The sequence below is a fragment of the Ovis canadensis genome, chromosome 5, assembly GCF_042477335.2.
Source record: "Ovis canadensis isolate MfBH-ARS-UI-01 breed Bighorn chromosome 5, ARS-UI_OviCan_v2, whole genome shotgun sequence".
NCBI lineage: Eukaryota > Metazoa > Chordata > Mammalia > Artiodactyla > Bovidae > Ovis > Ovis canadensis.
In genome coordinates this window covers 16,482,714-17,059,429 of record NC_091249.1, presented here as the reverse complement: position 1 = coordinate 17,059,429, position 576,716 = coordinate 16,482,714, and the positions used below count along the sequence as shown (strand labels likewise).

Genomic DNA, 576,716 nt, shown 5'->3' with positions numbered 1-576,716 from the left:
AAGAGATCTCTAGCCTTTCCCCTTCTGTTGTTTTCCTCTACTTCTTTGCCTGGTTCATTGAAGAGGGCCTTCTTGTGTCTCTTTGCTATTCTTTGGAACTCTGCATTTAGTTGGGTGTACCCTCCCTTTCTCTGTTGCTTTTCACTTCTCTTCTTTCCTCAACTGTTTGTAAAGCCTCCTCAGACAACCACTTTGCCTCCTTGCATTTCTTTTCCTTTGGGATGGTTTTGTTTGTTGCCTCCTGTACAATATTACAAGCTTCTGCCCATAGTTCTTCAGGCACTCAGTTTATGAGATCTAACCCCTTGAATCTATTCATCATCTCCACTGTGTATTTATAGGGGATTTGATTTAAGTTGTACTTGACTGGCCTATGGGTTTTCCCCATTTTCTTTAAAAAAAAAAAAAAAATATATATATATATATATATATATATATATACCTGTACTTTCATCTATATCTACACTATATCTATATAAGATTTATTGTAAGGAAATGGCTTATGAGATTGTGGAAGCTTAGTGAGTCCAAAGTCTGAAGAAGGCTTGCTGGTTGAAGACTCAGGAAAGAGTTGGAAGTTTAAGTCTAAAAGCCATCTGTCATAGAACGAAGAATAGCTGATGTCGTGCATGGATCCTGAAGGCAGTCTGTTGGAGAATTCTCCTTTCCTTGGAGGAAGTCAGCCTTTTTAGTCTATTTAGAACCTGCGCTGATTGCCTAAGTTCCACTTGCCCTGGGAAGAGTAGTCTGCTTTACTCAAAATCTGCATATTTGATTGTTAATCTTATCTAAAAACACCCTCACAGAAACATCCACAATGATATTTGACCAAATATCTGAGCACCCTGGCCCAGATAAGTTAACTAAAAATTAACCATCACGTATGCTGTAGTTTCCTAAAGCACAGTTGTTCAGTGTGTAGCAACTGCCCTGTCTTTCCATCCTGGCTTAGCACCCTCTGGCAACATCTCATTTGGGGCACTTTTGAGCTCACCACATTGTTTTAATATCCTAACTTTTCTGTCTTTGTTTTAGCCCCCATCCAATTAATCCACACAGCAGAGAAGGGATTTTCAAAAAGTTAAGCCCTGTGGAATGAAGTTTGTTTCTTTGGCATACAGTGCCCTCTGCCCTTTCTTTACAGTCTATCTCTGAAGCTGTCCAGCTAGTTTGATCTCCGACCACATTTGGGATGTTCATGCTTACCCTTTCATGCCCCTACACCTGATTCACAGACTGCCTTTTGTACCTGCATTGCCCAACTTTCGCTTGTCAGAATGACAAATTCTAATCATCCCCGCTATCCTCTGAATGTTTGTGTCTCCCCAAAATACATATGTAGAAACCTTAACCCCCAACCTGGTGATATTAGGAGTGAGGTCTTTGAGAGGTGACTAGATTTTGAGGGCAGAGTCCTCATGAAGGGAATCAGTGTCCTTGTAATAAAGGCTCCAGAGAAATCTCCCATAGCTTCCACCATGTGAGAAGATAGTGATAAATCAACTATTTGCATCTCAGAAAAGTCCTCACCAGAACCCAACCATGCTGAACTTCCAGCTTCTAGAACTGTGAGTGAATATCTGTTTATAATGCTATCCAAGCTATAGATTTTTGTTTTAGCAGCCTGAATGGACTAAGACAATTCCCTTAATTTTAGCTCAAAATCTCTGACTCACTCAGGTCTTCCTTCACTGCCCCAATCAGACTTTGTCCTTCCCTTATTGTTAGTACTTCATACATTTCCAGGAAGCTGTGGTGTGTTTTGCTCTGTATCTATGTTGAACCAGAGTGCCCTTTTGTCAGCAAACACCCAGCAGCTACAATATGACAGATTTGGTCTGTGTGTTGTATGTTCAAAGATGAAGAAGAAAGAACAGGTTGTCCCAACCCCAAGGTTGTCCTAATGTAAAGGACAACGTTGACAAAGTGATCATTAAAAGACATTGTTTTATGTGCAACAGCAGGGGCTATGTGACAGGATGTTATGGGGATGGAGAAATAGTTCTCTGTTCCAGAGGGGAAAGAGGGTCCAGGAACCCTCCCTACAATATAAAGTCCCCATTTTAGAGAGAACCAGGTGAGCCAAAGTTTGAGTTATTATGGTTACCAGATGGAGTCATGCAGGGCTTCCATTCATGTGTGTAATGGGCGCTTTGGTGTTGAGGTGAAGCCCATAGACTACTTTCCAGAAAAGCATGTTTCAAAGCCTAAAATACAATACATAATATTTTCAGTTCAGTTCAGTCGCTCAGTTGTGTCCGACTCCTTGCGACCGCATGATACTTAAAGAGAAACTAATTGTATTGAGACACATTTTCATCAGCAATACATTTTAAAAGCTTTTGCATTATGATAATATATGTTTTGGTTAACTCAGTAAATGACAAGAAGATACGTTTCATACGTTGGAGAAGGAAATAGCAGCCCACTCCAGTATTCTTGCTTGGAAAATTCCATGGACAGAGGAGCCTGGTGGGCTGCAGTCCGTGGGGTCACAAAGAGTTGAACATGACTTAATGACTGAGCGTGCATGCACATTTGATACATTTGAAACAATTTGAAACATTTGAAACAATTCAAAATTCACATTAAAAAAAATTGTGAGAACAGTTGCTGCTTAATTGAAGATGACCATTAAGCTTTGTGTGGGAAGATCATCGTGACAACTCATGCCATATTGGCTACCCCTCATGTTCATATTTGATGGTTACAAGTGTTGAACTCCAGTAGTGGTAAGAATTCAGTTCTGAGCCTGAGTTCATGTCTGACTCCATCACCATCATCAATACCATGTGATAAAGAAAAGCACGGCAGATTCATGGCACAATGTTGATGCCATGAAGACAATTTCAAAGTCCTAAGGTGTTTCCAAGTATTTACAAAACTCCATTTTCAAATATGTGAAAAGAGAACTTTATAGACAAGAGACAGCAGAAAGCATAGATATGTCATGTAATTGAGAACAAGTAGCTTACATCTGGAGAAGACAATGGCCCCCCACTCCAGTACTCTTGCCTGGAAAATCCCATGGACGGAGGAGCCTGGTGGGCTGCAGTCCATGGGGTCGCTAAGAGTCAGACACGACTGAGTGACTTCACTTTCGCTTTTCACTTCCATGCATTGGAGAAGGAAATGGCACCCCACTCCAGTGTTCTTGCCTGGAGAATCCCAGGGACGGGGGAGCCTGGTGGGTTGCCATCTATGGGGTCGCACAGAGTCGGACACGACTGAAGCAACTTAGCAGCAGCAGCAGCTTCACATCGGGTGGGCACACCTCTGCCCACGGCTGGCCTGCTGTTTCGCATGTTCTCCCAAACACAGGAAGACTCAGTCATGTGCAAATTACTTCAGGACTAATTATCACCATGATTTGCAGCAGAAATACATATGAATGATATTTTTAGATCTCAGTGGAAACTATATTTTAAATAATGTATGAAAATATGGTTTCTGCGGGTGACAATGTTATAGGTATTGCTAATCTTATGGCAGTTTGTTGCTTACAATCATAACCAAAGAAATGCTGCACCTTATTACAGGTTGGTGAACTTGAAAAGTCTACTTTTTTCTCCTCAAGTTCATTGAACCATGGAACTGAGAGCCCCGCAGTGAACTGTAAATAAGGAAGTGGCTGGGGATGTGCCCAGGGCTGCAAGCAAGGTTTGTAGGGCCAGGTCCAGGGTCATCAATTCCTTTGTGGTCAGCGAGATGTGATTTGATCATGTTAGTGGAAAGTGATGGCTCAGATTTGCACTTTAGGTTCTGTGGGAGGAGGAGGTGAAGGAGATAAATGCAGGGACAGGGAGGTGAGCAGGGAGACTTTAAGAAGTTCAGTTGAGAAAAGATAGGACATAAACTGGGGTAATGACAGAAGAAGGAGAATCTGAATGTATTATTTATACATTTAAACGTTATGTTTACATGTGTCTATATTGATTTATAAGTGGTACATTTAATATTTATATATACCCATATACTTTGGAGATAAAGTGACTGGTGTTGGTCATTTATTTGATATGGTGAATTAATGAAGGACAGTAAGGTGGCCAGAATAACTTCAACCTTTTTAATTTGAGTGACTAGATTGATGGCGATTACTACAAATAGATACAAAATGATACAATTGATTTGAAGCACGTTGGGCTTGGTGAGTTCAGTTCAGTTCAGTCACTCAGTCGTGTCTGACTCTTTGCGACCCCATGAATCGAAGCACGCCTGGCCTTCCTGTCCATCACCAACTCCTGGAGTTCACTCAGACTCATGTCCATCAAGTCCGTGATGCCATCCAGCCATCTCATCCTCTGTCGTCCCCTTCTCATCCTACCCCCAATCCCTCCCAGCATCAGAGCCTTTTCCAATGAGTCAACTCTTCGCATGAGGTGGCCAAAGTACTGGAGTTTCAGCTTCAGCATCATTCCTTCCAAAGAAATCCCAGGGCTGATCTCCTTCAGAATGGACTGGTTGGATCTCCTTGCAGTCCAAGGGACTCTCAAGAGTCTTCTCCAACACCACAGTTCAAAAGCATCAATTCTTCGGCACTCAGCCTTCTTCACAGTCCAACTCTCACATCCATACATGACCACTGGAAAAACCATAGCCTTGACTAGACAGACCTTAGTAGGCAAAGTAATGTCTCTGCTTTTGAATATGCTATCTAGGTTGGTCATAACTTTTCTTCCAAGGAGTAAGCGTCTTTTAATTTCATGGCTGCAATCACCATCTGCAGTGATTTTGGAGCCCCCCAAAATAAAGTCTGACACTGTTTCCACTGTTTCTCCATCTATTTCCCATGAAGTGATGGGACCAGATGCCATGATCTTCATTTTCTGAATGTTGAGCTTTAAGCCAACTTTTTCACTCTCCACTTTCACTTTCATCAAGAGGCTTTTTAGTTCCTCTTCACTTTCTGCCATAAGGGTGGTGTCATTTGCATATCTGAGGTTATTGATATTTCTCCCGGCAATATTGAAATCAGCTTGTGTTTCTTCCAGTCCAGTGTTTCTCATGATGTACTCTGCATATAAGTTAAATAAGCAGGGTGACAATATACAGCCTTGACGTATTCCTTTTCCAATTTGGAACCAGTCTGCTGTTCCATGTCCAGTTCTAACTGTTGCTTCCTGACCTGCATACAGATTTCTCAAGAGGCAGCTTAGGTGGTCTGGTTTTCCCATCTCTTGAAGAATTTTCCACAGTTTATTGTGATCCACACAGTCAAAGGCTTTGGCATAGTCAATGAACCAGAAATAGATGTTTTTCTGCAACTCTCTTGCTTTTTCCATGATCCAGCGACTGTTGGCAATTTGATCTCTGGTTCCTCTGCCTTTTCCAAAACCAGCTTGAACATCAGGAAGTTCATGGTTCACGTATTGCTGAAGCCTGGCTTGGAGAATTTTGAGCATTACTTTACTAGCATGTGAGATGAGTGCAATTGTGCAGTAGTTTGAGCATTCTTTGGCATTGCCTTTCTTTGGGATTGGAATGAAAAGTGACCTTTTCCAGTCCTGTGGCCACTGCTGAGTTCTCCAAATTTGCTGGCATATTGAGTGCAGCACTTTCACAGCATCATCTCTCAGGATTTGAAATAGCTCCACTGGAATTCCATCACCTCCACTAGCTTTGTTTGTAGTGACGCTTTCTAAGGCCCATTTGACTTCACATTCCAGGATGTCTGGCTCTAGGTGAGTGATCACACCATCGTGATTATCCAGGTCATGAAGATCTTTTTTGTACAGTTCTTTTGTGTGTTCTTGCTACCTCTTCTTAATATCTTCTGCTTCTGTTAGGTCCATACCATTTCTGTCCTTTATCGATCCCATCTTTGCATGAAATGTTCCCTTGGTATCTCTAATTTTCTTGAAGAGATCTCTATCTAGTCTTTCCCATTCTGTTCTTTTCCTCTATTTCTTTGCACTGATCATGAAGAAGCCTTTCTTATCTCTTCTTGCTATTCTTTGGAACTTGCTACTTTGGAATTTAATACTCCCAAAGAAAAAATAAACCAGATGATGAAGAAATGATGGAATAAAATAAACAATGGATGGAATGATATCGCATAGAAAATTCTGTAGGTTAAGAAAAGTTGTAAAAGAGATGGCAAAGTAGATAATACGTGAACAGGATGTGGAGAAGGCTGGGAGTTGACTGTGATAAGAAGGTGAAAATGGAAAATTGAGTATCATGGGCCTCAAAGAATGGGGTCCACTGCCAAGGCATATGTGTTGCATTATTTAATGAGGATAGGAACCATGTTGAAATTTGGAATGAGGGGCCACTGTTGCCCTGTGATGGTCATGGATGGACACAAAGGGCATGAGCAAAAAGAAGGCACATCGTTAGGATCTGGAAAAATTTAACTCACATCTCCATGAGGATCAGATTTATATACACAATAGTTGGGGATGTTCCCCCTTGTGCGTGAGTGCTCAGTTGCTTCAGTTGTGTCTGATTCTTTGTTACCCTATGGACTGTAGCCTGCCAGGCTCCTCTGTCCATGAAGATTCTCCAGGCAAGAATACTGGACTGGGTTGCTGTGCCCTCCTCCAGCGGATCTTCCCCACCCAGGGATCGGACCCATGTCTCGTGAGGCTCCTGCATTGCAGGCAGATTCTTTAACACTGAGCTACTGGTGAAGCCCTGTTCCCTATGGGGTGATCATAATTATTGCAATCAAAGAATGTTCAAACTATTGCTTAATTGCACTCATCTCATAACGCTAGCAAAGTAATGCTCAAAGTTTTCCAAGCCAGACTTCAACAGTATGTGAACTGTGGACTTCTAGATGTTCAAGCTGGATTTAGAAAAGGCAGAGGAACCAGAGATCAAATTGGCAACATCCACTGGATCATGGAAAAAGCAAGAGAGTTGCAGAAAAACATCTATTTCTGCTTTATTGACTACCCAAAGATTTTGACTGTGTGGATCACAACAAACTGGAAAATTGTTAAAGAAACGAAAATACCAGACCATCTGACCTGTCTCTTGAGAAATCTGTATGCAGGTCAAGAAGCCACAGTTAGTACCAGACATGGAACAACAGACTGGTTCCAAATGGGGAAAGGAGTACATCAAGGCTGTATATTGTCACCCTGCTTATTTAACTTCTATGCAAAGTACATCATGCAAAATGCCAGGCTGGATGAAGCACAAGCTGAAATGAAGATTGCTGGGAGAAATAGCAATAACCTCAGATACGCAGATGACACCACTCTTATGGCAGAAAGCAAAGAACTAAAAAGCCTCTTGATGAAAGTGAAAGAGGAGAGTGAAAAAGTTGGCTTAAAACTCAACATTCAGAAAACAAAGATCATGGCATCTGATCCCATCATTTCATGGCAAATAGATGAGGAAACAGCGAAAACAGTGAGACTTTATATTTGGGGCTCCAGAATCACTGCAGATGGTGACTGCAGCCTTGAAATTAAAAGACATTTGCTCCTTGGAACAAAAGCTATGAACAAACTAGGCAGCATATTAAAAAGCAGAGACATTACCTTACCAACAAAGGTCCGTCTAGTCAAAGCTATGGTTTTTCCAGGAGTCATGCATGGATGTGAGAATTGGACTATAAAGAAAGCTGAGTGCCAAAGAATTGATGCTTTTGAACTGTGGTGCTGGAGAAGACTCTTGAGAGTCCCTTGACTCTCTTCCCTTCAGGGAGATTAAACCTGTCAGTCCTAAAGGAGATCAGTCCTAGGTGTTTATTGGAAGGACTGATGCTGAAGCTGAAACTCCAATACTTTGGCCACCTGATGGGAAGAATCGACTCATTGAAAAAGACCCTGATGCTGGGAAAGATTGAAGATGGGAGGGGATGGGGATGATAGAGGATTAGATGGTTGGATGGCATCACCGACTCAATGGACATGAGTTTGAGCAAGCTTCAGGAGTTGGTGATGGACAGGGAAGCTTGGGGTGCTTCAGTCCATTGGGTCGCAAATAGTCAGACACAACTGAGTGACTGAACTGAACTAACTGAAAGTCCCAGTCATTTGTAGTGATTGTGCTTTTACTAGGTTTCATGCAGTTTTACTCAGATTATTTTATTTGATCGTACTACTGTCCAATAAGTAATTTCTAATATTTCTTTCCTTTTTATGGATAAGCTGCTAGGCTTACAGAGGTTCTGTCACTTATCCAGCATCACACTGTTAGTAAGGCAGTTAACCTTAGTATCTGTTCCTTCGACCATCATAATCAAAATATCCCCAGTAGGCCTCCTCATCCTTCCCTTTTTTCTGTCGTGGACATCACCACTAGATCTGACTCTCCATTCCCAACTGACTGCACCATAGTTTTAGTAATTCTGCCAAGACGTGTGTTCTTCAAGCGCTGGCCTTCATTTCACTGTTCAAGAAATTAAAATGCCTCTGTTGGCTGAGGTCATGTTTCCCATGGGAAGATTCTGAGAAAGTTAGGTTCAGGAAATTAGGCATTACATGAAGAAAGGACACTGTGCTTAAATACATTCCACCCCCCGAGATTTACTGAGGTATAACTGATACACCAAGAAGTGCGCATAATTAATGAGTACACATTTGTTGAGTTTGAACACATGCCTACCCCCCCGAAACCATCACCATTATCAATGTAATAGATATATCCATCACATCCAAAACTTTTCTCTGTGCCTTTGTTGTGTGTTTTTAAAATTTCGGTAAGAACACATAGAATGAGATCTGTTGCTGCTGCTGCTGCTGCTAAGTCACTTCAGTCGTGTCCGACTCTGTGCGACCCCATAGACAGCAGAGTGAGATCTACCCTCCTTCCATTTTTACGTGCACAATTAACTATGCTGATTGTACTGTTTATGGTAGGCATTATCTTGGGCAGTACTTACTCATCTCGTGTGACCCACTGTTGAAGTTCAGCTCCCCACGGCCCTGTCCCTCTGTTACCTGTAACCCTCATTCTGCTCTCTACTGCTATATGTGACTGTTGTAGATGCCTCACAGAAGAAGGGTCGTGGAATATTTGTCCTTCTGTGTTTGGCTTATTTCATTTACCATAGTTTCTTCCAGGTCCATCCATATTGCTCTAAATGTCAGGATTTCCTTCTTTTTAAAGACGAGAAAATGACTCAATAATAAAAACTAATAACCCAATTAAAAACTTGGCAAAGACATACAAATGGTCAACAGGTGTATGAAAAGAAACACAGCATTAGGGAAATACAAATTAAAGCCATAATGAGAAATCACTGCACACCTGTTAGAATGACCATACTAAAAAGACAAGAGATAAAAAGAGCTAGTGAGGATGTGGAGAAAGGGAACCCATGTGCACTATTGATGGAGTTGTATTAGGTTGACCAAAAAGTTCCTTCAGATTTTAAGTAAAAATAAAAGACAAATTTTTCATTTTTACCAAGAACTATATTGAACAACATAGTCATCATTTTGTTCTGCTACCTTCTGTCATTTCTCAGGCAAATTCATAATTCCATCTTCCCCAAACTTCTTATGTTATTGAGCAAAGAACTGTTCTAGGTGCCTTTTATGATCTTTCAGGTATTTGAAATTTTTTCCATTAAGAGAATTTTGTAAAGACTTAAATAAATGGAAATCCAAAGGTGCAATGTCTGGTGAATACAGTGGATGAATCAGAATTTCCTAACCAAGCTGTTAACAGTTTTTGCCTGGTCATCAAAGAAACATGCAGTCTTGCATTATCCTGATAGAAGATGATGCATTTTCTGTTGACTAATTCTAGATGCTTGTCAATGAGTGCTGCTCTCATTTGGTATACTTGGGAATATTAGTACTTATTAGAATTACTCATTTGGTTTTCCAGAAGGCACTCATATTAGAGGACTCCCTTCCAATTCCAATATATACACAGCATCACCTTCTTTGGAAGTGGAGATGATGGAATTCCAGCTGAGCCATTTCAAGTCCTAAAAGATGATGCTGTTAAAGTGATACACTCAATATGCCAGCAAATTTGGAAAACTCAGCAGTGGCCACAGAACTGGAAAAGGTCAGTTTTCATTCCAACCCTAAAGAAAGCCAGTGCCAAAGGACATTCAAACTACCGTACAATTGCACTCATCTCACATGAGAGCAAAGTAATGCTCAAAATTCTCCAAGCCAGGCTTCAACAGTATGCGAACCGTGAACTCCAGATGTTCAAGCTGGATTTAGATAAGGCAGAGGTACCAGAAATCAAATTGCCAACATTTATTGGGTCATTGAAAAAGCAAGAGAATTCCAGAAAATCATCTGCCTTATTGACTACGCCAAAGCCTTTGACTGTGTGGATCACAACAAACTGTGGAAAATTCTTAAAGAGAGGGGAATACCAGACCACCTGACCTGCCTTCTGAAAAATCTGTACATAGATAAAGAAGCAGCAGTTAAAACCGGATGTGGAACAATGGACTGGTTCAAAATTGGGAAAGGAGTATGTCAAAGCTGTTTATTGTCACCCTGCTTATTTAACATGCAGAATGCTGTGCTATGCTTAGTGGCTCAGCTGTGTCTGACTCTTTGCTACCCCATGCACTATAGATCCTCCCACCCCCAGTTCTCCTCTGGCCAGGAGGATTCTCCAGGCAAGAATACTGGAGAGGGTTGCCATGCCCTCCTCCAGGGGATCTTCCTAACCCAGGGATTGAACCCAGGTCTCCTGCATTGCACGAGGCTTCTTTACCATCTGAGTCACCAAGGAAACCCTGTATGCAGAATATATCATGTAAATTGCTGGGCTGGATGAAGCATAAACTGGAATCAAAATTACCCAGAGAAATATCAATAACCTCAGATAGACAGATGACACCACCCTTATGGCAGAAAGTGAAAAGGAACTAAAGAGCCTCTTGATGAAAGTCAAAGAGGAGAGTGAAGAAGTTGGCTTAAAACTCAACATCCAAAAAACAAAGATCTGGTCCCATCACCTTGTGGCAAAAAGATGGGGAAACAATGGAAACAGTGACAGACTGTATTTTCTTGGGTTCCAGAATCACTGCAGATGGTGACTGCAGCCAAGAAATTGAAAGACCCTTGCTCCTTGGAAGAAAAGCTGTAACCAACCTAGACAACATATTAAAAAGCAGAGATGTTAACTTTGCCGACAAAGGTCCATCTAGTCAAAGCTATGGTTTTTCTAGTAGTCATACATAGATATGAGAGTCATACATAGATGTGAGAGTCATGCATGGACCAAAAAAACCCAAAAAACAAAAAAATGGCTGAGTGCTGAAGAATTGATGATTTTGAACTGTGGTGTTGGAGAAGACTCTTGAGAGTCCTTTGGACTTCAAGGAAATCAAGCCAGTCAGTTCTAAAGGAAATCAGTCCTAAATTCATGGGAAGGACTGATGCTGAAGCTGAAACTCCAATACTTTGGCCACCTGATGCAAAGAACTGACTCATTAGAAAATACTCTGATGCTGGGAAAGATTGAAGGCAGGAGAAGAAGGGGACAACAGAGGATGAGATGGTTGGATGTGAGAGGGTAACAGGCAGGAAGGCCAGGGATCTCCAAATGGAGGAAATAGGCTGCAAGTATCAGACATTTTTTATCTCTCTTAAGCAGCAGGAGGAAACAAATGTGTTAGATTTTTCCCCCTTCTCTATACAAATTTAAAAGGTTTCTCTTAAAATTCTGCGTTGCTATGATGACACCTGGCTCCACCTGAACTTGACTTTTCTCAAACCTTGAGCTAACCAATGCATTTTTCTTATGGAAATGTTTTTCTTAAGCTATGTTAGTGAACTATGCATTTATCCTCGACTCTTTCTTCAAGTTGATTCTGCTTAAGATTCCGAACTGATAAGGGGTCAACAAACCGGTATATTTTATTCATACATTGTTCTCCTAATCTATGTTAATGAAACTACATATTTACTTAAAAACCTGTCTTTTTTCAAGATTCACGTCAATCATTTTATGTCCTGGGATGACTCACTTTGTGCCAGTGTTATCTCAAAATGCATGTTGTGGGTGAGGGGCCTGGTGCCAGTCTCTGAGTTTTGAGACCTTTCCTTTCTCCAATTAGCAGCCTGCTAGTAGCTATATAACATCCAGCTAAAGACTAGCAGGGGTGCACTCTTTCTGCCCCCATCTGATGTCTATGTCAGAAGCTTTATCTGTATCTTTTATATTTTAGTAAAACTTTATTACACAAAAGGTCATCACTGGCCCTGGATTGAATTCTTCTCCTCCAGAGGCCAAGCATCCCGGTGTCTTTCACGGCTCAGGAACAAACTTTCAGATGGCATCACCGACTCAATGGACATGAGTTTGAGCAAGCTCTGGGAGTTGGTGATGGACAGGGAGGCCTGGCGTGCTGCAGTCCATGGGGTTGCAAAGAGTCAGACACCAGTCAACTGAACTGAAGGTAGGTACATGTCAGTTTTAGTATTTAATAAATACTGCCAAAAAATGTTACAATGTGAGTATACCAGTGTGTATTTCCCTCTTCAATGCAAACAAGGGGCTGCCTGTCATTTTAGTGAATCTGGGAGGTGTGTATTGATACCTCATTGTGGTTTTGTCTTATGATCTCCTGGGGTCTAATCAAGCTGAGCATCTTTTTCTATGTTTATAGGCCATTTGGATATCCTACTTTTTTTTTTTCATTTTGATGTCCTGATTTTCATGTTTCATGCCCTTCCTTTTATTAGGTTGCCTATTTTGCTTTGTTTTTCAAGGAGTCCTTTTTATTTCATGAATTCAAGTCTTTGTGAACATTTAAGTATAGCGAATACCTTCTCCCACTCATCTGCTTGCCTTTCATTTTTTAAAAAAAGTATCTTTCAGTAAACATTGGTAAAGTTTTTTTTAATGAAGTTTACTTTATCAATACATTCCCTTATGGGAAGCATGATTTATATCCTGTTTAAGAAAGTTTTGTGGATCACAAAGTCATAATGATGTTTTTTTATGCAATCTGTTGTTGTGTGGGTGGGCATCTAGATTTGTGAGTGGGCATCATTTCTGATTTTAGGGGAAAAGCTTTCAGTAACTCACATTAGGTATGGTATTTGCTATGGTATTTAACAGATCAGTTATCAAGTTAGTCCCTCAGCCATGTCCAACTTTTTGGACCCCATGGACTCTAGCATGCCAGGATCCTCTGTTGGTGGAGTTCTCCAGGCAAGAATACTGGAATGAGTTCAGTTCAGTTCAGTCACTCAGTCATGTCCGATTCTTTGCGACCCCATGAATCGCAGCACGCCAGGCCTCCCTGTCCATCACCAACTCCCAGAGTTCACTCAGACTCACGTCCATCGAGTCAGTGATGCCATCCAGCCATCTCATCCTCTGTCGTCCCCTTCTCCTCCTGCCCTCAATCCCTCCCAGCATCAGGAATGAGTAGCCATTCTCTTATCCAGGGGATCTTCCAGACCCAGGGATCACACTCTGGTCTCCTGCATTGCAGGCAGATTCCTTACTGTCTGAGCCACCAGAGAAGTCCATTTAACAGATATGACAAATCAAATTAAAGAAGTTCTCTTTCAGTTTGCTAAGAGGGATTTTCAGAAAATTCATTATGAATGGATGTTGAATTTTACGAGATGATTTTTCTGAATAAATAGGAATTATCATATATCTTTCCTTTTTTTTTCATGTTCATATGGTGAATTACATTTTTCACCTGGGATGACCCACCCTTGTATTTCTGAAATATACTTCACTTGGTTATGCAATATAATCATTTCAGTAGTAATACTGTGTTGACAGTTTTTAAATGTAAGCTTATTAGAGTGATTAGTCTCTAATGTTCCTTTGTTGATCAGTCAGGCTGCTTTTTGAAATTTTAAATGAAATGTAGTTAGTTTACAATGTTGTGTTAGTTTCAGGTGCACAGGAAAGTGAATCGGTTATCAGTTCAGTTCATTTCAGTCGCTCAGTCGTGTCCGACTCTTTGCGACCCCATGAATCGCAGCACAACAGGCCTTCCTGTCCATCACCAGCTCCCAGAGTTCACTCAGACTCACGTCCATCAAGTACATGTACTTATAACCACTCCTTTTTAGATGCTTTTCCCGTATAGGTCATTTCAGAGTATTGAGTAGAGTTCCCTGTGCTATACAGTAGGTCCTTATTAGTTTTCTATTTTATATATAATAGTGTGTATAAGTTGATCCCAATTTCCCAATTTATCCCCCTCCCCTTTCCCCCCAATAACCATAGGTTTGTTTTCTACATCTGTGATTCTGTTTCTGTTTGGTAAATAAGTTCACTTGTACCTTTTTTTTTTTTAGATTCCACATACAAGTGATATCACGTGATATTTGTCTTTCTCTAGCTTACTTCATTTAGTATGACAATCTCCAGGTTCATTCATGTTTCTGCAAAAGGCATTATTTCATTTTTTTTTATGGCTGAGTATTATTAATATTTCATTTTGGGCTTTCCTGATGGCTCAATGGTGAAGAATGTGCTTGCAATGCAAGAGATGTGGTTTTGATCCCTGGATTGGGAAGATCCTCTGGAGGAGGAAATGGCAACCCACTCCAGTAGAAATCCCACGGACAGGGGAGCCTGGTGGGCTACAGTCCATGGGGTCTCAGAAGCTGGACACAGCTTCGTGACTAAGCAACCAAAACAAATACTCCATTGTCTATACATACCACGTCCTTTTTATTCTTTCCTTTGTTGATGAACATTTGGGTTGCTTCCATATCCTGGCTGTTATAAATAGTGCTGCAGTGAATGTCAGGGTACATCCTTTTGAGTTATGGTTTTCTCTGAATACATGCCCAAGGGTGAGATTGCTGGTAATTCTATGTTTAGTTTTTTAAGGATCCTCCATACCATTCTCCATAATGACTGTACTAATTTACATTCCCATCAGCAGTGAAGAAGGGGTCCCTTTTCTCCATATACTCTCCAGCATTTGTCTGTATACTTTTTATGCTGGCTATTCTGACCAGTATGAGGTGATACCTCATTGCAGTTTTGATTTTCATTTCTCTAATAAGTAGTGATGTTGAGCATTTTTTCACATGCTTTTTGGCCATCTATATGTCTCCTTTGGAGAAATGTCTCCTTCGATCTTCTGTCCATTTTTTTGGGTTGGGTTTTTGTTGTTGTTATTGAGCTGCATGAGCTGTTTGTATATTTTGGAGACTAACCTCTTGTTGGTTGCATCACTTACAAATATTTTCTCCCATTCTGTGGGTGGTCTTTTTGCCTCTGCTGTGCAGAAGCTTAAGTTTAACGAGGTCCCATTTACTATTTTTGCTTTGAACTTCATTACTCTAGGATTCAAAAAGATATTGCTTCAATTTATGTCCAGGTGTGTTCTGCTTATGTTTTCCTCTAAGAGTTTCATAGTATCTGGTTATACATTTAAGTGATACAAATTTCACTTGTCTCAAACCTACTGTGAATCTTGAAAGTTTCACTGAGGACTCAGGATCCTAACTAAATCTACATCAGTCATACTAAATTTCTCTTAGTTGTCTCCCTACCTCCTTGACTACTAAGTTGGTTACATTTTTGAGGACTGTGGGTGAAGGGATGCTGGTTGTTGCTGAAGGCCCTCTTAGAAGTGACTTCCAACTGCATTTCCAGATTTGAGTCCAGTTCTCTTTAAGATTCACAAACTGACTTTCTGACAGCATATAAAGATGAGCTTACTCTTGATAATAGACTCATACTATTAAAAATCAGAGAGACTTACAGAACTTTTAATGGAATTGCTGGCTCATAAGGATGTAAATATTCATTTTGAGTAGTTACAGTTGGAGAATTTTCCAAAGAAGTTGTGCAAAACACAGTCAGTATCCAGCTGGCTACTGCATATCCTCATGAACATTGACTATTGCCAGGCTTTTAATGTTTCCCATTCTGTAGTATTATGTTGTGATTAAAGGTTTCATTTCCCCAATAACTAAAAAAGTTTATTGGCCATTTAGATATCTTTCTGTTCAAATTACTTGTTCATTTTAAACTTGGATTTTCTGCTTTTTTTCTCTTTTATTTTTAGGAGTTTTTCATATATTCTGAATGAATCCTTTGGTAGGAAAGTGTACTGCAAAGACTTCTTCCCATCATATCACTTGCTTTTGATTTATCTTAACTATCTTTTCATAAACAGAAAATCCTAATTTTAATGATTGGTGGTGTCAGCTAAAAATTGTCCCTTGCCATCTGCCTCTACAAAGATTAGATCACTAATTACTGTAGTCACTGACCTTCAATATACCTGCAAAGAGATCAGGGATGAGGCACTCTGTCCTCTGGGAAAACTGGCAGAACAGATCTTCAGAAGTCAGATATTTTCAGGAACTGATTTTACGAGCCCAATCCTTGCATCTCCTCATATCTAGTGAAGTGAAGTCACTCAGTCGTGTCCGACTCTTTGCAGCCCCATGGACTGTAGCCTACCATGGGATTTTCCAGACAAGAATACTGGAGTGGGTTACCATTTCCTTCTCCAGAGCATCTTCCCGACCCAGGGATTGAACCCAGGTCTCCCACATTGTAGGCAGACACTTTACCGTCTGAGCCACCAGGGAAGTCCTCCTCATATCTCAAAAATCACTAAATCCCTTCAAGGTAACATCAGCTCCTTGTGACTAGCAGAAAACTTTTGCAAAGATAAGTACTTGATCAAATGAACTCTTCCTTCAGCGAAATAACGTATAGGTTGACCTCTACCCTCTACCACTGCCCACTGCCCCCCACCCCCCAACACCGCCTCTTTGGAGCAGTTTCTCAGAACTATCTCAGGTGCTGTTCCTGGGCTATAGTCCTCACTTTGCCCCAAATAAAACTCACCTTGAAACTCTCACAATGTGCATTTTTTAAAAGTCAACATATTGAAACTGAGTCCCCCTAAAGCTGAGTTCTTCTGCCAAGTTTATGATTAACCTCTCTACCCAAAATGTTATTCCCTTTCTTGTCTAGCACCTGTTCCCTCAAGGTTGAGGAGTATCAAAAGTGGAAGAGGCTGAAACTGAGCAGGCCCCTTTGGGGCCCTCCTAGACGCAAAGTCGCTTCATGCCCCTCATTTCTAATCTGTAGGAAAAAAGGCTTTCCGCCTCCTAGACCTTCCCTGAGTTCCCTAAGAGCATAATCAAATAGTTACTAACTAGGGGAGTGAGGAAATGCAAAAAGAAGCAAGAGAGCAGTGTGGGGCAGGGTCCTGGTTCCCCTTCAACGCATATACATAATAATATGTCTCTAGTTTCCTCTATAGGAATTAGCCATGCGCTCTGTCCAGGTTATTGTTGTCATTCACTCGGTCGTGTCTATTTGCGACCCCATGGACTGCAGCACGCCAGGCCTCCCGGTCCTTCACCACCTCCCGGAGCTTGCTCAAACTCTTGTTTGGTGATGCCATCCAACCTGTCATCCCCTTCTCCTCCTGCCTTCAATCTTTCCCAGCATCAGGGTCTTTTCAGTCATTCCAATGAATATTCAGGGTTTATTTCCTTTAGGATTGACTGGTTTGAACTTTTTGCTGTCCAAAGGACTCTCAAGAGTCTTCTCCAACACCAGAAAGTTTGAAGGCATCAATTCTTTGTCTCTCAACCTTCTTTATGGTCCAACTCTCACATCTGTAAATGACTACTGGGAAAACCATAGCTTTGACTATACAGACCTTTGTCGGCAAAGTAACGTCCCCACCCAGGTGGAAGATGGTGACTTCAGTCTGAGCACAAGCATATGGAGCCAGACTGGTTGGAACTAGATGACTGATGATTGTGATTCCTGGAACACCAGCCTGTTACCTCACCACCAACCAAATCAGAGGAAGTTTATACCCCTGCCACCCTTCTCTCAAATTTTTCCTATAAAAACTCTTCCTTGAAAAGTATCGGGGAATCTGGGCTTTTTGAACACAAGCCACTCATTCTCCTTGCTTGGCCCTTAGCACAAACCTTTCTCTGCACACCAAACTCTGATGTTTTGGTTTGTTTGGCCTCACTGTATATTGAGCACACAAACTAGGGTTTGACAGTGCTACTAAGTTTGTGAGTAAGATAGAGAAAGGATCAACTTTCGTTTTTATTATATATACACTTTACATATAAAAATGTTTTTATTATATATATAATATATGTATATAATATATTTATAATCAGTACACTATTAAAGAGGAGGGGTTTTTTTAAGGTAAAATTATGACTGCCATATAGATATAAAATGAACAGATTTTAAATTACTTAGTGAGGGAACAAGCAAAAAGTTACAAAGGGTGCAAAAGACATGAAATGAATTTACAAACAGATTCAGAACTGGTTTTTGTGCTGGGGGCTGGCTGGAGGGAAATCAATTGTCCCTCCATCAGACAGTTTATTTGCAAATCTACAGAAAAGAATGATATGCATTGTTTTTAGCTGTCTACAATATTTAAACTTACAAACTTTCAGAATAGCTGAAAGGTAATGAAATGGTCGTAGGCTCAGTAGGGAAGCCAGAGGTCTCCCAGCGGCAGGACGAAATAAACGGCAAGCGGAGGCTCCTTTTTTCCCTCTTCTAATCCTGTGTTGTCATGGCACCGGGTTCCACCTGAGCTGAACTTGATCTCAAACTTGAGCTGACCAATGCGCTTTTCTCAGGGAAATGTTTTCTTAAGCTATGTTATTTGCTCGGAAATCTGCCTTTCTTCAAGATTCATGTCAATTGAGTCGTGACCCGGGATGACTCACCTTGAACCAATGGTATCTCAAAAGTGCATGTTATGGGTGAGGGGACTGGTGCAGTCTCTCAGTTTTGAGGCATTTCCTTTCTCTAATTAGCAGCTTGCTAATAGGTATAAAACTCCTTACTAAAAACTAGCAAAAGGGCACTCTTTCTGTCCCCTTCTGATGTCTAAGTCAGAAGCTTTCTCTATCTTTTTTATACTTTAATAAAACTTTATTATTACAAAGAGCTCTGAATGATCAAGGCTTGTCTCTGGCCCTGGATCAAATTCCTCTCCTCCAGAGACCATGAATCCCAGGGTCATTCACAGCTTGCAGCAGCAGCCTTTCAATAGCTTATAGACTCAGATGACCTGGAAGGGCTTGCTCTAGACACAGTTTTCTCCTGCAGACAGCAAATAATCTTTTGGTTCATTTCACAGTCTTTTACACTACTTAAGAGTTCTCAGTATGGACATTGTACTTCAATTGTTTAAAAGTTAATTTAAAAACAAAATTAAAGCATGGAGAATACAGAGATCAACTTTCTCAACTGTTCCCCAAGATTTCTCTAAATTCCTGAGAATTCTTCACCAAACAGATTTCTTCAAAAGCTTCAACCTCTCGTAATAGAGAAAAACAGAATCTGACTCCATGTTGGATCTGTTTCTTTTACTTTAAACCTTTGCTTCCCATTGCTTTTGTTTTATAGTCTCTGAAAGCACGCTGTCTATAACTCTCAGTTCAGTTCAGTTCAGTTCAGTCGCTCAGTCGTGTCCGACTCTTTGCGACCCCATGAATCGCAGCACGCCAGGCCTCCCTGTCAATCACCAACTCTCGGAGTTCACTTAGACTCACATCCATCGAATCGGTGATGCCATCCAGCCATCTCATCCTCTGTCCTCCCCTTCTCCTCCTTCCCCCAATCCCTCCCAGCATCAGAATCTTTTCCAATGAGTCAACTCTTCCCATGAGGTGGCCAAAGTACTGGAGTTTCAGCTTCAGCATCATTCCTTCCAAGGAAATCCCAGGGTTGATCTCCTTCACAATGGACTGGTTGGATCTCCTTGCAGTCCAAGGGACTCTCAAGAGTCTTCTCCAACACCACAGTTCAAACGCATCAATTCTTTGGCACTCAGCCTTCTTCACAGTCCAACTCTCACATCCATACGTGACCACAGGAAAAACCATAGCCTTGGGCCTTGTTGGGGAACCAGACCGGAGCCACGGCAGGCTCGACAGGTTGCACTAGGCCTAGGTTTTGAATTCTTGTAAACCTGGGTCATGATTCCGGGAGACTACCCCTAGGAGGGTCCCACTCACTCTAGGATGAAGGGCCTGAGCTACTCCGTCTTGTAAAAGAATTCCATCCCGCAGGGTCCCGGGAAAAAGAACTTTGGACGTTACCCAACCTGAGCCCACTACCCATAGCCAATCAACCCTCAGATTACCTAACCTAGCCCCACTGTACACGAGCCAATTGGCCCCTAGGCTAAACCTTCTGACTTTACGTTCAGGAGTTTGTGATTTACCTTGGAAGTGAAAACCAATCAAGAATCTACACACAAATCCTATGGATGGAAGTAACCAGCCAGTTATCTGTCAACTTAAACACCCCCTAAAGTGGCTAATCAGTTGTCCTCTTGCCTGAACACCCCCTTTTTGTACCCTTTTACCTGAATAAATTCCCTATAAAAGCAGTGCAGCCCAAGACTCGGGGCTCCCTCCCTATAGCCGCTGCGTCGGTGCCGGTGGGAGCCCTAGCTTGAGCTAGCAATAAACTCCCTTTATGCTTTTGCATTGCCGTGGACATCTTATTTCTCTCAGTTTTGGGGACTCAGACTTCGGGCATAACAGGCCTGCCTCAGGGAACCCTGCCCCTCTGCCTGAAAGTTAAACTGAAGTGCATTTGTTCAGCTCACATCTCACAGGGAGACATTCTGACCCTGCCCACCTGTAAAAGTCTGCAGAAAAGGAAAAAAAAATTAGCATATCTCCTCCATGATGCTGGACATTCCAGGAGATATTTGCAAAACTAATGGCCGTTTTACTTTACTTCCATACCTCATCCCCATCTCTGTTCTAGAAAAGAAACTGGCATCCAGACCCTGATAAGATGGTACTCTAGGACACATCTTCTCAGATGCTTGGCTTTCCAAATAAAGTCATTATTCCTTGCCTCAACAACTTGTCTCACGATTATTAGCCTGTTGTGTGGTGAGCAGACCAAGTTTAGATTCAGGAACACTCTTGCCACATGGCTGGCCTCTGTCTTACTTCCTTTTTCCCAATTTCCTCTCCAGAGACTAACTACCTGGAATTTGGCGTTTTCCAAGATTTACCAAGAATATAACATCTATCTACTTTTCGGGTCTAAAATGTTGCTGGTGTGTCCTTGCCTGATTTTCCCTGACTTTGTGAGTTAACTTTTCAAATAATACCTTAATTTTGGCTTTACTAGGTTTCAGAAGTGGAGAAGGAAATAGCAACCCACTCCAGTATTTTTGCCTGGATAATCCTACGGACAGAGAAACCTGGCTCCCCACAGTCTCTGGGGTTGCAAGAGTTGGACACAACTTAGCGACTAAACCACCAGGTTTCAGAAGGGAACAAAATTTGGTGTATTATCAGAAATAAAGATTTTATCCCTCCTGTCAAAAAAAAAAAAGCTGTTAATGGTAACAGAGGATGAGATGGTTGGATGGCATTATTGACTCAATGGACTATGAGTTTGAGCAAACTCTGGGAGATAGTGAAGGACAGGGAAGCCCGGCATGCTGCAATCCATGGGGTCACAAAGAGTCGGACTTGACTGAGTGATTGAACAACAATAAAGAACAATAAGACAGAGTTTATTCAAGGGGTGGGCATTGCAATTGGGTACAGGGATCACTGCAGTGGAATCTAGCAGTGGGGAAGAAGGATTGGGATCAACTCCATACACAGCATGAACAAGTAGGAATTTTTTGCTAAGGAACCAAGTTAAGTGGTGGGTGGTCAGAGAATAGAAAATTCCTAAGAGGAGGAAATGTCAGGGGTGAGGGAAGCCCAACCTAACAGAATACTTAACTGAAAGCAGACATCACCTGAGGCATGGTAGAGGAGGAATTCCCAGATTAGCTCAGTTGGTAAAGAATCTGCCTGCAGTGCAGGAGACCCCAGTTCAATCCCTGGCTTGGGAAGATCCACTGGAGAAGGAAATGGCAACCTATTCCAGTATTCTTGCCTAGAGAATCCCATGGACAGAGGAGCCTGGCGGGCTACAGTCCATGGGGTCACAAGAGTCAGACATGGCACAGTGACTGAACCACCACCAGCACTAAGAGTGATAAGATATGCGGGAAGGAGCATTCTGGCTACACTAATTTAGTAGGATTCTTGCTAAAACTTGACAACGCAGAAACAAAAACGAGAACCCATCAGTTGAGGCCTAGCTGAAAATGAGCTCAGAGGAGCCTGATTAGAGTGTGACAAGCCTAATCTCTAAATATTCTTTTTTAAAAAAAGGTTTCTGATCTTTTTGTTGTTGTTGTTAAACTGGGGTAGAGTTGCTTTATAATGTTGTGTTAGTTTCTGCTGTATAGCAAAGTGATTCAGTTACAAATATACAAACACCCCCCTTCTTTTAGATTTCCCTCCCACCTAGGTCACCACAGAGCACTGAATAGAGTTCCCTGTGTTATAAAGTAAGTTCTCGTTCAGTTCAGTTCTATCACTCAGTATTTCGACTTTTTGCGACCCCATGGACTGCAGCACGTCAGACTTCCCTGCCCATCACCAACTCCCGGAGCTTGCTCAAACTCATGTCCATCGAGTCAGTGATGCCATCCAACCATCTCATCCTCTGTCGTCCTCTTTTTCTCCCACCTTCAATCTTTCCCAGGGTCAGGGTCTTTTCCGATGAGTCAGGTCTTCACATCAGGTGGCCAAAGTATTGGAGTTTCAGCTTCAGCATCAGTCCTTCCAATGAATATTCAGGACTGATTTCCTTTAGGATGGACTGGTTTGATCTCCTTGAAGTCCAAGGGACTCTCAAGAGTCTTCTCCAACACCACAGTTCAAAAGCATCAGTTCTTTGGTGCTTAGCTTTCTATTTAGTCCAACTCTCACATCCATACATGACTACTGGAGAAACCAAAGCTTTGACTAGACAGACCTTTGTCAGCAAAGTAATGTCTCTACTTTTTAATATGCTATCTAGTTGGTCATGGCTTTTCATCCAAGGAGCAAGCGTCTTTTAATTTCATGGCTGCAGTCACCATCTTCAGTGCTTTTGGAGCCCCCCAAAATAAAATCTGTCACTGTTTCCATGGTTCCCCATCTATTTGCCATGAAGTGATGGGACCAGATTCCATGATGTTTGTTTTCTGAATGTTGAGTTTTAAGCCAACTTTTTCACTCTTCTCTTTCATTTTCATTGAAGACTCTTTAGTTCTTCTTTACTTTCTGCCATAAGGGCAATGTCATCTGTGTATCTAAGGTTATTGATATTTCTCCCAGCAATCTTGATTCCAGCTTGTGCTTCATCCAGCCTGGCATTTCACATGATGTACTCTGCATATAAGTTAAATAAGGAGAGTGACAATATACAGCCTTGACATATTCCTTTCCCAATTTGGAACCAGTGGACATGGAACAATGGTATTCCATGTTTGGTTTTAACTGTTGCTTCTTGACCTGCATACAGATTTCTCAGGAGGCAGGTAAGGTGGTCTGGTATTCCCATCTCTTGAAGAATTTTCCACAGTTTGTTGTGATGCACACAGTCAAACGCTTTGGTATAGTCAATAAAGCAGAAGTAGATGTTTTTCTGGAACTCTCTTGCTTTTTCAATGATCCAGTGGATGTCGGCAATTTGATCTCTGGTTCCTCTGCCTTTTCTAAATCCAGCCTGAACATCTGGAAGTTCACGGTTCACGTGCTGTTGAAGCCTGGCTTGGAGAATTTTGAGCATTATTTTGCTAGCATTGAATGAGTGCGATTGTGTGGTAGTTTGAGCATGCTTTGACATTGCCCTTCTTTGAGATTGCAAAGAAAACTGACCTTTTCCAGTCTTTTGGCCACTGCTGAGTTTTCCAAATTTGTTGGCACATTGAGTGTATCACTTTAACAGCATCATCTTTTAGGATTTGAAATAGCTCATCTGGAATTCCCATCACCTCCACTAGCTCTGTTCATAGTGATGCTTCCTAAGGCTAACTTGACTTCACATTCCAGGATGTCTGGTTCTATGTGAATGATTGTACCATCATGGTTATCTGGGTCATGAAGATAACCATGTATATTTGTATATTTCTTCTGTGCATTCTTGTCACCTCTTCTTATTATCTTCTGCTTCTGTTAGGTCTGTACCACTTCTGTCCTTTGTTGTGCCCATCTTTGTATGGCCGTGGGCTGCAGCAATGTGTGGGAGTCCCTGGAGCCAGCACATGGAGGCTGGGAAAGACCTAGCCATGGGTCTCTGGCACCCCAGTGGCTTCGGAGCGCTGAGTGGAGGGTCGCACACTGCAGGTCATCCAGGGGACCCGAGACATGGTGGCTACTAACCGACTCTTTCCACAGTGCTTCTTCGTAAATGTGGACTCCTATAAGGGCAATGAGCATCACGACTTCCCTTGAATTTGATCTGGATTTAGATAATTTCTTATGTGCTATCACAAGGTGGAGGAGTAGAAGGTTCTCATTAGTTATCTATTTTATATACAGTGGTGTATATACGTGAACACCAATCTCCCAATCCCTCCTACTGTCCTTCCCCTTTGATATCCATAAATTTGTTTTCTGGCTTCTGGTCTTTTAAAAAATCTCTCATTGCATTGTTGTCAAAGAATGTGATATTTATGAAACCAATTCTTTGAAACATGTTGAGACTACTTTTGTAGACTAACTCGAAGTTATTTTTCACAACCGTGTGATAAAAACTGTGTTTTCATTACTTTGGGCATGCAACGTTCTTTATGTTCGTCAGTTAAATCAAAGCTGGTTAATTTCACTCTTCGGATATTATATATCTTTAGTGATTTTGGTGAGTGTGTGTGGGGGTAGATTTTCCTATCAATTACTGGAAAAGACACTTTAAAAATAACTCAGTGAATTTGTCAGTTCTCTTTGTTGTTCTGTCAATTGTTGCTGTATTTATTTTGAAACTCCATTATTAAATATATGAAAGTTTATGCTGCTGCTGGTAAGTCACGTCAGTCGTGTCCTACTCTGTGTGACCCCATAGACGGCAGCCCATCAGGCTCCTCCGTCCCTGGGATTCTCCAGGCAAGAACATTGGAGTGGGTATGACAGTTCATGAATATTTTCTTTTCCTGATGAAGTAACTCTTTTATTGTTAGGTAATTACCTTCTCTACCTCTAGCGATATTTTTTGGTTTAATTTCTGTGTGTGTGTGTGTGTGCGTGCACGTGCGCACATGCACATTAGTACACACACACACACACACTCACACACTCACACACACACTCACACACACACACACTCACACACACACTCACACACACACACACACACATTAACTTTTGGGGGTTAATATTTGCCAGGTATATCTTTTGCCAGTTTTCCACTTTCAAAGTTTGTGTATCCTTATGTTTTAACATGTAGCTTAGATTTATAAGAATGTAAGTCTGACAGTATTTTGCTTTCCATCGGAAGTTCAGTTCATGTGCAAATATAGTAATTACTAATAGACTTGGATTTAGTGCTGTCCTCTTCTCATGTGTTTTTTATTTATCTGAATTTTTATATTAGTGGATTGCTGGGTTTGAAGGAAGGTTGGTTTCTTTTGTTCCTTCTCCCTCTTCCCATTCTACATTCTCTGTCTGCGTTGTTTTTTTTTTTTTTTTTGAAACTGCACTCTGTGTTATGGGTTTATCAAGGGCCATTTCTCTACCAGACCATGTAAGAATGACTTTGTAGTTCTGAAGCAACTGTTTGATTCAAGGTATTTGAATCAAATATATATATATATATGTGTATATATATATATATATAGTGGTAGAGTTTTACTCTTTTTGCCGTCTGGGTTACCTTCACTTGATTAAATGAACTGTGAAGATTTTCATGTTTTTCAATATGATACCCGGTGAGTCTCCTGGACACAGAGAATTTCTGTGTCCTCCATTTCTTTGATTATAAGGAAAAACCTTCATTCAGGCTTCCTTCATAAGGTCACTTCCCTGAGTTCCAATGGGCAGATTCAAGCAATTGTTAATTAGGGAAGGAAGAGGATGTGAGACCAGGGGATACAAACAGTCAAGAGAAGCCTTGTGCTTCCCCATCAACAGTTACACACAATAATGTCTTTGAGCTGTTTCACAGATACTGAAATCCCCTCCAGGTGGGAAAGTTAATGATTAATGATGATACACTGACCACAAGGATGTAGACCCCAGACCAATTGGACCTGAAGCTTGATGATAACTTCTACTCACCTCACCATCCACCCACTGGAAGAAAGTCCATGGACTGATCATGCCCACTTTGAATAATTACTATAAAACTTCCCCATGTTGGGACACATGGTTTTGAGGGCATGACACATTCCACTGTGTCTCCCTTTGCCTGGCAAAGCAATGAAGCTATCCTTTCTATTTCACCCAGAACTTTGTCTCTGAGATTTGATTTGGCACTGGTGTAGAGAGAAGCTGAATTTTCAACGTCAAATATTATAATATAGTTCAAACAGCTCTCAAGAGAAAGAGTTGAGCACTGGTAAACACAGTGAAGACATATTTTATTCAGTAGTACTGCAATAGGGGTGTCAGTAAAACTGAACTCAACTCCCAACACAGCAAAGACAGCTGGGGATTTACAGCTCCAACGAGCAGGGTAAAAGGAGTCAGTGGATGGAAAATCGCCAAAAAGCACACAGCAAATTTAGGAGATTCTTGCTAAAAGCAGGCCAAGAACTTAGACATTTAGAGTAGGGTATGAAGGATTTGATCAGATATCAGGAGCAGGTGATTGTACCTAAATTAGCAGTTTTCTTGCTCAAACTGGGCTCCACAAGCCAAGGATAGGGCTCAAGGTGGAAGCCTAGTAGAAAAGAAGGCTCAGAGGAAACTTCCTAAAGTTTGAGAAAGGGTTAAGTCTTTGTCACATCAACAGAATGAGGCACATGAAGCTAGCAGTTATTTTTAGAAAACCAAATATTACAGTCTAAGCCACCATGTTGATCTGACTCAAATGTCACATACTTCTCTGGATTCCAGTGGCAGATCCAGCTTAACTGACTACTCTGCCCACAAATTAAACTGGAGATTTTGTCTGCATTTGATACAGCTGCTTTCTATACTGTAGAATTCTATAGAAGGCTCCTCTGTCTATGGGATTTCTCAGGCAAAAATACTGGAGAGGGTTGCCATTTTCTTTTCCAGGGGATTTTCTTGACCCAGGAAAGGAAGATATTCAAACCCAGGTCTCCTGCATTGCAGCAGATTCTTTACCCACTGAGCCACAAGGGAAGCCCTTCTATACAGCCGGGGTCCCCAACCACTGGGCCACGGACCAGTAGAGTCTATGGCCTGTTAGCAACCAGGCCACACAGCAGAGGTGAGCAGCGGACAAGTGAGTGAAGCTTAATCTGTACTTACAGCTGCTCCCCATTGCTGGCATTACTGAGGTCTACCTCCCGTCAGATCACTGGTGGCATTAGATTTTCATAGGCGTGCAAAGCCTACTGGGAACTGTGCATATGAGGGATCCAGGTTGCTCCCTCCTTAGGAGAATCTAATGCCTGATGATCTGAGGTGGCACTAAGGCGGTGATGAGTGGCTTAGCACTGAGAAGTGGCTGCAGATTAGCAGTAGCAGAGAGGTATGACTCTGAGACCATAATAAACCAATTGCTTACAGACTCATCAAAACCCTATCAGTGAGTGGCCAGTGAAAATTAAGCTGCATTTGGTGGCAGGTTTAAACTCAGAATCTGACACCTATTGTAGTCCATGTGTGGCCAGCTCATTATCTTATTTACTGCTTGCATCCGTGCCTTTGTCTGGCACTGCACGCTTGTCTCAGTCACAGGTTTGGTAAGCCAACACTAGCCAAAATGAGTAAAAACCAAATGTCACGGGAGAGCTTCTTTGAAAAAGGGGAAAAGACCCAATGATGAGACAGCAGAAGACTCTAAGACTTCCAAAGGAAAGTTGCATCTTTTTTTTTTGTATTTGTATTTCCACGTTTTAAAAAAATTAATTTTAATTGAAGGATAATTACTTTACACTATTGTGACGGTTTTTGCGATACATCAACATGAATCAGCCACAGGCGCACATGTGTCCCTCCATCCTGAGCCCACAACCTGCCTCCCCACCCCATTCCTCTGGGTTGTCCCAGAACACTGACTTTGAGCGCCTTGCTTCATGCATTGAACTTGCACTGGTCATCGATTTTACATATGGCAATGTACGTATTTCAAGGTTATTCTCTCCAATCATCCCACCCTTACCTTCCCTCACAGAGTCCAAAAGTCTGATGTTTACCTCTGTGTGTCTTTTGCTGCCTTGCATATAGGATTGTCGTTGCCATCTTTCTAAATTCCATTCACATGTGTTAGTATACAGTATTGGTGTTTCTCTTTCAGACTGACTTCACTCTGTATAATCGGCTCCAGTTTCAGCCATCTCATTAGAACTGACTCAAACGAGTTCTTTTTTATAGCTGAGTAATATTCCATTGTGTGTGTGTACCACAACTTCCTTAGGCATTCGTCTGCCAACGGACATCTAGGTTGCTTCCGTGTCCTAGCTATTGTAAACAGTGCTGGAAAGCTGCATTAAAAAAAAAAAAAAGAGTTCTACTTATGTGTTGTTGCAGCAGGTGATTTACATTCTCCAAGCCTACTTTGTATAGTATGTGGTGACTGGCTATCCAGTGAAGCTGTGAAACCTTCCAAACTGCTTCACCACAGTGAGACAAGGCACCCTGCTTTAAAAGACAAGTCTTCAGAGATTTTCAAGAGAAAAATTAAAATGTGAACATGAAGAACAGAAGCAATTACTGAAGGCCACCATGTCATCAACTATGTCTATACTGAGAGGATCACTTGTAGTGGCAAACGGCATTGCTAAATCTAAGAAGTCCTTTACTATTTGTGAAGAGTTGATCCTGTCTGCTGCTAAAGTTCATTTGTCACGAACTTTTAGGAGAGGTTGCAGTGCAAAAGGTGGGACGTGTTCCTCTTTTAGTTAGCACCATAATTAGACGAATGGATGACATAGCAGAGGATACTGAGGCACAGTTGTTAGGATTAATGAGTCACTATGGTGTGCAATCCAGGTTGATGAGTCTACTGATGTTGACAAGACAACAGTGCATGTTTTTGTGTGAATTATTTTTCAGGAGGATGCGCATGAAGATATGTTGTGAGCACTTTCGTTCGCAATCAACACCACCGCTGCAGAACTATTCAAGTCTTTGAATGATTACGTATCAGGGAAACTGAATTGGTCATTTTGTGTTGGTATGTGCACAGATGGAGTGACTGCCATGACTGGATGGCTTTCTGGTTTCACGACTCAAGTCAAAGAGGTTGCTTCTGAATGTGAGTCTATGGACTGTGTCATCCATAGAGAAATGCTGATTAGCCAAAAAATGTCACCTGAACTTAACAACGTTTTAAAATTATCAACCACATTAATGTACATACCCTTAACTCCTGTCTGTTCACAAAGCTGTGAGGAGATGGAAACAGAGCACACATCTCTAATACAAAAAGAGATGACTTTCTAAAGGCACATCACTGGCCAGAATTTTTGAGCTAAAAGAGCTGTTTCAGAGATTTCTTTTAGAAAAACAATCATTACTGGTAGCGTATTTCAGTGATAGAGAATGGGTCGCAAAACTTGCTTACTTGTGTGACATATTCAACCTGCTCATCGAACTCCAACTCTCACTTCAGGAGAGTGTAACAGCTGTGTTAGGGTCAGCAGATAAACTGACCACATTCAAAGCCAAACTAGGATGATGGGGATGATAGATGAATATTGGGATTTTTGACTTGTTACAAATGTTAACAGAGATCTTGAAAGAGACAGAACCAGGGCCTTCTTTCTCCTAGTTGGTGCATGATCACCTATCTCAGCTTTCAGAAGAGTTTGTGATGAGTATTACTTCCTAATCACAAAAGGCCTCTGAACTGGGAAGGAGTGGATCAGTGACCCATCTGTGAATCAACTTTGTCTGTGTTAGAAGAGGATCAATTGCTTGAGGTTGAAAATGGCTGTGGTCTTGAAAGTATGTTTGGGACAACTTCAGATCTCCATACATTCTGGATTAAAGTTAAGGCAGAATATCCTGAGACTGCCACAGGAGCCCTGAAAAGCCTGCCTCCATTTCCAACATCATATCTCCGCAAAGTAGGGTTTTCTTCAGTGACAGCAACCGGAACAAGATTACCGAGACTGGGCACAAGTAACAGACTGCAGGAGGCAGAGTCTCCCATCATCCCCAGATGGGACTATCTAGTTGCAGGAAAACAAACTCAGGGCTCCCCCTGACTCCGCATTATGGTGAGTTTTATAATTACTCCACTATATATCACAATGTAACAGTGGTAGAAATAAAGGGCACAACAAACGTAATACACTTGAATCATCACTGCAGATGGTGACTCCAGCCATGAAATTAAAAGACGCTTACTCCTTGGAAGAAAAGTTATGACCAACCTAGATAGCATATTCAAAAGCAGAGACGTTACTTTGCCCACTAAGGTCCGTCTAGTCAAGGCTATGGTTTTCCCTGTGGTCATGTATGGATGTGAGAGTTGGACTGTGAAGAAGGCTGAGTGCTGAAGAATTGATGCTTTTGAACTGTGGTGTTGGAGAAGACTCTGGAGAGTCCCTTGGACTGCAAGGAGATCCAACCAGTCCATTCTGAAGGAGATCAACCCTGGGATTTCCTTGGAAGGAATGATGCTAAAGCTGAAACTCCAGTGCTTTGGCCACCTCATGCGAAGAGTTGACTCATTGGAAAAGACTGTGATGCTGGGAGGGATTGGGGGCAGGAGGAGAAGGGGACGACAGAGGATGAGATGGCCGGATGGCATCACTGACTCAATGGACGCGAGTCTGAGTGAACTCCGGGAGTTGGTGCTGGACAGGGAGGCCTGGCGTGCTGCGATTCATGAGGTCGCAGAGTAGGACACGACTGAGCAACTGAACTGAACTGATCACGAAACCATCCCCCCTCTCCCCGTTCGTGAAAAAACGCCTCTGGTTTGCTGGCCTCCAATCCACCCTTTCTTCCTACAACTTTGCAAGGGACTCCTCTAGGCTCCTTTTATTTCGGAAAAGGAAAAGTGAGGCTTAGCAAAGGATGGCTACCCCTTCTCCCCTACGCATGGGTTAGGAATCCAGAAGCTCTAATGAGGGGGCTTCTTCAGGGTTGCGAGGGTAAGGCCCCCGTGCGGCTGACTCCTGGCTTGACAAACCACAAGCCCACCAAAATGAAGTAGCCCTTCTGGGAGCCACCGCTTTCTCTGGCGGTGGCATCGCCCCGCCCGGCTGCGGCCCGCGTCTGCGCATTCCTACGCCCTCGCCACGCCCCTCCGAAGCTTTGTGGGAAATGTAGTCCGACTTCCTGGGGTGGCGGTGCCGCGAGGGGCGGCATCGGTCCGCAGGCGGCCTCGGCTCCTTCTGGGAGAGGGTGAGTGAAGGGGCCGCGGCGGGAAGCGCCCGCTCCGGAGGGTGAGCGGGGCCTTGGCGGGAGGCGTCCAGCGCAGCCAGGCGAGGCCGCTTAGGGGTGGGGCGGGCTGCCGATGGGCCGCCACCTCTCTGACCCAGCGCAGCGCCGGGCTTTTCACTCCCGGTGTGCCTCCTCGCGCCCTGGGAGCCCCGCCGGTGAGAACGCCGAGAGCCGAGCGGTCGGGCGCGGCTCTTGGACCACCTGCCCCGCGAGCGGCCAGGGCAGAGAGCTCGGCCCAGGGGCCCAGCGTCGCCGGGGCAAGTGGGGCCGAAGCCTCTGCAAGTCGCTCGGACCCTGGGTTCCTGCCCGTCGCGAACCGTCCCCGGGAGCCGCCGTGAAAATCCCGGGGGATTCTCGACCGAGGTGCGGGTCTTGGGGCTCCAGCTCCGGCCCTTTGTGTAAGCCGCATCTCGCGGCCGCCCTCAGTGGTTTCCGATTCCTTGGGGCGCTGGCGCGGGCCCCGCTTCACTCCTCTCTCCGTAAGAATGGGGAGGGCCATCCTATGCAGATTTCTACTTGAGGGAATCCTTTTCTTTCTTCTTTTAAAGCAGTTTTTCCCCTCTTACCAAAAATAAAAAAGTTCACTATAGGACAGCTAGAAGGTCCAGAGGAGCAAAAAGGGAAAAATCATTTGAAAACTGTCAAAATCTGCATAGAAACGCTTTCTAAACAAATATGTGGATATTAGTATCCTTTTCTCCATTTACTTTAAAAAATGAGTTATGAAATACGTGTGCGCGAATCTTAAGCTCCGTGATTTCTTAATAAATATTTTTATCTGTGTAGTACAACTTAAGATGCGGAATAAAGTTTTTTTAATTTAATATTTTGAAACCATCCACTTACACTAGTTTTTAAGAACAGCTAAGTCAGCTTATTAATGAATACGAGGAAAAGTATGTCTGTGCCACGCTTAATCCTCTCTGTAGGCCTTAGTGTTCTTTCTCAGGGTTGTTGTGGGCTTTTTCTGATTTTTTGTTTAGTATTATAAGCAATAAAGCCCATCTGGCTACATTTATCTTTGCATTCTTATCTCATTCTGTAAATCTTCTCAAGTGAAATTTCTAAATCATACTGTAAAGTTTGTGATACCTTCTGTCCTGTTCTCTCTAGAACAGTAGTAGTTTATAAACATTGCAAGGTAAGGGTACCTTACTGACACACAGTTAAGTCTGAGTGTTACTGTTCTCTAAGTTTCTGAGAGGTGCGAACAATAAGGTGCAGCTATTTGCATTTTGAAAGTGAGTGAATATTTTTATGCAGTTTGCATTGTGTTTTTAAATCGTGTGTCTGATACACAAATATATTTTCAATTTCTATGCAGAAATGTTGCATATCTATATGTTCAGATGTGCAGACCTTCCCTTCATGTTTGGGTCTTTGACATCATTGTTGGGGAGTCTTTTATTCCATATGTCACAAGATACTCATCTGCATTTTCTTCTAGTACTTTAGTTTCACTTTATGTGCAAATTTCTATTCTTTTCCAAGTGGTAAGGTCTTGTTCTGAGTTACTGAATCATTCATCCTTTCTGTGGTGACCCAAGGACGAAAGAGCAGATAAAACCAAGGAGGGTCTTAGAATATAGGAACAGAAAATCCAGACCCTTATCGTCCTTCCTTCCCCCTGTTGTAACTAATAATGGATTTCAGGTCCTCCTGAGCAGTATAGCCTGTCTCCCCTCCTACCCCACAGAGAGAAGGTATTTGCCTTACTCTCCCTCCCCCTGCCCACCCAGTAAATGACCTGCAAGACCCCATCCCACTCCTTGCACCCTGGGTATAAAAGTGAATTAAGGACCGCTGTTCAAGATCGGTTCTCCCTTGAGCTGGCCCACTGTTCTGACAGCGTCTCCCACTCTAATAAACTTTATTTCCCTCTCATTCTGTCTCATGTCTGGAAATTCTTTTCCAACCCGCGCTTGGACTACGACATTTTTGGTGGCCCGTACAGGGACCTTGGGGCCTCTTCCCCCACCTCCTCTCTTCTTTCTCATAGGGACCCTCTGCAGACAGGCAAGTGCTGTGGAAGCAACTGAGGAACTCTGGCCAGGGTTTCCCTCTGGTGTGTTGCAAAGACCCCACTGTTCACTGTGCCCCAGTAACTGCCGCCCGAACGGGTGAGGGTCTCTCCTTTGTCTTCTTTCCAACTGAGAACTAGGCCAACCAATATTGTGTGCATGGGTCAGGCACTTAAAAGCCATTAGGGCGCCTGCCACATGAAGACTCCCGTGTGAGGATAAGGGGGACACGGAACAGATCAGGCCACAAGGGCATCCGCCCGCAGCAAGACAATTTCCATGTGCCATGTCAGGCACATAGTGATTGAAGGAAAACAGAGACCATTGTCCCCTCGCCACCGCCTCCCCAATAGGATTGAAGGCAGATTCCTCAGCCTTCTTCCCTGTCACTTCTTTCCTTTTCAGTCCAGATTGATTTACAGGAGCTTAGGTGTTGCTTCTGAGCTATCGCAAGAGTGGCTTCCACGTTTCAGGGAATCTCCAAACAGTGAGTCACCCGGTTGCTTCCAGGAATCTCTGTACATCCTGGGATCCTCTCTCAGACTCACCCCTTGGCTACATGCTCAGAAACTGGAAAATTTTGACCCTGTGGGAGACCTGGCCCCAATACAAACTGGGGGACCCCAAAAAAATATGGCCTCTGAATGGCACACTAGCTTTTGCCAAAAGCAGGGAAAGGACTCAGAATTTCCTTATGTTCTGTTGCCTCCCTGTCTCCTGTCCCCCTCTGTCTCTCTCCATCAGATTTCCTAGATGACCCTTACTCGACCTTTCATATCCACATGACCTCTTGTTTCTGAGGTTCTCTTTGGTCCAGGTCTTTCCCTGTATTCAAAAGCCTGAAGGATCAAAAACTCTCCTAACATTCTAAAGAATCCCCTTCTAACTACACTTACCTCTCAGGTGGGGAGGGAACTAAGCTTCCCCCACTCCTGAACATCCTAAAAAATTCCCTTCTTACTACTTTTATTTCTCAGGATGGGGAAGGACCAAGCTTCCTCCTGCAAATTCCCTTAACCCTTCAGATTCTTCTGATGGGACAAAGACCTCACTTCCCATCAGAGGGACAATCCAAGATTTTTATCAGCTAATCCTCCCCTGATATCAGAGTCAATTTGAGCACTATTTGGTCTATATTTTAGCTATAAAACTATGACTAAGCAACCCACTCCAGTACTCTTGCCTGGAAAACCCCATGGACAGAGGAGCCTGGTAGGCTGCAGTCCATGGGGTTGTGAAGAGCTGGACACGACTGAGGACTTCCCTTTCACTTTTCACTTCCATGCACTGGAGAAGAAAATGGCAACCCCCTCTGGTATTCTTGCCTGGGGAATCCCAGGGACGGGAGCCTGGTGGGCGGCCGTCTATGGGGTCGCACAGAGTCGGACACGACTGAAGTGACTTAGCAGCAGCACAGAAAGGAAAGATAACCTTTTGACGCAGGATGGCCATGATGTTCTATAGACTCTGGAGAAAACTGGTTAAAATGAAATTTTTTCTTGGAAACTGCAAAACCGGTTCTTTTTGTATATGCAGTTAAGAACATCTAGCTTATTAAAAGGCCTGCCTAGGGAAAAGCTTGAAGTTAACTCTTTCCATGTCCTTGAAATACACAGCCCACTTTACCTGAGACCTCAACCTTGGGCAAATTAGAATTTTTAAAAAAGGGGGGCGGGGGGGGGAAATCAAAGAGACATTTTAAATCTCCAGCGGAAAACTACGATCTGTCTGTATTTATGTATGTCTCAGTGTGTGTCTTTTGGGTTTTTTTTGATAATATTGCTGAAGTTGTAAATGAGTTCTAATTTATTGGCCTAAAGAAAAGTAAGCGCTTACAAATCAAACAATTCTAAATACAAGGGAAATTAACTTAAATGAATTTCAGATTGATGTGAACTGGGAAATATGCAGTATTAAGTATCTAGTATTAATGTTTGTTTGCTAATCTGATATAGACATATCTAAGAGTCATTAACATTAAGCATAATATTTCCTTTGTGCTTAGGTTTATTATAAGTTAAATATTGTTATATTGTTGTATCTGTTACAAGTTTGTCAACAAGAAAAGTACCTGTAGGGAAAAAAAAAACCTGAAAAATGTAAATGAGATATGAGCTTTTAGATAAACTATTAAGAATAATTATACTTTAGAAATGTCTGTCTAAAACAGCAGTCTCTCTAGATTTTGGTATCCTGAATATCTAGGGCTGTGCTAAACTAAGTGATGGAAGTTTATTGAATAGCTAGGCCATTTCCAAATAAAATAAGATTCTGAAACATTCATTACTGAACAATAACTTCTTCTTACAGAGAAACTAGTGATTTTGGACTTTTATTGAATAACGTTTGATGCCATCCTGAGATGTTCTCTAGAATTTTTTTTTAGAATTTAAAAACATAAATCACCGGTATTTATGTTCGCCAATCTATAGAATGCGAATAGAAAGGTCAGTTGTTGGTTGCTTAAGGAAAGTAGGATGTGTGTTTTCAGTAAAGAAGATACGAGGAATGAAATTACATTTTATGAAGGGAAAAGGAGGTAGGTCTCACTTACTGGTGACTGTTTCAGGATGGGAGAGCAGAGTAATGGGCACAGAAAGTGGTAAGCAGGTTTTATGAAAAGTGGACCCCAAGGGAAGAGTTTTGTTTTCTTGAGATGTTGAACTGCCTTTGATAATGGATTTTAAGTTTCTTTATCCCCGAAGTGATCTGTCCTATGTTTACCTTTGAAATCTTTGGTTAACTTTGGCTAAGTGAATAACTGTTGTTTCACTGTGACTTATATGATCCTATCTGACTGAGTGTTATAAACCCTTTTGATATTTATTGAAAACACTTCCTAAATCATTTGACTTCTAGCTAACTTTGGGATGCTTCAGAGGGCCTCTGAGACATCCCAAAGAGAGATATTAAACTACCTGAGTTGATTTGACATGTTAAATTACATGGGAAATATTGCTAGAAGAGTGATAAATCATCTCAGGTTATATTGTATGGTTGATCTTACTAATATTAAAATTAAGTGAAATTCATGAAAATCTGATATGTCCTGATAAAATGTCATTATAATTCTAGTTATCATGTTAAAGTGTTACAAGTCACAGCAATGGCCAGGCTACATTGTCAGTTGCAGTTTAATCAGATTTTAAACATGCCTTCTATGGTTTCACCCTAATGCCTTTGCAAGAATACTGCTACTTCAAGATTTATGGAAAAGACTTTTCTAAGATTAAGCGATAAACAAATTTTGTTTGTTATCTAGTAAACTGGTAACAGACTGGAGTTTAGTCTACTCTCTATGTTAAGACAACACAGTTTTCCTAGAATGAAGTTTTTGATAACAGATTATCAATTTCTTTGCCTTTAAGTGGTTTATATTTGTTTTTAAAATCTTTTGTTACTTTGGTAAAGTAAATCAACATTATTTAAGATTACGGTGCATGTAGACAAAGCTCATTCTGCTTCTACAAAATATAAGCCCTCACGGATAGACTTTTGCTATCCTGATGTCCTTAAGACGTGTCAACAGTCTACTCCTAAATTGGGGGATTAAAAATCGGTGAACAGCAGCTGTAAGTCAAAGAGTCAGGGCTACGGGAAGTCCAAGACGGCCGCTTGGCTTTTCCCGGCTCCCTGACAAGTCTCATTTTTATTTGGTGGGTTAAAGCCTTCCCTGCCTACAGGGTTAATGCCCTCGCAATGACAAAAAAATTATATTTCACTTAATATTAAGTTCTAGTTTTGTTAATTAAAGTCTGTTTACTTCCGAGATAGTTCCTTGTTGTTATGTTATATTGCTAAAAGGTTTAATTAATTAAGTTATTAAAAAGGACACTCTAAGTTTGTTTCTAAAGCTTAGCTGAGTAACCAGTCTTTGAATAAAGGTCAGATGCTCCATGATGTACAATGAGGAGATTCACATCTGGCTATAATTATTTAAGTCAGATGACCTGTGGTATACTGGACTCTACCTAATGAAAGTTCTTGACTTATAATTCTTTCTTATGACCTTACTAATAACTGCTGGCTTTGTTATTTTCTATGTTGCTTGTTTCAGATGGTTGTTTCTTAACGTTACTAAATGTGTGACTGAGCCTGTGATAAAATGTGGATAGGCAGTTCCATATGAGATCAATGGTTATAACAGTGTAACTCTAGATATGGGAAGAAGCAACATGAGGGAATCATTTGCTGGACCAAGAGGCTAGTAAGACAGGTATAGTCCAGAGACTTGCTGCTTGCAAGGTCTGGTCCTGTAAGAGCACAGTTGAGTGGACTGTCTGTGGAATCTTCAGTAGACTTGAGAATGAGCCTTCCCAGCACCGCCGGACACAACAGCCCTGAAATGCCCCCAAAGCATGGTCAGATATGTGACTATGAAGGGACCCTGCTGACTGGAAGTTGGCACTTGCCAGCTGCCTCTAAAATCATTACATCATGACCACTGCAAGCTGCTGGCCTTCAACACCCCTTGAAAGGAGTTCAGGGTGGAGATCAGAAATAAGGCACTCTGTGCTCTGGGAAAAACTCAGAAGACCCGGCCTTGAGATCATCAGATGCTTTGAGGTAAAGATTCTCTGAGCCCCAGTTCTTGCCTCTTCTCGTACCCAGAGAAACACGAACGTCGTGAACCAGCCTAGTCCTGGCTTTCCTGGCTAGCTCCTCAGCAGCGTGTCTACTTCTATTCATCTTTGGGCCACGCACCTCTAACTTCTGGGTTAAGTTTGTTTCTTCTAGAGTACAGCACATCTCCAAGTGATAGTATGACAAGAATATACCCTGACCAACACCAGACAGTGCTGAAACAGGCGGCCTTATCATTCCATGGACGCTCGTCTCCCTCCGTAAATGCACCCTGGCAGAGAGCAGGCAAAGAGCCCAGAGCCCCGTGACAGCCTGAAGAAGTCAGAGCGGTCATCGCCCCTTTTCCTTTGAGACTGGTTTCCGAAACGCCTGAGAAGGGAAATGGGTAGATAGTTAGATATGAGCAGGGCATCAACAGGGGCCAAAGAATTGACCCTAAAAATAAAGAGAGGGGGGAATGTGGTGACCCAAGGACGAAAGAGCAGATAAAACCAGAGGGTCTTGGAATGCAGGAACAGAAAACCAGACCCTTATCGTCCTTCCCTCCCCCATGTTGTAACTGTTCATGGACTTCAGGTCTCCTGAGCAGTGTAACCTGTCTCTCCTCCTACCCCATAGAGAGAGGGTATTTGCCTTACTCTCCTCCCGCCCACCCACCCAGTATATATGCCTCGTCCCATCAGCAAGACCCCATCCCACGCCTTGCACCCTGGGTATAAAAGTGAACTAAGGACCGCTGTTCAAGGTCGGTTCTCCCTTGAGCTGGCCCACTGTTCTAACAGCGTCTCCCACTCTAATAAACTTTATTTCCCTCTCATTTTGTCTCGTGTCTGGAAATTCTTTTCCAACCTGTGCTCGGACCACGACATTTTCTTCATTGATGTGAACTGTCACATGTTTTCATATCCTGAATTCTTAAGTATAAACTTTTTCCTGAACTGTTTGTGTTGCTAGGATTTTAATTTATTCCATTAGCCCTTTTCCCTGTTAGACTATGACATCAATGAGGGTAGAGAGTTTATTTTGTTTGCCCTAAGAATAGGTGCCTGGTACACGGTAGGTGGCCAACAGTATATCTGGTGAATGAGTGATTCTCCCCATGCAGTGGCACTGTGTACTAAATTTGTGTATGTGGCCAGTCATGTCCAATTCTTTGGGATCCCATGGACTTTAGCCTGCTAGGCTTCTGTGTCCGTGGGATTTTCCCAGCAAGAATACTGGATTGGCTTGCCATTTCCTCCTCGAGGGACTCCTATAATATTTGGAGGGCAAGTTTGCTATTTCCTTTAAGAAATTTCCTTGCTATTGTTTCATAACACAATTAACTTTTAAAAAAGATCATCTTTTCCGTAATTAACCTCACAAAATTATTATTTAGGTATAACTTGGTTGGGAATGTGTTAAGTTTATAAATTAATTTCAAAGAAGTGACAACTTAGGATATTGTGACATCTTATCCAGGAAGATGGTATGTCTCTCTTTGTTCAGCTTTCTTTAAATAAGTTTAATCAGTAAATTAAATGGCTTTTTTTTAATGGTATTCTTCACATAATAAATACCATATACTTCTTATTTGGCTTATCTGTAGGTATTATATTGTAGACAAAAAAATTCACAACCTAAAAGTTGGGAGTTATGTTTTATTCAGCAGAAATTTTTATGACCTCAAGCACAAGCCTGGGAGGCAGCGTCTATCTCAAGTAACCCTGAGAAAACTGCTCTAAGGAGGCTGGGGAGGAGCCAGGGTATATATAGGAGTTTTACAACAAAGGGCAGGTAGTCTGAATGTCAAAAGATGATTGTTAATTAAAGAAAACTGGATAGCTCAAGGAATTTAGCACTTTTCTGTGTATGGGAGGATGCGAGAGTCAGGGCTCACTGAAATCATTCCTTTGATAGGCTCCTGGGCTGCCTGGGGCTGGTATCCTATGTTTTCACACCCTGAGTTTCCTCAAGGCTTACTGTGGGGAGGGGCTGAAGTCTGATGTCTGCTAGATGCCAGGTATCCTTTCTTTCCTGAATTCCCCTCCAGGCTCCCCAGCTCACTGGTGGCGGATGCAACCCTGGTAACTATGATATCCTTTGTTTACTGATATGGCAGGCAGTATTCCATTTCTCAGTATTTTTTTTTTTTTGGCAGGAGTCTTGTTTCTCACATCTTTTCCTTCCCTCAGCTCCATCTTCTCTGGATCCTGCCCATCCCCTGGGAAGGACACCACAGGAAGGAAGGAGAAGGCAGTGGCTGCTGGGCCTCTACTTTGGGGAGTTCAGGTAAACTCAGCTTTCTCTCAAACTTCTCTCTTACTCCCTGCTCCTGTAGTGTAGGTAGGTCTCACCACAGAAAACAGAACAATTGAGATTTCTGAATGTCGGATGTTTCCCACAAAACCCTCCCTCAATGTCTCTCAGTTCTGTTCTCAGCTGCCAGTTCCTTATTCAGCTGGATGCCTTGGCCTGTTAATTTGTTGGTGCAGTTCAGGGGTCAAAAAAGGAACAGAAATCATGTGCAAGATGGTCCTTATAGGTGCTTATAGGGCTGTGGACTCTCCAGGAACATAAAAGAGGTCACATTTCTACAGGGAACAGTCATGATGATTGCACACGTATACGATAATAAGAAATTAAAAGACGCTTACTTCTCGGAAGGAAAGTTATGACCAACCTAGAGAGCATATTCAAAAGCAGAGACATTACTTTGCCAACAAAGGTCCATCTAGTCAAGGCTATGGTTTTTCCAATAGTCGTGTATGGATGTGAGAGTTGGACTGTGAAGAAAGCTGAGCACCAAGGAATTGATGCTTTTGAACTGTGGTGTTGGAGAAGACTCTGGAGAGTCCCTTGAACTGCAAGGAGATCCAACCAGTCCATTCTGAAGGAGATCAGCCCTGGGTGTTCTTTGGAAGGAATGATGCTAAAGCTGAAACTCCAGTACTTTGGCCACCTCATGCGAAGAGTTGACTCATTGGAAAAGACTCTGATGCTGGGAGGGATTGTGGGCAGGAGGAGAAGGGGACGACAGAGGATGAGATGGCTGGATGGCATCACTGACTCAATGGACATGAGTCTGAGTGAACTCTGGGAGTTGGTGATGGACAGGGAGGCCTGGCGTGCTGTGATTCATGAGGTCTCAAAGAGTCGGACATGACTGAGTGACTGAACTGAACTGAACTGAGCAATAATAAGAAAAAGTACTGTTAAGTACCCAGGTTTTCCAGAGTTCAGGAGAAAGAGAAGATCAGCATGGTGACCAGAAGTAGGGTTAAGTAGGGATATGTGGAGAGGATTTGCTGTAGTGAAGTCAGGGCATCTGAAGTTTAAATTCCAAATATTATTTAACAGCTGCACTGTCTCGGGTGAGTGGTCTGACTTCCCTAAGCATTAGTTCCTCATGGTGATGACAGAAATAACAGCATTAACTGAGTGTTTGCCACATACCTGACACCGATAAGAATTTCACTGGACTTGTTTCATTTAATAATACCTACTTCATAGGTGTGGTGAAAGATCAAATGAGATAAAAAGAGCCCAGCATTGGTTCCTGGAATGTTGAAAGTACTAGCTCAGTTGTAGGCATTCTTAGCATTATTCCAGACACTATACTTGGTGTTTTATTAGAGTTTGTCAACCGAAAAAAAATGCACAAGACGAGAATTGTGAGTTAAGTTTTATTTGGGGCAAAATGAGGACTGAAGGCAGCATTTCAGATAGCTCTTAGAAACTGCTCCAAAGAGGTAGGGGGGAAGGTTAATATGTATGTGATTTTGGGGAAGGGGGAGTACATGCAATCAAGCCCCCTTTTTTTTTTTTTTTTTTTGCAGAAGGTTACTGCTAGTCACAAGGAGCAGATGTCACCATGAAGGATTTTAGTGCTTTTCTAGATATGACAGGATGCAAGAACTGGGCTCATAATATTGTCTCCTGGAAATAACTATCTAAAGACCTGTTTTGCCAGTTTTCCCAGAAGACAGGTGCTTCATTCCTGATCTCCACCCTGAACTCTTCTCAGGGGGTGTTGAAGGTCAGCAGGTGCAGCAGCTCGTGTGTAGAGGTAGATGGCATGTACCAATTTGTAGGTGACAAGCTTTACAGGTGGAGTGAAGGCAGCAAGGGACTGGAAGTAAGAGGGAACCAGAGACAAAGTTGGGGTCAAGTACCAGGAAGGAGGAGTTTGTGTGCTGGGTGGGGTGGTAGGCCTGAGAGTAGAGGAGAAGTCAGAGGAATTTAAATAAGGGAGTTGGCATGATGAGAGCTTTTCTGAGAAGCAGCAGAAAAAAATCAGAGGTAAAAAGGGCATAAGGAGCCTAGGCTAGTTTTGCTGTGAGAGATTGCTTGAAGTGGATCCTATTAGTTTTTGCTAGAACTTGAAGTTGTTGCTTCTCTGGAAAAGGAAGTAAGACATCAGGATGATTGGACTCAGGAAACTCTTAAGTTCTTAGGTGTTTTGTTGTTTTACTTTTTAAGTTTAGGTATAGTTAACCTTGTCTGCCATCCTAAAGGACTTGTGGTATTTTCTCTAGTCATAAGGTCTTATGTTAGGAGTCTCTTGAATATGTCACTTGGTTATTTATAAAAGGAGCCAGTCTAAAGACTTCATGAAGACAGACGTTGACTGTCATGGTTTCTCTTTGTACTGCTTTCTCTCCTCAGTGTTATCAAGCTCAGTTTTAAAAGGAAACATAATTCACAAAAATAGGTACTATCAGAGAATTTCTGGAAAGGAGGAAGATTTAAGGTGGGGGAGCACTCAGAAGATTTTCGTTGATGAAGGCTTCAGTTTGGTTGTCAATAGCCTTGATTTTATTTTATTTAGTTAAAATGCATGCATGCTGCCTGCTAAGTTGCTTCAGTCATCTCTGACTCTTTGCAACCCTAAGGACTACTGTAGCCTCCCAGGTTTCATAGGGTTCTCCAAGCAAGATTACTGGATTGGGTTGCCATGCCCTCCTCCTGGGGATCTTCCTGACCCAGGGATTAAACCTGTGTCTCCAGTGACTCCTGCCCTGCAGGCAGATTCTTTACTGCTGAGCCATCAGGGAAGCTCATTTAGTTTAATAGTGCTAACTACATTTTTAAGTCAACTTTATTTTTCAGGTCTCATTTACATAAAATAACCCAGTTAAAGCATACAATTCACTGAGTTTTGACAAATTTGTGCACCAACATCACCAGTGTCCCCGTCAAGCTGTAGAACATTGTCATCACTCCAGAAAGTATCCTCACCTATTTCCTATCCACAGCTCCCATCCCAGGTTTCACCTGCTTCCTACACAAAGCTCCCATCCCAGGCAATCACTGGTTTGATTTCTAAATACTTAAGTATTTGTTTCCTAAAGTTAAGGACCCTGTTTTATGTCCTTACACTAATACAATTCTGTTAGCTGATCTGCTGACCTTAGTCCTGTTTTGCCACAAATGGCCTTTATCTGATCCAGGAACTAATCCAGTTCTCACCTGGCATCTAAATGTCCTGTCTCCTTAGTCTCCCTGAATCTGGAACAGTTTCTCAGTCTTGGTCTTTGATGACCTTGACACTTTCAAAGAGTATAGTGATTGATTTAGGATGTATCAGTGGAGTGTTAGAGCTGTATTCCTTCTTTCATCTTCCCTAATATTTCCGTCTTTCCTATATTAACCAGTTATGTGACTGTGAATTGCCCAAGTATAACTTGCTAAGTTTTATCCTCTTTTTCTGAGTATAAATATTAAGCATATAGTTGTAAAAAAAAATTAAGGTGATAAGGTTATAAGATATACTTCTAGGTCTCAAATCCACAAAAATGACTGTGGATGTACATTCTGCTAGCCTTTTAAGATGCCTTTTTGTATCCTTTGTCCATTTTTATGTTGAGTTGTTTATATATTAAAGAAGTGGATATTAGTCCTTTGCCATAAATTGCCATTCTTGTTCCCTGTCATTCAGCTTTCTTTTAAAATTTTTTGTAATCTTAGGCTACAAATAAAGTTTTATGCAGTTAACATTTCTTTTCCTTTGTTTGTCTTTGGAATTATTGCTATGAAAGGTTTTCTGTAGCCTAAGTTTATAGAAATACGTTTCTACGTTTTCTACTTGTTTTTATCATTTTAAATTTAGTTTCTTGAGCTACCTGGAATTTATTGTACACATGTGAGGTTGGACTCTTAACTTCATTTAATGTGTGGTGAGGCATTTCATCATCCATCCTTTCATTAAACATATTTTTAGCACCTGCCTACCATGTGCTAAGCAATGTTCTGGATGATGGGAAGGTAGTAGTGAAAGAAAGACAAAGCCCTTTCCTCCTTGATTTTCTCTTCTAGAAAGAGAAGGCAGCAATGAAGAAGAAGAAATACTACTGAGGATGTTGTTACATGCTGTGGTCACCAAACAGTAGGGTGGCCTGGCTGCGTGTGACATGCTGTCTGCTTTATTTAGGCAGAACTGGGTTGGCATGTTTGAGGTGATGGCATTCAAACATTGAAATAATATACACCTATTGAAATAATATATTGAGTACTCTGCTTATTCTTGAAAGATTTGAGATACTCCCTAAATTTACACTAAATTAGATACACTAAATTAGATAATACACTAAATTTATACATGTATATAAAATGTTTACATATAACATATTTAGATACATATACATACACACTTGAGTTTATTTTTCTGAATTCTGTTCTGTTGCTCTATTTCTACTCTAGTACCACTCTATTTTATTTGTTTTAGAATTTACTTTGTTAGTTTATAAAGAACATCCCTTCCTCCTTTGGTTACTATACTGTTCGTAAACATTTATCCTTAGGGTCAAATTTTATTAACTGTTATCAAGTTCATCAGAAACCGTTAAAAAATATGCAGTTTTGATTTGAGCTTACCAACTATATCAATTTGAGGAAGATTACCATCTTTACAATATTTATTCTTCCTATTGAGTAAAAAAAATTACCTTTCCTTTTATTCAGGTCTTTCATTATGGCTTTTGTTAACTTTCATCATGAGAATCTTGCTTATTCCTAGTAAGTGTATTCCGAGGTGTTTCAATTTTTGGTGCTATGGTGATTGTGATTTAACCAGAGTTATGACTTGGTTAAAAGAAATTAAGACACTGGGTTGCTGAGACTTACATCTGAAAACATTGTGCTACTGTGGTGTCTAAAACTTTATCACTATTGTGTCTTCTTTATAAAATATATTTTCATTATTAAAATATTCCTATTTATTCCATTTGATATTTGGCCTTTATAAAGAATAACAATATCAAAAACCTCTGTGTTTTATATTTGAGGAAACCTCTGCATGAAGGAGATAAACCCATGAAGCTGCTTATTTCAAATACCATGATTTACCATGAGCTTAATGTAGTGCTGGGGAGAAAAAGACCCATAATAAGTGGAAACGAGAAAGGGAGAAAACATCTTAAGAGATTAGCAACAAATACATTCTATGACTGATACAGTTAAGTTTCAGTTTAGCTTTTTAAATGGAAAAGGCAATGGCACCCTACTCCAGTAGTCTTGCCTGGAAAATTCCATGGACGGAGGAGCCTGGTAGGCTGCAGTCCATGGGGTCGCTAAGGGTCTGACACGACTGAGCGACTTCACTTTCACTTTTCACTTTCATGCACTGGAGAAGGACATGGTGTTCTTGCCTGGAGAATCCCAGGGACGGGGGAGCCTGGTGGGCTGCCATCTATGGGGTCACACAGAGTTGGACACGACTGAAGTGACTTAGCAGCAGCAGCTTTTTAAAATGGCTTTCTATACTAATCTACCCAGGGTTCCATAGTATGCTTCATAGTAGGGACAAGCTCTGAGGCCTGTGGCAGGAGTGGAGGGGGTAGTAGGTTCTGCACTTCAGGGAATGAGAAGAATCTAGGAAGGTAGAGAAGACCAACATATAACCCATCAGAGTCTAGATTTGGGCTTTTAATTTTGCCTTATTATTAACTGATTGAAAGTAGGTTAATTTTTTGGAAAGAGAATATCATATTTATTATTGCTTTTTAATGCATTGGTTTTTTAAAATGAATTTATTATTTTTTACATTTTTTGGCTGCATTGGGTCTTTGTGGCTGCACGTGGCTTTCTCTAGTTGTGGTGAGCACAGTCTGCTGTCTAGTTGGGGGGCTTGGGCTTCTCATTATGGTGGCCTCTCGTCACAGAGCACAGTCTCTTGGGCACGCAGACTTCAGTAGTTGCAGTGCCTGGGCGCAGTAGTTACAGCTTTGGGCTTACATGCTCCACAGCGCGTAGAATCTTTCCGGACCAGGATTGAACCCGTGTCCCCTGCATTGATAGGTGGATTCTTAACCAGTGGACCACCAGGGAAGCCCAGAAAGAGGGTATCATATATATGAGCTATTACCTTTTTCACAAAGGGGCTTATATTTTATTTCCACATATATTCTACCTTAGATATCTGTTATTGATATGGTCTCATCCCTGTTTTTTATTTGCTTTTGCCTGCTGTATCTCGTCTGTGTGTGTGCGTGCTCAGTTGGACAGTCATGTCTGACTCTTTGTTACCCCATGGACTGTAGCCCACCAGGCTCCTCTGTCCATAGGATTCTCTAAGCAGGAATACTGGAGTAGGTTGCCATTTCCTCCTCCAGGGGATCTTCCCGATCCAGAGGTTGAACCTGCATCTCCTGTATCTCCTGCACTGCAGGCAGATTCTTTACCACTGAGCCACCTGGGAAGCCCGTGTCTTTTCTCTAGCATCCCCACTTTTTAAAACTTTTTGGTTTGTGTTTTATGTGTGTCTCTTATATGTATGTATGTGTTAGTTGCTCAGTTGTGACTGACTCTTTGCAGCCCCATGGACTATAGCCCGCCAGGCTCCTCTGTCCATGTAATTTTCCAGGGTCTCTTGTATGTGCCATATAATTGTATTTTAAGCCAATTTTACTGCTTTTCTCTTTTAATAGATAAAGCCAACCCATTTACATTTGTTGTTATACATGTATTGAGTCATTCTTTTGTTATTTAATGATTTATCATTATTATGCTTTCTTGTTTCATCCCCTTTCTTTAGAACATTTTTCAAACTGATGATTTTTCTCATTTCTTTTTTTCCTTTCATAAAATGGAATTTCTGCCATGTATTTATATACTACTAGTAGCTACTTTTGGTGACAGAGGATAAGATGGTTGGATAGTATCACTGATTCAGTGGACATGAACTTGGGCAAACTCTGGGAGATGGTGAAGGACAGGGAAGCCAGGCGTGTTACAGTCCATGGGTTTGCGAAGAGTCTGACATGACTTGGTGACTGAACAACAAGTAGCTACTTTTACTTTTCTCAATAGTATTTGTCAATAATTTTTAACGTTTTTGTTATTTTGATATGTTGATTTAAAAGTACTAGGAGGAAATAAATGATGAGGTAGAAAGAAATATAGTAAACTCTGTGCCTCAGGGTTGACACTTTTTCTAGAGTTCATAGCCAGTAGGATGTAAAATATCCAGGTTGCTTGGAAATTGGTTTCATTCCATCTCTGAACTCATCAGTCCTTTTCTCTCTTTTGCCTATTCACATATTACAGTGCTCTCCGCCCTTAAATGAACCTTTTCCATTGCTTTATTTCCATAACTTATTCCTTACTTCTTTTCATACAGTCTTTTTTTTTTTTCTCATCTTCACAAAAAGTTTGAAGTAGTTTCATCTGGCTGCTTCTGATTCCTCATCTTCCATTTATTCTTTCATCCACTGTAAATTGACTTCTTCCTTCATCAATCTTCTGAAATTAGCTAATTTTCAAATCAGACATTCTTTTCAACCATCATGCCATTCGACCTACCTGACTTCTGATAGTGTTGACTAGCCCCTCTTCCTTGAAACCCCTTTTCCCCCAAGTTTCAGTCCTGAGTCGCCTTCCATCTCCCTTTCTGTCTTTCTCTCGCTCTTACGATTGCTGAGAGTTGCTGGGATCTTTTCTTGGCCTTCTCCTCACAACATGAGGAGTTGGATGGCCTTGGGTTCAAGCTGTATGACTTGAATGTACTAACTTTTTGATCCTCAGATTCCTCATTGGTAAAATGATGACTTTAATTCTATCACTTTGGCAGGTTGTCCTTTGGGTTAAATGAGCTGAGGCATATGAATCTCCTCTTGGTACAAAACTGAGTACAAGGTGAGTTATCGTTTAGTGTGACTGCCACTCAGTTAGTGTTCGCTCTTGTATTAGTTAGGGTTCTCCAGAGAAAGAGAACCAATAGGATATATGTCGATATACAGAGAGGTTATGAGGAGTTGGCTCACACAGTTATGGAGGATGAAGCGTTCCCATGACCTTCCATCTGCAGCTGCAGAGGGCCCAGGAAAGCCAGTGCTGCTGTCCCACTCCAAACCAAGGGGTGTGAGATCCAGCAACTGATGGTCTAAGTCCTGGTCTGAGTCTGAAGGCTCAAGAACTAAGAGAGCTGTGTTTAAGGGCTGGAGAAGATGGCTATCTCAGCTCAAGCAGAGAGAGCAAATTCACCTTTCTTCAGCTTTTTTGTTCTGTGTGGGCCGTCAGTGGATTGGATGATGCCCTTCCACCTTTTTGTTAACTCAGTCTACCTATTCAAATGGGAGCACTCTCACAGAAATACCCAGAAATAATGCTTTACCAACTCTCAGATCATACCTTAACCCAGTCAAGCTGACATGTGAAATTAACCGTCACACTTATCAGACATAGTGATTTCTTACAGAGTTTTATTTCCTCGTCTAAGAGATGGAAAACAAGGCCCAAATGGGCTTGTAAGTTTGAAATGCCATTTTCAAGTCAAGCTGGGTGTTTTGCTGGTTGTCTCACAGACCAGCCGCATTCTAGATTTATCCTATTTATACATGCTTTCCCCCCATTAACTGGAGTTTCCACCCAGTTATTGTAAAGCCTAAAATTCCATGTACTGTCTCTACAACTTTGAACCTTAGGGAGCTCCAGAGACCTAGCTGTGAGTTCCCCTGCTCTCACTGGATATGCTCCCACCTCGTGGGAAGGGCTCCCCATCCAACTGGCTGTCGTCAGTCTGGCCAGGTACACTTGTACTAATCCTCAACCTAATGGTTTTTTATCTTCCTACCAGCTCGAAAATGTTTAAAGAAGCCAATCATATCTTCCCATGGTAGCCAAGGTCACATCGCCCTCCTGTCAGTACAAAGCCTGCCGCCCACAGCCCATGCTGGCTCACTGTTTCTGAGTATGACCACCAAATGGTCTTGCATGGTGTGGAGTGTCCTCCCCCAGGTTGTGAGAATATGTGACTAATAACTGCTGTCAATCTCTTCTGTCCAGTGCTGTGTGTCATGTATGTAGTCATCTTGTGCTATTTAGGGTGGGGAATCCATCCTTTCATCAGTGGGGTAAAAAGGTACAATCAGAATACCATCTACTCTTCTCCACTGCTAATCTAGAGCAGCCTTCAATGTCTTTCCCTATTATTCCTTATGTCTGTCCCTGATTGTTTCATAATAATGTCTGTTTTTGTTGCAGATGTTCAGTTTCTTTTGGAAGGTAACATTTTCTCTCACAGATCTCTTCTTTATCCTATCCTGTCTAATGCTGCTTGTTTTTTGTTATTTTTGTTTTACTTCCCTCAGAGGTGTTACTGGCATAATTCTTTTTTAAGCAGGAATTTATAGTTTCAGGATTCAAGGATGTGTCTGTGGACTTCACCTGGGAGGAACAGGTCCATCTAGATTCTCCTCAGAGGAACCTGTATGGGAAAGTGATGCTGAGAAACTATAGGAACCTGGTTTCACTGGATAAGGACTTCTTGTAACTCAAAACCTACCTGTTACCATCTTTCCTACTACTGACAGCTTGTACAGCCTCTGGAATTTTTGAATTTGTACTTGACATCCTGATACTATAGGACATTATTTTAGGGTAGTTCCTTGGTGTCCTCTCAAGGTGAAAGGTCTTTTCTGTAGAGAATGGAAAAATGGGAAATCTCAGAAGCCACATACTCTCAGAAGCCCTGAAGGGATAAGACATGCTGGGAGTGATTTTTATGCTCAGTTCAGAACTCAAATGTAGTGTTTTTCTTCCTAAGCAGGACATCAGCTTTCCAAACCAAATGTGATTTTTCAGCTGGGTTGAGAACTGAAGCTGATGACAAAAGAACATTCTGGGTGCATCTCCCCAGGTAAGGATCAGGCTGCAAAGACTTGTTTTATGAGTGTCACCTTGGGGCGAAACCACTTCAGAGGTCCCTGAGTCTCTTGAGACCTGTACCATTTGCTGTGTGTTGTCGTTGAGTCATGTGTTACAAATACCTTCTCTAGTATGTAAGTTTTGGGGGGTTTTTTTTGGTCTTCTGATGCTTGAGACCATTTAGTCTTCTAATGTTTATTCTCCCATTTGATTTTTATGCTCCCCCCTTGTTCTCCTACTTTTATTAAACATTTCTTGAACTTCTGCCTAGTTTACAAATTTTTTATTTTCTGTGTGTGTCAGTTTCTTTTCAATCGTTTTGTTTCTCTGGACTTTGTATTTGTCTAACAGTGTGAATATATACCCCATGTCCTCTGTGTTGTTTACTGGGTAGCACTTGTTGGTACTTCACACTTGACTGGATAGGCCTTCTTTGAGGTTACTTGGTGGTGTGTGTGTTTTACAGGTGGACCCTGCTTGGCTTTCCACTTTTTCTCTTCTTCTGTGTAACTGGGTCAGATTCGAAGGACAAAGTCCGGTTCATGCATATCTTTTGCTTTCACAGTAAAGCCTCCTGCCCATAGGCCTTTGATCTGTTGGTTCACTGTTATCTCGGCTCTGGTAATTTTGATCAACCTGACAAGTGGATTCTTAGATTGTAGTTGCCTGTCCTCTGCTTCTCTTTGCTTCCAGGCCATTTTATCTGGGATAAGAAATGGGATCAGTGAAAACAAAGGCTGAATGGTTACAAGGCCTTTCCTCTGGCTCCATTTCAAGCAGTTCAACAGATTCTTCCCTACCTGCCTCTACCACTAGTTCTTATCTTCAAGGAATGGGTGTTTAGGAAAGGGTAGGGCCCTTTAGGATTCTCTTCCCTAAACAGAGTGGGAAAATCACAGGCTCCTTGGGCAGAAGGGAGGAGCTTTGAGATTGTGCCATCCTCCCTTGACAGTTTAAGTTTCAAGTATGTTCTGATACTTTATCTTCCAGCCAAGTATGTACCCTAAGGGTAGTTCATATGCATTAATTTACTTAGTCCTTATGAGATTATTTGCATCCTCATTTTATATCTGTGAAACTCAGATTCAGAGAAACAAGTAAGTACTTAAGATGCTAAGCGTTAACAGCCAGTGTTTAAACCCAAGTTTGTCTGCCTCCAGGGTAAACAGTCTTTTCACTATGTCACACTACTGTGTTTTATGAAGATCTAATATCAGAATTATAGCCAGCCTGCAGAAGAGAAGAAACTGCTGGTAAATGTGCTATGGCTTATTGACCTGCCTCTTCTAATCCCAACTTGTCTATATATCTTCCCTTAGTTCCATCTTCCTTTGTCCAACAGTCGGTGATTTCAGTATCTGTCCCTCCTGCATAGGCTCACTCTTTCCTCTGCTTACCCTGCTTCTAGTTCCTCTGTTATCGGTGGCTCACTGTTCTTTCCCTCCCTTCCAATTCTCTTCCTAATTATAGGGACATCTTTGGAAGCTCTCAAATGTGCCATATAGTTATTCTCAGTTGCGTTCTCTCATTCCCATCTTATACAGTTTTCAATCTAGTATAGAAACAATTTTGAATTTTTATTTTTTTCAGATTGGAAGACCAAGACTTGAAACAAAAGAGTCAACTACGAAGCCCAACTTACTGAAGATTTATCTTATGGGGTAATAATGGAAAGGGAAGGTCTCTGGCATTCTTCTTTAGGGGAAACCTGGGAACCTGATAATTGGTTAGAGGGGCAACAGGAAAACCAGGATAGACATTTGGGCCAAGTGCACATTACCCATAAGGAAACCCTCACTGAGCGAAGGACATGTGGAGGTAATGAACTTGAAAGATGTTCCAGTCAGGGTTCAATCATTGATATACAACAAACTATTCCTGTGGGGAAAAGTCCTCACAACTGGAATTCACATGGAAAAGACACCAAACAAAATGCTGAATTAATTAAAACTCAAAGAATATTTGCAGGAGAGAAAGTCTATGAATGTAATGAGTGTGGGAAAACCTTCAGCCAGAGTTCGTCTCTTCTTAAGCACCAGAGAATTCATACGGGGGAGAAACCCTATAAGTGTAATGTATGTGAGAAGCATTTCATTGAACGTTCCTCACTTACTGTACATCAAAGAATTCATACTGGAGAGAAACCCTACAAATGTAATGAATGTGGGAAAACCTTCAGTCAGAGCATGAACCTTACTGTTCATCAAAGAACTCATACTGGAGAGAAACCATATCAATGTAAAGAGTGTGGAAAAGCTTTCCGCAAGAATTCATCCCTTATTCAACATGAAAGGATTCATACTGGAGAGAAACCCTACAAATGTAATGAATGTGGTAAAGCTTTTACCCAAAGTATGAATCTCACAGTGCATCAAAGAACTCACACAGGAGAAAAACCCTATGAATGTAATGAATGTGGAAAAGCCTTCAGTCAAAGTATGCATCTTACTGTACATCAGAGAAGTCATACTGGAGAAAAACCCTATGAGTGTAGTGAATGTGGAAAAGCCTTTAGTAAGAGCTCAGCTCTTACCCTGCATCAGCGAAATCATACTGGAGAAAAACCCTACAAATGTAACAAATGTGGGAAATCCTTTAGCCAAAGTACGTACCTTATAGAGCATCAGAGACTTCATTCTGGAGTAAAACCTTTTGAATGTAATCAGTGTGGGAAAGCTTTCAGTAAGAATTCATCTCTTACTCAACATCGGAGAATTCATACTGGAGAGAAACCTTATGAGTGCATGGTATGTGGAAAACATTTCACTGGGCGATCATCCCTTACTGTACATCAGGTTATTCATACTGGAGAGAAGCCTTATGAATGCAGTGAATGTGGAAAGGCCTTCAGCCAGAGTGCATACCTTATTGAGCATCAAAGAATTCATACTGGTGAGAAGCCCTATGAATGCGATCAGTGTGGAAAAGCCTTCATTAAGAATTCATCCCTTATAGTGCACCAGAGAACTCATACAGGAGAGAAACCCTATCAGTGTAATGAATGTGGAAAAGCCTTCAGTCGGAGTACAAATCTTACACGGCATCAGAGAACTCATACGTGAGGAAAACATGGGACCCTTCATCATGATTAACTCTTCAGTGGTAATCAGATAAGTCATGTAATATAGAAACCTAATAAATGTAATGATTCCAGTAATTTTTTAGTTGAAGTATAACATACCATGTCAGGAAATACAGACACTGCAGAGAAACCACATAAAAGTGGAGAGAAATCTTGATTCAGAAAGTAAAACTTACTTTATACCAGAACGTTTAAATAACTAATGTTCTAAGCAGTGAGGATTCATGCTGAAGATAAGTTCTATTGTATTATACTGCAGATTCTCCTTTGGACATCAGAGACTTCACACTGGAGAGAAAATGTGAGAGTGCTTAACTGGACAGCCCAAAGACCTGGTATGTAGTCCTGATCTGCTGCTAACTTGGACAGGTCACTTACTTTCACCAGGTCCCAGTGTCCTTATTTGGTAAATGAGGGATTTTTAGATTTAGAAGGCTCCAAGATTGCTATAAGCTCTAAAATGCTACAATCCCATAAATATAATGAATGCCTGAAAATCCTTGATTTTTCACCATCTTATATATGTTATCTAGATGCTCCTATTCCACAATCTGGTTTCTCTGAATCTGTTCAGTCAAAATTTTGTACCTCCACCAACTTCTATGATTGTTTCATGTCCTCCTCTATACCCTTTTATTTTCTCCTCTGAAATATTGGCTGGTTGCTACCGGATGACAGAATAATTGTACAGATCTTAATACAATAGCATGCTGTTTTAATTCTCCAATAACAGTCATTAAACTATTGTTAATAAGCTAATTATTTAGAAAACAATATAACAAATATAGTCAGAGTACATAGGATTCAAACACATCTTTGGATTGTACTCAGCTATCAAAGTGGAAAGGAGAGGAAGCTAAACACTAACAGACATGAAAATCTGATGTTACTAACAAAATCTTTACAACTCATAAAATATTCAAAACAGTCATAGGGAGAGATTTTATAGATCTATAGTTATGAGAGTAGTTGAAGCAATTTCATTTATAGGTGATAAATATGATTAGGAAGTCAAACTGAAAAAGATAGTCTTTGTTTTCCTAGGGCTAAACTAAGAAACTAGCAGTGGGATGGGAGAGAAGAGGAAGAATTCAAGCAATGATAAGGCAGAGTCTAGGTATAGTGGTAATCAATTAAGTGTGAGCACTCAGATTTATTTAGGTGGATGGCTGCCATAATTAACACAAAAAGTTGACTGACTTTGTGGGGCAATGATGAGTTTGGTCTGGGGGCATTTTATGAGTGAGTGGTATCCAAATGAAGATTACTGATAGGCAGTTGAATAAGTAGAAAGGTGGTGATGAAAGGGTATTCTGGGAGTACTGTCTTTAAATGCAATAAGTGGAAGGCTAAACTAAGAAGCTTCGCTGGTAGCTCTGCTGTTAAAGAATCCGCCTGCAATGAGGGAGACCTGAGTTTGATCCCTGGGTTGGAAAGATCCCCTGGAGGAGGGCACGGCAACCCACTTCAGTATTCTTGCCTGGAGAATCCCCGTGGACTGAGGAGCCTGGTGGGCTACAGTCCATGGGGTCATAAAGAGTCAGACATGACTTAGCACACCAGGTGGGAGATATCAAATTAGTAGAAGCTGAGGAGAAAAAACAGGCAAAAAAAAAAAACCACACACACACACAGAAAAATCAGGAGAAGGTGGTGGCATAGAAGTAAAAGAATTTTAGCACAGAGATAGATTTTCAAATGCTACCGTAAGGTAAAAATAGAAAATGGCCTTTGGTTTTTTATAATCTCTAACTTTTAGTGGGTTGAAGAGTGAGTTAAAGGTTGAAAAGGACTTAATAGCTTGATTGACAAAGGAGAGATTTAGGAAGGTAACTAGGAGACTGTGGTTGAGAGAGGGAAAGCTTTTGGCTACAAATAACAGAAAGCCCAAATAACAATGACTTGCAAGCAAACAGGGATTTATTTTTCTCCCATAACGAATCTGGAGGTGCTTGGCATTGTTTCAAAGGCAAAATAATTCAGGGTCTTGAGTGTCATGACTTTTTCATCAAGTCACAGGAGGGCTCCCATACTTCAGGTAAAATATCTGCATTCAAAGCAGGAAGAAGGGGTGGGTAGCACCAGCAACATCTGTGCCTTTTATCAGAAAAGGTTTTCCCAGAAGCCCTCAGCAGACTTCTGATTACATCTCATTGACCATAGCTGCTATGTTGCATGGAGGCTAGGAGCAAAGGAGTCTGAAAAAAATATTTAGCTCTTCCAGCCTCTATAGTGGAGTTTAGGTAAGCAAAGAGGGGATTGAGAAAGGTGTTGATTTAGCCAACAAATAATCTGCCAGGAGCATTTGTATGATTTAAGGCAGAAGAATTGAGCATGTTTATCACTGCATGGGAGAGTCTGAAAGTGCAGAGAGGAGGCAATGTGCAGCTGAAAGTGGGGAAATCAGATCTAGGACAGAGGCAGAGGCCACAGGGATCTTTTTCAACAGGAGGAAGGAAACTTTCCACTGGGAGAGGGGCAAACAAGAAACAATGGGTACAGAAGATATTTCTGGATAGCAGTGGTTTCCCATGGACTCTTTTGAGTGTTTAGAACTACATCATTTTGATCTCTATGGGCTACAGGACCTCTGTGGAGTTTTAAAAAAAAAAAGAAAAGGCAAGGACTAAGTGGGAATGAAACACTGAATTAATTATGACCTCAGAAACTTAGATTTTAAACAATCTATCTCCCTTACACCAGCTTCTTCCTTTCCCTTCATATATTTGTTTTTCTTGTTCCCCACCTGATCTCAAAAGATAGAAATGAAGGGAAGAAGGAAGCAGAGAGGCAGAAAATAGATGAAAAATGAAAAAGTAGCAAAATTAAAGGCTCAAAGGGAGGCAGAGGACGAGGAGGAGAGGGAAGAATAAACTGTACTGATGCCTATAAGATGGATGTGATAACCCCAAATTGGTAAAATATTAACCTTCAGAGGGAGCAGCAGGAGAAATGGGTCAGATAAATGAAGGTTTCACTTTTCCAGGAGTTTTGGAAGCTTCGGGTCCTCGTATGTCAGTGCTCAGCTATCTTGGGCAACAAGGAAAGAGGAAACTTCTGCACCTTTCTTCCCAGCAGGGGCAGGATTTCTGGTCCCTAGACATGAGACCTTAGGCAAGACACTTAATGTATTGCTATCTCAATTTTCGTATTTGTTAACAGTGCAGACCTTATAGCTTTGGATGACATTCAGTACTAATGTAAAATGCTTAGTGCCCAACACATTTTTAGTGCTAAATAAATATTATCGTTTTCATGTATATGAACAATATCCAAACTTGTTAGCATGGCATCCAGAGCCTTTAATTAGCTCAATTATCTTGGGCTCTCAAAGCAAATGCCTTGTAGGAAGGTTAATAATTGTAGGAGGCTCTCTCTTCCTTCCATTACCCCACTGCTATAATAGCCTTCTAACTGCTTTCCCTGTATTAGCTCTAGCCCCACCACAGCCTTTTCTCCCCAAAGCAGAACATTGATTCTGTCAAAATGTATTCAGCCACACCACTCTTTTGCTCAAACCCCTTTGATGGTTTCCTATAATGTATAGAATAAAGCCAAACTTTTTACCATGGCCTTCAAGCCCTCTAGTCCCTTCTAATCTCCTCTCCTACTCTCCCTTGTTGACTGTGCCCTCTCCTGTCATACTGGCCTTCTTAAACCGCAGACTCACCAAGCACGCTTCTATCTCTGGTAAGCATTTCTGTTCTCTTCCCAATATTCACATGTTTTCCTTCCTACTGCATTCAGATCTCTGCTCAAATGTTACCTCCTCAAAGAGAACTCAAAATGCTACTTAAAATAATCCCCACTTTCCCACCTAACAGCCGAAGTGTGTCATCAGTTCAGTTCAGTCACTCAGTAGTGACCGACTCTTTGCAACCCCAAGGACTGCAGCACACCAGCCTTCCCTGTCCATCACCAACTCCTGGAGCTTGCTCAAACTCATGTCCATTGAGTCGGTGGTGCCATCCAACCGTCTCATCCTCTGTTGTCCCCTTCTCCTGCCTTCAATCTTTCCCAGCATCATTCCAATGAGTTAGTTCTCCACATCAGGTGGCCAAAGTATTGGAGCTTCGGCTTCAGCATCAGTCTTTCAGTGTCATCACTACCTAATAAAATATTTTGTGTTTATTGAGTACTACCTCTAGTAGAATTCACCCTGCAACAGTGCTGTTGCTCAGTCGCTCAGTCGTGTCTCTGCTACCCCATGTACTGCAGCATGCCACGGTTTCACTATTTCTCTGGTTCTTAGTTAGTGCCTGACACAAGTAGACACTCCAAAGGTATCTACAGAATGAAACCGTCGATAAAAACTAAAACAGAACGCCATAAGTAAACACTTCTTTCTAAGATGTGGCCAACAGTTCCCTAATTGACAAATTTCAGGTCCCATTATTATTATTTTTTTTTCTTTTGCGGGGTCGGGGGCAGGCATAAACTTAAAACCCTTTCATGTTTACTTCCGAGCTCCCAGAAAATACATATTCAAAGGCAACTAAATATCTCCAGTTGGAGTTTTCTATACTTTATCTCATCCTTGCCCGCCTCCGCAAGACACTGTCCACAGAAATAAATACCACCTCTCTAAACACCACCCAATTGTACAATACAAACTCCTTGGCATCCAGGCTCCTTGCTAAGACGTGGAGAACCAAATTTATTCTACCTCGTGGACGTTTCTCGCGCCATGCCCTCTGTCCTGTGGCCACCACTCGTCCCAGCCAGCACCCGCTGAGTCCTGAACTACCACAGCAGCCTCCTCACTCATCTGCCCGCACCTCCGTCGACCTGGTTCCCGCGTCCCACTCATCGCCCGAGCCACGCTCCGGCCCAAACACCAGGACCCACTGTTGGCATCTGTAGCGTTCCCGTGGCCGAAGCACGGCCACACTGCCTTCTCTAGTAATCGCGCGGTCCTCCACTCGGGAACGCCCCTTTTCGACGTGTCTCCTACTGAGAACTTGAGGCGCGTCCCGGTTCGGCTCTCCTCGTCGGATCAGGCGCCGCTCCCCCGGCAGGACCTCCCGTATCCCTTTGTCAACTTTTGGCTGGTCTCTATCTTCCTGATGCTGACCAGAACGGAACCGAATCCGCACGTGAGGATCAGCGCCTTGGGGGGGTTCCCTGCCTGGGGAACCGTGACCACCAGTGTCACGGGAAATGTGGGAAATGTAGTTTCTGCTCCGAACCTCTCTAGCCCGGGCAGGGGGGGGAGTGGGGCTGGGGGCGCCTACCTGCGCAGGCGCGCAACGTCCCTTTCTCCGCCCAGCGCGGAGGCCGGCGCTTGCTGCCGATACGCCTTCTGGGAAGTGGAGTCTGCGAAGCAGAAGCGCGGCCGCTCTTGGACCTGTGAGAATCCGGCGGAGCCGGGCCCTCGGCAACGCGCAAGCGCAGTTCCGACCCCGACTGCAGACCAGCTCATTGTGCTCTGCCTGCGGTGTGGCGGTGTGGATCTCACCGCTGGCAGAGGCTCCTCGAAGGGCAGCCCAGCGGTGACTAGGCACGGTGGCCAAAGCCGTATCAGGAGAGCGGGAGCAGCCTTCGGGTGGTGGAGCCTGGTGGGAAGGGCGGTTGAAAACCGAGTCGGTCTGGGTCGTGGTCCGTTCTGAAGGGCGCTGATCTGACGCCCCAAACTTCCCTGGATGTATGGCCAAGGTTAGATTCCATAGACAAAAAGGCCAAATGTGGGCTCCCGGGTTTAGGGTCCGAATCCGCGGGTGCATGTGGAGAAAGATAACGGTCAGGGCCACTGGCTTGTGATTTGGAACCAACTCCGGTGATCCCGTTTACGCTCGGTGGTAGATGCTCCCGTGTGGTTCGGCTCCCTGTATCTGGAACTCGCTGAGGCCGGGTCTGCAGCTGCGCAACCACTGCAGCAGCTCCCCAAGGGACCTAGCTGAGAGGCAGAGGGCCGGTGGGTGGGTTGTACGGTTAAAATTCGTTGCGCCCAACACCCCCACCCGACCCCCACGTGTACACTACTTCTCGCCCACCTTTTCTCTCCAGGTCACCCAAACCGGGTCCCAGAGAAGGAGAGGCCTGAGGCTAGAGAACAGCATAGCCCCAGAGACGTCTCGACAGTGAAGATGCAGCCTTCTTAGCTTCTGTTTTGAGGAGAAAGAAGACGACCCTCCTTCCCTACTTGCTCTACTCCCCTCCCAGGATTAGGCAGGTGTCCAGGCAGGAGTCACACTTTTCTTGAGATCCCTCAGCATAATTTAAGGGCAAAAGGCCAAAGGGTGTGTAAAAAGTGTGGAATCGGGCTGGAGGATGCTTTTTTCAAGGAAAAGTCAAAGTATTTAAAATACGGAAGGAAAGATACTGAGAATTTGACTCAGATTGCTAGGTGGAAATTGATGGGGGATAGTGGGAGTAGCAGCAAGAAGAGCTATTCCCTTTACAGTGGAGGCCAGCAGAAATATCCCCGAAGAGGAGAGAGGATTGGGAGCAAACAGGGACTGAGAATTCACTATTTGGGGTATTGGAGGATTCCCAGGGTGTGAATACTCAAAGCCCCCCTCTGGACTGCTGTGTGATATCTTTTGACCCAGTCCTCTCCTCATGAACAGTAGGTGTTTCCAGCCTGAGGATTTCTACTCTGCTTGTCTCTAAAAAGGCTCATCAGAGAAGCAGGAATGGCAGTCAGGTGCCTGCCCACCATGGTCCAGGTAAGTGAGGGTTCACTGCGGGCTTCCCCCTCTAAATGGCCTTAGATGAATGTAATGGTTGAGGAGGGTGGGCGTGTTTCTTTCCCCTGACCAGAAGCTTTTCTCCCAGTCCACTCTCACTCAGGAGCCTGACCCACTTGCTTCCTTTCCCATGCTTTCTGCCCCCCTTGCTGGGTTCATTCTGATGGTTGTCAGAGCTGAGGAACTTGCTAGAGGTCATATAAATGACACAGCTGGACATGAAGCCCAGATTGGTCCAGAGTGGAAACCTGCCCTCTTTCCACCAGCAACTAAAATTAAGGGTCTAAAGTGGTAAAGGCAATGCCTAACACAGTGATAGAAGAGTGAAATTGGAATGCTTTCTTAGGAAGGTAGGATTTACTGAACACTTATTTTTCCAATGGTATTTGGCTTTTTACTTCAGAGAAATGTTGGTTACCAGTGAAATCTTTCAAATGGCGTGTTTTCAATTTCAACAAATTATTTAAAAACTTTCAGCAGTGCTAAGCTTTTTTAGAATAAAGATACGGACTCCACTTTGAAGGAGACAGCATTCATTTGAGTGTATAAATTCTGATGAATTTGGTGAATTTGTTTAATTCACTCACATGTAAACCTGCCCAGGGAAGGAACCTGTGGCAGAAATCACTGGAAGAGTTGAGCCGCTAATTGAAAGTCCTGTGTCAACCCAGTCCCAGCTTATTGGCTGTTCACCCTTCTCGTTGATTTCTAGCTTGTCCTTTAGAGCCCATCTCAAGCACTGGTTTTCCTTTGAAACCTTTCTTCACGGTGCCAGTCCACTGTGATATTTCCCTTCCCTAGACTTTTCCTCAAATTCATTGTTGGTGTCACACAATTGTCTTGGGTTTACAGGCTGCTATACTTTTGGTTGCCTTTCAAAAGACCTATGTTAGGGGTGTAAAATGTGCCAAATATTATGTTCCATGCCTGGGATACAAAGGTGAACAACAGTCCTGACGGATTGGTTCACGGATTCAGTCAAACAAGTGTTCCTTGGTTCAGCCTACTTTGTGCAAGGCTCTGGGTGCAGGTAACAGAAACCTAACTCAAACTAAGCAAAAGCAGGCGTTTATTGGAAGGATACTGGGTATCACCCCAATCAAGGCAAAAATGCAGCTGTACCTCAGCTATGCAGGGAAGGTCTGGAATAATCTGTAAGTCGTTTCTCTTGGACCCTTCACTTTCTTCTCTGGGCCTCTACGTAACTCTTCCTTCTCAGTGCACACTAGCTCCCTTGGCCTCTTGTCCAGAGTTTCCACAGAAGGGATGAGTTGTGATCAGTGGGAATAAGGTCACATTGTTCAGAAGGACTGTTTGATGGGAATGGTATGTGTGTGTTGAGGGTGAGCAGGTGAACAGCTGAAGAAAAAGGAATTGCTGAATAACACACGTATAGTGGGTGCTGGGTACCTGGGCCATGTTCTAGAAGACATGACGGCAAGACAAGGGAGAAGTAGAAATGGTCCATAGCTCCTTGGAGTTAACAGTCCAGTGAGGGAAATAGAAAGTAAACCAGAACTCCGTAAAGTGAGGCAGTGCTTGAATGAGCCTGCACAGATGATACGAGAACAGTTGAGGAGGGGTGCTGAAGACGTAATACTGAAGCCAAGACCTGGGTGTGATTGGTCATAGGGGTGGGGTACTGCAGGTGCCGCTGTAGGGCTGTAGCAGTTTGATGGAGATGGGACAAAATGCTTTGGACAAAATGAACAGCTACTGTGAAATCCCAGTGCTGAGGAAGAGTATCTTTTCCTCAAGGTCTTTTTCTTCAGAGTGGGGAAAAAAAGCTCGACCCTTAGAGACCCTGAGGAAATGCTTCCCTTCTCACAGAAAACCAGCTCCCTCTGTGCTAACAGTCCCGCAGATCTCAGCCAGCTCCTGGTTGAAGCCTTTCCCAGAGAGCCACATAAGGGAGAAGCCCCCAGTCAACAGGGGTGGGTTTGCCCTTACAGGAATCAGTGACCTTCAAGGATGTGGCCGTGCTTTTCACCCAGGATGAGTGGGCGCAGCTGAGTCCTGCCCAGAGGGCCCTGTACAGGGATGTCATGCTCGAGAACTACAGCAACGTGGTGTCCCTGGGTAAGTGGGAGCCTCTGGAGGCTCATCTTCAAATGGGAGGTTTCTTTGGAATCCTTGAACTGGTTCCATACAGCAGTTTGGATTGGGAATGAGCTGTTCTAAGGATGTTATGTCTGTGCCTCTCCTTTGTGTCCTGGGTACAGGGCTCTTTGGAGTCTAAGTGCAGCTGTCTCAAAGGCGACTAGAAGTCAAATCCTCCCTCCCTTCTAGTAGGGAGAAGGACAGGAACAGATTGGCTTTGTCACCCCTGAATCTTCTTTTCCTCCTCCTGGGAACTCTCCTCTGCCCTGGGCCCCTATCATGTCACCTTTTCCAGGAAGTTCCAGGTCTCATCCTTGCAGTGATTTTATCTCTGGTATGAACAGATATGGCCCTTTTTTTTTCCCCCTCAAAAACAGGACTCTTAGGACCCAAACCAGATATGTTCTCCCAGTTGGGAAAAGGGGAAGAGTGGATGCCAGAGGACTCCTTGGGAGGCTTCTGTCTTGGTAAGCATCCTGCATGTGGGAGGCACTGGGCGACTCAGCATGTGCACTGGGCCTGTGGATTGAGAAACCAGTATCTTTTCCCTTCACGTCCACCTAAATGCTTTGTTGCCACATTTGTCCCCGTGTGCGTTTGGCACTCCTTTCTTGTGGCAGTTTTGCCTCTCTGGACCGTCCTTTCTGTGAGTTTTCTTCTTTCTCTGTTTGGCACAGATGGGCAGCTCTGTGCCATGCACTGTGCTGTGTGTCCTGTTGTTCCCTAAGCACCCGAGCATGCAGTCTCTGCTCAGACTCCTCCAGTGAGGAGGGAGAGCACTGGGTTACACACAGCTGAGCTTCTGGTCCTCAGGGCCGGTCACTGTGTGCCCACTGAGGCAGCTCTTCCAGACAAACAGCGCAGATTTCTTCCACCACTTCCATGTTTGTTCATCCACATGTACCTACACCCAGCATTTTATTGTTCTTCACCTTCTGCCGGTGCTGCGCTGGGCTGTAAGTACCATACAAGCACAGCCAGATTTATCGCATGTTTTGTTTTGCTCAGACCCAGCAAAGTGCTTGGCACCTAGTAAGGGGCAAAGACTTGTTGCTTAGGGATACAGAGAACATGCTAGTTTAGTGGCTGTTACTTGTTTTGAGGAACCCATTGGATTTGGCAGCTCCAGAGCAGGAACAGGGGTGCCTCTCCCCAAATCCGTGAATACTCTAGAGAGCTATTGCGTTATCCAAGACATTACACCATTTTCACTTTCTGCCAGCATTTCGCCAACTGCAAAATATTTTTAAAAACCTTTTGTTATTGATTTTTCACAGAAACCCAATGAAGTAGGGAGGACTTTGTATCTTACAGTAAATAACTCTACCTAGAATGTCTAGGATCAGATCTGTTACAGAATTTAAATGTCTTAACTCCAAAACTCAGTTATCAAAATCTTTTAACTTGCTTCAGTAGTATGCTGAGTTTGTATGTTTATTACAGCCAAACTAAGGCGTTTTTAGTATTTTACTCTGTATTATACAAGCAGTGTTATAACGAAAAAAGATGGGGTGGGAATTAAAAGAAATGAATCCGCTGTCCCAGTACTCTGGCATAATATCATCATTTATTCTTTTTATTCTTCCATTATTCATCATTGACACAAATTCTTTATTGTACTTCTGTGGGGCAGTTGTGAAACTGAAGAGGACTCTTATACCTGGAAGAGATTTTAGAGTCAGGTGTGAGTAATGACATGAAAATCCAGGGGATCATGATTCAGCCCTTCCCAGATGCATTTCACAAACCTCTGCTCCAGGACCTCTTGTTTCTGAATTTCCTCGACACCCCAAACCAAGAGCTGATTCATGAAGGATGATTAGTGGTCAGCCAGTCAGACACGGAAAGAAATCTTATTTTATATCTCCCAATATAGTTTTGGGGTTTGTTTGTTTTTTGCACCATGAGGCTTGTGGGATCTTAGTTCCCTGACCAGGGATCAAACCCAGGCTCCCGGCAGCGGAAGGGCAGAGACTCAACCCCTGGACCACCAAAGAATGACGCTAATAAAGTTCCTTCAACTTCCTGTTAAAGTTATATTTTTCCTTTTTTAATATAACCTCTTTCCTTTTGTTTTTCAAATTGCTACTATAAGAAAGTGGTAGTCCTTTCCAAATATTTATTCCCCTCATGTCACTCTCCAATTCTTATTCTTATTTAGTGAGTCATTTTTAGTTTTAGATTTTCTTCGTTCTGTTTCACGTCTTAATTACTGGCTAGGACTTAAAAGACCATATAGAACAATGATAATAAGTTTATCTGTGGCTTTTCAAGGGAGAGGATCTAGAACTTTTCTGTTGTTGCATCAGTCACTCTTGGTTTAGACAGACACTTAATTTTCTTCATAGTAAGGAAAAGTCCTTCTGGTAGCTTTCCTTTAAAATTGTTCTCTTCCCTGGGCTGTGAGCTAGTACACACAGGGAGCTGACTTTTGAGCTCCTGTGGATCAGCACCTTGCGGGGTGATCTCTGGAGATGTGTTAGCTGCCCCATTTCAGCCTTACAACCTGTAAGGCAAAGATGATTAACTCTACTTAAAAAAATACAAGCTTCTGTGTGGTTAACTAATTTCAGCATATGCAGGGCAAGATGAGGGTTAAACCAGCATGACGCTCAAACTGTCATTTTTCACCCTTCTCCAAGATAGCTTTACTTATACAGAAATTGTTCGCTCAGTAAACCTGAAGAAAACTGCCTCATCCCTCAATTTAAGTAGTTTGCTAGTAACTTTTAACATTTTTTCCTTATTTATTAATCTGTTTATATCTTTTGTTTCTTTTTGTTATATCAATTGCACATTTTGCCCTTTAGCTTTAAATTACCTTTTCTTGAGCTATAAAATGTATTCATTTACAGCTGTGCATGGTTTCCTCTATAATTTTAGGATTTTATGTTATGTCCTCTTTCTCATTTTTATCTGCGTTTTTTCCTCTAAAATTTGTTGAGACATTTTGTAGAGAATTAGCTCTTATTTCTCTTTCATACTATTATTTTATTTTAACACTTAGCATTGTCATTTCCTTTTTTTTTTTAACTTCAGACAGATGTATTTTGATACTGTAATCCTGTCTACAGAACAGAATATGTACTATTTTAAACAGTCTGAAGAATAGGTAAACAGCCCCCACACTCCATGAAAGTGAAAGTTGCTCAGTCGTGTCCAACTCCTTGCTACCCATGGAGTTCTCCAGGCCAGAACACTGGAGTGGGTAGCCTTACCCTTCTGCAGGGGATCTTCCCAATCCAGGGATCAAGCCCAGGTCTCCCACACTGTGGGCAGATTCTTTACCAGCTGAGCCACAAGGAAAGCCCAAAAATACTGGTGTATTTTGAATAGTCTGAAGAATAGGCAAAGAGCCCTCGCACTCCATGGTCCAGCTTAAGAAACAGAACACAGCTACACCTGTGAAGTTTGATATGTCCTTCCTCATCAAATCTTCCTCCTGTCATACCAGAGAGCCCCCAGCTTGAATTTTACACTAGCTCCAGCGCTGGCTCTTCATGCCCTTCGCCACATTTATCCATCCATGCATGCATGCCAAGTCACTTCAGTGTCCAACTCTTTGCAAAACCATGGACTGTTTTTGGACAGGCTCCTCTGTCCATGGGATTCTCCAGGCAAGAATACTGGAGCGGGTTGCCACTTCATGCTCCAGGAGATCAAACTCGACCCAGGGATCGAACCTGCATTTCTTGTGTTTCCTGCATTGGTAGGAGGATTCTTTACCACTGGTGCCACCTGGGAAGCCCACATTTATCCATAGCTCTGAGCAATGTTGTTTAGCTTTGCCTGCTTTAAAGCTTGATATGTATGTATGTATTGTACTACAGTTACCTTTCCACAGATTGCTTTAAAAAAAAAAAAAAAAAAACTTTTTGGCCAAGCCATATGGTATGGGGGTCTTAGTTCTCCTACCAGGGCTCAAACCCGAGCCACCTGCATTGGAAGCTCAAAGTCTTAACCACTGGACCTCCAGGGAATTCTCACAGCTTGCATTTTAAAAATCCTTGTTGAGATGTGTAGCTTTAGTCATTTTTAGCTGCACTTGATACTTCTTCAATGGCTATACCTTAATCTGTTTTGTTGACAGACTGTAGGTTGTTTCCAGACTTTTTGCTGCTTTTTGAATACTGCTGACCTGAATATTCTTGTACATGCTTCCTTAAATATTTGGGCCTTGTTTGGGAGTTTCTTAGGTGTTTTCGTGTGTGTAGAAATACTGGGTTTAAGAGTATATACTTTTTCAGCTCTACTGGATAGTTGCGGATTGCTGATTAAATTAATTGGTCCTAATTATACTAATAGTTGATACAAGTTCCTTTTACTTGCCAGATAACATGAACTTGCCAAACTTCCTGAGAAATGTTATCTCATTGCGATTTTAATTGGCGCTTCCTTGTTTCCTAGTGGAATTGAACATCTTTTCATATGTTGATTATTTGTGTTCTGTGAAATATTAGTATTCTTCCTCCACTTTTCTGTTACAGTTTATCTTATTTGCTTGTAGGAGATATTCAGGAATCTAATACTTTATCAGTTAATATGTGTGCCAGTCTATGACTATCTTTTCTCTTTCTTTACTGGCTGAAGTTCTTAATCAGTCTTAGTCTTAATGATCTTTATTTTACTGTTTTCTGTGTCCTTTTAAAATGATCCTTTCTACCCTTATATCCATGAGAGAAAGACTTGATCATGTTTTTTCTTGTATTTCAGCTCACCAGGTCCCATTATGTATTTGTTGAATCAAAGCGTAATTGTTTTCTAATAATATTTTCTTTTGTCTTTTTTTTTCCTGTATACTGCTGCTGCTGCTAAGTTGCTTCAGTCTGACTCTGTGCGACCCCGTAGACGGCAGCCCACCAGGCTCCTGTGTCCCTGGGATTCTCTAGGCAAGAACACTGGAGTGGGTTGCCATTTCCTTCTCCAGTGTATGAAAGTGAAAAGTGAAAGGGAAGTTGCTCAGTCGTGTCTGACTCTTAGCAGCCCCATGGACTACAGCCTACCAGGCTCCTCTGTCCATGGGATTTTCCAGGCAAGAGTACTGGAGTGGGGTGCCATTGCCTTCTCCATTTTTTCCTGTATAAATCTTATCAAAGTTTCCCTTTTTCAATAAATTTAATAAAGAAATTTTAAACTTTATTGATACTTTCTATCTTATCTTTATTTCATTAAATTGTGCTCTTCATTAGTTCTTTCCTTTGACTTTTTTGGAGTTTGTTCTTTTTCTTTATTTTCAGTATTAAATTTCATCACAATAATACATTTGGTTTAATGAAATTACAGTGTTTATTATGAAAACTGATGGCCTCTTGTCCCTGTTTATCCCCGTTCTCTCCTCTTTAGAAATAACCATTTTCTCTCCTTTCAGCAGATTATTTGATATGTTTGCTTCCATGTCTTCAAGGAATGTGTTTATATTGCTGCCTATTGACCTCAGTTTTAGGTATTATTCACTGAATTCCTTCTCTAAAAAGTGAGAAGGAGACTCACTTCCCCAGCTGTTCATCTTACTACCTTTTCCATTCCCTGTCCTCCCAGTATAGTGTATTTTTGGTCAGAGAAATAGTCAGTGTTTAAATTCTGAAGCGATATTCACAGCTGACCCATGTAGTAATTCTGACTTTTGCCTTTGCTTTCCTAAGCAGTCTTTCATGGGGTTCATTTAGTTTAATTTAATCTCAGACCTTGCCTCACTGTCTGCATCTCTTCTCAAGAAGTTCAGATCCGCTTTCGTCCTAACAATTCCATTTTCCTGGAAAATTCTCTTTTGAAGCAGTCTGACCTGCTCTGTTCTCGCAGGGCCTTGGCTGTCATCCTCCTACAAACCCCATCTTTCCTGGCCCACATGTCCCACGTCATCCTTTTTCTTGGCTTCTTTCTTCCTTTTGTGGCACATATCTTCCAGTAGCTTCCAAAGAAAGGATGCATGGGAATAAGTCTTTGGTAACCTAGCATCTGTCAATGTCTTTTTTTCTCCCATAACACTGGTAGAATTCAGCATTGGATGTCTTTTTTTCTTCAGAATTCTGAAGACATTGCTCTAGTATTTTCTAGTCCTCAGTCTGATATTGAGAAATCCAAAATCGTTCAGGTTCTTCATCGTTTGTGATCCATTTTTCCTCTCTAAAAGCTTGCGGGATCTCCTCATATACTCCAGTGTTTCTCAGTGATGGACCCTGTTATGGTCCTATGCTTGGATCCATTAAGCACTGGTGAGCCTTCCATCTGAATTTCTGCCTTGTGGATCTAAGACATTTTATTCTAGTGTTTTTTAATTTTCACCTTCAGCTTTCTCTATTTGCTCTTGATGGTATGCCCAATACTTCCTGGACTGGTCTTGTAATTTTAACTTTTTATTAAAATTTCCATCTTTATGGATTTTTTTTGTTCTACTTTTTGACTGGTTTCTTCAGTTTTGACAGGTGTCTTTTTGACAGGTATCTTCCATTTCATCTATCGTGATTTTTAAAATATTTTAATCAGTCTTTCCCTGTCATTTGTCCATTGCCTAAAAATAGTTGTTTCATTTTTTCCCCCTGGTTTTCCAATTGTTTATGGTGGGAATTTTCTGTTGAGGTTTCAAATTCTGCCATCCTTTTTAATTTCCAAGAACTCTTGTGTTATTTGTAAGCTCTTATTCACATTTTACAATTAAAATATTTTACCTCTAAATATAAAAACACTTTCATCTCCCTTTATAGGAACTGTGTTCTCAGATTTTCTCTTTGATTGCTTAAAAACCTCTTTTTAAGAGGTTTTCCTCAGTTGGGAGACAGGAGCTCTCTCGCTCTTCTGAGTTGGGGAAGACCTGGGGGCAATAAAGTCTTCCTAAACTGACCTTGAGCTTCCCTCGTGGCTCAGACAGTAAAGAATCTGCCTCCAATGCAGGAGACCTGGGTTCGATCCCCAGGTCTGGAAGATCTCCTGGAGAAGGGAATGGCAACCTACTCCAGTATTCTTGGCTGGAGAATTCCATGGACAGAGAAGCCTGTTGGGCTATAGTCCACAGGGTCGGAAAGAGCTGGATACGGCTGAAGCACCTAACACACACAAACTGACCAATACTCCGTATTTTACCCGCTGCCACTCTCAGATACACCTGATGGTGAAAGGTCTTGAAACATTTGATGATTTGGAGGAAATTGGGTCAGTTTCTGGTCCCTCTCTGGGTGTGACCTCTTGACTATGTTGTATAGGGTTTGGATCATACTACTCGCATGCCTTGCTTGATACCCTTGAGTTATATATTAATTGTTTAAAACCGTACTTTGTTTTTTTAATTTGGGTCAATGCAGCTATGGGTATTGCTCCTGATTCAGCCCCCATGAAGTGACCTGGGCCCCAGGGAGAACTGACTTGAGGATCCAGTCTTTCCCCATCTCAGTTCATCTCAGTGTGGTAGAGCCAGAGTGTGTTTGACCCCTTGTTGATATACAATTAGATGAGTGTTTTCCTGTAACACAAAACATTAAAAAGCCAATTTTCTCTTATATATAGGTGATAAGTTTTTATGATCACGATCAAGAAAAGGCTTTAATAGACATAGCCGTCTAATAGCTGCTACAAAGGAAAGTTAACAATTGTTTTTATTGAACCAGATTATTGTTATTACTATTTATAAATATTATATTTAAAATAATTATTATTTTGAAAGCTGCTCCCAGATTTTTTAAAGTAGGCTTTTGTTGAAGTAGTTCTAACACAGGAAAATACATAAATTATAAGTATAATTTTTATAATATAAATACTATAAAAAGTATAACCAGCACCTATATCAAGAAATAGAATGTTACTTGAATACCAGAAACCCCCTCCCATCTTCTCTGTTTCTTTTGTCCTAAAGATAATTACTACCCTGACCATAGCTTTGCTTTGCCTGTTTTAAAACGTTTAATAAATGGAATCAAACGTGTACTTTTTTGTATCTGGCTTCTTACCGTCCATGGTGTGTTTGAGATTCATCCATGTTGTCACATGCTGCAGTAGTTGGTTCATTCTCATTGAAGTATGACATTTCACTGTGTAAAGCCACTACCATTTGTACATTCTACTATTGCTACACCTTTGTTTTATTTCTAGCTTGGAGCTCTCAGTAGTGCTGAAACTATTATGAACATTCTTGTGCATCTTTTAGAGAACATACATTATACATTTCTCTTGAGCATATAGCTAGGGGTACTAAGTTCATGGGTATGCAAGTTTAATGTACTTAAACCAAATAGTTTAAGTGGTTATACCAGTTTATACTCTAGCCAGCAGGATATGAGGGCCGTATCCTCTTATGTACTTAGTATCGTCATTAAATATTTTCACCCTTCTAGAAGATGTATGGAGTGTCTCATTGTATCTCAACTTATGACTGAAGCTGATCATCTTTTAGCTTTTTTATTAATCATTTAATATTCTTTTTTGTAAAATTTGTATAAGTCTTTCCCCTATTTTCTATTTAGTTGGCTGATCTTTCCTCATTGATATATTGTAGGGTTGCATATTTGGGGTTTGCTCCTTTGTCATATAGGCATATTGTAAATATTAGTTCACATCTGAAATAATGGTGTTACTTGATAAACCGAAGTTCTAAATTTTTAGGATAATCCAATTAATCAGGGTATTCTCCCCTTATAGTTAATGTGTTTTGTGTTCTACTAAAGACATTCAAAGTCTTGGAGATCTTCTGTGTTTTCCTCTATGGAAGATTTATTTTCCTTATTTTCCATATAGGCTTTCAGTTGACCCAGGATCATTTACTGAAAAGACTATCTTTCTCCCCGTTGTATGCAGTGTGCCTACCTTTGTTGTACATATAGGGACTACATGTGCATAGGTCTGATTCTGGGCCTATAATCTGTCCCATTGGCCTGTTTCTATACAGACTGGACTTCCTTAAATGATTAGAAGAATTCACTAGTAAGCCATCTGCTTGGAAATTTCTTTATGAGAGTGGTTTTTTTTTTTTTCCATTTTTATTTGTTTTGTGTTTGACTGCGCTGGGTTTTCACTGCTATACGTGGGCTTTCTCTAGTTGTGGCCTGTGAGGACTGCTCTTCATCGTGGTGCATGGGCTTCTCATTGTGGTGGCCTCTCTTGTGGCCCTTCGGCTCTAGAGCACAGGCTGAGCAGCTGTGGTACGTGGGCTTAGTTGCTTGAAGGCGTATGGGATTTTCTGGGACCAAGATCAAACCTGTGTACCCTCCATTGGCTGGAGGATTGTTAACCACTGGACTCCCAGGAAAGCCCCTGTGAGAAGGTTTTAAACTGAAGATTCAATTTATTTATTAGATATAGGACCATTCAGATTTTCTGGTTTTGTGTGTGTGTGTGTGTGTGTCTGTTTTGGTATACTATACATTCCTAGAACTTAGTCTTTTAATTTATTGGCATAAAGTTTCCTCATTATGTTATTATCTTATAAATCTCTTTAGAATCTGTTTTGATGTTACTTTTATCATTACTTTGTTAAATTTATTTGTTTTTAATTGGAGGGTAATAAATAAAATCTAATTGGAGCTTTACATTGATGTGTGGGTTTCTGCCATATATCAGCATGAATCAGCTGTAGGCATACATATGTCCCCTCCCTCTTGAGCTTCTTTCCTACCTCCCACCTCATCCCACCCTTCTAGGTTGTCACAGAACACCTGGTTGAGCCCCCTTCTTCATACAGCAAATTCCCACCAGCTATCTGTTTTACATATGGGAATGTTTATGTTTTAATGCTGCTCTCTCAGTTTGTCCCACCCCCTCCTCCCACACTGTGTCCACAAGTCTGTTCTCTCTGTCTGTGTCTCTATTGCTATATCATTCTTGATACTGGTAATATGTGCCTTCTTTCTTTCTCTGTTAGTCTTGATAGAGGTCTGTCGATTTTTAATTAAGTTATTGATTTCTGTTACTTTTGTTATTTGTTTCTCTTTTGTATTTAATATTCTATTTTTCTGATTTCTTGAGATTGATAATTGATATAGACAGATAAACATTTCTTTCTAACCATGCTGTAGCTGCATTTTGTTATGTTTCATGTTTCTGTTACCATTTAGTTTACAATATTTTCAAGTTTTGTTGTGATTTCCTCTTTTTTTAATCAGTTATTTTAAAATGTATGGACTAGTTTTAAAATATCTGGGGATTTTCTAACTACCTTTTTGGTATTTTGCTATTTATTTCTGGTGTAATTCTACTGAGTTCAGAGTACACATTCTGAATGATCTGTGTCCTGTGAAATGTGTTTATTCTACTTTGGTGGTGGTGGTTTAATCACTTAAGTTGTGTCTGACTCCTGCGAGCCCATGGACTGTATGTAGCCCACTAGGCTCCTCTGTCCATGGGATTTCCCGGGCAAGAATACTGGAGTGGGTTGCCATTTCCTTCTCTATTTTGGTTAATGTTATGTATGGACTTAAATATATATATTCTGTCATTGCTGGGTATGGTTCCAAATATTCAGTGTATCATTTAGGTCAAGTTTATCTTATGGCTCAGATCACCCCTCTTCTTAATGGTTTGATTTCCGAGTTTTTGAGAATGGTGTGCAAATATATCTATCATTGTTAAGATTTCCTTTTTCCTTTTATTGTCCCAGTTTTTACTTTATACATTTTGAAGTTATGTTACATGAAAGTATAGATTTGTTATATATTCCTAGATACTTGAACAAACCTTTAGTCAATATGAACAATTTAAAAGTCTGTTTTCTCTAATTAAATGAGATTTGTCTGATAGTAGTATAGGTACACCACCTTTCTTGTGGTTAGTGCTTGCTTGGTACATCCTTTTCTATTTCTTTTTATTTCTGGGTCTATATCTCTGGTAATACTCTCATGAGTGGCTTATAGTTGGATTTATTTTTTTAAATACAGTCTCACAACCTTAGTTTTTAATAGGATAATTTAGACCAGTTGCTAATATATATATAGTATTGGCTGTCTGCTGTTTTATTTATTTTCAATTTTGCTCACTTGCTTTAAATCTCTTTTTTGTCTTCTATTTTGCCTTCTCTTGAATCAACTATTTTTATTGTTCTATATTCCCCCATAAGAGCTTGCATCTTCTTTAACTGTCTTTTATTGCTAAGTCTAGTAAATAAAACCAGCTTATTACTATCCAAAATAAGTAATTCCCAGGCAATGCTAATAACTTGAAATAATTCTATTTTCTTTCATCTTTTGTGTTAACTTTTCTTATGTATTTTAATTATGTACATATGTTCAACCTCTCAAGACACTGCTAGTATTATTTTGTGCAATAATATTTTTTAAGTGATTTTGTTTGTTTATTTTTATTTTGACTGTGCTGGCTCTTCCTTGTTGCATATGCTTTTCTCTAGTTGCAGGGAGTGGAGGCTATTCTTTAGCTGTCCTCTTCTGGGCTTCCCTGGTGGCTCAGACGGTAGAGAATCTGCCTGCAATGAGGGAGACCTGGGTTCGATCCCTGGGTTGGGAAGATCCCCTGGAGGAGGGCACGGTAACTCACTCCAGTATTCTTGCCTGGAGAATCCCCATGGACAGAGGAGCCTGGCGGGCTGCAGTCCACGGGGTCACAAAGAGTCAGACACGACTGAGCGACTGAGCACGGCACACATTCGTCTCTTCTGCTATGTCCCATAATATACTCAATCCATCTACTGAGTTCTTTATTTCATTTATTATATTCTTCAGTTCTAGAATTTTCACTTGATTCTTTGGTTCCAGTTCTCTGTTAAAATTCTCATTCGTATCTGTTTTATTTAACATAATATTCACACTTATATTTAAACCCCATGTCTGATAACTTTGGTATCTGAGTTCTGAGGATCTCTTGTCTATTATTTGCTTTTTATCTTGATTCAATGATTTCATAGTACTCCTGGTACTTTAAGACTGAATCCTAGACGTTATGTATGAAGGAGTGAGTAGGCTCTGGATGATGTTATTTTCTCTCCAGAGAAAGCTTGCCTTCCCTCTGGTAGACAGCTGGAGTGAAAGCAAACCTTCCTAATCCATCCAGGGACTCTTTAGCTGGAGACTGGGTTGAATGTTCATGAAGCCTTTGCTAACTGAGTTGTAGCCCTCCAGGAGTGCCAGCTGAAAGTTTTATATGTTTACTGTGATCACCACTCACCCCACCCCGAGGAGGTCCTGAACTCCAATATTTGGCTCAACGGTACTATAAGACTATAGAGAATTCTGAATTTCTACTTAGCTTAGTTTCTTGCCTTGAGAAACTTAAGAATTCATCAAATTCTGTGAGGAAAAAAACTGGATCACCTCTCTGCATTTTTCTTCTCTCTCAAATGTTAGACTATCAAGTTGGCCTCAAGTGATATCTGATGACTTTAGACAGATTCTTTTTTCAGTGCAGATTTTTTTCAGTAATTTTTTGCAATAATATTGGTCTGCCACAGGGCCACTCTATCAGGTCCAGAAGCATAATTCAGTTCTTAAGATTTGGGGATTTGGCAAAACAGGTGTTTAAACATTCTTTTCTTTGAGTGAAGATATGTTATTCTAAGCTCACAAGGATTTTAGCCTTGAAGTACACCTGTTTAACTTTCTTTTCCAGATAAGTACAAGGAGATGATGATGATGATAATGATTATAGCTCTTTATAGATTTTCTGGAGGGAGTAAGAGAAAAAAGTTTTGAGGGAGGCTTGTTTTTGATAGGCTTTCCCAGGAATCTTTGCATCATCTATGTTAACATCAAGTGCTTACCATTGCATTTCTTGGTACAAAGTGTTAAATAGACAAACTAAAAGACGTTCACAAATATGTACCAGAAATTAATGTTCATTCAAATTCTGCTTGTTAATATCAGGCTACCATGAGACCAAGTGAGAATGTTGTTGAGTAAGTGTGGAGTTTGTTTGTGGGGAGAGGAATCATCTCATCAGACAACTCATGAGACCATGGCCCATATCCCGGTAGCAGAGTCCCATTTCTAATGACCAGTGTAGTGCTTTCCCCAAATTCAGGGTCTTGCCTCCAAGACATACTGGATGTATCCTGGCAGATGTTCTGCTTTGTTCCAGATTTTCTGTGCTGACATATATATCATCATGGTACATTTTCCTCATATCAATGTCACATTCATATAGGTTTGAAGACATTGCTTCCTTACCAGTAGCGTGCATGTGTGTGAAGTCACTTCAGTTTGTGTCCGACTCTTTGCAACCCTATGGACTGCAGCTCACCAGGCTACTCTGTCCATGGGATTCCCCAGGCAAGAATACTGGAGGGGGTTGCCATTTCCTCCTCAAGGGAGTCTTCCCGACCCAGGGATCAAACTGGTGTCACTTCTGTCTCCTGCATTGGCAGTCAGGTTCTTTACCACTAGTGCCACCTGGGAAGCCCTTAGCACAGCAGAAAGTCCTAACTTTATTAGTAGATATCAGTGTTTCACAGCCTAACTTTTTGTTTTCCATCTGAATGCTGAAATGAGTTTACAGAACATAAATGCTGATTTTAGTAGTTATTCTGAAAGCTGAACTTTTTTTCTACCAGGTGTTGACCTCTAGTTGCAGTGGTTTCTTAAGGCCACATCTAGGTTATTTTAAAGCCCATATCACTAAAATAGATAAGATACATGTTTTTTTTTTTTTTTTTCCTTATCTGTTAGCATATTGCTGTCTGTATAGGTTTTTTGAGACTTTAAAATTCAGGTAACTTATCTGTAATCACAAAGAAAATAAATATTTTACTCAGGCCTATGATTTGTGAATGCCATCTCCACATTTTCCTGCTTCATACACAGTATATTTGATCAACCCAGTCCTGCCATGTCTTCTATCCACCTTTTCTCCCCTTTTTCTATATTCATTTCAAGAAGTCTTCAAAATTGCAACTTCTTTGTTAGCATTATAAACAAGGTCATGTACTTATCCCAACTAGATGTTTTACTATGATAAAACAGACATGTTTATTTTTAATGTCTTTCAGACTGGGTGATTACACCTATGAATAAGAAATCTATTCTCAAGACAGATATTCCTGAAGGAGAATTGGGTCAGTGGATGATAAAGGAAAGATTCACTAGAGATAGTTGCTGGAAATATGATAGCCTGTTGGAATGGCAGCATGGAGGCCAGGAGATAAACTTGAAGCAAGTGGTGCTTGCTCATGAGAAAACTTCATCTGTGGTTGGTGACCAGAAATGTGATGAATCTGGAAAACATGGCACCATGAACTCATCTTTTGTTCAGAGTCAGGGATTTCAGTCTAGCAAAAAAGCCTTTGAATGTATTGAGTGTGGAAAAGTCTTCACTAAGAGTTCAACCCTCAATAAACATCAGAAGATTCATAGTGAAAAACTTAATGCAAATCAGAAAATTGTTATTAAAGAGAAGCGATATGAATGTAGAGAATGTGGGAAGGCCTTTCACCAGAGCACACACCTCATCCATCACCAAAGAATTCACACTGGTGAGAAGCCATATGAATGTAAGGAATGTGGCAAGGCCTTCTCAGTGAGCTCCTCACTTACTTATCATCAGAAAATTCATACTGGAGAGAAACCTTTTGAATGCAACTTATGTGGAAAAGCTTTTATCCGAAACATACACCTTGCCCACCATCACAGAATACATACTGGAGAGAAACCTTTTAAATGTAATATATGTGACAAAGCCTTTGTGTGTAGGGCACATCTTACCAAACACCAGAATATTCATAGTGGAGAGAAACCCTATAAATGTAATGAATGTGGGAAAGCCTTCAATCAGAGTACAAGTTTTCTTCAGCATCAGAGAATTCACACTGGAGAGAAGCCTTTTGAATGTAATGAATGTGGAAAGGCCTTCAGGGTGAACTCTTCCCTTACTGAACATCAAAGGATTCATACCGGAGAGAAACCTTATAAATGTAATGAATGTGGGAAAGCGTTCAGGGATAATTCATCCTTTGCCCGACATCGGAAAATTCATACTGGGGAGAAACCTTACAGATGTGGTTTGTGTGAGAAAGCCTTCAGGGACCAATCAGCCCTAGCCCAACATCAGAGAATTCATACAGGGGAGAAGCCTTATACATGTAATATATGTGAGAAAGCCTTCAGCGACCATTCAGCCCTCACTCAGCATAAGAGAATTCATACCAGAGAAAAACCTTACAAATGTAAAATCTGTGGGAAAGCCTTTATCCGAAGTACACACCTGACTCAACATCAGAGGATTCACACAGGAGAGAAACCCTATAAATGTAATAAATGTGGGAAAGCTTTTAACCAGACTGCAAACCTCATTCAGCATCAGAGACATCATATAGGAGAAAAGTGACATGGAAGAGCCTTGAGACTGAGTGTATTAATTATTGAATGCAGGAGAATAACCATGAAAGCTTACTTGAAGATAGTCATTTTGTTTTTACTGAGAATCAAGGTTCACACTAGTATGGGTTTGAGACCTTAAGAATGGCAAACACTCTTCATACTTCAGGAAGTATCGTGGTTGAATAGCAGTGATATTTAATTAGTCTGAATTACCAAGTATCAGAAGCAGAATGGACCTTCATTAACAACAGAATAATTTCTATGGTGAACTAATGTTCACCATTAAGAGAAATTATAAAGTTGTAAAAATTAAGGTTTAGAAGCAAAGGAACAAAAAAGAAAGTGGTCTATAAGCATTTTACTTTACTTGTAGGAGGCTTTCTACCTTTAATGGAACCCTTTGTTTTCTTCACCCCCTACAACTGACACCAGTGTAAAGAAAGTGCAATTATCTATGCGTTGGCCCGGGAGTTAAATTATGCTTCCTGCCTTCTGCTTCAAACCACCTTTTGTCAGATTTCCCGGCTCATATGTCCACTGGCTTCTTACTTGTATTCTTCTCCTGGGATAATTCATTTGAACAGTGTGTCCTTATTTGATTTAGCAACTCCTAATTGGTAGCATCACGTCGATTACTACCACCCAGTTTGCTCTTGAGGACCTGTGACTTGACCTCATACACAGCTCTTATGATTCTGGATATTGCGCTAAACCCAGCCTTCAGAACATGGGACCCCTGTCTGGAAGGCAGAGGTTGATCTAAATTCCTGAGCTACCCAGTTCCTCTGGGCTTCAGCTTGACTCTCACCCTTGGATAATCCCTAAATTAGGAACACAGTCTGTGCAGACATTTTCTTCCAATTGTTCTGCATTGTAGTACTCTACACATGGCAGTCAGGGGCATGCTCAACTTTGGGTGTGATGATTCTAAAACCTAGAGGTGTTCTGGGCCGACTCTGCTTCTGTGACTTGCCATTTCATGATGTGCAACTGATGAGGTTAGAGTTTCAGGCGGGTTGTCAGAGTTCTCTTAACCACCCTTTCCTTTGGCTGGGCAGTCCTCTGTATCCACTGCATTAGAGTATATTTGTTGCTCCCAGAATATTGAACTGCTGGATCCTGGTCCTTGCCTTCCTGTTGTCCACTTTTCTGAAGGTATCAACTCTGTGTTCACAGAAGATGGAGAGAGCTTTGAATTTCTGATTTTGCACTTAAAAGTTGCCATTTCCTCTCCGCCACCTGGGTATTCTACCATTTAAAGATTAGCCCATTCTGACAGTACTGAGCAGCGTGCTGAGTAATTCCATGGAGTGATCCGCAGCACTGTGACGTTCTCTGGCAGGGGCCGCTCCCAGAAGTCGGAGTGATACTCTAGTCCTGCAGGTGCAGTTCCCTTACTATCTTTAATTCTTTAGTGCTGTCAGTAGAAATCACAGATAAAATAACATCCATGTGCCTTCAAACACAGCCCCTCATGGCATCTCCCCTTCCCCATCACAAAGAATGGGGAGCCCACACTACTGCAGGCTGGAGCATGCGACAAGGCATGGAGGTGGAAGAGCATGTCAGCTGTCATCTGGGAAGCTGTGGGGCAGGTTCCTGGTCTGTGAAAGTGCTCTCCATCAAGTTGGGTGACCTGCCAGCCCCCATGAAAGCTGTACCTTAGCTCCAAGTTACAGGAGAGGATATTCTTTGTGATGGTGGAGTCGGGACTTCAGGTTGAACATAGACTTGGAAGCTTCCAGTAGCTTTAAAGCCCCAAATTCTCTAAATTCAGCCACCACCTAATAAAGGCCGCCTACCTGGGTTGCTATCTCCTGTTAGGTGATCAACAACTAATCCTTTCTCCCCGGATGAGCTGCAGGTGGAGCAGAACTTCAAGAGGTTGCGTGGAATCCACCGTGCCCTGGGCCCATACATGTTCGTCGGTAGCTTCTCATGGCTGGCAAGCCCCAGATCCAACAATAAACTTGGAAAACTGCTCACAGCTGCAGAGATCTGCTTTCAGTCCTATCCCTGTGTCCCGCTGGTCCTGTTACCTCCTTACCTTGAATCCCTCACAAGAAACACATTTCTCAGCTGAGTTCTTCCTTTTGCTTTTAATAAGAGCTGTTGCCCCTTGGTGTTTGCTTGCCTTTGGGCTAAGGCTCCTGCTGCCACTCATTCCAGTGACAGCTGCAGCAGCTGTCCTCCCAGCATTAGTGCAGTCTGATGGCCCTCCACCCAATGACAGTCCATTTTCCCTGAGACTGCTCCTGTTAGGCTTGGGTCTTCATGAAATTAGACCTCTGAGATGACTAGTCACTCCCTTGTCTGGGGAGGCAAAAATAAATGGCCTGTTAGAAATGCCTGAGCTGACTTGGATGTATTTATGATTCATCTGACCTGACTATTAGCAGTGACTTTATTCTGCCATGTTATTAACACCTTATGTATGACCTTCTCAGCTAAGGGAGCCGAAAGTTGCCTGGGTGCTATTTTGTGCTTTTTAAATCTGAAGTAGTCTGACTGCACGCCAGCAGTCTGACCTTTGGCTTAACCCCAAAAGTGCATTTTTGAGAACTCTGACTTGGAGTCCCTCAGCCACCTTCGCTTCTGCCAGGCAGTCTGCATGGCGTTAGAAGAGTTAAGCAATTACTGACAGGGGCTTTTCTTTACCCAGGCCTCCGAGATGGAGCAGTTCATTCTGCAACTCGATCTTCTAGCTTTGCTGATAGACACTGAGACAGAAGATGAGGGTCACTGGGACCCTTCATGCTCAGCACATCCAGCCCACCCCTCACTACCCCCTGGTGGCACAAACACTTCCCAGCACACCAACGTCTATACCATCTCAAAATAATGAGTCTGAACATGTGGCAGAGGAAGTGCTGAGCCAGTGTACCCATCCCATTCACCTGGACTCTAGGAAAAGGACACAGAAGCAGACCTAGAACCCATCTCCCATACCAGTGCTTTCCTAGTGCTTTGGAATTGCCCAGTGATTTTTGGAATTGCCCTTAGAAGTACCAATTCTGCTCTGGCTGGGGAAGTGTTTGAGTAGAGAATTAGCTTGTAGACTTTTTGTTATATTCTTCAATGTCTCCAGGCTCCCATGAATAGCTACTGAAAGTGCCAGCTCCTGAGGGAAAAACAATTTCTCCAAGTTTCCCCACTCAAATTCTCTCATCAGGACTTCCTCATCGCCAGCTGATGCATTTTTTACCTGTGTTCTCCCTGGTAAGTTTGCCTAGCTAGAGAGCAGCACCTCATCAAGATGATGCCTTTCTCCATATTCAGTGACTGCGCTTAAAATGGCACCTTGACCAGCAGCAGACCAGGGCTTCCAGCCTCAGAGTCTTGGAACAAATAGCTCTAAACTGCATGCATGCCTTTGGTTGAGAAAATAACCATGTTTAGTTCCCTACATGTGAATGTAATCTAAGACTGCACAGCCTGTAGCTGTCTGAATTCTTTTCCCTTCCTTACCCTCTTTGTACTTTGCTCTACCCGCCCGTGCTGGATTAGCCACCAGGACAATCTGGAAATAACCACTCCTACCGGCTTTATGCTGCAGTGGGAAGGTCCCCACCTCAACTCCTGATAAATATATTTTGGATCCTATTTTTACTTTCGATATTTTTATATCAATTTGTGAAGGGAAGAAAAATACAAGGCTCTACTATTTCCATCACTCAAAGGCATCTCCATTGTACTCATGATGGCTCTCTGCCCATGTCGGGGTTTGGTTGTGTGGACATGTCCCTCCTCATTCTTTGTCTTACCCTGTACACCACACATCACTATCCTCAGGAAAAAAAAAAAGTTTCCATAAGAATTACCAATCAGTGTGTCTTTCTGAAAATAAGTGAGAAAAGTATTCAGTGTTTAAGATGTGCAAGCTGCCAGGTGATCTAATTAGATATCACTAAGAGTGGGTGTCGGAGAAGGCAACGGCAACGCACTCCAGTACTCTTGCCTGGAAAGTCCCATGGACAGAGGAGCCTGGTGGGCTGCAGTCCATGGGGTCGCAAAGAGTTGGGCACGACTGAAGCGACTTCCCTTTCACTTTCATGCGTTGGAGAAGGAAATGGCAACCCACTCCAGTGTTCTTGCCTGGAGAATCCCAGGGACTGTGGAGCCTGGTGGGCTGCTGTCTATGGGGTCGCACAGAGTCGGACACGACTGAAGTGACTTAGCAGCAGCAGCAGCAGCAAGAGTGGGTGTTCATTGGAAGGACTGATGCTGAGGCTGAAACTTCAATACTTTGGCCGCCTCATGCAAAGAGCTGACTCATTGGAAAAGACCCTGATGCTGGGAGGGATTGGGGGCAGGAGGAGAAGGGGATGACTGAGGAGGAGTTGGCTGGATGGCATCACCGATTCAATGCACAAGAGTTTGGGTGAACTCCGGGAGTTGGTGATGGACAGGGAGGCTTGGCATGCTGTGATTCATGGGATCACAAAGAGTCAGAAATGACTGAGCAACTGAACTGAACTGAATTGAAGAGTGGCTAGAAATGGTGCTTCCAAGTGTGTTTACCTGTTTATGGCCAATGTGGTCCTAACTCCCCACGCTGACTATCTAAACCTACCTGACCCCAGAAAGCATAGTGCTCAGGCCGTGGAATATCAAGAGCTGTGTCGTCAGTCGCTGGGGGTAACAGTTAATGTTTGAGGGCATACCTGGTGCCAGGTACTGTTGTAAGCATTCCCACTTAATCCTCACAGCTATGTGAGACCATTTCTACCATCCCCATCTGAAGATTGGAGAGAGGATTAGAGACTTGTCAGAAGTCACACAACTGGTAAAGGGTGAATCAAAGAATTGACCCAGGCTGTGTACTGCACTAGGTCACTTCCTTTATGGAACGTTCTAGGCCACCCTAGAGAGCCACTTGGCTTTAAATGTCAGGGTGAGGCTGATGTGGGTGTAGATGAGAGGCAGTGTGGTGTGACAGCATGGCCTTGGGACATCTCATGAGGGCAGCCTGTGATAACGACAGCAGGTCCTCCCACCCAGCCCAAATGAGGGAGTTATTATTAGGAATGCCCACTCTAGAGTTGTTCTGAAAGGGGAATGCTGGTGGCCAGAAAACCAGAAAGGGGGAGATAGTCATTCATTTAATAATTTCTGCCGAGCATAGTGTACAGTGGTTATACATGCATAGTTTCCACTTTCATGAACCTTAAATAGTGAAGATGGGTATTATAAAAGGAAATATTAATATTAATATTTAGCAAGTAATTATAGTATGTGGAATGAGTAAATAAAGATAGTATGAAAAAGAGTCAGGGGCCCAGCTTTAGATTGGTTGCAGCAGACCTCAGTGAGGAATTACTTTATGACAAGAGCCACAGATGGAATGAAGTTTGAGTGTTCTAGATAGAGTGAACATATGAGAAAAATGGGAAAGAAAGCTCAGAGGTAGGAACTATCATGGTCTGGTTGTGTGCATGCTAAGTTGCTTCAGCAGTGTCCAGCTGTTTGCAACCTTATGAACTGTTGTAGCCTGCCAGGCTCCTCTGTCCATGGGATTCTCCAGGCAAGAATACTGGAGTGGGTTGCTATGCCCTTCTCCAGGGGATCTTCTGAGCAAGTGATCAAACCTGCATCTCTTACATCTTCTGCATTGGCAGGCAGATTCTTTACCACTAGGGCCACCTGGGAAGCCCATCATGGGCTGGCTAGGAACCTTTAAAAGGTGCGGATGAAGCCAGAGTTGGGAACCATGTGAACAAGTTGGGGTTGTATGGGAAGAGGCAAGACCTCAATAGCCTGACCAGCCTGTGCAATGACCCTTAGCACTTTAACACAAAGGAAGCTACTGCCAGTTTTCTGTTGTTACATTTCAAATTTCTAAGTTACAGGTAGTTGCCACTGATACATAAATTTTACCAGAGCATAAAAGATTGTGCTTTTCTTTTTTTCCCAACTTTTTTCCCTGTAGTGAATAGGAAATTCTAAAGTTAGAAAAACTCTTTAACCACCTAAAGTTCAATTGTTAATTTATTTCAGCAACATACCTTACTTAACCAAAGTACAGGGTCACTCTCTGACACAACTCTGATTATTACCTGATGTTATTTTACCATTTTTAGCCATCCTGATACAAAAAATAAAGGAGTTATAAATATTTTCAGGCAGTCCTATACCTGAAAAGCACAATCTTTTATGCCCTCGGAGAAGGCAATGGCACCTGGAAAATCCCATGGATGGAGAAGCCTGGTAGGCTGCAGTCCATGGGGTTGCTAAGAGTCGGACATGACTGAGTGACTTCCCTTTCACTTTTCACTTTCATGCATTGGAGAAGGAAATGGCAACCCACTCCAGTGTTCTTGCCTGGAGAATCGCAGGGACGCGGGAGCCTGGTGGGCTTCCCTCTATGGGGTCGCACAGAGTCGAACACGACTGAAGCGACTTAACAGCAGCAGTCCTATACCAGATTCCTCCTGGTAAGTTTCCCCAGGCTCCAGCCAGTCTTTGTGGTGGGCTCCAGTCCATCTCCCATTCCAGCCACCAGTGACACGACATGTCCATCCTACAGATCCAACCACGGTCACACCTGCTTAAAAGCAAGGCCTTCAAGGCCCTTCACAACCAGATCGATGTAGCCTGTCCAGCCTCATCTATCACCTTACCCTGCCAAAATGGAACTGCTAGTAGCCCTTGGCACTCCAGATTGATTTATCATTGTCTCTTTATCTAGCTCCCCAACAAGTCTGTGAGCTTATGTTAAGAACTTGGCCCAGCACCCAGCTCAAGTTGAGCACATAGTAGGATGAGCAGATGTGTGTTAAATTAGGAAACAGGTGATCTAACTATTTCCGAGGAATAATTTGCTGAGGCTTGAGGGGATGTGTCATATCCCCTTTAAAATAAAATGACTTCAATTAGTCGGTGGGTCAATAAAATGCACTTCTATCCCCAGGGCTACATTTTAAGGGAAACCTATACTCAACCTGGTGGTATAGACTTCCCTGGTGGTGCAGACGGTAAAGCATCTCTCTACAATGCGGAGACCCGGGTTCGATCCCTGGGTTGGGAAGATCCCCTGGAGAAGGAAATGGCAATCCACTCCAGGACTATTGCCTGGAAAATCCCATGGACAGAGGAGCCTGGTAGGCTACAGTCCACGGGGTCGCAAAGAGTCAGACACGACTGAGCGACTTCACTATACTCAACCAGTTACACGGTGGATAAATGTTGGGGAGGAGAAAGAAAGCGGTGAAGCAGGGGGAGGTGGGAGAGGGAGGGGGTGTTAATTGTGACTGTGTTATCCTCTGAGTGTTATTCAGTAGATAACATCACTTTTATTTTGTTTTTTTCTTTAACATCACTGTTTTTAAAGTGGTTTAATGTAGTTTCATTTTTTTCTTTTTTGATAGCACATGGTACAAATTCAAAACTTGTACAGTGAAAGGTAACTTCCTCTCTCCCATTCTTCCACCTTTCCAGTTTCCCTTCCCAGCAGTAACAGCAGTTACCAGCTTCTATGTGGTTGAACTGGGGTGTTGGAGAAGACTCTTGAGAGTCCCTTGGACTGCAAGGAGATCCAACCAGTCCATCCTAAGGGAAATCAGTCCTAAATATTCATTGGAAGGACTGATGTTGAAGCTGAAGCTCCAATACTTTGGCCACCTGATGCGAAGAGCTGATTCATTAGAAAAGACCCTGATGCTGGAAAAGATTGAAGGCGAGAGGAGAAGGGGATGACAGAGGATGAGAAGGTTGGATGGCATCACCGACTCAATGGACATGAGTTTGAGTAAACTCTGGTAGTTGGTGATGGACAGGAAGGCCTGGCATGCCGCAGTCCATGGGGTCATGAAGAGTTGGACACGACTGAGTGACTGAACTGAACTAAACTGATGTGTCCTTCCAGAGATAGTTTGTACATATACAACCGTCAACTTTCTATAACATAGGTGCTAGATATGTTGTCCTGCATTTTGCTTTTATTTAGCAACATATCTCAAAGACTTTTCCATTATGACTCTTTCCAATAGCTGCAAAATATTCCATTGCATGTGATAAGAGCACATTGAGGTATGGGGAAGCCAGGAATTAACTTGAATTTGATGCTAACTAAAATGATCTTTTTCTTTTATCTAATTTGTTTCACTTTTTCTATTCATATTCAGTACTCCCATTTCATTTAGGTTATGTTTTCCAGTTTCTCCATCTCTTTTTTTTTTTTAATGTTCTTTAAGGCTTGAGAAAGAACACAAAAAAAGAATATAGAAATAGTATGTGTAATATATATATTTTAGAAAACATGAACTTTTGCCTAACAAATATTTTGATGACATTTTGATTCTGCTTGTTTGACTTAGTATAAATAGAATGCTAGATTTCTAATTTTTAAAAAATAGATATGCAACAAAGGTTTACTGTAATGCAGGTAACTATAGTCAATATCTTGTAATAACCTATAATGGAAAATAATTTGAAAAATAATATATGTGTCTATGTATAACTGAATCACCTTGCTGTGCACCTGAACCATTGTAAGGCAACTATACTTCAATAAAATATATATATTAAGAAAAAAGGCAGGGTATAAAATGGTCTGTTAAAAAAAAGCACCCAACAGAACCTGGTATACTTTCCCAGTGAAGCTCCTCCTTTTGTTAAGTTGATATGTAAGCCTTTACCTCTGAGTATTCAGCAAGTTACTCATTACTGAGAGCTCCTCAGGCACATGCAAATAAACCTTGTATTTTCTCCTGTTAAAAAGAAAACCAGCATGTTCTGCTTTAATTATTAAAGAAAGAGAAATGCTGCAATTAATGTCCTTGGTTATGTGCATTGGCAAGTATTTTTGGCGGAAAAACTCCCTGAAGTGGATTGTTAGGTCCAAAGGGTGCCTGCAGTTTTTAACTTAGCCAAACAGTGGCATCTAGCCCTCCTTAGAGGCTGTACTGTGTGTCCGCAGGCATGGGAGGTGGGGGCCCCACAGCTTGCCAGCACAGAACATTAGCTAACTCCTTGATCTTTGCCGGTCTGAGCAAAAGGGTGTCTCAAGATGGGTTTTTGTTCCAGTTTGATTGAAATATAATCTGAGATATAATCAATTTACAGCATTGTGTGAGTTTAAGGTGTACAGTGTAATGATCCAATGTACATATATATTCAAAATGCTTACCACAGTAAGGTTAGTTAACACAGCCTTCACCTCACACACTTAGCATTTTGCTCTTGTTAATGGTGAGAACATGGAAGTTGTACTCTCATAGCAACTTTCAAGTGTACAATACAGTTTTATTAATTCAGTCACCATGCTAAACATTAGATCCTGGCACTTAATCATAACTGAGAGTGCCCTTATCTTACTGTGAATTAGGTTGGGCATCATTTCATGTTTTTATTAGATTGGGTATCATTTTCGTGTGCTTGAGAGCCATTGTTTTTCTCATTCTAGACTTGTTGGTTTCTAGAAATCAATTTAAAGGCACTCTTATAACAAGACAATTAGGCTATTGTCATGAGTTGCAAATGTATTTTATTAGTTTTGGTTTTGGTCTTTGACTTTGTGGATAGTGGTGTTTTTGTTCCTTACAAAGCTTTTGATTCTTAAACAAAGTTGATTAATCTTTTCTTTTATTGCTTCTGAGTTTTAAATCACAGGTAAAAAGTACTTATCCACACCAAGATTACTTTTTAAATTATCCACTGTTTTCCAGCTTTATATTTTACTTTAAAATATTTGATCCATTGAAATAATTTTGGTGTAAGATGTGAGATTATAGGGCCCATTTAAATTTTGGGGGGATAGCTATCCAGATGTCAGAACATTATTTATTAATTAAGCCATCTTTTCCTCCCGCTGATTTAAGGTGTCATCTTTATCTTTTATCAGATTTCACACATATTTTGTTCTTTCTGGATTCTGTCCCATTGGTCTATCTGTGATCTATGAGTTAGTACTTTGAATTACTAATAGGTTGATATATAAATGAGTGAGTGAAGTGAGTGAAAGTTGCTCGGTGTCCAGCTCTTTGCAACCACATGGGCTGAATTCTCCAGGCCAGAATACTGGAGTCGGTAGCCTTTCCCTTCTGCAGGGGATCTTCCCAACCCAGGGAGCGAAGCTAGGTCTCCTGCATTGCAGGTGGATTCTTGACCAGCTGAGCCACAAGGGAAGCCCAAGAATACTGGAGTGGGCAGCCTATTCCTTCTCCAGCAGATCTTCCCAACCCAGGAATTGAACCAGGGTCTCCTGCATTACAGACAGATTCTTTACCCACTGAACTATCGGGGTTGATATATATGTATATCTATCTTGTCTGTGTGTATATGTGTGTGTATATATATATATATATATATATATATATATATATATATATATATGACTTAAAAACATAGATTGACCTTAAAATAGAGGTAATAAGATGTATGTATTTCTGAAGTAATTTATCTGAAAATCTTCTTTCACTTTACTTAAGAAGATAATTATAACTTGATTTTAATGCTTGTGAGAATGTCAATGAAGATTTTAAAAATCTTTCACTTCAGTGAAGATTTAAAGAGTCTTTGACTTCCCTGGTGGCTCAGATGGTAAAGCACCTTGCTTACAATGTGGGAGACCTGGGTTCGATCGAGGAAGATCCTCTGGAGAAGGAAATGGCAACCCTCTCCAGTACTCTTGCCTGGAAAATCCCATGGACAGAGGAGCATGGTGGGTCCACCCAGTCCACTGGGTCGCAAAGAGTCGGACACGACTGAGCAACTTCACTTCACTTTGTACGCAACATTTTCCATCACAGTTGAATTCCCTGATAAACAACTTAGTTTAAGGAGCATCTCTGAATGGAGTTCAAGAGTTACTACTTTGGGCACATTTTTGGCACTTGGGCCTTCATCTCTATGTGGTTTTAGCCCTTTATCTTTTCTTGCTTTTATAAAAAACTTGAATCATTGGGCAAAAAGTCAATATGATATAACAAAGCATGGTTAGCGAACTTGACCTTATGGAACTATATACAGACTGCAGCACTGTCCTCTGCAGAAATGTTATATAGCAAAATTAAAGTAGATCTTTTATTCTACTCAAAATGCTAGATTGTGTGTGATCCCTTTCACAGATGATAGTTTCAAGCTTGTCTTCATAGTAAGCAGGTCATTATTTTTTCTTGAAAATGTAGATCGTTCAAGGGAAGTCATCAATAGCTATTGTTTAATATCTTTTTTTTTAAAAAAAAGGAAAAAAGAAAGCTACCAAAAATAACCTTGGACTTAGGAAACCTAAGTCTGTCACTAGGAGCCTGGTTGAAGAATTTATATTTTTATAAGGGAAATAGAGTTCACATTTCTCTAGGTAGTGGTCTTTGAAGAAGAAATGCTAGTGGAGGGGTTGAAGGGCTTATTTCCCAGGCTCAAAATAAGCAGGTTATTTTAGAATTCTTGTCTAATAATTTCAATATCCAGAGTCTTTGCTCCAGATTGTTTCTGCTGGTTGTTTAACATGGCACCTTAGTTCCCTATTTGATTAATTATTTTTTGCTGCTATGCTGTTCCTTGTCTTCAAACAATTATATTGAAGGAATTCGAAAGCCTAGCTGCAGGCATGTTCTTCCAGGGAAGATTCACTTTTGTTTGTGTGAAGCACCTAATGGTCTGGGATATTTTAGAACACTCAGGGAAGGTGAATCTGTCTTCCCACCCCCATGAAGGCTGTCCTGTGGTCATAAAATCTTAGGAGTTGGCTCATTTTCCTCTAACTCTGAAGTACACACACATCCTTGCAATCCTCTGGATGCTACAGAGAGGGGCACATGTTCAGTTCTGGTTTCTCCTTCACCCTGAAGTGTGTAGCCCTTTCAGTTTCCAGCTTTAAAATGGGAGGGTTTCCTTTTAGATGCCCCCCCATGAAACTGACTGTGGCTTTTGAGCTCTGTTTACCTTGCCCCAGCAGTTTGTCAGAAATCAGCTTTCAAATCTTCAAATGCCATCAGGCAGAAAGCTACCTCATCAGTCACTTTCTAGGATCACATTTTCACTTAAGTTTTGACCTGGTAAATCTTCATGATCTTTTCAGCTTTTTGATACTTTTAAGAAGATTTTTAAAATATTTTATTGTGCCTTTCAATTGTTTTAATGAAAAAATTTGGGTTTTAATAAACTTGTCCTCATTCATCCCATGGGTAGAACCCTCTGTTCTCTCAAACCCTTCCAGTCAAGTGCCCCCACCTCTCCACTGAAACTGCTTAGATAAGGTGCCCTTTGATGACAGTGCCCTTTGCTGAACTTGATGATCAGTTCACAGCGCTCATATCACCTACCAGCAGCCCTTGACATCGTTGATTACCCTATTTACTTGGCTTTGCGTGCATGCTAGGTCATATCAGTTGTGTCTGACTCTGTGTGACCCTATGGACTGTAGCCCACCAGGCTCTTCTGTCCAGGGGATTCTCCAGGAAAGAATACTGGAGGGGGTTGCCATGCCCTCCTCCAGGAGATCTCCCTAACCCAAGGATTGAACCTGTCTCTTAAATCTCCTGCATTGGCAGGCAAGTTCTTTACCACTAGAGTACCACTGCAGTACTCCTGCCTGGGAAATCCCATGGGCGGAGGAGCCTGGTAAGCTGCAGTCCATGGGGTCGCGAAGAGTCGGACACGACTGAGCGACTTCACTTTCACTTTTCACTTTCATGCATTGGAGAAGGACATGGCAACCCACTCCAGTGTTCTTGCCTGGAGAATCTCAGGGACAGGGGAGCCTGGTGGGCTGCCATCTATGGGGTCGCACAGAGTCGGACACGGCTGAAGTGACTTAGCAGCAGCAGCAGCAGCAGAGCCACCTGGGAAGCCTCTTACTTGGCTTTAGGTCAACACCTTTTCTTTGTTTTCCTCCTGCGTTACTGGGCTGCTACTTCCTCCTACTTTCTCCCTACTGTTCCATGGTAATAACATCTTCTGACAGTTCTCTCTCCTCTCCCTGACTGCTTAGTACCATTCTACCCTCTGACCTCTTCTTTTTTCTCTTTATATTCATGCAAATGAATGGTTTAAAATACCATCTGCAGACTGAGGACAGATTGAGGACTCCCAACCGGTCTTACACGTTCAGCATGGGCATCTACAGTGTAACCCAGATTCATGTATGTAACAGCTTACTCAAGGTCTCCACTAGGATGTCTAATTGAGATCTCAATCTTAACATATCCAAAATCATATTTTTCTTCCCCCAAACTGCCTGGGACTGAGGCATGAGAGAACAAAGGAAAAAAAGAAGGATTATGGTGAATTTTCCTATAAGGATCTTTCTAAGATCCTTATCTTGATCCAGAACTTGAGGGATTATTGTGGAACTCTGTTCAAACCCTGGTGCCCAAGGCCAGGTTTCAAACTAGGGATATTCAGGTTTTAGCTTTATCCCCAAATATGCCTGTTATCACTTATTTTCTAGAGTCCTTAAATAGCTATTCCATGTTTTTTGTCCAGGTTTTATAGCAGCATTCAGAGGAAGAGAGAGAGAATGGAGTCTACTTACTCCATATTATCCAGAACTGGAACCTAGAATAAAAATTTTATCTTTATACAGCATTGTGTTTTTCCTAAGTTACTCACCTGAATGTTTTGTTTACATTAATTTCCACAGATCCTTAAATTTTTCAGGTGTATTGTCATATGAATCAGCCATTTTTTCTGCTTATATCACTTTTACACTGTAGTCCTCCATTTGGACTCCTTGGTCCTCCTCTGATTTAGATTACTTGCTTTCTAAATTGCCTACAAGGGACGACAGAGGATGAGATGGTTGGATGGCATCACTGCCTTGATGGACATGAGTTTGAACAAGCTCCAGGAGTTGATGATGGACAGGGAAGCCTGGTGTGCTGCAGTCCATGGGGTCACAAAGAGTTGGACACGACTGAGTGACTGAACTGAACTTCCAACTAGATCTTCTCTTCACTAGTTTCTTGGATTGGATCCATTGCCTCTTGGATCCCATGTATTCTTCCTTGCTTTACTCTGTAGTTTTTGTTGGAGGATATTCTCCAAAAGCATTCTAAGGAAACATAAGAGATGAACTTTACATCCTTGCATGTCTGAATATGTCTTCATCCTGCCTTTGTTTCAGATTAGTAGTTGATTGACTATAGAATTCCAAGAGTGGGTAAGAAGCAACGAATTTTTCTCTAAGTAGATTTGTAAACAATACCTTTGTTTCTAGTTCAATTCCTCGCTCCTGCACCCTCCCATGTCCTACTCCTGTATCTAAGACCTCAGTCTTTCCCAGTCAGTGTCTTTAAGAAAAAAACTATCCTCTTTTCTCATTTCTAGTGCATAGGTGTCTGCTGATGGCTTTCTGCATCTGGTGTGAGTGTAGAGGTGTTCAGTTCAGTTCAGTTCAGTTCTGTCATGTCCAACTCTTTGTGGCATGCAAAGAGTGCAGCACGTCAGGCCTCCCTGTCCATCACCAACTCCCGGAGCTTGCTCAAACTCATGCCCATCGAGTGGGTGATGCCATCCAACCATTTCATCCTCTGTCGTCCCCTTCTTCTCCTGCCTTCAATCTTTCCCAGCATCAGGGTCTTATCCAATGAGTCAGTTCTTCACATGAAGTGGCCAGAGTATTGGAGTTTCAGCTTCAGCATCAGTCCTTCCAGTGAATATTCAGGACTGATTTCCTTTAGGATTGACAGGTTTGATCTCCTTGCAGTCCAAGGGACTCTCAAGAGTCTTTTCCTACAGCCACTGTGGAGAACAGTGTGGAGATTCCTTAAAAAACTGGATATAGACCTGCCGTATGACCCAGCAATCCCACTGCTGGGCATACACACCAAGGAAACCATAATTGAAAGAGACATATGGGCCCCAATGTTCATCACAGCACTGTTTTTAATAACCAAGACATGGAAGCAACCTAGATGTCCATCAGCAGATGAATGGATAAGAAAGCTGTGGTACATATACACAATGGAGAATTACTCAGCCATTAAAAAGAATACATTTGCATCAGTTCTAATGAGGTGGGTGAAACTGGAGCCTATTATACAGAGTGAAGTAAGCCAGAAAGAAAAACACCAATATAGTATACTAATGCATATATATGGAATTTAGAAAGATGGTGATGATAACCCTGTATGTGAGACAGCAAAAGAGACACAGATGCATAGAACAGTCTTTTGGACTCTGTGGGAGAGGGCGAGGGTGGGGTAATCTGGGAGAATAGCATTGAGACGTGTATTATCATATGTGAAACAGATCGCCAGTCCAGGTTCGATGCATGAGACAGGGTGCTCAGGGCTGGTGCGCTGGGATGACCCAGAGGGATGGGATGGGGAGGGAGGTGGGAAGGGAGTTCAGGATGGGGAACACATGTACACCTATGGTGGATTCATGTCAGTGAATGACAAATGACAATGAATATGGCAAAACCAATTCAATATAAAGGAATTAGCCTCCAATTTAAATAAATAAAAAAATATATATATTTTAAAAAGAGTCTTCTCCAACACCAGAGTTCAAAAGCATCAGTTCTTCGGTGCTCAGCTTTCTTTATAGTCCAAATCTCACATCCATATGTGACTACTGGAAAAACCATAGCTTTGAATAGAAGGACCTTTGTTGGCAAAGCAATGTCGACATAGATGGGCTTGAGTAACTTTTTGTTTTCTCTGCCTCTGCCCAGGCATACTATACCTCTCTTCTTTACCTACTACTTGTAAGCATTCAGTCTTCATGAGAGACTCTTGTGCAAATTTAACATTATATTAAAAGTTAAAACTGGCATTAATATCCAGGTATTAACATTGAAACCTAACCGTGTAGCAAATCTGAATCTTTCCATAGGTCAGTATGTTACATGGAAATTATCTTTTAGGCAAGAAATGTTTTAAGTTGGCATAGAATAGTTATAAGAAGTGTCTGGCTTTCATGTAAACAAGGAGATTCAGTAACCTGTTTTTGGAAAATATGTGTTTCCAGAAAACTATGGTACATGATTTGGAAGAAATCATATAATATTTTTTGAACCTAATGTGAAGTTAGATTTTGACCAGTTCTAAAGGGGCCAACCTTGATTAATCATAGTGCCTCTGATGTTACTGTGCGCCTGTATGTTATGAAACTTGTGTGTGAAAACAATTCTGAGATGAATACATACTGAATGAAAATGACTGAGTCTTCGTGTCAGTAGAAGTAAGTCCTCCGTCTTAATGTTATTGTTCACACAGTTCTGCTATTGGTTCTAATACTGTGTTTTACCCACTTTATTTTTTTAGAGGTGAGAATTGTTTTTAAAAATGAAGGATTTAAATTTAATATATTTGCAAATATTTTTCTCCTGAGATTTGAATTATGAATGTTCAGAGTCACTGGGGAGTAAAAAAGGTGAATGAACCATATATGCTCATTATGAACCATAATAAGCAGCCACAGTGTACGAGGCACCATGAGGATATGAGAACAAATCCTTGTCGGAGTTCACAGAAATACCGGAAGTGCCAGCAAAGTCTTCATGAAACTTGGCTATGTACAGTAAGATCTTTAAAACTGGAATCAAGTGGTAAGCAATGTGGAGGACGCTGTGCATGGATACTTTTGGGAGAGTCTTGTGTTTTTGTAGGGGTGATGCTCTTGGAGACATAGATTTGCCTTTCATTTCTGGAATTTCCTAGCTGTGTAACTTTGGGCAAATCTTATATATTCTAGTCTTTAGTTTCTCTACTGATTAAAAAAAAAGAGCAGACCAGAGAATTTTAAATATCCTATCCAGTTATATTATTTCTGCCATTCTTTGTCAATAAGGATGTAGTCTGAGGATGGATCTTAAAGGGCTTTTGTTACCAATGTTATATGTTTAAACTTATTAAGTAGGCAATGGGGATAGACTCGAATAAGTGAAGAGAATATCATAATTACACTTATTCACCAGGAAAGTGGTTTGTTAGCAAAGATGGGGATACCTGTGGAGGTGCTAAAAAAAGCAGCTATTTGTATCTTAGCCCTACTCTAACAGATCCTGTGGTAGGAAAATATTGCGGATGCCTGAAGTTAGGGGGAGACTAGATCTTGAGAGTCCAGTTATGCAGCTGTTCCAATAATTCGTCTGAGTTAAACGATAGTATCAATAGAGAAAGTGTCTGTGGCTATTCCTTGAGAAGCTGGTCATGATGCGCCTCTTCATCTTTCAGGTTTCCTATAACCATCAGCTTTTCTTACCCTTTCTAGTCATTTTTATTCATGCCATCATAGAGTAATAGGTATGTTCACATAGGTAATATTCACTGAACATATACTTTCAGTCAAATTTATACAAACTCCTGGGTTTGTGGGGACAAATGGTTATCTATCAGCTGGATATGATTATCACACTCACTGTATAGATTAGGAATCTGTGAGTTGTCCTAAATCACAGTGTTAAAGTAAGCATTTTATATGTGAAGTATTTTTGAGTCTAGAAACCAAACCGCTAAGCTGTACTGCCATGGGTTGGAGACCTTGTCATTCTGGCTGCCAGAGCCATCTGCTCACCTCTTTTCTCTCTTCTTTTTATCATCTTCCTCCAGTGTAAGGTGACATCAAAATGTGTCTCTAAGAATGCTAATGCACACGTGACTGAGAACAGGGTTATTTCAATGAATGAATGTGCCCACGACACTAGTCTGCATGTCATACACTGTGAAAAGACTCATGCACAAAAGGTGTCTCTGAGATATTCCTAACTCAGTAACCAGAGTGTTCCTTTCAACTTAACCATCTCGCTCCTCTTTTAAAGCCCTCCCATGGAACCCTCCAATGTCTCCTCCTCTCCCCTAGAATAAAGGCAAGTCTGTAATTATAATGGCCCGCGGGGCTCCATATGATCACCCTCATTATCTCATGTGGTAGTTTTCTAAGTCCACTTGGCTAGGTTATATACTCAGCTATTCAGTCAAACTGAAACTGAAATTTGCTCAGTCGTGTCCGACTCTTTGCGACCCCACGAACTATACAGTCCATGGAATTCTCTAGGCCAGAATACTGGAGTGGGTAGCCTATCCCTTCTCCAGGGGATTTTCCCAGCCCAGGAATCGAACCGGGGTCTCCTGCACTGCAGGCGGATTCTTTACCAACTGAGCTATCAAGGAAGCCCACTGATTCAGTCAAACACTAATCAATGCGTTGTCATAAAGGTATTCTGTAGATATGGTTCATACCACCAGTGTACTTCAAGGGGAGAGACGTGAATGTCTTCAGTAATGTTAGTGGGCCTCATCCAATCACCCAGTGTTGACAGGCCTGGAAGCAACAATTCATGTTTCCAGGTGGAAAAGAGATTCTGCCTCAAGACTACAGCATCAGCTACTGCCTGAGCTTCCAACCTGCCCTACAGATTTCCGACTTGCCAGCCCCCACAATCATGGGAGCCATTTCTTAAAATAAATCTCTTGACATGAAGAGTTACACACACATAGAAAGATAGTAGACACATTCGACTGGGTACAGGTTAGACAGGCAGATAGCTACAAAGATGATAGATAGGTCTGTTCGTTAGCCTATCTTTTATCTATATGTACTATATTCTCTGTATCTCTGTAATCTATCTATCAGGGTTCTCCAGAGAAACCAGTGTGTTCTATTGGTTCTGTTTCCCTGGAGAACTCTTACTGATACACCTCACCTAGCTTTCTCACATTGTTTCCTTCTCCCAGACCTGCTCCAACCAAGCCAGGCTCTTGACTGGGTCCTCAAACCTACAGGCCTCGCCCTAGGGCCGCTGCACTGGCTGCTCTGTGCACTAGACCCTTCTTCCCCCAGGTAATTCCACAGCTCACACCCCACTTCCTTCAAGTTCCACCTTTTCAATGAAGCTTACACTTAACCACTTTATTGCAGCCCATCCCCTCTGGCCTTTTCCATTCTCCCTGCCCTGCTCTGTTTCCTTTTATCCACAGCACTTTATCACCTCCTCTCATGTATTATTTATTGTTTGTCTCCACCACTAGTATGTAAGTTTCATGAAGGAGACAATCCTTGTCTGTTTTATAAACTGATGTATCCCAGGTGCTCAGCATGGAGTAAAAATCCAATGATAATTGTTGGAGCAACAATGAATGAGAAGCCCTTGGAGATCAATGAATCAGAGGGCCAGGGGGCTGAGATGGGGTGTTGGGACTGGTCACTTGAGGACTCTGCTTAGTGAGTAGGGTCTGTATGGACAGTGATTGGTAGGACTAGGAGGGTCAATAGGAGATAAATGGGTCAATAATTGGGGCTTCCCAGGTGGCGCTAGTGGTAAAGAACCTGCCTGCCAGTGTAGGAGATGTAAAAGATGCGGGTTCGATCCCCGGGCTGGGAAGATGCCCTGGAGGAGGAAATGGCAACCCAGTCCAGTATTCTTGCCTGGAAAATCACAAGGACAGAGGAACCTGGCAGGCTATAGTCCATAGAATTGCAAAGAGTCAGACACAACTGAAGTGACTTGGCATGCATGCACACGGAGATCGTTAAGGAGACCAGCTACGGCAGAGGCCAATTATCTTGCCCAAGGTCATCCATCTAGCAAGTTGCAGAGCTGAAACTGACCTCAAAATGTCTTAACCTTAATGCTGTACAATTCAAGATGTGAAAGCTGACGGAAGGAAGTATATGATGGAAGGGGCAAGACAATGTCTGTGGATCCTGGAAAATTTCCAGGGAATGGAAAAAAACTCAGAAGCTGATACTACAGGTAAATTCAATACTCAGGAGCTTTGGTAGAATAACCAAATGGTACTTGATCTGTCAGATTATGTCAGTGAGCAGTGCACGAGGCCATGATCCTCTAGGCTGCTGCACCCTTCCTGTGACCCCTCCTGTGACTTCTGCTTCCGAGTCTGCAGGTGAAACAGAATAGTCACAGCCTGATGCAGGTGCGGGGGGAAGGCAGGACCCGCCGCAGTTCTCCAGGAAACGTGGGGAGTTGGTGCCCTGTCATGATGATTGTGACACTGGTGTGTAGGATGAAAGGAGGGAAGCACAGGGAGCAGAAAGACTAGTGTCCTGAATAGTAATCCGTGAATGAAATGATGAGGCTTAACATGTCCAAATCCAGGCCCGTCACCATTAGTGCCTCTCTGCACCCGTTTGCCTTTTTTCATCCAATCCTCCTGCTCAGTCTTCCCCTTTCAGAGCTGTGCATGCATGCTAAGTTACCTTAGTTGAGTCTGACTTTTTGCGACCCCATGGACTGTAGCTCAGCAGGCTCCCACCCCTATATACTGGGGTGGGTTGCCATGCCGTCTTCTAGGGATCTTCCCTATCCAGGGATTGAACCTACTTCTCTTACCTCTCCTGCATTGGCAAGCGGGTTCTTTACCATTAGTGCCGCCTGGAAAGCCCAGTCACTCAGTCGTGTCCGACTCTTTGTGACCCCATGGACTGTAGGCCATCAAGCTCCTCTGTCCATGGGATTCTCCAGGCAAGAATACTGGAGTGGATAGCCATTTCCTTCTCCAAGCCTATCTTTATTCATACTCCTTGCTTCACAGATTAAAATGGTGTCTCTGAAACTCCCAACCTATTTGCCATAGATTTCAGTACTCTGCCATGTCTGTGCTGGAGACGACTTCCCCCTAAAAGCTCAAGAGGTGGGAAATAGTTACCCTTGGGAATATTTCATATTTAGATGCAAATATGTCAGTATGACAGAATATTCCTGAAGAGGCTTCTTTCTATAAAATGATGGTAGAAAGATTCACTTGGAATCGTGCATTTTATTCCATCTTAGAGGGAATTTTGCAAATCAGTAATTATATACAGAAGCAACAGAAAACCTAAATCAAACTTTTAGAAAAAGTTACATTTATTTAATAAGAAGTTACTGAGTAAAGTGAGACACAATGAATGTAATGAATTTGAGAGAATTTTCCAAAGATCACAAAATGTAATAAATGTGACAAAGTTGTAGTGAATGTATCCCCAAGAAAATCACACTATGAAAATGCATAAGAATATAAATAATATTAAAAAAATCTCTCCTAGGGGGAGGTTACAAGGGCATAATGAAAGTTTTCTAAATTATTAATTTATTCATTATCTTGATTATTGTGATGATTTCATGAATAGTTACATATGCTAAGACATATTAAATTGAACCTTCTACATGCAGTTTATTGTATGTCAATTATATCTCAATAAAGCTGTTTTGTTGGGGTTAAAAAACATTTAAAAAATCCCTCCTGTACAAATCTCAACACATTGGATGTACTGAATAAAAGCTTGTATCAAAATGTAATCTTACTCTACTTTAGAGAACTCAAGCTGCAGAAAATATTGTGATTATAAGGTGGAAAAGCCAGCAACCAGAACCCTATTTTCACTGGAACATATAATCCACACAGAGGAGAAATCATTCAAGGGCCATGAATGTGAGAAAGCCTACAAGTATAGCCCAGCTCTTATTCAACAGAGAAGGGAGTACACAGGCAGAATGCCTTATAAATTCCGCAAATTTTGGAGAAAAAACTTTTTTTCAGGGGTTCAAATTGATTGGATATTGGAGAAGGCAAACTCCAATATGTGTGCAAATAACATGGAAAACCCGGCAGGGATCTGTCAACCCCCACTGAACAGTGAAGAAATGATCCAAGGGAGAGATCTTATGTACACACTGAATGTGGGAAAGCCCTCTTCCAGGAGTCAGACCTTTAAACACATTAGAGAATTCAGAAAGGAGATAAGTCTCACAAATGTACTAAATATGGCAATGCCTTTGGCAATAGAGGATGCCCCCACTGCACAGAAAATGGTGCGTGCCTCTTCTATGAGTGGACTGAATGTGAGAAGGCCAGAAGACAGAACTCACTGTGCCTCAAAGAATTCACATCAGAGAGACCAGTCTGAGTGAAATTGGGAGGTGTTACAGTCTTCAGCAGGAAGCCAGGACTCTAAGTCAGAAACTTCACATGGTGGGGTGGGGAGTGGGTGAAGAAATCCTCTAAACGTGGAAAAGCTTTTACTAAGAAATAATCCAAATTCTAAGTCACAGAATTCAGAGTGGGGAAAACCACAAAAATGTAAAAACTGTGGAAAGGTTTCTGATTAGAAGTCAAGACTCACTGCATAACACAGAAATTATACTGAGAGAAAGAGCAAGAAAATAACAAATATAGGAAAACCTTCATTTGGAGATGAGAGCTCATTGTTCTCTTAAGAGTTAATATAGGAGAGAAACCCTGATAAAGCACTAATGTGGAAAGCCATCAGCAAGAAAATACACCTACATCAGAAAACCTACACAGGAGAGAAGCGGTATGAAATAATGAATTTTGGTAAGCACCCAGCAATATATGAGATGTCATAACTCGCACTGCAGAGAATTCCTAGGAATACAACAAATGTGGGAAAGGAGAATCTGTACACCAGAAATGTTATTCTGAGGAGAAGCCCTTTTAAAGAATGCAGAAACACCTGGTCCTAAGGTCAAAATGGATTATGCAGAGATTCTGTCTAGGGAAGAGTCTCTATTGGATGAAGCACAGCTGAATCTTCAAAACCAGTTCCAAACATCAGCCTCTAGAGAATTTATACTGATAAATAAAAAGAGTCAATTTAACTAATTCAAATTCTACCCCAGGGAAATAAAATTCCATAACTTAAACCAAACCTTTTGTTAAAAATAGATTACTGAAAAATGCATTTGACGTCCAAGCATTTTCCTTTCCATGCCTCATGCATACTTTTCAAAGGCGATCTCCCGGTAAATATTGGGAGAGAACAGTTTGGATATTCATCCCAAGTTATCCACTTGGGATGAATCTTCACCACGGACACAACTCTCTCTGTAACTTGTCCCAACCTAGAACTTGAGAACAGGCATCAGAGGAGGGCAAATACCACACTGATAGTCTATTCTCACGCCACTACCACCACACAAGTGTATCTCATCTTCTTAAAGTTCAGGGTTAATTTAAGTGAATACACATGGGAAGGAGGGTGGGGGGGAAGCTGTTCTCTAAGTATGACATCCCCCAGATCCCAGGAGAAAAGAGGTCAAAGAAAAGACTCTGACGCAAATAACCTCACGGGGCACCCCGGTTCCCTCCATCCTGTGCAGGCCCATCTTCTCCCACAGGCCTCTCATGCGAGGCTCAATCCCTCTGTACCAGCAAAATGTTTACCCAAGCCCAAGTTACACAGTCCAAAATACAGAGCCACAGAGGTCTTGTGGAAACTGCTCCTCTCCAATTCCAACCCTGTATTTCATTCTGGAGTCTACACGTTCTCATATACTGCTCACTCCCTAGATTCTGGTGGTTGATCAAGGTGGAGGAAATCCACTCACACTGGGCCAAGCCCATGGCTTCACCACGATCTCTGACTTCAACCCAGTGAATATAAGTTTAATCCCTCTCCAGAAGAGGATTCTCTCGGTGCCTGTTCTTGGCAAGATGGAAGCATGAAGCCAAGACCCACAGAAAAACGGGGCTGAAATGTGTCGTGTGGGTCCAGGCCAGTTCCATCTTGCTAGGCCTGGCCTTTGCAGACTCCCCACCCTGATTGCTCACTGCAGATCTGGACTCTTCACAGCTTCCATTATGAAGCAAGGAAACAAAGACAAAAGAGGAGGGGGAGCAAGTGTCCCATTCTTCTTCTACTTGCTACCTGGGGCCTCCGTGTCCTCACCCTTGGGTGGGGCTGCCACTGTGGAGGTCGTCTTGAGGCTCCGTTTGCGCTTCTGCACGTTCTGCTCCGGGTGGAACAGGATGACGTAGGTCTTGGGTACATACAGCATGCCGAGGGACACGGATGCACTCAGGCTCAAGGACACAGTCAGTGTCGTGGTTTGGATGTAGATCTAAGCCACAGAGGAAAGGACCAGGTGGACTCAGCCCAGCTCTCACCCACCCTCTGCCCCCACACAGCCTGGAAGTGAGTCCATCTCAGTCAGCTGAATGGGAATGACCGCACGATAAAGGAGAGCAGTGGAAACAAAGGCCTTCATGCATGACGAATTGACAGTAACCGTGTGGCTCTGGTGTAGGCAGGACGAAGGGAAAACAACACATGACTGAGTGGACAAGTGACCAAGGGAAGCAAGAGGTTTATTCACAGAGAGCCACAGCTAGGGCAACAGTGCACAGGCCTAAAAAGGGCTAGAGCATGTTAATAAATGAATGAACATGTTTTCAAGTATACAAATGAGTGGATTAATACAACCTGTATAAAGGAGCAAGTGGGCAAACAAAGGGATCATGAAGTGAAAAAATGAAAGTTCCATGGGGCATATGAATAAACGAATGCTTAGTGGTCAGACAAATGAACTGACGGATGGATTGGCAGAGATAAATCTATGAAAAGGTAACTTAATAAAAAAAAGTTAATTGGTGGGTAGAAGCATGGCTGAACAAATGAATGAATGGACAAAGGGCAAGGGAAGGAGAGAACAACCAGAGGGAACCTAGAAAGACAGATGAGTACATAAATGAATCAGCCAACCAGACAATCAGTCATTCATATGGGCCCAGGACTTAGAACAATCGAGCCGCTCCATGGACAAGCAGGAAACAAACAAGATCGTGAAACCCAATGAGGTCGGGACCCACATTACCTTCTCAGCGGATTGGGCAGTGCCAAAGAAGATAGGCACAAAAGCCAGCCAGATGATACAGGTGGTGTACATGGTGAAGCCAATGGGCTTGGCCTCATTGAAGGTCTCGGGCACGCCACGGGCCTTGATGGCGTACACCGTGCACGTGACCATGAGCAGGAGGCTGTAGCCCAGGCAACCAATGAGGGACAGATCAGACATGTCGCACTTGAGCACACCTCTGGCCTGTTCTGGGTCCACCGTCCGCTGCTCTTCATAGTCAATCACACTGTGCGGGGGCTGGGCCCCCAGCCAGGCCAGCACTCCAACCACCTGCAGGAGGCAGCATGGTTACCAAGGACACACCCAGACTCACCCTCGACTGAGGTCTCTGCCAGGGTAGGGTCTCTTCAAGGCTCCTGGCCTGCTGAGTGGAATGCTCAGGCCTGAGGCCACTGTGGAGACGGCAGGGTTGTCCAGGAGGGGGCTTGCCTGGGCAAAGGCCAGTGACACGGGCAGGTGGGGAGGAGGGGCTGCAGTGGAAGTATGTGCTGGGAACATCAGGGCTGGCTGGGTAAGGGGGCCTAGATGTCCTCTTCCTGGATTTCAACCACTCAGTTCAGTTCAGTTCAACTGCTCAGTCGAGTCCAACTCTTTGCGACCCCGTGAATCGCAGCATGCCAGGCCTCCCTGTCCATCACCATCTCCCGGAGTTCACTCAAACTCAGTCCATCGAGTCAGTGATGCCATCCAGCCATCTCATCCTCTGTCATCTCCTTTTCCTCCTGCCCCCCATCCCTCCCAGCATCAGGGTCTTTTCCAATGAGTCAACTCTTCGCATGAGGTGGCCAAAGTACTGGAGTTTCAGCTTTAGCATCATTCCTTCCAGAGAAATCCCAGGGCTGATCTCCTTTAGAATGGACTGGTTGGATCTCCTTGCAGTCCAAGGGACTCTCAGGAGTCTTCTCCAACACCACAGTTCAAAAGCATCAATTCTTTAGTGCTCAGCTTTCTTCACAGTCCAACTCTCACATCCATACATGACCACAGGAAAAACCATAGCCTTGACTAGATGGACCTTTGTTGGCAAAGTAATGTCTCTGCTTTTCAATATGCTACCTAGGTTGGTCATAACTTTTCTTCCAAGGAGTAAGTGTCTTTTAATTTCATGGCTGCAGTCACCATCTGCAGTGATTTTGGAGCCTAAAAAAATAAAGTCTGACACTGTTTCCCCATCTATTTCCCATGATGTGATGGGACCAGATGTCATGATCTTTGTTTTCTGAATGTTGAGCTTTAAGCCAACCTTTTCACTCTCCTCTTTCACTTTCATCAAGAGGCTTTTTAGTTCCTCTTCACTTTCTGCCATAAGGGTGGTGTCATCTGCATATCTGAGGTTATTGATATTTCTCCCAGCAATCTTGATTCCAGCTCGTGTTTTTTCCAGTCCAGCGTTTCTCATGATGTACTCTGCATATAAGTTAAATAAGCAGGGTGACAATATACAGCCCTGACGTACTCCTTTTCCTGTTTGGAACCAGTCTGTTATTCCATGTCCAGTTCTAACTGTTGCTTCCTGACCTGCATACAGATTTCTCAAGAGGCAGGTCAGGTGGTCTGGTATTCCCATCTCTTTCAGAATTTTCCACAGTTTATTGTGATCCACACAGTCAAAGGCTTTGGCATAGTCAATAAAGCACTAGTGCCATTTACTGAGCTACACAAGGTGGCAGAGGGTGAGCAGGTTAGATAGCATCTCTGACTCAATGGACATGAACTTTCAAACTCCAGGAGATAGTGGAAGACAGGGGAGCCTGGCCTGCTGCAGTCCATGGGGTCGCAGAGTCAGACACAACTTAGTGACTGAACAACAACAAGCAAGGTAATGTGAGTGCAGGCAGAGGCTCTGGAACTGTGACCCTAAACATACCTCCTCCATCTACCAAACAGGAACCCTCATAATCTGTTGTGAGGATGTGATGGCAGCTTAGGGGAGGAGTCAGTGCATGTCACAGTAATTCAGGACAAGGCCCAGCAGAGATGCTCCTCTCCATGGAGGCAGGATCGTGTGTTCTGCAGACATGAAAAGTCTAGCTGGATCCAATCTAACCGTATGGGACACCTCATTCCTGAGGACCCCCTTCCTTCTCCAGATCCAAAGAACTGTTGAGCAAGACATCATGAAATCATGTGGGAATGCATAGTGAAACTCAAAATAGAGAGGCACCAGACAGAGAGTGGTACAAATGTAAGCTTATGCTGGGTGCCCAGGGAGGTCAGAGTCAGTCACAGGCCCTAACAAGGAGCTAACGGAGAATGAATTCCTTCACAGTGAGGGGAGACATGACCTTGAGCCAAGGAAATCTGGGCAGTAGGAACCAAGCTGCTGCTAAGTCGCTTCAGTCATGTCTGTCTCTGTCTGTGCGACCCAATACATGGCAGCCCCCCAGGCTCCGCCGTCCCTGGGATTCTCCAGGCAAGAACACTGGAGTGGGTTGCCATTTCCTTCTCCAATGCAGGAAAGTGAAAAGTGAAAGTGAAGTCGCTCAGTCGTGTCCGACTCTTAGCGACCCCATGGACTGCAGCCCACCAGGCTCCTCTGTCCATGGGATTTTCCAGGCAAGAGTACTGGCGTCGGGCATAAAGGTGGGACCTGGGAAAAGCTGTCCTATACGTTTGTGCAGGCCATTCACTGAGTAAGAATGCTTGCTTTGGGAGGAATGAAGCCGAATCCACTTCAGTGCAATGCTGCGCATCTGGAGTAAGGCTATGTGAGCCTAGAGGAAAGGAAGTTTTTAAAGGAATTTGTACATCCAGAAGGAGCATCTTTTTGTGATTCTCCCAAAAGCAGAAGCTCCATGAACAAGGGACTAATAAAATAAAACTCCACCCACTGTCTAGAAAGGAAGCATGGAGGCTCCTCTTATAACTCCTCTAAATGGGGGAGAAAGCTGCCCCTGAGAAATGAAAACTCGAGGCCTATGATACATGCGCATAGCGGCCAAAATGCACCTCACTGAGTTTGCAGCCTGAGTAACTGACAGAAGAATTAGCACCCAGTGCACATGACAAACTCCTATAAAATAACAGAAAGTGAGCAAAGCACAGGAGCAGGCACAGGCACATCACAGGAGACGAAACCTCAAGGGCCAGCTGCGCTAGAAAGGAGAGGCGAATTAAACAATGAGATATCCTTTCACATCCATTACATTGCTAAATAACCGTGTGATGGTGAACGTGTGCATCTCTGAAAAGGTTTGGGATTTCTAGAAAGGGAGGTCTAAAGCAGGGAGGCCATAGGTAAGCCAGAGGAGAGCGCTGAAGGTAAGCACCTCCATCCTGGGGTGAAGGGTGCCACGGAGGCTTCAGGCAGGAAGCAGTGAGGTGCCTTCTGAGGACGGGCTGGGCACTGAGATGCTGGCCCTGACGGAGGACACTCAAACCCGTCTATATACTGGAAGAGGGCAGCACCTTCCAGGTGTGGACATTTGCATGGACTGAGGCCCATGGGTGGGAAGGGTGCAGAGGTAGGTAGGAAGAAGAGCTTTCTTGGAGTGGAGAAAGAGCCGTGTCCAATGACTTGAGCCCCCCACTTGGCTCTGAGAATTGGGCTGTCTCTGCAACGTCACACACACACACCTGTCTCCTAGTACCCTTTACATAACACGGGAGCCATTTCCAAAGTTCTATTACCATCTCAGAGGAAACCCAGAAGGAATTCTGCTTTTGCTGTACATATAACATTACATTCTGGCTATTTATGGAACTGGATGCTTCATTCCACAGTAATATCATCAGACCCTATGCCTCTCATCCAGGTTACCCAGTGACTGACTGGGCAGCAGAAACTCCCCTTATGGAAATAGATTCTCTGCTTAGGGGAAATTCATCAGGTATCTCTTTGCCCTGGGAGCCAAACTGTGGAACATCATGTTCAGTTTATGAAAATTATTTCACTCTTTTACAGAAGAATCACTGGATGCTTGCACTCCCCACCTTAGGAAGAAACAATTGCTCCTAAATGAGTTCTACTTACAAAAACAGCAGCCCCCTAGCTCCTGGTGCTTTTTTTTTTTTTTTTTTAAACATAGAGACCAAAATAGAAGAGTGAGTCTGATCTTTAAAGTGGAGGTCAGCGCCCTTACCCTCAGCCCCAATCCCATCTGCCAGCCCTTCAACTTGGAGCCTGCGGACTCACCTGCACGGAAGTGAGGCTGAAGGTGATGACGAGCTGCGAAGTGGGGCTGATGAAGGGCGGAGGCGTGACCGAGCGCTTCCCTTGCTCAAAGATGCGGTAGATGCGGTTGGTCTTGGTGAGCAGGGCCGAGTAGCTGAGGGAGGTGCCGAGGCCGAGGAACAGTCTGCGGGTGGCGCAGACCGCCGCTCCGGGCTCAGCCACCATGAGGAAGGTGATGGCATAGATGAGGAAGATGCCGGTGAGGAGGACGTAGCTGAGCTCACGGCCAGAGGCGCGGACGATCGGTGTGTTGTTGTGCCGCACAAAGGTGCCCACCACGGTGGTGGTGGCCATGATGCCCAGCACGGCCAAGAGGAGGGGCGGGGCCGCCCAGGGCGAGGACCAGGAGAGGCGGACCACCGGCGTGGGGCGGCAGCCCGTGTGGTTGCGCGTGGGCCTCATGTGCCCTGGGCAGGCCTCGCAAGTGAACTCGTCCACCTGGAAGCGGTACCCGTCGCAGGCCTCGCAGTGCCAGCAGCAGGGGACGCCCTTCACCATCTTTTTCCGCTCCCCCGGCCCACAGGGGAGGCTGCACTGAGACTCGGGCACCTCTCGGGGGTCTCCTGACCACTGCAGAGCTTCCACCTGGGACAGGACAGCGCCGCCTGTGACTCCCGCCTCCAGGAAGGTGGGCCCGCCTCCCTGCGCCCAGAGCTCAGCCTGTGCCACTTACATCCAGCCTGAGGGTCTCCGCCCACTGGCCCACCGCTTGGTAGCTGCCACTGCCTGCACTGCCATTGGTCGCCTGGTACTGGAAGATGTCATATCGCCCAGGTGCGTCCCCATTCTCATTGAACATCACAGGGGTTCCCGCGCTGCCTGAAAGGAGAGCCTGTCATCCTCAGCTGGTTCTCTAGCCCATCAAAGGCCAGGACAAAGGAGCAGCTTAGCCAGCATGTGAAAAGGTGCTCAGTATCACCTATCATCAGGGAAATTGCAATCAAAACCCCAGTGAGATTCCTCCTCACACCCATTTAGGATGGCCACTGTCGAAACAACAGAAAGTAAGTGTTGGCAAGTATGGAGACATTGAAACCCTATACTCCACTGATGGGAATGTAAAATGATGCAGTAACTATGGAAACCAATATGGTGGTTCCTCGAGAAACTAAACAGAATTACCACATGATCTAGCAATTCCAATTCTCGGTATATACCCAAGCAAACTGAAAGCAGGGACTTGAAGAGAAGTCTATTTGTTCACAGCAACATTATTCACAGTAGCTAAAACACGGAAGAAATGCAAGTGTCCGTTGACAGATGACTGGATAAGCAAATTGTGGTCTATACATACAATGGAATATTATTCAGCCTTAAGAAGGAAGGGAATTCTGACACTTTCTACAACATGGATGAACCTTAAGAACACTACGGTAAGTGAAATAAGCCAGTCACAAAAGGACAAATACTGTGTGATTCCACTCATCTGAGGTACTTAGAGTGGTCAAATTAATATTGACAAAAGGTGGAAGGGTGGTTGCCAGGGGCTGGGTGGAGAGAGGGACATGAGGCGTTAATGTGTGACAGGTGCAGAGTTTCAGTTCTGCATAGTGAAGAGTTCTGGAGACTGACCGCACAAGTGACACCATTCAGCTGTACTCTATGTGTCCATGCGTGCTAAGTAGCTTCAGTCCTGTCTGACTCTTTGCGACCCTATATACTGTAGTCCGCCAGGCTCCTCTGTCCATGGGATTTCCCAGGCAAGAATACTGGCATGGGTTGCCATGCCCTCCTCCAGGGGATCTTACTGACCCAGGGATCAAATCCACACCTCTTTCCTCTCCTGCATTGGGAGGCAGGTTCTTTACCACTAGAGTCACCTGGCAAGCCAACTGTTTGTGTATGTTACTACAATTAAAAAGAAAATAAGAAAGCTTAGGTATCTAGGTAAGAGGAAGAGTTCCGACTTAGAAAGGTACTGATTTGAACAATAAGCCTTATTTCTTTTAGACGCTTGTTCTACTACCTTGCAGAGCTCTTCTGGAGTGATATTATGTCATGCTCTTTTACTTTATTTATTTATTTAGCCTCACAGCATGTGGGATCTCAGTTCCCAACCAGGGGTCAAATCCATGGTCCCTGCAGTGAAAGCACAGATTCTTAACCACTGGACTACCAGGGAAGTCTTAAATCATTTAACAGGGAGCTTAGCAGAGAGAAGATGCTCAACACTTGGTGGAAGAACGGTTTTTAATTTTCTAAAGGATAGTAATTGAACACGATGTGAAGCTTTCCCCACAAACCATAAGCACAGCTGAGTCTATCTGGGCCTTTTCAAAAACCCTTGCTCTGAGCCCTGACCACGTATCAGGCCCCTGGTATCAGGGGGACATCCGGATCCATACCCTGTGCTCAGGCAGCACCGGCCTGACTGGGGAGGCATTTGGAAGCCTCAGGCGTGGAGTGGGACGCCTGTCCATAGTGCAGGCAGTGCCCTGAGAGACCAGACGATTCCAGACTCTCTGCAGTGGTGCAAAGAGTTGTGTGCGACCCTCTGAGAGGTCCAGACAAGAAGGGTCACAAACAAGTTCTTCAGAACCTGGAATCTGCAGCCTGGGGCAGGGGTTACTCAAGCCTGGGGAACAAGAAGTGTCAAAAACTGGTCCCCAGAACTTGGCCCGAGCCTCCAGCTCTCAGGCCCAGGTGCTCCCACTGTCCCCTTCTGCTCTCCCATTCCTTCCATCCTGGGCTGTCCCAGGTCCTGAGAACTCCAACCCAGCAGGCTTCCCCTCACTCACACAGGGGCTCTGGCCCCCACTCACCATTGAAACGCACAGCCCGAATATACTGCAGCAGCGTCCGGCCATCAGTGGGGTCCATTGCTGGGCACAGCCCTGTGTGCCCGGGGCAGAGAGCCTGGTGCATGCTGTGGAGGGCGTGGGCAATGGCGTACACAGCATCAATCACAAACTGCACCTTCCCTTCCTGCTCGTAGGCAGAGTCCCGGCCGATGCGTTCCTCACCTGTCCTACGGATGCCCAGAGGAAGCGTGCCTGGCCCCCAGGTGCCCAACCTGGCTTCCCACCCTCTCCCTCTCCACCCTCACCACCCACCCTGGGCAGCTCTCACCTGTGCATTTGCGGGTGGAATCGTCAGCCTGGGTACCTGAGCTAGTCAGTTTGCAGTTAAAATTCTCTTCCCAGAACTCAGCAAACCAGATGTTTCGGCGGTTGTTCTCCAGGGATCGAGTCATGAAGTACTGGTCAAATCCTGAGAGAGAGGGAAGGAGGAAGGAGGGGAGGCACCCATATGAGCCAGCCATGGCCCACCACTTGTGTCCCTGCAACACCCGCTGACTTTACAGCTGGGGATGCCCAGGTGATCAATTTCTGGCCTGGCTGATGAGTTCAAAGTCATCTAGGGACTCTGCAGTAAATTTTGCCAACTCTGAGCCTCACCACATGAAAGAATTTTTTGCACCTTGTCTTTCCTGGTTAGGATGCTGCTGTGAAGATGTAATGGGTGGAGCTTCAGCAGCCACTTTGTGAATAAGCCATCACAATCAAGAAGACCTATAGCAACTACAGACGATGGTGGGACAGAAGGGAGGACAGAGCTCAAGATTCTGAGAACATCATTGACTCATTGCCCCAAACATGAAGTTTCCCCTACTTTGAGACCTCTTGTCTTGTGATGGAATACATTTATTGCTAAAACTACTCTCAGTCTAGTTTGTTGCTTACAACTGAATGCATTCTAAGGGAAAGAAAGAGTGTAAGGGTGTGTGTGCACCTCCAAGAGGCTGGGAGCCCCTGGAAGTCAGGGCTCAGTATTGACAAGGGCCTGTACTTCATAAAATAGCCCTGAAGTACCTCATCAAGGTGTCTTCAGTTTACCCTTTGGGGAAATGAGCAATCCTAATGTAAAGTGACCATCTTTTTTGCATTCTTCCAGATATTCACGGGTGGGATGGTGGAGGAGGGGTGGAGAGGCAGGCCTCATTAGTTGATCAGTAGGACAGTAAGTCCCACATCCTTGTTTTCTCTCCCTGTCACACTCATCTTCAAATTAGAGTGCCTTTGGCAGAACCAAAATGCAGGCACTGATTAAAACAAACAAAACTTAACAATTCTGCACCCTGTACAGTGGTGGGTGTGTTTCCTCATTTGCCAATTCATTTCAAACACTGTTTGGAGGGATGTGTTCATAGAATCTCAGGATTCTAGAATTCCCAGAAGAGACCCTGGGTCTTGGTACAATTTTATAGAAGGGGAAAATGAGCACCCCCAAGAGGGGATCATTGTGGGGAGGATAGATATGGGTGGGAGATGCAGGGGAGGGCATGACTCCACTCACCGTCAATAGAGGCCCTTTTGGGGAGGATGGTGATAGCTCCCACGGCCACATCCTCCAGGTTCAGGACGGGTGAGATCTTGGCTCCCCAGCTGTCTGAGCCAACCCACAGGAAGTGGCCAGTCAGGTTGGCCTGGCGTGCAGCCTCCAGAACCCTCCTGGAAAGAACAGGGTGAGGGATGCCCTGAGGTCCTCCTCCTACGTAAGCCTGGTCACTTTTCAGTCTCCTCTCGCCATCTATCCGACTCTGCACCACTCAGCAGACCCTTGTTTATCAGGAAACGTAGGATGCAGGGAGTTTAGGACACTGGGTTTCTCAGGTAGTAAAAGGCAGAGCCAGGCTCTGACTCCAGGCCTGCCCTCTCGTGCTGTGCATGGCTCCATGCTGTCTTTAAGAAGAGCCTGCCTTCTACTGCTGCGGTTCAGGCTGGGGGCCATTCCTCCTGCTGATAACCTATTGCCCCGAGAGTTGTTCCCTGAGAATCATTACATGTGCCCACCAGTCTCTTCCCCACTATTAATTATAGAAGTAGATGTGTATTCTTATGTTTCTCTGGCTAGGCTTGGAGCATTGTGACCCAGACTAGGCCGGGTTCATTTCTGGGGCCACCAGACACAGACAGAACAGTAGAAAAGGTATGTGGTGCCAGGAAGGTAGGAGGGGAAGAAAGAGGGGAAGGGAGGATGTACATGGCTGGGATATGGGAGACGAGGCAGTAGGGTCTTCAAAAGAGCTACAGAAGAACACGCCCTCTGGCCCACCTGATGTCATCCTCGTTGGCAAAGATGATGATGCCCCGGGCGTTCGGTGTCTCCATGAGTCTCTTGATCACTTTATTGAATTCTCCTGGTTTTGGTTCCCTGGGAATCTTGATGGACTGGGCAATACAGACCCCCCCTGGGTGTCGGAGATGCCAAAGTCAGTCATTCACCCACCAAGGCCACCACCACACAGGACTGTGGCAGGGACTGAGTCTTCCAAAGGAAAGGGTGCCTGCCCACAGGGAGCACCATCCAGGCTCCCCACTATAAACCCAGAGCCCCACCTCACAGCTTGCACCCTGTCTGACGGCCTTTCCATAGGCCCCTTCAGGCCTCAGACCACCCCCCTCTGCCTGGCCCCAAGCTCACCAGCCTCTCGAGAGATCTGCACAAAAGCCTCAACCCCACTCTCGCCATAGTTGCCCTCAGAGGCCAGCGTGGACACGTAGTTCCATCCCAATGCCCTCACTATGTCCACCATGGCCTGGGCCTGGTAGGAGTCAGGAGGCACCACGCGGGAGAAGAAGTCATAGCGTGTGGAGTCGCTGAGCTCAGGGGCCGTGGAAGCGTAGCTGATCTGGGGGATCTGGAGGGAGGAAAGACACCTGGGCTGTGGATGGAGGGTCAGTCACCCTAGGTAGGGAAGGCAGTGAGGACCCAGGACCCAGGGGTAGAGTGCTCGGGGCAAGTGGGAGCAGCCTCTCCACATGGAGAGGCTGGAAGATGCAGAGAAAGACCTGCATTTTGTGAATGGCACTAATGGAACATGGGGTTCAAGTCCAGTCTGCAGCTGCCAGGCACTGGCTGCAGCTTTCGCCGGGTAAAGGGACCTCTGTCAGCCCCAGAGGAAGACATGTTTCCCCAGTTCACACAAAGGGGTGGTCTGCGGAGGTGGACATCAGCCCCAGGAGGGGCTGAGCAGGCAGGAGAGCTGGGGAGGGGCTGTTTGATTGAAGGTTGTGTCTGGTCTAACAGAGGGGCCTGTTTGGAACTGGGTTTATCCCAGTGCATTAGAGTGATTAATAATGGGGATTATGGCTGAGCTGATTTAGAGAAAGGATGGTGGCAGTAAGTGTGAAAAGAGACTGGTGGTGGGAGAGGCTAGCAGAGCAGAGGAGTGAATCCCTCATATTAAAGAAAGACACAAGCAAACAACAACAAAACCAACACACACACAAAAGGGAGCAAGTGGGGGCTGGTGTGAAGGTCAGAGACGTGGAGGTTCTAGAAGAAGCAGATTGGAACTGGTTCAGGGGAGACAGAGATGTCTGAAGCTGAAACAGAGAAAGGGTGGCGTATGGAGACGTTATGGAAAGGGGAGGGGAAGAGGGAGGAGGAAAAGAGGAAAGGGAGAAGAGAGAGAACGAGAGAAAAGGAGGCAGAGGAAGGCCCATGGGCAATTAATGGACGCCGTAGTTAACCCGGCACTCTAGACACTTTCATCTTCAGGACAATCTTCCCAGACAGGCTTGCGTCTGGCCCAGGGAGCAGGGCTTCTTGGCTAACTAGAGTGATTCTCGAAAGGAGACTAGACCTCAGGCATCCCCAAGGCAGAGACAAGGGAGGGACGCTGCACCCGGGGCGCGCCCCGGGCTCTCACCGCGAACAGGCGCAGCACGTTGGCGACCATGATGGAGACAGAGCTGGCCGAAGCGCCCACGACAGCCACCACGCGCTCCGGGGGCGCGGTGCGCAGCGGGGGGACCCCGCCGGGGCAGCGCGCGGCAGCCTCCTCGCCGTCGCGGCCGCGGATCAGCGCCTGCACGAAGCTCAGCGCCTGCTCCAGCGCGTACGTGTCCCGCGAGCAGGTGTCGAGCAGCCTGGCGCCCAGGCGCACCCCGGGCAGCAGCTCGGGGTCGGCGTTCACGCGGTCCAGGGCGTACAGCATGGCCTCGAGCCGGTGCACGCCCTGCTCCTTCTTCAGCTGCCCGCACGCCCTGCCCGCCGCGCCGCGAGCGTGCACCGGGAACAGTCCGCCCAGCGTGAGGCCGCCCGCCAGGCGCACCGAGCCCGCGGCGCCCACCGCTCCCGCCTGCGCCAGCGCCAGCAGCAGCGGCAGCAGCGCCGGGACCGCGGCCATCGGCTCGGGGGCTGCAGGAGGAGGACGGGGCGGGGACGGGAACAGACGGGGAGCACGCTCCGATCGTGGGCCAGAGGAAGGACCCGGGTAGGGGGAAAGAAGAGGGAGCCCCACAATCCTTGGGGACAGGGGAGGTGCGCAGTATATAAATGTTGGCCGAGCCAGCTGGAAGAGAGGCGAGGCATCAATTCAGCCAGCCTGCCCGGGACACCTGGCTCTCACACCCTCTGAACCTCAACCCTCGGGTCCGCCCCGCCCGACCACCTGTCTCAGGCGCTCCAGTCCTGCCCATCCCCAGCGCCCACCCAGGCCCCCTCTGAAGCCGCACTCACCTCCGCCAGCCGCAGTCGGTTCAGTGACAGACGCAGAGGGCCCCGAGAGAGAGAGAGGATTTAAGGATTCTAGGGAAGGGATGAAAGGCCGCCCTGAGGGCGGAGACCCGTCCGGAGCAAGACCTGTGCACAGGACTGGCCCTCTCAGCGTCTCCTTTCCCTCCCGCTCCTACTCCTTGGGTCTGTTTCTCTCCTGTCTTTGGATATGTGGCTGACACACACGTTTCTCTGCTGGTCTCTGTATTCCTTTGTGTGTTTCTGGCTTTCTCCCCCCATCCCTCTCCCTTCTCTCTGCTTCTGTCTCTCCTATCTCTCTCTATCTCTCTTTCTCTCTGTCTCTCTCTGCCTTTTACTCTTTTTCCATTACTCTTCCTCTCTTTTCCGGCCACCAGTGGCTTGGCTCAAGCTGCCTAAGGTACTTCCCAACTTTCTCCTTGCAAAACCCTGCAGGAAACCCAAGAGTGGGGTGAGAAAGGAACACAGATTGAGTGAAGGGGAGTGCACCCGAACGGGAAAACAGTGAGCAGGGCTGAGCCAGGAGGAGGCAAGAACAGAGCTTTAATGGTAGTGAGGTCTCTGCTTATCACACACACACACACCACCAGACAGTCCTGGAAAGAAGACACTTCTCCCATCAGACCCTTTATGCAGACAGGGAAATAGACACCTCACGGAGTTAAATGACTCAGTCAAGGTTACACAGCTGCCACGTGTCAGCGTCAGGACTGGTACCCAGGTTGGTGAGGAAGGACCAGCCTTCCCTGCCTTTGATGGAGGGAGGGGACAGGGCAGATTCGCCCTGCCGTTCCCACCCCCATCTCTTATATCTGGTGGTAGAATCCTAAGAAGTTACTCTTGGTGGTTCATAAAGCCTTCTTGCCCTGGGGGCTGAAGCAGTAACATACCATGTGAGCGTCTTTGTATCTGAATTTCCTCATCTTATGTTTCGGGCCAAGGTGACGGGGATTGGCCAAGAATACTTCTGCCACCATCTGCAACTGAGGCCCTGGATTTGCCTTTATGACACTAGGCCTGAAGTGCATCCTGGAGACAGGTGGTGAGCTCCCAGCCCTAGGGATTAGCAAGTTCTAAGGGGGAGGGGTACGGGGGACTGAGCTGGGGGAGCTGAGCTGGTTTGAGCTCCATTAGAGGGTGGATTAGGGCGGCCATGGGGATTTGCGTAAAGCTGTCAGAGGAGCAAGCAAAAACCATGTCATCCTTCTCTCTTCTCTCCCCACATAGAGGGCCTTGACTATCTCTGCTTTCAGAGCCATCCAGGCGCCTGTGCCTGGCAGAGTTGGGCAGTCCAGCTTGGTCTGTTGGACCAAGGTTGGCAAGGATGGGGCACTTAGCTAGTGCTAGGCCCCAAGCTTGATGTTGCAAAAGTCTGTATGAACTGGGCATTTGAGGTGGTAGGGCGCTGCTGCTGGGCTCACACCATCCCTCACAGCCCTCCCCTGCCCAGGACAAGTCAGACAGGGCCACAGCCGACATCACAAAACAGCCTTCTGACTCATAGGATGAAAGCATCCCGTTGGTTCCTTGAGAGTAGGACGGACCAACAGCGAGCTGGGGCATTCGCCCTCACTGTGGTGCGTGAGGGAAGCGAGTGAGTGACCAGGAAAGGGAGAGAAGCAGGTGGGTTCCAGGCCAGGGGAAGAAATGGCTCTGAGAGTGAAAGGAGAGGCATCATGGGTGGGGCACCTGGGAGGAGGGATTAGCCATCCCTGCAAATGTGAGGACCAGGACCTGGGCCGAACAGCTCAGAGGAAGGCAGAAACCAAGGCTTTGACTTCAGACCCAAGAAAGCCAAGAATTTCATTTGAGATTTGAGAGGGTAGGTCAAGCTCCTGGTTAGATTCAGTGAAGGGAGAAGTTTAATATGGCAAATACCACAGTTTTAAAATTTCAGTTTAGTGTTTTGAATACCAGTGCCTAGATTTCATATAGTTCTCTTCTGGGACTTATAGGAAGTGTCCAGAGTAGTAATTAAATAATTACAATGAGTGTTGAAAGCTTGCATTTATTGTGTGGTGTGTGTGTGTGTGTGTGTGTGTGTGTGTGTTGCTAGTGCTAAGTTGCTTCTGTCATGTCCGACCCTTTGTGATCCTATGGACCATAGCCTGCCAGGCTCCTCTGTCCATGAGACTCTCCAGGCAAGAATACTGGAGTGGGTTGCCATTTCCTTCTCCGGGGATTCTTCCCCACCCAGGGACTGAACCTGGGCCTCTTACTTCCCTGCACTGGCAGTCAGATTCTCTACCTCTAGCATCACCTGGAAGCCTCACTACACTCTGTGAAGTCCGTATCAGTATCATCCCCATATTACAGATGTATACTGAGGAGCAAAGAGATGTCGGGAGCTAACTTACTCAGGACTACACAAACATGAAGCAATGGACTTGGGATAGTGAAGCCAAGTCAGGCTGAACTCTGAGCTAGGCTACTCACTGGGCTACACAGATGAGTCAGTACATATATATACACTGCTAACTGGGCTACACAGATGGCATCAGTACAGGCAGATCCTTCTAACTATACATTTGTGCCCCTACCCCATGACCCTGCTTGTTGTAGATGTAATCCTGACAGAAAGGGAAGAGAGTGTTACAGAAATTACAATTTATTTTGAACATGTAGTGTTTTGGTTCCTGGGGAATTCCAGCTCTGGAATTCCTTTGGAAGCAAGAGTCTCTCACCACAATTGTTAAGTTGCTAGAGCTGCCAGAACAAAGTACCGCAGACTTAGTAGCTTACACAACATATTTATTAGTTTGCAGTTCTGGAACTTGGAAGTCTGAAGACAAGGTGTCAGCAGGGTTGCAGCTATTCAGGGGAGGATCTGTCCAGCCGCCTTCTCCCTGTGTAAAAACACCAAAAAGACACCAGTCTTATTGGAACAAGGCCCACCCTACTGACCTCATTTCACCCTGGTTAACTATATAACAATTTTATTTTCAAATAAGGTCAACATTCTGAGATACTGGAGACTAGGATTTCAGTACATGAATTTCTGGTAGGGAGATGCAAAGCAGCCCAGTTTTTCAGCCCACACCTTGAAAACCTTTGCAAATGAGCTTTCACCCAAGTCTGCTAGCCCTTTGCTTTGGAACCAGAATAACTGATCACATGAGTCATGAGGTGAGTGGAGGCAGCTGGAGCCAAGACTGTGACATGTGGACTCACTAATATTACTCAGGTGTGAACTGGCCTTGAAAACCTGTTCATTTTAAAGGAACTATTTGCTAAACAGCAGGGTATTCACTAGGAGATACTGCCTAATTGTTGTTGTTGTTTTTAATGGCAAACCTTTAACCAGAGTATACATTTTCTTCAAAATTAGAGACAACTGAGGAAGGAAAAGACATAGAATGAAGCTCAGGGAAGTCTTCCCAGATATAGTATAGAACAGCAGTCAGAAAAATTTTTTGTTGGTTAATGGAACTTAGATTTAATGGGATTTTCTCCATAATACACAGTTTCAAGGTATGATCATAGCAAAACACTTTTTTCAAGGGCCAAATAATCTACCCCTCACCCCAATCTGTCCAAGTCCTAATCCCCAAGACCTGTAGATGTTACCTTATATGGCAAAGGGGACTTTGCAGATGTGATTAAATTAAGGATTTGTGATGGAGAGATGATCCTAGATTATCCTGGTGGGCACCATGTGCTCATAAGGGTCCTTACAAGAGAAAAGATGATGTGATCACGGAAGCAGGGAGAGACTTAAAGATGCTAAATGCCGGCTTTGAAGATGTAGATAGGCGCCACAAGACGAGGAATGCAACCCTAAAACCTGGAACTGATGAGAAAATGGATTGTCTCCTAGAGTCTCCTGAGGGAACTGGCGCCTTGACTTTTATCCAGGGAAACTGATTTTAGAACTTTATAGGAGGAGAGATCTGTGTTGTTTTAAATGACTACGTTTGTGGCAATTCGTTACAGCAGCAATACAACACTAGTGCAGGTCGGGTAGTAAATATTTTAGGCTTTGCAGACCATATAGTTTCTCTCTCAAGTGTTCAACTCTGCTAGTGTGAATAGTCACAGACAGTTCCCAGAGCCAGCCACAGGGTCATGGCAGGAATGCAAACAAGGCACTAGTTGGTTGTGAGAATGGGACATCCCTTCTCAGTATTAATTTAGGTCAGGAACCCCAGCTAGTAGACCTGATTTGGGTTCTGGAGGGCCAGCTGGAGGCTAAGAGAGAAAGAGAAAGAAAGACAGTGAGTGAGGAAAGTGGCACTGCAGAGCTTTGGATAAAAGAATTTTTTTCAATAAATAATGTGGAAAAATTGTGTGTCCATGTACGCAGAATCAATTCCAGATGCATTATTGACCTAAATGGGAAATGCAAAGTGATAAAGCAGGTAAAAGGTTATATATGAGAGTACTTTATCACCTTAGGGAAAGATATCATAAAATAAACATGAAAGTAATAACCATGATAACTCCAGGTGGCGCTAGTGGTAAAGAACCCACCTGCCAATTCAGGAGACATAGAGATGGGTTCGATCCCTGGGGTGGGAAGATCCCCTGGAGGAGGAAATGGCAGGATTCTTGCCTGGAGAATCCCATGGACGGATGAGCCAGGCAGGCTACAGTCCATGGGGTCACAGAGTCAGACACGACTGAAGTGACTTGGCATGCAAGCATGCATAGTTTGACAACTTTAAGAATTCTATCAAGAGATATCAAATAACATAAAATATGTCGATATCATTGAAGCTAGATTTATGGGTTCATTATGCAATTTTCTCTAGAAAACAAGAGAAAAAGACAACAAAAAGAGAGTGAGAAGGAAAGAGTGGGAGAATATATTTAAAACTCATGAAGGGAAAGTTGAAGTGAAAGCGAAAGTCACTCAGTCGTGTCTGACTCTTTGTGACCCCGTGGACCATACAGGCCTGAATACTGGAGTGGGTAGCCTTTCCCTTCTCCAGGGGATCATCCCAACCCAGGGATAGAACCCAGGTCTCCCGCATGGCAGGCGGATTCTTAACCAGCTGAACCACCAGGGAAGCCCAGGTATAGTGGAGAGGGTAGCCTATCCCTTCTCCAGAGGAGCTTCCGGACCCAGGAATCAAACCAGGCAGATTCTTTACCAACTGAGCTATCAGAGAAGCCCTTAAAACTCATATGATATCCAGAAGGTAATGAAAAGACAAATTACACATGAGAAAAATGGGCAAAAGATTTGAGCCGTCACTTCACAAAAGAAGATATCAAAATATCAATAACCCAGTAACCAAATCAGCCTCATTAAAAATTAGGAAACTTCAACTTAAAACTATAATAAGCATGGCAGGCCCACTGTCAACTGAAGATTCCATGTATTAATGCAGAGGGGAAGTACTAGGAATTCTCAGATACTACTAGTTGGAGGCTAATCCTAAGGAACACAGTTTTGCGTTATAACTAAATTTGAAGATGTACACGCCCTATTTCTTAGCAATGTTACTGCTAGGTATAAACCTTAGAGAAATGAACGCATAGATGCATGCAAAAGAATATTTGAAGTATTATTATTCATTAGAGAAAAAATTAAAACTAAATCAAAAGCGTATTAACAGTAGAGTAAATAAATAACTTGTGATATATTCATATAATGGGATGGAATAATACATAGAAAAATGAGTGAGCCAAAACTATGCATAACAACACATCTTACATATTGTTGAATAAGTATACTGTGATTCCACTTTGTATAGCATCATAAGTAAGCAAAGTAAATCATAATGTTTAGAGACATATACTGCAGTGGTAAACCCACAAATAAAAGCAAGGAAGGGTAGAGGATACTTAGTGCTGCTAGGGATCACACAGCTGTTTGATTTATGCTGATGAGTTATGAGTTATGCTACACATTTATGCTCTTGCATGTAAAAATGTGTGTTATTTTTCACAATTAAAAGATATTAAAACATGGAAAAGTTAGGACAATTAGTTAGCAAGAGTAAGATATGAGAACTATTAATAAATTGAAATATATCAGTAATTGGAATAAATGTCATTGGACTAGATGCTTCAGTTCAAATACAAAAATTTTGAGTTAAAGTAAAAGAAAATTCAGTTTAAGTTGCTCCCAAGGGACACATGTAAGACATAAGGGCACAAAGTTGTGTACCCATCTAACCTATCTGATGGTTCCCTGAAAGACTCCACTTGAAAGGCTTGTCTGTATTTTATCTGATTTGGTACTCAACCAGTGGTAAAAGTCTTCCCCTGGAGAACACTTGTCAAAAAAATTTGCAAGCAAATGTCATAATATTGAGGCTAGGATGATAGATAACAGTTGGTTTGGGGCAAAAAAATGTGTATGTGTCTGTATTAGTTACTCAGTCGTGTCCAACTCTTTGCAACCCCATGAATTGTAGCCCACCAGGCTCCTCTGTCCATGGAGTTCCCCAGGCAAGGATATTGGAGTGGGTTGTCATTTCCTTCAAGCCAAATAAACATTTTAAAAAACTGACAAATGAGATGACTCCCGGAGCTTTGCAAGGCTCTGACATGTTCCTGGGAATCTAGAAGGCCACACGCATGTAGTGTGTGCACATACTCAGGAAAGATGAGAGAAAGCCCTCAGCCCTCAGCTCGGGCTGACTCTGAGGCTCTGCAGAAGCAGACAGCAGAGTTGTCAACTGCCTGAGCGCTAAAGGCATGTGCCAACATGCACGCAAAGCCCTTTGGCAAAGAATGGGAAATGTATTCGTTCCAGATGTCTGAAGAAATCTCCATTAGACATTAGCTGATAACCAAGTTCATCAACAGACCACAAAGAATACAGACTTTACAGAACTAGTTCAAAATAGTCAGTAAACAAGAGCAAACAAACAAGCAAAGACAACAAGCCCTGGGAAAGGGGAAACTCTAACTCTAAGAATCATCACATTATAACGTTTTAAATCTTTAGTTTTCAACAACAACAAAAAATCATGTCATGCAAAGACAAGGAAGTATGGCCATTCATGGGGGAAAGAAAAATGATCAACTGAAATTCTTTCTGAGGGAGAACAGACATTGACATTTCTAAACAAAGCCTTTAAGTTATGTGCTTTTAAAATGTTCAAAGAGCTAAAAGAAACCACACCTAAAGCACTAAAAGAAAGCATAAAAACAATGTTTCCTCAAATAGAAGATATTCATATTGAGACAGAAATTATAAAAATAAAACAAATAGAAAATCTAGAGCTGGAAACTGGGGCCTCCCCAGGTGGCACTAGTGGTGAAGAGCCTGCCGGTTCAGGAGGCACAAGAGACACGTGGATTCCCGGGTCAGGAAGATCTCCCAGAGGAGAGCGTGGTGACCCGCTGCAGCGTTCTTTCCTGGAGAATCCCATGGACTGAGGAGCCCCAGCTATGGCCCATAAGGCCACAAAGAGTGGGACACGACTGAAGCAACTTAGCACGTTCGCAAGAGCTGAAAAGTATCATACCTAAAATGAAAAAGTCACTAGAAAGGCTCAGTAACAGTTTTGAGAAAGCAGAACAAACAACCGATGAATTTGTAGAGAGGACAACTGAGATTATGTAGCATGAGGCAGAAGGGGAAAAAAAGAACAAGGGAAAATGAACAGAGCCCCAGGGCTCTGTAGGATATTACAAAGGATACCAACATGTGAGATAAACGGAAATGAAAACATGATATAACCAAGCTTTTTGAATGCAGCGTAAGCAGAGCTCAGGGGGAAATTTATCATTGTAAATGCCTACATTTAAAAATAAGACAGTCTCAAATTAATAACTTTATACACTGAGGAACTAAAAAAAAATAGCAAACTAAACTGAAAGAAGAAACAACACAGATTAAAGCAAGGATCATTGAAATGGAAAATAGAGAAAAATGATAAAAACCAGAAGTTGGTTTTTCGAAAAGATCAATAAAATTCAAAAACATTAGCTAGACTAAGAAAAAAAGAGAGAAAGTGCAAACAAGAAGAAATAAAAGTGGGGACATTACTATCAACCTGAGAAATAAAAAGCATTTTAAGGGAGTACTATGGACATTTGCACACTAAAAATTAGGTAACCTGGCTGAAAAAAACAAACTACCAAAATTGACTCAAGAAGAAATAGAAAATCATAACAGACCAATACTATAATCAGTAATGAAAACTTTCCCAAGAAAGAAAAATCTATGGTCAAATTCTCTGGGTGAATTCTACCAAACAGTCAAAGATTAACAACAATCTTTCTGAAGCTCTTATAAAAAAATCAGTTCAGCTCAGTCACTCATGTCCATTGAGTCTGTGACGCCATCCAATCATCTCAACCTCAGTTGTACCTGTCTCCTCCTGCCTTCAATCTTTCCCAGCATCAGGGTCTTTTCTAATGAGTCAGTTCTTCACATCAGGTAGCCTAAGTATTGGAGCTTCAGCCTCAGTATCAGTCCTTCCAATGAATATTCAGAACTGATTTCCTTTAGGACTGACAGGTTTGATCTCCTTGAAGTCCAAGGGACTCTCAAGAGTCTTCTCCAACACCACAGTTCAAAAGCATCAATTCTTTGGCTCTCAGCTTTCTTTATGGTCCAACTCTCACATCCATACATGACTACTGGAAAAACCATAGCTTTGACTAGACGGACCTCTGTCAGCAAAGGAATGCCTCTGCTTTTTAATATACTATCTAGGTTGATCATAGCTTTTCTTCCAAGGAGCAAGTGTCTTTTAATTTCGTGGCTGCAGTCACCATCTGCAGGGATTTTGGAGCTTAAGAAACTAAAGTCTGTCACTGTTCTGCTTTTTCCTCATCTATTTGCCATGAGTGATGGGACCTAATGCCATGATCTTAGTGTTTTGAATGTTGAGTTTTAAGCTAGCTTTTTCACTCTCCTCTTTCACTTTCATCAAGAGGCTCTTTAGTTCTTCACTTTCTGCCATAAGGGTGGTGTCACCTGTATATCTGAAGTTCTTGATATTTCTCCTGGCAATCTTGATTCCAGTGTGTGCCTCATCCAGCCTGGCATTTCTTGTGACGTACTCTGCATATAGGTTAAATAAGCAGGGTGACAATATACCGCCTTCACGTACTCCTTTCCCCATTTGAAACCAGTCCATTATTCCATGTCCAGTTCTAACTGTTGCTTCTTGACCCGCATACAGATTTCTCAGGAGGCAGGTAAAGTAGTCTGGTATTCCCATCTCTTTCAGAATTTTCCACAGTGTTGTGATCCACACAGTTAAAGGCTTTAGTGTAGTCAATAAAGCAGAACTAGATGTTTTTCTGGAATTCTCTTGCTTTTTCTGATTCAACGGATGTTCGCAATTTGATCTCTGGTTCTTCTGCCTTTCCTAAATCCAGCTTGAACATCTGAAAGTTCTTGGTTTACATACTTTTGAAACCTAGCTTGGAGAATTTTGAGCATTACTTTGCTAGCGGGTGAGATGAGTGCAATTGGGTCATAGTTTGAACATTTTTGGCATTGCCTTTCTTTGGGATTGGAATGAAAACTGACCTTTTCCAGTGCTGTGACCACTGCTGACTTTTCCAAATTTGCTTTCATAGTGAGTTCAGCACTTCCACAGCATGTCTTTTAGGATTTGAAATAGCTCATCTGGAATCCCATCACCTCCACTAGCTTTGTCCATAGTGATGCTTCCTAAGGCCCATTTGACTTCACACTCCAGGATGTCTGGCTCTAGGTGAGTGATCACACCATTATGGTTATCTGGATCATGAAGATCTTTTTTGTATAGTTCTTCTGTGTATTCTTGCCACCTCTTCTTAATATCTTCTGCTTTTGTTAGGTTCGTACTGTTGCTGTCCTTTATTGTGCCCATCTTTGCATGAAATGTTCCCTTGGTATCTGTATTTTCTTGAAGAGATCTCTAGACTTTTCCATTCTATTGTTTTCCTCTATTTCTTTGCATTGATCACTTAGGAAGGCTATCTTATCTCTCCTTGCTATTCTTTGGAACTCTGCATTTGGATGGATATATCTATCCTTTTCTCCTTTTCTTTTTGCTTCCCTTCTTTTTTCAGCTATTTGTAAGGCCTCCTGAGACAACCACTTTGCCTTTTCGCATTTCTTTTTCTTGGGGATGGTTTTTATCATGGCCTCCTGTACATGTTGTGAATTTCTATCCATAGTTCTTCAGACACTCTATCAAATCTAGCCCCTTGAATCTTTTGTCACTTCTATTGTATAATTGTAAGGACTTTGATTTAGGTTGTACCTGAATGGTCTACTGGTTTTCCCTACTTTCTTCAATTTAACTCTGAATTTTGCAACTATACACCAACAAAATGGACAACCTAGAAGAAATGAAAAAATTCTTAGAAAGGTACCACCTTCCAAGTCTGAGCCAGTAAGAAATAGAAAATATGAGCAGACCAAACACAAGTACTAAGATTGAAACTGTGGTTTAAAGACTCCCAACAAACAAAAATCCAGGACTTATGTCTTCATAGGTAAATTCTATCAAAGATTTAGAGAAGAGTTAATAACTATCCTTCTGAAACTCTTCCAAAAACTTGCAGAGGAAGGAACACATCCAGACTTATTCCATGAGGGCACAATCACCCTGATACCAAAACCGACAAAGATACCATAAAAAAAGAAAATTGAAGGCCAATTAAAATAAATTTAAAAAATAAAATAAAAATATATGTAAAATAAGAAAAGGCAAAGAAAATTGCAGGCCATATCACTGATGAACATAGACTCAAAAAATGCTCAACAAAATACTAGCAAGCTGATTCAATAACACATTAAAAGCACCATACACCATGATCAGGTGGGATTGACCCCACGGGTGCAAGGTGTTCCCAATATCCACAAATCCATCAGTGCAATACATACACCACATTAACAAACTGACGAATAAAAACCACATGATCATTTCAAGAGGTGCAGAAAAAACTTCTGACAAAATTCAACACCAGTTTATGATAAAATCCTCTCCAGAAAGTGGGCATAGAGGGAACATAAGTCAACATAATAAAGGTCATATATGAGAAACCCACAGCCATGCTCATACTCAATGATGAAGAGCTGAAAGCATTTCCTCTAAGCTCAGGAAGAAGACTAGGATATCCACTCTTGTGACTTTTGTTCAACATAGTTTTAGAAGTCCTAGCCGCAGCAGTCAGAGAAGAAAAAGAAAGAAAAGCAATCCAAATTGGAAACGAAGTATTAAAATTTTCACTGTTTGCAGATGGTATGATATTATACATAGAAAATTCTAAGGATGCTACCAGAAAACTACTACAGCTCATCAACAAATTCAGTAAATCTGCAGAATATGAATACACAGAAATCTGTTGCATTTCTAACACACTGACAGTGAAAGATCAGGAAGAGAAGGAAACAATCCCATCTACCATTGAATCAGAAAGAATCAAATACCTAGGAATAAACTTACCTAAGGAGGGAAAAGACCGCTACTCCAAAAACTATGAGGCACTGATAAAAGAAATCAAAGGTGACACACACATTTGGAAAGATATTCCATGTGCTTGGATTGGAATAATCAATATTGTCAAAATGACTATACTACCCAAGACAATGTACAGATTCAGTGCAATCCCTCTCAAAGTATGAATGGCATTTTTCACAGAACTAGAACAAAAAAATTATTTTAACTTGTATGGAAACACAAAAGACCCCAAATAGCCAAAGCAATCCTGGCAAAGAAAAATGAAGCTGAAAGAATCAGTCATCTGGTGACTTTAAGTTGAAAGCAATGCTTATTTACTATTCCCAAAGCCCTAGGGCCCTTAAAAATTACACTAAATCTACTCTGCTTATGCTCTATAAATGGAAAGACAAAACCAGGATGATAGCATATCTGTTTACCCCATGGTTTACTGAATATTTTAAGCCCACTGTTGATACCTACCACTCAGAAAGAAAAAAAAAAGATTCTTCTCAAAATATTATTGTTCATTTAACCCTCACCTGGTCACCCATGAGCTCTGATGGAGATGTACAATGAGATTAATGTTGCTTTCATTTCTTTAGCACAGTATCCATTTTGCAGTCCAGTGGAACAATGATTAATTTCAATGTTCAAGTCTTAGTATTTAGCAAGTACATATTGTAACAGTATTTTGGAAGAAGTTGATCCCCACCCAAGTTGATGACTTCGAAAGTTTCAAGAATTTAGCAGAGGAAGTCACCCCAGATGCAGCACAAGTAGGGGCAGAACTGAAATTAGAAGTGGGATCTAATATGTGAGCGAATTGCTGCAATTTCATGGGAAGACGTTAATGGAGGAAGAATTTTTTCACAGGGATGAGCAAGAAAAGAGATTTCTTGAGATGAAATCTATTCCTGATAAAGATGCCTTGAAGACTGTTGAAATAAAAACAAAGGATTAAGAATATCATGTAAACTTCACTGTTGCCTTATTTTAAGAAGTGACCACAGCCACCCAACCTTTGGCAACCACCAGTCTGCTTAGTCAGCAGCCGTCAACATCAAGGCCAGAGCTTCCACCAGCAAAAAGATTATGACTTTTTGAAGGCTGATGATGTGTAGCATTTTTTAGCAATAAGGTATTTTTAATGAAGATACGTACGTTGTTTAAACTTAATGCTATTGAACACTTAATAGACTACTGTAGGGTGTTAGCATAATTAAAAATTATTTATTTATTTAATTGGAAGCTAATTACAGTAGTGTGATGTTTTTTCCATACATCAACATGAATAAGCCGTAAGTATTCATGTGTGCCCTCTCTCTTGAATACGCATCCCATCTCCATCCCCACCTCATCCCTATAGGTTGTCCTAGAGCAATGGCTTTGGGTTCCCTGCAATACACATCAAACTCCGCTGGCTATCTGTTTTATACATGTTTTATATATGTTTCAATGCTATTCTCGCAACTGATCCCACCCTCTCCTTCCTCCACTGTGTCCAAAAGTCTGTTGTTTATGTCTGTGTCTCCTTTGAACATAACTTTTATATGTACTGGGAAACCAAAAAAATTATATGACTTGCTTTCCTGAAATATTCCAAACCTATATTTCTGAGGTATGCCTCAGATGTGTGGCAGAGGTCCAACTTCATTTTTTTGCAAGTGGATATCCTGTTGGATATTTAGAAGATCTCTATGGTAGGTGATACATGGGCAGAGACTGAATGAAAAATATGATAAAGTCATATGGGTATCTACTAGACAGAGGAGACAACAGTTTGAGACTCCAGGTACAGACTGGTGGCACAAATTAGTCAAGGAATGAATATAGATGTTTCTTTTGGAGTACAGTGTATATATATACTATATATATGAAATTTTCCTGTTGGATAAAATTGCAGACAGAAATATAATTGGAGAAGAGGCAAGAATAGGATTTGAATAGACCATTCAAACCATAGGAGGTTTGGAACAATCCTGATAAAAAATAACAACATAATTTTAAAGACATATTACTTACTAGATACCTACATATGGATAGATACGAGAGAGAGAAAGTGAGAGAGACAGGCAGACAGAACTTCCTTTTAAGAAAGGTGAAAGTGGTGACAACTCAAAGCTTATGGGATGCAGCAAAAGCAGTTCTAAGAGGGAAGTTTATAGCAATACAATCCTACCTCAAGAAACAAGAAAAACATTGAACAGACAACCTAACTTTACACCTAAAGCAACTAGAAAAAGAAGGAAAAAACCCTCAAAATTAGTACAAGGAAAGAAATAATAAAGATCCAAGCAGAAATAAATGAAAAAGAAATGAAAGAAACAATAGTGAAGATTAATAAAACTAAAAGCTGGTTCTTTGAGAAGATAAAAAAAATCGACAAACACTTAGCCAGACTCATCAAGAAAAAAAGAGAGAAGAATCAAATCAACAAAATTAGAAATGATAAAGGAGAGATTACAACAGATAATTCAGAAATACAAGGATTATAAGAGACTATTATGAACAACTATATGGCAATAAAATTGATAGCCTGGGAGAAATGAACTGATTCTTAGAAAAGTTCAATCTTCCAAGAGTGAACCAGGAAGAAATAGAAATTATTAACAACCCAATTACAAGCACTGAAATTGAAGCTGTGATCAGAAATCTCTCAAAACACAAAAGCCCAGAACCAGATGGCTTCACAGGAGAATTCTATCAAACATTTAGAGAAGAGCTAATGCCTATCCTTCTAAAACTTTTTCAAAAAACTGCAGAGGAAGGTGCATTTCCCAACTCATTCTACGAGGCCACCATCACCCTGATACCAAAACCAGACAAAGACAACACAAAAAGAAAACTATAGGCCAATATCACTGATGAACATAGATGCAAAAGTCCTGAACAAAATTTTAGCAAACAGAATTCAGCAATACATCATAAAGCTCATACACCATGATCAGGCTGGGTTTATTCCAGGGATGCAAGGATTCTTCAATATACACAAATCAATCAGTGTGATACACCATATTAACAAACTGAAAGATAAAAACCATATGATCATCTCAATAGATGCAGAAAAAGCCTTTGACAAAATTCAGCACCCATTTATGATTCAGTCAGTCAGTTCAGTCGCTCAGTCATGTCTGACTCTTTGCAACCCTATGAATCACAGCATGTTGGGCCTCCCTGTCCATCACCAACTCCCAGAGTTCACTCAGACTCACGTCCATCAAGTCACTGATGCCATCCAGCCATCTCATCCTCTGTCGTCCCCTTTTCCTCCTGCCCGCAATCCCTCCCAGCATCAGAGTCTTTTCCAATGAGTCAACTCTTCGCATGAGGTGGCCAAAGTACTGGAGTTTCAGCTTTAGCATCATTCCTTCCAAAGAACACCCAAGACTGATCTCCTTTAGAATGGACTGGTTGGATCTCCTTGCAGTCCAAGGGACTCTCAAGAGTCTTCTCCGACACCACAGTTCAAAAGCATCAATTCTTCAGTGCTCAGCTTTCTTCACAGTCCAACTCTCACATCCATACATGACCACAGGAAAAACCATAGCCTTGACTAGACAGACCTTTGCTGGCAAAGTAATTTCTCTGCTTTTGAATATGCTATCTAGATTGGTCATAACTTTTCTTCCAAGGAGTAAGCGTCTTTTAATTTCATGGCTGCAGTCACCATCTGCAGTGATTTTGGAGCCCCCCAAAATAAAGTCTGACACTGTTTCCCCATCTATTTCCCATGAAGTGATGGGACCAGATGCCCTGATCTTTGTTTTCTGAATGTTGAGCTTTAAGCCAACCTTTTCACTCTCCTCTTTCACTTTCATCAAGAGGCTTTTTAGTTTCTCTTCACTTTCTGCCATAAGGGTGGTGTCATCTGCATATCTGAGGTTATTGGTATTTATGATTAAAACTTCAAAAAATGGGCATAGAAGGAACCTATCTCAACACAGTAAAGGCCATATATGACAAGCCTATATCAAACATTATTATCAATGGTGAAAAACTGAAAGCATCCCCCCTAAGATCAGGAACAAGACAAGGGTGCCCACTTTCACCACAATTATTTAATGTTGTTCTGGAAGTCCTAGCTATAGCAATCAGAGAAGAAAAAGAAATAAAAGGAAGCCAGATCAGAAAAGAAGAAGTTAAGCTCTCATTTTTTGCAGATGACATGATACTGTACATAGAAAACCCTAAAGATAGTATCAGAAAATTACTAGAGCTAATTAGTGAATTTAGCAAAGTTGCAGGATACAAAATCAATACCCAGAAATCACTTGCATTTCTATATACTACCAATGAAAAATCAGAAAGAGAAATTAAGGAATCAATCCCATTCACCACTGCAATGAAAATAATTAAATATCTAGGAATAAACTTACCTAAAGAGACAAGAGAACTGCACACGGAAAATTATAAGACACTAATGAAGGAAATCAAAGATGACATAAACAGATGAAGAGATATTCCGTTTTCCTGGGTAGGAAGAATCAATATTGTGAAAATGACTATACTACCAACCACAGTCTACAGATTCAATGCGATCCCTATCAAACTACCAATGGCATTTTTCACAGAACTAGAACAAACGTTTCACAATTCATATGGAAACACAAAAGACCCTGAATAGCCAATGCAATCTTGAGAAAGAAGAATGGAGCTGGAGAAATCAAGCTTCCTGACTTAGGTTATACTACAAAGCTACAATCATCAAGACAGTATGGTACTGGCACAAATACAGAAATATAGACCAACGGAACAAGATAGAAAGCCCAGAAATAAACCCATGCACCTCTGGGTACCTTATTTTTAACAAAGGATGCAAGAATATACAATGGGGTAAAGACAGCCTCTTCAATAAATGGTGCAGGGAAAACTGGACAGCTACATGTAAAAGAATTAAATTAGAACACTTCCTAACACCATACACAAAGATAGATTCAAAATGGATTAAGGACCTAAATGTAAGACCAAAAACTATAAAACTCTTAGAGGAAAACATAGGTAGAACACTCGACATAAATCAAAGCAAGATCCTCTATGACCCACCTCCTAGAGTAACAGAAATAAAAACAAAAGCAAACAAGTGGACCTGGTTAAACTTAACAACTTTTGCACAGCAAAGGAAACTATAAGCAAAGTGAAAAGACAATCCTCAGAATGGGAGAAAATAATAGCAAATTAAACAACTGACAAAGGACTAATTTCCAAAATATACAAGCAGCTCACACAACTCAATACCAGGAAAACAAACAACCCAATCAAAAAGTGGGGAAAAGACCTCAACAGACATTTCTCCAAGGAAAACACACGGATGGCTAGCAAACACATGAAAAGATGCTCAACATTTCTCATTATTAGAGAAATGCAAATCAAAACTACAATGAGATATCACCTCACCCCCGTTAGAATGGCCCTCACTAAAAAGTCTACAAACAATAAATGCTGGAGAGGGTGTGGAGAAAAGGGAACGCTCTTGCACTGTTGGTGGGAATGTAAATTGATACAGCCACTATGGAGGATGCTATGGAGATTCCTTAAAAACACTAGGAATAAAACCACCATATGACCCAGCAATCCCACTCCTAGGCAGATACTCTGAGGAAACCAAAACTGAAAGAGACACATGTATCCCATTGTTCATTGCAGCACTGTTTATGATAGCTCAAACATGGAAGCAACCTAGATGTCCATCGACAGATGAATGGGTAAAGAAGTTGTGGTATAATACACAACGGAATATCACTCAGCCATAAAAAGGAACACATTTGAGTCAATTCTAATGAGGGGGATGAACCTAGAACCTATTATACAGAGTGAAGTGAGTCAGAAAGAGAAAGATAAAGGCCGAATTCTAATACATACACAGAGAATCTAGAAAGATGGTGCTGATGAATTTACTTACAGGGCAGCCGTGGAGAAGCAGAGATAGAGAATAGACCTATGGACATGGGGAGAGGGGAGGAGAGGGTGAGATGGATGGAAAGAGTAACATGGAAACTTACATTACCGTTTGTAAAATAGATAGCCAACGGGAATTTGCTATATGGCTCAGGAAACTGAAACAGGGGCTCTGTATCAACATAGAGGGTTGTTACAGATGGGGAGGCAGACAGGAGGGAGCTTTGAAAGACAGGGGATATATGTATACCTAAAGCTGATTCATGTTGAGGTTTGACAGAAAACAGCAAAATTCTGTAAAGCAATTATCCTTCCATTAAAATTAATTAATTAAAAAAAAAAGGTGAAAGTGGGAGTTCCCTGGTTAGGATTCGGTGCTTTCATTTCTGTGGCCTGGGTTCAATCCCTGGTCAGGGAATTGAGATCCCACAAGCTATATGGTGTGGTCAAAAAAAGGAGTGTGAAAGATAAAGAAAATGTGATGAAAGGTTGATGCCACTGAGTCATGAAGACCACACAGAAGTGTTTCTGAGAGAGAAAGCAGGTGGCCACAGTGTGTTAGGAGAGAGATTGGGAGAGTTAAAGATGTATCAGGAACAGCCCTACTTTCTCCAATTGTACCACTCTCAGTGTCCATCTAGTCAAGGTTTTTCCAGTGGTCATGTATGGATGTGAGAGCTGGACTGTGAAGAAAGCTGAGCGCTGAAGAATTGATGCTTTTGAACTGTGGTGTTGGAGAAGACTCTTGAGAGTCCCTTGGACTGCAAGGAGATCCAACCAGTCCATTCTAAAGGAGATCTTGAATCAGTTCTAATGAGGTAAATGAAACTGGAGCTGATTATACAGAGTGAAGTAAGCCAGAAAGAAGAACACCAATACAGTATACTAACACATATATATGGAATTTAGAAAGATGGTAACGATAACCCTGTATGCAAGACAGCAAGAGTCACAGATGTATATAACAATCTTTTGGACTCTGTGGGAGAGGGAGAGGGTGGGATGATTTGGGAGAATGGCATTGAAACATGTATAATATCATATAAGAAACGAATCACCAGTCTAGGTTCGATGCAGTATACAGGATGCTTGGGGCTGGTGCACTGGGATGACCCAGAGGGATGGTATGGGGAGGGAGGTGGGAGGTGGTTCAGGATTGGGAACTCGTGTACACCCGTGGTGGATTCATGTTGATGTATGGCAAAACCAATACAATATTGTAAAGTAAAAAAATAATAATAATAAAAAATAATAAAGGAGATCGGTCCTGGGTGTTCTTTGGAAGGAATGATGCTAAAGCTGAAACTCCAGTACGTTGGCCACCTCATGCAAAGAGTTGACTCATTGGAAAAAACTCTGATGCTGGGAGGGATTGGGGGCAGGAGGAGAAGGGGACGACAGAGGATGAGATGGCTGGTTGGCATCACTGACTCGATGGACGTGAGTGTGAGTGAACTCCGGGAGTTGGTGATGGCCAGGGAGGCCTGGCGTGCTGTGATTCATGGGGTTGCAAAGAGTCGGACACGACTGAGCGACTGAACTGAATTGAACTGAACTGAACAGCTGTGTTGGTTTACCTGTACTCAGAATTCTCTTACTTGAAGAGTAAAGTATTAATGTACTGGAGGGAAAAGCCTCCTGTGAACCAGGAAACCTTCCACATGATACCAAACTAATCTATAATAGAGAAGCACATGTGGCAAAACATATTCTTCACACAAAATTCAGAGTAGAAAATAGAAAGCATCTTACAGTACATTTTATGAGACTAGCACATGACTAGGACAAGAAAGAAAAGTTATAGCCAAACTAAGGAGCACAAACATAAAAATCCTTTTCAAAACATTGCAAGCGGAAGAACATAAAAACATCATAATCAAGTCTGGTTTGTCCCAGAAATGCACTTTAGCAGATTAATGACTTAGGAAATTACTAATGTAATTCACTGCATTAACAGATTAAAGGAGACAACATGATTATCTAAATGGATGCAGAAAAAGCACTTGAGAACATCCAATATTCATTCATAATTTTAAAAACTTAGCAGTCTAGGGATCTTCTTTAAACTGGCAAAATCATTTACCAGTAGCCTCCAGAAAATATTGTATTCAGTGACGAGTCACTTCAAGTATTTATTTCCTTTAAATCCAGAAAGAAAAAAAAAAACAACCAATACAGGTGATTCTTAACAATATAGGGATTAGGGATGATGACCCCCTTCACATTAAACAAAAATTATCTATGTATAAATTTATGGTTAACCACCGATTTTGATCAACAGATTCAACCAACCCCAGATTGTGTATTCTGTAGTATGAATTCATTGAAAAGATAATCTGTATAAGTGAACCCATGCAGTTCAAAACTGTTGTTCAAGGGTCAACTGTAATTCCAATTATCACTCACAATAGGGGGCACTAGTCAGCGCAAGAAAAATAAGCATTGTAACTGAATTTTAAAAACATGATTCTCATCATTTACAGATATGATGGCCTACTATGTTTATTCAGGGTTCTCCAGAGAAAGAGAACATGAGCGTATTAGAAGGATATGGCTCATGTGATTATGGAGGCTGAAAAGTCTCAAGATCTACAATCAACAATCTGGAGGACCAGGAGAGCTGATGGTGTAATTTCAGTTTGATTCCAAAGGTCTGAGAACTGGGAGAGCCCATAAAATAAATTCCAGAACAAAAGCAGGAGTCTCAAGATCCAAAAAGAGCCCATGTTTCAGTTTAAATCTGAAGTCAGGGAAAGACCAACATTCCAGCTTAAGATGGTCAGGCAGAATTTCCACGTTCCTCATGAGAGAATCAGCCTTTTTCTTCTATTCTGGCCTTCATTTGACCGGATGAGACCCGCTTATATCATGTAGGGTAATCTGCTCTACTTGGCCTGCCAATGCAAATGTTTATCTCATCTAGAAACATCCTTACAGACATATCTAGGATAATGTTTGACCAAATAATAGGGCCCCTCTATGGCCTATTCAAATTGAATCAATAAATTAAACACACTTCGTCAACTTGGCCCTCATATGCATCTCTTTAAACTATGCCCAGTCTCTAAATAAAGACAGTTCAGTTCAGTTCAGTCACTCAGTTATGTCTGACTCATTGTGACCCCAGGGACTGCAGTACGCCAGGCTTCCCTGTCCATCACCAGCTCCCAGAGCTTGCACAAACTCATGTCCATTGAGTCAGTGATGCCATCCAGCCATCTCATCCTTCGTCCCCTTCTCCTCCCGCTTTCAATCTTTCCCAGCATCAGGGTCTTTTCCAATGAGTCAGTTCTTCGCATCAGGTAGCCAAAGTACTAAAGTTTCAGCTTCAACACCAGTTCTTCCAATGAATATTCAGGACTGATTTCCTTTAGGATGGACTGGTTGGATCTCCTTACTATCTAAGGAACTCTCAAAAATCTTCTCCAACACCACAGTTCAAAAGCATCAATTCTTTGGCGCTCAGCCTTCTTCACAGTCCAACTCTCACATCCACACATGACCACAGGAAAAACCATAGCCTTGACTAGATGGACCTTAGTCAGCAAAGTAATGTTTCTGCTTTTAAATATGCTATCTAGGTTGGTCACAACTTTTCTTCCAAGGAGTAAGCGTCTTTTAATTTCATGGCTGCAGTCACCATCTGCAGTGATTCTGGAGCCCAAAAAATTAAAGTCTGACACTGTTTCCACTGTTTCCCCATCTATTCCCCATGAAGTGATGGGACCAGATGCCATGATCTTTGTTTACTGAATGTTGAGCTTTAAGCCAACTTTTTCACTCTCCTCTTTCACTTTCACCAAGAGGCTTTTTAGTTCCTCTTCACTTTCTGCCATAAGGATGGTGTCATCTCCATATCTGAGGTTATTGATATTTCTCCCAGCAATCTTGATTCTAGCTTGTGTTTCTTCCAGTCCAGCGTTTCTCATGATGTACTCTGCATATAAGTTAAATAAGCAGGATGACAATATACAGCCTTGACGTACTCCTTTTCCTATCTGGAACCAGTCTGTTGTTCCATGTCCAGTTCTAACTGTTGCTTTCTGACCTGCATACAGATTTCTCAAGAGGCAGGTCAGGTGGTCTGGTATTCCCATCTCTTTCAGAATTGTCCACAGTTTATTGTGATCCACACAGTCAAAGGCTTTGGCATAGTCAATAAAGCAGAAATAGATGTTTTTCTGGAACTCTCTTGCTTTTTCCATGATCCAGCGGATGTTGGCAATTTGATCTCTGGTTCCTCTGCCTTTTCTAAAACCAGCTTGAACATCAGGAAGTTCACAGTTCACATATTGCTGGAGCCTGGCTTGGAGAATTTAGGGGTAATAATGGAGGCTGCCACTGTTTCCCATTTCCTCCCTTTGATTCCTGGACTTGTGAATTCTGGCTAGGGGAAAATCAAAGCTGTATATTGGATGCTGATTCAAGGAATATACAGCCTTAGGGAGAAACTTGTCTTAGCCCTGCAAGGTATTCACCTAGCTGGCAATGTGATGAGGTCTCTCAAAAGAGCATTCCACTATTCTATCAAGCTGGCTACTTCAGGATTGTGGGAAATACGGTAAGAGCAATGAATACGGTAAGAGCATGGGTACATTGCCACACTTCATTTGCTGTAAAGTGAGCTCTTTGCTCACAAAGCTATGTGAAATTAGCTCACAATGCTATGTGGAAATCCCATAATAGTGGATAAGGCATCAGTTTGCCTGATTACCACAGGAATGGTACTATATCAAGGATTCAATCTTTGGTCTCTAATTGCTGGCGGGTTGGGCATTCAGCAATGGCCATAGTTGGGTTGGCCTTGGTGAGTGGAAGTCCATGCTGCTGAGCTCACATGTAACTCCCAACTTTGCTACCAGGCAACTTTGTTCATGAGCCCCTGGGTGATGACTGGGATTACTAGAGAAAGATACTGACTGATGTCCGCAGAACACGGTGAAATGAAAGTCGCTCAGTCATGTCTGACTCTTCGTGACTCCATGGACTCTACAGTCCATGGAATTCTCCAGGCCAAAATACTGGAGTGGGTAGCCTTTCCCTTCTCCAGGGGATCTTCCCAACCCAGGGATCAAACCCAGGTCTCCTGCATTGCAGGCAGATTCTTTACCAACACATAAGATTATCTTCCATGGGGTCGCAAAGAGTCAGACACGACTGAGTGACTGAACTGAACTGAACTGAAGATTATCTTATCTACTTGATTATTAAAATTCTCTGCTGAGGTCACTCTTTGGTGAGCATTCACATGGACACAAATATCTTCACATTTGTTGCTCATTCAGAAATATACCTCTGTATCTTTTCCCGAAATTTCCTTGTCATCAATTTTCCAGTTTTATTATAATCATTGTTCCTTCCAATTCCCTGACCACCCAGGCAAACATATGACTACGGTCCATGAATAGGTATATAATTTCACATCTGGTCATTTTTCCCCCAAGCAAAGTGAATGGGTAGATGCACTGCTCAAAGTTCTGCCTACTGGGAGGATTTTCCTTCACCTTAGTTCTTTGGGGATGTCCCACACGGGGTGTGTCGTGGTGCAGCTCTCCACCTCCAGCAATGCCCAGGACACAGCGGACTTCAGACGTGTAGGGTGATGGTGAAGACAGAATAAAGAAGCACTGAAGGATATGGAGGGTGAAAATCAGTGAGACATAAAATCCAACATGAGAAACCATCTCTGACCACCCCACATCTTTCCATGCCACCCCGCTTGGAAATTTCCCCATTGTCAGTGAGAACTACCAAATCTGACTTTTATGTTTGGTATCAGAATTTAGGTTCCTGCTCCATTGGTTGGTTGGTTTGGTTTTTTTTTAAAACTGTTTTCAGAATTTCTTAGAAGGCAAGAGTGAATTTATGTGGATTTTACTGGTCTCAGCTTTTATGTTCTTTCAGACACTAACAGGACTGCACAGAGGTTATTTCAACATTACTGTATGGCCTCCTGCCAGATGTGTAAGATCACCATTAGAAATGGATGAATGAATTACATTCAAAAGCCACTAGACTTCTAGGTGAGGTGATGCAAGCATACGAGAGCGAGGTTAATCACACTGTGGAGATATATGTGATATCATTTTCCCTTTTATAACTGTTTAAATTGAATTTTATAAAAATGTTTAAAATTAAGCAGATGTTAGCTTGAGGTGGAGTGGTTTTGCTGTAAAAAGTTTCACACACTGCTGAAATGTTTGCAAAAAAGCGTAGTACTCATAACAGTTCAACAACTCATGGCTACTCATTCTTGCCTGTTTTTACTCTTCCTCTGAAGCAGGTCTACATTGAAGGTGGTATGGAAAAGCCTGAATGTGTGTCCAATTCTTTGTTTCTTCTCCTTCCCTCTCCCCCCGGGCCCTGCCTCTTCCTCACTCATTCAGTCTCTTTTCTTCAGTATGTTGTCAGTTCAGTTCAGTTGCTCTTTGAGACCCCACGGACTACAGCACACCAGGCCTCCCTGTCCATCATCAACTACCGGAGTTTACTCAAACTCATGTCCATTGAGTCGGTGATACCATCCAGCCATCTCATCCTCTGTCATCCCCTTTTCCTCCTGCCCCCAATCCCTCCCAGCATAAGAGTCTTTTCCAATGAGTCAACACTTCACATGAGGTGGCCAAAGTACTGGAGTTTCAGCTTCAGCATCATTCTTTCCAAAGATCACCCAGGACTGATCTCCTTTAGGATGGACTGGTTGGATCTCCTTGCAGTGCAAGGGACTTGCAAGAGTCTTCTCCAACACCACAGTTCAAAGGCATCAATTCTTCGGCACTCGGCTTTCTTCACAGTCCAACTCTCACATCCATACATGACCACAGGAAAAACCATAGCCTTGACTAAACGGACCTTTGTTGGTAAAGTAATGTCTCTGCTTTTGAATATGCTATCTAGGTTGGTCGTAAGTTTCCTTCCAAGGAGTAAGCGTCTTTTAATTTCATGGCTGCAATCACCATCTGCAGTGATTTTGGAGCCCCCCAAAAATAAAGTTTGACACTGTTTCCACTGTTTCCACTGTTTCCCCATCTATTTCCCATGAAGTGATGAGACCGGATGCCATGATCTTTGTTTCCTGAATGTTGAGCTTTAAGCCAACTTTTTCACTCTCCTCTTTCACTTTCATCAAGAGGCTTTTTAGTTCCTCTTCACTTTCTGCCATAAGGGTGGTGTCATCTGCATATCTGAGGTTATTGATACTTCTCCCGGCAATCTTGATTCCAGTTTGTGCTTCTTCCAGCCCAGCGTTTCTCATGATGTACTCTGCATAGAAGTTAAATAAGCAGGGTGACAATATATAGTCTTGACGTACTCCTTTTCCTATCTGGAACCAGTCTGTTGTTCCATGTCCAGTTCTAACTGTTGCTTCCTGACCTGCATACAGGTTTCTCAAGAGGCAGGCCAGATAGTCTGAGATTCCCATCTCTTTCAGAATTTTCCACAGTTTATTGTGATCCACACAAAGGCTTAGGCATAGTCAATAACGCAGAAATAGATGTTTTTCTGGAACTCTCTTGCTTTTTCCATGATCCAGCGGATGTTGGCAATTTGATCTTTGGTTCTTCTGCCTTTTTAAAACCAGCTTGAACATCAGGAAGTTCACGGTTCACGTATTGCTGAAGTCTGGCTTGGAGAATTTTGAGCATTACTTTACTAGCATGTGAGATGAGTGCAATTGTGTGGTAGTTTGAGCATTCTTTGGCATTGCCTTTCTTTGGGATTGGAATGAAAACTGACCTTTTCCAGTCCTGTGGCCACTGCTGAGTTTTCCAAATTTGCTGGTATATTGAGTGCAGCACTTTCACAGCATCATCTTTCAGGATTTGAAACAGCTCAACTGGAATTCCATCACCTCCACTAGCTTTGTTCATAGTGATGCTTTCTAAGGCCCACTTGACTTCACATTCCAGGATGTCTCGCTCTAGATAAGTGATCACACCGTTGTGATTATCTTGGTCCTGAAGATCTTTTTTGTACAGTTCTTCTATGTATTCTTGCCACCTCTTCTTAATATCTTCTGCTTCTGTTAGGTCCATACCATTTCTGTCCTTTATCGATCCCATCTTTGCATGAAATGTTCCCTTGGTATCTGTAATTTTCTTGAAGAGATCTGTAGTCTTTCACATTCTGTTGTTTTCCTCTATTTGTTTGCATTGATCAAGGAATGCAAATCAAAACTACAATGAGATATCTCCTCACACCAGTTAGAATGGTCATCATGAAAAAAAATCTACAAACAGTAAGTTCTGTAAAGGATGTGGAGAAAAGGGAATCCTCCTACACTGATGGTGGTAATGGAAATTGATGCTACCATTATGGAGAACAGTATGGCGTTTCTTTAATATGCTAAATATAGAACTATCATATGATCCAGAAATCCCACCACTAGGCATATATGCAGAAAAGTCATACTTCTAAAAGATACATGCTAAAACAACTATATTCCAATAAAAATTAATTTTTAAATGTATACCATAAAGATATATGCACCCCAATGTTCATTGCAGCACTATTTACAATAACCAAGACACGGAAGCAACCTCAATGTCCATTGACAGGCAAATGAATAAAGAAGATGTGGTGTATTACTCAGCCATAATAAAGAACCAGATAATGCCATCTGAAGCAACATGGATGGACCTTGAGATTGTCATGCATGGTGAAGTAAGTCAGAAAGACAAATATCATATGATAGTGCCTCTATCTGGATTTTTTAAAATAAAAAATGGTACAAATGAACTTATTTACAAACAGAAATAGAGTTACAGATATAGAACACAAACTTATGGTCACCAGGGAGAAAAGATAAATTACTACTGTATATAAAATAGATAACTAACAAATACTTACTGCATAGCACAAGTAACCCTACTCAGTACTGTCTAATGATCTACATTGGAAAATAATTTTAAAAATAGTAGTTATATGTATGATTCACTTTTCTGTACACCTTAAACTAACACATTGGAAATCAAGTATACTCCAATAACAATTATGAAAATAAATAAGATTTGAATCTGCAAAGAAAAAAGATCACTCAGCAACTGGTTAGACATTCATATACTGTATTTCTATTTTCCTAATTGGTTTTATTAAATATTTAACATACACATTAAAAGATTTTTAAAAACTTACATCTGAAATTATCTATCACTCCCCTGAATAAACAGGAACAGTAGTCTGTTACTATATTCTCTTTGCCATTCTCTTTTGTAATCATTTTGGGTTTTGATCTATGATTAATGACCTTCACATTATCCTTCAAGTGCTATTCTGACTCAGAGATTTTACTGATTAATTTACTTGCTTCATTTTCTTATAATCCATAAAAATTTTACTTTCTTTGATTTTCTAGTGAATTAAATTCATAACTAATCGCACCAGAGATATTATAGTAACTATAATCTACATAAATACTTTCGCTACCCAATACAAGTTTGTGTACCAAACAAACAGAAAAGTCAGAGTTTGGAGTAGAGAAATGTTATAGTAGGGCCATATTAAGGAGATGCGTAGCTCATGACCGCCAAACTCCGAACTCTTGGAAGGGTTTCAGCAAAACACTTTTAAAAGCAAGGTGAAGGAGGGGCATATTAGTTGTTGCCAGCTTCTTGGTGTGGAAAATCTTTGTTCTTCCAGCTTCAACAAGACAAATGTTATTCCCTGTTATGTGCTTTTTAATCTCTATATGAATGTACTCTTAAAAGCCAGGGCCTTGAGAATAGGCTGTCCTGTATGTTTGAGACTATAGGTAACATTATTTTACAAAAGGTTTAGAACCAGCATGACTAAGCACAGATGACAGAGCACAAATGTTGAAGCAAAAAGGAACAAGTCTAATATACGGTCAGATTTGTTCTTCTCTATTACACCTTTAGCTCCCAAATACCTTTGCTTTACTCACACCTGAATTACTAAGTTATGAGTCATAGAATTTTAAGTTATAAATTATTTTACTTTGGAAATCGGAGGATATTTTTCGACACTGTTTTCTAGAACCCAGTGCTCCTGGTGAAAGTCTGAATGGTATGGACATTCTTGTCTACCCAATATACATCCCTTCTCCTCTTCCTATTTCCCAACAGAACCAGAAGCCTGATTTTGTGTCCATGTCCATAGTCCAACCAGCTCCTGAGGAGCAGAGTGAACAGAAGATAGAAACCTGATTTTTTTGATGACCTTACTGAACCATTGATTCTGCTGAGCTGTAGTCTGGACCACATACTAGTAAGATTATACCCAAAATCCAAGTTAGACTTCAGCAGTACATGAACTGAGAACTTCCAGATGTACAAGCTGGATTTAGAAAGGGCAGAAGAACCAGAGATAAAATTGCCAGCATCTCATTGGATCATAGAAAAAGCAAGAGAATTTCAGAAAAACATCTACTTCTGTTTTGTTGACTACAAGAAAGCCTTTGTGTGGATCACAGCAAACTGTGGGATATTCTTAAAGAGATGGGAATACCAGACCACCTTACCTGTTTCTGAGAAACCTGTATGCAGGTTAAGAAGCAACAGTTAGAACCAGACAAGGAGCAACAAGCTGGTTCAAAATTGAGAGACGAGTACAACAAGGCAGTATACTGTCACCCTGCTTATTTAACTTATATGCAGCGTACTTGTGAAATGCTGGCCTGGATGAATCACAAGCTGGAATCAAGATTACCAGGAGAAATATTAACAGCCTCATATATGCAGATGATTCCACTCTAATGGCAGAAAGTGAAGAGGAACTAAAGAGCCTCTTAATGAGGGTGAAAGAGGAGAGTGAAAAAGCTGGCTTAAAACTCAACATTCAAAAACTAAGATCATGGAATCAGTCCCATCACTTCCTGGCAAGTAGACTGGGAAAAAGTAGAAGCAGTGACAGATTTTATTTTGGGGGGCTCCAAAATTACTGCAGATGATGACTGTAGCCATGAAATTAAAAGATGCTTGCTCCTTGGAAGGAAAACTATGACAAACCTAAACAGCCTATTAAAAAGCAGAGACATCACTTTGCTGATAAAGATCCATATAGTCAAAGCTATGGTTTTTCAGTAGTCACGTGCATATGTGAGAACTGGTCCATAAAGAAAGCTGAGTCCCAAAGAACTGATGCTTTTGAATTGTGGTGCTAGAGAAAACTCTTGAGAGTTCCTTGCACCTCAAGGAGATCAGTCCTAAAGGAAAGTCCATCCTAAAGGAAATCAAACCTCAATATTCATTGGAGGGACTGATGCTGAAGTTGGCACTCCAATACTTAGGCCAGCTGATGTGAAGAGATAACTGATTGGAAAAGACCCTGATGCTGAAAAAGACTGAAGGCAAACAGCAGAGCATGAAATGGTTAGATAGTATCACTAACTCAAGGGACACGAACTTGAGTAAACTCTGGGAGACAGTGAAGGACAGGGGAGCCTGGTGTGCTGCAGTCCATGGGGTCACAAAGAGTCCGACACGACTCAGTGACTGAACAACAGTGTGGCCCAAGATTTCGTGTTGTGCCTTGACATGCGTATTAAGTTGCTTCAGTCGTGTCAGACTCTGCAACCCTATGGACGGTAGCCCACCAGACTCCTCTGCCCATGGAATTCTCCAGGCAAGAAATCTGGAATGGATTGCTGAACCCTCCTCCAAGGGATCTTCCCAACCCAGAGATTAAACTCAAGCCTCCTGCATTGGCTGGCAATACAATGCTCCTGTATTCGTGGGCAAGTTCTTTACCACTAGCACCACCTTGGAAGCCCTTAAATGCCTTTACATTTAAACCAATTTGAGCAGTCCTGTCTTCTATTATTGTACAAGTAATATACAAGATATCTTGTGTTTTTTTTTTAATAACCTGGTTGCTTTTAAGATTTTAGAGTTCTGAAATTTTCTCCAGGATGTATTTCCTCCTCCTTTTCCCCACCCTCCTGGCCCTCCACCAGTCATGCTCAGCACTTTATATTCTATTTAATCTGAAGAAAGACCCAGGCTTTCTTCAGTTTGAATATGTTTTCTGCTATATCGCTACATGTAACCTATTCGGAATTCTTTCTTTCCCTTTATTTTCTATTTTCTTCTGACTCTTTCTGTTGGATAGTCTTTGGCTCTCAGGGCACATATCTGCTGCACACCTTCCAAGATTTTCAACTTCTGGTACTCCGATGGCATTTTCCTAGACCTGTGTGGATTTTATTACTTTAAAAATTATATATGGAAGTGTTTTTATTTTAAAGAATATGAAGAATATGTACATTTCAATGCTTCTTGCCAATAATGGTTCATAATTATTTTATTTTAAATTTTTACTTTTATTGTGGTAAAATATCCATAATATACAATTTACCAGTTCCACCATTTTTTTAAGTGTACGCATCAGTAGCATTAAGTATATTTTCACTGTTGTGCCATCATCACCACCAGAAATTTTTCATTATCCCAATCTGAAGTCCAAACCCAGTAAACAATAAATCCTCATTTCCTCCTTCCCTTAGTTCCTGGTAACCAGTATTCTACTTTCCATCTATGAATCTGACTATTGTAGACCTCTCGTATGGGTGGAATTATATAATATTTGAGTTTGCCTTATTTTACTTTTCATGTCTTCAAGATTCATCCATATTGTAGCATATATCAGATATTCCTTCCTTTTTATGGCTGAATATTTCATTGTATGGATAGACCACTTTTTGTTTACCCACTTACCGGTTCACTGACACTTGAGTTCTTCCTAGTTTTTCACTATTCTGAATAACACTCCTGTGAACAGTAGTGTATAACCTGCTTGAGTCCTTGGTTTCAGTTCTTTGGGGAATATACTTAGAAGTGGAATTGCTGGATTATATAGTAATTCTATTTTTAATACTGAGGAACCACCATACTATTTCTACAGCAGCTGCGTTGCAGGGAGGAAGCCAATTTTGACTCCATGTTGGAAACTGTTTCCTTGACTCACTTTTCATTGCTTTAATTATTATAATCATACTCAGTGGCTTGCCTGGAGCACACTGCCCCTCTGTGTGATTAAAGTAAGTGTCTTTGTTCCACTGGTGGAGAGATCAGTTTGTCCCTGCCCACCTGTGAATAGAAGAGATTAACACCCCACTTCTGACGGCTGGACATTCCCTTGGAGATGTTTTGCAAGACTGAAGACCCTTTCACTTTGCTTCCCCATTCCATCTCCTTCTCTAGTCTGCCTTTTGACTTTAGTTCCTCATTGCTTCTTTCTCTCTGATCTATAAAACAGCCTGGCATCCAGACCCCAATAAGATGATTATTTTGAGGCGCTAGCCGCCATCTTCTTGGTCTGCTGTTCCCCCGATTAAAGTCCTCCTGCCTCAACAACACCTTGACGCTCAGATTCGTTGGCCTACGGTGAGGCGAGCAGACCAAACTTGGACTCGGTAACAGCTGCGGCATTTTACATTCTCAGCAGCAGTTCACAAGGATTCAGTTTCAACAAGTCCTCACCAATGCAAGTTGCTTTCTGAATTATTTTTTTCTTGTTTTTGTTTTGATAGCAGCTATCCTAATGGGTAAAGTGCTAGGTCACTGTGGTTTTGATTTGCAATTCCCTAAGGTTAGCAATGTGTACTGTTGCATTTGACTATTTTTGCTTTGAAATGATCTTAGTAACACTGCGATCCCAGATCTCTTTCTCATATTATTTTCCTGTTATATAATAATTAATCTCTTTATTCTCTACCTTAAGGTGTCCTTTGGTTTTAGGCCTGGTTTTGTAAACTTTAATGGTGGCTATTTAAAAAAGCATTCACTTGATATTTATAGAATTGTATTATTTACAGTGCCAGACAATAAGGACGCAGTGGCAAAGAAGGGGGCTACTCTCAATACTGGAAAACAAGCTTTACAATTTAAAGGAACCCTTTTAAAAGAAGTAATGAATGTCATGAAAAGGGCAATACTAGGTCTATGTTTTTGTTTTTACCCAATGTGTCAGTTAATATATATATATATATTTTTATTATAGGTTACAAAATTTAGAATTAAAAAATTTGTTAAATAGATACTAACAGTTTTCTCAATAACCAAGAAAAAGCAGCAGCAAGCTTCCACATTTTCTACTACATGCTCACTTTTTCCACTTATTATCATTGAAATCATAATTTTAAATAAAACGGGTGCACGAAAGGACACGTGGTTACAGCAGAGGCTTCAGCCTCTGGCTTCTGCAAGACCGCTTTCTCTAGCTTGCCCTTCCTTGGACCTTCTCGGACCCCGTAGCGGGCCATGCCGTGGAGATGACTGGGAAGTATAGTTCGAAAGGAAAAGCGCTAGGGTTCTCCTGCACGCACGCGCAGTTTTGTCCGGCGGCCTGGCGGCGGCGACGCTAAGTCTCCTGCGCTAGGTGCTCCCCTTACCCTCTGTAGGGTCCGCCGCTTCCCACGTCCCGGCGAGCACAGGTACAGACTGCCTTTGAGAGTGGGCCCGGGGTGTTAGGCTCCTGCAGCAGGGAGCGGACAGAGGGTCAGCCGCGGCGAGTCCCAGCTTCGGGCGTCCAAGCCCGGGCGGCCTTGGCAGGTGAACGTGGCCGGAGGAGGGGGCGTTGCCCCGGCAAGGCCCCTCGACGGACGGCGCGGCTGTCTGGGCCAGGCTCCCAGAAGGGTGTCCCTCGAGAAGAGATTGCAGGGAGCTGTGTCTCATTTCGGGATTCGTGAGCCCTGAGGCGGTTTTCAGCTATTACCGTTTGTTGGTATTTCCCCCCTACAGTTGAAACTTAATGTTTATCCCTTTTGCCAACCTTTTAGTTTGGCATTGTTCTTCTAGGGTGAATCCTAAGTGACTTAACTGTTTCCTTTTGTGTTTGATCTTGTCCGCTTGCTAAGTTACGTCGCTTTTCTCTAAATTTTAAATTCATTTCTAGCCAACGAAGGTATTTTTTCTGAGTCTTGTACTTTTAGGAGGGTTTATGGAAGGTGGGTCGGTAACGTTTCCTTATACAGTTAAGGATGTTTGGTAACTTTCTTCACAAAGGAAACACAACGTCCAAGAGGAAGAGAAGAGGACTAAGTTTTGGTTAGCTCTTTCTGAAAAGGACACCAATTCTTAAAATGACATTTGCAGAATTAGTATTATCCTAATTACTATAGCTCAGAATACCTAAATGCAGGTGTGAAGAATATTTGTCATTTCGCATTAGTTTAACGTCTCTGTGAGCCTGGTGTGACTGCTGTTTACAGTGTTTGTATCAGGTGGTTCTAATACCTTCGTTTCATTTATCTTTATTCATAGATCATTGGCTGAAAGGTTGCAGGCTCAGTGACTGGAAGTCTGCTGACTGTGCACTCCTGGTTTTGGTGGTCAAGCACAGGTCCCCTCCAACTCACAAATGGGCTTCCAGGTTTCCTTTGGTTTCTACAGGGTGCTCAGCCTATGGAGACTTCTTAACCTGGTCTAACCCTAATGAGGAGGGGAGTGCAGATAGAATAGAAAGACCTCACAGTTTCTTTCTCCCTTTTAGGCACCCTCTCTAAAAGGAGCAGCAAGAGGGAGGGAGAAATGGCCACAAGGTTGCTGCCAGCCCAGGCTCTGGTGAGTGAAGTTTTCTTTCTTGAACTGCCTGCTGGGTTCAGAGGTTGGAAACATGCGTTATCTATTGTTGAGCTCTTCTAGGTAATGAAGCCCACTGAGGGACCAGAATTGAGGAACTCCAAAGAGACGGTATATCCCTTGCTGCAGGGCCAGCCTCTTTGTGAATTTTCCACTTAACCAGTTAGTGCTTATTGACTTGGAAATGAATGGGCCCACAGGCCCCATGCCAGTGCCATGCCCAGAGCTTTGTGAAGGATCCAGGTTTGTTTTGCCCTGGAGGGCAAAGACATAGGGGAGTCAAATCTAGGAAATCAACTGAGAATTAATCTACTACAGTAATACCTGATAAGGGTCTGGGTGATTTTCTAAGAAGATCCTAGAAAGAAGACCTAGTGGTCAGAGATGCTTCCTACTAATGCGCAGTTTTATACATATGAGCGGTATTAGGCTTATACAGATGTTGAAAGGAAAAGAAGTTACAATTTGGGCTGTGGTTTAGAGGAGGGGACAGATTCAGGGAAGTGAGACTTCCTGAGGTGAGAAGCATCTGGTTCACAGTGATTTCTTCCCTTCTTTGCCCTTTCAGTTGGGGAACAATAATTAAAAGCATAATCTCTTTCCAATCCAGAAAACCTTTCCACATCAGTAGAAGAGAAAGAAAACACTATTATTATTGAGTAAACATTACACCAGAATGTATTGTGTATCACTGGCAATCCACTAAAGAGATTGCAGAGACAGAAAGCTCACTTATATATAGCTAAGTGCATAACCCAGTTTTGCAGTTTGGAAATTTGTCAGGTGACAAGTTAGGCCCATCTCCTCCTAGGAAGTGGTGACGTTGGCACATTCAAAGAAATGGTTACCAGGTGTTTGAGGAAACTGTCCTGAATTGTGAGACTTATTTAGCCATTAAAAAGACTTACATACATTTGGTAAGGGAAATTCGGAAAGAAAATAAAGGATGGGGTTGGAGTCTTCTCACTTATTTCTAACAGCCTTTTATTTTTAATTTGCCTTTGCCCTTACCAAATCAAAGAACACCCCGGCCTTGTGACCACCTTTCTCGACTTTAGGGATAAAGTGTGGAAGTATTTTTACCTCTAGAAATGTGTCCTAAGAAAATAAGCTTTTTTGTGATGTGCAGGGACACTCAATCCAGTATTTTTAGGGTTATAAAAATGGAAATAACCTAAATACCCACCGGTAGATTAGTTAAGTAAACCGTCTAATAATCTATAAGTAATCTATACAGTGAGCTACGTGGCAGCAAATAAAAAGTGTCGAGTGGGGTAAAGTTATCTGTGTAACATTTTTATTTAAATTTAGAGCCATGTTATCATGTAAAAAGTCTGAAAGAACACACAACAAGAAGTTAACAAACCTTGTTTTTGATGGTAGGAAGTTAGATTAATGTTCCTTCTTATTTTTTTTGTCTGTACCATGTGGCATGCAGGATCTTAGTTCCCTGACCAGGGATGGAACCCATGCCCTCTGCAGTGGGAGCAGAGAGTCTTAACTGCTGGACTACCAGGAAAGTCCAACATTCCTTTTTCTTTTGCTTACTGATCATTCCTAATTTGCTTAAAGAAAAAAAAAAAAGATTCTCAATAATAAAAGAAAGGGACCACCAGTTTAAAACAGGCGACTTGTGATGCGCTGAAGCAGGAGATGTTCCCAACGCCACAGTCAGGTATCTGATGTACCGTGAGGCCAAACAAACCAAAACATCAGTTGGGAGTGGGGAAGATTTATTGTAGGGCCAAGCAAGAAGAACAGATCGCTTTAATGCAAAAAACTCAACTCCCTGATGGTTTTCAGGGAAAAGGTTTTTTAGGCAAAATTTGGGATAAGGGCTGCAGACTGTAAATTTCTTCTGACTGGTTGATAGTGAGGTAACAGGGCAGTGTTCCAGCACTGTTGCGCTCAGCCTTGAGTAACCATCCTCTACCTGGGTGGGGGCCTTAGTTCCTGCAGAAGAACTCAAAGGAATGTTCTTATGTATGTCCCTTGAGTAGGAACCGGGACCCTGCTTTTTGGCTGCACTGTTGTTTCCTGACTGCTGGCCCTTGTTTCTGCATTCCCTCAAATCCCCTCATTAGTGACTGTTTGAATATGCCCCTTGGTATTCAGGAAGGTCTAGGAGGTTGAAGCCCTTTTCCTACAAACAAGACATGGAGAACATGGAAAGGCTTTATGTATGTAGGAGGGCCCCTCAGGGCTCCTGCTTGGTTTCGGAGAGAAATAGAACAAAGGCTTCTGGGATGGGGAGAGAGTCCCAACTGCAGCCTTGTCCCTTGGCTCTTCAAAGATTGTGCAGCCCACCATGCTGGGCCTGCTTCTGGGAAAGCCATGGCTGGGGCCTTCTCAAAACCTCCTTCACTGTGACTGGCAGCATCCTTTCATCCGAGACAGAGATGGCCCAAGGTGACCGCAGCCAAGCACACCTGTTGCTCCCTGAGTGAGTGTACTGGAGGCTCCTTCTAAAACCCAGTTCTCATGTCTCACCTGTAAAATGAGTTTGGTCTAGGTGATTGTACCCTTCTATGCCTAGAGTTCTGTGTTTCCATCATTGTGATTTTATTCCACGACTTCAAGTGTTTTACCTTGTCTGGCTGCTGAATTTCATTTCGCTGGGAGCACAGTGCTTCACTGATGGTAGGTAGGTGACAGAGATGTGTGTGCTTAGTAAAGAAGGGGTGGTCAGGAAGTATTCAGCTTGAAATTGCTCAGAACCTAGAATGGTGACAGGGTTGCTGCTCAGTCATCCCGCTGGGGGTATGGTCCTGGGTGAGCAGGAATGGGTTTCTGTTACAGGTGTCTGTGACATTCAGGGATGTGGCTGTGTTCTTCAGCCGGGACGAGTGGCTGTGCCTAGACTCTGCGCAGAGAACCTTGTACCAGGAGGTGATGCTGGAGAACTACAGCACCCTGTTCTCTCTGGGTAAGGACATTTCCTTGTGATGTAGAATCTGCTGGGGGAGCACCTTGGTGCCCTCTCCGAGGAGGGCATGGCCAGACTCAGCCCACAGGTGGACTCAGAAAGCAGCGGTTGCTGTTGCCCTCAGCTGCAGGGACAAGTGTCAGCTTGGTAGAGTTGGTGATGGGCATCCTTTCTGTACTTTTCCTGTCTTCTGCCCCCTGGACTCTGTCCCTCTGGATCTCACAAGAGGTTCCAGCTTAGAGGAAATGTACAACCAGAGCCCTAACTTTCTTCCCGAGACCACCTCCTGGACCTCCTCTGGGAGCCCGGTTTTAAGCCCTTCTCAGAACAAATCTATTTACTCTCAACTGTCCCTTTGCCCCAGACTCTGGGGCTGGATCTGAGTGAGTGACTGGCCACTCATGTCTGCACCATGGATTCATTCTCTTTCTTGCTCATGAACAGGGATTCTGTTTTCCAAACCAAAAGTTATCCTCCAGTTAGAACAAGGGGAAGACCCCTGGATGGTGGAAAATGGAGTTTCTCAAAGCACATATCTAGGTGAGTGACAGTAATTGGGAAATGGGCATAGCATTTCCGAGCTGCTTGGGCTTTGCTGATCAGTAAAGAGGAGATACTGACCATTCTTGGGAAATACTGACCAAGCCCCTCCTTGATGTGTCAGGATAGGTGGGAAATGCTGGGAAGGGCATATCCTCACTCGACCTTTTTGAGTACTTTGTATAGCAGGTTCAGAGGGAGAGTTGAATTCTTCCAGTATGAGTTGTACTTTGTCATATGTCCTTTGTAATTTGAATGCAGAGCATGTAATGTGTAAAGGTTTGTGATTCATATCTTCTCCCTTTTTTCTTTTACTGGATTGATTATTTTCTTAAATTATTTTCTTTCTACGATTTGAACAAACCTTTTATCACTACAGTGGTTTCCTCATTGTCCCATCTTGGGTCTTTGCTTTGACTTATCTGCAACTTTTTACACATGGTTTAGCTAAAACAACCAAAATGATGCGTGTATATTTATGTACTATGCAAGAGAGAGACAGCAAGGTTAGCAAAATGGTAACAGTTATTGAATTTAGGCAGAAGGTTTGCAGATATTAAACACAGCTTTCTCCTCATTCTTTTGGTGTGAAACAATTTTAAAATAACATGTTCCATCACTTCTCGGCCTTTTGGCTAAGATCAAGTGTAGTATCTGTTCTTAACAGTTTAAAATAGTATGTTCCAGACCCTGGCTGCTGAAATGTATCTCTCAATCTCTAAAATCCCTGTGGGTTGCTGAATCATAAGGGCTTGGTTCCTGGTGCATTTTAAATTTTGTCTTTGTTTCTGACACCGGAGGATGACTCACTCTTTTGAGTTTTGCTCCTTGTCTGGAATTTATTTATCCTGATGGCAAAAGGTAGGCTTTCTGTGTCTGTTCAGTCTTGTGTTTCTATTTATGAGTGCTGTCTTGAGATTTTTGCCTTTGGTTTGACTAGAGTATTTCCTGACTAATGTTTCAGAAAGGTTCATGTATACTGTATTTGTACATGTCTAATATCAATTCTTTTCCCTCTCCTGTGGGAATTATGTTTTGTATCTAGAATTCTGGCATCAGTTTTTATTTCCTAGAAATTGTTCAACCTTTGTTCCACTGTTTTGGGGCACTGAGTATTGTTGACTATAACCCTCTCTTTCCCCCACCACCTCTGTTTCCGTTTAGAAAACTCTTTTTCTCCTTTTTTATTTTTTTATATCCTTTTTATCTTTGAAATTCACAAGTTTCATTAAGCTCTGTCCAGGAAGTTTGGGATTTTTTTGTTTTTAATATTATTCAGCATTCATGGGGCCCACTGCTTTGAAGACCGAAGTCTTTTTTTCATTTCAGTAATTTTGTCTCTACCCACATGCTGACAATTATTCTGCCATATTCTGCCATGGACAGTTGGAGGTGCATGACTGTAAGAATAACAATATGAAACAAATTCAATCACAGCTCTCAGAAATAAATATATCTATTGGATGAGTTTCAAATTTGGTTGTGAGCTTTCTGATTGGCAAATAAATTACTAATTTCAAGTTGACTATATTCTTTTGTAAGATTTAAAAAATTAATTATTTTTAATTTATTTGAGGTGTGCATGGTATTAAAAAGCGAGAAACAGAAAAACAAAAGATTGATTTGAAATTTTACCAACCATACTGAGTCATTTAATATTTTACTATTCCTTCAAACTATAAATATTTGAGTGTGTTTGTATATGAGAAAGACACACACACAGAGAAACAGATTGATTGTACATATTGTTCTTGAGCTTGTTTTTTAATTATAAATGTTTAATTATTTAGCCATCATTGAATACAGGTCTACCTCATTGAAATAACTCTACTATATTGTTAAGCCATATTTTATTAAACAGTCTTCCTTTTGGAAATTTTAGTTTCCCATTTTTCGCTATTGTTATCATTGCTGTTATGGCTATGGAATAAGAAGGGGGAAAGTTCCAAATAATTATAGCACAAAGGCACACGTCAGTCAGTTCAGTTGCTCAGTTGTGTCTGACTCTGCGACTCCATGAACCACAGGACGCCAGGCCTCCCTGTCCATCACCAACTCCTGGAGTTTACACAAACTCATGTCCATTGAGTTGATGATGCCATCCAACTATCTCATCCTCTGTTGTCCCCTTCTCTTCCTGCCCTCCATCTTTCCCAGCATCAAGGTCTTTTCCAATGAGTCAGCTATTCGTATCAGGTGGCCAAAGTATTGGAGTTTCAGCTTCAACATCAACCCTTCCAATGAAAACCTAGGACTGATCTCCTTTAGGATGGACTGGTTGGATCTCCTTGCAGTGCAAGGGACTCTCAAGAGTCTTCTCCAACACCACAGTTCAAAAGCTTCAGTTCTTCTGCGCTCAGCTTTCTGTATAGTCCAACTCTCACATCCATACATGACCACTGGAAAAACCATAGCCTTGACTAGACAAACCTTTGTTGACAAAGTAATGTCTCTGCTTTCTAATATGCTGTCTGGTTTGGTCATAACTTTCCTTCCAAGAAGTAAGCGTCTTTTAATTTCCTGGCTGCAATCACCATCTGCAGTGATTTTAGAGCCCCCCAAAATAAAGTCAGCCACTGTTTCCCCATCTGTTTGCCATGAAGTGATGAGACTGGATGCCATGATCTGTTTTCTGAATGTTGAGCTTTAAGCCAACTTTTTCACTCTCCACTTTCACTTTCATCAAGAAGCTCTTTAGTTCTTCTTTGCTTTCTGCCATACACGTGGTATCATCTGCTTATCTGAGGTTATTGATATTTCCCCCAGCAATCTTGATTCCAGCTTGTGCTTCCTCCAGCCCAGGGTTTCTCATGATGCACTCTGCACATAAGTTAAGCAGGGTGACAATATACAGCCTCAACGTATTCCTTTTCCTATTTGAAACCAGTCCATTGTTCCATGTCCAGTTCTAACTGTTGCTTCCTGACCTGCATACAGATTTCTCAAGAGGCAGGTCAGGTGGTCTGGTATTCCCATCTCTTTCAGAATTGTCCACAGTTTATTGTGATCCACACAGTCAAAGGCTTTGGCATAGTCAAGAAAGCAGAAATAGATGTTTTTCTGGAACTCTCTTGCTTTTTCCATGATCCAGCGGATGTTGGCAATTTGATCTCTGGTTCCTCTGCCTTTTCTAAAACCAGTTTGAACATCTAGAAGTTCACAGTTCACATACTGCTGAAGCCTGGCTTGGAGAATTTTGAGCATCACTTTGCTAGCATGTGAGATGAGTGCAATCGTGCAGTAGTTTGAGCATTCTGTGGCATTGCCTTTCTTTGGGATTGGAATGAAAACTGACCTTTTCCAGTCCTGTGGCCACTGCTGAGTTTTCCAAACTTGCTGGCATATTGAGTGCAGCACTTTCACAGCATCATCTTTCAGGATTTGAAATAGCTCAACTGGAATTCTGTCACCTCCACTAGGTTTGTTTGTAGTGATGCTTTCTAAGGCCCACTTGACTTCACATTCCAGGATGTCTGGCTCTAGGTGAGTGATCACACCATTGTGATTATCTTGGTCTTGAAGTTCTTTTTTGTACAGTTCTTCTGTGTATTCTTGCCACCTCTTCATAATATCTTCTGCTTCTGTTAGGTCCATACCATTTCTGTCCTTTATCGATCCCATCTTTGCTTGAAATGTTCCCTTGTATCTGTAATTTTCCTGAAGAGATCTCTAGTGTTTTGCATTCTGTTGTTTTCCTCTATTTCTTTGCATTGATCGCTGAGGAAGGCTTTCTTATCTCTCCTTGCTATTCTTTGGAACTCTGCATTCAGATGCTTATATCTTTCCTTTTCTCCTTTGCTTTTTTCACTTCTCTTCTTTTCACAGCTATTTGTAAGGCCTTCTCAGATAGCCATTTTGGTTTTTTGCATTTCTTTTTCTTGGGGATGGTCTTGATTCCTGTCTCCTGTACAATGTCATGAAGCTGCACCCATAGTTCATCAGGCACTCTGTCAGATCTAGTCCCTTAAATCTATTTCTCACTTCCACTGTATAATCATAAGGGATTTGATTTAGATCATACCTGAATGGTCTAATTGGTTTTGCCTACTTTCTTCAATTTAAGTCTGAATTTGGCAATAAGGAGTTCATGATCTGAGCCAGTCAGCTCGTGGTCTTGTTTTTGCTGACTGTATAGAGCTTCTCCATCTTTGGCTGCAAAGAATATTATCAGTCTGATTTTGGTGTTGACCGTCTGCTGATGTCCATGTGTAGAGTCTTCTCTTGTGTTGTTGGAAGAGGGTGTTTGCTATGACCAGTGCGTTCTCTTGGCAAAACTCTATTAGCCTTTGCCCTGCTTCATTCTGTACTCCAAGGCCAAATTTGCCTGTTAGTCCAGGTGTTTCTTGACTTCCTACTTTTGCATTCCAGTTCCCTGTAATGAAAAGGACATCTTTTTTTGGGTGTTAGTTCTGAAAGATCTTGTAGGTTTTCATAGAACCGTTCAGCTTCTTCAGCGTTACTGGTCGGGGTTATAGACTTGGATTACCATGATATTGAATGGTTTGCCTTGGAAACGAACAGAGATCATTCTGTCATTTTTGAGATTGCATCCAAATACTGCATTTCGGACTCTTGTTGACTATGATGGCTACTCCATTTTTTTCTAAGGGATTCCCACCCACAGTAATAGATATAATGGTCTCCTGAGTTAAATCCACTGATTCCAGTCCATCTTAGTTCACTGATTCCTAGAATGTTGACATTTTCTCTTGCCATCTCCTGTTTGACCACTTCCAATTTGCCTTGATTCATGGACCTAACATTCCAGTTTCCTGTGCAATATTGCTCTTTACAGCATCAGACCTTGCTTCTATCACCAGTCACATCCACAGTTGGATTTGTTTATGCTTTGGCTCCATCCCTGCATTCTTTCTGGAGTTATTTCTCCGCTGATCTCCAGTAGCATACTGAGCACCTACCAACCTTGGGAGTTCCTCTTTCAGTGTCTTATCTTTTTGCCTTTTCATATTGTTCATGGGGTTCTCAAGGCAAGAATTATGATTAAAAAGATTTATTGAAAAACTACTCAGCTTCATTATAAATCAAAGACATTCAAAGTAAAGCAATATAATTTTTCCCTTTAATAGGGACTATTACAAAAGGTTAAGAAATACACATTCAGTGTTTTCCTACTGTTCTGAGCAGTAAGCAGTATCTTCAGTGGGATTTTGATTGAAGTATTTCTGGCTTTATTCACATAAATCCCAGGTTTAAGAATTTTTCTTAAGAAAATAATTCCATAATTGTGCATAGCTGCAAAGATAGTGTAAAGGAATGTTTGCTTTAACATGAGGCATTACTCAAAGTAAAGAAAGTTAAATGACTTAGAAGGGGATTTATTAAACATGACATACTCATTCATGTACTGGAATATTCTGTAGCCATCAAAATGATATCAGTCTACTGTCATTCACATGGAGAGATGTTCATGATTTTTATCCCCAAACTTTAAAGTTTTTATTTTGTATTGGTATATAACCAATTAACAACGTTGCGGTAGTTTCAGCTGAACAGTGAAGGGACTCAGCCATACATATACATGTATCCATTCTCCCCAAAACTCCTCTCCCATCCAGGCTGGCACACAGCGTTAAACAGAGTTCCTTGTTGAAGGTCCTTGTTGAATGTTCATTTTGAATATAGCAGTGTGTATGTGACCTTCCCAAAGTCCCTGACTATCCCTTCCCACTGGCAACCGTAAGTTCCTTTTTCTAAGTCTGTAAGTCTCTATGTTTTGTATGTAAATTCATTTGTACCATTTCTTTTTAGATCCCACATATAAGGGATGTCATATGATGTTTCTTTCTCTGACTTAACTTCACTCAGTATGACACTGCAGATCTGTCCACATTGCTGCAAATGGCATGATTTCATTCTTTTTAATGGCTGAGTAATATTGTATTGTATATATGTACCACACAATAATTTTTTTTAAGTGAAGTGGTACAGGGAGGTTAGTTTCAACCCACTTTAATTTTTTAAGTAAAAGTGTTTTCTTTATATATAGAAAAATTCTGGTGAGCTAAATTCCATGTTTAGCAGTGATTGATTATATTTGCATGATATGTTTATGGGTGAACTACATTTTCGTTTTAATAGTTTTCTGGAATTTCTTAATTTTTCTTACAATGATTATACATTTCCTTTTTAGTTAAGAATATTAAAGCTCTATTATAAAATACATTCATTACTTTTGAATCAGTAAGCCCATTCTTGAATAGTATTCTAAGTGATAAAAATGGTAGACAAAATCATTTTCAAAAATGTACTCTCCCAGTGTTCCCTGTATCACAGTATGGCCCACATCTCCATTGGATTCCCCAAGCCAGAGTGTTAGTTGCTCAGTTGTGTTTGACTCTTTGTTACCCCTTGGACTGTAGCCCACCAGCCTCTTCTGTTAATGGAATCCTCCAGGCAAGAATAGTGGAGTGGGTAGCCCTTTCCTTCTCCAGGGGATCTTTCTGACCCAGGGATTGAACCCGAGTCTCTTGCATTGCAGGCAGAGTCTTTACCATCTGAGCCACCAGGGAAACCCCAAGCCAAAAGCCAGACATTATTGTTGAGTCCTCTTACTTATTCTGTACTCCTTATTCACAGGTGAACACACCTGTCATCTCTGCTTTTAAAATGCCCCAGTGTGCCTGCTTCTGTTACCATGCCAGTGCAGATTGCCATAACCTTCATCCAGGAAGACTGTCGCAGCCTCCTAATGGGCAGCCCTGTACCTGTCTTTGTTTTCTTTTCCTCTTTTCCCCCAATTACAGTCCATTTGTCACACAACTCCATAGTTTTCCTTTTTAAACAAAACAATCATGTTCCTCCAAACCCCCAGTGATCCTTAGAAGAAATTCCAAATACTGCCCTATGTTTTACAAGACCTTGCTTGATGTGACCCTCTGCCCATCTCATTTCCTCCTCTTGTAGCACTCTCTCCCGTTTCCCTCTTGCTTAGACCACACTAGTTCTTTATATTCTGCAAACACACAGAGCTTCTTCCTGCCTTATGGCCTTTGTAATTGCTCTTACCCAGTTTTTACATGGACAACTCTTATGTTATTTAAATCTTTAATTTTATTTCCTCACCATAGTTTGAAATATCAAGTTGTACACATCACCTTGTTTTTGTTTATTTTCTCACAGTTGTCATCACTCCCAGTACTTTATTTGGTTACTTGGTCATTGTTAATATTGGCTACTAGAATGTAAATCTTGTGAAAATGTGACTCTTATCTGGCATGTTCTCTATAATCCTGAGTCCTGACCTTTGCGTGGTACATAGTGGATACTAAGTAGATACTGTCAGTGAAATGTATTACATTATTTATAGCACTCCAGGGAGTCCCCAAACTTCACTAGCTGAGGCTGTGTTTCAAAGAGACTTTTAGAGGCAGTGCTTCTCTCACTTGTTTATAGCCCGTCTGCAGTTTTCTCTTGGTTTTGGCTTGAGTGCACTGGTGGCTGACCTGAACGATGAAGCTGAATAATATACAACCTGCTGTACGCAGATATACTGTGTACCCTGCTGACCTCTGCTTTGTTACTAGATCAGGCCTGGTTCCTTTACTGGAAGAGCTGTCCTCTCAGTTCCTCAGCCCACCCACACATAGTTTTCTTCAGCCTTTTTCCCACCCAGGTAGATCTTCCATTCTGCTTCTTTCTCTTGCTCTTCTGTTTCTCACCCTTTTCTCAGTTCAGTTCAGTTGCTCAGTCATGTGCGACTCTTTGCGACCCCATGGACTATAGCATGCCAGGTTTTCCTGTCCCTCACCAACTCCTGGAGCTTACTCAAATCATGTCCATCAAGTTGGTGATGCCATCCAACCATCTCATCCTATGCCATCCCCTTCTCCTGCCTTCAGTCTTTCCCAGCTTCAGGGTCTTTTTCAATGAGTCATTTCTTCGCATCAGGTGACCAAAGTATTGGAGCTTCAGCTTCAGCATCAGTCCTTCCAATGAATATTCAGAACTGATTTCCTTTAGGATGGACTGGTTGGATCTCCTTGCAGTCCAAGGGACTCTCAAGAGTCTTCTCCAACACCACAGTTCAAAAACATCAATTTTTTGGTGCTCAGCTTTCTTTATGGTCCAGCTCTCATATCCGTACCTGACTACTGGAAAAACCATAGCTTTGACTAGATGGACATTTGTCAGCAAAGAGATGTCTCTGCTTTTTAATATGCTGTCTAGGTTTGTCATAGCTTTTGTTCCAAGGAACAAGCATCTTTTTATTTCATGGCTGCAGTCACCATTTGCAGTGATTTTGGAGCCCGAGAAACTAAAGTCTCTCACTGTTTCTGTTGTTTCCCCATCTGTTTGCCATGAAGTGATAGGACTGGATGCCATAATCTTGGTTTTTTGAATGTTGAGTTTTAAGCTAGCTTTATTACTTACCTCTTTTCACTTTCATCAAGAGGCTTTTTAGTTCCTCTTCACTTCCTGGCATAATGGTAGTGTTATCTGCATATCTGAGGTTATTGATATTTCTCCCAGCAATCTTGATTCCAGCTTGTGCTTCATCCAGCCCAACATTTTGCTTGATGTACTCTGCATGTAAGTTAAATAAGCAGGGTGACAATATACAGCCTTGACGTACTGCTTTCCCGATTTGGAACCAGTCTGTTGTTTCATGTCCATTTCTAACTGTTGCTTCTTGACCTGCATACAAATTTCTCAGGAGGCAGGTCAGGTGGTCTGGGATTCCCATCTCTTTCAGAATTTTCCACAGTTTATTTTGATCCACACAGTCAAAGGCTTTGGCATAGTCAATAAAGCAGAAATAGATGTTTTTCTGGAACTCTCTTGCTTTTTCCATGATCCAGTGGATGTTGGCAATTTGATCTCTGGTTCCTCTGCCTTTTCTAAATCCAGCTTGAATATCTGAAAGTTCTTGGTTCACGTACTGTTGAAGCCTAACTTGGAGAATTTTGAGCATTTCTTTGCTAGCATGTGAAATGAGTACAGTTGTGCAGTAGTTTGAACATTTTTGGCATTACCTTTTCTAAGGACTCCATAAATATATTTGTTAGCCATCCTTGTATTTTTTGATGTTATTTTTCTTTATTCTCAGTGCAAGAGAGACTTACATGTTTCATTTATTTTAGGATGGGAGAGCTTGTTTGAAACCAGAGTTTCTGAAGAAGAAAATCAGGACGTAATGAATCAACTCTTAGGTGATGGTCCTTTTGACTTTAGGTTGGGAAAAATCTACATAAACGAGGAAACCTTAGAGAATCAACAAAGCAAAGAGAACAGAGCTTTGAGGGAAGTCTTAGTTACCATCAAGAAAACATGCATGAAGGACAAGAGCTTTATAGGTATTGACCTTGGGAAAAATCTTGATCTAAAATTATCACTTATTAGAAAACCCAGAATTGTTTCCAGAGGAAGGAAACCTTGTTCACAGCAGTATTCAATTCTATTTAAACAGCTGGGAATCAGCACAGTGCGTAAGTGTTACAAGTGTAATATCTGCGGGAAAATCTTCCTCCACAGTTCTTCCCTGAGTAAACATCAGAGAATCCATACTGGAGAGAAGCTCTATAAATGTAAGGAATGTAGGAAAGCTTTTAGCCAAAGCTCATCTCTAACTCAGCACCTGAGAGTTCATACTGGAGAGAAGCCTTACATATGTAGTGAATGTGGAAAAGCCTTCAGTTTCACTACATCTCTCATTGGACATCAGAGAATGCACACTGGAGAGAGGCCCTATAAGTGTAATGAATGTGGAAAGACGTTTAAAGGTAGTTCATCCCTTAATAATCACCAGCGAATTCATACTGGAGAAAAGCCCTATAAGTGTAATGAATGTGGGAGAACCTTTAGCCAGTGCTCATCTCTTATTCAGCATCATAGAATTCATACTGGAGAGAAACCATATGAATGTAGTCAGTGTGGGAAAGCCTTTACTTCAATATCACGACTAAGTAGACACCACAGAATTCATACTGGAGAGAAACCTTTTAATTGTAATGAGTGTGGAAAGGTGTTTAGTTACCACTCAGCCCTTATTATACATCAGAGAATTCACACTGGTGAGAAACCTTATGCCTGTAAAGAATGTGGGAAAGCCTTTAGCCAAAGCTCAGCTCTTATACAACATCAAAGAATTCACACTGGAGAAAAACCCTACAAATGTAATGAATGTGGGAAAGCTTTCTCCTGGATTTCACGGCTTAATATACACAACAGAATCCATACTGGAGAGAAACCATATAATTGTAAGGAATGTGGAAAAGCTTTCAGTTCGCACTCAGCAGTTAATACTCATCGAAAAATTCATACCGGAGAGAAACCTTATAAATGTAATGACTGTGAAAAAGCTTTCAACCAAAGCTCAGCACTCATTCAGCACCAGAGAATTCATACTGGAGAGAAACCATATAATTGTAAAGTATGTGGGAAAGCCTTTAGACAAAGTTCATCCCTTATGACACACATGAGAATTCATACAGGAGAAAAGCCCTATAAATGTAAAGAATGTGGGAAAGCTTTCAGTCAGAGCTCGTCTCTTACAAATCATCAGAGGACTCATACTGGAGAAAAACTATTAAGTTAAATGCATGGGGAAAAACCTTCCAACTGAAGTTCATTCCTTACAAAATATCAAAGAATTCATTCTGGGGAGAAAATCATGAGGAGTGGTTAATTGTGCATTAAACTTCAGGATTTAGACCTTGCCAATCATCAGAGACTTATGATGCAAGGTAACCTTAGAAATATTAGGAAAGCTTGTATAAAATGTTTCTTCATACATTCTTAACTTATTACTGACTATAAAATAGAAAATGTATCAAATCAAAGGGTTAGTATTTTATTTTTTTTCTAGTGTTACGTGGTAACAGCTACCCGCTTTCACAGGCATTACTGGGAAGCTTGTTGATTAATGGAAAAGTGCAGCCATAAAATCCAGACTTTGGATTAGTCTAGGATTGTATATTTTTGAAACTGCATTTGAGTTTCAAAGCCAGTTGTACTAAGAAAAATGTATTAGAAATGAAATTTAAACAGATGACCTGGAACTACCTCACTGTCAGTAAAATTTGTTTTTTTTAAGAGTTTAAAAGCAACTTTTGTACTTGGTGGTGGTTAAAACTTTTGAGTTATTTCTCCCGTGCTGCCTACGCCATTCACTTGAAAATAAAATCACTCTGTAAACTGGTTTAAGTTCTGGGAGTGTTCTCCCTGACCACTTGTTCCAAATTCTGAATCAGATCTAAAGTTACTTTATTTCAAATGACAAAATACATGATATTTCACTTGTTTTTCTCATAAATTGATTACCAATGTTGTGTTACATTGAGAATTAAAGATAATTTAGACAACTACTGCTTTTGCAAGTTAATTTACTGATGAGAGTTGTTAAAAATTATCTTGCAATGTAAGCATAGGGAGCATGACTCTTGGCCGCCAGGCTGTGTGCCTGCTTCCTTGAGTTCTCTGGTTACCAGCCACCAGGAAGACCCAGGAACACATGGAACTCTGGTAGTCCTCCTGTTAGGTCAAATGAACAAGGTAGTTTTCACGCTTATATTTTACTTTCACCTCCATCAGGTGATGCTTGCTCCCTTTCACACTCTGAGGACCACTAGACAAAACTTGAGGCTCTAAGTTCAGATGCTTTTTCCTCCAAAAAATGGACTGTGTCCTTTAACAAGTTATTAATCCCAGAAACCATTTCTACAATGTGAACAGTAATTTGAACAAGATAAAAACAAATCATACTAATATTGTTGAGCTTCACAGAGGGTAACATCTAATTTTGCCAATTTTATCAGGAGTAGGCAAGCACTTAAGAACTGGAATACTCATTTCATTGAAAAAGCAGTTTTTTTCTATTTGCCAAGGTGCTTTAAAAAAAACTCCAAAAGGGTTAGGAGTGGAGATTAAGTAAAGCAAAAATTAGTGAATTCATCTTTGCCTCTTAGGACTAATCAGTCTCATTGTTTCAGACTTGTGAGGAGCAAACTCTTCAGGGTCATTTAGTATTCTACTTGCAATGTCTGTTTTCATACAACATTCTTTTAATTATCTGATTACCTAAGGGAAGTTCTTAGGAAGTATATAACTTTCCTAGGAAAGATAGAGCTTCTTAGTTTGGAGTACTATACCAGAATACCAGAGACTGGATAGCTTATAAACAATGGAAATTTATTTCTCACAGTTATGGCTGGGAAGTCTTAAGATCAGGGCATCAACATGGTTGTGTTGTGGTTAAAATCCCTTTCCTGATTCATTTCTGGTGCCTTCTCACCATGTCCTCGTGATGAGGGATCTCTCAGGGCCTCTTTTTTTAAGGGCACTGATCTATTCATGAGGGAGGTAGCCTCATGAGAGATACCTCCCAGGCTCCACTTCCTAATAACATCACCTTTGAGGTTGGGTTTCAACACATATTTTGAGGGGACACAAACATTCAGACCATAGCATTCCTTAAGTATCAGTGACCTAAAATCATCAAAAAATTAAAATCACACAAAATATGAAGCCTAGCTGTTTTTAAGGTGAGGCCTATCAAACTTGCAGGTAACATTGTTTATGTCTTTAGCAGGATCCTTCAGAGGAGATAATCGGTAAGCTTGATGATTTCTAATATAACCCAGTACCAAAATCAGGTAAGGAAAATACAAGAAAGATTGCAGTCCAGTATCATCCATCAACACGTAAAAATCCTAAACAAAGCATAAGCAGATGGAGCCCAAAAGCACCTAGACATAGTACTAGTTTTACTGATAAGTACAGGTTATTCATGGAGCTGCGTGGGTTGTTTTAACATTCAGAAGCTTACAGATGCTATGTGCCATCTTAGTAGTAACAGAAATCCATAGGTTTGTCTCAATAGATGCAGAAAAACAACCAAAATACTCAGCACCTACTCATGATTAAAAACTTTAACCAAGCAGCAGTAGGAAGGAAGTTTATAACTGGCTAAAAAGGTATTTACCAAAAAACCTGCTGAAAAAAAAAAAGGTAAAATATTAGAAGTATTCATGACATGACAAGTATGGGGAAAGAATAGACTACTCAGTAATGGTTCTAAGAAGCAGAAATGGTTCATCCACATAGAACCAAAACTGGATGCCTACTCTCACCATATCAAGAGGTACATGCTAGGCAGAACTGACTTTTGGAAGGATATGTAAGCAATAACTTTATGACCACCAGATAAGGATTTTTTTTAAACAGGATACAAAGAAGCTTTATAAAATGTTCATAATGTTTGCTCACATTGAAATAAGGAACTTGTGGTTATCAGAATATACCAAAAAGGAAAAGACACAAAACAGAATGAAGTCTTTCTACAACATGCCCAATATGTTTTCTGGAAAATCTGAATGATTTGTATGGATCAATTAAAAAGTAAAACCTAATAGAAAAAAAGTGATCTGAATACGTGACTACTTATTATTTCATAGATGAGAAAAGAGAAATTTTCAAAACCATAAAAGGATATTTCATTGAGACCAATGTAAATTAGGACCATAGATATGATTTTACAAGTACAGATGAGCAAATATGTATGACAATACTGAGTTTTGGAATATATGTGAGATTTATACCCTACTAGTGGGAGTATAAATCAATGCAGATCATTGACATCTTACAAAGTCGAACATTTGCTTGGTGTAATACACTGGCACCTGTGCATTGTAGATAAATGTTTGATATGAGCACAAAGAATCGTGTATAAAGATACTTATCATAATAGCAAATGTTTGGAAGTAGTCTGAATGCCCATTAGTAAGAGAATGTATCCAGTAAACATCAATGAAAATCAATGAGCCAAAGCTATATACAAAACACAGATGAATTTTAAAACTTACTGAGTTCTAAAAAGTCATGGGAAACTACATTAGGGATAACATTTTTTGCAAAATTAAGTTTATGCTAAGTGATATGTGGTGAAGATCATAAAAACAAGTGATTGGATGAGATGGTGTTTTAGTTATAATTAACCACCCAAACATAGAAGACTGCAAATAAAAAGTATTTGAGGTCCTAAGTATTGCAATCAAGAGGCAGATTCTAACAGCAACTCAAATGTGCTCCAAGGGGATTATTTATTTCCCAAGGAAAAGAAAACGTTAGGGTTTATAAAAGCAACAGATAAAGGCATTCCAGAGATGTTATATAGATGTATTTTTACAGAAATGTGGTGGCATTCAGTCACTTATGGACAGCAAATTGTTTGCTAATCCGAGATCTTTAATGAGTAAGGAAAGCAGGTTCTAGATGGTTTCAGGAACTTTTGACTGTGTCAACAGTTTATACTGCATCTGCCTTAATGGCCTCATGGCTCCTTTTTAGATCCCTTGAACGTAAGTGACTCCATTTCATTGTTCATGGCCCACATTATCCATCACTGTGTAACAACTCTCGCCCTAATTTAACAGTTTAAAAAATTATTTGTTTCTGTCTTGGTTTCATGTTTGGGCTCAGCTGGACAATTCTTACTTAGAATGTCTTAATGTGTTTGCATTCAAGTAGCAGGTGCGGCTAGAGGCACAACTGGGCTTGATACCCAAGACTTGTCAGTTTTTGATGACTGTAGGCTGGGAGCATGGTTGGATTTCTCCATGTAGATTGGGCTTCTCACAGAAAGGTAGCTAGTTTCTGAGAGGCCGTGTCCTTAGAGCAAGCATCCTGAGGGACCTAGGTAGAAGCACAAATCTTCAACTCAGTTTTGGAAGTCACAACATTAACTCAGATTTGGCCCAGATTCAAGGCAAGAAAATTATACAAGGACATTAATACCAGGGAGCATGGTTCATTGGATGACCATACTTGGAAACTAGCTACCACAAAAGCAGAAAATTCAGGATGATTATTAACTCTGAGTGTGAGGCAAGGAAATGACTTGGAGAGGAGTAGAGAATTCCTCAGCTTGTTTGATGCCTGAAAGAGTCCCTCATCAAGAAGAGGCTGCCCAGGCCAGTCACAATGATGATCAATATGAAGACCAATGTGTATGTCAGTAAAAATAGTTAAATACAAATTTTTGATCCAACTCTGCACTGAGTGAGAATAAAAGAAAGATCTTCATGGCTGAACAACCTATATAAGCTGAACATATAGTTTAATATAAAGTTTAAGGAACAAATAGTTTAAGGATAAAGTTTAAGATAAAGTTTAAGATGTAATGACCTCAGATGTTGTACAAAGGGCAATCTCAAGATCATAGCATTCTTCAGTTCAGTCACTCAGTCATGTCCAACTCTGTGACCCCGTGCACTGCCACGTGCCAGTCTTTCCTGTCCATCACCAACTCCTGAAGCTTGCTCAAACTCATGTCCATTGAGTCGATGATGCCATGAAACTATCTCATCCTATGCCATCCCCTTCTTCTCCTGCCTTCAATCTTTCCCAACATCAGGATCTTTTCCAATGAATCAGTTCTTCACATCATGTGGCCAGAGTTATTGGAGTTTCAGCTTCAGTGTCAGTCCTTCCAATAAATATTCAGGACTTGTCTCCTTTAGGATGGACTGGTTGGATCTCCTTGCAGTCTAAGGAACTCTCAAGAGTCTTTTCCAACACCACAGTTCAAAAGCATCAATTCTTAGGTGCTCAGCTTTCTTATATCATTGAACTTTCACATTCATACATGACTACTGGAGAAACCATAGCTTTGGCTTGACGGATCTTTGTCAGCAAAGTAATGTCTCTTCTGTTTAATATGCTGTCTAGTTTGGTCATAGCTTTTCTTCCAAGGAGCAAGCGTCTTTTAATTTCATGGCTGCAGCCAGCATCTGCAGGGGTTTTGGAGCTCAAGAAACTAACGTCTGTCACTGTTTCTATTGTTTCCCCATCTATTTTCCATGAAGTGATGGGACTGGATACCATGATCTTAGTTTTCTGAATGTTGAGCTTTAAGCCAACTTTTTCACCCTCTGTCACTTTTATCAAGAGGCTCTTTAGTTCTTCTTCGCTTACTGGTGGTGTTATCTGCATATCTGAGGTTATTGATATTTCTCCCAGCAGTCTTGATTCCAGCTTGTGCTTCATCCAGCCTGGCATTTCACATGATGTACTCTGCATATATGTTAAATAAGCAGAGTGACGATATACAGTTCTGACATAATCCTTTTCCAATTCTGAACCAGTCTTTTCCATGTCCAGTTCTAACTGTTGCTTTTTCCACAGTCTGTTGTGATGCACCCAGTCAAAGGCTTTGGCATAGTCAATAAGGCAGGACTAGATGTTTTTCTGGAACTGTCTTGCTTTTTCAGTGATTGAATGGATGTTGGCAATTTGATCTCTGGTTCCTCTGTCTTTTCAAAATCCAGCTTGAACATCTGGAAGTTCACAATTCATGTATTGTTGAAACCATGTCTTGGAGAGTTTTGAGCATTACTTTGCTAGCTTGTGAGATGAGTGCAATTGTGTGGTAGTTTGAACATTCTTTGGCATTGCCTTTCTTTGGGATTGGAATGAAAACTGACCTTTTCCAGTCCTGTGGCCACTGCTGAGTTTTGCAAATTTGCTGGCATATTGAGTGCAGTACTTTCACAAGATCATCTTTTAGGATTTGAAATAGCTCAACTGGAATTCCATCACCTCCACGAGCTTGGTTCATAGTGATGCTTCCTAAGGCCCACTTGACTTCACGTTCCAGGATGTCTGGCTCTAGGTGAGTGATCAAACCATCGTGGTTATCTGGGTCATGAAGATCTTTTTTGTATAGTTCTTCTGTGTATTCTTGACCCCTCTTCGTAATATCTTCTGCTTCTGTTAGGTCCATACCATTTCTGTCCTTTATTGTGCCCATCTTTGTGTGAAATGTTCCCTTGGTATCTCTACTTGCAGAGATCTCTAGTCTTTCTATTGTTTTCCTCTATTTCTTTGCATTGATCACTGAGGAAGGCTTTCTTATCTCTCCTTTCTATTCTTTGGAACTCTGCATTCAAATGGGTGTATCTTTCCTTTTCTCCTTTACCTTTGGCTTCTCTTCTTTTCACAGCTATTTGTAAGGCCTCCTCAGACAGCCATTTTGTCTTTTTGCATTTCTTTTTCTTGGGAATGGTATTGATCCCTGTCTCCTGTACAATGTTATGAACTTCCATCCGTAGTTCATCAGGCAGTCTGTCTATCAGATCTAGTCCCTTAAATCTATTTCTCACTTCCACTGTATAATCATAAGGGATTATATTTAGATCATACCTGAATGGTCTAGTGGTTTGCCCTACTTTCTTAAATTTAAGTCTGAATTTGGCAATAAGACGTTCATGATGAGCTCCCAGTCTTGTTTTTGCTGACTGTATAGAGCTTCTCCATTTTTGGCTGCAAAGAATATAATCAGTCTGATTTCAGTGTTGACCATCTGGTGATGTCCATGTGTAGAGTCTTCTCTTGTGTTGTTTTAAGAGGGTGTTTGCTATGACCAGTGTGTTCTCTGGGCAAAACTCTATTAGCATCTTCCCTGCTTCATTCCATATTCCAAGGCCAAATTTTCCTGTTACTCCAGGTGTTTCTTGACTTCCTACTTTTGCATTCCAGTCCCCTGTAATGAAAAGGACATCTTTTTGGAGTGTTAGTTCTAAAAGGTCTTGTAGGTCTTCATAGAACAGTTCAACTTCAGCTTCTTCAGTGTTACTGGTTGGGGCGTAGACTTGGATTACCATGATATTGAATGGTTTGCCTTGGAAACCAACAGAGATCATTCTATCATTTTTGAGATTGCATCCGAGTACTGCATTTCGGACTCTTTTGTTGACCATGATGGCTACTCCATTTCTTCTAAGGGATTCCTGCCCGCAGTAGTAGATATAATGGTCATCTGAGTTAAATTCACCCATTCCAGTCCATTTTAGTTCGCTGATTCCTAGAATGTCGACGTTCACTCTTGCCATCTCCTATTTGACCACTTCCAATTTGCCTTGATTCATGGACCTGACATTCCAGGTTCCTATGCAATATTGCTCTTTACAGCATCGGACCTTGCTTCTATCACCAGTCACATCCACAACTGGGTATTGTTTTTGCTTTGGCTCCATCCCTTCATTCTTTCTGAAGTTATTTCTCCACTGATCTCCAGTAGCATATTGGGCACCTACCGACCTGGGGAGTTCCTCTTTCACTATCCTATCATTTTGCCTTTTCATTCTGTTCATGGGGTTCTCAAGGCAAGAATACTGAAGTGGTTTGCCATTCCCTTCTCCAGTGGCCCACATTCTGTCAGACCTCTCCACCATGACCCGCCTGTCTTGGGTGGCCCCACAGGGCATGGCTTAGTTTCATTGAGTTAGAGAAAGCTGTGGTCTGTGTGATTAGATTGACTAATTTTCTGTGAGTATGGTTTCAGTGTGTCTGCCCTCTGATGCCCTCTCGCAGCACTTACCATCTCGCTTGGGTTTCTCTTACCTTGGACTTGGGGTATCTCTTCACGGCTGCTCCAGCAAAGCGCAGCCACTGCCCCTTACCTTGGATGAGGGTTATCTCCTCACCACCGCCCCTCCTGACGTTGAATGTGGAGTAGCTCCTCTTGGCCCTCCTGCGCCCGTGCAGCCACCGCTCCTTTGACATGTATTAATATATTATATATTGATATATTAATAATGATATATTAATATATTATATGTATAATGTATTATTTACATGTATCATACATTAATTACTATTATGTTTATATATATTTATACAATTTTATATTAATATATAACATCATATTTGGTATATATAATATATAATATATATAATATAATAGATTTATAATTATTTGTAATATAAACTTATGAATTATATATTGTAAATATAAAAATATTTTAGAATCTAATCTATTATATAAAATAAGCTATAACAATAGTTTTCAAATAGAAATTTTCTTATTGTGTTATTTTTTTCTACACTTAATAATTGGCTTTCCACTTCAGGGAAGAGTTTCATTTTCTGTTTATTTCTGTGATTCTGGAAGCACAGTTTCTTGTTTCTTCAGTTGACTGTAATCTGCTAATATCATTATTTAACTGATGCTGAAATTGTCCCAGAATTAGCCTCTGTGATTCCCAGCAAGGTGGTGTCTGTGTCCTTTCTGTCACAAGTTTGGGTTGTGTCCAAGATTTCTAATTCAAGTATACTTAGTTCTTTCTGTGTAGCAAAGTATGATTTATTGCCTAAATTTCTTGAGGATTGGGGAGAAAAATTGTGGGGTCTAAAATACTTAGAGTGAATTTTTTGTTTTGCAGGATCTTATGTTTCCTACCTTGAAATATGGTTTTCACACCTGTTTCTTTCTGTTAACAATCTCCCCCTGAAGCATTACCTTCCCAGTAATGCCCTCTTGCATCCTGCGTGTACTTAAAATTTTTTTTGGTAAAATTTGTAACTTAAAAGTTGTCATTTAACCACTTTACAGTGTATAGTTTAGTAGCAAATGTGTGAAGTCACCATGTGGGTGTAACTATCACCAGAATCTATTTCTAGAACATGTCATCATCGCAAACAGAAATTCTGTGCTCATTAAGGAGTCACTCTCCATTTTACCCTTCCCCCAGCCCCTGGTAACTTCTGTTCTACCTTCTGTCTCTACGAATTTGCCTTTCTTACTTAGTTCATTTAAGTGGAATCATACCACGTATTTCTTTTTGTGTTTGGCTTATTTCACTTGTGTAATGTCTTAAAAATTCATCCATGTCATAGCATGTTTCAGAATTTCCTTCCTTTTTTAAGGTTAAATAAAATTCCATTGTATAAGAAGACCACATTTTGTTTATCCATTCATGAATCAATGGACTTTTGAGTTGCTTCTACCTTCTGGCTACTGTAAATAATGCTGTTATGAACAGCTGCATACATCTATCTGTTTGACTCCCTGGTTTCAGTTACTATCCCATAGTTTCCCCCTTTATAAAGTATCATATGTCTGGCTGCTTTTACTTAGGCTAGTACATTTGAGATTGCCCCATGCTGTGTGTATCAGTATTTTGTACCTTTTAATTGCTGAGTGATACTCCATTATATGAGTGTACCACAGTTTATTATTCTCCACTTGAGGAACATTTGGGTTATTTCCAATTTTTGGAAGTTATGAATAAGGCTGCTGCAAACAATTGCATACAGGTTTTTGTGTGAACATTGTTTTAATTTCTGCTTGGGTGAATACCTAAGAGTGGGACTGCACCGTCATTTGAGAAGTGGATATTAACCTTTATATGACACTGTCAAACTATTTTCCACAGAGGATGCAGCATTTTTCATTCTCATTAGCAATGTACAAGGGTTCTAATTGGAATATGGGTTCTACTATCCACATCTTCAACAACAGTTAACACTTCTGTTTCTTTTTTTATAATAACCGTTCTAACAGTTGTGAAGTGGCATCTCATTATGATTATGAGTTGCATTCCTGTAATGACCAGGGATGTTGAGCATCTTTTAAAATGCTTATTTGGCCATTTGTATTGTATCCATTTTATTTGGAGAATTGTGTATTTAAAACCTTTGCCAGTTTTTGAATTGCATAGTTTTGCTATTGTTATTGAGCTATGGAAGTTGTTTATATACCCCACATGTACTTTTAAGCACTTACCTATATATGGTTCTCTTAAATACCAGTAAACTTGGGTATATTTTCACACAAAGGCTGTACTTTCTCTTTCTGGTGGTGGTTTTATATCAATTTTAAGAACCCCACTGCCTCTTTTGTGTTCCATGTCCTTTATTGTTTTTTTTAAAGGATATGGTGGGAGCTGTAGATTACACCACCATTGCTACCTCACCTCCAACTGATGCAGGATACAGCATGCTTGGGGCTGGTGCATGGGGATGACCCAGAGAGATGTTATGGGGAGGGAAGTGGGAGGGGGGTTCATGTTTGGGAACGCATGTAAGAATTAAAGATTTTAAAATTTTAAAAATTAAAAACTAAAAAAAAAAATACATACATAAAAAACAAACGAGAAAAAAAAAGAAAAAAAAAGAATTATCTAAAGAAACATTTTTGTTATCCAAACAACCATACTTGATTTTTATCCGATTTTTGTTTATTCCAAAAATATTCTTTAAGTGCTTATTACATGCCACATCCAAAAAACTTGTTGTTTCTTAAACAAAACAAACCCTTGTCATACCTGTGGCAAGAAGTCTAGAAACTGTCATTGCACCAACATCTGTTTTGTGATCTCTGCTTCAGTAGAAAGATATGGGCAAAGGAAAACAAGCTAGCAAAGCTTCCATTTCTTTTAAACAAATAGACTGTACATAATAAAAATCGTTTGTAGGTTTTCATGACTCATCCCATAAGTTTATAGAGTTGTGATGGAAAGACCTGGATAGAATTACCCCCTGAATCCCTATATTTCAGCACCATCCAGCCTGTACTTCTCTTATTAGGTCAGTGGGTTATTTTTTCTAAACAAATTTTGCAGCCACTTTTATTTCTGTTTTTGGCAGTGCTGGATCTTCAGTGCTGTGTGTGGGCTTTTTTTGTCTATGGTGAGCAGGGGCTACTCTTTGTGGTGGTGTGCAGGCTTGTCATTACAGTAGCTTCTCTTGTAGACCATGGGTTCTAGGTACCTAGGCTTCAGTAGCTGCAGCTCAAGGGTTCTAGAGGGCAGGCTCAGCAGCTGTGGCACACGGTCTTGGGCTTAGCTGCCCGTGGCATGTAGAATCTTCTCAGACCAGGGTCGAACCCGTGTCCCTGCACTGGCAAGCGGATTGCCAACCACTCAATCACCAAGGAAGTCCTTGCAATCACTCTTAAATGTGTTTGTACAAATATCCTTTAAACGTCTAAGAGTCTATATATATAGGACAGGAAGATATAAATAACTTATTGCATGTTTGTGTTTTAACACTCAGGTTTGCAGGAGTATTTGGACGGCATTTTAAATAATATGCACTCTTGTGTTCCCCAAATCTAGCCAGTCCATCAGCCTCAATTGCACATGTACATATAGGGATGGAAGTCATTAAGATTGAGAGGGTAACAGGCAGGAAGGCCAGAGGTCCCCAAGCAGCAGGAGGAAATAAACTGCAAGTGGCAGATTTTTTTTTTCCTTCTCTACACAAAATTAAAAGAGGCTTCTATCAATTCTGTACTGATGACACCTGGTTCTGCCTTGAGCTAACCAATGTGTTTTTCTTATGTTAATGAAACGATGTATTTGCTTAGGAATTTGTCTTTCTTCAAAATGGTTCCACCTAAGACTAACTTTTTTTCTTTTCTCAAACCTTGGGCTCAACAAACCAGAATTCCTGTCAATTGTTTTATGGCTGGGGGATGACACACCTCGTGCCATCCTATCTCAAAAGTGCATATTGTGGAAGAGGGACCTGGTGAAACTCCCTCAGCCAGGAGGAGGCTCTCTCTCTTACTTAATAGCTTTCTAACAGACATAAAACACCTCGCTAAAAATTAGCAAGGGGACACTCTGTCCCCTTCTGATGTCTATGTCAGAAGCTTTCCCTATCTCTATTACACTTTAATAAAATTTGGCTACACAAAAATCTCCAAGTAGTTAGGCCTGGTCTCTGACCTCAGATGGAAATCCTCTCCTCCGGAGGTCATGAATCCTGGCATAATACACAGCTTACAGCAGCAAACTTTCAACCTTTCAGCTGATTAATTAAGAGAATAAGATGGAAGAGAAACTGTAATTTAATTTTAAACACTTCACATATATTTCATTTTAGCCTTTCAAATTTTGAAGAGTTGGAAACAATTCCTATTTTTTTCTTTTCTACAATTTTTCTTCTTATTTTCCCACTGTTAAAAAAAAAAGGAAGGGAAGATAGGAGAAAAGGAAGCAAGAAAGAAGGGAAAAAGTAGTTGACCTTCAGTTACACTACAGTGGACCCAAGCGGCCTGCTGGGTCCAGGTTTCTTACTATTTCATGGATGTTGTATGTAGTGCAGACATTTTTTCAAATAAAGTAGATGGTCATTTCTTTTAAAGCAGTAAACTACATTAGAAAGAGAAAGTGGAAGAATAGTCCTTTATTTTTTTTAACTTGGAAGATCAATTTGAAACCCCTCCCATAAAATGGAGGAAAGGACAAAGAATTAAATGTGAGGTTTTCGCATTGTCGTGAAAGCTGTACACCAAGAATAACAGTTTAATATGTTGCCAGTGAAGAAAGGAGAAAAAATTAGAATTGAGCCTTATCCTTTCTATTGTCCCAGACAAAAACAATGGAAAAAACCAAGTGCTAGCTACAGAGGGAAAAACAGAAAAAAGTACTTAAAGATACAGGAAATGGGGAGTGGGGGAAGATTTATATAAGTCAATGTAGAGAAATAAACAGAAGAAGGTTTCCTAAAAGAGAAGAAAAATGAGATTGGCTTCAGCTGTCTCTAGAAAACTAAGTAAAAGAGGTTCACGGAATAACTGAGAGGGCACAGATAAAAACTAGACTGTGACGATGTGAAAAAGAGACAGAAATGTCAAGACCAAAAGTGAAAATTAGGAAGTGATGGAATAGACATGGTCAAGAATCCATTTGCTATTGTAGGAGACACAAGAGACCTGGGTTCAATCCCTGGGTCAGGAAGATCTCCTGGAGAAGGAAATGGCACCCCACTACTCCAGTAGCCTTGCCTGGAAAAATCCATAGACACAGGAGCCTACTGGGCTAGTCCACGGGGTTGAAAAGAGTCGGATACGACCGAGCACAAGCATCTCATCATCAGTAAAGAAACTGATTAAGTATAAACTTAATTGCAAATAAATTATAAAACTTAAGGAAATTACCAAAATTCACAGCTGAGAGAGAAAATTGAATACAGAAGTACTAAAATTAGATAGCCTATTAGCTCATATTTTTAACATTTTAAATGGGACAGAAAATAAAATTGTGTTTGGTTTAAAATATTGGAATATTCAGAAACCTGAATGAATTTTTCGGCCAACCCAAATACAAAGTGTAAGAAAGCAATAAACAGAAACCTCAATTAAATAGAGATAGGAGACCAGAAGGGGGTGCTGGAAGAACCCAAGAGGAAAAGCAAAGACTTCCCCTTCTTTGCTGGCAAGAGATCAGCCGGTGAGAGTCTGTCAGGACTCAGCCAATGAAAACACCATGGACTCTTTACCATAGCCTTCTCAGCTTCTTTTCCCTCTAGAAAAGAGAGCTCTTCTCCGTTTTTGCTGAGGACTTGCACAGCCATGTTTACAGACCTCAAATTGCAATTCTTTGTTAATCCTGAATACACCCATTTTGCTGGAGAAAAAAACTGGCTGTGTATTTGTTTTAGGTCAGCAAAAGGACATCAAGAGACAAGCTAATTTTTTTTTTTTAATGGATTTATTCATTGGCTGTGCTAGGTCTTTGTTGCTGCAAGGACTTATCTCTACTTGCAGCAAGTGGGGGCTACTCTTCATTGCAGTGCATGGACTTCTCATTGCGGTGGCTAAGAGACAAGCGAATTCTTAATTTTTATAATCAGGCAAATGAGCATAAAGAATATTTTTAAAAAATTAATATAATGACCAGGACTACTCAAAAGGAATAAATATACTTCCCAGTTGAAAAAACGTAATATTCCAATGTTAACATTCTCATCTTTTCCATATTTTGAATTTTAGTATTTCCAGACACTTCTCATAACTTCTGCTCAGTCCAAACTCCTGTCTTCTCTCACAGATTTACTACAACAGCCTTCTAGTCTCAGTCGCTGTACTTCTTCCTTTGAACTTTTAGTTTATTCTCAGCACAGCAGTCAGGATCACTAAAAAAATGGACATAAGAGTTTATCCCTGCAGTGCCCAGAGCATTCTCTTTCAGAGTCAATCCAGTGGCATAATGACCAATAAGAGCCTATAAATTTAGTCCTCTTGCCTCTGATCTCCTACTTCTGTCTCCTTATTTCTGTTGCAGCAACTGTAATCTTATTGTCTCCTCAATAGGCCAGGTATGTTCCTACCATAGGGCATCTGCCTGTTGGTCTCTCAGAAAGCTTTCCACCAGATATTTAGCATGGCTCAGTTCTCATCTTCTGCAGGTCCTTCTTCAAATGTTTGACTTTGTCGGTCAAACATGTCTTAACCACTTTGTGTAAAACTGTAAAATCGCTCTTATCAAGGGTCCTGGTCCCCTTTCTTGTTCTTATTAGCTGCGTCAGTATCTAAATACATACTATTTATTTATTTTATTTACATAGAGTTGATTTACAATGTTTTGTTAGTTTCTGGTGTACAGCAAAGTGATTCAGTTATGCAGCTATACATATTCTTTTCTAGGTTATTTTCCCTTATAATTTATTACAAGATACTGAATATAGTTCCCTGTACTATACAGTAGGACCTTGTTGTTTATTTTATGTAGTTTGTATTTGAAAATCCCTAAATTCTAATTTATCCTTCCTCTACCCCTTTTCCGCTTGGTAACCATAAATTTGTTTTCTGTGTCTGTGAATCTGTTTCTGTTTTGTAAATAAATTGATTTGCCTCACTTTTTTAGATGCCACATATAAGTGATACCATATGATACTTGTCTTTCTCTGCCTGATTTATTTCACTTAGTATGATAATCTCTAGGCCTATGTATTTTTCTGCAAATGGCATTATTTCATTCTTTTTTTTTTAAATGGCTGAGCTATTTTTGCTATTATTTTTCTTCTTTCTCTCCCCTTGACAATTTAAGCTGCATGAATGCAGAGGTTGTGCCACTTTTATTTACTGGTTTATTTCTAGCATCTACAACAAAGCCAGGTGCCAGACAAGTGTTAAATATACTTTGTTAAATGAATGAATAGTGCAATCATACAACAGTGAAAATGAATAAACTTTTCATATACGAAGATAGGTGAACCTAATAAGTTTAGCATGTAAGTCACATTCAGCGTGTAAGTCACAGAAAAACATATAGCAGATTCTATTTACATAAAGATGAAACACCTTGCAAAAGTAAGCGCATTGTTTTAGGGGCACCTGCTTGAGATGTACTAATCAGGCTAAGCCAGGAAATGCTTAACACAGTTGAGAAAAATGGAGAACATCGTGGACAGGTCTTCCGAGATTCTGGTCAAGTTCTTTTTTGAAGCAGAATGTTGAGTGTATAGGTGTTAGTTTTATTGTGCTTAAACATACCTGATCATACATTAGCCTCCGTGTACACATTAAAATAATTAAAATCAATCAAAACAGGCTGGTAGGAGCCAGGTAGCACTGACCTTAAAAGCGTCAAAATTTAGGGTTTTTATTCAAACGATTTTGCCTGTCTAACAAAACAAGTCAGGCAGCTGATTTAGGCAGGAAGCATTTTGGAGGAGATCACCCGCCTTATTTGTTAACTTGAACAGTCCCTCGCATTGCAACCCCAGCAGACACCTAGGCCCAACAGCTCCCCAGAAGAGGGAACATTCCCGTCTGGAAGTGGCGGCGCCAGCGGCGCCCCTGGGAAGTGTAGTAGGCGCGAGCCCATAGGCATGCCGGGAGTCGTAGTTCTCCGGGGTTTGCGGGGCTGCAAGGAAGGCTCGCGGCTTTCTCGGGGCTCGTGGCGCGGGTGATCCCGGCTCTGCTAGGGCGGCCTGCCAGGGACTGAGAACCTCTCGGTTGCATCTTCCGGTGGCAGTCAGAGCCAGCACGTGTGTGGGTCTGGGCTGGGAGGTGTGCCGGCCGGGCGGGGCTGCGCGCAGGCCCCAGGGAGATACCGAGGCCGAGGGGGTCTGGAGGCGGTCTGCACGGCCCAGGCCGCGATGCTTCAGGGGGAGTCGCTGCCCTGCCCCCACTCCCACCCCTTTCCAGGGAGAGTCGCGGGGAGGGAGCGCCCCGTCAGGTGAGTTGGGGTGGTCCGGGACTGCTGTTGGTGGGAGTCTTTTGTGGCTGGCTATTCAGAGATTTCTGATGAAACAGACAGTAACAACAATAGCAATGCCTATGGAGACCTTATCTGTACCAGGTACTAGTCTGGCGCCTTGGCTGAATGAATTCATTTCAGCCTCAGATAACAGGTAGATCCTGTTTTACAGACGAAGAAAATGAGGCAGAGGTGGACAGCTAATTTGCCACATTAACTGGGGCCTTGGACTCCACCATGGCCCTTTTTGCCTCTACTGTATACTTAGCAGTTTTGTTTCTTGGGGAAGGTCACTAGACTCCCTGGTTCTGTCTCCCTCACAGCTGTAATTTGAGGTAGCAGTACTTTTTAGAGTGGTTGTGCGGATTAAATAATACATGCAGGATACAAGATGGGGAGAAGATGTGCCTCACAGAGCAACTGCGGTGCTTGTAGAGCAGCTTTCCTCCTCTGGCTGACAGTACACGCATACTCGGTTTGCTGAGCCTTCATGCCAGGTGCTATACCTGCAGAGCCTCCTGCAAACTTAGGTGGCTAGTGCAGGCAGCCTGGGCCACCACTGTTCTCTGACAGTGGTCTGCCTATTTCTCTTACCTGGCTTTCCCAGTTGCGGTTTGTGTATGAAGACCAAAGGATTTGGGGAGCTGTGGATGCTAAAAGAGGTGGCAGTTGTGGAATTTGTGTTTAGGAGTGGCATCCAAAATGGTGTGCATTATGTGTGACAGTTCCCTGGAAAGAACACAGCAGTCCAGGAAGGAGCCACTCAGGAGCACGTGTTGGTCATTCTGTTGCAGGAAGGGGGACCCCTTCCAGGGCCCGAAACTGGGCTCTTGTCTAACACTTGGAAATGAATTGTCCGAGGAGATACATGTGCTGACAAAGCAAGAGATTTTATTGGGAAAGGGCACCCGGGGGGAGAGCAGTAGGGTAAGGGAACCCAGGAGAACAGCTCTGCCGCATGGCTCACAGTCTCGGGTTTTATGGTGATGGGATTAGTTTCCGGGTTGTCCTTAGCCAATCATTCTGACTCAGAGTCTTTCCTGGTGGTGCACGCCTTGTTCAGCCAAGATGGATGCTAGAGAGGATTCTGGGAGGTGGTCAGACAGGTAGTGTCTCCTTTTGACCTTTCCCGAGCTCTTCTGGTTGGTGGAAGCTTATTAGTTCCCTGTTCCTTACCAGGACGTCCTGTCGTAAAACAAGTCATGCAGATAGTTGCTATGGTGCCTGGCCAGGGTGGGTGGTTTCAATCAGTGTGCTTCCCCTAACAGCTCCATAGAAAAAGAGACGACACGTGTGGGCAAACATGTTTATTGTGGTTTCTTCAGGAAGGAAATGGTGAAGCCAGGCAAACAGGCTTAGGATTGGCTAGATACGTTTGAAAGTGGCAATCTGGGACACTCATATTTGCTGTGACCGTTTGAATGTATAGTTTAAAACTAGCTTCAGGACCCCAGAAGTCTGTGATGCGTTGCAATTTGCTTAGATACAGCTAATAGAGCCCAGTGGATGTTAAAAAGCATCTATATATGGAAATTAGAAGTATGGTTAATACAAGGTGGGGGTGGAGGTTGGCAAATTGTCTTAGAACTTACTTGGCTTAGTAGGCACACTTTTAAACGTGGTTTGAGTCATTTATGTGGCATGGCTTTGTTCAGACCTAATGGACATTAGGGGTAGTTGTAACTTCCTTTTTCCAAGCCATGCCTTGACACCAGAGTTCTTCATGACACCTTTTTTCTTTGCAGACCTACCTTGTCAAGCACTCTGCTCTCCCTTGACAGGAAAACTAAGAAGAAAAGAATGGCCTTGGATTTGCTGCCTGCTCCGGTGACAGTAAGTAAATTTTGTCTTTTTCATGAATTTCCCACTGTGTTCAGAGATGGTGGACGTATTTCCATTCTTTGTCCAGCTACTTTGCTTTCCAGTGAAAACTGTGGTGAATCTAGAGTCTGATAGGTTTTTCCCATGATCCTGGACTTGTCAAGGGGTTGCTGAGGAACGTGCATCCTCTGTCCCTAGACAGAGGTCACTCTTAATTCACCCCCAAACTCACCTCATGAGCAAAGATTGAGTCGGCTCTGAACATAGGCTTCCAGATAGGATAGGTGCTTGGTGAAGAGTGTGGAGTATAGGCAGTCTTTATCTTCACAGCTGATAGAGTGTCACTGGAGCAAAGCCATGGAAGGGCCAAGAGACACGCTCAATAGCTATTTGTTGAGCACTGACAATGTACAGGGTACTGTGCGTGGCACTGGGAATACAGAGGGGATGTAGAAAGGAGAGGTGTTATTTCTGTCCTCAGGGAGTTTGGTACTGATCTTAGGAAATGACCGAATGCCCAAGAAAATTCAGGGAAGAGATTGGAGAAGTGGAGTTATTTTGCACTGATACTGAAGGTTAGGACTGATACTGAAGGTCAGGTGGGCATCACAGAAGGAACTGAACTTGACCTGGGCTCTCAGTCTGGCATTGGGGAGGACAAAGGACTCCCTCTTTCTTGGCACTCTCTCTGCCTTGTGCAACTGTGATGCTAAGCCATCTCATATCCCTCTCATCCATTGGGTGCCTCTATCTCCTTCTCTTTGGTTTTTTCCTTGCTATTTCACATCCCCCTCCAGCTCTTGTTTCTTGGTCCTTTTGAGATCTCTTTTCATTATTTAGCTCTCATTTTTCTCAGGATCTTTATTGAATCTCTCTCCTCAGACCTGAACTTTTTCCTAAAGATGCAGTCTGTCATTCCCAAACTCTTATGAAATATTTCTACATGGAAGTTCTGTTATTCTCCCAACACCAACTTTCTTTCCTTGTTTGTCACTGGCTGCTTTTCCAAAAAGTAGTGGTAGCCCACAGTCTGAAAATGTGGACTCTGGAAGTTGATTTTATGAGTTCACATGCGGACTAGGAATGTGGCGAAATAAAATTATTTTCTTCCTTTGTGCTCTATTTCCTCATTTGTAAGTGTGGTTAGTAATATACATGCCTCGTTTAAACTTGCTAATAGAGGACTGCTAATATCTGCATTTTACAGATGGGGAAACTGGGGCACAGAGAAGCAATTAACAATCACAGTTTTGTTGTTGTTCAGTTGCTCCATCGTGTCCAACTCTTTGCGACCCCATGGACTGCAGCGCGCCAGGTGTCCCTGTCCTTCACCATCTCCCGGAGCTTGCTCAAACTCATGTCCATAGTCAGTGACGCCATCCAACCATCTCATCCTCTGTCGTCCCCGTCTCCTTCTGCCTTCAGTCTTTCCCAGCATCAGGGTCTTTGCTAGTGAGTCGGCTCTTGACATTAGGTAGCCAAAGTATTGGAGCTTCAGCTTCAGCCTCAGTATTTCCAATGAATACTCAGGATTGATTTCCTTTGAGATTGACTGGTTTGATCTCCTTTTAGTCCAAGGGACTTTTAAGAGTCTTCCAAAACAGTACAGTTCAAAAGCATCAATTCTTTGGCACTCAGCTTTCTTTATGGTCCAACTCACATCCATACATGACTACTGGAAAAAGCATAGCTTTGACTAGATGGACGTTTGTTGGCAAAGTAATGTTTCTGCTTTTTAATATACTGTCTAGGTTTGTCATAGCTTTTCTTCCAAGAAGCAAGTGTCTTTTAATTTCATGGCTTTAGTCACCATCTGTAGTGATCTTGGAGCCCAAGAAAATAAAGTGTGTCACTGTTTCCATTGTTTCCCCATCTATTTGCCATGAAGTGATGAGACTGAATGCCATGATCTTTGTTTTTTGAATGTTGAGTTTTAAGCCAACTTTTTCACTCTCCTCTGTCACTTTCATCAAGAGGCTCTTTAGTTCCTGTTCACTTTCTGCTATAAGGGTGGTGTCATCTGCATATCTAAGGTTATTGATATTTCTCCCTACAGTCTTGATTCCAGCTTGTGCTTCATCCAGCCTGGCATTTCACATAATGTATTCAATTCAGTTCAGTTCAGTTCAGTCGCTCAGTCGTGTCCGACTCTTTGCGACCCCATGAATTGCAGCACACCAGGCCTCCCTGTCCATCACCATCTCCCAGAGTTCACTCAGACTCATGTCCATTGAGTCCGTGATGCCATCCAGCCATCTCATCCTCGGTCGTCCCCTTCTTCTCCTGCCCCCAATCCCTCCCAGCATCAGAGTCTTTTTCAATGAGTCAACTCTTCCCATGAGGTGGCCAAAGTACTGGAGTTTCAGCTTTAGCATCATTCCTTCCAAAGAAATCCCAGGGCTGATCTCCTTCAGAATGGACTGGTTGGATCTCCTTGCAGTCCAAGGGACTCTCAAGAGTCTTCTCCAACACAACAGTTCAAAAGCATCAATTCTTCAGCGCTCAGCTTTCTTCACAGTCCGACTCTCACATCCATACATGACCACAGGAAAAGCCATAGCCTTGACTAGACAGACCTTAGTCGGCAAAGGTCTCTGCTTTTGAATATACTATCTAGGTTGGTCATAACTTTTCTTCCAAGGAGTAAGCGTCTTTTAATTTCATGGCTGCAATCACCATCTGCAGTGATTTTGGAGCCCCAAAAAATAAAATCTGACACTGTTTCCACTGTTTCCCCATCTATTTTCCATGAAGTGATGGAACCAGATGCCATGACCTTCGTTTTCTGAATGTTGAGCTTTAAGCCAACTTTTTCACTCTCCTCTTTTACTTTCATCAAGAGGCTTTTTAGTTCCTCTTCACTTTCTGCCATAAGGGTGGTGTCATCTGCATATCTGAGGTTCTTGATATTTCTCCCGGCAATCTGGATTCCAGCTTGTGTTTCTTCCAGTCCAACGTTTCTCATGATGTTCTCTGCATAGAAGTTAAATAAGCAGGGTGACAATATACAGCCTTGACGTACTCCTTTTCCTATCTGGAACCAGTCTGTTGTTCCATGTCCAGTTCTAACTGTTGCTTCCTGACCTGCATACAGATTTCTCAAGAGGCAGGTTAGGTGGTTTGGTATTCCCATCTCTTTCAGAATTTTCCACAGTTTATGGTGATCCACACAGTCAAAGGCTTTGGCATAGTCAATAAAGCAGAAATAGATGTTTTTCTGGAACTCTCTTGCTTTTTCTGTGATCCAGTGGATGTTGGCAGTTTGATCTCTGGTTCCTCTGCCTTTTCTAAAACCAGCTTGAACATCAGGAAGTTCATGGTTCACATATTGCTGAAGCCTGGCTTGGAGAATTTTGAGCATTACTTTACTAGCATGTGAGATGAGTGCAATTGTGCGTAGTTTGAGCATTCTTTGGCATTGCCTTTCTTTGGGATTGGAATGAAAACTGACCTTTTCCAGTCCTGTGGCCACTGCTGAGTTTTCCAAATTTGCTGGCATATTGAGTGCAGCACTTTCACAGCATCATCTTTCAGGATTTGAAATAGCTCAACTGGAATTCCATCACCTCCACTAGCTTTGTTCGTAGTGATGCTTTTTAAGGCCCACTTGACTTCACATTCCAAGATGTCTGGTTCTAGATGAGTGATCACACTATTGTGATTATCCAGGTCATGGAGATCCTTTTTGGACAGTTCTGTGTATTCTTGCCACCTCTTCTTAATATTTTCTGCTTCTGTTAGGTCCATACCATTTCTGTCCTTTATCGAGCCCATCTTTGCATGAAATGTTCCCTTGGTGTCTCTAATTTTCTTGAAGAGATCTCTAGTCTTTCCCATTCTGTTCTTGTCCTCTATTTCTTTGCCTTGATTGCTGAAGAAGGCTTTCTCATCTCTTCTTGCTATTCTCTGGAACTCTGCATTCAGATGCTTCTATCTTTCCTTTTCTCCTTGGCTTTTCCCTTCTCTTCTTTTCACAGCTATTTGTAAGGCTTCTCCAGACAGCCATTTTGCTTTTTTGCATTTCTTTTCCATGGGGATGGTCTTGATCCCTGTCTTCTGTACAGTGTCACGAACCTCATTCCATAGTTCATCAGGTACTCTATCTATCAGATCTAGGCCCTTAAATCTATTTCTCACTTCCACTGTATAATCATAAGGGATTTGATTTAGGTCATACCTGAATGGTCCAGTGGTTTTCCCTGTTTTCTTCAATTTGAGTCTGAATTTGGTAATAAGGAGTTCATGATCTGAGCCACAGTCAGCTCCTGGTCTTGTTTTTGTTGACTGTATAGAGCTTCTCCATCTTTTGCTGAGAGAATATAATCAGTCTGATTTCGGTGTTGACCATCTGGTGATGTCCATGTGTAGAGTCTTCTCTTGTGTTGTTGGAAGAGGGTGTTTGCTATGACCAGTGCATTATCTTGGCAAAACTCTTATTAGTCTTTACCCTGCTTCATTCCGTATTCCAAGGCCAAATTTTCCTGTTACTCCAGGTGTTTCTTGACTTCCTACTTTTGCATTCCAGTCCCCTCTAATGAAAAGGACATCTTTTTCTGAGTGTTAGTTCTAAAAGGTCTTGGCCTAGTAGTTTTCCCTACTTTTGGTTCTCTGGTGGCTCACATGGTAAAGAATCTGCCTATAGTGCGGGAGACCTGGGGTTGATCCCCGGATTGGGAATATTCCCTGGAGAGGGGAATTGCACCCCCCTCCGCCCCCCCAGTATTCTTGCCTGGAGAATTCCATGGACAGAGTCCCAGGTGGCTACAGTCTATGGGGTCCCAAAGAGTTGGACACAACTGAGAGACCAACACTTTCACTTTCCGTTTTCCTACTTTCTTCAATGTAAGGCTGAATTTTGAAATAGAGTGCTCATCACCTGAGCCACAGTCAGCTCTAGGTCTTGTTTTTGTTGACTGTATAGAGCTTCTCCATCTTCTGCTGCAAAGAATATAATCAGTCTGATTTTGGTATTGACCTTTTGGTGATGTCCATGTGTAGAGTCATCTCTTATGCTTTGAAAAGGTGTTTGCTATGGCCAGTGTATTCTCTTGAAAAAACTCTGTTAGCCTTTGTCTGCTTCATTTTGTATTCCAAGGCCAAACTTGCCTGCTACTCCAGATATCTCTTGACTTTCTACTTTTGCATTCCAGTCCCCTATGATGAAAAGACATTTTTTTTTTTTGGGATTTGTTCTAGAAGGTCTTGTAGGTCTTCATAGAACTGATCAACTTGAGCTTCTTCAGCATTAGTGGATGGGGCATCAATTTTGATTACTGTGATGTTGAATGGTTTGCTTGGAAACAAATTGAGATCATTCTGTCACTTTTGAGATTGTACCCAAGTACAATCACCATCACTGCAGATGGTGATTGCAACCATGAAGTTAAAAGACACTTACTCCTTGGAAGGAAAGTTATGAACAATCTAGACAGCATATTAAAAAGCAGAGACATTACGTTGTCAGCAAAGGTCCATCTAGTCAAGGCTATGTTTTTTCAGTAATCATGTATGGATGTGAGAGTTGGACTATAAAGAAAGCTGAGCACTGAAGAATTGATGCTTTTGAACTGTGGTGTTGGAGAAGACTCTTGAGAGTCCCTTGGACTGCAAGGAAATCCAACCAGTCCATCCTAAAGGAGATCAGTCCTGGGTGTTCATTGGAAGGACTGATGTTGAAGCTGAAACTCCAACACTTCGGCCACCTGATGTGAAGAGCTGACTCATTGGAAAAGACCCTGATACTGGGAAAAATTGAGGGCAGGAGGAGAAGGGGACAACAGAGCATGAGATGGTTGGATGGCATCACTGACCCAATGGACATGGGTTTGTGTGGACTCCAGGAGTTGGTGATAGACAGGGAGGCCTGGTGTGCTGTGGTTCATGGGGTTGCAAAGAGTCAGACACAGCTGAGTGACTGGACTGAACTGAACCCAAGTACTGCATTTTGGATTTTTTGTTGACTATAAGGGCTACTCCATTTCTTCTAAGGGTTTCTTGCCCACAGTAGTAGATATAATAGTCATTTGAATTAAATTTGCCCATTCTCATCCATTTTAGTTCACTGATTTCTAAATTGTCAGTGTTCACTCTTGCCATCTCCTACTTGACCACATCCAATTTACCCTGATTCAGGGACCTAACATTCCAGGTTCCTAAGTGGTATTGTTTATTATAGCATCAGACTTTACTTTCACCACCAAACACATTCAAACTGTACATCATTTTCACTTTGACCCAATTGCTTCATTCTCTCTGGAGCTAATAGTAATTGCCCTCTGCTCTTCCCCAGTGGCATATTGGACACCTTCCAACCTGGGAGACTCATCTCCCAGTATCATCTCTTTTTCCCTTTTCACACTGTTCATGGGGTTCTCACAGCAAGAAGATTGTAGTGGTTTGCCATTTTCTCCTTCAGTGGACCACATTGTGTCAGAACTCTTCACTATGACCCATCCGTCTTGGGTAGCCCTGCAGGGCATAGCTCATAGCTTCACTGAGTTATGTAAGCCCCTTCACCATAACAAGGCTGTGATCCATGAAAGGTTCATGTTTGGGGACGCATGTACACCCGTGGTGGATTCATGTCAATATATGGGAAAACCAATACAGTATTGTAAAGTAAAATAAAGTAAAAATAAAAATTAAAAAAAAGAAAATAACAATAAAAAAAGAAGGTATTCCATTTATTGAGTAATTTTGAATGATGAAATTTAAATGTTGTATTTTGAACAGGGAAGGTGATATATGATATGTCAGTAAGAATTTTAAAGGCATGTAACAGTAATCATTTTTTATTATTCACAGTTGCTCTGGATTGAAAATGCAGGCTGATAGTAGAAACAATTCATCTCTCCTATACAAAGCCTGGGGTCTTAGCTGAAAGGCCCAAAGGTTAGAGGGTAGAATCATATAAAGTGTCTTTCACTCACATGTACCATAGTTGATGCCAGCTTGTGGCTGAGACCTTAGCTAGGGTTGTTGGATCAAACAGCCACCTGTAGTCTCGGTGTGTCTTATGCTTATAGTATGGTGGCCAGATTCCAAGGGTGAGATCACGTGAGCCAGGTGGGAAGCACCTTCTTGCCTCAGAAGTCACGAAACATTACCTCCACTGAATTCTAGTTGTCGTGGCCCCTAGAACCCCCTGTGCAGATTCAAAGAAAGGAAATGTAGACCTCACTTCTTGGTGGGAGAAGTGTCAGCGTCATATTATAGAGCATGTTATATGGGAGGTGTACTGGTGTGGTCATCTTGGCATAGTAGTCTGCCACAGCTGTCAGAATTAAAAGTGTATGTGTACTTTGAGCCAGTAGTTCAATCTCTACCAGTTTATCTTTTTCTAAATAATATTTTTATCTGTGTATTTTTGGCTCTGCTGGGTCTTCATTGCCGCGCAGCTTTTCTCTAGTTGCAGAGGGCAGGGGCTTCTGGTCGTGGTACATGGGTTTTTCATTGCAGCAGTTTCTTGCAGAGCACTGGCTCTAGGGCACGTGGGCTTCCGTAATCGCAGCTTCCAGGTTCTGGAGGACAGGCTCAATAGTCGTGGCATACAAGCTTAGTTGCTCTGTGGTGTGTGGGATCTTCCTGGATCAGGGATTGAACCCAGGTCTCCTGCACTGGTGGGGAGTTCTTTACCACTGAGCCACTAGGGAAGCCCCTCTACCACTTTGTGTTATAAAATACAGATGTACACATGCCCAGAAAAATCTGTGCGAGAAGGGTCATTGCGCATTGTATGTGAAGCAAGAAACAGAAGCCATCTAAATACTCATCAATAAAGGAAATGATAAATAAGTTTCGGTATCTGTTCAATGGCATATATCATGAAGTTGTTAAAAAGAATAAGATTTGTATATGTAGAGGTGGCAAGTCTGTACAATACAAGTTAAGCATGATTCAGGATTTTTCCATTAAAAACAAGAATGCATATGTGTATTTGCACAAAGCATTTCTGGAAAGAAAGACGAGAAACTTTATACCATCATAAAGCTACTGATGGAGCTACTGAACACATCACCCTGTGTTCTTTTGTGCTCTTCATATTCTTTAGCATGTGTCTGTTCTCCTTTTGTTTAATGAAGTGGCCAAAAGAGCACATGACTGTTCAGTTGGATATGAATTTTGTAATATATTCTTAAAACATGAATAAAACCTGTCTATAATAGGATTTAGTGTGATATGTATTTGTTCATTTTATTTTCAGTTTTTTTCTGATGTTTTTATGTTTAATTTGTGCTCTTTAAAAAAAGTTAATGACATTTAAAAGGAAAAAGAATGTCATTTGGGTGGGAGTGTTCTAAGGCCCAGGGAGATGGGATGGACAGAACACGGGGTTGCCGTGAGTATTCTACGTATAGCAGCAAGATGCCTGCTCAGGCTGCCATAACAAAATGCCACAGACTGAAAACAACAGAAATGTATTTTCTCATACTCCTAGAGGCTAGAAGTCTAAGATCAAGATGTTGGTAGGTTTGGTTTCTTCTGAGGCCTGTCTCCTTGGCTTGCAGAAGGCAAGGCGCAAGTCTCACTGTGTTCTTACGTGGTCTTCCCTCTGTGCATGTACATGTCTGGGTGCTAATCTCTTCTTAAGGACACCCAGCATGTTGGATTAGGGCCCAATCTACAGATCATATTTTAATTTAATTACATCTTCAAAGACCTTATCTCCAGAGTCTGAGAGTTCTAGAGGTTAGGACTTAAACATATAAACTGGGTGGTGGTGGTTTAGTTGCTAAGTCGTGTCTGACTCTTGCAACCCCATGGACTGTAACCTGCCAGGCTCCTCTGTCCATGGGATTCTCCAGGCAAGAATACTGGAGTGGGTTGCCATTTCCTTTTCCAGGGGATATTCCCCACCCAGGAATTGGACCCAGGTCTCCTGCATTGCAGGCAGATTCTTTACCAATTGAGCTATAAGGGAAGACTATAGTTTCACTTGAACTGGATAGTTCAGTTCAGTTCAGTTGCTCAGTCATGTCTGACTCTTTGCGACCCCATGAACCGCAGCATGCCAGGTTTCCCTGTCCATCACCAAGTGCCGGAGCTTACTCAAATTCATGCCCATCAGGTTGGTGATACCATCCAACTATCTCATCCTATGCCATCCCCTTCTCCTGCCTCCAATCTTTTCCAGCTTCAGGGTCTTTTCCAGTGAGTCAGCTCTTCGCATCAGGTGGCCAAAATATTGGAGTTTCAGCTTCAGCATCAGTCCTTCCAGTGAACACCCAGGACTGATCTCCTTTAGGATGGACTGGTTGGATCTCCTTGCAATCCAAGGGACTCTCAAGAGTCTTCTCCAACACCACAGTTCAAAAGCATTGATTCTTCTGTGTTCAGATTTCTTTATAGTCCAACTCTCACATCCATACATGACCACTGGAAAAACCATAGCCTTGACTAGATAGACCTTTGTTGGCAAAATAATTTCTCTGCTTTTGAATATGCTGTCTAGGTTGATCATAACTTTCCTTCCAAGGAGTAAGTGTCTTTTAATTTCATGGCTGCAGTCACCACCTGCAGTGATTTTGGAGCCCAGAAAAATAAAGTCAGCCACTGTTTCCACTGTTTCCCCATCTATTTGCCATGAAGTAATGGGACCGGATGCCATGATCTTAGTTTTCTGTATGTCGAGCTTTAAGCCAACTTTTCCACTCTCCTCTTTCACTTTCATCAAGAGGCCCTTTAGTTCTTCGCTTTCTGCCATAAAGGTGGTATCGCCTGAATATCTGAGGTTATTGATATTTCTCCGGCAATCTTGATTGCAGCTTGTGCTTCCTCCAGCCCAGCGTTTCTCATGATGTACTCTGCATAGAAGTTAAATAAGCAGGGTGACAATATACAGCCTTGATGTACTCCTCTTCCTGTTTGGAACCAGTCTGTTGTTCCATGTCCAGTTCTAACTGTTGCTTCCTGGCCTGCATACAGATTTCTCAAGAGGCAGGTCAGGTGGTCTGGTATTCCCATCTCTCTCAGAATTTTCCACAGTTTATTGTGATCCACACAGTCAAAGGCTTTGGCATAGTCAATAAAGCAGAAATAGATGTTTTTCTGGAACTCTTGCTTTTTTGATGATCCAGCAGATGTTGGCAATTTGATCTCTGGTTCCTCTGCCTTTTCTAAAAGCAACTTGAACATCTGGAAGTTCATGGTTCACATATTGCTGAAGCCTGGCTTGGAGAATTTTGAGCATTACTTTACTAGCATGTGAGATAGCAGAGAAGGGGATGACAGAGGATGAGATGGCTGGATGACATCACTGACTCAATGGATGTGAGTCTGAGTGAACTCCGGGAGTTGGTGATGGACAGGGAGGCCTGGCATGCTGTGATTCATGGGGTCGCAAAAAGTCGGACACGACTGAGCGACTGAACTGAACTGAACTGAACTGAGATAGCAGAATAAATAAAAAGGAAACCACTGTTAGGCACATCACTGATCAGTGTTGTGCAATAGCAATATAATATGTACCATGAATGCAAGCCACATATGTAACTTAAAACTTTTGAGGTAGCAGATCAAGATGGCAAAGGAATAGGATGTGGAGATCACCTTCTCACCATACATACATCAAAAATGCATCTACATTTGGAAAGACTCTCACAGAACATCTACTGAATGCAGGCAGAAGACCTCAGACCTACAAAAGAGCAAGAGTATCTCCACGTAACTGGGTAGGACAAAAGAAAAAAAAAGAAAAGAAAAATCAGGACAGGACGTGTCCCACTGGGAGGGAGGAAAAGTTGTGAAGGAGGAAAAGTTTCTACACACAGAGAAATCCCCTTACGGTGGGCAGATTGGCCAGGACACGGGGGATCTTTGAAGCCTCTGAAGAAAGCACAGTAACAGGTTTGCAGAGGGTAAACCAAAGAGAGAACTATACAGACAGTTGTTGACTGGCACTCCCCAGCTTTACAAGCTCATCCATTGGAGTGGTTGGGGCTGGATGCCGATCCTTGGGCTTTGGGAGTCAGACCCAGAGGAGAGCATTAAGGTTGACTGTATGAAGACAGTCAGAAGGTCTAGGGTGTGGTTTGCCCAAACCAAGGGAGTCCAGGAAGAAGCCTGGACCTGCCAGAGATGCAAGACACCATTGTTGGGAGTAATGCAAGAAGAGGGGCAGGCCCTCCAAAGGAGCATCTTTCTCTGTGCACTCTTAGGCAGCAGGGCACCACCTTCACAAGCTACAGGGGCAGATGCAAGCCACTGCTGCCATCTTAGACTCCAGAGGCAGCTGCAAACCGATACCACCACCAAGCGTCCTGTAAACAGGTGCAGGTCCCTGCCCCCACCTTCCCAAGGATGTACCCTTGGTGACTCATCTCTGCTGCTGAAAGTCCCACAGTGCAGCACCAACCACTGCCCCTTCCTCCCCAGAGTATGTGCAACCAGCTGCTTACACTGAGGGACCCATACTGGGAGCAAACCACTGCCCTTGCCTTGCTGGGAGTGTGGGAGCAGGCCATGCACTTGCATAACCCTTATCAAGAGGATAATGGCTGGCACATGCTGAGGACAGAGACAGCAAATATCCAAACCAAAAAAAGGCCTCACATCAAGAAAGACATGCAGGATGTTCCTGCATATAAATAGCCTTCCAAGACTACAGTAGATATTTGTTTTTTTGAAACTTATTGAGTTAGAAAAATATAAGCAAACAGCAGAAGCAAAGAAACCACTGTCAGTTAAAAGACCAAGAGAATTCCCCTGAAGGAACAAACAATGAAACAGACTCTTCAGTCTAACAGACACTGAGTTCAAAAAGGAGGCAATGAAAATATTGAATTACTTAAAAAAAAAACCTGTCGGCAGAAATGCAGATTGTTGTAAAAAGAAGTGGAAACTATAAGGAGGAGTCAAGGAAAATTGGAGCATTCATCTGCCAAGATAAAAGCTGCACTCAAGACAGAGAATAGAAAAATGAATAATACAGAAGAAAGAATTAATGATCTAGAAGACCAAATAATGGTATTTACCCAGTCGAAACAATGGGAAGCCAAATGAGAAAACGGAAGCAATGTGAGAGACGAATGAGGTGATATGAGGCAGGCCAACCCACAGAAGGAGAAGGAAGATGAAAGGGGCTTGAAAATATATTTGAAGAAATTATGGCTGGAAACTTCCAAAACGCAGAAAGGAAACAGATATCCAGATAAAGGAAGTACATAGGGCCCCAAACAAGATAAGCCCGAGCAGACCTACTCCAAGATATATTATAATAAAGATGCCAAAAGTTAAAGGATTCTAAAGGTAGCAAGAGAAAAACAAAGAGTTAATTACAAACAAATCCATTAAGGCCATGAGCAGATTTCCCTCAGAAACACTGTAGGCCAGCTGGAAGTGACAAAATACATTCAGTCTTGAAAGAGAAAAATTTCCAACCTAGAATACTCTATCAAACATGATTATCATTTAGAGTGGGCGAAAAAAAGGATTTCTCAGACTAGCAAACATTTAAAAAATATAGCAATACTATAATATAATTATAATTAGGTATTATAATATAAATATAATACCTAAAAGAAATATTGAAACATCTTCTCTAAATAGAAAAGAAGCAAGAAGATATAGGAAGGAGGAAATCACAGTTGGAAAGTAGCCAGTATACAGATTTTTTAAAAAAATTCCTATTTGTGAAAGCAATGATTAAACACAAGGAACAGCAAAAGGCATAGAAAAGGGCATCAGAATCATAAAATGTGGGGAAGGAGGATAAGAAAATCTAGATTCTTTTTCTTTCTTTCTTTTTCAGAATGTGTGACTCATATGACTATGAGTGTAAAGCAAGCAGATAAAGGAAGGAGTCAACATATTTGAAAAACAGGGCAGCCATAAATCAAAAACATACAGTAGATTCAGAAAAACCAAAAAGAGGAGAGCACAAACACAAAAGAAGTCATCAAACTACAAAAAGAAAAAGAACAAAGAAAAAGAATCAACTGGAAAGCAAGATTTGATATGGCAATAAATAATCACTTTGCTGATAAAGGTCCATGTAGTCAAAGCTCTGGTTTTTCCAGTAGTCATGTACAGATGTGAGAGTTGGGCCGTAAAGAAGGTTGAGTGCCAAAGAATTGATGCTTTCAAATTGTGGTGCTGGAGAAGACTCTTTTGAGAGTCCCTTGGACTGCAAGGAGATCCAGCCAGTCCATTCTGAAGGAAATCAACCCTTCACTGGAAGGACTGTTGCTGAAGCTCCAATACTTTGGCCACTTGATGGAAAGAGCCAGCTCACTGGAAAAGACTCTGATGCTGAGAAAGGTTCAAGGTGAAAGAAGAAGTGGGTGACAGAGGATGAGATGGTTAGATAGCATCATCGACTCAATGGACAGAGTTTGAGCAAACTCTGGGAGACAGTGGAAGACAGAGGAGCCTGGCATGTTACAGTCAGTGGGGTCGCAAAGAGTTGGACACAACTTAGTGACTAAACAACAACAATAATTACCTTAATTGTCAATGACTAAATAATCAAAAGACATAGAGTGGCAGACTGGATAAAAGAACAGGAGTGTTTGATATGCTGCCCACAAGAGACCCACCTTAGGGCAAAGGACTCACATAGATTGAAAGTGAAGGGATGGAAAAAAGTACTTAATGCAAATAGAAATGACAAGAAAGCAGGAGTTGCAGTAGACTTTAAAGACTATAAAGAAAGGTAAAGGAGGAAACTGTATAATGATAAAAGGATCATAAGAAGAAGAGCATATTACACTCATCAACTTAATATGCCCTTAATATAGGAGCACCGAAATACATAAAATACATAAAGGGAGAAATTGATGCGAACACAATAACAGTAGGAGACTTTAACACCCCACTCACATCAGTGGACAGATCTAGACAAAATCAGTAAGGCAACAGAGAGCCTAAATGAAACAGTAGAATATTTAGATTTAATTAGTGTTTTCAGGACATTACATCAAAATAAAGACAAACCAGAATACACATTCTTTTCAAGTGCACACGGAACATTTTCTAGGATTTATCACGCATCAGGACACAAAACTTAATAAATTGAAGACTATAGAAATTATTTCAAGGGTCTTCTCTGATCATAATGGCATGAAACTAGAAATGAACCACAGGAAAAGAAGTGGAAAAAAAAAATGACTACATGGAAACCAAACAACATGCTGCTGAAAAACCAGTGGGTCAATGAAGAAATAAAAAAGAATATTTAAAAAGAAGCTTGAGACAAATCACAGTGAAAACACAGCCACGCAGAATCTGTGAGAGGCAGCAGAAGCAGCTTGTACGGGGAAGTTCACAGTGATACAGGCCTTCATCAAAAACTAAGAAAAACTCAAGTAAGCGATTAAAACTGCCACCTACAGGAATTAAAACAGTCAAAATGTAAAGTCAGCAGAAGGAAGGAAATAATAAAGATCAGAGAGGAAATAAATAAAATCGAGACTTAAAAAAAGAAAAGTAGAAAAAAAATCAATAAAACCAGTAGTTGGTTCTTTGAAAGGATAAACAAAATCGACAGCCCTTTAGCCAGGCCCGTGAAGAAGAAGAGAGAACCCAAATACACTAAATAAGAAATGAAAAAGGAGAAATCTGATACTGCAGAAATGCAAAAAAAACCCTCAAGAGAATACTATGAACAATTACGCATGCATGCAGGCACTGCGTGCTTAGTCGTGTCTGACTCTTTGCGACCCCATGGACTGTAGCCTGCCAGGATCCTCTGTCAAAATTGACAACCTACAGGAAATGGATGACTTTCTAGGAACATACATACCACAAGTTGGATCAAGAAGAAATTGATGATTTGAACAGACCAATCACTAGAAGTGAGATAGAATCTGTAATTTAAAAGAGAAACTACCTACAAGCAAAAGTTTAGGGTCAGATGTCTTCATAGGTGAATTCTACTAAACATGCAAAGGTGAACTTTTGTGCTGATTCTTCTCAAACTCTCAAAAGATTGAAGAGGAGGAAACACTCCCAAAGACATTCTATGAAGCCACCATCACCCTGATACCCAAACCAGGGAAAGACATCACCAAAAAAGAAATTTACAGTCCAATATTTTGAATATGGAGCTTCTCTGGTGGCTCAGAAGTAAAGAATCTACCTGCCAATACAGGAAACATGGGTTCAATCTCTGGGTCAGGAAGATGCTCTGGAGAAGAAAATGGCACCCCACTCTAGTATTCTTGCCTAGGAAATCCTGTGGACAGAGGAGCCTGGTGGGCTACAGTTCATGGGGTCCTGAAGAGTTGGACATGACTGAATGACAACAAAATCTTTGAATATAGAGGCAAAAATTCTCAACAAAATATTATTATACCAAATCCAACAACACATAAAAAAGGTTATACACCCTCACCAAGTGGGATTCATCCCAAGTTCACAAAGAGAGTTCAACATTTGCAAATCAATCAACGTAATACATCACATTAACAAAAGAAAAGTATAGAAAACTAAAGGATCATCTCAATAGATGCAAAAAATGTGTCTGTCAGAAATTCAACATTCATTCATGATAAAAAAAAAACTCTTAGAAAAGTGGGAATAGATGGGCCGTATCTCAATATAATAAAAAGTAAGTGAAGTGAAGTCGCTCAGTCGTGTCTGACTCTTTGCGACCCCATGGACTGTAGCCTACCATGCTCCTCCGTCCATGGGATTCTCCAGGCACGAATACTGGAGTGGGGTGCCATTTCCTTCTCCAGGAGATCTTCCCAACCCAGGGATCGAACCCGGGTCTCCCGCATTACAGGCTGACTGTTTACCATCTGAGCCACCAAGGAAGCTCAAAATCTCAACATAATAAAAGCCACTTATAAAACCCACAATCAATACAGTACTCAGTGGTAAAATGCTAACAGCCTTGTTGAAAAACTGAAGCAAGACGAGGATGCCCAGTCTCACTACTTCTGTTCAGCATAGTGTTGGAGGTCCTGGCCAAGCAACCAGCAAGAAAAAGGAATGAAAGGCATCCAGATTGGGAGGGGAGAGGTAAAATTACCGTCACATGCGGATGACGTGGCGCTATCTATAAAACCCTAAGGGCTCAACACAGACCCTACCAGATCTGATAAATGAACTCAGCAGAGTAGCCATATAAGATTAATATTCAAAACCAGTTGCATATCTGTACACTGGCAGTGAAATATCAGAAAGGGAATGTAAAAAGATACATTTAAAAATAGCACACCTGTGAGAGCTGGACTGTGAAGAAGGCTGAGCGCCAAAGAATTGATGCTTTTGAACTGTGGTGTTGGAGAAGACTCTTGAGAGTCCCTTGCACTGCAAGGAGATCCAACCAGTCCATTCTGAAGGAGATCAACCCTGGGATTTCTTTGGAAGGAATGATGCTAAAGCTGAAACTCCAGTACCTTGGCCACCTCATGCGAAGAGTTGACTCATTGGAAAAGACTCTGATGCTGGGAGGGATTGAGGGCAGGAGGAGAAGGGGACGACTGAGGATGAGATGGCTGATGGCATCACCAACTCGATGGACGTGAGTCTGAGTGAACTCCAGGAGTTGGTGATGGACAGGGAGGCCTGGTGTGCTGCAATTCATGGGGTTGCAAAGAGTCGGCCACGACTGAGCGACTGAACTGAACCGAACTGAAATATAAAATACCTAGGAATAAACCTGACCAAGGAGGTGAAAGACTTGCACACTGAGAACTACAGACATTAATAAAGGAAATTAAAGAGGATTCAAAGAAATGGAAATATATTCTATGCTCTTGGGTTGGAAGAATTAATATTATTAAAATGGCAATACAGCCTAAAGCCATATACAGATTTAATGTGATCCCTATTAAAATGCCTATGACATTTTTTTCACAGAACTAGAACAAATAATCCAAAATTATATATGGAATCATAAAACCCAGAATTGGCAAAGCAATTCTGAGGTAAAAAAAAAAAAAAAAAACAACAGGATAACTCTCCCAGACTTTGGACAGTACCGCAATGCTACAGTAATCAAAATGTGTGGTACTGGTATAGAACAGACATACAGATCAATGGACAAGAATAGGGAGCCGTAAATAAACTCACACACCTACAGTCAATTAACATTTGACAAAGGAGACAAGAATATAAAATAGGGAAAAGTCTCTTTAACAGGTGGTACTGGGAAAGTTGGACAGCTGCATGTAAATCAATGAAGTTAGAACACATCCTCACACCATGCACAGAAATAAACTCAGAAGGACTTAAAGAGTTAAACAAGACATGATAGCACAAAACTCCTAGAAGAGAGCATGGGCAAAATAATCTCTGACATAAATCATACCAATGTTTTCTTAGGTCAGTCTCCCAAGGCAATAGAAATGAATAAATAATTAGGACATAATCAAACTTACGAGATTTTGTACAGCAAACAAAACCATTTAAAAAAAAAGACAAAAAGATGACAAAATGGGAGAAAATATTTGCAAATCCTGGGACTTAATTTTTGAAATATACAAACAACCCAAACGCAACAGAACCCCATCAAAAAATGGGCAGAAGATCTTAATAGACATTCCTTGAAAGACGACAAATATGGCCAGTAGGCACATGAGAAGATGTCCAGTGTGGCTAATTATTAGAGAAATGCAAATGAAATTACAGTGACGTGCCACCGCACACTGGTCAGAACGGCCATCATACCAGGAGAGTGGAGGATGACAGACGAGTGAGATGGGGAGATTGCCAGCCTCCCCACAAATACATCAGAAAAACTCATCAAGATACAAAGCAGCCTCTGGGTGACAGCAGAAGACCCCAGGCCTCCAGGAGGGGCAAGCTAAGCTCCCTGAAATGAGGTAGGAGAGAGGATGGAGACATAAAAAGGGAAAAGACAGAGAACTTCCGGACAGGAGCATGTATCCCAAGAGAGGGAGGGAGTCCTGAAACAGGAAGGGTTCCCATGCACTGGGAAGCTCCCTCACAGGCAGGCCCAAGGGTGAGCGGCGGAATCTCAGAAAACTGGGCAAAGCAGGGACTAAGAGGGCAGAAAGCAGAGAAAGCTGCAATTCTCAGCCCATGAAAGGTGCTCGGACTGTGGCCCCGACCAGACAGCGGACTTGGGGAACTGAGAGAAGCCCATGGAAGTCCCGCAGCACAGAAGGTGGGCCGGGTTGCCTAGAGAGGGGCAGCATACAAACCTCTGCAGTGCACACAACCCTTGCGGTGCAGGGGACAGGCCGGGGTAGCTGAGAGTGGCACAGCATACAAACCTCTCCAGTGCACACAAACCGCAGGGTGCAGAGGACATGCCCAGGTTGCCAAGAAAGGCATGGCATACAAACCTCTCCACTGCATACAAACCTCAGTGCAGAGGGTGGGCCTTGGGAGCCAAAAGAACACATAAGCCCTGCAGCATAGAGGCTGGGCCAGTGAGCCAAAGCAAGTACACACAGGCCCCGTGAAGCAGAGTGGCTGGTGAGCCGAAATAAGAGTACATAAGCCCTGCAATAATAGACAGTGGCCTGGTGAGCTGAGACAAGTGCACACAAGCCCCGTGACACAGAGGGCAAGCTCAGAGGGGGCTGACAGAAGCACATGCAAGTCTCTGAGATGCAGAGGGCAAGGTCGGGGAGCTGAGAAAAGATCCTCACAAGCCCCTACCTAGCAAGCGTTGGCCTGTGGTGCAGGGTGGGACCAGGGAACAGAAGCATTGGCAAAGGTTCCAGGGACAAATAGAGGGTTGGTGGCAGATAAGATATGCTGAGACGTGGCTGTGGAAATAGAAGTGTCTAACACTGACTCATTGGAAAAGACCCTGATGCTGGAAAAGATCGAGGGCAGGAGGAGAAGGGGATGACAGAGGATGAGATGGTTGGATGGCATCACCGACTCGATGGACATGGGTTTGGGTGGATTCCGGGAGTTGGTGATGGACAGGGAGGCCTGGCGTGCTGCGGTTCATGGGGTCGCAGAGAGTTGGACACGACTAAGTGACTAAACTGAACTGACTGAACACTGCCAAAGCCAGAAGGGTTGCCCAAAGATATACTGAACTCACAGACACCCCCAAAACCTACTACTGGACACTGCACTGCCCTTCAGAGAGACAAGATCCAGCTCCATCAACCAGAACACAAGCACAAGCTCCCCAATCAGGAAAACATCGCAGGACACTAATCCAACCCCATCCGTGGGGGCAGACCACAACCAAGAAGAACTATGACCTTGAGAACTTTTCTCTTCTTATAAATCACACTGTTTATCTCTCCTACATATTTCTACCTTCACATTAGCTTTTGCAGGGCTGTAGAGTTTTCCTCTTTGTTCTCTTGTTTAAAAATTTCATTTTAAGATTTTTTCTTTTTTTTTTAACCTTCTTTTTGTGATTTTTTCTGATTTTGTTTTTGATATATTTGACTGCTTTTCTTATAGTTCTTTACCAGCTAATCCTGAATATAGATAAATATTATAGTTAATATATATATAAATATTGTGGCTAATCCTGAATATATAAAAATCTTTTCCACATATGTCTGTTTATCTTTGCTTTTCTATTTTTTCTTTTCTCCTTTTTTAGCCTTCTTTTCCACCCCTTCCTTTTCTTTTCTCTGCCTTCTCCTGTTTTTTCCTCCTTTTCTTCCCCTTTTTTCCTTCACACTTTCTTTTTTCACCAGGTAAGTTAAATTGCTGAGCTCTCTTTGCTATATTCCCTAGTTTTCACTCCGCTCAGTTTTCCAGATTGAGCTTTAGTTAGCTCTGCTTTTAATTGGTCAATATCACTTTGGGTTTCCCTCGTTCACCACGTCAGTCTCCTGTACTCTTTTCCTTAGAATGCTTTGTTTATAACTGTGTGTGTGGAGTGTGTGTATATATCCCATTATATCTGTAATTACCTGCTTGATCGCCCACTAGAACACAGACACAAGTCACCCCTAACAAGAAGTCAACACAAACCACTCAACCAAGCTTTCCCTCTAAGGGCAAAAACCAAAAGGAAGAATGAATACAACCCTAAAGCCTGGGAGACCTCAATTGGAGCAAGTTAGAAAAAAAAGTGAAAAGACAGAGAAATACAGCACAAATGAAAGAACAAGGTAGAAACTCACAAGACCAAATAAACAGAGAGCAAATAAGCAATTTACCTGAAAGAGAATTCAGAATAATGATAGTAAAGATGCTCCAAACATGTGAAAATAGAATGAAGAAAATGCAAGAAACAACACAGTTAATACAATCACCAAGGACATAGAAGAAATTAAGAATAAGTAAACAAGTGAGTAACACAATTACTTCAATTAAAAATATTCAAGAAGGAACCAGTAGCAGAATAACTGGGGCAGAAGAAGGGATAAGTGAGCAGGAAGATAGAATGGTGGAAATAACTGCTGAAGAGCAGAATGAAGGAAGAAGAGTGAAAAAAATTGAGGGTAACCTCAGAGAAGTTTTGGCTTCCCTGGTGGCTCACCTGGTAAAGAATCCCCCTGTAATGTGGGAGACCTGGGTTCGATCTCTGGGTTGGGAAGATTCCCTGGAGAAGCAATGGCTACCCACTCCAGTATTCTGGCCTGGAGAATTCCATGGACTGTATATTCCATGGGGTTGCAAAGAGTCAAACACAGCTGAGCGACTTTCACTTCACTTCAGAGGCCTTTGGGACAATATTAAACACACCAACATTTGAGTTATAGGGGTCCCAGAGGAAGAAGAAAAGAGAAAAGCACTGAGAAATTTTTTCAAGAAATGGTTGAAAACTTCCCCAACATTGGAAAGGAAATAGTCAATCAAGTCCAAGAAGTGCAGAGAGTCCCTTATAGGATAAACCCAAGGAGAAACACATTGAGACACATATTAGTCAAGCTAACAGAGATTAAGCATAAAGAAAGAATATTAAAAGCAGCCAGGGAAAAGCAACAAGTAACATATGAGGGAAAACCCATACATTTAACAGTGAATCTTTCAGCAGAGACTCTGCAGGTCAGAAGGGAATGGCAGGATATATTTAAAGTACTGAAAGAAAAAGTCTACAACCAAGATTAGTATACCCAGCAAAGATCTCACTGAGAATTGATGGAGAAATCAAAAGCTTTATAGACAACAAAAGTTAAGAGAATTTAGCACCACCAAATCAGCCTTCCAACAAATACTAAAGGGACTTACATGGCCAATAAACACAAGAGAAAGGAAAGACCTACAAAAAGAAACCCAAAACAATTAAGAAAATGCCAATAGGAACATATATATCAATAATTACCTTAAATGTAAATGGATTAAGTGCACCAACCAAAAAATACAGACTGACTGAATGTTCAAATACAAAAGCAAGACCCATATATATGCTGCCTACAGGAGATCCATTTCAGACCTAGAAACACATACAGACTGAAGGTGCAAGTATGGAAAAAATACTCCACGTGAATGGAAACCAAAAGAAAGCTGGAGTGGCAGTCATTATTTCAGACAAAAATAGACTTTAAAATAAATACTATAAGAGACAAAGAAGGACACTACATAATGATCAAAGGGTCAATCCAAGACGAAGACATAACAATTGTAAATATTTATTCACCCAACATAGGAGCACCTCAGTACATAAAGCAAACGCTAACAGGCATAAGAGGGGAAATCAACAAGAACACAATAATAGTAGGGGATGTTAACACCCCATTTAACACCAATGGACAGATCATCAAAACAGAGAATCAATAAGGAAACACAAACCTTAAATGAAACATTAGACCAGATGGACATAATTGATATCTTCAGGACTTTCCATACAAATGCAGAAGAATACTTTCTTCTCAAGTGCACATGGAACATCTCCAGGATAGACAACATCTTGGGCCACAAATCAAGCCTCAGTAAATTTAAGAAAGTTGAAATTGTATCAGGCATCTTCTCTGACCACAATACTATGAGACTAGATATCAGCCCCAGGAAAAGAAATGCAAAAAACACAAACTCATGGAGATTAAATAATACATTACTAAATAACAAAGAGGTCACTGAAAGTATAAGAAGGAAAATAAAAAGATTCCTAGAAACAAATGACAATGAAAACATGATGACCCCAAACCTGTGGGATTCAGCAAAAGCAGTTCTAAGAGGGAAGTTTATAGCAATACAATCATACCTCAAGAAACAAGAGGAACATAGAATAGACAACCTAACTTAACACCTAAAACAACTGGAAAAAGAACAAAAAAAAAACAAAATTAGTAGAAGAAAAGAAATCATAAAGATCAGGGCAGAAATAAATGAAAAAGAAATGAAGGAAACAGTGGCAAAGATGAATAAAACTAAAACCTGGTTCTTTGAGAAGATAAATAAAATTAACAAATCACTGGCCAGACTCATCAAGGTAAAAAAGAGAGAAAAATCAAATCAACAAAATTAGAAATGAAAAAGGAGAGCTTAAACAGGCAATGCAGAAATACAAAGGATCTTAAGAGGATATTATGTGCAACTATATACTAATAAAATGCAGTCCATGGAATTCTCCAGGCCAGAATACTGGAGTGGGTAGCCTTTCCCATCTCCAGGCAATTTTCCCAACCCAGGGATTGAACCCAGGTCTCTCGCATTGCAGGTGGATTCTTTACTAGCTGAGCCACAAGGGAAGCCCAATAAAATGGACACCCAAGAGGAAATAGACAGATTCTTAGAAAAGTTCAAGCTCCCAAGACTGAACCAGGAAGAAATAGATATTATGAACAAGCCAGTTACAAACACGAAATAAAAACTGTGATCGGAGATCTCCCCCAAAACAAAAGTCCAGGGCCATATGGCTTCACAAGGGAATTCTATCAGACATTTAGAGAAGAGCTAATGCCTATTTCTCTGAAACTCTTCCAAAAAGATGCAGAGGAAAGAGTACTTCCAAACTCATTCTACGAGGCCACCATCACCCTGATACTAAAACCAGGCAAAGACAATACAAAAAAAAAAAAAAAATTAGAGGCCAATATCACTGATGAATATAGATGCAAAGATCCTTAAGAAAATTCTAGCAAGCAAAACTCAGCAACACGTTAAAAAGCTCATATACCAAGATCAAGTTGGGTTTATTCTAGGGGTGCAAGTATTCTTCAATATACGCAACTCAATCAGTGTGATACACTATATTAACAAACTGAAAGATAAAAAACCATATGATCATCTCAATAGAAGCAAAAAAAGCCTTTGACAAAATTCAGCACCCATTTATGATAAAAACGTGTCAAAAAAGTGGGCATAGAAGAAACCTATGTCAACATAGTAAAGACCAAATATGATCAGCCCACAGCAAACATTATTCTCAGTGGTGAAAAACTTAAAGTATTCCCTCTAAGATCAAGACAAGGGTGTCCACTCTCACCACTATTATTCAACATAGTTTTGGAAGTCCTAGCTATGGCAATTAGAGAAGAAAAAGAAATAAAAGGAATCCAGATCGGAAAAGAAGAAGTAAAACTCTCACTGTTTGCAGATGACATGATCGTATACATAGAAAACCCAAAAGAAACTATCAGAAAAATACTAGAGCTAATCAGTGAATTCAGCAAAGTTGTGGGATACAAGGTCAACACACAGAAATCACTTGCATTCCTCTATACTGATAATGAAAAATCAGAAAGAGAAATTAAGGAGTCAATCCCATTCACCATTGCCGTGAAAAGAAAAGTGTATCTAGGAATAAACCTACCGAAGGAGACAAAACAGCTGTATACGGAAAATTATAAGACACTGATGAAAGAAATAAAAGATGGAGAGAGATTCCGTGTTCCTGGGTAGGAAGAATAAATATTGTGAAAGTAACTATACTACTAAATGCACTCTGCAGATTCAGTGTGATCTCTATCCAATTACCAATGGCATTTTTCATAGACCTAAAACAAAAACTTTCACAATTCATGTGTGCTTAGTCGCTCAGTCATGTCCGACTCTTTGAGAAACGATAAACTATAGCCTGCCAGGTTCCTCCATCCATGAGGATTCTTCAGGCAAGAATACTGGAGTGGGTTGCCATGCCCTCCTCCAGGGGATCTTCCTAATCCAGGGATCGAACCCAGGTCTTCCGCATTGCAGGCAGATTCTCTCCTATCTCTACCAGGGAAGCCCACAATTTATATGGAAACACAAAAGACTGTGAATAGACAAAGGAGTCTTGAGAAAGAATGGAGCTGGAGCAATCAACCTTCCTGACTACAGACTATACTACAAACCCATAGTCATCAAGACAGTATGGTACTGGTACAAAACAGAAATATAGACCAGTGGAACAAGATAGAGAGCCCAGAGATAAACTCATACACCTATGGGTACTTTGTTGTTTTACAAAGGAGGCAGGAATATACAATGGGGCAAAGATAGTCTCTTCAATAAGTGGTGCTGGGAAAACTGGACAGCTACGTGCAAAAGAATGAAATCAGAACATTTCCTAACACCATACACAAAGATAAACTCAAAATGGATTAAAGCCCTAAATATAAGAACAGAGACTATAAAACTCTTAGAGGAAAACATAGGCAGGACACTCGATGACATAAATCAAAGTAAGATCTTCCATGACCCACCTCCTGGAGTAATGGAAATAAAAGCAAAAATAAATAAGTGGGACCTAATTAAACTTAAAAGCTTTTGCACAGCAAAGGAAACTAAAAACGTGGTGAAAAGACAACCCTCAGAATAGAAGAAAATAATAGCAAAGGAGACAACTGACAAAGAATTAATTTCCAAAATATACAAGCAGCTCATACAACTCAAAACCAAAAAAACAACCCAATCAAAAAGTGGGAAAAAATCTAAATACATTTCTCCAAATAAGACATACAGTTAGCTAACAAACACATGAAAAGATGCTCAACATCACTCATTATCAGAGAGATGCAAATCAAAACCACAATGAGGTACCATCTCGTGCTGGTCAGAATCAGTTCAGTTCGGTTGCTCAGCCGTGTCCAACTCTTTGCGACCCCATGAACTGCAGCACGCCAGGCCTCCCTGTCTATCACCAACTCCCAGAGTCCACCCAACCCATGTCCATCGAGTTGGTGATGCCATCCAACCATCTCATCCTCTGTTGTCCCCTTCTCCTCCTGCCCTCAATCTTTCCCAGCTTCAGGGTCTTTTCAAATGAGTCAGTTCTTTGCATCAGGTGGCCAAAGTATTGGAGTTTCAGCTTCAACATCAGTCCTTCCAATGAACGCCCAGGACTGATCTCCTTTAGGATGAACTGGTTGGATCTCCTTGCAGTCCAAGGGACTCTCAAGAGTCTTCTCCAACACCACAGTTCAAAAGCATCAATTCTAGTCAGAATGGCTGCCATCAAAAAGTCTACAAGCAATAAATGCTGGAGAGGGTGTGGAGAAAAGGGAACCCTCTTGCATTGCTGGTAGGAATGTAAATTGATACAGCCATTATGGAAGATGGTATGGAGGTACATTAAAAAACTAGGAATAAAATCACCATATCCCACTCAGGCATATACCCTGAGGAAAACAAAATTGAAAAAGACCCATGAACCCCAGTGTTCATTGCAGCACTGTTACAATAATAGCTAGAACATGGAAGAAACCTAGATTTCCATTGACATATGAATGGATAAAGAAGCTGTGTTACATAGACACAATGGAATATAATTCAGCCATAATAAAGGAACACATTTGAGTCAGTTTTAATGAGGTGGATGAACCTGGAGCCTATTATACAGAGTGAAGTAAGCCAGAAAGAAAAACACCAATACAGTATACTAACACATATATATGGAATTTAGAAAGATGGTACTGATGAATTTACTTGCAGGGTAACAGTGGAGAAACAGACATGGAGAGCAGATCTATGGACACTGGGGCAGGGGAGCGGGGAGAGAGTGAGATGTACGGAGAGAGTAACATGGACACTCGCAAGGCCCTATGTAAAATAGATAGCAAGCGGGAATTTGCTGTATGACTCAGGGAGCTTAAATGGGCTCTGTGACAATCTCGATGGGTGGGATGGGGAGGGAGGTTTGAGAGGGAGGGAACATGGATGATTCTTGTTGATGTTGGACAGAAAACAACAAAATTCTGTAAGGTGGTCATCCTTCAATTAAAAACTAAAGTGGCAAAAAAGGTCTACAGATGATGGAGAGAGTGTGGAGAAAGTTGATGCAGCCACTGTGGAAAACAGTGTAGAGGTTCCTCAGAAAACTAAAAATAGAATTACTGTCTGATCCAGCAGTCCCACTCCTGGGCATATGCCCAGACAAAATTATAATTTAAGGAGATACGTGCACCCGTGTGTTCATGGCAGCCCTGTTCACAATAGCCAAGACTAGAAATAACCTAAACATCCATTGACAGCTGAGCGGTTAAAGAAGATGAGGTGTGTGTCTGTGTGTGTATATGCGCACACACTGGGATGTTACTCAGCCATAAAAGGAAGGTGATAATGTCCCTTGCAGCATCGTGGATGTGACTAGAGATTAACATACTAAGTAAAGTAAGTCAAAGAGAGAAAGACAAATGTCATACGATATCACTTTGATGTGAAACCTAAAACAGAGCACAAATGAACCTATGCACAAAACAGAAACAGACTCGCAGAGAACAGACTTGTGGTTGCCAAAGGGGAGGAGGATGTGGGAGGGAAGGACCGGGAGTTTGGAATTAGCAGATGTAAACTGTTATATATAGGATGGATAAACAACAAGGTCCTACTGTATAGCACAGGGAACTATATTCCACATCCTATAATAAACCATAGTGGAAAAGAATATTAAAAAAGAATGTCTGTGTGTATAACTCAGTCACTTTCCTGTACATCACAGATTGGCACAACACTGTAAGTCAACTGTACTTCAATTTTAAAGGTAGACTTTCTAGTAACAGTAAAAAATAAACAGAAGCAGATTAATTTTAATAAATACTTTACTTGACCCAGTATACCCAAAATCTTATTATTTCAACACGTGTTGTTGTTGCTCAGTTGTGTCTGACTCTTTGCAATCCCATAGACTGCAGCACACCAGCCTTTCCTGTCCTTCACTATCTCCTGGAGTTTGCTCAGACTCTTGTCCATTGAGTCAGTGATTGCATGCAACCATCTCATCCTCTGCCATCCCCGTCTCCTCCTGCCTTCAGTCTTTCCCAGTATCAGGGTCTTTTCCAGTGAGTTGGCTCTTCAAATCACTGGCCAAAGTATTGGAGCTTCAGCTTCAGCATCAGTCCTTCCGATGAATATTCTTGGTTGATTTCCTTAGGATTGAATGATTGGATCTCCTTGCTGTCCAAGGGACTCTCAAAAGTCTTCCCTAGCACCACAGTTTGAAAGCATCAACTCTCTGGCACTCAGCTTTCTTTATGGTCCAGCTCTCATATCCATACATCTCACATTTCCACATGTTATGAGTATTAAATTATTGAGGTATCATATATATATATATATGTATGTGTGTGTATATATATATATATTTAGTAAATAGTCTAATGTGTATTATATAAATAGCACTTCACAATTCAAACTAGCCACCTTTTAAGCACTGAACATCCGTTTGTAGATGGTGTCAATAGTATCAGGCAGAGAAGTTATAGACAAGTAACCAAAAACCAAAGATTTTAAAGCAGACAGGGGAAAAAACCATGTTATATACATAGAATCAATATCTGAATGTCCATTGGCTCCTCATTAGAGACAACAGTGGCCAGAAAATAATAATGACCTTTTTATATGCTGAAAGAAAAACACTGTCAACTCCAAATTCTGTAAACAATGAAAATATTCTTCAAGAATGAAGGTAAAATAAAGGCATTTTCAGATAAAACAAAGCTAATTCATCATCAGCAGTTCTGCAGTATAAGACATGCTAAAGGAAGTTCTTCAAGTTAAAAGGAAATAATGCCAGATGTAATCTTAAGGAAATAAAAAGTATTAAAAGTGGTGACTGTCTGGATAAAGATATGTATTATAGAAATATGTAACTAATTTTTCCTGTCAGTTTCTATGGTATGCATATGCTTGTTTAAAGCAAAAATATAATCTTGTGTTATGGAGTTTATCATGTAAGTGGATGTAATGTATATGCCAACTGTGAATATACAACTCATTAAGGTCTGGACTGGAAAAGCTTTGTCTCCAGGGATGGCTGAATGGCTGTTTTTTGATTCCTGGCCAAGATAAGGGCAATGGATGTGCTCTTACTTGATCTGTGTCTAGTCTTCTTTCTTCCTTTGACTGTACTGGGCCTTTGTTGCTGCATGGCCTCTTCTCTAGTTGCGGAGTGTTGGGGCTACTCTGCTTGCAGTGCGTGGACTTCTCACTGTGATGGCTTCTCTTGCTGCGCAGCCCAGGCTCGAGGGCATGAGGGCTTCGGTAGTTACGGCATGTGGGCTCGGTAATTGCAGCTCCCAGGTTCCAGAGCACAGGTTCAATAGTTTTGCACAAGCTTAGCTGCTGTTAGGCATGTGGGAGCTTCCTGGCTCAGGGACTGAACCTGTGTCTCCTGCATTGGCAGGCGGATTCTTTACCACTGAGCAACCAGGGAAACCCTAGATGTACTCTTTGAATGCTACTGACCACCCTCAGGGTCATCTTCACTTGATTATATGGCTTATATAATCATAATTATATGGCTTCACTGGCTTATATGGTATGTCAAGCCATGCTTGATGCGTGAAAAGCCCCTGCTGAGCGTTTCTCCTTTGCGCTCCCCCAAACCAAGAATTCTCATCTGTTAATAGATCCAATGACACAGCATGGTCTGTGCATGCAAATGAGGAGACTCATGAAGCATCTCTGGCTTCCAGTACTTTCCTACACAGTTTTTATTTGGCTGCAGTGTACCCTTTGGGCTTCCAGGTGGCTCAGTGGTAAAGAATCCATCTGCCAACGCAGGAGGAGCAGGTTTGATCCCTGGGTCAGGAATATTCCCTGAAGAAGGAAATGGCAACCCTCTTCAGTATTCTTGCCTGGGAAATTCCATGGACAGAGGAGCCTGACAGGAGGACAGAGGAGCCATGTGGTTGCAAAAGAATCAATGACTAAATAACATTAAAATTGTACTGCTTGCCTTCCATGGGCAGTCTCAGAGTGACCTGATGAGTCCTGTCAACTTTATGATCTGGGAATGTCTTTGTAATAACTTTGTAACAACTACAACATGAACAAGAACCATATGTTTGCAAGGTTTTTACCTTCTATGTGAAATCATATATTAGCTCTAAATATGCTGTGAAGAACTAAGAATGTATATTATGATTCTCAGCAGCCACCAAAAATCAAAGCTAAAAACTGAATATGTAAATTAAAGTGGAATCTTAAAAAATGTCAAAACAAACATACACCCTGTAAAAAATGTAAGCCTAATGAAGGATATAAGTGGTAGAGTGCCATTCTGTCCCTCTCTAAAATATCAAATAATAATCTGGGACAGCTTGTTGTTTTCTTCCAGATATTTTTGTGTGTATGCATATACAGATAAAGAATTTTTCAACACATATTGACTGGGAGCTTGCTTTTTCATATGAATTGATAATATATCACAGTCAAATTCCAATGTCAGGCATACAAATCTACCTCATTCTGTTTAATGGCTTTATAACATTTCATGGGCTAAATGCAGTATAAATTGCTTATCTATTCCTTTATTGACAGATAATATAGGTTGTCTTGAAAATTTCACCATTGTATTAGTTTCCATTGTTTCTATTACAAATTATAACAAATTCAGTGGCTAAAACAACATAAATTTATTCTCCTATAGTTGTGGAGGTTACAAGTGTGAAATCAGTTTCACTGACTTAAGGTCAAGTTCTCAGCAGGGCTGATTCTTTCTGCCTTGGCTCTAGGGCGAGGGGTGGGGAATTTGTTTCCTGGTCTTGTTTTCATCTTCTAGTGGCCCCCTATCTTCCTTGGTCTGTGTGGCCTTTTCAAGCATCTTTAAAGCATATCATTTCAGTCTCTGCTTCCATTATTACATAGCCTTCTCTTCTAACTCCTTTTGTGTTCTTCTTAGAAGGACTGTTAAGATTATACCAGATCCCCCTTATAATAATCCAGAATAATCTCTCCCCATGCTCACAGTCCTTCAACAGATCCTCAAAGTCCCATTTGTCATATGTACAATGCTTACAGTTTTATTATTAAACCTACCATAACCATTAACTTACAAGTAATGTTTTAGTGAACATCCGTGAGCAGATATCCCTACCCAGTTGTGTGATTATTCCTTGTAGTAGGATCCTAGAAGTAGAAATGCAAAATCATAGTGATGTACCTTTTACCTTTTGATAGATTCTAATAATACCCACTAAGCCTTGTACTGTTTGTCACTCCCTTCAGCCCTTTAATTAAAAAAAAAAAAAAAGGTATCTGCCTTCTTACTGGGATTCTCTTAGAAAGTCTTACCTTCTCAGCATTTCCCTTTTGCACCTGTGTAGTACTTTAGTTCTTCTAATTTTTTCTAGTCAACGGAACCCATCTGACAATATAGCTTAGAGATCTGTCTACCTGAATTCACTTAGGAGCTCCACCACTTGAACAGTATTAACTAGGAAAGATTTTGTAACCTTTCTGGACTGTTTCTTTATCTGCAAAATTATTATCTATCTATTAGTGTCTTCCTAGTAGAATATCTATGAAACTTAAATTGGCTACTGTGTAAAAAGTTTCTATCATAGTCTCTAACATCTTTGTGACCCCATGGACTATATAGCCCACCAGGCTCCTCCCATGGAATTCTCCAGGCAAGAATACTGGAGTGGGTAGCTATTGTCTTCTCCCGGGGATTTCTGACCAGGGATCCAACCCTGGTCTCCTGCATTGCAGGCTGATTATTTACCACCTGAGCCACCAGGGATGCCCATCAATAGATATTAACCAATATTCTTTTTTTATTATTTGCTTTATGTCTCAGAAATTCCTTTTTATTTCTGTTCTACTAGTGATATTTCTCCTAGTTTTCCAGCACTGCTCTAAGCATACTCTGATTTTTTCTATTCATTTAATTTGGATTTTGAATTGGAAGGAGGAGATAAATGGACTCTGACAGATCCCAGGGTGCAATATAAATTCCTTCTCAGCAGGAAATTTGCCCTTTTTTCCCATACCCTCACAAACATGCCATGTGTCTTTGCTCCAAGTGGGTACTCGATAAATATTTGTTTGTTAGTTGATGAGTGGTTCCAAAAGTAACAAATAGTTGCTTTGAAATATTTAGAATCCTGAGACATTTTCAGAATAATTGCTACACATCCTAGTGTCTTCTTACCAAGTCTTTCAGGGGACATGTTCCTGGGTAAACAGGAACGGGTTTGCCATTACAGGAGTCAGTGACGTTTAGGGATATCGCTGTGCTCTTCAGCCGGGACGAGTGGTTGCACCTGGATGCTGCCCAGAGAACCTTGTACCGGGAGGTGATGCTGGAGAACTACAGCACCCTGGTCTCGCTGGGTAAGGAGGCTTGCCTGTCGTGGGGAGTCTGCTGTGGGAGACTTTAGAGCGCCCTTGGAGGTTCAGAGTCTGCAGGTTTCTGTCCTCTGCCCTGGGAAAGGACAAATCTCTGTAGAATTAAAAGTGTACCTGTCTGTTTCGATGCCCTTCCTGCTGCTCTTTGTCCTCTGCCTTCCTCCCACCCCACCTCCTTAATAGTTCCCTCCTACTCCAATGATTGGAACCCAGTTTAGATTCTGAAAAGTGCATAGGACTCCCATCGTCATGGCATTCATAGACAGGGTCCCATATTGTTTCTGAACCAAGACCCACCTCCTGCTCCATCCCCGTGAAGGCCTCAGTCCTCTCAAGAGTGCTTTTGCTGCCTACTTTGCCTGTCTATACTTGCGTTATCTTCCCTGTAGGTTCTGGTTTGAGTTTGGGGCTTGCTTTTCATGCCATTCGTTCAAACTCCATTTCCTTCCTGATGAGCAGGGATTCCGTTTTCAATGCCAAAGCTGATCTGCCAGTTGCAACAAGGAGAAGATCCCTGTATGGTGGAGAGAGAAATCCCTCAAGATGCCTGCCTTGGTGAGTAAGTGACTGGGGGATGGGCGCACGTGTCTTTATACATAAGCAGGTGGTGAGGAGTGTTCAAAAACTCTCCTGGAAATTCTGAGCGCTATTGAAATGCTCAGAGCCACCTGACAAGGCTCCTTGGTTGTAATGGTTTTCTTTCATCAAGAAGGTCCTTGTCTTGACATTTTCCTTCTCATACCACTCCCTGCCTTCTCTTTCCCTCCCCACCGCCTTTTGTTTTGCAGCCTCACTCACTTCCTTCCATCACCTCTTGATCTTCATGTTATTTTTCCATCTGCATTTACACATGTTCATTCATGTCTGACAGATGTTTTAACGCTACACCTTCTGCCATGTTTTGAATTTTTTAAAACAATTTTTTCATCTCTCTTTTACCATCCACATATTTCAAAGTATTATTAACATTCCTTTGTCTCTGATTTCTTATTTTCTTGGTGACTAGATTGTCATGTCCCACTATTATATATTCTCTCAGCTGTTGTTAACATTACCACTGTAGCCTTTCCAGTCCACGGGTCAGCAAGCATGTTGTTCCTGGTGGGCTGCAGTGCACGGAGTCACAGAGAGTCGAATGTGACTGATCACACAGCACCACCACCACCAGGTAGTGCAGTATAGCATTAAGGATCATGGTTTGAATTTAGACATTACGAATTTTGCCTTACCCTTACCACTGCTTACATGCGCTATAGGAAAGTTACCTACCTTCTCTGAGCCTCTTTTTTCTCACTCATTTTCCATGCCATGAGCACAGTGATCTTTTTGAAACTCAGGTATTTGTCCTGTACTTTAAGAGACTTCATTGTTTCTCCATTATCCATGGAGTAAAGAAAGATGCCTTAATATGACATTAAACCTACATCTTAGCCGGTCTTCATATTCCTTTATGGTCTCGTCAGGGGCCACTTCCTCTTCAGCTCAGTGTTCTGACTACATCTGCATATTCACTATCATTTGTGCGTTATTCCTTCAGCTTGAATCACCTCTTCTACCTTGTCCATTGGTAAACTATTTCTCTTTCAAGATCCATTTGTCCACCTAATTTGCCACTCTTATCTGTAGATTTTTCTTAACTTTCCTCAGTTGTTTTCTTGCTCAGTCATCTCTGACTCTTTGCGACACTATGGACTAGCCTGCAAGGCTCCTCTGTCCATGGAATTTTCCAGGCAAGAATACTAGAGTGGGTTGCCATTTCATATTCCAGGGCATCTTCACATCCCAGGGATTGAACCCATGTCCTTTGCATCTCCTGAATTGGCAGGCAGAGTCTTTACCACTGCACCACCTGGGAAGCCCTCCTACTTCCCAGTCAGCATTAATTTTTCCATCATTTAGTTCATACAGCACTTTCTACATAGTTGGAGTACATTGATTATTGTATCTATCACAATGAATTGTAGTTATGTTTAATTATTTTTCTAATAAGATTGTGCATATTTAAGGGAGAGGCCAGATCTTTGAATTCTGTTCCTCAAGCATTTGATATATTAGATTTAGTAATATTTAAAATTTTTTTTAAATTCTGTTTTAATGGAATTAATTACCTCTCTGATTAACTCAGTGCTGATGAGGCTCAAGTTACTCAATTCAGCCAGACCACTGCAGCTACATTATTTTTCAGATTCCATTCTGTCCTTCCTCTGATCCAAGCTGCCCATTTTACCAAATATAAACATTTTTGCCTTGTTATTATCTGTCTAAGAATTTATAGCACCTTCTGTTAGTAAATTCTTCTGCTGGTTATTTAGTAACTGTATATTTGGCCTTACTGTGCTTAACCTAAATTTTAACTAGTTCCAACTCAAATTCCCTTCTTTAGTCAGTCAGTCAGTTCAGTTCAGTCGCTCAGTCGTGTCCGACTCTTTGCGACCGCGTGAATCGCAGCATGCCAAACCTCCCTGTCCATCACCAGCTCCCAGAGTTTACTCAGACTCATGTCCATCGAGTCAGTGATGCCATCCAGCCATCTCATCCTCGGTCGTCCCCTTCTCCTCCTGCCCCCAATCCCTCCCAGCATCAAGGTCTTTTCCACTGAGTCAACTCTTTGCATGAGGTGGCCAAAGTACTGGAGTTTCAGCTTTAGCATCATTCCTTCCAAAGAAATCCCAGGGCTGATCTCCTTCAGAATGGACTGGTTGGATCTCCTTGCAGTCCAAGGGACTCTCAAGAGTCTTCTCCAACACCACAGTTCAAAAGCATCAATTCTTCAGTGCTCAGCTTTCTTCACAGTCCAACTCTCACATCCATACCTGACCACTGGAAAAACCATAGCCTTTACTAGACAGACCTTTGTTGGCAAAGTAATATCTCTGCTTTTGAATATACTGTCTAGGTTGGTCATAACTTTTCTTCCAAGGAGTAAGTGTCTTTTAATTTCATGGCTGCAATCACCATCTGCAGTGATTTTGGAGCCCAAAAAAATAAAGTCTGACACTGTTTCCACTGTTTCCCCATCTGTTTCCCATGAAGTGATGGACCAGATGCCATGATCTTCGTTTTCTGAATGTTGAGCTTTAAGCCAACTTTTTCACTCTCCTCTTTCACTTTCATCAAGAGGCTTTTTAGTTCCTCTTCACTTTCTGCCATAAGGGTGGTGTCATCTGCATATCTGGGGTTATTGATATTTCTCCCGGCAATCTTGATTGCAGCTTGTGTTTCTTCCAGTCTAACATTTCTCATGATGTACTCTGCATCAAAGTTAAATAAGCAGGGTGACAATATACAGCCTTGACATACTCCTATCTGATAGAGTCTCTGATGAATTATGGACGGAGGTTCATGACATTGTACAGGAGACAGGGATCAAGACCATCCCCATAGAAAAGAAATGCAAAAAAAACAAAATGGCTGTCTGAGGAGGCCTTACAAATAGCTGTGAAATGAAGAGAAGTGAAAAGCAAAGGAGAAAAGGAAAGATATAAGCATCTGAATGCAGAGTTCCAAAGAATAGCAAGAAGAGATAAGAAAACCTTCCTCAGCGATCAATGCAAAGAAGTAGAGGCAAACAACAGAATGGGGAAGACTAGAGATCTCTTCAAGAAAATCACAGATATCAAGGGAACATTTCATGCAAAGATGGGCACAATAAAGAACAGAAATGATATGGACCTAACAGAAGCAGAGGATATTAAGAAGAGGTGGCAAGAATACACAGAAGAACTGTACAAAAAAGATCTTCAGGACCCAGATAATCACAATGGTGTGATCACTCACCTAGAGCCAGACCTCCTGCAATGCGAAGTCAAGTAGGCCTTGGAAAGCATCACTGCGAACAAGGCTAGTGGAGGTGATGGAATTCCATTTGAGCTCTTTCAAATCCTAAAAAATGATGCTGTGAAAGTGCTGCACTCAATATGCCAGCAAATTTGGAAAACTCAGCAGTGGCCTCAGGACTGGAAAAGGTCAGTTTTCATTCCAATCCCAAAGAAAGGCAATGCCAATGAATGCTCAAACTACCGCACAATTGCACTCATCTCACACGCTAGTAAAGTAATGCTCAAAATTCCCCAAGCCAGGCTTCAGCAATATGTGAACTGTGAACTTCCAGATGTTCAAGCTGGTTTTAGAAAAGGAAGAGGAACCAGAGATCAAATTGCCAACATCAGCTGGATCATGGAAAAAGCAAGAGAGTTCCAGAAAAACATCTATTTCTGCTTTATTGACTAAGCCAAAGCCTTTGACTATGTAGATCACAATAAACTGTGGAAAATTCTGAAAGAGATGGGAATACCAGACCATCTGTCCTGCCTCTTGAGAAACCTATATGCAGGGCAAGAAGCAACAGTTAGAATTGGACATGGAACAACAGACTGGTTCCAAATAGGAAAAGGAGTACGTCAAGGCTGTATTGTCTTTAGTCGATAAGTGCCCCCAAATAGGTTTACTTTCCCCACAGATGACTTTAACAGGCCTTCTTTTAGACTCACAGGTTCCTCTTTTCTTTTTCTATTGAAATCCAACCCGCTTCTATGGTCTATCTTCCATTCCTTACCAATATTATTGATATTTGTATCCTCATTTTCTGAACCTCAATTCTGAATTAGGCAGTTGAGTCTTCTCAGATCATGGAGAAATGAACTATTACTGTTTGGCCATTTATTTTTTTCCTATTATCATTGCTAATTATTCAGCGTTTGTTCAATAAGTGACTGAGTCTCAGGAGTCCAGTAAGAGAGGAGAGGTCTCTCTTCATTTTCAAGGTTACTTGCCCTTCATAATAATTTTTCCAACTTGGTCACTCTGCTCATTCATTCTTTATTTTTTTAATCTAAGACATTCTAGTTGTGTACTTAGCTTGTACACAATAAAGAATTAACAAATCATCATAAGACATAGTTACTGCTCTCCTTGAACAAATAACTTTGAATTATTTTCACAAACTTTATATATGTAAGTTAAGTGATTGAATGTTTTGAAAATATGTTTTGAAATTTGAAGAAAGGGGTGGATTATTTAGGCTTAAGTAATTGAGTTTTTGTAAAGAAATAAGATTAAAGTAGTAGGGTAAGTTTCTAGATGGACAGGGAAGATCATATTGTGAGAAAGAGTAAAAAGGAAGAAGGTACCTGGTTGATCCTTGAAAATCTAAACTGCTAGGTTTCCCATGGATACCATTAAGAAAGATCTATATTCTTATACAGATTTATAGCCTATATTTCTTATTCTTACTTAATTTCAATAAAATAATTTTATTACTAAAACCAGATAAATTTTATTATCATAGATAATCTATATTTTATTTAAGTTGTATAATTTATTTAAGCACCTGCTGCTGCTGCTGCTGCTGCTGCTAAGTCGCTTCGGTCGTGTCCGACTCTGTGTGACCCCATAGACGGCAGCCCACCAGGCTCCCCTGTCCCTGGGATTCTCCAGGCAAGAACACTGGAGTGGGTTGCCATTTCCTCATACAGTCACCTAATTAGTGATATAACTTTAATCTGTTTTCAATCATGGATTGATAAAAGTAAGCCAGGTTTTAACTCAGAGTTTCTTAGAATCAGCCCAAGCTAAATCTTTTCACTTTAGAGTCAGATCTGAGCCTGGGACTTGGACATAGTTGAGAACTTCACATCTCGTATAGACTCTTGTTAGTCTCAAAAGATCCCTGCCTTTATTTCTCTCAGATGGCAGTATCTTCGTTGTCACTGTTAATTTGTCCACACGACTCCTGTTTACTTCTCCTTCCATTCTATCCTGTTTTTCTCCAGATTCAAGTCCATATTTGAAATTATATGGTATCAAACTCTCTTCCAGCAGAGGAGCCACTATTTTGATTTATTCCAGGTTTCAAGACATGGCCTGAAATAGAAGCATTGCCTCGCAAACAGGACATTTCTACAGGAGAAACATTTCAAGGAATAATAATGAAAAACTCCATTAAGTTGGACATCAAGTGTGGAGAAGCTTTGGAATTTGAGGGCAGGACACAACAAGAGCAACAGAAAAAAACTCTCAGGCAAATGGTAGCCTCACAGAAGAAAACCATCAGTGGAGCTGGAGACCAGACAAGTCTTGAATTAGGGAAAGGCTTATTTATAAATACAGTTCTTATTAGACAACAAAATGTTCCTACAGAAAGAGTACCCAGTATATATTATACTTTTGGGAGAGATTTTAAACAGAATTTGGATCTAATGAGATGTTTCCAGATTTACCCAGGAGAGAAACCTCATATTTACAATGAATACGAAAAAAGCTTCAATCAGAGTCTTCATCTTATTGAACACCAGAGAATTCATACTGGTGAGAAACCTTACAAATGTAATGAGTGTGGGAAAACCTTCAGCCACAGATCATCACTTCTTGCCCATCAGAGAATTCATACTGGAGAGAAACCTTACAAATGTAATCAATGTGAGAAAGCATTTAGTAGCAGTTCAACCCTTATCAAACATTTGAGAGTGCATACTGGAGAGAAACCCTATCAGTGTAAGGACTGTGGTAAAGCTTTTAGCCAGTGTTCAACCCTCACTGTACATCAGAGAATTCATACTGGAGAAAAACTCTATAAGTGTGGAGAATGTGAGAAGGCCTTTAATTGTAGAGCAAAGCTTCATAGACACCAACAAATCCATACAGGTGAGAAACCCTATAAATGTAGTGAATGTGGGAAAAGTTACAGCCAGTTTACATCCCTGGCTGAACATCAGAGGCTTCATACTGGAGAACAACTGTGTAAATGCTTGGAATGTGGGAGAAATTTCACTCGCATCTCAACCTTTATTGATCATCAGCGGATTCATACTGGACAAAAACCATATCAGTGTAATGAATGTGGGAAAGCCTTCAACCAGTATTCATCCTTTAATGACCATCGGAAAATTCATACTGGAGAAAAACTTTACACATGTGGAGAATGTGGGAAAGCCTTTGGTTGCAAATCTAACCTTTATAGGCATCAGAGAATCCATACTGGAGAGAAACCATATCAGTGTAATCAGTGTGGAAAGGCTTTCAGCCAGTATTCATTCCTAACTGAACATGAGAGAATCCATACTGGAGAGAAACTCTATAAATGTATGGAATGTGGGAAAGCCTACAGTTACAGATCAAACCTTTGTAGACACAAAAAAGTTCACAATAAAGAAAAACTCTATAAATGGAAAGAATATGGGATCAGAGATTTCTTAGAGGAGATAAGCCCTATGAGGTTTAATTCATCTCTGAAATAATTTAAGGGTTCTTATTGGAGAATAATCAGGAGAATAATAAATAAGGCACAGATTTCTGATAGATCAAGTCTTTTTATTACTTGTCTTAGAGAAAATATGCAAGTTATCACTAAGTAATGGTAAAATTGACCAACAAATATTAAGAGCACTGCCTTGTCAAATTTTATAAGAACCAGTAAATTTAAGGTTTCTAAAAACATAAAAATTTTAAATTCACAGAAAATTGTAAAAGACCTAACTTTTAAAAAATGAAAACAATGGAATATAAGTTTTATTTCTTTCATTAGACTTTGTTGCCTTTCTAACAGTAAGTTTCAATATGAATTTTATTTTTTATTTATTTTTTTAAAAATATAAATTTATTTATTTTAATTTGAGGTTAATTACTTTACAATATTGTATTGGTTTTGCCATTAAAATGAATTTTCTTTTTAAGGCAGTCACTGAGTTATTAATAATGTGAATAAGTGTGGGGCCTTATTTTCTAAAATGACAGATAGATATAGGACATGCTCTCTTTCATAAAGAGAAGCTAAAGATAAGAAGAAATTCTTTAGATTTTCACATGGAAATAATTAAGTTCACTTTTCATGAACTGCCTCACCAGCAATTTATATTTATAAATATACATGTATGTATATGTGTGTTAGTTGCTCAGTCATGTCTGACTCTTGGCGACCCTGTGGACTGTATAGCTCACCAGGCTCTTCTGTCCATGGAATTCTCCAGGCAAGAATACTGGAGTGGGTAGCCATTCCCTTCACCAGAGGATCTTCCTGATCCAGGGCTCAAACCTGGGTCTCTTGCTTTGCAAGCAGATTCTTTACTGTGGCCTGAGCCACCAGTGATAGACATAAATGTGTGTATGTATTCCTGTGTATATATACACACAGAGAGAGTTTTGGTGTATATTTTTTCAAAATTCTTTGACGATTAAAAAATGTGGTTTTATTACTTTAGAGTTTAGTTTTGAAATTTCCCAATGATGTCTCTTCCTTTTCTTTCCTTACATTATTTCTTAATTTGATGTGATTCTACATTACTGAACAGTCTTAGAGAAGTTGGTGCAAACTGAAGCAAGTGGAGAGACTATCATGCAAATACTGTCTTGTGTGTTGCAAAAGGGATATGTTTCCAGACTCTGATTATATACCTGCTAGCTTATTAAAACCAGGAGAGATTTTAATTTAGTTACAGCCTTTGATTTTAACTAATGAAGAAATTGAGCTTTTTGAGTACAATTAAGACTAGAATCTAGATCTTCAGCTCTGGTTTTCTGTAATAATTATAGGTTAATTTACAACTTCAGGCCCCAAGTATCCAAGTCCCAAAGCTATTTGTTTTGTAAACTGGTTAGGCACAATTGCATTAATCAGTTTTATTTTATGTTTGGTAAGTTCCCTCAATTTTAACCTTAATAATTGACTTAGCCATGTTTTCCTTTTTACTTATGAGTCCCTAATTATACCTGCTTTTATAGTAACTGTACTTAAATCCTAAAACCTAGCTATGGTCCAGATAGTGAAACTACATTTGCGGGGTTCACATATAAAATTGCCTTTTTGTTTATTTCTGTTACACATCTTTTAGGACTTCTTTTATGTAAAGTGATATATGAGTATTTTATTATTAAACATTCTAGTTATTGGTATAAACTGATTATCCAAACATGTCCCATGTTTTGCAGAAAGATTTCATTTTCCCCTGGGCCTACTTCCTTCAGTTTTATATTTACTTTCACAGTATCATTCAAAAGAACTGTTCTATTAATATGAAAATTAGCTAGAACCCTCTGAGACATCTAAACTTTAAACTCAAGCATTCAGCGTTTGACTTGTCTTATTAGCTCATTAGAAAGTGTTTTCTTGGGGATTCCCTGCTGGTCAAGTTTTTTAGAACTTGGTGCTTTCACTGCTGGGGCCCAGGTTCCTTCCCTGGTCAGGGAACTAAGATCCTTCAAGCTGGGTGTCATGGTCAAAGAAAGTGAAGTGAGGTAGGGGGTTTTTCTTACATATTCAAGTATATTCATAAGGAAAATGGGGCTTCCCAGGTGGCACTAGTGGTAAAGAACCTGCCTGCCAATGCAGGAGGCCTAAGAGATGTTCCCTAGGTTCAATCCCTGGGTTGGGAAGATTCCTGGAGAAGGGCATTGCAACCCACTCCAGTGTTCATGCCTGGAGAATCTGATGGACAGAGGAGCCTGGTGGGTTCCAGTCCATAGGGTCGCAAAGAGTCAGACATGACTGAAGCAACTTAGCACATAAGGAAAATGAAGCTTTTAAACCTCAGTTTTTAACATCATACAGAGCCATTTGCAAGATATTCTAGATGAAAACCCGTTTGATTACCCAATAGCAGTATCCACACATTATGCAGATTTTTGTCTCTAAATGCTGTTCCTCACTAAAAGGAAGTAGGGCTCCTTGGAGAAATGGCTGATTCCATATGTTTGGAACAGGGAAAATATAAAATATGCCTCAAATACTTTTTTTGTGAAACAAAAAAAGAACTCAGAAACTAAAGGGATAATGTCAGAAGGATGTGAGCTCCCGCTGATCAAATTTAGGACAATTTGAACATCAAAAAGAATAAGCATAGTAATTGGATATAACATGCTAAATAAAATAAAATGATCCTATAATGAAAAAATAGAGAAAAATAGAAGAGCTCTTTATATACTTATTTGGAGAATGTCATCTCTTCATTGTACGTGGAGCGATAGATTTGGAAAAATCACCATTTTACAACCCTTAATGTAATTAAATTAGGCACATTCAGTAGATGGAAAAACCCTATTTTGTGAAAGAAAAACATTGTTTACACAGTGTCAAGATCACAGATAGCAATTACAGAGGAAAGATATGCCTTTATAATGGAGAAATCTGGCTGTTAAACTGAGTTTACCTACCAGTGGAATAAGCTGACATGTGACTCCTGATGAAATTGCAGTGTAAAGTACACATGATCATCCTGTGATGTATTCTTGCAAAAAAAAAACCCAAAAAACTAAATCTCTTATCTAGACTTTTCTTCCTGTTTACAAGAAATACAAGGAGTAGAAGAACAAACAATTTTGTAGTGAAGAATTAGACAAGTCTAGAGTTTGAGTTATTGTACAAGATAGCTTGTCTGGACTTTTCAAGAAACCAGTATAACAAAACAAGCAGTGGAGTCATCTAGATTAAGAAACTTGAGATACAACCAAATGCAAGGTGTGATTCTTATTTGGCATGTGATTCAGAAAATCAAAACAACTGTAAGACATTTAGGGGGATGTGGGGGAAATACAAGGATAGAATGGGTTTTAGGTAATGTGGTATGTTTAATTTTCCTAAAGGTATGATGTTGATGATGTTGTTGAAATGTGAAGGACAGTACCCTTCTTAGGAGACGCATGCCAAAGTTTTCAAATTTGAAGAGTCATGGTGTTTGTAGCATATTTTAAAATAAATATGTAAAAAATTAGTCAGCTGTTGTTGAATCTTTGTGGAAGATATAGTATGTTCATTGGTCATTCTGTAAACTTCTGTATGTTAAAAATTTTTAATAAAAAGTTGAAGCAAAAATTTGATTGGAAAAGTGATGTGTATGAAACTTCCAGTCAGTATTCTTCCCTTTATACTCAAATTTCTGGTTTGAGAGTTTATCCTATATGGATGTCATCATTGGAGATAACTTAAACATTGTTTGTTCTGGTTCCTCTTATAGAATAAGCACACGACACCTTATATCTCCTACTAAATGTGACTAAAAATCCTAGAGAATGCATGAACAGCAGCCTTAGGATCCTGAAAAGTAATGATGGTAGCAGCCAGATTTGGGAAGGAAACAAGATTTTGAAATAGGACCAGTCTGTTACTCTCAGGCATGTCTGTGGTGAAGACACTGGTGGTTGAGCAGACATCTAAACCTCTCAGAGAGGACAGCATTTATCTCTGGTCAGAGAACTGTTGGAAGAATCCTCATTGCTTTTCATCTCTCACTTTTTGCTGCTTGGACCTGGAGGTAGGTGTATCCATTAGGTGTGTAGCAGAGAGGAGAACCTAAAGCCTTCATATTCTAATCAAAAGACCAGAAGAGGAGTGGGCCCTGGAAGCTGGAATGTGTCAGGCTGGTGACAGAAAAGGAAGCTCAGGAAAGTAATTTCATAAGGTTGTGTATATAGCCCCAGACTCATCCCTAGTCTCAATCCAGAATCTCATAATGTAGAATTGCACAAGGTGTAAAAATCAGGAAATTCTCAACAGTTCATAAGGAAAAAGACAACAGGCACTGCCCCAAGATGACACAAATATTGGAATTATAAAAGCAGCCATTATAACAGTGTTTCAAAAAATGTGACCATTCTTGAATGGAAACTTAAAAGTTCTCAGCAGGAAAATAGGTAACACATTAGAAGGAACCAAATGGAAATTTTAAAACTGAAAAATACAGTCACAAAATATACCAAAACAAAAACCACTGGGCATACCTAGCAGCAGGTTAGAGACGACAGAGAAGAGAGTCCATAGCGGACAACAGACTGACACAGATCCAAACTGAACTAGAAAGGGGGAAAGACATGATCCTACCAATTGATGCAGAAAAGATTTTGACAGTTTTATGATAAAAACTAAGAAAATCAGAAATAAAAGAGAAATTAACCCAATAAAGGGCATCTACCAAAACCCCACAACTAACATCCTGCTTAATGGTGATCCTTTGAATGATGTTAAGGTCAGGGACAAGTCATGATGTCCACTCTGAACTCTCCTAACCAATCCTTCTAATGCAATCAGCCTTAAAAAAAAAAAGTTTATAAAGGAAGAAATTAAATGGCCTCTGTTTGAAGATGACATGATTGTCCTCTTAGAAGAACCCAAGGAATCAACAAAAAAAGGCTCTTAGAACTAATGAGTTTAACAAGGTCAGAAGGTATTAGATTAACATGCAAAAGTTTCTGCATTCATGTACTAGCAGTGGACAATCAGGCTTCCCTGGTGGCTCAGTGGTAAAGAATCTGCTTGGCAATACAGGAGACAGATTTGATCCCTGGGTCGAGAAGGTCCCCTGGAGAAGGAAATGGCTACCCACTCCAGTAATGTTAAGTGGGAAATCCTGTGGACAGAGGAGCCCTGCAAGTGAGAGTCCATTGGGTCGCAAAAGAGTCACACATGACTAAACAACAACAAAAGAACAATTAGAAAATAAATTCAAGCAATATACACCATTTGCTGTACTCTGGAAAGTAAAAAGCAAGTGGAAATTAAAGAAATAGCTACAAATATGCAAATGTGTAGGATCTCTATACTGCAAAAAAAAAAAAAAAAAAGCACACCAGGCCCCTAGCCATTCCCTTCTCCAGGGCATCTTCCTGACCCAGGGATCAAACCCAGGTCTCCTGCATTGCATGCAGATTCTTTACCCTCTGAGCCATCAGAGAAGCACCATACTGCAAATTACAAAATGTTAATGAATGATGTAAAAAAGATGATTTAAGGAGACATGTTTACAAGCAAGAAGACAATATAGCTAATATGGCAATTCTCATCAATTTATTTTACAGATTTAACACAATTCCAGTAAAAATTTCATTAGGATATTTTTTCTGTAGCTAGAAAAGCTGATTCTAAAATTTAGGTGGAAAAGCAAAGGAAGTAGGGTAGCCAAAACAATTTTGAAAAAGCAGAATAAAGTTAAAGGACTCAAAATACTCAACTTTAAGCTACAGTAATAAAGACAGTGATATTGGTGAAGGAATAGATATGTAGATTAATGGGACAGAAAATGAGTCCAGAAATAGACTGGTTAAACAGATGGTGGTACATCCATATATTCGAATCAGTTCAGTTCAGTTGCTCAGTCGTGTCTGACTGTTTACAATGGCATGGACTGCAGCACACCAGGCTTCCCTGTCCATCACCAATTCCCGGAGCTTCCTCAAACTCATGACCATCAAGACAGTGATGCCATCCAACCATCTCATCCTCTGTTGTCCCCTTCTCCTCCTGCCTTCTATCTTTCCCAGCATCAGGGTCTTTTTCAGTGAGTCAGCTCTTCCCATCAGGTGGCCAAAGTATTGGAGCTTCAGCATCAGTCCTTCCAGTGGATATTCAGGACTGATTTCCTTTAGGATTGACTGCTTTGATCTTCTTGCAGTTCAAGGGACTCTCAAGAGTCTTCTCCAACACCACAGTTCAAAAGCATCAATTCTTCAGCACTCAGCTTTCTTTATAGTCCAACTCTCACATTCATACATTACTACTGGAAAAACCATAGCTTTGACTAGACAGACCTTTGTCGGCAAAGGAATTTCTCTACTTTGTAATATGCTGTCTAGGTTTGTCATAGCTTTTCTTCCAAGGAGCAAGCATCTTAATTTGATGGCCGCAGTCACCATCTGCAGTGATTTCGGAGCCCAAGAAAATAAAGTCTGTCACTGTTTCCATTGATTCCTCATCTATTTGTCATGAAGTGATGGGACCAGATGCCATGATCTTAGTTTTTGGAATGTGGAGTTTTAAGTCAGTTTTTCACTGTCCTCTTTCACTTTCATCATGAGGCTGTTTAATTCCTCTTCGTTTTCTGCCATAATGGTGGTGTCACCTGTGTATCCAAGGTTATTGATATTTCTCCCAGCATTTGTGATTCCAGCTTGTGTTTCATCCAGCCTGGCATTTCGCATGATGTACTCTGCATAAAAGTTAAATAAGCAGGGTGACAGTATACAGCCTTGACATACTCCTTTCCCAATTTGGAACCAGTCCATTGTTCCATGTCCAGTTCTAACTGTTGCTTCTTGACTTGCCTACAGGTTTCTCAGGAGACAGGTAAGGTGGTCTGGTATTCCCATCTCTTGAAGAATTTCCCACAGTTTGTTGTGATCCAAACAATCAAAGGCTTTGGCATGGTCAATAATGCAGGAGTAGATGTTTATCCGGAACTCTCTTGCTTTTTCTATTATCCATCAGACGTTGGCAATTTGGTCTCTGGTTCCTCTGCCTTTTCTAAATCCAACTTGAACACCTGGAAGTTCTCAGTTGAAGCCTGAGAACTGTTGAAGCCTGTCTTGGAGAATTTTGAGCATTACTTTGCTAGCATGTGAGATGAGTCTGATTGTGTGGTAGTTTGAAGATTCTTTGGCATTGCCTTTCTTTGGGATTGGAATGAAAACTGCGCTTTTCCAGTCCTGTGGCCATTGCTGCATTTTCCAAATTTTCTGTCATATTGAGTGCAGCACTTTCACAGCATCATCTTTTAGGATTTGAAATAGCTCAACTGGAATTCCATCACCTCCACTAGCTTTGTTCATAATGATGCTTCCTAAGGCCCAGTTGTCCTTGTACTCCAGGATGTCTATCTCTAGGTGAGTGATCACACCATTGTGGTTATCTGGGTGGTGAAGATGTTTTTTGTACAGTTCTTCTGTGTATTCCTCCCACCTCTTCTTAATATCTTCTGATTCTGTTAGGTTCATACCATTTCTGTCTTTTGTTGTGCCCATCTTTGCATGAAATTTTCCCTTGGTGTCTATTTTCTTGAAGAGATCTCTAGTCTTTCCCAGTCTATTGTTTTCCTCTATTTCTGTGCATTGATCACTGAGGAAGGCTTTCTTATTTCTCCTTGCTATTTGGAATTCTGCATTCAGATGGATATAGCTTTCCTTTTCTCCTTGCCTTTTGCTTCTCTTCTCTGCTATTTGTAAGGCCTCCTCAGACAACCATTTGGCCTTTTTGCATTTCTTTTTCTTATGGATGGTTTTGATCACAGCCTTCTGTACAATGTTACAAACCTCTGTCCATAGTTCTTCAGGCACTCTGTCTGTCACATCTAATCCCTTGAATCTATTTGTCACTTCTGCTGTATAATCATAAAGGATTTGATTTAGATCATACCTGAATGGTCTCCCTATTCAGTTCTCCCTAAAAAGGCAGTGGTTTTCCCTACTTTCCTCAGTTTAAGTCTGAATTTGGTAACAAGGTGTTCATGGTCTGTGCCCCAGTTAGTTCCTGGTCTTGTTTTTACTGACTGTGTAGAGCTTCTCCATCTCTGGCTGCAAAGAACATAAACAGTCTGATTTTGGTGTTGGCTATCTGGTGATATCCATTGTAGAGTCTTCTCTTGTGTTGTTGGAAAATGTTTGCTATGACCAATGTGTTCTCTTGGTAAAACTCTGTTAGACTTTGCCCTGCTTCATTTTGTACTCTAAGGCCAAACTTGCCTGTTACTCCAGGCATCTCTTGACTTCCTACTTTTGCATTCCAGTCCCCTGCAATGAAAAGGACATCTTTTGGGGGTGTTGGTTCTAGAAGGTCTTGTAGGAAAGTCTTCATAGAACCATTCAACTTCAGCTTCTTCAGCATTAGTGGTTGGGGCATAGACTTGGATTACTGTGATATTGAATAGCTTGCCTACGAAATGAAAGAGATCATTCTTGTCATTTTTGAGACTGCATCCAAGTACTGCATTTCGGACTCTTGTTGACTATGAGGGCTACTCCATTTCTTCTAAGGGTTTCTTGCCCACAATAGTAGGTATAATGGTCATCTGAGTTAAAGTCACCCATTCCAATCCATTTTAGTTCACTGATTCCTAAAATGTTGATGTTCACTCTTGCCATCTCCTGTTTGACCACTTCCAATTTACCTTCATTCATGGACCTAACATTCCATGTTCCTGTGCTATATTGCTCTTTACAGCGTCAAACTGTACTTCCATCACCAGTCACATCCACAACTGGGTGGTGTTTTTGCTTTGACTCAGCCTCTTCATTCTTTCATGAGCATTTTGTCCACTCTTCTGCAGTAGCATATATTAGGCTATCAATTAGCAATAAAAGGATATGAACTGTTGATACATTCTGCGTTGAAGAATGTCAAAGGCATTATGCTATGTGAGAGAAACCTGGCACAGAGCTTATATGCTTTGATTTCATTTATATGGCTCTATGTAAAAAGCAAAAACTAGAGACACAGAGACTAGATCTGTGGTTGCCAGGTACCACAGATAAGGTAAGCAGAAGGTTTGACGATTTCTCAGGGACAGAATTGTTATATATCCTGTTTGTAGTACTTGCACAGATCTGTAGTGTGAAAATGTTAAAACTCATGAAACTCTACATTAAGAAAATGCGAATTTATTATATGTAAATTTTAAACATAGTTTTTTGAAATAAGATAAACATTCGTATCTGTTCAGGACCTGGGTGTTTGTATGTGTCTGCATGATGTCGCATTAAACTGTGGATGAACCATGGAGGAGCCTATCATAAGAGGCAGTTTAAGGCCAAAGAGATGAGTGTTGTGCCTGAGTTAATATGATGAAAGCAACCAAGAGAAAATAATATGGAAGTCTGAATTTATATCAAAATTCACAGCTAATAGAAAAGCAAAGTTGGTATAGAGTTGACTTATACTCTGCAAGGCCACACCTAATGAGGACAAGTGAAAGTAGAACAGAAATTTTACAAATGAAATCTATTATGGCCCACATGGGAAAGTGGTAGGGTTTACAAGTGAAGCTACAGAAAAACATTATGAAGATGTTTTGGTTTCAAACACAATTCTAAGATGTAGAAAAAACACTTGGCTTCAGAATCAAAAGACTTGAGTTAATAGAGCTGGTTGTACCACTCACTGTTGTGAACTTGGGAAAGTTTGATACTCTCTCTGAATCCTACTTTTTCATATCTGTGAGAAACACAGACATACAGATATGTAGGTATGGACCAGATTAGTTGACAGAATATTTTCATTTGTATCATTGAAATATCCTAAGCCAAAGAAAACTGCCTCACCTGTCTATGTTTCTGTTCAATAATTTTCACCATTATTGTACCAAGAATTTCCTGCATTGAGTCCCCAGCAATTAATGCAACTTAATGAAAGAAGCATTCTGTTTTAAAAAATCTATATCCTGTGTCCTCTAGTGAATTCCTTCTCCTGTTCCCTATCCCATCCCTTGCTTTTCCATCTTATAAGAAAGATCTTTAAAGAGAACTGGCTGGATAAGTGAGAATAAATGTTGTCAGAAGGAATGCAGGATGAAAATAACTTTCTTTCAACCCTATAGTCAGTACTTAGGAAGTCCTGGTGTGAAAGATTAAAAAAGTTGTGTGATGTACATCAAACAAGATGCTGATCACCTTTTTATATCTTGTTAGGACTCAACTGGAAGAGAGATTAGTTTGCTCCATATGGTAACTTGTAATACTGTTTGCTGCGGTAGCTTTGTACTGCTCTCTGCTGCTTAACCTACTTCTCCCGCTTATTTCTCCCTTCACCCACAGAAACCACATTTACTATGCCAGAATTAACATATTTTAAAGGGTTTTCTTCATTAAATATGTTATACTTAATAATTTATTACATAGTTTTATAATTGTAATTATAATATGGCTATATTATGTTATGCTTAACAAAGTTTCCTAGTAATGAAGGGGCTGAAACTAGAAATAGACTCTGAAAACCTGAAAAGTGAAAGTGAAAATCACTCAGTCGTGTCCAACTCTTTGCGACCCCATGGACAATACAGTCCATGGAATTCTCGAATACTGGATGGGTAAGCTGTTCCCTTGAATCCCGGTCTCCCACGTTGCAAGTGGGTTGTTTACCAACTAAGCCACTTGGAAGGCCCAAAAATACTGGAGTGGGTAGGCTATCCTTTCTCCAGTGGATTTTCCAGACCCAGGAATCAAACCGGGGTCTCCTGCATTGCAAGCAGATTCTTTACCAGCTGAGCTACTAGGGAAGCCCCCCTCCCCAAACGTTCAGCACTTCTCCTTGTTGGGGAATCGAATTCTAGTCTCCCATGTGACAAGGTGGGATACTCACCACTATACTGAGGAGTGAGCTGAAAACCTAGACTGGGATAACAGTTGAACCACATTTAAAACACAGGAGCAACCATGCTCATCTTGGATAAAGGTGCTCCCTCTGGAAAGGAAATTGGTCTCTTAGGGTCAGTACAACAGTGCCTGTATAGGACAAAGAGGCAATCTGATATCACCTACAACCAGTGAAGAGATGAGCTAGCAAGTGTGATAAAACCCAGGGAAGAATTTGCTCCCAGAGGAAAAGAAAAGAAATACCACTCTCCCTGGGTCTGGGAACCCAGTACAAAAAAAAAAGTTTATAGGATTAAAGGCTATCCCAAGCAGTGTAACTGCATATTAGTCGTCAGCCTAACATCAATATGAAATATCCTTCTATTGATATGGAATTTATGTGTGTGAGCTCAATCATTCAGTCATGTCCAGCTCTACAGCTGTATGAACTGTAGCTTGCCAGGCTCCTCTGTCCATAGAATTTTCCAGTCAAGAATACTGGAGTGAGTTGCCATTTATTTCCCCAGGGGATCTTTCCAACCCAGGGATCAAACTTGTGTCTCATGTCTCCTGGATTGGCAGGTGGATTCTTTACCACTAAGCCACCGAGGAAGCCCTATGGACTCTAAGACTGTAGCCTCTCAGGCTTCTCTGTCCGTGGGATTCTTCAGGCAAGAATGCTGGAATGGGTTGCCACTTCTTCCTCGAGGAAGTCTTCCTGACCCAGGGATGAAACCACATTTCTTGCATTGGCAGGTGGATTCTTTACCACTGTGCCACCTGGGAAGCCATGCCCTCCCCCTGCAATCCCCCGCCAAATGTATATGGCTCTGCAACTTAACCTCCAAAATAGTACTGATGATACCTGTGCTGTAATGAACTGCATGTTTATCATATTGAGCATTTACTAGTGTTGATATGAGTTGTTTCTGAAATTTCCTTAAGTTACTCACTAGTGACTTAAAAGTTATATATTAATTTGTGTCCTACAGAATGTACTTCTGTAGGACACAAATTAATATGTAAAAATCACTGCAGATGGTGACTGCAGCCATGAAATTAAAAGACACTTACTCTTTGGAAGAAAAGTTATGACCAACCTATATAGCATATTCAAAAGCAGAGACATTACTTTGCTGACTAAGGTCCGTCTAGTCAAGGCTATGGTTTTTCCAGTAGTCATGTATGGATGTGAGAGTTGGACTATGAAGAAGGCTGAGCGCTGAAGAATTGATGTGTTTGAACTGTTGTGTTGGAGAAGACTCTTGAGAGTCCCTTGGACTGCAAGGAGATCCAACCAGTCCATTCTGAAGGAGATCAGGCCTGGGATTTCTTTGGAAGGAATGATGCTAAAGCTGAAACTCCAGTACTTTGGCCGCCTGATGCGAAGAGTTGACTCATTGGAAAAGGCTCTGATGCTGGGAGGGATTGGGGGCAGGAGAAGGGGATGACAGAGGATGAGATGGCTGGATGGCATCACTGACTTGATGGACATGAGTTTGAGTGAGCTCCAGGAGATGGTGATGGACAGGGAGCCCTGGTGTGCTGCGATTCATGGGGTTGCAAAGAGTCAGACACGACTGAGTGACTGAACTGAACTGAACTGAACTGAATGTACTTGATCTAAGATTTACTGTGGAAAAAATTGTATAATGACCAGGAGTCAGCAAACTTTCGGGACTCAATAGTAAATATTCTAGGTTCTGTGCACCGAGAGGCAAAATCAAGGATGTTATATAGATACTTAAATTTCAAGAAAGAAACAAACTTCCATAAATTTTAATGATGAAATTCAAAACACAATTGAATACAATTGTTATATTTCATAAATATTTTGTAGGAGAGAATAACTGTTTTGCTTAACGTTCCCTATCATTAAAATGGACTTTACCAAGATAATTCAATGAGAACAAATAGTCTTTCAACAAATGGTGCTGGGACTACTAGATACAAAAGAGTACAGTTGGATCCCTACCTCACCATATATAATAATTAACTCAAAATGTATCAGAGACCTAAATGTAACAGCCAAATGATAGAACTCTAAGAAAACGTAGACATTAGTCTTTGTGACCTTGGATTAGGCCATGGTTTTGTGGATATGACACAAGAAACACAACGAAAGAAAAAGTGCATAAACAGTATCACCAAAAAGTAAAATGTGTGTCTACCATGATCCAGAAAGTACAAATATAGTCCGTAGAGTGGGAGAGAAGTTTTACAGGTCATATATCTGATAATGTACTATGTAGAGTATATAAAGCACTGCTACAGATCAATAATGATAAGTTCAGTTCACTTCAGTCATTCAGTCGTGTCCGACTCTTTGTGACACCATGGACTGCAACACCCCAGGCCTCCCTGCCCATCACCAACTCCCGGAGTTTACCCAAACTCATTTCCATTGAGTTGGTGATACCATCCAACCATCTCATCCTCTGTCGTCCCCTTCTCCTCCTGCCCTCAATCTTTCCCAGCATCAGGGTCTTTTCAAATGAGTCAGCTCTTTGCATCAGGTGGCCAAAGTATTGGAGTTTCAGCTTCAACATCAGTCCTTCCAATGAACACCCAGGACTGATCTCCTTTAGAATGGACGGGTTGGATCTCCTTGCAGTCCAAGGGACTCTCAAGAGTCTTCTCCAACACCACAGTTCAAAAGCATCAGTTCTTTGGTGCTCAGCTTTCTTTATAGTCCAACTCTCACATCCATTCATGACCTCAGGAAAAACCATAGCCTTGACTAGATGGACCTTTGTTGGCAAAGTAATGTCTCTGTTTTTTAATATACTGTCTAGGTTGGTCATAACTTTCCTTCCAAGGAGTAAGCGTCTTTAAATTTCATGGCTGCAGTCACCATCTTCAGTGATTTTGGAGCCCCCCCCCCGCCCCCAAAAATAAAGTCAGCCACTATTTTCACCGTTTCCCCATCTATTTGCCATGAAGTGATGGGACTGGATGCCATGATCTTCGTTTTCTGAATGTTGAGCTTTAAGCCAACTTTTTCACTCTCCTCTTTCACTTTCATCAAGAGGCTCTTATATATAAGACAGATAGATAAAAGTGGGCAAAGTATCTGGATATTTCTCCCATGAAGGTATTCAAATGGTCAAAAACACATGAAAAGATCCTTAACCTCATTATCCTTCAAGGAATTGCAAGTCAAACTATAAGATGATTTTACTTCATACCCACTAGAATAGTTAGAATAGAAAAGAGATCATAAAAAGTGTTGAAAATGTCGAGAAAAAACTGAAACTATCACACACTGCTGGTAGGAGTATGCAGTGTGTGACATTTTTGGAAAACAATTCGACATTTCCCTGAAAGGTGAATAGAGTTACCATGTGACTGAGCAATTCCATAACTATATACCCAGGAGAAATGAAAACATACATAAAATAGGTGAGCTATTTCAGATCCTAAAGGATGATGCTGTGAACGTGCTGCACTCAATATGCCAGCAAATTTGGAAAACTCAGCAGTGGCCACAGGAATGGAAAAGGTCAGTTTTCATTCCAATCCCAAAGAAAGGCAATGCCAAAGAAGGCTCAAACTAACCACACAATGGCACTCATTTCACACGCTTGAAAAGTAACACTGAAAATTCTCCCAGCTAGGCTTCAACAGTACGTGAACTGAGAGCTTTCAGACGTTTAAGTTGGATTTAGAAAAGGCAGAGAAATCATAGATCAAATTGCCAACATGCACTGGATCATGGAAAAAGCAAGAGAGTTCCAGAAAAATATCTGCTTCACTGACTACACTAAAGCCTTTGTGCATTACAACAAACTGGAAAATTCTTCAAGAGATGGGAATATCAGACCACCTTACCTGTCTCCTGAGAAACCTGTATGCAGGTCAAGAAGCAACAATTAGAACTGAACATGGAACAACGGACTGGTTCAAAATTGGGAAAGGAGTACGTCAAGGCTATATACTGTCACCCTGCTTATTTAACTTATATGCAGAATACATCATGCAAAATGCCAAGCTGGATGAAGCACAAGCTGGAATCAGGATTGCCAGGAGAAATATCAATAACCTCAGATATGCAGATGACACCACCCTAATGGTAGAAAGTGAAGAGGAACTAAAGAGTCTCTTGATGAAAGTGGAAGAGGAGAGTGAAAAAGCTGGTTTACAACTCAACATTCAGAAAACTAAGATCATGGCATCCAGTCCCATCACTTCATGGCAAATATATGGGGAAACAGTGGAAACAGTGACAGACTTTAGTTTCTTGGGCTCCAAAATCCCAGCAGATAGTGACTTCAGCCATGAAATTAAAAGACTCTCCTTGGAAGAAAAGCTGTGATGAACCTAGACAGTACATTTAAAAGCAGAGACATTTCTTTTGCTAGTCAAAGCTATGGTTTTTCCGGTAGTCATGTATGGATGTGAGAGTTGGACCATAAAGAAAGCTGAGCACCGAAGAATTGCTGCTGTTGAAATATGGTATTGGAGAAGACTGTTGAGAGTCCCTTGGACTGCAAGGAGATCCAACCAGTCCATTCTGAAGGAGATCAATCCTGAATATCCATTGGAAGGACTGATGCTGAAGCTGAAACTCCAATACTTTGGCCACCTGATGCGAAGAACTGACTCATTGGAAAAGACCCGGATGCTGGGGAAGATAGAAGGCAGGCAGAGAAGGGGATGACAGAGGATGAGATGGTTGTATGGCATCACCGACTTGATGGACATGAGTTTGAGGAAGCTCCGGGAACTGGTGATGGAGAGGGAAGCCTGGCATGCTGCTTTCCATGGGGTTGCAAACAGTTGGATATGACTGAGCAACTGAATTGACTGACAGCATGAAATGTCATTTTATAACCAAAAAACATTAGATAAATTGATATACAAGTGTAGATATTATTTTTGTTTTGTGTTGTATTGTGTTATGTAATGACATTCAGAGATATAAGCAAGGGCACACCCCTGGAGGAATGCACAGCCTGGAGAGTCCCAAGGACAGAGGAGCTTCGTGGGCTATGATCCATAGGTCGTCAAGAGTTGGACATGACTTAAGCGACTTAGCACATTGCACACACATAGGATGAATTTTTTTCATTCATTCACCCTTTCACAGTAATTGCATCCATTCTTTCAATAAGTGTTTACTGAGCACCTACTGTGTGCCTGGAATTATTCTCTTTTTTCTTTTAAAAAAATATTTTTTTAATTTATTTTTTAATTGGAAGAAAACTGCTTTACAGTATTCTGTTGGTTTCTATCATACAACAGTGCAAATCAGTCATAATTATACATATATCCCCTCCATCTTGAGCCTCCTTCCTCTTCCCCCATCCCACCATCACAGAGCTAGGCTAGGCTGCCTGTGTTTTCACCAGCTATCTGTTTTAAATTTTATATATATATATATATATATATATATATATATATATGCTACTTTCTCCATTTGTCTCACTCTCCCATCTCCCCACTGTATCTACAAATCTGTTCTCTACATTTTAGAGACTCCATTCCTTCACTGCAAATAGGTTCATCAATACCATCTTTCTAGATTCCATTATATTTGTGTTAATATACAATATTTTTTTCTCTTTCTAACTTGCTTCATTCTGAATAACAAGCTCCAAGTTCATCTACATCACTAGAACTGATTCAGATGCATTCCTTTCTATAGATGAGTAATATTCCTTTGTCTATATGTACCACAATTTCTTTATCCGTTCATCTGTCAGTGGCCATCTAGGTTGCTTGCATGTCCTGGCTATTGTAGAGAGTGCTCCAGTGAACACTGGGGTACATGTGTCTTTTAGAATTGTGGCTTTCTCAGGGTATAGGCTCAGTAGTGGGATTGCTAGGTCACTCAGTAGATTTATTCCTAGCTCTTTAAGGAATCTCCATGCCATTCTCCACAAGTTGTATCAGTTTGTGTCCCCATCAGTAGTGTAAGAGGGTTCCCTTTTCCCCACATTCTCCCTGCATTTCTTGTTTGCAGGTTTCCATTTCTTCTCGGTTGTCCATTTTATTGGCATACAGGTGCTCACAATAGTCTCTTATGGTCCTTTGTATTTTTGCACTGTCTGCTGTAACTTCTCCTGTTTTATTTCTAATTTTGGACTTCCCTGGTGGCTCAGATGGTAAAGCTTCTGTCTGCAATGCGGGAGACCTGGTATTGATTTGAGTCTTCCCTCTTTTTCACTTGATGGGTCTGGCTAATGGTTTGTCAGTTTTGTTTATCTTCTCAAGGAATCGGGTTTTAGTTTTATTGGTCTCTGCTATTGTTTTCTTTGTCATTTATTTTAGTTCTGATCTTTATGATTTCCTTCCTTCTACTAACTTTGGGGTTTTTAAAAATTCTTTCTTTGCTAGTTACTTTAGGTGTAAGGCTAAGCTGATTATATGATGTTTCTCTCAGTTCTTCAGGAAGGATTTTATTGCTATAAATTTCCCTCTAAGAACTCTTCTGCCACATCCCATAGGTTTTGGGTCAGTGTGTGTTCATTGTCATTTGTTTCTAGGTATTTTTTATTTCCTTTTTGATTTTTCAGTGACGTCTTGGTTATCCTGTATTCTTTAGCCTCCATGTGTTTATGTTTTTATAGTTTTTTTCCCCCCAGTAATTAAAGCCTAATTGCATAGCGTTGTAATCAGAAAAGATGCTTCATACAATTTCAATTTTCTTAAATTTAACAAGACTTGATTTGTGACCCAATATATATATGATCCATCCTGGAGAATGTTCCATGGGCAATTGAGAAAAAGGTGTATTCTGCTGCTTTTGGTTGGAATGTCCTCTAGATATCAGTTATGTCCCTCTGATCTAATGTGTCATTTAAAGCTTGTGTTTCCTTAATAACTTTCTATCTTGATGATCCGTCCATTGGTGTAAGCAGGGTGTTAAAGTCCCCTACTCTTACTGTGTTACTGTTGATTTCCCCTTTCACAGTTACTAGCATTTGTCTTGTATAGTGAGGTGCTTCTGTGTTGGGTGCATACATATTCATAATTGTTATATCTTCCTGAATTGATCCCTTAATCATTATGCAGTGTCCTTCCTGGTCTCTTGTACTATTCTTTAAAGTCTATTTTGTCTGATATGAGAATTGCTACTCAGGCTTTCTTCTGATTTCCATTTTCATGGAATATCTTTTTCTAAATCGTCAGTTTCATTCTGCATATGGCCCTAAGTCTGAAGTGGGTCTCTTTTTTATTGGAATATTTAACCCATTTACATTTAAAGTAAGCACAAGCTGGAATCAAGATTGCTGGGAGAATTATCAATAACCTCAGCTATGCAGATGACACCACCCTTATGGCAGAAAGTGAAGAGGAACTAAAAAGCCTCTTGATGAAAGTGAAAGAGGAGAGTGAAAAAGTTGGCTTAAAGCTCAACATTCAGAAAACGAAGATCATGGCATCTGGTCCCATCACTTCATGACAAATAGATGGGGAAACAGTGGCTGACTTTATTTTTCTGGTCTCCAAAATTGCTGCAGATGTTGACGCATGTTCAAAAGCAGAGACATTACTTTGTCAACAAAGGTCCGTCTAGTCAAGGCTGTGGTTTTTCCAGTGGTCATGTATGGATGTGAGGGTTGGACTATAAAGAAAGCTGAGTGCAGAAGAATTGATGCTTTTGAACTGTGGTGTTGGAGAAGACTCTTGAGAGTCCCTTGGACTGCAAGGAGATCCAACCAGTCCATCCTAAAGGAGGTCAGTCCTGGGTGTTCATTGGAAGGCCTGATGTTGAAACTGAAACTCCAATACTTTGGCCACCTGATGCGAAGAGCTGACTCATTTGAAAAGACCCTGATGCTGGGAAAGATTGAAGGCAGGAGGAGAAGGGGCCGACAGAGAATGAGATGGTTGGATGGCATCACCGACTCGATAGACATCAGTTTGGATAGACTCTGGGAGTTGGTGATGGACAGGGAGGGCTGGCGTGCTGCAGTTCATAGGGTCGCAAAAAGTCAGACACGACTGAGTGACTAAACTGAACTGAAAGTAGCTATTGATATGTGTGTTTCTATTAGCATTTTCTTAATTGTTTTGGGTCTTTTCCTCCTCTTATGTTTCCTGCCTAGAAAAGTCACTTGAGCATTTGTTGTAAAGCTGGTTTTGTGTTGCTGAATTCTCATAACTTTTGTTGTCTATAATGCTTTTCATTTCTTCATTGATTTTGAATGAGATCCTTACTGGATAGAGTAATCTTGGTTGTATTTTTTCCCTTTCACTACTTTTAAAGTACCCTGCCACTCCCTTCTGACCTGCAGAGTTTCTGCTGAAAGATTAGCTGTTAATCTCATATGTATTCCTTTGTGTGTTACTTGTTGTTTTTCCCTTGATGCTTTTCATATTTCTTACTTGTGTTTAATTTTTGTTATTTTGATTATTATATGTCTCAGTATGTTTTTCCTTGGGTTTATCCTGTATGGGACTCTCTGCTCTTCTTGGACTTCATTATTTCCTCTCTAATGTTAGGAAAGTTTTTGACTACAATTTCTTCAATTATTTTCTCCAGACTCTTTCTTTTTCTTTTCTTCTTTGAGGACCCCTCAAAATAAAATATGCACTTAATATTGTCCCAGAAGTCTCCAAGATTGTCCTCAATTCTTTTCATTCTTTTATCTTTATTCTGCTCTTCAGCAGTTATTTCCACCATTCTAAATTCCAGCTCACTTATCCATTCTTCTGCGTCAGTTATCCTCCTATTGATTCCTTCTAGAGTAATTTTAATTTCCATAAATGTATTGGTTGTCACTGTTTCTTATTTCTTCTAAGTCTTTGTTAAATGTAGCAAATGATTCTTGCATTTTCTTCCTTCTATTTTCAAGACTTGGGGTCATCTTCACTATAATTTCTCTGAATTCTTTTTCAGGTAGTTTGCCTACTTCCTCTTCATTTATATGGTCGTGTGGATTTTTATCTTGTTCCTTTCTCTACACAATATTTCTCTGTCTTTTCCTTTTATCTAACTTACTGGATGAATCACAAGCTGGAATCAAGATTGCCAGGAGAAATGAAAATAACCTCAGACATGCAGATGACACCACCCGTATGGCAGAAAGCAAAGAGCAACTAAAGAGCCTCTTGATGAAGGTGAAAGAGGAGAGTGAAAAAGTTGGCTTAAAGCTCAACATTCAAAAAGCTAAGATCATGGCATCCAATCCCATCACTTCATGGCAAATAGATGGGAAAACAATGAAAATAGTGACAGACTTTATTTTCTTGGGCTCTAAAATCCCTGCAGATGGTGACTGCAGCTATGAAATTAAAAGACGCTTGCTCCTTGGAAGAAAAGCTATGACAAACCTAGACAGTATATTAAAAAGAAGAGACACAGTAATTTGCCAAGAAAGGTCCAAATAGTCAAAGCTGTGGTTTTTCCAGTAGTCATGTATGGATGTGAGAGTTGAGCCATAAAGAAAGCTGAGCACCAAAGAATTGATGCTTTTGAACTGTGGTGTTGGAAAAGACTCTTGAGAGCCCCTTGGACAACAAGGATATGAAACCAGTCAATCTTAAAGGAAATTAGTTCTGAATATTCATTGTGAAGCTCCAATACTTTGGTCACCTGATGCAAAGAGCTGAGTCACTGGAAAAGACCCTGATGCTGGCAACGATTGAGGGTAGGAGGAGAAGGAGGCAAGAATGAGATAATTGGATGACCTCATCGACTCAATGGAAATAAGTTTGAGCAAACTCAGGTAGGTAGTGAATGACAGGGAGGTCTGACATGCTGCAGTCCATGGGGTCACAAATAGTTGGATACAGCTGAGCAGTTGAACAACAATAAGTGCATTAGAAGTCTTCTTTACCTAGGCTATAGGGTCATAGTTCTTCCTCTTGGTCTCTGCCCCTGGTGGGTGAGGTTGGTCAAATGACTCTTGTAGACTTTGTGTTGGGAGGGACTTCTCCCTTGTTCTGGTGGGAGGAGGTGAGTTTTTTCTCTTTGATGGGAAGTGCTGTGTGAGGTGGTGTGTGTTGGGATACCTGGGCAGCCTGATGGCTGATGATTGGGTTTTTGTTCCTATCTTGCTTGTTGTTTTGGTGAATTGTCAAGCTCTGGGTGTGGCAGGCATTTGGGTGCTGCCAGGTCTTGGATTTGGGTGGAGGTCTTCATGGGAGTTCACTCTGGTTAATACTCCCTGGGGTCTAGAGTTCTCTTGCAGTCTAGCATCCTGGACTTGACACTCCAACCCCAGAGGTTCAGTCCCAACTTCTGGTCAGGGAACCAAGACCCCACAAGCCATGTGTCATGGGATAAGGGAGATTGAAAAAAAAAAAAAAGAAACAACAAAATTTTACCAGAAAAATGGTAAAAGCACAAACAGACGAACAAAAACAAAGGAACATTCAGATACACAAACACATATACCCATACAAGAGAAACTGTAAAAGACCTAAGAAAACAGAGAAGAAGAGAGTGACCTGGTAAGCAAAAGAAACAAAAAAATGAAATGAAGCAATTAAAAGCAAAACTAACTACAATGCAAAACAGAAATCAAAACCAAGGCAGAGTGCCAACTGAGGAATAAAGCAAAGAGAGCAAAGCAAACAAAAATGTTGGAGAAAATAGAAAAGCAAAGTTAAATAGAAGTATATAGAAAAATGCACACAGAGAAATATTAAAGAAAAACTATAGCAAAAAACCCATAAGAGACAAACAAATAAAAAACAAATAGCAAAGCCACACCACAGAACAGCAGAAGGCCAAAGTAGAAGCAGAAATAACGTAAAAGAAATAAAAAGTATGATTTTTAAAATCCCAAAAACCTTAATAGAAATTAGAAGAAGATGAACAACAACAGAGAAGAAGGGGGGGAAACCCAGAACCAATATGCTGCTAAGTTGCTTCAGTCGTGTCCGTCTCTGTGCGACCCCATAGATGGCAGCCCACCGGGCTCCCCCGTCCCTGGGATTCTCCAGGCAAGAACACTGGAGTGGGTTGCCATTTCCTTCTCCAATGCGTGAAAGTGAAAAGTCAAAGTGAAGTTGCTCGGTCATGTCTGACTCTTAGCGACCCCACGGACTGCAGCCTACCAGGCTCCTCCGTCCATGGGATTTTCCAGGCAAGAGTTCCGGAGTGGGGTGCCATTGCCTTCTCCAAGAACCAATATGAGAATGAATCAAAGCATAAAAATAATAAATGTTTTCCTAGTGTCTTAGCTGTCAGTGTCCTTGCCAGTGTCCACCTCTGCCTCCCTAGAAGGCCCTTCGATTCTGGGGAGGTCTAATCTGTGGACCTGCTGTAGGACAGCTCATATTCTAATCTGGCCATACACCCCCATAGGCCTGTCTTCTATGTCTACAGCTGCCAGAGCCAAAGTGTTTTCTTTGTGGGAACACTCATTGTCCTTTTATATATTCCATACATACAGAAGCTGTCTAGTTGACTTTGTAGATTTAATCTGTAGCTTGTGCAGCTGAGGGAAAGGTTTTTGATTGTATTCCTTAGTCACTCCACACCTGGAGCTCAACTGTGGTTTTATCTCCTTCTTTGCATGGGGGCCATCCACAGGAGTCTGCTCCCAAGGCTGCCCTGGAGGACTTGTGTCCTCCGTTAGGCAGTCTCCCTGCAGTCAACAGTAGTCTTGCCACGAGATTGCTCTCAAATCCTCACGCCCCAGTTCCTAGCCACCGTGCACATCAGTGGAAACATACCTGTCTGGGGTACGTAGAGCCATGGCCTGGATTTCTGTGTGGTTCTCACTCTATTCATACTGTGACAGATGAGCTACTTAACCCTCCAACAGCCTCAAATTCTTCCCCTCTGTCCTAACCAATTTCCCTGGATGCAGAAATCTCTTCCCTGCTGCAGCTTCCTCACCCCCAAGTGCAGGTCCGGTCCCACTAGCTCTCCTCCCTCTTCTCCCTCCTTTCTTTTGTCCTACCAAGTTATGCGTGGATCCATGTAATCCTTTCCAGTGGTCAGGGACTCCTGCCAGTGTTCAGCTGGTGTGCCGTGAGAGCTGTTGCATTTATATATGTATCCTTGATGCATTTGTGGCGAGAGATGTACTCCATATCCAGCTATTCCTGTGGCTTCTCGGCCCCCTCTGCTCTTTTTAATTCTTGATCATTATTTACTTAATTCTTGATCATTGCCAGAAGTTGGTAAATATTAAATGAGTTTTTGGCTTTGTTGACCCTTTAAAGTTCCTTCTCTATTAATTAAATTCTACCCATATAAATAATCTTGGTTATTTCCTTCTACTTTCTTTGAGTTTACTCTGTTACATAGTTCATTAATTTATTTTCAAATTTTTTTCTTTTTTAATTTTTGTATTTTAGATCAGGACAACCTCCAAGTATATCCTTGACTACATTTCACAAGTTTCACTAAGTTATATTCAATTGTATCTCCTAGTTTTCAATATTAACTTTTGGACCTGTGAATTATTTAGAAATGTGATTTTTTGCATTTTAAATATGTTTTAAATTTAGGTATTCATTTCTAATTTAATTATTTGTAATTCAGTTAATTGCTAAATCTATTCAAGTTCTTATTCTTCCATCATGGTATCAGTATTTGAAAAGAATATGAGTTGTTCAGTTGTTGGGAAAACAGAGATATATGCATGTTCCTTAGATAAAGCTTGTTTATTGTATTATTCAAGTCTTCTGTATATTATTGTTTTCTCTTTACCACTAATCATATTAAACATATTAAACATATTAAAACATATTAAGTGTTCTCCTTATGATGGAGGCTTTGTGAATTTCTCCTTGAGGTTATGACAATTTTTGCTCTATTAACCTGGTTAATTGAACTTTTACAATTTTATGATATTTACATGATGATTTATCTAGTAATGTCTTTCAACACATTAATAGCAGGAAGCCAACCATCTACACAGAATTATAATTCTTTATATATATATATTAGTTTAAATTGATTTAGGAATAAAGAGTTGTTATTTGGGGGCAATTTGCTAGAAATTTAAAGGCTTTGAGTTCTACTCTCTTTTATCAGTAAAATCTTTTGTTAAAAGTTTGCCTCATGTTACTAGAAATGGTACCTAGTCTAAGTCCAAGAGAGAAAAACAGACAACCCTGCATTAAAAATTGATAAATGGGATTCCAGAATTTTCAGATTAGATAATTCAAGCTAAACATCCTGCTAAAAACAACTGAAAAGACTGAGTAAGGAAAGCACAATTCTTCAAATCATTGAACAGTTATTTAGAAATTAAATAGGATATTTAGAAACTCTTAGCCAATATCAGGGAGAGGACTAGAATTCAGAGAGGTGAACCCTGGCCACTAGAAAACTTAAACAATACTAACAACCAACTTGACCTGACATCTACAGAACACTCTACCCAATAAAAGCAGAAAATATTATTGTCAAGCATTCATGGACTATAGGTAAACAATATGCAAGGCCATAAAAAATGTCCAGTACATTTAAAAGGATCAAAATAATACAAAATGTGTTTTCTTTAACCAAAGTAATATTAAATTATAAATCAATAGTAATTAAAAACTGAGAGGTATTCAAATATTTCAGCTCACTTCAGTTCATTTCCGTCTGTCAGTCGTGTCTGACTCTTTGCGACCCCATGAATCGCGCCACGCCAGGCCTCCCTGTCCATCACCAACTCCTGGAGTTCACTCAAACTCATGTCCATCGAGTCCGTGATGCCATCCAGCCATCTCATCCTCTGTCGTCCCCTTCTCCTCCTGCCCCCAATCCCTCCCAACATCAAAGTCTTTTCCAATGAGTCAACTCTTCGCATGAGGTGGCCAAAGTACTGGAGTTTCAGCTTTAGCATCATTCCTTCCAAAGAAATCCCAGGGCTGATCTCCTTCAGAATGGACTGGTTGGATCTCCTTGCAGTCCAAGGGACTCTCAAGAGTCTTCTCCAACACCACAGTTCAAAAGCATCAATTCTTCGGCGCTCAGCCTTCTTCACAGTCCAACTCTCACATCCATACAGGACCACTGGAAAAACCATAGCCTTGACTAGATGGACCTTAGTTGGCAAAGTAATGTCTCTGCTTTTGAATATACTATCTAGGTTGTCATAACTTTTCTTCCAAGGAGTAAGCGTCTTTTAATTTCATGGCTGCAGTCACCATCTGCAGTGATTTTGGAGCCCCCCTAAATAAAGTCTGACACTGTTTCCTCTGTTTCCCCATCTATATTTAGAAAATTTAAAAAGCACTATTAAATAAATCATGGACCAAAGAAACCACAAGTGAACTTTCCACATGCTGTGGAGCAACTAAGTCCATGTGCCACGACCCCCAAGCCTGTGTGCTGCAACTACTGAAGCCCATGTGCCTAGAACCTGTTCTCTACAACAAGATAAGCCACCACAAGGAGAAGCCCAGGCAAGTGACATTTGGATAGCCATATGAAAAAGATGAGTGTAGATCCTAATGTCACACCACATTGAAATAGTAAATCAAAATGGATCATAGGCCTAAGTGGAACTCATAGCTGCTGAGTTAGGTCTGACTCTTTGCAACCCCATGGACTGTAGCTTGCCAGGCTTCTCTGTCCATGGGATTCTCCAGGTAAGAAAACTAGAGTGGATAATAGCCATTCCCTTCTCCAGGGGATCTTCCTGACCCAGGGATTGAACCCAGGTCTTCTGTATTACAGGCAGATTCTTTACCATCTGAGCCACCAGGGACGCCCCCACAGTCCTAAATGTAAGAGCTAAAACCATTCAATTTTTGAGGGGAAAAAAGTAAGAGGAAATTTTCATGACCTTAAGCAATTTACTGGAGAAAGAATAATCTTTTCAAAAAGCAGTGCTGCAACATTTGGATATCCTCTCACCATCTGCTTTCAGTTTTTAGGAGTGAGCGGTGAAAGAGGTCCCCAGGGAGCAAATCTGAAAACCGGCGCCTCCGGAACACAGACTACCCGGGGGCAAGACAACATTAGACAGTGTCCCCAGTGGATTGATAGATGAAGCCTAAAACAAGACCAGATGCTGTGGTTTCCAGGATGCACTTGGCTTTATACATCCTTTATAACCTGGAGAATTTTCTGCTGAAGTGAATTCAGGAATAAGAAACTCCACACTTGTTTTGCATAGTCCAATTTATTGTTAATTTTGTTGTCTATTAAGATACTGTTGAGCTATGTTAGTCTGGAACACATCCCTCTCACAGAAGTAACAAACCAACATTCACAGATGACGGGGAGGAAGGACGTGTGCTCAGCTGCTGCTGCTGCTGCTGCTGCTGCTGCGTCGCTTCAGTCTTGTCCGACTCTGTGCGACCCCATAGATGGCAGCCCACCAGGCTCCTCCATCCCTGGGACTCTCCAGGCAAGAACACTGGAGTGGGCTGCCATGTCCTTCTCCAATGCATGAAGGTGAAAAGTGAACGTGAAGTCACTCAGTCGTGTCCGACTTGTAGCAACCCCATGGACTGCAGCCTTCCAGGCTCCTCTGCCCATGGGGTTTTCCAGGCAAGAGTACTGGAGTGGGTTGCCATTGCCTTCTCCACATCTTCTGCTAGAACTCCAAAATTACAACTCGCTGCTGAACAACCATTGACAGGAGAATGTTGGATCCCACCGAAAAAAGGATGCCCCACATCCCAAGGCAAAGGGGAAGCCCCAGCAAGATGGTAGGAGGGGCAAAATTGCATTTAGAATCAAACCCCTATACCCGCCAGAGATTCTCGGAGGGCTCAAACAAACCTTGTGCATATCAGGACCCAGAGACCCCACAGAGACTGAGCCAGAACTGTGTTTGAGTATCTCCTGTGGAAGTATGGGTCAGCAGTGGACTGCTGCAGGAGCAGGGGCTCTGAGTTCAGTAGACCAGGGTATGGCATAAGCCCTCTTGGAGGAGGTTGCCATTAACCCCACCATAGAGCCACCAGAACTTTCACAGGACTCAGGAAACAGACTCTAGGAGAGCACAAACAGAACCTTGTGTGCACCATGACTCAGGAGAAAGGAGCAGTGACCCCACAAGAGACTGGCCCAGATTTCTCTGTGAGTGTTCAGAAGTCTCCAGTGGAGGCATGGGTCAGCAGTGGCCCACTGCAGGCTTGGGATACTGAGTGCAGCAGTGTGTGCATGGAACATTTCAAAGGAGGTCACCATTATCTTCATTACGTCCACCATAGTTTGGCCTCAGGTCAAAAAAAAGGGAGGGAACACGGCCCTGCCCATCAACAGAAAATTGGATTAAAGACTTACTGAGCATGGAACCATTAAGTCACTAAAGACTTACTGAAATTTACTCCGCAGAAACGGCATGGACCTAACAGAAGCAGAAGATATTAAGAAGAGGTGGCAAGAATACACAGAAGAACTGTACAAAAAAGATCTTCACAACACAGATAATAATGATGGTGTGATCACTCACCTAGAGCCAGACATCCTGGAATGTGAAGTCAAGTGGGCCTTAGAAAGCATCACTACAAACAAAGCTAGTGGAGGTGATGGAATTCCAGTTGAGCCATTTCAAATCTTGAAAGATGATGCTGTGAAAGTACTACACTCAATATGCCAGCAAATTTGGAAAACTCAGCAGTGGCCACAGGACTGGAAAAGGTCAGTTTTCATTCCAATCCCAAAGAAAGGCAATGCCAAAGAATGCTCAAACTACTGCACAATTGCACTCATCTCACACGCTAGTAAAGTAATGCTCAGAATTCTGCAAGCCAGGCTTCAGCAGTACATGAACCGTGAACTTCCAGATGTTCAAACTGGTTTTAGAAAAGGCAGAGGAACCAGAGATCAAATTGCCAACATCCGCTGGATCCGCTGGAAAAAGCAAGAGAGTTCCAGAAAAACATCTATTTCTGCTTTATTGACTATGCCAAAGCCTTTGACTGTGTGGATCACAATAAACTGGAAAATTCTGAGAGAGATGGGAATACCAGACCACCTGACCTGCCTCTTGAGAAATCTGTATGCAGGTCAGGAAGCAAAAGTTAGAACTGGACATGAAACAACAGACTGGTTCCAAATCAGGAGAGGAGTACATCAAGGCTGTATATTGTCACTTGGCTTAGTTAACTTACATGCAGAGTACATCGTGAGAAATGCTGCGTTAGGTGAAGCACAAGCTGGAATCAAGATTGCCGGGAAAAATATCAACCTCAGACATGCAGATGACACCACCCTAATGGCAGAAAACAAAGAAGAACTAAAGAGCCTTTTGATGAAAGTGAAAGAGGAAAGTGAAAATGTTGGCTTAAAACTCAACATTCAGAAAACTAAGATCATGGCATCAGTTCCCATCACTTCATGGGAAATAGATGGGGAAACAGTGGAAACAGTGACCAAGTATTTTTTTGGGCTCAAAATTCACTGCAGATGGTGACTGCAGCCATGAAATGAAAAGACACTTGCTCCCTGGAAGAAAAGTTATGACCAATCTAGACAGCATATTAAAAAGCAAAGACATTCCTTTGCCAACAAAGGTCCATCAAGTCAAAGCTATGGTTTTTCCAGTAGTCATGTATGGATGTGAGAGTTGGACTATGGAGAAACCTGAGTGTTGAAGAATTGATGCTTTTGAACTGTGGTGTTGGAGAAGACTCTGGAGAGTCCCTTGGACTGCAAGGAGATCCAACCAGTCCATCCTAAAGGAAATAAATTCTAGAATATTCGTTGGCAGGACTAGTGCTGAAGCTGAAGCTCTGATATTTTGGCCACCTGATGCGAAGAAATGACTCATTGGAAAAGACCCTGATGCTGGGAAAGATTGAAGGCAGGAGTAGAAGAGGACAACAGAGGATGAGATGGTTGGATGGCATCACCGACTCAATGGACATGAGTTTGAGTTAAACTCCAGGAGTTGGCGATGGACAGGGAGGCCTGGCATGCTGGAGTCCATGGGGTCTCAAAGAGTGGGACACGACTGATCGACTGAACTGAACTGAATATTAGGGGGGAGAATTTGAAATCATTTTTTAAATAAAATTGTTCTATTCATAAAGATAAAAGGATAATGTTACCAACAAGAAATGCAGTTAGAAATCTGTATGCCCTTATGAGACGTCAAAATAGCTTATTTTTTTAACAAGACAGTCAAAAATTGATAAAATTGCAAGGAGAAATAGAAAAATCCACAATCAGTGGGAGGTATTAAGACAACTTTCTATCAAGTTAATGGAACAAGAAGAAAACTAAATCAAGATACAAAAGATTTGAATAATAAATTAACAAATTTGACTTATCAGACATATATAAAATACTGCAATCAGCAGTTACCAGTGCATATTCTTTAAAACGCATGTGCAATTAAAAAAAAAATTGACTACCTCATGGGCCATGATGTAGTTTCAAAGGATTGAAATATTTGCCAAAATAGTTTTCTGATCATAATAAAATGAGCTAGGAATCTATAACAATCCATAACCAGAACATGCTGTGCATACTATGTGCTGAGTCGCTTCAGTTGTGTCTGACTCTTTGCGACCCGATGGACTGTAGCCCATCAGGCTTCTCTGTCCATGGGATTCTCCAATCAAAATTACCAAAGTGGGTTGCCATGTCCTCCTCCGACCATTACCTAATGTTTGGCAATTCAGCAACATGCTTAAAATAACCCTTAGGTAAAAGAGAAACTCACATTGGAAGTTAGAAACTATTTGGAATGAAATGACAAAAGTGTATGAAATATCAAAATCTGTGGGGCACAGCTGAAGCTCTAGAGAGAGAAATTGATAGCCACAATTGCATAGGAGTTTAAAAAAGATGGAAAATCAGTGATCTAAGTGTTCACCTAAAGAAACTAGAAGAATCTTATTTGAACCAAGGCATTGGTTGCATCAGTGTGCCATAGGGGCACTCACACGTTGTGGAATCTTTATGTGTATTTGAGGTTAATCCCTGAGGAGCCCCCGTAGATGAAGCAACAGCTGTGTGGCGTCATGAGGTTCAGGGAGAACAGGCTACATGGCCTCTAAATGGGGGTGTACTGTGTCCCCCTGGGTTAAGAATGCACAGTGGAGTATAAACCCCTGGGTATGACCATGGCACGGCTGCTCTGGGCACAGTAAGCAAGGACCCACAGGGTACCTAGAGGAGGGAGTGGTGGCCAAATCCTCTGTAATGACATCATTTGTTTCCTCCTAACCATTTATCAACATCCTTCAGAAAGCACAGACTGGGCCTTCCTTACCGCTTCTACAATGCAGGGCGTATTTTCTAAAACAACCTCGCTGGGCTATCCGGTTATGAATTACCTGTGCCAATACTTAGTCTCAGTTCCTGCTTACCCAAAGTCTCTTAACTCTCCACTTCTAACACAGACTCTCACATACACCCATCCCAACTTCCTCTTCCCCATTTAAAATAACTAACTGTAGTATAAAAACAGAGTCAAAACAAATTACAGCAAAGAACAAGCAGAAATGCTGTGTATTCCCAAGCCACGTACAACCCCTGTACAAATTAACGTCTTCTTTTTTTCATATAGACCATTTTTTTTCATGTGGACCATTTTAAAAAATGAAATGACTATCTCATTCCAAATAGTTTCTGGCTTCCATGTTTATTGGCTGTGGTGGGTCTTCGTTGCTGCACGTGGACTTCCCCCAGTTGCAGCGAGTGGGGGCTTCTCTTTGCTGCAGTGCCCGCATTTTCTTATTGTGGTGGCCTCTCTTGTTGTGCACGATTTAGTCATTGCAGCTTACAGGTTCAGGAATTGCAGCTTGCAGGCTCTAGAGAGTGGGCTCAAGTTGTTGCACAGGCTTGGTTGCCGTGCAGCTCATGGGGTCTTCCTGGAGCAGTGATCGAACCCGTGTCCCCTGCATTGCAAGGCAGATTCTTAACCACTGGGCCACTAGGGAAGCCCCCAAACTAATACAGTTTCTGATTGCATCCTCTCCCCAGCACTGTGTACAAATTGCCTGATTCCTACTTGGTCAGGGTAGCAGAAATCACCTCTTCTGCCCTTCAACCTTCCTCTCCCCCAGTATCTGCTAATATCAAAGAGGGCCAGAGAGAATACACTTTTCTTTAAATGTGGAATCCTGATTGTAAGTAGGATTACCGAATTTAGCAAATAAAAATACAAGATTCTCAGTTAAGTGTGAGTTTCTGAGAAACAGTAAGTCAGTCTTAGTTGCAGTGCGTCTTTTTTTCAGCTGTGCTTGGTCTTTGCTGCTGTGTGGCCTTTTCTCTAGTTGGGGCGAGCAGGTGCGTATTCTAGTTCATGCTGCGGTGGCTTCCCACATTGCAGACCACAGGCTGCAGGGCGCCTGGGCTTCAGTAGTTGCAGCAGCTGGGCTCCAGAGCACAGGCTCAGGAGGTGTGGCCCGAAGGCTTAGTTGCTTCATGGCATGTGGGATCTTCCCAGACCAGGGACTGAACCTGTGACTCCCGCATTGGTAGGCAGATTTGTTACCACTGAGCCACCAGGGAGGTTCCCCATACTTACACTAAAAAGTTCACTGCTGTTCTTCTGAATTTAAAATTTGACTCAACATCTAGGTGGTGGTGTTTTTTTTTTTTTCCTGGAAACCCAATTATAGGAGAGAAGGGGTTGTAATCAGGGAGGAGGGAGTGTCTGGAGATACTTCATCTCCACTTTGAACTAAAGATTGACTGAGGAGCTTTTGGCTAAGTTATGTTTCCTGGAGAACTGACTCCATGGGGAGCCGGGAGAGGGATCGGTCCTAATGGGTGCCTCTTGCTCTTCATGGGATCCCACCTTGGCTTATTGCATACTGGTCCCTCCAGACCTTTTGGCTTTGCAAGGGCAGCACGTCCTTCTGTCTGCTCTGGGAATGGAGGACAAGTGTAGTCAAGGTAACAAGCAAACACAGGCATGATATGCAAAAACACAGACATTTTTACTTTAATAAGTTATAAAATCAAGGAGCCAAATTTTACTCTACAGAAAACAAATGTATTGATGGCTGTCATCAGAGAGATAAAAACGCTGTGATTGAGTTCAGCACCAGAATAACCCATGCGACAGCTGCCTGTCAGACAGGGAGTACATAGTCAAAATGCTTCATCGGATAAAGACTTTGCTATTGAGCACCATTTGTATACTCCAGACAAACAAACAAAAAACCTTAAAGTACATATGAAAGGCTTATACGTGAAGTTCCATGGGTTTTCCAAAAGGCGTAGACGAGAGAGCCAGGTCCCAAAACTCTAGCATGAGTCTTCCCACAAACATGAAGTGACTCTTGGGCCCCTCAGCTGACTTTCCAGAGCAGTGGACAAAGAGGACCTCTGAATCTCAACCTGGTGTTAGGAAACCTTGGCTCAAAGACTGCCTCTGCCTCCCTCAGGCTGCAGGAGCCTCTCTGGAAGCTCAGGACTGTTGCTAAGCCAGCTGTCCAACCACCTTAAGCTCAGCGGAAACTTACAATGTCTCAGAGCAGGTGAACACTGCCTTCTTAGAGAGACCTCTGAGGACCATCTAATCCAGAGAAGTCTGTGGATATATGGCCCAAGGCATTAAGTATGGCATGTTGAGCCACGGCCACATGGTCTATAGTTCCCAGAGGGCATCTTTCTTCCTGTTGCAAAAGACAGATCTCCCTGGGAGTGTCCCACCTGGGGGGTCTCCCCAAAGGCTTCCAGCCCTCAAGACACATAGCCCTGCTCTGCTGAGATATGAGAACGGAGCGTTCCCATCCTGTGGCTCCCAAGAAAGGTAAACTGAGTAATACTCTGGCTAGAGCTAGTCCAGAGCTTCCTCAACATTCTAGAGCAGACCCCAGCCAGCACTGCCCAGCCCTTCAGTCTGTGAGTAGCACCAGTTGCCATGCGTTCAGCCAGTGGAGGAAAGCCGTGGGTCTATTTCCTAACAGAGAGGTGGCGTTGCAGAAGCGCTTCACACTACATCTTGTTACAGAAGTGATGCTAATGATATATATTCAGAAATATTTCCTGCAGTTTGGTTCTTAGGAGCCAGCAGGCGCCTGAGAGGACACGTATGAGAAAGTGTGGAACGTGGTGGCAGCAGGGAGGGAGGCGGGCTGTGCTGGGGAGACGGTGAGGCTGGTCCTCAGCCGTGTGATGGTTGGGCGTCATCCCACCTGTCCCTCCCTGTTTCCTAGAACTGTAACCCGTCCCTTAGACACACACAGAGACACACACACACACACACACACACGGGTTCAGATAAAGGTATTTAGCACCTCAGAATTCAAAAAGCAAACATCGTGGTGTTATCTTGAGCCTCAGTATTTTCATCCACAGAATGGGGAATGGAACAAGAAAGAGTTCTCTAAGATCTATGACTGGTGAGAATACCAAGTCTTGAAAATTTTCTTGGACATGAAAACCTTAAGAATTACATGTCAGGCTAGGCCCGGCTAAGGAGCTAATGTGCTTGGTCCTGTAATTTCAGGAAGTTTAAACTACATGTTCACACATAGAAAAACAACCCCTGACCACTCCCTGGATTTTCCAGCAGAGTGCATGCCTCCCTCATCCTTCCAGTGACTTGAGGAAGCAGAGAGTCTCTCTGGGGAGCCTCAGGCCTGAGGCCAGGCTGGCCAGAGGTGACAAGCAAGGCCAAGGTTAGTGAAGAAAAGAGAGGTGTGAGCGCCTGGGAGTGCCAGCTGGTGACCACACTCATCCACACCACCTGCCTCACCACCTCCAGTACTGGAGTTTGCTGGAATTCATGACCTCCACTTCACTGCATTCATCTTAATGACTGGTCACTTAGTAAATAAATCACTGTTTCTTCTAAGAGCCCCATGGGTCTCGAACCTCAACCTGGAGATTGGTAGGAACTGTCCTGCATCTCCAGTGGGGTTGTCACTGCAAGGAAAAGATTTGCAATCACTGCTCAGAAACTTGGGGCAAAGGTTTTTTCTCTCCCTCCTGCTGTCCCTCATTGATGGGAGGTGTAGAGCCTCCATATTCCTCTTTACCCCACACCCAACCCCAGTAGAGGACTTAGAACATTCCAGGACTAGGAAACAAAGGTACCAACCTAGTTGCCACATGCTTACAACTATGTGTGTGTGTGTGTGTGTGTGTGTGTGTGTATAATGTAAATATACCTATATATTTACATGATTCTCCTTCTTTGTTTCCTCAAAACCTTTTGGAGTCAGAAATCTGACTTCCTCTCCACAACACAGGAGTTGCCATGGAATATCTCTATAAGCAAGAAAAAAAAAGCTATTGATGCTATCTTTCCATTTTATTAGAACTTTCCGAGCATCTCTCTCTTCCTCATCTCATCAATGAGCTCCTGGATTCTTTGGTTTCGGGTCTTTTCGTACGGGCTCGGTCGTCGAGGGATCAGGTTGGGTGGCTGGACTTCATCTTCCAGGCCATGGATTTTGTAGGGCACATCCACAGCGTTGGTTTCTGGATGGTCCTCGGTGGCATTGGTGCTGGAAGTATTGAGAGGCACCTCCAGGGGTACGCCTGGCGGAGGCTGCACCTCCATGACTAGAGTGGGCACTGGAAGGGTGGGCACGAGCTCTTCGATGTCATTGTGCTTTCCGGAGGGTGGCTCTGCCCTGTCGTCCACATCAGTGAGGTTGTCGTGCAGCTTACAAGACTTGCAGCACAGCTTATTGTAGCCTGGGATGGAGCAATAGCGAGACAAGACTTCCATCCTACAGAACACTGACTTGTCGCCTTGGCAGCGGCCCTCTGAAAGAGAAAAGTGGGACAAATAACCAAAGGACAGATAAGGGGGACCTTCTTCCCCCACAGGAAGCAGTTTGCTGGAGGAGGCATTTAAAAGAGCCCAGAGACAGCACAGAGGCAAGCGAGCTCACACAGAAACTCTGTGTGGTTTAGAGACGAGGGAGCCCTTGGGCAGGGCGGCGTCCGGGGACCCCCGCCCTGGAGTGGTGTCACACTAGCTGTGAGCAATGCTCCCCTCTTCCAAGCAGGCCCCAGGTGAGTCCAGATGTTTCAGTATCTGTCAGAGTTGGAGACAGAAATGAGGTCTGTCTGTTCTTAAGGAGTGATTCCAAGCCCAAAGAATTGGGCTTTGTCAGCTCTTCACATGTGAGATCCCAGTGGTAACCTCAGTGACGTTCTGTGGCACAGTTTGACTCTATTTACAATCATCTTTAACCTGTAACTATAGCAAAATTAAACCTAAAAGAACCAATTGCTAACGCCCAAAAAAGCAAATCCCAGAGCCTCGGTTATGGCCTCGCCATACTCCTCCACGTCTTGTTTCCATCTTCATCCAAACCCCTCAGATGCGCTTTGCTTCTGGAAAGTGCCTACATAAAAATTAAGTCACCCAGACTTGTCTGGGATTTCTTCCACCTGCCTCAACTTATGTGACACCCTGTGTCCTGCCACTGCGTCACCCACCACACGGCTCTGCCACAACTGGGCTTCTGGTCACTTTCCAAAGTGTTCCAGAACTCGACGCCTTCACACAGGCCAGGCCAGCCTTACATGTAGACCCAGCCCAGCATATCTGCCGCTTTCTTTCCCACCCAAGATCTGCTCATCCGTGGTCCAAGTGCATGGAGAAGCCTGCCTCTGCAGAGGCCGCTGTTGTCTCTCTCGCCTCCTCTTTCCTCATGGCTGTCTCCTTCTCAGCCTAGCTCCAACCCTGTCTGCAGCGATATTAATAAGACCCACTCCTCTCGTCTTGTTCTCAGCCTCTGTCTTCTTCCCAAATTTCTACCCACTTCCCTTTCCACTAACACCTAATTCCACACATAAATTAGGTGTTATTGAGATGATTTACAAAAGTTCATTCAACATAGAAGAATAAACCATGTAACGGGATATTTGATCCATCATAAATTCCTAATCACTGACCTCAATGGGCCCCACTCTCCAACTGTGTTCCCTGCTCAGCCACCCTCTACTCTTCATAATGGGCATTTCAGACTTTTCCCATCTGCTGTGCCCTCCTATCCCCTCAGTCTCCTTAGGGCAGGTGACATCTCCTACTGAAAGCCAGCAAAGAGGGGAGATGGGAAGGTAGGAAGGAGGGGAGGGACAGCCACTGGTGGGAACCACACCCAACATAGTTACTCTTTGCACTAACGCACGGTGTGTTCCACATCTGCATGTAAAGCTATGCTAACTCATTGAGATAGCCTGTAATAACAGACAGGCAGGCCCTCTCCCATGTGAAAGCCCGTGGTTCTGACATCTTCCCTCTGCTGGCCATTGCTGCAGCTTATAATTTCACTTTACAAGCTGGTAACCCACTTACTTGGACACCAGCCTCAAACTTTTGGAGCTTCAGGCTCTTGGATACAACTGCCTACTAGATACCCCTCAATTTCTGTGGCATCAAAAGTAGACTCCACGCGTCCAGCCCAAGTCCATGGCCTCCACTGGCATCATCCGTCTCAGAGAATGGTCCTTCATGCACACAAGCCAGACCCCGGGGACCCCCTGTCCGGTCAGCTGGATATATGAACACATCACAGTGCAGACTGAAGCTCCTGGAATGCATCTCCCTTGTTTCAGGATGAGGACATGCCTCCTCCACCTCTCCAAGCTCTCAGGCCTTGCTTGCCTTGCTCTGCAGGGTTCTCCCTGTGGCTGCAGGCCCTTTGCACATACTATATCTCTCTTCTTCCTCATCCTTGAGGCTCAGCTGACACACGTCCTCCTTGGTCGAGCACTGCCTGGCCTCCCTGGGAGGCAGCATCCCGCAGTGTGTGGTCTAGTGGTGCCGCGGGTCACCCCTTCCCAGCACCTCATCCCAGCTACCAAGTCCACGTTTGCTGTCAGGTAAGGTAACTAATGCCTGACAGTTTCATCATCCTGAAAGCTACAAAGGGCAGAGCCCAAAGCTGTATCCGGGTGTCCCTTTATCCCAGAGCCTAGATCAGAGAATCAAAGAATATGGAAGTGTTCCATGTGAGTAAGACAGATGCTAGTAACTGAGTAAGTTCCAAACAAGGAATTCGTGGATATTAGAATAGCGGTGCTACAGGCAAGAACATACAGGGGCATATATCATCAGAGAGGGCCCCAACCTTGGCGCTGAGCTTCTAAGTGGCTGAAATGAGGAAACATGACTGGGCAAGGGCTGATGACATGAAAAGCTAGGGACAGATGGGCTGTTTAGGAAAAGCACAGGTCTTCCTAACCCTGAGATGGAGAAACAGGCCAACATGTGGAGGGGAAAGGCAGATGGTCTTGCACAGAGGGTCAATTCCAGAAATCAAACTAAAATGATCCTGAAATGTGACTTTCAGGGTTTTAAAACCTTGGATAAAATTTTACATTAAATATTCAAGATCTGAGACAGATGAAATCAGAATAGTGCTGTTTGAAGCTGGGTGGAGCATACTCAGAGCCTCTGCTTCCTCCCTCCTGGCCCTTTTACCTCGCTGGCAGCCACTGAGGTAGGCACGTGAAAACCATGCCTACAGCCCCCAGGAGACACAGGGGGCTTTGGTAACACTAGGTGTGGCATCTCCCCCAGGCACTGGCCATCAGCTGGGGCAGGGAGGCAAGAGGCCTAGATCTCAACAAGGATGGGGCAGGCCTGGCCGTGCTGCTGGGACTGGGCACCCCTGCCCCGGAGACGCCCTCTCCCGTCACCTGAGCCGCCTCCTTCACACAATATCAGGACTGGCATTAAGCATCTCCGTCACTTGTCTCCCGCCAGGCGGGGATCCTGAGAAGCCAGTGTCACGTCAGTCTAGGGTAGGGGTCTGCCAACCACACATGTTGGCGAGTTGGTCCCTCCACCTGGTTTTGTAAACGGGATTTTATCGGAGCAGTCCTGCTGGTGGCCTGCCTGTAACTCTAGACAGGGTGCCCTCAGCAGGGATTTCTCCTGACCTGTCTGGGCAAGGAGACTTAGTGGACACAGCTCATCAGACACAGTTGTCTCTTGGTCTCCTGTCTCTTGAGCTGGGAGTCTTTCAATGATCAGAGCTCTGAGCAGGCTGAGCTCAGTCATGGTTACTGTGACACCCACCCAAAGGCTGCTACCTGGCACCCGGTGCCCTGACGCCTGTCTCCACAGTGCTGGGTGGCCATCATTTCCCATGAACTCCCTCCGCCCTGGAACAGGACCCCTTCATGGGAAAGGGAAGGACAGATGCCCCGATTAGGAGGTCCCACGTTAGACCTTGACATGCTGCGTGGTCCTTGTCAGCAAGGGGAGTGGACACACAGGCCCTGTGGACCCTGAGGGCAGGCCGTGGGAGACAAGGTAGGCATGGCTGGGCACACACCTGTGTGACTGCTGCAGGCCAGGAGCTCAGAGCTACAGCTGCCTTGTCCTTCTCCAGCCTAGGCTCTCCGGAGGCTGGCCTAGCCCCTGAGTTGTGCCAGGAGCCAGGGCAGTGGCCTGATGGTGGCTCAGGGCACAGTGACCTGGACGTTATCTCTGCTACTAAACACATATTCCCATTCCACAGGCTCAGATCCCAAAGATGGGCCCTGTTCCCAACTATGAGGCCTTATCTACAAGGAGAGAACCGAGGTGTCCCTGCAAGGTGCCTGTTAGCACTAAAGGTTCAAAAATCATGGTGGGGTGTCTCCATCGGCTGCTGTCATATTTTGAAAAATGCCTGGGGAGGGGGCCTAGGCCTCGGGCGGTGGAGGGGCCCTCAGCATCTATGCTGAGCAGGGGAAGGGGGACGGGAAAGTCACTGGAATCAGAAACTGAGGAGCTGATGTCCCAGAAAGGCACCTGCAGCTCTACAGCGCCGTCGGCCACAGAGGTGAAAAGAAGGAGGCAGCAGTGTGCCAGACCCAAGCATCCAGTTTCACTGAACTTTTATTGAGTTTATTTGTGGGATGCATGACAGGAAGTCTTTCCACGGTTAGTAAGAGTAAAAGATCATTTTCACAGTCACTTTGGCACACACTAACGTTGTCTCATAAAAAAACCAGAAAAGCAACGACAATGGAACCTATATAACACGTCATTAGATACATACAAAACACTAATAAAATATCCCTGATGAACCAAAGTGCATATAGACAGAGAGCACAACGCCCAGGACTGTTATTGCACCTTCCCAGAGTCACGCGTGTCACTCGCATCGCCTAAGTCAAAGTTGGAAGTTAACAGTCGTGAGAATTAGTATGTGTTACACCGCGTATTTACATAACAGTAACTAGTGCCAAGGGAGAGCTGGACGCTGTCCAGCGGGGATGCTATGAAGAGGGGACAGGGCTGGGGCAGGAGGGGAGTGGCCGGCTGGACTGCTGCACTGGTCACACCAAGGGCCAGGCCAGTCGCCCTCTGGTGTAAGGTAGTGCCAGCGGCAGCGTGCTCAGGGCTCCAACAGTCAGCGCCAAAGGTGATCCCGCGCCTGGGGCCCTGCACAGGCCTGGGCCTCCTGGACTCCTGGACTCAGCCAGGCCTCCTGAACTGAGAAGTCTTATCCTTGGCCAAAGGTGGGTGAGCCGGCCGCCTGCCTCTAGGTTGCACTGCCTGCCTCCTGCCTGGGTCATGTCTCCCCTCTGAAGCTGGAGCTAGCAGCCAATTCTGTTACCTTTCAACTTTAAGGCATCTTCTACATAGTTTTATCTAAGCAAAAAAGCAATAAAAATTGAGGTAATTCTGTAGTTGTTCACACGGGTAGGCGGCCACATCCACGTGAGACAGCCTTGAACTCTCACTTTCTCGCCCCTGTGCATGGGGCGATGTGCACACGATGAGAAAGGCCATTGGAGCAAATGGACAGAGAATGGAAGTGGCGGCGTGTCCTGATGTCCCACCGCAGGGACACATTCCCTGCCTCTTCCGCTTGACCTGAACCCCAAGAGGGGCTGGGTAAGGGGGCCAAGGGTTGTGTGAGCTGGACGCGACGGCCACAGGAAGCAGGCCACGGTCACACGAATCAGGAGGACACACTGAGCACAGGGTCAGCAGCGGCAGCAGCAGCAGAGGAGGCTAGGGAGCCCCTGGCACACTGCTGGACACGGGCCGGGCGCCAGGCTGGTGACGCACAACTGCACCCCCGAGACCCCTCTGGGCTCCCTCGCTGGGAGGCGGCGTTTGAAAGGGGGCAGGTGGGCGCCCCCTCAACTTCCAACCTGCAGCTCCAGCCTGGAGGGCTGTGGCCCTGTGAGGCGGTCACAAAGTAGCCACATTCACACTTGGGCCTCTGGCCCCTCCAGCACCACGACAGATCTTTGCCCCTTTAAAAGCCATCACCACCAGGTCCTGGCACCCCCACAAGAGGCCAGTGCCCCGGGCCGTGCCTCTGCAGGACTGGCACTCCCGGCCAGGTGGCTCCAAAGGAGACAGCCGAGCACAGATGCCCGGAGAAACAGATTCCACCAACAGAGCTTAGGAAGAGTCAGGGGAGTTTTCCATAGACAGAGAGGAGGGGCGCCCACGGCAAGCTCCACAAGGCGCAGGGCATGCACTGGAGGGCAGAGACAGAGTTATAAACGGGCCGGTTACTTGACGAGGTCTCCTGGACTGGCGAGTTGGGGTCCGGTCGGGATAGCCACTGGACCACGTAGCTCTTCTTGGAGGGGTCAGAGGTGTTTCCTAGAGGAAAAAGACAGGCACCTGTGGCTGCTAGGGTACCGGGTCTGGGCCTCCAGTCCACCCACCCCAGACAGGAGGGCTCTGTGGACTCTGGTGTCCCAGGGACAGATGGGCCCCAGTCACCCTCCAGGCCCGACTCCTGCCTCTCCTACACCGAGCATCTGGGGCCTCAGCTACACAGGGTCGCTCCCCAACAGGCCCCACCAGCACCTCCTTATCTTGAGAAGTGCTGGGAACGAGAGACCCTGGCTCTACACTCCCCTCGGCTGGGGCGCACCTGACCGCCTGAGCCCCCCGGTCTGTAGCAGGGACCCTGACTGGGCCTATGCCATGAGCTGTCCAGGAAGAGCTGGTGTGTGTGCAGCCCTTGGCAAGGCACCCAGCGCAGTGTTCTGGCTGTTCTCCTCTCAGGGCGTTAGGTACCCTCTGCACTCACACAGGTACCCCTCCTCACACAGGTGCCCCTACTCACACAGATACCCCTCCTCACACAGGTGACCCTCCTCACACAGGTAACCCTCCTCACACAGACACCCCTCCTCACACAGGTACCCCTACTCACACAGACACCCCTACTCACACAAGTGACCCGACTCACACAGGTAACCCTCCTCACACAGACACCCCTACTCACACAGGTGACCCTCCTCACACAGACACCCCTACTCACACAGGTGACCCTCCTCACACAGACACCCCTACTCACACAGGTGACCCTACTCACACAGGTAACCCTCCTCACACAGGTAACCCTACTCACACAGGTAACCCTCCTCACACAGACACCCCCTACTCACACAGGTAACCCTCCTCACACAGATACCCCTACTCACACAGGTGACCCTACTCACACAGGTGCCCCTACTCACACAGGTACCCCTACTCACACAGACACCCCTTCTCACACAGATACCCCCTACTCACACAGGTAACCCTCCTCACACAGATACCCCCTACTCACACAGGTGACCCTACTCACACAGACACCCCTACTCACACAGGTACCCCTACTCACACAGGTAACCCTACTCACACAGGTACCCCTACTCACACAGATACCCCCTACTCACACAGGTGACCCTACTCACACAGGTACCCCTACTCACACAGGTAACCCTACTCACACAGATACCCCCTACTCACACAGGTGACCCTACTCACACAGGTAACCCTCCTCACACAGACACCCCTACTCACACAGGTGACCCTCCTCACACAGACACCCCTACTCACACAGGTGACCCTCCTCACACAGACACCCCTACTCACACAGGTGACCCTACTCACACAGGTAACCCTCCTCACACAGGTGACCCTACTCACACAGGTAACCCTCCTCACACAGACACCCCTACTCACACAGATACCCCCTACTCACACAGGTGACCCTACTCACACAGACACCCCTACTCACACAGATACCCCCTACTCACACAGGTGACCCTACTCACACAGGTACCCCTACTCACACAGATACCCCCTACTCACACAGGTGACCCTACTCACACAGATATCCCCTTCTCACACAGGTACCCCTACTCACACAGGTAACCCTCCTCACACAGACACCCCTACTCACACAGGTAACCCTACTCACACAGGTAACCCTACTCACACAGGTGACCCTACTCACACAGATATCCCCTTCTCACACAGGTACCCCTACTCACACAGGTAACCCTCCTCACACAGACACCCCTACTCACACAGGTAACCCTACTCACACAGGTAACCCTACTCACACAGGTACCCCTACTCACACAGATACCCCCTACTCACACAGGTGACCCTACTCACACAGGTAACCCTCCTCACACAGATACCCCCTACTCACACAGGTGCCCCTACTCACACAGATATCCCCTACTCACACAGGTACCCCTACTCACACAGGTAACCCTCCTCACACAGATACCCCCTACTCACACAGGTACCCCTACTCACACAGGTACCCCTACTCACATAGGTAACCCTCCTCACACAGATACCCCCTACTCACACAGGTGCCCCTACTCACACAGGTACCCCTACTCACACAGGTAACCCTTCTCACACAGACACCCCTACTCACACAGGTAACCCTCCTCACACAGATACCCCCTACTCACACAGGTCACCCTACTCACACAGGTCACCCTACTCACACAGGTAACCCTCCTCACACAGATACCCCCTACTCACACAGGTACCCCTACTCACACAGGTAACCCTACTCACACAGGTAACCCTCCTCACACAGATACCCCTACTCACACAGGTAACCCTCCTCACACAGACACCCCTACTCACACAGGTAACCCTCCTCACACAGGTAACCCTACTCACACAGGTAACCCTCCTCACACAGACACCCCTACTCACACAGGTAACCCTACTCACACAGGTGCCCCCTACTCACACAGGTGCCCCCTACTCACACAGGTAACCCTACTCACACAGGTGACCCTACTCACACAGGGGACCCTACTCACACAGATACCCCCTACTCATTCACACAGGTAACCCTATTCACACAGGTAGCCCCTATCACATGGGTATCTCCTACTCCCTATTCACACAGGCACCCCCTATACTCACACAGGTACCCTTACTCACACAGATACCCCCTACTCACTCACCCAGGTAACCCTATTCACACAGGTAGCCCCTATCACATGGGTATCCCCTACTCACAAGGGTGCCCTATTCACACAGGTACTCCATACTCACACAGGTACCACCTATACTCACAAGGGTTCCCCTACTTACACAAGTACCCCTATTCACATGGGTAACCCCTACTCCTATGGATACACCCTACTCACATGGGTACCCCTACTCTCACAGGTATCCACACACACTGGCATCCCCTACTCACTTGGGTACCCTCTATACTCACATGGGTACCCCTACCGACATGAGTACCCCCTACGCACACAGGTACCCCCTACTCAGACAGGAACGGGCTGAGCCCTGATGTGCAGTCACCATGAATCTGGTTTCCCTCCCAGACCAAAAGGGAGTGCCAGGAAGGCAGGGATGGGCTGAGTCCCTGCCGTTCTCCACTAGGGCCTGGCCTGGAGATGAGCATGGCGAATGCCAGTTCCTTTCATCCCCTGCCAGGGAAAGGTCCCAGACCAGGCCTGGGTGGCCTTGGCTTCTCCTCCAAGTTCACAGCTGCTCTCTTTGGCCAGTTGTGGGAAGAGCTGCCTTTGCCTGGCTACCCTCCTCCCCGGACCTGCTGCATGCAGGGCTTACGGGGACAGGGGCCGAGCCTGCAGATCCTTGCTGTCTCAGGCCGCTCCTCCCGGCAGACCCCGAAGCTGTCGTCCGCAGTTCGGCAGAGCACTGGCCGTTCCTGGGTGCCGTTCCCACAGGTTACTGAGCACTGCAGACAGAGAGAACCAGTCAGGGCCCACCTCCCACGCTAGGCTAGGTCTGCAAGGGCTCTCCAAGTGGGTGACCCCACGACACTTGGGAGGTGGAGAGGGACAGAGGGGAGAGTGTGAGCTAGAGGTCTGCCCGGCCTTGCCCTAGCCTCTGGCAGCTGCCTCAGGCTCTCGGGCTCTCAGGTGAATTGGAGAGAACAAATATGCAGGGCCGGATAGAGCCCAGCACTTCTGGACTCTCAACGAGTGCTTCCCTTCCCCATCTAGAGGAGTTGAGGCCTGGAGGAACGGCTGTGCACTGCGGATCACCAAGAAAGCTCTGCCTGCGTGCAGGAGGCATTGGCAGAGGACGCTCCCTCCCCCGGACACAGAGCTCTGTGCCACCAGCACCCTCACGGTCCCCTCCAGTCTCTGGCCCCCTTGGCATAGCCACACTGGGAAGGGCCGGAAGAAGCCATCATGCCCAGACTCCTGGCTCTGCTCACAGCTCAACCCAGCTGAGCCAAAGGAGGATTCTCAAGTTCTTGCCCCCTGTGTGAGAAAGGGCTGACTCAGCAGACTGGGTTGCTTGAAACTTCCCAGTCCCAAGAAAGGCCTGTTTTCAGAACTGGCCCTTGGTTAACTCCAAACCAAGTTCATGGAATGGTCTATCTGCTAAAAGCATACCTGTGTGCCTGAGGTCCTGAACCAGGCTGTACCAACTTGTTTGGTTGGCTTACACCAAGAATATAATGTGTGGTGAGCATCTGCTCTCCTTCTGGGGTCCAGGGCTTCAGTAGTGGATGTCAGCCATGCAGGCACCCTGTGCTCCCATGAAGGATCCCCAGTGAGAATCCTGGACACCTGGACACCTGGATGCTTGTGCCCAGTTTCCTCCAGACTTCACCCAAGTGCTTTTCCCTCTGCTGATTCTACTCTGTACTGATTCAACTCCCAGATGCTGAAGTTGGATTTAGAAAAGGCAGAGGAACCTGAGATCAAATTGCCAACATCTGTTGGATCATAGAAAAAGAAAGAGCGTTCCAGAAAAACATCTACTACTGTTCTATCGACTGTGCTACAGCCTTTGACTGTGTGGATCACAACAATCTGTGGAAAATTCTTAAAGAGACGAGAATACCAGGCCATCTCACCTGCCTCCTGAGGAACCTGTATGCAGGTCAAAAAGCAACAGTTAGAATCAAACATGGAACAAGAGACTGGTTTCTAACTAGGAAAGGAGTACACCAAGGCTGTATATTGTCACTCTGCTTATTTAACTTATATTCAGAATACATCATGTGAAATGCCAGGCTAGATGAAACAAAAGCTGAATCAAGATTTCCAGGAGAAATATCAATAACCTCAGATATGCAGATGATACCACCCTTATGTCAGAAAGCAGAGAGGAACTCAAGAGCCTCTTGATGAAAGTGAAAGAGGAGAGTGGAAAAGCTGGCTTAAAATTCAACATTCAAAAAACGAAGATCATGGCCTCTGGTCCTACCACTTCTTGGCAAATAGATGGGGATATAATGGAACAGTGACAGACTTTATTTTCTTGGACTCCAAAGTTACTGCAGATGATGACTGCAACCATGAAAAGATGCTTGCTGCTTGGAAGAAAAACTATGATCAACCTAGACATTGTATTAAAAAGAAGAGACATTACTTTGCCGACAAAGATCCTATTCAAGGCTATGGTTTCTCCAGTAGTCATGTATGGATGTGAGAGTTGGACTATAAGCAAAGCTGAGTGGTGAAGAATTGATGCTTTTGAACTGTGGTGTTGGAGAAGACTCTTGAGAGTCCCTTGGACTGCAAGGAGATAAAATCAGTCAATCCTAAAGGAAATCAACCCTGAAGATTCGTTAGAAGGACTGACACTGAAGTTCTAATACTTTGGCCATCTGGGGCAAAGAGCCGACTCATTAGAAAAGACCTTGATGTTGGGAAAGATTGAAGGCAGGAGGAGAAGGGGAAGACAGAGGACGAGCTGGTTGGATGGCATCACTGACTCAATGGACATGAGTTTGAGCAAGCTCCAGGAGTTGGTGATGGACAAGGAAGCCTGGTGTGTCCATGGGGTTGCAAAGAGTTGGACACGACTAAGCGACTGAACAACAACAGAACTTTCATTGTAATAAAGCATAACCATGACCATAGCAACTTCCGTGGGAATCTTTGAGCCCAAAGCTGGTCTTGGCAACCCCTGACCCACCAGGCGTGTGGGCTAGATGTCAGCGCTCCCATCAGCTCAGCCTGGCCGCCAGAACGCTCCTCCAGCCCCTGAGACTATCCTCACTATTTTTTCAGCCAGATCTAAGCCCTCCTTTGCTCACGTCCCCTCTTGCAAGTCTGATTGGCCTTTTAGCCACAGCTCTGCCCCCAGAGACAAAAGCCCAGGCCTCCTTTTGCATCTTGGAGCCCAGGCTGCCCCTAGTCTTCTGGGGTTCCAGTCTCCCATAGCACATGGGAGCCTCTGCCCTGCAGAGTAAAGATACACATTCCTCCGAGTTTCACACAGGACAGTAGCCAAGGAAGCGTGGGTGCCCTGAGACCTACAGGAAGTGGCCTAGGGCAAGAACGGCATCCAGGCCAAGGCGGATCACCCCGGCCACCTCGGTCCCACCCAAGCTTGGTTTCGGGGCTGAGGGCACAGGGCCGGGGAACTGCTCACCTGGGACCAGGATCCGGCCCGCCACCGACCAGGGCACAGCTCACGGTTGCAGGCCCGGCGGCCCTCGGGTCGAGCGTCATTGCAGTGCTTGGTGTGCACGGAGCGGGTGGTGTTGTTGTGCAGCGGCTGGACACAGCGCACGGAGCGAGCCTGCATGCCTGTCCGCCCACAGCTCCGACTACACGGCTCCCACTCGCCCGTGACCCACCTGCCAGGGCACACAGCACTCGGTCAGCCCCTGGAGAAACCCCGGTGGACTGGGGCAAGGCAGCCTGTTTCTCCAGGCGCATCTTCCCTGTGTCAGGAAGGTGCCCTGGAGGCCAGCTGTACCCCTGCCTGAGGCCCTGCAGACCATGAACCCCAAGCATGCCCACTGCTGGGAGACCCTGGTTTGGGGGTGGCTTTTGTCCTTTCTTGGCCTCCTGACTCTGCCCTCTGACCTCACCAACCCTTCTGGGCAGCAGCATACACGCCCTCAGCACCTGTCCTCAAAGGGCCCCCACCTGCCTATCTACCCACCATCTCCCCTGCTCGGGGCCCTGCAAAAGGAAACTGGGCCCAGAAATGCAGCCCCATCAAATTCCGGGTCTGGAGGGTCAAGGCTGCAGCCCCTGGGATGAACTGTGAGGGAAACATCTACCACAGGGCCAGAAGCAAGCCCGACACCCCAGTTTGGAAAGAGCCTCAGTTTCCCCATCTGAGCATTAGTACTTGTCATTTCTAGCATCCCAGGTAGCCCTGATGGTTAAGAATCTGCCTGCCAGTGCAGGAGATGCAGGGTTCAATCCCTGGGTTGGGAAGATCCCCTGGAGAAGGGAATGGCAATGCACTCCAGTATTCTTGCCTGGAGAATCCCACGGACAGAGGAACTTGGTGGGCTACAGTCCATGGGGTCACAAAGATGTGCATTACTGTTTTCTTCTAGCTAGTCTGAAGGAGGAGGCCACTGCACAGCCTGAAACACCTTAGACTCCACAGAACATGTTGAGTGAGAAGACTCTGAAATGTCTCAGGGCCTGTGAGGCCCAGAGCTGCCCAGAAACCAGATCCTGCACCACTGTCCACAGGAGCCCCAGGACGCTTCCCCCCTCCTCTAGTGGGGCTGGAGGGCAGAGAGGCCCGGCACTCACACAGGCTGGGAGCACTCCTGTGGGTTGCAGGTCCGGCGGATGGCTTTGGGCTTTGAGACGGAGTCACAGAAGCCTCGGTGCACCATCTTGTGGTCCAGCCTCCGGCGGCAGCCATACTTGGTGAATTGGGACCCTGAAGATGAGAGCTTGAGGGGGCTCAATGGGACAGCATGGGCCCTCCCGCAGGTGTGGAGGGGCGGCTCCTCAGGCCACTTCAGCCCTGTTCTCCCTGTCCTGCTAATGGGGCGAGGGTGGGGCAGGTTTGGACAAGTCCAGCCTGGTGCCCGCCCAGCACCGCAGGCCAAGTGAGGGTGCCAGGCCAGGGAGAGCAGCCTCCTGGGTGGCTTCCTGGGGCAGGAGGGAAGGTTCTATCCCCTCTCCCAGCATTTAGTCACTTATTATACCTTGGATTAATATGCACTGAGAACCTCACTAAACATGGAACACAGCCTGCAAGGCTCCTTCAGCCAGTCTAGTACAGCAGTTCTCAGCTGGTGGAGATTTTGTCCCTGGGGACATCTGGCAATGTCTGGGACACTTAGTTGTCACAATTGGAAAGGAGATGCCACCAGCATTGAACAGATAGAGGCTGGGAATACTGCTCAGCATTCTATAATCACAGGACAACCTCCAAAACAGACGACTACAGAGCCCAAAATGTCAACTGGGATAAGTCTCAAAATCTCAGCCTAGTGCGCTAGACATGAGAGAATATGACAGGGCAGCCTGAGTTAGACTGGGCATCTGGGGGTGCCCCAGGAAATACAGGATACCACTGCTCTGGTTTCATGGAAAGCAGTGAAGGAGGCTCCCCAGGGAGGAGATGGCCTGTGCAAAGGCCCCGAGGCAGAAGCACAGCATGTCCAGAAAACGAGCTAAGGCCAGCATGGACAGGACCAAGGGAGCGAGGGCTGGGAGTGCCAGTGGGACAGAGGGAGACGTCAGAGAGTTACTTGGACCTTGGAGGCCATGAGGAGAATTTTGTTTTTTATCAAGAGCAGAAGGATCTGCTGATAACTAAGACATCAGGAAAGGGTATGGTCTAATCTGCCCCTTTAATAGTTTAAAGTGGGGGCCAGTCAGGTAGTGAGGATGCCGCCAGGACTGGGAAGACAGTAACAGCAGATGAGTCCAAGAGAAATGCAGGAGGGAGGCTCAACAGGACTCACTGATAAAATCCAGGGCTGGGCGGCTCAGGGGACGGCTGGGTGCCACCCACTTAGGCAGCAGCACTGGGAGAACTCCCTGTCTCGTCTTGGTATGGGACCCTGCATGGTCCTGCGTGGTTTTGAAGGTGGTCTGTCCTGGGCAGCTGCTTCTGCAGGCTGGTATCTTCTCCTGCTTCTCATCTCCCCCAGTCCCCAAGGAACAGTGAACACACTGGGCAGATCGTATCTTCCTATCTGTTACATCGTACCCAAGTTTGAGGTCCAAGGCCAGTGGGACCTCCTTGCACCCAGCCCTGCCCCAGAAAGGAAAGGCCTTTCTGAATGAACTCAGGAGGGACCTGCAGAGGAGGCCTCTCCACTGGTCTCCAGCATGGCCCAGGTCTTCCCTGCAGCCTGCCTCCCGATGTCACAGTGATCTATCCAAACCACCCTCACAGTGACCTCCTGTCAGGCCAGACCTCCTTCCATGATGATGCAGGTGGGTGCGGATGTCACGCAACCCCACACATGCCCCCTGCTGCCTTTGGCCAGCGGCCCTGAGCACCTGCCCTTCCTGTCCACCCTCTGCCACCTCCCTGGCGGGGCTAGGCCCTTGTTACCTGGGCAAAGGTCACTGCTCGGGTCCAGTGTTCTCATAGCTGGCCCAACCCTCACTCCAGGCAGTCAGCAGAGACCATGGGCTGAAGGAAGCGCCTCACCCAGGAGACCCTTCCTGCTCATCCCCCTCTCCTCTGGGGCCCCAGCTCTGAGAAGGCCCCTCACCTCCACCGCAGGGCTTGGAGCAGGGCGACCACTTCTTCAGGGCCCACTCGTAGCCCACAGAGTCGTCCTCCAGGACGTTGTTGTCGTCCACATTGAGCGAGTCCTCATGGACCATGTACTTGTAGGTCAGCGAGATGCGGGCGTCCCCCTCCGGGATGACCTGCCCGGGAGACAGGGGTGAGTATGCCCGCCCCCCACCTCTCTCCTCCAGAGACTGCTAGGAAGGTCAGCCCGAGGAACACGCCTGGCCAAGTCTCATTATTCCCGGTAGTCAGGTTCTAGAAAGTCCCAGCAAACACTGAACCAGCCAGTACTGAACCACTGCTCACAGGGGAACACAGGGTCTGGGCCAGCGAAACTCTGGTCGTGACATTTCATCAACAGTCTATGCATAAGCGTATTCTCTGTGTGTTTCTGTTTAGACACCTCGATCAGTACACACTGTTGATTCACAGCCAGCACCCAGGCACTTGTGCCCGGACAAAGCTCAGTAACACATGCGTTCTTGTCGCTCCACGGGGCAAACCCACAGCCTCCATGCGGAGGGACACCAGACACACTTCACAACCACAACTGGGGACATTTGACACAGTGAGATTATCCTCCAAAAGCAGAAAACTGCAAAGATCATGGCAGTAAATAGAGTGTGAAAAGACGCTGTTTACAGTAGGGGCTGAAATAAGCAGCAGAGCCATGCCTGGCTCCGCTCCACTGGGAGCATGCGCGTCAGGCGCTCACACTTTGCCTGCTCCGCCGAGAGCGCAGGCAGACCTCGCTTCGCGGCGCTTCGGTTTACTGTGCTGCACAGACGCTGTGTTTTAACACCTTAAAGGTTTATGGCAGCCCCACCTGCGGCAAGTCTACAGGCGCCATGCGTCACAGCATTTGGCCACTTTGTGTCGTTCTGGGTCACATTCCGGTAACTCCCACAGTCTTTCAGATGTTTTCATTATTGTCGGACAAGTTAATGGAAGCAGTCTTGTTAAGGCTTCGAAAGCTACTGACTAAACAGAGACCCTGAAAGGAGTTACATGCCAAGCTGCTGACTAGCAGAAATGGCAAAACATCTTGGGATCCCGCAGGTAAGGAAGGGAGAAAGTCACCAGAAAGGGAGTAAGTCACAAAGCTTCCTGGGCCTTGGGAATCTGCCCTCTCCCAGGGATCTGCTGACATTCTGAGACTTAGGAATAGGCAGACAAGGCTTTACATAATAGCCAGAGCTGCATCTCCACACAGAAGGCACTTGCGGCTTGAAATAAACGGAGGACTGCTTTGCACAGGGTTCTGAAGTCTCAATAGTGAGAGAAGGGATGGGAGGCCTAGGGGGACAAACTGCCCAGAACCTCTCAGCTGGGGGTCCAGACTGCTGTTCCAGGGACTGCCCAGCATAGCTTGAGCATGGATGCATACATTTGCATCTTGCTAGACCATGTACTGGGAACTCCAGATTAGATCTGAATGGCTCCCAAGTTAGTGATATATATAAAAAATATATATATTTATATATTATATTAACATTATGGTATATATTATTAAAATATTATAATATATAATTTACATTATATAATATAAAAATGCAATTATATTATATAGTAATTGAATTAATTAAATATTATAATATTTAATGTATATTATGTGATTGTATATAATATATAATATAGTTTATAAATTTTATAAATTTATATATTTATAAAATTTATATTTATAAAATATTTTATATTTATATATTTTATATAATATATTCTATATATTTATATATTTTGTTTTATATATTTATAAAATATTTTACATTTATATATTATATTATATTATATATAGAATATATGATATAATAATTATATTATATACTATATAATTATTATATGAAGATAATTATTATAGTATAATAATTATTATAAATATAAATATATAAAATATATCATATTATATTATATATTTATTAGTATATAATTTAATATTATATTTATATATATTATATAATTATATATTTAATATAATAATATATACTATAATATAGTATACTATTTATTATAATTCTATTATATAATATATAATTATATATCAAATATATATATATTTCTTGAGGCGATGTATATATAATAATTTCTTACTATGTTACTTGTCCTCATACTGTAACTTACTACTAATGTAATAAACTTCCTTATTTCTTGCTTACTAAGTGTGCTGTGTGTTTGCTGTTCAGGTGTGTCCGACTCTCTGTGACTCCATGGACAGTAGCCCACCAGGCTCCTCTGTCCATGGGCATCTCCAGGCAAGAATACTGGAGTGGGCTGCCATGCCCTCCTCCAGGGGATCTTCCCAACCCAGGAATCAAACCCAGGTCTCCTGCATTGCAGGCAGATTCTTTATAGTCTGAGCCACCAGGGAAGCCCAGGGGGGTTATTTCGCCAGTGCATCCTCTGAACCTGAAACCAAAAGGAAGTCTCAGCAGGACATGGCTCTTTCAGCAGAACAGTCATTACTACTTTTACTCAGGTGATCTCTGACCAAGCGGTCTTTGATGTCATCATTGTAGTTGACTTTTTGCTTATTTTTAATTGAGGTATGCACATTGTTGTTTAGACCTGAGGCTATCACACATTTCACAGACCACAGACAGTGGGACATGCGCACTGGGAAAGAAGCACATTCACGCGACTTGCATCACTGTGACATCCACTTCACTGCGGTGGCCTGGAACCAAGCCTACCTATTTCTCCTGAGGTGTGTCTGTGCCCGTTTGGAGATTAGAAATACTTTTGGTAGGTGAATTTACCAACACAGAAACAGCAGGACTGAGGCCCGACTGTGTGTGCACCGACAAAGGCAGGGCAGCAGAGGCCTCTCTGGGGATGGACAGTGCAAGCGGGCGAGGTGAGCAGAGCACAGTGCGCGTGAACACCCCAGCCCCCAGCTGCACACCCTGGTGTGGGGCGCTGAGCCCCAGCGCGGAGTGCTCACCTTCACAGAGGGGCAAAAGGCACCTGAGCCTTATCCACAGTGTTTTAATTTTTTTTTACTGATCAAATATATTGCATATGCCATTGAAATTAATTTTTTAGAAGTAAATTAGGAAATCAAACCCCCTCTGTGTTCCCACCACCAGGAGCAGCCTATGGTCCTGGACTCAGGGGACCCAGGGTCCAGTGCTGCTCAGAGACAAAGTCTTAGTGTGACCTGGGTCTAGCAGTCCAATTTCCTGGAGCCCCATTGGCCGCCCCCAGGGAGTTTCAGGGTTTGAATGCAGTAGCAGACAAGAATAAGCATGATGAGAGGTGGCCGTGAATGTCGCCCAGAGTTGTTTATGGAGGAGAAACCTAAATGCTTACAGGGGATTTTGTCTCTGGTTGCCCAGGGACACAGGGCCCAGCGCCAGACCCGTGGCTCCACGCGTGCTCCTCACTCTGACACAGAGATGGAGGGCCTCAGCTCAAAGGTCAGGCCAGAGGGGCCGTGCAGAACATGGCCCCAAGGCTGCAGGGAAGCTCAGGGCTCCCAGGCACCGCCCGACCCCTTCCCCAGCAGCCACCGGCCTCCCCGGCCTCACCGGCCTCCCCGGCCTCACGCTGCAAGAGGCGGCGGGCCTGGCCCCTGCCTGACCTACCAGCACAGTGATGGTGCCGTGCAGGGGGCCCATGGTCTGCAGCGTCTCCCGGCCGTCCTCATCCCGGTACTCCCACTCCACACCCATGGCGATGAAGGTCTTGGAGTTGGGATCCACGTCATTCTCCTCATTTAAAATGAACTTGCCCGTCTCCAGGTTTTTGACGGCTGAACGATAAAAGACAGAAGGACGGAAGAGAGCCATGATCACCCAGGGGCAGAAGCGTGGGAGGTCAGCAGGGTTCACTAGTTTGAACAGGTTGGGGGAGTTGTGGGGAGCAGGGCCCGTTGTCTTCCTCCAGGGGCCCATCAGTCCCACTGACAGCCCAAGCCGCCTTGGGAACCTGCCTTGTCCTTTGTCTCTGCGCTGGACCTAGGTTTCCCTCTAACCCGCCCTTCTGCCGGGTCTGGGGCTCCTTCCTGGATCTGCCTCTCAGGCCCTGGAGGAGAGGCTCCATGGTAGGGACCTAGCAGCCACCAGGGCCACGTCCCTGCCGTCTACTTGGAGCACTCAGGGGCCTCCCAGAGCCACTGCCCTCCCTGACCCAGCTCCCCGGGTGAGGGGTACCTGCTGGACACCAGGGCTTCCTGCCCTGGGGTGAGCATGCGTCCCACACACCCTCCCACCCTGCTGATAACTATGGCTCAGCCTGGTACCCCACCAGTCCCCTACATCCCAAAGAGGCCTGACCTGACTCGGGGCCCACCCAGCCCACTATGCATCCACAAAGAATGTCTAGGAGATGAGAATCCGCTGGTCACAAAGCCCCACACTTGCCAGAGTGTGGAAAGCGGATACTGGGGGGCTGCTGGAAGATTTTAGCAGGGAGGCCACAGACTGGGCACAAAAATCACGGGATACCAGTGAGAAAACCGTTTCCTGCACAAGTTTCCTAGACTCCCTTGAGGGCCGTTCTAAGTGCCAGGAGGTCCCCAGCTTGTCGCTAACCCTCCCTCCTTGTACGCAGGGATGGCCCTGGACAGGAAACGATGTTTAGGTAGAAGTGTCTTTTTTTTAAGGGATTGGCTTTTATACTTGCCTCCTACTTAAGACAAGGAGTACTGGCTGTCCATGTGGGGACAGCAACATAAAAGTCTCCTCTAAAAACAAGGAAGAAATATTTGCATTTTAAAAAGTGGTGTTTGCCCACATCAGCGGGGGTGCTAGATGCCTGCAGTCATGGAACCCCTGACCCAGTTTGGCCTCCAGGGCACAGGGAAGAAGATGGGACCCAAACTAGGAGAAAGGACTTGTGCAGGGCCCCCTCACTGACCCCCAGCATCACTTTCTACTTTGGCCCTGCAGCTTGCAGGGGTGTGGATGAGTGAACCCCTGTGAGGGGTTCCAGGGGCCTGCAGGAGCACAGCACCACAGGGGCTGCCATGTGAGAAGGGGCGCCCCGAGTTGTCAGAACATCCAAATTTCCAAGAGATGCAAGGAATCTCTATTCCAAAAGGACCACTTGAATTTAAAATGAAACTAAATGAAAATATGCAGCTGCACCATGGGAGCCGCTCTACCAGCTGGCCTCCGCACCCGCTGCTTGTGGACCTTGCTGCCTTCCAGTGGGCAGGGGGCCTCCCCTTCCACCTTGAGGCGGGAGGTACGGCATGTCTTAGACAAATGCCCCTCCAAAACTGTTGCGAGGGAAGCCCTCTGATCCCAACCCGGTGGCCTCTCCACTGGGAAAGTGCTAAAGGGGAGATCCACCCATCAGCTGGGCCAAGCCAGGGACAGAGGAGATAGGGCTGCAGCCCATGCCTCCCGGTCAGGCCCCCGACCCCCAGAAGAGTCAGGCTGTGGAGCCCCTGCGTTGTCTGGCTCCGGCACTCACCCAGGTGATGGCTGGTGGTGTCTGCTTCCTGGATTAGCAGGTGTCTGGCTCCTGCTGGGATCTCAAACATCTTGATGTAACCTTGGTTGGGACAAGAGAGAAGGGCGAGGCTGTCAAATGCGGACAATGCGAGGAGGGCCTTGCCCTCGATGCTGGTTCCAGAGGCTCAGTGTTTGATGGGCTCTGACTGCCCACTGAGAGAGGGACCCATGGGAAGGCTAGTGTACCCCAGACAGCAACAGCCCTCCGGCTCATTTCCAAATCCCGGCGCTTCTTCAGCCTCTTCCGTTGGAAACTTGGGCCCTGGAGTCACGCCCCGCATGGAGCTAAGATGCCACAACCAGGAGAGAGGCCTTCAGCAAACTGCTCAGTCTCCCCAGACCTCAGCAGCTAATCCCTAAACACAAGACAGCCTGCTCACATGGGACTGTGCAGCAGCCAGCTGGCAGCAGCCCCGCACCAGCTCTGAGTGGAGTCTGGCAGGTTTGCTCCAGGCCCTTCTTCCAAAAGAGCTGAGCCAAAGCGCCTGCGTGCCGTCACTGCCGAGTGCAGCCTGTGTGACCCCACGGACTATACAGCCCACCAGAACCCTCTGTCCCTGGGGTTTCTCCAGGCCAGAATCCTGGAGTGGGTTGCCATGCCCTTCTCCAGGGGATCTTCCTGACCCCGGGATGGAGCGCTCACCTCCTGCATCTTCTCACTGCCAGGTAGCTTCTTTACCAGTGAGGACGTGGGAAGCCCACCAAAATGACGTCTCCCCATTTCAGTCAGAGGCAGAGCAGTCAGCTGCTGCAGGCCCCCCCAGAGCTCCGAAGCCAGGTGGAGGGACCACTCTGGAAGGAGGTTCATCCAGAGGGCTGTTTTCCCAGAGCCCGCCTTGGCCAGGGACCCCAAGCTCCCCAGCGCCCAATTTCCTGTGGCCCTGTGGGACAGGCCTGTGTTTCCCTGGGCCACAGGCTGCACCGGCTAGCTCATCAAAGGTCCTGCTCACAGGCGCCTGGGGGCGGCAGTGGTGGAGCAGAGAGCAAGGGAGGCCAGTGGTGGCTAGAAAGCCTTGGAGAGCTGGGGAGGGAGGCCTCAAATAAAGGCATTGAAGACTCACCTTGGGCATCCCACACCCTGGCATCTCCTTGTCCCCACCCAGCCTGGGGCCTGACACAGCGACCCCTAAGATTGCCTCTCCACCTCACCCTCCCAGACTTAGAGCCCCTCTTCCCAGACAGCCCCCGCTCAGGCACTATAGACACTCAGGCCGGGGCCTCTGGGCAGGGGGAGGGAGGGGTGCACTCACCGAGCTTCTTGGGTGTGCGCGTGAACGTGCCCTTGACCACCTTGCAGTGTGAGTTGTCCCCTCCGCACACACCACACTTGTCCTCCTGCTTGCTGGAGCCGATCACCCCGTCACAGCCCACCTTCTGCAGAGGGGTGGGGGAAATGCGGTGCCCGCTGAGACCCTGCTCCCTCGGCAGCCCAGGTGTGGGCAGTCCCTGACGCAGAGGAAGGAGAGGGGGCTTTGGAGCAAGAAAGACCCTGTGTGCCCACTGCAGGGGGAGCGCACATTGGCCCAGTCGGCGTGTGCAGGCTCTCTCACCCCACATGTTGTAAATAATGACCGTGTAACAGCTGAGCGCATTTGTAGCCCTGCACATGCGCATCAAGAGGTGCTTGCTTGGCGGCGAGTTTTGGGCTGTAAGGATATGCGAGCTCCACGTAAAAAGCGGCGGCGTGACTGCTGCCTCACGGCTGTGTCCCTTGGGTCAGCCACGAGAGGAGAGAGAGCAGCATGAACACTGCTACAGCGGCTGTGTCGGCCAGGAGAGACGCTGTGTGCAGTTATGCTGCGTTATGTTACGTCTGCTGCTATAGCTGCCGTGTCAGCCAGGACAGAATAAATGTGTCTGCAGTTCCAGCGGCTCCTCGAGTCTCCTTCCAGCCTCCTAGCTCGTGCCTTGCCTACCTTGGTTTCAGGGAACGGTGCGGACAGTGTGAACAGCAAGACAACTGGCATCACGAACGGGATCAGCAAGACACACCCACCCAAGGACCAGCCTTACCGCTGCTCACTCACCCACTCATCTGGACACTGCGGCCTGCAGAGGACTCTGCACAGCCTCGTGTGAAAGCCGCTCGGTCATGTCTGATTCTTTGTGACCCCATGGACTATACAGTCCATGGAACTCTCCAGGCCAGAACACTGGAGTGGGTAGCCTTTCCCTTCTCCAGGGGATCTTCCCAGCCCAGGAACAGAACCCAGGTCTCCCACACTGCAGGCGGATTCTTTACCAGCTGAGCCACCAGGGAAGCTCAAGAGTACTGGAGAGGGCAGCCTATCCCTTCTCCAGTGGACCTTCCTGACCCAGGAACTGAACCGGGGTCTCTGGCATTGCATGTGGATCATTTACCAGCTGAGCTACCAGGCCTTAGTCCCGAGGCTGCCCCAGCACAGCACACTGGCGTCCTCGTGAACATGAGTCAGAGGTGGCCTCTGCCTGTCTCCCAGGTGCCCACGCAGCAGCCCTCCGGGGCTCCCCCCAGAGCTTTGGCCTGCAGGTCCCTCCCTCACACTGCTCCCAGGAATGGCGTCCTCTTCGGTTTGTCTGGGGGCGTGTGGGCACGACACAAGAGCTGGTAGGACCGCTTCTGCCTTCATTCTGTCAATGCATCCCCTCAACACTGTCCACTCTAGTATTAAAAATCGTTCCACACAGAGCAGAGATGTTTCCTTGCCTTCCACCTGGTCGAGGCAGGAACACATTCCGGTCCCTTTACTCGCTACAGCCCTGCGACAGCGCACCATTCCCAGCCGCAGAGCTCTGTGCGGAGCAGACCCAGGGTCTGAGCACACTGCCTGAGACCATGTTCACACCCAGCAGGGAAGACAGCCTCTCCTCTAGCTGCTCTGCTCCCTGCCTGTTCTAGAGTGCACCATAGCTTCACAGGTTTCGCTCTTTGCCCTGGCTGCCAGGAAGCCCTGAGCCAGTTCACCCCTCAGGAGCCTCCTAATCACCACCTCTTGTGAGACTGCTTCCTTTCGCTTTGCTCTTTGATTTCTGACTTTTGTCTTACAAAGACCTTCGAGGGCTGGGTCTGTAGACTACGAAGGGGCTACAAAGCCAGTTTCTGGCAATGCAGTCTTAGAGAATTATTCAGCTTGGCCAACCCCAAGCTGTTTATTCTGCCTGCCGCCCCTTTCCCACTATGGAAACCCCAATAAAAGCTTTGGCCCAGAGTTTCCCCTGCTCCTTCTGCCTCCCAACTGAACCTAGTGCCCAGCACAGCATGCTCTTCCCTCAGGAAATGAAAGTAATAAGCTCTTCTTGAATGACAACTGACTTCTCTGTGTCATCTCCCTTAATTAAAATCCCACGAGTACGGAGGAGACATTGCTGTCTTTGTTTTCAAGTATTAATAGTTGGTTGAGTGTTTGGAGTGTGAGCAGACTGCGTGGCTTGCCCTCCCTGCTGGCTACAGTCCTACTGAAACACGTGTGGAGAGAATCCCGGAGCTCTCCCCCGACAGCGCCACATCCCACTTCTCCGTTCTTCCAGCCTCTTCCACCTCCTCCAGGGGACCTGCCGCAGGCTCTCTGCCAGAGATAGCCTGAGGATGCGCACGTCTCAGGAAGGTGAGACGGGAGGGAGTCAGCCTCGTTGAGACTGCAGTCTGCCGCATTTATAGCAGCTGCAGAGGCTCCCTGCTATTTCTAGAAAGGGGGCAGGCCTGCACTCGCGTCGCTGATAACATGCTGAGTGGGCCCCACAGCCGTCTCCTGTGACACCCAAAGACAACACAGTAACAAAACACAGCGTTTCTACAGAGAACCAAGCCGACAAGAACCACAGTGGGCTCCCCCGAGCAAGAGTAAGCTGTCCAGTGCCCAGCGGAGGGCAGGGGCACGGTGGTGCATCACAAGGGGTCCCCAGGGACCTAGTGCGTCAGGGCCAGCTGTGGCGCTGGCGAAACTCGTGCTCTGGGCCACGGCCTCATCCCACACAAGCAGAATCTCTGAGGTGGGCCCTGAGCTCCTCAAGCGGCTCCTCAGACTCAAGTCTGAGAACCCTCATCGTGGAGAAGGACAGCAGGGAGTAGGGGCTGGGAACCAACATTTGCCGAGAGCCTGCCCTGATCGAGGTGTGGTTTGCAGTACTTTGCATGCTTAACCTCAGCGAGTCTTCCCGAAGCCCCAGAAAGCCGAGGCCCTGAGCCATCGCAGTCCCTGCTCCTGGGGCACTCACCCTGCAGTCCCCACGCACGCAGAGGCTGAAGGCGTCCTTGTAGGAACAGCGTGTCCCGTCATGCACCATGCGCTTCATGGATACCACCTCCCCGGTCTCCTTGGACTCACAGTAGAGGTGACACCGCTCCTTGGCTGGAAGGGAAGCAGGGGGGTGTTGGCTGGCTTGCTGCACCGCTCACTTTCTTGTAGTTTCCTTCCTAAGTTTGCTAAAGGGAAGCACCTCGCAAAGAGAAACTCCCACCCAGGAGTGTCTCCTTATGATTCACCTGCCCCCCGCCCCACATGTCTGCCCTGGGCCAGGGGAGAAAGGGAAAGAAGGGTAGTGATGGCAACACGCTTCATGACCCTGTTGTTCGGGACTTAGCTTCCCCCAGCTGAGCCAGGCTGCTTGGATGCAGCCAGGTCTCAGATCACTGGGGTCCTACCTAGAGAACCCCATATTCACGGGAAGGGCAGCTGGCTGTTTGCCGGGTCTCTGCTTGAAGACCTTTTCCAGGCCACCTCTGTAACCCCAAATAAGATGCCCCTTGCTTCAGTCTCGGGTACCAGGCACCTTCCCTTCTCAGCATTTATCTCAGAAGTCACTGAGACACCTCATCATTATTTGATTCTTTGCCAGACCACAGTCCCCCTCGGGGTGGGGGGTCCTATCTGCTCTGGCACCTTCTCCTGGCATGCACACGTGGGGCTTGCAACAGGTGCCCAGCTGGGGTAACAGATACAGCGGAGCAGGCCCCAGACCCGCCTCCCTCTGCTCGATGCCTGGAAAGAACGGAAACTGCGTGGGATCCAGTTGAAATACAAACACTCTCACGCCTGAAGCTACCAGACTCTTCAGTCCCAGAAGCCAACAAATGCCTTTTGGTGCTTAAACCAGTTCAAGTCACTTGGAACGGAGAGTTCTCACTGAGTGATGAGAGATCAAAGGTAACCTGATTCCTTGGACAACTCTGGCCTGTCCCTGCCCTGCGGCTGGGCGGGGCTAATGGTGCAATGTCAGCCTTGTCCACCAGAGGGCAACTGCAGGCGCCTGGGGCCAGCTGGAGCTTCCCTCTCTGCGGCATCCTTGGCCAGGCTCAGGTCCCTGGATTTTCTGGGACTGCAGTCCTGCCATGAGCCCCCAGCCCAGGGTGGGCTCTGCTGGCACGCCCATGCAGAATCAGTGGCCCCGGGAGCCCTGGCCCCTCCACCGAGTGCCCACCCCACCTGGGGCTCACCCTCCTGATGCCCGTGGGGCAGCCCGTGGCCCCGGGAGCCCTGGCCCCTCCACCGAGTGCCCACCCCACTCGGGGCTCACTGTCCCAATGCCCATGGGGCAGCCGGTGGCCCAGGGAGCCCTGGCCCCTCCACCGAGTGCTGCTCCCCCTGGGGCTCACCCTCCCGATGCCCGTGGGGCAGCCGGTGGCCCAGGGAGCCCTGGCCCCTCCACCGAGTGCCCGCTCCCCCTGGGGCTCACCGTCCCGGTGCTCGTGGGGCAGCCAGTGGTGCTGAGCGTCACCATGCTCGAAGTATAGGTCCCACTGCCGGCACTGCTCCTCGCGGAAGTCGGCCAGCGCATCAGGGCAGTCCTGCGCATTGCAGAGCTGGAAATCGTAGGCAAGGCCCGAGCAGGTGCGGCCCCCATTGGCTGGGCTGGAGGAGAAAGCAGAGAGGCCTTCCAACAGGGTGCCACCAGGAAGAGGCCAGCACTTAAGAGTGCTACCTGTGGGATTTGCAGGGATCCCTGAGCCTCGGGGGTGAGGGGGCAGCTCTGCTGAATGAAGGAACCCAGCCCTGCCCTGTCCCAGAGCCTTGGCGCATCAGTACAGGAGAGGCTGGTAATCCTCCTGGGGGCCCCAAGGGAAGGGAGCATCTACTCAGCCCCTGTGCACCCCCGGCCCCACCCTGGCTCCTGTAGCTATGGCTGTGGACCAACAGTGATCTGTAACACGGTGTGTAGGGTCTGCCACGCCCCCGGCCATAAGCCCCAGGGTGGAGGAGCTGGGTGAGCCTTCCCTACATCCTCCCCACCTGGACCTCACACACAGTGAGAACTCAGAGTAATTCTGAAGCAGTGGGATCCTGCTAGAGGTGTCCTCAACAAGTGTCAGGTACACCTCCAGGTTTCCGCCACCTCAAGAAAACTCGGGCTGTGCCTCTGTATTTCCCTACTTTGCTGAGAATCTCACCAGTCCACAAAGCACTAACCCCACGGGAAGGGTGCTGGCTGGTGGCCAGCAAGTGCCCCTGGAAGTCAGGGTGCTGGAGCATGGCAGGCCAGCAGCTTGGGAGGAGCGGGGGGCTTCAGTGTTGCCACCTGCCAGATGTGACAGAGGCAAGCAGAACCTGAGGCCCCGCCTGAGTCTTGGGCAAAAGTCACGCTCTGCTGTGATGGGGGTGTACAGCATACAGCATTGCCGAGTAGACGATGGAAGGGGCTGGCTTCCATGAGGCTCCTTGCACAGTGCCATGTTCTTGGGGGAAGTCAGTGGAAACAACGATCGCAGAAATTTGTGGAGTAAGAACCAAGAGGCTCGGTGTTTGAATGGGACCATGAAAGAAAGTGTGACTTTGAGATTGACATCATGGCCCCTGATGGGACGACAGACAGATGACAACAGCTCGGGCTTTTCCAGGAAGGGGTGCAGGCCTGGGTGTGTGGGTATGGGAAGCCCAGGGCATCGGGCAGCGAGAAACAGCAGGAAGGGGCCCGCCTAGGCAGGAGACAGACATATTCAAACAGAAACCCAGGATAATCCCAAAAGAGAGCGTGAGTGGGAGAATACAGGGGAGGCCCGGGAGGAGGAGAAACTGGAGAGCTTGAGCTCGTGCTGCCAGCTGCAGTTTTGCAGAGAACACAGAGGGAGCTCAATCCAGGGAGCAGGGGGCCAGCGGGGAGCCTCCGAAGTCTTCATACTGGCCCCAGCATCCCAGGAAGAACCCGAGCACAGGGAGCAGCAACTAAAGATGGGGCAGGGGGAGGCCCAGCCGTATCTCCAGGAGGACACGCGAAAGGGGAGGCCCACCGGGTGCCCTGGTGTGCAGGGGCCTCCGGGCTCCGCAGGGCTCTGGGGGCTGGGTGCTGACGCAGGCCAGGCTGGCACGAGCAAACCACGGTCAGAGCTCCGTGCGCACATCTGTGCTGTCTGATGGTCACTGATGTGGAGGGAACGGGGGCGCTGGCCTGGGCTGGGCAGGCCCGACAGTGTTTGTGAACAGACGGGCTGGCAGGTAGTTCTGGCGGTTTTGTTCATGTTACTACTGCCCTTCATGTTACTTGCTGCCTAAGAAAGCTGGACCAGCCAGAGGGGGAAAAATATCCCTAAAGTGCACATGTGGGGAGGGACAGAAGATAGAGTACCGCAACCTACATGATCTCCCCTAGGGCCAGACCTGGGCTGAGCCCCCTGAGCCCCAAGAGCCCGGCATCAGGCAGGCACCAGGAGGGGTCAGGGCCTGGGGAGGGGCGAGGGGGAGGTCAGGCCTGATCTGCTCCTCTGACGGTGCATCCCGGACCGGAACCTGAAAGTCCTTGCCCAGCACCCCGTAGCCTCTGAGTTTCTAACTTCCTGTCTTGTCAGTCTAAGTATGTGAGGCTCGCGTACTAGCCCCAGGTAGCTCCTCTCCTCCTTGAGAGTTGCCAGGGGAGCTCTGAAGATAGCACAGGGGCTGGGACCTGCTTGGGAGGCAGGACAGGGCGCGTGGGTGGAGGTGGGAGCCTGGTGGGCCTTCGGACGCCTCTCCGGGCTTTCTCCTTTTGGGCAGCTGGGTATGGGTGGCATGCCACTTGACCCTGCCTCTCACCTGATTGCAATCATTTGCTCTCCTGCTCAGGCTCTCAGCCTCCCAGGGCCCAAGAGAGCCTTTCTCTTTATCCCCACTGCCTCATCTCTGTTCCACCTTGTGTCTTGATGCCCTCAACCAGGAAGAGCAGAGCAGGTTGGGGTCTAGAGTAGGATGCAGGCCAGGAGGAAGGAGACCAGGTTTCCGAGTCTCCAGGGCTGGCTCTGCCCCCAGCAGACTGTGAGCCCTCCCCTTCCTAAGTCTCGGTCCCTCTCAGGGAGGATGAGAAGGGGCCAGATTTGCCTGCTCTCACACCCTCGCCTGAACTGACATCTGCGGAGCCTTGCGGGATAGGGTAGGCTAGCAAGCGCCCTTGGGGACCGCAGCTGCCACCCAGGAAGACTGGGAGACGTCAGGGCAAACTCACTGTGGGTTGTCGCACTGACGGGTCCTGAACTTCACACCTGTGCCGCAGGTACGCGAGCAGGAGCCGAAGGGACTCCAGGCACCCCAGTTGCCATCTCGTTTGAGAATGTCAGGTGTCAGCCAGATGCAGTGTCCTTTAAAGCAGTGCTGAAAGACAGAAGGTCACATGCCCCCCACTCTTCAGCCTGCAGTGTCCACGGTGATTGCCCGGCCCTGGAGGTGCAAGAAAGAAGGCCCTACTGACCCCTGGAAGTTCAGAACCTCTTTGGGAGGTGTGGGAAGGTGTTGGCCTGCCCAGATTCCCACCACCACCACCCTGGCCTCCTGCCACCCTCAGTGCCTCGTTCAGCCTGCTCTGTCCCCTCACCAGAGCCCACCCCATGCCGTGTCTGCAGGGTGAAGCCCCCAGGCCATGTGCCCACACACGGCCATTTATAAAGATGCAAGTGCCACACCAAGCCAGTGACTCTAGAGACATATAAGGTCTACTGCTTAAGTTAAAAAAGCAATTTAAATGAAGTATGGAAATGAAGGACAGGAGCTATGCTGACATGGTAAAAATTCACGAATATAGGACGTAGAACACGGGAGCGCAGGGAAGTCAGCCTGAACCTGATCATACTGCTGCCCTTCTTACCCCAAGGAGGAAGCTTATACAATTTAGGATCGACTTGAGGAAGATTGAAAATTTAAAAATACTAAACCAGGTATACAATGGAATGTTGATTTACAATTAGAAAGTATACAGTATAAAAAAGTTTAAAATTTAAAAACTGACAAATACCACACACAGCCAAAAACAGAAAACGATGATTTTTTTTAAGAATTGGTTGATTTACACAATGTTTGCTGTGTTCTAACTGCATCATCCCCTCTTCATATGACAACGATTTTGTCAGCGTGTATTTCACAGGGAGAGTAGAAAGACGATTCCTCAGCAAGTTTTTTCTGTAAGGGCCAGATGGTAACTGTTTTAATCTTTGCAGGTGACAAGGTCTCTACTGCAACTCCTCAACTCTGCCATTAGAGCATGAAAGTGGCCACAGACAACACATAAATGGATGGATATGGCTGCATTCCAATAAAACATCCTTTACAAAAGTGGGCAGCAAATGGAAACTTCTAGAATGGAGCTGAAAGAGGCTTGGTGACCTCGCTCCTCAGTAAAACAACCATTTAACTGGTGAAAATTATTTTCTAAACAAACCATTTAAATTATCTGGACAATAAGGACTGAGTTATATCATAGGAAACTAGATTAAATAATAACTTGTAATAACTTATAATGGAAAAAATCTGAAAAAATATTACTGAATCACTTTGTTGTATACCTGAAACTAACACAACAATGTAAACCAACTATACTTCAATAAAGAAGGAGAAGAGGGCATCAGAGGATGAGACAGCTGGATGGCATCACTGACACAACGGACATGCACTTGGCAAACTTCGGGAGATGGTGAGGAACAGAGAGGCCTGGCGTGCTGTAGTCCACGGGGTCACAAAGAGTTAGACATGCCCACCAACTGAACAACACCCCCACCAACAACAAAATACTTCAATAATAAAATGAGGTATCTGGAAACTGTCCTAAGCTCAATACAACAAATGGAGAAAATATACTAATTCTTGCAAGAATTGTGAAAGTCTATACATTTGAGCCACAACCCTCTCCCATTCCTTCCCCATCTTAGTGTGATGGAGGCTTTACCACTTAAAAGACAGAGATTCCTTGTGTCCTCGGCTTCCAGTCTAGGAGTACAGTTTCACCCTGGGAAAGGCAGGCCATTGGCATCTCCTTAGGAGTATAGTTTCACCCTGGGAAAGGCAGGCCATTGGCATCTCCTTAGGAGTATAGTTTCACCCTGGGAAAGGCAGGCCATTGGCATCTCCCTAGGAGTAGAGTTTCACCCTGGGAAAGGCAGGCCATTGGCGTCTCCCATACCATGCAACTCTGTGTTGCAGAAAATCTGTTTCAGGCAGGGAACTCCCTTTATACATCCAGTCCTCACTCCTAGAGTGGAGCTTCTACCCCAAGGATGGAAAACCAAGAATGCTGTACCCTAGTAACCCCTTCCCTGGTTTGCTTGTAGGGAAGATGTTCTATGCTGAAAGGGAAAGGCCAAGAAGAGTAGGGCCCTATCCCTATTCACTGACCTGTTTGTACACCAAGAGTGTCACTCCGGAAGTGGAAAACCCTGCTCCTAGTTCCAGGGCGGTGCTGCAGGGGTCTTCCCAGAAGGGGAGGTAGAGCACCATAGCTCACCCTAAGAGGACTAACTTTATTTGGAATGGAACGTGAGGAAGTTCATGCCTAAGGGCATTGTCAAAAACAATAGAAACCTCGGTAGTGAGCAATTGAGAGGAGACAGTAGCTCCACGACACCAGTAAGCAGCAAGTAAAATAGTAAGCCAGCTAGAAGTGCAACAGACAGAACCAGGGAAGGGACAGCTAGAGCACTTCCGGGATCTGTGCTGCGCTGTGCTTAGTACTCAGTCGTGTCTGACTCTTTGCAACCCCATCGACTGTAGCCCACCAGGCTCCTCTGTCCATGGGGATTCTCCAGGCCAGACTACTGGAGTGGGTTGTCGTGCCCTCCTCCAGGGGATCTTCCCAACCCAGTGACTGAACCCAGGTGTCCCACATTACAGGCGGAATGTTTACCATCTGAGCCACCAGAGAAGCCTGAGCAAGCTTCAAATACTGGTAACACCCTGCCCCTGTGAAGGGTCCAGAATTTAACTGGGTCAGGCTGTGGACAACTTGTACCCCAGAGCATTATCAAAAACAATACAGCAATCAGCTACCAGCTAGTGAAAGCTAATTGAGTGTGATACCAATAGAGGCAGAATAGCTAGGACTTAGCAGTAAAACCAGAGAAAGAGACAAAGAGAACCTGGCTAATCCGACTGTTCTGGTGGGGGAGGTGGAGCTGTGCGGCCCCACTGACTATGCCTATGCCCAAGGCTATGATCAAGGGGCAATATCAGCAGCTGCATGCTGCAGGGCACATAAAATTTATTAAAACAGTGCAGCCAGGTCATTAGACAAATAAACAGGTAAACAAGCAAACAACAGCACAACAAGGTTTGGGAGGATCAATAACCAATATCTAGAGTTTCTTCAATGTAGTATCTAAAATGTCCAGTTTCAAGAAAAATTACTGAGACATGAAAAGAAATGTAATCCATGCACAGGAAAGTAAGCAGGCCACAGAAATTACCTTTGAAGAGGCCCAGATGCTAGACTTAGTAGACAAAAGTTTCTAACCAGCTATTAAAGATACCTTGAAAGAACAGAAGGAAACCACATCCAAAGAACTAAAGGGGAGTATAAGAACAGTGTCAAATGGCATCAAGAAAGTAATGGAAACTAAAAATGAAAAAGAAAAAAAACTGAATTCCGTAGCCTAAAACTACAAAAGCAAATGAAAAATTCACTAGAGGTCTCAGTAATAGATGTGAGCTGGAAGAAGACTCCATGAACTTGAATACAGGTCAATGGAAATTATACAATCTGAAGAGCAGAGAGGGGAGAAATAAAGAAAACGGAACAGAGCCTCTGAGAAATATGGAAGACCATAAGTTCACTGAAATGTGCATAGTAAAAGTGCCCAAAGGAGAGCACGCAGAGGAAGGAGTAGAAAATAGTCAAAGAAATAATGGTTGAAAACCTCCAAAATTTGATTACAAACATTAATGTAAACATCCAAGAAATTTAAGCAAGCAAGATAAATGCAAAGAGATTCATTCCCACATTATAGTCAAAGTTGTTGAAAGACAAAGCAAAAATGTCAAAAGAAGGAAAAGAAAAATGACTCATTGGAAGCCCAATAAGATTAACAGCTGACTTTTAATCAGAAATAATGGAGGTCAGAGGTAATGGTGTCTACCAAGAATCATATATAACAAAATTATCTCCCAACAATGAAAGTGAAATAAAAATATTTTTAGATAAACAAAATCTGGGATAATTCACTGCTAGCCAGACCTGCCATAGAGCAAATACTAAATTAGGAGTTTCAGATTAACATGCACACACTATTATATATAAAATAGATAACCAACAAGGACCTATTGTATAGCACAGGGAACTCTACTTAGTATTCTGTAATAACCTATATGGGAAAAGAAACTGAGAAAGAATGAATATATGTATATGTATAACTGAATCACCATGCTATATACCTGAAACTAATACAACACTGTAAATCAACTATACTTCAATACAGTTATAAAAAAGAAATACTAAAAGGGATTATTCAGGCTGAAACAAGTGACAAGAGAATAACTGAAATCCACATTAAAAAAACACAAAGTTCTGAAAGTGGGCAAATTTCTAGAAAGACACAGACTACCAAAGTTGATTTAATAAGACCTAAAAATTTCAATAGACCTGTAGCAAGTAAAGAGATTGAATTAGTGAATTAAAATTTCTCACAAAAATTAGCTGAAGGCCCAGTTACTTCACTGATGAATTTTATCAAACATTTAAATAAAAATTAATACCAATTCTTCACAAACTCTTCCAAAAAATGGAAGAGAAGATTTTTCCCAGTTCATTCTATGAGGCTAATATTACCCTGATACCAAAATCAGACAAAGATATTATAAGAAAAAGACTAGAGATTAACAATATCTCTTATAAAAATAGACTTTAAATTCCTCAATAAAATTTTAGCAAACCAAATCCAGCAGCATAGTAAAAGATTACATATCATTACCAAGTGAAATTTATCTGAGGAATGCAAGGCTTAGCATCTGAAAAGAATAAAGGAAAAACAATATGGTCACCTCAAGACTCAAAAACTAAAATTGGCAAAATCCAACATCCTTTCCTAAAAAAAGCACTCAAAAGACAAGACTAGAAGTTCCTCAAAGTGACAAAGGACATCAATGAAATACCCCATCATGTTTAATGGTGAAAGAATGAATGGTTTCCCCCTAATCAGAAGAAAGAAAAGGGTGTCTGCCCACACCACTTCTAGTCAACACTGTACTGAAAGTTCTAGCTAGAACAGTTAGGCAAGAGAAAGAAGGAAAGGGCATCCAGTCTGGAAAGGAAGAAGTAAAACTGTATCTATTTGCAGATGGAATGATCTTCTATGTAGAAAATCCTATGAAAGTGAAAGTCACTCAGTTGTGTCCGACTCTTTGCGACCCATGGATTATACAGTCCATGGAATTCTCCAGGCCAGAATACTGGAGCGGGTAGCCTTTCCCTTCTCTAGCGGATCTTCCCAACCCAGGGGACGAACCCAGGTCTCCCACACTGCAGGCAGATTCTTTACCAGCTGAGCCACAAGGGAAGCCCGTGGATACTGGAGTGGATAGCCTATCCCTTTTTCAGCAGATCTTCCTGACCCAGGAAGTGAACCAGGGTCTCCTGCATTGCAGGCAGATTCTTTACCAACTGAGCTGCTGCTGCTGCTGCTGCTGCTAAGTCGCTTCAGTCGTGTCTGACTCTGTGCGACCCCATAGACGGCAGCCCTCCAGGCTCCCCCGTCCCTGGGATTCTCCAGGCAAGAACACTGGAGTGGGTTGCCATTTCCTTCTCCAATGCATGAAAGTGAAAAGTGAAAGTGAAATCGCTCAGTCGTATCTGACTCTTAGCAACCCCATGGACTGCAGCCCACCAGGCTCCTCCATCCATGGGATTTTCCAGGCAAGAGTACTGGAGTGGGGTGCCATTGCCTTCTCCAACCAACTGAGCTATGAGGGAAGAAAATCCTATGGAAACCACTAAAAACTATTGAAAACCACTAAAAACTATTGAAAACCACTAAAAACTAATTTTTAAAAGTTCAGTGAGATTGCAGGATTCGAGATCGATATACAAAAATCTATTGTATTTCTATAGACAAGCAGTGAACGAACTGAAATGAAATTAAGAAAACGATTCTATCAGAGACATTGAGAACAGACTGGTGGTTGTCTAAGGGGAGGAAGGTGGGAGAGGGTTGGATTGGGAGTTTGGAATTAGCAGATGCAAACTGGTGTATACAGAATGGATAAACAACACAGCCCTCCTATACAGCGCAGGGAACTATATTCAATATCCTGTGGTAAACCATAATGGACAAGGATATAAAATATTCATATAATCACAGTATTTATATTTTAAAATTTATAAATGTTTATGTAAATATGAAAATTTACATAAATAAATAACAGTCACTTTGGTGCACAGTGAGTAACATAACATTGTAATTCAGCTATGTGTCAATAAAAAGTAAAAAAAGAAATTAGAAGCATTTGGAGTTAAAAAGAAGAAAACAATTCTACTTACAATAACATCAAAAAATGACAAAAAAATTTTTAGGGATAAATTGAAGGGAAAAAATGTGACATTAGTACACTGAAAACTACAAAAACTTGTTGAAAGATCAATGATCAAAGATCTAAGTAAATGGGAAGACATCCCATTTTCATGGACCAGAGTTTAATATGGCAGTACAGTCATACTCAGAGACATTGCTGGTTCCGTTTCAGACTACCACAATTAAGCAAATATCAGAATAAGGAGGGCCATATGAATTTTTTTTGGTTTCCCAGCACATGTAAAAGTTATGTTTACACTATACTGTAAGCTATTAAGTGCCATGATGTCTTTAAAAAACAACGTACATATCATACTTTAGAATATTTTATTGCTAAAAAATGCTAACCATTAACTGATAAGGCAGGGTGTTAGGGAAATTAAATGAATAGTCTGTTTAGGCTTCAGAGACAAAGCAGAGCACGCCTCTGACCTTGCTTCTAACCTGCCTGGACACTGCCCTGACTGGGAGTGACTGGGAGTGACTGCCTGCTGTGAGTCCAGTTTAGGTAAAATGCGGGAGCAATCTTGAGATTGTTGAGCCCCTGAAGGGGGCCTGGCCAACCAAGTCCCAGGCTTAACAACATTCCAAGTTTTACAAGACAAAACAAACAGCATTAACATGAAACCAGGTTTGCAATTTGGTCATAGATGGATGAAGATATCAGTTTGCTTCCATCCTGGGATTATAAATGGGAACCCCTGACTGCAACCTTTGAAATCTTACCCACAGAGGTGCCTTGCTGACCTTTCCCAAAGGGGACTCCAGATGCTCTGTGACACGGGACTTCCCAGCACTGATTACGTCTGGATGTTTGCCAAAACCCAATTTCGTGACGTATCCTCTGCTCTATTTCTCTTTTCTTTTAATCTTAGTATATTGAAAGTAAGCTAGATAATTCTCTAAGAAGTATTTGTATCATTTATTTGTATTATCACATGGCTTATTTTGTTAACAAATCCTTTGAACCTGAGACGAGGAAAGCGAAAACTTTCAGCAAAACACAAGGTGGCCACAAACCTTCAATTTGTTAAAAAAAAAAAAAAAAGTAGTGTCTGCAAAGCACAATAAAACAAAGTGTAATAAACTGAGGAATGCCGGTATTCCCCATATTGATCTGTGACTCAATGCGACACTTATGCTAGAATTTTGCAGAAACTGAGAAACTCCTAAAATTCAAATCAAAGGATCAGGAATAGCCAAAACAATCTTGAAAAAGAAGAGGGTTGAAGGACTCAGACTTACCTGTTTCAAAGTTTACCGCAAAACTAAAATAAACAAGACAGCATGGCTCTGCATAAAGAAACAAAATTATTAATGGAATGGAACACAGAGTCCGGAAAGGAGCCTTTACATATTGAAGGAGGAAACAGACAGAGCTGGACTCCATCTTAGGCCAGGCTGGGAACAGTAGGCTACACGCCCGGTCACCCTCCCAATGGACTCTGAACTTTGTACCCAGCGTCTATAGAGATGGCACACCAATGGGAAACCAGACCCCCGGGGAAAAGAGCCTCAGGACCTGTACTTGGACTCTCCGTTGCCTAAAAGAATATGCCAATTATCTCTGTAAGGGAACAAAGTGGTAAATTCCGTTATGTTTATCGGGATATGACCACAGTCCTGTTGATAAATGTCCACTGTTTGTCTAGTCTTGTGACACATGAATCATGGGCTAACTTTGATCGTATCTCTCTTTCACTTGGTCCAGACTAGTTTCAAGGAATTTGGGGAGGTGGGTTTGAGCAAGTATACTTAGGGTATATAAGGTTTTCACAAAAACTGGCCGGGGTCCTTGGCTAAGAGGAGACTCTGCCTTGGGCCCACTGGTGTAATAAACTGCACTCCACTATCTGCATTGTCCTTCTGAGCGAGTTTGTTTACCGGAACGCATGGCTACAACAATATGATCAACTGATTTTCAGCAAGGGTACCAAATGATTCATTGGAAAAAAATAGCCCCTTCAACAAATGGTGCTGAGACAAACGGGTATTCCCATGCAAAAGAACAACGCTGGACTCTTGGCTCACACCTTACACACATACTACGTGACAGTGGGTCACAGACCCAAAGGAAAGAACAGGGACACACCTTCTTCATCTAATGGTAGTGGTTCCTTAGCTACAACACCAAAACACAAGTGACAAGAGAAAACATATCTACGTCCAGTTCAGTCATTCAGTCGCTCTGTCGTGTCCGACTCTTTGCGACCCCATGAATCGCAGCACGCCAGGCCTCCCTGTCCATCACCAACTCCCGGAGTTCACTCAAACTCACATCCATCGAGTCCGTGATGCCATCCAGCCATCTCATCCTCTGTCGTCCCCTTCTCCTCCTGCCCCCAATCCCTCCCAGCATCAGAGTCTTTTCCAATGAGTCAGCTCTTCACATGAAGAGGCCAAAGTACTGGAGTTTCAGCTTCAGCATCATTCCTTCCAAAGAAATCCCAGGGCTGATCTCCTTCAGAATGGACTGGTTGGATCTCCTTGCAGTCCAAGGGACTCTCAAGAGTCTTCTCCAACACCACAGTTCAAATGCATCAATTCTTCGGCGCTCAGCCTTCTTCAAAGTCCAACTTTCACATCCATACATGACCACTGGAAAAACCACAGCCTTGACTAGATGGACCTTTGTTGGCAAAGTAATGTCTCTGCTTTTCAATACGCTATCTAGGTTGGTCATAACTTTTCTTCCAAGAAGTAAGCATCTTTTAATTTCATGTCTGCAGTCACCACCTGCAGTGATTTTGGAGCCCAAAAATATTAAGTCTGACACTGTTTCCCCATCTATTTCCCATGAAGTGACGGGACCAGATACCATGATCTTCATTTTTTGAATGTTGAGCTTTAAGCCAACTTTTCACTCTCCACTTTCATCAAGAGGCTTTTTAGTTCCTCTTCACTTTCTGCCATAAGGGTGGTGTCATCTGCCTATCTGAGGTTCTTGATATTTCTCCCGGCAATCTTGATTCTAGCTTGTGCTTCTTCAAGCCCAGCATTTCTCATGATATACTCTGCATATAAGTTAAATAAGCAGGGGGATAATATACAGCCTTGACGTACTTCTTTTCCTATTTGGAACCAGTCTGTTGTTCCATGTCCACTTCTAACTGTTGCTTCCTGACCTGCATACAGATTTCTCAAGAGGCAGGTCAGGTGGTCTGGTATTCCCATCTCTTTCAGAATTTTCCAGTTTATTGTGATCCACACACTCAAAGGCTTTGGCATAGTCAATACAGCAGAAATAGATGTTTTTCTGGAACTCTCTTGCTTTTTCCATGATCCAGCGGATGTTGGCAATTTGATCTCTGGTTCCTCTCCCTTTTCTAAAACCAGCTTGAACATCTGGAAGTTCACAGTTCACATATTGCTGAAGACTGTTTTGGAGAATTTTGAGCATTACTTTACTAGCGTGTGAGATGAGTGCAATTGTGTGGTAGTTTGAGCATTCTTTGGCACTGCCTTTCTTTGGGATTGGAATGAAAACTGACCTTTTCCAGTCCTGTGGCGACTGCTGAGTTTTCCAAATTTTCTGGCATATTGAATGAAGCACTTTCACAGCATCATCTTTTAGGATTTGAAATAGCTCAACTGGAATTCCATCACCTCCACTAGCCTTGCTTGTAGTGATGCTTTCTAAGGCCCACTTGACTTCACATTCCAGGATGTCTGGCTCTAGGTGAGTGATCACACCATCGTGATTATTTGGGTCATGAAGATCTTTCTTGTATAGTTCTTCTGTGTATTCCACCAACCTTTTCTTAATATCTTCTGCTTCTGTTAGGTCCATACCATTTCTGTCCTTTATCAAGCCCATCTTTGCATGAAATGTTCCTTTGGTATCTAATTTTCTTGAAGAGATCTCTAGTCTTTCCCATTCTGCTGTTTTCCTCTATTTCTTTGCATTGATCCCTGAGGAAGGCTTTCTATCTCTTCTTGCTATTCTTTGGAACTCTGCATTCAGATGCTTATATCTTTCCTTTTCTCCTTTGCTTTTCACTTCTCTTTTTTTTCACAGCTATTTGTAAGGCCTTCCCAGACAGCCATTTTGCTTTTTTGCATTTCTTTTCAATTTCTTTTCTTGATCCCTGTCTTCTATACAATGTCATGAACCTCCATCCATAGTTCATCAGGCACTCTATCTATCAGATCTAGTCCCTGAAATCTATTTCTCACTTCCACTGTATAATCATAAGGGATTTGATTGAGGTCATACCTGAATGGTCTAGTGGTTTTCCCTACTTTCTTCAATTTAAGTTTGAATTTGGCAATAAGGAGTTCTTGATCTGAGCCACAGTCAGCTCCTGGTCTTGTTTTTGTTGACTGCATAGAGCTTCTCCATCTTCGGCTGCAAAGAATATAATCAATCTGATTTCGGTGTTGATCATCTGGTGATGTCCATGTGTAGAGCCTTCTCTTGTGTTGTTGGAAGAGGGTGTTTGCTATGACCAGTGCATTTTCTTGGCAAAACTCTATTAGTCTTTGCCCTGCTTCATTCCGTATTCCTAGGCCAAATTTTCCTGTTACTCCAGGTGTTTCTTGACTTCCTACTTTTGCATGCCAGTCCCCTATAATGAAAAGGACATCTTTTTTGGGTGTTAGTTCTAAAAGGTCTTGTAGGTCTTCATAGAACCGTTCAACTTCAGCTTCTTCAGCGTTACTGGTTGGGGCATAGACTTGGATTACTGTGATATTGAATGGTTTGCCTTGTAAATGAAGAGAGATCATTCTGTCATTTTTGAGATTGCATCCAAGTACTGCATTTTGGACTCTTTTGTTGACGATGATGGCTACTGCATTTCTTCTAAGGGATTCCTGCCCGCAGTAGTATATATAATGGTCATCTGAGTTAAATTCACCCATTCCAGTCCATTTAGTTCACTTATTCCTAGAATGTCGACGTTCACTCTTGCCATCTCTTGTTTGACCACTTCCAATTTGCCTTGATTCATGGACCTGACATTCCAGGTTCCTATGCAATATTGCTCTTTACAGCATCGGACCTTGCTTCTATCACCAGTCACATCCACAGCTGGGTATTGCTTTTGCTTTGGCTCCATCCCTTCATTCTTTCTGGAGTTATTTCTCCACTGATCTCCAGTAGCGTATTGGGCACCTACCAACCTGGGGAGTTCCTCTTTCAGCATCCTATCATTTTGCCTTTTCATACTGTTCATGGGGTTCTCAAGGCAAGAATACTGAAGTGGTTTGCCATTCCCTTCTCCAGTGGCCCACATTCTGTCAGACCTCTCCGCCATGACCCGCCCATCTTGGATGGTCTCACAGGCATGGCTTGGTTTCACTGAGTTAGACAAGGCTGTGGTCCTAGTGTGATTAGATTGACTAGTTTTCTGTGAGTATGGTTTCAGTGTGTTTGCCCTCTGATGCCCTCTTGCAACACCTACCATCTTACTTGGGTTTCTCTTACCTTGCACGTGGGGTATCTCTTCACAGCTGCTCCAGCAAAGTGCAGCCGCTGCCCCTTACCTTGGATGAGGGGTATCTCCTCACTGCTGCCCCTCCTGACCTTGAACTTGGAGTAGCTCCTTTCAGCCCTCCTGCACCTGTGCAGCCACCACTCCTTGGGCATGGGGTTGCTCCTCCCGGCCACCGCCCCTGACCTCGGACTGGGGTAGCTCCTCTCGGCCCTTCCTGCACCGTCATAGCCTGGCAGTCTTGGCCACTGCCCCTGACCTCAGACGTAGGGTACCTCTTCTTGGCCACCACCCCTCAGACATGGGGTCCTCCTGGCTTCTGCCCCTGACCTCGTACATGGGGTAGCTCCTCTTGGCGTCGCAGCCGCCTGCGCTAAGTGCAACGGTCACAGCCGCCCACGCTAATGTATATCTACATTAGACTTCACCAAAATTAAAAACTTTTATGCATCAAATGATACTAACATGAAAGTGAAAAGACAATAATAGGAGAAAATATTTGCAAGCCATTTACCTGAGCAGTCTGATAAGGGATTTGTATCCAGCATATAGAATGAATAAAGAATGATTATAACTTGATAATAAAAAGATAACTCAATTAAAAATAAGCAAAGGTGATAATGAATAGACATTTGTCCAAAAAACATACATACAAGCTGTCATTATACTCATGAAAAGGTGCTCAAAACCACAATGAGATAATACTTCACATCCACTGGGATGGTTATAATAAAAACACAGGTAATAACTTTTGGTGAGGATGTAGAGAAATTGTTAGTTGGAATGTAAAAAGGTATAGCTGCTTTGGGAACTAGTTTGGCAGTTTCTCAAAACGTTAAACATAGAGTTACCGCAAGAACCAACAATTCTACTCCTAGACACATATTCAAGAAAAATGATGCATCCATAGAATAACTTGTACCCAAATGTTTTCAGCGGCATTTCTTATAGCAGCTAAAAACTAGTTAACAGCTCAATGTCCATCAACTAATACACTGATAGATAAAAAAACAGTGTATATATACAGCAGATTATAATCGAGCAATAAAAAAGAATAAAGTACTGAGAAATGGTATAACATGGATGAAGCTTGAAAACATTATGCTAATTGAATGAAGCCAGTCCAAAAAGGCCACATATTGTACAATGCCATTTATATGAAATATTCGGAAGAGGCAACTTAAAGGAGACACAAAGTAGTGGTTGCCTAGGATTGAGGAGGAGGGGGTGAATCATGTTGTAATGGTTGTACAACTCCAGGAATACAGTGAAAACCATTGAATTCTACATTTCAGATGAGGTAATTTAAATGTGAGTCACATCTTTATAAAACTGTTACGGGAAAATAAAACCAGAGGCAGGTAGAATTGGTGTGTGTGCTGTAGCTTGCCAACACTTCCTCTAGCATGTTGAGAGAACTATTTTTTAATTTTCAGCAATTTAGAGTAGTTATTGGTGATGCTATACGAATATTTAGATGACCAAATTAGGAGAAACTGCTATCTGGTGTGCTTCTGGATGTGGATTTCAGGGTGTTTGATGTTTTCTTGGTCAGAGACCGATTTAAAATGCTTTTCACATTAGCAACTCAGTAACTGTTGCTGTCAACATTTTTACTGTAGAGGCAATATTCTGAGCTTTACATTGTCTTTGATGTTGTCAACATTTCATGTCAAAATCAGAAAGAAGTTTAAATGCTTTTCCAAATTATTCATCAGATTCACTCCTCTTTGTTAACTGCATTGTCAAACACTTCAAGAGCCTGTCTGTTACTTACTTCTCTTGAATATTTATCTTTTCCTCCTAATGAATGACTGCTTCAGTCTGATCTGAAACTTTTTAGTTATAATTAAACTTTTGAAGTCAGATTTATTTCTACTGATTTCTTCACTCATTTTAAATCTTTATTTATTTTCCATGGATTTTTACCTGAGTTTTATTTAATAAATAATTTAAAAATGATAAAAGAAGGTATATTAATATATATCGAACTACTGCACAGTTGCACTCATCTCAAAATTCTCCAAGCCAGGTTTCAACAAGTACGTGAAGCATGAACTTCCAGATGTTCAAGCTGGATTTAGAAAAGGCAGAAAAACCAGAGGTCAAATTGCCAACATCCATTAGATCACAGAAAAAGCAAAAGAATTCCAGAAAAATATCTACTTCTTCTTCATTGACTATGCTAAAGTCTTTGATTGTGTGATCACAACAAACTGTGGAAAATTCTTGAAGAGATAGGAATACCAGATCATCTTACCTGCCTCCTGAGAAATATGTATGCAGGTCAAGAAGCAACAGTTAGAACCAGACATGGAACAACAGACTGGTTCTAAATTGGGAAAGGAGAATGTCAAGGCTGTATATTGTCACCCTGCTTATTTAACTTATATGCAGAGTACATCATGCGAAATGCCGGGCTGGACGAAGCACAAGCTGGAATCAAGACTGCTGGGAGAAATATCAATGACCTGAGATATGCAGATGACACCACCCTTATGGCAGAAAGCGAAGAACTAAAGAGCCTCTTGATGAAAGTGAAAGAAGAGAGTGAAAAAGTTGGCTTAAAACTCAACATTCAAAAAACGAAGATCATGGCATCCAGCCCCATCACTTCATGGCAAATGGATGGAGAAACAGTGGAAACAGTGACAGACTTTAGTTTCTTGGGCTCCCAAATCACTGCAGGTGTTGACTGCAGCCATGAAATGAAAAGATGCTTGCTCCTTGGAAGAAAAGCTATGATAAACCTAGCATATTAAAAAGCAGAGCATTACCCACAAAGGTCCGACTAGTCAAGAGTTATGGTTTTTCTAGTAGCCATGTATGGATGTGAGAGTTGGACCATAAAGAAAACTGAGCTCCGAAGAATTGATGCTTTTGAACTGTGGTGTTGGAGAAGACTCTTGAGAGTCCCTTGGACTGCAAGGAGATCAAACCAGTCAATTCTAAAGGAAATTGGTCCTAAATATTCATTGGAAGGACTGATGCTGAAGCTGAAGCTCTGATAATTTGTCCACCTGATATGAAGAACTGACTCATTTGAAAAGACCCTGATGCTGGGAAAGATTGAGGATAGGAGGAGAAGGGGACAACAGAGGATGAGATGGTTGGATGGCATCACCGACTTGATGGACGTGAGTTTGAGCAAGCTCCAGGAGCTGGTGATGAACAGGGAGGCCTGGCGTGCTGCAGTCTATGGGGTTGCAAAGAGTGAGACACGACTGAGCAACTGATATCAGAAGTCTTTCATCTCTCCCTTACTTTATTGTAAGCCAAAATTTTCAAAATAGCAGTTTAACTGGTAACAGCTTTATCAACATTTTGAGCAAATTTTTCATGTTCTGTCTGCATTCAAGTTTCTCTCCTGGTGTTTGAAAATTATTTTTAATGCCCGTTATGCTTTGTAATACATATGTTTGGAGGTCTGGGCAGTTTTTCAAGAAACAAATCATCTTGTTAAACTTAGCGTTTTCAAAGAACTCTCCAAATTGGATCTGTGTTAGTAGTCCCAACTACAAGACAACACCAAAAGGAAACAAACTATTGCAAACACAGGAGCAATCACAACCTCTAGTATAGTTGAGGCCCCTTGTCTGCAATCACTTGAGAAGGCTGTGCTGAATATAGCACGTATTCTTCAATGACCTTGGGTGAGTCAGTGCAGAGGCAGTAAGAGTATTTCTAGAAGCCAAAATTATACCTGGACAGAATCAACAACCTAGCTGTAGATATAAGGCACTAAAAGCCACATGCACGCGTGCTCAGTTGCTCTTTGTGACCCCATGGACTGTGGCCCCCAGGCGCCTCTGTCCATGGGATTCTCTAGGCAAGAACACTGGAGTGGGTTGCTAGGCCCTCCTCCAGGAGATCATCCTGACCCAGGGATCGAACCTGCATCTTTTATGCCTCCCGCATTGGCAGGCATGTTCTTTACCCCTCGCTCCACCTGGGAAATCCTCAAACCATATAAATAAGCCAATAAATACACCCCAAATCCAATTTCTCCTTCGCCAAAGCCACAAAACACCTGTGGCTGCTTTAATGTCAGCCGACAGGAGAAGTGTATCAAAGGGGAAGGGTGAGTGAAAGCAGAAGTGGCCCTAATTGATTACAGTCCGTGAGAACATCAGGCCCTGCCGACACCCTGCTCTCAGACTCCAGCCTCCAGACATGTCAGGAAGAAATGCCTGCTGTCTGAGTCACCCTAGTCTCAGGGATTTCTGCCCCACCTGACTAGGACAACGAGGGTGGGAAGGGTCCTGGCACCTCTGAAGTCGTGATGGGGCCCAGCCTCTAAATCACTGATGGCCACAGGGACCAAGGACAAGGAGGAGGCCACGCAGTAGCCCCTCATCCCCACTGGACTAACTGGTCTTCAGTTTGTAAATGGGGAGCTGGGCATGGGACAACTCAGGACATGCCACAGGCCCATGGTGTGGTGGACCACCTCCTCCACAAACTTGGGTCCAGATGCAGAGAGGCAATTCATACACATTATAGGAAATATGAAAACAAGGCAGAAAGACAGAAAAATCATCCTGAATTCCACAACCTAGAAGCTGTCCCTCTAATATTTTGGTCTATTTCTTTCTGGATAACTGTGAACACTTAAGAGTACAAGCAAAGCAAATGAACAGTTTTAAACTCTGATGCCTCAGTGTTATCATGAAAGAAACATGTTTAATATTATTAAAATGTTTTATAAACATATGTTTAAATGCTTACAAATATTTCATCCAGTAGAAGGGCTTAAACCTTTAAAAGCACAAAGTCACACGTCATGAGTGAATTGGAGCCACACATACCCATGAACAAACCTGACCTGCCTCTCAGGATAAGCACCATGGAGAGCACTGGTGCACTTCAGCAGGGCCAGGAACACCGCCAGGTTGGTCTGAAAGCCTGAAAGGCAGACTGTTCTTTTCAGGAAGTGCACATTTAGCATTTCTGAACCACTGTGGTCCTGGGTTTCCGTTCTCCACCCACCAGCATGTCCTGAGCTGGTGCCATTGCCAGGAGCCTGGGATGTGAAGATAATTGACTTGGACACTTAGGTGACTCGCCCAAGGGGGGACAGGATGGCTCAAGGTCACACAGTGGGGAGGGAGGGAGGGCTTAAACTCACATGCCCAGACCCTGGGCGATCCCTACAGTTCTGCCTGCCTGCCAGTCCTCGACTGTGCAGCAAGACACGGGCATCATAGGGCCTCTGCATTGGATAAGCACTGTGGCACATGCTTCTGAAACAGTCCTGAATTCATGAAAACTTAGGGTGAGTGTTGTTCCCAAGACACTGCAGGTGAATGTGAGACAGGAAGGATTCTCTTCTGCCAGGACACTCGGATGCAGGAGCCATCTTGACCCAGTTGGGTCTGTACCCTGGTTCGGGCAAGGAGGGCACAGCGAGCCCACTAACCCAGCCTGCAGAGTAGAGGCATCTGGGGGGACCCTCTGCGCCTGGCCTGACCTTGCCTCCAGGGGATGAAGGCCATCCCTGTGTGGCCACAGGGACCTCCTGTCTGAGAGCAGATCCGAGCCAAGTCTCCAGCACCCTGGACAGGGCAGGATATGACTCGCGCTCAGGAGGAGTCATCTTCAGGTCAAACAGTCCCTGCCTCTCTCCCGCCATCACTCGTCTCCTGGGGAGCCATGCGTGTCAACTGTGTCTTTTGTTTTCCGGATTCTGATGCTTTGACATCTGGGTCTTGCTGACCCTGGAGGGACTTCCCCTCCTAGGGTTAACCAGCTCCCAGAGATGGTAAACAACTCATCCACAGGGTAATTTTCAAGTGCAAACTAATCAATCCAGAGCACACATACCACCCCCCCACACACACCCCACAGCCTCCTCCTTCATCAGCGCTCCTAAATTCCAGGCCACCATCCGCCATCCTAATCACTCCAAGCCCAGTCAGGTACTAGACAACTAGGGGCAGCCCGATGCCCCAGAGCCCACTGAAATTATTCCCACCAGCCGATCCTAATCCTGTTCGCCTTGCTTTTGGCATTTCTTTCTCTCCAAACGCAGTTCCTGCCCCCACCCCCCGCCCTGCTCTCCAACTCATCCTGGAGCTTCCCTGTGAGACTGACCACTCCTCCCCGCAAACTTCCTTGGGATTTTTGAAGAACTATCTTTTCAATGACAACTCTCTTGATTTGTTGGCCTTAGCACAACCTTTCCCTTAGTACATTACATTTTAAAATACCGTGCTCCTCTCAACCACCCTCCCCAGCCATCTTCCCCATGCTCCCACCCAAGGAGATCCCCCCACTTGGAGCACTGGTCCCACATCTCTCCGGGCGTTGGCTGAACTCCACTGAAAGCCTCTCTGTGCTCCCTCCAGGCCCCTCCCTATCCCCTTGCTCACCATCACGTCATTGCCGCCTTGTCACATTCATGGCCAACCACTGGAGACAGTGATACCCGATGGAAAAGCAAGCCTGACGTATGGAGGGATGGATGGGTGGGTGGATGGATGTGAAGCTGAGGTGACTAACCAGCCTAATCCCCAGGTCCACTGCACACATCTCTTCCAAGAACAATAAGCTCAGCTCTCCCCTCTCAGCCAAACGTGCCTGCTCAGAACTCCTGATTCTGTAAGAAAGCTACAGCCCCTCATTGCTCACTGCCCATCTTCTCCATCTGACCTCACCTTCCCATCCACTCCACAGTGTGCAACCCAGGCAGACAAGGAACAAGTCATGAAACCGGGGGCAAAGGATGCAGGTGGCTCAGCTGTAGGTTTAATCCCTCTTTCCAGGTCATCTCTGTGGATGGAATAAAGATACGTGGTTCTGTCTCTGGGAAATGGCAGGTGCAGGAGAGGACGATGTGCTTGGGATGACCCGTTGTGGACAGTGAGGAGACCAGGAAGGGCCTGAATGCCGTGTGACCTCCTGCCCGGCGTCTGGCGGGGAGGCACGCAGCAGGGGACAGAAAGGGACAGCTGAGCCTGGCACAGCCCTGCTTTCCCAGATGACCAGCTATTTCTCCAGCCTGCCTAGATGTTACCCTGCCCCTCCTCACTACCTTCTCTCCTGGGCCTGGTGGCTGCTCTTAGAGGAAAGGGGGAGATAAAGGATGACTGCTTTCCAGATATAAGATTACACTGCCGTAAGTAAGACACCGAAACGTACAAACTCACAAGGGCACGGGATTCTGATGGAGCCCTGGGAGGTGCCGCTCCCCCCCTTTGCCCCTGTACCCACTCCACACACACCAGGAATCCCTGGTCCAGCTCAGCTTTCTCCCTGTGCTCCTCGTGAACCAGGGCAGGCTGAGCTAAGCCCGAGCGCCCCCTCAATCAGCACGACTGGGCTAAATAAACTGAGTGTCCTACCGGCAAAAACAGTGAAGAGTCATCACTGGGTCAGCACTTTCTGTGCAAAAGGGTGCTTCGGCCACACCTGCCCCCTTCCTCACCATCCCGCCAAGGGGAAGTGGGCCAGTAAGCTGGTGATCAAGCACTCTCGGGCCCACATTTGGCTGTGGCCAGTATTCCTGTGGGAAGGGCCTACCACCACCCCCCGACCACGGACGGGCACACCACACAGTGTCTGCTCCCACTCCTTCTCTCCAGCCCAAGGCTGGACGTGGAGGGGCAGATTGAGGTAGGGCTCCATGCCAAGCTTGTCTCATTCTCCAGCTCAGCATTTACTGAGCTCCCCCCTGGGGTTATGGCAAAAGGTTTGGGGTCCTTGTCTTCTCCATCGAGGTCCCGCGGAGAAGAAGCCTATGAGGTCCGTTCTGGCATTATTAGGTCCCTGGAGTATTACTAACAACATCCCATTTGCAACGTCTAGTCTACGGGCACAGCTAAATCACCTGGATGCCTCTTAAAAACACCAATTCCCAAGTGTTCTAACAAAAACATACACATGAATGTTCATTAGCAGGACTATTCACAGATACCAAAAGGTAGAAAAAGCCCACATGCCCACCAAATGGTAAACAAATGTGGTATATCCATATAGCGGAATGCCATTTGGCCGTAAAAAAAGAAATGAAGCCCTGATATCCGCAATGGCACAGATGATCTTTGAAGTTATGATGCTAAGTGAAAAAAAGTCAGACACAAAAGGCACATATTATGTCATTCCACTTATAGGAAACGCCAAAATAGGCAAATCCATAGACAGAGAAGGCAGGTTAGTAGTTTCCAGGAGCTGGAGGGGGACAATAACCGGGAGTCACTGGTTCGTGAGGCCTCTTTCTGGGGTGATGAGAAGTTCTGGAAACTACAGTAGTGACGGTTGCACAACTCTGTGAAAGTCCTAAAAGCCACCGAGAGTGATTTAAGTGATGAATTTTATATTATGTAGGATTTTAACATAATCTTACAAATAAAGAACCAAACAAAATAATTCTCAAACCTTATCCCAAATCAAAATCTTCGGGATGGACCTGGAAATCCATATCTCTAACAAGCTCTGCCAGGGACTAAAATAAAGCAGAATTTAAAACCTGTGGTGCAGAAACCTCAGGCCCAGGTGGTTTGGGTGTCTTTCTAGGCCTAACACTGGGGGACACTGGAGTCCTCTCCTGGACCTCACAGGATCCTGCTGTGTCTGCTGTCTTCCCTGGGCTGAACTCTCCTGGGCTCATCTGCATAAGGAGTGGGAGTGTGAAAAACCAAGATCATGGCATCTGGTCCCATCACTTCATGTCAAACAGAAGGGGAAAAAGTGGAAACAGTGACAATTTTATTTTCTTGGGCTCCAAAACCACAGTAGATGGTGAGTGCAGCCATAAAATTAAAAGACACTTGCTCTTTGGAAGAAAAGCTATGACCAGTCTAGACAGTTTGTCAGAGACATCTGAGACATCAACAGGGACAAAGCAGAGACATCATTTTGCTGACAAAAGTCTGTATAGTCAAAGCTATAGTTTTTCCAGTAGTTACGTATGGACATGAGAGCTGGACTATAAAGGAAGCTGAGCGCTGAAGAATTGATGGTTTTGAACTGTGGTGCTGGAGAAGACTCTTGAGAGTCCTTTGGACTGCAAGGAGATCCAACCAGTCCATCCTAAAAGAAATCAACCCTGAATATTCATTGGAAGGACTGATATTGAAACTGAAGCTCCAACACTTTGACCACCTGATGCAAAGAGCCAACTCACTAGAAAGCATTCTGATGCTGGGAAAGATTGAAGGCAGGAGGAGAAGGGGATGACAGGGGATGAGATGGTTGGATGGCATCATCAACTCAATGGACATGAACAAACTCAGGGAGATGGTGAAGGACAGGGAAGCCTGGTGTGTTGCAGTCCATGGGGTCACAAAGAGTAGATGACTTAGCAACTGAATAACAATGAGAATCAGGCCCAGAATTTGGGCTGGAAGGAGAAGCCCTTTGTCTTGCCGCTTCCACGGAAAGTGGGAAGTGGGCCTGGGGTAGCAGGCAGGCACTGGTAGGTGGCCATCCAGCTACCTCTAGGGACAAGTGTGCCCACCAGGGACCAAACAGCAATGTGCTAGGGGGTAAAAAGGCCAAGCCTGATGCCGGGCCTGAGGATCCTAGGCCCACCAGAATGTTGGCCAATGTTGGTGTCAGGGTGAGGTGATGCAGGCACCCACAGTGTGCAGGGGGTATGGAAGGCTTCCAGAACCCCAAAACTGGTCCTTAGAAGAGAGGATTCCCACAATGGGGCTTGGTGCACATTGAGGAGCTCTGAGACATCAGGTTCCCTCCGACAGAAGGAAGAGTGTATGAGAGGTTCAGAGGGCAGGAGCTCTGGAGAGTGGAGAGTGGGGTTACTACGAGGGAGGCAGGGGTCCCCTGAGATGACCCCGGCCCCACTCCAGGGCCTTGCAGGATCTGCCCTGGAGAGCTGTGCGCGTCTGTGTCTGCCCTCTGCCCTGACTCACCTTGCCAGGCGCACACATGGTCCCATCCAGGGGCGGCCCCTTCTTTGTCTTGCAAAAGTAGGGGTTTTCAGGGTGGCTGCACCACAGCTGTTTGCACGGGTCGAAGGTCCGGAACTGGAAGAGAGCAGCGGCAGCTGGCAGGCCACCTCCCACTGCAGGGGCCTTGCGGGGTTGCCCCCCATCACCCCGGGGCTCTCGTGCACGGCTGCCCAGGACAGGCCTGGGTGTTGCCCTGAGCTCTGTGTGGTTCTGGTGCTGTGAGGATTTCAGGGGTACTTCATGCTTCCCGACTGTACATGACGCAGGGACAGAGCCTCCCGTCCCTGGGGGCTGCTGGGCCTCCCGAGCCTGCAGACCTTGGTGGCTACACCTTTCATGGAGCCTGGACCTCTCATGGAGCCGGCTGGGCACCAGTGCGCTTGGCATTCCTTTGGCCCAAGCAGGCATCTCATGAGCACTCGCTGTTCCCCAGCTGAACACTCCACTGCCTCAATCCCTCCCGAAGCCACGTCTGGACCAGCCAAGAGAGCACGGGGCACCCACTGGATATACGGCAGTAGGTGTGGGGAGAACCTGGTGTTTGGAGGGCCGCTCCACCCTGTCCCGGGGAGCCACCCCGACACCAGCCACGTCCCGGGAGACCAGGCGGGTCTGGGCTAAGCTCCCGCTCAGCCCCTGCAGGTGTCCCGGCTCCGACACTCACCGCGGTGCACATCATGTAACCGAGGCCAAAGTCGAAACGGCACTGCTCGTTCATGGAGTAGTGCAACCCGGGGAGCTGGGGCAGCGCCGGCCAGTCGTGGGTGAAGGGGTCATCCCGCAGGCAGTCGTAGGAGCTGTGAGGGGACACGGGGGCACCACAAGCTGCCTGCAGCAGGACCAGGCTGCCCAGACCAGGCGGCAGTGGAGGCCCCTCATGGAGCCTCGGCGGTGGGCCTGCTTGCACACCCCAGCCCTAAGGCTGTGTTGCCTTAGCTTCCTGTTGCGCCTCTTTCCCTTGGCATGGTTAGGCAGGACCAGGCTTGGCTGGGCCCTGTGCTAAGTCACTTCAGTCGTGTCCGACTCTGTGTGACCCCATAGACAGCAGCCCACCAGGCTCCCCCGTCCCTGGGATTCTCCAGGCAAGAACACTGGAGTGGGTTGCCATTTCCTTCTCCAGTGCATTAAAGTGAAAAGTGAAAGTGAAGTCGCTCAGTCGTGTCCGACTCGTAGCGACCCCATGGACTAGGCATCCATTAAAGGTGGAGTGGTTGTAACCACTTTCCATCCAAAACTTAGCCCCCAACAGTGGGACCCCCCCCCCCCAACCAGTACTGCTGTCCCCCTCTCCCCTGCTTTGCACTTGGGGCTAGAGGCGCCCTGCTAGGCCTGAGTGCAGCGCCCCAGGCTCCTCCCCAGGGGACAGGGTGGTACTCACTGCAGGTAGCGGCTCAGCTCCTGCTGGCTGCAGCGGGACCAGTGGAAGCGATGGAAGGCCGCCTGCACCAGGGGTGCCATGATGCTGCCCAGCCGCACCTCGTCACCGCAGCGGTTGCCCTGCCCGTCATGCTCCATGCCCAGCCTGTGAGAGGAGCCAAGGCAGCCTCCCTAGACCCTCACCCGGCCACACTCACCTGTCAGCCCCACCCCCTCCAGACGCTGGGAGGGGACCCCCACCTCCCTGAGCTGACTCCCCTCGCCCTTGGCCGGCCTGGTCGGCCCTGAGCCAGGTGGTACCCGTTTTCTCCCGGATGGATTTTAGAGCCGGGGCGCTCTGAGGAGACAGCATCCAGCGGCAGGCCCTGCAGGGTCCTGTCCCCAAGGCAGAGCGCTGCGGCATGAGAAAGGAGTGGGGGTGGAGGCGCCCACCGCCCTCCCTACACACCAGCAGCACGCACACCCGAGCTCCAGCTCTCTGTTCCTGGGGGAGGCCCCCTCGCACCCTCATCTACAGAACTGCGTGAGAAGACCCTCCTGCCCAAGTGCTTCGATGGCATAATGGGTGGGCAGCCCCCAGCTGCTGCCTGGCCCTCGGTGGAAAGTGGGCCAGGACATCACATCCGAGGGGTTTGTCATCCAGGGAGTGTCCCTCTCAGGGCGCAGAGGAGAAGCGGGGCCCCTCGAGCCCCGACCTGCCTCAGACAGCAGGGCCTGCTGAGGCCACTTACACATGGCCAGTCTCATGGGCCACCACGAACGCGGAGGAGAAGCCGTCCTCGTGGTTCAGGGTGCAGCTGCGGACCGGGTGGCACATCCCAGTGACAGGAGCATAGCCTGGGAGAGACAAAGGGGGCTCAGAGCCCTCTCCATGCAGAGGGGCCCAGACCCCATCATGCCCTGGCAACACCAGAGCAAACGGGCACAGCCAACGGCCCTCAAGGCTGGCACAGCTCGAAACCAGTTCCCTGCCCCGGGTAAGCGGGCCTCAGCCCTGCCCATCAGCAGCCACCCTGCAGCCAGCTCAGTTTCCCGTGTCCAGGTCTTATCTGCCAAGGCTTTCTGCCACCTTGGTAGCCTCCTGCCCACTGTTCTCTTTCAGGCCACCTCCCACTTTCCTTCCCCACTTGGCTGAGTGGCCTTTCGGTCCCCGAGGCTGCAGCTTGCTTCCTGGGCTGTTGGCACTCTGGCCCTGGTGCCTGGCACCACACCCTGAGCCGCTCCCTCGGGGCCTCCCTGGGGCCTCTGAGACCTCAGCTGGACCCTTTCCCACAGTGCACACAGATGGCTGCAGGGAGGGCGGGCCCAAGCTGATCAGGGCAGTGCTGTGCTGCCCCGCGGAGCTGTGCAGGGAGACTGACCACGGAGACGGGGAGGCAGGCCAGTCACAGGTGATGAGGCTCTTGGAGCCCTTGGCCCGGGAACCCTGTGCTGACTGGGCAGATTCCGAACCACATTCCTGCTGAGGGGTCCAGCGGTCTGTCCTGGGCAAGGCACCCCCAGAGGTGGAGAATAGGGATCAGAGGGGGAAGGACAGCCGCAGTAGGCTAACCTCTGACGTGAGAGGCCACACACCCTCCAGCCACCACTCAACCCACCAAGGGCTTCTGAAGAGCCACTGAATTAACAGGTCACAGTGAGGAGACACAGTGGGTTTTGCCTGCCCAGTTACAGCGTGTGGTCCAAGGAAGAAGTAGGGAAGGGAGTCTCACAGGGAGAGAGGGCAGGGTTGAGGCAGGAAACTGAACCGCCTGAGCAGGAAGGTGGGAAGGCCACCCTGTGATGTGACTGGTCTGCGGAAGGATGATGCCCCCTGACTGGGCTGAGCCTGATCACAGGGAGTCTTAAGATGCCCCCAGGGAAGGACCACGTTCCCGCCCACGGGGAGAGGGAGAGTGATGGGAGGGCACAATGATCCCACCCAAGATGGAGGAAATCCAGACAGTGGGGCCTCACCACTTGCCGCTGGGTGAGATACAGCAGTGTGTGCAGAGCTGTGTGCGCCAGGCAAAGCCTCTGTTTAAAGACCTGGGCATCCCAGAGGCTGTCAGCCGCAAATCAGCATCGCCATGGGCACTTGCCATCTGCCCATGGTTAAATCAGGTGTCACTGCAGCTGTTTCAACAACCCCTAAAAGGGGTTCAGGGTGGAGATCAGGGATGAGGCGCTCTGTGCTCTGGGAAAAACTGGCAGGACAGGTCTTCAGATACTTATTTTCAGGGGCCAGTTTTATGAGCTCAATTCTTGAACCTCCCTGTAACTAGAAAAGCACTAAATTCCTTCATGGTGATGTCCGCTCCGCATGACTAACAGGAATTCTCAAGAGACCAGAAGAAACCTTTTGCAAAAACATACGCACTTGATTGCCTGTGTTCTCTCTTCACTAAAATCACGAGTTACTGACCTTCCCCCCTACCTCTTTGGAGCCGTTTCTCGGAGCTATCTGAAATGCTGTCTCCCAGGCTACAGGCCTCGTTTCGCCCCAAACAAAACTTAACTCGCAACTCTCAGGTCATGTACTTTTTTAAGTCAGCAAGACCCAGAAAGTTAGAAGCCCGGACTGTCCCCCCACTGAGCCTCACTCATCTGAGACCCCAGGGAGAGGTCCTAGGCAACGTGTTTCAAGAGACAAGTACAGAAAGGAAAAAGTGTGACCGGGCAGTGCTGGTTTCAGAACTGTCTAAAAGCTGTATGCCCAACCACTGTCTATTTCCCTTATAATAAACAGGAAACTATGTGTCTTAAAGTATTCTTTTGCTCTGCAGATTTTGAGATGCTTGTTCTTGAATCAGTGCCAGGGCAAAGCTTCGTGGTCTTCTCTTCGACCTTTGTATCAAAGCCTGCATATGAATACGCGCCTCAGTCTGTGTATTTCTCATTCACCCACGCTAGCATTACAGAAACATTTAGGATTTGAAGATTTGAAAATGTATCTATATTTTTTCTTTATATCCTCCACTCTTAGTTCACTTTGCTATTATTTTCTTTCCAGAAATCCTTGTAGATAGACACAGTGTTCTTCCTGGATTGCACCTCTACATCAATTTTTCGCTCATATTTCGATCTTTTTGGGGGCCCTTGACTTTTTATTTCAGCTTTTGAATTTTCTATTTCACCCACTGAGAAATGTAATACTGCTGCCATATCGGTAAAGAAAGGATGTCACAGCATCCTTTGTTGCAGCCTCCATGGATGGCGAGCTGGTGAGCCCCGAGGAAACTCAGGATGGGAAAACACTGGGTGCTGGCCCCAGATGGCTGAGACGCATAGCAAAGGAATGATTTCAGTGAGCCCAGGCTCCTGCATCTTCCCACACATAGAAAAGCACTGAATTCCTTACCTTGAGATTTTTGTTTTCTTCAATTAACAGTAAGCTTTGTCTTATTAGCTGCCCTTTGTTGCAAAACTCCTACATATCCTAGCCCCCCTCGCCTCCTCAGAGCAGCTCAGTTCTCCCAGGGTTACTTGAGATGCTATCCCCCAGGACTGAAGTACTTAACATTTCTGATGAATCAAAACACACATACACACACACACATAACTTTCAGGTTGGACATTTAATTTTTTAGTCAACACCATCAAATCTTTAATGAAAACCCCTTTTTTTTTTTCCTCTGATTCTTCTTTGTAGCCTGTTCTGGGTTTACAGATATATTTCCTCAAACATTCTGGAGATATGACTTTATAAAAATGTACTTTTCCCTTCTCTAAATTATCTGTTTCCTCTGGAGTTAGCTTTTTAACTTTATTTTACATCTCAGCCCATCTTTTTCATCCTTTCCTTTTTTTTTTTAACATCTGGTAATTCTTGGCTGTCCTTTCACATTTTTAAATGAAGAATGAAGTCACTTAATGTAAAAGCTGTGTTGGTTTCTCTCCCACAGAACAGTTCTGCTCCCCGTTAGAGCTCTCACCCGGACAAAGGGCGACAGAGGGCTCCATCAGCTGGCCACACAGACGGGCTTGAAGGGGAGCGAGCAACCCCTCACAGTGGAGAGGCACCAACACCATTCAGGAGATACAAGTGATCACCCCTGTGCAGCCACCCCCCGACCAAGAAATAAAACTGTCCCCACACTGCAGAAGCCTCTCCTCGGTTCCAACAGCAACTCCCTCCCTTCTGCCCACTCTCCCGACTGTTGACACCACAGATCAGTTTTGCCCACTTCCAAGCCTGAAATAAGTGGAGTCCTGAGTATATATTCTTCTCTGTCTTATTTCACTTATTTTATCTAATATGCGCTGTGTGAGATCTTCAACTGCGATTGTAGACTCGTCAGTTTTTCCTTTTGGATCTGTCAGTCTTATATAGATTGAATTTTTAAGTAAAGTCCCTTATCTTTTCAAGATTGAAAATTTATTCAATTTTGTTTTACAAAAGTTGGAGGAAGCAAGGGCTTCCCAGGTGGTGCTAGTGGTAAAGAACCCACTCGCCAGTGAAGGAGACATAAGCGATACGGGTTCAATCCCCAAGTAGGGAAGAATCCCTGGAGGAGGGCACGGTAACTCCTCCAGTATTCTTGCCTGGAGAATCCCATAGACAGAGGAGCTGGGCGGGCTACAGTCCATGGGGTCGCAAAAGAGTGGGACACGACTGAAGTGGCTTGGCAAGCACGCACGGAGGAAGCAAACAACCGAAGCCCAGCCTCAGCGCTTGTCTGGCCCCGGGGCTGCCAGCCCCAGACTCTGCCCATTTCACTCCCTTTGATCTTCCCTGTTCCCAGAGAGACAGTTTCCTGGGGGACATGTCAGAGTTCCTGGTAGTTTTGAAGAGCCAGGAGGAGACTAGCACTTACCCTCAATCCGGACACCCTTCTCAGCACTTACCCCCTTGCCCAGACACCCCTCCCATCCCAGGCCAAGGCTGCTGGGGTGGCCTGGCAGGCTCAGGCACTCACGTGCAGCCTCCCTCCTTTCTGTGCCCCCGCAGGCCCGAGACTCACCTTGCATGCCCGAGGGCCCAAAGTCCTGCCGTGTGAGGAATATGGCGTGATCGTGGTACTCGTCGTGATCAGTGTCTGGCTTCTGCTGGAGGTAGGCCCAGCGGCAAACATTCTCCAGACTCTGAGAGGGGTTCCCAATCTCAATGAGGCTCATGGACTGCAGGGGCAGGAGAGACAACAGAGACGGATTGGTGTCTGGCGGTCCAGAGAGGAGTTGAGCAGATCCCGTAGACTGGGGACCTGGCCCCGGTGGTCTCTCAAGAACTCCCTCCCATGTGGCTCCATTCTCCAGAGTGGTGGAAAAGATCCCTGGCCACACAGACCTGCCTGAGCTTCCACACAGTCACTGCATGATTTCAGGCGAGACACAGGAACAAAACGCTGAGGCCTCAAAGCCTCAAAGGGTCCATTCAGCCCACCCCACCTCCAAGGCCCATGCATCCTACTTGGCACCTGCTCTGGGCAAGCTCTGGCCAGGAGGCCAGTGTAGTGGACCTCGGCAGGACCTGGGACAGGGAAGACAGAACTCCCAATATGGCTACAAGACCAGAGAAGAAGAAAGGAACCCTGTGTTTCCCCCTTGATAGAAGCTCTTTGCAGAAAACAACACAAGGGAGGGGAAAATTCTGCAGTACATACATTGAAGGAGCCACATAAGGAACAGGACCATGGGGTAATTCCCACAGGACCAATGGACAGGAAGCCACCGGGAGCAACCACCTTCCATTTTGTATCAGGACACATGCCTGCTAGCCAAGGCTGGCCACTAGACTGGCAGTATCGCAGGCCAGTCTGCCTCACGGCATTGGCATTCACTCTCTTACTCAGTTTTCACAGTTACCCAGAAAGGCAAGAAACTGAGGCTCAGAGAGGTCAAGTAACTTGCCCCAGGTCACACAGCTCAGAAGCCTAAAACCGAAAGTCTATATTCCATCCACTTCCCTAAACTCCCTCTCCAAATGAAACACACACCATTATCATCTCAGAATCAGGTCTCACAAGCTGCACTCACCCCTTTTCTCTCCACAGTCCTCACAGCAGGCATTCTGGTTTCCGCTCTCACCACATACCCCTACCATCAAAGCGGCTCCCTCTAGGCAAACCTGTCCATAAAGCAGAGCTATGCATTCCTCGGTAGACCTGAAAGCATGCATTTTTCCTCTTCTCTTGCATAAACAAATCCAACAAGCACAGTCACATACTTCCCTTTGTGTATGTAAGTAGAATGGACTTGGGGTGTATTTATAGGGTACTGTTCATAAGCCAGCACGTTGCAGAAGATGGAAGAATGAGTGAAGGCCAGGGAAGGTCCATCATTGCCAGGCATCCCTCAAGTTACCCAAGTCAAGGGTTTACAAGACGGTGGACCAGTTCCCACGCCCTAAGCACAGAGCCAATTGCTCCTGAGAGATCAGAATACTTGGTTTAATAGCATTCAGTGAGTCCTAATGAAGTCAGCCACAGATAGGAGCGAGAGAGCTGGTGGCTGGGACCTACTGAACATTCCCCAGAGATGGACAGCCCCAGAGGATGCTGGGAAAGGGGAAGAGAGGCACATTACTGCCCTCCCCGTGACTGGGAAAGCACGTGACTACCTCCAGCCAATTAGTTGCCATCAAAAGTGATGTGTGTCTCTTCCTGGTCTGAGCACTTTCTTGCTCACATGAGAGCCTTCGGAGACCTCTCCTGGCTGGCATGGGAACCAGCAACCAGGCTGCTCTGTCGCCCAGGTCTTGAGTGAAAATGAGACCAGAGTCCGATGCCAATCCACACTGAAGACACCAGGGTGAGTGAGAAATCAGGCTTTGTTGCTGTAAGCTGCTGGGACATGGAGCTGGCTTGCTTCTGCAGCACAGTCTTGCCCACCCCAAATGACACAGAAGGGGCAAAGGAAGGGGTTATGGCATCTGTATCTCATCCAAGCAGGTCAGCCCAAAACCCTACCAGGACATCACTGCCTCCAGAAAACCTTGAGAAGCCACAGCTCTGGAGGGAGAAGCAAGTCAAAGACTCTCCTTTCTAGGGAAGGAACTTTGGGTGGAATGAGAAGGAAGGGGCCTTCAGGGATGGATCTGATTTGGTGCTTGAGTTTGGACCCCATTGGGCTTAAGATTGCCACTCCAGTCCGGACCACAAGCGCCACTGATCACCACTCGATCAAGGATGGCTGCAGAGCCCCCACGGGAGCAGGACCCCCCAGCTCCACAAAGCCCAAGACACATGCAGATCACTCAGTCGTGTCCAGTCTTTGCAAGCCCCACAGACTGTAGCCCGCCAGGCTCCTTGTTCATGGAGTTCTCCGGGCAAGAATGCTGGAGTGGGTAGCCATTCCCTTCTCCAGGGGTGGAACTGGGCTTTCCTGCATTGTAAGCAGATTCTTTACCATCTTAGCCACCAGGAGAGCCCGGAGCCTTGCTAAGCCACCTCCAGCAGAAGGACCTTGTTCCCTTCAGGGCCATGGCTCTCAGCCTAAACATCAGGGGACGGTACCCCTGGTTGGTTACAGTTACTTTTGCCTGCGTTCTTCTGACAAAAACAGCCCAATCTCCCTCTGGTGAAAGATCTCCTCTGTTAATCTGGGTCTGACCTTGGGCTCAGGGGTGGGAGAGGTCAAGCCCAGACAACCCCACCTAGTGCCTTCCCAGCACCACGATGGTTGAGGCTAAGGGGTTGGAAAGATGTGTGACTATGAGCCTGGAGCTTCCCCCAGGGCAGAGAATTCCAGGGAAGAAAGAAACCAGAACAGAGCATGGGCTGGGGTGGAGAGAGCTTGATTCCCAGTGTCCTCACACCACCATGTGGCTTACCCAGGCCTGAAGCCAGCTGCCCACAGGCCTGTTTATTATCTCCTGCAGCCATGAAATTAAAAGACGCTGATGTCTTGGAAGAAAAGCTATGGCAAACCTAGACAGTCTATTAAAAAGCAGAGACATCACTTTGCCAACAAAGATCCATATAGTCAAAGCTATGGTTTTTTCCAGCAGTCATGTACAGATGTGAGAGCTGGAACATAAAGAAAGCTGAGAGCTGAGGAATTCATGCTTTCAAAATGTAGTGCTGGAGAAGACTCTTGAGAGTCCCTTGGACTGCAAGAATATCAAACCAGTCAATCCTAAGGAAATTAGTCCTGAATATTCATTGGAAGGACTGATGTTGAAGCTGAAACTCCAATACTTTGGCCACCTGATGTGAAGAGCCAACTCATTCGAAAAGACTCTGATGCAGGGAAAGATTGAAGGCAGGAGAAGGGGTCAGCAGAGGATGAGATGGTTGAATGGCATCACTGACTCAATGGACATGAGTTTGAGCAAGCTCCAGGAGATAGCAAAGGACAGGGAAGCCTGGCTTGCTGCAGCCACTGGGGTTGCAAAGAGTCGGATGCGACTTAGCAAATAACAATGAATAACAACGTAATGAGTTATTTCCAAACTTTATGATCTGAAAAGTTTGGAAATCTGAAAAGAGTTTCCCTGGTGGCTCAGATGGTAAAGAATCAGCTTGCAATGCAGGAAACCCTGGTTTCATCCATGGGTTGGGAACATCCCCTGGAGAAGGGAATGGCTACTCACTCCAATATTCTTGCCTGGAGAATTCCACGGACAGAGGAGCCCAGTGGGCTACAGTCCATGGGGGTCGCAAAGAGTTAGACACAACTGAGTGACTAACACACACACATACATGATCTGAAAAACCCAAACACTTGTTATCTCATGGTTTCTGGGTTAGGAATCCAAAGGCAATCCAGAGGGGTCCTCTACTCAAGGTTCTCCTGTGAGATTGCCGGCAGCTGAGACTCCCCTGGGTGGGACACACTCCCACACTCACTCACGTGGTTACTGGCAGAATCCAGTTCCTCACGTGCTGCTGGGCCTAGGGCTCCTTGCCACCTCACAGGGACCTCGCCACAAAGCAGTCACACAGGGCAGCTTGCCTCCCCCAGCACGAGTGACCTCAGAGTGCATATCTGAGGCACAAGCCATAGTCCAGTTAGAGGCGAATCTCGGCGCTGCCCACGCCTGTGGGGAAAGGACCACAGCAGAGAGGGACCACCAAGACGTGGGCTCACGGGCGCCATCCTAGCGCCTGCTTGCAGCAGAGATGTGTCTCATTTACGTTGAGTGACTCCTCCCACGAAAGTCAGCTGGGGTTGTGTTATCGTCACTTGCTGCTGAAAGACCACGAGCAGCAGACTTCCTCCTTGGAGACTCGTGGGAAGCCCAGGTGAGTGCACTGGCTGGCTGGCTGGAGGGTTCAGCTAGTGTGTCCAGCGCCAGTGGGAGAGAAGCTCTAGTCACGTTTTTGAAGAGAAGTCGAGAGTCCCAACTAGAAAGACACATGGTGTCAGGGCCAGAGAACAGGAAGAAGGGCATGGAGTTGGAGACAGAGCCAAAGGCTGAAACGAGGTGAGAACAAGCAGTCTGGGGGCTCAGAGAGAGGCCTGACTGCTCAGGGAGTGGGCTCATTGGAAGTGATGGGTGGGTGTTGCAAACCCAATGCCCACAAGCCAAGGCTGGTGATGTGAGTCAGTGAGGCAGGTTGGCTCAAAGGAAAGCAAATCTGTCTTTTGTTTGCCAGTTTAGAAGGTTACAGAAGAATATTTCCCTGTTATGATAAAGAAGTTGGGGTGATAAGGAGTGGTAAGAACTGGCAAGCCAAGGAGCCCATGCCCCGATGCAGGGGCAGCAGTCCTCAGCCCCAGCTCCCTGGGCATGGCATGCAAGAACAGAGCCCAGAGCTGCCACCAGGCTGACCTCTCAGGCCAGTCTTTACATTTTACAAAGAAGTGTGTGTGTGTGTGTGTGTGTAAGTTGCTCGGTCATGTCTGACTCTTTGCGACCCCATGGATTATAGCCCACCAGGATCCTCTGTCCAGGGAGTTTTCTAGGCAAGAATACTGGAGGGGGTTGCCACTCCCTTCTCCAGGGCGTCTTCCTGACCCAGGGATCAAACCTGGGTCTCCTGCATTGCAGGCGGATTCTTTGCCATCTGAGCCACCTGCGAAGCCCACAAAGAGGTTCTGTGGACCAAAGAAAACACATCCCTCACGTCACCAGGTAAGGAACCTTGGAATAAAGGCCCTTCCGGGCTGGACCCAACACTGGCTTGCTGGCGAGCGCCTCCTGCCTCCCAGACACCAGGCCCTTGGATTCAGCCCAGGTTCCTAGCCCCTCTCAGCGGCCACCGTGATCTCACTGCCGTGGCGGGATAATTGACTGAAGTATTGATTTGCGTTTTGTTCTTCCCTTGTCTTCCCTTCCTCCACTCCGAGAAGCAGCCCATCACTTCTGTTCTCCAGGCCCACGGGGGTCTGTGCCACAGGACCCAGAGCGGAAGTTGTCTGGGACTCTCTCCCTGCTTTTGGTTTCCGAGGAGACTCCCCAAGGGGAGGGGCAGAAGGAAGGGCTCAGAGGGGTTCCACCAGGACGAGGTGGCCCTGAAGAGGCAGATCCCAAAAGAGCAGTGGCCGTGTGCTGGGCCCTGGGAACTTGCAGCCCAGATGGGGCCTGGAGGAAGGTGACGTCAGTGTCTGACATCCAAAGTCCGGAGCTGCTTGGACTTCTTTGCCCACGTCCCAGTTCTGCCAAGGTTCTGGCCATTCTCAAGGAATTAAGGGCTGGTCTCCTCCTCCGTGCTGGCCTGGAGCGCTCAGGAGGGGGCGCTGTGTCCCGTGCTGTGTGGCAGGTGCCAGACCCATGCGCATGTTAGGAAGAGCTGAGTCAGTGGGGAGAGAGGGCACAGGCAGGACCCTGAGGTGGCAGGAGACGAGCAAGCCAGCCGGCAGGGGAGGAAGCATGGTTTCTGGCCGCGGAGCTTGTGGAGGAGGCGCAGGAGAGGACCACTCAGGCGCATGCAAGGGAGAGTCTGCAGTGCCCTGGGACACAGGCCAGGGATGATCTTTCTGGGCCCAGGTTTCCTCCTTGGTAAAAGTTCAGCAGTTTTCCTTTGGGGAGCTCTGCTGCTTCTCAGGTGCAGCTCCTGGGGGAATAGTTTAGAGCCAGCTAGGGATTCAAGTAAGGTCAGTGGATCGGAGGCTCAAAAGAATCAAAACACCAGGTGAAGTAGGCTTACCCAGAGGCAACCCCGACCCCTAAACAACCACCCATGAGCTTCTAGGCAGAAGACTGCACCCCAGACGCAACCCTTCCTTGGCCTACTTCTCCCCCTTCCTGAGAGCTGCCAGCCTTCCCATAGGTTCTGCCTGCCTTGAAGGGCTCTTCGCAGACAGAGCGTCCAGGCAGAGGGCCCAGGAGGGAGGTCTGGACACCTACAAGGGTCACTCGGGCTCTGGCGGGATCTCCGCACACTGCTCGGCCACCTGAATCACACTCACAGCCCTCCATCCCATGTCTTTGCCACGTATCACGCAGCACATGGGCTGTAGTCCTATCCAAGCAAGGACAAGAGACGTGTCTGTCTTTCTTTCAGAAGCGATGGCGATCCCGCAGTCTTTCCCTGCCGCCACAGTAGTGGGTGTGGCTGTCCGGGCTGATGAGCTGAAGAATATTAACAGTGCTGAAAAGAAGGGCAAACGCCAGGTGCCCATTAGGCCATGCTCCAAAGTCATCGACGGGCTTCTAACTGTGATGATGAAGGACGGTCACTTTGGCGAACTTGACATCCCCGAGGATCACAGAGCTGGGAAAGCTGTGAGCTTCATGGGCAGGCTGAATAAGTGTGGAGCAGTCAGCCTCAGATTGGATGCGCACCTCAAGGGTCTAGAAAAACAGCAGAATAACCTGCGCCCACCCCGTCAGCTTGGTTTCACTGTCCTGACAACCTCCGCGGGCATCAAAGACCACGAAGAAGCGAGACGAAAGCACACAGGAGGAAACAAATCTTTGGATTCTTTTTCTAGGGCTGCAATACATACAAATAAAATGCCTCGGAGGGGCGTCTGGAAGCCACGCCACCTCTGAAGGCGTTCTGTGTGTGGGGCCTTATCACCCCTCCGCAGGCAGGACAGGAAAGGAAGGGCGAGAGCCGAGGTGGCCACCAGGTGGCGCCGCTGCCGCAGGAACAGCAGAGGGAGCCTCGTGCGCCCGGATCAAAGGGCTGGGGCTCCTGAGACGCCCGCCACCGGCTCAAACGGAAGGCCCCAGCCAGCCTCTGGGGTCCCACAGTAAACAAATCAATTAAGACTTCTGCAGAAAGTTCTGTCCCAATCTCTGCTCTCTGACATCTCCATTGTTTGCTCTAGAATGAGCTTAATTATTTACGCTCTTACCTCCTTTAGTCAAGGAGACAGGAGCAATGTGGGACCAGCAGCGCGGACGCTCCGCAGGTTCCAGGATGTATCAGGGAATCCCTCAGATCACCAATCCCACACACCAAGGCACCTGCAAGCGATGGTGCGGCTCCCCAGGCAGCTCCGCGCCCTGGGGGTGGAAGCCTGCTTCGCCGTCATCGGCCCTGTGCCCCTGGACATGTTCCCTGTTTCACGGTCCCGGGCGCCCCCTCCCCAACCGCAGCGTACAGCTGGGAGCTCAGGCGCCTAGGGCCACGGCGATCAGCATCTTCAATATTGCCACCCAGCGGGAGCCAACCGAAAGCTTCTCAACTGCTCTGACCCCAGAGGGTCCCCCCGCCACCCCGCAAACTCGCCCTCCCAAAGAAGCACAGGACCGCGTGCACAGAGCAGAGTCCAGATCTGCTGGGTTCAAGAAAGCAGAGCTCCCTTCTCAACGTCCACACTGCTAAAATGCAAGGCAGGAAATTCTCTGCGGTGCGGGCCAGTCTGCGCGCTGAACGATGCTGAGGAGCATCCCGACTTCTTCCTGCTGGATGCCACAAGCATCCCCAAGGTGGGGAGCTGCAAACTCGCCCTCTGAGGGGGGAACCCTGCCATGGGAAACCCCCAAGGGGAGCAAACCCAAGGGGCCCTGTGGAAAAACAGCCCAACCCAGCCTCCCTGAGCAAAGCTGCTTGCTCTCCGTTGTGTGACTTCGGCAGTCCTCACCAGTCCTGTCGGCGGGGCGGCGGGGGGGGGGGGGGGGGGGGGGGAGGGAGGTGGGGGAGTTGGGGGGTGGGGGGGGTGTGAGGGGGTGAGGTAAGAGCCCCAGAGAGCTGCTGTGAGGGTAGGGTGAGGTGAGTGAAGTCACACAAGGGGCTGCAGACAGGACCCGACCCAAAGAGGGCGCTGCAGGCTGAGACTTGCAGGAAGCCTCGCCCCCTGCTGCCACCGCTGGTGCGCGCTCACCTTACAGGGGACCCTAAGGCTCAACGATGGTAAATGACTCACAAGGACCGACAGGGGCCAGAATCAGCACCAAGCTGAGGGTCTTCTCCAGGCTGCTCTGGGGTGCCAGGGAGTACCTAGAGCTCAAACCTCACCACAGGCATCCACACTCCCAACACCAGTGAGGGCCAGGACTCCCGGATCATCAAGGCACATTCCAGACATCCTCCCAGAGGCTGGGAATCTATTCCCAGAGAAAGCCAAGCTGCCAGCTCAAGACTCTTCAAGTGAACCTTCCCAGCTCAAGCCTGTAGGGCACACCTGTCTCCAATGCTTCCTGTTCTCCTCTGGACCCTGGAGACTCTGGCTCAGGAGGTGGGCTATAATGGCCAGGGGCTGGGCACCAGGCCTGGCGCCAAATGGTTGGGGGTTGGGGGTGTCCTCACCCTGAGGAAGCCAGGGGGCTGTCCCTGGGATGTCTGAATCCCCTACACAGCCCCCACAGTCAGGGAGGCAGAGGTCCCTATCAGGTCGGCAATGGCCTGGCATATCAGCCCCCACAGTCAGGGAGGCAGAGGTCCATGTCAGGCCGGCATATGCAGGAAGCGGGTGGTGGCACCGGCCCCTTGAACGCTGAGACCTGCCCCAGCACTTTCTTCTCTTGCCTTCCCCGGAGAGACTCACAGTCAGAATTTCTCCGACCCTTCTGTTCTAATGCTGAAAAATTCCCAGGAGCGTTCCATACTTTGTCTTGACCTGGTCTTTCACAACAAGATACCTTCTGTTCTCTGATTGTCCCCAAGCCTCTGATTTCCATTTGCTTTGATTTTCATCATCTTAGGAAATATTTAAAATGAGAACAGTTCAGTAGCTTTGGTTCCTTCTCAAAAAAATCAATGGAAAAGCCAGTTGCTATGCAACCCTCAAGCCTTGCTGGTGTTCTGCTCCCTGGCTGATGGCATATTGTATAAAATGAGATAATCTCTTTTCTTCTGCTGAGTGTTTTTTTTTTTTTTTTTTAAGAAATGGAGAAAAATGTTGTTTTAGGAAAAACTTGAGACAACTCAGAGGCTCCTCATAAGCTGGAAGACAAACATGTCCTTTGCACAAGCACACCCGATTTTATCCCCAACGGGGCCTCGGTGGGGCCGGGGGACAGGGGCAAGGTGAGCAGAGGGCAGGGAGGCTGGTCCGCTTCCATCACAGCTTGGAATGAATAGCAGAATCTGAATACCCAGGCCACTTTCTGCCCCGAGTCTGGGTCTCCCTCTCACTGCTCCCAGACCCACCCCCTTGCCCTGACTCTGCAGACCTTGGAGGACACAGCTCAGGGCCCTCTCCTGGCAGGGGTCAGCCTGCAGTCCCCTTGGCCTTTCTGTGCTTCAAGCCTTGCAGGGACAGGGCCCCACTCACTGTCAGGAAGCACGTGGTTCCTTTAAGAGCAGCTCATCGGAATCCATTCTCCTTGGGAGCCAAACTCTATTTGTGACTCTCATCCAGAAGCCCTTCCTGGCTTTTCCTGCAACAAGCAGAGCTCACTCCCTCTACACGAGTGCCAGCCAGGCAGTCCCCTCTGGATCACCCCATCCAGGGCACTGGGTGTTCTGTCTCCTTCGTGGTGCTCACCACTCCAAAACCACCCTGTTTCCTGGTGGACTCACGGGAAGCTGGTGCCCCAGGCCTGGGGGCAGGCACATCCCAGGATCCATCTGCCCAAGAGATGGGTCCTCCCACTTCCTGAGGTCCCTGAGAGCCCTGGAAACAGGGCCTTACCCCCAGCACTCTGCCAAGTGGAGTCTGTGGCTGGTGGACACAAACTGATATCGCCCACAATGAGATAAGTACAGAAATGGGAAACTTTCATAGCAGTTTGATCGAGTGACTTTATGTCTATGGAATTTAATAATAAAAAGTCGGGGCTGGTATTCATGAATAATCTTGGTTTTGTCACATTTCCCTGTTCCAGTTATTCTTTTTAAATGTACTTACAGAAATACTGGTCAGTGGTGTGACCTCCGGCTCTGAGGCGCTCTGTCTGTCTGGCCTGGCATCCTTGGCCCTGGCACCTACCCTGCAGGGACTGCCACTGTAGACTTCCCGTTCGATAGCTTCAGGTCTGTGAAGTGACCCCTCCTTTCCCAAGGCTGTTGCCCCTGAGCCCACAGCCAAGCATCCCACACTGTCCCTGGGCTCCCATGCGAGGTGCACCCACTCCAGAGCCCCAGCCCCTCTGCATCCGATGTCTGTCCAGCACCGGCCTCCATGGACGTGGTCGGCCAGCCATGTCCTCCTGACTCTCCTATCCGGCCCCTGCCTGTGTTTCTGCAGCATGTCCTCCCGGAGCAAAGTGAGATCCCCACCTTGGACCCTGCTTGCCTCTTACAATCCCGCAACTTGCTGAGGAGGCCCGAGTCTGGCCCTGTAACTTTCTGGAACCCTGCAGGACACACAGGCTCTGAGGGGCGGCAGCCTCCCCCGTGGCTTCCTGAGAACAGGAGGGGTGTGGAGGTGGGGGCGGCGGGCAGGGCATGGGGCATGGCATGGGGGAGGCTCGGCTGCAGGAGACGGCTGAGCTCCGCTCCGTCCCTGGGCCCAGGCGGAGGGGCAGCAGCATCTTGTCCTTTCTGGCCAGGCTTGGGGGCTGTGGATGGACATGGGGATCTAACTCCACATCCTGGCATGTCCTCTATCCTGACACCTCTGAACTCCGTGGCAGAGGTCTGAGTCTGCGCAGCTGTGCCCTGCTAGCGTACAGCGGGTGCAGTCTGCGCTCTGCCTCAAGCGCGCATGGAGCTCCACTTTCTCCCTTCCCGTCACACCACCACGGATTCCTAGCTTCCCAGCAGGAAGTCAGGGAGGTGAGCAGGGACCTCGGTCCCCCTGCGCCCTCTCACTTCTCACTGCATCGGTCCTGGTCTCGCCGGAGCTGTCCCACTGCCCAGGTGGGCTGCGGCCACCTATCTCGTTGGCCAGGGGCTCCGGTCAGCCCCATGGCCCGCCCTCCCCACACCATCCCCAGAAAGAGGAGGCTGTAGCGTCACAAGGGGCCCATGCCCACTCCCCGTACCCTCAATCTGCCTGTGGGGGACTCCGAGGGTATCAACACGGCCCAGGCAAAGCAGAACCCCTCCCGACAAGGTGGAACGTAAGGAGCGGTGGCCAGTCTGGCCGTGGCCACGAGGGCGGGCCCTGCCACACCTCATCACCCGACCTCACCTGCAGGCGAGGCCGCGCACTGGGGGCAGCCTGCATCCCCCTCTAGCCGAGGTGGCTTGCCCGAAGTTTCCACAGACACTCGGGTGACAGAGGTCCCAGGCCCAGGCCCAGGAAAGGCAAGATTGCCCACAGGGCGGAAGAACTGAGGCCTCTCCACTACCTCCAAGCCATCACAGAGAAGAGGTGCCAAGTAAAGCGTGAAGTCCTTCCTGCATCCTCCTTCAAATCAGAAATAGAACGCTGGACACGGCACTTGTGGCATGCCACGAGGGACCCTTCCCCAGGTGCTAGCGCTCAGTGAAACAGAAATACTTGGACTCTCTCATTTTTAAAGTATTGCTTTTTAAAAAAAATAAACCATTTTTCCATAGTTAAAAATGTGCTGTAAGTGTATAAAAGAAACCTACAAGTATAAAAGAAACATCCTTACCATGATACATTAAGAAAATTCAGCAAAGTAGAAGGAAGAAAATAAAAATCCATGACCTACTGCCCGGAGATAGGTACTGTTCACATTGTATGTATTCCTTTAGTCCCTTCTGGTATAATTTGTACACAAAATCGAGATCATAATACTGGAAGCTTATATCCTTCTTTCCCCAAAAGCAAACCAACTTGACTTTATGCTGTAACCATTTGCCAAAGCCCTTACACATGCTTTGAAAATGGGATTTATTGCTAGTCTAATAACCCACCACTGAAAAAGCAAGAGAGTTCCAAAAGAACATCTATTTCTGCTTTATTGGACTATCCCAAAGCCTTTGACTGTGTGGATCACAATCAACTGTGGGAAATTCTGAGAGATGGGAATACCAGACCACCTGACCTGCCTCTTAAGAAATCTGTATGCAGGTCAGGAAGCAACAGTTAGAACTGGACATGGAACAACAGACTGGTTCCAAATAGGAAAAGGAGTACGTCAAGGCTGTATATTATCACCCTGCTTATTTAACTTATGTGCAGAGTACATCATGAGAAACGCTGGGCTGAAGGAAGTACAAGCTGGAATCAAGATTGCTGGGAGAGATATCAATAACCTCAGATACGCAGATGACACCACCCTTATGGCAGAAAGTGAAGAAGAACTCAAGAGCCTCTTGATGAAAGTGAAAGCGGAGAGTGAAAAAGTTGGCTTAAAGCTCAACATTCAGAAAATGAAGATCATGGCATCTGGTCTCATCACTTCATGGCAAACGGATGGGGAAACAGTGAAAACAGTGACTGACTATTTTTCTGGGCTCCAAAATCACTGCAGATGGTGACTGCAGCCATGAAATTAAAAGACACTTACTCCTTGGAAGGAAAGTTATGACCAACCTAGAGAGCATATTGAAAAGCAGAGACATCATTTTGTCAACAAAGGTCTCTCTAGTCAAGGCTATGGTTTTCCAGTGGTCATGTATGGATGTGAGAGTTGGACTATAACGAAAGCTGAGCACCGAAGACCTGATGCTTTTGAACTGTGGTGTTGGAGAAGATTCTTGAAAGTCCCTTGGACTGCAAGGGGATCCAATCAGTCCATCCTAAAGGAGATATAGTCCTGGCTGTTCATTGGAAGGACTGATGTTGAAGCTGAAACTCCATAACTTTGGCCACCTGATGCGAAGAGCTGACTCATTTGAAAAGACTCTGATGCTGGGAAAGATTGAGGGCAGGAGGAGAAGGGGACGACTGCCGGGGGCCAGCGTGAGGAACTCCGCCCATGGCAAAGGTCATGAGGAAGGAGGCTTGGCATACGCAAAGGCGTGATCAAGCCTCAGGAAACCCCCTGTTCCCGAGCATCTAACCCCAAAACCAGAGTCTGTTTTATGCTCTCACCTACACCTCTGACTTTACGGGGGGCTCTCCCCCATAACCGTTTCTCTCGGAGAAGGAGTAAACGCGCAGCTCCAAGGCAATAAAAGTTCCTGGGTGTGACAAGAGTGTTTCAGCTTACAGACTCCTCTGAAGGTTATCTAGCCCGCCTGTATAGGTTTGTCCGGCCACATGTGATTGCTTACAGCCTCCCAACCTGAGAGGCACGAGATGTTTTAGACTTACTAAAGGCAAATTATTTTGGGGAGTTAAAATTATTAGTATAGTGTGTTGGTTAGGAATTATTTGGTGAAGGATTCTTCATTTGTTGTGTCAATAATTGTTGCCAATTCCCTGCGCTGGGTGGGACAAGGATGTTTCAGGTCAAACCTCTCTGCTGACAGACTAGCTTGTGTGACAGGATTATCCTTACTGCCGCCACTAGGCACATGATTGTTTACTACCTCTCAACCATAAACAGCACAGAGAGTTTTGGAGCATTTTGAGAGTCTTAATTAGCATAGGACTTTTTCTTCTTGTTGAGTCAATGATCACCGCCAGGCCTCTATATCCTTAGATACCTGGGAATATATTAATCAATGTATTTGGAATATAGCAAAGGAAATATGGTAGTTTTTGATGTTAGCAATACTAGACTTTTTGAGTTAATGGATTTTCTCTTTTGTAATAGATCACTGTACTTATATATCACTGTGTCCTTGCTGTGTAAGAATGTAACTTTATCATATCTTAAGACTAAATAGATCTTAAGGGGAGCATTGGTGAAAGGATTTTCATTTGTTGGGCTGATGTTTGCTGCTAAATCTCTATGTTCCCTACCCTTATAATGAATATAACTAGCATATAGGAAGAAATAAGTATTAACCTTTAAGCATATAGGAAGAAATAAGTATTAACCTTTAAGCATATAGGAGAAATAAGTATTAACCTTTAAGACTAATCATGTTAACCTTGGGTTGAATAAATTCCTTTCTTGATTGTAACTCACTACACCCTCACCCTATAGGAATGTAACTTTATTTGGAGGGTGGTGCCTGGTTTAAGAAAAAAACACCCTTGGAAGAAATAAGTTTTTTTGGTTATCAGAAAGAAAGGATCATAAAATGTAAGCAGGTCTCACTCATGGCCAGAAGATGATGTAATATCCCTAAGACCTTTTTTTAAATATATTTATGTGAAGCACCTAATTTTGACAAAGGTCAGGACTGCTGACCCCCACGTGACTCTGTATTCATCCCTATGTGTAACAAAAGGTATATAAGCAAACCCAAAAATAAAGAAATCGGATCAGTTTCCGGAAAGACTGATTCCCCCATGTCGCTTCTTTCTTGCTCCCGTTTTTCTGGCTGAATTCCCATCTGGAGCATGGATGCTATTCCACGTAATCCAAGTTATTCAGCCTCTTTTTCTCCACTAATCTTCCTACTACACTATCCGTTTCTAATCTCTCTCTATCTGTGATTAAATATGTATTTTTCCAAAGACGCCGACTCCGTCCCCCCACCTTCGAATCACCCTGGATCCACCGGGGCTGGACCACGGCAGACGACAGAGGATGAGATGGTTGGATGGCATCACTGACTCGATGGACGTGAGTCTGAGTGAACTCTGGGAGTTGATGATGGACAGGGAGGCCTGGCGTGCTGCGGTTCATGGGGTCGCAAAGAGTCAGACACGACTGAGTGACTGAACTGAACTGAATAACCCACCACAGGGATGTGCTGTAATTTATGTAACTAGACCCTTATTGGCAGCCAGTTGAGATTGTTTCCAGTTGCTTACACTTAGCAATAAGGCCACGACCTTGGGCTTAGGCCTAAAACTTCATGCACAAGGCTGTTAACTGCTTTAGAACAGAATCACAGAAAGGAGTGAATGACTGGGGGCAGGCATGAAGAGCCTTTCAAAGGGAAGTGACCCACTGTCACTAACTGGAAAATGGAAGAGCGTACTGCTGCACTCACCCAAACCAGCAGCAAATCTTTAGATGCTTTTAAAATGGTAAACCATTTTATTTACTTATTGATTAATGGTAAAGCTCAATATTTTCTCTTTTTTGCAACACGTATTTTTTTCTTTAGTTAATTGCTTATGTCAATTGCCAAGTCTGTTTTTCCTAGGACTCTTCATATATTAGAGTATTTTTCCATATTGCAAATGCTCTTCCTCATTGTGGTTTGCCTTTTGATGGTGTTTTTTGACAATTTTATATTTTAAGTACTCAAATATATCTATCTTCCCCTTTACAACCCTTTCCACTGTATTTTCGCTTAGGAATCCCTTGACAATGAATATTTTCTTCTTGATTAGTATGATTTAAATAGCTGAATTTTACTGGTATATATTTATCATCTGAGATATTTAATTTACTATTTATCATATATTTATTCTAACACTTAATAACCATTCCATTTATATTATCACATTTTATTTATGAGAGGTATTTTCAGAGTTATATATTTTATTCTGTTGATCTGTTAACATTTATGCAAATATAGTATGATTTTACTTATTTTTGCTTTACAAGGTGTTTGTAGTAAATCCTTTTTATCTGCTTAGCTTTCAAGGTTTTCCCGGCCATTCTTGAATGTTTATGCTTGTAGATGAATCTCAGAATCATTTCATCAAGTTTCCAATTATTAATCTAGGAAAAAATCAACATTACTACAATGCCCAGTATTCCCATAAGGAACAGCATGTGTCTCTTTGTGTATTTTTAGTTTTTTCCTATCATTGTGCTTAGTTGCTCAGTCATGTCCAACTCTTTGTGACCCCAGGAACTGTAGCCCGCCAGGCTCCTCTGTCCATGGGATTCTCCAAGCCAGAATACTGGTGTGGGTCCCATGCCCTCCTCCAGGGGATCTTCACAACCCAGGGATCAAACCCAAGGCTCCTACATTGCAGGTGGAGTCTTTCCTGTCTGAGCCACCAGGGAAGCCCAAGAATACTGGAGTAGGTAGCCTATCCCTTCTCCAGGGGATCCTCCCAACCCAGGAATCAAACAGGGGTCTCCTCCATTGCAGGCAGATTCTTTACCAGCTGAGCTACCAGGGAAGCCCCATTAACAATGTGCAATGTTCTTCCTATATGTAGGTCTTACATTGTCTTGTTAGGACTAGGCCAGATATTTTGTATTTTTGGTTACTATTCTAAATGGAACTTTTCTTTCCCTGGTATCTTTACTACCAGGGCATTGTAGGGCTTCCCAGGTGCACTAATGGTAAAGAACCCACCTGTCAATGCAGGTAGAGATGAGGGTTGGATCCCTGGGTCAGGAAGACCCCCTGGAAGAGGGCATGGCAACCCATTCCAATATTCTTGCCTGGAGAATTCCATAGACAGAGGAGCCTGGTGGGCTACAGTCCACAGGGTCGCAAAGAGTCAGACACGACTGAAGCGACTTAGCGTGCAGGCATGCACATATCAGGGCATTGTGAGTTTACACAGAAATTATTGGGCTTTGTGTAATTATCTTATATTTGGCCATGTCACTAAACTCCTTTCTTAACCCTAAAAGTTTTCCAATGGATTTTTTTGTGCCGGGAGTTTTCCAGGCACATAAGTATCAGCAAACAATTGTAATATTATCTACTCTCCTTGGATACTGGTTTCATGTCATATGATATTATGGCAGAAAGTGAAGAAGAACTAAAGAGCCTCTTGATGAAAATGAAAGAGGAGAGCGAAAAAGTTGGCTTAAAGCTCAACATTCAGAAAACTAAGATTATGGCATCCGGTCCCATCACTTCATGGCAAATAGATGGGGAAACAATGGAAACAGTGGCTGAGTTTATTTTTCGGGGCTCCAAAATCACTGCAGATGGTGATTGCAGCCATGAAATTAAAAGATGCTTACTCCTTGGAAGGAAAGTTATGACCAACCTAGACAGCATATTAAAAAGCATTACTTTGCCAATAAAGGTCCGTCTAGTCAAGGCTATGGTTTTTCCAGTAGTCATGTATGGATGTGAGAGTTGGACTATAAAGAAAGCTGAGCGCCGAAGAATTGACGCTTTTGAACTGTGGTGTTGGAGAAGACTCTTGAGAGTCCCCTGGACTGCAAGGAGATCAAACCAGTCCATTCTAAAGGAGATCAGGCCTGGGTGTTCTTTAGAAGGACTGATGTTGAAGCTGAAACTCCAGTATTTTGGCCACCTGATGTGAAGAACTGAGTCATTTGAAAAGACCCTGATGCTGGGAAAGATTGAGGGCAGGAGGAGAAGGAGACGATAGAGGATGACGATAGAGATAGTTGGATGGCATCACCGACTCAATGGACATGGGTTTGGGTGGACTCCCGGAGTTGGTGATGGACAACGAGGCCTGGCGTGCTGCGGTTCATGGGGTCGCAAGGAGTCGGACATGACTGAGCGACTGATCTGAACGGAACTGAGAATTTCCAAAACCTCAGTAACAAAGTTACGTGTCTCTCTCTTGTTGCCCATTTTACTGGAACTGTCTCAAAAGGGCAGCATTTCCCAAAGCAAATTCTGTAGAACGTTGATTCCATGAGGAAAAGGGTTCTGTTGAGAAAGAATTTTGAGAAGCCGTGTGTTTGACCCACCTCTTAGAGCTTCACCCTGCACATTTTCATAGTAAAGTCTGAGAAATTTTGTTGTCAGAAACACCTGTTTTACTTTGCTGTATAGGCCTTTCCCAGACTCATTTGACCATGGAACCCCTCTATTCTCCTATGCAAACATCTAAGAACATCCTAAGAATTAGCAATGCAGAACACTTTTAGGGACAATGTGCTTCTTTTTCTACCTTTAAATAAAATTTGGGTTGTGATGTTACCATCTGTTACCAGTTCTCACCCTCTCAGCTCCCAAGGAGCTGATCAGGCTCCTTGCCCTGCTGGTGCCTTCAGCAGGGGCTCCTGGGCTTTGCCAGGTGCCCCAGACTTGGGGTGCCCCCCTGTGCACCCCACCCATGCCTTTGCAAAGGATGCAATCCTCTGCTCTCCAGGCTTCAGCCCCGCGTGCCAGTGTCTCCCTGGCTGGCTCTCCTGGAATGGCACAAGGCGCCCCAGACCCAACACATCTCCTCTGAGCTCGCTGCCTTTCTCCCCCACGTGCCGCGTCCCCTCCTGTGCTCTCCACCTCAGGGGCTGCCTCATCACCTAGCAGGCTGCCCAAGGCACAAGCTCAGTGTCCTTTCACCTTCATCCACGTAGCACCCATCCCCTCCTGGTGGCCTCCTAAAATTCTCTCCCTTCTCTGTGGCTATGGTCCCAGGACAGCCCACGACTGTCCTCCCTTTGACGCTGCCCACTTTCTCCCAAGCCACCACTCCCACGGCCATTCTGCACACTGAAGCCCGGGGATCTTCTTAGAAATGCAAATCGGATCATGTTACTCTCCTGCTAGAAACTGCCCTAGTGAGAAAACCAACCCCCTTGGCAGGAGGTACAGAGCCCTCAGGATCCGCTCCTTCCAGCTAGCTTCTTCAGCACCAACTTCTGCTGTTTTCCCATCTTGCACTGTCCCCTTCAGTCAGAGTCAGCTGCCCCCTGTTCCTCCCACAGCCTGCTCTCTTCCTGCCTTTAACTTGAAACATCCCTGTGCCGGTTCGTCCCCTTTTTCACTCCCTCCTTGTGGCTGAAAAGTCACTGCCGCCAGTCACCTGCCTTGCCCTCTAAGGAAGGATGGCCTGCCTCACCTTTCCCCTGCCAAGTCCCTGAACCCTCAGTTATAACTGTTTCCCTGTCTGCACCTCCACTCCAGAGCAGCCCCCAAGGTCTGGGAGCACGCATGGCCGCTGCTGCTGCTAAGTCGCTTCAGTCGTGTCCGACTCTGTGCGACCTCTCAAAAAGTGCTTGTTAGATGATAAGCTTTGTCCTTAGGCGAACGGATGTGGCAAATTGGATGAGCAGACTTTCGGATAGTAAACAATCATCACCTTCCTATAATAAGCCCTATTTAATCATGAGGGGAGTTTCTCTTTATGCATTGTTGAATGAAAGGCTTAAAGCCTCAGGATTTTTTACATCTATTTTTAAAAGTGAAACAGGTCTGTACTTTGTCTTAGATAAGCTACCTTTGGCAACTTCGCATGTAGGAATCGTATTGGCCTGAAAGAGAAACTGGGTGGATTTTAGAACACATGTATATTCCGAAATTGTTTATATGATATTGCATTATCTTTGCTTAATAATTCCTTGCAAATGAATAAAATATACTGGCAAAAATGGGTTATCTGATTCTCTATTTAGAGGTAATTTTAAGATAACTTTGAAAACAGTGAAGCACTTGAGTTCCCACATGATTATGGGGTTTCCCATTTCCCTAAAAAATCCTGAATTTCCCAAGACCTTCTGGGCCCCTGACCCAGAGTTTCTCAAAATCTTACCTTCAGGTTTTCTACTGGTCTCTACCAAGTTTCTACCTGTGAGAGATACTTAAGGAAAGAAAAACAAGAAGACACATCTTCCGGTGGGGACAGTTTAGCCCAAAGCCTGTCAGGAAGTAGTTAAAATAACCAAGGCTTTGTTCCATGGAGTAATCAACATTGGGAAGGAGACAGACAGTTCCCAGGCCAAATAAGAACCAAAACTTCACCAGCACTGGTAGGCAGTTACCAACACACAACCCTCCAGTTTTTCCTTTCAGTGTCCTGACCACTTGGTAGCTCTTCTCCTCTTCCTACCCGCTGTCCTCTGCAGAGGCAAAAAGTGGGGAGGGGCTGGATATAATCACGCCCGTCCCTCATGCTACCAGACTCAAAGTTCCTCAGATGCTGAAGGATGCTAATGAGGAGTCTCAGGCCAGGAAAGGGGAACCCGGCCTGAGGAGGGGGAGGGAGGGGGAGGAGCAGGGAACACGCTGATGACTGCTCTTACGGGGATGCACAAGTCCCATCGGACGTTCCAAAGCCCCGTGTCAGCAAACGGAGGCTGGAACTGTATCACTGGGCGTGGGTCACCCTAGCCTTACCCCGCTGCATGCTGTGCCTACTTGCTGCCACAAACTGCCTGCTTACCTGCAGAGGAAGGCGTGCACTCCCCTCCTTCACAGACCACCACTGGGTGTCAGGGTGGAGGCGTAGGGAACAGGCCCAGGCAGAGATCTCCCAACAGCCCCCAAAGCTTTCCCTTCAGCCAGGAAAAGCACCCCACCGTGGGCTGCAGTGTACGCGTGCTTTCCGATCTTAGTTTATGCTTCCTCTCTTTTTTCTAGACTAAATATGCCAAAGGTTTGCTTTTCCCAAGGCTCGCTTCTCAATGGGCCCTATTGTTACTTTCTATTTTCTACTTTATTGATTTTTGCCTTTTTCTAAACTATTTCCTTATTTTTACTTTCCTTAGGTTTTGGGGTTTGGGTAGTTGTTAATACCTGTTCTAACTCACTGAGCTGAATAGAGGGTTAACTTGTTTTCATTCGCTCAGTGTGATCTTGGAAGGCGCCTGCCTCTGAATACAGCTTTGGCCACACTCCACAGGTTTTGATCTGTAGTATTCTGCAAGGAGATCCAACCAGTCCATCCTAAGGGAGATCAGCCCTGGGTGTTCATTGGAAGGACTGATGCTAAAGCTGAAACTCCAATACTTTGGCCACCTCATGCGAAGAGTTGACTCATTGGAAAAGACTCTGATGCTGGGAGGGATTGGGGGCAGGAGGAGAAGGGGACGACAGAGGATGAGATGGCTGGATGGCATCACCGACTCGATGGACACCGAGTCTGAGTGAACTCTGGGAGTTGGTGATGGACAGGGAGGCCTGACGTGCTGCAGTTCATGGGGTCACAAAGAGTCGGACACGACTGAGCAGTTGAACTGAACTGAACTCTCATTTTGATTGGTTTTCCCAACAGTCTGCAATGGAGGCTCTAACAGTATTCTTCCCAGGAAATTTGTTTTTTTTTTCAGAGAGACTGCACTTATGCTTTTTATATATCCGTTTCCTCCATCTAGTTTTAGAGCACTGAGTATAGTCCAAACAATTTTCGCTGTATGAAATTCACTAAAACTTTCTTTACGACCTAAAGTACATTTGTCATTGTTAGGTGTTTTATTCCCTGGTGGCTCAGAGGTTAAAGCGTCTGCCTCCAATACAGGAGACCCGGGTTCAATCCCTGGGTCGGGAAGATCCCCTGGAGAAGGAAATGGCAACCCACTCCAGTATTCTTGCCTGGAGAAACCCATGGATGGAGAAGCCTCGTGGGCTACAGTCCACGGGGTCGCAAAGAGTCGGACACGACTGAGCGACTTCACTCTATGATTCCTCAAAAAGAAGGCATATCTTTCCATAGGTATAGCAAGGGGAAAAGATGATATAACTAATTTAACTTTACCCATTATACTATTTGTGCTTCCCAGGCAGCTCAGTGGTAAAGAATTCGCCTGCAGTGTAAGAGACATTGGGTTCAGTTCCCGGGTTGGGAAGATCCCCTGGAGCAGGAAATGGCAACCCACTCCAGTATTCTTGCTAGGGAAAACTCCATGGACAGAGAAGCCTGGTGGGCTATAGTCCATGGGGTTGCAGAGTCGGACACGACTGAGCAACTAAGCATAAGCATTGTATTATCTGAAACTCCTGCGCCTTTAAGAATGTAATCTGTTAAAGGTCTTGGAAAGGGTATGAAAGACTCCTGCACTTAGGTTTTTTGCAGATTTCCCCCTTGTTCCGACAGTCTGCATTTTACGCTGTCCTTGGGACACTGAGGGGCCATGACTACCATCCTCTGCAGTGGTCACTTGCATCACCATAGAGTAACACACCTCCCAAGGCAGGAAAAGTGGGCTCAAGGTCCAGCATTGCTGGAATTTGTCCAGTCACGGAGTCCTTCGTTGTCATTTCTGTACTGCAGGCCTTGTATGTGGTGTGCAGTTCAATTATATTTTGTGAGACTAAGACTCTGCCTCTGAGTAGAGGACTTAACCCTCCACATAATTACTATGCCTGATGTACCTCGGCTTCATCTTAATATGAAAAGTGAAGTCGCTCAGTCAAGTCCGACTCTTTGCGACCCCATGGACTGTAGCCTACCAGGCTCCTCCCTCCACGGGATTCTCCAGGCAAGAGTACCGGAGTGGGTTGCCATTTCCTTCTCCAGGGGATCTTCCCAACTTAATATGACTTGACTTTATTCATACTGAGTGAGGTCAGACCACGGATTCCAGAATTTGGCTGCCAGAGTGAGAAGCTGGACTCCTAAGGAGCCAGAGAAAGAAAGAAAGAAAGTGAAGTCACTCAGTCGTGTCCGACTCTTTGTGACCCCATGAACTGTAGCCTACAACGCTCCTCCATCCATGGGATTTTCCAGGCAAGAGTACTGGAGTGGGTTGCCATATCCTTCTCCAGAGGATCTTCCTGACCCAGGAACTGAACCCGGGTCTCCCGCATTGTAGGCAGATGCTTTACCATCTGAGCCACCAGGGAAATCTAAGGAGCCAGATGCCACTGGCTACTCACACCACTGAACTGCCTTAAACCTCGGTGTAAGTTTCACAGTCCTTACTTGTGAAATGGGATCATCATATCTCCACCTCCTCCTCTGTCCTTGGACTGAGTTAATTTCATGGAAAGTGCTCCCAAGCTGCTCAGCACAGGCCTGGCTCAGTGCACACTGGCCTGGCACCACGAGGCTCCTTCCTTCCTCACCAGCTCTCCTTTCAGGCCACCCCGTTATCTTTCCTTCTGGGGGCTTCCTAACCCTGCTTGCATAGACCTGTGCATGCTGATAGGAAAAAGGCTTCAAGTCTGACGGCAAAGGGGTGTAAGAAGGGCAAGAGTGCTCAGTGAGAACAGCAGCTACGTGGCATGAGAAGAGGACACAGCCTGAGGACACAGGCAGGAGTCAAACTGAGGGGCATCTCAACCTTGTGTTTCTGCTGCTTTGACATCTAGGGCCTCGCTGACCTGGAAGGAACTGTCCCTGCCAGGGTTAACCAATTTCCAGAGTCAGTAAAGTGCTCACTCTGAAGCATATGCTCTTCAAATGCAAACCAACCGATGCAGAGTCCACACCCCCAGCCATCTCCTTCATCAGGCGCTCACACTCCAGCCCATTATCCCCAGAGCAAATTCCCAAGGGCCAGGTACCAGGCACTCAGAGGCAGCCCTGGTTCCCCAGAGCCCACTGAGATGATTCACACTGGCCACTCCTAAGCCTGCTTACCTGTGATTAACCTGGTCCTTCCCGAGGAAACCATAATGCAGCGGCTCACCCACAGTTTCCCTCTCCTCCCCCAGGCCTCCCGACCAACCCTCGCGCTTCCCTGTGGGGCCCTGCAGGGCCAGAAACTGCGGGTAAAACCCAGCTTTTCCATGGCAGTCACCTCCTGGGCTGTTGGTCTCACCAAACCTGAACCTAAATTTTTAAAGAGAAAGTGAGGTTGAAAGGAGAGTAGGGGCGGCTCACAAGTTCCTTGCTTCTTACAGGAAACACGGGGCAGCTGGGGACAGGCAAGGTGGTTTTGGCCAACATAAAGGCTTTTCAAGGGGGTCTTTGCCTCACTGGAGGGCCCCACTCATCCCACAGAGGTGGGGGCCCTGGTGAGTCTGGAAGGCACCAGCCTGCAGTGCCCACTCACCTTCCCGTGGCTCAGCAGGATTATCCGCACCAGGACGACATTGATGTGGGCCCCCAGGGACTCATCGTGATAGATTTCGTTGACCTGAAAGACAACCAGGGACACGTCAGCAGAGACCACAGGCTCACAGACCAGCCCTGGCTTTGTAAATGGCATCGCCACCAGCTCAGCCCCAGGGCAGAACCCGGGCACACCACCCCACCCCTTCCTCCTCGCCACACTTCACGCTCAGGCATTACCCTCAGCTCTGAATCAACCCCTTCCTTTCCCTCTGTTCCTCCTGCCCCCTTACAGCCAACCACTGAGTGGACTCGGCCCCTGTCTCCTCAGCAGCCCCTCCGACCACCCCAGGGAATCTCCAGCGAGAGCCCACACTGGGATGTGGACACTGCCCACGCTGAACGCTGGAGCCGCTAACTGCAACGCAGCCTCTTCTGCCAGGGTGAGCACGGCTCAGACCCCCGTAGAAGGGGCAGTCCTGGTGCCGTCACTGGTAGAAATCACTCCACAGGTGCTGCCGGCGACTGTGAAATATTATCTGTACTCATCACAGCTTGGAAAGGGGAGTCATTTTAGACGACCCCCAGATCTAACTTTTAATGTGCTAATTGAGAACAGATATTGCTGTATCACAAAGGTGCTTTCTGTGATCTGTTTTGGGAACTGCAGCTGACACAGTGGGCTTCCTTTGTATTTTATCATTTTTTACTTTCTTTTTTGGGCTTCCCAGGTGGCGCTAGTGGTAAAGAACCCATCTGCTGGGTTAGGAAGATCCCCTGGAGGAGGGCATGGCAACCCACGCCAGTATTCCTGCCTGGAGAAGCCCCATGGAAAGAGGAGCCTGGTGGGCTACAGTCCATCGGGTCGCAAAGAGTCGGACACAATCGAAGTGACTTAGCACACATGTGTATTTTATTTTTTATATTTGCAAACATTATTTGAACAGGTACCCGCGGGCCTCACCAGAAGTCAGAGGAATCCATGGCACAAGGAAGGTGAGGAACCTCGCCTCCCCACAGCATGGCTTGCATGGCCTTCCAGAAACACTGGTTATGGCTGACCCCGGCCTCAGGGCCAGCCAAGCCTCCCTCTCCCACCGACCCTACTCTCACATACTCTCAGGATCTCGCCTGGAACAGTGCTCTTGCTACCACCCCCTTCATCCATTCACTTCCTGACCAAACTTGACTCTTCTGGAGGCCCAGCCTCCAGATCTCATCTGCTTCCCAGCAAGCGTCAGGGCCCATTACTTCCTGTATTTTCCCTGTATTTTCTCTCTGTATTTTCCCTGCGTGTCTCCAGCACTCAGGATGCAGTCACACCCAGCAGATACTCAGGACACACTTGTCAAGAGAACAAATCCACATCACTCAGTGGGGAGGCATGAACTCGTGCAGGCCCTCCCTGTGCGCAGACCAAATCCCAGAGGCTGCTGACCTTCCCCTGGGGACAGCAGATCCCGCCAAATGCATCTCCCAGAGCCCACTCTGTCATCTCAGGCCAGGGCCCTTCTCCCCCGGAATGCCAACTTTTAGAATCTCTATCTGAGCGATGGAAATTGCTACCTACAAACAGCAGGAAAACCCTTTGGGAAATCTGAAAGTTAGCAAGTAAAATCGACTCACGATGGATGGGGTGGGCAGGCACGTGGGGCATGCTAGACAAAGTCTGGTGATCACTGTCACCCTTGCTGTGGCACCAACGGGAGGCACAGAGGGGTCCTGGGATGCCTCCAGCCAGCCCTACGTGTGGCCCCATGGGAAGCCTCCTGCCCGCAAATCTACTTCCCAATTATTATTTGTTTGTCTGCCCCGACCTGGCTTTCCTCCAGGGAAGCAATGACCGATAGCCTACAGGACGGTCACTGCAGCACGTGCATGAGTCTGGAGAGAGTGAACACTGGCCTGAGAGTCACACGCCAACAAGGTGAAGCTGTGACTGGCAATGCGGAGCCAACTCACCCACGCTGGGCCTTCCCTTCCTTAAAACAAGACGACAGTCTCAACTTGCTTTGTGAGGACTAGACTTCCACGCATATGTGATGGAATGATCCTGGTGAAAACAGCAAAGCTGTGGTTGTCACTGCTGCTAAGCCATGTCACCCTGCAGCCCCCAGGAGGTCACAGTGGCAGGGTGCGCACCCTCTAAGCCCGGATGTCCTTGCCCACCTTTGAGGGTCAAACCAGACCTAGATGTTTTGGTCCACAGTGAGACAATAACCCTAAAAGTCAGTTTTTCTTAAGAGAGAGGTTATTGTTGTTGTTGTTGTTTTGGTCTGTCTCCAAAGTATCATTTTATCTCTCACAAGCAGAGCCTGGCCAATTTGGCTCACAGAGTTTGACCAAAAGTTGTGGTGTAGAACAGAAGAAGGTTGTGATAAAGGGAGGTTCCGCTGCCCCTGGGGCAGGGAGCAGGGGTGGGCACGAGAGAAGAAAGGGGGCAGAGACAGGGGTGAATGGCAAGCTTCACTCTACACCCTTCACTTCTGACTCCCAGGTCATGCTTCGAGTGAAAACAGTTCAGATACTTGGGAAGAAGATGAAAGCAGAGAAAGCGTGAACCGGCTCTCTGGGACCTGGGAGGGGACAGGGTCACTCAAGTCCCCGAAGTCTGGGTAACTTCAGATAGCTATGCCTGGGGACCCAAAGGCAGTGGCAGGGTAGCCTGCTGTTCGGAAGGGATTCAGGGCTGAGTCTACAGAATTATCTCCTCTGATGCTCCCAATAGCTACTGGAGGCCAGAAGAAGGGGTGTCAAGCCCTCCTGAGAGATGAGGAAGCTGAGGCTGGCCACCGAGTGAGGGAGATGCAGGGCTGGCCCCGCCCCAGTTGCTGGCCCAGAGCCTTCCATCAAGGCCCTCCTGTCTCCTGGCCCCACCACTGGGGCTGAGGGTGGCCACTCTCATCTCGGGGAAGGGGTCTTATGTCCTTCTTGGACAGTGGGCAGGTCTGACCCTGACTGCTGATTCCAGACAGAAGGGGGCCAGACCCTCAACCACGAGGTGCCAAGCTCTGCGAGACAAAGCCCCACCTCCCGCTGGGGGTGAGGGCCAGGTGCTCAGGGCCAGGGGTGTCCGGCTGCTATACAAGGCCCAGCTGTATCTTCTGAGCTGCCCACCAGCCACCAGCTCCTGGCAGTGGGGCTGGGCACCCTGCCTCTGGCCTTGGAGACCAACTGGGCCTCCAGGACTGCTGAGGAGCTGGACAGGGCACATCCAGAGCTTGCCCAGGAGGGAGCCATAAAGGAAGCCAGGCCTGCTCTTGAGGTGCCGCAGCCCTGCCTGCCCTGGTGCCCGCCACTGAGGTGCACCTTCCTCTGCTTCTCCTAGACAGCCTCCGCCCTTCCCCACAGGGACACAGCTCCACACAGCCTGCTTCTCCAGGAATCGGGGCTTTGAGCTGGGGGTGCCCCAGCCCCTCTCTACAGCACAGGCCCCTCTTGGCAGCTGCTGGAGCTTCTAGGTGGTCCCCAACCCGGATCCCCACTCCCAAGCCCTCCTGATGGCCCGGCCCCCACAGACCCCCCAGCGGGTGGGAACCCCGCGGTGACCAGCTGGCGGGGCATGCCTTCTTGCCCATTAGGCGGTGTGACCGAACCCTCACGCCTGCAAACATGTCCCCCTCTGGCGTCCAGCTCCTAGTGCCCACGCTGTGATTCATCAGGACCAGAAAGAGCAGAATGCAGGGCTTGTGGGGCATGGAGGAGGCTGGCTGTGCTAAGGAGGAGGGGGCCCTGGCCTGCTCCCAAGGGCCACACCAACTTTTCAGTGGGTTGTGAAATTGCCACAGCCCCGCTGCACCCCATTCCCCACAGGATGCTCCCAGCAGGGCCCACTGTGGCATGAAGACCCCCGGGAATGAGCCTCAGTAACAGGAACACAGGGGCAATATTTCTGCCAAGCAGAGAGCTCACGGAAACGGCACAAAAAGCCACAAAGACAGCTTCCCAACATCTCCCTTCCAATGCCCCTTCCTCCCCGACCCACATTCCACTTGCTCAACAGGCAGACAGGAAGCAGTTCCTTCCCGCCCCATGTCCCACCCAACCTCTCACCCTCATGGATCATTCTTCATGGCGGCTGCCACTCAAGAAGGTCTGACTTCCTCTTTCCTCTGCCTGAAACCCTCCATGGCTCCCCAGTGCTTTCAGGAACAACCCTCAGCCCTCAGCCTGGCACGTGCGGCCCTCTCAAAGGTGGCCCTGGCTTGCTTCTCTGAGCTCAACTTCAGCTACTTTCCTTCAGGAACCCTCACTCCTGACGGCTCTGCCTTCTTCTCCTGCTTGGGCCATGGTTGGTACCTGTAATTCCGTCTCCAGCCTCTGGATTCTTGAAATACCCAGGAAAGCATTTGAAAAAGCAAAGGGCAGTCAATGTGTTTCAAAGGAGGAGGGCAGTTATCACCCTGCAAGCACCCCACAACCCCAGCCCAGGGCCTTCTCCCTACAACAGGAGGAAGCCCGCTGCTGCTTCTCAGGTTGCCCCCTTTGCTCACAGTGATCCAGTCTGAGCTTCTTAAACAGGGAGTCCTACCCTTCCTTGGGACCTTTGCACTTGCTGTATCTCTGGTTTTTCATGCTCTTCCCCCAGCACAACTATCCCCTGCTCAAAGTGAGCCCGTAAAAGTAGTTGCTTCCAGCACAGTATGGAGGTTCCTTAAAAAACTAAAAATAGAGCTACCATATGATGCTGCAATCCCACTCCTGGGCATTTATCTGGAGAAAAATATGGCCCGGTGCAGCACTGTTTACGATAGACAAGACATGCAAACAACTAAATGTCCCTAGACAGAGGAATGGATAAGGAAGACAGTGGAATATCACCCAGCCATTAAAAAGAATGAAATAAGGCCATTCGCAGCAACATGCATGGACCGAAAGAGTGTCATACTGAGTGGAGTAAGCCAGACAGAGGAGAAATGTTGTATGACATCTCTTACATGTGGAATGTTTGAAAAAATGATGGAAATGAACTTACAAAACAGAAAGAGGCTCACAGACTTAGAAAAGGAACTCCCGGTTGCCGGGGGGAAGGAATAGTTAAGGACTTTGGGAAGGTCATGTACACACTGCTATATTTTAAATGGATAACCAACAAAAACCTATTATACAGCACATGGAATTCTGCGCAATGCTATGTGCCAGCCTGGATGGGAAGGGAGTTGGGGAAGAGAGGATACATGTATAGGTATGGCTGAGATCCTTCACTGTTCACCTAAAACTATCACAACATTGTTAAATGGCTACAGCCCAATACAAAAAGCTTTTGGTGTTAAAAATAAATTAAAAAACCAGCAGTTGCTCCCGTACCGGCCTCTGCACTTGAGCGGGAGGCACCCCTCTTCCTCACTCACTGCTGTGTCCCTAGCAGTGCTGAGCGCACAGTAGATGCTCAGTAAACAGTTTTGAACGGGTGAACGAGAGAATAACCGGGAAATGCGGACCAAGAGGCAACGGGCCAAAGTGCAACAGTAGCAGGGCCTGCAGTGCCCTGCTGTGATCGAAGGCCAGGCCAAGTGCCCCAGAGCCTGCCCACCGTCCCTGCCCTCCTCAGGCCTCCTGCATGCCAGGGAGAAGCTACTCACCTCCATCCAAAGCCGCAGGGCTTCTCTGCACAGAGAGAGGCCAACAGCTCTCTTGTTTGGGGAAATACATTGTAATGCACCTTTTGCTTATGCAAAGGTGCAGCCAAGTTTCTGTTCTGGAATAGAAAATAAGAAAGGATGCGGGCTCTGTGTGATAATGTAAAAGTTGGCTTTCTTTGTGGCAGACTTCTACCCAGGACACCAGCGAGCCTTGGCAGGTGGCCTGCGGCTACTGGGCAGAGGTGACTTTCTCCCCTGCCGAGGTGGAAGGACAGGGCAGGACAGAGAGGCTGGTCCAGGCAGTGGGGTCCTCCCGGGGCAGGCAGGGGCAAACTGCTGCTTGGGTTCTCATCCGTTATGCCCAACCGTCAGGAAAGTTACCACCTCTTCCTCTGAGCCAAGCTCTGCCAGCTAAGGCGCCTAAGCACCCAGTGAGGAGAAGGCAGGCCTGGAGGAGTCTGTTGTGAAGCCTGGGAGGCAGGCACAAGCCGGCTCTGCTTTGTGGCTTCTCGGAGCCTTTGACATGACTGGGAAGAAGGTCTCTCTGAGTCCTCCAGGAGGAGGCTTGTACATCACAGTGGAGGCGGAGGTGAAGGGAGTGCTGGAGAAGCTGGGCAGAAAGTCTGCGGGCTGCCAGTGAGCATTTTCATCCGTGCCCATCTTATAACACACAAATGGGGCTGCAAAAGTCCAGCCTCACTATGAGAATGAACATTCCCTTTGCAGATCTTCTTTGCCACTCGCTTCTCAGCAAATGCTTAGCAGGCAAAGCAAGAACAAACACGACTCCAGCCTCTGCTCAAAATATCAAACTGTCATGAAATGCAAATGAGCAGGACAGGAATTGCTAAGATCGTATCGTGCACAAAAATGGGAGGCAGGTAGAGCCCCTTCTTCAGCCCCCAGGCCCCCCACTGTGAGTCCTCCCATGACTGTGAAACAACCCAGTCCCCAAGCCTGCACCAGGCCACACTCTGCTGGGCCTGGGGACATCTCTGCAGGTCTCCAGGGTGGAGACAGGTTCCTCCACTCCCAGGCAAGTAGTTCGATGCCCAGAATCTAGAGGGAGCCTCAACAAATGGTTACTGTGCAAACGAAGAAACAAAGCTGCCTTAAACCATTGCCCGTGTTGGTGCTGATTACTTCCAAGAAGCTGCCCATTCCAGTCACTTCGTCAGGTTGCACAGGTTCCACGGTGGGCTCGACTGCCATCTTGCCCTGTGACTTGGGCTTGATATTTTGCCCGTTTGAGCCTCAGTTTCCTTATCTGTGAAACGGAGGCAATACCAGTTCTAACCTCTCAGGCTGTTACCATGAACCAAACTCAACACTATATTTAAAGCATCCAGCAAAATCCCAGGCACACAGCACAGACTCAGGAACTCAGTAGAGCTCTCATCAAATGACAGGTCAAACACCCGAGTTCTTTCTCTGGCCCCACGGGGGCTCTCCTCAGGGCCGCCAGGGAGGGCTTGCTTGGACCACAGTGTGCAGCCAGGCTGTTTTCCAAAGCCCACGCTGGGCCTCAGCAGCCACCTGTGTGTGACCCAGACCTGGGGTTCTCCCCGCCAGCTCCGCCACTGGGCAACCAACAGCCACACCAATGCTGGAGGCCCAGCCCTCCCACTCACCACCAGAGGGCTCCTCAAACGGGAGGATAAGGCTGCAGCCCGGGGAAGGACAGCTCTGCCGAGGCCGCGGGACACAGAAGGATCTGTCTGAGGTCCGTGGGGAGGGCGCTGACAGGAAGGAGCGGGGGAAGCCAGGGACCTTGATTCCTTCTGACAGCAGCCCTGGCCTTGGAGAGCCCTGGGGTGTCAGCAGCCTCCTTGTGTCCCCTGAGCTCCCCAGCCCTCCCTGACCCAAGCCCCGGGGCCTGGCATGGAGTCTCCTCCAGAGGAAGCCCTTCGGGGAGGCCCTGTTGGCGAAGCCATGTGACACCCCCACCAGCCCCCCCAGTCTCAGAGACCGTGAGCACGACAACCAACCCCCGCCCCCGCCCCCCGCCAATGTCAGCAGCCGGGCACTGGCAGGGCATATGAAAACAGTGATTTTTCATTCTTCCTATGATTCATATTCTTCTAATTCCCTACCGCTCTTTGACCCCAGGAAAGAAAGAGGGAAAATGCCATCATGGGGACGGGGGCCACAGCCCCTGGGAGGCTCCCAAGGAGGGGAACAGGGAAGCAGCAAGCGCCCTGGTTGACGAGGGTTAGTGGAGGCGGCTGAGGACAGGCAGGAAGGCAGACCTAGGCTATGCCCCCCAACCCCTGCTCCTGCTTCTCACACACCTTCAAGGTCAAACAGATCCCGAGAGCTGTGGGCCCCGCTGCCCACTGGGACCCCAGGATGAGACTGCACTGCAAGAGCAGAGTCCCCTCCCCAGGTGGCTCTAGCAGGAGGTGAGAAATGGGAGGGGACCCTGTGAGTAAACTGGCCTCAACAGTGGCTGGCGCCACCCGCCCCAGCCCTGAGAGGTGTGTGTGAGCTCCAGAAGCTCCTGTCTAGCCGGCTGGGTGGGAGGTGGCGGCTGTGGGCTGGGACAGGCTGCAGAGTGGATGGGTCATCACAGCGCCAGGCCTGGACCGGATGGGATCGGCACACCTGAGCAGTCCAGGTCAGGAGCCCGGGCCCGGGTCTGAGGACACACAGGGCAGGCACTCAGGCCCGCCTCCCCACCGCCACTAGGGCCTCAGGGTCCCCCACACGAGGAGGACAGCCAGGTCCAACCCCTGGGTCAGGAAGACCCCCTGGAGGAGGGCACAGCAGCCCACTCCAGGATTCTTGCCTGGAGAATCCCATGGACAGAGGAGCCTGGCAGATCACAGTCCATGGGTCGCACAGAGTCAGACGCGACTGAGTGACCAGCTCTTACTTACTTCCTTACTGCATCAGGCCTGCCTACCCACCGCCACCAGGGCCTCAGGGCCCCCCACATGATAAGGAAGAAGGGAGCAGTCCGCCCAGCAGGCCCTGACCCAGAAGAGACTGGGGACACCCTGGCCATTCACAGTCACCTGCGCCTTTGGCACAGCCGGGGCTCATCAGGAATTCCCATCTCCCAGCAAAATTCAGAAGTCTCAGAGCACCGCTCCCTGCAGTATTACAGAGTTGTCTGCTGTGAACATATCCCTCCTCTAAAGTGAAATCCCTCAGCATGATTCTTAACATCTGGAACATAAGGAGCCTCCCCGAACACAGTGGGAAGCCGCTCTGTCCATGCAGCCCACGGCGCCTGGTGCCACGGGAACCTGTTTGGGTAGCAGTGCTCCCTTGCCACCCTCTGTCCCCAGGCAGAGCACTGTGCTGACTGCCTGGGCCAGGCTGGGAGCAGGGACCCAGAAGTGTGGAACCAGAGAACAAATGGGTAGCCGGGAAGATGGGTGAACATCCCTTGTGACGCAAGGAGCCCAGAGCCAAAGGCAGAGGGGCTGAGCTCTCAGACACGCGAGGAGCTGCCCCAGAGCACTGCAGGGTCAGAGGGTGCCCACTGGAGCCCCCAGGCCAGTCTCACTGCCAGGCCCGCGTGCTCCACCCCTGCACCCGGCTGCCCCCCACGCACCCTGCTGTGAGCTGCGGACATCCCCACAGAACGGGCTAAGCTCCCTCGGGTGTTGCTGTCCTCGGGGCCGGCCCCTCTGCCGCTCCACCGTGGCCTCCAGTGCCTTCAACTGGTTGTTACGTTGTTAACTGCCACCGGCCTCCACTGGGCCCATCTGTGCCCACTGAGAACTGGGAGCTCCTCTGCATCTTTAGCCGCCGCGTCCTCAGTGTCTAGGACCCGGCTGGCTCCCAAAGCTTCAGGATCAATCCAAGTTTGGCTGTTCTGGCCAGCTCTGTCCCTCCAAGGCCTGCTGTGCCACAACCCCATGCTCCGTGCCCTGCTCTGTGCCTCCCGGGACACGCCGAAGGTCTATACAAGAAAGCACGCTCCCCAACTTGTCCACTTTGCCAATTTGTGGTCAAAACCAGTTCCAGACTCACCTCAACAGTGATCTCCCAAGCCAGGCAGAGGGTGCCGGCTGTGTCTGGAGGCTGCCGAGGTCCCTGTCCTTCCTGTTGCACTAAGGGAAGCCAGTGTGTCCCCAAGAGAGCCAAGCTTCTCAAGGACAAGAGCGGGGCTGCTTTGACAGGCATCATAGATGAAGAAACGTTGGCTGCACCTCGCTGGTCAGCTCTGGCCTTCCCAGACCTGCGCCAGGCACCTCCTCACGTCACCACCTTCCACCTCCCACAGCCTGCAAGGGAGCGTTGCTGCCCCCGTTTACCTGTTGTGGAACAGAGGCTCAGAGAGACTGAGAAACGCCCACACGAGCCCGAGCGGGACAGGGCAAAGGCTTTGGAGAGCGCTGGGCGAAAGTGCTGACGTTAAAGCTGCGTATCCCTCACCCTGGCGACTCAAAGCATCTCTGCTGGAGACAAACAACCTTGAGCATCAAGGAAGGCAGGACAAGAACATTTACTAGGGTCTCTCCTCCATGGACAAACAGAGGCTGTGTTCCATGGGAGTCTGTGGGACCTTGGCCATCCTATGAGAACTCATTTACTCATCAATTCATTCATTCACGAGACACTTCCTCAACCCCTACTGTGTGCCTGACCCTTCACCAGCTGCTGAACCAGGTAACCAGGTAAGCAGACCCTCTGAATCGGACATTAAACTTGGGGCACCCAGCCCTCCTGAGACATGCCACCAAGGGACCCCTCAGGCAGCAGAGGGGGTCTGCTCAGCTACAACTCCCGCAGCACAGGGGGCAGACAAGGAGGAGCCCGGATGGGAGGGACAGCCCGGGGGGAAGCGGCACCCTCTGCTCTTCCGGCTCGGCTGTCCCCTCCTTACTGGAGTTTGCGGGCGACAAGCTCTGCCGCTTCCCAGAGCTGCCACCAAGGAGTAATACTGCCCAGCCTTCCTCATCCACGGCGGCTTGCACTCCTACTTTGACAACCACCAGCTCACCAGGGGAGGCCAAGGACAGGCTGCTCTGGGGCTTCCCTCCTCACCTGTCAGGAGGCCTCCAGGAGCTGGGAGGAAGGTGCAGGGGAGTCCTGGGGGCAGGAGAGAGCCTCACACTTCAGGACAGAAGAGGCAGAGGGAAGAACAGGTCTCGGCTCCCCCCATCAAAGTGTCCTCTGCCTGCACTGTCATCCCTGGGAGGAGGGAGGCGGTCTATTGTCTCCCCCACGGGAATGTGACTTCTTGCAGCAGGACCTCAGGCCGGCTAACATGACGCTTCTAGCACCTAGACCTGTGCTCAGAGTAGGTGCTCTTAGATATGGTGAAGTGAATATGTCAGTGGGTGAGGGGGTGAACACACCCTAGAGGGAGGACGAAGACCCAAGCCCGGGGAAACGCCAGGAGAGTCACAGATGGGAAAGACAGCCAGGGCCGTGGGCAGCGGGAAGAGGACCAGTATCCGCGCACACACGTATGTGAATCCCATCTGCCATGCCCCAGCCGTGCCACCCAGCCTCTCCGAACCGCAGTGACCTTATCCAGGAAAGGGAACCTCACGGGGGCACCAGGGCAATGTAGAGAGACATCGTGTGAGTACTTCCTTACACGTGTTCGAGAACTCAGCCCCTCAGCCCACAGGGAGAGGTGTCTGAAATGGTATCGACAGAAGGCATGAGCCCTGGACTCCCTAAGAGAGATGTTTCTATCTCTTTAGAACCCAACCCAACCTCACGACTCCACCGATAGCATGTTGGGATCCCAGGCCCCTTACCTGGCACAGAAGGCTTTGCCAACCTCACTCCTGCCTCCCCCCCAGCACCCTACACTCTGATTGGCCCCAGCACCCTACACTCTGATTGGCCCCAGCCTCGAGCTGTGATGTGGTGATGCCATTGAGCCTTTACACCTGCTGCTCTATCACCCACAACACCACCAGCCCACACCACGCTCCCCTGCAGGTGAACTCTGCCTCAGGGGCCAGGCGGCTCAGCAGGAAAGAATCTGCAGGAGCCACAGGAGACACAGGTTTGAGGCCCAGGTGGGGTAGATCCTCTGGAGAAGAATCCCATGGACACAAGAGCCTGGTGGGTTACAGTCCCTAGGGTCGCAAACTCAGCTTAGCACGCATCCACGCATCTGGGAAGCTTTCAGTGCCCAGCATGGGGCCCAATTTAGACCAGGCTTCTGAGAGTGCCCAACAATTAAATACAAGACTGGGGACAGCTTACACTCAAGGCATGCTCTCCGTGTGCCCAGCATGCTGTTAAGCACTTTTCCGGTATTTAACTCAAGTTATGCTCTCAACAGCCCTGGGAGGTAGTACTAATTATGCCCCATCCCAGCATACAGCAGGGCAGGCAGTCGCCTCCTTTCTTCTAGGCCTGAAGGAACAATCTACCTGCTGAGCAGCCAGTCATGTTCCGACTCACTAGTGCAGTGTGAGGTCTTAATTTCAACTTGTTGCCAACATTAAAACGTAATTAGATTTCCTGTAAATTTGGATTTCCAGCTTCTCAGGGGACATGGAGGCAGGGGAGGGGGCTCACAATGGTGCACCTGTTCATTCCAAAATGACAAGAGAATGGGACCTAGGAGGGGACCTCCAGGGCTGTAGCCTCTCTTGTTGCCCCAGTCCCCACCACGCCCTACTGTCCACAGCCTGGACACCCGGATTAGGCCTTCTGCCTGGCTCCCACCAGCATCTGAGGTGCTGCCCCTTCTAAGTGCTGTATTTGCTGGCAGTCATACCTCCTGGCAGCTCATGAGGCTGTGCCCTCACACCAGATAAACACGAGGAACAGGAACAGTGCTGGGACGCCCGGCTGTGGCTACACCAGGAGCAGAGCCCGAGCCCTGGGGAGCTGCCATGCGACAGCGGGAGCCTGTTCTACCCATCCTCACATCCCTCGCCACAGCCAGGCCCAGACTCAGCAAGTCCTCTTTGTCCCGGGAGTCCTGCTCGCTTCCCTTCAGCTTCAGGGAACCGAGCTTTCGTGCCCAGTTTCAGACGTGTGTTTCTCTTCCCAGGAACCAGAGCCAGAGACACGTGAAAGGGACGGGGGCCTGCGCCATTCCCCTGGGGGGTTTGCAGCTCTGCAGCCAGTTCACGGGATCATCCCCGAGACCCGCAAAAAAACACGCCTGTCCTGTCTCGGCCTTCCCTACCATCACCACGTGGCCCCAACATTCTTGGAAGTTGGTGAGAAATGGAGCCCATGGGCCTCTGATTGTTTGCAAATCCTGGCAAGGCTTTGGTGAGCCCAGGCCAACTTCTGGACTAAATTAGAAAAGAGGGAAAATATTTGAATCCTGGCACAGAGAGAAATCATTCAACAAAAACTGTTTAAGAACATCTCATGCTAGGAAGGGTCAAAGGGTACAGTCTCTACTCTGACAGCTCAGAAGCTCCTTTGGGTCCCTGTTCTCCACAAGCCTAAAGAGTATGTCTGCCCTTGATGGAAGACACGCTTGGGGTGGGGGTGGGGGAGCAGGAATTCTTCCAGAACATGAGAAATTAGCCTAGCTAGGAGGGGCAGCTATGTCTGCCCGGAAATCTCGCTCCTCCTGCTCTGTTGTTTTAAGATGTTCGCTCAGTTGCTTTAAACAGAATCCCCAAAGTGACTTCCTGGATCCATTCAGCTGGCAAAGTCGGGATGGGGGTGAGCTGGGGTCTGAGCAGGGAGAGGGTGGACCTCAGCTCAAGTGTAAGGTCCCTGCAGTGGCCTTCAGGAAAGGTTGCTCTAGCTGCAGGGTCTTAGAGGCCTGAAGGGGAGAGAGGGAGCTCGTCTCCTGGGGGCACCTCAGGAGTGCCTTTCCTTCCAGTCTTTATTGATCAGGGCATGTGGGAGGTGTAAAGACAAAGAAACCAAGTTTAGGACAAGGCAGGACCTTTGCCAGGTAGGTAAAAGCCAAGATTAGGATTCAACTGTTTCTGACTCCAAAGCTAGTCCTCATCCTATGCCCGGTGCTTCCCTAACACGCGCGCCCACGGGCATTGACACAGTGGGAGGCAAATGAAACTCTAAAGTGCTGGGGTTCAGCTCAAGGTGTTGTTGTTGTGTTTCAGTTGCTCAGTCATGTCCGAATCCTTGCAATCCATGGACCGCAGCACACCAGGTTTCCCTGTCCTTGACCATCTCCTAGAGTTTGCCCAAACTCATGTCCATCGAGTTGGTGATGCCATCCAACCATCTCATCCTCTGTCAGCTCAGTTCAGTTCAGTTCAGTTCAGTTGTTCAGTCGTGTCCAACTCTTTGTGACCCTATGAATCGCAGCACGCCAGGCTTCCCTGTCCGTCACCAACTCCCAGAGTTTACTCAAACTCACGTCCATCGAGTCGGTGATGCCATCCAGCCATCTCATCCTCTGTCGTCCCCTTTTCCTCCCCGCTTCAATCTTTCCCAGCATGAGAATCTTTTCCAGTGAGTCAGTTTTCGCATCAAGTGGCCAAAGTATTGAAGCTTCAGTTTCAGCATCAGTCCTTCCAATGAATATTCAGGCTGATTTCCTTTAGGATTGACCCGTTTGATCACCTTGCAGTCTAACGGACTCTCAAGAGTCTTCTTCAACACCACAGTTCTAAAGCATCAATTCTTCAGAGCTCAGCTTTCTTTATAGTCCAACTCTCACATCCATACATGACTGCTGGAAGAACCATAGCTTTGACTAGACGGACCTTTGTTGGCAAAATAACGTCTCTGCCTTTTAATATGCTGTCTAGGCTGGTCATAGCTTTTCTTCCAAGAAGTGAGCATCTTTTAATTTCATGGCTGCAGTCACCATCTGTAGTGATTGTGGAGCCCAAGAAACTAAAATGTCTCAGTGTTTCCATTATTTCCCCATCTATTTGCCATGAGTGATGGGACCGGATGCTATGATATTTGTTTTTTGAATGCTGAGTTTTAAGACAACTTTTTCACTCTCCTCTTTCACTTTTATCAAGAGGCTCTTTAGTTCTTCACTTTCTGCCATAAGTGTGGTGTCATCTGAAATTATTGATATTTCCCCCTATAATCTTGATACCAGCTTGTGCTTCATCCAGCCTGACATTTCTCATGATGTATTCTGCATATAAGTTAAACAAGCAGGGTGACAATATACAGCCTTGACATACTCCTCTCCTGACTTGGAACCAGTCTGTTGTTCCATGTCTCATTCTAACTGTTGCTTCTTGACCTGCATACAGATTTCTCAGGAGGCAGGTAAAGTGGTCTGGTATTCCCATCTCTCAGAATTTTCCACAGTGTGTTGTGATGCATACAGTCAAAGGCTTTGACATAGCCAATAAAGCAGAAGGGGATGTTTTTCTGGAATTATCTTGCTTTTTTGATGATCCAATGGATGTTGGCAATTTGATCTCTGGCTCCTCCGCCTTCTGTAAATCCAGCTTGAACATCAGGAAGTTCACAGTTCACATACTGTCGAAGCCTGGCTTGAAGAATTTTGAGCATTACTTTACTAGCGTGTGAGATGAGTGCAATTGTGCAATAGTTTGAACATTCTTTGGCATTGCCTTTCTTTGGAATTGGAATGAAAACTGACCTTTTCTAGTCCTGTGGCCACTGCTGAGTTTTCCAAATTTGCTGGTATACTGAGTGCAGCACTTAAACGGCACTATCTTCTAGGATTTGAAATAGCTCAACTGGAATTCCATCACCTCTACTACCTTTGTTCATAGTGATGCTTCCTAAGGCCCACTTGACTTCAGACTCTAGGGCATCTGGCTCTAGGTGAGTGATCACACCACTGTGGTTTTCTGGTTCATGAAGCTCTTTTTTGTATAGATCTCTTGTGTATTCTTGCCACCTCATCTCAATATCTTCTGCTTCTGTTAGGTCCATACCATTTCTGTCCTTTATTGAGCCCATCTTTGCATGAAATGTTCCCTTGGTACTTCTCATTTTCTTGAAGAGATGTCTAGTTTTTCCCATTATATTGTTTTCCTGTTTCTTTTCATTGATCACTGAGGAAGGCTTTCTTATCTCTCCTTGCTATTCTTTGGAACTCTGCATTCAGATGGGTACATCTTTCCTTTCCTCCTTTGCCTTTAGCTTTTCTTCTTTTCTCAGCTATGTGTAAGGCCTCCTCAGACAACCGTTTTGGCTTTTTGCATTTCTTTTTCTCGGTGGATGGTCTTGATCCCTGCCTCCTCTACAACGTCACGAACCTCCGGCCACAGTTCTTCAGGCACTCTGTTTGTCAGACCTAATCCCTTGAATCTACTTGTCACTTCCACTGTATAACTGCAAGGGATTTGATTCAGGTATGAATGGTTCACTGTCATATAAATGGTTTACTTTCATGTAATTTTCATACAGAGTTGATGTTTTAAAAAATCTTGCCATTCCAAACAAGTGGCACTTTACGGAAAGACTCCTCACACCTGTGTCCTGGCCTCATGACACAGGCCTCCTGAGAGGATGACTGGCCACCTCACCGCTGCAAGGAGGCCAACTGGACCAGCGGCTCGGTCAGGCAGCGCTAGGTCACTATGGCGCCTGTAGAGCCCAGGCAACCAGCAGGCCTCTGCTTCGTCAAGGAGGAGTAGGATTGAAAAAAAGCGACAAGCCACATAGGAAGCACTGATCTGGAGCCCAAGATGTTATATTTTCTGAAGTCTTGGCACAAATAGGCTTTGCTTTTAAAAGTGCATATGTAAACGTGTGTATGTATGTTCATCACTCAATCATGTCCAACTCTGCAACCTTGAGGATTATAGCCTGCCAAGCTCCTCAGCCCATGGGATTCTCCAGGCAACAATACTGGAGTGGGTTGCTATTCCCTGCTCCAGGGGATCTTCTCAGCCCAGAGATCGAACCAAGGTCTCCCACATTGCAGGCTGATTCTCTATCATCTGAGCCAATAGGGAAGCATATATGTAAACACCGCCTGCAGTGCAAGAGACCCCAGTTCGATTCCTGAGTCTGGAAGCCCCCCTGGAGAAGGGATAGGCTACCACGTCAGTATTCTTGGGTTTCTCTGGTGGCTCAATCCGTAAGGAATCCACCTGCAATCTGGGAGACCTGGGTTTGATCCCTGGGCTGGGAAGATTCCCTGGAGGAGGGCATGGCAACTCCAGTATTCTGGCCTGGAGAATCCCCGAGGACAGAGGAGCCTGACAGGCTGCAGTCCTTGGGGTCACAAAGAGTCGGACAGGACTGAGCGACTAAGCACAGCACACAGCATATATAAACACACTGCTCTGATAATGGTCTTCAGTCTTCTCCGAACGCATTCCTCCCTAGCCTCCCCTACAGGGGAGCCTAGAGAATAGCTGCTCTCCATGCCTGACAAGCTAACTGGAGGTGCTGTGAACATGGAGGGTCGTGTCCCCATGTGGCTCCTTGGGATGCCTGGCTCACACGCCCACAGCACTGAGCTTGCAAGGAGAGTCTAGCTCAGGGGCTGGCAGCGTAATCCCCCCAACACCAGAGTCAGCTGCAGGCCCGTTCAAGAGGGCTGATGGCCTCCCAGCCCGGGAGCACCAGACACAGCGGGGAGCACATTTCCAGGCAAGAAGGGTCAAACAGGATGTTTCCCAGCACAGAGGGGCGCCCAGGCATGGCAAAATTCATGATTATAATTTAAAATCCTATTTTTTTTTTCACTTAGAGTGACGATAAACAGAAAATTTAAAAATCTTAACAAGCTGAGAGACTGTGAGAGAAAGGAAAAGGCTTTACTATTAATATATGTACCTTTTGTGACACCTTTTTCTACTCTTTGAATAAAAGAACCATATTTTCAATATGCACTTGGCCCAAGAAGTTTGGTACCCAGCAGGCATTCTGGGTGTGGGGCTGCCACAGCTGAACGCACAGCAAGAACAGTTCGGTGGTCCGTGAGAGCCAGGGTCTGGGAAGTGATGCTGCTGACAACAGGCCATGCGAGTCACTGTTGAGGGCGACCAGGACGAAACTCCAGCAGTCTAACTTCTCGGGAGGGCATGAAATGCCAGAGACAGTCCCCAAGGGGAAAAACCAGGGCGGGAAAGATCTCAGGACATGACCTCAAACAAAAGTGTGAGCCGTTGACAAGCCACGCCCAACCAAAATAGAGGCAAACAGCAAAACTGGAGGAAGCATTTCCCACACATACATCAGACAGAAAGGTAACCTCTCCTAACAGTTCTTCAAAGTAACACAAAAGAAGCTAAAATCCGGGTAGAAGAAAGAAAATGAAGAGACCAGTCATACACATATAAGATGACGGCAGTTTTAAAACATACGTGTGTGTATTTTAAATGGAACCTCATTGCCACCCAATATCTACTGCCGCTGCTGCTGCTAGCTCGCTTCAGTCCACAGCTTACAGCAAAAGCTGTAGCTATTGTTGTAGCTATTAAATTGCCACAGCTAAAAATGATCTGGTGGTGTGAGCAGGTGAAGAGATGGGCGTTTACTCAGTGGAACATGAATAGCTGAAACCATAACAGAACATTCTGACATAATGCACACACCTGCTGACCAGGGATAGCACTTTTAGGAACTTAGTTTAAGGAAATAGTGAAGGATAAGCAATAGGTTCAGCTATAACATTCATTACTATTAGTGACTGAACTGATATCTAAAACGGAAATAAATCCTGCTACATGAGTAATATAAATGATCAATCATAAAAAAAAATATGCTATATTCACAAAGAGCAATGTTATGCCATCACTAGAATGAGGTTCGGTTCAGCTCAGTCACTCAATGGCGGCTGACTCTTTGAGACCCCATGGACTGCACCACAACAGGCCTCCCTGTCCATCACCAACTCCTGGAGCTTGCTCAAACTCATGTCCATCAAGTTGGTGATGCCATTCAACCGTCTCATCCTCTGTCATCCCCTTCTCCTCTTGCCCTCAATCCTTCCCAGCGTCAGGGTATTTTCTAGTGAGTCAGTTCTTCACATCAGGTGGCCAAAGTATTGGAGCTTCAGCTTCAGCATCAGTCCTTCCAATGAATATTCAGGACTGATTTCCTTTAGGATGGACTGGTTGGATATTCTTGCAGTCCAAGGGTCTCTCAAGAGTCTTCTCCAACACCACAGCTCATAAGCATCAATTCTTCTGTGCTCAGCTTTCTTTATGGTTCAGTTCTCACATCCATGCATGACTGCTGGAAAAACCATAGCTTTGACTAGATAGACCTTTGTTGGCAAAGTAACGTCTCTGCTTTTTAATATAATAAATGAGGTACCAATAAAATGAGGTACTAGGCAATAATTGGTAGGAGAAAACACTCACAACTTATAGGAATATATTCTAATTTTCCATCATAAATAGCATATCAGACATGTTAAATAGCATATTTTAATAAACAAACAATGTTACTTTTCTAGATTTGAGGAGGAAAAGAAGGAAACTAGAACTCACAAGAGGTGCTTGAACGGGTTGTTGGGAGGGTTCTGAACACAATGAGACCCTTTCTAAATCCAGGTGGCTCTCTTGAAGTGCTCAGCAAATATTTCCAACCCTCCTCACACTCCAGAGATTCTGAGATTTAAAGAGGAATGGATTCATTCCCATTTTCTTACCAAAAAAAGGGCATAAAATGTCTTGCCCATTAATTTGGAAGGAAGTGACACCCTGCACAATTTCCTACTGCCCTTATAGTCACATTCAAGTCCCTCTACTGACCCTTCCTTGCCTCCGGTTCCGCCTCTCACCTGGGCCCCTTGCTTCCCACATTGGCCCTATTTCACTTCTGACATAGAAGCTGACACCTAATAAACACTGGTTGATCATACTGTATGGATAGGAGCTGTGTGGATTATGATAGAAGAGGCTGTGCTGCATTAACAGAGAATCTACCACATCTCAGTAGCTTAATAGGGTAAAAGCTGGGATGCGTTCTCCTGCACACATCAAAGCTTTATGTAGCCCCATTCTGTAGCCGCAGCTACTGGGCTGTGTGGCTTCCAAGGTCCCTGTGGCAGAAAGAGAGGGAGGGAAGGGACACGGCAGCTCTCAGCCGCCTTAGCCAAGAGGCAACCTCTGTCGTTTCCACACAGGCTGTCAGATAAAACGAGCCCCACAACCCCAAGTGGGGTGCAAGGGAGGCTGGGAACTGGACGGGAGGGGAGCACATGAATACCTGATGAACCTGGAATGTCTGCATCACAGCAGGACCCGTGTCCCAGCCCAGGCTCTCCCACAACGAGACCCCAGAGGGAGCCCTGCAAGCAGAGTCACTGAGTGGTGAGGGACCCCAAGGTGGCTCAGCGCTGCCGGGGTTGCTCGGCCTGGTTGCTCCTCGGAGCCCACAGTTCCCAGGTCCTTGCCACCAGACCCCACCAGACCCTCCTCCCAGAGCCTCTACGGCCTTCCTCAGGGAGCCGGCTGTCCGCCCAGGGCCAGCCCCAAGCCTGGGAGCTGGGAACACTTCTGCCCTGGTCCTGGCCGTTTTCGCTCTGGGCCAGCCTCCTGTCTCCCACAGCACCGCTCTGGCTCCGAGCGCTGGGGAGTCTCCTGATGAGCTGTGCACCTACAGGAAGAGGGAGGCCTACCCTGGCCAGGCCTCGTGAGGCCCCTGGGGCTCTGGCTGCAGATCCTGGCGGGCCAGCACCTGCAGGGTCTAAAGGCCCCCATTCCCACGGCTGCCCATGGCACTATCGGTCAAGTTCAGAGGCAGGGCACAGCAGGCAGGAAGTGGAACGGTGCCTCCCAAGGACTGGAGAGAGGGGGCACTGGGGAGTTACTGCTTAGCAGGTACAGAGGGGCAGTTCTGCAAGATGAAGAGAGCTCTGGAGATGGGTGGTAGTGATGCCTGGCTGCACAATAAGGTGAGTATACTTAAGGCAACACAGGACCCAAGCAGGGTGCCTCATCTCCCGCGAGCACCCTGCACCCTTAGAGTGGGAGCTCAGCGTGGAGGCTCAGACGCCTCCCGCTGCGGTGTCTCCCTGAGCCCAGGAGAGTCCCCCAGGCCCTCTGCCTCTGCAGGACCAACCCCCGAGCCTGGGGCACACACCACCTGCTGGATGCAAGCGGGGAAACAAGCCACGGCCCAGTTACTCTTTCCCGGCTCCTCCGATTCATCTCCTATAATCCCTTTTCTGTTACAATAAAATTTGTCTCAACAGCAGAATTTTTATACTTCTCATGCTTTCCAGGAAACTAACCAAACCATCCCCTTACCTCAAATCGAGGTTCAGTTGGATCATGCGGGTGTAAATGAATAAACTGAAGTTGACTCTAGACTTCCTCCCAGCACTTCATGGGCACAAGGTGTGTGTGGCAGAGGGGGCTTCCACCCCAGGCAAAAGGCAGAGTTGGTCCACAAGCCTCAGGAAGACACTCCAACTGCAGGATCCTTGCCAGACTTGTTAAGAATAATTCTAAACCTGCTATCGCTAAACTATTAATAAATATCATCACCATCACAATAAAAAACCACATTTAGTTAGAGACTGAAAAGCAGGTTCATCTTCATTTATTTAGTTTAATCCTCATTGACAATTCAAGATAAAAATGATTACCCATTTTAAAGATGAGAAAACCAGGCTTAGAAGATTGAAGCCCATTCTCCGAGACATAGCTGGTAGTGGTAGGGCCAAGAGTAATCCAGATACAAATAATAAGAAACATGTATCTGGGCTCTGCCCCTCATTCCTGGCACAAACCTTCTAAAATCCTTGTAATTTCCTGAATGATAGGGGTGACAGGAGCACGTTATGCTATTTATAATGAGCCCCTTTCAACCCTACCTGAGCTCATGTTAATGAAGATGTTCTTGGTGGGCCCTTAGATTGTTCAGGGTCCGGGCTGGTAGCCAGAGGAACCAGCAGTATGATTAGAGTTGGAACTTTCAGCCCCATCCCCGACCTTCAGGGAAAAGGGAAGAGCTGGAGACTGAGTCCAGTCACCCATGGGCTTCCCTGTGGCTCAGTCAGTAAAGAATCTTCCTGCAACGCAGGAGACCCAGGTTTGATCTCTGGGTTGGGAAGAAAAGATGCCCTGAAGAAGAGAATGGCAATCGATTCCAGTATTCTTGCCTGGGAAATCCCGTGGGCTGAGAATTCTGGCGGGCTACGGTCCATGCGATCTCAAGAGTCAGACGTGAGTTAGCGGCTAAACTACCACCTCCATCCATGGCCAGTGAGTCCCACCAATCACGCCTACAAGACAAAATCTCCATTAAATTCTAAACAATGGCGTTTGGAGTGCTTCTCGGTTGGTGAGCACATCAAGGTGCTGGCAGGAAAGTGCATCCAGAAGGGCCACGGAGGCTGCATGCACCTCCCCCGTGCGTTCCCCCATTTGGCTCTTCCTCAGCTCTCCTCAGCTGTGTGCTGTTTAATAACCGGCGATAGTAAGCAAAGTGGTTCCCTGAGTCGGGAACTATTCTCGCAAATTATTGAACCTGAGGAGCCGGTGGTTGCTTGGTCAGAAGTACAGCTGACATCTTAAACTTCTGGGGCTTGAGATGAGCGTTTAAAGAGGCGCTGTCTCGTGAGACTGAACTCTGACCTTCTGGGGTCTATGCTAATTCTGGTCGTTAGTGTCACGAGTGTTGGGTATGAGTAGGGGAAACAAGTAGTTTTCCTTTACTAGGATTCAGGATTCTAATTCCACACCAGTCCTTTTGGCCACTGAGTTGGAGAGCAGTATAATGCTTGAGGAAAAACATATTTTGTTTTTTCAATCTTGTCTGAAGGCAGACAAGCTTTTATATTCTACTGATTTTATAGAGTTAGTGTGAAGATTTCCAAAGATATGCATGATAAGTGACTAGTACAAGCCTGCCACACAGAATCACATATTAAGATCTCGATATTTGGGGCTTTCCTGGTAGTCAAATAATGAAAACTCTCCCTTCCGATGCAGGGGGGGTGGGCAGGTTCAATCCCTGGTTGGGGAACTAAGATCCCACATGCCTCTCAGCCGAAAATCCAGAACATAATCAACAGAAGCAATATTGTAACAAATTCGATACAGAGTTTTTTTTAAAAAAGAGCTCCATATTTGTAGCCATCATGGTATTGTTATTATTATATTAAAGGTAATTTTCAAAAGTAAGATTAAGTGTGACAACACTCTCCAAAGTAAAATAATATCTGCAAATGTCAGATATTACCCGCTTTGCAGATGAGGTGGCTGCATTCCAGAGTCAGTGTCTTACCTAAGGCAGGTGGAGAGGAAGAGAGGCAGGCAGGCAGGCAGGGGCCTCCTGGTCCCCGTGACCAGCTCACTCTTATCTTCCCTCTTGCTCCTGACCTATCTCTTCACCGGGGCTCTGGGAGCAGGGTCTTGCCCACGGGCCAGCTGGGTCCCCAGGGGCTCACCGTGGCCCAGGAAGCAGAGCAGAGCAGAGCAGAGCGGACAGGCTGGGGCACACAGCCCTGCTGCTTTAGGACGCCCCATCCCCGGGGCTTCCCTGGTGGCCTCCAGCCCCGCAAACCCACTCCTCCCACACACACAGGCGCCCTCCTATGCTCGCAGCAGGGCTCAGCGGAGGCGCCAGGCCGTGAGGGGCAGGCCCTCTCGCCACTCAGGGCAGGCCGGGGTGCACTCTCTGCAAGGTCAGAATTCTGCACCTTCTGGGGTGGGAGGGCCGGCATGCGGGGAGGCGGGACGGCGCGACCTGTCAGGAGAGCGGTGGGGCAGGTGCGCGGTGACGCCACAGGGGCCTGGGAGGCACACAGTCGCTCAGTTAAGGAGCCCGGCCTCACAGGGAGACACCGATACTCTCTTCAGTCTTTAGTTCTTCTGACTACCTCAAGGAGAAACCTCGGACGGGTGCTATTCTCTGTCCTCCTCTCTGACACACGCTCATCTCTCTTCTGCAGAGCAGAAAGCAGAGCTGTCCAGCTGGGGCTGAAACTGTTGTTCAGTCACTCAGTCGTGTCCAAATCTTTGTGATCCCATGGACTGTGGCACGCCAGGCTTCCCTGACCGTTACCATCTCCCCGAGTTTTCTCAGATTCAGGTCCATTGAGTTGGCGATGCCATCCAACCATTTCATCCTCTGTCATCCCCTTATCACCTTGCATTTTAGTTTTAAACTACCTTTACAATAAACTGGGCTTCCCTGGTAGCTCAGCTGGTAAAGAATCCACCTGCAATGCAGGAGACCCCAGGGATTCCTGGGTTGGGAAGATCTGCTGGAGAAGGGATAGGCTACCCTTTCCAGTATTCTTCAGCTTCCCTGGTGGCTCAGCTGATAAAGAATCTGCCTGCGATGTGGGAGACCTGGGTTTGATCTCTAGGCTGGATCCCTGGGCTGGGAAGATTCCCTGGAGAAGGGAACAGCTACCCACTCCAGTATTCTGGCCTGGAGAATTCCATGGACTGTATAGCCCATGGCGTTGCAAAGAGTCAGACAGGACAGAGGGACTTTCAGTTTACAATAAAGTGAGGCTGCCTTTGTAAATAATTTTAAGCTTTTAAAAAATCAGTTGATTTATAGGAAAACACATAGCCTACACAATGTGGGTATTATGAAAAATTAAGAACCCTAGTACACAAATGATGAGTGTCGAGAAAATGGCCTTAGCATATAAACGGCTTTGCCAAGTCAGAATCCCCACCAACATTTGCAGATAAGAAAAGTCAGGCTAAACAAGGTCGACAGGAGGGTCACCTCTTCTTACCTGTAGACCCAGAGCCTCCCTGTGACCATTTCACTCACGCCCAGCTCCACCAGGAAACTGTGGCAAGCAGAGATGCCCCGGCCCACCTACGCCCCCAGCCTCCACCGCCACCGCACCCCCACTCACGATGTTCATGAGGGTGAGCAGGTACTTCTGCACATGCTCCTTCCCATGGAACTGGACCACAGAGTCGTCCACGCCCAGCAGGACCTCGATGTTGTAGTCGTCATCAGCAGCATGCCTGCGCACCCTCCTCCTGGAGCTGTTGACTCGCTCCTCCAGAACACCCAGAGCGCGGCTGAGGCTGTCCAGGCTGTCCGGGGAGACCCCTGGAAGGAGAGAGAGGACACAGCCTGTAGCAGCAGTCCAGGCTCAACAAGGCCACTGCAGCCGGAAAAAAACCCACTCAGATGCAACTCAGCCCCTGCAAGATGCCAGTGTGGCCATCAGCCTGCCATCATCAGAGCACTGTAACCCAGGGCAATTCTGTCCCCATTTCACGGAAGGGCAAACTGAGGTTCAGATAGCGCAACTGTGCTGGGCAAGTCAGCTCAGACCCAGTAGCGTAGAAACCCACAGCTGGGCCATCCCAGAGGCAGGGCCTGGCACCCAGTGATGAACAGAGGGGAGGGAGGCTGGGTGGACAGAGCCAGCTCTTTTCACCCATTCACATACTCGCCCAGGGCCAAAGGGCTGGTCCCCCAAGTGTTACCAGCCCATTTATAACCGGGGAAATTGAGGCCCAGCCCAGGTGGCACATGTTTCACAGAGTCTTCCCAGACAGCTCCCCTCTGGGGCTTTTGGCTCAGCCCCTGGCTGAAGCAAAGTCCCTCCTCTCTCAGCCCGGTCCGCCCACTCCCTCCTGGGCTGGGACCAGCCCGTGGGCACCCTTCCCCTGCCCAGACCTGTGCCTGCCCCTGGTGCCAGGTGCTGAGGAGACGAGAGGCTGCCTGAGAGTCATGCAGAGCCCAGGCTGAGCCCTCACATGGCAGCTACTCCGCAGTCTGCTGGCCAGGGCTCACTCCAGCCCCCACAGACTAACACGTGGCTCGGAGCGGGGCAGCCCGTCCGGGACCTGGGGCCGCGCGGAGGGCCCGGGGGCCGCGTCCCATCAGGCCAGGACCCCAGGGCATCACTGCGTCTTCTGCAGAGCTGCAGCATGACTCCATTCCTTCTCCTTCCCCGCTGGGCCTGGAGCCCCCCGTGCACGCTGCCCCCACCTCTCAGGGTTGCAGCTGAATTGGCTGGGCTGACCTTCAGCATTGCTGGCAGCCACAGACCACACCGCCCAGTAAGAACCAGTGCCAGCGTCTCTGGCAGCCCCTCACGCCCCTGCATGGATCTCTGTGTCCGCTCCAGGCCCCTGACCCCAGGGTCGCCCCGCTCCTCGGCATTCCTGGTGAGGGGAGAAGCAGGTGTGTCTCAGAAACGCTTGCCCTGGGAAGGGCCTAGGACATCAGGTTATCATGACATCGCCAAAGAGTCTTCCAGAACAATTCTCACTCATCCCCCAGGCTCTTGTCTACTGTCTCCTCTGGAGGCACAGCAAGGCAGCCTGTCACCAAGGTCCTGCTCCACCAGCGGGCCCTCTGCTTATGTGTCCTCATCCAGCGCTGACAAAAGGCCTCTTTGATGGGCATGACTGACTCCACTTTACAGACAGGAGGACTGGCAGAGCCCCCCAGCCAGGCAGAAACTCTCCTCTTTACACCTGCTGTCTGTTAGCTTTCGGGCACACACCCGCCACCTGGTCGCTGCCGGACCAAGAAGAGGAGGCGAAGGAGCAGTGGAAGGGGAAGCGCTTCACAGAGAAGAGGAGCAAGGAGGGGCTGGGCTGAGGGCCCGCGGCATTCCTGAGCTTCCCGGGGCCCTGTGTCCCCACCACAGCCCTGCAGGCCCCCGTGTCCCCTCATATGTACAGGCACACACACACACTGCATACACACGCACACACACACAGTCCACACACACGCACACGCACACAGTCCACACACACGCACACACACACAGTCCACACACACGCATGCACACACACTCCACACACACGCACGCACACACTCCACACACATGCACACACAGTCCACACACGCACACACGCACACACTCCACACACACGCACACACACACACAGTCCACACACACGCACACACACACACTCCACACACATGCACACACGCACACACAGTCCACACGCACACACGCACACTCCACACACACGCACACACACAGTCCACACACACGCACACGCACACAGTCCACACACACGCACACACACAGTCCACACACACACGCACACACACACACTCCACACACACGCACACACTCCACACATGCACACACGCACACACAGTCCACACACGCACACACGCACACACAGTCCACACACACGCACACATACGCACCCACACACACTGCATACACATGCACACACACAGAGTCCACACACACACACACGCAGTCCACACACACGCATGCACACACACTCCACACACCCGCACGCACACACACTCCACACACACGCACACACACTCCACACACGCATGCACACACACTCCACACACACGCACACACACACTGCATATACAAGCACACACACACAGTCCACACACACACACTCCACACACACGCACAGATGCACACACAGTCCACACACATGCACACTCGCACACTCCACACACGCACACACGCACACACTCCACACACACGCACACATGCACAGTCCACAGTCCACACACACGCACACACACAGTCCACACACACACGCACACACGCACACTCCACACACACACACTCCACACACACGCACGCACACGCACCACAAACACGCACACACACACAGTCCACACACACGCACACACACACACAGTCCACACACACGCACACATGCACACAGTCCACACACACGCACGCACACCACTCCACACACACACACGCACACACAGTCCACACACACGCACACACACGCACTCCACACACACACACGCACACACACACATGCACACACACTCCACACACACACAGTCCACACACACACACTCCACACACACGCACACACAGTCCACACACACGCGCACACACACAGTCCACACACACGCGCACACACACACAGTCCACACACACGCACACACGCACACTCCACACACACACACACTCCACACACACACTCCACACACATGCACACACGCACAGTCCACACACACGCACACTCGCACACTCCACACACACACACGCACACACACTCCACACACACACTCCACACACATGCACACACACAGTCCACACACACGCACACTCGCACACTCCACACACACACACGCACACACACTCCACACACACGCACACACACACAGTCCACACACACGCATGCACACACACTCCACACACACGTACACAGTCCACACACACGCACATGCACACAGTCCACACACACTCATGCACACACACTCCACACACACTCCACACACACGCACACACTCCACACGCACGCACGCAGAGTCCACACACACGCATGCACACACACTCCACACACACTCCACACACATGCACGCACACACGCACACACGCACACACTCCACACACACGCATGCACATACACTCCACACACACGCACACACTCCACACACGCACGCACACACACGCACACACACTCCACACACACACACACACTCCACACACACTCACACTCCACACACATGCACACACACTCTGCACACACACTCCACACACACACACTCCACACACACACACACACACACACACACACTCCACACACACGCACGCACGCACACACGCACACACGCACACGGCAGGCACTGCCAAGGGCCGCTCCAGGGCCGGCGCCTGTGCAGAGCTCGCCCTTCTGCTGGGCTCTCTGGAGATGGTTCAGGGCCACCCCTGCTGCTCCCAGGGGAGACATCAGCTACTTAAACCTGACGGGGGGTGAGGAATGGCTGCTCTATTTTTACACATTTATTTCTTTGCATTTTCAACAAGCAGGGACAGTTCACCTTCAGAACCACCTTGGGAAGCAGAAAGATGATAATTTTCATAAAAAAAGAATTCTTCCTGGGGAAGAGGCTGGAGGATACCCTCTGCCCCTGTCAAGCCAGGGTTCACTGACAGGTGGTCCCTGGGCAAAACCAGACCACGGGGTTGCCTGTTAGTGCTGTGTTTTTTTTTAAATACCACATTTGGTCAATAGTATTTCAAATTTCATGTTAAAAATCTAGACTAGCCAGCTTGTCTAAGAAATGAGGAAACAGAGCCACTGTAGAGGGGAGAGGGGGGTTCACACTGTGCTTCGGAGTAATGGCCATGCCTGGGACATGGCACAGAGGTCTGAGTCCCCAGCGCTCCTGGCCCGCTGTCCTCTCTGCAGGCCTCAGCGTGGGCCCAGACCCTGAACCATGAAGCCACTGTGCAGCGACTTTGCCCGACGTTCTCTAAGGAGGGCTTGGGGCCCCCATCAGGACATGCTGGCTGGGGTACATCCTAGAGTTGCTTCTGTTAAGCAAACTCTGTTTTAACTAAACCATGTGTTACAGGTCCATAAAGACAGCAATGTTTCCTAAGAATGCACTAGAAGCGTTAATTTCACCACAAGCATAATTGTTCTTATCATTACTATCTCAATCATGATAATGCTGGAGGGTGACTTGGATATTATGTCCTGGAACCACCCCCAAGACCCAGCCCCTGTAGAGATGTGCTTGAATCCAAAGGGAAGGGCAGATGAAGGGAAGCAAACAGGGCCCCCCAAGCAATTCGAAGGCGGCAGCCCTGCCCTGCAGTCCCTGGGAGCCCCAGCCCTGCTCAGCCCTAGCAGGGCACAGGGAGCCGCCCCCAGACCCAGGGCCCCCAGACCCAGGGCCCCCAGACTCAGGGCCACGTGAGCGCGGACGGGATCCAGCAGCCAGGCTGACGCTCCACTTGCTCGTTCTCGGGTGTCTCCCAGTTTCCCTACAGTGGGCTCAACCCTACAGGCTAGGCCACGCGGAAATCCCAGCCGTGCCCTGGTGCCGGGTCCTAGCAGGCCTGCCCCTCGGGTTGAGAGTCCCGCTCAGGTCCTCAGTGGGCTGTTCTTGGTTACTTGCAACCATGCCCAGGCTCAGGGCCTGTCTGCCTGCCCAGGGCTGCCTGTCCGGTCTACAGGCCCCAGCTCCTCTCGGCCCCCCTCCCGCCTCCCCCAGCAGCTCCTGCATGCTCATAAGTGGCCAAGCCTCAGTGACCCAGAGCTTAGCCAGCCCTGTGCCTGACCCCTCATTTCCGGCCAGGCCTGGACACTGAGCAGTCTACACTGCCCATCTCCTGCCAAGGACGGAGGACAATCTGTCCTGACTCCTGACACAGCCGCCTCTGCGCACCGCCTCCCACATGGGGAGAAGTCACCAGTCCCTCTGGGGGGCTGATCCACAGCAGACGGGAGCAGACTGGACCCCAGCAGGCCGAGGCGCCCCTAAGTGGAGGTGTCTGCGGCAGGACCCTGTCTTTTCAATGGGCAACCACGGGCTTTTAGTTTCTGGCATTCCCTGTGCTGGGGGCACCCTTCCGGTGAGCTCATGTCTCGGGCAAAGGACGATACAACAGGAAGCCTCCAAGAGCTTCCCTCATTTGAGCATCTCTACAGGAGGGCAGACAAAATCCCTCAAAGAATCAATAGCAGTCTGTGGACAGGATGGAAGAAGGGGATGCAGAATTGCATCCAGGAAACCCCGAAGTGCCTGCCCTCCAGGGGAACAAGCGGGTCACAGAAGCCAAGCTCACCCACTGTGCCTGGATCACAGGATCCTGCCCGGCTCCCGCTGCCCCTGCAGCCTGGTACGCTGGGGCATGTGCACAGCCCTTCAGAGTGATAAGCCTCCACTATGATCCAGCCATCCAATCTTCAGCAAGTAGGAGGCTCCTCACCATCCTCATTACTGTCTCATTTTAGCATCAAGGAGCCTCAGGAAGATAAACCGATGCAGACAAGTCACACCACAGAGGAGGGGCCGGGACCTGGCTCAAGTCACAGCACCCAAAGTTGTTGATGAGCCCCGGAGTGGCCTGTGTATCTCACCAGCAGCAAGAGATGGGGAAACTGAAGTTGGGAGAAACAAGCGAGCGTGTTTAGTGCAGAGAAGAGCAATCCCAGGGACCTGGGTCTATAAACGCCGTGCAGCAGGTGTGGGCTCAAGGGGCCTGGATGTTGGCTGTCCCCGTGCAAACCCCATGCCCAGGCCTTCGCTGCACTCGTCTCTCCTGGGATGCCCTTTCTGCTGCTGCTGCTCCTGCCTAGATTTAGCCTTCTTATCAGGTCCAGCAGGAGCCCCCCAAAAGGCCCACAAGGAACAGAGCTCATGGGCCTCTGCCTCCTGCGCTGGACGTGGTCCCCATCTGCCTCCCCCAAGGACACACCTACAAGGGGAGGAGGGGGCACAGAGCCTTGAGGAGCCACTGCACAGTGATGGGGAAGACTGCTGCCCCTCCTCCAGGAAATGATCTTCCCTCCTTCCTCACTGGACCTACTCCCTCTCATCCTCCAGGTGTCAGCTGAAATGTCCCCTCCTCAGGGGGACTTGCCTTGTTTCATCCTAAATTAAAATAGGCTCTCTCTTCCCCCAGTGTCTCCGTGACAGCATCCTGTTTTCCTCCTTCATGGAATGCACCACTGTTTACAATCTGAATCTCATTTATGAATTTGCTTGGGCATTACCTGTCCACTCCACTTGAAGGAGGCCCCCTCAGAAGACAGGGGCCAAGGGTCTTGTATGCCTTGGTACCCCACAGATATACACAGGTACCCAGGTACCACACAGCAGGGCTGTGAGGGGCAGGGGCCACATTACAGACACAATGGGAGGAAGCACAGACCCAGCAGTGGTGGGGGTGGGGGTAGGGAGGGGTGCCTCTGGGAGCTGGGCAGAAGGAGGGCAGGCACAGCAGGGCCAGGAAGCCCAGGCTTGGGATGGGGGAACGGCAGCAAGAGCAAAAGTGAGGCAACCGGCAAAGGAGCATGAGCTGGCACAAGATCCTGCTGTAAATTACTTATACAAGGTGTAACTGAAACAAAATTACCCAGGAGAAGTTAAAACAAATGAAGCGAAGAGAGAGTTACCATGTAATTGCCCACAAAACAGAACCAGGCATAATGATATTTATGAGATAAAATATAATCTGACATTAAAGGGACAAACTGATCAACAGTTCATTGAAAAGATACAAAAGATATGAAATTTCATTCACCTAACAGAGCTTCAACCTGATACAGGAGAAAAAGGCAAAGCCACAGTTCTATGCGCATTTTAATATATTTACTCCAGGAAACACCAGATGAATCAGCTGAAACATTAGGCAGGATTTGAATTACTGTGCGTGCTCGGTCACATCTGGCTCTTTGTGACCCCATCGACTGCAGCCCGCCAGGCTATCCAAGGGATTTTCCTGACGAGAATACTGAAGTGGGTTGCCATGCTCTCCTCTAGGGGATCTTCCCAACCCAGGAGTCAAACGCACATCTCTTGTCTCCTGAACTGCAAGCAGATTCTTTACCACTAACCCACCAGGGAAGCCCTGCATTACTATAGAAGATCTGAATTACTAAAACAGCCTAATGTTTAAGCTCAACAACCAGACAATGTGTGCTGTTCAAGCACAAGTTCCAAATTTCACTTACATTAGGACAAAAGGGAAACTCAAAAATCACGCCCACAGCTGCTATCATAGAGCAAAATCAAAGAAAACAAGACGGAAGGCCCTCAAACCCTAAACACCAGAAATTAAAAGCACAGTTCTAGTAAGCCTAGACTAAAGAGAGAACACACATTCTAATTGTCGGCTCAAGTAGAAAACTTGAATAAACCTTAGAAAAAAATGGAAAAAAAAAAAGCAGTCAAAGACAAGCTCAGAAGGTTTTACAGAAGAGTTTTACCAAACCTACAAGAAATAGTTAATTCTCATCCTCCATATAATCAGTATGCAAGCAACAATACCTTTCTTGTATGTAACAGACCTCAGCTAGGAAACAGAATGGGAAAAGAGGCTTATCGACTATAAGAATCAACCCCACAAAATATCTAGGTATAAACAAAAATACGGACTGTTGTAAGATGACACAAAGAGTAATACCATATAGTCAAAAGTCTCCCAAAAAGCATAAGACAACCTCAGTAATTGCAGACACAGTGACACTATCCTGGGCTGCAAGCTGATGCTCTTCCAAATCAATCTATAAATTTAACACAATCTCCATTTTTTAAAAAAGTGTTAAAATCTAACAATATAGTTCCAAAGTTCAACTGGAAGACTACATATGGCAGATTAGCTGGGGAAAATATTAAAAAGGAATAATAACAAGGGGATATTTACCTTTCAAAATTTCAGAATGCATTACAAAATAATGTTAATTAGATCACAGTGGTATGAGTGTTATGAAACATAGATCATGGAACTGAATACAAAGTCTAAACACAAATCTAAGCATAGAAGGGACCTTAGGTAAAAATGGTACATTAAAAACACATACATCCAATTTTTCTCCTCCTTGGAACCCCATAATAATTTTAGTAAAGGGATGATTTTTTTTTTCTTAAATCACAAGCAAACAAGGACAGGGGGAGCAGGAGAGGAAAAAAATAACAGAACTGTTGTAGGCTGGAAAGCAGATGGCCATATGGCAATGGACTTGGTGTATCTGAGAAGCTGGCCAGACGCTTCCAGTTTGCATTGCCGAGTCCTCCAGAGGCACCAAGTACCTCTGGAAGTGGGACAATGAGTGGACTGAAATAAAGAGTAGTTGATGGCTAATGCCAAATCCCTTCCTCACAACCTGCATCCTAGTAATGGCCCAGTAACCAACACTGCATTGGTCTGGAAGCTCATTCTCCCTCAAGAAGATCTCTGGGCTGCAGGCACCAGCTGTAGTTGAGAGCATAGGTACCGTGCTAAAAAGGAGGATGAAACGAATGCTGAGGCACCAGCCTGCTTGCACAAGCCACTCCCAGAACGCTGGTAGTCAAGCCTTTATCCCACAGGCAGGAAGCTGGAAGGAGGCTTCTCTAGGGAACACCAAAGACCAAAAGGCAATATTACTGTCCATGGCTCCCCTACCACCTGCACCGAGCTCCCAGTCCCCTCTTTTCTTGCCCAGGCTTACACACGAGCAGCCAGCCAAGGACCTCCAGCTCTCCAGGGTAAGCCCCGGACTCCATAGATGGAGCTCAAAAAAAAGGCACAGCAATCAAAATGAGGAGAATGGAGGAAGCAGAGGCTACCTAGGAAGATGGGGAACCCTGTTATTAGTGACCCCTGAGAGCTCGAAGGAAATACTGCATCCACTGAACAAGAACAAAACGAGAACAATCACAAGGGTTCTTTGGAATTAAAAACTTTTCAGCAGAAGTAATAGATTCAGTGAAAGGATTATGAAGACAAAGTCGAGACTCTCCCAGAAAGTAAAGCAGTAAGACCAAAAGGCTTGAACCATCAGGAAAAAGAGATAAGAAAATTGGAGGACCTGATCGAAGATGTATCGTCCATATACTAGAAACTCCATAAAGAAAGGAAAACAGAGAGGAAATAACTAATGAAATTATTCAGGAAAGTTCCTACAACTAAAAGGTGCTCCCAGACTGAAAGGGCCCAGCTAGCACCCAACACAGTAGATGAAAACACATCAGCACCATGGCGCGTCATCATGAAATTTCAGAACACCAGTAAGATTCTACAGACTTTCACAGAGAATAAGAGAGGGTCAGAGGAAGCAGTTACAGAAGAAATCAAAGGAACCAGAAGCAGAATAGCTTTCAGTTCAGTTCAGTTCAGTCGCTCAGTCATGTCCGACTCTTTGTGACCCCATGAATCACAGCACGCCAGGCCTCCCTGTCCATCCCAACTCCTGAGTTTATCCAAACTCATGTCCATCGAGTCAGTGATGCCATCCAGCCATTTCATCCTCTGTCATTCCCTTCTCCTCCTGCCCCCAATCTTTCCTAGCATCAGAGTCTTTTCCAATGAGTCAACTCTTCGCATGAGGTGGCCAAAGTATTGAAGTTTCAGTTTTAGCATCAGTCCTTCCAATGAACACCCAGGACTGATCTCCTTTAGGATGGACTGGTTGGATCTCCTTTCAGTCCAAGGGACTCTCAAGAGTCTTCTCCAACACCACAGTGAAAAAGCACCAATTCTTCAGTGCTCAGCTTTCTTCACAGTCCAACTCTCACATCCATACCTGACCACTGGAAAAACCACAGCCTTGACTAGATGGACCTTTGTTGGCAAAGTAATGTCTCTGCTTTTGAATATGCTGTCTAGGTTGGTCATAACTTTCCTTCCAAGGAGTAAGCATCTTTTAATTTCATGGCTGCAAGAATGGCTTTAGACTTCCCAAACCAGCAGTAGCTCAGTTGGTAAAGAATCCGCCTGCAATGCAGGAGTCCAGTTCTATTCCTGGGTCAGAAAGATGCGCTGGAGAAGGTGTAGGCTACCCACTCCAGGATTCTGGCCTGGAGAATTCCGTGGACTGTATGGTCCACGGGGTCGCAAAGAGTCAGACACGACTGAGCGACTTTTTTTCACTTTCAAACAAGCATTAGATGCAGGAAAACAAATGGAGAAGATAACTTTCCCACAGATGACCTCCCCTGCGCAGGTGGTGCCCAGGACTCTGGGCCAGGCCCACCACCCCTGCAGGAGTCTGCAAGCAGCGCAGAGAGCTGGGCTGGCCTCTGACCCCGGTCTATTCCATAAGTGCCATTCTCCCCTTCCTCACACACGGCAGTTTCTCCTCTGCAGGGAGGTAGTAGAGATTTGAGCTTCAGGGGTTCCTAAACACTGGGGCAGAGAGACTGATTCATTCTCATCCTCACAGGGACCTCCACCCACGTGCTTGTCCAGCAGAGGCCAGGGGTGTGAAAGCTGCTCATGAGCAACAGGCAGTCCTGGGGGAACCCGGAAGGTGCACTGGCGTTAGAGTTCACAGCCTGCCTAATGAAGGGATCATAAGAAAGCGTCTAGCTGAACTTTCTTCTAGCCCCTTTATCACTTCATTTTCATCACCCTTGGTCACCAGTTGGACTGGAACTGGTTTCTGCTTAGGTGCGAAGCCCCGATTTGATTTTTTCCTCCTGTATCTAAACAGTGGTCCCAACATCATTAAAAAAAAAAAAAAAAGACATATCTCCACAACCAGCTTTCTCTCCTTTCCCCTTGCAATGAGCACCATTCTAAGATAATCAAAGGGCATCCTTGTGATAGGGTGTATTTTTGCAAAATCAATGCTGCTCTTTGACTGGGTTTGTTTTTAACTGACAAATGCTGCCACGTCGTGTCTCATCCTGTTTCTTTCTGCGCTCAACACCCTAAGAGCTGTCTGTCTATGTGAATGTCACACTTCAAGCCTGTGTGGAGTGCAGCTGCCAGATTTGCCCCTCTCGTCCACTGATGACACCCAGGTTTCTGCCAACTCCCCCCAGACTACCCAGGCAACGTTGCCATGAACAGCGTTCAGTTTCCTCCTGAGAGATCTATGGGACTGGGACCACCTGTGTGCCCAGTCCAGGGAAGGGGAAAAGAGCCCCCAGGGCAAGGGTCAGTTCAAGGAGGGCACTGGGATGTCCTAAGGACACCCTGCGTTTAGGACGTAGACTCAAGAGTGAAAGTACTGAGTTAACAGGCTCTCACAATCATCAAGTAAGGATTGCCAGATTTCCAGGACGTCCACACCTGTTCCACTTCTGCCACTTACCAAATCATCCAGTTTTGAATTGCTGCCCTGTCATCTACTAATTTTATTTAGTTTTATTATTTGCTCAGCCATTTAAAAAATATATATATAAATGAATATCAAAGGTGATTAAATTAAAACAAAAGGCAAGCACACACTAACCATGCAAGGAGAGGGCGGCACTGCCCCCAGTGAGCGGAGGCTCCTGGAGGAGATGAATGGGGCAGCCTGGGGTCACGGTTGGTCTGGCTTCCGTTTCTCTGGGAAGTGACAAGGCCCTTACTGGGGAACTTGCGAACAAGTTCACAAGCGAGTCTTGAGAAGCACAGGCCTCTCTGCAGACTGAGGTGTTGACCAGGTGCTGGACGTGGTCCAGGATTCCGGCCCAGCTCTCCTGCAACAAGCGCAGGCCCCTGCGAGGGCCACGGGCCAGACCTAGACTCCTGAGCACCAGCAGCTTGCGGGAACACAGCGGTGCCACCAGCCAGGAGAGGTCATCTGGGGGAGAGTCTTCCTCTCCGTTTGTTAACGACTGAGAGACAAGCCCTCTGTGACTGCAAATTCCCCTAAAGATGATCATTAAGATACAATATGTTTACGCAGAAGCATAATTAGGACACGGCAAAAGCACTGTTTGGAAGCCGGCAGGATCTTTGGAGGCTCTGCGAACAGAAAGAGGCTCAGCCCCAAGGGGACCATCAGCACAGAGCCCCACTGGTGAGCTTTATTAAAAGCAGCTCGTCAGGGTTATTTCATCCCAGCCCTTTATAACTTCATTACCAAGTCAGAATTCATTTTGCAGCTCTGGCAGACACAGCCCGTCCGGTGTCACTTTTACGACTCGGGGTGGAGGGGAGGAGGGGCGGGGCGGCTGGGGCCCGACCAGCGTCTCGGGGCTCGTCCACCAGGGACACATCCGTAACGGCTGCCCCGAGTCTGAGACCAGCACTAGGAGACGCGTGAGTGCCTGGAGTCCAGACTTCTTACCATTCCAGCACTTTCATGGGGGGAATGGGAGCTCCTGAGAATGGGGAAGGGGTGCCCCTGGAGCCTGCCCTCCAGAGACGGGCCAATGGTGCTCCTTGTGGTGGACATGAGCCACCTGGCCTCCCCAGCACCCCCGCCCCGCTGGAGGTGAACAGAGCCACCCACAGCTGTGCTGCGTGGCAACCCAGCCTTTCTCCAGGAGCTGCTCCCTGGTTTTTCTTTCATGGCCCACCATGCCCACCCAGTCTTCAAGGGGAGTCCTCAATGCTGCTGGACCCTCAGGTCCAGGAGCGGCCACCTGGCCCAGGCAGGCCAGTGAACCCCCGTGCCAAGCGTCCGTTAGGGTCTCTGGAAAGACATGTCCTCCTTCCTCTCTGCTGCGGGGCTGAGGCAGACAAAGTGGGCCAGCGGCTGCTGGGCACCACCTCCTTCCAGGAGAAGCAGAGCTGGGACAGGAAGGGAACAGGTGACGCCCTTTAGGTCCTAATTTCAGCCATACCTGAAGCTGATATACCCCTGGACTCTCCAGCTCTTTGAGTCCATTCATTTGGATTTCTGTCTTGAAACCACAAGAGTCCTGACAGGAACACCCCCCCCCCCCCCACACACACACACACATTGGCCTAAGCTAGACACCATCTTTTGGCTTGATAACCAGAGCAGCATCAGGCTGTTGGCATCACATGGTACTGCTCTGTTGTACCTCCTATTTTTAGAGAGACCCCAGGGTAGCTGTGGAGAAGGCAATGGCACCCCACTCCAGTACTCTTGCCTGGAAAATCCCATGGGTGGAGGAGCCTGGTAGGCTGCAGTCCATGGGGTCGCTAAGAGTCAGACACGCCTGAGCGACTTCACTTTCACTTTCGCTTTCATTCACTGGAGAAGGAAACGGCAACCCACTCCAGTGTTCCTGCCTGGAGAATCCCAGGGACGGGGGAGCCTGGTGGGCTGCCGTCTATGGGGTCGCACAGGGTCGGACAGGACTGAAGCGACGCAGCAGCAGCAGCAGCAGCAGGGTATCTGGGGTAGAGGAAGTCCACCGTGGATTCAAGGTATGTGGCCGAGAGAAAGGGGCCAGGCTCTGGCTCAGTTCCTCACAGATGCTTGCAAGGATCTCAGTCCTTGGAGGTAAGGGTGCCTGCACAAGTGTCGAGGCCACTGTGAGACGAGGCCCAAACCCGTGGGCCACCCAGGGCGGTGGGGAGCTCCTTGCAGCAGGACCTGGGGCCTGCGTCTGTAGCCCCCACACAGGAAGCCCCAACACCCCGGGCCTGCTCTGCACCCCCACACCGGCTGAACGGCCTCAGCTCCTCTGCGCCCGCTTGCTCCCTAAGCACCGTGCTCCAGGTGGCTTCTGAAGCCCACCCAGGGCCAGGAGCACACGTGGCTTCTTCAGGAAGCAGGCCCCTGGGGCCCAGGGGCTGACGGCCCTGCCCCGGGGAGGTCCCGCACATGGTCATGGCAGGCGGGTCCCTAAAGCCGGCCTCAGCCTCCAGGGCACCAAACACCCTCTCCACTGCGGTCAGCTGAGGGGAGGGAAACTGGCCCTGAGTTACCTCCGCACTGCCGCTTCCCAGCTCTCAGCAGCCAGATGGCGGGATACAATGGAGAGCCTGGCAGATCGCTTAATGAAAATATTTACTGTGAACTTCAGAACAAAACACAGACACCCACAGGTCCCAACAGAAGGGAGGATTCCCCGGGATTTCACTGTGAATGTAGAGGAAGTGAGAGGTTGGCACGTGGGGTGCTGGCGGCTCAGCGTCAAGGGACCACGGTCCTCACAGCCTCCACCCTGGCACAGCTTGTCCAAGTGTGCCACCATCAGGGAAATCCCTGCTGGCAGCTCCATATGCGTTCCAGATCCTAGATCTGGACATCCAGCTCTCTGGAAGGCCCTCAAGCCTCCACACTTGGAATTCCAGGACCGAATGCCTCCTCCCCCGCCATCCCACCCCTTCAGTTGCACCGCCCACCGGGGGCTATGGCACCCGCAGCCACCAGGCCCCCCACTAGGAACAGAGTCAGCTCCATCCTCTTGCCACCACCCCCATCCCTCTGTGATTGCCCTAGGTCATGCTAGGAACCAGCTACTCAGTCTTTGGATTCTCCAAGTTCAAGGCATTTCTCTCCAGCTGCCAACCTGTTTCCCCTCTTGGGCCTTTCATCTCTGCAGATATTGAGCCCCATGTCTTGCAGGGTGGGTGAGGCCACTGCAGGATGGTGGTCCCAGTGCTCTCAGAGGGGCCTGGTGCCAACAGATGCTGCAGGTGCAGGAGGCTGCACAGCCCTGCTCTAAGCCCCCTTGTACCAGGCCATGATGGCTGATTCAGGAACTCTCAGCACCTGTCCAAGCCCCCACCCACAAGACTGGGGGATTAGCCTCCTGGCTGCACCCGGAGCCCAGTACACAGAGGGCTGGGGCGAGGATAAAGGGCTCCTCCTCGTTGATGCTGAGACTCAGGATGGCAATGCAGGAAGGACCACGTCCTAGCACCAAGCCAGCATCCTAGGATGGAGAAGAGAATTCTCCAGACAACCCCATCAGCAGCACGACGGGGAAATGGTGATGAAGATGAAACCGGTGACATGGGGGCTTTATGTACATCTCTTATTCACTCTTCCCAGCAGCCCCATGGAGCAGGGCTCGACTCCCTCCTGTGCGGATAGAGGGAGAAGCCCAGGAACATCATGTTCCAGCCACTGCCTCATGGAGCAAAGGGAGCAGGATCTGACTCAGGATCCAGCCCACTGCACCTGAGCCCTGGACAGTGCCCCTCAGAGCCAGCTGCACTGGGGCTGGTAGACAAAAGGCAACTGAAAGGGCTGGGGGGCCCTCGCTAAGCTGGAGACCTCGTCCCAGAGCCACACGCACCATGACCCTGTAGCACAAAGACCCACACTCCACCTCACCACATCCACTCAAAGCCCTGAGGTGTGGGACTCCAACAAGGACCCAGGGAGGCAGGATGGCATTTCTGTGGAAGCAAAAAGTAGCCTTAGCTGCTCAGCACCCCCTCCCATCTCACTCTTTGCATAGTCGTTCTGCTCTGAACTGGAACTTTTAGATATCCTCAAGCAGAGTGTGTGCTGGATGGTGGGAGGGAGGCACATTCAGGGCCCATAGTCAGGGCCTTCACGTTCAGTGGTGCCCTGCACAGTTCTGGGGGAAAGGGGTGCCCTTCCATGGAGAGGTCCACTCATCAGCGCATGCTGGCGGGGAACACAAGCGCTGCGGGAACTAATGCTTTAAAACCTTGCCATGAGGACCTTCCTGCTGGTCTGGTGGCTAAGAACCCACCTGCCAATGCAGGGGACATGGGTTAAATCCCAGGTCCAGGAAGATGCCACACGCCGCAGGGCAACTGAGCCCGTGTGCCACAACTACTGAGCCCCCATCCCAGAGCCCACGATTCACAACCATTGAAATCCGCTCACCCTAGAGCCTGTGCTCAGCAACAAGAGAAGCCGCAGCAATGAGGTCTTTGCACATCGCAAACTAGAGAGTAACCCCCACTCAGAGAAGAGCCTGCACGCAGCAATGGAGGCCCGGCACAGCCAAAAATCAATATATAAAAAAATTTAAAAGAAACTTTCTGGGGACTTCCCTGGCAGTGGTTAAGACTCCGCACTTCCATTGCAGGGGGCACAGGTTTGATCTTTGCTCAGGGAACTAAGATCCCACACACTGCACGACCCACAAAAACCAAAACCAACCACCCAAACAAACACGTTCCATGGACTGAGCAGGAAGACAGACAAAGATTCTGAAGGTCCCAGGTTGGGCGAGGCTGAGGGAGCGGGGACTTCTGACTGGAGAGGTGACCTGCTGCCTGATGCGCCTCTGTCTGACCCTGTCCTGCAGGAGGGGGCACCTTGGGTCAGCCCAGGGAAGTGCTCCACACAGGGCTCGTGTGCATCCTCTCTTGAACACTGCTGACCCAGGAATAGGGAACCCTGAGCCCCCAGCTTCCCAGCAAGTCCCAGGGACACAGCAGCCCTCCCCCCTAGGCAGGCTCAGCTTTCCTTTCTGGACTTTTTCCATTCCCCACCAGCAAGAGACCCAGCTGGTGCAGGGTGCAGACTGAGAGGCCCCCAGCTCAGCCCACTGTGGACCCCCCGCTATACCAGAAACGGTATGCAGGTATGCCTGCAGAAACTGGGTTTTCCCCTGCTGCCTTCCTGTGTGAGCTCAGTGGGTTCAAAAGCCTGCGGGTCTGGGGGAACACCGATTAGTATGGATGAACTGACATGTCCCTCTCCCGTGGTGCTCTTTGCCTTGAAAGGCCACATCCTGCGGTCACCAAGGGACTCCCTGGAGACCTGGGGCTGCTGCGCTTCCACTGTGGCCAGGAGGGGACACGTCCTGGGCTCCCTATACACCACCAAGCCTCCTGGCAGACGATGGTGTTGACGGGCCTTAATTTGATCAGCCTCATCTGAAGAAGGGCAGAAATGAGAAATCAGAGCAAGTGCTGAACGCTGTAAATTCAATCTGTGGCACAGCCTCACAGGGGCCTTTCCTGACAGACTGGGGTGCGGAGGCGGAGGCTGCACTCCAAGGCTGAGTTCCATGCCCACCAAGGGCTGCCCTTTCTGCAGAGAGGATGGTGCGAGGCCAACTCACCAGGGCCCTGGCTGCCTGGACACCCCAAGGGCTCCCAGGACAGGGCAGTGGCTGGGCAGGCGGAGACCGCAAGAATCATCACAAACGTGAACATGTTTGGGGTTTCCTTTCCTGGTTTAAAAGCAGATGTGACCCCACCAGGGTCTGTGCAAGCTGGCTCCTGGACCACAGTGCCCTGGCCTGGCCCCAGCGGGCACCCCACCAGCCTGGCACACAGACACCCACGGGGGCTGCTGGCACCTGCTTCTCCCATCTCCTACAGCACCAAGCAGGGCAGGGAAGGCCATTTATGACCCTGCCCCGGCCCACCTGCCAGTCTCCGTTTGCTGGCTTCTCCCACCCTTAAAGCTCGCACACACTGCTCCCTGGGGCAGAAACACCCCAAGCGCCAGACCTAGCTACCACCGTCTGCCTGGCAAATCCAGCTCCTCCTTGAAAGTCCAGCCCCAACCTTCCTCCTGTTCGGGAAATTTCTGACTGGCTGCCCTTCCCTATGCCATCCACCCGGACCCCCAAATTTGTGTTTTCAATCCATCATTGGTTCCTTCACTCCCCCAGTATTTGAGTCCCAGTGATCTGCCAGACCCCTGCCATCTGAAGAATCACCTCCATGACAGCCCTCTGGGGCTACACCACCTTCACAGACTTGCTGACTTGCTCTCTCTTGTTCCTGACACACATTGGCACGTGTGCACACAAGCTCACACACTCACAATCACATGCTTACCCCATATTCACACACACACACACACACACATTCACACAAGCTCATCTACAACACACACACTCTGAGGGCAATTCCTGGAAGACCGAGGCCCCCTTGGACCTCTCACAGGGTTGGCAAAAATAAATCAATAAGCCGGAGGCCAAAAACACCTGTTGGATACATGGAAAACAACTGCATTTCTTATTATACATCTGAGCAAACTGAGGCTGAGAGAGCTTAAGGGACTGCAGGCGGGGAAGCAGCATTTCCTTTGGAAGGAGCAGTTGCGGGGAGTACCTTGAAGGCAGGCGTGTCTACTGCTTTCCCCGTCGTGGGGGTGATACACGGTGTGGCCGGGAGGTTAGGGGCTGCGTGTTCACGCCCGCTTGGCCGTGCAGCTGGTGCTGTTGCTCCCGATCTTCTCTCTTCTCCTGGGAGAGCAGTTGCCAAGCTGCTAGCTCATCCCAACACCTTGCAGGAACTGTCTGAAAACACATCGCCAGGCCCAGCCACAGAGCAGGCGTCACTCCAAAGAGACCCTCATTGCGGCTCCCAGCCCTGGGAGCCTAGCTGCGCCAGCGGCAAGGATTCAGTATGTGCAGGGCTGGCAGGTGGCTAGGCTGGGTGTGTTACCACGTCCCTTTCTCTCTTTGACCGAGACACACGTTGTTTACATATTGAACACAGAGAAATAGTCTGCATTTCCAGAAAGAGATATGTTCTCCCATTTTTCCTGGAAACAGGGGGACTTCTTGGCTTATCTTTTGTTTTTTTCACTCTTAACTGAGAAATATTGTTCTCCTAAGAGAAGCCAGGTGGAAATGTTGACTTGGGCGAGGGACAGCAGGGGTTGGGGGGGGAAGGAGGAGGGATGGAATGATGGAAGGCAGTGACTAGGAGTGTGTAGGCCTGTGTTACTGGGCCTTATGTTTTCATAAACATAAGAAGTCTGAAATCTGGATTTGCATGCGAAGTCTCTGTTCTGTTGATCAAGCAGCTCACTCAGTCGTGTCCGACTCTTTGCGACGCCATGGACTGCAGCACACCGGGCTTCCCTGTCCATCACCAACTCCCAGAGCTTACTCAAACTCATGTCCATTGAGTTGGTGATGCCATCCAACCATCTCATCTGTCGTCCCCTTCTCTTCTCGCCTTCAATCTTTCCTAGCATCAGGGTCTTTTCCAATGAGTCAGATCTTCGCATCAGTTCTTCACATCAGGAGTTTCAGCTTTAGCATCATTCCTTCCAATAGATTTTCAGGACTAATTTCCTTTAGGATTGACTGGTTTGATCTCCTTGCAGTCCAAGGGACTCTCAAGAGTCTTCTCCAACACCACAGTTCAAAAGCATCAATTCTTTGGCACTCAGCTTTCTTTATAGTCCAACTCTCACATTCACACATGACTACTGGAAAAACCATAGCTTTGACTAGATGGAGCTTTGTTGGTAAAGGAATGTCTCTGCTTTTTTAATATGCTGTCTAGGTTGGTCATAACTTTCCTTCCAAGGAGCAAGTGTCTTTTAATTTCATGGCTGCAGTCACCACCTGCAGTGATTCTGGAGCCCAAGAAAAAGTCTGTCACTGTTTCCATTGTTTCCCCATCTATTTCCCATGAAGTGATGGGACCAGATACCATGATTTTAGTTTTCTGAACATTGAGTTTTTAAGCTAACATTTTCACTCTCCTCTTTCAGTTTCAATAAGAGGCTCTTTAGTTCTTCGCTTTCTGCCATAAGGGTGCTGTTATCTGCATATCTGAGGTTATTGATATTTCTCCGGGCAATCTTGATTTCAGCTTTGTTTCATCAAGTCTGGCATTTCACATGATGTACTCTGCATATAAGTTAAATAAGCAGTGTGACAACATACAGCCTTGACGTACTCTTTTACCAGTTTGGAACCAGTCCATTGTTCATGTTCGGTTCTAACTGTTGCTTCTTGACCTGCATACAGTGTTCTCAGGAGGCAGGTGAGGTGGTCGGGTATTCCCATCTCTTGAAGAATTTTCCACAGTTTGTTGTGATGCACACAGTCAAAGGCTTTGGTGTGGTCAATAAAGCAGAAGTAGATTTTTTTTTTTTTTTTTGGAGCTCTCTTGCTTTTTTGATGATCCAACGGATGTTGGCAATCTGATCTCTGTTTGTTTCCAAGGCAAACCACTCAATATCACAGTAATCCTTCCAAGTCTATGCCCTGACCAGTAACGCTGAAGAAGCTGAAGTTGAATGGTTCTATGAAGACCTACAAGACCTTCTAGAACTAACACCCAAAAAAGATGTCCTTTTCATTATAGGGGACTGGAATGCAAAAGTAGGAAGTCAAGAGATACCTGGAGTAACAGGCAAATTTGGCCTTGGAGTACAAAATGAAGCAGGGCAAGGACCAACAGAGTTTTGTCAAGCGAACATACTGGTCATAGCAAACACCCTCTTCCGACAACCCAAGAGAAGACTCTACACATGGACATCACCAGATGGTCAATACCAAAATCAGATTGATTATATTCTTTGCAGCCAAAGATGGAGAAGCTCTATACAGTCAGCAAAAACAAGACCACGAGCTGACTGTGGCTCAGATCATGAACTCCTTATTGCCAAATTCAGACTTAAATTGAAGAAAGTAGGGAAAGCTCAGGTATGTTCTAAATCAACTCCCTTATGATTATACAGTGGAAGTGACAAATAGATTCAAGGGATTAGATCTGATAGACAGAGTGCCTGAAGAACTATGGACAGAGGTTTGCGACATTGTATACGAGGCAGGGATCAAGACCATCCCCAAGAAAAAGAAATGCAAAAAGCCAAAATGGTTGTCTGAGGAGGCCTTACAAATAGCTGAAAAAAGAAGAGAAGCTAAAGGCAAAGGAGAAAAGGAAACATCTACCCATTTGAATGCAGAGTTCCAAAGAATTATATAAGGAAAGATAAGAAAGCCTTCCTCAGTGATCAATGAAAAGAAATAGGGGAAAACAACAGAATGGGAAAGACTAGAGATCTCTTCAAGAAAATTAGAGCTACCAAGGGAACATTTCATGCAAAGATGGGCTCGATAAAGGACAGAAATGGTATGGACCTAACAGAAGCAGAAGATATTAAGAAGAGGTGGCAAGAATACACAGAAGAACTGTACAAAAAAGATCTTCATGATCCAGATAACCACAGTGGTGTGATCACTCACCTAGAGCCAGACATCCTGGAATGCAAAGTCCAGTGGGCCTTAGGAACCATCACTACAAACAAAGCTAATGGAGGTGATGGCATTCCGGTTGAGCTATTTCAAATCCTGAAAGACGATGCTGTGAAAGTGCTGCACTCAATATGCCAACAAATTTGGAAAACTCAGCAGTGGCCTCAGGACTGGAAAAGGTCAGTTTTCATTCCAATCCCAAAGAAAGGCAATGCCAAAGAATGTTCTGTGGATATCAGAAGGCAATTAAAATCAGTGTGAGCTTTGCACTGCCTGATGAATCAAATCAAAGCTGGGCTCCCAAGTCAGTCTGAGGCCTCAGCCCCACTCGGCATGAACATTTCCTAGAGGCTCCTCCTGGCAGGGAAGCCTGTGATCAGGACCACAACAAGCCAGACCAAGTGTACTGTCTGAAACCTCACAGTGACTGAAACTTCCTGGGCCAAACTCACACCCACTGTATACAAAAGTCCCTTTCTCCTTCAAGCCAGGTCCTGGTGGCTGTGATCCGTTATGGAATCTTCACACAAGGACTCAGTAGATGCCCGCTGGTTATCCACACTGCAACACACACTCAGCGTCTCCCAGGCTCTTCCTCTTTCAGGGTCTTGGCTCATTCCCACACACAGCCAAGGAATCACCCAAGATCACACTCGCTACACACAGTGGCTTGATGTTCTTAAAAAAGTAAAGTGCTCTTCTATTTGCCATAGCTAGGACTGGACTGTGAAGAGGGCTGAGCGCTGAAGAATTGATGCTTTTGAACTGTGGTGTTGGAGAAGACTCTTGAGAGTCCCTTGGACTGCAAGGAGATCCAATCAGTCCCTCTTAAAGGAGATCAGACCTGGGATTTCTTTGGAAGCAATGATGCTAAAGCTGAAACTCCAGTACTTTGGCCACCTCATGCGAAGAGTTGACTCATTGGAAAAGACTCTGATGCTGGGAGGGATTGGGGGCAGGAGGAGAAGGGGACAACAGAGGATAAGATGGCTGGATGGCGTCACTGACTCGATGGACGTGAGTCTGAGTAAACTCTGGGAGCTGGTGATGGACAGGGAGGTTTGGCATGCTGCGATTCATGGGGTCTCAAAGAGTCGGACACGACTGAACGACTGAAGTGAACTGAGGATGTGGAAGCAACCTAGAAGTCCACCCACAGATGAACAGATAAAGACGCTGTGGTACATATATACAGTGGAATATTACTCAGCCATAAAAAGGAAGGCGTTTGAGTCAGTGCTAATGAGATGGCTGAACCTAGAACCTATTATACAGAGTGAAATAAGTCAGAAAAACGAATATCGCATATACATGGAATCTAAAAGATGGAACCTATTTTCAGGGCAGCAGTGGAGATGCAGACGTAGAGAACAGACCTATGGACAGGGAGGGGGGAAGGAGAGGGTGCGGTGAATGGAAAGAGTGGCGCAGAAACGTAGACACTAACATATGTAAGCCAGTGGGAATTTGCTGAATGACTCAGGGAACCCAGATGGGGGCTCTGTGACCATCTAGAAGGATGGGATGGGAAGGGAGGCAGAAGGGAGGTTCAAGAGAGAGGGGACATAGGTATACCTATGGCTGATGTATGCTGATGTATGGCAGAGACCAACATAATCTTGTAAAGCAATTATCCTTCAATTAAAAACAATTTTCTTTTTAAAAAAGTAAAGTGCTCTTTCAAGTCAACAAGAAGCATCCCAGCAATCCAAAAGGAAAATGGGCAAGTGGTATAAATGGACAGTTCTTGGAAGGGAACATCAAGCAGCTTTTAACTATATAAAAAGATGTCCAACCTCACCCTTGATGAAAGAAATAAACACCTGCTCAGATTGCCAAATTTGAAATGTGTGGATCTGGGGGCCCATGTTGGTAGAAATATATCCCTGTGTGGTGAGCGAGGGAAGCCATGAGCAGGGAGGGGCACGGGAGGACAAGGAGGGGGTGAAGCCAGGAAGGAAGGCGCTCAGAAGTGTAGAGGCCATCAGCAAGGCCACACTGTGTGCAGGAGCTGGGCCTCCCCTGGAGGACATGCCGAGAGGCATGGCAGCCTCCGTAAGGAGATGGAGAGCGGCAGCGGGCAGGCGCAGCCTGTGGACAAGCACACCAGCTGAGAGGCGGTGTTGCCGCTGTGCCGTGCGCAGGGAGCGCGAGGGTCGGGACTGGGCACCCTGCTACCCTGGAGGCCCTTTGCTGCAGGGGAGGCCTTGGGAGGATCCACGTGGAAGAGGGAGCCCAGCTGCGGCATGCTATGCTGGGCCTGAGGCTCCTGCAGGAACCCTGTAGGGAGAGAGCAAATCGGCTGAGACGGCACGGTCAGACTCTCTTGCCCTGTGTTTTGTGAATACACGGGCATGTAACAGCTGAGAGCGCTTAGAGCGGAACTCCTGCGCATCACCAGGCACTTGCTTTCATGGGTTCCTTTGTGTGGGACGCCTGTATAAACGTCACCTGGAAAAGGCCTGAAGGGTTGTGTGTGGTTATGTTGTGTTATGTTATGTCTGTGGATACGGCTGCTGTGCCAGCCAGGAGGGAGTTAAACGCATCTGCAGATCCTACAGCTCCGCACGTTTTCTTTCAGCCTCTGAGCTAGAGCCTTGACTACCATGGGTTCAGCCAACAGTGTGCACGGTGAGATACAGTGAGACAACTGGGGCACTGAGCAGCATCAGCAATACAGCTGGCACGGTCAGCAGGACACTCAGCAGGGAGAGGAGTCTGAGGCTGCACAGAAGAGCAGTCAGCAGAATACCCAGCGAGTAAAGGAGCCTGAGGCTCTGCTGGATGGAGGAAGCCAGTGGCCACATACAGCATGTGGTACTCTGTGCTTGTGATCCTGTTGGTGTGGGCTCCGGTGGAAGACTGGGAGGCGGTGGACGGTTCACCGGATAGCTCTGAAAAGGCGTTACAGGCGGTGAGTTCCCGTTTGCAAAACAAGGCTGCACAGACGGCCCCTGGCTCTGTGGGGTGGATTTTCCTGACTGCCCTGAAGATAAATATGGATAACGTTCGATGCTGTGCCGGTGTGCAGTGTGCAGAGATGCTCAGAAGGACTAGAGCAACATATATTGGCATTAGAGCAAGAACCCCGGGCCACTGAAGAGCCCAGCATCTCTGACAGCGAGGCGGTAAGTGACGGTGATGACGAATGTTACGAGACTGAGGGTCCCTGTTTGGCAGCGAGGCTGTTGCGCAGCAGAAAGTAAAGCATAAGCAGTCTAGAGACCAGGGAGGTATCCTCAAGGGGCCCCCGATGTGACTGAGTTCACGACGTATCTACCATACCCTCGGGTGGAGTTGGTCGACTTGGGTATGCAATTTCAGCAAAAGCCAAGGGGAACCCTTGGAAGCGTGGCTCTAGTGACTCTGGGACACAGAGGTGGACAGTATCATATGTGTTGGGGACAAAATAGAATGGCTGGCATCTGTAACCATTCAGCCCTCGTTGAGACAAAGGTTCCAGAACTCTAGGCAGCTCATGGAAGGAACACGTAACCAACGCACACCCTGATGTAATGGATTGACACTGCCATCTGCAGTGCGCGCTCAGACACAGGAGAGTGCCCAGATACCGCGAGCAAATGATAGACCTATGCCAAGCTGACCGAGCGGCGAGAAAACTGGGCACGAGCAGTCAGTGTTCAACCCAAACAACCAAGGCCCAGACGATGAGCACTTTACCGGAGCATTTTTGAATATCCCATCCACCTCTTTTGGATCCCTGTCCATTCTTGTACCCTGTGTGGGGTGACCTCGATGGTGGCTAGCTTGGGAGAAATAGAGGGATGGTGGAGGCACAGGGCATTAGAAGGGTGAAGACCCTGAAGGGCACCGGAGCTGGTGAAGGCCCCATCCTGGTGACAAGAATGCACGTGCAGGCTGATTTCCTGGCATCAGGAGTTGACAGAAATAAAGTCAACAGACAGCCCATGGCTCTGCTCCTAGAGCTATGGAGGCATTGAGACCGCAGCAGCAGTTTCCCAAGTTTGGGAGGCCCCCACAGCAAGAGATACGGGCAGTGCAATGACCACATGGCGCCCAGGATGCTCCTTCAGAGGATGCCCTTTTCCACTCTGAGTAGGGCTCAGAAAAAGGTGCCAATCTGAAGAACCCAAGCAAGGACTGGAGGCCCCACGTAGCACTTGCAATTTGCCGGGCACAGCACCCTACTCCAGTACTCTTGCCTGGAAAATCCCATGGACGGAGGAGCCTGGTGGGCCGCAGTCCATGGGGTCGCTAAGAGTCGGACACAACTGAGCGACTTCACTTTCACTTTTCACTTTCACGCATTGGAGAAGGAAATGGCAACCAGCTCCAGTGTTCTTGCCTGGAGAATCCCAGGGACGGGGGAGCCTGGTGGGCTGCCGTCTACGGGGTCGCACAGAGTCGGACACGACTGAAGCGACTCAGCAGCAGCAGCAGCAGCAGCAGCAGCGAATGTACAGAGAGTGATGGCCCAGGTCGACCCTGGTGCTGAATGCAGCCTTGTTCACAGCAAGCAGCTTCCCAGGCCTAGTGCAGACACTGATGGCCACGGCGGCCCAGTGAGGTAGATTTAGACTATAAAGATTTAAGCCGTGTTTGGGATTTAGAACAGTGTCCTGTGATGTAGGTTTAGTAGAACAGTGTACTGTCAAGGCTGTGTTCTAAGATGTGCTAGTAACCTCTGATCTCCTTGCCGATTTAGAACAGTGTGAAAGCATTTGGAATCATGTGGGTGGGCTGTGAACACCACAGAGATCCCCTCCTTGAAGGGGTGGGCCTGGTGCCTATGGCAGATTTTGTGGGTCTTTAATATAAAAACTCCACAGAGGCAGAGTTGTCCCTGTGGAGGCTTTCCTGCAATCTCACATGGACAGAAGCAGATTGGACTTGGCCGTGGAAGATAAAGGCACTCCATATGTGGTAGGTGGCTTTTCTGGCCCTGTGAGGGCAAGGACTACAGCGCGAGTTCCAGGCGATAGCTGGCATTGGGTTTTGCTATGTAAGGGGGATGTAACTCCCCACTCCAGTACTCTTGCCTGGAAAATCCCATGGATGGAGGAGCCTGGTAGGTTGCAGTTCATGGGGTCGCTACGAGTCAGACATGACTGAGCGACTTTACTTTCACTTTTCACTTTCATGCATTGGAGAAGGATATGGCAACCCACTCCAGCGTTCTTGCCTGGAGAGTCCCAGGGACGGGGGAAGCTGGTGGGCTGCCGTCTATGGGGTCACACAGAGTCAGACACAACTGAAGCAACTTAGCAGCAGCAGCAGCAGGGGATGGGACTTGTTGTAGCTAATGCTGTTGCGGGATATAAGTCCAAGGGTCAGCATTACTCGGGAAATATTCAGAAGATGGACTGGGCACAGAATATGAGGCGAGAGACCAGAAGGGGTGGAGCGTGGGGAGAGAGCAAATTAGCCGAGACTGTGCGGTCCCGCTCTCTCGCCCCATGTTTTGTAAATAATGACCGTATAACGAGTGAGGTCACTTGGAGACACGTGTGTCATGGGGCACTCGCTTGGTCCCTGGGCACTTTGTGTGGGATGCCTGTGTGAGCTTCACCTGGAAAAGCCAGGTTGTGTGTGGTCATGTCATGCCATGTCTGCTGCGACGGCTGCTGCACCAGCCGGGAGAGAATGCAGGCATCTGCAGCTCCTACGGCTCCCCGCATCTTCTTCCAGCCTCTTAGCTGGTGCCTTGACTACCGTGAACAGTGTGCACAGCAAGATACAGCGAGATAACAGGCGCTGTGAGCAGGATCAGCAATACAAATTCCAAAGACAGATATCCACTAGGCGCTCGAGGATGAGGGGTCTGGCTACAGAGGAAGGGCCGGGGTGGAGTATATGTCAGCCGTGAGGTCTGCCTTCCAGGACACGCTAGGGGAAGGACGTCAAAGTGACTGCAAACCGGCAGACAGAGACTCTTGCCCACTCCCCAGAATCCTGTCTGGGCAGCTGGTTGTCCTGTCCTCTCCAACCAGGCGAGCAGATGGAAGCCACCTCACCATAGCACATGCCTCCAGCAGGGCCCCTTCACCTGCCTCAGTACCCAGCCAGCCCGGGTGGGAGGTGCGAGGAGCCTCTGCCCCAGGTCCCAGCTCTCAGCCCAGCCCTTCCTTGCATCCGGCTGTCTGAGGTCTCTCAGAGCAGCAAGTGTGCCCACGGCTGAGGGGCCAACCAGACATGTCTAGGTCTGCCAGCCAAGCCCTTGGCACCAGCAGGATCCCAACCAAACCCAGGTGATGTTTCACCACTCTGCCAGGCTGATCCTGAGCATCCACGGCAGACCCCGGAGGCAGTGCCTTCACACCTACGGCCTGGTTCAACATCTAAAACCACTCAACTTGTGCCACTTCCAAGGTGATCACTGGCTCTCAGAGTCTGGAGGGAAGTCTTAGCAGTGAGCACTGTCTCCCATACAAGCTCTGCCTGGCCAACAAGACCCTGTGCTTCCTGCCCACACCTGAGAGGCATCCTGGGTTCTGGCCCCCAGCAAAGCCCCCTCCCGGCTGTGAGACGCGGCCACACCACTCGCTCTCTGGCCTCGGTTTCCCCATCTGAAAAAACAGGCACAATGATTTTGGCCACAGCCCATAGAGCATGTTCAATGCACATGAAACAGCTGAGGCTCAGAGAAAGCGAGGGAGCTGAGAAGGCCGCTGGTCAGAGGATTGAGAGAAAGAAGGTGACAGCCATAGGTGGGGAGTAGTGTGCACGCTCTTTGCGACCCCCAGGCTCCTCTGTCCGTGAAACTGCCCAGGCAAGAATACTGCAGTGGGTTGCCATTTCCTCCTTCAGGGGATCTTCCTGACCCAGGGACTGAACTCGCGTCTCCTGAGTCTCCCACGTTGGCAGGCATATTCTTTACCACTGGGCCAGCTGGGACTCTGACAGCCGTAGAGGCAGAGTCCAGTGGCTTGGAACTGAGTAAAATATGAGAATTGGTCACAACACCAGACCCCTGTTTCTCCCCTCTGCCCTCTGGCTAAGAGGTATCCAGCGTGCTCCAGGCCTCCAACTGCTGCTAAAAAGTTCTTCTGAGGGGTCCTGCCCCAAGCAGAGCTCAGGGGAGCATCACCCAAGGTCCAGCCCTCCAGAAAGTGCCCCATCCCAGGCTGCTCTTGAAATCACCTCGAAGAAGAATCACTTCTGCTTCCAAAGACATCCCCAGGCAGGAAATGGGCCGCAGGCACCATGAATGTTTAATTACATTAATTGTCCAAGTTCAATGCACATCATCACTTTATAAGTACCTTATGGAAATTGTAATTAAGCATGAAATGGCTCGTCTCTACAATTTCCCCGTTTCATCCTTCTCCAGGCTGCTGGGAGCCCCTGCCTGCCTGCTGGGCTCTCTCACTAATGCTCACCTTCCCTCTCCCTCATTTAAGTTTTTAACCTTTTCTGACATCCCTGCCCCACACATTCCTATGCCTTGGCATACATACACCAAGCACCATAATTACTTAACTATAAACCTCTTGTGGAAATTCGCTTTTGACTTTGTTAGAAAACATTGTAATCAAGTCCCTGAGAGTCCTGGTCGATGGGCTGGCCTGTCAGCGGAAATGCATTGCAGGATTAAAAGGTTTAGCAAGAGGAGGTTCAGGCAGCAGGCAGGGCTGGCTCACTGGCAAGGCGGGTGGGTGGAGAGGCCTGAAGGTATGGCCTGTCCCTCTCTGGGGCAGCGGGCATTACAAGCGCTCTACCAAGTACTCATGAATCATGGACCCGAAAATGCTCCCCTGGGCTCAGTGTGACAAGCATGTGCAGGTCTTGAGGCCATTATTCACGTATACAGTGATCTGTCCAGGGCCTGCTCCTGCAGAGACCAGAGGGAAATCTGGCCTCAAATATACATCAAATATACACCTGTGACATTATGCCAGGAGGCTGTGCATACAGGTGCACAGAGAGGGTGGGGTCTGAAGGGGAAGACCTGGGCTCCCTTCTCTGGAACTCCTGCTTGTTGGAGGCCATGGAATTGACTGGCACCAGCACCTGGCAATGTGTTTGCACCTGGTACAGTTCAGTTCAGTCACTCAATCCTGTCCAACTCTTTGTGACCCCCATGGACATGCCAGGCTTCTCTGTCCATCACCAACTCCTGGAGCTTGCTCAAACTCATGCCCATCGAGTCGGTGATGCCATCCAACCATCTCATCCTCTGTTGTCCCCTTCTCCTCCTGTCTTCAATCTTCCCCAGCTTCAGAGTCTTTTCCAGTGAGTCAGTTCTTCACATCAGGTGGCCAAAGTATTGGAGTTTCAGCTTCAGCATCAGTCCTTCCAATGAATATTCACGACTGATTTCCTTTAGGATGGACTGGTTTGATCTCCTTCCCGTCCAAGGGACTCTCAAGAGTCTTCTCCAACACCACAGTTCAAAAGCTTCAATTCTTCAGCACTCAGCTTTTTTACAGTCCAGCTTTCACATCCATACATGACTGGTGTGATCTCCTTCCAGTCCAAGGGACTCTCAAGAGTCTTCTCCAACACCACAGTTCGAAAGCATCAATTCTTCAGCACTCAGCTTTTTCACAGTCCAGCTCTCACACCCACACATGACTGCCTTATCAGGCCTGTCACACATCCAAGCCCATGGCCATGTACTCTGTGCATGGACCCACACTTCTGCACACACGTGCCCTTTCTCACCTGGAGACGCCTGGGTGCTTAGCAGGTACCAAGGACCAGACCCCAAGCTTTGGGGGACGGATCAGCATCTCCCCTTTCCTGGATCAGCACCCCAACTGTGTTCCCAGGAATCACACTGGTCCCCCTTTTTGCACACAGCCTTCCTCTGGACGCCCTCCTGAGCCAGGTGGTCCAGAGACAAAAAGCCATGGGCTCACCAAAAAGGGCTCATGGCTGTCCAGCCCCTCCTGCAGCCCAGACCTGAGGTGCCTGGCTCCCAAGTCCTTCCACAACCTGGCTCCCTCCCTCTCCTCTGACTCTGTGGGTGTGTTGACTTTCTAAGGCACTTGGACTCTATTCATGCTGCCTGCCACCAGGGACCCTCCTTGCTACCCAGGCACTCACAGCAGGCTCATGCATCTCGGGGCTTAACCCCTGGTCTAGAGGGAATTCTGACCCTGCAGCCTCCGCTCTCCCTGAAGGGAAGTCCTAAGTGAAGCCCGCCAGCCCTGCAAGCTAAGCTCAGAGAGCAGAGTGAAGCTGAGCCCACAGACTCTGGCCCCACACACCTAGGTCTCGTCACCACAGAGGCCTGCACATTCTCTAAGCTTCACACACACTCCCCTCTCCCTTCCCTCCGTGCCTGCTGCCTCCACCCCCAGGATCACGTGAGGGTTGAAGGTGCCTGCCCAGCTGCGGCCTGCCTGAGGGCTCCAGACCTGCCACCAGCTGCCCGCAGCTGCCCCCAAGCACCTCCACATCAACCAACCCCAGGCGAGCTTTCCTACCCCAATCCTGGTAGATGCCACTGGTCACCCATCTCCCTTCCATATCCAAGACACCATTGAATCCCTGGCACTTTCCCCTTCTGTTCCTTGAAATCTGTGCCTTTCGCCCTGCAAGGGGTGAGGTCACCCCTCATTACCTCCACCCAGTTGGCAGCAGCCTCCTCACAGACCTCCCCACATCTGCCGTATGACCTGCAGTGGTTCCCGGGCAACCCAGAACCCCCAGAAGTGGGAGCCTCACTGGCCAGAGACTGCTGACAGGCCTGACGCCATGCCAGCCCCACCACCCTGTCCCAATTATGCCAGTCTCCTGCCTGGTACACCAGCTGAGGACCCTGCAATGCATTTATAACCCAGGGCCCTAGAAAGCACTGCTCGCTCTGCCCGGAATGTCCATCCCTGCCCTTTCTGGCAGACTCCTATTCAGTCGTTAAAACTCAGCTCCATGCCCAGTTCATCACCCCTGAAAACAGAGAAAGTCACTACCCTTTCTAGACTTTCATAGCCCCCTGCACTTTCTTCTGTTAAAAGACTGATCACTCAGAGTTATTAAATTCACACGCTCCCCACGTAAACCTGTGTGTTGGATTCACCACGGGGTCTTCAGCACTACCCAAGAGGAAGATATCAGCGAAGACATGCATGAGAAAATGCATGCGTGGACGCTAAGTGGCTTTAGCCGTGTCCGACTCTCTGCCCATCAGGCTCCAGAGCCTGTGGACGGTAGCGCACCAGGCTCTTCTGTCCAAGGGGTTCTCCAGGCAAGAATACTGGAGTGGGTCACGACAGAGTGAAGAAATAAACAAAGAGCGAGAAAAGGAGCCCCCCCTCATGTCGCTTGACACCATGACATGCCCAAGGTGTATGAAACAGAGATGTCCCTCATGCCTGTGGAACCAAGCACCCATCTCTGTGTGTGTCCACGTCCCGCCAACCGGGACAGGCCAAGACCAAGTGCAAACCAGATGCACACCAAAGAGGATCAGCTCAGAGGCCTTAAAGAAACTCTCCTGCCCTTTGTCTCAGATGGTAGAGGTCGGGGTTGCCAAGACTTCTAGGTGATGGAGGAGAGGGCCTTCTTCTCATCCTTACCCCAGGAGTCCAGACAGGGCCACTGAAAGGGCTTAGGTGCCAGGCCAACCAACTTGGTCTTCTCTATTTCCGGACACCTTCCATGGACCATGTTAGTCTCAAGCAGAGCTCTCAGTGGTTCCAATCAACAGTCGTCCCCAGTAAATCCTAGAGTAGATCTTTCTGCACTTTCTCCGACAGTCCTCCCCACATACCACGGCACAGGTTGCCCCCCATCTGGTCCAGCCCCTTCTCAGACTTCTTTTGACTTCAGCCCTACCTCTTGTCACCATTGTGCCCACCAGCCTGAGTCCTGATTCCAGCTGTCCTCCTGTTCCAGCTGCACTGACCTAACAGGAAAAGCCTCTGCCCCTGAAACAGTGCTCAACCGTGAAGCCCCCCGCCACTCTCTAGCTTCCAGGTGTCACCAGGCCCTGCATTCTGCCCAGCCTTCTGCCCATGGCTGGCTTGACTCCAGCGAGGTGAAGAGCTGCCCAGGAGAGAAATAAAATGGAGAACAGAGGGGCTGGGAGTACCAGGCCTGTGATGGTAGGGGCAGGGGTAGGTAGGTTACAGAATATTCAAGTGATCAAGGTAACAGTCACCTAATGAAGACACGTGGGCAACGAGCTGAATGAGGAGATGGAGGGGGTCAGAGGAACATCTGAGGAAAGAGCATCCAGGTAAAGCAGAGAGGCCAGAGGGAAGACAGGATAAGGAGGCAGAGGGCCAGATCGCCAAGGTCTGGGGGATGGTGGAGACCATGCCTCCTACGTCCAATCAAGTGGGAGCTACCGGGAGGGTTCAGGCAGAAGACAGATGTGATCCAACTGAAAGCATCAGAGAGTCCCAACAGGGGACAGTGTGGCGTAGGACACCATTTACACGGAATGCCTACAGAGGGCAAATCCATAGAGACAAGAAGGTGACTAGAGGTTGCCTGCGGGTGCGAGGAGGAGAAGGCAGCGGCACCCCACTCCAGTACTCTTGCCTGGAAAATCCCATGGACGGAGGAGCCTGGTGGGCTGCAGTCCATGGGGTCGCAAAGAGTCAGACACGACTGAGCGACTTCACTTTCACTTTTCACTTTCATGCATTGGAGAAGGAAATGGCAACCCACTCCAGTGTTCTTGCCTGGAGAATCCCAGGGACGGGGGAGCCTGGCGGGCTGCCATCTATGGGGTCGCACAGAGTCGGACATGACTGAAGTGACTTAGCAGCAGCAGTAGCAGTAGGGGTGAGAAGATGGGAGGGTGGAAGACACCTAAAGAGAGGGGGTCTTCTGCGAGTGATAAAAATGTCCTAGGTTGCACAGCTCTGAGAATACACTGAGTTACTGAATTGTACACCACATAGGTGAATCGTGGACTTCCCTGGTGGCTCAGACGGTAAAAGCATCTGCCTACAATGTGGGAGATCAGGGTTTGATCCCTGGGTCAGGAAGATCCCCTGGAGAAGGAAATGGCAACCCACTCCAGTATTCTTGCCTGGAAAATCCCACGGATGGAGAAGCCTGGTAGGCTACAGTCCGTGGGGTCACAAAGAGTCGGACACGACTGAGTGACTTCACTTTCACTTTTTACTTAGGTGAATTGTATGGTATGTGAATGATATCTCAATAAAGCCATCAGAGAAAAAATGCTGCTGCACTAGGGCTCGACTTGGGAGGGGGTGGCGGGCAGCTGGCTGGGGTAATGCAAGGAGACTTGTGAGGGAACTGCTGAAGTGATCCAGGCAGAGGAGAGTGGCCCAGCCCAAGGCGGGCCCAGAGGAGGTGGTTAGATATGGGCCGGTTCTGTGCGGACTTTGAAGGTGAAGCCAAAAGATTTCCTGATAGACTATCCAGGGGTGGCCTCCCAGGTGGCTCAGTAGTAAAAAACCTGCCTGACAGCAAAGGAAACACAGGTTGGATCCCTGGGTCAGGAAGATCCCCTGGAAAGGGAAACGGCAACCCACTCCAGCATTCTTGCCAAGAAAATCCCACGGACAGAGGAGCCTGGTGTGCTACAGTCTATGGGGTCACAAAGAGCCAGGCAGACATGACTCAGTAATTGAATACACACACACAGTGGGTGTGAAAGGAAACGGTGAGTGAGCGGAGACTGGAAACCTTCAGCCGTGCAGATGGGAGGAGGATTCACCGTCCACAGAGATGGGACTCCGTGCGCAGCGGTGTGGGTAATTCTGGGGCTTGGTTTGGGGTGTGTCAAGTTCAATATTTCTATTAAGCACTCAAAGATCAAGGAGGCAGTTGGGAATGAGTCTGGGGTGCGGGAGAGAGGACTGGGCTAGAGATACAAATCCAGGAGCTAACCACATTTAGAAGGTATGCAAAGCAGTAAGGTGAATGAGATCACCAAGGAAGACATGTTGAGGGTGACAAGAAGAACTCCAAAGAGGGGGCCCAGAGGCTCACCAACATTTAGAGTGAAAAGAAAAGAGAGAGCATCAGTAGAGACCAGTGAGGTAGCTGGAGCCCAGGGGAGTGCAGTGTCCTGTAGGCCACAGCAAGGGTCGGAGGGACCAGGTACCAAGGAGAACTAGGGCTGGCATTTTGCATCAGGGAAGTCATCAGTGACCTCCAGGAGGAGAGTAAGGGGGACAAAGGCCTGGCCAAGTAGGGCTAAGAGGGAATGGAGGAGCGGGACTGAGGACAATGGCTCCTCATGGGGAAGTTCTGCTGTAAAGAGAACCAAAAGAGTGTCAACAGCCAGCAGCGGAGGGGAGTGATCAGAGGTGCAGAGTGGGGAGATGACGTTGGAGAGAAATGATAGGAAAAGGCGCCTGGGGAGGGGAGACTGAATGGACCAGGGAGTGTGATTGCTGGCAGCCTAAAGACCCACTGGATCTTGTGATGCTCACTGTGAAAGAGACCACCCATGTGGCTGAGCATCTTCCTGATGCTCCATTCTGGGCCCCCACCCCCAGGGTCTGAAGTACTTACGAACTTATTCTACCAGGATGCCGGCAAAGCAGCCGTGATCATAATGAGTGAACATTACTTAAGAAATTTCAGAAAAGGAAGTAGTTTAAGGGATGGAAACAGACACGGACAAGGCAACAGCATGGATGGGCTGGAGGTCCTAGCTGGGCTGAAGGTTTGTTAGAGCCTACAAAAGCAGAAGGTACGGTGCAGAAAACTTGACGCCAAAACATATACCAAGGTCACTGGTGAAACAAAGTCTGGGGCATGACCACAGGTGTCATCAAAGGAAAGCCAAGGTCGTGAGTCCTCCTAGAAACCCTGAAACCTACTGCTGCCATCAAACTGGTGGGAAGTTCTGGGGAACTGGGCCCTCTGTCAGATGAGCCCCAGCAATGTGTCAGGGCGCAGGCTTGCTGCGCTGGGAGGCAGAAGCTCCAGCTCCCTGTGCCTTGCTGCCCTCCGCCCGGCAGGCCCTGCTTTGAGAGGCACTGGCACAGCTCTTGGTCACTATTAACAGTCTCAAAGTTTGAGTTCACATCCCATCTCTTCCGGGGAATTTTGTCCAGAAAGGGAAGTGGAACTTCTGGCAGTACTTGAGGGACCTCCCAGAGGACCTCTCTGATGCACTCAGCCCAAGTTGGGAGGCGCTCTCAGGCTCTGTCAATGAGAAACAAACCCAGCTCTCAGGAGGACTGGATGGGACAACTTAGCTTGAGTCTTGGTTTTGCTGACAGATGAGCTTAGCTGTATGGGTGAGGTAAACCCAGGCCCATTGTGGGAGCTGCTGGAAAACAATGATGTCCTTTGGCCAAGAAGAAACTGAAGTGTGACAGAAAAAGAGGGGCGCACCCTCCAGAGCCAGAGGCCAGGCTGCTGCAGGCTGGGCTGAGCAGCGAGCCTCATCACCATGTCAAACTCCTCAGGACAGTGCAGACACGTCCTTGACCCAGGAAGCCCTCCTCTGAGACCCTGACCAGCAGCCAGTGCTTGAACTCTGGGCAGCCTCCGTGAAGCTTGCCTGCCAGAGATGACCTCACACCCATGGAAAGTGAGGCCACAGCAAATCGGTCCAGCCAGGCACCCTCTCCTCCAGCAGGGCCAGGCCGGGTCGGTCTGTTACTCTACTTTCATGAGTCAGAGTTTTCAGTCTCAGGGCCATCAAAACACTCAAATCAACCTGATGTCCAAAATGACATGCAAATAGCCGTGTCAAAGGCCATTCTGTAATTTTCAGTTTATTAAAGTCAAATAATGGTAGCCCCTCGGAGAAGTTTGTTTGGGGCTGGGATTCAAGTTTGCCCTTTCTTTCACTTGTGCAATTTGAATGTGCTTCAGTGTTTCAGGGAGTGACCCATCATTTATGCATGAAAAATGAAGTTACAGGAGCTGTAACTCTCATGACGCTTATTTTCAAGTTCTCAGTATGTGGAAGAGATTTACAGTGGGTGAAAACTAACTATACAGAAAATAGTGTGTGTGCCTATCTCTATGCATTTTTTAAAAGGGCAATTAAAAGCTATTTGTTAATTTTTCAAGCCAGCAGCCCTCAGGACTCTTTGTGTGTAAATCAAGCCCACCCTGCTGCCAGCTGGCTCAGGGGAGGCATATAACTCACACCTGGTACCTCAATCCCGTCACCACAGTGACTGGTCCAGAGGGTGGACCTGTGACTGCAGTGAGGCTAATCAGTGGCCCTCCATGAGGTCTGGACACTGGGAAAAAGAAACATTCCCTTCCTGGGTCAGCTTGGGGCTGCTTAAGCACAGAGCCAACCTAAGGAGATATCTGGGCAGAAGATAGCCAGGTCAGGAAAGAGAGGGAGCGGCAGAGCCTTGGCAGCTTCTTTGGGTCAGCTGTGCACACCGTCTCATTCACGTGTGCCAGTATTTCCTTTTTTACCTTAGTTAGATTTGTGTCTCCATACTACAGATGTGAGAGCTGGACCGTAAAGAATGCAGAGCACACGAGAATTGATGCTTTCCAACTGTGGTGCTAGAGAAGACTCTTGAGAGTCCCTTGGACTGCAAGCAGATCAAACCAGTCAATCTTAAGGGAAATCAACCCCGAATACTCATTGGAAGGACTTGTGCTGAAGCCCCAATACTCTGGCCACCTGATGCAAACAGCCGACTCATTGGAGAAGACCTTAATTCTAGGAAAGACTGAGGGCAGGAGAAGGGGACGACAGAGGATGAGATGAATGGATGGCATCACCAACTCAACGGACATGAATGTAGGCAAACTCTGGCAGGTGGTGAGGGACAGGGAAGCCTGGCACGCTGCAGTCCACAGGGTCACAAAGAGTCGGACACAGCTTGGTGACTGAGCAAAAACAACTCCATCACTTACATTTTGAAGGACCCTGACAGATACAGGGTCCTCTATTTTCCTCACTGCTGTGGTCTGAAGAAAGGTTAAAAATGACCTGTCTTGAATTCCAGTTCTAGAATGGTGGTGTGAGAAATCCCATGGGCCCCTTTCTCAGCAAAACAACAGGAAATGGTGAAAATAGTTAAAACCGATAACAACCATCTAACATCTCTCGAAATTGTTCTAAGGGTATAGGGCAGAGAAGAAACATCATATATTCAAGAAATCTATTGAATCTTGGTTTTAAAAAGAACTCAGTAAGAACAGAAAGAGTCTGCGGCGCTTGAATCATAACCCACCCCCTACTTCACCCCAGCCCAGCCCATCCTAACCAAATCAGTCTAAAGGGAGCTTTACCATGAAGCATGGATGTGACCAAGAAGATGGAGCTTCCTCTCCCATCAGATTCCACTCAAGGGGTACAGTATCTCACTGGAATAGGCTGGCCACCATCCCCAAATTGCAGAGGCAAAATTCCTGGTGAGCCTGGCTGAAAGGTCAGTGGCTCCCTTCCTCCACTCAACCTCATTCAAAGGGAACAGCCTCCACTACAGGGCCAGCAAAGTGAGAACACTGGGGTCCCAATTCTCACCCCATTTTGTTTGTAGGAAAAAGATTCCATGCTGCAAAAGACAAGCCGAAAAGATCAGAGGCTACCTCTTCTGCCTAGCACCTGGAGTAGTGGCTTACAGATTTTCCCCAAGGAGAAAAACAGTTCCAAAGAACAGAATACTCTGAAACTGTCCCCAAAAGGCTGAATTTATTTGAATCAGGGTGTGGACAAGTTCAAGCCTTGAGCATGCTCTCAACAACAATAGAGATTTTGGTGGTAAGCAAGTAACAGGAGGCTGGTAGTTCTAAAAGGGCAATGAGCTAAATACTGGAGTGGGTAGCCTTTCCCTTCTCCAGGGGATCTTCCCAACCCAGGGATTGAACCCTGGTCTCCCATATGGCAGGCAGATTCTTTACCAGCTGAGCCACAAGGGAAGCCCAAATGTAAACTACTAGTTTACTAAAGAGAATCGGGAAAACAGACAGTTATGAAGAATCCTTCTACAGGCAGAACAAATCTCAAAAGACTTGCCTTAAAAACTAGCGCAACTAAAATTCAGTTGGATCAGACTATAACACAATTTATGGTTCCTAGGCATTGTTGAAAATAATAGAATAATCAGTAATCAATCTGGGAAGCCTAAATGAGGCAGAGAGCCAACAGACAGAGCAGAGAGAGAGAGTTAAAGAGCATTGCTAAAGCCACTGTTAAACAGTCCCAGGGTGATCGTGCACATGCCCCAGGCTGAGCCCTCTGAGGAGCAACATCAGAGGTTTCACACTACCAGGGAAGCAGACTTCACTACAACAGTCTAGCCAGGTCAAGAAACAAATAAACACACAAGTTCAGTTCAGTTCAGTCGCTCAGTCGTGTCCGACTCTTTGCGACCCCATGAATCGCAGCACGCCAGGCCTCCCTGTTCATCACCAACTCCCAGAGTTCACTCAGACTCACGTCCATCGAGTCCGTGATGCCATCCAGCCATCTCATCCTCTGTCGTCCCCTTCTCCTCCTGCCCCCAATCTCTCCCAGCATCAGAGTCTTTTCCAATGAGTCAGCTCTTCCCATGAGGTGGTCAAAGTACTGGAGTTTCAGCTTTAGCATCATTCCTTCCAAAGAAATCCCAGGGCTGATCTCCTTCAGAATGGACTGGTTGGATCTCCTTGCAGTCCAAGGGATTCTCAAGAGTCTTCTCCAACACCACAGTTCAAAAGTATCAATTCTTCGGCGCTCAGCTTTCTTCACAGTCCAACTCTCACATCCATACATGACCACAGGAAAAACCACAGCCTTGACGAGACGGACCTTAGTTGGCAAAGTAATGTCTCTGCTTTTGAATATGCTATCTAGGTTGGTCATAACTTTTCTTCCAAGGAGTAAGCATCTTTTAATTTCATGACACGCAAACATCAACCAAATTAAGCCCCAGAGTAGAGGAGGAGAATCGGCATCCAGAGTTGTTACAATATATTGCCTAAAATATCCAGTTCTGAAAGCCAGAAAGAGAGAAGTAAAGCAATGTAAAGAAAAGAGAAAGTATGATCCAAATACAAGAAAAAGAAGCAGGCAATGGAAATTGCCTGTGAGACAGCCCAGATATTAGATGCAACAAATATTTCAAAGGAGCCATTTTAAATACTTTTTTTTTTTACATTTTGAAGACTTTTTTTAAATTTAAATTTATTTATTTTAACTACAGGCTAATTACTTTACAATATTGTATTGGTTTTGCCATACATCAACATGAATCCACCATGTGGATACACGTATTCCCAATCCTGAACCCCCCTCCCTCCCCATACCATCCCTCTGGGTCATCCCAGTGCACCAGCCCCAAACATCCTGTATCCAGCATCGAACCTGGACTGGCAATTTGTTTCTTATATGATATTATACATGTTTCAATGCCATTCTCCCAAATCACTGCCCCCCACAGAGTCCAAAAGACTGTCCTATACATCTGTGTCTCTTTTGCTGTCTCACATACAGGGTTATCATTACCATCTTTCTAAATTCCATATATATGTGGTAGTATAAGATCATGGCATCTGGTCCCATCACTTCATGGGAAATAGATGGGGAAACAGTAGAAACAGTGGCAGACTTTATTTTGGGGGGCTCCAAAATCACTGCAGATGGTGACTGCAGCCATGAAATTAAAAGACGCATACTCCTTGGAAGAAAAGTTATGACCAACCTAGATAGCACATTGAAAAGCAGAGACATTACTTTGCCGACTAAGGTCCGTCTAGTCAAGGCTATGGTTTTTCCTGTGGTCATGTATGGATGTGAGAGTTGGACTGTGAAGAAGGCTGAGTGCCGAAGAATTGATGTGTTTGAACTGAGGTGTTGGAGAAGACTCTTGAGAGTCCCTTGGACTGTAAGGAGATCCAACCAGTCCATTCTGAAGGAGATCAGCCCTGGGATTTCTTTGGAAGGAATGATGCTAAAGCTGAAACTCCAGTACTTTGGCCACTTCATGAGAAGAGTTGACTCATTGGAAAAGACTCTGATGCTGGGAGGGATTGGGGGCAGGAGGAGAAGGGGACGACCCAGGATGAGATGGCTGGATGGCATCACGGACTCGATGGACGTGAGTCTGAGTGAACTCTGGGAGTTGGTGATGGACAGGGAGGCCTGGCGTGCTGCGATTCATGGGGTCGCACAGAGTCGGACACGACTGAGCGACTGAACTGAACTGATACTGCATTGGTGTTTTTCTTTCTGGCTTACTTCACTCTGTATAATCGGCTCCAGTTTCATCCACCTCATTAGAACTGATTCAAATGTGTTCTTTTTAATGGCTGAGTAATACTTCATTGTGTATATGTACCACAGCTTTCTTATCCATTCATCTGCTGATGGACATCTAGGTTGCTTCCATGTCCTGGCTATTATAAACAGTGTTGTGATGAACACTGGGGTACACGTGTCTCTTTCAATTCTGGTTTCCTTGGTGTATATGCATTTTTTTAAAAATCTAAAGGAAAGGAGCTCTGTATGGTATTCATCAAATAAAGAATGTCAATAAAGAGATAGAAAAATTTTAAAAAGAACCAAATGAGAGTTTTGGAGTTGAAAAGTCCAATTAGCAAAGGGCATAAGAGTATATCTGAACTCTTTATGTGATTTGAAGAACCAAGCAAAAGAAAGAAGAAAAATGAACAGAATCTAAGAGACAGGAGGAACATCATTAAGGACATACAGCAGCAACAGAAAACTAATATAAGGTGTATGGCAATAAGAGTTCAAAGAGGGTAAGGAGAAATGGCGCTACATAGGAGTAACGTTTCATAGCTCATTGGAATCAAGTTAACATAAATCTGAAGTGCATTCTGATAAGGTGCATATGGTAATAGAGAGGTAATAGAGAGGACATCACTAAAATATCAATAGCAGAGTGAGGAACTCCCTGGTAGCTCAGACAGCAGAGAATCTGCCTGCAATGAGGGAGACCCAGGTCCGATCCCTGAGTCAGGAAGATCCCTTGGAGGAGGGAATGGCTACCCACTCCAGTATTCTTGTCTGGAGAATTTCATGGACAGAGGAGACTGCTGGGCTATAGTGCATGGGGTTGCAAAGAGTCGGACACCATTGAGCAAAGAGTTGGACAACACTTTCACTTTTTTCAGGGAACTCCAAAAATCTGTCCCTATACAAAAGCAACAAATAACCTGGTAAAATCTGTCAGAATCAACTTTTTTTTTTTTAACTCCAGAATTTGATTAAAAAAAATTTTTTTTTACAAGGGAAATGGTTAATGAAGAGAGAAGCTGCTGAATTTCAGTAAGAGAGTGCTATGGTGTTTTAATTTACCCACTTCCCATCCCCTACTTCCCACCTCAATGCTGGCCATGAAGAAGACAGCCCACATTCTGTTTGTGGGCACCAGTGAGGGCAATATGAACCTTATTCCCAAAGAATTGTGATTTTGTGTTTTGACCTATCTAGTTGTTCCTTGAAAGATCAGCTCAGGGGCTTGCTTTTGTTTCTCCCGCTTTGGCGCTTCCCCAGGGCTGAAGTGGATTCCTGGGCAGTGTTTGTTAAAAGCATTTAAAGGCAAATGTATTAGCCATAGCCACTTGGGGCAACAATCAGGGCAATCCAAACAATACACAAATCAAAAAGCCTGCGAGGGAAGAGGCTATGGAAGTAGATACTTGGAGAAATAAGTCTTTGGAAAACTCTCACATATGCCAAGGAATCTGGGAGGGTACACATATACCCAGGACTTGACACATGCCCCCAAAGACCTGGCAAGACCCAGAGCTTTCACCTCTGATTGACCTTAGAGCTTCAGGGAAGCAGGAAGTGAAGTTTAAGACAGAGTTTAATCTAGCTAAGCACTGAAAGTTGCTGCCACACAGAGCCAGTCAGTAAAGACTGAAAGAGTATTATTTCTTCTTTGGTCCAGAGCATTTATTGAAATATGTCAAACAAATAGCTAACAGGACAGAGCTAAGACAACAAAACAGACTTTACAAAAATAGTTTATAAAAGTCACTAGGGAAACAACAAAAACCCACAACAAGCAGCAACAAACCCTGAGGAGGGAGGCAAATCTGATTTCCAGAGTTGTCACATACAATACTCAAAATGTTCAGTTTCCAGCAAAAAACTTACGAGGCATGCAAAGAAACAAGAAAGTACGGCCCATTCTCAGGCAAAAAAAGAAATTAAGAGAAACTTTCCCTGAGGAAGTCCAGACATTGGGCTTGCTAGACAAAGACTGTAAATCAACTGTCTTAAATATGTTCAAATGGTTAAAGGAAACCATAAACAAAAGACCTAAGGCAAACCAGGATAAAGATGTCTCACCAACAGAGGATGTCAGTATAGATAGAAATTAGAAAAAGTACCAAAATAAATTCTGAAGCTGAAGATTATAACTAAAATGAAAAATTCAACAAGGTTGAATAGATAGATTCAACAAGAGATATTAACAAATCAGTAGACTTAAAAATAGGTCACTTACCCAAGATGAAATCTAGGAGGCCTGTGAGAGACCTCCAATGCACCAACATACACATATGGAGTCCCAGAAAGAGAGCCAAGAGAAAAGGGGCAGAAAGAATATTTGAAGAGGCAATAGCCAAAAACTTCCCAAATTTGACAAAACATCAATCTACACAGCTAAGGATCTCCAAGTTGGATAAATTCAAAGAGATACATTCTGAGACACATTATAATCAAATTATCAAAAATCAAAGTCAAAAAGAGAATCTTAAAAGTAACAAGAGAGAAGCCACTCCACAGGTACACAGGATCTTCAATGAGATTAACAGCTGATTTCCCATCAAAACTATGCAGGGATGAGAGAAACAGTGGGATGACATTTTTAAAGTGCTGAAAGAAAAATATTATCAAGCAAGAATTCTATATCCAGCAAAACTATTCTTCAAAAATGAAGGAAAAATCAAGATATTATCAGATAAACAAAAAACCGAGGGAGTTTGTTGCTAGTAAGCCTGCCATTCAAGAAAGGCTACAGGAAGTCCTTCCAGTTAAAATAAAAGGGCACTAGACAGTAACTTGCAGGCTAGAGTTCAAAGGGTCACAAAGAGTCAGACATGACTGGGCACACTAATACACACAGACAATACCTCAAATCTATATAAAAAATAAAGAACAGCAGTAAAGGAAACTGCAGACTCTTGGTTTGTAAGTCCTATTTCCCCCCAATATTATTTAATAGCCAAATGCAGAAAACAACAATCATCAACCTATGTTAATGGTCATGACATGCATGAAGATGTAAAGCATGACAACAATATCATAAAAGGTGGGGGAGACTGAGGTGTACAAGAATGTAGTTTTTGTATATTATTTAAATTAACTTTGTATTAATTCAAAATAAATTTTTATACATTTAAGATAATAATTACAGGATTTCCCTAGTGGTCCAGCGGTTAAGAACCTGCCTGCCAACTAGGGGACACAGGTTCGAGCCCAGCTCCAGGAAGATTCCACATACTGCGAGGCAGCTAAGCCGATGTGCTGCAACTACTGAAGCCTGCATGCTCCGGAGCCTGAGACCCACAAGAGAAGCCACCACAATGAGAAGCTGCAACCAGAGGAAGCCTGCACACAGCAACAAAGACCCAGCACAGCAATAAACAAATAAAAATTTAAAAGATAATAATTATAATCCCCTGGGATTACCACTAAGAAAATGACTTTAAAATATCGTTAAGGAAATGAGAGAAGACTCAAAACAACACATTAGAAAAAGTTAATGAAATGCAAAAAAAAAAAAAGCAGCATTGGTGGAACTGCAGTGCAAAAACAGAGATGACATATAGAAAACAAAGAGCAAAGGGCAGAAATAAGCCCTTTCTTGTAATTACTTTAAATATAAATGAATTAAATTCTTCAATTAAAAGACAGAGATTGGCAAAATAGATTTAAAAAAAAAAAAACCATGATCTAACTATATGCTGTCTATAAGAGACTCAATTTTGACCCAGATACCCAAATTGGTTAAAAATAAAAGGTTGGAAGAACAAATTCCATCCAAATAGTAAGCAAAAGAGATCTGAGATAGCTATACTAACGTCAAACAAAGTAGATTTTAAGTAAAAAAGTTTATAACAAAGAGGAACATTATATATTGGTGAAAGGACCAATCTACCAAAAGATGTAGAAATTATAAACACATATGCATCTAACAACAAAGTTCCAAAATATATGAACCAAACGCTGACAGAACTGAAGGGAGAAATAGACAGTTCTACAATAATATTTGGAGGAGACTTCAACACTTGACTTTATTTTTTAATTGGACCTTAATATAACTGATGTACAATATTATATGAGTTACAAATGTGCAATATAGTGATTCACAATTTTTAAGGGTTATCTCCCATTTATAGTTATTATAAATACACTCCATTTTCAATAATGGATAGAACAACTATCCAAACAATCAATAAGAAAACAGAGGACTTGAACAACACTATAAACCTACTAGACCGAACAGATATAAACAGAGGACACCACCCCCCAAAATAGCAGAATGTGAAGTCTCCTCAAATACAAAGGAACTTTCTCCAGAATATCATGTTAGGCCACAAAATAAGTCTCAATAAACTTTTAAGGACTGAAATCAAATGAATTATCTTCTCTAGTCACAATGGAATAAAATTAGAAGTTAGTGATGGACCAAAACCTAGAAAGATTCACAAACATATGTAAATTAAGCACCACACTCTTTAACAACCAATGGGTCAAAGGAGAAATTACCAAGGAAATTAGAAAATATCTTGAGAGAAATAACTCTCAAGAGAGCTACCCCTCGCCCAAGGTCAGGGGCAGTGGCCAAGAGGAGCTACGCCTCGTCGGAGGTCAGGGGCGGCGGCCGGGAGGTGCTACCCGCCACCCGAGGCCAGGGGCGGCAGCCGGGAAGAGCTACCCCACGTCCAAGGAGCAGTGGCTGCGCGGGCACAGGAGGGCTGAGAGGAGCTACTCCACGTTCAAGGTCAGGAGGGGCAGCGGTGAGGAGATACCCCTCGTCCAAGGTAAGAAGCAGCAGCTGCGCTTTGCTGGAGCGACTGTAAAGAGATACCCCATGCCCAAGGTAAGAGAAACCCAAGTAAGACAGTACGTATTGAAAGCAGGGATCAGAGGACAGACATACTGAAACCATACTCACAGAAAACTAGTTAATCTAATCACACTAGGACCACAGCCTTGTCTAACTCAATGAAACTTAGCCATGCCCACGGAGCCACCCAAGATGGGCGGGTCATGGTGGAGAGGTCTGACAGAATGTGGTCCACTGGAGAAGGGAATGGCAAACCACTTCAGTATTCTTGCCTTGAAAACCCCATGAACAGTAGGAAAAGGCAAAATGATAGGATACTGAAAGAGGAACTCCCCAGGTCATTAGGTGCCCAATATGCCACTGGAGATCAGTGGAGAAATAACTCCAGAAAGAATGAAGGGATGGAGCCGAAGCAAAAACAGTACCGAGTTGTGGATGTGACTGGTGATAGAAGCAAGGTCCGATGCTGTAAAGAGCAATATTGCATAGGAACTTGGAATGTCAGGTCCATGAATCAAGGCAAATTGGAAGCGGTCAAACAGGAGATGGCAAGAGTGAACGTCAACATTCTAGGAATCAGAGAACTAAAATGGACTGGAATGCGTGAATTTAACTCAGATGACCATTATATCTACTACTGCGGGCAAGAATCCCTCAGAAGAAATGGAATAGCCATCATGGTTGACAAACGAGTCCAAAATGCAGTACTTGGATGCAATCTCAAAAACCACAGAATCATCTCTGTTCGTTTCCAAGGCAAATCATTTAGTATCACAGTAATCCAAGTCTATGCCCCAACCAGTAACGCTGAAGAAGCTGAAGTTCTATGAAGACTTACAAGACCTTTTAGAACTAATACCCAAAAAAAAGATGTCCTTTTCATTATAGGGGACTGGCATGCAAAAGTAGGAAGTCAAGAAACACCTGGAGTAACAGGCAAATTTGGCCTTGGAATACTGAATGAAGCAGGGTAAAGGCTAATAGAGTTTTGCCAAGAATATGCACTGGTCATAGCAAACACCCTCTTCCAACAACACAAGAGAAGGCTCTACACATGGACATCACCAGATGGTCAACACTGAAATCAGACTGATTATATGCTTTTTAGCCAAAGATGGAGAAGCTCTATACAGTCAGCAAAAACAAGACCCAGAGCTGACTGTGGCTCAGATCAATAACTCCTTATTGCCAAATTCAGACTTAAATTGAAGAAAGTAGGGAAAACCACTAGACCATTCAGGTATGACCTAAATGAAATCTCTTATGATTATACAGTGGAAGTGAAAAATAGTTTTAAGGGACTAGATATGATAGACAGAGTACCTGATGAACTATGGACGGAGGTTCGTGATATCGTACAGGAGACAGGGATCAAGACCATCCCCATGGGAAAAAAATGCAAAAAAGGAAAATGGCTGTCTGGGGAGGCCTTACAAATAGCTGTGAAAAGAAGAGAAGTGAAAAGCAAAGGAGAAAAGGAAAGATATAAGCATCTGAATGCAGAGTTCCAAAGAAGAGCAAGGAGAAATAAGAAAGCCTTCGTCAGCGATCAAGGCAAAGAAACAGAGGAAAATAACAGAATGGGAAAGACTAGAGATCTCTTCAAGAAAACTAGAGATACCAAAGGAACATTTCATGTAAAGATGGGTTCGATAAAGGACAGAAATGGTATGGACCTAGCAGAAGCAGAAGATATTAAGAAGAGGTGAAATGAATATGCAAAAAAACTACAAAAAGATCTTCATGACCCAGATAATCATGATGGTGTGATCACTCACCTAGAGCCAGACATCCTGGAATGTGAAGTCAAGTGGGCCTTAGAAAGCATCACTACAAACAAAGCTAGTGGAGGTGATGGAATTCCAGTTGAGCTATTTCAAATCCTGAAAGATGATGCTGTGAAAGTGCTGCACTCAATATGCCAAAAAATTTGGAAAACTCAGCAGTGGCCACAGGACTGGAAAAGGTCAGTTTTCATTCCAATCCAAAAGAAAGGCAATGCCAAAGAATGCTCAAACTACTGCACAATTGCACTCATCTTACACACTAGTAAAGTAATGCTCAAAATTCTCCAAGCCAGGCTTCAGCAATACGTTAACTGTGAACTTGCAGATGTTCAAGCTGGTTTTAGAAAAGGCAGAGGAATCAGAGATCAAATTGCCAACATCCGCTGGATCATGGAAAAATCAAGAGAGTTCCAGAAAAACATCTATGTCTGCTTCATTGACTATGCCAAAGGCTTTGACTGTGTGGATCACAATAAACTGTGGAAAATTCTGAGAGAGATGGGAATACCAGACCACCTGACCTGCCTCTTGAGAGACCTGTATGCAGGTCAGGAAGTAAGTTAGAACTGGACATGGAACAACAGACTGGTTCCAAATAGGAAAAGAAGTACGCCAAGGCTGTATATTGTCACCCTGCTTATTTAATTTACATGCACAGAACATCATGAGAAACGCTGGACTGGAAGAAGCACAAACTGCTATCAAGATTGCCGGGAGAATTATAAATAACCTCAGATATGCAGATGACACCACCCTTATGGCAGAAAGTGAAGAGGAACTAAAAAGCCTCTTGATGAAAGTGAAAGAGGAGAGTGAAAAAGTTGGCTTAAAGCTCAACATTCAGAAAACGAAGATCATGACATCTGGTCCCATCACTTCATGGCAAATAGATGGGGAAACAGTGGAAACAGTGTCAGACTTTATTTAGGGGGGCTCCAAAATCACTGCAGATGGTGATTGCAGCCATGAAATTAAAAGATGTTTACTCCTTAGAAGGAAAGTTAGGACCAACCTAGATAGTATATTGAAAAGCAGAGACATTACTTTGCCGACTAAGGTCCGTCTAGTCAAGGCTATGGTTTTTCCAGCAGTCATGTATGGATGTGAGAGTTGGATTGTGAAGAAAACTGAGCGACGAAGAATTGGTGCTTTTGAACTGTGGTATTGGAGAAGATTCTTCAGAGTCCCTTGGACTGCAAGGAGGTCCAACCAGTCCATTTTAAAGGAGATCAGTCCTGGATGTTCATTGGAAGGACTGATGCTAAAGCTGAAACTCCAATACTTTGGCCACTTCATGCAAAGAGTTGACTCATTGGAAAAGACCCTGATCCTGGGAGGGATTGGGGGCAGGAGGAGAAGGGGACGACAGAGGATGAGATGGCTGGATGGCATCACCGACTTGATGGACATGAGTTTGAGTGAACTCTGGGAGTTGGTGATGGACAGGGAGGCCTGGCGGCGTGCTGCGATTCATGGGGTCACAAAGAGTTGGACACGACTGTGCGACTGAACTGAACTGAGAGAAATACAACATACCCAAAATTTATGGGACACAGCAAAAGCAGTACTCATCAGAAAATTTACAGCTGTAAACTCCTCCATTAAAAAAATAAAGAACTCAAATCAGTAAAAATGTATACCTCAAGGAAGTTGAAGAAGATCAATCTATAATCACAGCTGGCAGAAGAAAGGAAATAATAGAGATTAAAGCAGAGATAAACAAAATAGAAAACAGAAAAACAACACGGAGATTCAAGGGAACCAAAAGTTGGTTCTTTGAAGGTGACAAAATTTAGCCAGACTGACCTAGATAAATGAAGGCAGACTCAAATTACTAAAATTAGAAACAAAAGTGGGGACGTTACTACTGACCTTATAAAGAATCATTTCAAGAGAATACAGTGAACAACTGTATACTAACAAATTTAATAACTTAGATATGTTTAAAAATTCCTGGAAACACACAAACCACCAAAATTAACCCAAATATTAATAGATTTAAACAGATCCTGGTGGCTCCTGCAATGCAGGAGACACAGGTTTGATCCCTGGGTCAGGAAGATTCCCTAGAGAAGGAACTAGCAGCCCACTCCACTATTCGTGCCTGGGAACCCCATGGACAGAGGAGCCTGGCGGGCTCTAGTCCATTGGGTCACACAAGAGACTGACACGGCTTAATGACTAAACAACACAAAACATAAAAAGTAAAGAGACAAAATTAGTATTGAAAACTCCCCAATAAGGAGAAGGCCAGGACCAGACTGCTTCACTGGTAAATTCTACCAATCATTAAAAAATTAACACCAATCCTTGTCAAACTCTTCCAAAAAAAAAATCCTACCGTGACCTTGTGAGATTTACTCCAAGAAGGCAAGGTGGTTCAAAATACAGAAATCAATCAGTGTAATACAACAAGTTGGTTGGATGGCATCACAGACTCCATGGAGGTGAGTTTGAGCAAGCTGGAGGTGAGTTTGCAAAGAGCTGGACACGACTGAGCGACTGAACTGAACTGAACTGAATACAGCAGGTTAACGGAACAGAGGAAAATAAAGCACATAATCATCTCAATTGATGCAAAAAAACATTTGGCAAAACCCAACACCCTGCATGATCGTTCAGTTCAGTTCCATCGCTCAGTCGTGTCTGACTCTTTGTGATCCCATGGACTGCAGCACGTCAGGCCTCCCCCCAACCCGTCCATAACCAACTCCCAGAGCTTGCTCAGACTCATGTCCATGCTACCAGTGATACCAATCAACCATCTCATCCTCTGTTGTCCCCTGCATGATAAAAACATCACCCTGCATAATGAAAACATCAGTAAACTAGGAATAGTAGGGAACCCCCTCAACATGAGAAAAGGCATGATGAAAGCGACATCTAACACTGTTATCAGTGGCAAAAGACTGCAAGCTTTTCCTTTAAGATCGAGAAGCACATTAGGAAGTTCACTTTTGCAATTGCTATTCAACATAATCCTAGAATTCTAGTCGGAGCAATTAGGCATGAAAAAGCAATAAAAGCTATCTAAGTGGAAAGGAAGAAAGGAAAACTTGAGGGGAAATGGGAAATGAGTGTTAATGAGCGTGAGGTTTCTTTTGGGGCAATGAAAATGTTCAGAAGTTGATGGGATGCTGTGACTACACCCAAACTCACAGAATTGTGTACTTAGAATGGGTGAATTATACCATATGATTATATATTAATAAACCTATTATAGGGGCTTCTGTGCTGGCTCAGCTGAAAAGAACCCACCTGCCAATGCAGGAGACACAGGAGACATGGGTCGAGAAGATCCCCTGGAGAAGGAAACGGCACCCTACTCCAGTATTCTTGCCTGGGAAATCACATGGACAGAGGTGCCTGGCGGGCTACAGTCCATGGGGCTGCAAGGATCAGACACAACTCAGCAACTAAACCACCACAAAACCTATTATAAAGGAAAGCTGAATGACCTGACCCTTGACCTGATTTCTCTGAGTCATTCCCAGTCAAGCCCAGACTCCAGGTAAACTTTGGTGGTAACCACATGACCACCCATGTTTTGTTGCTGCTGCTGCTAAGTCACTTCAGTCATGTCCAACTCTGTGCGACCTCATAGACGGCAGCCCCCCAGGCTCCCCCGTCCCTGGGATTCTCCAGGCTAATGAGGCCTCTCTGTCCTGCTGTGTGGCTTTTAGGTGTTGCATGGTGCAAAGTCGCAGGAGGCCAGTGAGTCGGTTGAGCTCTCAAGATGAAAGGAAATGAGTCTCCCTGGTGAAGGACAAGTACACTTGCCCTCACCATACTAACTCCCTTGCACAAACAGCTTCTGCTCATGTTCCAAGCTGCAGTCCGCCCATGGGCACTTTCTGTTCTGCCCTCACAGGTGGCTTCTGCCAGAGGGGCCCTGAGTGACTAAACAAGAAAGACCCAGAGACAGCCAGGGTGCTACCTAAAGCTAGTGTAAGCACAAAGAGCCTACTATCTGCTTTAGATGGGCCTGGGTTCAAGTCCCAGCTGCTCCAGTTTCTAATCGTGCCATCTCCGAACCCATCTCTCCAGGCCCTTGTGAAAGAACGTCATGAACTTACGGGAAAGGAGCATCCTCATGACACTGGCTGTAAAGCTGTGCAAAGGCTCGGCAGCCAGAGAAGGCTTGAGCTCGCTACCCCAGAAAAGCCTCCGGAATTGTATTTCTGCCAATGAGGGATGCACTTCAACACAGGCCCAATGTGGAAATTATTCTCCAGCCAAAGAAGCAGAGCTCAAACCCTCTCTGCTGCCTCCTCAATTTCTGGATAAAGCCAACAGGCCTGAAAACATCACGTCTTCAGACAAAAGGCAGAAACCTGCAGGACCCCACACACAAGGAGAGGCTGGTTCCTGCTAATGAGGAGCAAGCAGCAGGCCTTCTCAGGCACCCACACAGGGGCTGTGAGACGAAGTCTGGGAACTCACAGCGAGCTGCGTGCACAGACATAGGCCTAGAAATGTTCTGGGGATGGTAACTGGCCCTGCCACCTCCCCCCACACAGAGCCAGGAAAGGGGACATCATGCTCAGGTCACATTGGAAAACAGGCTGGTACATTTCTCAAAAGGATAAACACAGAGTTACCATATGACCCAGCAATTCTTCTAGGTTTGTTCCCGAGAGTAATAAAAATATATGTCAACACAAGAACTCACAGAGGGGAAGACGGCCCCAGAGGAGGTGTTGTAGGTAGAAGAGGCTCCTATGGCCCTGGGCACGGGGCCTGCACCTGAGACTCAGCTCCTGCCCAGTTCCTGCCCAGTCTCCCCAGGTCACCTTGTCATCCCCAGTTAACTGAGGTGACCAGCCCCTCCGAGTCCTGTTTAAGAGAAGGCAGGGCTCATAAAAGAGGTACACAGGCCCAATTTAGGCTACACATATGCTTTGAATGGCCCATATCGTATTTTTGAATGCAGAAATTTCTTGCAGAATTACAAATGTCTGACTTCTCTTAGAAAACCAAGAGATCAGTCGACACTGACCTTGCATCCTTGTAACAGCGACAATCATTAGGACGGAGGTTTTCTGGTTCATTGATTTCTGATCTGATCTTGTATTACCTATCCGCTTCCACTTCCTCTGAGTGATTTTTGCTTTTTTCTAACTTCTTACATTGGAAATGTATTTCTTTAATTTACAGTCCTTTTTTTCCCCTCATATAAATTACCGCCCAAGTTTTGACATTTAGTGCTTTTATTATTGTGCAGCTTGAAGCATCCTTGAAGTTTCATTTTCAGTCCTTCTTTGATCAATGAAGTACTTAAATGTTTTTTATTTCCAAATAATGGGGGCTTTCATTTGGGCAGTTATTAATTTCTAGCTTAAAGGCATGATGGTGAGGAAACAGTATCTGCATCATAAATATTCTTTTAATTTTCATGAGACTTGCACTCAACTGATCACTTCTTTTCATGAGCATTATCCATGTGCTAGAGACAAATGAGGGACCTCTACTCATCAGATGCAAAATCTATCTACTTCCATTAAATCAAGCTCATTATTTGTGTTATTCAGAACTTTCTTGTCTTTGGTGATTTTCTGTCTACTTAATCCAACACTAACTGGAAAAAAAAAATGGCTGAAATCTCCTGAAATGATGATGGATTTGTCAATTCCTCTATTTCTAACCAAGTTTATGACAAATATATTGAGACTGTTTTACTGAATGAATGAGCCTTTAAAACTGTTCTGTCATCTTGGGGAAATGAACCCTTCCTCATTAGACGGTGACCCATCTTTCCTGGAAGATGCCTCGAGCCCACGGAGTCTGACATTAATGAGATAGCCTGCCTTTGGTTGCCTGGTGTTTGCTTCCACTCTTCTTTCAACCTTTTCCTGCTCTGGAGACAGTGCAGCTTAGGTTTGGGGTTTGGTTTGGTTTAGCTTCTTTAATGTAGCAACATCTGTGTGAACAGGTGACTTTAATCCATTTACGCTTACTCCGATAACTGATCGATTTGGACTTGTTTCTCCCATATTCCTCTATTATTCTGCTTCATTGTTTTGGCTTCCCTGTTCTCTTTTCAATTCTTCTTTTAAAAACGTGACTCCTTTTCCTCCAACACACCCTCTCCTGGATATGCCGGCTGGCCGGGCCCTGGCAGGCAGTCCACAGACACGTGCACACACTCAGACACACACGACCACCCGGCTCCAGATCTGAGCATCAGCACCAGGTCGGTCTCCACGGCAGGCGCTCTTGCTTTCGCTATTTCCTCTTTGGGAACGGGGTTATTGTGGGGGTTGGAGGTGTTATTTCTCAGATTCCACGTTTCCCAGCTTACAGCTTGTCCAGAGCCGATCCACACCAGCATGAGCATGTCATCTTGGGAGGAACCTCTGTGCCAATTCAGAGTCAACACAGGAGCGGTAAGGAAAGCCACACCTTCAGTGGGAAAGTGCTGGAGTTTTTCACTCCAGCACAGTCCCCGCTGCTCCCTACTGCCTGTCATGGCCCTGGGCTCCACAAAAGCCCACTGCTGCCTGTTTTAGGCATGTGAGATGCAGGCAGGCTCTGAACCCATACCCTGCAGCACCTTCCTTCTGCACCGAGTGCTGTTTCCTGGCTCTAATATTTTGTGGCAGCACCTCACACTCCCATAAGGAGGGGCTCCAGAACTCCACACCCTCCCTGGGAACTAGCCTAGAAAACGTATGTGACAGAGCTGCATACTGAAGGCTTTCTGAAGAAATAAAGTTCTTTCATGCCTGTTTCTGGAGAGTACCTGGAATCAACGGAGAGGAGGTTATAGTCATAGGCAAGTCAGCAGAGCCAGGAGGCTGGTCCACGGGCCCTGCCAGGAGACTGAAGTGTGGTCAGTGTTGCAGGCACAGGCCCCAGAAGACACAGCACGGCCAACTACCCGGGAGAGCCAGGGCACAGGGAAGGGCCTCAGAGACCTGCGAGGGGCAGGATCGGGTTGGCATAGCGCGGAACAGACCAGATTATTCTAAAAGACCAGCAGCAAAGCCAGACCCAGAAGGCCACAAATTGTGTGTGTCCATTTAAATGAAGTGTCCAGAATAGGGAGATTCATAGAGACAGGAAGTCAATTAATACTTGCTAGGGGCTGGGGGAGGGTGCATGGGGAGTGACGGCTAGTGGGTACAGGGCTTCCATATGGGGGATGAAAAGGTTCTGGAACTAAATGATAATGATGGTTGCGCAACAATGAGAATATTCTAAAAAGCAGTGGATTATACACATTTTTTGGTTTCCCAGGTGGTACTAGTGGTAAGGAACCCGCCTGCCAATGCTGGAGATGTAAGAGACGCAGGTTCGATCCCTGGGTCAGGAAGATCCCCTGGAGGAGGGCATAGCAACCCACTCCATTGCTCTTGCCTGGAGAAGCCCAGGGACAGAGGCGCCTGGCGGGCTACAGTCCATAGGGTTGCACAGAGTCAGATGTGACTGAAGCAGCTTAGCATGCACATACACGCATACACATTTTAAAATAAAGTGGTGAATTTTATGTCACAGAAAATGAATTGTTAAAAGTGTTAGTTGTTCAGTTGTGTCCAATGCTGCGACTCCACGGTCTGTGGCACGCCAGGCTCCTCTGTCCATGGGATTCTCCAGGCAAGCATTCTGGAGTGGGTTGCCGTTTCCTTCTCCAGAGGATCTTCCCGACCCAGGGACTGAACCTGGGTCTCCTGCATCGCAGGCAGATTCTTTACTGTCTAAGCCACCAGGGAAGCCCACAAAAACATAAAGACCAGCAGGTTTTCAAATGCTAACAGGAGTCCAGGGGAGACATAAATGAGTGACGGCAGCTGGAAGGTTGCAGGTGAAGCCCTCTCTGAGCCAGAGAAATATATTTTGGTTTAAAAAAATAGACAATAGGCACAATGATGAAGGATCCCAAGCCCCAGACTCCTGGCTCAGGGAGTTAGTGGGAATACTGGGGGCTGGGAAAAGAGCACACAGTCCACCCCCAGGGCCCCTTAGCACCCATCCACTGGAGCCGCAGGGAGAGCAGCATAGGCCCAGTGTGGGCGGGGGTCCCGATCTTTCACAGAAAGCTGGAAGCCCATGCGTATGTAAATCCTCTTAAATATGAACTCAGTTTGTCCAGTTTATTGTGTAACACTGTGACAAACACACCACAGTGTCCAGCAAGACCTATGGCTGGCTGTTCTCATCGTCCACTCAGTGGATAAGGTCTGGGGGGTACAGGGAAGGCTCCAGGGAGAGGTTCTACCATGTTTCAGGACTACCCAGTGCCACCTTCCCCTGGATGCCTGTCCTGGCGCAGCAGCAGAGTTGATGACCCCTCAACCTGCCCCAGGGCCTCAGTGACCCATGGCCTCACAGTGTGCCTGCTCCCCTCCCTGACTAGCTGAAGCAGGACAGCGAATCAGTTTGGAACAAGACTTCCCCACCAAGGGCCCACCTGAAATGGGCATAGGACAGTAGCCCAGAAACCATCCGCCGAAAAAAGGTAGTGTGGGCAGCAACCTGTGAGAGAGAGCCTGACTGTCTGGTGGCCACAGATGGGGTGGGGCTTTCCCTTCTGTTCAAGGCAATGCTTCATTACTCAATGCTGGGTCCACACTGGACCCATATTGCATTCTTCACAAGTTTTGGGACTAAGCAGAGACATTACTTTGCCGACTAAGGTCCATCTAGTCAAGGCTATGGTTTTTCCAGTGGTCATGTATGGATGGGAGAGGTGGACTGTGAAGAAGGCTGAGCGCCGAAGAATTGATGCTTTTGAGCTATGGTGTTGGAGAAGACTCTTGAGAGTCCCTTGGACTGCAAGGAGATCCAACCAGTCCATCCTAAAGGAGATCAGTCCTGGGTGTTCTTTGGAAGGAATGATGCTAAAGCTGAAACTCCAGTACTTTGGCCACCTCATGCGAAGAGTTGACTCATTGGAAAAGACTCTGATGCTGGGAGGGATTGGGGGCAGGAGGAGAAGGGGACGACAGAGGATGAGATGGCTGGATGGCATCACGGACTCGATGGACGTGAGTCTGAGTGAACTCTTGGAGTTGGTGATGGACAGGGAGGCCTGGCGTGCTGCGATTCATGGGGTCGCAAAGAGTCGGACACGACTGAGCGACTGAACTGAACTGAATCCTCCCAACAACCCTACCTGCTGGAAATCCCCTACCTCCATTTTTCTGATGAGGAAACAGAGGCACAGAGGTGGAGGGAGAAGCCAGGATTCAAACCAGGGAGCAAGACTCAGAGCCTATGCTTTGAGCTAGCACCCCTGTCCTTCCTTGTCCCTGGACCCTGAGCACAGCCACTTGGCCTGAGAGCCCGGCAACCACACTCTGATGAGCTTCCTGGAGCTCACCCCACCAGGGCAACATCAGCTGCACATGCCCTGGGCCTCTACAGTGTGTTAGCAGCCCTTGGCGTGGTTCATCCCCTTATCTGCCTCTCCCTTCAACCAGGACACCTCAGCAGCAAAGGCCAGACTGTGCATGTGCAATGCCCAGCACAGGGCTGGCACAGGGGTGCTGGAAAACACTTGTTGAATGGATGGACGGAGGGATAAATGGATGGATGAGTGAGCGAATAAACTAATGAGCGACTGAATGAATGAATGAGTGAATAAATGGGTGAGTGAGCAAGTGAGTGAGCAAATGAGTGAACGGACTCTGACACTAGAAAGTGAATCCTTTGTGCCCGTGACAATTGAATCAGGCAACAAAGTCAGGGACAGGAATTATGGCAGTGTGATTTCTAGGCATTTGGGGGGTAGAACTGGTTAGGCTTGTTCACGGATCAGCTCCAGATGGTGAGGGAGAGGCTGAAGATAATAACCCAGGACACTTTCTTCAGAGATCAGCAATGCCCAGGCAGCCACTGAAGCAGGACAGAAGAAGGTGCCCGCCCATCTGGGAGGAGAGATTCGAACTTGAATTCCATGGGTGTGCACTCAGTTTAGGCCAGGCCTGCAGGGCTCCCCGTCCCTGCATTTGGAATCCACAGTAACTCAAAGCAACGAGGCAAGTCAACACCAGAGCCCAAGGAGGGAGCAGAGACTGCTCAGTGGCGCAGAGCTGGGGCTTGGTTTTGGGTCTGGAGGTGTCTGAGTCAAGACTGAGGCATCAGAGCCACCTGGTGAAGCCTCCAGGAGGGCGTCTGGGGTGGGGGTCTGAAGCTGGGGGGCGGGGACAGGGGACAGGGCCGGGGCAGCTGGTGTGGCCTCTGGGTCTGAGTGGGCTGGATTTAGATCCACCTTCCCTACCACCTCCCCTCCATCCGCCCACCCATCAGCGAGTCAGACCCTTCCCACCATTCAGCCTTGGAGTCCCCTACTACTGTTTCCTCTCCTGAGAGCCCACCAGGTCCTAGTGCGGAGCGGGTCAGCGAACCCCTGAGGCAGGGCCAGCTCCCAAGACAGTGGCTCCTGGACTCATTCTGCCTCCTCTCAGCACGCTGGAAAACTGCTGTGTTCCCTTGGAATTGGCCCTCAGCTGCCGCTGGAGCCACACCACACACGGCAGAGACACGAATAACGCAAGGCCGGTCTCCCCGTCTCCTGCTACCAACATCCAAAGGGAGCAGGTGACTCTGCAGAAGCCAGCGCGGGGCCCGGCTGCCAGGGCCGGCAACACGTGGGCACATTCACCCTTCACCTACCAGGCTACCGGCCCCACCAAGGCCCTTTGCACAGAAACTGCCAGGCCAGTCTGGCAGGCCCGGGGGTGGCTGACATCCCCACATGCGAGGTGTGGCAAGCCACCCCATGAGCTCTCCATCACTCCCCCTCACCAGTGTCTCCCACTGCGTGGCCTGTGCCCACCCAGGGTGATTGCGCTCTGAGGCTGTCCTTCCTGCAGAAGGCCTGGAGGGTCTTGTTCTGGCCTCAGAGCACTGCAGCCCCGGGTCCCCTTCAGGAGGGAGCACGGGTGCCTCTCACACAGGCCGAGAGCCCAGGAGCCAGCTCAGCCCTTTCTCCCAGCGTATCTAGTCCTGTGACCCCTCACTTGGGTCTTGGCTGCCCAAAGGGAAAAGGACTTGGGAAACCCCTCCGGGTCCTGAGGTTCATGCCAGGAAGATGTAAACGAGTCTGTGCTGTGCAGGCGTATGCACGAGTACATGTGTGCACACGTGTGTTCACATGGACACATCTGCGTATACGTGTGTGTGTGAGAGAGAGACAGCTTGTGAGCGTGCAGCTACCCATGAGAGGCCGTCTTCCTCCCAGAGTCTCTCTCCATCCTCAACCGGAGCAGGCAGGGCCAAAGCGAGTCAGGGGGCCAGACAGGAAACCGCAGGGTAGAAGAGGCCTGGCACACGCCTGCAAACACTGTCTCAGGAACAGGCCCCGGGCACTGGGCCTTCTGATCTTTCTGAGAAACTGAAAATTAAGATTTTAGTGTGGAACCTCTTGACTTTTAAGTGTTCACTTTCACTGTCTGAAGACATTGTGTAACTCCAGTAAAACATGAGAGGAGAGGGGTACAGCCTGTAAGCTACAAGATGGGCCCGGCTTTGGTCCAACACCCCTGAATTGTAAATGGGGAAACTGAAGCTGAGCCCCTCGGCTCCCTCACCCTCTCTGGGCCACCGCAGCCCTTGGGGAGCACCCACATGTTCCAGGAACTGAAGGACACAGAGAAGGGGTCACTGGGGCCCTGGCCGCTGCCAGTTCTGTCCAAGGGCCCAAACTGAGTTTTCTGAGGTTGCGCCAGGCGGGTCCTCTCCTCAGCGTGTGAAGACCTGGCGTCCTTTTCAGTCCAAGGTCCCAGGACAAGGACAGGCCCTGTTCGTCCTACTGGTGAGTTTGCCAACAATGTAAGTAGCTTCTGGGACGCAGCCCAGAACTGAGGAGCTCAGTCGCTGGACCAGAATCCTACTGCACCTTCAGCTGATCTTTGCTGCAGGGACCGTGGGAAGGGTGAGCACGCCGGCAAAGCAGAGCGCAGGCCGCCGGGACTTAGCGCACAGCTGCACAGAGCGGAGGTCCACCCCTCAGCCCTCAGGCCTGGCCAGTGCGGGCGGTGGCCCCAGCGCCGTGGCAGGGGCCCGTCTCCAGGGCTCTGCAGACTGATCCCAACCAAACGCCCTTCCCTCCCCACTCCGCACCCCAGGCTCCGTCTGGAGGCCTGGATGGAGCCTTCCCAGCCTCATGCCCGCCCCACTAATGCTCTGCAGACGGGCTTCGCCACTGGCCTCCAAGAAAAACACAACCACGATGACAGCAAATCTCACAGAAACGGAACTGCGGGAAAGGTCTCTCGCGATATTCTTGAAAGGGAAATAAAATTCCTCTTCAGTGTATTTCAGCCCTGCAGCATCACCAGCCGCATGGAGAGCTTGGCCCGGCTGCTGCCAGACTCCCAGGGGCTGGGGTCCCCGGCACTGAAGCCATCCTAGGACCCTTGAGCCTCCACTGCTGCTGCCAGGGGCCTGGGTGCTTCACACGCAGCTTTTGAAAATTTTGAATCAGCTTGCCAACATTTTGAAATGAAAATGTTTTACATAAAATCGCAATTTCCGGCTACTCCTGAGAAACCAGAGGCCCTCCTGTGACTGACTCCACACTGGCCTGCACCCTAGCAACGCTGGCATGGGGGACCCCAGCAAAAACACACGCTCTCCAGACACCTGACCCCAGGCTCTGCGCAAGGTGCCAGGGCGGGGAACCCCCATCCCTGGGGCCCTGGCCGTGTCCGTGTCACTGCGCACCCAGCCCGCCACTCCTGAGCCTGGTCACTGGGCCCACGGCGCTTGCACTCCAGCCTGTGGCTGCCCACAGCTGAGGCTCTATAGGTTGATGGGTGGGAATGAGCATGCCCTTGTCCCTAACCAGAGCCCTCGGCTCATGACCCGATCTGTACTGAACTTCAGCCAATTTGAGACCCCTAGAGACCACTCCCCATGGGCCACTAGAGGTCTGTGCCTGGAGGCTCTGGGGATCCCACAACAGCCCTTGGTCCCTCATCCTGTGGGACATCAGCAGACTGGCCTGGTGCTCCAGCTCCTTGTTCTTCCAACTCCATCACCTGCCAAAGCCTACTTGTCCCCATACGCCTGGCCAGCCCTGCCACTGGCCCATGAACTGTCAAAGCACTGAGAATAAAGAGGGTTATCTGGCCCCTGGAACACACCCCATAGAGGCAGCTGGGCAAAGAAACCCCCACACCGAGTTAGCATTCCTCCTCAGCCAGGAATCCACAGACAGCATTTTCCACTTGTCCCAAAGGTGGGTTCGGAGAAATCTGGATAGAGGCCTTAAAAAATAAAAAAGTCCAGACATACAAAGACCTTCTCAGGCCTGCACCTCAGCAAAGATGATTCTGGTAAGTGTCAACCTGGGTCTGCAGGCAGAGTAGAGAAGAGGCAGAGACGAGAGGGCCCGGCTGGGAGCTGTGGCTCTGCTCCTCCCTGACCCTGGGAGGGTGCCACCAGCCTGGATGGGAATGTGGTTCTGCCCCGTGGGCAGCACCCTCCTCTGATCACCATGGGGACCACCTAACAGGACCCTCAAGATCCTCGCTGCTCTCTCGCTCCATATTGCATCTGGCCGTTCCTCTTCCACTTTACCGGCAAAGGTCCGTATAGTCAAAGCTATGCTTTTTCCAGGAGTCATGTATGGATGTGAGAGTTGGACCACACAGAAGGTGGAGTGCCAAAGAACTGAGGCTTTTGTATCGTGCTAGAGAAAATGCTTGAGAGTCCCTTGGATTGCAAGGAGATCAAACTAGTCAGTCCTAAAGGATATCAACCCTGAATATTCATTGGCACGACTGATGATGAAGCTGAAACTCCAATACTTTGGCCACCTGATGTGAAGAGCTGACTCACTGGAAAAGATCCTGATGCTGGGGAAGACTGAAGGCTGGAGAAGAAGGGGACGACAGAGGACAAGACGGTTGGATGGTATCACTGACTCAATGGACGTGAGTTTGAACAAACTCCAGGAGATTGTGAAGGGCAGGGAGGCCTGGCATGCTGCAGTCCATGTTACAAGGAGTCGGACACGACTGAGCCAGTGAACAGCAACAGCTCCTCTTCACTGCCAGGGCCAGCCTGCCCGGGCCACAGTCTCTCCAGCCTCACGGCAGCGGCCTCTCCTGGCTCCCTGCCTCTTCCCCTCTCACCCACCTCCACAGTAACTAGGCCATACTCCCTCTCTACTTACAGCAGAGCAAACCACCCTCCCCCCAACCCCCACACCAAGACAGCCCGCCACAATCTGCCCCTCAGACCCTCAGTCTTCTCTAGTCCTTCCTGCTGGACCCCCAGACAGGCCAAGACCACTCCCCTAAGGACACTCGCCCCTGCTCCCCCAGCCCCTCCCTTCCTAGTAAACTGCAGTCCACATCCAGATCTCAGCGCCAGCCTCCAGTTCTGTGCGCTCACTGTGTGGCGTCTCCCACCGCTCCTGGGCAGGCATCCCGCCTGCTCACCGTGCTTGGCACACATATGACGTGTATGATCCTGGGCTCGGGGGTGCTGTGTCTGTCTGCTTCCCAGGGTTCCAGAGCCCAGCCCGGGCCCGGCCCTGCGCAGGCCATAAGTAAACCATCAGCTGAATGATTTGAACAAATGAGTGCCTGGGATATGCCATCCACAGGGCACATGCTGAAAGACAGCAGCAGCCTCTGAATGGTCGCCAGGGTGTGCCAGGCCCAGCAAGGCGGCCTCCCCTGGTCCCTGGGCACTGCCGCCGGCCCCATCCCCCCACTGCCACAGTGAGGGCACACCACCCGACGTCCCAGGAGCCCAAGGCCCCAGCAAGGCCCCCCCTGCACAGAAACCCAAAGCCAGGGGCGTCAGAGCTGTGCCAACAACAAACGTGGGCTTCCTTCAGAGACGAACCCTCAAACGTCTGCCAAGGACAGCAGTGTCCTCAGGAGTGGAGGATGTGTGGCCAGGCCTCCGGGCACCAAGTTCACGGATACTGAAGCGCCAGCTACGTGCCAGGCACTCCCCCCAGTGCTGGGGGTTTCACAGCAAGTCCCCACAGCCGCTATACTAAATGACCTGAGATACCCCCCTCACTCACCCTCTCCGTGCCCCAGATTCTGCATCCCGTAGGCCAGGCCTCAGCGCTAGGAAAGCCCCAGGCGTCCCAAAGATGGCCAGCCTTCGGGGGGGTGGGGGGTGCGGCTGGGAAGCTCCTCCCTGACCAGGCAGGAGTGAACGGCCTGGCTTCAGCTGTGTCTCTACCACTCATGAGCTGTGACAGTCACTGCCTCAGTTTCCTCATCTACAAAGTGAGCATGATGACAACAGCAACCAAGCTCACAGAGTCGTACAGGAATCCACGAGCTGACGCGCCTGCAGCGCTCCGGGGACCCTGCGCAGGGGAGCCCCACTGGCACGATGCTCTCCTCTGCCCCGGACTCTCAGCAGGCAGTGCCCTGGGCCCTGTTCTCTGCCTGCCCCTGGGGCCGCCGTGCAGATTAAATGACACCCAGGTGCAGAGCGCCTATCCTCATACAGGCCCTCAATGAAGGCACACGTCCCCAGACCACCAACCGGCTCCGAGGGGAGGCAGAGAATCACCCACAGGCTGGGCTGCAGAAAAATGGGCTTTTGTGCAACAAAAACTAACATAACGAAAATGTAAAGGGAACTACGGCCTGGGGAAAAGGCCTGCATCAACCATGACAGAAAGTCGATATCTACAGTGGATAAAGGGCTTATCCCCATACAAAAGACCCCGGGAGATGAACGGGCAAGGGACTTCAACAGGTAGGGGAGACATACAAAGTAATCAAGCTCGAGGATTTCATCCCTCCTTGCAGACCATCAAAGCACAAATTAAGGCAGAAAGCAGCACTGCCTCACTGTGAAGCAAAGTGAAAGCGTTAGTCGCTCAGTCATATCCAACTCTGTGATGTCATAGACTACAGCCCACCAGGCTCCTCTGCCCATGGAATTCTCCAAGAAAGAACACTGGAGCGGGTTCTATTCTCTTCTCCAGGGCGTCTTCCTGACCCAGGGATTGAACCCAGGTCTCCTGCATTGCAGACAGATTCTTTACCAGCTGAGCCACAAGGGAAGCCCAAGAGTACCAGAATGGGTAGCCTATTCCTTCTCCAGCGGATATTCCCTGCCCAGCGAGCAAACCCAGGTCTCCCGCATTGCAGGCAGATTATTATTATATTATTATTATATATAATAATTATATTATATATTATTATACATATTATTATTATTATTTACCAGCTGAGCCACCAAGGATCAGCAAAGGATCCGCCAGCAAAGCCCTCGTGCTGAGGAGGACATGGTGACTGTGGGAGCCAGGGTGGGAAAGCAGCCTGGCTGCACCCAGGGCCGTGTATCTGTTGCCCTTGGATCCCATAATTATTCTGGTCACGTAGCAAGTTCTCCCTGCTTAGAGCCAGGGCTCGAGGGGATCCAGGCCATCATGCCTTTCAGGGTTAGCAACATATACCTATTCACAGGAGAAGAACTGAGGCCAGGAGGTTCCCAAGTCAAATTCCAAGAGAGGTTGCACAGAGGGCAGGGTCATTACCACCATCCCGGCTGTGGGAGCAGCCGGCCAGCACTGCCTCCAGCCCGGCTGGGTGGACAGCAGACCTCCGTCTGGAGGGCCTGAGCGGCAGGCGCGCACAGCCCATCACACACACTGTCATCAGCTTCCACCCACCCCAGCGTGGGGCCCCCTCCGAAGCAGCAGGCATGGAAGGAGGACCGGATTCACCACAAAGGCCAGGACACACACACGTCCGAGGGTCCCTGAACTTTACACTATGCTCAGCTACCCCATCCTACAGAGCAGGGCCTCTGACTCCCAGGGCAAGAGGACCCAGAATCTGTCCATCTGTGGGGTCAAGTCTGGGGTCCCTGCCCCCCACCGCCAGGATCTGGAAGCCAAGTGGGCTTGGCCTCTGGCCAGCACTATCCCCTCTGGAGAGTCCCTTCCTCTGAGCCAGGGGAGGGAGGAACAGTGGGAGGGCACAGCTCTGAGGTCTGAGGACTGGGCCCCAATTCTGCCTTCTGCACTGGGCCTGCCTCCCCACCCCAGGCTGCGCCACACCTATCCACCATCCTCCCAGGAGCTGCCCTCGATCCCTTGCTCACACCCACGTCCTGTGAGCCCTGCCTCCAAAAGCATCCTGTGCTTGTCCACTCAGCCATCTCGCGCTGGCCATCAGGACCCTCCGGGGCCCCCTGGGTACAGCCCTCCCTGCAGCCACTCTCCACACTAATAGTCCTCAAAGGCTTCCCACTGCCAGGAGCATAAGACCTCACCTCCTCCACGACTCAGCCCCATCAGCCCTCCCCACCTCCCCGGGCCCTGCCCTTGCTCTCTCTCCATTACTCCCTCCCTCCAGGCACATGGCCCTTTTTCTGCCCCTCAGCCACACGGGGGCTGACTCCGGTTTCAGGGACTGGAGAGTCTCCTAGGCCGGGCCCTCCCACCAGCTGAGTGCATCTTGTCTCTGACCCAGAGACCCTCCCCCAACTCAGTTCACCCTTTCCTGGGTTCTGCTTTGCTCACAGCTTTACCCCTCTCCACAGCAGTGCGCAGGGTGCCTGTTCTTAGCCTCGGCGTTCCATCCAGCAGGCCCACTGTTGTCTGTGGTCTTCCCCTAGTGACTGGGGGCATCACTAGAAGCCTGGCCCCTTCCAGCCCAGGCCAGGCCTAGGCAGGCCCAGCTCCCAGGCCACCTCCTCCATCAGGATCTGGCCCCGGACTCCCCCAAATCCTGTGCCATCCTGCAAGCTCTCACCTGAGCCTTGCCTTCATCCCAAGCGTGCAACTTTGTCCTGCCTGCATATCCCTGGAAAGGAACACCAGCTGGACTCTGCCTCCAGGTTCTCCCATGCGCTCCACTCATTCTCTCGGAGGCCTCCCTTGCTCCAGGTCAAGGGGAAGCCCACACCCCAGCACTGAGCCCAGGCCCGTGGAGCCAGGTCAAGAGTTCTGGGAGAAACATCCCAACTCGAGAATCCAGCCCAAGTTCCAAACATGTGCGCGCGGGAGTGTGTGTGCACAGCAGAGAGGGCCAGATGCCAGACGGACGGGGAGACGCACACAGGGGGAGGGAGAGACGGCCAGACACCAAGACTTCCGTCTAATTGCATGACCTTTTCCCAGCCCTGAGCTCCTTCAGCGCCAAGTGCACAGCACTGCTTGGCATTAATTTGAAAGAGAAATGGGTCAAGGAAAGTTGGAAATTTTTTTATAGAAAACACTTCAGGCTTGGAGCTGGCTGAAGTGTTTGTCAACCTGCAGAGAATTCTGAGAGGAAACAGGCCTTGGTCAGAGCCTTCCAGCTGGTACAGACTTGCAGAGTTTGGACCTCAGGCCCAACGAGCTCCTGGGCTATGCCTGGCCTCACTGCTTCTGGGGAAGGGCTCCTCTCCCCTCTGAGCTGCCTTTGCAGCCCAATATCCCCTGATGCTGGGACCAGCACCTCTCCCCTGTCCTCGGACCCCTCTGCTTCGCCAAGAGGCCTCTGTCCAGGGGTCCATCATGGGACACCTGTCCCTCTGTCCCCCATCACACATACAGCACGCAGAAAGCCCAGACCCATGGGGTGTGGAGGGACCGTGGCAAGACACTCAGGGCCCAGCCGCTCCCATCCCCGGCAGGCCAGCTGAAGCACAAAGTGTCACAGACATGAAAAGTGGCCACTGGAGACATCAAATCTCTCCCGGAAACATCCCGGCCTGCTTCACTAGAGGCCAGCAAAGAGCAGGTCAGCAGAGCCCGTGGCTGACGTGACAGCCAGACACACCACTTTTGCTGATTTAATTCCAGGTGTACCCAGAGCAGAGCACGACTTTGCTTCTGAGATGGTGTGTTACCTGCAAGCCAGGCATAGTCACCCTGTGCCAACAGAAAGCTCTTTAGGGGACATTCACTACACAATCCCAGGGGATACAAAGAAAAGAGTATCAGTGAATTGGGTCTGTGGAAAAGAGTTCCCCAAAGATGGGGCGGCAAGGGCAGAGAGGCCCTCAGGGCCCGAGACAGCCTATGATCTTAAGCACGTGTGACAGCAAGCACAGAGTGGGCACCATGGCAAGGGTGAGATGAGGATTAGCAGGCCCTGCCGACATTATACCCATTTCAGAGAGGCGAAAACTGAGACATGACGGGGCTGGGAAAGCTGCCAAGGCAGGCACACTCAACCCCTAACCACACTGCCCCTGGCCTCCGTGCTGGGAGCAGCTACTGATGTGCGGAGGAGGCTCCTCTAAGAACTGTCCCCTGCACCACAGGCAGGCCAAGGCCCAGAGCACTATCCCTGGGTCACATTCATCATCTGTTCACGGCGCTCCAGCCAAGATCCAGGTCCTTCCTGGGCCACGCTCACCCAGCCAGCACCACCCCTGAACCAGACTGCATTCGAATGTGGGGGAAGAGAGCAAGCGGGGAGGGTAGTCCTGAGACACAGCAGAGGAGCTGAGCATGTGGGCTCTCTGCACCCACCAGGCCAAGCGCCCTCACAGACTGCATCTGTGGAGTCTGGGAGGAGGGGGCATGCCGGGCAAGGCTCCACTGCAGGAGGAGGTGGGCCCAAGCCTCGGTCTGGCTGCAGGCACCACCTCTGCCCTCACAGCCGCGGGGCAGAGCCCCCCAGCCACAGAGCCCAGTCAGAAAGACCCCAGCTCAGCAGCCAGCTCTGCAGCAGTCTCCTCAGTCTGACCCCAGACTGCAGCAGGCCTCAGCTGACCCAGCACGGCCCCCGCCCACCTCCCCGGTGTGCGGCCACGTCAGCACACAGGCATGTCCAGTGGCCGTCCAGGGGGCTGACCGCAGAGCAGCGGGAGCACCAGAGCCTCTGCCAAGGATACACTCAGCCCTGAAACACGCCTCCCGGAGTCGGGCCAACTGCTTCGGGTTTCGCAATCAGGACTTCTCTTGGGGTTCCCTCTGGCCCCCAAGCCATAGGCACAACCCAGGGTAGAATGAAGGGGAAGAACCGAGAGGGCCCTGGGCATAAAGTACTAAGGTGCCCAGACTTTCAGCTGCAATGCAGTGAGCTGGCAACAGCCAGCTGGGCAGGGCATGGGCCAAGGCCAGGAGCAGAGCCCTTGAGTCACCAGCCTGAAAGCACTGGGCCAGGCCCCAGGCTCCCACAGAGGCACAGAGAGGGGCCCTAGCACCTGGACTCTGGCCAGGTCTGGAGCTCAGGGTGCAAAACCTGCCTCTCTTGACCTCTCTTCCATTTCTGCTAGGACCTCAGCCTTCAACATTCTGATATCATGTAGGCTGAATCCTGGCCCCCAGGATGTCCCATCCTAACCCCTAGAACCTGTGAGGATAGCCTCGTATGGCTAAAGAGACTTAGCAGGCATGATTTAGCTGAAGACCTTAAAATGAGAAAATTCTCCTGGAGTAGCCCAGTGAGCCCAGCGTCATCACAAGTGTCTTTATAAGAGGGAGAAACTTGCTACAGACAAGAGAGAAGGCACCGTGACCACAGAGCGGAGGCTGGAGTGATGCGGCCACAAGCCAGGGAATGCTGGCAGCCCCCAGAAGCTGGGAGAGGCAAGGGACGGATTCCTCTCTCGAGGCCCCTGAGGAAACCAGCCCTGCTGACACCTTAACGTTAGCTCCTTGAGATTCACTCTGGACTCCTGACTTCCAGAAGAGCATAAGCCTCTGACTTTGTGGTAACTTGTTATAGTGGCAGGAGATAAAGCACTACAGAGCAGAAAGCTTCCCCAAACGGGCTTCCAGCAAGGTAGTGCCCCCTCCACACCCTCTACCCTATTACCCCATTACTCACCCCTCCCCCCCTCCACCGGGCCTCATTCCTGACTGAGCCCTCTCCCTTATGACTCACACCCACTGCATCACCAAGGTAAGCCTGACCATCTACCTGGCACCAAGTGGGGCCTTGCCCACTCCCCACTAGTGTCCTGTCCTGACAGGGCTACGCTCTCCCTGCAGCACTGCTCTAGGCTCCCTGCCTCCAGCCTGAACCAGAGCAGGCTGGTTACAACCCAGGACTGTCAGTCCCTTTCCCTGCTGGGGCGGCCCCTGTGAGCTCTCAGCATCAGCTCCAGCCCTCTGCTTCCTGGCCCTGAGCGCCCATCATGAGCTGTGCTCTTGGTTCCTTAGCCGTCTGGAAAACTCTCTGGCTCAGGGAAGTGGGGCGGAGACATGCAGCAGGTTAGGAGGGGAGGAAGGGCGGCTGGAGACTGTGCAGGCAGGCCACGCTCGGCCACGTGGAGAAGCCACGCAGGGCTGTCCTCGCTCTCCTCACAGGCTTTCCTTGGCAGCAGCAGGGCACAGCACTCCTGAGGGCACCCTGCCTCCTCTGCCCGCCAGGGAGGATGGTGCAGCCTGACAGCAGTAGGCAGAGGCTTGGCACGAGCTGTTTCTGAGAGGGAGGCAGCCAAGGTCACAAGCGCTGAGCTGTCTGCCTTCTCTGCCTTCAGCCCAGGGCCAGGTGTAAGGCAGGGTGGGAGACTCTGCAGCCCACTAGCAGCTCAGCAGGAGTGCTCAGCCCCACCTTGTCCCAAGGCCATGCCCAGGGACTGCAGGAAGCCCGTGGAGGAAGACACAGGACATTTCCACCTCCACGTCTCTGAAAACACAGGTGGTCAATAGGGGTCGTTGTTTTATTTGGCCCATATGGTGCTTTTCAGAAATTTGAAGCAACAATTTAAAATCAGGAGAGTTCACATCAAAGTTCTGATGTCTGGATTCTCTTAACAGCGAAAGGATTGGCTGCCCTGGGCCCACACTCCCACCGGGTCTTGGTCAGGGGAGCTGAGGACAGGCTGCCCTATGGACGTCATCTGTTGTCTGTCCTGGGCCCACAGTGAGGCCAGGGCCAAATGCCACGTGTCACTGCTGTATCCGTTTCAGCAGAGACTTTCATGTTTGCATCAAAAGAAGGAAAATTAAAACCGGGCCAAGGGTAGGTGTAATTTGTTTCCTTGCCCTCTGCCAGTCTCCTCACTGGCATTGCCTGCCGGGCCCTGCAGGCCTCAGTTTGCAGCCCTTGTCTTGAGATAGCAGGACTTGTTGCAAATGTGCCCGACAGAGTGAGACCACCTGCTCAGTGTGTGACCCAAGGACCTTTCCCACCCAGTGGGGACTTTCCCAGGGCCCCAAGTGCAGCCCTTCTTGGTGTGACCAGTAAGGCCAGTATCTCAGTACACTTGGTCTTAGGGTCTGGCCTGCCACAGCACACCAGGCCCCGTGGTCTGGCTGAGACGGCACTAGGGTCCAGCAGATGCAGAAGAGGGGCGTGGGCCCTGCCTGGGCTGTGCCTGAACATCGTCCCCTGAGAATGAGTGAAGTCTGCCTGCCGGGTTACTCCTCCACAGACGCGCAGCCCCGGCCGCTGCACAGTCAGCCTGGTAAGGGAGGCTCACTCACTTCCTACAGGACTGATGCTGAAGCTGAAGCGCCAACACTCTGACACTTGATGTGAAGAGCTGCATCACTGGAAGAGACCCTGCTACTGGGAAAGATTGAGGGCAAGAGGAGAAGGGTGCAATAAAAGATGAGATGGTTGCATGGCATCACTGACTCAATGGACATGAATTTGAGCAAACTCCAGGAGGTAGTGGAGGATAGGGAAGCCTGAGTTGCAAGAGTCAGACACAACTTAGCAACTGAACAACAGCAACAACAAATAGATTGAATGGTGGTCCCCAAAGATACCAGGTCCTAATCACCAGAACCCGGGTGCATTACATAACCAAAAAGGGCTCCATAGATACGATAAAATTACGGGTCTCGACAGGTGGAGATCATCCTGGATTACCACGGTGAATCCCAAATGCAATCACAGGCACCCTTGAAAGAGGGAGACTGACAGCACTCAGAAGCAGAGGAGGCACTGTGGGCACGAGAGCAGAGGCTGGAGGGATGCAGCCACAAGGCAGGGAGTGCCGGCAGCCCCCGAAGCTGGGAGAGGCAGGGGGCAGACTGCCGCCGGAGCCTCGGGAAGGAACACAGTCCTGCCAGCACAACAACTTCAGCTCACTGCCTCCAGAATCCTGCCCTCCTGGAAAAGGGAAAGGAATGATAGAATCAGGGCTTCCCTGGTGGCTCAGAGGGTAAAGCATCTGCCCGCGATGCGGGAGACCCAGGTTCGATCCCTAGGTTGGGAAGATCCCCTGGAGAAGGAAATGGCAACCCACTCCAGCATGCTTGCCTGGAGAATCCCATGGACAGAGGAACCTGGTAGGCTACAGTCCACGGGATCGCAAAGAGTCGGACACGACTGAGCGACTTCACTTTAAGCCACCCAGGTGATGGTAACAAGCAGCCTGAGAGTTGGGGTGTGACATGCCAGGATCAGGCAGATGAGCTCTGAGCAGGGCTTCCAGGCTGGCCTGGGGCTCCCCATTCCCCATACCCACTGGCCCTCAGCTACTCCTCACCAAGTGCTCAGGCCGGAGCCTAGAACTTGGGAGGGAGGCTCTGTCCATGCTTGCGTGTAAATGCAAACACACGCATGCACACGTGTGCAAACACCAGAGAAGCCGACATTACACACACATCTCCCAGCATACTGCCCTGGGCACAAGTCTGGCCCTGAGGAAGACTGAGAAAGGTCTAGCCCAGAGGAGTCCTAGAGATGCCCGAACCCCCTCTCCCCAAAAGGCCACGATGGCACCCTGGCCTTGGAGCACTGCCCTTCAGGCCCGGACAGGCTCCCAGGCCCAGCAGAGCCAAGCAGAGACACTTCCGCAACACCTGTGAGGCCAGTGAGGGGGAAAGTCACCCTGGTCTCCTTCAGTCCCTTGCCCACCCTAGTGCCCTCCTCCAGGGTCTGAAGGTGTGGGCTAAGCTACCCAGGGCAACATCCAACCCCGGCCTGAGTCCTGCAAGGCACCCCAAAACCTTCATTTTCCATCCATTTTCCTGGGCAGTCAGCAACCCAGTAGCTAACCTCAGATGATGGGGTCTTGGTGACAAGGGTGCTCTGAGGCTCTGAGAGCCCCCGAGACCACCCCAGGAAGTCCACTGGCTGCTCAGGGAAGCCAGGGCAATGACAATGTGTCTCAGTGCCCAGGAAGAGCTGTGTATAAGACGCCCCCAACAAACCCCCCACCCCAGCCACACCAACCCCCACGAGCACCCTCACCCATGAGCACACCACCCTCCACAGGCACCCCCGCTCCACCTCCTACGCTGGGAGATGCTAACCTCCCAGGCCAGGAGGCTCAGGACAGGTGTCTCCACTTCCCCTTTCTCAGAGGACCCATTATATCCATGTCCTCGATAAATGGCCAGGGTATTTCAAACATGCCTACAGAAGTTGCCTCACGGGACCCCTCAGCTTCCAGTTAGTACCTCCTGCCTTCTTTGATCGGAGCCACACAGCAGAATTTATGAGAAAAAAAAGATCCCCTAGCTTACACACACACACGGGCACGCACGCACGCACGCACACGCGCACACACTGGTGTTCTGCGCCCAGTAGGTCACGTCCTCTTTCAGGAAAGAGCATGGAGCAAACGTGCTCAGACAAGGACATTGCTTTTACGCATCTACCAGTTGCCACTGTGGGCCCTGACAAGACTGGGGCTGACGGACAGCGGGACTGTCCGGAGTCACTGCAGGCCCTCAGACCAGCTGCAGCTAAAAAGTGTGTCTGGGCCACCTCCAGCCAGAGAGTGGGCCTCAACCCTGGGTACAGGGGAACAACCAGGCACATGCAGGGAGAAATGTGCTCTCTGGGGACATCGTCCACACAGGGTCACATGGACCCTGGGCAGGGACACCAAGGAAAGGGTGCTTGGTGCCAGACTCTGGCCTCTGGCTGAGACCTGCTACCTTCAACCCACAGCCTTCAGCCTACATACCCACAGCCCTGGGCTGAGGTCCAGAGCTCAGTCCGGAGAGCCCCGCACCCCCAGCCCGTTTCAGCGCAGCCTCAGCGCCAGACCCGAGCAACTGGCCTTCCCTAGAATCTCCTAAGGTCAATGGTTTCTGGGCTTGTGCTGAGTTTGGAATCCCTTTCCTGTGTTCTGAGTTTAAGCGCTCACCATAGATTGGCGGATGAGGTTAGGGAAAGGATTCCAGAGAAGATGTCAGAAGGCCAGCAGAAGCCTGGGAAAGAAGGCCCGGCCAGGAAGGAGGGCAGCATGGTCACGAGACAGCAGCACATGGGTTTAGGGATCAGCAGCCCGACCCGGGCATCTGGCAGCCTCACTGTGCAGGCTTCCCCTCACCCAGCCTAAGCGGCCCCCGCCAGGAAACCCCCTGAATCTTCCAGTAAAAGCCAGCCCAGAAGCACCGAAACCAAAGTGGCCAGCCCTCAGCTCTCTGAAGCACAGGCATTTCTAATCACTCTGCACAGATGAGAAAGCAGAGGCCAGAGACCCAAACCCGCCCAAGGGCAGCCAGCCAGCAAGGAGCGACACCAGGGTCCTGATCCCTGATCGGAGGCACAGCGCCTGCCCCATTTCCACTCCTGCCCTCACCCAATGGGGTTACTCTCCATTCCTCCCCATGCAGAGAAGCCCAAGGGTAGGGGAGACAGGAGAGGCTGAAGCTGGGAGGGCCAGGAAGGCAGCGGCTGGGGGACCCCCTCCACTGTTGGCAGATGGCTTGCAGTTCATCATCTGGGGAGGAGGGGCAGCGAGTATTGATCAACTCTACAGAGCGCTGGGCATCCTGATAGGACAATTCCTTTGCAAAAGTACTTGATACCAGTCCTCGAAATTGGAATGGTGCCCTGCCAGGCTGCACCCAATTTATCTGTCAGCTGGGAACTCAGAGAGACCTAAATTAAATGAGGCAGGGCTGTCTGGGGGCAGTGGGAGTGTCTTGGCTAATCACAGCACAGCTGGGCGGGCCCAGGGTTTCCTGTCAACACACAGATGAGTTTAACTCCAGACGCGGCCTCCGTGCCCTGCCTGCTGCCACCTGCGTGGCCATGACCCGGTGCAGCCCGGGATCTACAACTGGAAACTCAGGGCTGGTGCAGCCTGCCAGAGCCAGGCACAGAGCCTGGGCACGGCGAGGCCTGCCGGGACCACGGCCGGAACCCAGCCTGGCCTTGCTGCAGCCAGGGACCTGAGACCCTGAGGACGCCGGGAGCTCTGGGCCGCAGGTCTGCCCTCCCGGAGGGCGCTGAGGGGCTGTACCACCTGCCTAGCAGCTCCCTCCTCACTCCTGGGCCCAGGAGCGCGGCTGGCTCTAAGTTGAAAAAGATAAAGCCACACAAGTGTGTGCCCAGGTCGCTGAGGCTGTACCTTTGGGCTCTCTGTGGAGCACTCCCCGCCCCCCCGGCCCCCCCCCCCGCTGCCTCCCAGAGGGAGCAGGATCCAGTCGGGGCCAAGGAAACACTCAGGGCCTTCGTCCGTGAGCCCAGGCACAGGCTCCCAGACGTGGGTACGGGACTCAGGCTTGGTCTGGGTCTTGCCTGCTCCCTGACACTAGGTCAGACCCTCAGGCAGCTTTTACTGCCTGCTCAGGACTTCCCCAGTGGAGCTAGTGGTAAAGAGCCCACCTGCCAATGCAAAAGACGTAAGAGATGCGGGTTCAATCCCGGAGTCGGGAAGATCCCCTGGGAGGAAGGCACGGCACCCCACTCCAGTACTCTCGCCTAGAGAATCCCATGGACAGAGGAGCCTGGTGAGCTACAGTCCACAGGGTCACAAAGAGTCGAACACAGCTGAAGCGACTTAGCACACACACGCTGACATGGAGGCCTCAGGCCCACAGGTTTATGGCCCACATACACCCAAAGCAGAGGTCCCCAACTCAGCATTTTAGCACCCTCACTGTGCTGTGTGGTCAGCAAGGGTGGTCTCAGCCCAGGCCTGGGACCAGACCTACAGAAATGATGCCTGGATCCCCCCAGCGGAGCATTCAAGGGCTACCGTGCAACCTCCCACCTGCAGCAGCCTTACCTGTGTCCAGGGCCTGTGGCCCCCCCAGAGGAGGGGATCTGGAGGGGGTCGGTCGGTGATACACCACGTGTACACGGCCCTGTTCAGCCTCCTTTGCCGCCAGACCTTTCTCCAGGGGCTCAATAAAGAATTCCTCCTCTTCCATACGGATCAGGCCAGCCTACAGGGCAAAGATGAGATTGTTCAAATTCCCAGATCACAGCAGACCAAGGAGGGGAAGCAGTGAGGAGGGCCCCAGAGAGCAAACCTTCTAACTTGGCTGCACAGGGCCCAGCGAACCCCAGCTAGGTGTGAGGCCTGAACCCCAGGCCAGGAAGGGCATGAAGAGGTAGCTACAGAGGCCCCATCATGCCAGAGCCTCCACTTAACACCCATGAAGGCCAGAGCCATCTGGGGGTGGTGAACCCTGTCTGAGGAAGGGATTCTTGCCTGGGTCACCCCCACCCTCACCACCAGGAGCTCAAAGTCCAAGACAAAGGCCAAAACTCTCAGCCAGGGACTGAATCTGCCACAGGTATGCCACAGGACACAAATAGCATTTTCAAAGTTCTGAAACCGACCCTCAAAATGGTAAGATTTCATGTCTGAAATCTGGAATTCCATCTTCCCTTGGAAAATGCAGGCTCTGACAGTGCCTGGTGCCCAGCAGCGGACACCAGGGATAGAGCACACACTTCGGCTGCAGGCCACAGTCCCTACTGAATATCCTTTTATCCGTGACAGCCAGCAGCCCAGGCTCTACAGCAACTGAACCGCTGCCTCCACCAAAACTAGTTATGGCTCTTCCACGCTGTAAAGCCCTCAAAGGATCCCCGTCCCCATCAGGATTCAAGCCGTTCTACACCCTGGCATCCAAGGCTCTCAGCCTGCCACTGGCCTATTTGCTCCCAGCTCACACACCTCACACCAGTCCCTAAAATAGTCCCATCCTTCCAATACAGTGCACACCACCTGGCCTTCAAGCTCCTAAATCCACGGAGCCCTCAGCTTGGGAGGACCTGCTGCTTTCCCCACCCTTGGCCATCTGATAAACTCTAATTCTCCAAGGCTTGGCTCAGACCCGTCAAATGCCATCCCCCAACTGCAGGCATATGGCCCTGCCCTCCCCTTGAGGTCATCCCACCATCACTGCCCCATTCAGCTCCCATACTTTTGATTCCATAAACCAATTGTCACAGTAGGAGTCTCCACTGTGTCAAGCTGCAGATGTATTTTCTTTAGATCATATACTTACAAACTACTCATGGTTTGGAATTTTTTAAACCACTTTTTTGAGGTACAGCTGACATGTAAAAAGATGGTACATAGTTAATATATTGGAGAAGACAATGGCACCCCACTCCAGTACTCTTGCCTGGAAAATCCCATGGATGGAGGAGCCTGGTAGGCTGCAGTCCACGGGGTCGCAAAGAGTTGGACACGATTGAGCGACTTCACTTTCACTTTTCACTTTCATGCATTGGAGAAGGAAATGGCAGCCCACTCCAGTGTTCTTGCTTGGAGAATCCCAGGGACGGGGGAGCCTGGTGGGCTGCCGTCTATGGGGTCACACAGAGTTGGACACGACTGAAGTGACTTAGCAGCAGCAGTTAATGTATGCAACTCAATAAGTTTGGGAATGAGCCTGGTGGCTCAGACGGGAAAGCATCTGTCTACAACACAGGAGACCTGGGTTCGATCCCTGCGTTGGGAAGATCCCCTGGAGAAGGAAATGGCAATTCACTCCAGTACTATTGCCTGGAAAATCCCATGGACAGAGGAGCCTGGTAGGCTATAATCCATGGGGTCACAAAGAGTCAGACACGACTGAACGACTTCCCTTTCATACACTCACGAGGGCTTTCCTGGTGGCCCAGATGGTAAAGAATCTGCCTGCAGTGCAGGAGACCCAGGTTTGATCCCTGGGTTGGGAAGATCCCCTGGAAAAGGAAACAGCAACCCGCTCCAGTATTCTTGCCTGGAGAATTCCAGGGACAGAGGAGCCCGGCAGGCTACAGTCCATGGGGTCGCAAAGAGTCACATATGACTGAGCAACTAACACTTTCACTTTGACACACTCATAAAACCATCACCACCATGAAAGTGAAAGTGAAGTCGCTCAGTCGTGTCCAACTCATTGCAACCTGTGGACTGTGTAGCCCACCAAGCTCCTCCGTCCATGGGATTCTCCAGGCAGGAATACTGGAATGGGTTGGTCATAAACATACCCATCACCTCTCGCAGTATCCCCCTACACTTTTTATTGTTATCATTTTTTTTGCAATAAGAACACTATATGTAAAATTAACCATCTTAGCAAATTTTAAGTATATTATAGACTATTCTTCATAGAGTATTGTTAGTTATAGGCACTGTGCTGTATAAAAGATTTCCAGTACCTACTTATCTTGCATACTGAAATTTTGTACTCTTTGACAATCACCTCCCATTTCCTCCTCCCTCCAGCCCCTGACAACCTGTGGTTATGAGTTTGACTGTTCTTGATTCTACACATAAGTGAGATGTTACATATTTGTCTTTCTGTGTCTAGCTTATTTCACTTAGCATAATATCCTCTAGTTTCAGCCATTCCATGCAAGTGGCAGGATTGCCTTCTTTATAAAAGCTGAATAAAAATATTTCCATTTCAACAGCATCTGTAGAATACATTGTACATAAATACCACATTTCTTTATCAACTTGTCATCCACAGATGGACATTTGGGTTGTTTCCATGCCCATTGTGAATAGAGCTGTAATGAACATGGGGGTACAGATACCTCTTCAAAATCCTGTTTCTATTTTCTTTGGGTACATTCCCAGAAGTGGGATTGCTGGTCACATGGTAGTTATATTTTAATTTTTTGAGGAACCTCCATATTGTTCTCCATGGTGACTAAGCCAATTTCACTTTTTCGCATTCAGTTTTCCCAACACGGAGACACTGTCTTTTCACATTGAAACTTCTTGGCTCCCTTGTCAAATATAAATTGACTGTATATGCATAGGATTATTTCAGGGTTCTTGATTCTGATCCATTGGCCTATGTGTCTGGTTCTATGTCAGTACCATACTGTTTGTATTACTAGAGCTTTATAATATGTTTTGAAATCAGGACATGTGATGCCTCCAGCTTTGTTCTGTCTTAAGGTATTTGAGGTATTTTTGTGGTTCCATAAAAATTTTAGGATTTTTTAATATTGGAATTTGGAATTTTGATAAGGGCTGCATTGAATATATAAATAGTTTTGGACACTATGGACATTTTATAAATAGTAACTCTTCTGACCCATGAACACAGTATATCTTTCCATTTATTTGTGTTTTCTTCAATATCTTTAATTAGTATCTTACAGTATACAGTCCATAGATCTTTCACTTCTTTGGATAAATTTACCCCTAAGTATTTTACAGTATCAGATGCTATTGAAATGGAAATATTTTATTTCTTTGTCAGTTCACTATTGGTGATTTTTGTATGTTGATTTTGTACCCTAAAACTTAACTGAATTTATTCATTAGTTCTAACAGTGTTTTTGATGGATTCTTTAGAATTTTCTATATACAAGATGTCATAAGGAAACATACAATTTCACTACGTCTTTCCTATCTGGATGCCTTTTATTTCTTTTTCTTGCTCTGGCTAGAACTTCCAGTATTATTTTCAATAGGAGTTGTGAGAACAGGCACACTTGTCTTATTCATGATCTCAGAGAGAAAGCTTTTAACCTTTTACCATTGCGCATGATATTAGCAATGGGCTTGTCACATATGGTCTTTATTATGTTGAGGTATGTTCCTTCTACACTTAATTTGTTTAGAGTTTTTATCATGAAAAAGGTTGAATTTTGTCAAATGCTTATTCTGTGCATATTGAAATGATCATATTAATATAAATTTTATTTTTCATTCTATTAAGGTGGTATATTACATCTATTGATTTTCATATGTTGAACCAACCTTGCATCCTAGGGATGAATCTCACTTTGATCATGGTGTAGAATCCTTTTAATGTGCTGTTGAATTTGGTCTGCTAATACTCTGTCAAGAATGTTTGCCTCTATATTCATCAGGGGTATTGGCCTGTAGTTTTCTTTTCTTATAGGGTCCTCATCTGGCTTTGGTGTCAGGATAATGTTGGCCTCACAAAAATGGGCTTAGGAGTGCCCCCTCCTCTTTAAATTTTTGGAAGAGTTTGAGAAGGATTGACAGTAATTCTTCAATAAATATTTGGTAGAATTTACCTGTGACATCATGTAGTCCTGGGTTTTTCTTTGTTTGGAGATTTTTGATTACTGACTCAATCTCCTTATTCATTATTGGTCTATTGAGATTTCTATTTCTTCATGACTCAGTATTGGTAGGTGGTATAATTCTAGGAATTTATTCATTTCGTCTAGGTTGGTCAATTTGTTGGTATATACCTATTTATGGTAGTCTCTTATGGTCTTCTGTATTTCTGTAATATCAAGTTGCAGTTGTCTCCTCTCTCATGTATTGAGTCTTCTCTTTTCCTTGGCAAGTCTACCTAGAGGTTTGTCAATTTTTTTTTAAGCCAACTCTTAGTTTTGTTTACTTTTTCATTGATTTTCTATTCTCTGTTTCACTTATTTCTGCTTTGATCCTTGTTATCTCTTTCCTTCCACTAACTCTGGGCTTAGTTTTTTCATCTTTTCCTAGTTCCTTCAGGTATAAACAGGTAGTTTATTTGAGATCTTTCTTTTTTCATTGTATGCTTTTATTGCTATAAACTTTCATATATGCATTTATAAATATATATAAAATTTATATATAAATTTCAGAAGTGCTTATATTATAAAATTTCAGAACATATATAAAATTGCAGAACTGTCTATGCCACATAAGTTTGGTATGCTGTGTTTCCGTTTTTTGTTTGTTTCAAGATATTTTCTTTATTTCCCTTTGATTTTTCCTTGGACCCTTTGATTGTTCAGCAGTGTGTTAATTTTATGAATTGTGAGTTTTTCAGTTTTCCTCTTGTTATTTGTTTCTAGTTTCATACCACTGTAGTCAGAAAAGTTACTTGGTATGTTTTCAGTCTTTTACATTTGCTAAGACTTGTGTTTTGACATAATATGTGACCTCGTTTGGAAACTGTTGCATGCAGGCTTGAGAAAAATGTGTATCCTGCTAATGTTGGTGGAGAGTCCTATGTCTGCTTGGTCCACTTGGCCTACAGCATAGCTTAAATCCAATGTTTTCTTATCGATTTTCTGACTGGATGGTCTAAAGTCTCCCACTATTATTGCATTGTTGTCTGTTTCTCCTTTCAGATGTATCACTGTTTGATTGAAAATTTTAGGTGCTCTGATGTGGGGTGCACATACATTTACAATTGGTATATTCCCATGCTGAATTGCCACTTGACCATTATATAAAGACTTTCTTTGTTTCTTGTTACAGTTTTTGACTTAGTCTGTTTTGTCTGATAAGTATAGCTTGCCCCTTCCTCCTGGTTTCTCTTTGCATAGACTTTTTCCATTCCTTCACTTTGAGCTTATGCGTATCCTTAAAGCTAAAGTGAGTCTCCTGTTGGGAGCACATAGCTGTGTCTTGCTTTTGTTTGCTTGTTTTTAAATCTATTCAGTCATTCTGTCCTTTGATGTGAGAATTTAACCCACTTACATTGAAGTAATTGTTGATAAGTAAGGACTTATTGAAGCCATCTTGCTAACTAATTTCTGACTTTTTTATCACTCCCTTCTTCTTCTCTTCCTATCTTCTTTTGGGAATTGATGGTTTTCTGTAGTGGCGTACTTTTGATTCTCTTCTCTTCAGTTTATGAACATGTTCACGTTGTGTGTATAAAGGCTTTTGTTTTGTGGTTCCTGAGGCTTATTTGAAACATATTATAGATACAAATGCATATTTTAAGTTAATAATTTAATTTCAATTACATGCAAAAACTCTGTATTTTTATCCCTCACTTCCACATTTTATATTTTAACATTATAATTTACATCTTTTTATATTCTATATCTACTAACAAATTATTGTAGTTATAGCTATTTGTAATACTTTGATTCTTTAACCTGTATACTAGAGTTAAGTAGTTAACATACCACCATATTACAGAATTAAAGTACTCTGAATTTGACCGTATATCTACCTTCACCAGTGTGTTATATACTTTCACATATTCATATTACTAATGAGTGTCGTTTTGTTTCAGCTTAAAGAACTCCTTTCAGCATTTCTCATAAGGCAGATCTAGTAGGGATGAACTCTCTCAGCATTTGTTTGGGAAGGTCTTTTTCTTGCCTTCACTTCTGAAAGACAGCTTTGCCAAGTAAAGCATTCTTCATGGGTAGTTTTTTTTTTTTCTTTTCAGCACTTTGAACATATTATTCCACTCTCCTGACCTGCAAAGTTTTTGCTGAGAAATCCACTGATGGCCTCATTGGGATTCTTCTATATGACAGAAATTTTTTCTCTTGCTGTTTTTAAAAATATCTTTGTCTTTGCTTTTAGATGGCTTATTATAATATGTCTTAAAGAAGGTCATTTTGGGGTGACTTAGTAGCTTCATGAACTTAGATGTCCAAATCTCTTTCCAAGGTTTGAGAAGTTCTCAGCTATTATTTATTAAAAGAATTCTAATAAACCTTCCGCCACTTTCTCCCCCTCTTCTCCTTCTTGGACTTCAGTAATGCATAGATTATTCTCTTAATGAGTCCCATAAGTTTCCTCATTCCTTTTCACTCTTTTTCCTTTTTGTTCTTCTGATTAGATCATTTCAAATGATCTGTCTTCTAGTTCACTGATTCTCTGTTTTGTGTTCTCTATTGAATTCTTCCATTTAGTCATTGTATTTTTCAGCTCCAAAATTTTGTGTGGTTCTTTTTCTGTTTTCTATTTCTTTGTTGAACTTTCCCTTTTGTTCTTGCACTGTTTTTCTGATTTCATTAAGTTTTTTGTCTTGAGTTATCGTGTAGCTTTCAGATTCTCTTTAGGACAATAACTTTGAATTTTTTATCATGCAATTCATATATCTCATTTCTTTTGGGTCAGCTACTGAAAATTCACTGCATTCCTTTGAGGACATGATGTTTACCCAATTCTTCAAAGTCCTCGTGCCTTGCCTAGCTTTCTTCACATTTCCAGATTTTATAGACTGACTGACCTTCACCTGCGGCTGGTGGGGAGGGCACACTGGACCTAGTGGGGCAAAGCTCAAGTGTGGGGGACACTTGGTATGGCGGCTCTGGGTCCAGGGGACGCTTGGTATCTCATTGGCTCAGGCCGCTAGATCCATGACATCAGCAACTGTGTGGCCCCTGGTGACAACTACTGCAGTGAGCCCATAATGGCTGCAAGGACCCTTGGGGTCCTCAGGGGGGCCTGTGGGCTCAGCAGCTAGTTACCAGAGCTGGCAGTGGTGGCAGCCGGAACAAGCAGTATGCACACACGTAGCTTCGGGGCCTGTGTAGTGGCAGTGTCCACTTGTCGTTCGTGACAAGGGTCAGGCCCAGCAGGAAGGACCAGCTGCAGGCACACGAGCAGCTACCTGAGCCCTGGCTGTGATATGCACTCCTAGGGCTGCAGGGTCTCACCTTGGGGGCACACGTGGCAGCGGAGGCTGAGGATGGAAATCAAGTCGATGGCAAACGTGCACAACTGGGGGCTAATCCTGAGTATATGCACACTGGTGGGGGTCAAACATGGTCTAAGCAGGTATTCCACACTTGTCGTTCAGTCGCTAAGTCATTTCTTACTCTTTGCAGCCCCATGGACTGCAGCATGCCAAGCTTCCCTGTCCCTCACTATCTCCCAGAGTTTACCCAAACTCATGTCCATGATGCCATCCAACCATCTCTTCCTCTGTCGCCCCCTTCTCCTCCTGCCCTCAATCTTTCCCAGCATCAGGGTCTTCTCCAGTGACTCAGTTCGTTGCATCAGGTGGCCAAAATATTGGAGCTTCAGCTTCAGCATCAGTTCTTCCAATGAATATTCAGGGTTGATTTCCTTTAGGATTGACTGGTTTGATCTCCTTGCAGTCTTTGAAAGAGACTTTCAAAGGGACTTTCAAGAGTCTTCCCCAGCACGATGATTTGAAAATTATCAGTTCTTTTGGAGCTCAGCCTTCTTTGTGGTGCAGCTCTCACGTCCGTACGTGACCACTGGAAAAACCACAGCTTGGACTAGATGCACCTTTGTCGGCAAAGTGATGCCTCTGCTTCTGAATATGCTGTTTAGCTTTGTCATAGCTTTTCTTCCAAGGAGTAAGCATCTTTTAATTTCATGGCTGCAGTCACCATCTGCAGCAATCTGGAGTCCAAGAAAATGAAGTCTGTCACTGTTACCACTGTTTCTCCATCTGTTTGCTATGAAGTGATGGGACTGAATGCTATGATCTTAGTTTTCTGAATGTTGAGTTTTAAGCCAGGTTTTTCACTCTCTTCTCTCACTCTCACTGAGAGGCTCTTTAGTTCCTCTTCGCTTTCTGCCATTAGAATGGTATCATCTGCATATCTGAGATTGTTGATATTTCTCCCGGCAATCTTGATTCCAGCTTGTGATTCATCCAGCCCTACATTTCACACGATGTACTCTGCATAAAAGTTAAATAAGCAGGATGACAAAAATAAAGCCTTGGCATACTTCTTTCCCCATTTTGAGCCGGTCTGTTGTTCCATGTCCTTATGTCCTGCACGTATGTAACTGTAAAGGCCTGGGCCAGCTGCCCATCCTGTGTTGAGGGTGGGGAGGGGGAGGGTGGCAGCAGGAGGGCTTGGGTCCCTTGTGTCTGTGAATGCAATTATCCATAGAGCAAAGCCTCAGCAGTAAAATCTGCAGGAGGTCTGCAGCAGCCGTGCTGGCCACTGGTTTCTTTAGCAGTGAAAGCTATTGGGCTCCTCTGCAGAGCAGGCCACTAAGAAACACGGTCACTCCCACTACGCAGCTCATGGGAATCCCTGTTCTTCTTCCTAGTGGTTTCTATTCATCTCAGTTTTGCTGGTCTCTGGGTGAAACCAAAGCTGGTCCTTTGTGCATCACCCAAAGAAGCTAGCAAAGCTGATGGCTCACACCACTCCTTTTCCCAGTGAGGGAAACATTCTTGCTGGGGGTGATAGGATGACACACGCAGAATGAAACCATCTTCCTTCTCTTCTTGAGCTTTTATTCTCAGGGGTTTCTTTTTGGTTCGACTGTGTTACTGAAGTTTTTAAGTGGACTCCAGAGCTCTCCTAGGGCTGCTTCTGTTCATGGATAGCTGTTTAATTGTTCATCTTTGCTGAGGGATGGAGGTTGGGATCACCTAACACATCTACTTAGTGACTTCACTCAGGAGTTTTAAAAGCTTGAATTAATTGCTCCGACTTAAGAATCACAGGGTTCCACATAAATGGACAGATCTCAAGATTCTCTCAGAGCATCAGACGGGCTGGCACTTCCTGTTTCCCACCACCTTAGCTGGCAGTGGCCAGAGGTTCCCTCTAGGGTTCTCCCCTTGAGCCTCCAGAGAGAATACAGCCCTGCTAATAACTACTTTGGCCCCCAGACGTGAGAGAAGACATTTCTCTTGTCTTCAGTAATTTCCAGCAGCTGCAGGAAGCTAATACAGGGCCCCGGTGGGCAGAGGGGCGAGGTGGGTGGCCATTCTCTGAGGGCCACAGGATGGGGCGCAGGCTTTGCAGACCCCTGAGGACACATGTTTGAGGCATCCTGGACTTCTGGGAAGGGGTCTAGGACAAACAGGAAGGGCAGGAAGAATGAGAGCCAGACTGGGACGCCAAGGTCACCCGTCTGTGCCAAGAGAGAGGAGAAGAGAGACCCAGGGGAACCCTGCAGGTCCCCACACTCTGACTCATCCCTGAGTCCCAGGGCCCTTCCAGGTTTGGAGAGGGTGAGCAAATATCTGTGAGATAAGTGAGTAAGTGGCCCCGAAACAGCAGGACATGTCTCTGAGAGAAAGACAGATGGCGGGGCGAGGATGCTGCGGGCCATCCCCTTGTCCTAGCACGTGGTTAATAGTGTTCACACCAACAAACCTCTCTGTATGCTGCCATGGACTCTTCCCATGTCTGCAGTTTGGGGGCACACTGGTGTCTCGAGCCCATCTCACTGATGGAACCCAAAGACACATGGCAGGGTGGCAGTGGGTGAGTGGTCTGGGCGTTTGGTGTCCTGAGTTCCCAGCACCATTTCTGTCTGACCAGGCGGCCTCAGCCCAGGTGTCGGAGCTCCTGGGCTTTCGATACACTTGCCTGTAAAGGAGGGAGGGTTGTCCCCCTCCCCTCCTCACGTGGTTGCTGCAGGTACACAGGCAACCTAGGAGGCAGTCAGAATCAGAGCACACATAGGCAGCGCTCTGTAACCCAAGTGGTGTCATCTACCTGCTTGCTTTCCAAAGGAGAAGACTGAGACCGAGGGGCAGGAAGCTCTGCCAGGGACAAACGAGGTCCAAGAATCAAACCCCAGACCCCAGATGGAATGAATATCTCCTAGGTGGAGACCCAGGCCTATCCTGACTTATTAAGGCATGGCATGGAGAAGATCCTCTGGAGAGGAACTGGCAACCCACTTCAGTGTTCTTGCCAGGAAAATCTCATGGACAGAGGAGCCTGGAGGGCTACAGTCCATAGGGTCACAAGGAGCAGACACCACTGAGCCTGCATGCATGAACTGGGGCACTGGGGTCCAGCAGGGCAGCCCCCTCTTCCAGAGTCACGGCCACCTGTGCCACAGGCCCAGCTTCCTCGGATCATTCTGGAGGGACCCGGTGAGACGATGACCCAGAACCTAGTCTGATGAGGAGCCAGTCTTCTCTGGCTTGAGAGACTCCAGGACTCTTTGGGGTCCCCCTGTCCACGGGGATCGGGTTCTCTTCCCTGGCCAGACTTTTCTAGTTAAAGGTCATGAGGCTGATGAACGGGTACTGGATCTGTTCCATGCTGACCTCTACCTTGCTGTTAGCAGAAGCCAAGGTCCAAGCTGGCTAAGCTGCCTGGCAGGCACCCTCCAGAGTGCCATCTGAAGGGCACTGCAGTGCTCTGAGGGAAATCTGAAGTATGGTACCAGTTTACTCAAGTGTCCTTATGCAACCAGAGACTTCTAAACTGACAGTTCTCTCATGAAGAAGCTACATCCCTCACCAGCATCAGCCCATCTCTGACAAGTACTGAGAAACAAACGCTGGGGTCACACTGATGTATAAGCTGGGCCTGCCCCAAGAGCAGCTGCTGACCACCGAGACTGGTGGATGACCACCGAGCCCAGCGGCCGATCACCCCTCAAGACCACCAGCCAGAGCGCTGCTTGGTAAGGCACTCCCCACAAGGAGAGTGGGATTCCTTTCATTGCCTGCTTCTCAGGCATTTTAGTATGTATGCCGGGAATAATCTGTTTGAAAAAACTGCAAAGGAAAATTGACAAGGGAGCAAGGTACAGAACGTGGGGTATGTTTTGCTGAGTCTTCTCCAGGACTTTGATTTTTTCTGCTGCCAGTGGCAAATATATCTGGTTTTACATGTAATTTTTATTAATAAGAATCAATTTCCTCTCCCCACTTAATAAATATTGAAGAAGTCTCTGAAGCACACTGATGTGAAGGGCATTCAATCAGGAGCCTGCCCATGTCTGTCCAGCCTGATGTTACATGGAGGGGCTGGCTCTCCCCGGAAATCCACTCTGCTCTTGAACTTTGTGACTGTTGGCCTAACCTGGCCAGGAGGGAGGCTCAAGGGAGGACCCTGTCCCTGACCCTCAGGGTCCACCACTGAGGCCTGGCAGATTTTTGGTCATCCAGCAACCTAGATAGTATATTCAAAAGCAGAGACATTACTTTGCCGACTAAGGTCCGTCTAGTCAAGGCTATGGTTTTTCCTGTGGTCATGTATGGATGTGAGAGTTGGACTGTGAAGAAGGCTGAGCACCGAAGAATTGATGCTTTTGAACTGTGGTGTTGGAGAAGACTCTTGAGAGTCCCTTGGACTGCAAGGAGATCCAACCAGTCCATTCTGAAGGAGATCAGCCCTGGGATTTCTTTGGAAGGAATGATGCTAAAGCTGAAGCTCCAGTACCTTGGCCACCTCATGCGAAGAGTTGACTCATTGGAAAAGACTCTGATGCTGGGAGGGATTGGGGGCAGGAGGAGAAGGGGACGACAGAGGATGAGATGGCTGTATGGCATCACTGACTAGATGGACGCAACTCTGAGTGAATTCCAGGAGTTGTTGATGGACAGGGAGGCCTGGCGTGCTGTGATTCATGGGGTCGCAGAGTCGGACACGACTGAGCGACTGAACTGAACTGAACTGAATCCCTAGTTCTCAGATCTTGGTGAATTGTAAGATGCCTGCCCTTTTCCCTCCTTTCTCTAGGCCTTGTTCTTTTGCTGTTTGGTTTTTTTACAAGGATGGCTTGTGGCATCTTAGTTCCCTGACCAGGGATTGAAAGTACCAAGTCCTCCTAACTGGACCACCAGGGAATTTCCTGCTGTTTGGTTTTTGATGAAGCAGTGACTAGAAATGGAAACTAAAAGTTAAACATTTCTCAAAACCAAGAGGCTTGACAGATACCCTCCGTCACTTTGAATTCTTAGCTCTAGAGACACTGACCCTCTAGGCCAGTCTATATCCTGCCTCCATGTGTGAGGCGCCCAGTCTGCAGCCCCCAGGGGCTCCCCCAGTGGAAGCCACCGGCCGCAACACACGCAGATTCCTGTGCGCGTGGGATAGGGGTCGGGGCTGTCACTCAGCCCTTGTCACTCTTGCAACATGCAGTCCCAGACCATCATGTGTCTGTCAGGGTTGCCGTGGTGATGATCGAGAATAGAAAGAAAAAAAGAAGTTGGTCCCAAAACAGAAGGATCCAGACTAGGACAGAGGACAAGACAGCATGTGTCTGCAGCAGCTCACAGACGCCCCAAACTTGACTTTGCTCGGAAGCACACACGCCTATGTGTAAACGCACATGTCCACGCACACACACACTCTTCCCACCGGAATTCCCCCAAATGCTGGCATCTGACAAGCATGCATCTGTCCTCTACCGCGTCTGTCAGCCCCTGCTCTGCCCCTTGCAGAACATCACCTCCTGGAGGGATCTGCGTGCGGATGCCCCAGTGGCAGAGTCCCTGCCTCCCCTGCTCTCTGCCTCACTTGGTGGCCAAGTAGGCCTTGCCATGTGCCATCCAAATCCTCCTTCCTCTTGGGGAGCCATCCCTCCTGCTGGTGTATAATCTCTCTCCGTATAAACAATCAGAGAGGTGTTAAAGTTCTGTGAGTATCAAACCGAGACTATCTTTGATTCAATCAGAAAGTTTAAAATAGAACTGAAAAGGGAATAATTTTCTCACTATGAATTTCATGCTTTTTAAAATATGAAAGAGCTTTACTGGGCTGTAATTCATATATTCATTCACTTACACCATAAAACTCAACTACCACCACAATTTTAGAACATTTCAACATATCCCCCAAAGGAAACCCTATACACATTTGCAGCCAGTCCCCATTTCCTCCCAGTCCCCTCATCGACCCTGCTGCCATCGGACCCTGGCAACCACTTAATCTACTTTTATTTCTCTGTGGATGTCCTTATTCTGGACATTTTCATATACATCGGATCATACAGTATGTGACCTTTTGTGACTGGTTTCATTCCCCTAGTAAAATGTTTACAAGATTCCTAATATGTCAGCACCTAAGTTCATTTTTATTGTCCAATAATACTCCATTTTACAGATATTCCACATTTTATTTATCCATTCACTGGTTGATGGACATTTGGATTGTTTCCACGTTTTTGGCTTTCATGAATAATGCTGCTTTGAACATTTATGCTCAAGCTTTTGTATAGACATATGTTTTCATTTTTCTTGAGTACAGACCTAGAAATGGAAACACTGGGCCATATGGCAACTTTATGCCAAACCAGCTGCACAATTTCACATTCCCACCAGCAGTGTATAAGGGTCCCAATTTCTCCATGTCCTCGCCAACACTTACTATCTACCTTTTTCCTTCTAGCGCCCCGTCTGTGTATGGACTGACGTCCTATTGTGAGTGTGATTAGACTTTTCCTGATGACTAAGGAGGTGGGCATCTTTTCATGTGCTTGTTGGACATTTGTTTCTCTTCTTTGGAGAAATGACTATTCTGTCTCACTGCTCATCTTTTAACTGGATTAATTTCATTTTTGAGGAGTAAGAGTTCTTTATTCTAGATACAGTTCCCTAATAGATACATGATGTGCAAATATTGTGTATCATTCTGTAGGTTACCTTCTGACTTTCTTGATGGTGTTCTTGGAAGTTATAAAGGACATTCATAAAGTACACCTTATCTGCTTTTTCTTTTATCGTCTGTGCTCATGGTGTTATATCTAAGGCTTTGCCTCAGTTCAGTTCAGTCGCTCAGTCGTGTCCGACTCTTTGCGACCCCATGAACCACAGCATACCAGGCCTCCCCGTCAATCACCAACTCCCGGAGTTTACCCAAACCCACGTCCATTGAGTCGGTGATGCCATCCAGCCATCTCATCCTCTGTCATCCCCTTCTCCTCCTGCCTTCAATCTTTCCCAGCATCAGGGTCTTTTCAAATGAGTCAGCTCTTCACATCAGGTGGCCAAAGTACTGGAGTTTCAGTTTCAACATCAGTCCTTCCAATGAACACCCAGGACTGAATAGTAAAGATTTGTTCCTACATTTTTGGGGGTTTTATAGTTTTAGATCTTACATTTAGATCTATGATCCATTTTGAGTTCATCTTGTGGATATCCAATTGTCCCAATACCATTTGTTGAAAAGACTATTCTTTCCTCCACTGATGTCTTGGCACTCTTTTTAAAAATCAATGCAGAGTTATTTCTGGATTCTCAGTTCTATTTCATGGATCTATATGTTTATCCTTCTGTCAGAACCGCAGTCTTGACTGCCATAACTGTAAGTTTTGAAATCAGAAAGTGTGAGTTCTCTAACCTCATTCTTTTTCAACATTGTTTTGACTATTTTGGGTTTCTTGTATTTTCATATGAACTTTAGCTTGTCAGTTCCTGCCAAGAAGCCAACTGGGATTGTGACAGAATACAATGCCTTTTAGCATCATGTCTGGCGTCACACTGATTCACCCTTATGCCAACCCTTGAGGAAATGCTGGCCTCAAGAGAACACTGCGTTAGAAACCGAGAGGCTGGGATGGGAATCCTAACTCTGCAGACTAACCAGATACGTGACCTTGAGCAAATCAGGGCCTCAGGAAGCTGCAGTGTACAGACGCATTGTGCCACCTCTGCCGCTCGACAGAATCCTCTCAATAGCATCACCTCAGCTCCACTTTATATCTCTTTTCATCATTCCTCTCCTGCCACTTAATGCAGCCCAAACTTGAATTAAAAATTTAGTCCCCACAGATAAGGAAATCATAGGTTAAACGTATCAGAACTGACCTCTTCATCTATTCCACTGCAACAATTACGGTTGCAAACCAGAAGTCATTTACCATATATTCTGAAAAGGAAATCCATGCAATGTAAAAAAGAATGCATAATTCAACTTTAATAACTTGGGGCAAAAACTGTCAAACAAGTCAGCAAAAATGAAAGAAAAGGGCAGAGGAGGTAGAAGAAGTCTAACTGTATCAATTTCTTAAACGTACATAAAAGGATCAATCGTTACTGACAAGCTGGTAAAGTTGATAGCTGTAAGTTTAAGAATACTAAAAGAGCCATAACTAGAAAAATTAATATATTCCTTCCAAATAACTGAACATGGAGAATAGAAAAACAGCAAAAAAAAAAAAAGGCATAAAAAATGTAAGTAGGATGACAGAAGTAACAACAAATATATCTCTTATAGCAATAAATGTAAATGCTCAGATTACTTCCAAAAATTTCTATGACTTGCCCCCAAAAATGACAAAATTTATGCTGGATCAAAAGAGTTTTACAGATAAGACTTTTCACCACTTAAACAACAAATACATCCATGTCATAACATTGACTAAGAAGGCAGGCCCAACTCTACTGTGACGATGAACTTAGGTAAAGTCTTATATGTCTCCGAGCCGATTGTCAGCACAACCTAACAGAGCAGAGCAAGCCCACTATGTTACTCGGCTTCGATTCAAATGTTGCTTCAGCACTGGCTAACTGGATTCAGCTTCAGTGTTTCCAGCATAAAATAAGGATAATGATAATATTCACACAGTTGGTTTGAGGGTTGCTGCTGCTGCTGCTGCTAAGTCACTTCAGTCGTGTCTGACTCTGTGCGACCCCATAGACGGCAGCCCACCAGGCTCCACCGGGTTTGAGGGTTAAACCAGGTAAAGCAGTCAGCACACTGCATAGGTAACAAACTAGCCAATATCACCCTTATTAGTAAGACAAAGGGGAAGCTGTGTGGGCAGACAAAGAGCTAACAGAGCCACGGTGTGGAATGGGTTTTACTTTTTTATCACTGTTGTCTGTACTTTTTGACAATTTTTTTCTTTTTTACAAAAGGCACACATCAAAACAATTTGTTTGGAGAAAGGAGCAGGAAAAGGGGGGATGGGCAGGGAAAGAAAGATAAGGGAGGGAAAAAAATGGGATAAACAAGATGCTGACGAGAATGCTTCACGGAGACCTGCCAGTCTTCTCACTAAATCAAGCAGCGCCAGGACGGCTCCCACGGGAGCTGGCCTGTCCGGCCCGTCAGAATCCACGCCAGTGCTGGGGAGGGCCTCCAGGAGCTGGTCTCCCAGCCAGGCTAAGAGAGAGGGGTCAGCAGGTCAGGCCCAGACCCCAGGACCGTAACAGGCCTGCCCATCCATCACAAGAACTGACACCCACCCCCGCCAGATGCTCTAGCTGACATTTCCCAGGTCCTACTCAGCATGAAGACTGTGTCGGGGAATGTCCCCAGTTACAAATTAACATTCGCATAAATAACAAGGCACTCTCTAGCAAAGAAGAAAGATGACTCTTGCTATAGGAACATTTGCCAAAATACCAAAAAGGGGACTTTTTCTTTCTGAGCTTCCATATCTCAGCAGCTGGGCCCCAGCAGACTATGGCCTTGAGACCCGAGGCGGAGGTGAGCTAAACAGAATGAAGTCCAAGTTCCTTGTTCAACATCCTGTTAACAGATCCTCCCCTGAGCTGGCGCCCAACCCTAGGGCATCCCAGCCCGCACAGCACACATACCAGCAGCTAAAAGCCAACACACTCGCACTGCTGTCCAGCAGGCCTCCCTGCCTCCTTGGAGACCACGCACACCCTGCTTTCCCTCCCCTCCTCTGGCTTGCCCGGGACCAGCATGTCTGAGCCCCAGCAGCCCTAGCCTGGTGCAGACATAGTCTGGTCAGGGGCTGGGGACTGGAACCCTTGTCTAGGAGCACCACTGTCTGCTTTTGCCCCAGATGTGTGTTCTTTGAGGTGCTACTATGAAGGCACTAACACCCCCATAGGCAATGTCACAGGTGGCTGGGGTCCTGGGCCGAGGAGTCACCAGCCACCTGCACCCACAGAGCTTCAGACTCTGCACACGCTGTCACTCAGTCATCCTTGGCGGCCAAGAGACCTATGCTGGCAAGCAGAGCACACGAGGTCCCGCTCCAGGGCCCAGGTGCCTGGCAACCCCAGGACCATCCCTCGGCCTTCAAGCAGACGCACTCCACACTGGCCAGCTTCCTCCCACAGGACGCCAGGGCCAGCACCTTCTCCACTACCTCTGCCTTCATCTGCTCATCTCATCAAAACACTGTAGTCTGCGTGTCTTCAACCATAGAGATTTACCTTTCTGATTTCTGGAAGTCAGAGACCAAGTCAGCGAGGCTGTCGGCAGGGTGGTTTCTCCTGACGCCTCTCTCCGTGACTTGTAGGTGGCACGTGTCCTCCCGTGGTCAGCCTTCTATGTGAGTCTATGTCCAAATTTCCTCTTAATAAGGAAGTCACGTTGGGTTAAGGCTCCACCCAGCTGACTCATTTGAAAAGACTCTGATGTTGGGAAAGACTGAAGGCAGGAGGAGAAGGGGACGACAGAGGATGAGATGGTTGGATGGCATCACCGACTCAATGGACATGAGTTTTGGTAAACTCCGGGAGTTGATGATGGACAGGGAGGCCTGGCGTGCTGCGGTTCATGGGGTCGCAAAGAGTCAGACACGACTGAGCGGCTGAACTGAACTGAACACATGACCTTAACGGAACTTAGTTTATCTCTGGAAAGGCCCTATCTCCTGTTTTGGAGTCACATTCTGAGGTACTGGGAGGTTAGGATTTGTCATATGAATGCGGGTTGAGGGGCCTTCCCTGTGACTCAGATGGTAATGAAAGCCTTCTGCCTGCAATGCGGGAGACTCCAGTTCAATCCCTGGATCGGGAAGGTCTCCTGGAGAAGGAAAATGGCAAGCCACTCCAGTATTCTTGCCTGGAAAAATCCCATGGACAGAGGAGTCTGGTGAGCTACCGTCCATGGGGTCACACACAGTCAGACATGACTGAGTTACTAACAATTTAGCCCAGAACAGCCTCTGTGCACCAACGCTGCCCAGACTCAGAGCTGGTTGCTGGTAGGAGTGCCAGGTGGTCCTTGGGCCCAGAATAACAGAGCTGGGCAGGGCTGCTGCTCAGGGAGAGACTCTGGGCAGTAGTAAGGAGGTCACCCTCTGAGTCACACCTAAGTCGGCCAGCACTCAGGCAAGGTGGAGCACAGCCAAGGCTGACCACATGGGACTCCTGACTCGCGCTCCTCCTAGCAGGGACATTCTCGTTTCCATGGCACAGAGTAGTGAGTGCAGGCCCACGGGGGTGAGCAAGCTGCAGAGCAGGCACAAGGACCCTGTCTTCCAAACCAACCCCCGTCCTGGGAACCAGAGAGAGCCCTGCCCCAGAGCCCCACTGGGGGCCGGTCTCTCAACCCTCCACTCCTACAGAGAGGAGACGGGCCTCCTGCCAAGGGGCTCCCCCCATGCCCACAGCACCCCAGAATTTTAGGGGCTCCCCAGGCTGAGTCTTCACAGTTGCAGAAGACTCGGGAACACAATGCTAGTTGGGCAGCACATCCAAAGAGGCAACACCCCTTCCAGGAAGGAAACCCTCAGTTCCAGGGGCCCAGGAAGCAGTGTCTTGCTCCGTCCCAGGTGGGATGCTCCTCCAGGACCAGGGGGAAGACACAGGCTCACCAAGGGACCAGCGGCCTGGTTGATGGATGGACAAAAGCTTGTTTGGTAGACAGGGCTGCTACCCAGACAGGTATAGGGAAGCTAGGCCCAGGGGAAGCCTGCAGCCTTAACCCAGAGTCCCCTTAACACAGATCTGGTTGGGGTGGACTTGGGCAGGAGCAGCTAGGGCCACAGCAGGAAGCAGGGAAACTAGGCCAGGCTCAGAGCAGCAGCGGGGCGGGGCGAGTGGAGGAGGGGAAGATGCACCGCCCAGTGGGTGTGTCCCTCAGAGACACAAAATCCCTGGCAGGGAAAGTGCAGCCTGCCCCTCGGACCCCAGAGCAAGTTCCTGCACTTCACTGGGCAACGCTGGCTCAGCTCTCCTCTTCCTGAGCCTGATTCCCAGGGTAGAAGTCAGTGTCACAGAGGGCAGGTTGAGGGTATCCTGGGCGCAAACAATTGCTGGGCGCCCAGGTCTTCAAGTTTTCCAGGCAGAGGAGCCTCGCTTTCTGAGCTCACCATGGGCCATCGCGTCCCTGGGTCTCTGGGCGACCAGCCCCTCTCCAGGCATTCAGGCTTCGTGCTCACAGAGAGCCTGGCGCCCTGCCTGACTTTGGTTTCTTTCAAATCTGGCTTCTTTTCCTACTTGGATCTCTAGGGCCTGTGGTGGTATCCGGGGCAGGCTGACCGCCAACCGTCCTCTGCCCGCCCGCCCAGCTGCTTCTCTCGGGCAGGCAGCCCTGCCAGGGCCCAAGGCTCTCCACTGTCCCTTCTTGTCCAGATTTCCCAAAACAAAAATCAGGCCACACCATCTGACAAAGAATCTCGTCTGGTTTATTTATGGGGAAAGACAGGGCTAGAAGGGCCAGGTTCTCTGGGTGGCGGCCAGGCTCCTCCACAGGCCCTTGGATGATACATCCTCCCTTCTGAAGCACTGATGTCCAGGGTGACGGGCTGGGCCCCTGCAACAGTGACCTTGGGTTGTTGATTATTTGCAGAGCCAGGATGGCAGCCATATGCCCCTGGACCCCTCTGTGGGTCATCACTGCCTAGACATGGAGCCTGAGCAGTAAGGCCAGCAACGACCAAGGGCACTGCATCCAAAATAAAGGCTCAGTGGGCCCACTGTCTCTTGCCACTGTGGGAAATTCAGTGGAAGTTCACACATGGCGTCAAGTGCCCGTGGGATCCTGCTCCCGACAGGGGACCAGGCCACCAGGTGGCCCCCGGGAGACAGTGGTAGAGTCCCAGAGTATGAAAGGAGACATGAGACAGATGTCCGATCCACTCCCTGAATCCAAACTCATCCGTGGAAACTCCAGGCGCCGCATGGAAACCGCACACACTAACCTGGCCTGCCTACCAATGGGGCCCTGCCTGGGCTCTCAAGGCCTCCGCTGGAGGCCAGCAGGTGAGCTGACGGCAGCTCAAGCAGGCAGAGACCACACATGCTCCAGGCCAAGTCCACGAGGAGACTGCTGCCGCAGCCAGCTCTCCCCGCCATGGGGCTGCCTCCCCTTCTTCAGGGCTCCTCGCACAGCAGCGCTCTTTCCGCATAGATGGATCGCCTCACCACCCCAGGTGAAATGGTGCAACCGCTGTGAGAAACAGCTCGACTGTTCCTCAAAAAATTAAAAAGAGAACTACGATATGATCCAGAAACTTCTGGGTATATACCCAGAAGAATTGAAAGCAAGGTCTCAAAAAGTTATTGGTACATCCCTGTTCACAGCAGCATTATTCACAGTAGCTAAACTGTGGAAGCAACCCAAATGTCCCTCAGTGGGTGAAATGGGGAGCAGCACGTGGCATGCGCATACCACGGAATGGAAGATATTAAAAAGAAAAGAGGTTCCACGCATGCTACCACCCGGATGGATCCTGAGGACATTATACTGAGACCAGACAGTCACAAAAGTACAGACACTGTATGACTTCACTTATATGAGGTACTTAGAGCAGCAAATTCATAGAAACAGAGAGCAGAACGGTGGTTGCAGGGGGCTATGGGGAACCGAGAAGTGGGGAGCTACTGTGTAACGGGTAGAGAGTTTTGCTTTCACGAGATGCAAAGAGTTACAGGAATGGATGGTGGTAACAGTTGCACAGAAACATGAACGTATTTAACACCACTGAACTGTGCTCTTAAAAACTATTAAGATGGTAAATCTTAGGTTCAGTGTATTTTATCACAATGAAAGAACAGCTTCTTAAATCATTCCTAAGCCACCTCATGCGAAGAGTTGACTCATTGGAAAAGACTCTGATGCTGGGAGGGATTGGGGGCAGGAGGAGAAGGGGACGACAGAGGATGAGATGGCTGGATGGCATCATGGACTCAATGGGCATGAGTCTGAGTGAACTCCTGGGGTTGGTGATGGACAGGGAGGCCTGGCGTACTGCGATTCATGGGGTCGCAAAGAGTCGGACATGACTGAGCGACTGAACTGAACTGAACTGAAGCATATCAAAAGGGTAGAGGATCCAACCTGAAGATGCTTTCATTTGCCAAGTCAGATAACTTTAATAAAAGAACAAATAATTATACTAATAGGCTAAAACCCACAGTATAAAATACATATCCACAAGTCCATACTGGTACAAATAAATAACTGAATAAGGGCTGCCCTGGCAGCTCAGTGGGTAAAGAATCTGCCTGCAATGCAGGAGACTCAGGTTTGATACCTGGATTGGGAAGATCCCCTGGAGAAGGCAATGGCCACACATTCCAGCATTCTTGCCTGGAGAATCCCATGGACAGAGGAAGCTGGCAGGCTACAGTCCTTGGGACCCCAAGAAGAGTGAACAGTTCTTCCTTACAGTGGAATGCAATTAGCAAACGTAGAAGAGATGATGGAGACTGAGAGTCAGCAAGGTAAACACCGCAGTAAGGGATCACTGCAGATAAGAATCACCCACGGTGCCAAAATCAGTGGGCGAAGGGATGAGAAACAGAATGATTGCATAATCTCCGAGTATCTCTTCACAAGATATTTATGAATTAGAAAGGAAAAACCCGAAGGTTTACAGAGGACAGCCCCAGGAGACGAAGGCGGCGGGGGAAGGAGATTCCTCTAAGTGATGAAGATTACTGTCTCTAGCAGCCAGACAATTTGACATCACACAGCACAATGTGGTCCCATCACTGCATCTGGTCCCATCACTTTATGGCAAATACGATGGGGAAACAATGGAAATAGTGAAAGACTATTTTCTTCGCCTCCAAAATCACTGCAGGCGGTGATTGCAGCCATGAAATAAAAAGACACTTGCTTCTTGGAAGAAAAGCTATGACAAACCTACACAGCATATTAAAAAGTAGAGACACTACTTTGCCAACAAAGGTCCACATAGTCAAAGCTATGGTTTTTCTAGTAGTCATGTATGGATGTGAGAGTTGGACTATAAGGAAAGCTGAGCATAGTAGAATTGATGCTTTTGAACTGTGATGTTGGAGAAGACTCTTGAGAGTCCCTTGGACTGCAAGGAGATCAAACCAGTCCATCCTAAAGGAAACCAGTCCTGAATGTTCATTGGAAGGACTGATGCTGAAGCTGAAACTCCAATATTTTGGCCACCTGATGCAAAGAACTGACTCACTGGAAAGACTCTGATGCTGGGAAAGATTGAAGGCAGGAGGAGAAGGGGATGACAGAGGATGAGATGGTTGGATGGCATCACCAACTTGATGGACATGAGTTTGAGCAAGCTCTGGGAGTTGGTGATGGACAGGGAGGCCTGACGTGCTGCAGTCCATGGGGTTGCAAAGCGTCAGACACGACTGAGCGACTGAACTGAACTGAGCCCAGTGTGGAGCAGGCGACCCTTCCATGATATCCCTGCCCCAAACGTGTAACTCATCTGACCCGAGAAAACACCAGACAAAGCCATGCAGAGGCCATTTCCAAAACAACTGCCTGGTCCTCTTCAAAAGAGCCAGGGCCAGGAGTGACAGATTGAGGGTCTCAGACAGGAGAACACCTCAGAGACACAACTAAATGCCACGTGGGATCTTGCCTGGGATCCTGAACCAGAAAAAGAGACAGGAGTCAGAAAATAAGTGAAAGGCAAGCACAGCCTGGAGTCTAAGTAACGACATGCGGTTGTTCAGGGTGAACCTCCTGCTTTCGATCCTAACAAGGATCTTTGCTGCATTGACTGGACAGTAAACCACCAGGCTGGCACCCCTTCTCCCCTGTTCCTCTAAATCTGCATCAATACATCACAATTCCCCCCCACCCGAGGGGCTTGTGGATCTTGGAACACACTTTAATTAAATTATTTATACAGAAAACAAATATCTGCACAGGACCCCCCAAATATCCTAGAGACAGCCATACCACTAGAAGCAGTCTAGAAGAACTATTACTAAGGAACCCAGGTGAGGAGAGGAGGGAGCCAGCTTACCCATTTTGATGCTCTCTTCCTGGAACATACGTCTGAGGCAGAAGAACCACACGGGGCCAACCATGCCCTTCACCCCACTCTTGTGCCCGGACCGCTGCACAAGCAGCTTTCCATTTCTAAGTCTCCATCACCAGTCCCCAAGGCTTGCCTTTAATGCCCTTCTGCTTAAGCGAGTTGAATCAGGCCAACACTGCCAGCTTCTGCACCTGTCTTCCTGGCGCTGTCAGGGGCTCTGAGCCCCAGTGGTGCCAGCCGTGCCCCCTGCAGCCCCCGGCACTGTGAGCTCGCCGCTGAGGGCCCGCAGACCCTCTCTCGCGCGTGCAGTAAGCGCTGATGCATTGCCTGCCTCCCTGTCTGCAGGGAGGTGGGTGTGGGAGAAGAGTCTGGCCCCTCATCCCCCCTGCGCTCCCAAAAAGGGGGCGCAATGGCCGTCATGTTACTTTGTCCCCACAGAGTCGCGCTTCCTCAGAAGGTGCTAATCTTCACCAGAGTCCAGGGTGCTATGCGTCCCTCTAAGTCAGTCAGATTAATTAGCCAATTCACACTTGGGGAGCCTCTTATTCTTGCAGGCTTTGTTTACAGGTCAGAAAGTAGACTTGAAGTGAAAACTGACATCTCAGTGTGAAGAGTGTATTCCTCACAATACGGCGACTCAGGGCCCGGGGCTCAGACACATGTGGGACATCCTTCCCTTCACCGTGGAACGGGGCGTGGCGACGGCCGGCAGGACACAGGGGACGTGAGTCTTCCATGGCCGTGGACCAGGATGAGCCGAAGGACTAGGAGGACCCAGGCCCGATGCGAACTGGAACCTGCCTTCCCAAGTCGTCTCATCTTGTTTAGTAGTTTTATTGAGATGCTGGTGCCTCCTGAGCACTCAGCTTTATCCCTGTGGTGCTGACGAAGGTGTGTGGCCTGTGGCCAGAGCCGACAGCCTAGAAACACAGCCAGCCAGCCAGGCATCCTCAGTTGATGCTCTTTCCTTAGCAACTCGATCCCACGAACAGGGACGAGGGAAGCCTGACTAGAAGCTCCATCTGGGTTCTGAGCTCGATCCTAGCAGTGCTGGGACCTGACCCCTGAGGACGCTGGGCACGGCCCTGCCCAGCGTTGCCAAGCAGCCCCAGCTGGTCTGATCTGCTCAGCACATGCTCGCGTGGGCAGCTTGTGGTGCTCAGGAGTGATGGGCCTGAGAGCCCACAGCCTTGGCACCACAGGCTCTGGGCAGCAGCAGGGCTGCCCCAGGCCCCGGCCTCGGCCCCTCCTGCAGCAGCGCTGCAGCAGAACCTGCAGGGTGGCCTCAGTGCAGCGCTGCAGCTTCCAGGAGGCCTTGCTGGCTGAGTGGGAAGGCATATCGCCAGCAGCAAATGTCAACATTATCCCTGAACAGCCCTCAACTCCCGCATCAGGTCGAGTAGATGTGGGTTTCATAGGCACTCAGTACAAAAACTGTTTTGCACACAAATGTGGAGACCCACCAAGGCAGTCTAAAGGGAGAAAAGAAACGCCACGTGCAGGAGTCCAGTGCCGCTGCCCTTCGGTCTGCCTGTCACTACTGCCTCCCGGCGATCAGGGAAGGCTCCTGCTGGCTCCATGGTCCCTTGGTTTCTGCTCCAAAACCAGGCCTGGAACACCCTCCTGGAGGCTGGTTTGTCATCCTCACAGTATGACAGCACCCAGCAAAAGACCCAGTAGCTACCAGTGCTAAATAAATAAGCTCCAGATGGAGAAGGAAAGCTAAATTGGAAAAGACAGAGAGAATGGGGTTGGCTTCTCTCCTTTCAGGCTGAACCTCGGGGCTCGCTGTTCTCCTTCTGCCTCCCAACCCCCTTCACCTCTATCCTGGCCTGCGCTGCACGTGGACCAGGCCAGCGGCCTCTCCCTGGCTGTCTTGGCCAAGGGAGGTGGGGCGACAGGAAGTCAGGGGCTGGAGCGAGACTTTCTCTCTGCTCGGCCCCGCAGGTACAGCCGCAGTCTCGGCTCCCACTGTGGTTGGTCCCTGAGCCCCACCCACCCTGCGGGTCCCCTAATCCTGTCCAAGGCTCAGTGAGGTGTGCAGCGGACCTCCAGGTCCTCTGGGGCCCTGGCTGATGCACTGTCTCTGGTTCGGGATGGGACTCCCATACTCCAGCCCAATTCCTGCCCTTAAGGGCACAGGGTTAGCCTGCTCCCTGCAGCCATGCAGACTCAGGCAGACAGAATCCAAGGTCACCCCAGAGCATGCTGAACAAGGGAGGTGAACCACCCCACCTCCCCCACCTTCTGTGCTGCTGCGGGCCATCCCAGACAGGAGGCAAGGGTCAGAGGGGAACGACTGGAAGCTCTGGAAAGAATTGTGGGATGGCCTCTTGAGGCCACTCTTCACACACAGGCCCTAAACCTTCCTCCCAACTGAAAACAACTAGATAGGTCTGTGCTGGGAGCAAGGGGGTGATGTAGACGTGGGCCTAGGGAGGAGCCTGCCCCACGAAGAGGAAAGGACCCCCCACCCCAGGAGGAACCCCCCTTCTGGACAGTGGTGTGGGGACCATGAATATGGCCCACAGGTCTGCAAGGGTATCATGACCTGTAGAGAGGGTCACCATCCTGGTTAGAAGAGGGATTCGCCACCACCAGGAAGGCCCCCCAGCCAGCTTGGCGGGAAAGAGAATGAACAGGCATATAGGGAAGACAGGCCAGCAGTCACAATGCAAACAACTGCCTGGGTCTACGCAGGTCTAGATCATCGTAAAGCAGCTGTGAAACTTAACAGAGAAATCAAACTGTGAAAATGGACGGTGCATATTAATTTTTAAAAGTGGTGGTCTAAGTATAAGATGTCCACATTCTAACCACAGTGAAATTCGTTGGGTTTGTCTATGATTGGGAGTGAGATGCTCTAGTCCTTTTGAAGAGAAATTAGCCCAGAGCTTTGTCTAATTCTTTGGGCAACTTAAGTTTAAGAAGGTTTTAAAAACTGAAAAATAATAGCTAGCAAGATAAAAACAGGATGTACATCTTCTAAGTTACTATAGAATGGAGCAAAGTAGAAGACGTAGTCCGGGTAACAAAAGACAAGAAAAAACTTTAAAACCACAAATTAACGAATCTATGCTGAGACCTAAGGAAGGCCAAGGCCCAGGGCAGAAAGGAGCTGGAGAGAGCTGAGTTGTGACATTCACAGACAGAGGAGGGGGAGGTGAGATGGCTGGAGCGCAGCCAGACCCTGGCCAGAGCTGTAGGATTTCCTCTGAAAGCAGTGGCAGGCAAGAGAGTATCTTCAGGAGAGGTGGGTGGTCTGATACAGCTGTGGAAGGGCCAGCTTCAAGGCACTCTTCAGAGGCAGCATGAGGAGACTTGCTAAGGGGCAGTGGCGGGGCAGGGACGATGGAGACCAAGATCAAGGCCAAGCTCCCACACGGAAGTCCCTGAATGGGGGTGCCCTTTACCAAGATGGTGAACATTCAGGATTAGAGGCAGGACTGCGGTCTTGTTTTTGGTTCAGTTTGGAGGTTGAGAATAAAGGAGCTGGGGCGGGGGGAGGAATCAATCCTTCCATTCTGGAATTCCTGCCCTCATCAATGGGTAAGAAGGCACATAGAGAGTCAAGACCGACTTGGAAAGGCCAGCTAATGCTGGAGGATGGTCATGATGGCCCTGGGGGGAGATGCAGGGAAGGGAGAATGGGTCGAGACTCCAGGACTTCTGCCATGTCCAGGTCAAGTAGAAGAGGGCCAGAGGCGTGGGAAGAAAGTCGGGGAGCAGGGGAGCCTGAGACACAGACAGATGAATGACCACATCCCGTGAACAGGGGCCACTGTATCTGGACACTGTCAGCGATACAAGGGGGTGGTGGAGGAAGCAGAAGACGGAGGCAATGCTTCTGAGAAGGCTGGGAACTGGCCAGTAGTCCCAGGGACAGCTGGGCCATGGGTTACGGGCAGTACCGGGGCCCAATGTGCCCTGAAGTGGGAAATGGGCTTCTAGAGGGAGCTAAGGGAGAAGCAGGGAGCAGCTGCCAGGCAGGTGGGTGGGCAAGGACCTGGAGTGGAGGAGGGGCCTGCAGTCAGGAAGTTAAAGGTAAATTTCTTCAGCTAAGGTGGAGAGTTTCCTCTGCCTGCAGGCAGGAAAGTGAGGGGGTTGGATAGTAATTCACTGAAGACGACAAGGAATGGGGACGCATAACCATAAAGACAAGCTGTGGTGTCCAGGTTGGATGAATAAGGACAAGCAGGCAGGGCAGGTGGAGATGGGGCTGGGCTGGGTGAACAGGGTCCTGAGAGGGCAGGACAGAGGTGGGATTGGGGGGGCGGGGGCAGTGACTTCAAAGTGAGTGTCAGGGTGCAGCATCTGGTGTCAAACCAGCTCCCCTGGGACCCCCGCAATTGGGGGCGGGTGTGGGGGTCAGGGAGAGCAAGTCACACTTAGAGATACAGGCTGAGAAACAATGACGACATCAAGACCACATGGATCACTAACAACTAGCAATGGGTTTACTTTTGGTTATAGATCAGTCAGGGCTTTTTTCTGTACTGGCATGCAGTTGTACACGTTCGAGGTGTTTAGCATAATGACTTGAAATACACGTATTTCAAGATGATCACCACAATAAGTTTAGTTAATATCAATACTCTGGACACCTGATGCGAAGAACTGACTCATTAGAAAAGACCCTGATGCTGGGAGAGATTGAAGGCAAGAGGAGAAAGGGACCACAGAGGATGAGATGGTCGGATGGCATCCGACTCGATGGATGTGAGTCTGAGCGAGTTCTCGGAGTTGGTGATGGACAGGGAAGCCTGGCGTGCTGCAGTCCATGGGGTCGCAAAGAGTCAGACATGACTGAGCGACTGAACTGAACTGAGCTGACTGAATATCTATGACCTCATATAGTTACAATTTTCTCTCCTTGTGATTAGGTTCAGTTTAAGTTTTAAAAAAAATAAATGACAATGCTGTTTAAAAAAACTTAGTAAAGGGACTTTCCTAGTAGTCCAGCAGTTGGGGCTTCACCTTCCAATGCAGGGGTGTGGATTCAATCTCTGCTTAGGATACTAAGAACCCACATGCCTCCCCTCCAAAAAACCAAAACATAAAGAACAGAAGCAACATTCAATAAATATTCAATAAAGACTTTTAAAATGTTCCACATTAAAAAAAATCTTTAAAAAACAATAATTGAAAACAAGTAAAAATGCCAAAAGATAAACAAAGAAAATGCACTCACAGAAAGCAAGGAATCTTTCGTATCACAAACAGAGAACTCAGATCAAGGAGTATGAAATCCATCTGCCTCTCCATTCTTTCCCTGCAAATCGTTTCATCAGCACCGTTCTAGATTCCGTATCTAAGCATTAATACACGGTATTCGTTTTTCTCTTTCCGACTTACTTCACTCTGTATAACAGGCTCTAGGTTCATCCACCCCAGTTCAACTGAGTCATGTTTGTTTCTTTTTACGGCTTAGTAATATGCCACTGTATATAATGTACCACAACTTCCTTATCCATTCATCTGTTGATGGACATCTACAGATTTGCATTGCTGTATGCCAGAAATAGACACATTGTAAAGCAATTACACTCCAATTAAACAAATCCAAAAAAGAAGTATGAAATATCTCTTAGAGACCCTCGTTTTGCCGACAGCTCACGGTGAAAATGCACAGCCAGCAAGTTGGCAAAGCAAGTGATGCAGCCTCCGCCTGTGTCAGAGCTGTGAGGAGACAGCGAGCAGGCGGTGGAGTCGGTGGCCTCTCACGGTCTGTCCAAGCTGAGGACAGACTGACAGGAGCAGAGGGGCACAGGGTGTAGCAACAGTGAAACAAGTGGGCTCACTTACTTGGGAAAGCACGTGGAAACATTTACCAAAATTGATCCAGCCACTTCAGCCAGCCAGACTAAAGGCCCTGACCTGCCACCCTGGAACCCCAACCCCCTGCCACACAAAGCCACGGCCCAGACCCCTCCCAGATGCCGCCCCTCGAGAGGTAAGAGGGCTGTCTCCACCGGCTCCTCCCCTGTCTGCACTCCTTGACCAGAAGCTCCCCGCGCCCTCGTAGAGCCTGCCAGGCCTGTCCCGTGACCTGCCTCCTCACACCCCCTGTCCCAACACCCAGAGCCCTGTGCCCTCCCTCAAGACCCCCGGATCTGGAATCATGGAGCATAATGCCCAAGTCTCCACCCTTCGACTGATGAAGCCACTTCAGGGGCTCCTCACTCCCTTTCGTGCAGTCTCAGAGGAGGAGGAAAGTCCTCGAGTCAAAACCCCCACACTGCTCCACCGCCTTAGCCTGCTCAAGAATTGCACGCCATTCCTTGTCCCTCATCCGGCTGCCTCTTCAGCCACCTCCACTCCAGGACTCTTTCTCCAGGGCCAGCAGCACACCTGGGTCTGCCTGTCCAATTCTAAGCAAGAAAACCCTGCCTCTCCCTCCAGTTACCATCACCAACATCTACTCGCCTCCATCCACTCTTCCAGCACACTGGCCTGTGCTGGTCCCCCGTGCTGCACAGCCAGCGCCCATGTCCTGTGCCCCACCTTCAGGGACTTCTCACCGCCCTCCTTCAGCTTTCCTCTGGTGCCATCTGGTTTCCATGGCACCAGGGGCTACAGGTTTCCTCTCAGTGTATTTGCTCTGAAACAGAGAATGTACGTTTCCTTGAAAGTCCACTAACATTTACAAAGCTGAGCAAACGCCAGAGACAAGGGCAATTTCAGAAACTCACCAAGGCTCATAGCACCCAGGTCATCTGCCACGCTCATAACTCAGAATGTGCTGGCCTAGACCAGGGCATCTCTGCCAAGTCTCCATGGAGACTGGCTCTCCTCCTTCCTCTGGAGTCTGGCAGCTGAGAAAGGTGCCCGAAGCTCCATGAAGCCTCGGGCGCTGGCTGGGAGACTATGGATGTCCAGACACCTGGCAGGAGGGTGCAGACAGGCTTTCTGGAACTGAAAGAGAATCCAGAGATGCCCAGGAGCATTTGATCATGTTGTAGTGGAAGCAGGAGAAGTGGGCCCTTGCAGGGAACTTGAGCCTGCACTGGCAAGTGGTGGGTGTCAGCGAATGGATGAAGAAACCAGATCCAAACCCACAGGCACTGAGATCTAAAAACATTTGGGTTGTACTAGGAAGTAACTTCAAAGGAACAACCTAACACCCAACCACTTGGGAGTTTTTTTAACTTTCTCCTAAATAACTCAGGTTATTAGAATCAAAACAATAATTGTTTAAGCTTTTTATTTTGTTTTGGGATATGCAGATGACACCGCCCTAATGGAAGAAAGCAAAGAGGAACTAAAGAGCCTCTTGATGAAGGTGAAACAGGAGAGTGAAAAAGCCTGGTTTAAAGCTCAACATTCAAAAAACTAAGATCATAGCATCTGGTCCCATCACTTCATGGCAAATAGATGGGGAAACAATGGAAACAGTGACAGACTTCATTTTCTTGGGCTCTGAAACCACTGCGGACAGTGATTGCAGCCATGAAATTAAAAGACACTTCCTCCTTGGAAGGAAAGCTATGACCAACCTAGATAGCATATTCAAAAGCAGAGACATAACTTTGCCAACAAAGGTCTGTATAGTCAAAGCTATGGCTTTTTCAGTAGTCATGTATGGATGAGAGAGTTGGACCATAAAGAAGGCTGAGCACCAAAGAACTGATGCTTTTGAACTGTGGTGCTGGAGAAGACTCTTATGAGTCCCTTGAACAGCAAAGAGATCAAACCAATCAATCCTAAAGGAAATCAACCCTGAATATTCATTGGAAGAGCTGATGCTGAAGCTGAAGCTCCAAAACTTTGGCCACCTGATGCAAAGAGGCAACTCATTGGAAAAGACCCTGATGGTGGGAAAGATTGAGGGCAGGAGGAAAAGGGGGACGACAGAGGATGAGATGGTTGGATGGCATCATCAACTCAATGGACATGAGTGTGAGAAATCTCTGGGAGATAGTGAATGACAGGGAAGCCTGGAGTGCTGCAGTCCATGGGACAGCAGAGTCGGACACAACTGAGCACCTGAACAACAAGATAAGCAATTAAAAAACAACGTTGTGATAGCTTCAGGTGAACAGTGAAGGGACTCAGCCACTCATATACATGAATCCATTTCCCCCAACCCCCTCCTCAAAGCACAAGTACTTTTTAAAATAACAATGAGAATTCAGCATAACAAAATTAGTAGATAAAACCACAGGTGTCACCAGAAGCAAATTCACAGCCTCCACAATTATAAAACAGAATGATAATAAACAAAATAGGCACTCAAGAGGCAGAAATAAAAAAAAATAAACCTAAAGTAAATAGTTAAAATAACATGTATATGAATCCCATTTATGAAAAAAATACATCTTTGTAAAAAAAGGAAAAGGGCCCCCCAAATATCAGTGGTGGCTAAACTCATTTCTATGGCTGCTGTAACAAAGTATTGCAAACACATTTCATTATTCTATAGTTCTAGAGGTCAAAAGCCCAATATGTGTCTCGATGGGCTAAAATTAAGATGTTGGCAGGGCTAAGTTCCTCCGGAAGCTCTAGGAAAGAATCCGTTTGCTTGCCTTTTCCAGCTTCTGGAGGCCACCACATTCCTTGGCTTGCGATCCCTTTCTCCATCTTCAAAGCCAGCATCTTCAAATCTCTCTCTCGCTCTGATCTCCTCTTTGGCACCCCTCTTGCATGTTTAAGACGACTTGTGATTACAGGGGGACACTGGACAATCCAGGAGTGTCTCCTTACTGTGAACTCGGCTTATTAAAACCTCACCTCCACTGTGCCCTTAATTCCCCCTTGCCACCTAGCAGAACATGTCCACAGCTCCCAGAGACTCGGTTATGGGATCTCTGTGGGCTATTATTTTGCCTCCCACAGTGGCTATATCAAAATGGTAGGATTCCATGTTTTTAATCTCCTTCCTTATACTTTTCTACACTGTTGGATGTTTTTGGTTTACAATAAGTATATACTTACATGCTCAAAAAATAATGAGCATAACAGAAAAAGAAATAATAACTTCCTCTTACATGCCCCATTGACAGCACCCCTGCAACACCATTTTTTGGCTGGTTTTCCTTTTCTCCTCCCCTGACTGTGACCTGCCTAAGGACAGGCCAGACCTTTTCCTTCCTGTGTCCCTAGCACCAGGCACAGACTTTTTTTTTTTTTTTTTTTTTTTTAAGCACAGCAGGCTTAAGCAAACATTTCTTGAACTTAGGATAAATCCCTTTATCTAGAAGACTGTTTCTGGAGGAATGATGTGCACACTCAAAAATGTGCTTCAAAGCCGACATTCAAATAAACACAATGATATTACTGACAAGTCCTCATACACAGAGCTTAATGAAGAAGCAGTCTGGAAAAGGCAAGCCAGCAGACAGAGAACATGTTATTGCTTGGGCTCTGGAGAAAACCCTTCCTCTGAATAGAGCCAGAACAGAGATGTTAAAAGCCAGAAAGCCCCGCAGAACACAAGGCTTCCAAAAAACATTTAAGTCCTCAACCTGACCAAGAAGGACATGCCGGTCTCACTGCAAGAACACTCCCACCATGTCCTGAACTAGGCTCTGGGGCCTAGCTTGTCCCTGACCCCCACTGGGAAGCCCCAGATAACAGAGGGAACTGCTCAGAGGCTCACTCTGACCGTGCCATCCCCAAATCCACGCTGGAGGAAAGTGCGAACTGGCCCAGCCGAGACTTGTATGAGGCTTCTAGATCAAATCCCTGCCCTGTCATTCCCGAGCTATTTGACCTCTTTTAGCCTCGGTGTTTTTTACATGTGAATTAGCACAATATTACTTACTTTATAGAGTTGTTAAGGAATAAAAATAAGATGATGAGGTAAAGTTAGTGAGAGGAGCATCATTCCCATTCTACAGATTGGGAAGCTGAGGCTCAGGAAGATTACATGACTCTTTCAAGGTCAGGAAGCTAATGACTGGCTGACTCTTCCCCCACCAAACCCTGTGATGGGGTTCCCCATGGGGCTGCCCCTGTGGCTCATGGATGCCACCCAGATGAAAAGCTATTCACAGACCTCCCTCTTCATACTAGCACTTGAGTCACCGAGGGACTGAAGAGGATTTAAAGAGTCTCCTTCATGAATGCTTTGGGTTTGGGGATGCTGAATTCCAGATTTGATGCAGAACTTGAGACCAACCCACCTCCTGGGAAAGGAACACAAATTAAGACAGAATCCCCCTAGTAAGTAGACTTTAAGAAGGAGAGAGCTGCCAGAGACCTAGACAGCAGTGGGGAGCCCTGGGGAAAGGAAGAAGGAAAAGCCTCCTATAGCTCCAGACAAGTTGGGTCCACACACTCAGCCTGTGGGCATCCTTTGGAAGCAGCCCAGGCTCTGGGTTCAGGGACTCCCTGAAAGGAGTTTGGAAAGTCAGACCTACCCAGCATCTGGCCAACCTCTGGCCAGTTTCAGGAAGGAAAGCACAGAGTGAATTGAAAGCCCACGCAGGCATCGCGTGGGGCAAAGCCCTAAGCAGAGGTTGGGCTGCCAGGATGTCTGCCTCTTATCTAAACACATTTATGAAGATAGATGGGGTGGCCAGGCCAAGGTACTGCAAGCTGAGGTCACCAAGATTCTCAGCAGAGGAGAGCTGCCTCCTACTTGGGTCCCCTAGATCAGAACGGATCCCTAAGGTCCTGGGGTCCACAGCATCCAGCTCCCCAAACTCACCTTGACAGCAGTACCATCAAGATACATCCACACATTCACACACATGGCCAACGTCTGTGATCTGGAGCTGGCTGCAGACCACAGGGAGCAACTGCTAATGGCACAAATGGGCAGCAAACAAGCAAGCAGGAAATGGGGGGAAATAAGAGAGCTACAGAAAACAGTGCAGGGCAATGTCACGGGAATGACAGGGAAAGCTTCCTGGAGGAGGTGGCATCGGCGCTGAGGCCTGGCTAAATGACATAAAGGAGCAGCTAGGGAAGCAGGTTCCAGGCAGAGGGAACAGCAAATGCATAGGCCCTGTGGCCAGAATGAACCTGACGTGTTTGAGGAAGAGAAAGAAGGCCAATATGATTAGACAATGGGGAGGTCACGAGGTCATGAGAGGTGGGCCAGCCCATTAAGTAGAGCCTCATCAGCTGTGCTTAATTCCCATTTCTCCTCTCTGTAGTGGGAAACCCCTGGGAGGTCTTAGGCAGTGGCTGACATGATCTGATGCCCATCTCATCTGCACCAGGCGTGTTGCAAGAATTGCAGGGCAGCAAGTATGAGAGCAGGGGGTCAGTGAGGAAGAGGTGCAAAGCCTCCCTCCCCTCTCTATCAAACGCCCTGATAAAAGTGGGAAGTCCCTCCCCAGATTATAAACCACCGGACATACAAGGTCTCCTAAGCAAGAGTGAGCACACTTCAGCTAGTGTCGCCCGCTGAACGCAGCTACACAATACAGACTGAAGGCATGCTGCTGCTGCTAAGTCGCTTCAGTCGTGTCCGACTCTGTGCGATCACATAGACGGCAGCCCACCAGGCTCTGCCATCCCTGGGATTCTCCAGGCAAGAGCACTGGAATGGGTTGCCATTTCCTTCTCCAATGCATGAAAGTGAAAAGTGAAAGTGAAGTCACTGAGTCGTGTCCAGCTCTCAGCGACCCCATGGACTGCAGCCCACCAGGCTTCTCCATCCATGGGATGAGGCAAGAGTACTGGAGTGGGGTGCCATTGCCTTCTCTGAACGCATGCAGTAGCTTGCAACTGGAGGAAGCAGACCAGAATCTGAACTACCTCCAAACCAACAGTGATTTCACTATGCTTCTAACCTCCAGTATCTCGCAGTCTGGGTATAAGGCAGGGGAAACCCCAGAAGTAGGCACTGGGGTGCAGATAGCTGAGACAAGCCCTCTAGTTGTGGCTCAAGGAGAAAGAAAGGACTTTCTAACACTCAGAGTAGGGGAAACACCCAATTTTTCTTTTTTATCTCATTTTTCTCTTCTCCATTCTCTCACACTCTTCTCCGCTCCCTGTCACACTCTCTCACACCTATCAGTACACTCACAAAATATGAGAGAGGGGATCCTTATTACTCTCTAATTGGTGTGCCTGTGGTCCCAGGAGGGTGAACCAAACATCCATTGCTCTTTTCTTTCTGAATCCTCTCATGTAGTTTCAGGAAGTCTACAACAGAGCAGGGTAAAGAGAGCCCCAACTTCGTGGTCAGAGAGCCTTTGGAAACACCAGGAAACTGGAAAACACCAGGGAGACGGTGGACAAAGTGGAACTCTGGAAACTGATGTCATAAGTTGTTTATAATCTCCTGGGTTCACCCCTGAGCTGTGCATCCATAAACCTGACTCTAAACAGCACACCACAGGCTTTGGGAACTGAACTGTGAGATAAAACGATGCCTGGGTCTCAGAATGGCCAGTGGGTGTTGGAAAAAGGGAACTAATACAAATATCACTGCATGATCTTCAAAAATGTACCTGACATTGAAACTACAATCCACAGAAGGCAGGTTACAACTTGTAACGTAAACCTAGCTGGGTTAATTCTCTGAAAAAATAAAAATATCAACCTTCTCCATAGGACTTAAATAAGACTACAGCATTTAAACAAAACCAAAAGTTTCACAGCATAGTAACGAAACGTCCAGCATCCAATCCAAAATTACTTGGCATCTGAAGAACCAGGGAAATCTCAATTTGCATGGGAAAAGACAATCAACAGATATCAACACTGAGATAACATATATGTTAGAATTATCTGACAAAGATTTTTAGGCAGCCATCATAAAAAGTCTCTATAATGTAAGGGCAAAACCTCTTGCAGTGAATGGAAAGATAGTCTCTGGAAGAAATATAAGATAGAAAATAAAGAAAAAAAATGGAAACTTTATAACTGAAAAATACAATAAGCAATTTAAAAAAACTCACTGAATGGGTTCAAAAGCATAATGGAAATAACAGAGGACTGAATCAGTGAACTTGAAGGCAGATTCACAGAAATCCAGTTTGAACAGCAGAGAGGAAAAAAAAACATTTTTATAAAGAAAAGAGCCTTAGGGACTGATAAAATACGAAAAGAATCTAACATTAATGTCATCATTGTTCCAGGAAAAGAGAATGAGTATAGTGATTTAAAAAAAAAAAAAGAGTGAAAAATCCCCAAATCTGGTGAAAGATACAAACCTACAGATTCGACAACACAGGGAACCTCAAACAAGATAAATCCAAAGAATTCTACTCCTACGTATGTTATAATCGAACTTCTGAAAACTATACAAAGAAAGGCCTTGAAAGCAGCCAGAGAAAAACAGTGCATTACTTACAGGGAAAAAAGTGATTCAAATTAGCACAGATATCTCATCAAAACCACGGAGTCTAAAGGCAGTGGAAAAACAATTCTAACATGTGAAAGAAAATAACTACCAACACAGAATTCTAATATTTCCAGCAAAAAAAAAAAAAATCCTTCGAGACTTATGGAGACATAAAGACATTCTCAGAGGAAGAAAAACAGAGCGAACGTATTACCAGCAGGCCTTCCCTAAAATAGGTGTTAAAGGAAATTCTTTAGGCAGACAGGAAAGGATTCTAGAAGACAGTGTTGAACATCAGGAATAAGAGAAGAACAACGGAAACAGTTGACATCTGGAAAAATAGAATAGACTGTTCTCTTAGGTAGGAGTTATATTGTCTGATGGCTCACTGTATGCATTTGTAAACAGAACTAGAACAGAAAGAGAGTTAAGGGACCTATATGACGCTCAAGTTTCAATATTCGATTTGTATTGGATCTAGTAAACAGTGAAAAATTAAGTGTGCTTACTGTAGTCCCTAGAGCAATCAGCAAAACAGCTATAGTCACACAGATAAGTTTAAATTCTGAAAACAAAACAATTCAGTAGCGAGAAATAGTAAAGAAACCCGAAGCAAGCAGAGAGAAGGAAATCGAAATAAGAGTAAAAATCAATAAACCTGGGGTTTCCTTGGTGGCATAGTAGTAAAGAATTCTCTTGCCAATGTAGGAGACAGGTTCAACCCCTGATCCAGGAAGATACCACACGCCGTGGAGCAGCTAAGCCCGAGCACCAGAACTATGGAGCCTGCGCTCTAGAGCCCAGAAGCCACAGCTGCTGAGCCCCTGTTCTGCAGCTACTGGAGCCTGCACGGCCTCGGGCAGAGCTCCACAGCCAGAGAAGCCACCACAATGAGAAGCTTGCACACCGCGACTGGAGAGCAGCCCCAGCTCGCACAGCTAAAGAAAGCCCACACAGCAAGGGAGACCCAGCACAGCCATAGCTGCATGAATAAAATTATGCTTTAAATCAATCAACCTGAACGCACAAAAATAATAGAGAAAAATCAATGAGGAAAAAAACTGGTTCTTTGTAACGATCAATAAAATTGATAAATCTCTATCAAGACTAGCATTTTTTAAAAGGAAAGAAATGTATATTAACAATATCAGGAATTTTTAAGAAGGATATCATTGAAGCCTTCACAGGCATTAAAAAGATAAAAGAATACCACAAACAAAACTATACACATAATACAACTTTGACGAGATTCATGATTTCCTCAAAAACCACAAACTACCAAAATTCACTCCAAAATAAAATAGATAGCCTGAAAGTCCTATAACCATCAGAGAAACTGAACTTATAGTCCAAAAGCTTCCAACAAAGGAATCTTTAGGCCCAGACTATTTTACTGGCAAATTCTACCAAATATTTAAGGAGGAAATGACACCAATGCTACACAATCTATTTTTAAAAAATAGAAGAGGAGAGAATATTTCTCAATTCCTTTTATGAAGCCAATATTACCCTGATACTAAAATCAGACTAATATAGCTCAGGGGGAAAAGTGATAGACCAATTTCCTCAAAAACATAGATGCAAAAATCCTAAGCAAAAAGTGTTGAATCAAATCCAGCAATGCATAACAAGTATAATATATCACAAGTAGAATTCACCCTGCAATGCAGGCTGGCTCAATATTTAAAAGTCAATGTATCTACCATATTAACAGAAAAAAAAAAATTGTCACATCAAATGTTGCAGGAAAAAATTTTGACAAAATTTAACATTTATTTACAAATAAAAATTTAAAACTTTCAGCTAACCAATATAGAAAAAAACGTTCTCAACTTGAAGAGAATATACCAATAAACCCTAAAGCTAATATAATACTCAATCTTGAAGAACTATTTTATCTCCTAAGAAAGGAAATACATTTTTCCTACTCTTATTCAGCATTGTATTGGAAGTCCTAGACAGTGCGATAAGACAAGAAAAATAAATACAAGGCATACAAGACTGGAAGGGAAGAAATAAAACTGCCCTATTCCCCAATAACATGATTGTATATGCAAAAAAAAAAAAATATATATATATATATATATATGCGTATATCAAGGAATCTATAAAAGAAACTTCTAGAAATAACAAATGAGTAAGATAACAAAATATAAGGTCAAAAGACAATAACTCAATCATGTGCCTATATTTCAGCAACCATCTCTTGGAAACAAAAACCATTAAGCCATTTACAATACTGAAAACAAAATACTTAGATATAAATCTAAACTACACACACAGGATTTGTATACTGAAAACTAAAAATGCTGATAAAAAGTAATTTTAAAGGACGTAAATAGACGACCCAGAGGGATGGTACGGGGAGGGAGGAGGGAGGCGGGTTCAGGATGGGGAACACGTGTATACCTATGGCGGATTCAAGTTGATGTAAAGCAAAACCAATATAATATATTGCAAAGTAATCGACCTCCAATTAAAATAAATAAATTTATATTTTTTAAAAAAATAAAGGATGTAAATAAATGAAGAGATATACTATGTTCATGAGGAGGGCATGGTAGCCCACTCCGGTATTCTTGCCTGGAGAAGTCCATGGACCGAGCAGCCTGGCAGGCTACACTCCATAGGGTCACAAGGAGTCAGACACAACTGAAGCAACTGAGCACATACTATGTTCTTGGATTGAAAAACTCAGTAAAGATGTCAGTTCTCCATAAATTGGTCTGTAGATTTAAGTGATTCCAACTGAAATATGAGCAGGATTTTTTGCAGATATAGACGAAATAAGCCATTAGGCTATAAGCCATTTAGCTTGATTTAATAATCAAGACAGTGTTGGCAAAAATAGACACATGGAGTTGAGGTTAATGGGGGCTCTGCAGACAGCAGATGTGGCCAGAGCCTAGGTGTATGTCCCTAGAGAATAGCAATCATGCACCTCAGCCAAGGGCTACAGCTTCCACGCAGATGCAGTGAGCAGTTAGATGCGCAGCGTAAGGAGAGTGGTGCTGACTCTGATTTGGCACAAGCCAGAGCAGATAGGCCAAAGATAGCTCTGAAACTACCACGCTTACTCAGTGGCCTTCTCAGGAACTGTCCTGAGGAAGGCCAGGGAGAAAACAGTTTGTGCCCACACATGTCCAGAGGTAGACCTTGTCTGTGAGCTTCACGAGTGTCTGAAGGAGGGACAGCAGGTTGGTAACCACTTGGGAGCAGGGCCAAGTCCCCCACACTCCCGGCCGCTGTGCGTGGCCTCTGCCTCTCAAGCCCCACTGCACTCTATGCCTCTCCACGACCCTCTTCTGGCATTCAGAAAACTAAAAGTCTGGCTGCCTCTGCACTGCTTCTAAATACCCTAACCCTCATCCCCACTTGAAAAACTCCAACTCAACTTCAGGGCCCAACTCCAATGTCCTCTTCCTCCTTCCACAGATACAACTTTGGTCCTAGACAGAAAGTTTGAGGAGGAGCATCACCCTGCCTATTTAACTTATATGCAGAGTACACCATGAGAAACACTGGACTGGAAGAAACACAAGCTGGAATCAAGATTGCCAGGAGAAATATCAATAACCTCAGATATGCAGATGACACCACCCTTATGGCAGAAAGTGAAGAGGAACTAAAAAGCCTCTTGACGAAAGTGAAAGAGGAGAGTGAAAAAGCTGGCTTAAAGCTCAACATTCAGAAAATGAAGACCATGGCATCCGGTCCCATCACTTCATGGGAAATAGATGGGGAAACAGTGGAAACAGTGTCAGACTTTATTTTTGGGGGGCTCCAAAATCACTGCAGATGGTGACTGCAGCCATGAAATTAAAAGACGGTTACTCCTTGGAAGAAAAGTTATGACCAACCTAGAGAGCATATTAAAAAGCAGAGACATTCCTTTGCCAACAAAGGTCCGTCTAGTCAAGGCTATGGTTTTTCCTGTGGTCATGTATGGATGTGAGAGTTGGACTGTGAAGAAAGCTGAGCACCGAAGAATTGATGCTTTTGAACTGTGGTGTTGGAGAAGACTCTTGAGAGTCCCTTGGACTGCAAGGAGATCCAACCAGTCCATTCTGAAGGAGATCAGCCCTGGGATTTCTTTGGAAGGGATGATGCTAAAGCTGAAACTCCAGTACTTCGGCCACCTCATACAGAGTTGACTCACTGGAAAAGACTTTGATGCTGGCAGGAGGAGAAGGGGATGACAGAGGATGAGATGGCTGGATGGCATCACAGACTCGATGGACGTGAGTCTGGGTGAACTCCAAGAGTTGGTGATGGACAGGGAGGCCTGGCATGCTGCGATTCATGGGGTGGCAAAGAGTTGGACATGACTGAGCGACTGAACTGAACTGAGGGCAAGGAGGGCAGTAATAAAATTCAGTCAGCAAACAATGTGCTGTAGGAGAGGCTGGAAACAGCACCCTCAGTGCCCTGACTCCCCACACACAGAAAAGCCAGAGCTTCAAGAATCAGCCCACTACACTGAATCTCTGATCATTAAAATGCCCACATGCTCTGTTCCAGCAGTTCCACTCATGACATCCACCCTACAGACACCTCAGAACACCAGGAGTTGGGCTCACTGAGTCTCACTTTTAATGGCAAAAGGCTGGAAATGACCCAGGTACCCAATCACAGGGGCCCATTTAATATTCTGTGAGATGTTCACATGTACAGTGCTGGATGAGGGCTTGTAAAATGAGTTCAGTCTCTGCACATCAACATGATGAGATCCCCAGGGTATATTTTTGAGTGACAAATACAAAATTACAGGGTGATAATTATGGAATGTATTTTAAATATATATGTAATTTGTAAAGGAAATATACAATCTTATCACTTGCACTTTCATACTTTTCTCAAAGTACATTTAGGTACATGTAAAAACATAAAAAAAAAATCTCGAAATATATTTTTCATTTCCTCAAAGGGGTGGCGGTCAAGAGTCTGGGGCATGGCAAACGAGAACCTTGGCCTAATCTGCACAGGTATAGGTTTTACGAGGAGAACATATTCACAAAACTTGGGTGACTAAAATATTATGAAAGTAGATGAGTTCATTAAAATTAGAATTTTTCTCAATAAAGAAAACCCTGCCATGAAATCTCCAAGGTTGAACCTGTGGCCAGGACCCCATAGGGTGAGGCCAGGGTGCACACACAAGGTTCCCAGTCCTCACTCTGATGAGATGAGATCACACTGGTATGAGGGCGAGGAAGGCTCAGCCCAGGGGCCCCACCAGGCCACAGAGCACAGTCAGATTCGTCGGAGGGCAAGCTGGCCTGGCAGCTTAGAATACCCACGCGCACACATGCGCAGACACAATCATACGTGCACACACATACAAACACACACCACACAAATACATATCATAATCACATAAACACATACTCAGATACACTCACTCACACGGATGCACACACAGAAACACACACCCACACCACACACACACACACACTTACCGCTTTCAGTCACATAGATATGCACTACAAATTCAAGCTCACACACCATTCACATGCATGAATGCACACTCACAGACACATAAGTACACATTTGTACACAACACTCGAACACGTTTGCACATTCTCCCAGGGCACGTGATCATGCTCACTCACACACACATTCCCAACACTCACAGATGCCTGAGGTCGGAGCAGCCAGTCCCGGAAGCCTCAATCCTGGGACTGAGTCCTCGGGGCTGACGGGAGAGCCCAGTACACAGCAGAGGATGAGCATTCACCAGGGGTGGCCAAGGAAAGTGAACCTTGAGATGAGCCAGGAGCCAGCCAGCCTGAGCCCAGCCCAAACCCTCACTGCCAGCAAGGGGCAAACATGAGCACCCACATGGCAACCTTCCCCCAGGTCATCCATCCCTGCTGTGTACTGCCATGCCCCCAGCAGATGCTGTGGAGGGATCACTACCCTCCAGAGACCATCAGCCATCCCCTGGTCCCAGCACCAGGCACTGCTCACCATGCAAGGAAAGGTTTGTGGTACAGTGGAAACTTTGCTCACAAGGGCTCAGCAGCTTAAGAAGCCGGCCCTGGAGCCCCCCAGCCTGCAGGCGTCTCCTGGGCCAGGCTGCACTGCTCCAGGCTGGGAGCCAGGGCTTGCTGAGCCCATGTGACCGCATCCCCACGTGGTTGTGCACTGGACTCTCTGAGACATGCAAACCCATCCCCGTATGGGTGAGACTTCCCACAGTATGTCTGCCCTGTCACCCGACTTCTCCACTCAGAGCTCCTGTCCTTAGCACACTTCAGCTTAATGCCTGCCCCAGGGCCTTTACACCAGCTGCTCCCTGCTCTTGGAAGTCCAGGTCTCAACTCAGATGCCTCCTCCTCAGAAAGACCTTGGCTTTAAGCACTCCTTCTCCAGAATTTTCTATCCTGCCATTCTGTTCTATTTTTTCCATAAAACCATTTTCCAGTAACCAACATATGGGTTCTTTACTGGGTCACTGTCTACCCTCCAACCAGAAGATCTCAGCAGAGGGGAGTTTTCCCCTACGGGATCCACAGCCCCCAGATCGGTGCCTAGCACCTCAGAGGTGGTCAATAAACATGGGAAAATCGCCTCACCTTTGGAGCCCCTCTTTCCCCTCCCTCCATGAGGCTTCCTCCTTAAGGTCAGTTTCACAAAATGGGCCAAGCTTACTGCCTTCCAGCATGAGCAGAGCATAAGAGAAAGTGTAAAAGAAATGTTTATGTTGAGAATTCTGGTGCTCTGATTTCTCTCTGGCTTATAAAATATTCGGGTTGCCTGCGTGGAGGTGGAAAGACAGGCACTGGGAGTTGTCTGACACAGATTATCTTAACAGCAGGGGAATCTGAAGGGATGTCGGGAGGCTCCAGGACCATCTGACAAATGGCCACCTCGGGGATCCACGGAACTCAGCCGCGCTGGGAGGGAGCCCGTGAAATGCCAGCTGGAAAGGTCGGATGCACCAGCTGGAAGCAGAGCTGTGCAGCCTCACGGGCAGGCAAAAGGTGGGCACCATGTGGCCACCACTGGGAACCCCTGCAGACCCCACGCAATAGACCATCTCATTTTCTTTTTTTAGACAAATACTTTGAAGGAATTTTTAAACCTGTATTCACAGAATAACTTCTCCCCAAATGTGCATCAATGGGAAGGCAGGGAATGAAGGTTTGAGCACTCCCAGAGAAGTGACTCCTCCTCTGGGTGGTGGGCCCAGAAGGTGCGTCAGCAGCCGCAGATAACCGTTGTGTCACCTGGGAGCTCGACAGAAGTGAGAAACCCCAGCTTCACCCCAGATCCTCAAACCGGAACCTGCACTGTCGCATGTTCCCAGGTGAACTGATGCTTATTAAAGTCTAGGACATACCTTTGTGTGTATGTGTGTGTGTGTGTGTGTGTGTGTTGTGACAGCACCTGAAATCTACCCTCTTGGCAATTTTCCAATACTACATGCTGTACATTAGATCTCTGGACTTACTCATCCTGCGTAACTGCAGCTTTATACCTCTGACCAACATCTTCCCGTTTCCTCCACCACCTCATCCCCCTGGTAACCACTGCTCTACTCCCTGCTTCTCTGTAGAGGACTTTTTTAGATTACACATATCAGTGAGATCACGTAATGTTCTTCTTCATCTGGCTTATTTCACTGAGCATAATGTCTTCCAGGTTCATCCACATTGCCACAAATGGCAGGATCTCCTTTTGTAAAAGCAAATAATATTCCACTGTGTGTGTCTGACAATTCTTTTTCCATCCATTCGTCTGTATAATCATTTTAAGAATCATTTCACTATATGTGTGTGTATCAAATCATCGTGTACACCTTAAATATACACAAGTTTTATTTTTAAAAAATAAACTTTAACTTAAAATCAGCCTGGGACATGCCACTCAACACTCTTCAGGGCCTCTCGAAGATCAGCTGTGTGGCCAGGGCAGTGAGCTCTTCCTGTTCACCGGGTCTCCTACCCCAGCAGTAAAATAAGAGGACTCTCTCAGGATGGCAAAGGCCCAAGAGAGAGGAGGGTCAGGGAGAGGAAGCTGGGAATCCCTGGAGAAGCGGGAGCCCCAGGGCCTTGGTTGGCCTCCTCGTGATGGTAAGAGGGCTACCGCCCTGCACAGAGCCCACTGTGGGGTCAGGGAGGCCTTAACCTGGGCAAGCTGCCCACCCTCACCATGCAGCACCCAGGACCAAGCCACCCACCTACCCCAGCACACTGTCACCTACCGGACACCTCTTTCCTCCTGGCCTTGGCCCCCTGTCTTCCACTTTGGGGTGGGGCCAAGGATCCCCATGAGGGCAGGACCTGTGTTTCCATCCACCATCTCAACAGCAACGGGAAACAACTTTTCCAAACCACGCTCCAAACCAGATTAGACAAGGGAAGGATGCGTGTGTTCAACAGATGTCTGCTCAGATGTCAATCTTCCCCAAGCCCTCTGAGCAGGAAAGCCTTCCCCGCTTCTGCTCAGGACCGGCCCTCCCAGCCCAGGGGGAGCTGGCCTCTGGCTGAACACGCCTCTAGAAGGCCTGGTCCTGGGCTGTGCTGAGCCAGGCTGCAAGCCCAGCCCTTCTCCGAGAGCGCTCACTGCTCTCAGTAACCTAAGGGCAGGCGCAGGCCCTGCGCAGAGGCGCCATGAGTGGCCAGGACCAACTGGCTGCAAGTAACACACAAAGAATCAGAGCAACTGACAAGAGTCTGCTGGCAAAGGCCCAGCCACAGAGAAGAATGTGAACAGTGAGCACCTTGCCATGCAGAAGGAGAGGCAGAGATGACGGGAATGGGGAGGGGACAGAGTGGGCACCAGGGACCCAATCACAGTAAGGGAGGTCGGCTGATGCCACAAGCAGCAGAGATGCAAGCATGGTAGCGAAAGGTCCACAGGGCGTGGTCAGCTCCAAAGATACACACTAGTCCTAATCTCTGAGGACCTGTGAATGCTGTTACCTCGTATCGCAGAAAAGCACTTTTATATGTGATTAAATTAAGCATCTGGAGATGGGAGACAATCCTGAATTAGCAGGGCACCCTCAGTGCAATCACATGTCTGTTTCCTTATAAGAAGAGGGCCAGAGAGACCAGACAGAGGAGAAGGCCCAGCAAAGACAGAGAAGAGCGAAGGAAAATTCTGGCCTTGAAGACAGGAGCGAGGCAGCCACAAGCCAAGGGATGCCTGGAGCCACCAGACACAAAGACACAGGAATGCATTTTCCCCTGGAGCCACTGCAGAAAGCACAGCCCTGCCGGCGCCCTGCCTTCTGCCTCCAGAACCAGGGTGTTAGTCGCTCAGTCGTGTCTGACTCTCTGCGACCCCATAGACTGTAGCCCATCAGGCTCCTCTGTCCATGGGATTCGCCAGGCAAGAATACTGGAGTGGCTCAGACATAAATCACAGCAGGATCCTCTATGATCCACCTCCCAGAATTCTGGAAATAAAAGCAAAAATAAACAAATGGGATCTAATTAAAATTAAAAGCTTCTGCACAACAAAGGAAAATATAAGCAAGGTGAAAAGACAGCCTTCTGAATGGGAGAAAATAATAGCAAATGAAGCAACTGACAAACAACTAATCTCAAAAATATACAAGCAACTTATGCAGCTCAATTCCAGAAAAATAAACGACCCAATCAAAAAATGGGCCAAAGAACTAAATAGACATTTCTCCAAAGAAGACATACGGATGGCTAACAAACACATGAAAAGATGCTCAACATCACTCATTATTAGAGAAATGCAAATCAAAACCACAATGAGGTACCACTTCACACCAGTCAGAATGGCTGCGATCCAAAAATCTGCAAGCAATAAATGCTGGAGGGGGTGTGGAGAAAAGGGAACCCTCCTACACTGTTGGTGGGAATGCAAACTAGTACAGCCACTATGGAGAACAGTGTGGAGATTCCTTAAAAAATTGCAAATAGAACTACCTTATGACCCAGCAATCCCACTTCTGGGCATACACACCGAGGAAACCAGAATTGAAAGAGACACATGTACCCCAATGTTCATTGCAGCACTGTTTATAATAGCCAGGACATGGAAACAACCTAGATGTCCATCAGCAGATGAATGGATAAGAAAGCTGTGGTACATATACACAATGGAGTATTACTCAGCCGTAAAAAAGAGTTCATTTGAATCAGTTCTGATGAGATGGATGAAACTGGAGCCGATTATACAGAGTGAAGTAAGCCAGAAAGAAAAACACCAATACAGTATACTAACACATATATATGGAATTTAGGAAGATGGCAATGACGACCCTGTATGCAAGACAGGGAAAGGGACACAGATGTGTATAACGGACTTTTGGACTCAGAGGGAGAGGGAGAGGGTGGGATGATTTGGGAGAATGACATTCTAACATGTATACTATCATGTGAATTGAATCGCCAGTCTATGTCTGACGCAGGATGCAGCATGCTTGGGGCTGGTGCATGGGGATGACCCAGAAAGATGTTATGGGGACGGAGTTGGGAGGGGGGTTCATGTTTGGGAATGCATGTAAGAATTAAAGATTTTAAAATTTAAAAAATAAAAAACTAAAATAAAAAAAATAAATTAAAAAAAAAAAAAGAATACTGGAGTGGGTTGCCATTTCCTCCTCCACTCCAGAACTGGGAGGCAATACATGTCTGTTGTTTAAGCCAGTAAATTGGGGGCAATTTGTTACATTCAGAGGCAGAAAGTTGATAAAAGAGGGAAACTTGATATGGTCAAAGAAACTGGTCAAAGAAATGCTGTGGAAGACTGGGGCAGTTAAGGGGCAGGAGGGTTGTCAGAGAGCTAAATCCTCATCTTCTGTGGCAGGAAGTCAAAAGATAAAGTCAAAACCTGACCCACCAAGAAAGAGTACCAGGAATGCACGCAAAGGCATGATGGTGACTGCTGGAACCCCCAGCCCAGAACCCTCCGTGGGCCCCATTCTTGGGGATGGCCTGCAAGGAAGGGGCACACATGCTCACACACTCATTCATGGGCACACACACCCACATTCTGTTGCATACTCACACTAACAGGCGCCCTTACATTCACACACACACACACACAAGCAGTCGCACACTCATACACACACATGCACTCAAAATGCATTCTCACACTTGCATGCATCCTCAGATCCGTTCACATTTACACATATAGACACACACTCATACACCACACCAGAAGGGGAGCCAGAGGGACCCCGAACCAGAGCCAGGATGTCAGCTCTGGCCCTACAGGTCCCAACCAGAAGCTAAGGAGGGCCCCCTGCACCCAGAACACAAAGGGCCACCCAGGGCCCCGCACCCCCAGCACTGCGCTTCCACACGCACTTGGAGCAGGCGGGGCTGTGCCAAAGCCAGGCCACGGATGGCACTTGCCGGGCTCCAGGCCCTTTCCTGCCCCTGCCAGGCCGGCTCCTGTCCTTGTCTTACTCCGCTCTCGGGAAGCACCTCTCGCCAGCCATCTGGGGTTTGGCCGAGCCTCAGCCTCCTGGCTGCCACGTCTCACTCGGCGCTGGGCGGGTGCCAGCTCTGAGCTAAGTGAGTGCGGGCGGAGGAAGGGGAGAGCAGGGAGCAGGGACAGGGCTGCTCCTCCTCCGGCATCACGGCCGGAACAGACACTGCTTTCCCATCCCTTCTGAAATAAAGAGGAATAAATCCACCAGGCTTTACGCACAGCTCCCGGGGCTCGCACGCCCTCCTGCCTGCTCGCCCTCTGCAGGCCCGAGGCCGTGTCCCTCCTCGCTTGGTGTGTACTCTGCCACATCCTCACTGAATTACGGCCCCCTTTTATAGGTGAGGGGGACAAAGCCTGCAGAGGCCAATGTGCCTGCCGGGTCACAGAGCCCACGGGAGGTGATCCTGGCCAGACTCCGATCCCCTGGCCCTGGAGTCTGCCCCCTGCCAGCCAGCCCTCACGGCCTCTGTGCACCCAGGTCATGTCCTGCCTCTGCGTCCCTGCCAGTTGACTCTCCAACCAATGGGCTGGGGTCCCCATCTCCCTATGCCAGGGCCAACCAAGAGCCATGGGAACTCAGGAGGCTCCCCCAGCACGGTGTGAAGAGGCTCAAGCTCAGCCTATCCAGACAAAAGCTCTTCCCTTCCTCTACACCCTCCCCTCCCGCATCCCAGGCGGGCGCGCCCCTCCTCCCAGTCACACAAGCCGGACGCCCGGAGGCTCCACTGGGCCCCTCTCCCTCCCACTCACATCCCCGAGGCTCATCTGCTCCACTTCTCAGCTACCCACCACCACCACCTTGTCTCTCCCTGCCCCTTCCTCAGCATGAGGGTCACATCTCTCGCTCCTGTCCCTCCAAGGGTGCCAACGCAGGCCCTGTCCAACCGGCACAGTCTCTTCCCAACCCCAGAGAGCCCTTCCCAAGAAACACATCACCAGGTAACCATGGATAAGATGAAATACCCCCACGATGCAGAATACACTGCAACCAGATCGCTGTGTGAGGGTCATGTCAGCGTCCTGGAGCCAGCCTACAGCACTCCTGTTGGTAAAGTGTGGGTGTCCCCAGGAGCACCCATTTCCCGCTGCTATTAATCCAGGGAGCCAGTATCAGGGGTCAGGGAATAGGAGCTGGGGTCAGGAGGTGCACGCAGGGGTGGGAGGAAAGCCAGCTCCGGAGACAGTCTTCCTCACCTCCCTTGTCCCATTCACTAGAAGGGACGCAAACCCTCCATCCACGTGACCAGCCGTGGTCCTACACCCTGGGAAATAAGAGGTCACGTGTGAGCAGTACTTTAAAAGAAAAGCCATACCCAAGACAGCCTATAGATGAGAGAGAACTGAAATAAAGATGTCATGTATTCACATAGAGAGAACATTTATCTCTGTTCACATAGAGAGAACATTAGGAACATGGAGCAGGAATAAGCAGCTACCAAAAATCCTAGTTAGGACAAATGTTTATAATTGGAAAAATACCTAGTTACTGAACTGAACAGCAGAAAGAATGAGCCAACCAACCAGCTCAGAACCTGAGGGTGTGGTGGGAGAATTACCTCTGGATGCTTCGGGATCAAGCCAGAGAACGCATATGGGAAAACTCAGATGACGTAGATGAACCCATACCATCCACATGGGGCGGGAAAGGAGGGAGGAAGAAGAAATTTCCCAAAATTAGATGAGATATTTCAACTTAAATGGGTTCATAGAGAACAGATCAATATGTATGTGGAAAAAACCTCACTAAGGAAAAAACTCACTGAGATACAGTATCCTGAAACCCAAGAATATCAAAGACAAAAAGAACCTTCTGACAGCTCCCAGAGAGAAAGGGCAGATCAATACAGAGGAAAGCATCTTCAGACAGACAAGCAAGTTTAGGATCAGGACCAAGCACCAGAGGCAACAGATAGAGACCAGCCTCAGGCAGCAGTATCCGCAAAGAATTCAAGAAAAGGATCTCAAAGGGAGTGGGGTGGAGGGACACAGCCCATTCCCCGAGGCCGAAGTGGCAGCAGACACAGCGGAGAACATCCAAGTCCCTTCGGGAAGGTGGGCAGTGGCAGAGGCCACGCATGGCAGAGTAGAAGAGACCCACTGACCTAGTGGGCCAGCATCTTGGGGGACACTTAAACAGCTGGAATAGGGGACTCACCCCCCCGTGAGCATGGGAGGTTCCTGCCTAAGTCCCTTAAGGGCTCTCCACTGCAGAACACGCCTTCACTCCCTGGGATGGCATTTCAGACCCTCCTGATGTTGCTCCTGGAGAACACTGCCTCTTCACAGTGTCCACAGGGCCTGGCCAAGGAACCACAGAGAAATGTGGCTGCACAAAGGCGGAGCGGGGAAGGAAGGAAAGAGAAAGAAGGGAGGGAAGCAAGGAGGAGGAAAGGAAGACGAGAAGGAAAGATGAAAGGGAAAAAGAAAAAAACAAGAAAGGAAAGAAAGAAAGAAATCGCAGCTAATTCTCAACAACATACACGTGCAGGGATGTAAGGACAGCAGCAGAGCCCCAGCCCTCCTGCCAGCTCGTCCGGGGGCCACCTGGGGGCCACTGCAGCCAGCCTGCAGCCAGCAGCCTCAGCCCTTTGCCCCAGCACCTCGGTCTCTTTCCTCCTGATGGCTTCCAGGTAATTCCTCACAAACCAAGCTTGGGCTCTGGCTTGAACTGTCCTTGTCCCCGAAGTCTGACTCAGCTGGCAGAGCAGCTGACATTTCAACACAACATCACACTGCAGGGCCAGCCTGCTCGGGTGGAGCACTTCCGACCCCAATTTCTGACTCCAGTGCAACAAGGAGGGAGCATGAAGACCTCCAAAAACCCACAGCCCAGCTTCACACACACACAGACACACAAACAGCTGAGGGTCCAGGGAGGCAATGATGCTGGCCTGCAGTGAAATTTACCCATGGGGAGGGAGGCCCCAGGGATATGAATGGGCATCCCTCCCCACTGTTCTCACAGCACCCTGCTGCCACCCAGCTGTCCAGAGGGGAGGCTAACTGAGGGAAAGAAACAGGATCTCATGCCCTGGAGCAGAGCCAAGAGCTCTGCAGCCGTCAAGGACCACTGGATTCATGGCTGGACACGCACCCTGAGACTTTCCAGGAATGCTTCTGGCATTCAACACCACGTGCCCCAATAATTACAGGGAAAACTCACTCACTTTCTTGTATTAATTATACAAGTATTATGTCAACATACTCTCCTGAGCATCATCCGGCCATCTGCTCCTCCCTTGCCTGTCTTCCTGTCCACTCTTGCCCACCCCTGTGCCCACACTTCCACCTCACTCCTCGACACCCCTCTGCTCAACTCAGGGGAGCCCATTCATTTGGACAGATGTGGAGGCACTTTGAGACATCTTATCTTGCAGGATGGTGCCCTTTGCATCTGTGTCTCAGGGAAATCGCAAGGACTGGCACGCAGGACAGGTGCCCACCCAGCGGGGCTTTGCCCTAGACATAGACCTGGGCCTTGCTGCTGCCTACCCACAGGGGCCCAACAGCATGTCCACACTGGGATAACTGATGTTTCTCTAATAGCCAAGGCAACCCAGAGCTTATGTTTGTTAGACACAAGCTAACACACGTGTCTCAGCACATGTCTCACTGAGAACCGTGTGGCCAGCACCAGGCAGGGCATCCTGGCCAGGCGAGGAGAGAGGTGCAGGTGTGCAGGGGGCAGATACGCCAGCGTCCCAGTCAGCAGAGATGACAGGGGTAGACTGAGGCCTGCCAGTGTCTCTGAGAGCCTTGTCCACGGCTGACACACAGCTGGGACAAGAGGAATGGGCAACAGGAAGCCCAGTCTCTGCCTCCCAGCAGGATCCCTACCTGAAAGCCCTCCCCAGGCCTCAGGGGTGCTGACACTGGGTTATGGTTGCCCTGGTTCCTAGCAAGAAGGCCCTCCCTGGAGCAGGCAGGTGGGGCAAGCCAGCCCTTCTGGCCCCCAAGCTCAGAGCCCCGGCCCAGAGCCCACAGTGCCCACCCTGGCACTGCCACACAGAAGGAGATCCTAGACTAATACATCCCCGGCAGAAAAGGCCATTTATCTCTGGGCTTAACTAGCCTCTTCCAATTAGTGAAGAATAAAATGGCAGCATTTACTCTGAAGAACTGCAATGTCAGATTATTAATTAAATGCACTGCTGCTGAGCCGCCCCACACAGGAGGCCAAGCCCTCATTAAAACGGCATGAGACTACAGCCGGGAGAGGAAGCGGAGGCAGAGAGGGAGCCAGACCTGAGACAGGAGAGGGGGAGACAGCGGTCAGGGGCAGACGCGGGGCAGACAGGGCCAGCAAGGCCACGGGCGCTGTCGCGGGGAGGGCCCCACCGCAAACCCCTTTGGGAGAATGTGCCTGCTGCAGCTGCTTCGAGTCCTTTCTCAACGCGATTGGAAGAGGGGATAAACCCAGGGCACACTGGAGGGGCTGCAGCAACACTGAGCCTCCTCTTCACGAACCTTAGCAGGGAGACACGCAGGGCACAGCCCGCAGCTGGCCTTCACTCCCACGTGGCAGAGGGCAGCTCCCCCCTGGGCGCGGGGACCAGGCTGAGGCCCTTGACTCAGGTGGGGGCTGTCCTCTGGCAGTTTCCTGGGAGGAGCGCTAACGGTGCTCTCTTGGACCCTGAGACGTTGAGCCCTGTCCTCTCCTGGGGGAGAAGCTTGAAGGGCCATCCGGGAACGTCAGACCCAACCCAAAGAAGCAGGTCACAGACAGCACCATCCACTGGGCAGGAAGGCCTTCTTCAGCTGGGCACCTGGGGAGCGGTCGCTGCTTGCTAGGCTGACTTTGCTTTCCCCCGGGTGTTATTTCTCTTCTTTTTCCCTCCAGCCGTGAGGGAGATGTTGTGACAGTTACAGGCTGTTCTCACTCATGACGGTGGGTGCCCAGCAGCTTTGGCCTCTGACAAGCACATGTGCACCGCACACACACGAACGTACACCTGTGTGCACTTCCACAAGCGTCACACACGTATCCACAAGCACAACACAGGCCCTTGCACACACACATCACACACACACAGGTGCACCCACACAACTCACTACACATGTGCAGAAACCCAACACGCGTGCACACGTGTTCACACGTGTGTGTGTGCGTGCCGTTCCTGCCTGCATGTCACACGTACCTACAGGCACTTGCACGCACTAAGACCCGCCCTGTTAGCCGCTCTTGGGCTCATTCTCTGCTTACTTATTTCACAGTTCTTGCCACTATCTGAAATGATGTTCATTCCTGTCTCCCCCGCCCTACCTGCCCACAGTTTGCTGTGATCCACACAGCTAAAGGCTTTAGGGAAGTTAATGAAGCAGAAGTAGATGTTTTTCTGGAATTCCCTTCTGGAATTTCTTCCAAGGAGTAAGCGTCTTTTAATTTTATGGTTGCAGTCACCATCTGCAGTGATTTTGGAGCCCAAGAAAATAAAGTCTGTCACTGTTTCCATTGTTTCCCCATCTATTTGCCATGAAGTGATGGGACCGGATGCCATGATCTTTGTTTTTTGAATGTTGAGTTTTAAGCCAGCTTTTTCACTCTCCTCTTTCACTTTCATCAAGAGGCTCTTGAGTTCCTCTTCACTTTCTGCCATAAGGGTGGTGTCATCTGCATATCTCAGGTCATTGATATTTCTCCCAGCAATCTTGATTCCAGCTTGTGCTTCATCCAGCCTGGCATTTCACGTGATGCACTCTGCGTATAAATTAAATAAGCAGGGTGACAATATACAGCCTTGACGTACTCCTTTCCCGATTTGGAACCAGTCCATTGTTCCATGTTCAGTTCTAACTGTTGCTTCTTGACCTGCATACAGATTTCTCAGGAGGCAGGTAAAGTGGTCTGGTACTCCCATCTCTTGAAGAATTTTCCACAGTTTGTTGTGATCCACACAGTCAAAGACTTTGGCATGGTCAATAAAGCAGAAGTAGATATTTTTCTGGAATTCTCTTGCTTTTTCTGTGATCCAACAGATGTGGCAATTTGATCTCTGGTTCTTCTGCCTTTTCTAAATCCAGACTGAACATATGGAAGTTCTCAGTTCACATACTGGTGAAGCCTGGCTTGGAGAGTTTTGAGCGTTACTTTGCTATCATGTGAGATGAGCGCAATTGTGCAGTAGTTTGAGCATTCTTTGGCACTGCCTTTCTTTGGGATTGGAATGAAAACTGACCTTTTCCAGTCCTGTGGCCATTGCTGAGTTTTCCAAATTTGCTGGCATCTTGAGTGAATCTCTTTCACAGCATCATCTTTTAGAATTGGAAATACCTCAACTGGAATTCCATCACCTCCACTAGCTTGGTTCGTAGTGATGCTTCCTAAGGCCCACTTGACTTCACATTCCAGGATGTCTGGCTCTAGGTGAGTGATCACACCATCACGGCTATCTGGGTCACTGGGTCACTAAGATCTCTTTTGTACAGTGCTTCCGTGTATCCTTGCCACCTCTTCTTAATGTCTTCTGCTCTGTGAGGTCCGTACATGTGTGCCCCACCTCTAACAGGCCCTGATAATTCCTGGTCTCTGGCTCCTGAGCGAGGAGGACTCCCTGTCTGGCCCGAGTGCTTACTTTTCTGCATTCAGGCCACTCTAGCTGCCCAGCCTGAGGGTTCCAAGGCAGCCAGTGGGTGGTCAACCTCCTCCAGCCTAACACTCTCCTTCCCAGGCTGGCCAACTCCCAGGAGAGTTACAGAGCCTGGTTGGCAACTTCAGTGTCCCTGCCCTGCCCAGCAAGTGAGGGAAGGCCCCAGAGGAAACTCCCTCCTGCCCCATATCATCACCCACACACTTCTCTTTCTTTCCATCCTGTGGGGCAGCAGCTGCCTCCTCCAGCCATCTAGGGCTCCCACGCCCTGCCCTGCCTCTTCTCTGGGGACCTCGGTCTGCCTAAAGTCCACTGCCCTCCTTCTGATAACACAGCCCTGTGTTTGTCAGAAGCCACTCCCCACCACCCTCCCACAGATCCTGTGGAGGTAAAGGGTCACAGAACCCAGGCAGGACAACCCGGCCGCAGTGAACACAGGCTTAGGGACAAGGACTTGCCACAAGTCAGCCTACTGGGTTAAATCCAGAAGCTGCTGCTGCAACTGGGGCTTCCCCGGGGGCTCAGATAGTAAAGAATCTGCCTGCAATGCAGGAGGCCCAGGTTCGATCCCTGGGTTGGGAAGATCCCCTGGAGGAGGGCCTGAGTCAGGAGAATCCCCATGGAAGAGGAGCCTGGTGGGCTACAGTCTATGGGGTCACAAAGAGTCAGACACAACTGACCAACTAACACTGCTGTAACTCTCAGAAAAGCTGCTCTCCCTGGGGTTGTTAAAATGTGCAAACCTGAGGAAGCATCTACCTTCAGCCTTTTTTTCTGGATGAATAAAAGAGCATGAATGAAATCAGCAGAGAGAAGTACAGCCAAGAGCCGGAGAAAGTAAGAGACTCAAAATTTACTCGGTTACCTGGATCCAGCCCCTGGCATGGGCGGCCATGCGCTCCTCCAGGGGATCTTCCCAACCCAGGCATAAAACCCAGGTCTCCCACATTGCAGGCAGATTCTCTACTGACTGATCCACCTGGGAAGCCCACAAGAGAATACTATTTGTCCATAAAAAGCAGCCATGAAATTAAAAGGTGCTTGTTCCTCGGGAGAAAAGCTATAACAAACCTAGACAGCATATTCAAAAGCAGAGATATCACTTTGCCCACAAAAGTCCATCTAGTCAAAGTTATGGCTTTCCCAGTGGTTGTCAGAGTTGGACCATAAAGAAGGCTGAGCAGCAAAAGAATTGATGCTTTTGAACTGTGGTGCTGGAGAAGACTCTTAAGAGTCCCTCGGACAGCAAGGAGATCCAACCAGTCCATCCTAAAGGAAATCAACCCTGAATATTCATTGGAAGAACTGATGCTGAAGCTGAAGCTCCAAAACTTTGGCCACCTGATGCAAAGAGCTGACTCATTGGAAAAGACCCTGATGCTGGGAAAGATTGAGGGCAGGAGGAGAAGGAGATGACAGAGGATGAGATGGTTGGATGGTATCACCGAATCAATGGACATGAGTTTGAACAAACTCTGGGAGATAGTGAAGGACAGGGAAGCCTGGCATTCTGCAGTCCATGGGGTCACAAAGAGCTGGACATGACTGAGCGATTACCCAACAGTAACAAAAGGTAAGAAAGTTCTGGACTTCCCTGGTGGCACAGCGGATAAGAAGCTTCCTGCCAATGCAGGGGACACAGCTTTGATCCCTAGACTAGGAAGATTCCACAGAGCAACTAGGCCCACCTGCTACAACTACTAAGCCCAAACTCTAGAGCCCGGGAGTCACAACTCCTGAGCGCCTGTGCCACAAGAGAAGCCAGCGCTGCGAGAACCCCACACACTGCAACCGAGAATAGCCCCTGCTGGCTGCAGCTAGAGACAGGCCCATGGAGAGCAGCAAACCCCTAGAGCAGCCAAAACAAATAAATAAAGGTCCGTTCAGTCGCTCAGTGAAGGTCATGGGCACAGAGAAAGCAAAGAAGTTCTGCCACATGCTGCAACACAGAAGAACCTCAAAAGCAGTAACTGAAAGGCAGACGCAAAAGGACTAACATCGTGTGCTCACATCTACGTGAAAAGGACTGGATAAGCAAATCTGAGTCAGAAAGTAGAATAGTGGTTCTCAGGCACTAAGGGGACACGGCACTTGAGTCTGATAGCCACAGGGTCTGGGGTTTCTTTTGGGGGTGATGAACATGTTCTAAAACTAATTGGTGATGGTTGCACAACTCTATAAACATACTAAAGCCACTGAATTTTATTTTAAATGGGTGAAATAGATGGTATGTGAATTCTATCTCAATAAGTCATTACCCAAAAAAAAGGCACGATGACAAGAAAAAATTTAAAAGCACATGCGCTGCTGTATTATAAACTGTTTCGACGTTAATAGCTTTATCTCAATGGAATTGGTGTTCTTTGTATTTTAAATTTTGACTTAGAAACATTATTTTTGTTTTGTTTTGTTTTCTAATTTTTATTTTTACTTTATTTTGCTTTACAATACTGTATTGGTTTTGCCATCCATTGACATGAATCAGCCACGGGTGTACATGAGTTCCCAATCCTGAACCCCCCTCCCACCTCCCACCCAGAAACATTATTCTGATGAAGGGTCCGTGGGCCTCAACAGACTACCAGGGTTCACGACACAACCAGGGTGAGGAGGACGAAGGCCGGAACACGTGTGCTGTGATGCAGCTATGCCACCTGCCAGGACAAAGAGAACAGGCAGGGCCTCCTGAAACTGGGACGGTGAAGAGCCAGCCACGCATATGGGACTCCCCGACACTTAGGACAGAGGCCCAGAGGTCCTTGGAGACGCCCCCTACTCCATCTGCTCTGTTAATACAACCCCAGACGAGCCCATGGAGTCCCGGCTTCCTTGCCCACTCAGACCTTTGACTTGTCTTAGGCCCCAGTTAAAACTTCCCATCTTCAGGTTGTCCTTAGGTCTAACTGCAGCCCAGACAATCCGCTCCCTCCTAGTCCCGAGACAAGGGCTATCTGTAACACGGGCGGAGCCTACACTCCCACTGGCAAGAATGTATGATCTTTGGAAAGCTCATCCCAGGCCCGCAGGATAGAAGAGACGGAGCTGGGTAAACTAAGTCATAAGGGATCTTGAATGCTGGTTTACCCAATGGATGAAGAAGAGCCACTGAAGGCGCTTGGGGGAAGGTACAGCAAGACAGACTAGAGCAGGAGAAATGGGAGTCCGGAGAAGGGGCAAGACAGGCAGAGATCTGGGAGACAAGAGAAGGCAGCGGGCCCTGCTGCTAGCCCCAACAACAGCAGTCTGGCTTCCCACTGGGGACCCAGCCCTCCTGTCTGTGTCCCAGAGCTTCAGATCATAGACTCTACCCCTGGAGCCAGTGGACAAGTGACCAGACCCGGCCGACGGAAGCCCTGCTCCCTGCCCTGGCCACAGCGACTGCTCAATACTGGACACGTGACCTAGCCTAAGTCAGTAAGAACTAGACTCAGGACACTTGAAACCTCAGGGGGAAAGAAGGTCTTACTGCTGGGCTGGAAGCTGGTGGTGGGGGGTGAGCCTGCAGCCCTGCACTGGAGAGTGCCTGCTGAGGTCACGCCAAGGAGGAGAGAAGCAGAGCGGAACGAGGGCAGCAGGCCTGAGCATCCTCTTCCGGCCTGAAATGATTCACACGGGGTTTTCTGTACGTGCATTGGCAGGGGTCTGGACCTGGGGATCGCCTTCCAGGGGGCCAGGGCAACAGCAGCAGCTGCACACGTGTTAGTGACAGGACAGGAAAAAGGAGTCAGCCCCACAGTCACACCCTCCAGATTTACACCCAAAGAAGAAAGTAGAGGACAGGCTCTCCCCCTTCTTCCCCGGCCAGTGGCTCCAGACAGCTCTCCACCCCCAAAACCTGCTCCTCCGTCTTACAGAGTAGGCCACTCACCAACCTGGCGTGCCTTTCCCCTCCCCAGCCCACTGCCAGCACGAGCTCTTCTCTCCTTCCAGGCTGGAAATCTTTCCCACATCCTGGCTAATTGTATTCAGGTGAGGAGGATTTGGCAGAAGAAATGTCGTGTGTGTGTGTGTGTGTGCGCGCGCGCGCACGCATGTAAGTGTATGTGGGTGTGTGTGTGCATGGATGTGTGTGTATGTCTCCGCCCCAGCCCTGGCAGCTGTCCCAGGAATGCCGTGTCCACAGGAAGGGACGGAGGACCCTCAGCCGCAGTCTGTGTCCTGACGGGCTCTCGGTGACGTCAGTGGCTCTTGGCCGCATCCAGTAAACATCTGGTCTCCTTATTCTGACCCAGGAATTCCATTTCAGAATAGTCACGGCCACATCTGGCAACATGTCCCAGGCTAGTTACGGCCTGGGGCGGGGAGAGGGTCCTACTCAGGGGCCTGCCGGCCCACAGCCCTGCCTCCCTCCTCCCCACGCCCAGCCCCAGCTCAGCCCGTGGAGCCCCAGAAACGATGCATATCTGCACTGCGCTCCATGCGTCTCTGAGTACTCTGCGGCTTTGCCTTCTCCTAACAGCACCCCAAGGAAAACACCACCTCGTAGTAACGAGGGCCATTCGCTACTAAATGCCAGCTGTGGGCCCTACTTCATTGAATCCTCATAACAACCCATCAAATTTACCTTTCACAGAGAAATAGGAGGCTCTGCTGGGGAGGGAAGGAGCCAGAATCAAACACACCGTGTTTGTGGGACCGTGTCTGCCTTCCGCGCACAGGGCCCCACTCAGAGACAACGCTCTGTAAGTCGAAACCGTGAGTTAGAGGCAGGAGGAAGACACCACTGGCCGCCAAACCCCTCGGGCATCCCACCTCAACACGCGAGAAAGCCAGGTGCCAACACTGGGGCCACGCGGAAGGTGAAAGAGACGAGGCGGCGGTGATCGCAGCGCGCCGGGGGCCGTGAGATTCCTCGCGAGGGCTCTGGCCCTGCTCAGCTCCAACCCTCGGAAATACAGGCCGAGCAGCTCTCCCAGGTTCTCAAGAGAAACGGGAAATCTGGAGCTCTCTGAGAAATTTGTCAAACACTGAGAAGGCCAAACAAAACTCATCTGTGGGTGGACATGGCACGCAGCCCACCGGCTCTCAAGCTCCGCCCCGCACGATGAGAACACTGAGCTTCAGATACCGTTCCCTTGGTCAGGGGCAAGCCAGGGGCTCCAAACGGGGTTTCAAAGTCCAGATTCATTCAGACTTTCAGGTTATACGTGTGCATCTACCTGCCAGCCTTCCCCTGAAAGGGTTTCACTGAACTGCTTCCCCAGCTGAAATTCAGAACAGTCTTTGAAAGACCATGCCTTTCCTGCCAGCCTTGCAAACAGTGCTGCTCAGGAGCACTACTCCTCAGCTGCAGGGAACACAATGCCAAACGGGGCTGAGAGAGACTCCCTGACTAATGGAGGCCTGCCTGGAGTGTTCTTGCCTGGAGAATCCCAGGGACGGAGGAGCCTGGTGGGCTGCCGTCTATGGAGCTGCACAGAGTCGGACACGACTGAAGTAACTTAGCAGCGGCAGCAGCAGCCAGTCACTGCTGCTCATCCCCCCAGAAACCACCATACACCCATGTTCTGTGCTCACGCTCTACCTAAGGCAGCAGACCAGGGAAAGAGAAGTTGATCTACCAAGGGAAGGTGAGGATGGGAGATCACCTCCTCCCAGACATGCCCACTTCCGGTCTGCCATCCGCAGCATTCACAGAGAGGCAGGACCAGGTCCTGCTCTCCCATGGATGGCGGCAGGCCGCATGCTCTGAACACACAGTTGTGGCTCCCACACAGAATTACTAAAATCAGTGTTATACTGTAACCAATGCAATAAGACATAAAATGAATAAACACTGAAAAAGAAAATGAAAAACTATTATGAATTGCAGAAGATAACAGCACATGTAAAAAATTCTCACCCCCCCAAAAAAAGAATCCAACAAAACAGGACAAAAATAATAATACAGAAGTTCATGAAAATGCCTAGATGTGAAATAAATATAGAAACGTGCGCATCTGGAGTGCAAACATGGGAAACATCGAATTGAGAGATTTACTTTAAAAGGGCTTTTTTGTGATTATCCATGTTCTGCATCTGTGCCACTATGATACTGGAAGACTGATTTTGCTGAAGCGCAAGAGAAAGATGCAAGCCATCAGGAGCAAATGACGAGGAACAGGTGAGGCCTGATGGGGTCTGGGTTTGCCAGGTCAACGGCAGCTGTCTTGTGTTTAGCAGCAATTATGCAAATGCTTATATAATTTGTACTAAAATGCTGTTTATATTTCTGTTGGCTCCTTGGGAATGAAGGTGTCTAAACTCTAAGGCAGTTGGATGGCATCACTGACTCGATGGACATGAGTTTGCATAAGCTCTGGGAGCTGATGATGGACAAGGAAGCCTGGAGTGCTGCAGTCCATGGTCTCACAAAGCGTCGGACACCTGAGCGACTGAACTGAACTGAAACTCTGAGGATATCATTAATCTGGAACAAGTAGGTCCTGGGTATTCTGAGTAAATCATCATCTACTGTATACTAGATTAAAAATATTCCTGCTGCTGCTGCTGCTGCTGCTAAGTCGCTTCAGTCGTGTTCGACTCTGTGAGACCCCACAGATGGCAGCCCACCAGGCTCCCCCATCCCTGGGATTCTCCAGGCAAGAACACTGGAGTGGGTTGCCATTTCCTTCTCCAATGCATGAAGGTGAAAAGTGAAAGGGAAGTCACTCAGTCGTGTCCGACTCTTCGTGACTCCATGGACTGCAGCCTACCAGGCTCCTCCGTCCATGGGATTTTCCAGGCAAGAGTACTGGAGTGGGGTGCCATTAGACATCTATAACAACTTGTTATAAAACATAACAGAAAAGATCCTATTTGTAATGGTAATAACATTCTAACTCTTGGTAGTAAACCTCCTGGGATATATTTTAAAAGGTATGAATTAATGTTCTTATTTCCCTGAGAAAAATAACCATCTTGAAGATGTCAATCACTTGTTTTCAGCTAAGATTTGCTGCAGTTCTGTTGAATGCTGGACACTAATTTAAGCAGCAGTATCACCCAAAATAAAGATCCTCATGATATTGTTTAAAACCCATAAGAAAACAAACCCAAAAGACATTCGATAAAGGGACAAAAGTAGCTAAAACATTTTAAGTCACAATGGTGATTCTTGCCCTATGTGGTTTTAGAATATACTGTTAAGCAAAGTAATTACAAGAATCTAGTGCTAGTGTAAAAAAGATAACATTTTGCACCTGAAAAATGAGCCAGATCACCTTCATGAACTTCAGAGATAGGAAATATGCACCCCAAAGTCAGGAGGAAGGGTGAGTTAGTAAATGAAGGGAGCTGAGACCACAGAGTGGCAATTTAGAAAAAATAAACACTTAACGTCTTTAATTTATACAGTACAAGAAACACTTCACTTGAAGTAAAGAAGCTAAATACTTAAAATCCAAATCCGAAAAAAACTATCGAAACATATGAAGTACCTCTTTGAAGGGCTGATTATTTCCTACAGTCTAAATGAACAGAAGAAATCAGCAGAAGGGACCTCACAGAGTTGACCAGAAGAAATCAAAGTCAGCAAGGTAAAATAAGAAAGGAAGCTTGAAGAATATGTCTGCCCAAGCTAACAAAGGGTTAAAGTTTAGCCGCAAGGAGGACGAGCCAGCTTCGGAAAAAGAAAGATTCAGCAACAATAGGATCATACCCACACCCATATAATTAACCCAAAGCAAACGCCCAGGGCTGAGGGGCCCAGTCCAGCCCCTGCACTCAGGAGCAGAGCTCATTCCCCTGGAAGCAAGGAGCACCTTCAGGCTGGGGAGGACTGTGAGGACCCTGCCCCTGAGCAGCACAGGCTGACACTGGGACAGAGCCTCTGCCAGCGTCTGTGCCCCGCCATCATGCCCAGTCTGAGAGGACCCACTCTGGTCCCCAAAGCCATCCTCAGCAGCCATCAGTTCTCTGCAACCGGCCTGGCTTTGGCTCTTAGGCTGCAAATCCTACAGACCCAAGAGCTCCTCAAAGAGAAGAGTGCAGCGACTCCAGTGACCTTGATGGTGGGGGCAGATGCCAGGCACACTTTTCTTGCCTCTCCAGTGTCCACCATCCCCACCCAACTATGGCCGCCCCCTGCCTTCAACTCCATCCACTCCCGGACACCAAGCGGGAGCCAGCCTCATTCATCTCCTTGCTCACACGTCCGTCTCCTTGCTCAGGCGTCCTTGTGCGGGACACCACTTGCACAACTTTTCACGGCAACTCTGAGCAGAGCAAGGGCCTGGGAACCCTGGCAGAAGAGATGGCACCCAAAGGCCAGGCCACCCTATCTGAACTGAGAGCCACTCCAGCAAGGCAGAGCAAGGCGTTGACCTCATTTGCTGGGAAGTACACCAAGAACTCAGCTCTTCCCCAGAAGCAATTAACCCTGCTTGTGTGGAGGGTCGAGGGGTGATGTGTGCTCTGAGATCAAAAGGGCTTTATCCAGAGCTTCAGCGGGAGGGGCCCAGGCTCTGGACTGTGTGACCTGGAGTAAGTCACTGCCCTCTCTGAGCCCTGCTTTCCTCCAAGTCCAGCGGGATCGTGTTGCCGTCCCTGACTGCGCCTGTTGTCAAGGGGAGTCTTGTGAGCATCACAGGAGGTGACTGTAAACAGAACAACACGGTGCCGCCTGGGGCTGAGTGTGTGGCCAGAGATGAAGAGTGCACTGCCCAGGAAGGGTACCCAGGAAGGGTCATCCAGGGTGATGGAGGGGGCTCCCCCCACTCTGGGAAAGAAGGGGAGGACAGACAGAGGAGGAAAGAGAAGGGGAAGGTAGGGAGGGGAGGGAGCAGGAAGAACTGAGGAAAGGAAAGAGCGGGAGGGAGGAGAGGAGGGAGGGGTAGGGATGGGAAGGATGGGGAAGAGCGAGACAGAGGGGATGCAGGGACGAGAGGGGAGGGGCGAGGTGAGGCAGGGGAGAGAGAGGGACAGAAGCGATGCCGGGGAGTTTGAGCCAAGACCCAGAGCCACCCCAGGACCCGGCACCTCCGCCTGCTTGGAGCTGCTCTGGAGAGACTGGCCCGCCCTCTGTCTGCTGAGCGGAGCCCAGGCCCGGGACCTCCTTGATCTGTGCAGGCAGGTCTCAGACAAAACACTCCAGGCGGTGACAGACCCCGCACCCTGGGGGGCCGAGACCCCAGCCCGGGGCTAGTGAGCTCAGGCCAGTGGCCACTGGCCAGGCGGCAGGTGCAGGGAGCCGGGGGGAGGGGAGCAGGCGAGGAGCCTCAGGGGCCTGTGGTCTGGCTGGGGGCATCAGTGGGTGACACGAGGAGGACACCCTGCATCTACCCTGCCCGCGGGGTCTGCAGCATCACAGCCACTGAGTTCCACGGGCCTGTGGCAGGCAGCCAGCCCTTGAGATGGCCGTGCAAGGGAGGCCACTCTCCCCCTGCCAGATTCTGAATTCCCAGCTGGGGGACCCAGGGCAGAGAGGGCCAGGAGGCAGCTCTCCTGGTCCCAGGCCACCTGGAGGCCTGGCCGTCCCGCTGGGCCATCACCTCTCACCCCAGTCTCCCCACGACATTCCTTCAGACTGAGGCCAGCCAGACTCGTTTCCCATCACTCCCTCACAGACACATGCCCTCCCAGGCAGGTGGCATGGCAAGGAAGGAAACTGAGGGGCACAGGCCAGCAAAAGGAAGATAGGGCCCCAAGCCTGGCTCTGCGTGACCTCAGGCCTCCTGACCCCCGGGTCCTGCCCAGATCTGATGAGTCAGACCCCCTCAGGGTGGGACCTAGGCACAGGCATTGTTCAAACTGCCCCAAATCCATGACTGTCTGTGGGCAGACAGCTAATATGATGGAAAACAAATTTATTTTTACAGGCCACAGATTTCCTCTAAGGGGACAATGGTCTTTGGGAAAAGACCTTCTAGAAGCGTGAGGGAATAAAGCTAACAATGGGAGGTAGGAGGTCTATATGCCAGCAGGTGTCAGTGACTCAGAAGGGGGATAAGAAGGGGGCCTGACCCAGAGAAACTGGAGGATGGGAGAGCCGTCACTGAGGGGAGGGGGACCTGCCGTCAGAGGGACAGATGGCCTTCCTGAGCACCGCTCCTGGCACAGCTGGGCAGGGCGGCCCCCTCCGCCTTCCCGAACCCCGCAAAGGCTTCCTGTGAGGGGTCAACAGCTGTTCAAGGGGCCGCAAGCTTGCAACTGAGGGGACCGGGCAGCAGTCCTGAAGTCCAGGATGGCAGGGGCCCAGCCTCTGGGAACTGCAATGCCCTGAGCCTTTAAGGAGGGTGGTCATAGTGTGGGGGTTAGACACATTTTACCTAGATTTCAGTTCCTTTGCTGATGAAAAGGGGGTCTTAGAAAACTAGAATTCAGGGATATTGCCTTCGCATGAAATCCATCTTAGTCCACGAGCAAGCATTCTATTAAGCAGAGAAATGCCAGGGGCGTTAACATCAGAGTCGGGCGCAGAAAGGAATACGCAAAGCCACTGCGGGTACTTAACGTTACTCCGAAGGTTCTCAATGGCACAGATCGAAAATTAAGCTCCAGAATTATCATAGTCCACAAATGGTACAGCTGTTTACCCAGAAAACCCAAGGGAACTCACAAAGATATATGAGAATTGAGTTCAATCATGCAGCCTGATAAAAGATAATTGCATACAAGTCAATAGTCACCCTGTATACCAGCAATAGACGGAAATGCTTTAATTCACAATGGCAAAAAGCAGAAAACCCTTAAAATGTCCCTGGTTTTAATAGGTGACCCATATAAAAAACGTGGGATACTTTACTAAGCGATATCAAAGTAGAATTAATCGATCTAAAATATACCACATTCCTGGTAAATACTACAAATTATGTCCATTCCCCCTTTAATGGGTGTCTAAGTTTAATTTAATGTCAATCAAATTCACAAGGGATGCTTCTAATCTGACAAAACAATCCTGAAATTCAATTGAATGAATAAACAGATGTGACCAGCCAGGAAAATTTTGCAAAATAACAGCAAAATGGGAAGTATCCAGTCAGATGTTTCAAAGCAGCACGATCCAACAGAGATGGAACAGGAATGCTGCACGCAGCCACGCGTTTAAAAAGGTGAAGTTAATTTCAGCAATATATTTTACTTAACCCCATATATCCAAACTATTATCATATTCACTCGTAGTCACTATTGAATGTGTCCATTAGATATTTGATATTCTTTTTCTTTGGTGCTAAGTCTTTGAATTCTGGTGTATATTTTGCACTCAAGAGCACCAACCAACCTGACCAACCAACCACATCTCAAATAGCCAACAGCCTCGAGTGGCTTGTAGCTACCATAATGGACAGCATAGTTGTCAAATAGCCAATATTTTACATATTAGAGCTTTAAAGCTCTAATAATGAACATAATTCAGTACTGGTCCAAGAACATATACGTTATTTGTCGTGTGGTCCAATCCCTGCTTTCAAAGGAGAAATATCCAGGTTCAAAGATGAATCTTTGAACATTCTGCTCATAGAGCCAGGAGGGGCTAGTCCCTGCAGTATGGACAACCCAGGCTCTGCCACCGCCCTGGTGCCCTACCATGGGCACCGCATGCCAGCTTTCAGGGACTAAAACCATTAATCACACGTAACATCATCAAAATAACAAAACCACATGTCCAGGACTCTCTAAGACGCACATTTTCCACATTTACCATATCCAAACTCAGGATGAAATCCATGGGTCTTTTCACTGCTGGCAGCCAGCAGCAACTGTGGGGTGGCTGGCATTGCCTGGCACACACCAACTCTGCCACGATGTTTCATATTGCCTTCACGTCACCTGACTTATGTGCGGGGTCGGCGACACCTGCCGCTCAACATGTCTTCAAGAAGTCACTCTGTGCTGCAAAAATTACAGTGTGTACAGAAAGACACAGAGACAACGGAGTGTGTAGCTTTGGCATCCAGAGGAATGTCCCTGGAGGAAGGACCATGACCTCATTCCCTTATTCAAGAGAGGAAGACACCGGAAGTAGATGAAGCCAGTCACACACTAAGCAAAGTGAGCAAGGCAGGCGAGTGAGGCAGGAGCCACCACTTGGAGCAGCCAGTGGCAGGTGGCGGGGCCTATAGCCCACGAGACCACGGTTAAGGCGCAACGGAGCAGTTTAGTCGGAGTGTCCTCTCTTTCGGGCTGTGTCCTCTAATTGATGGCACCTTAGACACAATGAAACTCAGAAACAGCCCACATTTCCCAAATCATCGACCTGGGCTAAGTGCTGCCAAATCCTGCACCCCTCCTTCCAAAGCCCAATGAGCGGGCCAATCAGAAGAACGGGCAACGTTTGGGCAGTCTGAACATCGGCAGTGTTGTGGCCCTTGTCAAGGCTGCTCAGCTGCCAGGGACAAAGCTAACCACGGGACACGGCAGCCTCCAGCCCACGTCAAGTCCACCGCTCACCATGGCGCTCACTGAAACACGCATGGCAGGGTGGGGTGCCGCAGAGCCTGCCAGGCCTTGTCCTGGACGCTAGGGCCTCCTCCACCTCAGAGCAGAAGCTGTGTGCCCCCTCCACAGGCCCTGGAGGAGACGTGCAGTGCAATTGAAATTCATGGATGAGCTCGAGGAGCCGGCTCCAGACTCAGTAATAACTTCTCCATATTAATGGCAGCACAGCAGAGCCGGTGGACAGCTGACATTTAATATGAAACATACGCAGCAGAGCCAGAGGCTCCTACCTGGGCCCTCCCATCCGAGAACGCCTGCCAGTGGGGAGAGCAGGGCTCAAGGCAGCACCCAGATTCAGGGGGCGGGGGTCATGCCCTCCCCTCAGTCCCTCCACCCACCTCCGTCCCCTCCCTTGCAGGAAACCCCTGCTGAGGACCACAGACACTCACACTCACACCTGAGTGCAGACACTCGCACATGTGCTTACTCAGATGCACACCGACATACACACAGATACCCCCACACACTCACACGCACACACACCATACTCATACAGATATGCACACACGTGCACACACATCCCCACGGACAGGAACCTGCACACACATTCACATATACCAGCAGCCTGCAGTGTTCAGGCTACAACACAAAATTCCCCTGCTTGGCCAAGTGGAGGAGGGTGATCACAGACAGGTCTGCCTGTCAGTACAGACCCACAGTCCTGGCAGAGGCCCCAGAATACTTGACCCTACATATCTCAGAGACCAGAAGAGGAGGCCCGGGCCCCTGCTCAGGCCACCACACAGCTAAGCCCCTCTTGTGCTGAAGTGGGCACCCCAGGCCACGGTGGGGGTAGGGAGCAGTCCTGTGGCTCAGCGTGGCTGAGCTCTCAGTGGCTGCGCTACTCAGGGAGGCTGTGGCATCTGTGGTCCTCGCAGAAGGCCCGGGTGAAGACCCAGACTCTCCTCGCCTCCCACCCGACGCTGGTCCCTCCTCCCTCACTAATTGCTGGGACATGGGGGCACAGGCAGTTAGCCATCAGGCAAGGGAACCTAACGGGGCAGCGGCTCACGACCAGAAACACAGAAGCGGGCAGTGGGGTCAGGGCAGGGGTGGCAGTGTGACGGAAGATGGTCAGGGCCTCCCAGGCCTGAGACTCAGGTGGTAACCAGCTGCGCGGGCCTCCACGAGGGGCCCAGTCAGGCTCTACTCTGCTCCCGCACTATGCATGCCCAGGCCACGGTGACCGGCAATGGAAGGGTCCCAAGACCTAAGCCTGTCCATTCTGCACGGAGCTCAGAACTATTCCCTTTCAGAACCTGCTTATGCCTGTGTGGTGTGAGGAGTATGTGTACAGCTACAGCCAATGGTTCACCGGGGAACAGAGTCACACTGGGGAGAAGGAGCTGGGCAAGCGGGGACACGACCCCACCTCTGAATTACCTGCACAGCCTTACCAGTCCCCAGAAGCCCTGTGTGTGTGCGTGATAAAATATACACATAACACAAAATCTACCATCTTAGCCACTTTGAAGTGTATGGTTTGCTGGCATTAAATACATTCATAAGGTTGTGGAATGATCATCACCATCCATCTCCAGAACTCTCCTTTTTGTAAAACTGAAGTTCTATATCCACAATGCTCTGTCTTCCTCCTTTAGCTTCTGACAGCCACAATTTACAACTCTTCCCCATCTCTAAGATTCTGATAATCAAAAAGGCCTTCAGATGCCATATTGGCTGAAGCCTGGTGAGTCTGGATTTCCGACCACAGACCCGCCTGTGCCATTCTAAGGGGGCCACCACGAGGCGGGCAGGGGCCGTGGGCTGCTGCTCTGCTGCTTCCAGCACAAAGCCCTGACAAGCCAGCCTCCACCAGCCACAGGTCAGTGCACCCAGTCCCAGCAGGGAAGAGCCCCTGGGAAGCTCCTTCCTTCCCACCAAACGGCACTAGGTGAGAAGTGGCGGGGAGGCCATCCATCTGTGGATGCCCCAGAAGAGACCAGGGGTATCTGTGATGAAGTAAGCCTGGGTTCTCACCAAGTTCTCAAAGAAAGCTCCTGCCTGCAGGAAGCCCTGCCCATCTCCTAATCCCACTGCCAGTTCAGCTCTCAACACTTCCACATATGTCTCTGGAGGCCCGGTCAAGACCTCAGAGCTCCATGGATTCACATCGGATTCATTTGCTCAAGTAATATCAACAGACTCAGAAATGCTGCTTCTCTGAAGAAACATCTGCATGTCTGGCAGCAAAGAGCTTGTGTTCCCAAGGACCAAAAATCTATCAAGGGATGCAGGGCATAGACTGGCCACGGTCCCCAGCTCTCCTTCCATCAAACTGATCCCCTCAACTGATCCCCATTCGGTGCCAAGACACCCAGAGTTGCTTTATAAAGGTCTCGGAAATAACTGTTCCAGCCCCACCTGCCACCTGAACAAACTGAAGCTCATTGCTCAAAGCTGGATGGTGACTTGCCGGAGCCCAGTCTCTTCAGCCCCAGAGGGGGTCCCTCCCTTACTTAAGTTTCATTTAGACCAGGGGTTTTCAACTCACCTTTCCTGAACTCCAAAGTTGGGACAAAAAGACTGCACAAGACCACGCGAGTACACAGTACTTTCCTGTGGGAAAGGCGCTTCGGGGCACTCCTCTAGGGGGCATACCCTGCTGAGTGTGGACATTCTGGGTATTGCCCACACACCTCATCCCTGGGTATGCAGAGGTGGACCATCCCTGGGTATGGGGCACACGGTCTTGAGGGGCAAAGGACTGCACAGGCTTCTATCCCCCACTCCACAGACGCCCACTTCATGGCCCCTAGCTGAGCTCCATCCAGCTGGAGCGGAGCCTATGGACCCAGGTACAAATCGCCTACAGGACAAGATACCAAAGAAGCATGGGGTCCAACGTGGCGTGTGAATGTCTCGGACAGCTTCCCGGATGAAATGTCATCTAGCTGAGACTACATTGGGCTCCAAAATCCCTGCAGAGGGTGACTGCAGCCATGAAATTAAAAGGCACTTGCTCCTTGGAAGAAAAGCTATAACCAACCTAGACAGCATATTGAAAAGCAGAGACATTACTTTGCCAACAAAAGTTTGTATAGTCAAAGCTATGGGTTTTCCAGTAAGTCAGTATGGATGTGAGAGCTGGACCATAAGGAAGGCTGAGCGACGAAGAATTGATGCCTTTGAACTGCGGTATTGGAGAAGACTCTTGAGAGTCCCTTGGACTGCAAGGAGATCAAATCCTAAAGGAAATCAATCGTGAATATTCATTGGAAAGACTGATGATGAAGCTGAAACTCCAATACTCTGGCCACCTGATGCAAAGAGCTGACTCATTGGAAAAGACCTTGACGCTGGGAAAGATTGAAGGTGAGAGGAGAAGGGGACAACAAATGACGAGATGGTTGGATGGCATCGTCGACTCAATGGACACGAGTTTGAGCAAGCTCCAGGAGAAGTCTGGCATGCTGTAGTCCATGGCGTCACCAAGACTCAGACAGGACTGAGGGGCTGAACAACAATAGAGCGAGCCAATTAAAGAGGGAGGTAAGAGTGGTCCAGGCAAGGGCACGGTCTGTGCAAAGGGCCTAAGACGGGAGTGTCCAGTGGCAGAGAAACTAAAAGCTTGATGTGACTGTAGCACAGGCGTGAGGGGGACACAGTGACAGACACGGCTGACTGCGTCAGGTCATGGGAGGCCTTCTAAGCCAAGCCAGGCCTCCCTGGTGGCTCAGACGGTAAAGAATCTGCCCGCAATACAGGAGGCCCAGGTTCGATCCCTGGGTCAGGAAGATCCCCTAGAGAAGGAAATGGCAGTCCACTCCAGTATGCCTACCTGGGAAATCCCATGGACAGAGGAGCCTGGTAGGCTACAGCTTACGGGGCACAAAGAGTCAGACATGACTGAGCGACTAACAGTTTCAGTGTGTTTGAATTTTTTTTTTTTTTCTGAGTTTGGATTTTTTAAGGGTAATCAGAAGCACTTAAGACCACTACTCAAGAAAAGTCTTAAGCAAAGGAGTGACATGATTGAATGCATGGTTTACAAAAATCAGTCTGGTAGCTGTGTGGGGAGAGAGTTGCTCCAGTTTGGAGTCCCTAAGGATCACAGGGCTTGGAGGTAGGCGTGGTATAAAGCTGTGAACTGAGATGAAGTCTGGAGATGTCTAGGATGATGACCGGCTGCATGTGAGGGTCATGGAGAGAGCAGGGAGGGGCAATCCTGCGATTCCTGCCCAAGTGAACGATGAGGTCTGGAGGAGAGTAGAGAGACGCACGTTCCATTTCAGAAGCAGGGGTCACTCAAGGAAGGGGCCCACGAGGCAGCTGGGCAGGCAAGTCTGGAGCACAGGAAGAGACACAGGACCTGAAGTCTGGGTGAAGTGTGGTTGCCCAGCACACTGGTCCTTCCCCTTGCTTTCTGATAAAACCTTAATCCGTTCCAGAGTTTGGGGATCTGACCCTCACTCTCAATCCCAAAGATAGGCAAGAGACTCTAGCTAAGCTCACATCACAGTGCTTGATTTAAAGGTGGGCCTATAACCTAAGGGCTCCCCAGGTGTTCAGTTCAGTTCAGTCACTCAGTCATGTCTGACTCTTTGTGACCCCATGGACTGCAGCACACCAGGCCTCCCTGTCACCAACTCCCAGAGTTTACTCAAACTCATGTCCATTGAATCGGTGATGCCATCCAACCATCTCATCCTCTGTCGTCCCCTTCTCCTCCCACCTTCAATCTTTCCAAGCATCAGGGTCTTTTCAAATGAGTCAGCTCTTCGCATCAGGTGGCCAAAGTATTAGAGTTGCAGCTTCAGCATCAATCCTTCCAATGTATATTCAGGACTTATTTCCTTTAGGTTGGGTCTCCTTGCAGTCCAAGGGACTCTCAGGAGTCTTCTCCAACACCACAGTTCAAAAGCATCAATTCTTTGGCGCTCAGCTTTCTTTATAGTCCAACCCTCACATCCATACATGACTACTGGAAAAATCACAGCTTTGACTAGACAGACCTTTGTTGGCAAAGTAATGTCTCTGCTTTTTAATATGCTGCCTAGGTTGGTCATAACTTGAAGCAGCCCTGAGCCACTAGATCCAGCCATGTCTGAAGGCTGCCTCAGGACCCCAAGGAACTAGGCCCACAACATCTTGCTTGTTTCATCCAAGTTGGCTTTCCACCACTTCAGCTGAATGAATCTTAAACAGCAAGGAGAATAATAAGCCAGGTAGGAGGCTGAGACCACCCTGGGCAGCTGTGCAGATTGCCGAGAGTAGGGGCCAAGCAGGAGCCTCTGCTCCTCCGATCTGAGGAGCCCCGACACCCAGGGAACTCAGACGCGGCCCCTCTCTGATGTTCCTGAGACCTTCTCATCACCCTCCAGGCAGCGCCAAGGCAAGAGGAAAAGTGAGGAGACTCTACAAAGGGCAACTGCAAGTCCCTCCCACTTCTCACCTGTAGCCCTGCAGCCCAAGCGCCTTGCACCTGCCCTCGCCATTCTAGCACCTGAGCCAGCTGGAACCCAGCGTGTGGCCTCAAAGACAGTGGCCTTTATACAAACATGAAACTCAATTCCACCCCTTAGGCCAGCAAATGACCTCTCTCTCTCTCTCTGTGGCCCTTACTGACTTTCAACGCCCATCGAGACTCTATAGAGCAGGGGCCTGGCCGGCATAGCAGCCCAGCAGGGGAGCCCCAGGCCACAAGGCCTTGATCATGCCCCTCAGAGTCACTGCCCAGCCCGTACACATTCCCACCAATGGCCTTGCCAACCAGAGACGCCAGGCCAGAGAGGCCCCCAGAGCAGCAACGCATGCAGGGGACAGAGGTGCGGCAGGGTGCCCCCAGCCTGGAGTCTCCGCTGCCGTTACCTCCCTGTAAGGACTCGGGCTGCCTGAAAGGGGCTGCAGCCCAGAGCATGTCAGCCACAAGTCACCAAGCCGCCTGGCCACCAGACCTACCCCAGCTCCCGCTCACTGACACTGACCACAGGCAGTGCTGCGGACCAAGAAAGCGTCCAGGAGTTGACTCGTTCAGTTCAGTTCAGTTCAGTTCAGTCGCTCAGTCGTGTCCGACTCTTTGCAACCCCACGAATCGCAGCACGCCAGGCCTCCCTGTCCATCACCATCTCCCAGAGTTCACTCAGACTCACGTCCATCGAGTCCGTGATGCCATCCAGCCATCTCATCCTCTGTCGTCCCCTTCTCCTCCTGCCCCCAATCTCTCCCAGCATCAAAGTCTTTTCCAGTGAGTCAACTCTTCTCATGAGGTGGCCAAAGTACGGGAGTTTCAGCTTTAGCATCATTCCTTCCAAAGGAATCCCAGGGCTGATCTCCTTCAGAATGGACTGGTTAGATCTCCTTGCAGTACAAGGGATCCTCAAGAGTCTTCTCCAACACCACAGTTCAAAAGCATCAATTCTTCGGTGCTCAGCCTTCTTCACAGTCCAACTCTCACATCCATACATGACCACAGGAAAAACCATAGCCTTGACTAGATGGACTTTAGTTGGCAAAGTAATGTCTCTGCTTTTGAATATGCTGTCTAGGTTGGTCATAACTTTTCTTAAAAGGAGTAAGCGTCTTTTAATTTCTAGAACAGGTAGGAAATGTCTTAAAGAAATGCATTTCTTTATTTTATCTTGGCATGCAATAAAGGCAATAACACGTAGTAAGCATGGTCTTAGAACCAAACAGATGTGTATTTAAATATAGACCCGCAAAGCTTGAAGCAGGCTATCTCAGTTAATTCATCTGTAAAATGGGGATAATATCAGTCACACAGTATAGGGTGTGGTGAGGATTAATCAAGGTGATATGTCATAAGGTGCTCAGTGGAAAGCCTGACACATAACATGAGCACAGTAAACTGAGGTTCTGTTATTATTTTTTTGTCAACAGGCTTCTCGTGGGTCTTTAGTGAGCAAGTAAGAACAACATGAAACTACATATCATGTAGCCTGAGAGGTACTAGAGAAGTCTTCCATAGCAATGAGATATACAAGTATCCTTTGTTAAACATCATTTTCTCACTCATTGTGAAAAGGCAAATGTTAACCTTCCCCTGAGAATATGATGAACAATATCTATCTAGTGGCTATAAGAAAGGCTGGAAACTACATCTACCCACCTCTCTGTAAATAAAATGTACGGTATGTCTTATGAAGCATGTGGCTTTTCCAGTGGTCATGTATGGGTGTGAGCGTTGCACCATAAAGAAAGCTGAGCACCAAAGAATTGATGCTTTTGAACTGTGGTGTTGGGGAAGACTCTTGAGCGTCCCTTAGACAGCAAGATCAAACCAGTCAATCCCACAAGAAATCAACCCTGAATATTCACTGGAAGGACTGATGCTGAAGCTGAAGCTCCAACACTTAGGCCAGCTGATGCAAAAAGCCGACTCATTGGAAAAGACCCTGATGCTGGGAAAGGTTGAGGGCAGGTGGAGGAGGGGACGACAGAGGATGAGATGGTTGGATGGCTTCACCGACTCGATGGACATGACTTTGAGCAAACTCCAGAGATGGTGAAGGACAGGAAAGCCTGGGGTGCTGCAGTCCATGGGGTCGCAAAGAGTCAGACACGATTGAGTGACTGAACAACAACAGGAAGCATGTGGCATTTCTTAAATCTACACCTCTACCTGATTCAGCTAGAATTTTCACCTTGGCAGGCCCAGGTCCTCAGCTCATGTCATCATCCCTTGCACTCTCCATCCGTGGGGTTCTACAAACCTCATGTTCTGATTCTCATGGGAGCATCTGACCCCAGCCTGAATAGAGTGCTACCCAGGAGTCAGCCAGAATTATCAGAGAAAGATTATCAGCCAGCACCGCTGCGCCCCTTGACTTACCACAGAAGGCCTCCAGCTGAGAACAAAGCCAACACAGAAGAAGGCGGAGGCAGGGAGACAACGTGGGAGTAGCAGCTGGATCCAGCCAGGCCTAAAGGCTGAGCACCATAAGAGCCACTAACTTCCCATTTCTGTTTAAATGATCTGACTTGTGTTCCCTTCGCTCATGACTAAAAGGATCCTGACCGTAAGAATCCCCTCATGCTAAACAGGAAAGGAGCCTGCTGTCCACAGAAACCAGAGCTACTACTCCTTCTTTTAAGGCAGAGAAACAAACTCAGGACCAAGCGATTAGATGAGCGAATATGTGTCCCAGGCCAGAAGGAGGCCTGAAAAGGCCTATGGCTCTGGGGAGAGGCTCGTCCCACCTAAGCACCTAAGCACCTAAGCACCTCAACCTAAGCTGTAAGCCGCCAGCTGCGTGCTGTGATCCTGTTTCGCGGTTTCTCCACTTGTCTTCCAGGAATGCACATTCCTGGGGTTCCTGCAAAGAAGAGGTTGATGGCCTCATCTGCATGGGCAGTGCTACAGTACACGAAGTTCAAGAGGTTTCTTTATTACAGAGCTTCTCAGAGACCCCAGTGGGCCTCCCTGAATCTCCCAGGTTGAAAGCAACTTGCAGCGTTTCCCACACCAGTCGTCCATTGAGCCGCGTTTGCTCAGAGAAACTTGCGGTGTGAGCCTGTAGAACTCCTTTGCGGAAATTAGGGTGTAATACTTTGCTTCTCAAAGGGCAGGAGCATCAGCCTGGCAGTCCATTAGAAATGCAGAACCTTGAACCCCACCCTAGACATGCTGACTCAGAATCTGAATTGTAACAAGATCCCTGAGGATCTACACAGACACTGCAGCCTGACACATCTGCCCCTGTGTGTTTCACTATCTATGAAGGAAGAGCAGGCTCAGAGGAAGGGGTGCTGGGCAGCATGGCTGCTGCTCCTGAGATGCATGCATGGCTACTGCAAGAGGGGATGGCGCGGGAGCATAGTTCTACTACCACATATCAAGGGCTTCTACTTGCCCAGACTTGCAAGCACCCTGGCAGAAGGGGCTGGACAGAACCAGGCCAGACTCCTGCCACCACAGACAGTGTGGCCTTGGGCAAGCCACTCAGTCTCCCAGAGCCTCGACCGCCCATCTGTAAATGAGGGATGAAGAATCCTTCCCACTACAGAGCTGCTGTGGACCAGAAATATGATATTTAAACCCTAGGTGCTTTGCAATCGGCCCATCAGTGATACACAGAGGGACTTAAATAGTTACGGAATTAAGTGGTATCAAATCAGGACATTCACACACCAAAAAGAAAGAAGGACAAGGAAAGAAGAACTAATGAGGCTGCGCCACTGTCTCAATGCCGTTTCCACCAACCACATTCAAGGCCATGCTCCAGACCCCAGCCCCTCTTTCGGCTCCAGCCCGCTCTCCAGCTGTGTCTTGCACTTCTGCTGGTGTGTGTCCAGTACGTGTGACATCTCACTGCGCCTGTTCTGATCAAGCCAATACACACCTGGTACTTCTCTGCATATGCTCTTCCCTCTGGGCCTTTGCCCCCTGGCAACCCACGCTCAAAGAGCCCCCAGGAGCATGCTTTCCAAGCCCTGACCAGAGTGGGCCCCAGACTTAGCTGAGCATGGTGCCCCAAGGGGTGGGAGGGGGGAGGTGGGCACCAGGCCAGCCACATCTCTGACCAGCACAACAGACAACCGCGCTTGGAGGTACTGGCCGAAAAAACAGACAACGGAATGAACAGATGAATGAATGATACATGAACAAAGCCTCTCTGGAATGCTTTCCATCAAGAATTACTCAGCACACAGGAGTTGCTCAACAACAGACGGAGGAAATGCAACCCACTCCAGTATTCTTGCGGGGGAAATCCCATGGACAGAGGAGCCTGGCAGGCTACAGTCCACAGGGTCACAAAGAGTCGGACACGACTGAGCGACTGACAGCAGACCACTTCCATGTCAACTCCGCCCCCCCAGCTCAGGCCACCACCACCCCCATTCCGAGCCCCCAACACCAATTTCCTTTTATTTAGGAAATTCACCTCCAGCGTAAAAATAAGACACACTTATGAAGTCTGGGACATCCTCAGAGGCAACAAGGATACAAAGGGCTGCACCATGTCAACCCAGCTATTCCAAGGACATTCACGGTTGTTTGCAATACGTCTGGGTTCTAACTAAATCCAGCCAAAGGCAGTGATTTTCCGAAGCAACAAGTGACATTTCCTGTGTGTCCATAAAAAGAACACCACCGGTTGTGGGGTTCTCTGTAATTGCTGGCTCTGCAACTTGCAGGGCAAGCCTGAGGACGGGGGGCTTGGGGGCCACCAGGGCTGGGAGAGAGGCCACTTGCTCCGAGCAGGAGTGCCCTGAGTAGTAATTAGAGCGCAACCCACGGTGGGCAGCTTCAGATGTCTGGCCAGCACAGCCAGCCTGACCACCACACAGCCAATCCAAAATAGAAAACTGCAGTGGTTCCAGACAGAGCATTGCCAATGTCAGCCTCCTCCCTGAGCATTGATCCAGGCTTCCTCCAAGGCTCTCTTATGCAAAGCCATGGTCCCTCTAGGCTCCTGGTAGCAGGAGAACTTCCCAGAGCTCTGGTCACACTGAGCGGCCCAGCCAGTCCCAGAAGGGTTCCACTCCCCAGCCTCTCCTGTCCTTCAGGGGCCGCCCGGGGGCACCAGAGACTGCATTTCCAAATGCTCCGCTTGGCTCGAAGTAGAGAAAACTAACTTTTCAAATAACCAGCTGAAATCCAACAGGAAACCACAGCATAAAACATCAGCCAGGGGCAGAGGGATAACTGGGCATTTCAGCACCACTGCCTGTTCGCTGGGCTGGCACCACCTGCACACACAGAAACAAGAAAACCACCCACCTGCATACGTGTCCCCCACACACATATCACACATGCTACAATGCACAGCAACACACTGAACAGGCACTGACATACAAACCTGTGAATACACACATGCTCAAGACACACAAGTGCACATGTACTTAGATATTAGACCCATGCAAAAACACGTGTGCAGATGCGTGCCCTCACCGAGACAGACACACAGCTGAATGAAAAGGAAAGCCGGCTCCCGCAGGCTTCAGGGGGACCACACTTGGCTGCTTGCTAAACACTTTGGAAATGTGGCCCTCCCCCTGCATAAATCACCCCCTCGGGCCAATCAAAACAACCTGCCTTCCAGCCAACCCTTTCGGTGGTCCCTAAGCACAAGGGGTGCAGAGAAGGTCCTCAGTACAGGCCTTGCCCTCCCAGCGGACTCCCAGACAACCGGCTTCCAAAGCTCACGTGAGAGCAGTGGACAGACAGAAGGGAGACAAGCGCGTACTCACCAGCCCGTCGCAGTTGCTGAGCGCCACGGAAGAGGCTTCAGCCAGGCCCGCGACGTCTCCGACGTAGAGGCAGGTCCCAAGCAGGGGCTCCACGCGGGTGGCACCCGATTCTCCCTGCCACTCCACCGTGGCCCCAGGCGCCACAAGGCGGGCATTGGGCCGCAGCCGCAGGTGCAGGTCTCGGCCGAACACCGTAACATTGTAGAAGAGGCGGCCACCGGGGTCCTCCTCGCTGCCTCCAGAGAGCCCCGGGATCTGGGCAGGGGCGGCCCTGCGGGTCCGCACCCCAGCCGGGGCCGTAGCCGCCGACACCACGTGGGACACCAAGCGGCCCTGGGCGTCAGTGCGCACCGGCACCGCCAGGATGCGCTCGGCTCCGTGCCCCTGGGGCCCGCCTGCAAAGGGAAGGGGCGTTAGACCAGCCGAGACCGGGGAGCCCCAGGGCCCCGCCACGGAGCACGGCATCCTCCCAAACCCCGCCCCACTGCGAAGGGAAGGGCGTTCCACTAGGCATCCCCCAGAAACTAGCGTGCGCCTCCCCGGCCTTCCTCCAACTGGGAAGGGGCGTTAACGCGGCTACCACGCTGGCGCTCCTCCGACCTCCGGTCGACCCCTCTGGGACCCTCCCAACCAAGAGCTCTGCCCCCTGCCCCGTTCCAAGTTGGGGTTCCTCAGCTCCTCGCAGTTCCCCAGGGGCGGGCCCGGTCAGACCGTCCCCCGCCCCTTGAACCTACCGTCCTTGGCAGGACATGGGGCTGCTCTGAAGCCATTCCCGGTTGGTTCCCTACCCGTGCGCTTCTACCTCTTAGCAGTCCCCGCCGCGCGACTGCCCTCACCGCTCGGCTCCCCCCCCGGCACCGGCGGCCTGTCCTCCGCGTACAGCTCCAGGTTAGCCCGTTGCCGGCCGCCTCCCCGCGTGCCCGAGAACAGGGAGGGGTGGAGCAGGGTCCCTCCGATCTTCGAGGATCCCCTCCGGGGCGCCCAAACCAATCCTCAAGGCCCAAGGCGGCGCGCTCTGCACCCGACTGCTCCCGAGCGTCTCCGGACGCGAGCCGGGGCGCCGCCTCGCCCTGGCTCCCCCGGACCCGCTGGTGCTGATGCTGCGCTCGCCGCCGCCGGGCTTTCCCGGCCCTCGGTCTCCACGCTCGGCGTCCCGGGAGCCGCGAGCGCTCCGGGGCTCCCCGCGGCCCGAGATTCCCGGGTGCGCCGCAGGGCGCCCCCTGCCCGACCAACCGGGCCCCGAAGTTGGCCAACTTGGCCCCGGGCGGGGCGCGCGGAGTTTGCCCAAGTCGAGCCGGACGCCGCCTGGGGAGGGGGCGCTGGGGCGCGCGGGGCGGAGCCCGGCCGGCCGGGGTCGCGAGGCGCGGGGACGCGGCCGCACCTACCTGGGGGGTCGGCGGCGGCGGCGGCGGCGAGCCGGGCGTCCGCGGGCAGCGGCAGCAGCAGGAGCAGCAACAGCGCGGGGCAGAGCAGGCGGCCGGCGGCCCCCGCCGGCGGATCCATGGCAGCCGGGCCACAGCCGGGGCCCCGCACTCGCAGCCGGCGCGAAAGTTGCCCGCGCGCCGCCCAGCCCACATCTGGGGCAGCTGGAGCCGCCCGCAGCTGCAGCACCGCAGGGCGCGGGGCGGAGGAGGCGAGGCGCGGCGGGGAGGGCGGGGGAGCGCGGCGGGGAGGCGGGGAGAGGGAAGGAGCGCGAGCGAGGCGGGAGGGAGGGGACGGCGCGCGAGCGGGAGGGCGGGGACGGCGGGCGCCTCAGCCTGCGGTGACCCGGCGCTTCTTGGCGCGGCCGCCGCCGCCGCCGCCCGCTCCCCTCCTCGCGCCGTCGCCGCCGCGGTTCCCGGCTCGCAGCGAAGCAGAGACACCCCGAGGCGGCGACAGAGAAGCGCCGCGGGCCGGGTCGGGGGAGCCCCGCGGCCGGCCACCCTCGACGCGCCCGGCGCACTCGTGGCGCGCCACCTCGGAGGAGCAAGATCCCCGCCCAGAGAGCACTCGGCGCCCCCGGGTCCCAGCCGTTGGTCTCGGGGCGCAAGACGTGGCCCCTCTCTGTGCGCCCTCGGGTGGGCGGAGAGGCCTGGTTACCGTGGGGCTGAGCCAGGCCTTTCGACCAGATGGAGACCCCAGCGACTGGAAGAGTTTTCCAGGAAGGGGTGTGCGCCACAGGGGCCTCCGCCAAGAGGAGTTTTTACCCTTTCGGAGAGAGGCCAGGCTCCCTCAGGCTCCAGTGGCTCTTTGCCTTAAGGTCCCCCACACACCCTGTCCTCTTCCTCCCCAACCTTCCACTGCAGACCTGGGCCCTGCCCAAAAGACCTCACAGGTTGCCTCCCTCACCTGTCCTGAATCCGGCATGGGATTCTGGAAGTCTGGTCTTTGCACTCACCCAGGCTCTGCCTGAAGTAGCCTCTCTACACTCTGCCCACCGTTTCCAGCTCAGCCTCCAAGGCGTCCCTCTGCAGCCTGGAGCCAGTTTGCAGTCAAAGCCCATCCCCAGCTTTACCTTTCGCTGTCTGGAGTCACCATCCTTCCATGTCTCCTGTCCCCCCCGCACAATGACCTTCCCCCCACCCCACCCCCCGGGTCCTGCCCAGGAGCCCGCTTCCAAACACGTGTCTGTGGGAACACCTCTGCTGTGTGAGCCCTGCCTCAAGTCCCTGAAGGGGAGACACCTGTCCCTTAGGAGTTTCTTATTCACCCTGCCCCCAGCCTGAGTGGCCAGGGCTTTGGGGTTGGCTTGGCCAGGCGGGGCCTGATGACTCAGATCCCTCCGTGCCCACCAGAAGGGCCCAGCCTTACGGGGAAAACATGTGACTTGGGCAACTTGCTTTAGCTGTGGTTTCATATCCTTAGTTCCCTCATTTCCAGGACCTGGGTGTCTGGGCACTGCAGCTTGACGGTCATCTTCACATGGAAGCTTCTCTCTGTGTCACCTGAGGGTGCCCACCACAGCATCCAGCCCCCAGGTATGGTGAATATTTGTTGTCAGGGTTTAAAACGGTGACATTTAACCTAAAAATTTAAACTTTTGACTTCTCTTGAGAAATTGGAAAGTATGACACTGGGCCTGCACTTCTACTTATCAGTGATAAATGAAGCGAATGCTCTGCAGTTTGCTGCAGGTGTCCTTCCCTTGCTCCCAACAGTCATCCACTTTTGTGACCTCTGATGCTTCCAGAGAAAGTGGATGGAGATCCCGGAGGACTTCCTGTAAGAAGTGGCATGGGTCAAATCCTGAAGGCCAAGCAGCCCAGAGTTGGGCTCAGCTAGGTGCTGTCTTGGAAACCATGAGTCTCTTCCACTCATTTCCCATCTGGTTTGTGTGCTTTCATCCTCCTGAAAAGACGAATGAGACCCAAGCAGCAGCATCACCTACTTGATGAGGGTGATGTTCCACCACCTCACTCACTTCCCTGCCAGGTTTATGGTAATCCTTCCACCACCACCATTATTTCTTTATACTGTACTTAATCCTGTACTTGAGTTTCTAAAGGATACTTTAAATCACTACTGTACATGAGAAAGCCAAAATGTTGCCATAAGTCAAAGATAACTGCCAAAAATAAATATATGAAACAAAAAGCTGTTATCAAATTCTAAATACGACTGCCTGCAAAAGGCATTGAGGCTGAAGATGATTAACAAGTGTTGATGATTAAAAAGTGGGAAGACAGATCAGCAGAAGCAAAGCCCTTTCCTTTGATGCGATCAGAAGCATGAAGGGAAAATTGAAAATGAACAACTCTTTCACCTGGCGAGTTGATATTTTCTAACGGGTCCACGTAGCTAAATTATCTTGTGCACTTTGGAAAATCAGCTCTAGAATATCTTCTTGGCAAGCAGCTTTGTCTCTCTGACATTCCTGAGTCACTCCTGGCAACTATGCCTTCCCACATCACCCCAAGCCTCTTGGGGCTCCACCCTGATAGAGACTCTTTGAAGGCAGACTACTACCCATAACCAACCCATCCTTTAGTCCCCACAATGACACCTCTCCAGGCTGAGTGGAAGAACCAAGCACAGACGCATCAAAATTAATGGATGAATCCTTGAACTCTTGTGGGCTCATCCCAGCTTCCTGATCACTTGTCCTCAGCTCAGAAAAAAAGAGAAGATCACCCCTACTTCTTCAAACCTCCACGCTCAGGTCTTTCCCCTCCTGGAAAATGCTGCCGCAACTGAGGTCGTTGCCCCTCCTCCTGTTCCCCTCTTCTCTGGGTGAAAGGAACAGAGGAGTGCACAGTGGTTCTTCGTTGAAGTCTGCTTCTCCAGTCTAGATCCAGTCCAGTTAGAACTCTTACTAAGCGCATGTCCTGTGTGTTTACTTCAGCTGACCTTGAGTGGCCTTCAGTCTGGCTTGCACTCTCCTACTTGACCATCCCCGCCACTCCCTGCTGTCCTATGCCTGCTTTTGCTCACTATTGTGTCCAGTCTGATCCCCGAAGAACTGGAACTGCACCCCTGGTCTAGAACAGCCCCATGTTGTGGAGAAAGGGTGAGAACAGCTCAGAGTGAGCTTGAGCCCTCCAATCCCTTTAAAATCTTCCCAACATGAGGTACAGAAAGAAATGGGGACTTTTTCTGGTCATTTTGGGTATCACAAATCACAGTGCCTGCCTTGGAGTAGAGACATTAAGCAAGGAACTTCTTGCCCTATGCCTGCCCCAGCTGTTTGGTGGGAGCAGTGCCCCCCTTGGCTTGAAGAGGAGAAGCAAGGCTGTCAGCCCACCTCTGACTTCCAGGTCACATGCACCAGGACAGACTTCATCAGAGCCGTTCCCGTCCCCTGGCGGCCACACAGAAACCAGAAGTGCTTCTGCCCTTTGCCGAGGTCACCATCCTTGGCAGGCCATGCCCGCACTGCAGGCTTCAGGCAGATGGAAGTAGTGAGAGCTCCTTCTCCTGTGTCCCGACAGGCAAGATCCCAGGGGTTGTCGGGCAAGATCTAGACTCTTCTAGCCCTCTGGGGACCCGTATGCTGAGCCTAACAAGCCGTGAGGACTTGGCGACCTTGTCAAAGGGCCTCTGAAGACAGCAGTTCTACCCCCCTCTGCTATTGGCAAACAGCGGGTGCAATGGCCCCGTCAGATGCACAGGCAGAGTTCTGGCTGGGAGCAGCCTTGGTAAGCAATATGTCAGGGGAATGCTAATTAAACAGAACATGCCAGCCAGGTGGCCTTTAGGGGTATGGTTCTTGCAGTTTCTTGAGCATCCCCCCCCAACACATACACTGACAGGGATCTGTGTCAGGCAAAAGAGGAAATGTAGGTGGCAGGCAGGTAAATTTTTTTTCATTGCCATGTTCTACACGGAGGAGTCCCACCTTCATTGCAGTCAGTTCTGCCTAGAAGTAAAAAGCAAAGTGTTGAAGTTTGGAGGCTTAGGGATCTAGGCTCAGTCAATACTTTTACACTGGAGACACAAGCTGGAGGCTCGGGCTCAATCTATGCAATAAAGAGCTGGGGAAGGAGACAGCTCAGTGCAGACCTCTGACTATCCTTGTGTGCTCCCACCTAGCAGAGAGGCAGCAAGTTCCAAGACTTTTCAAGGTGACGCTGGGTGTGGCGAGTAGTAGTGCTCTGGGTCTCCTGGGATCAGGGTCTAGACCTGTGTCTGACCTCTCACACAGGTCAAGAGGGACATTTGTTCCAAGCTTCTCATCTGAGAAATGCCTCTGGGTCCCTTAAGATGCCCCATGGACACAGGTTTCACAGCCCTCTTAGACCGTAAGGAAATGCATGAGGTCTGCGGGCATGACAGCCCCAGAGCTCAACCAGGTAGCAAGATGACCAAACCACACGCGGGGGTCCTCATCTCTCCCAGATGGACCAGCTGACTCCCGCTCCAGACTGGGTCATACGGCCATTGCTGAACCAGCTGCTGACAAGGGGCAGTGGTATTACTGGGACAAGCCTGGATTAACCATCGGGGGCAGAAACATGTTAGGGGTTAGCCCCAATGTCCCCCCAGCCCTTTGCTTGCCTTTATGTCCAAATGAGAGCATGGCACAGTCCCAGGCTTTCCCCTGTCTGGTGAAAGAAGATGTTCTTGCCTGGAATTCACCATTCCCAGATGACATACTTTCCAGAGACTGGAGAATGAATTTCTTTACATATAAATCCTGTATGTAACTGTGAACGGCACAATCCCATTACGTTGTAGCATTTTGTGTTCAAACGCTTTGTAAACGTCACTGGACATTTCTTCCCTGGACAATCCAGGGAACGTCAGTGGGTGGCCCTGGCCAATGCCTTGGGAAACCCAGAATCCCTGGCCTTCGCAGCCCTGTTCTCTTTCGATTGCATTCCCTTCGTGTCAGGTTCCTTCCAGTCCTGCCCAACCCAGCAGGGCTCGCACCATCTAGGACGTGGGCCTCGAAGAGGCCAAAGCTTCTAGCTGGGTCTGGCAGTAACACTAACTATGGAATCCCAAGGCTGAGACTCAGTGAGAAGAAATTCCGGACATGGAGTTGAGGGCCTTTGGCCATCCCTGCGGCCCTTGGGGACTCCCTCGAGACCCTCCACTCCTCCAGGGGTGTCAGGAGGATTATTCCCCACCAACATCCCCATCACTAGTAGGATGGGTGTTTCTTGACTGTCTCCCTCCCAGCAGCTCCAGATGCTCCCTCCTCTGCAGAAATGCTGAGACTCGACACAGAGTCCACTCCAGTGTGGAGTTTATGGAGGAACAGTTTCCTCTGCCCCCTGCAAAATAGTGTTCCCATCTTCCACTCATCCCAAAAAAGAGATAGACCTGTGTCTTCAGTGCAATGTTTTGAAGTTTTTGTTTTGGATAAAATAAATAGCCCCTTGCAGGTTCTCTGCAAGTCTGGCTCCAGGCAGCATCTCACGAGAGGACCCTTCACACGTCCCTATAGCCTCTGGCCGCTCCTCAGGGCCGGTCCCAATGGATGCCATTTTCTCTCCATACACAGGACTCCTCCTCAGCCTTCCTCATGTGTTCAAGGGTCTATGCACAGACCACCCAGAGAGGTCCATCCACCCTATAAATGTGGCAACCCCCAGGCATCTCCATCAGCATGTCCCAGAACCTCAGCTTCTCACAGCTCCCATCTCCACCCACCCCCAGCCTCCTGGGCTCAAACCTGGCATCTCCTTCCACCTGGGCACCAGGGGCATCTGAGCCCCATCTCTTTCCTTTTGTTGCTGTTCAGTTGCTCAGTTGTGTCAGGCTCTTTGCGACCCCATGGACTGCAGCAAGCCAGGGTTCCCTGTCCTTCCCTATCTCCCTCAGTTTGCTCACATTGATGTCCATTGAGTCGGCGATGGTTGGATGGCATCCAACCATCGCATCCTCTGTCGTCCCCTTCTCCTCCTGCCCTCAGTCTTTCCCAGGGTCTTTTCCAATGAGTTGGCTCTTTGCATCAGCTGGTCAAAGTACTGGAGCTTCAGCTTTGGCATCAGCCCTTCCAATGTATATTTAGGGTTGATTTCCTTTAGGATTGGTTTGTTTCATCTTCTTCTTGTCCAAGGGACTCTCAAGAGTCTTCTCCAGCACCACAGTTTAAAAGCACCAGTTCTTCAGTGCTCAGCTTTCTTTATGGTGCAACTCTCTTATCCCTACGTGACTACTGGAAAAACCATAGCTTTGATTATACGGACCTTTGTCGGCAAAGTAATCAATGTCTCCACTTTATAATACGCTATCTAGGTTTGTCATAGCTTTTCTTCCAAGCATCTTTTAATTCCGTGGCTGCAGTCACTCTCTGCAGTGATTTTGGAGCCCAAAAAATAAAGTCTGTCACTGTTGGGTTTTTGTGGGGTTTTTTCTCATGAAGTGATGGGACTGGATACCATGATCTTAGTGTTTTTGAATGTTGAAAATTTAAGCCAGTTTTCTCTCTCCTCTTTCACTTTCATCAAGAGGCTCTTTAGTTCCTCTTCACTTTCTGCCATTAGGGTGGTGTCATCTGCATATCTGAGGTCATTGATACTTCTCCTGGCAATCTTGATTCCAGCTTGAGCTTCATCCATCCTGACTTTTCGCATGATGAGCTTTGCAAATAAGTTAAATAAGCAGGGTGACAATATACAGCCTTGACATACTCCTTTTCCTATTTGGAACCAGTCTGTTGTTCCATGTCCAGTTCCAACTGTTGCTTCTTGACCTGTATACAGGTTTCTCAGGAGACAGGTCGGGTGGTCTGGTATTCCCATCCCTTGAAGAATTTTCCACAGTTTGCTGGGACCATATAGTCAACGAAGCAGAAGCAGATGTTTTTCTGGAATTCCTTTGCTTTTCTCTTTCTTTACCCCTACAGCAAAGCAGCCAGCTCTCCATCTCCCTCTCATTAGGAGAAGGAATTCACCTCTCTTCCCTGCTACTCTGTTGAGGCCAGGCCTAGCCACCTCTCTCGGCCGTGGTGGCAGTACCCTCACCATCGTCTCGGTTGGGCAGTGGATGCCTGAAGTTGAACCACTGACTCTCGTGACTTTCTCTCCCGAAAGTCAGCGAGGTGCCTCTGACAACTTGCACACCATGCCCAGTCTCTCCACTGCCCATTTCCTCATCTGCAAGGTTGGGACCCTGGCGTCAGGAAGGGCTTGGGGCCTAGCTCATCCTCATTTTCAAAGCAGAATGAATGTAAGATTCCCGACACACACTGGAAGCTGAAATCACATGTATTTCTTCGGAATAATGAGTCAGATCGCTTAGTGAGAGCGTTCCCTCCCCACCCTGACAGTGTTGCCATCCTGGGCAGCAGAGGCCTTGCTCGCTGAGTGTTGCTGCGAGGGGAATTACACGATGCTTCCCCAGCATACACAATTTCTACTACCCAGCGCAGTCAGAGACAGCCTGCTAGGGCTCTGTCAGGCAGTCATGTGACCTTAGAAACTTCCTTAACTTCCACACGCCTCAGTTTCTTAAACTTTATGATGGGCAGAGTCGTATCACGTACTTCACAGAAAGGCTTGGAGAATTAAATGACTTAACACATATAAAGCTGTCCATTCCTTAGCTGGTTTTGCTCTCCGTCACTCCCTGCACCCAGCTGTACGCAGTTCAGCGTTGGCCTATAGATGCAAAACTGTATTCATTGGAAATTTTCCAGAGTATTTTCACTGCGTGCTTTTTTCATATCATCACTGACCTTAGAACTAAACCCTGGCTGTACTGCAGGAGATGGGTGGCTGGGATGCCAGGGTTGAATGCGGCCTAATAAGGAACCTTGCTGAAGAACTGTGAGAAACATTGATTGACAAACACAGACTGGAACGTAGTGGGCACTCAGTAAATAGTTGCAGGGTGAATTTTTAAAAATAAGATAAATTTCAAAGATTGATGCTATGAAGAAATCAGACTCATGATATAGAATACATGGGACAAAGGAGAGGAAGAGGAGGGGAAATTAAAAGCTAGTCAGAGAGAAGTTACCAGTCTAAGGGTAGGGGAAAAAGAAGTGTTAGTCCCTCAGCTGTGTGCGACTCTCTGTGACCCCATGGACTGATGCCCACCAGACTCCTCTGTCCATAGAATTCTCCAGGCAAGAATACTCGAGTGGGTAGCCATCCCTCCTCTGGAGATCTTCCCGACCCAGGGATCAAACCTTGCATTGCAGGCAAATTCTTTACCATCTGAGCCACCAGGAATCCTAACGCAGTCTAAGCAATGAGCATCTCAAACAGAGAGACCAGCACAGGCAAAGGCCCTGAGCAGAAAAGAGATTTTACTGCTCCAGGGAAAGAAGAGCAGTGAAGCCAGAGGGTGGTAAAAGAAGAAAGAGATGAAGAGAGAGAGGCAACCAGGGAATCACAGATGAGGCAGGGCCTTGCAGGTCTCAGCTTGCAGGCTGCACTTTGTTCTAAATGGGAGATTTAAGTAGGAGAATGAAGCAAGATCGTGTTCATCTCGAAAAGCTCTGGGAGCTGGGAGCACTCACCAGGACACCGATCCGGAGCTTCCTGACTCCCTTCTCAGGAAAAGGATCTCACACATCACTGTTCCATGGCCATCCCCCTGTGCCCTGGTCAAGTATGACTGGCCAACCTGAGGCCCACAGTTTCCTCTTCCCAGTGAAGACACTGGGGTCAGTGTGCCCTTGGGAAGCACCTCTTGTGCCAGGCTGTGTTTTGTCAATCACAGTATTTCCTGCAAGCTCGCAGCTCTGTTGGTGAATTAGCAGAGCTCTTAAGTAAACTACCTCCCTTCATCCTCACAACATCCCTCCAGGTGGAAATGCAACCTTACCACTTTCAGATGAAAAAGTTGAGCCTTGGAGATGATAACGCCTGGGGCCAGAGCCAGACCAGACATCATGACTTGCTTCAGAACCAGAGCACTCATCACCCACAAGGTGAACTGCTCTGGGTGCTCCTGTGAAGCCTTCTGGGATGTGAATCTCAGCATCCTTTCTACCAATCCCTACTTTTTGCCGGAGTCAAGTATCCTAACTGATGCATAAGGGGCTCCCAACCAGCACCCCACAGGGTTTTGTTTGTTAAACTATTTGCTTAAAACTTTTTAAAAATCAAAAGATGCCCCCATTAAAATATGCCCCTCTGGCTTCTCTTGGGGAAAAAAGCACATCTGACCACACGGGCATACCAGGCCATATGGAGAGCCGAGCTGGGTCTGAGGGGTAGCGCGGCATTTAGACGCTTTTCTGAACTTCCTGGCCCCCAGCCGGCTGGCTTCACCCAGAGGCAGCAGGGCCCCCACCTGCCCTGCAGGGCCCGCCTCCGGCTCTTTGGATGGGGAAGCTAGAGCTAGCGCTTCTGCCTTCAGGCGGCACCTGCACGGCCTGTGAGGCATCTGCAGGCTATGGGGGCTGCTCTCCAGCACCCACCGCCTCTGCATCCCATCTCCTTCCCAGGCTTCTCAACTGTGCTCACTCAGGACCTCCATGAGGGCCTCTGGTTGCTGGAACTTTCCATTATGCTCCTTCTTGTGGTCCCCATATGGCACCATTGGCCCCCTGCTACCCGCTAAGAGATTATACTCCCTAGTTGAGAATACACAGCCCCTCAAAGATAAATCTGAGAGCACAGGCTGCCCCTGGGAGCAGGGGTGCAGGGTACATGGGGTGCGGGGTTTGGGGAGTGCCAAGAACTGTCATTTCAAAGTCTGGGGATGCCTGCTCCAGGAGATGGGAGGCGAGAGCGTGCATTTGCACCTGTGCACACACACACACACTTGGCCACGTGCATGTGGTGATATGTGTGCACAGACGAGCACAGAGGCACACGTTGACCCCAGCCCCCAAAGACCCACAGACCCAGACACCCAGACACTCGCTCCAGAGCCCACGCAGTGCCTTGGCCTCCCTAATTGCATTTCTGGAAACGGGAACGAGGAAACCGAGTGAGCCGGGCGGCACAGTTCCCCCGTGGCGATTCCCGTCTCCGCTCTGAGTGGCTGCAGCAGCCAGGCTCTCAGCTGAGCCCCAGATTCCTTAGCAACCCTCCTCGCTGCAGCTAATCCCCCGCCGTAACTGGCCTGTGGGCTCTGCCATGTCGTGGCCTGCCCTGGCCATGAAGGCCGTAAACAGGACGTGCCAGCTTACCTAGGGGTTGTGGTGACGGTGGGAGCCGCTGGCCTGCTTGCCCGGGCAGCCAAGGCCCCCCTCACAGCAAGGGCCCCAGGTTTTCTCCACCATTATTGAGCCAAATTGCCCTGCCCACATCTCTGGGTAAACTCAAGCCCTGTACCAAGGGCTGGGCAGCAGCTTCCCAGAGGCTCTTCCCTTCCACCTTCCACATAGGGTTGGGCTGCGGGGTTTGTCCTCCTCCTGACCTGCTCATGAGCCCCTCCTCCAGCATAAGCCAGAACACCCTGTTCCACACAGGCTCCCAGACTGAGCCCAGACAGCAGGTCCCTGCTGGCCGTAATGTTATCTTCAGCTGCGGAGCAGACAGATCACATTATTAGCCATCTTGTCACACCTCAGGCTGACTGAGACCCTTGGATCTTTTTAATAGCAGAGTAAAGCCTGCCCGTCCGCTGGGCATTGACAGTGGAGATTTGGGTCTCAGTTGCGGTTCTCACTGACTCTAACCTGTGAGACAATAAGGCACACAGCGGAGCCGTGTCACAGGGCCTGGTGGCCCCAGGGAGGACCCAGGTCTGGTCTGAGGGGCCAAGGCCCTGCTCTTCTGCATCCTTCTGGGCCACGGGAAAGATCAGAGAACCGCAGAGCCAGGATGGTGATGGGTAAACAGAGACTCAGCTCTGGGAGCAGCAGACAGTGAGGGACCATTTGGCTCCAGACCCATCTGAGGCTATCTGTCCACCAGGACTTCCCAACAGAGGGCAGCAGAGACATGGACACCTCCAAAAGTTGTCCTCCTCTCACCCTAAACTGGGTCTCAGCTTTGCTGGACCTTGGCCTTGCCGGATCCCCAGGCTTGGCTGGCCTATGGGCTCTGCCATGTCCTGGCTTACCCTGGCCCCTGGCCTTGACCCGACCAGACCACAGGAGTTGCCTCTAGCCCCTCGACAAACTCCCGTAGGCTGCAGCCTCTGTGCTCCCCATGTAGCTCCAGCCTTGCCTCTCCCCTCTCAGAAAGTCTGAGGCGCCTGAGGAAATGCCTTCTGCAGAAGGCTCACTTCACCATGCAAGCTGTCACTCTGGGGAAAAAATAAAAGCCTCCCAGCATCGCTTGTAACAAACTTGGTCTGTTGTGCAACCTTGCAGTACAGAACGTGCGTGTGCCCAGTCTCCTCCGTTGCATAATTTTCCAGCTGTTTTCAGGACTATTTCGTTCTTCGTCTGGCATATTTCACAAGCCATATATAAAAATTAGATACGTGTAAATATAAAGCTGAGCGTATGTGTGCAATGAAGCAGTAAGTGTGAAGTGCAGGGAAGGAGGTGGGGGACCAGAGCTGAGCAACAAGCCACATGAAACAAGTGTAAACATTTTGAATGCTGCCTTCTAGAAGTCTGGGAGAGAAAATGAACTTGGACTCAACTTAAAGTGAGAAGTTCATCTAGTAAAATCAGTTTCAACCTGGTGGTGTTTGATTTCCTTATTCTCCGTAACTGTTCTGGTATGGTGTGGTTTCACTTGGTTCGGTTTGGTTTTTTAGACCAATCCCTAAGAAGCCACCATTTTTGTAAAAGAAACACTATGGGCATCTTCTTGCCAAATGTTCTTAAAACAGCATCATCTGAGATGCCTTGGAAAGGGCAGAAGGGCATCAAGATGACAGGCCTCCTCCGTGGCCTGGCCATCCTGTGCACGACCGCCAGCAGAGATAGGCTCTGTACCCCCTCCTGATGGAAATCTTCGGTTGCTGCAGGGCCCACTTGGGTTCTGTGTCACACGGAAGGACCCTCTCCGCCTGGAGCAAGGATCTTCCCAGGATGGTGCCTCTGACAGGAAGCAGCTGAGCAGAGGGATCCCTGGGCCCAGCCGATCTGCACCCCAGACCATAAGTTGGAAGATTACAGGCAGAATTCTACTCACAGGAGTGTTTGGTTGGGACAGCACAGTGACATTTTTAACTGAGTCTGAAACACACATAAAAATTAGGAGATTAAGGATTTGAAATCGAGATTCTTGTCTTCTTTTGGAGAAAGACAAGGATTACCACGGGCTTACAGCTTGGCCGAGGCAGCTCTCCTGACAGGGCAGGTCTGGGGACAGCTGGGGCAGCTCATATGTAAACCAGGATGCAGGGACAGCAGCTCTAAGGGGAAGCTCATCTCCCGGAGGAGATCAGAGGCTTCTAAAAGGGTAAGCATGAGTACATGATGCCTCTAAGACCTGGGCTCCAAAGTGGCCCACAGTTGATTTCACCCACCTACCCTTAGCCACATGAAACATACGGACCAACCCCATGAATGGGGCAGACAGCTCTGCATCCTGCAGAGAGAAGCTGCAGAGCCACAGGGTGTGGATACAGGACATGCAGCGGATGAGCGCTCCCCTGAAAAATGCATGTCTGCCCAGAACCTCGGAAAGGGATCTTATTTGGAAAGGGGGTCTTTGCAGAAGTGATTAGTTAAGATGAAGTCATGCTGGGTCAGAGTGCACCCCTAATCCAATGTGACTGATGTCCTTATAAGAAGGGAAGTGGGGACACTCAGGGAGAATGCCGTGTGACAGTTGGAGGCAGAGATTGGAGGGATGTGTCTACAACTCAAGACATGCCGGGCTTCTCTGGTGGCTCCGTGGTAAAGAATCTGCCTGCCAATGCAGGAGGCATGAGTTTGATCCCTGATCCAGGGAGACCCCACATGTCACAGATCAACTACGCACCACAACTACTGAACCTGTGCTCAGGAGCCCGGGAGACACAGCCGCTGGGGCCCATGCACCCTAGAGCCTGTGCTCTGCAGCAAGAGGAGCCAGCAAAGGGGAGCGCGTTTCCTCTCGAGAGTAGCCCCTGCCCACCACAACTAAAGGGCCACGCAGCCGCGGAGGCTCAGTACAGCCCAAACAAACAAAGATGTGTTGAAAAAAAACAGGCTCAGAAAATTCTCTTAAAAAAGAAAGACAGAAATATCAAGGATTTCTCGCTCAGTGGGTAAAGCGTCTGCCTACAATGCGGGAGACCCGGGTTCGATCCCTGGGTCGGGAAGATCCCCTGGAGAAGGAAATGGCAACCCACTCCAGTACTCTTGCCTGGAAAATCCCACGGACTGAGAAGCCTGGTAGGCTACAGTCCATGGGGTCGCAAAGAGTCGGACACGACTGAGCGACTTTCCCTTCCCTTCCCTGGCTATGAGGAGCTGGGAGAGAGTCACAGAACAGATTCTCCCTCGCAGAAGGAACTAACCTCGCTGACACCTTGATTTCAGATCTCTGGCCTCCAGTAAACCTCTGTCACATAAATTTTGCGGTTATCTGTTGTGGCAGTCCTAAGAAACAACTACACGGTGGGTAAGGAATCGGGAACGATGATAGAATCTTCCGCAAAGTGCCCTCTTGGACGCAGTTACCCACCGACATACAAAATACACTTATTCGCACTCAACACACCCGATTGCGGTGTCAAGCTTGAAGCTGAGAATCTTGTATTCTAAGTCAGATCCAAATGCACCTCCCCTTGCTCCTAGGACCTAAAGAACAAAAGGAGAAGTTTGTGCCCCTCCTCCCCTCTAACACCTCACACAGGCCAAGCTAGCCGTGATAGAACAGGGATGTGTCATGCAATGAACACTCCCATTCAAACGGGAGGAGGCAGGGTGGGATGAACTGGGAGACAGTAATTGACATATACACACTACCACGTTTAAAATACACAGCAAATGAGAACCCACTGTATAGCAGGGGGAACTCTACTCCAGGCTCTGTGATGACCTAAGCGGGAAGAGAATCTAAAAGAGAGTGGACGTACATGTATGTCTAACTCATTCACTTTGCTGGACAGTAGAAAGTGGCACAGCAGGGTAAAGCAACCATACTCTGATTCAAAGAAAAAAGGAAAGACAGGAGGCCCCAAACAGCCACTGTGAGTAAAGGTGCTAGTTGTTGAGTCGTGTCTGGCTCTTTGTGACCCCATGGATTGTAGCCCGCCAGGCTTCTCTTTTCGTGGGATTCTCCATGCAAGAATACTGGATTGGGTTGCCATTCCTTTCTCCATGGGATCTTCCAGACCCAGGGGTCAAGCCTGGGTCTCTTGCATTACAGGCAGATTCTTTACCACCTGCGCCACCAGGGAAGCCCGCCGGTCCGCTCATGGGTGCGTGCTGGTCACTCAGTCACATCCAGCTCTTCACTCTCCTGTGCACTGTAGCCCACCTGGCTCCCCTGTCCATGGGATTCTCCAGACAAAGATACTGGAGTGCGCATCCATTTCCTTCTCCAGGGGATCTTCCCGACCCGGGGATCGAACTTGGGTCTCCTGCCTTGCAGGTGACTTCTTTACTGTCTGAGCTGCCAGGGAAGCCCCACTGGTCCACTGCTGCTGCTGCTACTGCTGCTGCTAAGTCGCTTCAGTCATGTCCGACTCTGTGCGACCCCAGAGACGGCAGCCCACCAGGCTCCCCTGTCCCTGGGATTCCCCAGGCAAGAACACTGGAGTGGGTTGCCATTTCCTTGCCCAATGCATGAAAGTAAAAAGTGAAAGTGAAGTCGCTCAGTCGTGTCCAACTCTTAGCGACCCCATGGACTGCAGCCCACCAGGCTCCTCTGTCCTTTGGATTTTCCAGGCAAGAGTACTGGAGTGGGGTGCCATTGCCTTCTCCTCACTGGTCCACTAGTTCACAACAATTCTTACATCCTATTGGAGAAACATTGCCAGGAACGTCTACCCTGGAGCAGGGAGTATTGTGGAATCAGGCTTCAGGTCTACTGCCTGGAGCTGCGGTTCTTGGCTCTGCTCCCTACAACATCTCTCCTTCTGCATCATTCTCCTTGGTCACTTCCTTCTTGTCACATCATTCTTCTTGGTTACTTCTTGTTCACATCAGACTTCTTGGTTACTTCTGAGAAGGACACTCTAAAATGTGGTGTTCATGGATGCTGAATGCTCTCTCAGCCTGCATCTTGCCCATAGCAAACCAGCGGCCCAAGGCTGCTTCCGTCTTGAACAGTTTCAGTGTCTTTTGGTCCAGATTGGCAGAGCACTCAGTACCACAGTAATCCAAGTCCAGGCTCCAATCACTAGCACAAAAGATGCTGAGGTTGAACGGTTCAACGAAGAATTACAAGGCCTTCTAGAATTGACACCCCAAAAAGATGTCCTTCTTATCATAGGGGACTGGGATGCAAAAGTAGGAAGTCAAGACATATCTGCAGTAACAGGCAAAAGTGGCCTTTGAGTACAAAATGAAGCAGGACAAAGGCTAACAGAATTTGTCAAGAGAATGCACTGCTCATAGCAAACACCCTCTTCCAACAACGCAAGAGAAGACTCTACACATGGACATCACCAGACGGTCAATACCAAAATCAGATTGGTTATATTCTTTGCAGCCGAAGATGGAGAAGCTCTATACAGTCAGCAAAAACAAGACCAGGAGCTGACTGGGGCTCAGATCATGAACTCCTTATTGCCAAATTCAGACTTACGTTGAAAAAAGTAGGGAAAATAAGTAGACCATTCAGGTATGACCTAAACCAGATCCCTTATGATTATACAGTGGAAATGACAAATAGATTCAAGGGATTAGATCTGATAGACAGAGTGCCTGAAGAACCATGGATGGAGGTTTGTGACATTGTACAGGAGGTGGTGATCAAAACCATCCCCAAGAAAAAGAAATGTAAAAAACCCAAATGGTTGTCTGACAAGGGCTTACAAATAGCTGAGAAAAGAGGAGAAGTGAAAGCAAAGATATACCCATCTGAATGCAGAGTTCCAAAGAATAGCAAAGAGAGATAAGAAAGCGTTCCTAAGTGAACAATGCAAAGAAATAGAGGAAAACAATGGAATGGGAAAGACTAAAGTTCTCTTCAAAAAATTACAGATACCAAGGGAATATTTCATACAAAGATGGGAACAATAAAGAACAGAAATGGTATGGAACTAACAGAAGCAGAAGATATTAAGGAGAGGTGGCAACAATACACAGAAGAACTATAGAAAAAAGATCTTCATGACCCACATAACTACAATAATGTGATCACTCACCTAGAGCCAGACATTCTGGAATATGAAGTCATGTGGGCCTTAGAAAGCATCACTATGAACAAAGGTAGTGGAGGTAATGGAATTCCAATTGAGCTATTTTAAATCCTGAAAGATGATGCTGTGAAAGTGTTGCACTCAATATGCCAGCAAATTTGGAAAACTCAACAGTGGCCACAGGACTGGAAAAGGTCTGTTTTCATTCCAATCCCAAAGAAGGGCAATGCCAAAGAATGTTCAAAACTGCACAATTGCACTCATCTCACACAATAGAAAAGTAATGCTCAAAATTCTCCAAGCTAGGCTTCAACAGTATGTGAACTGAGAACTTCCAGATGTTCAAGCTGGATTTATAAAAGGCAGAGGAACCAGAGATCAAATTCTCAACATCCATTGGATCATAGAAAAAGCAAGAAAGTTCCAGAAAAACGTCTACTTCTACTTTATTGACCACCCCAAAGCCTTTGACTGTGCGGATCACAATAAACTGTGGAAAATTCTGAAAGAGATGGGAATACCAGACCACCTTACCTGCCTCTGGAGAAATCTGTATGCAGGTCAAGAAGCAACAATTAGAACCGAACATGGAACAATGGACTGGTTACAGATTGGGAAAGGAGTACATCAAGGTTGTATATTGTCACCCTGGTTATTTAACTTATTTTCAGAGTACATCATATGAAATGCTGGGCTGGATGAAGTACAAGCTGGAATCAAGATTGCAGGGAGAAATATCAATAACCTCAGATATGCAGATGACATCACCCTTACGGCAGAAAGTGAAGAACTAAAGAGCCCCTTGATAAAAGTGAAGGAGGAGAGTGAAAAAGTTGGCTTAAAACTCAACATTCAGAAAACTAACATCATGGCATCTGGTCCCATCACTCATGGCAAATAGATGGGAAAACAGTGGAAACAGTGAGAGACTATTTTCTTGGGCTCCAAAAATCACTGTAGATGGTGACTTCAGCCATGAAATTAAAAGATGCTTGCTCCTTGGAAGAAAAACTATGACCAACCTAGATAGCATATTAAAAAGCAGAAACACTACTTTACCAACAAAGGTCTGTCTAGTCATAGCTATGGTTTTTCCAGTAGTCATGTGTGGATATGAGAGTTGGACCATAAAGAAAGCTGAGCACCGAAGAATTGATGTTTTTGAACTGTGGTGTTAGAGAAGATTCTTGAGAGTCCCTTGGACTGAAAGGAGATCAAACCAGTCAATCCTAAAGGAAATCAACCCTGAATATTCACTGGAAGAGCTGATGCTAAAGCTCCAATACTTTGGCCACCTGATGTGAAGAACTGACTCATTGGAAAAGACTGATGCTGGGAAAGATTGAAGGCAGGAGGAGAAGGGGACGACAGAGGATGAGATGGTTGGATGGCATCACCGACTCAATGAACATGCATCTAAGCAAACTCTGGGAGTTAGTGGTGGACAGGGAAGCCTGGTGTGCTACAGTCCATGGGATCACGAAGAGTCGGACATGCCGGAACTGAACTGAACTGGGGGGCTTTTGTCAATACAGCTCTCTCAGAGCTTGTGGAGTTCCTGCGTATTCGATTTGATGTGCCAAAAGCCATATCCCCACTTCATTTCCAGACACGTCTGCCTCTGCACATACAAGTACTGTGGGCAGCTCAGGCTGGTTTAAAGGACCGCATCACTGATCTTTCCAGTAACTTCGAGCACCATCTACTTCTTCCAGAGGCCTTCACAAGGGCAAGCACTGTGCCTTTGATTCACTCTAGACCCCCAAGCTATATCTTAATAGCCATACCCTTGATTTGACTTTTCTCTCAGGCTATGTTTGAGAATCTTTTATTGAACAGAAAAGATAGTTTTATTTTTCAACCCAGTAAGTCCAAGATTTTCCGGACTCTTTCTTCACTCTCTTTCTGAGACCTGAGCAGTTAAGAAGAGCTGACTCTTCTTTGTAGCCTGCTCATGCCTGCAACCGGAGAAGGCGATGGCACCCCACTCCAGTGCTCTCACCTGGAAAATCCCATGGATGGAGGAGCCTGGTAGGCTGCTGTCCATGGGGTCGCTAAGAGTCGGACACGACTGAGGGACTTCACTTTCACTTTTCACTTCCATGCATCGAAGAAGGAAATGGAACCCCACTCCAGTGTTCTTGCCTGGAGAATCCCAGGGACGGGGGAGCCTGGTGGGCTGCCGTCTATGGGGTCGCACAGAGTCAGACACGACTGAAGCAACTTAGCAGCAGCAGCAGCAGCAGCAGCATGCCTGCAACATTCTACCTGGACACTCTCAGCCCAAAGCCACCAGTGTATTAGGTACACTTGCCTTCCTCCAAGTTATTTCAAGTGACAGTTTTTAGCAAATATCCCACCATTCCATAATACAGGCCATCATTTTTTCAGCCTCCAGTAACAGTTTCTTGTTCCAGAACCAATGCCACATATTACAGGTTTAACTTCTGCAGCCGTTACCCAGTGCCATGCTAACACTGGACGCTAAACCACCTTAGAACCTGGAAACCCAGAACAACAGTACTGTTTGCTCAGACCCACAGCTCTGCTCTCCCTATGTGCACCCTGGGTCCCGGGGAAGCCCGTCTCATGGAGGAGGTCGGGAGCTTCTAGGAGAAGCAGGAAAGCACGATGAGGCCTGTGGACTGGGCTCCAAACCAGCACACGCTCATTTCCACTCTTGTTCCGTGGGCCAGGAAAGCCACATGAATGGGGCAGAACCCCTACTCCATTCTAGACAGAGAAGTTACAAAGTGACGTAGCACAAGGGGTGGAGAAAGAGATGGGTAAGAGGCTGGGAAAACGATGCAATCCAACACATCTTAGATTCAAGTGTCCTTACTTGACATCTTTCATATTATGAAAGTAGTAGTTGTTGTAACAAGCAAAACAATTCCAAATCATGTGAAAAAAAAAAGCAAGCATCTCCTCCCTGTGAACCTCCCAATTTCCTCTCCTGGATAGAGAAGAATGGATCACGCAATGCATGGGGAAGCCAGGGAGAGTAAGGAGGAGCAGGAGGGAAGCAAGAAAGGGGCTGTCAGCTTGCTGGGCAATGCTCTGGTACTGCTTCTAACCCACAGGAGAGTGGAATGCTCTTTCCACTGTGGGTTTCCTCAATTACAACCCCCACCACCACCACCACCACCATGCTCAACGCAAAATTCCTAGTTCGTTCAGATGGCTTTCCCTTCTGTGTTAGTATCCTGTTCCGTTCAGTTCAGTTCAGTTCAGTTCAGTCGCTCGGTTGTGTCCGACTCTTTGCGTTGTGGCTGCTACAAATAAATCAGCACCAAACAGGTGGCTCAAAACAACAAAAATATTTTCTCTCCCAGTAGGCCAAAATTCCAGAGGCCAAAATCAAGGCATCAGCCAACCTCTCCCCAGAGACTCTAGGGAAGATTCCATTGCTTGACTTTCCCAGCTTCTTGTGACTGCCAGCATTTCTTGGCTTGTGGCCGCAACACTCCAGTCTCTGCCTCTTTGCTCTCGTTACCTGTGTGCGTGTCCAGTCTCCCTTGGTTTCCCTGTTATCTGGACACTTGTGCTTGTATTTCGAGCCCATCCAGATAAATCAGGACAACTCCTCATCGGAAGTCCTCAAATTTAATCATATCTGCAAATAAGGTCACATTTCACCATTTGCGACCAACCAGCCCTGGCAAACCACGGGAGTTGGCCAAGACCACATCCAGAATAGCAGAGGCAAGTCAGCAAGCTGGGATCTTGCCCACCAGGAGCAAAGAGAAGACATCCAGGGAGAGGGAGCGGGCAGCGTGGACAAAGACGAGCAGCGTGGACAAGACAAGCAGCGTGAACATGCATGCTGTGTCCAGGAAACTACTCCAGGTCTCAGCTATGTCGCCTCCGCAGAGACCATGAGGGATCACCAAAGGGCACAGACGTTTCTTTTCTGTTCTCTGAACCCACAGTTAAGTCCAAGCCAGGTGTCACCTTTTCCTAATGAAAATATCTTTTATCAGTGGGGCCGCCTCTGTAAAGGAAAGCCCTGCTTTGATGAAACCAGGGCTTTAAAATGAAACATTTTATCAAAAGCAATAACACAATCCCAGTGAAATTAAACCAGGAAGACAGACATTCTAAATGCCCCCAGACTCTGGTTTTGTTTTTTTTAATTTCCAGTTAATTAAAGTTGTCCATGGAGGTTCAACACTTGGCTTGCCTTCCTGAAGGGAAATGCTCTGATATCCCTCCCTCAACACATCTTCCTCCTGAAGAGTTCTCAGAGGTTGGTTGTAATTCTCACCCACAGGCTGGTTTCAGCCCAAGGACTGGAAGTTAGAGAGATGCTTGGGTACCAAAACTATTCACTAGGTAAGTAGGGAGCCCACTCCATGTCAGGATGGCACAGCGGCCCCACCCAACCGCAGGAAGGATCAGAGGTTGACAAGAACTGGTGGCTCAGCCATAGCTGTAAGACAGTGACAGGAACTCACTGGGGCAAAAAAAGAAATCTATTGTTTGACAAAATTAAGAATCCAGGGACTGTTTGGCCTTGGAATATGAAATGATGTCCCTAGAGCCCAGTTTTCTCCCTCTAACTTCATTCTCCCTTTCCTCTGGGTCACTCCCTTCTCAGGCGAGAAGTCTCTGCATGGTGCCAAGAGGGCTGCAGCTCCAGCCACACGCTCTCACAACCTCAAACTCTGGGGGAAAACCCTTCCTGCTCCAAGAGCTCAGATTGAGTCCCAGATATCTGATGGGCCCCAAAGGGGTCAGATAGCCATTCCTGAAACCATTCCCCGGTCAAGAGAGGCCAGGCCTGGGCCATGTGATTCACCCTTTAAGCCAGGGCTAGGCCAGCTTCACCCTAACTACATGATTCATAGAAAAGGGGATTAAGTGGCCCCTGTACCACCCTAACAGTTCTGACTTAGAGCGAGACTGTTAAATCACAAAAGAGGTTCACTCTGATAGCCTGAAGTTCCTGAGTCATGAGATCAGACTGAACCTTGCCTCCCATTCTCACGCGCTAGCCAGACCCAGGCTTGGGAAAGGCCAGGTGAGCAATGACGCCTATGTATCTCTTTCTCTGCTGCTGGGCGGCACTGCCTTTGGCTGGAGTCAGGGACTCCTTCCTATGCCTGTGCTAGGCCCAGCTCCGGGCATTGCCTGGCCTGAGACCCCAGTTACCAAACTAGGTGTGTTTATCCAACACACAACAAGCCAAATGCTGAGACCTTGAGGTCTGCAGCAGAGAGTTTATTTATGAGGCAGCCAAGCAAGGAGATAGGAAAACAAATCTTAGATGGACCCACTGGAAGGCTAGGGGCTCAGGAATTTATGGCATAAAGCAGCAGGCTGATCTGAGGCACGAGGAGAAAGGGGAAAAGTGATTGGAGATAAGAGAGAGTGGAGATAATCTGATTTTGTGCAGGCTCAGCTTAGCAACAGGCTTCTCCATGGGACATGAGCTCAGAAGCAGTATGGCAGTGGGGTGCACCCAGGGTGGAGTGTTTAACCCTGTGACGTCAAAAGGTCCCTGAGTGGACGCTCACAGGCCAGCTGGAGAGTCAGTGGTCTTAAGCACTCTTAACTTGGAGCTTGAACTAGACACAGCTGACTCCAAGTTCCTGGAAAACAGCTCAGGCAAACTTGTTTAGGCTGCATGAGCTCTTGGGGGACCCACAAGTTTTTCCTAGCAAAAATTAAGGTGAGCTTGATCAGCAAAGGCAAGTTACAGTTGTACTAGGTCCAACTGATCATCTCTCTAGTTTTCACAGGTAAGGTGCTCAGAGATGAGTGATGCTCAGCCCTGTCCTGGCCCACTCGGTCGGCCTTGCTCACTCCTCTCCACTTCCCAGTGTCCATTCCAGCACAGCGATCGGTGAGAGGATCCTGTGGGACCTGGGGAAAGTCTATTCCAGCCTCCCATTGCAGCAGCCTAGACTAGACCATCAGGAGGCTCTGAGACTTACGCTGGAGCCCGCCTTGGATGGGTTAGATCCCACGAGAAGATGCACTGTCCTGTCTTTCATCCACCCAGGCTCCTCACTGTCCCAGGATCCAGCCATTCTTACCGCATCCCCACACAAAGGTCGTACTAGGCTCCTGCTCATCTGAGTGCCCACCACGCCCTGGACAGGCCTCCAGAGAAGCCCCTCAGATGGGACAGGAGTGTCTGACGCACATCTGGGTCGCCAGTGGCTGGCACAGCGTCAGCATTCAGTGGGTGTTCAGTTTATCTCCCTTCCCCTCCAACTCCTTCCTTCCTCAGCTCAGTCACCAGTGGGGGCAGGATATTCATCCCCCACCTGCAGACACCATCTCTTCCTCCCAGGCCTACAGCGCAGAGCGCAAATCCACAGCACCTCATGGGTGGGGCTAAAGTCACCTGTGCACATGTCCAGACCACACGTGGGAGCTCCTGGGGGGTCTGGGGTCAGACCTGAAATGAGAGGCCTCAAGCAGACCGTTCACAAGCCCATCCAGTTCATGGGCTGGTGCGTTTGCCCCTTCAGAGTTTTTAAATTTTTTAAACGAAAACCAACATTTAACCATTAGGGAATGTTGTGCATGAGTTGTGTTCCCCCAGAAATTCGTGATAGGAGTCCTGAACCTCAGAATCTCAGAAATAACTATTTGGAGACAGTGTCTTTGAAAAAGAGGCCTAAGGTAAAATGGGTACCCTCCCTGGTGGCTCATTGGTAAAGAATTTGCTTGCAATGCAGGAGACCCAAGTTCAATCCCTGAGTCAGGAAGATCCCCTGGAGAAAGGAAAGGCACCCCACTCGAGTCTTCTTGCCTGGAGAATTCCATGGACAGAGGAGCCTGGCGGGCTACAGTCCATGAGGTCGCAACGAGTCGGACACAACTGAGTGACTGACACATCCTCACTTTCTCACTTAGCCTTCTCTGGCTTCCAGGGTGGCGCTGGTGGTAAAGAACCCGCCTGCTAATGGAAGAGACATAAGAGACCCCGGGTGGATCCCTGGGTCTGGAGGATCCCCTGGAGAAGGGAAGGGCAACCCGCTCCAGCATGCTTGAGCTGGACTCAACTTCTCAAGGTAAAATGAGGTTATATGGATGGGCCCTCATCCTAGCCTGCTTGCGTCCTTATAAGAACAGGAAATTTTCATACACTGAGAGACACCAGCAAGGCACATTCAGAGGGGTGACCACGTGAGGACCCCGTGGAAGAAAAGCACCTGCAAGACAAGGGCTGCAGAAGAACCAAGGCCGCCACCGCCTGGACCTTGGCTCACCAGCCTCAGAGCCATGAAAAAGCACATTTATTGTTGAAGTTCTCCAGTCTATGGTAGTTTGCTATGGCAGCCCTGGCAAATGAATACAACAGGGTTTCACCCAGAAATCTGGATTTGCAGCTTCTCTTGAACTATCAAGAGTCGGCATCCAAGGGCCCGTGTCCTGATACAGCAAACTAACTAGAGCCTGGAGCCGGGAAATGCTACTCCCTCTCCACCAGGCTTGGGCTGCAGGGCCACTTGACCTGGGGGCTTGAGACGCCAGACCTCGACGAAGGGTGAGGCAGAGTTACAGCACAAAGCGCCCACCAGGAAACACGCTCCTGCGGCCCTTCCCCCCTGCCAGCCTATCCCCGGTGCGAGGGGGGACTCAGCCCTGGAAGATGGTCCCTCTCCATGACCAAGGCAGTGATCCTGGTGAATTCCCTGACGCAGAATTCCCAAGATACTACTGATCTGCCACCATAATTCTCAGGCTCTAAAGTCACATTTCCCACCCCAAATGGCTTCTCCTCCCAGGCTCCAACGTCTCACCAGGGCCGCCCCAGACTGGAGGCTCTGGGAGCCTGAATCTGGGCTGTTTCCACAAGGCCTCCTACTGCAAATCAGACAGACTTAGCCCCAGGCAGCTGCAGCAGGTTCAGCCCTCTTTTACCACGGCTGGACAAACAGAAGGTGGTTTGATGGGGACCCCACTCCCTCTTTGGAACAGACACAGGGCTGCTTCATTCGTGGTGCGCACGTGCAAAGTTGCTTCAGTCGAGTCTGACTCTGTGTGACCCCATGGACTGTGGCCCACCAGGCTCCTCTGTCCATGGGATTCTCCAGGCAAGAGTACTGGAGTGGGCTGCCATGCCCTCCTCCAGGGGATCTTCCCAACCCAGGGACCAAACGTGGGTCTCCTGCATTGGGAGGTGGGTTCTTTACCACTAGTGCCACCTGGGAGGCTACCCAGTCATTCATGGGGCACCAGCCAATCTGTTGCTGGCTGGAGCTGCTGACAAGCAGGCCACACTGGGCCCAGTGGAAGTAATGCCAGCCCTTCCAGGAAGCCCTGAGTGGCCCTCTGGGATAGGGGTGCACAGAGCTGCTGGCATGTCAGAGCCTCAGCCCCACAGCCTAGAGCTCGCCATCCGTCTGCCAACTGTGCCCACCAGGGCTGCCTCTGTACTGCATCTCAGCCCGAGCCCCTGCCGGACCCCCTGCCGGCCCCCTGCCGAGCCACCCCTGCTGCTCCAGGCAGGCCGCTGCTTCCATCCTCTCCTCGCCTTCTCCTGGCAGCAGCCCGGAGCCCGCCCGACCCTCTCCTGTCCCTAAGCCCCTCCGCCCTCAGGGCTGAGCCCAGACGCTTTCCTGCACTGAGAGGCCTGCAGGCCACCGCTCTGCCCTCCCTCTGCGCCTCCAACTAGCGTCGAGGCCCAGGCCCCAGCTCTGTGCCTCTGCTTTTAAGACATCTCAAGTGTCCCTGCCTCTCTGCCTCACCAGGGCTGCTTCTTCCACCTGGAGTTCTCACCTCTAGCGTCTACCCCAGTCCTACCCATTCAACAGGAAAAAAGGCCCACATAAACCAGGACACAGATGCAGGACCTCACCCATCACCAGGGATGTGCAGACAGACTACCTCCCAGCATGTATCACTCTGCAGCTGAGAATGACATTGCCAGACCTCAGGAAATGGCCCTCCCTCAAGCTGCTGAGCAAAGCAAGCTAGTCTCCTGAATCTCCGTGAACTCATCCGGTGTCTTTAGTCCTTCCTGGGTGCAAGGAGAGCATGCCCACCACAGCATCCCTCAAGTGGAGAGAGAGCAGGGGAGATGTCTCTGAATCCAGGTATGACATACAATGGACATTATGGAGAGCAGTGGCCAGCCCTGTTCTTGGCTGGTCATCACCAAGGGTGATGATCATAAGCAGCTAGAAGGGAGTGACCACAAGCCGGAGAGGTGATGGCGGTGCCCCTGCAGATTTTAGGGAGGCTGAGCAGTTCCTTTTCCCTAGTCCCCAGCATCTCTCCATATGCTGGAAGCAATGACCTGCCTCTGTCACCCACAGGGTCCCCAACCACCGATACTACATGAAGAGACGGGGGAGGGGCCTGGAGCCCCGCAGTGCCTTCTTGCAGCAACTTGCCTGAGGGATGTCAGGGCACCTCCACCAAGCTGCTGAGCACAGAGGCTCCACTGGGTCCTCTGCCCTGAGTTCTAAGATACCATTAACAAGACGAGTCTAAAGGAGAAGTCTCTTAAAATTAAAGTGAACGATTCATATGCCCCATGATCCAGCAGCTCTTCATATTCACTTGAATGAGGAAAGGCTTGCCTATGTGCCCCAGGGGGACTGGGCAAGCCTGCTGCCTTCAGTGTTGCGTATCAGAGCGGAGTAACAGAAGCAACAGGGTGTCCAGGCCGCAGCAGACCAGCTGGACACGCTGCCCCCACACCCAGAGGGAGAGCCGGCAGGCAACCAGCAGAGACGCCCACTCTTGCTGCCGTGCGGTGAGCACGGTCACAGCGCTGCACCACAGACGAGGCCGTCGACAGTCAGCAACAGCAGAAGACCCCTGCACCCCTTCCCTACCCCCCCTGCCCTGCTCCCCACTTCCTCCTCCTCCCTGAGGCCATGCCCCTGGGAGCCTGTCATTCCCGCTCTAAGGAGGGCCCTTGGCTCACCAGGGCTCCAGTGCTGTTCACCTCACTGCCTCTTTAGAGTTTATAGATGGAACTCTTGAGGGTTCCATCTATAAACTTCACTATGCCTGCTCTGCGTCCCTGGGCTGAGTGCTGGGGCTTGGAAATAACAATAATATCGGCAGACCTCACAGATTCTGAAGGTTCAGTTGCAGACCATCCCAATAAAACAAATACTGAAATAAGGCAAGTCCTATGGATTTTTTTTGGTTTCCTAGTGCGCATAATACTTACATTTACACTATAGTCTATCGTGCCACAGCATTATATTTTTAAAATGTACATACCTTAACCAAAAAAGCACTTTATTGCCAAAAAATTCTAACTGTAATTCAACACCACAGGATTGCCACAAACCTTCCCTTTGTAAAGACTGCAGTATCTATAAAGTTGCAATAAAGCACAGCACAATAAAACAACATATGCCTGTAGTTAACGCTTGTATTCACAGGACTGCTCTAACAAAGTACCGGATCAGGTAGCTTAAACTACATAAATCTATTTCCTCACAGTTCTGGAAGCTAGAAGTCCAGGACCCAGGTGTGGCCAAGACTGGTTCCTCCGAGGCCTCTCTCCCAGCTTGCGGATGTCTGTCTCCTCCCCGTGTCCTCACGTGACCCTCCCCCTGAGCGTGTCTGTGTCCTAATTTCTTCTTATAAGGACACCTGTCCTACTTGATCAGGGCCTACCCTAACACCCCCATTTTAATTTTTCTACCTCTTTAAAGGCCTTATCTCCAAATACAGCCATATTCTGATGTGCTAGGAGTTAGGATTGCAACATATGAATTTTGGAGACACAATTCAACCTGTAACACTTGCTGAGCACCTTCCCCCTTGTCTCATTTAATTCTCTCCACAGCCCTCTGGGGCACACACCATTTGTATCATACAGATGAGAAAACTGAGGCTCAGAGAGGTCAGGGCAGTCACCCCAGGGCACCCAGCCATCATGCTGCCCAGCTCTCAGCGCTGCAGTTGCTTGTTTTCTCCAGCACCTTCTCAGCACCCACAGTGCACACGCCTTCTCAGTCCCTCCACTAGAAGCAGAGTCCATGAGGGTAGGAGTGGATGGTTCCCTCCCTGATGTCAGCACAGAGGTGTTAGATGAGGAAGTGGGCATTTTCAAGCTAACATCGTCCTTGCCCGTCAAGGACCGTGGCCCCCACAACAGGCTTCTCTTTCAAAGTCTGGCTCAGAGCTGAACCCCCTGGCAGGCAGCCTCAGCCCTCCAGCCCCAAGCCTGCCCAAACACAGGAGCCTGAAGAGCCCCTTGGTAAAAATCAATGCCTTGGCTGGCAAGCAGTCAGGCCTTTCTTCCCGGGCCTCCACCGTATCCCAGCAACGACACGCGCATCCTCTTGTCTGCAGGCTACTGAGAAGATGCTGCTCTCAGAAGCCAGAGTCCAGCCAGTTCCAGCTGGAACCACGGAGCCTGCAGGCTCGACTCAGGGCGCCCCTGGGCTCACCTCCTGGGCCGGAGGCTGACCCTCAGTGAGCAAGGCTGAGAAAGGTGTCCAGGCCCAGGACCCCACAAAGTGGGGCCCCAGGTTCTGCTGCCTTCCAAGCAGATGGTAAATCCTCTTAGATCAGGGTAAATTGCAGGGAGCACTGTCTAAAATTCGAGCAACTAAGATTTGAGTCTGTAAACAAATGCATATGCAAGATGTTTCATGGAGATGTAGCTGCTTGAATCGGCAAGGTATCACCAACCTGCAGAGACCAGCTACAGAAGTGAGCACTAAATCAGCCCAGTGGAAACCCCGGGCCATCGCCTCCCTGTTCAGTCAGAGCTGCTGCTGGATATCAGCTTGTATGGCTGGCGTACCTAATTCCAGCGCTCAGGGAGCCTGATCAGCAGCACGACCTTCCATTGGTGCCCTGCTGAGTGGGGCGGCCAGCCACTGGCACCCGGGGAGGAGGCAGATGGCAGGAGCCCACCCCAGGCTCATCTGGACTGTCCTGGGCCCTTCCACCCTTCCCCACCCAGAGTCACGTATTTTTAATTTCCCTATTTTACTCTTTCTTCTGTCTTGTTTATTGAGAAGAGGGCAACAGAGGATGAGATGATTGGATGGCATCACCAACTCAGTGGACATGAGTTTGAGCAAACCCCAGGAGATGGGGAAGGACAGGGAAGCCTGGCGTGCTGCAGTCCATGGGTTTGCAAAGAGTCAGAAACAACTTATTGACTAAACAACAACAAATGCTATTTACTCCTGCAATTTTAACTTTGAAAAAATTCTGTAGTTCTTTTCCTGTTTTATCTCAGCCTTTCATCATGGAAGCTGTCAGTTCATTTCATCTAGAGTGTTTTCCTTATCTTGTTTATACAATTTATTGATTTCCAAGAGTGACCTAAGCAATGGGGAATGACATTTTTGGAGGGAAGAGTCAGGTTTGAGAGGCTGGCAGACCCTCACCCAGATATGACTCTGCAGGCTGGCGACCTGGCCTCTAAGTTTCTCTTTAGGTCTCTGCGCCCGATTCCTTATATGAAAAAAGGAGATGGTCATACCTTTGGCAAAGAAGCTGGCCTGAGGGAGACCCCAATGGCAGACAAAGGAGGATCTGGGCATGCCAGGCCTAGGTCCAAGGTCGCCTGGGTACAGCCACAGTTTGATTCTGAGAGTCTTTGAGCTGGGGATGAAGGGGAAAGAGCCCAGCAGGGGGTGGTCTAGAAAGGGAGGACTTCAGCCAGCGACTAGGTCCCAGAACCATGAAGATGCCTCATTTCCCGTCTGTGTGACCAAAGGAAAGCTTCCTTACAGAGCAGGAGGTGTGCCCAAAGGAGCCTGGCTTTCACAAAACAGCCTGCAGCTTCAGAAGAGAGCAAACACACAGCTCCTGCAGGGCCCCTCTCTGGTGGAGCACCTGTGCCAAGGCAGGCAGGTGTCAAAGCGTGCGGCCAGGCAAGGGAGGGGAGCTGAGTTTTGAATGCCTTCAACATGAAGCCACCCGGGGCTGTGGGTGAAGCTGGAGCTGGGAGGTGACTCAGCTAGCCTAAGCGGTTTGGATGTCACCCTGAGTAGATTTTTGTCAGGAATGCAGGAGAGCGGTTGAATGTCCTCGGTTTCACCACAATTTCTCCATTGTTTTAGGAAAGAACATACTAGATCTCATATGATTGTTTGGGGAAAAAATGTCTCATCTACTCAGGCTGGTGAGCAGCATGCCGAGTAGACTAACAGGACAGGGCGCAGACCACAGGACCCAGAAGTAGGGCGTGGGATGGACACAGAACATCCCCTGATCAGTAACAGAGAACAGGCATACATTCCAGCATCAATAGTATGTGGACTGGCAGGGACTCCGTAGTGGCTGAACCCCTAGAGCTCAGCATCCGGGCAAAGTCTCTACATCCAAACCAAGCCAGGCAGGCTGGAGCTGCTGCTGTGGACAGAAGTGACAGGGAGCTGCAGGGGGACAAGCCCAGGTGCATGTGCCCAGGTGCCACCACAGCCCTGTCTCAGCACCCACCCCACCTCCTATCCATCCGCCCAGTATCCTGGTGCTCTTTCCAAAACCTGGAACCAGTCCCTCCGCTCCTCACTGAAACCCACGTCCCATAAGATTCAGGGAAACTGCTTTGGCCCGATCTTCAAGGTCTGTTATCCAGCCTAGACCACTCTTCCTGGGTTCCCCACCACCACCAGCTCCACACACCTTCCTGTTCTCCAAGGACAGGGTCTTCAGACCTGGGTCCACACTCACTAACTCTTGATGCGACCTTAGGCGAGGCAGTTACCTGCCTGTAAGATGGAGAAGCAGTGCCAATAGGTAAAGTCACTGCTGCAACGTGAGCAGGCTTCCCACTGCTGCTTCTGCCCGCTGCTGGCCACCTTCTCCCAATTGCCCCTGACTGGGACGAAGCAGGAAACTAGGTCCTAAGAGAGCCAGCCACGCGTCCCTGGCCTTAGTGGGTCCAATCAGAGTGACCCTCAGTGTTCTGGAGTGGAAAGTCCCTCTATCCCGTGGGTGCCTTGGGAGGAGATGGAGCTCTTCTCCTGGAGGGAGTGGTATGAAGGCGGACGGTTGGGAGCTGCTTCCACGGAGTGGAGAGCGGGCAGCTAGGCTAAGGATGAGCCCAGCATTCAGAAGGAGAAGAGCCAAGAGAATCCCAGAGGACTGGAGCTGGTTCTTAGTGATGTCATTGCAAGCCTCTCTGGACTTGTCAGCAACATGAGCCAATAAATTCCCTTTAGAGCTTAAACCAGTTTAAGTAGGATTTTCTGTCACTTACAGAAATTCCCAGTGGACCCCTCAGGAGCCCCATCCCTGGGCATGGCCATGGAGCATATACCATCAAATCCATGAACTCATCCAGGGTCCTGGGGTAGATGTCTGCCCCTCGTCCCATCTGCTTCCTTGAATCCTCAAGACAAAGGCCATTTCACAGACAGCTTTGCATACTCAGAACCCTGGTAGTGCTCCAATGTGTAGCCAAATTAATGGTCCATCTCAGACGGAAGCAATTCAGAATGCAAGTAGGGGGACACCCCAAGACTCAGCCTGCACCCCAATTCCTCCTGAACCTCCTCACCAACTAGAAGAACACAGAAGTGCTGAGAGAGGGTTTTGAAAAAGAGCTGGGGTGCATCTGGAAGCTACTGTTTCATACTACAAATGCAGCCCCCTCCAATGTTCAGGGGTGTGGTATGCCACCCCCTTCACCTCTAGCCTACTGAGGGCACTTTCATGGGGTCACTTGGAGGCTCTGGGCACTGAAGACTGAGGTTGGACCTCCCCCAACTTGGGAGCCAGTGCCAGCTGATGGAGGGACCAGTGTCGTGTTCTTGGAAGCAGACTTTGGAGGGAATTGCTGTCCTGGGATCACCCTGCCTCCTAGTGCCCCAGGGCCAAGGATGCTCCTGAGACCAGATGTGGTGGGACACGGAACCCCCAGGCTGAGGGGATGTGGAGCTCAAGGGGAGTCTGCACACAATGAATCTGCAGGAACCGTAAGGACAAGAGAAGAGGCCAGTGGAGGAAAAAGCACACGGCTCACCGGCTAAGCAGCTGCAGTGGCCCCTGAGCATCCCCCCCACCCACCCTCTGCTGGGGAAGCGCTCTGTCTCTTCCTGGGGGACCCATGGGATAGGGGACTTTCCACTCCAGGAGCCCCACGGTCATGGAGCTGGAACCTTCCAGTAACCGTCAAACAGCACACGTAAGAGAGACAGCCCAACGCCGGCCAGGCCAAGAGCAGGCAGCCAGCCCACCCTGATTGGCAAGGTCGGGGAGAAGCTCCACGGGAAAAACAGCAGAGGACAACCTCAGCAAGTTCCTACGGCAGGACTCCAGCCAGAAGTCAGCCCAGCTGGGGAAAGGCAGAAGTGGGGCCATGCTGCCAAATTAAGAGTTTAGTCATAGCCTTGACCTGGTCGTGCTGATTTGGGGATGAAGTCTGTGAGAGACCCATCACTGGAGAGAGAGCTGAGAGGTTGTGAGACCGGCCCGCATTTTCCTCCGGAGAGGGCTCGGTGTCCTCCAACCACGCACACATTCAGAGGAAGGGAGGAGAAAACACGGTTGCAGTTTGGTTCCATTTCAAGGGGAGTTTGCTCCCCAAGTTAGTTGCATAGGTGTTTGGCTTCCACCAGCAATGCATGAATGCGCCTGTCCCCCACATCTCACTGGCACAAAGTTTTATGTCATGCATTTATTTTTTATAACAATAACTGGGAAAGGTGAAAACGCATTATTGGTTGGCATTTTTATAATGATTTAAAGTGAAGCTTCTTCAAACATTGGTTTATCGCTTTAGTTTCCATTTAGATAAAATTCCCGTTTTACTTGCTTTGGACACTGTGTCCTGGAGGATGACAGTTGTAGCAAGCCCTTATGTTTGTATTAACTTTCTCATCGTCTTTATGGAAGCTGTTATTTCCCATCTGTTGCTGCTTTTTATCTTGGTTGTGTTCCAGTTTCAATTTGCAGAGCCGCTTTTGTTTTGCTGTTATCCTGTCACTTGTCACGTCACTGGGTCAAGGCACAGGCTCTGAGGCTGGTGGACTGAGTTCCAAGCTGGTGAAGCCTTTGTACCACAACTTCAGGCAAGATCCTTACCTCCCTAGTCAAGAGCATCGTCTGAACAATGGAAATAGTAGCTGGTGGCCATGAGCGATAGAAAGAACAATCTATGTTAAGCTCACTGCACAGGACATAGTCCCTAACAAGTAGTAAAGCATTTTAAATCTTCACATCACCCCCACTGTCACTTAGCGTTTTCTTCCTTCCAGAGTTGAGACAACGTGCAAACACTTTGCCATATCACTTGTCAATTTAAATTTGAAATCATGAGGAATTTATCATAATGTCTGGGATATGATTGGGTCAAGATTTCCTTTCTCCCTAGATTAGAATCCAATTTTCCCACCTACATTGACTTAATGGTTCCTCCATACAGGGACAGACGACTTGTAAATTTATTTTAAAACCTGGAAATTGCTTGCCTATTCATTTCCTTGTTTATTAATATTTGAACTTCAGCTTCAGATATTTATGCTAAAACCATACTCCTCAGATCACAGCTTTGTTAGCACAGATGCAGGCCAGCCCCTGATTAATTTTACCCCACTTAATTTTTCCCTTCTTTCCATCTACTCTTCTTACCGCCTTCCTCCACAGGCACATGGTCTGTCTGATTCAGTCTTAAAGATGCAGGCTTCCCCAGGTAGTACGCATGGAACCCTCCTCATGCTGCCTTACATAAACAACTTTGAGCTACAAACTCCACTCCAACCCTACTTTCTTCTCTTAACACAGTTTTGGAGCTCTGTTTATGGAACTGTATGAATAACTGGTCCAGAGTTCCTTCATGTTGCTTCGTACACAATAGTTTGCACTCAGCACATCGAACTTGTCAGGTACCTGTGGCTGGGAACCTGGAGCTGTCTCCAGCATTCTGCTATCAGAAACGATACCATAATAAACATGGCCACGTGTGTGCCTTCAGGCGCCCCTGTGGAAGCGTCTCTAGGACTCCTGGGTCAGAGGACATGCTCACGAAACTCTGAAATTGTCGCCAGCAGCACACCCCCAATCAACCATTCCCGAAAATCCCAGCACACATCCCACTGAAGCTTGGTATCATCCACCTTTCCAATGTCGCCACTCTGCTGGGTATCCAGTGGTGTCTCACTGTTGCTTTCACTCGCGTTTCTTTGACGCCTTGTGTGTTCAAATCTCTTCAAACACTTGTTGGCCATTTGGGCATCATCTCCTTATAAGAACTGTCATTTCCTCCGCTCTCCCATTTTTCCATTGTGCTGCGTGTCTTTCTCTTAGTAACTGGCAGAAGACCTTTCTATATTCTAACAGGTAACCCCTTAGCAATTGTGAGCATCACAAATGTCGCCTCCCAGTCTGCACTCTCTTGACTTGGGCTGTGGAGTTCTTCATTGAACAGATATACTTAACTTTTATTTCGCCAAAAACATCAATTTGTCACCTCTGAATTGCATTGTGGTGAGTTTTGTTTAAAAAAAGTCTCCCCACCACTCTAGATCTCAGAGGATGTTATCCTACATAGTCTTCTGCCGGCCTTAAAGCTTTACTTTCCATCTGCCAGCCTTTAATCTATCCAGAGACCCCTGTAGGATATTGAGGTGAAGTAGAGTCCAGTTTTAAAGCCCATTTTCCCAGCCTCATCCACTAAATAGCCTGTCCTTCCCCCTTTCTTTGCAATGCCGCCTGTACCATATTCCAAATTCCCGTGTACACCAGGTCTGTTTCAATTTCTCTGTTTCATGCTATTGACATCCCAGTCTATCCCATGACCAGGACCATAACCTCCAGGACATGCCGTGACAGAGAAGTTTTGAAAGATCAAGTTACCTCTTCTTTTGTTTTTTTGTTTTGACAAACATTCTGATTTATTACTTGTCTACAACAGTTGAGACCTACTAGACTTAGTTGTCAAATTCTTGATTCAAGATACCATGAATATCTGGGTTAACGTGTCTCAATCTTCACCTGGTTCAGCAAGTGCGGCAGAGGGCCAGGGACCTTGAGGAAAGTGCTGTTACCCTGCAAGCCTTCTCTCTCTCCTCAACAGTCCTTGCTCTGCCCAAGCAGGGTTTTTCCCAGCCAGGAATTCTCCAGAAGTTCCTCCCCTCGCCTGACTTTTCCTGGCTTCACTGGGTGGTAGGCAGGTGTGTTCTTTTCATATGCAAAGAGTTCTGTGTTCTTCCATTTGGCCTTTCATGGTGTCCTTGAAGAAGTCTAATTAGCAAACTAGATTGGTTGTTTATTTAATAATTGGAAACACCCTGTTTGCCTAATTTCTTTTTTCTAAAACAAGAAATGAAAAACTTTTTCATACCTGCTCAGATTCCTTTCTCATTCACTTCCTTTTTTTGCTTTTATATTTCCTCGTCTTTCAAAAATAAAGAAGCTGGAAAGAGTCACGTAATATGTGGAGACAAAAAGTGGGAAAGGATTAAATGTGAAAGAAAAGAAGGGATGAAAATGGTAAGGTTGCTAAATTTACTTCCTTGGAATGTAGACTGATGGCAGATGGACACTGGGTCAAAGCTGGGGGGAGGGCGTCCCACCGCATCTCCCAGCCTCCAAGGCTTCTGTCATTTCTTTCCCTCCAGGGCACCTAGTTTGGGGCTCATGGCCCTCCTCCACCTTGTGGTGATCATAATGGGACTGAATTTGATACTTGATTGTGGAGGACAGGGAAGCCTGGCACGCAACAGTCCATGGGGTCGCAAAAAGTTAGACACCACTTAATGACTAAACAACAGCAATTTATGAACAATTTTGATAAACTGGAGTACATGCTAAGGTGCAGAGCTAGCATGATGTAGGGTCTGGAAACCTTATCACATGAGAAATCGTGGAAAGACCTACATGATCTTGGCTTGGAGTGACTTACCTCTTCTTTTTCCTTGATTCTTCCATATACATTTGGCAATGAGTTTGTTGATTTCCTCAATAATTCCAGCTGAAATTTTGATCTGGATTGCACATAATGCCTATATGAATCTGAGAGACTTGAGAGCTTTTTAACAGTAAGAAATCTCACCTATACACACAGTAATCTCTCCTTTTGTGTCATATACTAGAAGTTTCCATTTTTTTTTTACAGGAAAGTCCTCTATATTCTTTGTTAGGTCGACTTCAGGATGCTTTTTTTTGCCGTTGAAAATGGTGACTTTGTAAAATTTCTTGATCATTTTTCAGTAAGAATTTGTTCCTATAAAGCATTTTGTGGCATTTTTGAATAGCAATATTTTTCCAATACATTTGCTGCGTATACATTTCCTCAATTGTTTTTCAGTAAAGATAATTTGTTTGGTTGATAATGTCTCATTGTTGGACAGGACCAGTTGAGGGTTTGGCTAGTAGCTAGCTGTTTTGGGATTGTTTGAAGAGAACCCTATAAATTTGTAGTCTGGGGGTAATTCTGCTGTTGCTTCAAAACCTGGAGTTTTAATAGACCTTTAGGTACTGACTCTCTAACAAAATTAGGTGTAAACCAAGGAGCCTTCTATATTTTCCACTCCAAAATTGAATCAATAAAAACAGAACTCCATGCTTTAGAAAAAATATTTACAGGCTTTCCCTTCAGTCAGTTTATTAGTTTATTATAAAGGACACAACTCCGGAACAATTGAATGGAATAGATACTTTAGGGGATGTGTAGGGAGAGAGTTTCATGCTTTATCCAGATGTACCAGCTTCCCAGCATCTCAACATGGCCACTGGGACTTATTTTTTAGGTGGTTGTTGCTGATATTGCAGGAGGCTGTTGGTGTCTGTAAGCTGATTATGAAAATTTGTTTAAGTGACTTGTTGGTTCTATTATTTGGTCTGTTGATTGGATTGAGTTTAATATATATGTAATGTTATTCCCTCCTTGTAATGAGGATTTAATCTCTTTCCTTCCAATTCTGACAGGTATTATGTCATTTCCATTCCAGAGAGTATTGTTGCCAAAACCCCAAATACGGTGTCAACAGTGGGGGCAGTATGGTCCTTATCACCAGGCCTTGCTTCAGCACAAATGCTATCCCCAAGTATCTTGTCTGCTGTAGGCTTTTGAAATATAGTAATTGTTATGAAGGTAAAGAAGCTCCTATCTATTCCTAGTTTTATGATAGTTTTTAAAAATCATATGTAAGTATTGGAGTGTTTTTCTGAACCTGGTAAAATAATTAAGATCAGCACTTTATTTAAAAATATAATATTTAACTTCATTTATGCCAATGTCACCATCTATTAAAGAAATTAATGATCACTTTTTCAACTGCAGCTTTGAAGATAGTATTTAGAAGTGTTTACTGACTAAGTGTGGAGTAGGAAATGGCAACCCACTCAAGTATTCTTGCCTGGAAAATTCCATGGATAGCAGAGTCTGGTGAGTTATAGTCCATGGAGTCTCAAAGATTCAGACACAACTGAGCAGGTATGCCTATCGACTATACCTAAGCCATTTTCCTCATAAAGTAAATATTTACTCCATGGTTCAAATTTTATATATATATATATAATATAAAAGACAAATGTACACATTTTTCTCATGAACACCTAGAAAGATTTGGAGAAGCCAGGAAGACACTGTAAGGTAACCAATCAGGTGGGGAGGATGAAAAACTGGCCTGGTCCACAAGCTCTATCCCAGCCCTGCTGGGGACACTTTGCAGAAGTGGGGACACCTCTGCACGCAAAGAACTGAAGTGAGACTTCAGGGACAAGAGCGCATTTCCGACTGCGCGCGCAGGAGAGATGGCTGCAGAGTTGGGAGGTCCGCTTGCTGTGGCCAAGGAACGGGGGGAAGGGCTTTCAGAGTGACTGCTCCTCCTGGCCCCATAGGCAACCCAGAACTGGAGCACTGGTGTGTGCCGCAGCTGGGCAGGTTAGGGTCGGGCCCACCAGGGTGACCTGAAGAAAAGCGTCAGTCCAGGGTGAATGGCTGGCTGGCCTGGAGCTCCTTCCCTCCCCTCCCCAGCCCCGCAGTCACTGAGCCCCAGACAACTCCAACCCAACAGAAAAGTTCTCAGAAGAGTGTGTTCCCTAGGGCCCTACAGACGGTGCATGAGGGGAAGGACTCCTTAGTCAGGAGGCGGCTCAGAATAACCATCAAGCCCAGACCATGAAGGCCACACTGAGCTCTTTGCACTGGGGCCCAACCTCAACCCCCAAGAGGTGGCCCAAGGCACTGAGACTAGCCTCCTCCATACTGTGCCCAGCTTGAAAGATGTGTGATGCCCCCAGGGAAAACAGGCAATGGTGTCTTTCCCTGGATCTTCCCTGGTGGATCAGTCTAAAGAATGAAAGCCCACAGTGCAGGAGAGCTGGGTTGGATCCCTGGGTCAGGAAGATTCCCTGGAGAAGGGCATGGCAACCCACTCCAGTATTCTTGCCTGGAGAATCCCCATGGACAGAAGAGTCTAACAGGCTGTAGTCCACGTGATTGCCAAGTGTCAGACACGACTGGGCAACTAAGCACGCACATCTTTCTCTGAACCAATAAAGAATGTGAACCAGGTCTGTAAGCTTGTAGTCCATAGGCAAACCCACACGTGGCTTTCTTTCACTGGTTCCATGTTTTTAAGCTTCTGGAAATGGATTGCTTGACCAGAGAATGTGGTCTCCACTGGCCACAGAGCCCTCCACTCTATTTTGTTCAGTATCTAGCTTGATTCATTTATGTTGCATATCTGGCCCCTCTAGGCATTCCAGTGTGCAAACCCAACTTAAGTACAGTTCAAGGTTCTTCCTGCTTTTATGGATTCAACGATGGTTGTTCTGATTTCGTGCTCAGGGTCCCCTCAGGAAATAAGCCACGTGATCTCCATTTAGGATAAAGGCTGTTCTTGCTTTGTCAGAACACAGTGGGATGGGATCTGAATCAGAAGGTGACCCTTCTGTGTGTAAAGCACAGTTCTTCTCCCTTTGAGTTTTCCTTCAGTAACTTGCTACTGAAGGGTCTTTTCCCAGAGCCCTTGGGAAAATGAATACCTTCTGAGTAGACTCAGACAACCACATCAGAGCCAACCCCTCAGGAAGTCTGTCCATACAATTGCCTGGTGGTGGCCCTGTGGCTAACCCCAGCCCAGTGAATTCATGGGAGATGTGCTGGCTTGAATCAAACAGCCTCTGAGCTTTATTTATGGACAAAACGATGACACCAGAATGTTCTCTTCCCCTGGATCTCATCGCCCCTTAAATTTCAGGAAGAGGGGTCACCAACTCAAGTGTGGATGACAGAAACAAGTGAGGTTTGACATGTGTGAGAAAAACCACACTGTCCACTCAGCATATCTTTCCATTTTTGTAAGAGGCATGGGCGGAGGCACTTGGATTCATAGAAATGAAAAAACCAACAGCAAAAATGTGAAGATGAACGGCAACCATCAGCCTGGATAAATACTGCCGTTTGTCCGTTCCAAGCAGACAGATATGATTCTCCAGAACAATAAAATTTTCTGATTTTTTAACGTTGGTTCATTTAAAAACAACAACCACCACACTGTGTTGGTACCGTCCACCTTCAATCATGATGAAATAATTGCCATCACACTTGCCATTCTGCCTTAAACAGATTTTTTAAATAAATTTATTTATTTTAATTGGAGGTTAATTACTTTACTTAAACAGATTTAATGGAACAAAATACATAAGGAAAATGCTGTGAAGTTTGTTGTAGCCAGCTCAGGATTGCAACTCTAAGAGAAGGAAGCACATCAGGTGAGCCCCAAGCACTGCCTGGCCTAGGACAATTTCCTAACCACAAAAAAGAAGGAGCCCGATCTCTTCTACCAGAGGGAGCACAAATGCTGAGTTGAAAAGGCAGAGGTTATTTAGAGCCATTGAAACACCTAGAATGTAAAGATTTGAGCAACATAGAGAAGGGAACTGGCTGAGAGCTTGGCTTCACATGTACGGAGAAAGACCGAAAAACCCTGCAGAAAGCAGTTGACATGGCTGAAAGCAGAGCCGAGATACTAAACGTCACACTAGCAGACACTGGCTTCCCCGGTGCTCACAGGTGAAAGCATCCACCTGGAATGAGGGAGACCAGGGTTTGATCTCAGGGTCGGGGATCCCCTGGAGAAGAAAATGGCACCCCATTCCAGTACTCTTGCCTGGAGAATCCCATGGATGGAGGAGCCAGGTAGGCTACAGTCCATGGGGTCACAAAGAGTCGGACACGACTGAGTGACTTCACTTTCTTTCAGCAGACGCTGGAGCTCTGGTCCAACCAGATGAAAGAGACCTCATTAAGGCATTCATCTGAGACACAATATTTATTCCAACATCTCACAAGTAAGATTCGCGTCCTAAAGAAGTGGTTCCAAATTGGAAGGGTGAGGTGCTTTTTCTCCTCCCTCAAAGAACATCTGGCAAAGCCTAGAGATCTTTTTTTGACTGTCACGATGAGACATACTGGTGCTGTGTGTACTTAGTTGCTCAGCCTCGTCCAACTTACTGCCACCCTTTGGACCATAGCCCACCAGGCTCCTCCGTCCATGGGATTTTTCAGGCAAGAGTACTGGAGTGCCTTGCCATTTCCTTCTCCAGGGGATGGAAAGTACTACTGCCATCTAGTGTGCAGAGCCAGGGATATTGCTAACCATCTCACAGTTCACAAGATAATCACACACGACGAAGAATTTTCCAGCCTAAAAATGCCAATAGTGTCAAGGTTGAGAAACCCCACCCTAGAATAAGCGCTACTCTGCTGCTGCTGCTGCTGCTGCTAAGTCGCTTCAGTCATGTCCAACTCTGTGTGACCCCAGAGATGGCAGCCCACCAGGCTCCCCCGTCCCTGGGATTCTCCAGGCAAGAACACTGGAGTGGGTTGCCATTTCCTTCTCCAATGCATGAAAGTGAAAAGTGAAAGTGAAGTCGCTCAGTCTTGTCCAACTCCTAGCGACCCCGTGGACTGCAGCCTACCAGGCTCCTTCATCCATGGGATTTTTCCAGGCAAGAGTACTGGAGTGGGTTGCCATCGCCTTCTCCAAGTGCTACTCTAGATCTTTGCAAAAGCTAGTAGCTAGCCTCCCCAGTGATCCTCGCCTCCTATTATTCATACCTTTGTCTAGTTCCCACCCACCCATATGGAAAAGCTCAGATGAAGCAGGACAGAGGTCTCTGTCATAGCCAGAAATGAGAACAGATCTGCCAATAAGCACGTGAGTACTCTTGAAAGCATATTTTGCAACTATATTGGAGTTTTAGATGACTATAGCCCCAAATGATGGCTCACTGCAACCTCATAAAGAGTTCCTGAGCCAGAACCATGAAGCCAAGTCACTCCCAGATTCCTGATCTTCAGAAATGGTGTGATAATAAATGTTTTTAACTGCTAAGTTTTGGGGTAATTTATCACACAGTAATAGATGAACACAACAATCTTTGCCCTAGCAAAGCCTAAAACTAAGCCTTGTTAATTGTCTGCCAGAACAAAACTCAAAACTCTTATATATATTAAAAAAAAAAAGCCAGATTCCTTAAAATGCATAATTTACAATGTTTGGGAATACAGTAAAAAAAAAATTACTAAGCATGCAAAGAAATGAAAAAACATGACTCATAATGTTTTTTTTAAACGCAGTTACAAACAGATTCTGAGATGATCCAGATATTGGAATCAGCACACAAGGATTTTCTTTAAAGCTATTAGAATTATGCTAAAAACTTAAAGAAAAATATAGTCCTAATGAGTGACCATATGAGAAGTCCACAGAGAAACAGAAATTATGAAAGAGAAGCAGATGGAAATTCTATCACTGAAAAGAAAATATCAGAAATCAAAAATTTACTAGATTGGCTTAAAAGCAAATTTAAGATGGCAAGAGGAAAAAAAAAGTGAACTAGAGACAGATTCATAACAATTTCCACTCTGAAGAAAAAATATTTTTTCCAGAGAGATGGTATGGGGAGGGAGATGGGAGAGGGGTTCAGAATTGGGAACACGTGTACACCTGTGGCGGATTCATGTTGATGTATGGCAAAACCAATACAGTATTGTAAAGTAAAATAAAGTAAAAAATAAATAAATAAATAATAAAAATTTAAAAACATGAACAAAGTCCCAGTGACCTGTGGGACAATGTTAAACAGTCTAACTTAAGTCCAATTCAGCTCTCAGAGGAAAGCAAAGAGAGAACAAGAAAGAAATGTTCAAAAAAAAAAACAAACAGTGATTGAAATTTTCTTAAATGCATTGAAAAACATTAACTTGCCAAATCAAGAAACTAAGTGAACCCCCAAGCAGGCTAAATACAATGAGAAGCACAAGTAAGTACATTATAATCAAACTGCTGAAAACCAAAGATGAAGAAAAACCTTTGAAAGCAACAAGAGAAAAATGACTACATAAATACATGAGAGAAAAGACACAAAGACAATTATCTTCTCGTTGAAACGACGGAGACCAGAAGGTCACAGAATAACACTGAAATGAAGAAAGAAAAAATTGTATTCCAAGAATTTTTATCCAACAAAAATATTCTTTAAAAGGAGAGCAAAATAAAGACATTTCAGACTTTTTTAAAGTTGAAAGAAATGGTTGCCAGCAGATATGCACTATAAGACCTACTGAAAAGAGTTCTTAGGCTAAAGATAAATGATACCAAATAGAAACAGATCTACAGGAAAAAATGACAAACACTGAAAATGTTACATGTAAATTTAAAACTAGATTTCCCCTTCATTTACTTAAAAGACAAATGCCCATTAAAAGTGAAAATAGTAACATTATAAATTGAGATCTATACTATGGTTTTTCCAGTGGTCATGTATGGATGTGAGAGTTGGACTGTGAAGGAAGCTGAGCACCAAAGAATTGATGCTTTTGAACTGTGGTGTTGGAGAAGAGTCTTGAGAGTCCCTTGGACTGCAAGGAGATCCAACCAGCCCATTCTGAAGGAGATCAGCCCTGGGATTTCTTTGTAAGGAATGACGCTAAAGCTGAAACTCCAGTACTTTGGCCACCTCATGGGAAGAGTTGACTCATTGGAAAAGACTCTGATGCTGGGAGAGATTGGGGGCAGGAGGAGAAGGGGACGACAGAGGATGAGATGGCTGGATGGCATCATGGACTCGATGGATGTGAGTCTGAAGGAACTCCGGGAGTTGGTGATGGACAGGGAGGCCTGGCGTGCTGCGATTCATGGGGTAGCAAAGAGTCGGACATGACTGAGCGACTGAACTGAACTGAACTGATACTATACATAAATTAAAATTATGGCTACATCACAAAGGATGGAGAAGAAAATGAAGTTAGGCTGTGCATTGCTCTTCATCCTGTTCATGACGCCATTTGTCTTGCTGTTTACACTGTCCGCACTGTTTGCTGAACCCAGGGTAGGCAAGACGCGAGCTCAGAGGCTGGAAGAAGGCTTGAGGAGCTGTAGGAACTGGAGACACATTTATTCTCTTCTGGCTGGTGGAGCACAGCCATCGCATAACCTAACACAACGCAACCTCTCTCCCGGCTGACACAGCAGCCGTAACAGTATTCTCTCCTGGCTGACGCAGCACCCGTTCCACAGTTCTCTCCTCTGGTGGCTGACCCAACAGACACAGCCATGTAGCAACAACAACACCTCCGCCTTTTAAGTGGAGCTCACATATATATGAGACTTAAGGTGGCTCAGACGGTAAAGCGTCTGTCCACAATGCGGGAGACCTGGGTTCGATCCCTGGGTTGGGAAGATCCCCTGGAGAAGGAAATGGCAATCCACTCCAGGACTATTGCCTGGAAAATCCCATGGACAGAGGAGCCTGGTAGGCTACAGCCCATGGGGTCGCAAGGAGTCAGACACGACTTAGCCACTTCACTTCACTTCAGAGCCCCCAACCCGTGACTAAGCAAGGATCTCGTGACGTGCATGCGCAGAGCTACAGACGATCTCAGCTGTTACATAGTCATTATTTACAAAATGTGCGGTGAAAGAGCCTGAATACGCACGCTATCTTGGCTAATATGCTGTCTCCTCACATACTGCTATTAGTTCCTCATATTTGTTAAGTGTGAATAACAATGTGAGAAGTGAAACAATATTAATTATAATTAGACTGTGATGAATTAATAACATAATCCTTAAATAACTAACAAAAAGAAAAATAAAAATAGCTTTGATGCCAATAAAGAAGAGGAAAAAAAGAATACAAAGTATTCAATTAATCCAAAAGAAAGCACAAAAGAGGAAGAACACAAAGCAGATGGGACAAATAACCAAATAATTACATGTCATACTTACAGCTCACTATATAATTTAGTAAAACTGAGCTGAATACTGTAATTAAAAGGAAATGGTTATCAGAGTAGACTCTTTAATTATTTATTTTAATAAATTTATTTAATTTACTTATTAAAGTTATTTATTTTACTTTACAGTAAAAACGATGCCCAGACTTCCCTGGTAATCCAGTGGATAAGAATCTTCCTGCCAATGCAAGATTCAATCCCCAGTCTGGGAAGATTTCACATGTTGCAAGGCAAGCAAGCCCATACACCACAACTACTGAGCCCACACTCTAGAGCCTGCATGCCACAACTACTGAGCCCATGTGCTTCAACTACTGAAGCCTGAGCACCTAGCGCCTGTGCTGGGTAACAAGAGAAGCCCGCACACCACAACTAGAGAGAGGCCTCACTGGGCAGTGAAGACCCAGTGCAGCCAAAAATAAGTAAATAAGTACAAATTTTAATAAATAAAAAAAAATGCCAAACTACATAAATGTGAAATATAAAGCACAGATTAAAGATAAAAGGATGGAAAAGTATGAAAATAGTAAGAATAAGAAAACTGGTATGGTTACATTAAAATAAAACAAGGCAGACTTCAAGGCAAAGCATTTCCACAGATAAAGGGAGACATTTCATAATACCACAAGAGTTAACTCAGCAGGAAATCATTAAAATCTTAATTTTGTACCTAATAACTGAACTTCAAAATTCATAAATCAAAAACTGAGTAACAAAATGAGAAAAATAAAAAATTTGCCAATCATGACTGGAGATTTTGGCATCTCTACCTCAGTAATTTACAGAATGAGGAGACAAAAAAAAGAAATAGTAATATAAAAGATCTGAGCCATATTATCAACAATCTTGCTCTTACTGACATTTTCAGAATATCTCCCTGAACGATTTTAAAATACACATTTTTGTTCAAATGCACATGAACACTTACCGAAATAGACCATATACTGAGTCATAAGTCTCAATAAAGTGCAAAAGATTAAAATCTTATAGTATGTTTTCTGAGCATAATGGAATTAAATTAAAAGTCAAGAACAATAGCTATCTAGAAAATCCTCCTAAATATTTGAAAAGTAGACATTCTTCTAAATGAAAGTGAAAGTTGCTCAGTCATGTCAGACTCTTTGCGACCCCTTGGACTATACAGCCCATGGAATTCTCCAGACCAGAATACTGGAGTGGGTAACCTTTCTTTTCTCCGAGTGATCTTCTCAACCCAGGGATCGAACCCAGGTCTCCCACATTGCGGGCAGATTCTTTACCAGCTGAGCCACAAGGGAAGCCCACAGATACTGGAATAGGTAGCCTATCCCTTCTCCAGCGGATCTTCCTGACCAAATAACTCATGACAAAAAATTAGTAGGGAAATTAGAAAATATTTTAACTGAATGATGATGAAAATAAAAAGTAACAAATTTTATGGAATGAACTTAAAGCAGTGCCTACAAGGAAATATTCAATCATAGAAGTCTATAATTAAAAAAAAACCAAGATTAAAAATTAATAGCTCAAATTTACACTTTACCAGTCTAAAAATGAGACCACATTAATCCCACAATGAGTAGAAGGAAAGAAATAATAAAAACCAAAGTCAATTAAATAAAAACAAGCAAATAAATAAAAAATAATAAAGCCAAAAGATAACTCTTTGAAATGATTAATAAAAAACTTTTAAAACCCAGCAAAACTAATCAAGAAAAAAAGAAAAACTTACAAATATCCAAAATGGAAGATAAGACATCACTACAGAGCCAATAGATATAAAGTATAAAGAATTATTATAAACAACTTTAAAATAATAAACTCAAGCTTTTAGATGAAATGGACAAATTCCTTGAAACAAATCTACCAAAAACAACACACGTGAAAAAAGAGACAATATGAACAGCTCTATTTTTTAGTGTCCTATTGCTTCACAGCCAGTCCCAAAACTTAGCAGTTTAAAAAACAAAAGCAACAATCATTTTGTAGCTGCTGAATTAATTGACTTCAGTTAGGTTCTCCCCATCCAGTGATGTTGGCTGGGATGACTCAGCCTGCTTCTCTCAGTTGGCAGATGGGCCACGCTGGAAAGTCCACGGATGCATTACTCACATGTCTGGTACCTAGTGCTCCTTCTCTTGAATTCCCTGTTAACCATGCAGCCTCAGAGCAGTCATATTTTCTCTATTGTGGCTGACTTCAAGAGGGAAAGCATGAGCTGCCGAGGCTCCTAAGGGACAGAACTTAAACTGACTTTCATTTTCCCATATCCTATTCATCAAAGTCTTAAGACCACACTAGACTGAAGCGACTTAGCAGCAGCAGCAGCAGCCTCAAGACAGGGAGATGTATACAAAGGAATGCACACAAAGGGTAAGAAATGGATGGCATCCCAGTTTGGAGAGCCTCTACCACAACCTAAATCTATTAAATAACCATAACCAAAAACTACCCCCCACCCCGCAAAAAAAAAAAAAACAACAACAACAACAAAAACAAAAACACACACAAAAAAACTGAAGGCCTAGATGATTTCAGTGGTTCAGTTTAGTTCAGCCCCTCAATCATGTCTGACTCTTTGCGACCCCATGGACTGCAGCACACCAGGCTTCCCTGTCCATCACCAACTCCTGGAGCTTGCTCAAACTCATGTCCATCAAGTTGGTGATGCCATCCAACCATCTCACCCTCTGTCATCCCCTTCTCCTCCTGCCTTCAATCTTTCCCAGCATCAGGGTCTTGTCCAATGAGTCAGTTCTTCACATCAGGTGGCCAGAGTATTGGAGTTTTAGCTTTGGCATCAGTGCTTCCAATGAATATTCAAGGTGGATTTTCTTTAGGATGGACTGGTTGGATCTCCTTGCCATTCAAGGAACTCTCAAGAGTCTTCTCCAACACCAGAGTCCAAAAACATCAGTTCTTTGGCGCTCAGCTTTCTTCATGGTCCAACTCTCACACCCATACATGACTACTGGAGAAACCATAGCTTTGACTAGACAGACCTTTGTGGTCAAAGTAATGTCTCAGCTGTCTAGGTTGGTCATAGCTTTTCTTCCAAGGAATTTTGAATTTCATGGCTACAGTCACCATCTGTGGTGATCTTAGAGCCCAAAAAAATAAAGACTGCCACTGTTTCTATTGTTTCCCCATCTATTTGCCATGTAGTGGTGGGACTACTACTACAAAAGCAAGACCGGAAGCTGACTGTGGCTCAGATCATGAACTCCTTATTGCCAAATTCAGACTTAAATTGAAGAAAGTAGAAAACCCACTAGACATTCAGGTATGACCTAAATCAAATCCTTTATAATTATACAGTGGGAGTGAGAAATAGATTTAAGGGACTAGATCTGATAGATAGAGTGCCTGATGAATTATGGACAGAGGTTCGTGAGAGTGTACAGGAGACAGGGATCAAGCCCATCCCCATGGAAAAGAAATGCAAAAAAGCAACATGGCTGTCTGGGGAGGCCTTACAAATAGCTGTGAATAGAAGAGAAGTGAAAAGCAAAGGAGAAAAGCAAAGATATAAGCATCTGAATGCAGAGTTCCAAAGAATAGCAAGAAGAGATAAGAAAGCCTTCCTCAGTGATCAATGCAAAGAAATAGAGGAAAACAACAGAATGGAAAAGACTAGAGATCTCTTCAAGAAAATTAGAGACACCAAGGGAACATTTCATGCAAAGATGGGCTTGATAAAGGACAAAAATGGTATGGACCTAACAGAAGCAGAAGATATTAAGAAGAGGTGGCAAGAATACATAGAAGAACTGTAAAAAAAAGATCTTCATGACCCAGATAATCACGATGGTGTGATCACTCACCTAGAGCCAGACATCCTGGAATGTGAAGTCAAGTGGGCCTTAGAAAGCATCACTACAAACAAAGCTAGCCGAGGTGATGGAATTCCAGTAGAGCTATTTTAAATCCTGAAAGATGATGCTGTGAAAGTGCTGCACTCAATATGCCAGCAAATTTGGAAAACTCAGCAGTGGCCACAGGACTAGAAAAAGTCAGTTTTCATTCCGATCCCAAAGAAAGGCAATGCCAAAGAATGCTCAAACTACCGCACAATTGCATTCATCTCACACGCCAGTAAAGTAATGCTCAAAATTCTCCAAGCTAAGCTTCAGCAATACATGAACCGTGAACTTCCAGATGTTCAAGCTGGTTTTAGAAAAGGCAGAGGAACCAGAGATCAAATTGCCAACATCCGCTGGATCATCGAAAAAGCAAGAGAGTTCCAGAAACACATCTACTTCTGCTTTATTGACTATGCCAAAGGCTTTGACTGTGTGGATCACAAGAAACTGTGGAAAATTCTGAAACAGATGGGAATACCAGACCACCTGACCTGCCTCTTGAGAAACCTATATGCAGGTCAGGAAGCAACAGTTAGAACTGGACATGGAACAACAGACTGGTTCCAATAGGAAAAGTAGTATGTCAGGGCTGTATATTGTCACCCTGCTTATTTAACTTATATACAGAGTACATCATGAGAAATGCTGGGCTGGAAGAAGCAGAAGCTGGAATCAAGATTGCTGGGAGAAGTATCAATAACTTCAGATATGCAGATGACACCACCCTTATAGCAGAGAGTGAAGAGGAACTAAAAAGCCTCCTGATGAAAGTGAAAGTGGAGAGTGAAAAAGCTGGCTTAAAGCTCAACATTCAGAAAACGAAGATCATGGCATCTGGTCCCATCACTTCATGAGAAATAGATGGGGAAACAGTGGAAACAGTGTCAGACTTTATTTTGGGGGGCTCCAAAATCACTGAAGATGGTGATTGCAGCAATGAAATTAAAAGACGCTTACTCCTTGGAAGAAAAGTTATGACCAACCTAGACAGCATATTCAAAAGCAGAGACATTACTTTGCCAACAAAGGTCTGTCTAGTCAAGGCTATGGTTTTTCCAGTGGTCATGTATGGATGTGAAAGTTGGACTGTGAAGAAGGCTGAGTGCTGAAGAATTGATGCTTTTGAACTGTGGTGTTGGAGAAGACTCTTGAGAGTCCCTTGGACTGCAAGGAGATCCAACCAGTCCATTCTGAAGGAGATCAGCCCTGGGTGTTCTTTGGAAGGAATGATGCTAAAGCTGAAACTCCAGTACTTTGGCCACCTCATGCGAAGAGTTGACTCATTGGAAAAGACTCTGATGCTGGGAGGCATTGGGGGCAGGAGGAGAAGGGGACGACAGAGGATGAGATGGCTGGATGGCATCACGGACTCGATGGACGTGAGTCTGAAGGAACTCCGGGAGTTGGTGATGGACAGAGAGGCCTGGCGTGCTGCAATTCATGGGGTTGTAGAGTTAGATACAACTGAGTGACTGAACTGAACTGAACTGAGTGATGGGACCGGATGCCATGATCTTAGTTTTTTGAATGTTGAGTTTTAAGTAGACTTTTTCATTCTCCTCTTTCACTTTCATCAAGAAGCTCTTTAGTTCTTCTTCATTTTCTGCCATAAGGGTGATGTCATCTGCATATCAGAGGTTATTGATGCTTCTCCCAACAATCTTGATTCAAGCTTGTGCTTCATCCAGCCTAGCATTTCATATGATGTACTCTTCATAAAAGTTAAAGAAGTAGGGTGACAATATACAGCCTTGATCTACTCCTTTCCCAATATGGAACCAGTCCATTGTTCCATGTCCAGTTCTAACTGTTGCTTCTTGACCTGCATTCAGATTTCTCAGAATGCAGGTCAGGTGGTCTGGTATTCCCATCTGTTTCAGAATTTTCCACAGTTGATTGTCATCCACACAGTCAAAGGCTTTGGGATAGTCAGTAAAGCAGAAGTAGATGTTTCTCTGGAGCTCTCTTGCTTTTTCGATGATCCAACAGATGTTGGCAACTTGATCTCTGGTTCCTCTGCCTTTTCTAAATCCAGCTTGAACATCTGGAAGTTCACGGTTCATATGCTATTGAAGCCTGACTTGGAGAATTTTGAGCATTATTTTGCTAGCAGTGAGATGAGTGCAATTGTGCGATAGTTTGAGTATTCCTTCGTATTGCCTTTCTTTGGGATCGGAATGAAAACTGACCTTTTCTAGTCCTGTGGCCACTGCTGAGTTTTCCAAATTTGCTGGCATATTGAGTGCAGCACTTTCACAGCATCATCTTTCAGGATTTGAAATAGCTCCACTGGAATTCCATCACCTCCACTAGCTTTGTTCATAGTGATGCTTCTTAGGCCAACGTAACTTCGTATTCCAGGATGTCTGGCTTAGGTGAGTGACCACACCATCGTGGTTATCTGGGTCATGGAGATCTTTTTTCTATAGTTCTTCTGTGTTTTGGTGTCACGTCTTCTTAGTATCTTCTGCTTCTGTTAGGTCCATACCGTTTCTGTCCTTTATTGTTCCCATCTTCACATGAAATACTCCCTTGGTATCTCTGATTTTCTTGAAGAGTCTCTAGTCTTTTCCATTCTATTCCAAAGAATAGCAAGGAGAGATAAGAAAGCCTTCCTCAGTGATCAATGCAAAGACATAGATTTCACTGGTACGACCTATCAAATATGTAAGTACGAAAGCTATCAATCTTACAGACCTAGTGGGCTTCCTCGCTTATCAGTCGGCTCAGTGACAAAGAATCCACCTTCCAATGCAGGAGACAGAAGAGGCATGGGCTCAATCCCTGGGTTGGGAACATGTCCTAGAGAAGGAAATGGCAACCCACACCAGTGTTCTTTTTGGAGAGGAAATTCGCAGGGACAGGGGATCTTGGCGGGCTACCGTCCATGGGTCACAGAGTCAGACATGACTGAGTCACTGAGCACACACACACGCATGCATGCATGCACACATATGCAGAAGCAAAAAGTCCTCAATAGAAGATCAATACATAGAATCCTGGCAACACATAAAAGTGACTGTAAATCATGGCCAGGTAGAGTCTAAGAAATGCAAGTTTTTGAATGTTGATTCAAAAGTGAATCTATAATTCATCCTGTTAATGAAATAAATGAGTAAAATCATATATAATTATTTTAATAGATGCACAGGGAAAAAATGACAAAACTTAACATCAATTCATGACCTAAATTCTCAGCACACTAGAAATAAAAATGAATTTCTTCAGTTTGATAACTGTTGCTTATGAAAAGCTACAGTTCGCCTCATACTAAGTAGTGATATACTGAATGCCACGCTCACAACTTCTACTGAACATTATGCTGGGGATTCTTTGAAAGCATGCAAAATGAATAAAAGGCAAAAGCATTGGAAGGAAGTCAATAAAACTGCCTTTGTTCATAGAAAATGTGATGGTCTGCATAGATAATCCTAAAGAGTCTACAAAAAACTACTAATATTAAAAAACAAATTTCTCAAACTCACAGATACAAGGTCAAAAACAGAAATATTAATAATTGCATTTTATATACTAGCAATAAAAATTGGAATATAAAATTTTTAATTTATAATAGCATGAAAAAACATTAGATACATAGAAACACATCTAACAAAAGACACTAAAGACTGTCACACTGAAAATTATAAAACCCTGCTAACAGAAATTAAAGGAGACCTTCTTTCATACATTAAAACTAGAGGCACACTGATTTTTTTTAAGATATAACTGACATTGTTAAGAAGAAAATATAGAAATCCTTTACATTCCTATACACTAACAATAAAAATATTAGAAAGATAAATTAAGGGGACAATCCTGTTTACCATTTCAACAAAAGAACAAAATACCTAGGAATAAACCTACTTAAAGAGACAAAAGACTTGTACACAGAAAACTATAATACACTGATGAAAAAAAAAATCAAAGACAACACAAAGAGAGAGATACCATATTCTTAGATTAGAAAAATCAATACTGTCAAAATTACTATGCTTCCCATAACAATCTACAGATTCAGTGCTGCCGCTGCTGCTAAGTCACTTCAGTCGTGTCTGATGCTATGTGACCCCATAGACAGCAGCCCACCAGGCTCCCCTGTTCCTGGGATTCTCCAGGCAAGAACACTGGAGTGAGAGCAATCCCTGTCAAATCACCAGTGGCATTTTTCACAGAACTAGAACAAAAAAAATTCATAATTTGTATGGAAATACAAAGACCCTGAGTAGCCAAAGCAATCTTGAGAAAGAAAGATGGAAACAAACTCCCTGACTTCAAATTATACTACAAAGCTACAGTCGTCAAAACAGTATGGCACTGGTGTGAAAGGAGAAATATGGGCACCTTATCTTTGACAAAGGAGGCAAGAATATACAATGCAGAAAAGGCAGCCTCTTCAACAAGTGGTGATGGGAAAACTGAACACTATGTGTTGGTTTTTTTAATGAAATTAGAACACTTCCTAATTCCATACACAAAAATAAACTCAAAATGGATTAAAAACTTAAATGTAAGGCTGGAAACTATAAAGCTCTTAGAGAAAACCATGGGCAGTATACCATTTGACATAAACTGTAGCAGGATTCTCTATGACATACCTAGAATAATGGAAATAAAAACAAAAATAAATAGATAGGACTTAGTTAAACTTAAAAGCTTTTACACACCAAAGGAAACTAAATAAGATGAAAAGACAACACTCAGAATAGGAGAAAATAATTGCAAACAAAGCAACTGACAAAAGGTTAATCTCCAAAATATATAAGCAGCTCATGCAATATAAGAAACACAAACAGCCCAATCAAAAAATGGGCAGAAGACCTAAACAGACATTTCTCCAAAGAAGACATACAGATGGCCAGTAACGTGAAAAGATTAACACTAATAATTAAATCTATGATGAGATATCATCTTACACCAGTTAGAAAAGCCATCATCAAGAAATCTACAAACAATAAATCCTGGAAAGGATGTGGAGAAAAGGGACCCTGTTAGTGGGAATGCAAACTGATACAATCATTAGGGAAAACAGTATGGAGATTCCTTTTAAAAACTAGGAATAATACTACCACATGACCATCAATCCCACTATTGAGCATATACTCTGAAAAAAACATAATTATAAAAGACTCATGTACCCCAGTGCTCATTGCAGCAATATTTACAGTGGCCAGGACATGGAAGCAACCTAGATGTCCATTGACAAATGAATGGATAAAGAAGTTGTAGTATGTATAAGGCAACGGCACCCCACCCCAGTACTCTTGCCTGGAAAATCCAATGGACAGAGGAGCCTGGTGGGCTGCAGTCCATGGGGTCGCTAAGAGTCGGACACGACTGAGCGACTTCACTTTCACTCTTCACTTTCATGCATTGGAGAAGGAAATGGCAACCCACTCCAGTGTTCTTGCCTGGAGAATCCCAGGGATGGTGGAGCCCGGTGGGCTGCCGTCTATGGGGTCGCACAGAGTCAGACATGACTGAAGTGACTTAGCAGCAGCAGCAGTACGTATAAATGTACCAGAGAATATTACTCGAGCACAAAAGGAACAAATCTGAGTCATTTGTGGTAAGGTAGATGCACCTAGAGCCTATTACACAGAGTAATGTAAGTCAGAAAGAGAAAAACAACTATAGTATATTAATGCATATGAAGGTGATGGCACCCCACTCCAGTACTCTTGCCTGGAAAATCCCATGGACGGAGGAGCCTGGTGGGCTGCAGTCCATAGGGTCTCAAAGAGTCGGACACGACTGAGCGACTTCACTTTCACTTTTCACTTTCATGCATTGAAGGAAATAGCAACCCACTCCAGCATTCTTGCCTGGAGAATCCCAGGGACGGGGAAGCCAGGTGGGCTGCCATCTATGGGGTCACACAGAGTCGGACACGACTGAAGTGACTTAGCAGCAGCAGCAGCATGCATATATATGGAATCTAGAAAATGATACTGATGAATCTGGTAAAGAACAGACTTGTGGATGCAGTCGGAGAAGGTAAGGGTGGGACAAAATGAAAAAGTAGCGTTGACACTATCACAGGTGAAATAGTTAGTGGGTAGTTGCTAAATAACACAGGGAGCCCAGCCTGGCACTCTGTGATGACCTACAGGGGTGGGAAGGGGGGAAGGGAGTAAGGGAGGTTCATGAACTAAGGGATACGTGTGTGTGTGTGTGCGTGTGTGTCTGTGTGTGTATATAATTATAACTGATTCTCACTGTTGTACAGCAGAAACCAACACAAAATTGTAAAGCAATTTTCCACCAGTTAAAAAATTAATAAAATTTCAAAAATAAAATAAATACAAAATGGAGTGATTTGCTCCCAGAACATCAAACCACAATCTCATTGCAGTTTCAACATCTCCTAGGGGTATGAAATTTTATTGTTTTTGTGCGGCAGTATCTTTAATTAAGTACAGACTTTTCCAATCATGTCACCTAGAGGTCATTTTATCCACTGCTGTTTGGCTATGAGTCTCTTGTCTCTCTCCTGAGCAATGGTAAGGTGGACACGCTTTCCGTGGAGAAGAGAGATCCACGGTGTTGCCTTTGCCAATAATGAAAATGTTGGAAAATCCGGTGTCAAAGTTCTTGCCACTGGCATCTTTCTCATGAGCTACAAAAGAATCAAGGTGTCTCTTGCAGTTGGTGATCATATCAATTCTTTCCAGGTTAGCACCTCCAGAAACCATGCACAGGTTCCCAGTGTCAAATTAGATGAAATCAGTAATCTTGCCAGTCACCAGATCAATTTGAATGGCGTCATTCACCGTGATGAGGGACTCAAGGTGGCCGATGGTGCAAACATCATGGGTCATCAGATGCAGAATTCCTTTTGTCCCACAAAGATCTTTCTCACTTTGTGCAACTTATACCTGGCCTCTTTTGGTGTAATGCAATGAACAGCAAAAGATGACAACTCTCTCCAGTCTTGTCAATGCTAATGATATCCATAAATCCAGCAGAGTAGTTTATATCAGTGCAGACCTTGCCATCAATCTAAATGAAACACTGCATACAAATCTTTATTTCATCTCCTGTCAAAGCATACTTAAGTCTGTTCCTTAGGAAAATCATTAGGAGGAGACATTCCCTTAGCTCATGGGGACCAATAAATGGATGAGAAGCAAACACACCAGTCAGTTTATCCGGCATCCAATGCTTTGGAGCTGTTACACACTTCAGGTGCTTCTTGAGACCATGAGCCATGACTTCACTGGGCATAAAAGAGCTGGGAAAGTGAATTTTAAATATGTAACCTGAAATTTCAGTAGTCTACTGGTCCCATCACTTCATGGGAAATAGATGGGGAAACAGTGGCTGACTTTATTTTGGGGGGCTCCAAAATCACTGAAGATGGTGACTGCAGCCATGAAATTAAAAGACGCTTACTCCTTGGAAGGAAAGTTATGACCAACCTAGATAAAGCATATTCAAAAGGAGAGACGTTATTTTGCCAACAAAGATCCGTCTAGTCAAGGCTATGGTTTTTCCAGTGGTCATGTATGGGTGTGAGACTTGGACTGTGAAGAAAGCTGAGTGATGAAGAATTGATGCTTTTGAACTGTGGTGTTGGAGAAGACTCTTGAGAGTCCCTTGGACTGCAAGGAGATCCAACCAGTCCATTCTGAAGGAGATCAGCCCTGGATGTTCATTGGAAGGACTGATGCTAAAGCTGAAACTCCAGTACTTTGGCCACCTCATGCGAAGTACTGACTCATTGGAAAAGACCTTGATGCTGGGAGGGATTGGGGGCAGGAGGAGAAGGGGACGACAGAGGATGAGATGGCTGGATGGCATCACTGACTCAATGGACGTGAGTTTGAATGAACTCCGGGAGTTGGTGATGGACAGGGAGGCCTGGCGTGCTGTGAATCACGGGGTCACAAAAAGTCAGACACAACTGAGCGACTGTAATGAACTGAACTGAACTGAACATGATAAAGACCTCTTCTGTTTCCTTCCCTCCAAGCGAAGATGGCTTGGCTTAAAAAAAAAAAAAAAAACCCTTTCTTTTCTTTTGCTCATACCTACTTCCCTACTTTCCTTCTACCTATAAAAACCTTCCTTTTTAAGCAACTCCTCGAGCATCCCTCTATTTACTAGATTGGATGCTGTCTGACTCCTGAGTTGTTGAATAAAGATAATTAGATCTCCCCACCAAAAGAAAGAAATGAAAGGAGACTAATACTAATAGAAATACATACCACATTCATGAATCAGAAGATCCAATAATGTTAAGCTATCAAACTTCCCCAAATTGATCTTCAAATTCAACTTACAGTTGACCCTTGAACAACTCAGATTTGGACTGAGCAGATAGGCAGATTTTTTTTCCAATAAATACAGACTACAGAGCTGCATAATCCACAGTTGGTTGACTCTGCCAATACAGAGCCATGGACACAGAGGGACATCTGTAAAGTTATACTCAGATTTTCCACTTCAAGGACTGTTGTTCAGTGGTCAACTATTGCAGGAAGGTAAACCCCTTCCAGGGCCCAAGACTGGGCTCTTGCCTGCTGCTGCTGCTGCTGCTGCTGCTGCTGCTGCTGCTGCTGCTGCTGCTGCTGCTAAGTCATTTTAGTCGTGTCTGACTCTGTGTGACCCCATAGGCGGCAGCCCACTAGGCTCCCCCATCCCTGGGATTCTCCAGGCAAGAACACTGGAGTGGGTTGCCATTTCCTTCTCCATTGCATGAAAGTGAAAAGTGAAAGGGAAGTCTCTCAGTCGTGTCCGAGTCTTCGTGACCCCCTGGACTGCAGCCTACCAGGCTCCTCCGTCCATGGGATTTTCCAGGCAAGAGTATTGGAGTGGGGTGCCATTGCCTTCTCCAGGGCTCTTGCCTAATACTCAGAAGTTAATTGTCTGAGGAGACACACATGCTGACAAAACAAGAGACTTGATTGGGAGGGAATGCCTGGGCCTCCAGTCCATCAAACCTCAAGTTCAAAATGAAGATCACAAGTGATGAAGGAGTTAAGAAAGACTGCTGTTAGAAAGGCAAGTCACTGTGACAAGGAACTAGGGTCTCCTGCATTTCAGGCAGATTCTTTTTAAGTTATTTATTTTTTTAATTGAAGGGTGATTGCTTTACAGAATTTTGTTGTTTTTTGTCAAACATCAACATGAACCAGGCAGGCAGATTCTTTACTGACTGAGCCACCAGGGAAGCCAGGAAACTATAAAGACTGCTCAAAATTAGACCACTCAATTAGCAAGGTGAAACTGAGCTAAATGCAAAAAATACCAAACTAAGTAAAGCAGAAGAACAAACAAGTAATCTAGAAGAGAGAATAATGGAAATCACCCAATCAGAACAGCAGACAGAAAGACAGATTTATTGATTTAGCCGTGTTACACGACTTGCAGGACCTTAGCTCCTTGATGAGGGATTGAACCTAGGTCCCCAGCATGGAGTCCTAATCACTGGACCAGGGAATTCCCAGAAAGACAAATTGAAAAAAAAACAAAAAAGAAAACAATATACTGGCAATCCCACAGTGGCTGGGAAACCAGAGCTTTGACTGTATGGACCTTTGTTGACAAAGTGATATACATGTATGTATATGTATAACCGAATCACATGGCTATACACCTGAAACTAACACAACGTTGTAAATCAACTATATTTCAATTAATTTTTTAATAAAAACACAAAAGGAAAAGCAAAAAGAAGAAAGGAACAAAGAAGAAGTACAAAATCAACTGGAAAACAGGCTTTAAAATGACAATAAGTACATACTTACTGATAATTACTTTAAATGCTAAGGACTAAATTTTCCAATTACAGACATAAAGTGGCAGATCCGATAACAAAACAAGAAGCTACAATATGCCGCCTACAGGAGATTCACTTTAGGGAGAAAGACACACATGGATTTAAAGTGAATGGATGGAAAGTGCAAATAGAAATAGCAAGAAAGTAAGGATATCAATACTCATATCAGACAAAATAGAATTTAAAACAAAGACCATAAAGGAAGACACTACAGCATGATAAAAGGATCAATACAAGAGGAGGGTCTAACACGCATTAATGTGTATTTACCCAATATAGGAGCACACAATTGTATTTTTAAAAATACGAACAGACATATAGAAATAGCTGATGGGAATGCATTGATAGTAGGGCATCCCACTTTCATCAACGGCAGGTCTTCAAGACAGAAAATCAGTATGGCAGCAGCGTTTCTAACTGCCATAATAGAATAGCTAGGCTTAATATCTATAGGAAACTACATCCAAAAGAAACAGGATTTGCAGTCTTTTCAATTGCACATGTAACATTCTCTAGGATAGATGACATACTAGGACACAAAACAAGCTGTAACAAATTTAAGAGGATAGTAATTATTTTAAGCATCTTTTCCAACCACAATGCCATGAAACTAAAAATCAACCACAGAAAGAGAAATAAGAAAACATTGGATTACGTGAAGACTAGCAACAAGATACTGAAAAACCAGACTAGCAACAAGATACTGAAAAACCAATGTCAATAATGAAATCAAGAGGAAAAAATTTTTAATGCTACCAAAGCACCAAACAATGAAAACACAACCATACAAAGTATATGGCAGGCAGCAAGAGCAGTTCTAAGTGAGAAGTTCATAGCAATACAGCCCTTTCTTAAAAAAAAAAAAAAAAAAAAAAAAAAAAAAAAAAAAACAAGAAAACAAGAAAAATCTCAATAAACAACCTAACCTAGCACTTAAAAGAATTAGAAAAAGAAGAATGAATAAAACCTAAAGTCAGCAGAAGGAAGAAAATAATAAAGATCAGAGATGAAATAAATAAAATAGAGGTTTAAAAAATAGGGAAAAAATCAATAAAACCAAGAACCAAAATCAACAAACCTCTGTCCAGGTTCACACTGTGAGGACCCAAATAAACAAAATAAGAAATAAAACAGGAGAAAAATAAACAACAAATACTACAGAAATATGAAATACCATGAGAAAATATTTTGAACAATTATGTGCCAACAAAATGGAAAACCCAGAAGACATGAACAAGTTTCTAGAAACATGCAACCTGTCAAAGCTGAATCAAGAAAAACACATAATTTCAACAAATTGATCACCAGAAGAGAAATATAATCTGTAATTTTAAAACTGCCTGAAAACATAACCAGATGGCTTCACTGGGGAATTCTACCCAACACACAAAGAAGAACTTATACCTATCTTTTTCAAACTCTTTCAAAAGATTGAAAAGGAAAGAGAACTCCCAAAGTCATACTATGAAGCCACCATCAACCTGATATCAAAACCCTACAGAGACAAAAAGGAAAATTACAGGCCAATATCTTTGATGAATATAGACCCCAAAATCCTCAACAAAACATCAGCAAACTGACTCCAACAACTTACAAAAAGAGTCATACACCACGATCAAGTTGGATTCATCTTGATCCACTCTGGATATCCAAATAGCAAGGGTCATAAGGATATTTTAACATATGCAAATAAATTAACATGATACAACACATCAACAAAAGAAAAGACAAAACCACACGATCATCTCAATAGATGCAGGAGGATTACTTGATAAAGTTCAACATCAGTCCATGAAAAAAGCTCGCACCAAAGTGGGTATAGAGGGAACATACTTCAACATAATAAAAGTCATTTATGGCAAACTCATAGCTGACATAATACTAAATTGCAAAAAGGTGAAAGTTTTCTCACTGAATTCTAGGAAAAGACAAGAATGCCCACTCTCACCACTTCTATTCAACACAGTACTGGAAGTCCTAGCCACAGCAATCATACAATAAAAAGAAATAAAATGTGTCCAAATCAAAAGGGAAAAGGTAAAATTGTTACTATATGCAGATAACATGACAGACTCTATAGAAAACCCTGAAGACTCTATAAAAACTATTAGGCTTGTCAATGAAGGTAGCATGACATAAGATTATTATACGTAAATCTGTTGCATTTCTTTACACTAACAACAAAATATCAGAAAGATAAATTTAAGAAGCATTTAAAACTGCATCCAAAAAAAATAAAATAAAATACTTAAGAATAAACCTAACCAAGGAAGCGAAAGACTTACACAGACAGAAACATAAAACAGTGATAGAAGAAATCAAAGATGATTCAAGGAAAAATATCCCATGCTCTTAGACTGGAAGAATTAATATAGTTTAGCAATACTGCCCAAAGGAATCTACAGATTTAATGCAATTCCTATCAAATTATCCATGACATTTTTCACAGAACCAGAACAAATAATCCTAAAATTTATTGGAACCACGAAAGACCCAGAATTTCCCAAAAGTCCTGAAGAAAACGAACAAAGCTGAAAGCATAGCCCTTCCACACACTTCAGACAATACCACAAAGCTAAGGTAATCAAGACAGTATGGTACTGGCACAAAAACAAATCAAAACACACACACACACACACACACACACACACAAATCAACAGAACAGAATTGTTGTTGTTCAGTCACTAAGTCATGTTCAACTCTTTGTGAGCCAGCCCATGGACTGTAGCATGCCAGGTTCCTCTGTCCTCCACTGTCTCCCAGAGATTGCTCAAATACACATCCATTGAGACAGTTATGCTATCTAACCATCTCATCTTCTGCCGTCCTCTTCTCCTTTTGGCTTCACACTTTCCCAGCAACAGGCTCTTCAATGAGTTGACCCTGGGCATCAAATGGCCAAAATACAGGAGTTTCAGCTTTAGCATCAGTCCTTCCAATGAATATTTAGGGCTGATTTCCTTTAGGATTGATTGGTTTGATCTCCTTGCAGCCCAAGGAACTCTCAAGAGTCTTCTCCAGCACCAGCACTGGAAAGCATCTATTCTTCAGCCCTCAGCCATCTCTACAGTCCAATTCTCACATCTGTACATGACTGCTGGAAAAGCCATAGCTTTGATTATGCAGACTTTTTGTCAGCAAAGTGATGTCTCTGCTTTTTAATATGTTGTCTAAGTTTGTCATAGCTTTGCTTCCAAGGAGCAAGCATCTTCTAATTCACGGCTGCAGTCACTGTCCGCAATGATTTTGGAGCCCAAGAAAATAAAATCTGTCAATGTTTCCATTTTTTTTCCCCATCTATTTGACATGAAGGAAAGGGACCGGATGCCATGATCTTAGTTTTTTGAATACAGAATTTCAAGTCAGCTTTTTCGCTATTTTCTTTCACCATCGTCAAGAGGCTCTTTACTTCCTCTTCACAAATGGCCATTGGAGTGGTATCATCTGACTATTTGAGGTTGCTTATATTTCTTCCAGCAATCTTGATTTCAGCTTGTGATTCATCCAGTCTGGCATTTTGCATGATGTACTCTGAATTTAAGATAAATAAGCAGGGTAACAATATACAACCTTGATGTACTCCTTTCCCAGTTTGGAACCAGTCTGTAGTTCCATGTCTGGTTCTAACTGCTGCTTTTTGATGTACATACAGGTTTCTCAGGAGGCAGGTAAGGTTATCTGGTATTCTCATTTCTTGAAGAATTTTCCACAATTTGTTATGATCGACATAGTCAATGACTTTTGTATAGTCAATGAAGCAGAAGTAGATATTTTCCTGGAATTCCCTTGCTTTCTCTATGATCCAGCAAATGTTGGCAATTTCATCTCTAGTTCCTCTTCTTTTTGAAACCCAATTTGTACATCTGGAAATTCTTAGTTCACATACTGCTGGAGCCTGTCTTGAATAATTTTTAGCCTAAATGTGCTAGCATGTGGAAATGAGCACAATTGTACTGTAGTTTGAACATTCTTTGACATTTCCTTTCCTTAGGATTGGAATGAAAATGTATTTTCCAATCCTGTGGCCACACTGAGTACAGCACTTTAACAGCATCATCTTTTAGGATTTGAAATAGTTAAGCTAGAATTCTATCACATCCACTAGCTTTGTTTGTAGTAATGCTTCCTAAGGCCTACTTGACTTCACACACCAAATGTCTGGCTCTGGGTGAGTGATCACACCATTGTGGTTATATGGGTCATTAAGATCTTATTTTTATAGTTCTTTGTGTGTTCTTGACACCTCTTCTTATTCCCTTCTACTTCTGCTGGGTCTTTGACATTTCTTTCCTGTATTGTGCTCATCTTTGAGTGAAATGTTCCCTTCATATCTCCAGTTTTCTTGAAGAGATCTCTAGTCTTTCTCATTCTATTCTTTCCCTCTATTTCTGTGCATTGTTGCATTATTCTCTGGAACTCTACATTCAGTTGGGTGTATCTTTCCTTTCCTCCTTTGAGATATTTGATTTAGGTCATATGGACTTCCCTGGTGGCTCAGAGGTTAAAGCATCTGCCTGCAATGTGGGAGAGCTGGGTCTGATCCCTGGGTCGGGAAGATTCCCCTGGAGAAGGAAACGGAAACCCACTCCAGTATTCTTGCCTGGAGAATCCCATGGACAGAGGAACCTGGTGGGCTACAGTCCACGGGGTCGCAAAGAGTCAGACACGACTGAACAAGTTCACTTTCACTTTCATGCCTGAATGGCTCAGCAGTTTTCCCTTTGTTATTGTTGTTGTTTAGTTGCCAAGTTGTGTCCAACATTTTTGTGACCCCATCATGGACTGTAGCTCACCAGGCACCTCTCTCCCTCAGATTTCCCAGGCAAGAATCCTGGAGTGGGTTGCCATTTCCTTCTCCAGGGGATCTTCCCCACCCAGAGATTGAACCTGTGTCCCCTGCTTTGGCAGGTGTGTTCTTTACCTCCACCGGGGAAGCCCTAGTGGTTTTCCCTACTGTCTTCAATTTAAGCCTGAATTTTGCAACAAGGAGCTCATGATCTGAGCCACAGTCAGCTCTAGGTCTTGGTTTTGCTGACTGTGGGTTTCTCCATCTTCAACTGCAAAGAATGTAATCAATATGATTTCAACATTGACCATCTGTTGACCTCCCTGTGTAACATCATCTCTTGTGTTCGCTATGTCCAGGGTGTTCTCTTGACAAAATTCTGTTAGCCTTTGCCTTGCTTCATTTTGTACTCCAAGGCCATACTTGTGTGTTACTCCAGGTATCTCTTGACCCCTTACTTTTGCATTCCAGTCCCCTATGATGAGAAAGACATCCATTTTTTTTGGTGTTAGTTCTGGAAGGTCTTCATAGAACGGTCAACATTAGCTTCTTTGGCATCAGTGGTTGGGGCATAGACTTGGATTACTGTAATGTTGAAGTGTTTGCCTTGGAAATGAACCAAAATCATTCTGTCATTTTTGAGATTGTACCCAAGTACTGCATTTTGGACCTTTTTGGTGACTATGAGGGATACTCCAATTATTCTATGGGATTCTTGTCCACAGTAGTAGATTTAATGGTCATCTGAATTAAATTCACCCATTCCCATCCATCTTAGTTTACTGATTCCTAAGATGTCTAGTCAAGGCTATGGTTTTTCCAGTGGTCATGTATGGATGTGAGAGTTGGACTGTGAAGAAGCTGAGTGACGAAGAATTGATGCTTTTGAACTGTGGTGTTGGAGAAGACTCTTGAGAGTCCCTTGGACTGCAAGGAGATCCAACCAGTCCATTCTAAAGGAGATCAGCCCTGGGTGTTCTTTGGAAGGACTGATGCTAAAGCTGAAACTCCAATACTTTGGCCACCTCATGCGAAGAGTTGACTCATTGGAAAAGACTCTGATGCTGGGAGGGATTAGGGGCAGGAGGAGAAGGGGGCGACAGAGGATGAGATGGCTGGATGGCATCACCAACTCAATGGACGTGAGTTTGAGTGAACTCCGGGAGTTGGTGATGGACAGGGAGGCCTAGTGTGCTGCAATTCATGGGGTCGCAAAGAGTCCGACATGACTGAGCGATTGAACTGAACTAAAGATGTCAGTGTTCACTCCTACCATCTACTCCTAACCATGTCCAATTTACCTTAATTCATGGGCCTAGCATTGCATGTTCCTATGGAATATTGTTCTTTACAGCATCAGACATTACTGTCACCAGCAGACACATCCACAACTGAACATCATTTCCACTTTGGCCCAGCCACTTCATTCTTTCTGAAGCTATTAGGAATTGCCCTCTACTCTTCCCAGTAGCATATTGGACATCTTGCAACCTAGGGAGTTCCTCTTCCAGTGTCATATCTTTTTGCCTTTTCATACTGTTCATGGGGTTCTCACAGCAAGAACACTGAAGTGGTTTGCCATTCCCTCCTCCAGAGGACCATGTTTTGTCAGAACTCTTCACTATGACCTGTCCATCATAGGTGGCCCCACACATCATGACTCATAGGTTCACTGAGTTACACAAGCCCCTTCACCACAACAAGACTGTGATCCATGAAGGGGAAACAGAATAGAGAGCCCCAAAATAAACTCACACACCTACAATTTATTAACCTTTGACAAAGGAGGAAAGACTATACAATGAATGAAAGATAGGCACGTCATGTTGAAAAAGATGGACAACCACCATAAACCAATGAAGTTAAAACATGTTCTCCCACCATACTCAAAATAAACTCAAAATGGCTTACAGACTTACGTATAAGACATAACACCATAAAACTCCTAGAAGAGAATATACGAAAAACATTATCTGACGTAAATCGTAGCATGTTTTCTTAGGTCGGTCTCCCAAAGCAAAAACATAAATAAATAAGAGCAAAAATAAGGAAGTAGGACCTAATTAAACTGGCAAGTTTTTACACAACAAAGGAAACCACCCACAAAATGAAGACAATCCACAGAATGGGAGAAAATATAGACAAACAATGCAACCAACAAGGGATTAATCCCCAAAATAAAAGAAGCTCATGCAGCTTTGTGTCAAACAAACAATGGGTACCTTATTTTTGACAAAGGAGGCAAGAATATACAATGAGGCAAAGACAGCCTCTTCAATAAATGGTGCTGGGAAAACTGGATGGCTGCATGTAAAAGAATGAAATTAGAACACTTCTTAACACCGTACACAAAGATAAACTCAAAATGGATTAAAGACCTAAATTTAAGACCAGAAACTCTAAAATTCTTAGAGGAAGGCATAGGCAGAACACTCAATGACATAAATCAAAACAAGATCCTCTATGACCCACCTCTTAGAGTAATGGAAATAAAAACAAAAGTAAACAAGTGGGATCTGGTTAAACTTAAAAGCTTTTGCACAGCAAAGGAAACTATAAGCAAGGTGAAAAGACAACCCTCAGAATGGGAGAAAATAATAGCAAATGAAAGAACTGACAAAGGATTAACTTCCAAAATATACAAGCAGCTCATACAACTAAATACCAGAAAAACAAACAGCCCAAACAAAAAGTTAAAGACCTAAATAGACATTTCTCCAAAGGAGACATACAGGTGGCTAACAAACATATGAAAAGATGTTCAACATCACTCATCATTAGAGAAATGCAAGTCAAAACTACAGTAAGATATCACCTCACACCAGTCAGAATGGTCATCATCAAAAAGTCTACAAACAACAAATGCTGGAGAGGGTGTGGAGAAAAAGGAACGCTCTTGCACTGTTGGTGGGAACGTAAATTGATACAGCATTATGGAAGATGGTATGGAGATTCCTTAAAAAACTAGGAATAAAACTACCCAGCAATCCCACTCTTAGGCATATACCCTGAGGAAACCAAAATTGAAAAGGACACATGTATCCCATTGTTCACTTCAGCACTATTTACAATAGCTAGAACTTGGAAGCAACCTAGATGTCCATTGACAGATGAATGGATAAAGAATTTGTGGTACATATACACAATGGAATATTCAGTTCAGTTCAGTTCAGTCGCTCAGTCGTGTCCAACTCTTTGCGACCCCATGAATCGCAGCACGCCAGGCCTCCCTGTCCATCACCATCTCCCGGAGTTCACTCAGACTCACGTCCATTGAGTCAGTGATGCCATCCAGCCATCTCATCCTCTGTCATCCCCTTCTCCTCCTGCCCACAATCCCTCCCAGCATCAGGGTCTTTTCCAATGAGTCAACTCTTCGCATGAGGTGGCCAAAGTACTGGAGTTTCAGCTTTAGCATCAGTTCTTCCAAAGAACTCCCAGGGCTGATCTCCTTCAGAATGGACTGGTTGGATCTCCTTGCAGTCCAAGGGACTCTCAAGAGTCTTCTCCAACACCACAGTTCAAAAGCATCAATTCTTCAGCACTCAGCCTTCTTCACAGTCCAACTCTCACATCCTTACATGACTACTGGAAAAACCATAGCCTTGAGTAGACAGACCTTTGTGGACAAAGTAATGTCTCTGCTTTTCAATATGCTATCTCTGTTGGTCATAACTTGTCTTCCAAGAAGTAAACATCTTTTAATTTCATGGCTGCAATCACCATCTGCAGTGATTTTGGAGCCCAAGAAAATAAAGTCTGTCACTGTTTCCATTGTTTCCCCATCTATTTCCCATGAAGTGATGGGACCGAATGCCATGATCTTCATTTTCTGAATGTTGAGCTTCAAGCCGACTTCTTCACTCTCCTCTTTTACTTTCATCAAGAGGCTTTTTAGTTCCTTTCACTTTCTGCCATAAGGGTGGTATCATCTGCGTATCTGAGGTTATTGATATTTCTCCCGGCAATCTTGATTCCAGCTTGTGTTTCTTCCAGTCCAGCATTTCTCATGATGTACTCTGCATAAAAGTTAAATAAGCAGGGTGACAATATACAGCCTTGACATACTCCTTTTCCTATTTGGAACCAGTCTGTTGTTCCATGTCCAGTTCTAACTGTTGCTTCCTGGCCTGCATACAGATTTCTCAAGACTCAGCCATAAAAAGAAACACATTTGAGTCAGTTCTAATGAGGTGGATGAACCTAGAGTCTATTATACAGAGTGAAGTAAGCCAGAAACAGAAAGATAAATACATATATACAGAATCTAGAAGAATTTATTTACAAGGCAGGAGTGGAGAAACAGACATAGAGAATAGACATTGACATGGGGAGAGGGGAGGAGAGGGTGACGTGCGTGGAAAGAGTAACATGGAAACTTATATTACCGTATATAATGGCTCAGGAAATGAGCTCAGGAAATTCAAACAGGGTCTCTGTGTCAATCTAGAAGGGTGGGATGCGGAGGGATATGGGAGGGAGGGGATATATGTATACCTATGGCTGACTTATGTTGAGGTATGACAGAAAACAACAAATCCTGTAAAGCAATTATCCTTCAATTGAAAAAATAATTTTTTTAAAAAAGCCCAATTTAAAAATGGGGAGAAGATCTAAATAGATATTTCTCCGAAGAAGACATACAGATGGCCAAAGAGCACATGAAGTGATGTTTAACATCACTAATTATTGAAGCAATGCAAATCAGATCTACAGTGAGCTATCACCTTACCCTTGTCAGAATGGCCATCATCAAAAGTCACAAACAACAAATGCTAGAGAAGGTGTGGAAAGCAGGGAACACTTATACTCTCTTGGTGAGAATGCAAATTGGTGCAGTCACTATGGAAAATAGTATGGAGGTTCAATTTTTTTTAAAGACTTGCATAGAATGTTGTATAGAAACTTGATTGAAAATAGCCCAAACTGGAAACAATCCAAATGTTTATCATCAAGTAAACAAATAAATTGCAGTTATTCATACAATGGAATAGTCCTTAACAATTAAGTGAATCAAAGTACTGATACATGCAACAACATGGATGATAAACATGATGATGAGTGAAAGAAGTCAGGAAAAATAGTATCTGCAATCCATTTACATGAAGCTCAGAGACAGCAAACTAAGCTGTGATGTAGATGTCAGGACAGTTCTTGCCTTGGAAAAATGGGGTTTAACTCAGTTTAGTTGGGAGGTGACATGTGGGAACTTCTTGGGATAATGGAAACGTTCTCTATCGGTTGAGATGGCAGTTACATGGGTCAATAAACAAATAAACAATAATTGTAGGTAGACAGATACAAAGTAAAATACAAAATGGAAAGCAAACTTGTAAATTTCCTGAGCAGAAGAAAAACATTAATCTTATTCTAGACAATAGGTAAAAACAACCTAGACCACTTCTTATAAAGTCTCTGAAGAATATAGTGAAGTATTAGTCACTCAGTTGTGCCCGACACTTTGAGACTCCTTGGACTGGCAGGCTCCAGTCCATGGGATTTCCCAGGCAGGAATACTGGAGTGGGTTGCCATTTCCTTCTCCAGGGGATCTTCCTGACCCAGAGATTGAACCTGGGTCTCCCGCATTACAGGCAGACTCTTTACCCTGAAGAGGATAAATGAAACTTAGACTATCACCCACAACTGGCAGAAAACTCTAAGCTATATAACAAATCATTGTAAATCATAAGCAGCCTCTGCATTTCACTTTGTAAATTGTCCTATAACATACCTCTGTGTCTCTTCTCATTCCTTTGTTGGAGAGACCCAGCTTCACAAACTGCTCTTGTATGCACAATAAATGCTTACTAAATACGATTTTACTAATCTGGTGGTTCTAATTTTGCTCTTCTGGAGTTACAGCTATATAAACACACGAATAGGACAAATAAAGCATACTTGTTAACTACGTGACACTTATGTTCTACTAGTTTGCAAACTGAGCTAGAGAGTCAATGGGATGAAGAACAGCATTCCCCAACCCTTCTGA

General features: G+C 46.3%; 4 protein-coding genes, 1 non-coding gene and 1 pseudogene across 59 annotated transcripts; 3 read left to right on the top strand and 3 right to left on the bottom strand.

Moving 5' to 3' along the window:
• The first annotated feature begins 31,131 nt into the window (after positions 1–31,131).
• ZNF454 (zinc finger protein 454) lies at positions 31,132–79,462 on the top strand. 41 transcript variants are annotated; one of them, XM_069590480.1, is made up of 12 exons: positions 31,132–31,235; positions 40,054–40,150; positions 47,928–47,992; positions 49,905–49,994; positions 51,593–51,663; positions 53,344–53,419; positions 57,713–58,180; positions 59,091–59,252; positions 59,654–59,752; positions 61,726–61,852; positions 62,251–62,340; positions 75,786–79,462. In XM_069590480.1, exons 9-12 carry the CDS (start codon positions 59,720–59,722, stop codon positions 77,117–77,119), a joined length of 1,584 nt encoding a protein of 527 aa, XP_069446581.1. In that variant the 5' UTR covers positions 31,132–31,235; positions 40,054–40,150; positions 47,928–47,992; positions 49,905–49,994; positions 51,593–51,663; positions 53,344–53,419; positions 57,713–58,180; positions 59,091–59,252; positions 59,654–59,719; the 3' UTR covers positions 77,120–79,462. The 41 variants fall into 41 exon arrangements, 37 of the variants coding, with proteins under 37 accessions (XP_069446581.1, XP_069446583.1, XP_069446612.1 ...); XM_069590482.1 differs by having other exon boundaries at positions 31,140–31,235; positions 59,657–59,752; XM_069590511.1 differs by lacking the exon at positions 75,786–79,462 and adding an exon at positions 66,690–67,012 and having other exon boundaries at positions 31,140–31,235.
• Positions 79,463–100,657: 21,195 nt separating this feature from the next.
• GRM6 (glutamate metabotropic receptor 6) lies at positions 100,658–112,965 on the bottom strand. Its single transcript, XM_069590288.1, has 10 exons — positions 112,486–112,965; positions 111,255–111,471; positions 110,886–111,021; positions 110,127–110,281; positions 108,900–109,040; positions 108,593–108,793; positions 106,504–106,649; positions 105,792–106,415; positions 101,615–101,926; positions 100,658–100,861 (listed from the first exon to the last, which is right to left on the bottom strand). The coding sequence occupies exons 1-10, from the start codon at positions 112,963–112,965 to the stop codon at positions 100,658–100,660; spliced, it is 2,616 nt and encodes an 871-aa protein (XP_069446389.1).
• Positions 112,966–144,808: 31,843 nt separating this feature from the next.
• LOC138440728 (zinc finger protein 879) lies at positions 144,809–216,932 on the top strand. 15 transcript variants are annotated; one of them, XM_069590461.1, is made up of 8 exons: positions 144,810–144,950; positions 146,009–146,079; positions 148,914–149,023; positions 149,468–149,563; positions 178,074–178,125; positions 209,307–209,433; positions 209,908–210,003; positions 215,296–216,932. In XM_069590461.1, exons 2-8 carry the CDS (start codon positions 146,047–146,049, stop codon positions 216,681–216,683), a joined length of 1,902 nt encoding a protein of 633 aa, XP_069446562.1. In that variant the 5' UTR covers positions 144,810–144,950; positions 146,009–146,046; the 3' UTR covers positions 216,684–216,932. The 15 variants fall into 15 exon arrangements, 14 of the variants coding, with proteins under 14 accessions (XP_069446566.1, XP_069446562.1, XP_069446561.1 ...); XM_069590460.1 differs by having other exon boundaries at positions 178,038–178,125; XM_069590470.1 differs by having other exon boundaries at positions 178,038–178,125; positions 209,838–210,003; positions 215,296–216,906.
• On the top strand, positions 150,179–150,378 carry LOC138441937 (U2 spliceosomal RNA). The gene has a single exon (XR_011257501.1). It is a non-coding gene; the product is annotated as a U2 spliceosomal RNA (small nuclear RNA).
• Positions 216,933–248,225: 31,293 nt separating the features above from the next.
• ADAMTS2 (ADAM metallopeptidase with thrombospondin type 1 motif 2) lies at positions 248,226–509,308 on the bottom strand. Its single transcript, XM_069590438.1, has 22 exons — positions 509,025–509,308; positions 507,640–508,034; positions 429,307–429,466; positions 355,756–355,958; positions 331,517–331,600; positions 307,776–307,932; positions 303,564–303,669; positions 302,834–302,977; positions 302,120–302,252; positions 301,417–301,530; positions 279,791–279,936; positions 277,058–277,233; positions 275,600–275,733; positions 272,656–272,779; positions 271,365–271,445; positions 269,531–269,697; positions 265,927–266,086; positions 263,996–264,128; positions 262,866–263,073; positions 260,076–260,205; positions 256,749–256,838; positions 248,226–251,029 (listed from the first exon to the last, which is right to left on the bottom strand). The coding sequence occupies exons 1-22, from the start codon at positions 509,140–509,142 to the stop codon at positions 250,572–250,574; spliced, it is 3,621 nt and encodes a 1,206-aa protein (XP_069446539.1). The 5' UTR covers positions 509,143–509,308; the 3' UTR covers positions 248,226–250,571.
• Positions 509,309–562,603: 53,295 nt separating this feature from the next.
• On the bottom strand, positions 562,604–563,367 carry LOC138440622 (small ribosomal subunit protein eS4, X isoform-like; annotated as a pseudogene).
• Between the last annotated feature and the right edge of the window lie 13,349 nt (positions 563,368–576,716).

Bases quoted from the DNA above. Each gene is read 5' to 3' on its own strand.
- LOC138440728 (XM_069590460.1), top strand. From the start codon at position 146,047: ATGGCCACAAGGTTGCTGCCAGCCCAGGCTCTG. The intron at 146,080-148,913 runs GTGAGTGAAGTT...TGTGACATTCAG, and splicing joins TGCTGCCAGCCCAGGCTCTG to GGATGTGGCTGTGTTCTTCA. The intron at 210,004-215,295 runs GTGAGTAAGTGA...GATTTATTCCAG, and splicing joins CCCTCAAGATGCCTGCCTTG to GTTTCAAGACATGGCCTGAA.
- ADAMTS2 (XM_069590438.1), bottom strand. From the start codon at position 509,142: ATGGATCCGCCGGCGGGGGCCGCCGGCCGCCTGCTCTGCCCCGCGCTG. The intron at 508,035-509,024 runs GTAGGTGCGGCC...TTCCCTTTGCAG, and splicing joins CGCCGCCGCCGACCCCCCAG to GCGGGCCCCAGGGGCACGGA. The intron at 260,206-262,865 runs GTGAGCAGTTCC...CTCTGTCTGCAG, and splicing joins GGGCCGGATCCTGGTCCCAG to TGCTCAGTAACCTGTGGGAA.
- ZNF454 (XM_069590480.1), top strand. From the start codon at position 59,720: ATGGCAGTCAGGTGCCTGCCCACCATGGTCCAG. The intron at 59,753-61,725 runs GTAAGTGAGGGT...TTGCCCTTACAG, and splicing joins GCCTGCCCACCATGGTCCAG to GAATCAGTGACCTTCAAGGA. The intron at 62,341-75,785 runs GTAAGCATCCTG...AATGTCTTTCAG, and splicing joins CTTGGGAGGCTTCTGTCTTG to ACTGGGTGATTACACCTATG.
- GRM6 (XM_069590288.1), bottom strand. From the start codon at position 112,965: ATGGCCGCGGTCCCGGCGCTGCTGCCGCTGCTGCTGGCGCTGGCGCAG. The intron at 108,794-108,899 runs GTGAGAGCTGCC...TCCGTAGGACAG, and splicing joins TTCCACCCGCAAATGCACAG to GTGAGGAACGCATCGGCCGG. The intron at 106,650-108,592 runs GTGAGTGGGGGC...CTCTCCTTTCAG, and splicing joins TCGGGCTGTGCGTTTCAATG to GCAGCGCGGGAACCCCTGTG.